The sequence below is a fragment of the Dermochelys coriacea genome, chromosome 5 (genome assembly GCF_009764565.3).
Source record: "Dermochelys coriacea isolate rDerCor1 chromosome 5, rDerCor1.pri.v4, whole genome shotgun sequence".
Classification (NCBI taxonomy): Eukaryota; Metazoa; Chordata; order Testudines; family Dermochelyidae; genus Dermochelys; species Dermochelys coriacea.
The window spans coordinates 99855719-100381509 of record NC_050072.1 but is presented as its reverse complement, the minus strand read 5'-3'; the positions used below and the strand labels follow the sequence as shown (position 1 = coordinate 100381509).

The 525791-nt window shown below is 40.9% G+C and overlaps 1 protein-coding gene across 5 annotated transcripts; it reads right to left on the bottom strand.

Annotated features, from left to right (window-relative positions):
• Nucleotides 1-56994: 56994 nt before the first annotated feature.
• TRPM3 (transient receptor potential cation channel subfamily M member 3) lies at nucleotides 56995-469953 on the bottom strand. 5 transcript variants are annotated; one of them, XM_043514672.1, is made up of 28 exons: nucleotides 469373-469952; nucleotides 242634-242713; nucleotides 241694-241898; nucleotides 228529-228742; nucleotides 224806-224930; nucleotides 215192-215363; nucleotides 189808-189982; nucleotides 175283-175406; nucleotides 150611-150683; nucleotides 128566-128666; nucleotides 127043-127177; nucleotides 124744-124794; nucleotides 116036-116071; nucleotides 115743-115883; nucleotides 113136-113165; nucleotides 110444-110733; nucleotides 109393-109621; nucleotides 106330-106497; nucleotides 105212-105337; nucleotides 98180-98320; nucleotides 92733-92861; nucleotides 90325-90576; nucleotides 85269-85443; nucleotides 73358-73508; nucleotides 71882-72081; nucleotides 70999-71131; nucleotides 57789-64473; nucleotides 56995-57676 (listed from the first exon to the last, which is right to left on the bottom strand). In XM_043514672.1, exons 1-27 carry the CDS (start codon nucleotides 469460-469462, stop codon nucleotides 63027-63029), a joined length of 5193 nt encoding a protein of 1730 aa, XP_043370607.1. In that variant the 5' UTR covers nucleotides 469463-469952; the 3' UTR covers nucleotides 56995-57676; nucleotides 57789-63026. The 5 variants fall into 5 exon arrangements, with proteins under 5 accessions (XP_043370607.1, XP_043370608.1, XP_043370610.1 ...); XM_043514673.1 differs by lacking the exon at nucleotides 105212-105337 and having other exon boundaries at nucleotides 469373-469953; XM_043514675.1 differs by lacking the exons at nucleotides 116036-116071; nucleotides 469373-469952 and adding an exon at nucleotides 318163-319127.
• Nucleotides 469954-525791: the final 55838 nt, after the last annotated feature.

Below are 525791 nucleotides of genomic sequence, written 5' to 3'. Positions count from 1 at the left end.
AAAAGTCACATAAGATAAACCACAGTAGTGCCTTGTCCATACTGTGGTCATGCCTAGACTAGGAAAATAGCTCATGATTAAAAATATGAGCTGAGATTTTGTGCTACATCTACCTGAGGAAGGGAGGGCATAGGTGGCTTTAAATTCTAAGTAGAACAGCCCAGGGAAGCTGCTATAACAGATATCAAGAAGGCTGTGGGCCTGTACTTCATGCCCCCAGTACCAGGGCTTGTGACATACTGCACAGTGTATTGGGGCCATCGTGGTTGGGAGAATCCCTCCAGTTACAGCTAACATTTTTTTTTTAAATGCTGGTGTAGCCAAAGTTTGGTTTTTTTTTTTTTTTTTTTTTTTACAGTGTTAAAAACACCATGAATTGGTTGTGGTAAACCCTAGATGGACACCCCTCCCCCCCAAGGGTTAACTATGGGGACCTAACATCTTTTTAAACATGACTTTTCTTTGTCTACACTAGTTGCTAAATTATGTTAGCTCATATATTCTAACACCATACGTTCACCCACTGTTGATGTACCCTAGGAGGCGGGGGAAGGGGCTAGTATAGATTTCTATTTTTTTTTTTCCCCGTCTGGGCTTCCTTGTGGAGAGAAAGGCATGCCTCATCAAGAGGGATATGAATAAGTAGAGGGTGAAGCCTGCTGCAGAAGGATTGGGGGAACATTCCAAGCATAGAGGGCAGCAAGGAAGAAAGCAGGGCAGGAGTGGGAGATGGAAACAAAGAGGGCAGTGAGGCTGGCATCAGTGGTGGGGCAAGAGGGGATGCAAAGGAAAAAAGATCTGATAGACAGACTAAACCATGAATGTAATTCAGAGTGGACTGGTCTGACCCATTTGTGTCCAGTGGGGCTGCTGTTACGGTAAGGAGCTTTAACAAAAATATACTATATAGCCGAACTGCAGAAACAATACTACACAGTGTTGATGTAGTACGAAGGAGGTGAAAGGTCATAGCTCCTGCATGCAGCGCAATTCAGGTGATGCAAAGACTGCACCATTTATATAGAGAAAAGGCCACACTTACAGTCATAGCAATCTTAGCAGAGCGTATTTGCTAACCCACCCCCATAGCTTGCATAAATCCAAACCAGCTCGCTTCACTGCAGAGGGAAGCTCGGTGGGGACAGCGCTAATAAACTGCACTGCAGGCTGCAGCTGTACGTGTATCGCAGCCAGGCTGCTCAGGCATTGCCCTTTTAAAGCTGTTCTGCAGGCAGCAGAAGGGAGGGGAGGTGGAGGAGTGGAGTTCAGCTGAGGACACAGTCCCAGTTCTCAGAAATCCCTTCGCTGCTGGAACATCGAGCTCCCTCTTTACTGCAGTTGAACAAACTGCCCTAGATCGGGGGCTGCTGAGCCCGCCCCCAGCTCGTGCACGGAGCTCAGGGCGCCTAAGCCCACGTGAGCCGCACTGAAATTAGCACCTACACCTCAGAGACAGACAGAGAAGGGCGGGGGAGGGGAACCAGCCGCTGGGTTTTCTTACAGCTAAGGTTGCTGGCTTGACTTCTGGCCCCGGGCCACCATCCCTCTTAATGTCATTCCATGTAAATGTTCTCTCCCTTTGTCCCCGCGCCTTGTTGTGGGGCGCGCCTTGCAGAGCCGCAGCGGCGTCCGCTTTAACCCTCTCCTGAGCGGTGTGGCCGGTACCCCGTGCTCGCCTCGGATGAGGGCGATGGCGTATGGCCGGGCTGGACAGTAACAGAGCAAACGTGGAGGATGCCAGTGATTGACGGGCACATACTGGGGTGGGGGTATAACACCCTCCTTGGATGGCCCCAGCGCAGTCGGTGGGGGCAGGCTGGCGCACGTGCCCGAAGAGGGCGAGGTCGGCCCTTGCCATGTACGCTGGGGGCGCCCCGGCCCCCTCCCCAGGGCGCTCCCCACCCCTGTCTGTCAGCGGCGGGCGCTATGCGGGCTGCCCGCAGCCTTTCCGGGCCCTGTTTTGCTGCACACCGTGTTCCAGCCCCCCCCCCCCCCCAGTCCCCACCGCCTCCTAAACAGCCGGGGCTCGCGCCCCTGGCCGGCTACTAGCGGCCACCAGGGTCCCCCTCCCCCGCTCAGCCTCTTCCCACTGCACCCCCGCCCCCCGCGCGCGCGCGCACACACACACACACACACACATCCGCCTCCCCGCACGGGCTGCAAACCCTCGCCCCCTCCCCCGCGCGCCTCGCCGCCTCCGCTCCCGCCCACCCCTTCCTCGCGCCGGCTCCTCCCCGTTTCACCTCAGATACCCTCAACTCCTCGTCCCCCCTCCCCCGCTCAGCTCCCGCCCCCTCCTCCGGCTCAGCCCCCGCCGCAGCCGGCCGCGCCCCTGTGCTGGTGACGGGGGCTGGCTGAGGGGGAGCCCGCGCTGCCCTCCCCCACCCCCCCGAGGCTCATCAGCGTGTCCTCGGCAGCCCGGGGGGCTCAGCCCCGCCCCGCCCCTGGGGCCAGAGGCGAGGAGAGGCCGGTGCGGAGCTGGAGCCGCCGCCCCATCCCATGCGCCCTCAGCACACGCGGGGTGGGGGAGCCGGGGCGGGAGCCGAGCCGGCCGGGGGCTGTTTACTGCTGCGGTTTGCAAGGGGCATGACAGCCCGCTGCGTGTGTCCTCCCGTCCCTCCCCTGGCCAGCACGCAGCGGGGGCAGCCCCGCCGACGAACGCTTGCAGTCACGAGACTTGCTGGGAGGTGCTGTTTACACGGCGTCTTCGGGGATGGGGAGGGATGACGTGGGAAGGTTTGAAGTCCCGCTGTGTGAACACAGGACGCGCAGACTCCTGTGAGGGAGCCCTCTAATTTTTAACCCCGGGGTATGTGGCTTCATGTTCCCTTCCCTGACTCAACACAGGTTTGAACCATTTCTGTAAAGCTGTAGAAAAACCGATTTAGTTAAACTGGTGCAATTCCCTGGGGGTGTGGAGAAATGCAGTTAAACCCCTTCATAGTGATATAGCCTGGCTTACCTGAACACCTTAGCATGGCTATACTGCTGTGAATGTTTTTATGCTGCTATTACTGCAGCCTCAGAAGGAGTTGCACCGATTTTAACTAAATCAGTTCTTACGGTCTCTAGTTCATTTGGTGCAAAAACTCTGCAGATCATCTCTAGAGACTCAAGTGCAAATCTGTCAGTAGCCCTTTTGACCTGAGTGGTTAGCCAGTATTTGGGGTCTTGTGGGTTGTTTTCCTTAGGAGGAGAAATTGGTGGTGGAGCTAAGTGTTTCTTTGATGAAACGATGTTTATTCACGAAGAGTGTACACACAGCTCTGGTTCCCTGAACATAGTAGGAATTGCACAGGAGACAGTTTCCTTGCTTAATATTCCAAGCCTCTTTCTTCCAGCCAGTACTCTACCCAAAAAGCTATTCCCTTTCTCTCAAGGGTTACACTACAACTCCTTCTTGGGATCTCCTTAGCTTTATGCTCCCTTCTATGTCTACTTCTGTGGTGTTTCTGACTTCATCTACTCTCACACATGCTTCCATCAAAAACAATATCCAGCCTGCTGCATTAGCATTCAGTCTCCCCTCACCAACCACTCCTATAGCTCAGTGCCTGACCATCCTTGTGTGTGGCCTACGTCCAGAGGTGAAAGTAAGCCGGTATGCCCCGGTATGGCATACCCGCAAGAGCCGGTGCACCGTATTGGGGCAGCCCAGCTTTCCCAGGGAGCAATTTAAAGGGCCTGGGGCTCCCAGCAGTGACTTTAAATTGCCTCCAGAACCCCACTGCTGGAGCCCTGGGGTAGCAGCTTCAGGGCTCTGGCAGCTATTTACAGGGCCTGGGGCTCCCCGCTTCTACCGCCTGGGCCCTTTAAATAGCCACTGGAGCCCCGCTGCCGCTACTCCAGGGCTCCGGCGGCTATTTAAAGGACCGGGACGGTAAAAGCAGGGGAGCTGCGGGCCCTTTAAATAGCCCCTGGAGCCCTGGGGTAGCGGGGGCTCTAGGGGCTATTTAAAGGGCTGGGGCTCCAGCTGCTTCTACCGCCAGGGCCCTTTAAATAGCCACTGGAGCCCCGCTGCCACTTCCCCAGGGCTCCAGCGGCTATTTAAAGGGTCAGGGTGGTAGAAGAGGGGAGCGCTGGGCCCTTTACATAGCTCCCAGAGCTCTGGGCTGCTGCTGTTGCTACCCCGGTGGGTACAGGGTACCCCGGTGGGTACAGGGTGGGCTGGGGCTGGCTCTGACCCCCTCAACCCTGCCCCTTCCACCCTAGGCTCCGCCCCTTCCGGGGGCCAGAGTTGGCCCCAGAGTATCGGTAAGTCACTCGACTTACTTTCACCCCTGCCTACATCTTAGGCAGTGGGTCTTGTTGTTTCAGCTATCTTACTCCAAAAGGAACCTAACTGTTTCTTACACTTGTCCTGAAAGATGGGTGGCTATTACACCAGCCAGCTTCAACAAGATTTCACCCAACTCCCAGCACTATACTATAAAGCCCTGTGATCTTCCTGCCTGAGTCCACTTCCTTCCCCATACTGCTACAGCTATGATCACCAGAGGCAATCAGGATGGTACCCCTTCACTTTAAAAGAGATGGGACTGCTGGCAGGGCATTTGCTATGATCTTGTGCTGTAAGACTTCAATTCCAGGTAAATTGGTTGAAACTATAGTAAAGAACAGAATTATCAGCCACATAGATGAATAAAATATGTTGGGGGAAGAGTCAACCCAGCTGTTGTAAAGGGAAATCATGACTAATTAATCTATTAGAATTCTTTAAGGGGGTCAACAAAGTTGTGGACAAGGGTGATCCAGTGGATATACTGATCAAAGTACTTTGACTTTCAGAAAGCCTTTGACAAAATCACTCACCAAAAACTCTTAAGCAAAGTAAGCAGTCATGGGATAACAGAGGAAGTCCTGGCATGGATCAGTAACTGGTTAAAAGATAGGAAACAAAGGGTATGAATAAATGGCCATTTTTCACAATGGATCTGCACTAGAAACAGTGCTGTTCACCATATTCATGAGTGATCTGGAAGAGGGGTAAATAGTGAGATGGCAAAATTTGCAGATGATGCAAAATAACTCAACATAGTTAAGCAGAAGAAGAGTGTAAAGAGTGTAAAGTACAAAGGGATCTTACAATTATGAGTGACTGGGCAACAAAATGGCAGATGAAATTTAATATTTATAAATGCAAAGTAATGCACACTGGAAAAAATAATCCCAACTATAACTACAAAATGATGAGCTCTAAATTATCTGTTACCACTCAAGAAAGAGATCTTGGAGTCATCGTGGCTAGTTCTCTGAAAACATCTACTCAATGTGCAGCAGCAGTCAAAAAAGCTTAGGAATCATTAGGAAAGGGCTAGAAAATGAGACTAAATGTCATAATGCCTCTATATAAATCCATCGTATGCCTGCACTTTGAATACTGTGTACAGTTCTGGTCATCCCATTTCAAAAAGATATATTAGAATGGGAAAGGGTACAGAGAAAGGCAACAAAAATGATTAGGGGTATGGAACAGCTTCCAGATGAGAGAATAAAAAGAGTAGGACTTTTTCAGCTTGGAAAATAAATGACTAAGGGGATATGATAGAGGTCTATAAAATCATGAATGGTGTGGAGAAAATGAATAAGGAAATGTTATTTACCCTTTCACTTAACATACACACCAGGGGTCACCCAATGAAATTAATAGGCAGCAGGTTCAAAACAAGCAATAGGAAGTACTTCTTTGCCCAACGCACAGTCAACCCGTGGAATTTATTGTCGGGGGAAAGCCAAAAGCATAACTAGGTTCAAAAAAGAATGAGAAGTTCATGGAGGATAGGTTCATCAATGGCTATTACCCAAGGTGGTCAGGGATGCAACCCCATGCTCTGGGTTTTCCTAAACCTCTGACTGCCAGAACCTGGGACTGGATGACGGGATGGATCACTTGATAAATTGCCCTGTTCCGTTTATTCCCTCTAACGCATCTGGTGCTAGCCACTGTCAGCAGGTGGGATACTGGGGTAGATGGACCATTGGTGTGACTCAGGGTCAGACTCTCAGGACCAGTGCTCTACTGGCTCTGTACAGTCCCTGGGAGTAACCCCCTTCAGTGTGACAGCCCTCCCTGAGGATTGCATGCTCTCTCTAGGGTTAGGGTCTCTGACCCCACCGCCTCCTGGAACCGCATCTCTGAGCCTTCAGCATGCCTGTCTCACTCCATGAGCCCCTCCATGGGTCCACTCACTCTCTACAGGGCAGTGGTGGGCAGCCTGCAGGCCGCATGCAGCCCATTAGGTAATCTGCTGGTTGGCTACGAAACAGTGTTTACATTGACCATCTGCAGGCACGGCCACCTGCAGCTCCCAGTGGCTGTGGTTCGCCGTTCCTAGTCAATGGGAGCTGTGGGAAGTGGCGGCCAGCATGTCCCTGCAGCCTGCACCGCTTCCCACAGCTCCCATTGCCCAGGAACAGCGAATGTGGCCACTGGGAGCTGCGGACGGTCACTGTAAACACTATCTCGCAGCCCGCCAGTGGATTACCCTGATGGGCTGTGTGCAGCCTGCGGGCCACAGGTTGCTCACCACTGTCCCAGGGCCTTCACTCCCAGACAGAATAATGCAACCCTGATCTCTAGACTGCAATGACTTTCAGGCAGTGTAAAAACAGAAGGGTTTATTGCTTATCTGGATCATAGCATAGGAAGTTCTCACTTGAGCCTAGAAAGTGTCAGCATAGTAGATCTGGGTCTGTCCACCATCCGAGTTGGGCCCTCACCTCTCTTTGTTCCCAGTCCAGAAGCAGTGTCCTTCCAGCTGACCACCTTATATCATCTTCCCCAAAGCCTCTCCTCCATCCTTTGTCTTCTTTCCTAGTCAGACAGATCATCTGGGCCCTCTCTCTTCAGCTCTTTCTTCTCCCACTAGCTGAAACTGGCTGGCTTCCAAGATGAGCTTCTGGTCACCAGCTGGTAAGTTTCACAGTGTCCAGACCATTGTCCATGGTCCAGGCGGCTAGGTGAGGTCACACCTGGTCCTCTGCAACAACAAACACCCTCTCCCACCACATCATTAGACATACAGCACAAAGGGAAAACTGAGATATACACAGTATTCATCCAAACCATTAAGAAAATCCCCCACTTCATCATACCCAGTATGGCCATTCTTATGTTGCATCTATTTATGTGGGCTTTTGCAGAGGAAGGGTCTGGTGGGCGTTGAGGTCTGTGTAATGTGCATGGTATTATTGGGGGGGGGGAGGGTGTCCAGGAGTATTGTTCGCTGTTGGAGTTAGTAATTTTATTTTGTTGTAGTAATTTATTTCAAGGATACTCCTTGAATTAGGCCCTTTGTTTTCAGACCTATTTGTCACCAAACAGGAGAATACTTCCTATCTCTAAGTCAGCAGGACAGGTGCTGAAAAGGTCCACCCTGTAGATCAGCCTATCTAGGCCCTGTGCTCTTAAGACACCTATAGCTTTTTGCCTCCCTACTGTTCCTCACATGTTCTTGTCAACTGCTGGAAATGGCCCACCTTGATTGTCACTACAAAAGGTTTTTTTTCTCTCCTGCTAGTAATAGCTCACCTTACCTGCAAAAAGAAAATCAGTAGTTGTGGCACCTTAGAGACCAACAAATTTATTTGAGCATAAACTTTTGTGAGCTACAGCTCACTTCATCAGATGCTGTAGCTCACGAAAGCTTATGCTCAAATAAATTTGTTAGTCTCTAAGGTGCCACAAGTACTCCTTTTCTCCCCAGTACTATGGATCTTATTTTGTAACAACTGTCCCTTCTTCACATAATGGTTCTGTGGGCCTGAATTTTACGTTGATCTAGGTCACAGTTAGCCTTAATCTCAGATGAGCACAGGGTGGTCAAACTGAAAGGGAAGTTATGAGGTAAGAAGTCACTTTCTGTCTCCCATGGCAAAAAGCAGTAGTGGTACTATATTGCTATAATACTTCATCGCAATACTTGCCTGCAGTACTTCTAGTATATTCAGAGTCCCTGAAACCATTTATTTTCTACCCAGTAGGTCTACCAACTTGAAGCAGTTCTAATATGCCCCAGAAGGCTTTGCTCCTGTAAGTTATATCAGGAGAAGCATCCAAGACTTTCTGCACAGTATCAGAACCATTGCAGTCCAGTAGGTAAGGAAAATGACACAGCTTGGGTGTAAACAGGAGATTGAGGCTTGGACGTGTGACTGGTGAAAAGTTTTCTGTTGAGACCTTTTTTGATGGAATTTTTTTTAACTAAACAAAACTGCATGGGCTGTCAGCTTTCCTTTAAAAAAAAAAAGTTGGTTTTAGAGGAAAAGTCAAAATTTTACACAGAAAAAAACTATTTTCCAATCACTTCTACTTAACTGTGTTTACACTAGCTCTCCCTCCTCCCCCACTTTTTTGTTGGTAAATCTATCACCATTGTACTATAGTGAACTACCACCAGTGCAATTCCTCCCGGGGGAGTGCGGGAGTACTAGTGAAGGCTGGCCTATGGCATTTTTTACCACTGTGTCATCTAAGCCTGCTGAGAGCAGATCTAGATGCTACAGTGGTAGAAATGCCTATCAGAGGTGGAGCTACATTAGTGACAGTGCAACAGTGCGAGATTTTCCCAAAAAATACTTGCATTTATGGCAAAAACACATTTTTATCTAATTAACAACCCCACCTGCCTTACTATAATCTGCCACTCTGGAGACTGATTCTGAATTGGCGCACTTTTCTCTACAGAGTCCCCTAGCCTACGAGCAGGATCAGGAAACAACTTATTGAAGAGAGAGCTTGTAATTTTAAGTTTCCAATACATCACATAGATTAGTGTAGTCAAGGCCACAGGGAAATGTGCATGAGAGGCAATTCTCTTTGAAGGGATGGGGATTTGATAGTTGAGCGGGTCAGCAGGTGTTAAGGGGAGTAGTTTCTTAGCCCTGGTCTACACTAGGCTTTGAGGTTGAATTTAGCAGCGTTAAATCGATGTAATCCTGCACCCGTCCACATGACAAAGCCCTTTTTTTTCGACTTAAAGGGCTCTTAAAATCGATTTCGTTACTCCACCCCCGACAAGGGGATTAGCGCTGAAATCGGTTTTGCTGGGTCAAATTTGGGGTACTGTGGATGCACTTAGATGGTATTGGCCTCTGGGAGCTATCCCAGAGTGCTCCATTGTGACTGCTCTGGACAGCACTCTCAACTCAGATGCACTGACCAGAAAGACAGGAAAAGGCCCTCGAACTTTTGAATTTCAATTTCCTGTTTGGCCAGCGTGGCAAGCTGCAGGTGACCATGCAGAGCTCATGAGCAGAGGTGACCATGATGGAGTCCCAGAATCGCAAAAGAGCTCCAGCATGGACCGAACGGGAGGTACGGGATCTGATCCCTGTATGGGGAGAGGAATCTGTACTATCAGAACTACGTTCCAGTTTTCGAAATGCCAAAACATTTGTGAAAATCTCCCAGGGCATGAAGGACAGAGGCCATAACAGGGACCCGAAGCAGTGCCGCATGAAACTTAAGGAGCTGAGGCAAGCCTACCAGAAAACCAGAGAGGTGAATGGCTGCTCTGGGTCAGAGCCCCAAACATGCCACTTCTATGATGAGCTGCATGCCATTTTAGGGGGTTTAGCCACCACTACCCCAGCTGTGTTGTTTGACTCCTTCAATGGAGAGGGAGGCAACACGGAAGCAGATTTTGGGGATGAGGAAGACGATGATGATGAGGTTGTAGATAGCTCACAGCAAACAAGCGGAGAAACCGGTTTTCCCAACAGCCAGAAACTGTTTCTCACCCTGGACCTGGAGCCAGTACTCCCCAAACCCACTCAAGGCTGCCTCCTGGACCCACCAGGCGGAGAAGGGACCTCTGGTGAGTGTACCTTTTAAAATATTATACAAGATCTAAAAGCCAGCATGTTTAATGATTAATTTGCCCTGGCATTCGTGGCTCTCCTGGATATACTCCCAAAGCCTTTGCAAAAGGTTTCTGGGGAGGGCAGCCTTATTCCATCCACCATGGTAGGACACTTTACCACTCCAGGCCAGTAGCACGTACTCGGGAATCATTGTAGAACAAAGCATTGCAGTGTATGTTTCCTGGCATTCAAACAACATCCGTTCTTTATCTCTCTGTACTATCCTCAGGAGAGTGATATCATTCATGGTTTTCCACCAAATGCATCCGATGAAGTGAGCTGTAGCTCACAAAAGCTTATGCTCTCATAAATTTGTTAGTCTCTAAGGTGCCACAAGTACTACTTTTCTTTTTGCGAATACAGACTAACACGGCTGCTACTCTGAAACCTGTCATAGTTGAAATAGGGTGCTTTTCTTAAGGGGACATTCAGAGGTGCCGTTCCTGCTGGGCTGTTTGCCTATGGCTGAACAGAAATGTTTCCCGCTGTTAGCCACGCAGTGGGGGGAGGCAAAATGCGACCTTGTAACGAAAGCAAATGTGCTACGTATGTAATGTTAACAGCAAGGTTTACCGTGAAAGAGTGTACTCATTGTTCTATAAAAGTGTCTCTTTTCAAATACCACTGTCCCTTTTTTTTTCTCCACCAGCTGCATGTGTTTCAAGGATCACAGGATCTTCTCCTTCCCAGAGGCTAGCGAAGATTAGAAGGCGAAAAAAACGCACTCGTGATGAAATGTTCTCTGAGCTCATGCTGTCCTCCCACACTGACAGAGCACAAACGAATGCATGGAGGCAGACAATGTCAGAGTGCAGGAAAGCACAAAATGACTGGGAGGAGAGGTGGTGGGTTGAAGAGAGGGCTGAAGCTGAAAGGTGGCGGCAGCATGATGAGAGGAGGCAGGATTCAATGCTGAGGCTGCTGGAGGATCAAACTAATATGCTCCAGTGTATGGTTGAGCTGCAGGAAAGGCAGCGGGAGCACAGACCGCCGCTACAGCCCCTGTGTAACCAACCACCCTCTTCCCCAAGTTCCATAGCCTCTCACCCAGACGCCCAAGAACGCGGTGGGGGGGCCTCCGGCCACCCAGCCACTCCACCCAGAGGATTGCCCAAGTAACAGAAGGCTGGCATTCAATAAGTTTTAAACTTTTAAAGTGCTGTGTGGCCTTGTCCTTCCCTCCTCCACCATCCTTCCTGGGCTACCTTGGTAATTATCCCCCTATTTGTGTGATGAATTAATAAACAATGCATGAATGTGAAGCAACAATGACTTTATTGCCTCTGCAAGCGGTGATCGAAGAGAGGCGGCGAGGATGGTTAGCTTATAGGGAAGTAGAATGAACCAAGGGGCAGGGCATTTCATCAAGGAGAAACAAACAGAACTTTCACACTGTAGCCTGGCCAGTCATGAAACTGGTTTTCAAAGCTTCTCTGATGCGCACCACACCCTCCTGTGCTCTTCTAACCGCCCTGGTGTCTGGCTGTGCGTAACCAGCAGCCAGGCGATTTGCCTCAACCTCCCACCCCATCATAAACGTCTCCCCCTTACTCTCACAGATGCTGTGCACTCCACAATAAGCAGTAATAACAGTGGGAATATTGGTTTTGCTGACGTCTAACCGAGTCAGTAAACTGCGCCAGCGCGCTTTTAAATGTCCAAATGTACATTCCACCACCGTTGTGCACTTGCTCAGCCTGTAGTTGAACAGTTCCTGACTACTCTCCAGGCTGCCTATGTATGGCTTCATGAGCCATGGCATTAAGGGGTAGGCTGGGTCCCCAAGGATAACTATAGGCATTTCAACATCCCCAACGGTTATTTTCTGGTCCTGGAATAAAGTCCCTTCCTGCAGCTTTTGAAACAGACCAGAGTTCCTGAAGATGCGAGCATCATGTACCTTTCCCGGCCATCCCACGTTGATGTTGGTGAAATGTCCCTTGTGATCCACCAGTGCTTGCAGCACTATTGAAAAGTACCCCTTGCGGTTTATGTACTCGCTGGCTTGGTGCTCCGGTGCCAAAATAGGAATATGGGTTCTGTCTATGGCCCCACCACAGTTAGGGAATCCTACCGCAGCAAAGCCATCCACTATGACCTGCACATTTCCCAGGGTCACTACCCTTGATATCAGCAGATCTTTGATTGTGTTGGCTACTTGCATCACAGTAGATTTGCCTACTCCAAATTGATTCCCGACTGACCGATAGCTGTCTGGCATTGCAAGCTTCCACAGGGCTATTGCCACTCGCTTCTCAACTATGAGGGCTGCTCTCATCTTGGTATTCTTGCGCCTCAGGGCAGGGGAAAGCAAGTCACAAAGTTCCATGAAAGTGCCCTTATGCATGCGAAAGTTTCGCAGCCCCTGGGAATAGTCCCATATCCTCAACACTATGCAGTCCCACCAGTCTGTGCTTGTTTCCTGAGCCCAGAATCGGTGTTCCACCGCATGAACCTGCCCCATTAGCACTGTGATGCCCACATTGGCAGGGCCCATGCTTTGAGAGAAGTCTGTGTCCATGTACTCATCACTCTTGTCACCGCGCTGATGTCGCCTACTCGCCCGGTTTCACTTTGCCAGGTTCTGGTGCTGCATATATTGCTGGATAATGCGTGTGGTGTTTAATGTGCTCCTAATTGCCAAAGTGATCTGAGCGGGCTCCATGCTTGCCGTGGTATGGCATCTGCACAGAAAAAAGGCGCGGAACGATTGTCTGCTGTTGCCCTGACGGAGGGCGGGGCGACTGACGACATGGCGTACAGGGTTGGCTTACAGGGAATTAAAATCAACAAAGGGGGTAGCTTTGCAAGAAACTGAATGGCCGTCTCAAGGATAGAACTCAAAACTGGGTTTAGCAGGCCATTGATTTCACAGAGGGAGGGAGGAGAAAATGAATACAAAACAAATCTGGTCTATTTCTTGTTTTGAGCCACTTCATCTATCTTTATACATCATGCTGGCAGCAGACTGTGCAGCTAGCTATCGTCACCTCCTGGGTGCTCAGCAGAAGACGGTGCAGTATGACTACTGGCCATTGTCTTCTGCTAGCTGCAGATTAAAAGACAGTGCACTGCCGGTAGGACTCAATCGCCATGAGATGAAACAGGGGAAATGACCTGGCTGAGTCACTCCCATGTTTGTCGAGGTGCCCGGTTAAAAGAGCACCCAGGACTACGTCAGTGACGGCTAGCAGTCATACTGCACTGTCTGCTGCCAAAAGGCAATAAACTGCTGCTGTGTAGTAATGCAGTACCACGTCCGCCAGCACCCAGGAGACATACAGTGACAGTTAGCTGAGCAGGCTCCTTGCTTGCCATGGTATGGCGTCTGCACATGAAACTCAAGAAAAAAGGCTCAAAACAATTGTCTGCCCTTGCTTTTACGGAGGGAGGGAACGGGGGCCTGATGATATGTACCCAGAACCACCCGCGACAATGTTTTAGCCCCTTCAGGCACTGGGATTTCTACCCAGAATTCAAATGGGCGGTGGAGACTGCTACCCACAGTGCAAAGCTCTGGAAGTCGATGGTTGCCTCGGTACTGTGGACACAGTCCGCCGACTACATGCATTTAGAGCATTTGTGTGGGGACACACACAGTTGACTGTATAAAAACGCTTTCTACAAAACCAACTTCTATAAATTCGACCTAATTTCGTAGTGTAGACATACCCTAAGGATTTGGATTGTGCATGAGAACAAACAAAGGGTTAATTATTCCACATATTAACCTGCTCTCCTCTTATCCACTTCCCACTCCATTTTTAAAAAATGATGTCCCTTTCGAGGAAGCTTATATAGATTTAGAATACATATCTTCCTGAAAGACTGCGAAGAGACCCTACTTCATGCTTTAATTGTAGCACTAGTCCTAAGCCTATTTTTAGTATAATCATCTTTGTATCATACTATGGCTTGTGCAGCTGTAAGATCACAATAAGCTTCTTAATAGCTGCATTTGCTTAAAAAAAAAGTAAACATTTCTTTGGATAGTTCTGATCTTGGCAAAATGCTGAAGTATTAGCTTTGTTTAAATCTGATGTATTTTTTCTTTACACAGAGAGCAATCATGTACTTTCATTCTGGGGCCTTTCTACCCACAACCTATATCATATAACTAAAATCTATTTTCAAACCAACTTAAATGGGACACTTAAACTGGTTTGCAACAGGCTTATATCAGTTTAGTTTAGTTCAGTCAGTCACTTAAATTGGCTTCAAAATAAGTGACCAGACTTTTTTTTTTTTTTGAGCTAAAGACAGCAACAAACTAACTTCAGCTAAATCAGGTTTAGTCATTTTATTCCAAATAAGAACGTACCCACACAGTCTTGCACCAAAATTTTATTTCATTCATACATTTTGTTTGGTGCAAGTTTGTGTGTAGGCCAGCCCTTATTTTAGATAAAAAGAAATAAGAACATATTAAAGAGCAAAAGGAAAGTGTCTATGAAAGTGCACAGGATGAGTCACCTGCATAACATGCTGCATCAACTTTGCTTTACAAAATTGCAACAGACAGCAAATTCTTGGAAATTTAGGTTCAGGACACAGAAAATGAAATCCTAGTGGTTGCATAGCTAAATAGACTTTGTTTGCCATGGTTACCAATTAATTTTTACCTATCCAATTTCCAAATACCTGTAACTTATAAGTGACCATAGTGTGTCAGATTTTATTTAATTTCCAGTCTTATATTTGTCCTGTTCTATATCTGGAAAAAGTTTTGTAAAGGGGCTGGGAAAAACATCCCAAATCCATGAAATTACAGTGAAATTAATTAGTTTGAGGGACAGCAGAACAAAGGTGGTTTAACAATCCTGTATTACCACAAGGAGATGGATTATTATATCTAGTAGGTCCTTTCTGTCTCTAATTTTTATAAGGAACCAGGACATGTCCATGATATGTACTTCTGCAGGTGCTTCTTGCATATTAATGTCTCTTGGCCTGTTTGAAACTAACTTGGAGTATCTTAGTTTGAAAAGATGCTCCTTTTTAATGTTGCCACATAACACTTAATATATCACTTCACATGTTCAAAATCCTGCACAAACGTTAATGAATCTTCATACTACACCTGTAAGATAGGTAGGTATTAGTTCCATGTTATAATAGGGAAACTGAGACAGAGAAATGTATTGCCCAAGGTTCTGGAGTTAGTAACAGAGCCAGAATTAGAGTATAAGACTTCCAGATCCCCAACAGCGCATTGAGTCCTCTCAGAGACAATGCTGTCTCTGAGAAATACACCCAGACTAAACAGTTCTAATTTATTTTGAACCAGTTTGGCTATCCCTATTTCAAAATACTATACAGAAAACAAAACATAGAATGACTAAGACAGAAAATACAGTTCTCAAGCATTTGATTGCTTGCATTGTTCAAGCATGATATAATAAAAATAAAAAAACAAACCCCAACTTCTAAAAGCTGTGTAGGCAGCTGTGGAGACTTGCTCCTCAGGTGAAGCAAATTCAACACGGCAGCTGCAAGCTGGTACAATGGAATTTTGTGGCACCTTGTGGGTACGCTACTTTTAGCAAGACCCTGTGGCATTTGATCCTTCTAAAAATTGTTGTGCATAAAGTTATTAATCTCAATACAGCTCTGAGAATGCTAAACTGTTGTTGCTACAGAATCAACACAAAATACGTTGTGTGTGCATGTACGCGCGTGTGTGTGTAACTTGCAAAAATAGTGACTTTTTTTTGTTCTCTGAATCCACCACAGTGAAATAGTAGAATTCAAATTTCCCTCCTCCAGCATTTAGAATCTAGAAAACATCTCATTAGATTCTAACAACTTTAAATTAGGGTTAGTGTCTTTTCAGGAGACCATCCATACCAGAAATGCAACTGAGTCAGAGGGCTCAGTTACAACGTGGTGGTTTCCTAAACTAATTATAATACAATTACAATTTGTAATGTAGATGGAGTTAAACATTTTCAATAACTGGCCTAAATGCTTAGCCTGTCTTGGACATACTTCCTGTCCAACTTCCTGTCTTGGACATACCCATCTTGACTGTATAAATGGGCCTTTAAAATTCTTGGACCCTTCCATCCTAAGCCCTGTGTCCTGATCCCCAGAAGGGGGACTTGCACTGCTGAATAATGTAGTCTTTCTGCATGAAGGGCTAAATTGTGGCTGGTCCTATATAGGTGTGTAAAGAAGTGCTCAGAGTCAGCCAGGGTTCACTCACACCCACTCCCAATAGTGCCAGTTTTGCTTTGCTCACGTGAAATGATTAGAAATGTTGATAGCACGCAAACCTGTTAGTAAGAAGCTACAGTAGAACCTCAGAGTTACAAACACCAGAGTTACAAACTGACCAGTCAAACCCAACCCTCATTTAGAATCAGAAGTAAACTTTCAGACACCAGCAGAGACCCCCCTCCCCAAAAAGGCAAGTACAGTACTGTGTTAAACGTAAACTACTAAATAATAAAGAGAAAGCAGCATTTTTCTTCATCATAGTAAAGTTTCAAAGCTGTATTAAGTCAATGTTCAGTTGTAAACTTTTGAAAGAACAACCATAATGTTTTGTTCAGAGTTACAAACGTTTCAGAGTTAAGAATAACTTCCATTCCCAAGGTGTTGGTAACTCTGAGGTTCTACTGTAGGATTCTCTATACATTTTTACCTGTGTTGTGGACCTACAGGACTTCAGTTTTAGGGATGCCAGTCCAGCACCCTTCAAAAACACTAATTTACTATTAAATAATTTGATTAATTATTGCAGTCCTTGTGGGCAACAGAAAGGTTTCATATCAGCCAATTTTGTAGCAATCTCTGCATATTATCTTATTTCATTATTGTGGAACCTCAGATTAGAGAAATTTAAAAGGAGAGGGGATATTATGCATAAACAATGAAAAATGTTAGTTTTGTCATACTTTTTCCTCTCTGACCTGTGAATACAGTGATAATCACAAACATAATCCTTTTATCAACAGATCTTCTGTGAATCATCATGATTGGGTTAACTAGTAAAATATCTTGGTTTATTTATATTGAATCAGTTTTTAACATAGATGCACGATACTGGAAACATGCCCTTTAGCCTCCTTTTGATACACTGGAATGTACAAACCCAGAATTTAGATAGTGTCCTCGGGTTAGGAACAACCCTGTCAAGAGTTCTCTTAAAAGGTTAGCATGCCATTTACATTCCCGAGCAATTTGTTTTGCAGCCAGAAGTCTAATCACTTGATGTTTCTATCTGTTTGTGTTGTCTGTTCTTCTGGTTTTGTATGGTTGATAGTTTCAGTGCTATGTATAAAGATTTATAGCTTTTTAAAATAGTACTACTTAGAATAGTTTAACATGCCAGGCATCTTGACGTTATCAACCCTTATTTCAATGGTGTGCTATGGTTATGCGGTACAGTTTATTTTTAGGTGATACAAACAATAAAATACACTAATAAAAATGCTCCTTGGTTCCTAAAATACAGCCTCCAGTGGAAAAATCCATCTCACTCTCTTCAGGATAAATGGGAATTTAATGCATAGTTTCAAAGATTATTCCCCATGGGATGCTCTGTTAAGTCCCAAGACTGTTCCTATTGTAGTCAGTGGGAGCATGATCAAGGCCATAGACCAGGGATCGGCAATCTTTGGAACGTGGCCTGTCAGGGTAATCTGCTGGAGGGCCGGGAGAGTTTGTTTACCTGCAGCATCCACAGGTTCAGCTGATTGCAGCTCCCACTGGCCGTGGTTCACCATTCCAGGCCAATGGGGACTGTGGGAAGTGGCCGCCAGCACATCCCTCGGCCCGCGCCGCTCTCTACAAAAGTGAAACATGCAATTCTGAAACAGCACAGCAACGGTTTAGGACAGGAACTGAAGAATGCTTGTATTCAGCTGCAACTCTGTGAGCAATTTAGGTAGGTAGAGTGTAATCGCTCACGTTGGAATTTGGACAGGAAATGGAGGTTAGCAGCCTTTCTTGTATGAGGAATGCAATGGTAACTTTCAGTTACTGCATATGAACAGGACCTTAATTTGCCATTTCATCCAAAAAATGGTAACTCCAGCTTCACGGCACCCCCTTGCCCCATGCTTGCTCATTTTCAGTTCTGACTCAGATGGAGGAATGTTGCCTCTTGAATGACCAGCTCAACTTTCGGTAGCAGTTAAGTACTCCTGGGAAGTCTCCCAGCCAAATATTGACTCAGCTCATAATGACTTGTCTTGTAAGACCTGACTGGACCAAAGCAGGAAGTGATCTGGTTGCAAGATTTTTATTTAATTAAAATAATGGCAATATTTTAAAATGTTAAATACCTTTTCTTATTTGTCCAAGCTGCTGCTGCTGTACTACGGGCATCTTTTTGTAGATCTGAGAGCTTGCTTGCTAGCCAGAAACTTTCTTCTGTGGTTGTCCTATTCCTGGTCTTTCCCCCTTTCTCCTTTGCACACCTGCATTTATTCTGCTTCATTCCACTTGACTTAGCCAGCAGCCCACTAATCAAGACTTCATGAGACTGTGAAACCAGTACTAATAACAATGAATTTTCACTATTACTGGAGCGAGCCAGAGTGTCTTTGACATTCCTGCAGCTTTGTGGAGCCAGCTACAAAGAAATTGTCGTTTGTTCCAATTACTTAGAATAGTGCTGCTCTTCTCTAGTGAAATGATTTGTATTAAAAAGATAATAGTTTGATTGTTTTATCCACATCTAAATTGTGTGGGCATTGCCTGATGAACACAGACTCTATTCTGTATTACTGCTTGCTCATACAGTTTTGCATTATAAAGCAGTTTACAACTGGCTTGTATGTGTAAGGGAGAAGAGGGATAAAGTATTTGTTTTTGTTGACCTAAGCCCTTGATCATTGACATACATATATGTAGCAACTGAATACATGCAGAATTTCAATATGCAATAGTTTACAGATTTGATATATATTGAAACTGTTCTTACAAGTGATTTGCTGTGTACCACAGGTGTTGGGGCTGGCATGCACGTTACAAAGAGATGAGAGAAAATCTTCTTCTGAACTACATCCATTGCACCACAGTCACAGTGCACCTAAGCCACCTCATTCATGAGAGCCTTCTCTGCTAAAGGGGTATGAAGAAACCCAAATTGACGGGATCTTAGTTAAAAGTCACAAGTAACAGCAACTGGGTGAGTCCTATTGAAGATGGGTGGAAATTCATGAGTGCTTCTCTACTTTGTTGTACAGTGGTCCTAAGTGTGGGGTTAAATCTCCCTTCTCCATATGCAAACACATCTAGAAGAAGAGGTCATAGTGCAATGGGAAAATGTGTATTAGAAATACACCTATAAACTGCTTTATATGATAAGGACAAAGGTTTCTAGGTAAGATTTAATGGTAGAAACTGACTCAGTAGCTTGGAAAGAGTAGGGCACCACTGTAGCAGAGAAAAGTCACTCCGACAAGCACAATCCCTGAGTCCCTTCTCTATCATCCCTAATGCTCTGCCTTAAAGGATTTCAGGTCTAGCCCATTGCATAACAGCTAGGCTAGAATTAAACTGCTAAGGTTGCAATCATTCTTTTGCTCTTGTTGTTGGCACAAGTTAAGGGCTAATGAGACAAGAGGAGGGCTCAGGACAAAGGAGGAGGGATGGGGATGGGGGAACCTGGAATTTACAGAGGCATAAATTGTGTGGCTGAATGAGGTCCTATGCTTTTGAGGGTCCACACAACCAGTCTCTTCTTCTTCATAGATTCATAGATTCATAGATACTAAGGTCAGAAGGGACCACTCTGATCATCTAGTCCGACCTCCTGCACAGCGCAGGCCACAGAATGTCACCCACCACTCCTATGAAAAACCTCACCCATGTCTGAGCTATTGAAGTCCTCAAATCATGGTTCAAAACTTCAAGGAGCAGAGAAGCCTCCCTCCAGTCAACCATGCCCCATGCTACAGAGGAAGGCAAAAAAACCTCCAGGGCCTCTCCAATCTGCCCTGGAGGAAAACTCCCTCCTGACCCCAAACATGGCAATCAGCCAAACCCTGAGCACATGGGCAAGATTCACCAGCCAGATACCCAGGAAAGAATTTTCTATAGTAAATCAGATCCCATCCATCTAATATCCCATCTCAGGGGATTTGGCCTATTTACCCTGAATATTTAAAGATCAATTACTTACCAAAATCCCATTATCCCATCATACCATCTCCTCCATAAACTTATCGAGTAGAATCTTAAAACCAGATAGATCTTTTGCCCCCACTGCTTCCCTTGGAAGGTTATTCCAAACTTCACTCCTCTGATGGTTAAAAACCTTCGTCTGATTTCAAGTCTAACTTCCTGGTGGCCAGTTTATACCCATTTGTTCTTGTGTCCACATTGGTGCTGAGCTTAAATAATTCCTCTCCCTCTCCTATATTTATCCCTCTGATATATTTATAGAGAGCAATCATATCTCCCCTCAACCTTCTTTTTAGTTAGGCTAAACAAGCCAAGCTCCTTAAGTCTCCTTTCATAAGACAAGTTTTCCATTCCTCGGATCATCCTAGTAGCCCTTCTCTGTACCTGCTCCAGTTTGAATTCATCCTTTTTAAACATGGGAGACCAGAACTGCACACAGTATTCTAGGTGAAGTCTAACCAGTGCCTTGTATAACGGTACTAAAACCTCCTTATCCCTACTGGAAATGCCTCTCCTGATGCATCCCAAAACCGCATTAGCTTTTTTCACAGCCATATCACATTGGCAGCTCATAGTCATCCTATGATCAACCAATACTCCAAGGTCCTTCTCCTCTTCCGTTACTTCTAATTGATGCATCCCCAACTTATAACTAAAATTCTTGTTATTAATCCCTAAATGCATAACCTTACACTTCTCACTATTAAATTTCATCCTATACTATTACTCCAGTTTACAAGGTCATCCAGATCCTCCTGTATAATATCCCGATCCTTCTCCGAATTGGCAATACCTCCCAGCTTTGTATCATCTGCAAACTTTATTAGCACACTCCCACTTTTGTGCCAAGGTCAGTAACAAAAAGATTAAATAAGATTGGTCCCAAAACCGATCCCTGAGGAACTCCACTGGTAACCTCCCTCCAACCTGACAGTTCGCCTTTCAGTAGGACCCGTTGCAGTCTCCCCTTTAACCAATTCCTTATCCACCTTCTGATGTTCATATTGATCCCCATCTTCTCCAATTTAACTAATAATTCCCCATGTGGCACGGTATCAAATGCCTTACTGAAATCTAGGTAAATTAGATCCACTGCATTTCCTTTATCTAAAAAATCTGTTACTTTTTCAAAAAAGGAGATTAGGTTGGTTTGGCACGATCTACCTTTTGTAAAACCATGTTGTATTTTGTCCCATTTACCATTGACTTCAATGTCCTTAACTAATTTCTCCTTCAAAATTTTTTCCAGGACCTTGCATACTACAGATGTCAAACTAACTGGCCTGTAGTTACCTGGATCACTTTTTTTTCCTTTCTTTCCTTTCTTCCTCCTCAGATCGAAATTATGTGCTAAGACAAAGACCTTGGAGTGGAAAAGCAGAAATGTAGAGAAGGTAATACATGGCTTCTAATATCTGCCATGCTATCAGCATGGAAGAACATATACTCTCCCCTCAGGACCTCATATGTAATCTGTCTCTGCTTTAATTTGGCGTAGTGAGTCATTTCATCTTTCCATACCTTGGCCATTAGAAAAGAGAGTTGTAGTGTGTATAAATTCATATGGGCAACTAGTCAGGAAGGAGAATTTCCTTTTGTTGTTGTTTTTCTATGATTTGAGAATTAGATGGAAATGTCCTGATTTTTTCTTTTGTATTGATACCTTCTACTCCATAGGGTTTTTTTTGGGGGGGAACAAAACCCTTCCCTTATTAGGGATAAGGGACCTGATGACTTTGTACTGTTTTAATAATCAACCATTTAGTCAGGAGATTATGCCAATTTCTCTTGAGTTCCTCTGAGTCTCAGGGTGGGATTAGAGCAATCTTGGGCCATAGGCACTCCAAGATCCAGTGACTCTATCTCTGTGATATGGCTCCTAGACTTGGATATTGGTAGAGCCTTATAGTATAAGAGGGGATACATCATTGGAACACACAGTACATTTTAGGAACCCTTTGTAACGTTTGTTGAATCATCCATTTGGTGAATAGTAGTGTTTGAATTGTAATCTTACTTAAAATTCTGTGCTGTATTTACTTTCTTATATGGTATGGTTCTAGATATAGGGGAGGAAGATGCTTTTAGAAGAGGACAACAAAGGGGAAGGTGTTCTTGTAGTTGGTTTTTTCCTTTTTTATGGAAATAAGGGGAGAATGGGGATATCCTATCAACCATCCCTCTCTGCCTGAGTGGCAGCCTTTTAACCCAGCTGCTAGTCATCACTGAATCACAGCTGGGAAAATAACTGATCTGTCCATTAACCCCTTCATGGCTGCATGCTATCCCTACGTCTGTAGCAACTTTTCTCCTTTTGTGCATCAGGTTCTCACACTTTTCCTTCAAGTTCCTCCAAAAATCTCAATTTTTTTCAGCAAACCTTGCATCATTAATCAACTCTTGCTTTTGCATCTTACCTCACATCCCTTTAATATACCTGACATTAGGATTTAAGGAGTGAAACAGTTCTGGAGTATAGCGTATAAAATTCCTTGGGAGCCTTGGGAATGGAAGGCTGAATGTAAGTAACAATATTGTTAGAAATGCTGAAACACAGATGCCCATTGGAAAACTGAGAAATCCATTATCAGTTTGGATAATGATTTTCCCAGCTGGCACACATACAGCTCAGGAGGGTGAGGTGAGTTTCTGAAGACTACAAGTTTCTTATGTGCGTAGCTATACAAATGCTAAATCAGCCTGTGTACAGGTCCTGAATACTGGCAGCTGTCTGGCAAATTCCCTTTGCTGCACACGCACACACGCAGTGTAGAAAGAACCTTTTGTTTAGACAGGGTAAATATTTACCTTTTAAATGTACTTTATGTGAAGAAGACAAGCCAGAGCAATCTAAGGGAAAACGTATTCAGTGTGGTGTTTTTTATTTTTTTTGCCAACATGTAAATATGAAGAAAACCCTCTATTTTACAAGTGTCTGTAGAAATGGGGTAGCATATTATCAGTGTACAATAAGGATGAAGGAAAAAACCTTGTGCAATCCATTCCTTTGAAGCTCAGATAAAAACATGGTTACACCCAGAGATTAATTATGAATAATTGGTTACTAATGTATTGGCAACATGCATATGAACTTTAATCCATCCAAATGAGGAAAGGAAAGAGGATGAGTAGGGGAAGGATTTTTTTCCATCTTAAAATGATCAGAGTCTTTCTGTGGATTTGCATAAAGTGATAGAGATGGATGATGATGATCAGAGCAAAAAAGGAGTACTTGTGGCACCTTAGAGACTAACAAATTTATTTGAGCATAAGCTTTCGTGAGCTACAGCTCACTTCATCAGATGCATTCGGTGGAAAATACAGTGGGGAGATTTATATACACAGAGTGTGTGTATATGAATCTCCCCAATGTATTTTCCACCGAATGCATCCGATGAAGTGAGCTGTAGCTCACGAAAGCTTATGCTCAAATAAATTTGTGAGTCTCTAAGGTGCCACAGGTACTCCTTTTCTTTTTTGCGAGACTTACATGGCTGCTACTCTGAAACCTGTTATTATGCAAGGATCAGAGCAAAGAGGGTGACAATTTCAAGTGGACAGTGATGTCAGGTACAGAACATGATGAACGTAAGGAAGTGGCAGGAATTTGCATCCAGGGCTCTGTACCATGCTATAGCAAACTTTCAATGCTCCTTATGTTCTTTCTATCTTATCCTGTGGCGATACAGCTTGTTTTCAGCTTACAGCACTATAGCTATAAAAATAGCACAATAAGTAACACACAGAGAACAAACAGGTAACGGGGTCAGGGCCAGTTCAGTTAAATCAGAGGGTCATCTGTTAAGTTATTCAGTTGGACCCATTGGCTCTTTGCAGCCCATGATTCATTGTATGATATTTGCTCTCCAACCTGCCTCAAACTCCTATGCCAAATTGATAGGGGGTTTAGTCCCATGGGCAGGGAGTAGAAGAAATAATGTGTCCAGGACAGGAGTGTATGTTAGGGAAGTAATGTTTTCCTGTTAAACAGGAGGAAGGGGGAAGCTTCAATGTATCTCAGCCATGCCGGGGACAAAGATGGAGATATCCTGATGCCACAAATGGCTCAATTTATTGCCTGACAACTTTTAATCAGACTGAAAGAGCGCATGTTCCCCAGGACAACATTGGTGCATGAACAATAAACATTACATAAGCCTTTCAACCTGCATCTGCTGGGCTGGGGATCCCTGTGACCTGGGCCCTCCATCACCCACAAGCTTGGAAGTATTGTCTGAACTAGCCCTGATGATGAGTGATGGGGCTGTAATTGCCTAGGGGGATTCTGATGGCATCATAAACCACAAGAGTAAGCCCTGGATTCATGCCTTGCACAGACAACAGCTCCACGCTCAAAGCTGTTTCCTTATTGGACAACTTCAGCTACTGTCTGCTCCACACTTTTTTTTGGAACTATCACTGCAGGACCTTTTGCCTTCTATCTCTTACTCTAACAGCCACCTCTTCACCAGTAGAGTGATTTCGTTCACAGCTCTGGCAGTGGGAATCCACAGTGACTGCTTTACTGACACCTTGTCCAGTGTTGAGATTATTTTGAGATGGGTTACTACACAGGAATATTATATCTCAAGGTTCTTATTAATGTGGAATGTTTGCGGACTTTAAACCCTCCTCTGCCTCTTTGCATTGGATCTGAAAGAGGAAAAGATGGATCAGATGATTATATTTCAAATTTGCACATTTCCATATTTAAAACTCAGCTAGATCCAGTGACTTGTGAAATAATGAATCATTGATTTACAGATACAGGTCAGATTTTAGTACACAGACAAAAACATCCCCTCAAATCTATGTCTCCCTTTACTCTTCCCCTGTTTCAGTAGCCTCTTAGCAAAGCTTGCCAAATTTGTGAGTGATTCTGTTATTGACCATCTTAAACAGTAAACAGGTTGAGGGATGAAGTCATACTGTTTATCACCTAGAGGAGGCTTAGAAAAAACAGCAAATGGAGCCCTTTCCACATTAAAGTGGCAACACTTTGGCTTCATTATAAAGCACATGCTGGGTGGAATCTGTGCAGATTTACCCTGTGCGCTCCCACTGAAATTGTTGGGATTATATCAGCAAAGGATCTGGATGAAAAACTTAGCATTCAGGTGTCACTGGCAGAAAATATTGAACTACTTTAATCAAACCCTGAGCAGTGCACCCGTGAGGGAATTTGGAGGGAGGAGGGGTTGTTTCCTTGGAAATGCTTCAGCTGTGATTCAACTGGGCGGGGGAGAATCTTCCCAAATTTGTTGGGGGAGGAGGGGAGGAAATGTAACAACTTAGTTCTAGGACAGAAAGTCAGTTAATTCACTGACCTTGATCACATATCCTTGTGTGTGATTTAAAAAAAAAAAAAAGTAAATGGTGAAATCCTTTGGACAGTTTGAGTATTGAAAGTGTCTCTATTGTAGTGCTGCTGCTGAGATCATGTTGTTGATCTTGTTTTACAGCAGTCCTGCCTGTTGTGCAGAGTACAGAATGTTCTCTTCTGTGAACTGAGGTTGAACTTCTCCAGCCCACTTTGGTTCAGGAACCACATAAATATATGGAAAGAGAGAGAGAGAACAACACCTCTTTTCTCCTCTCCCCCCCCCAAGCCCAACCCCCAAAGGTTTGATTTCATCAGAAGTATTTAGTTTTGTGTCTGTGTAAATTTACCAAAAAAAGCTAAACTATAAAATGTTTTAAAGAACAAAAGGCAACCTAGTTTCCCAGAGATGGAGTAATAGGTGTTTTTCTTTAATTGTATCTGTTACCGCTAAGCATCTGGGGTTTGTTTTTTACTTGACCACATTTCTCCACATAACACTTCTGTTTCTATTCTGAAGTAGGGAATTGAAAATGAGCCTCACTCCACCAGTGACAGAGAAGGGCTTTGCAGAACATAGCTTCCCCACAGCCACATTTTGTGAGGGGGTGTGATGGCAGCAATTCAGCTGCTTTTTGAGTATTCATCCTATGGTATAACTTTAAGGAGGGATCCCCTGGCTAGGTTTGCCCTTTATTGGGTTATCGGTGTTGAAGCACTACATGGAAGGTGCACAAGCATCAGAAAAGCTGGAATAGTAGTTTTAACCTGTCGCAGCCGCTGCTGAACTGGAAGTGAAGGCCTGCTGTTGTCAGCATTCCATTGGAACACTGGGACATTCATAAGGATTTTACAGGTCTATGGACCAGCACACCGTATAGCTACTCAACGGGCTTGTAAGAGGTTAATTTCAAAGTAATATGAGAAGTAATCCACTAAATCAGTGGTTCCCAAACTGGGGTTTGCGAAACGTTACAGGGGGTTCTCGGGAGAAAATTCCCTAATTGCGGACAGAGCTGTCTCTAGGAACCCCGGGCAGCACAGGGACAGCAGCCTGGAGCCCCTGGACTTCCAAGAGCTAAGCAGATCAAAGCAAGCATATCTGTCACACTGAGGAGATTTAAACTTCAAGACTCCTTATAAGAAATGGAAAAGGAGGTGGATATTTTTGCTGTTTTTAAAATTAAATTGGCAGCTAGTATTGTTTTTAAAATTATTATGAAGAACAAGTTTAAGGTTTGTTGTAATGTGTGTTGTTTGCCTGGATTGCTCAAGACCTGAATGCTTATATAGGAGGAACTTTTGAGTTGGCTTCTTAAATACTTTCATGCTGTGTAACATCTGATACTCCTTGATGAAACATAGGAGCCTTTTCTTATAACAGGCTTATTTAAAGTGATACAAACTACGAAAGTGAGATCTTGGAAGAGGGTTGTGAGTTTCATAATGTAATAAAAATACTGTAATGATAAATAAATAATAAATAATAATTAATAATTAATAATAAACAGTGTGTAATAAGCATGTCATAAAAACAAATTTTATATTTCCAAGATCACTGCTTTTATAATTTATACTCAGGTAAAGGAGAAAATCCCTGGGAATATTCGTTTTTAGGAGGGGGTTAGCGAGACTTGACATTTTAGTGAAAGGGGTTCACAGGTTATTAAAGTTTGGGAACCACTGCACTAAACAGAAGTAATTTTTTAATGTTTAATTCAAATAGATCTGCATCAACCTTGGACTCACTAAAATTTTTTAGTCTCTAAGGTGCCACAAGTCCTCCTTTTCTTTTTACTAAAATCTCTGCCTGCCTCTCTTACATCTCATCATAGCTAAAAAAGAACTCCCAATCTCCCCCTCCCTCCCTCCCCCAAGCTTTCTTCACTACCTTCTTTCTTGATCACTGGGGGCAACGTCCAGTGCTTAATTTGTAAAGAAAGAAGCGCCGGAGCTCAAGCAATTAGGTGCTGGGGCTCAAGCAATTTTTTTACATTCATAACTGATGCAGCAAGCCCAGAGGTGCCAGGGCTATGAACAGCCAAGCCTAGGAGTGTTGGGGCTTAGCCCTAGCAAGTCTTGGCACAAATTAAGCACTGATAAAACCATCATCCTACCTGTCACTCAGACCCATGATATATGTGTCTTCTTTGACTTGAACATCTTCTTTGACGAGTCAGGCTGTGTTGAAGGGTATGCCTACACTTCAAGATAGAGGTATAATTTCTAGCGGGAGGATATATACCTGTGCTAACTCTTATCAACCTAATGTGCTAAAGATAGTATGTAGCTACAATGGCACGAGGTGCTAACTGCCCTGAGCATGCACCTGTCCAAGATGTGTATTTGGGGCTGCTGGCCTCCTCTGCCACTCATGCTGCCATTGGTATACTCTATTTTTAGTATGATCGCTTGATCAGAGCTAGCGTGGCTATGTCTTCTCGAGCAGGAAATTACACCTCCAGCTTGAAGCATAGGCATACCCTAAATCTTTTGTTGAGTCTTTCTGCATGATATCTTTAAAATACGGTCTTTCTTATCCACTACTAAAACTCTCTCCTCCAGGCTCAAATAATCTCAGATCTCGATTACTGCATCATCCTTCTCTCTGGCTGGGACAAATGCAACCTTGCCACACTTATATTTATTTAGAATGCTGCAGCAAAGATCTCAGAGTAGCAGCCGTGTTAGTCTGTATTCGCAAAAAAGAAAAGGAGTACTTGTGGCACCTTAGATCATTTTCCTCACCCATTGCTTTGACCATGTCACCTCTTTCTTTGCATCCCTCCACTGGCTCTCCCTTCTCTATCCTGTCAACAATAAGCTGCTTGTGTTTACTTGCAAGGCCCTTCAGGGTCTATCTGTACTCCACCTACCATTTTTCCCTTACAAATGAGGTGTTGATGCATCTCCAGTAGACTCCTGATGTCAGCCTTCACTGCCCACTTGTTAAATTTTTGGATAAGCACCTTCCTTCTTTCTCCTGTGCTGCCCCACATGTTTGAGAGGAGTTCCCCATAAACATTCATGAAATGTTTGTGTCACTGAATTGCATATTTCACTGAGAAAAGTTTCAGCTAAAAAAACATTACCTAGTTCTAGCTGCAAGTAATGTCAGTGGTTCTCAGCTAGGTTCCTTTCTTAATCGGGAGATTCAGGTGACTTTATTTGCTCCATTTTTGCCAAAGATTTTTTTCTTTTGACGCCATAGCTTGACAATGTGAGACACACACAAGCCATGGAGCTGGGGTGGGGGGAATGCGGTCCCCCGGATCATGACCTGTCTACTTTTTGGTCCGCCACAGCCCAGCTCAGGGCATGCAATCTGCTGGTGCCAGGGCCAGAAAGAGGACAGGGCATTACTGGGGTAGAGAAGGTCCCACTTGCATGCTGGGGCAAGAGCCTATGGGCCCAAGAGGGAAGGTGGGCCCAGCCCCGCAAGACAGGCATTGCTGCAGTGTGAATGCAATGCAGGCTTGCTCTCCAGCCCTCCCCTGACTGTCCCATCCCCAGGGGCAGAACTAGACCCTCTCCCACCCATGCCTCCCCACTTTAAATGGTGCTCCACAGTCATTGGGTGCACACATGAGAGCTGGAAAGAGAATGGCCTTTATTTCCAGTTTAGCTCTGGTCACATAAAAAGGGTTAGGGCTATGAAGGGTTAATATTGGTGTCACATGGTAAGGGTCAGGATCCACTGACTCCAGCAGTAGTGTTGCACTGGGGTAGTGCCATTGTTGCCATACTGCTGGCTGTCACAGTTGCTTTGCCTAATGTCAGCCTGACATCACCAACAGTGGCTGTTGAGCTGAGCAGTTGTTTAGTGACTGTCTCTCTGCCTGCTTTATTGGGGGCAGATCCCCAATCACAAAATAAATTTTTGACACTATATTTGCAGCTAGATGGTCGCTATGGTGATGACAAACTGATGCCACCCAGAGGAACTGTAACAATGGATGGGGTACTGTCTCATGTTTATTACAATGTAAACAAAAAGGCCTTTTTTAAAGTAGCGCCTGATGGGCAAGCCCTGAAAACAGTACTTTAAAACCTAAATGGATTCTGCTTCTTGCCTCACCCCCCTGCCTCCTGTTTTAGCTTTCATTTAAATCCACTAATGTAAAATAAGGGAAAACTTGTAAGAATTTTAAGTTATGGTTTGTGCTGCCATGGCTGGAGAGGAAGTGACTGTGTACCAGCAGCAGCTCCTGAACAGGGGTGCTGTGACTGAGACAGACGGATTTTTCTGGTCTGCTAAAGCCCCTGTGTGGTGCAAAATGGTTTTGGAGTGGCTGGAGACGGCCAGCGAAGACTCCCACCTTGTGAAGAATACACTTTGCCACTTTAAAGCTATTGTGGCAATTCTGCTGCCTCCTGCATCAGCTGACCCTCATCCTCCATGTAAGAGGAGGAATGGGGTATGTTGGGGCAGAGCATGGGCAAGACAAGGTGTGGAAGAGAGTGTAGTGGAACTGTGCTAGGTGTGATCCAACACTAATGTAAGGTACAAGGGACCTTATGCCAGTAGCATAAGTTAGGGAGGATCCTGTGCAGCTTTATTTCCTCTAGGGCCATGTGGCCCTGAATCAGGGAGCCATAGCCAGCAGGCTGAGGCCGGGTCCCCCTCTCAACACCGCCTGACTGACCTGTGCTTGGGTTAGTGGAGAATTGAGCCTTAAGCACTGTCTAGCCCTAATAGTATAAAAGTCCATTTCTATGACAGGGAATATAAGTATGACCCTGAAAAAAGCATATTGGGAAGTAAATGTGACTTCTTTTTTCTGTATTTGGGTCATATGATTGACAGCTTTATGAAAGCTTCTGATTTAATTAGAACCTGTCAGAACCTCTTATTGGTCCTTATTAAGTCTTATTCAGAACCTTTCTGGTGCTCACATCCATACCCTACAGCCATCATTAGGCCCTAGTGTTAGTTTAGGATCCTTAGCCTTATTGACAGCATCAGCATCTGGGTGAAGTCTCCTCTCCTTCTCTAAAGACAGATGTGCCTCAGTTATGAGCTCTAACTTGGATAAGTAACAAGCTGGTTTCTGTACAATGAGCAGCATTATGGCAATTAACTCTAGGCTAGAATGAAGCTCAAGTGCATCTGGAACCAGGCTAACTAGAGTTGTCTGAAGAAAGTATTTTCGGGTTCTAATTTCTGATCCCAACAGGTTGAGCTCAGGGTTTGGTATCTGGGTTACAGGTTGAACCAGGACTAACTGCATCGCAAGCTCATGATATTTTGGACCAAAGGTGAATCTTGTGAAATGTTTGTCTACCATTTTGCATTTAAATCTTGTAAGAATAGCTGCTCTTGTGCATTTTTTTGCAAACAGCTAATGTACATGTGGAAAATAGGCCCCTTTCAGTTTTGCATCCAATCTAGAACAAACACTGAAGGATAGGTTTGAATCTGGGGCTTGAATTTGACCCCTTTCCCAAATTCTAACAGGTTTGGATTAGGGAATGTCTGCTTGGGTGCCTGGGCATGGTAGGGTCTCAGATCCACATGAATTAGTTAGGGAAGTGGATTGGACTGAAGAACTTATGGATCTAAAGGTAGAGGAGGCCTGGGATTACTTTAAATCAAAGCTGCAGAAGCTATCGGAAGCCTGTATCCCAAGAAAGGGGAAAAAATTCATAGGAAGAGTTGTAGACCAAGCTGGATGAGCAAGCATCTTAAAGAGGTGATTAAGAAGAAGCAGAAAGCATACAGGGAGTGGAAGATGGGAGAGATCAGCAAGGAAAGCTACCTAATTGAGGTCAGAACATGTAGGGATAAAGTGAGACAGGCTAAAAGTCGAGTAGAGTTGGACCTTGCAAAGGGAATTAAAACCAATAGTAAAAGGTTCTATAGCCATATAAATAAGAAGAAAACTAAGAAAGAAGAAGTGGGGCCGCTAAACACTGAGGAGGGAGTGGAGGTTAAAGATAATCTAGGCATGGCCCAATATCTAAACAAATACTTTGCCTCAGTCTTTAATAAGGCTAAAGAGGATTTTAGGGATAATGGTAGCATGACAAATGGGAATGAGGATATGGAGGTAGATATTACCATATCTGAGATAGAAGCGAAACTCAAACAGCTTAATGGGACTAAATTGGGGGGCCCAGATAATCTTCATCCAAGAATATTAAAGGAATTGGCACCTGAAATTACAAGACCATTAGCAAGAATTTTTAATGAATCTGTAAACTCAGGAGTAGTACCGAATGATTGGAGAATTGCTAATATAATTCCTATTTTTAAGAAAGGAAAAAAAAGTGATTCGGGTAACTACAGGCCAGTTAGTTTGACATCTGTAGTATGCAAGGTCCTGGAAAAAAATCTTGAAGGAGAAATTAGTTAAGGACATTGAAATCAATGGTAAATGGGACAAAATACAACATGGTTTTACAAAAGGTAGATCGTACCAAACCAACCTAATCTCCTTTTTTGAAAAAGTAACAGATTTTTTAGATAAAGGAAATGCAGTGGATCTAATTTACCTAGATTTCAGTAAGGCATTTGATACTGTGCCACATGGGGAATTATTGGTTAAATTGGAGAAGATGGGGATCAATATGAACATCAAAAGGTGGATAAGGAATTGGTTAAAGGGGAGACTACAACGGGTCCTACTGAAAGGCGAACTGTCAGGTTGGAGGGAGGTTACCAGTGGAGTTCCTCAGGGATCGGTTTTGGGACCAATCTTATTTAATCTTTTTATTACTCACCTTGGCACAAAAAGTGGGAGTGTGCTAATAAAGTTTGCAGATGATACAAAGCTGGGAGGTATTGCCAATTCAGAGAAGGATCGGGATATTTTACAGGAGGATCTGGATGACCTTGTAAACTGGAGTAATAGTAATAGGATGAAATTTAATAGTGAGAAGTGTAAGGTTATGCATTTAGGGATTAATAACAAGAATTTTAGTTATAAGTTGGGGACGCATCAATTAGAAGTAACGGAAGAGGAGAAGGACCTTGGAGTATTGGTTGATCATAGGATGACTATGAGCTGCAATGTGATATGGCTGTGAAAAAAGCTAATGCGGTTTTGGGATGCATCAGGAGAGGCATTTCCAGTAGGGATAAGGAGGTTTTAGTACCATTATACAAGGCACTGGTGAGACCTCACCTAGAATACTGTGTGCAGTTCTGGTCTCCCATGTTTAAAAAGGATGAATTCAAACTGGAGCAGGTACAGAGAAGGGCTACTAGGATGATCCGAGGAATGGAAAACTTGTCTTATGAAAGGAGACTTAAGGAGCTTGGCTTGTTTAGCCTAACTAAAAGAAGGTTGAGGGGAGATATGATTGCTCTCTATAAATATATCAGAGGGATAAATACAGGAGAGGGAGAGGAATTATTTCAGCTCAGCACCAATGTGGACACAAGAACAAATGGGTATAAACTGGCCACCAGGAAGTTTAGACTTGAAATTAGACGAAGGTTTCTAACCATCAGAGGAGTGAAGTTTTGGAATAGCCTCCCAAGGGAAGCAGTGGGGGCAAAAGATTTATCTGGTTTTAAGATTCTACTCGATAAGTTTATGGAGGAGATGGTATGATGGGATAATGGGATTTTGGTAAATTGATCTTTAAATATTCAGGGTAAATAGGACTAATCCCCTGAGATGGGATATTAGATGGATGGGATCTGAGTTACCCAGGAAGGAATTTTCTGTAGTATCTGGCTGGTGAATCTTGCCCATATGCTCAGGGTTTAGCTGATCGCCATATTTGGGGTCAGGAAGGAATTTTCCTCAAGGGCAGATTGGAGAGGCCCTGGAGGTTTTTCGCCTTCCTCTGTAGCATGGGGCATGGGTGACTGGAGGGAGGCTTCTCTGCTCCTTGAAGTCTTTAAACCATGATTTAAGGACTTAATAGCTCAGACATAGGTGAGGTTTTTTTGTAGGAGTGGGTGGGTGAGATTCTGTGGCCTGCACTGTGCAGGAGGTCGGATTAGATGATCAGAATGGTCACTTCTGACCTTAGTATCTATGAATCTATGAAAATGGCAAATGAAATAAGCAGATAGATATGTTTTGTCAGCAGAGAAAGGGTGAATAACTTTGATGGGGGTCATGGCATAAATTGTGATGGTGGCTGTAGGAAGGTGGTGGCATTTGTTTGTGAATGGTATGTAAAGGTGAGAGAAAGAAATGAAAGTGTTGCTGTTCCTTGATACTGCAGGCAGGTGGGTTGGGGGACTGACAAGTTTTTCATCTGTATGTGGAAAGCAATGGAAGCTGAGAGCACTCAGTACCTCTCAGAATTGGATCCCACTCTCAGCAGAGGAGATCTTGGTACTGCAGGCTGAAAAGTAGACTGAATTGGAGGTGGGTCTGTGATTGGGTGGCTTTCTCATATGTGGCCCTTGTATGACTCATATTGAGAATTGTAGAATTATGATCTGAGATTTATAAGAGTGTCTGAGGAATACATGTGCAGACAGGGGTCAAGGATACCAAAAGCGTTTGACAACATAAAGATTGTCTGTGGAACCTTAATTTTGAATTTCTTGATTTTTTTTCTATATTTAGTTTTTCAAACTACAGTAGTCTAATGAAGTTCTCCTTTATTATTGTTTATATTATACTATATTAACAATTATTAACAAATATTTCCAATTTTCAAAAAGCCTTTGTTTTTATTCAAATGTTAATAAATTATAATTGTCACTATAAATTATAATGATGGCTGCATATCTTAAATATTTCTTTGATTAAACCATATGAATAGGTTTGTTTCATATTCTAATTAGTAATGTGTCACCTGAAGCAGGAAGTTCAAATTCTTTTCTACAGACTCTCTAATTCCTAACATTTTCTCTCTTGACTTTGACATATAAATTGTCATCTGTACTTTGTTATCAGTGGGTCTTCTTAGGATGTCTGGGTCTGGGTATAGGGAAATTTGCCAGTGTTATTGGCATAGCCTATATATTTCTTGAAATAGACCTACGGATCCAGAAGTGGTGGCAAGCAATGCTGGCAAAACCAGCATAATTTGCAATTTTGTTGAGACAGATTGTGCACTATTCCCAGAACCAGCAAAGGCCAACAGGAACTGCTGAGTGCTCAGCACTTCTGAAAAATCAAGGTACTTCTTCAGGTGCCTAATGGATTTAGGAACCGCATTTTAGAGTCCTAACTTTGAAAATCTTGGCACTGAGCTATGTGGCCTATGGAATTTACAAGCACTGTTGTCTGTGGGATTCTAAGACTTTTGAACCAGTAGTGTAGTCAAGGGTAAATGTGGGTAAACAGAGTTTTCCCACTTCTCCTTTGAGGAATATGGAGTTTAGGCTAGTTTATCCACTTCTTCCTCTTTTTTTTTTTTTAACCACTACACTACTGCTCTGAACTAAAGCTATTTGGCCAACGGCATTTATAAACTCTGATTTGTCTATCAAAATCCAATGGCTGAAAAATGCTTCTTCCAATTAACCTGAAACTTTAAATTAAAAAAATAAAAATTCTCTTCTGACCAGAGATCACATAGAAGAAGTTTCAGGCAGGCATGATTCCACCCCGCCCCCCCCCCCCACTAAGCTGGTCAAAACAAACCTTAGAATGGGTAGCAAGTTACACCTTTGGAGTTCTTACCATGCCTTGACTTTGGATGGCATTAGTTTTCATGGATACTTTTGGGATGGCCGCAGTGAAGTTTGAAGTAGTAGGAAGAATAGTTTCTGAAGGACTATGGTTAATAATCATCATCATACTTAAGACAAATCTCCCTTTTCTTCCTGCAATATTTGTACTCTCCAATAATTACAGGCACAATTTTGCATGATTCTTCATTTACAACTGCAAATAATTACATGTAGAGGTCTCTTTAATTACACCCAGAAATAAAGTAGACAGCTTAAAACCCTCATTTGCCCTTGCAAATAGTCCTACCCTTCGATAATTTGCAAAGGGAGGCTAAATTAAAGCCTTTTAAGCAATTGTGCCAAAAATTCCTATATGAGCCAAATATCTTTAACAAATAGAACAAATGACAAGGTAAGCTTGGAAAAGTACAGGATGTTCAATGGATTTATGTTTAACTCTGATACTTTTTTTTGCCCTCCCTGCCAAAATCTCTCTCTAAACCTCAGAGGTTTCTCCAATTCTACACAAACGGGACAAACTGTGCTAAATACATATGTGCTGAGAAACAGGGAGAATGGAAAGCCCTGCTCACTTAAAATACCACACAAAGACAAAAATAAGATACCAGGTCATTCACACAAAGTGTGGATAATAAACAATGCATGATGTGGGCACAAGCTGCTTCCAGAACACTCTTGAAACACTCTTGGGGCCTGAAAAAGAGCAGCATCCATGCTGGTATCTGATTCTCTTCTTTATCCTGTTGCTAGATGGAACAGTGAAAAGACAGAATCATGAAAGTCTAGTACTATAAGTGCCATGATTTGTAACTGCAAATAAAATCTAAATTGCAGGGAAAAGCCAGCCCTTTACCAGAAGTTCAGAACCTCAGTACACATTCCTCTCCTTTAAATCAGGGCCTTCTAACTAGGCACTGATGTCCCAGTGCCTAGTTAGAAGGCCCAGATTTAAATTCTTCTCTAAGTTACCCTGGCTGGTGCAACCCCACTGAAGTTTATGTTTATGCATTGGTATAACTCAGAAGAGTCTGTAGCTTCCTGTGACTTTTCTGGATAAGACCAGGGGCTTTGAGAACAGATTATCACTTTAAAAACATGTGGTAATTTAAAGGGGCCCTTTCAATTTAGAAGTCACACTTCTGTCTGAAAACATTTTTCCTACAGTTTGTTACAGGGAACAGCTACATTTACTACAAATAGAAGAGATTAGGAAAAAGGTTTTGGTGGGTTTTTTGTTTTTTTTTGTTTTCCAGTTTGTTTACTGTGTGTATCACCTAGATTATAGTCAGTTTGACTGGTTTCTTTGTATAGTCTGTTACTCAGTTTCCCTTTTTGAGGATCTTTCAAACCCTCGGGGAGGACATTTTTTATTTAAAAAAAAGATATTGTAAAATTGCAAAAATGGTCAGGGGGAACTCTGGAGCAATTAGGGTCTTCAAAACTAATTTAAACTAATTTTAAAAAACGGATACATTTCAAGTTGACAGTGTCTCTCTTTAAAATTGGTGTACCTAATTACCTACATAAAGAAATACATTGGGTCTGATTCTGGTGAATCTCACTTAAATTAGGATAACTCCACAGCAATTAAATGTTGTGCAGAAAGTGTAAGTGAGAGGAGAATTGGGTCTGTTGCCTTTCACATTTCTGGCAATGTGCTAAATCCACCATAGCTATTCTTTATCTCCCTTTCCATGTTTCTGTTACCAGTGTTTTTGTTTCAGATTTCAGAGTAGCAGCTGTGTTAGTCTGTATCCACAAAAAGAAAAGGAGGACTTTTATAGCACCTTAGAGACTAACAAATTTATTTGAGCATAAGCTCACGAAAGCTTATGCTCAAATAAATTTGTTAGTCTCTAAGGTGCCACAAGTCCTCCTTTTCTTTTTGTTTCAGATGATATCTGAGCATTTTGCTCTCTGTGTGAACTATTCTCTATGTGGACAATCACTCAGTTGATAAACACACTGTCAAAATTTACATATCCTTATCAGAGGCTTATCTGAATGCTGTGTCACCATTTCATTGATACAAGTGTGCCAGAAGGTGATCTTTTAATATTTAACTGACTTGAAGATAACCATTTCCAAAGGATTATCAGATTATAGTAAAAAAGATTCTTAACAGAAAATACAGCCAGTTATCAGACTGGCTAGGCTTGGTGCATTGTCAGACAGCCTGATATTGCCCTCACCTTTGGCCTTACCTTTAAATGCCTCAATTAAATAAACCTGGAGGTGGAGTGAAAAAAAAATCTAGGTTCATTATTGGTAGGGTTAGTAGCATTGCCTATTATTAAGGTTGCCTAGCACTTCCTATTATAAGACCATGTTTTCAGTTTCTTATAGATTTGCCAAACTTTTAATTGCTTCCCAAATATTCCCTGCTGCATATTTGCCCAAGGCTGCATTTGTCTGGAAAATTTCATCCAAAATGGTTCAGCCATTTTTCAGAAAGGCTAAGGAAAAATATGTTTTGCCAACATTAAAAGATTCAGGTGACCCTTTTGTTGGAAAATCTCTAGCACCCCTATGCTTTGGATCAGAGACTTGAAATTTGATGCAGGGCCTTTGTTTGCAAATGCTCAGTACAGGCTTTGATTTTAGCAGCTAATTTCCCTAAGATTCCAAGTGCACTGGGCATGCTCCCCGTCTAGGGCTGAGCAGAACTTTCTTTGCAGTTTAGCTCTGAGCTACTGCAGGCTGTTGGCTCCAGGGAGACGGTCTCCTGGGTTCCCAATGACCCCCTGCTGGGCCAGGCAATGTGGAGGAGGAAGCTGCCTGATTCAAATGCAGAGGGGACCAGAGTTGAATGGGCTATGGAGCGGGAGGAGAGTGGGACAAGGTGTCTGGGGTGGGTGGTGGTGGAAACTGGGACTGGAGGCTGGGGAAGAGAGAACTGGGACTGGGAGGGAGAATGCAATTGGCTGAGCAAGGAGACTGGGGCTGGGAGCCACAGAGGAGGGCTGAGAGTGACTAGATGCAAGCCCTCAAAAGTTAGGAAATGCCAGTATTAAGATTGCCTATGTATTGTGTAACTAATCTGTCCCTGATGTGTGCATGCATTATAAACTGTCTTTAATCACATGATAACATACTATTTTTCCCATAAGACCCCTGCCTCATTCAGTGCACATGATGATGGGCTTGCTCTGGGTATGAATCAGGGTTGGATAGTGAAGGAAACTGTTGTCTGTGGTCCCCTATCCCATTTGTTGCAGAAATTGGAAGGCATGTAGTGAATGAGGCCACAGGAGCCAACTTTTCAAAATGCCAGGGGGTGCTCAAGCCCCATCTCCGCCCCGCCCCCACTCTACCCCTTCCCCCAAGGCCCCACCCCTGTCTTGCCACTTCCCGACCAAGCTCCATTCCTGTCCAGCCTCTTCCGGCCCAGTTCCTCCCCTCCCCCCCCCAGTGTGCCACGTCCTCCCTCCTTCCCCCATCCCTCCCAGCCTCCTGCATGCTGTGAAAAAGCTGTTCACGGCAGGCAGGAGGTGTTTGGAGGGAGGGGGAGGTGCTGATCCATTGGGCCCACCAGCGGGCGGGAGGCACTGAGGGGGGTAGTGGGGAGCTGACAGGGGGGCTGCTGATGGGTGCTCAGCGCCCACCATTTTTCCCCGTGGGTGCTCCAGCCCCGAAGCACCCATGGAGTCAGTGCCTATGAATGAGTCAGAGGCTTGCAGAAAGAGAATGCTGCCCTGGAGAATTGGATTCTACCCCTACCTCTGCCACAGCGTTCCTGTGTGTGCTGGGCTAGTCACTTACACCAAACTTTTCACCATGCGGGAGGGTCACTAATTGCATGTTCATCATTTTCTGGGCACCCAACATGAGACACGTGGTCTCATTTACAGAAGTGCTGAGCACTCAAAGGTACAACTGAAGTCAACGGGAGCGGTGCTTTGAACATATAAAATGCTATGTAATACTAAATCAGATCCTAGGCATTTCAAAATGAGCACCAAAATCAGTGGATATCTCTGTGTCTTAGTTTCCCATTTGTAAAATGTAGATAATACATTTCCTCCTTACACAGGGTTTTTGTGAAAATAAATTCACGAATGTTTGTGAAGCTTTTGGATACCATTATGATGAGTGCCATAGAAAAGGCCATGAGGATATTAATAATTCTATCTTCAGAGCAGGGTTGGAGTAATGTGTAGTAAATAAGGCATAGGGTCATACATTTTTCCTTGTTGTTCAAACAAAATACGGAATAGCTCCTCATTAAGTGAACACTGTCCATTTTGTGCACAAAATGAGGCAAGGGTCTTGTGGAAATAAATAGTATATATCATGTAATAAAACACTGTTTCATAATGGATATGCACAAGGGGACCCAATTAAAATTGCACAGGCAGCCTTAATTTTGGTATTTCCTGATTTTTGAGTGCTTTATTGTGTGTGTAATATGAAATAGCACCGGCACAACTCATTATCCCAAATTGTTTTGAACTACTGAAAGCAGGATACCAAGAAACCAAGTATTGCAATTGTATCTGGGGTGATCATGGACAGGAGATCAAGCAGCCTCTTTGTTGCTGTTCATTTTACTGCTTCGTTTCTTAAAAGATTTTACAGGTGTCTAGGAAACAGTGGACTGTTCATACTGAAATAGGGTTGTTGTGCTGACCCTTTTGTAGAGTTAAACAAATAACAGAAAAAGTTCCACAAATTTGTTAACATTTTTCAAATAATTTGCTTTAACTGCTTGTGATCATTTTGTGTTTTTTTGTAACTGAGCCTGCTTGGGGACTTTCATTGCTAAAAGCCTTTATCACTTGAGCTAAAGGACTAAGGGCCAGATTTTTAAAGATCTTTAGGCCCCTAAAGTCAAAGATAGGCACATACTGGGATTTTCAAAAGCTCCTAAGTGGTTAACTCCCAGGGATGCCTGTTTACATCTTTAGGGCATAATGGCCTTTAAAAATCTCTGCCCAACTCCTACTGCTTCCAGTGAGGGAAGACTCATAAACCTTTTATATGGCCAGGACACCAGAAGGGAATGATTTTCTTAGCGTACCTTATATTTGATTTCCATGAATATACAAGCACATTAGGTTATTTTAGATATTATTTGAAACAGTCTTAGGTGACAATTGCGGAGTATTCACAGAATATTAATTTAAAATTTGTATTTGCAATTATTCACACCAGAAACTTGAATCTGAGTTACTCCAGTCCAGTCAAGGAAACGTAAACATACCACATGACCTCTGTGTGTAGCTTGAATTGCAAATACAGCTGCCTTGCAAACAATGTGAAGAAATACAAGTATTTGCTGAAATTATGTGACAAATAATTTCAAACAATGAAATTGGAGTAAATCACAATCTGTTCATACACAATTTGTGAACATCCATCAAATAAATTACTGTAGTCATTACAAATTATTTGCCACTACTAATAAGGAGTGACAACTATATAAAGAGTTAGGGAGTCCTTAAAATCTGAGATCCCATGCAGATGTTACTGAAGGCAAGTGATCCTACTCTCTCTTGATTATTTCCATGCTTTCCAATGGTGGTGGTGTTTTACCATTCAGACTATAATAAACTGTGTTGTCACATTGTCTGCAAAGTCAGTGTAGAAAAAAAAAAGTTAGTAAATGCTTGGTATTGCAACACTTAGATATCATTGGCGGGAGGAGGTGGAGTTGAAGGTATTTCAAAATAATTTTTCTAACATGTAAACAATAACCCTCAGGGAAGAGTTGCCACATCTGAGCATGATATGACCTTTTCAGGTGGTATCTGTACAGAAAACGCTACAAACCTCATAAAACCAGATGACCATAAACATATCAGATACCCCATGTGGATGATGACTTTCAGAACACGGTTAGCCAGCTTTGTGGCCTACGAAATGCTGAACACAACCATACTCTTTCTGTGCATCTAAATCCAGGCAAATCTAAGCTAAGAGAGACATTCAGCAATCTGTTTAAAGATGCCCTGTAATACCATATTTATAGAGGTGTTTCATATTAGAGACTTTGCGAAATAAATATATCTTAATCAACAGTGTGGTAGGAAACTGACTTCAGAGACAGCCTCTGACCCAAACATACTGGAATTATGGGAATCTAATTGCAAAGAAAAGCTAATATGTTGCTTTCAGGATGTATCCCCAAGCCAGGACTTACTAAAATTTCCTCTTTATCCAAATCTTAGCCCTTTCACTACTGTTCTCCATTTCCGCCTCTACTCTTGGAAGCTATGCTTCTCCTCTGAAACGCTGCCATATCAAGGGCCATATATCGACTACATGGGACGGTAGTTGTGGTGTATTTTTCTTGACGTACCAGCTTCTTGAGGCGGCAACGCCCATGTGGGTGAATATATGACAAATGGAATTTGAACTTTTCCGAGTACTCACCCAGTTAGATCCCTTAGCAGCCTACTTAAGTCTCAGTTTAACATAGGCAGCACTTTATAACATGCTTTAGTCATTGTATAATTGAGATGTTATGCATGTGTGTTTTATATTTGTGAACAATGATGTTGCGGTGTATGCCAACAGGTAGTGGCTTTAGTTTTACATTGACTTCAGGTCGCTATTATTTAGGTGCTTGACTTTAGGTTTGAAAATTTTGGCCTCAGTAATAAAATAAATATTGTATGTCACTATAGCACCTTGATGCAGTGAAAAAAGGGCCGGGATTGGAAATAAGAAGTAATTGTAACTCCTACTTCAATGCCAAATTCTGGTTACACCGTCAAGTTTACTGGGGTTGCATAGGTATTTGTCCCTAAATGTCTCTAACATTTGGCAGGCTGGCAGGATCTCTGACCTTGCATAGAGATTGAGTGCTCTTATGTTGACCCATGCTGTTGGTCTGAGTTATAACCTTGAATAAAGCTGTGGAGTAACTCTTGCTGACTCACTGTGACAGGTGCAGCTTGTAAACCCCTAGCATATAAGAGAAGTGGGCAAAGATCAGGAGGGTGTGCAGGAAAACCTAAGAAAAGCTAGGCTTAGGGGTTAATTTTAGCTTGATGTTTACATCCTTTTGCTCTTATCTGAGGTACCGAAAGACCAAATCCCAGGAAGCATATGAATTTGACCTTAGATCTTATTTGGAGCTGGATGGGAATTTCAGAATGCCAGACTAGATGAGTAAAACGGCTTCGCAGATAGCACACTGCACTGCTAACTTGATGAGATATGGAACTGTGGGTTTATTTATAGGACCAAATTTTGCTCCCAGTTATAGGGGCATCCACTTTGAGTAATTCAGGTGGCTTCAATAGAATTACTCCAAGTTGATACCAGTTTAACTAAGAAGAGCATTTAGCCCTTAAAATTGTTTTCCTCACTTCTGTATTCTTGTCTCTGGTCTGTTCAGAGGGTAGGAACATCAAAGTCTTGTTCTCTGCATCATGATACTTGTTTACCATAAGTTCATCACTTATTTAGTAAAACCTTAAGAAATAAAATATTGCCCCCTCTCACCACATTTGTATCAGATGCTAAACTTCATCGGGATGACTATTTATTGCTTTATTATTTGCACTGGGGTAGTGCTTGGATACCCCAACTCCAGAAGTGCTGGTTCTGTTCCTGCTCCCAGTTAAATCTATGACTAATCTCCCATTGACTGCAGTGAGAACAGGAACAGGCTATATAGGAATGTTAAAAGTGTTGCTTGTTTAATGGGTTTATGCATTTTATTTGCATATTATATATTTTTTGTTTTTATTATCCTGAATGCATCAGAAAGGAACAAAAGCAGTGGGAGGAGGGGAAATTTAATAAAAAAAACAATACAAAAAACCCTTGGGCCCTGATTCTCTGGTCTGGCTGAGTTGCTTCTGAGGCAAGATCAAAAAGTGAGGGACAAAGGTTCCCTTGATTGTTGTGCTGGGCTGATCCCTGGTATAAGTTTGAGTACCCTGAATGTACACCTGGATGCCAAAGGTTCAAGGTGTGCTGTCCTGCTGGCTGGGGATTGCTTGGGCTTCCTTACATTCAAGCTATACTCCTTGAAGAATAGGGGACCTTACAAATACTAGAAGCTCCAGCTCTGTGGCAGCCCTCCAGGTGGGCTGGCATGGGGCCTAGACGTCCTTGGAAGTGAGCAAGCGGACGAGACAGGCTTCCACTAGAAATCTTCCTGGTTTCCACTCATAGTTTTGATGGAAATAACACACATTTCTGTAGAATGTCTCAATTCTGCTGAATCAGCATTTTCCAATGGACCCATAGACTGGAAGGCCAGAAGATCATGATGGTCCCATCTAGTCTGACCTGCCCATTGCAGGCCACAGAACTTCACCCAACTCCTCTTGAAATAAACCCATAATCTCTGGCTGAGTTACTGAAGTCCTCAAATCCTGGTTTAAAGACTTCAATTTACACAGTATTCACCATTTACACTAGTTTAATCCTGTACAGGCCCCATGTGGCAGAGGAAGGCGAAAACTGTTCCACTGGAGAATTGCCAACCAGCTCTAATCATAATGCATACCTGCAAACGGGCCAAATTAGGATTACACAGACCCCATATTTTTCTTTTGCCTCATTCTTGGAAACATCTGATCCATTTTGGCTGAAATTTTCCAAAAAACTTCAGCATGAGGCAGACAGTGTGGAAAATTCAGACCAAACAGTTAAAGTTAAAAGTAATACAAATGGGGTCTTATAAATGGAAGTGGTGGGAAACCTTAATAGTAGGTGATGCTATCAACTCTGCCTATAAATTATAGCTAAAATTGGTAATAAAAGACACTTGGGCAGTGCTGTTGCAAGTATACGTGATTATAGAGTGAGAGATGAAAATTGTGATGAATGTGGAAAACGGAAATAGATCAAACATCCAATACTTTCCTTTTAAAGCTCTGGCTTTCACAAGGCTACATCACCTCAATCTGTGCTCGCAGACCTCTGACTTTTTTTTGCACCAGGACTTCCACTTCCACCCCTCAGCATTTGTAGTTCTAATTACAGTGCCCTACTAACAAGGTTCACTTGGAGCAGCTCAGAAATGTTAGGGTTACACCACTCCCACCTTATTGCAACACTTTCTTTTCACAGAAACATCTCAGCCCATTCTACAGTTCCTATCCACTCCCCTCTCGTCTCCATGAGTATTGCTTCTTCATCCTATTTCTCCACGCCCCCACACACCCACAAGCTGGCAAACCACTTCTCTACTATGCACTGTCAGTATTCTGCTGCATCTTATCTTGTGTATTATCCAGCATTGTTATAGCTGCTGCTAACTGTGTGCCAGCTGACCATATGCTGCTCCTCAGAGCCTTCCTGATTACTAGTCAAGCCACTTTGTTTCTGCTTCCCCACCTGCCTCTCAAATGGGGTGATTACTAGGGCTGCCAGGTATCTCGTTTTCGACTGGAACACCCAGTCGAAAAGGGACCGTGATGGCTCTGCTGACTGGGCCGCTAAAAGTCTGATCGGCGGTGCAGCGGGGCTAAGGTAGGCTCCCTACCTACCCTGGCTCCGTGCAGCTAACTCAAGTGGCCGGCATGTCTGGTTCCTACGTGCAGGGGCATCCACGGGGGCTCCATGCACTCCCCTCCCAAGCGCCATTTCTGCAACTCACATTGGCCAGGAACTGCGGCCAATGGGAGCTCTGGGATTGGTGCCTGAGGGCATGGGCAGCACACAGAGTCCCCTGGTTCCTCCGCCTAGAAGCCAGACATGCCAGCTGCTTCTGGGAGCTGCCTGAGGTAAGCGCTGCCTGAGCAGAGCCCGCACCCCCTCCCGCACCCCAACCCCCTGTCTCAGCCCTGAGCCCCCTCCTGTACCCTGAACCTCTCATTTCTGGCCCCACCCCGGAGCTCCCACCCCCAGTCAGAGCCCTCACCCCCTCCCACACCCTAACCCCCTGACCCAGCCTGGTTAAGGTGAGGGAGAGCAAGCAAAAGAGGGAGGGGGATGGAGTGAGCAGGGGTGGGGCCTCAGAGCGGGGTGGGGCCTCAGAGCAGGGTGGGGCAGGGGGCAGGGCAAGGGTGTTCGATTTTGTGCGATTAGAAAGTTGGCAACCCTAATGATTACAGTCATTGTAGAGGCTGTTCTTTCTGTAACGGTGTAGAGGAAGCTGAAAAATTGTGTGCTAGGCCTGGGCATTTTGGTTCATTCAGCCCTGTCTTTAAACACTTCATTATTTGGAGCCAGATAAACGTGCAGCTGTATTTCAGAGGCGAAAGAGTGACATCCAGTGGCGACTCAGACAAAAAGACAGTATGTTGTGAATGCAGTGTAGTTGTAGCTGTGTTGGTCCCACGATATGAGAGAGACCAGGTAAGTGAGGTAATATCTTTTATTGGACAAATTTCTGTTAGTGAAAAAGACAAACTTTTGAGCCACACAGAGCTCTTCTTCCTGAAGATATTACTTACCCACATTGCCTCTCTAGTATGTAGTGAAAACTGTCAAGGATTGAGGAACTCAAGAAGGATCTGACAAAAACAGGTTATTGGGCAACTTGATGGCAGATGAAATTCAGTGCAGAGAATGCAAAGTAAGGTGTGAAATCTCCTAGGTGAGTACCACCCGGATGATTAGTTCTTAACTTGCCAAATTCTGTGAGCCTGGCCTTTAAACTGTGGGATGAAGACCCAGAATAAGGGCTGGGGCAGAAATTAACTGGTGAAGGAAGTTTGAAATACTGACATTCATTTCTCTAACATGTACAGTTTACAATATTTTCCCATAACGTCTGTTTAATGGTTCAGCATTTTTGATGCCAGTAATCCTCATTATTGTACACTCAGGTTTGTGTTGAAAAGACATAAATAAAGCTCTGAAATGAATGACACATACAATTAGTTGAGAGAAAAGATCTAGCAGTCCTGATTCATGGACAGGTATACTCAATACACAGCAGTGCTCAAAAATGTGATTAGGACTCAAGGATCTATCAAGGAGGGAATAGAAAATGCCAGAGGAAAAGTTAGTGGAATTATATATATGAGGATTCATCCATTCCTTCAGGTTCGATCATCATACACCAAAAGTTGTCTTTCAAAAGGAGAAAGGAAGATCCTAGCCAGTGGGAAATGATATTGTACTGACCCTACCTTCTCCATGACAGCAAAGTTCTCCTCGATTCTATCCCCTCTATGTTGTAAAGAGTAAGGGTTTGTTCCAATATCCTAGGCCACAATTTCTATTAAAATAGGCTAAAAACAATAGCATTTACTTATTAAGCTAACTCATATCAAACAAAGCAGAAATGATCGATTAATAGCCTTCTCCCTAAAGGCAGAAAAAACCTTGGATAGAATTTTAGCCATGGAAAAAAGAGCTAGCTTAAAAAATGACACACAAGGTTGGCTGCCCTTCTGGAATAGGGTACTGTAAAAAGAAATTGGATTATAAAGTTGTCCACTTTATCAATTTTTTCTCCTTACTTAAGTTTTATTATTTAAGATCACTTAGTTCTATTTCCTTTTTTGCATGTAAACTTTTAAAATGTTCTTAGATTTGCCTTTGTGACTTAGACACATTTGAAAATCTTGCCCTAAGTGCCTTAGGATTTGGGCTTGATTTTTCAACGGGACATGTACACCTAAATTACTTAGGGGCTTTTGAAAATCCCATGCTTAATCTTTCACTTGTCACACTAAGTATTATTTGGCTTTGGCTTAGACTATACTCATTTATTACAGCAAAAAGATGCAGTTACATCTTGGATCCTAAGACAAGATAATTAATATAAACAATGAAGTTGAAATCAGTGGGCCTACTTGCATGAGTAAAATATTGACATGGGTAAGTATAGAGATCAGGCCCTTAATGCAGAGTAAGGTTGAGAAAACAGCAGTGAATACAGCTCCACTTCAGCATTTTGGACTTAAGCATATTAGTCTCACTAACCTCCATTGTAGGAATAATTGATTTCAAAGATACTGCTTGTGCTTAAGAAGTTAGACATGAGCTTGAATACCTTACTGAATTGGAGCTTATATCACCAAGTATACTAGATAAGATTGTCACTGCCTAGTAATATTCCAAAGTATTAAAGATTAATATGATATTACAAAACTTTCTGTGGGGCTAGTTAAAAGTTGTAACTTTTGAACCTGGGTGTTTAAACAAATCCAGTCTCAGAGAGGCGAATTCGGTGAGGTGGTATGTGAACTTTCTGCCTTCCATTGTTTAAAGCTCTGATTTTGTAGCCGATCTGGCTTCAAAGCACCCTCTGATCTGGCTCCAAAGCACTTCCACTCACATTTACTTTCAGGGAGGGTGTGTGCAGGCAGGGCAGCAGCAATTGGGCTGTAATCAGGCCTTCTCCTGTGACTGGAAAGCAGACTGCACAGATTGGTTCAGGAGCCATAAAAACTGATACAGGCTTATGGCTAAAACGCAAACCAAACCAAAACAGAAACCTTTTTGGACATTTGAAAAAGGTTAATTAGAAGGTTAATTAGAAACAATGGACCAGAGCCTTAGCCGGTGTAAGTCAGCATTTGTCACTGACATCAATGGAGTTAGGTTGACTTACACTGGCTCAGGATCTGGCACAGTATTGTGTCAGTGCTTGGCCAGGACTTGAATTGGAGGCACTGAAATACTGGGAAGCATTGGTTCCTAGTCAGTCTGACTCAAGATGGAACTGGTTGAACAACATGTTACATATTTGTTGAGCAGTGTGTTTCATGAAATGATTATTTGCACATCAATGTTATCAGTGTGTAACCAGCTGTAAATGACTAGACATTTCATGAGCGAGCCTGTTTTTTTGTAAAGCTTTGTAGTCTGATTTTCAGTCCAAAGAACTTAGTCTCTGAGGTCATAATTGAGACCCTGGCTAAGACCCTGTCGCTTTGTTTCTATGCATGTGTTTCCCATATTGCTATCAGTAGTGCATGAGGGAGAGTGGCCTCTATAGTTGCATCTGAAGAAGGGGTATTCACCCATGAAAGCTTATGCTCCAATACGTCTGTTAGTCTGTAAGGTACCACAGGACTCTTTGCCGCTTTTACAGATCTAGACTAACTCGGCTACCCCTCTGATACTCCATAGGGCTGCTACTCCCCTGCTAGCATAGCTGTGCTGTCATAGGAGCAATCTGTACTGGTTACAGGGCTGACACAAATTACTCCCCCCACAAAGCATACTGATAATCAAGGACTAGATTGTGACTCTGAGTCCTTAGTTTGGGCCTGGGGCAGTATAACTATCCATTGTCCCTTACTTAGGACATCCAGCAAAGACACAGTAGTGTGTTAAACTTTTAGACTTTCACCAAGAACTTCTGGACAGCTTCCTGAGATGCATAAACTTTGTTTTTAATAATAAATAGATTTATCACTAATTTAATGCATAACATTGCTCTAAATTGTATGGCAAACTGAGAAATGTAAAATACATGTAATGGTCAAGTGACCCTGAATTTATTTCAGAGATGTTTCTGCCTTCAGTCCTTGAGCACCCAAAACTCCCACTACCTTATGTTCCTAAATTATGTCTCATATGTACACACATTTGTAAATTAGTAATGAGTGGGTTATGATTCATGCTTCTGCTTCGATCTGTTAATTTTTTTTTAACAAATCAAAGGTTTTTTTCACTGAGAACTGGTTTTTTTTCAAGTTTTTTTGGGCGGGAGGAGGAGAAATACTGTCAGCATTTTTCAAACAACGACATGGAACCTCTTTCACTACGGGACTCTGTCTCTGTCCTCACAGTGGGAAGGAACTTTATCTAGGAGTAACTGTCAGGAAAAGGCATTTCAAAAGGTGACTGGACTATAAAAGTGATGGGTGAAAATACCCCAGGTTCTCTCTCTCTCTCTCACCTGAGAAGATTAAGGAATTGGCTTTTGAACTTTGGGAGGGGTTCTGACCTAAAAACTTGGTCAGTCCTATTGCTGGAAAAATGTGGTAAGGATTTTACCTTGAACCAAATCTAGCTTAAATTTTAGTTACTAGAAAGTCTTTTATCTTTATTTCTCTTGTAACCATTTTGGACTTTAATGCCTTATACTTGTACTCACTTAAAACCTATCTCTCTGTAATTAAACAAACTTGTTTTATTCTTTAATCAAAACCAGTCTAGTGTTGTGGTTAAACTGAATTGTTTGGTAACACCAATTAAAGTAGTAAACTGTTGTATATTGCCCACTCACAGGGGCAATGGACCTACAATCTGAAGTGTTCAGAAGAGTGCTGGATAGTGCAGAACATACTACTTTGGGAAAATTTGGGACATGGAGTTTGGTGGAGTCACCCTGCAAGTAGTAACCGAGGCTGGTGGAAGCCGGAGTGTGATTGGAGAGCTGCTGACAGGCAGATGGGATCAGAGTTGCTGGACCAGAGTTGAAGCTATACACAGACACTCAGACTAACGTTGTGTAGGTTGCACCCTGTTTGTGAGCAACCCAAGTGGGAGCTACACAGCAAAGCATTGTGAGGCACCCAAGGTTGCAGAGCGAGCAGTGACACAATTCCTCACTGGCCTGGATTGCACCCTGGAATATGCTAATTTGTTCCCTAGAAAGTAGAGCGGGAGAAAGCCTGTTAGATCACCTAACCCAACCCTTTGCTTGTGTATGAGTGATCCCGGCAGAACAGTTACAGAAGAGTAGTTGATGTCTCCTTTATGAGATACTAATTTCTTGCTGGTGGGTTTTTTTTTTTGGTATTAAGGAACATAGGAGTGGAAGGGATCTCCTGGGTCATCAAGTCCATTCCCCTGCTATTGCAAGCAGCCCTGTCATATTCATTTAAAACACTTAACAAGCTCCATCTTCAAATTAGTTGGGCTGATTGACCCTCCCTCCTCTGATTGTTAGAAACCTTCTTCTAATTTCCAGCCTAAATGTATTCATGGTCTTGAGCTGCCCACTTCACTTCCCCCCATCCCTTTTTAAATGTATTTACTACATTTGCTGTTCTCCAGTCATCCCCTCCTTGACGGATTTATTAAACATCCTTGCAATTTCCACATACCAGTTCTTTCAGTATGCTGGGGCAGAGATGATCTGTTTTCCCCAGTTTGAGGGCATTAAGCTCATTGATTTGGCTTCTACCTTCAATGTAGTAATATCCATTTCTATATATTTATTCTCATTAGCCTTTCCCCTATAGCGTACATTATCATCCTTATTGGAAACTGAGGCAAAGTGTTCGTTTAGTTTTTGGGCCTTACCTTGGTAGCCTTAATCTCTAGCCCATCCTTACTGCATAGAGGCTCCACTTCTGCTTTTCTTGTTCTCTTATTTATAAGGCTAATGAGCTTTTTACTATTTGTTTGAATTTCTTGTGCAATGGCAAACTCAGTTTGACTTTGTCAATCCTCATTTTATCCATACACTTTTTGAGCTCTAGAATGTAGCTTTCTTTGCTGAGCAATCTTTTTCCCATTCCTCACAGGCACTCAGTTTAATATGAATATCCTTTTTTGAGATTAGGGTTTTGTTTTTGTTTTTTGCCCCCATCCTATTAGATCTGGAGCCCTTCTTTACAAGTTTATTTCCCTGGCGTGGGCTTCAAATTCCAGATAGTTTCACACTTCTGATTTAAAGGCATTACAAACCCTTTTTCACATACAAGTCCTTGAGTGTATCAATCCAGTTGACTTCACTAACCAGTTACTTTAATTTTTCAAAGCCAGCCCTTTAGAAATCTAAATGCTTAGTTACTGAGCTGTTTATTACCCTTCCATTTAATTAAAACTCAATCCACTTGTAAAATAGGATCACCTCTTGTTGGTTCAGTGAGTATTGGTTGAAGAAATCCTGTCACATTCAGGCTACCATTATTAGTAGCATATGTTCTCCAGTCTACATCTGGGAAGTTAGTCTCCCTATTTAAATTAATAATTGCTTGGGCAGATAACAGTTCCTTAGGGATAAAGGTCTGAACCCAGATCCTTTGCCACTTTGCCAACTGAGCATTGAGGGACTGCAAAGGAAGCTTCAAGCCATTTTTGCATACTCTCTCCTCCAGAGATATACTGTGCATTGCTCAGCTGCATCTGAGAGGCCTTATAATGTAAACTGCTGCTGCAATATACTGCACTCCTTCAGCTGCCACTTATGGCACCTCACAGCACTGGGCCAGATGAGGACTGTGTAAATTAGAAAACTAAAAATAGAAAGGTACTTGTTTTTTATTCTGTAAACCTTTACTAGGGTGGAAAGAGAGAAAATGGCTGTCATTCTAAGGAAGGTGGGGGAACAGGCGATGGCTGCTTGTTAAGCATGCCAGTATAGATCCAGTCACACCCTCACCCAAGTTTTAGTCCTAAGTTTTGACCAAATTACTTTCAAAGTTTTAAAATACCTAGAAAAGTGTGTGTTGAGATTTCCCCCATAAACTAGAGGAGCTTCTTTTGTCTAATTTCAAACTTTCAACCTCACAATGTTTGAGTGAGTTTGAGCCAAAGTCAGCCATTATTGTGGTCTTTTTGTGAGAGAAACTGGAGAAAAGGAGCAGAGAGGAAAGAGAGAAAAAGAGGTATTGAAACAACAGGACAGAATATGGAGCAGAGCATAAGCAGCATGAAAAACAAACAGGAAGAGACTGGGGGCTGGGTGGAGGGAGAGAATGGAGCAGAGAAGAATAGTGCAGACCTAGAAATAGTGTAATATAAAGCAGATCCACTGGATACAGACAAATCCTTGAGAGCTAGTTTCACTTTTGGAGTAGAGGGTTCTTCAGGCTCTCATGCAGCCGGGACATTTAAAACATTACAGCGTTCTGAAAGATACTAATGGTTGCAGTGATATGTGCTATTTTAAATGTAAATCTTCTCTACGCTACCCCTTCAAGCTTTCCTTCCTCACATCCACCCATCCTTTGCTCACCTCCTCAGACCTACTGAACTACTCCGCTCACCCATCCAACCCAGATAATCCCCAACCTTAAAGGGGAAAGAGGAGCTCACCGAACATATATAATGGACCAACAGATTTGGGGATCCAGGGAGGGGCACTCACAAAAGTCATAGACTCAATCTTTGTGGAGGTTTTGCTCTCTCATGAGGCTGCCAGAGGTCAAATGCCGCAGTGATGAGTGAAATACGTATATCTAGACAGAACTGTGTTGAGCTTGATGGCTATCAAGTCAGATAAAGGAGACTTGGTCTCATTTTGGGGAAGAAGTGGGTGGTGTTGGTTCTGCTATGTGCGATGTTGTTTTTGGGACACACAGCATCAGGGAATAGTAGAAAGCAGAGGGTGGTTTTCCTAGTGTCTTCAGATGAGATGCTGCACGTGTTGTGGCAGGCAAATGGAAGAGGGAATGCAGCTATCTGTGCATATTCATAGGAGGGAGCAAACAGGCACTGCAGGTCATGGTAATGGCCCGTTGGGCAATAGCCAGTTATCCAAAGGCCTAGTACAGACCTCAGTTTAAGCATTCCCCTTAAGTCTTTGCAAGTGGGATCATGTGGGGGGGGGGGAAGAAATGAAATGGACTGTCTAGTTTGTGCAAGCTGAGTGAAGTGCAGAAAGTTTTTTTAAAAAACAACACAACCCAGCAAACACAGAAAAGTCAACTAGATTTTAATAATATCCTTAGTACCAAAGATAAGAACTTTGTCAAAGTGAAACACAGGTATTCAATGTCCCTTTAAATTCCAGACAAAAAAATATTTAGGAGAGAAACTTTAACTCTTTAAAACAGCAACAAATTAACAGAAAAGTTAACTTTTAAACATTACAATATAAAATCTTGTTTGTATACAAGTGTACATTAGGGACCATGTATAACTGCAGTCTTGGCATGAGAAATTCATGTGTCTGCAACCTGTTTTACAGTTAGAAAGGCAAAAAAAAAAACCCCCCAAGTAAACAGACAGGGAAATGAGCAATACCCTGTAAAATTTCAGGAGGAGGCCTTAAGTATTATTATTTATTATTATTAGTTCATCTCGTACAAGACCTGATCCAAAGGCTATTGAAGTCAATAGAAGACTTTCTTTTTATTGTTTTTCCATATGTAGATTTCAAAGTACTCCACACAGGAAGGTGAGCATTGTTATCCTTATTTTGCAGGTGGGAAGACAAATGCAGAGGTGTGAAGTGAGGAGCTTATGGCTGCACAGCAGATATTTAGTTTAATTCAAGTTTAACAGGAATACCTATATTCTAAAATTAAAAATGTATTGCATGAAATGTAAAATTATTTCGAGGCTCTGCAGAATGGAATAGGGTTTGTTGAGGTTTTTACTATTTTGGTAGCTGCTTGCAACGTTGTTGGAATTGACATGTCTCTGCCAGATTGGAGGACAAACTTTTTGTGTTATAAATACCCTGTAATATTAAACCATTCAAGGATCAATTTATTTGGGGATTATCGCCAAAGAACTTTGGAAAATTTCTGTAAACAAAGCCTTTCATGCTCATTAACATCTCTGCATCCTGTTGTAGTTACATACCTGAAAAAAATCATGATTTACTATTGGCTGAAAACTCTCTCACAGCGGGGCACCTAAGTTGCCTTATTTTCAGATTTCAGAGTAGCAGCCGTGTTAGTCTGTATTCGCAAAAAGAAAAGGAGTACTTGTGGCACCTTAGAGACTAACAAATTTATTAGAGCATTTATGCATCCGATGAAGTGAGCTGTAGCTCACGAAAGCTTATGCTCTTATTATCAAAGATACTGAGCACCTGCCATTGCCACTGACTTCCAAGAGGATTCTAATTCCTGCTCATTGACTTTCCGTTTGAAAGTAATGCTGCTTATTCAAGTGATTAACTTTACTCTCCCAAGTTTGAACATGTTGGCCTAAATTTCTATTGTTTAGTTTCTCAGAAGACAAAACTGAAATATAGAACAGTATCAGCTAATCAGTGCACATATGCAAATAGTTGCATCCAGAATGGATGCAGCAAGCTCCATAAATCTCCTAAGGGATGAATGATGTGTTGTTGTTTTTTTAACCTCTAAGTGCCTCCCTTCTTCAAATGTTGTTTTCAAAGGAAAATTGTTACACATGACAACACAGAGGCTTCAACAAAGCCATTCAGAATGGATATCAGAATAGCTTTTACAGTTCTTTGACTTAGCAAACACCAGCATTTATTATTCCTCAAGGAAAAAAAGCTCTGTTTATATTGATAGTTCCCACTCAAATAAGTAACTCTCCATTCACCTCATCAAACATGAGTGAGCCAGATTCACCTTCACTGTTCAAATTTAAATCCTTGCACCATTAAAATCTTCTGAACCTAAAAAAAGGCATTTAGTGTGGTTAGGCAGGTTGTATTTTCACCCTCTGCTCTTCTCAGGAGTTCGGCTGGGGGAAGGCAGTTTTAATTCCTTAACCTAGTCTGAGCACTGCTTTTTTAGCCTTTTTTTGTAGAGATGGCAGCTGGGATTCTCTGAATCAGCACATTGTTCATGTGACCCTTCTCATGCAACTTTTGGGATTTTGCCAGCCACAGGGCTCCAGCAAAGGGGTTGCTATGGTATCTTGTGTTTCTGAAACCCTCTTCCCAAGGGTCTCTGCTAGGGTTTGTGCCAGCAGAAACCGATATTAAAACCCTGGTGGAAACAGCCCAACATGTGTTTAATTTAAAAGTGCTTACAGCTTGCCAGCCATAGTGCTGAACATGCCTAACTTTAGAGAAAGAAGGTGGGTGAGTTAATATCTTTTGTTGGACCAACTTCTGAGGGGCAGAGCGACAGATTTGCCTCACTCACCTTGTAGCTCTAATAGTTTGGGACTGACACAGCTACAACTACACTGCATGCTCCTAACCCAGGGGCGGGCAAACTTTTTGGTCCTAGGACCACATCAGGTACAGAAACTGTATGGAGGGCCAGGTAGGGAAGGCTGGGGGAAAGCTATGCCTCCCCAAACAGGTATGGCCTGGCCCCCGCCCCCATTCCAGCCCCCTGGAACTCCCACCCCCATCCCCACTCCTGACTGTCCCCCGGGACTCCTGCAGCCTATCCGAACACCCCTGCTGCCCCCTGACCATCCCCCCCAATCTCCCCGCTCCCCAACCCCTGACCGCCCCCCCTGCTCTCCCCGCCCCATGTTACCTGTGGGGTGGGGGAAAGCGGGGGGCTCAGTCCTTTCCCTGTACGTTTCCCCTGCTCGTTTGTCTGCTCCCCCTGGCAGTAGGGCAGGGCTCGCTCCCTCTCTGGGCTTGGCTGCTCGGGACAGGGGCCAAGCATGCTGGAGGTGGAAGGGGGGGGACCCTGGTTTCCTCTGCCCCTGTCCCCGGCAGCAGAGCCCAGGCCCCTTGACCAGCCCCCTGCAACCCACCCTGCTCCTCGCCTCTCCGGAACTCCCCCTGACCGCGCTATAGCCACGCTGCCCAGGTGCAGGGGGAACTGGGACTGCACGGGTGGGGCCAGGGCTGAGCTGCTGGAGCGTTGGGCTGGCGCCTCCGCAAGCCTGTCCTGACCCCGCTCCCTGGGCAGCAGCTGGGGGGGGGCTAGAGGGAAGGGTCCTGCGGGCCGTAGTTTGCCCCCCCCCTCCTAACCTTATACTTCTGCTGCAAAGCCACCTAATATTGTGCATCTAACGGCTCTTAAGTTGCTTCATTCTCATGGAGAGTTGATACTATTTACGGTTATAAAACAAGGGATAAAACACTCTTCACTTCATGACTATTTTGATGTCATTTGCGCTCTCGGGTACCTGAGCTGGGAAGTGTCAGGTATACGCACCACGCAGGCTAAGCGGGGTATAGAGCTACAGCTTGGTATCAGGGGCAGACTCTTTCCTCTCTCCCCCCCCATTTAGGCAAATCTACTACATATTGTTCCTAGGCACACACTGGCAATACAAAGCTACAATATAGGGTTACAAACAAAGATGAATGCTGCAGCATGGAGCCAATTAGCTTCCTTTATTACCCCATGGTCTTATGTTTCATGATTAGAAGCAAGTTTTGGCTATTTCTGGTAGCATTATATAATGCAATAATTGTAAATGATACGATTTCAGATTGTCAACAATAAATGATTTTTTGCACTTACATAGAGCTTTTCATCTGAAAATCCAAAAACACATTACAAAGGTGGGTAAGTGTGTTATATTTACAGGTGAGGAAACTGAGACACAGAAATTAAGTAAATTACCTAAAATGCAATAGCAAGTTAGTAGCAAAGCCAGGGTTAGAAACTGTGTGACCTGGCTTCCTGCACTCTGTTATAACCTAAAATGGGCATCATACAATCTCTGTAATCTTATGATTTGCTGTGTTGGTCCCAGGATATTAGAGACATGAGGTAATATTGTTTAGAAGCATGGATTTAAAAGGGACCGCAAAGGTCTAGTCTAACCCCCTGCCAAGATACAGGATTTGTTGTGTCTAAACCACCCAAGACAGATGGCTACCCAGCCTCCTTTTGAAGGCCTCCAGTGAAGATGCTTTCACAACCTCCCCACACACTTTGTTCCATTGTCTTAAAATCTCAGGAAAAACTTCCTAACTGTATCTAAATCTGCTATGCTGTAGTTTGAATCTATTGCCTCTTGTCCTGCCCTCGGTGACAAAATTTGATGGCAGCCTTTCAAATATCTGAAGACCACTATCATATTCTGTCCCCCCTCCTCCTTAATCTCGTTTCCAAACTAAACATACGCAGTTCCTTCAGCCTTTGCTCATAGGGATTGAATTCCATCTCTTTGATCATTTTTGTTGCTTGCCTCTGGATCCTTTCCAGTTTGCGTACATTGATGACCAATGTATTGGCCTGAGCTCTGTGTAAGCTTAAAAGATCACCTCTTTCACGAATAGAAATTAGTCCAAAGGAGATATTCCTCACTTCTCTTCATTTACTGTGTTTATAATATGTGGGGTATATGTAAATCTAGTACTACCTGTGTCAGGGCACCTAACAAAGGGTTCGAACTAATAAAGAACAGCTGGAACTGGTGCCTACTTTTAAAAAATCTAGATGACCAGGACCCAGAAGTGTTTGTGAGAACTATTAAACTAGTCTGATTTTTTTTAATCACATTTATAAAATGCTGTGAGGGAGGGTACCTCTGTTTTTAAATTAGTCTTAGCTAGAACTGAAGTAAAACAATCAGATTTTATTTGGAGAAAGGCAGCTGCTACTTGCATCATTGTCCATTGTGATGTTTAAAAGAGATGACGGCAAATAAATGCACTGGAAAGCTGTAGAAATGTTTTGAACTACATCCTTTTTTATTGCAAAACATTTGTTACAGAAATTTCAGAAAGTTCTACTGCAGTAACTGCCAACTTCCGCTTTTTCATTATATATCTAACCACACTGTCTAAAAGTGCATTGTGAATCCAGTAGACCTTTTAAAAAGGACTGTTTTCCCTAGTAATATATATATTTGAATAAATCAAAATTCAAAACCTTCATATTTATAGGAATTTATTTAAAAATGACATTTTAATTGTTTCCCCCTCCTTTTATAAATGTTTGGTATAACAGTTACAAACGATAACCCATATACTACATCATTACATAGCTATTAGTACAGTAATATTGCAAACACTGTTCCAGACAGCAGTAGCAGCATATAGGCTCTCCTCACATAAGACAGCTTCAGGGGTGAAAGGAGGACATACCTTTAATACAGGTTACTGTTGTGCACGCATATTGTTATATTTCAGAGCCATTTCCCCCCTACTGTCATATAAACAAAGTTACCATTTTCCAGCAGCAGCAATATCATAACCAACCATTTTCCTCAAGAGCCTTTTGAAATAAGAACTTTGTGGAACCTTGTTCAGAATGAAAGTGCAGCAGATAACTAGGTTTCACAGCCTATCTGAACTGAAGTTAGGCAGGCCCAGTGGCTCATTCAGTAGACAGTCTGCTGGAAACCTGGTTAAGGACAAAAAGAAAAGGAGTACTTGTGGCACCTTAGAGACTAAGGTGCCACAAGTACTCCTTTTCTTTTTGCGAATACAGACTAACACGGCTGCTACTCTGAAACCTGGTTAAGGACAATGTGTATAATGGCTAGAAGTGATGTAAAGTTGGAAATTCAGGGTCCAATTCTGCTCGTTATTCTGCAGTGAATACACAGTAACTCCACTTGTGTAGACTTCCTGCAGATTTACACCAGTGTAACAAAGATCATAATCTAGCCAACAATCTACCTTGGAAAGGGGAAGAATGGAACATGCTATATTGCTCTCCAAAATGCCACTACAGTTGGCTATAACAGTCATGGGAGTGGAGACAATCACTCCTTTCATGTGCAGGGGTAGTGCTGTGATGTATTCGTTTATGCCAGAGAAGACAGGAGGGTAAATTCTATTGTACAGTAATGAAGGAATTCATCAGCTAAATGCAACCCCCCCAAAGTCCTTTACTTTTGCCCTACTTCCTTATTTGGAATGTGTTCTTCGTTATGTGAGATTGGTGAGGGAGAACTCATGCTACAATACCCTTAGGCTCCTTTCTTAGTATTAACTTAGCTGTCATAATAAATTTACATTAATCTGGTTTTGCTGTCTCAAATGGGCTGATTTGTGCAAAAATGCAAATTTTGTTTTCCTTTTTCTCTTTGTTAGGTGGTGGTGGGTGAGGAGAGAAATTCATAATCCTCACAACCACCTAAATCACAACTACCACTTTGGAAATCCAAGAATGACCACCTCATATTTTCCTTAGTCTCGGTTGTTGAATCCCCTTAAAGTGATAACCTGAGCAAATACAAGAAGACTTTTTTTCTTGTTTTAAACAAACAGTTTAGAGAGAGATTTTTGATCATTTCAGTGAGCTCAGTCCACATTTGTAAATTGATAACTTTTGATTTCAAGAGAACAGGCCTGGTCTCTCCAACTGCAGGAATTAGACCAGTGGTTCTCAACTTATTACACATTGTAGGCTGTATGTGTGGCCCACAATGTGTTACCTGGGCCACAGGGGCCAGGTGGCAGGGCAGCAGCACCTGGACCCTTGCTGTCTTGGCAAGGCAGCTGCCCCCACCCCAGAGCCCTGCCATGTGGGATGGGCCAGCTGCCCAGGGCCCCAGAGCTTGTGGGGTTGGCCAGGGCTCCCGTCCTCGCTGCGCTAGGCAGCAGGGCAGCCCAGACCCTTTAGCACATGCTCTTTTGCGCTGAGCTGGGCCGGGCCACAGCTGTGTGCTACTTGGGCTGCATACGGCCCACAGGCTGCCAGTTGAGAACCGCTGAATTGGACTGAGGTCCTGTCCTGTGAATGGCACTTACTTTTACTATATAAGCCGTTGTTCAAACTTGGTAGACATGCTTTATTTTTGCATTTCCCAGGGGCCAGATAGTTTCTAAGAAACAAATATTCTACTTCTCTTACAAATATTACATCTCAAGTCACCCCCACCCTAACAAAATCATCCATCCCATCCATATACACGGATTCATTTTCACTAGAAGTCTTTAAATCAACATTAATTATCTGGAGTCTAGAGCGATTTTTGCTATGTGGACTAATGAGCCTTTTCTCACTGTTTGTTATGTTTTAGCAATTCGTACCTCATGGCCATTAGTTACCAGACTGTTCTGTGCCAAGAACAGTAATGAAACACCTTATCTTTTCCAAAGTAGAGAGCTAAATGTCTCAGCACTGCTGTAGGTTCACACCTTTGTGTTTAGTACTTCAATTTCATGACATCTTGAAGTGTAGCTTACAAAAAAATAAAAATCAATTTAGTTTGCTTAAAGATTGAACATAATGTAAAAGTCCAAAAATTTGATTTTTTAAATTCCTAACTGGATTCATCATTACAGGCAGGCAATAATAAAATGTTAATCCTCATAGTAGTCCAAAGAAATTCATGGAACAATGCATGCATTTTCATTGACACAAAAAAAGACTGGACTTTAAGGAAGAGAAACTAGTTCAGTCATATCACGTTGTTGTGAAAGAATAATATGCTATAATCCAATATCTAGGACAAGTGTACACCCAACTATAGAATAGCATCACTTAAACTGGAAACAACAGAACAGATTACTATATGAAAATATTTATAAAATACTGTACACTGCTTCCTTAATTGGCCAGCATATGTAAACAAACAGCTAAGTCAACTGAGTTTCAAAATATTATTTAAAGTTCATTTATCTTATCTTTTGCATAACATGCCAGTTCATCGTTCACACTATCACAACTCACCAATCACAGCTCACAGTGGCTCATTAGAGACTTATACATCAGCTCATACAAACATTTACAGTGGTGCTGTACAGGAGGACGTATGAAACATACAGCAGTTATAGATTGTGACCAAAAATGCATAATCCATATATATGCTAACTTGGATAGTGGAATTTAATGTTCAATGCAACATGTGCTATTTTATTGAATGTTACAGATTTAAAAGTATGACTTTATAATGTAATGTTAAAGCTGCCCTGTAACATTCACTATATGATCACATGTCAAAACCATACTGGATTATACATGGGCTATATATATATATATTTCATAAGATATCATTCAATACATAATATATCATATGGCACAAGCTATAGTTATAAGATGATGAAGGTTGAGTTATTTTTTATCTCCACTAAAGAAGTTATAACAACCTGTACCATTCAGTGTTGAGAGGAGGGCAAAATCCTCATCCCGCTGACGTTAACAAGTGAAGATAAACAAAATACTCTACCATCCATCATAATACATGCTATAGAAACCTTATTTTAGGTAAATGGGAAACATTCAGGAAAAGTTTTGACATTTTGGAATTATACTTTTTTATAGTGGAATTTATATATAATGGCAGTTAAAAGAGGTAACTAAAGTGTCCTGGTTCATCATGCTTGGACTTTATGCTCCAGGTCAATAAAGTGCTGTATTCTAATTATTTTACAGCTCCTGGATTGGGAAACCCTTTTACCCCAACAAACTAACAATGAATCACCCAGAGAGGATCTCTGCACCTTGAACTAATAAAGTGATGGGGATGTCTCAAATTAATTCTTCTTATCCATGCTAATCTTATTGATGAAGGTGGAAAAGTCTATAAATAGTTTCAGAAAACATCCTTAAATTAAAAAAGCAATAAAGAAAAAGGCTGATTTAGAGAAACCTTAGGAACAGACTGATACAAAAGTTGGCACATTTGAAACAGACTATTACACAAAAACGGCATTGTCCCTGGGAAAGCTATTGTTTAACAATCAGCCCATCACAAGCACACTTTGTAATTCACTGAGTGACAGGTCAGAAATTGTACCCTTGATCAGTGACACGACAGAAAAGCAGTACATGGACCTCAAGGCAATCAAGTAAACACAGTATGTGGATCAAGCTGAGCCTAGATCACAGAAGGACTGATTTAACAAAGTACGAAAAGGAAATAATTGGTGCACTAACAAATAATGCATTTTGTGTTTAAAAGTCAACATGTTGCATTTGTTTATTTCACCACTTTCCACAAAGTGAGTCACTGCTCACAATTTTTTCCACTCTCTTTGCCTCTTCTCGCGGGTCAGATATTTAATTTTGAGAGAGGGCTTTGTTTCCTATCACTCAGATGCCCCTGGGATGAATTCCTAGAGATAAATTAGGTTGAGACTTTCAAAGATGTCTCTTAGATTTGCGTGGCCAACTCCCACTAAAATTAATGGGTATGGGATGCCTCAAAACCCCATAGGTAACTTTGAAAATCCCACCCACGTTAACATTAATAATAAAGGCCCTGGATCCACATGCATGGTAGCTTTTTTAGAGGCTGTTTTATTTTTAAACTAATGGTCACAGCATTCGCTTCCAAACTTCTCAAGATTAAGCTTTCCCCCTCTAAAATGGTGTGAAATTGTGATCAAATTACTACTTTTAAGGCTCTATTATATGACCAAGAGATGCTATCATAAGGGCAGGAAACACCTTATTAACATCATGAACAAGGTTTTGCACTCAGATGCATAGGACGTATTACTGCTGACTTCATTTGGGGTCCCATACACACAATTGAGGGCAGAAGTTGTATTAAAATGCATGTTGTGGTTTGTTCTATCTTGCTGTTAAATGGAAGCATACTTGCAACTGACGACTTTTGCTGTTAACACATATCAGTTTTCACTTTGGTGCTTTAGCTTACCTCTAAAATCTTTTTTTTATTGTTTTGAGATACTCTGCCAAGAGCATTTTCCATTAAACAACAGTAATCTGAAATCAGATTGCTTGATAAACTTTGTATGTTTGAGTGTTCAGATACAACTGCCTCAATAAGTAAAATGTTAATGCTTGTTTGGGTGAATGATATGAAAAATCAGCAACTTGATGATAGAACAGTAAGAAGAGCATGGTAGCAATTTGGGCAGGGGGATAACAATTAATGGAAGTAATGGAAATCTTGCAGAGAACGGTGAAAATATAATATCACTCCTGCTCTGCTTTGAGCATCTCAGCCCATTATCCTTACTGTTCCATGACATCATTTAATTTAGTGAGACAATATATTAATGACAAATGTGGTAAAAAAATAAATATATACTATTCCACTTGATTACATTCATCCTGAGCTTGGCTCAACTGTACCACAATGCCTCTTTAGTACAGGAAATCACCTGACAATTTTATTTTTTTTACATAAATTCTTCCTTCATTTACATTGCAATACAAAAAGCAGTTCTTTTTCCTTTCCCATCTTGAAAATATAAACTTTTTATGGCACTATAATTCAATACAAAGAGAGACAGGTGAACTATATGATTGTTGCCTTGTTTATCTTTACAATGATCAGTTGCAGAAGTGGGGAAGCTTTAGGATTTGCTTACAGCTCGTTTCTATAGACTACAATGATGCTCTTCCTCAGTCATTGTAATGATAGAACTGATGTAAAAAGAAATCAGTTTAGAGTGTCTCATTTGTATGCTTTTCTTTTTGCCAATTTAGCCCTGTGTCTTAGAAACTCATGAATAATTATGAGAAATCCTAGGATGTAATCTAGTAAAAGGCAGATTTCTGAACCTACTCAAGGCTTCATGAGGGTGTTTTTTTCTTTTCTTTTCTTTTTTTTTTAAATTAAAGCCTTTATAAAGCTTTCCTCCCTCCCTCTTTCCTTAAGTGCAAATGTCAACTCGGTCAGGATCCAGTAACTCAGTGTGCGAAAATGAGATTAACAAAGTACTAACCTGACCAGTGACAGACTCTGACTTTAGTTGACATATATTTTATTCTGCTAAGGAAAATGGACTGGAGAGCAGAAGACTCTTAGACCTCCTGTTATGCATGTCTAGCTGTGCTTGCTTTCAAAGCTAGGGAAGGCACCTGTTCTAGACAGTCTTCTCATAGACAAGTTGTCTCCTCTACTTTCCGGCCTGGATGACTTACTCCTCTGGAATGGATTTCGTGGGCCCGTTGTGTTACGCTGTCTATCAAGTTTATCACTGATAGAATAGCTTTTCCTTGTGTGTGCATACAACATGCTGGACTCATCTGCTGAGTAACTGTTGGCCCTCTCTATTTTTGGAAGTGGTATGTTGTTGGACAGTGTTCTTGCTGTGCTGCTCTCTTGAGGAGACAAGGAAGCCCCCTTTTTGTCTTTGACCTCAATATCCTCATTATCAGAGCTTGGGTGACTTAGCTCTGCTTCTCTCTCTGGGTGGCAGCATCCCAAGTCCTCCACTTTGTCTCCATGATTTCCTGGAAAACTGGATCTTTCTGCAATATTCTGGGGAGCGCTGACACACCTGGTGTCTATGCAGTCTGTAATACTTGTGTACTCCGCTGTTTTGACTGGCACCCCAAGGCTGCTGAAATAGCTCCGAGAAGGAGAGAACATAAAACTATGAGACTTCACAATTGGGGTTTCCTCCAGAATAAATGGGGTAGTAGCCAGATAGCGAGTGCTTTTAGATCGCTCTAAAGTCTGATACAAAGGAGTGTCTGACTCCCAGAGGTTTTGGCTATCTATGATATGTGAATAGTCTGAAGAAAACACTCTTGCTTCCATTGTAGAGGTTTCCTCACAATCAATACTCCTGCCGGAAATTCTGTCACTGGGAGTACTGCTAATATACGCACTGTTAGCTAGAACAGAAGAGACTATTTGAGCCTGCACAGATGGGTCTCCGGTACCAAGTATATTAATAGAACCGTCGAGAGGTTCTATACCAGAATGCAACTCATCCATGGCAGAAACATAAATATCTATGCAAGACGAAGGCCTTCTGGAGTCTGGGGCAATTGACAAAGTGCTTGTGGGGGCTAATGGTACTTTTGCTTCTTTTGATACAGAGTGTGAGCTACTCGCTCGATGCAGGCTCACAGACTTTTCTTTAAAAATATTTTCCAACCTTTCTAACCCACATTTGTCTTTCATATTCACTGCATAGAAAGAGTGGCTTCGCAGGCGGGGCGTGATTGTAGGAGAGGTTGGGGACATTGACTCCTCTCCTGCAGGATCTATACTCTCTTGAAGCTTGTAAGTGTTTCCTTCCTGGCTATTGAAGCTGCTCTGTCTCACAATGTAGGCTGCATCTGTGCAGTCTGAGGAGGTTCTAGATCGTATCTTAGTAGTTTCCCCTCTCTCTATACCAGTCAGCTTGTCTAAGGCTGCAGCCATTCGTCCTGTCAAGTCCTCCAGCTGAGCAAGCCTGACGTCTACAGTCTGAAGTGAAGCCTTCATACAATGTTCTCGTTCATTCACTTCCTCTAGGCGCATGGCCATGTTCTCTACCCTTCAAAAGAAGAATGCATGGGTTATACACAGGGGAGTGATTACTGGTGTCCATTTATTAACCTGCCAAAGTGTATGGGAACAAATAGGGCTTAAAAAGTCCAGGCCAAATCCTCTGTTCTATTCTGATTTTTATATCACCCCATCTGCTGCAAAGCACAGTTAAGGATGGATTAAGTGGCCAAAATGATTTCCCTTTTATAGGAAACTGCAGTAGTGGTGTAGAACCAGAATAACCAGTTCTATGCTACTCACTTGTAGGCCTTGATGTAGGGTGTGCTGGCAGGAGGAAGGGGGTGATGCTCTGCTCTGGCAATCCCCAGCTGCCAGAACTGCTGCTTTGGGTGCTGTTGCAGATGGGCAAAAGTTAGGGCAGCGATGAGGTTGCTATAAATTGTGCTACAGGTCAAAGCGGGATATGGCTGGCTCCAGGATTAAGGGTGTGTGTGTGAAAGTGGAATACAACCAACTTTTGCCCCTGTCCCCTCCTTGGCTTTTCTCTAAGTAGAGCTTATATAGATCTAAGGATCTAGCCTAATTGCTTTGCAGTTTATTTTTAGCTGATGTGATAAAACGATTGTTTTATCAGTTACCTTTAAATACTTTAGTAGATTCAATACAGTAGACCCATAGAAATTAGAGGTGGAAAATACTGAATAAATGGGGTCTGGATTGCACCCCAGTTTAATGGGCATGCAGAGTGGACAACATTTTAGTTTCAGAAGTCTTATCTGAAAGAACAACACACAGCAAACTGTTTAGTACTACACCTCTACCCCTATATAACGCGGTCCTCAGGAGCCAAAAAATCTTACTGCATTATAGGTGAAACCATGTTATATCGAACTTGCTTTGGCCTCGAGCATTTCCGTTATTAATAGTCACTTCCAACCCCGACTGACCCCTCAGAATCCCCAACCCATCCAACCCACCCCGCTCCTTGTCCCGACCGCCCCCTCCAGAGAGTCCCCCATCCCTAATCATCCCCAGGACCCCACCCCCTGGCCAACCCCCTGTCCCCTGACTGCCCCGACCCCTATCCAAACCCCCACCCCCTGACAAGCCCCCCGGAACGCCCATGCGCTATCCAATGCCCCCGTTCCCCGTCCTGACCGCCCTGCCCCCAGAACCTCCAAACTATCCAACCTGCCCTGCTCCCTGTGCCTTGACCGCCCCCCGAGACCCTCTGCCCCTTATCCAACCCCTGGGCCCCAGCCCGGCACCCTTAACATGCCGCTCAGAGCAGTGTGTCGGAGCTAGACATGCTGATCAACCGGAGCGTGCAGCCCTGCCCCCCAGAGCGCTGCTTTACCACGTTATATCGGGTCACGTTATATCGGGGTTGAGGTGTATATGTATCAGACTTGGAAAGATGAATGGCTAAATAAACACTGCTGAGATTTGAAGCTGTGGTTTGGAGGAACGTCACTCTTCCCAAGTTGTTTTTTGACCACTAAACTACCCCTTCTAGTCAAAGGAAACAAAAATGTTTGGGGCAAAAGGCCTATCCCACTTCAAGCATAAGATATAATCCAATATTAGAGAATATTCAACCTACTAATTCCTACTGGAATCAATTTTTCCATATAATTTAACAATTTAACAAAATGTTCTGGTTTTAAAATGCAAATTTTATATACTTCTTAGCCAATGACTGAATGCACACATTCAACCTGTAAAATAACTCTTCTATGATGACATATCTAACTTTAAAATTTAGGGATATAGAAGATACTGAACAAGTGGAAACTCTGATCCCATTGAGCTCATGGGGAATTTTGCCATTGATTTTAATGGTGGGCTCTGGAATGAAGCAATGCAATTAGAGTCAGTTTGTAGACAGCCAGTGTATAGTAAGGCAGGGTGATTTGTGCCTCTTTGTTTTAGGGAGCAGCCTGGTTTTTTTTTCTCTCTGTTTGTTTAGGTTCTTGTGTGTTATTGTTCTGAATTCTAGGAAATAAAGTAGTGTTACATTGCAGCCTTCCAGCAAGACTATTTATGTTTTTATCTAATTTCTCTGAGTGTATGCTGATGCATAACAGTAGGGACCATGTCTGGATACATATTTGTGACCAGTTAATACATTCTGGTTCCAATCTTGATTGGAGTCTTTGGATGCTACAGTCAGAGACAATGCGTGTGGAGGGGAGCACATGCCCTCTCCCCAGATTTCTGTTTCATTTAGCTAACTGCCTGGAGTCACTGGCTCAAGCCACCTGGCATTGCTGCTCACCTCTCCAAACGTTCCTCTGCTCACCCTAGGGGGTGGGACACAGTCTATTTTAGATCCAGTGGCAAGGTGTGGGGTGGTCACATATTGCCCCAGTACCTTTAAATTGTGCCCTCCCCATCAACAGTCATGCAGGGCCTCTGGTTACAGTAATAGTTAATTTTAAATATTTTGAGAGGAAAGATAGCCCAGTAGTTAAGGATCCAGCTTGGGATGTGGGACACCATGGGTCAAGTGCCTATGCTTTCTGTGGGACCTTGGGCAAATCGTTTAAGGATAGATTTTTAAAAATAATCTTTGGGAGTTAGGTGAAGCTAAACCTAATATCTTAAGTGCTATTAAGGTCTGATCCTCATCTTTTTGGAGTCAATGGCAGGTTTTTCTATTGACTTTAAGACAGGACTGGACTGTTAATTAGGAAGGAATATTTGCAGGGTGGACTGATATGATGGCTGCATATATTTTAAGCAAAATAATTTAACCTCATGTAAATATATAATGCTATACTGATTGAAATGAACTGCTGGCAGTAGTATATTGTTTATGAAAGAAGGATTCCAAAGAGAATGTGTTGTAACTCTTCTGCAGTAGAAAGTCCATGTAAAAACATATCAATCCCACCTCGCTCTCCCTCATGGTCTCCAGGAGATTGAACAAGGCTTGCTTTTCTAGTTAGTATAATCGGAAGAACTACCTTAGAGCTTGTGTTATTTTTCATTCTCATCTCCTGAAGTGTGCATTATTAACACATAGATATTATTGTGATTAATGCCTTTGAGAGAACCTGCTAAGTAGGTAGGTAGATACTTTTCTAAGTTATTTGACTGGTGTGCCCCATGAACATTTGGGATTACTAAAATATTGTTTTATGTTTTTTTCCAGGTTCAGTTTTTTATTATAGGATGCTATAACTGGTCAGAGTAGGAAAGATTCTACACACAGACCAAGTTTGAACTCTTTTGTGGGGTGTTTTATTGTAAATCCAAATACTAAATATAAAGCATGTCTGCTCAAACACAAATGCCAGAGGGCTTTCCCTTCAGCCACAGCCTAAGGTAAAGGTGTAAGTTGTGACTTGATTCAGAGAAGGCTGAAGCAAAAGACCAAGGCTCTGGTCCAGCAAACACTTAAGCACATGTATAACTGTAAAATCAATGGGAATACTCACATGATTAAAGTTAAGCATATAAGCAAGTTTTGTAGGATTGGGGCCTAAGTATGGTTGACTTCCACCACAGTATAGGAACTCCCACCCCAATTCTTTTCTCAATTTCTTCTTTCTTCCTAGAGATTGTTTCCCCTGATTCTCACTGCAAGACTCTGTCCTGCTCTCACATTCCCCCACCAACTCCTCACAATGCATCTCCTCTTATAGTATTGTTGAGGAAGTTCATTCATTCATTCCCCATAACTAGCCTGCCTGCACCTATAGCATGTAACTATTGTCCTTTCTCAAGCTAGGCCACAGAACAGACTGTGTAAACCCAAAATGTTCAATCGGATGTTTAAGAAGCAAAGGCATCAATCCTGAATGAGGTGTGCAGCACATGAAGTAATGATACTCAACAGAGTCTGACTGGGGAGGCTGTCAGGGAGCCTGCTTCTGAGCCATCTGGCCCACGTGCAAGGCAAGACAGCAGCTCTGACTGACAGTACTAGCTTACAGTCCTGTAGGGATTTGATGGTACTGTAGGACTGGGCATAGCAGAGTTCTGCTGTACCACTCATATGTCCTCCCCTTCCTTATGCTAAGGGTTGGAGAGGGAGGAGTGGCTTATTCAGGAGGTGGCAGAGCTGCCTTCTTTTGGCTTCTTGCTGGGAGAGAGTTCCCCAACTCAGGAGGAATTCTCCACAGGCCTCTCTTGCTGTTTCACGTCCACTTTATGTCACACAAAGTAGATTTAGTGGACTCGACCTATTATTTTGTGGACCTTGCTTATAATTTAAGTTTTTAATGGATGTAATGCTCTATGTATTCTGCTACAGGATAATGACCAGGTATTGTGATAGAAAAGCGAGAGGGTGTGTAAGCTTCTGTGTCCTGCAACTTATTAACAATTTCTATTGAGATGGCCCTGAGTTATGTAGCTTGGATCTGGAGCGACTTTTGAACATTCCTCAGTTTGGGGAAAGAGTAGAGGGGTTAGATTTATGTTTCTGGGTCAGAACAATTGGATAGAGTCTGGGTCCAGATCCAAATTTTTCCCGTGTTCAAGATAGCTGGGAATGGACTGGGACAGCTCTGTGGTTCTGGTTCATAAAGTGTCTTTTAATAACTGGGACTATATAAGATTCTAAGCATCTCAAATCTTTAATGTATTTATCCCCTGTGAGGAAGAAAATTACTGTTACGTCCATTTTACAGATGGGGAACAGGGGCACAGAAAAGCTAAAGTCACAAAAGAAAGTCTGTGGCAAAGCTGAGATGGAACCTGGGTCTTCCATGTTTTATGTTAGTCCCTAACCACTGGACTATCCTTCCTCTTTAATGTACTTTCATAAAAGTGTGTTGTTTGAGAATACAGTTCTCAGCCAGGAATGCAGATGGTTAAGGGGATATACGATATGCTAGTCCTGTTCTTAGCTGGATTTACTTTCAAAGCTGAAATAAAACTAAAATATGTTTCTATGCCAGTATAAAGCACTTTTTAAACCTGGGTTGCATCAGATGTAGTGCTGTGAGGATGCAGCATAGGTGGAAGAGAGTTTCTTCTTGAAATGAATTCACAACCATCACTCTCATTGTCTCTCTAAGAAAAACTTAACCAGAAGGAATTAAAGAGTTTTCATTGGCTCGTATGAATTAGTTATTAATAGACTGACTGGATGTTGACCTGAAATATTTATTGAGACCAATGCCTTAAGTCAATAGACATGATCTGTGATGGCGAACTCAAATTTACCTAAATTGCTCAGATACAGTGGTTCTGAGGGCTACATAAAACACCCATTTAAACAGAGAGAGGAGAGAGTTCTGAGAACTATGTTGGGAATTTACCAGGAACCTGAGGCTGCACAGAATTTACATAAAATGGAGTTGATTGCAGTTACCTTCATCTTTAATACAGAGAGAGTGAGTCCGTAAATTCTATGGTGAAATTCTGGTCCAATTGAAGTAAATGGCAAAACTCCCATTCCACTCCACAGGTCCAGACATCCAGTGCTCTTGACCGCTCTAAGTGGGCTACACCTCAGTGCTAAAGTTACAGGTTGCCTTAAAGAACCTAATAGCCACATTGGGCCTCCAGGTTATATTTTGCCCACCTGTGTTCTAGGGCTATGATTTGAAAAACTCAGATACAAGAAGAATGCATGGATTTGTTATTTTCTAACTGAGCTGGTTAAATGTTTTATAGTTTCAAAATCTGGATGAAAATTAGTAAAAAAATTTGAACATTTTCCAACCAGCTGCAGTTTCTAGGCTGTGAAGAATAATTTAAAAAGTAGCCTCAAGCAGTTCCCTCACCAAGGAGAGGAAAAAAGAGTAGCAATGGTAACAGGAACACATTTAAAGATACATACTATATAGAACAGTTGCGGACAAACTTTTTGTCCTGAGGGCCACATCTGGGTATGGAAATTGTATGGCGGGCCATGAATACTCACGATATTGGTGTTGGGGTGCAGGAGGGGGTGAGGGGTTTGGAGTGTAGGAGGGTGCTCTAGGCTGGGACCGCAGGGTTCAGAGGGGGCTCTAGCCTGGGGCAGGGAATTTGGGCACAGTGGGGAGGTGAGGGCTCCCGCTGGGGGTGCAGGCTCTGGGCTGGGGATGAGGACTTTGGGGTGCAAGAGGGTGCTCTGGGCTGGGGCTGAGGGGTTCGGAGGGCGGGGAGGATCAGGGCAGGGGCACAGAGGGTTGGGGCCCAGGAGGAGGTCGGGGTGCAGGCTCTGGCTTCCCCTTCTTACCTCAAGCAGATCCCGGAAGCAGCAGCATGTCCCGCCTCCAGCTCTGTGCGCTGCCCCGTCCACAGGCACTGCCCCTGAAGCTCTCATTGGCCACAGTTCCCGGCCAACGGGAGCTGTGGGGGTGGCACTTGGGGCAGGGGCAGCTTGTGGAGCCCTCACAAGCTCCTCCTATACGTAGGAGCCAGAGGGGGACATGCTGCTGCTTCCAGCATGGAAGGTTGGAGCTGCGTGGAGCTGCGGCATGAGCCTGTGGAGTGGTCCCCGACCCCACTGCCCAGTGGGAGCTCAAGGGCCGGATTAAATTTGCTGGCAGGACGGATGTGGCCCGTGGGCTGTAGTTTGCCCACCCCTGATATAGAATGAACCGAACCAAACCAAACCAAAAATCACCTTTCAGAAGTGACGCGGATTCTTTCATCATTGGAAGAATTAAATCTATCATCCTTTTCTCTAAAATATTCTTCTATGCACTGCTCCTCAAAGTCATGCACTTTTTTTAGTTCGTCTTCAGTTATGAACAGTTCTGTGGGAATTACAGGAGGAATGTGACATTGACAAAGCAGAAATTTATAAGAAACAAAGTCCTGGTTTTTATTATTGTAGACTGTTGGCGAAACTTTCAAAAGCAATCTCCAAGGCTGTATCTACATCATACACTTGTATGAGAATCAGCTACTAAATTAGTGCACTCAGCCATCAATCAGGCAGATAAATATTGTGCACACAAAACTATTGCTGTGAATTTTAGCAGTTGGATGAATATCACTTTGAAATGTCCTATCTTTTTACAAAATCATTATTAGGGTTTAATGAACTAGTTAAAACAAAGAAATAAGGCCTGGACCTTAGCCAAATTTGAACCATTTTTTGTTTGGGTAAGTTCTCCTATTTCTAACTTCTCCCAAACAAAGATCCTTAATTGTACTTAAATTTTTAGTATCTCTTCTGGGCCAGGTGCTGTTTTCAAAACTTTCACGTCTCAGGGTTCCCTGTTGTCAAGTGGAGGGAAGAGGGCATGTTTGTATATCAAGCAGTGGTAAGGGAGAGGGGAAAATTTAATACATTCTGCTGGTTTTCTCTAAGGGTGGGAGATGCACTGAGAAAATTAAATAATTAATTTCAGTTAGTATTTGTGTGTGTATGTAGTTGTTTCTCACTGAAAAGGTTATTGTAGAGCTGAGTTCAGTTTACATGCCCTCCAAACTCTAAGAACCACCAAATGAATTTGAAAGTCACGCTTTTTATATACAGGTATAAACTGGTTGAACCTTACTTAGTCCATAGTCTCTCTCATCTTGGTCACTTTCATGTTTCCGCCATCTGCAGCAGAGGTGTTGGAAAATCATAGTCATGTGGCTGAAAACAATCAGAGGTGGTGGTAGGACTGGCCTTTCATGAAATGTCATGATTAATTGATACCTCTGAAATTTCCACACTTGGTTGGATATAGATTTGACTTCAAAAAATGTGTTGCTAAAAGAAAAGAGAGAGGGGGAAAAAAGGAAAATAAAGTGAGATTGAAACCATCTTTGGGTATTCCCCCACATGATAATACAGTACCTAGTTAGACAGATTTCACATAGTGTCAAAGCCCATCATAAAAAACAGGGTAAGATTCACTGTTATCTCCTCAAGAAAGCACAATGACTGTACCAGCAGTTTCAAAGATATGCTGGTTATGAATGACAGAATATGAATACTTAACACTTTACAGTTAGGCTCATGCAGTTAGGCTCATGAAGTGAGTAAGTGTTATTATTCACATTTTATGTATGGGTAAAATGAAGCAATGAAGGATTAAGTGAACATGTGCGATAGTTGAGATTAGAACGCAGAACTTCCTTGCTCTCTGTCCCAGTGGATCTCTGTAGTTTGGATACCACAAATTCTGAAGAACTATACAACCACCACATACCCTGGAGACAGGGCTGGACCTACACCAGACAGCGCCCAAGGTGAGGAGCGTCTTTTGTAACTCCATTTGTTACACTTTTGAATATCTTATTTTTTATTGCATTTGTAATCCATGTCATGATTTTGATGCATGATTTGCATGAATGATTTATCCCTGTCATAAAAGAGGATAAATTTGCATGCTAGGATCTATAAATCTGTATTTTATTTCATGTCCTATATAAACCAATTAAAAAAATTCATTTTCTCTAAGCTTGTAGAAACTTTTTAATTTTAAGAATAACTGAAATGTACTAACATCAACACCTGAAACATTTTACTTCAAACATTCTATTTTCTCTTTTGTCGCTAACAACAAAAACAGCCACCCCCCAAGCCCAATACCCCAAAGCAGTCACCTGCCCCTAAATCCGGCCCTGCCTGGAGATTCTGTCATGCCCACCTATAATAAATCTCCCCTGAAACTGATTCCAAACCCCAGTCTACAGCACAGCAGTCTGCAAAGGCTGCCATGCTGGCCAAATCACCATTGTGACCCAAGGACCTCTGGATGGAGTACTGGGATCCCATGGGTTCATCAAAAGCATGTCATCAAAGGCCTGGATCACACTGGTCAGCATAACCATTGCAAAATGTATGTATGGATGTTGTATAAGGAGTTGTGTGTATATACTTAAAATTATGTTCTTAAGGTCTATGATTAAGGACTGGTCACCAGAAAGGTGATAAGCAGGTTTTCTTTCAGGTGGTAGTGAGTGCCTCATAACCTAGGGGGCCCCAGGGAAACGTCACAATCATAACTCCCTGAATCCATATGTATCAGTATTCCACTCACTTAAAAACAGCAATGAGGAGGTTCACCAGAAGAATATTTGCAACCAAGAGGTAGCATGCCATGATGGCAGGAACGATCCATGCTCCTGTCTTGCAGGGGGGCAGCTGGATTATTTTGCCATCCTCTCTGGTTTCATTTTGGCCGCAGGGAGCTGGGAAGAAACAGTATAAACAAACGAATGAGAATGTAACCTTATTTTCAGCTCTCCTTACAAAAGCATTTAAATATTTATGAAGAAGGTTTTTTTCCCCCCAAAAAATCTTCCAAAGCACAGTGGGATGATGCTTCCCCAAGAGGTTTGACTATATACTTGCCTCATGCTGTGATCAAACACCTGTCAAATTCACTACAGATTATACAAGCTACTGCTCTGATATTGAATGTTCTTCTGTTAGCAGCATCAAGATTTTCCCTGAGAAATTTCAGGAAGTCTATATGGTTTGAGTGATTTTAGTTGCAGCTGCCTGTCCCTCATTGACCTGTCAAGATGCTTCTGAAATAGTGCTATGTACTGGTGGTAATTAGAGGTTTGCATGTTAACTGACCCAAATGCTTATTCCTATGAGCTAACATTTATTTTCTATTGGGAATAAATATTTAGGCTTTTGCTAATTGATAGAAGGGACTGCAAATCAATAGCACAAAGTAATATATGAAATTATTTGGCCATTGCTGTACACAAGAATCTAAGAAGCACCATGATAATGTTTGTAATGACCCTCTGCTATAAAGGACTTTTGACTGCCTGCCTAGAATAATGCAGGAAACAATCAAGTATTATTGTACCAGGTATAGGAACATGGAGGCAGTGGAGCTGCCCCCAGTTTATTTTCTGAATGATTTAGATTCAAATACACTCTGTACTAGTTTTTTGGAAGTCGGGAGAGGAGGGATAAAATATTACTTTTTAAGTTCTCTGATAAAGTTTTGGCCAGACTCCCATTTATAAATGTGAGTTCAGTACATAACTCTGGTTGGCCTTTTGGTCTCAAGCGTTCTATGTATTCTTTCTAACCCACTGCAGCACCCTGCATTATTCAGATCTGCTTTTAATGACAATGTCAAAAAATAAGTATCCAAAATCTGATAGCGGCCACGCTATTTTGATCCATTTAATACTGTAGTATTTGGTAACGGTGCAGTTTGAAGATCAGCAGCAAGAGAAATGAAGTGCTGAGTAGCCTTTTGTGAAGATCAGGTTCCTTATTTTCATGACATGCCCGCTGTCTACCAAGATTGGCTTGGGCAGCCATGTTTTTAAAGGTGTCTTAGCTGTCAGGGAAAAGGCATGTAATGTCAGAGTGCCTTCTTTGTTTTTGGTTCCTTGAGCAACTTAAAGTGCTGAGCCTGGTAACACGTGGTGGTTCCTGTTGCCTGACCCGTTTCATGCTGGCATGTAATTTTCCTATACCTTAAGATTCATCCTGAATAAGCAACTTTTTGGGTTCCTCAAGGGAACCACTGAAGAAGTGGCTTACATATACCCCTTCAAAGATACAATGGACATTATCAATAGCCTTCCATCATTCCCTCCATTAAGGTGGGATTTTTCAAAATCCCACCCCCCAGAAGTAAACAGGATGTTAGGAATCATTAAAAAAGGGATAGAGAGTAAGATGGGGAATATCGTATTGCCCTTATATAAATCCATGGTATGCCCACGTCTTGAATACTACATACATATGTGGTCCCTTCATCTCAAAAAAGATATACTGGCATTAGAAAAGGGCAACTAAAATGATTAGGGGTTTGGAACGGGTCCCGTATGAGGAGAGATTAAAGAGGCTAGGACTTTTCAGATAGGAAAAGAGGAGACTAAGGGGGGATAGGATAGAAGTATATAAAATCATGAGTGGTGTAGAGAAAGTGAATAAGGAGAAGTTATTAACTTGTTCCCATAATATAAGAACTAGGGGCCACCAAATGAAATTAATGGGTAGCAGGTTTAAAACAAATAAAAGGAAGCTCTTCTTCACTCAGTGCATAGTCAACCTATGGAACTCCTTGCCTGAGGAGGTTGTGAAGGCTAAGACTATAACAGAGTTTAAAAGAGAACTGGATAAATTCATGGAGGTTAAGTCCATTAATGGCTAATAGCCAGGATGGGTAAGGAATGGTGTCCCCAGCCTCTGTTTATCAGAGGGTGGAGATGGATGGCAGGAGAGAGATCACTTGATCATTACCTGTTAGGTTCACTCCCTCTGGAGCACCTGGCATTGGCCACTGTTAGTAGACAGGATATTGGGCTGTCGATGGACCTTTGGTCTGACCCAGTGTGGCCGTTCTTATGTTCTTAAAAGTACTCAGCATTGGCCTAACATTGCTCCTAGTGAAGTCAATGGAGTTTTACCACTGACTTCAGTGGGAGCAGAGTTAGGCAAACACTGAGTGCTTCTGAAATTCCCCCCCCAAATCAACAAATCTGTGACGTACAAATCTAGTATGATTTCTGTTCAAAATGTTTATTCTGGGCCTGACCCCAAGCTCACTGGAGTCAATTGTGGATGATATTGTGGTGTTAGTCATGTGGTATCAAGTAGCCCTGAGGCCTTGTTTTTTTGGGGCAGCATGTGAAGATTTTATACTATTAAATCTGTACTTGATGCAGTTGTATGGGAGACGTCAACGTTTGACGTACTATCCCAGGTCAAAATATATAACCACCACCCACAGAAAAGGCATTACATTGCCAGAACAAGCAATACCCCACACACCAATAACACCCTTCTGTAAAGGCTGTGCTGTGCTTGTGGGCATGTACACATGCTAATGATCATTATTAGTCTTCCCCACATAGAGGGGAGAAAAGAACCCTCTCTCTCTGGGATGAATTCAAAGAGAATAATTCTTCAAACAACATGCTATTTACAGATCTTTTCAATTAGCTGCTTATTTAATGTTTCCTTTAGCTTGTCAAACTGTAGTTTCATGTAGGCATCAAGGGCTCTGCCTTGAGACTTGTGGAGGATTTTCTGTGAAGTGCTGATTGATCTCAGCCTCCATTCAACAGCGGTTGAGGGCACTCAGCACTTATCAGGATCAGGAAATAAACGAAGTGCTTTTAAAATTCTGTTGGGCAGGGGGGCCAGCATTGATTTATGTGCATGCATTGATTTCAAGCTACGATAGTTCAGCAGGATACTAAGTCTAATTCATAACTTGGCCCTATAAAGACTCCAGATCAGTAACAAAATAAACACACATAATCAGTTGCTATAGCACGTGAAGGATGCTGAGGATAGCTACACAGGAAGAATAATCTCGCTCTATCACACTGACAGAAATTTCTCAAAGGCGTATTTTGTATCATACGTCAGGGAAATCAAAAGCTTAGCCCAAACTCTGTTTTTCTAATTACCAAAAAAAAAAATCCAGCTTTAATTATCTAGACAAAAAGGATTTCTCCAGCCTCCTTTAATATAGACCGCCTCTCTCAGAGGATTTCGAATGCCATTAATGCAGCCCTGTCAGTTTATGCAGTTTATGCATACAGTACGCTGGACAATTAGACTGAGTATGACAACCGCTCTCCAACTCCTTTCATGCCACAAGAATTACATATACATGGGTGTTTGGTTTCCCCATACAGGTTTCCAAAGGCTTCCTGCCTATGCCTGTTGTGTTGGAGTCAGCTGACTTTAAGTGACAACTCAATATTAATTTTGTGTGGCACTGCCTGGGCAGCTAACCTGCTGGAATCAAGCATACCTCTCAACCTCCAGATCTGCCTGAAACAATTAAATTGTGTGACAAATGACCCAAATATGGAACACCTGTGTTTTGTTGCACATCACACCAGAACTGACTGTTTACAATGTTTTAAACTATACAATAGGATTATTTTCATTGCTTCCTAAATAAATCCATTTGTTTAAAAAGAAAACAAGAAAAACGAAATTCTACCATATACAACCATAAGAAGCATGCAGATCACCAGCGCAGCCCTCTACCACTTGAACAAGATGCGTCACCCTCCATGTGGGCCAGCTTTGGGGGCAAAGTGACACACTGTGTTACACAACTATTTGCAAGTCAACAGTAGGATGGTGGGGGATCAGAATTAATTGATTCTGTTCTTGCCCCTAGGAGAAAAGCATGGTTTAGTGGTTGAAGATGGGTTAGCCAAGTACATAGATTTGGTATGTTCATTCTGAAAGGCAGCATAGCTCAGCCTTGGGTCGATTGTCATATAGACCTGCGTTTTATTTCTAGTTCTACTGGGTGTGATCTTGTCCAAATCTTAGTTAACTTATTTGTGAGATGGGGAGAAGGATACTTGTCTCCCTCTTACATAGGCTAAGGGAGAGATCTGAGGACATGCTCAATAATAATGGCTATGAAGTGCATAGAAATATGAACAGCAGGCAGTGCCAGAGGTAACCTTAGAACCCATGGTCTCCTAGCTCCCAGTCCAGGGCAGCCTCCCCAAGCCAAAGGTCATTTTTCCTGTCTCTGATGCATGGACCATCACCTGCTTTGGTGTTGCTATGGAAGAGGGTGTTTCGCTTGAAATGTACCACAAAATCTGCGCTCCTTGAGAAGTCTGTGATCATATACTTACAAATAACAAGCAAAACACCCTGTGCTTCAATTTGTGGTCTGAAATGTCCAATCTATGTGACAGGGGTGTCTGCAGCAATACAATGAGATGTGTAGGTCCAGTGTGAGCATATGCTACAAAAAAACACCCTAGGGATAGTGAGAAGCATGGAGGCACAGGTGGAATGATTCCAGTACCACAGAAGTCTCTCATGCTGTGAAATACAGTAATCTGTGACTAGGTGTGCTACACTGCATGACTGTGTTTAAAAGAGATTATATTAAAATAAAATTAACACAATTAGCATTCTCTTTAGACAATAAATATACATGCTCATACTGGCATAAGAAGAAGACAAGAAAACATCAGAGTTCTATTCAGCCATTTAAAAATAGAGTTTGATAAATGCATTTATTTTGCATCATTTAAGGCAGAATGAAATCATGATGGCAAACATTTTCAAAACAGAGTTGCAATGTTTGTTTCAGATTGTGTGCTTATGTTTGTGCATGCTATGGCCCTGATTCAGCATAGTACTTAAGCATGTTAAGTGTTTTGCTGATTCAAGGCCTTTTACAACAACTGCATGTGTATACTAGGTGACTGCACATACACATGACTAGTTGGATACCTAGGTACAAATTAAATGAAGGTAGGACATTGAGCATAGATCTCAGAGCTATGCTTTTAATAATTTGGCTTTTCAGGGCCTAGCTCTAATTTCAGTTACACATGTGCAACTTCACTAAATTTTAGGACACTGTATCCCGACATCAGTAGAAACAGTTATTTTTTGCATCCTTTGTTTCTTCTTTCATAATCCCCTCCTATGCTTATTTTCCCTTTCCATGTTCACTTTTGCAGCTTCCTGTACAAGCCTTTCCTCCTAGCTCCCTAGCCCTTCCTTTTTTCTGGCCAGCTTATAACATGAGAGCAAACAGCTGTAACCCACATCTCTGAGTGTTTCAGGCCTAAAGCATCTGCAGAATTTAGGCCAAGGGCTATGTTTACTCCAAGGTCTATTTCTCTAATATAATTACACCAGACATGACATGGGCATTGCTAATTTTTAATGTGCATTCGGCTGAGGGCTTGTGAAAGGACAGTTGCAAATCTCCTCCCACATCTGCCATCCCAAAAGAGAAAGGGAAGGATACTACTTAGTAGCAAAAACAATTTCTGTATAAAAGCTTTTCATTTAAAAACGGATAAGGTCTCTATAATTCAAGGTATGTTAGAAAGAACTTCTTAATGGGCACCTATAGTCATGTTTCTCAAGATGAAGACAAAAATATGAATATTAAGTAATGAATAATATTTTTGTGAAGCTCCAGAAATCTGAAATGTACTTATATCCTCATCCTTATGAATAACTAGGTGCTTTTCCCATCTTAATAATACTTCAAATTCCACAGAGCTTTCCATCAAGGATCTTCAAGCACTTTATAACCATTAATTAATTAAACACTAAACAACTTTGTGAGCTAGGTATTTATTATCCTCATTCACCAAATGGAGAAACTGAAGCATAGAGAGGATAAGTGATTTGCCTAAGGCTGCACAGTGATTCAGAGGCAGAGAAAGCACTAAAATCTGTGAGTCCAGATTATCACATCTTTGCTTTAGTCACTAGGGAAAAAAACCTGTCAGGGAACTGCAACAATACCTCATTATTTTAAATGATTGTTTTAGCATTAATAGATAGTATTGTTCTGATACAGAATCATAGAAATGTAGGGCTGGAAGGGACATTGCCCAGCACCCTGAGATATGGCAGGACCAAGTAAACCATATTCTTGTATTTACTTTTTGTCCTGGGTTGTGCTAAAACATTTCCTCCAAATATCTGTTGTGCCTCGCAATGTTGGTGCTTTAGTCATATTTTATACGAAAAGTCTTTTTATTCTACACTTGCTCCCTCTAATTCTAGTTCCTTCCTTCTCCGTATATTAAAAACAATAAACATATTTGCAACAAGAGAAGAAAAAACCCCACACAAGGGTACATAGGCCTTGTAGGAATATCACTCAGTAGGTCTGTCTAGCATATTAACAAAATCTGTCAGTGATGCAGAGTTAACGTACAGTATAGTCACAGAAGAGCAAAGGTGCATTTCATTCCATCTTGTACAAAATTGCAGTTAGTTCTAATTCTAGAATAAGGGTGATGGCCCATATGAGAAAGTTCCATAGAAATGTACGAAGGCTGAAATTTAAAAGATTCTACAGAAATATAATAAGGCTCAAGCAAATTATTATAAAAATCTACAGGCCTTGAATTCTCATTCATATTGGGCACCTTTATTCTGCTCTGGCAGTGTTAAGTGGCTTTCAAGTGGATGTAGATGCAATTTACACTCACTTTAAGGCCTCACTTGGCAACTGGAATGGGGTAAAGTGTCAATGTGAACTGGGTCCATAGAATTTAACAGAAAAATATACCCTTTCTATAATTTGTTTTAACCATCTTATAGAATTCTATATTCTTCTAGTCATCTTACTCCAATAAGAATGATAGTGTAGCAGTTGGCATTCCTGAGCAGAGAGAATGCCTTTCCCCAATTAGACTAAGTCCTTGCTCACTCTCTTCCCATCTTGTTGCCATAGACCTGGCATACCACCAACCACTGCCCAACACCAGACTTCCTTTAACCTCTGGCTGGGGATTTGAGATCAGAATTCTCCCTCTCCACTAGAGAATTCTATATAAAGGATATAATTTTTTGTTATATTCTCTAAGGTGATTCAAAAACCTATAAAGACTTGTTAGGTATGACTCTCCTCGTGCATATATTGACCATACACTGAAGTAACCCCACTCTAATTACTGGCATTACTCAAGTGTTAATGAGAGGAGAATCAGGTTCCATCACTGTCTATTACAATTCTATGGGATTTTTCCATAAGGGGATGTAGGGAGCAGAAAGAATCCAGATTGATTTTTAGTTCTCCGCTTGCGTTTGAAATGCTGTCAGTTGGAAAGAAAATCTTGTTTTGATCTATACACTAAGCAAATTTTAAATAGAAGACAATGAGCCAACATACAGGGGTTGCCATTAAAAAATCAATATCTGTCAACAGCAATCATAGTGATTCCATATTCTAGGTCCAGGAATAATGTTATGTGTTGGATTTTAATGGTGACTGCTGTCCATCAAGATGTCATTTTACAGGTATTATCTGACCACGTATAAGAGTACCTACCAAACTCACCCTTTGTTTATAGAACAGGCACACTATAGACAACAGCATCACAAGCTTTCCTTTGATGCTATCTCTACCCTCCTCCCCCACCACTTGTTTTTTTCTGGAGGGACGGGTTCTAGGGGTGAGAAAACAATTCATTCTTTGTGGCAATTCAATCTATGGGTTCTCTGCTCTGATTTCCAACAAGGGTACCAATTAGTGCAAATTGCTGTGGTAGATTTTATGATGAGGACACTTGTCGACTAGAAAGACACTGAAACGACTAATCATCAGTTGATTGGGAGTCACTATCAATCAATGCCAATCTGAGCTGGATTAGAAATGGCAACCTAAAAGTGAAATTCTATTACCAATTCCCTGTCTCATCCATCAATAAAGAAGATTGTGTCTATCTGAGAGAAACTGCTTTTTAGTTTCAATTTTAGTTCATCTTTTTATTTAACTTGTTTTAAAATTTGACCATGTTTTAAACATAATCTTAGAAGTTTTGCTCTATTTCTTTTCGTTTATGATTACGGCCCTACCAAATTCACGGCCATGAAAAATGCGTCATGGGCTATGAAATCTGGTCTTTCCCCATGAAATCTGGTCTTTTGTGTGCTTTCACCCTAGACTATACAGATTTCATGGGGGAGACCAGAGTTTCTCAAACTGGGGCTCCTGACCCAAAAGGAAGTTGTGGGAGGGGTCACAAGGCTATTTTGGGGGGAGGTCGCAGTTTTGCCACCCTTACTTTACACTGCCTTCAGAGCTGGGTAGCTGGAGAGCAGCAGCTGTTGGCCGGGCACCCAGTTCAGAAGGCAGTGCCCTGCCAGCAGCAGTGCAGAAATAAGGGTGGCAATACCATACCATGCCACCCTTACTTCTCTGCTGCTGCTGGTGGCAGCTCTGCCTTCGGAGCTGGGCTCCCAGCCTGCAGCTGCCACTCTCTAGCTGCCCAGTTATGAAGGCAGTGCTGCTGCCAGCAGCAGCACAGAAGTTAGGGGAGCAATACCATACAATGCCATCCTTACTTCTGCACTGCTGCTGGCAATGGCTCTGCCTTCAAAGCTGGGCTCCCAGCCACCAGCTGCCGCTCTCTAGCTGCCCAGCTCTGAAGGCAGCGTCGCCACCAGCAGCAGTGCAGAAGTAAGGGTAGCAGTACTGCCACACCCCTTACAACAACATTGCAACCCCACCCCCCAACTTCTTTTTGGGTCAGGACTCCTACAATTACAATACCATGAAACTTCAGATTTAAATATCTGAAATTATGAAATGTATGATTTAAAAAATTCTATGACCATGAAATTGACCAAAATGGACCGAAAATTTAGTAGGGCCCCTATTTATGATTGATTGCTAGCCAATAATCTATATGAGTGTAGTATTTATATACTGCATTTGTAATAATGATTACTACTGGGTTATATATTAACTCCCAGAAGTGAGGATATAACTGTCCCCACTTTTGAGTTGCTAGTGAGATTCAATGTCCACAATGCATTGTTGAGCATTTATAAACATTTCAACTAAGAGAATTTTTTTTCACATGAAATGAATGCAGGCATTTATTGAGAGAGAGAGATATATATATATAACACATACAGTCCATGCAGTAAATTGGAAAAATATGACTACTTAGTGTTTTAAGAGTGTAGTATTTTGAGATAAAATTAAAAATAAGAGCAGATCTACTGGATGGACAGGCTGCCAGTTGATGAGGTGGATCTGGCCAGCCTTACAACATGCTTTACAAATCCACAGAAAGAGATAAAAGAAAAATTTTTTTTAGAGTAACATACACTTTTTGTACATTTCTCAAATAGACACAGTAATCTCTAGAATGCAGCTCCATTGTGTAACATGTCAGAGATCAGCACTCTGGCAGAATCCAGAATTCATGGCCAAAATACAAATATTAAAAAAATATAATAATAATCTGAGCAATCCTTTCAATGTAATATGAAGAGGAAAGTAAAACCACAGGTTGTGAAATCTGATTACATTTTAGAGGTGGCACAACAGCTTTTAGACAAGCTTCAAATCACATTTGAGAAAGTACAGTCACTCTAAATAGAATACAGTGGCTGATTTAGCTTAGAACAGTGTGGAGAATATATAGCAGTAAATTTCCAAACAGTGAAAAAAGAAGAGTATCAAAAAAAAAAACCACCACAATTGTGTGTCAGTTAATCAGTGCATTCTTCACTCTATTCCATGGGATAACATATATTTTGTGATGTACTCAAAAACACTGAAAGAGAGTGGCAGGCTCTAATACCCTGCACAGTCACAGTCTCAGTCTCTCTCTCTCTCTCTCTCTCTCTCTCTCTCAGAGAAAGAAATAGGGGCTGCTCTTAGAGTTTCTATGAAGGACCTCATCTGTTAAAACCCCTAATTTCCTCAGACAGAGAGACAAAACAACTCCTTTTATACCTGGTTGGTATAAAGATAATGCACCTGCCTTCATGACTCAGCAATAATTACCCTGCATTTTTATGCAAGGTTTAAGCACTGGACATCAGGACGATTCACTAGATTAGCCCTGGATCCCTATGCAAGGACAAAGAGTCTGCCAACCTGTTACAGATACCCAACAGCCATACTCCACTCTCTCTCTGATTGCAGGGTTCTAAACTACAATCAGCACTTCATTAAAAAAAAAAACTTTTATCCAGCCAGATTGCCACACTTGTTGCACTCTTCTAGTTTCTTAGTACAACATCAATAAAAGGCCACTTGTAGTGGGACAGACAGAATTTAATTTGTAAAGGTGAGCCACATTTTAAAGGGATAATATCAGCCCCCAATTATTATACCCTTGGAACTAAAATGGATTTCTGGAGGAAAAAAAAGATGGAACCAAGTGGAAAGGTAAATACAGGGAGAACTTCTCTGGGTTTCAGGCTATTTATTTGCTTGAATGCCATGTTGCCTTTGAGAACATAATGGAGGGGCAACCATAAAAGGAGATTATTTGCATTTGGCACAGAATTCCATGGACATGATGGAGAGGAATGCAAATAGGGCTCTCTGAGTCACCATTCATGGAGCACACAGTCTATATCTAAAGGGCATTAAAGGGGATGAATGGTGATGCAGATAAGTTTATTCTTTCCAGATCTAAACTATCTAGGGAAAGTCAAAACACCATTCTAAATTCTTAAATGTTGAATGACCACAAGATATATCTTGGAAGCACACTCCTTCCTTAACGCTGTACCTAGTATTTAAATTGATATATTTTTATATAGATTCGATAGGCTCTCTCTACTATTAGTAGAGATACTGTATTCATTTCCTTGCATAATGACAGGTTTCAGAGTAGCAGCCGTGTTAGTCTGTATTCGCAAAAAGAAAAGGAGTACTTGTGGCACCTTAGAGACTAACAAATTTATTAGAGCATAAGCTTTCGTGAGCTACAGCTCACTTCATCGGATGCAGGAGGTTTAATTTAAATAGAAAACTGGCATTTTCCAGATTGCCAGCCAAATAAATCTTAGGAGAATGTATCAGAAATGGTGGCTTCCATTCTATTTGCACTGAACTGAGAACACACTCACCTCTCAATAAATAATGAAACAAAATTTTGGTAATATATCCACCATCCACAAATGGTCACATCACATGATTTAACACAAGGGTGATAGCGGTGAACAGGTCCCACTGAAAGCAAAACTCAATGGATCAAATCCTCAGCTAGTGTAAGTCAGTGCAACTCCATTCAGTTCAGTACAGCTATGCTGATTTTTACCAGCTGAAGACCTCTCTGAGTATTTTCAGACTGGATTCTCAATACCAAGTTGAGCAAAACTGGTGCATTCATTCCAAAATCCAACCAATGGATGGAAAAGGAGTGGAGTGCTGTGTCCCACATATACCAATGAACTCTTCATGGATACCTAGATTTTCTTCACCCCAACACCCTTAAGCATTTAAAAAGAATCAATCACTTATAAAAGTTATATATATATATATAATAAAAGATAAAATTTAGCAATACAGAAATTGGTACCCCGATACTAGCAGCTACTAGTAATAGCTTGTCTGTGAATATCTTCTTCAATGAATGAGTCCCCTATCTCAAGCCATTTATTGAGAGCATACAAATGATCTTGTAAGACGACATCTGATCAAAACTGGATACCTGACTTTGGAGTATGAGAATCATAAACACGCTTACGGTCTATCTGGTCTGCAAACACTTCCCCATAGATCATCCAATAGGGCATGTAAAAAATGTTCTTTGCCAGCTTCCACGAAGGCTCTTCATTGGGGAAAAGAATTGCCTGCCTTGCAACGCCAAAGCTCATCAGAACCACCAACATAATGATGACAAAATACATCATGTCTATCATCTAAAGGGCGCAGGAGGGAGAAACAGAGATAAAGGAAACAAATTAGAGAAAATTATTTGGGTATGTTTCAACCTTGATATAATGAAAAAACTGTAAAGTTTAAGGATGCAATTTTGCACATATGGGCTGGAGTTTTCAAAGGTGGTGAGTGGGGAAATTGCGTGCTTGGTTTGGCCGAGTTCATGTTCAGTGGGATTTTCAAAGCTTGTTATGAGTGTGTTTGCAGGTTTGAAATTACAAGCTACTGTTTGGCTACATGGGCTGCCTGCAACTACTACAAGTTCACTGCTCAGCCCAGCCCGTTTGGCTACATGGGCTGCCTGCAACTACTACAAGTTCATGTCTGCTCAGCCCAGTTTAGGCCACACTTGCAAGATGAAGCACCACTCTTATGCTACAGGTGGAGTCTACAAAAATGAGGGGCAACCATGGGCACAGTCATCTATTTAGCTAGCAGCAGGCATTGTCCCAGGGGAAAGGAAGTGAGGCTGCAGCTACCATAAGGATTCAACTTCTCTTGATCACACAGGAGTAGTGAGTGGCAGAACAGCTCATTATTGCAACATAATGGACTGGCACAGTGGTGACCAGTGAGATAGGAAGTCTGTGACACTGGAAGGACTAGAGACCAGCATGTTTGGAGGTGACCAGCCGAGGTCACAGGACTCAGGGGAGGGTGAATTTTCAAAAGATAACATGCAAATATCATAGGGGCTCAGCCCTATACATCTCCCCTCTGCAGTGTCTCATTAGCATATGCAAATTGCTCATTACTACATGATTATAATGTCTGCGCATTCAGGGAAGTGCTTAGGAAAAAGGGATATCCTCAGTGCCCCAAAACCCACACATCAGGCCCAGGAGGTACTGGATAGGATCTTAGGCATGAGGTTGGGGACAGATGTTGCACTGGCCGTAGGGATGAGAACCCCAAGAAAGGATATTAAAGGAAGAGTAACCCTTGCGAATGCCTAGAATATCTATCATAGGTGCTATGTAAACTGAGAAAATAAATAAATATAATGAATTAAGTAACAACATATTGTGATATGAAAAATATGGGGAAACTGCTGCAGAGAGAAAACACATGGAGACCAAGCTGGAGCATACCATCCCTTGTCCCCTCCAACTCAAGCACTGATTTCAGGCAGATGTACCAAAATGTCAGGGAAGTAACCAAATAATGTTGACAATTATCTTTGATGTTACCATAAGAGAATCTTTTAACCTTCTGATATGTTGTTTACCAGCAATCATGATGTTTGGGGCTCTTGTTGCTAGAAATAAGAGTTCATTTGTTTTTGTCTCATCCACAAGCAAGATGATATCTCATCTGTAGGCTCAGCCCTCTCAATCTGTGTGATCTAAAACTCAAAGAAGTTGATAGGAGTCTTTCTTTTGATTTTACTGGGGATTGGATTAGGGTATGTTTGTCTGATGTACCAAATTACAATTGCTAGTTTAACTTGATTGTTCACTCATAGTAACTGTTTAATCATCTAGCTGACAAAATGTGAATTGTTCCAGTATCAATATATTTATTTAATAGATTTATAAATATATAAAATTTCTAACTTGCTGACAAATGAAATACAGTTTGGATGTTAGTGTGTGTATGGAAAAGTGTCTGATACGCCTCTTAATCTCGTGACACCATGTCAGAAACATTTCATCCTACCTGCAAATGAAAAGTACATAATTATATCATAATATAAAAATCAAAGAGCTAGATTTTAATGTGTACATTCAGTCACTGAAATAAGAAGGTAACGGCAAATCCAGACATTTCAAAGGCACCATCCTCTTTGTTTTATACCTCTAGTGACCCCTTCCATTCCTGATTTAATTTCAGCCTGCACAATTTTATGCACTGTTTTTAATTAATCTAGTGGCAACACATCACCATTTATCCTATGGCAGCACCTAAAGGCCCCAGTGGCGATTGGTGCCTTACTCTGACACATTGAAATTAATGAAATACTTGAGGGAGTAAGGTCAAAGACTTGCCCCTTGTCTGAAGAGTCTAAAATCTTGCTTATGATTTAAAATTCCACATAAATATAAATAGGATGATGGTACAGATTATATGACGTATAGGTCTTTTGGAAAATACAGTCGCTGTGATAAGGCTTGCTTGGTAGAAACATGTTTAATCAAGTAGATCCTTCACATGCTTTGCTGTACTTCCCAAGCACATGAAATGAAAGAGGAGATTAAATAGAACCTAGAGAACGAAAATGAAATGTGATTTAAACAAAAATGCAGTCAGTGAATCAAATACAGCCTGGAGCAAGCAACTGCACATAAATATATGCGTGATATAAATGGGGCTGTCAGTTACACACTGGGTATAAGGTGGCCAGAAAATGGGTGTGAGTGGCAAATTTGTGCAACTCACAGCAATTGGGCATTCATTGTATGGGCAAAATGGGTATGTCAAAAATGCTGAGTGCATGAAAACAGGGATAAAGTATGATCATGTCACTGCTGAATTGGATTCAGTGACCTTAATGTCAATTCATCATAATGCTAACTGCCACTGCCTCAGCTAGTAGGGGTCTGACAATTTGTCCAGTAGCAAATTAGTCTCCAAGCTGCCTTTGTTGAGCAGATGGGTAAAAAAATGTGGTTGTGTATGGTACCAGTGACAAACAGAGGAATACATGACTGTTTTGACATTCTTTTGTAGTTTCATATGAGACAGGCAGTTTGAGCTGCAATGCCAGTATAGATCATCACAAGGAGGGATTACAGTCTGGGACAAACTAGACTGAGGTGGGCAGGAGCTATTGTAATGGTTTCTGTCTGATCTTTTCCTCTCTCTCCTCTCTGTCTGGAAGCCTGTTTTCTCCTTTCAGTAATCTGCAGCAGCAGTTGTTGATATCTTGAGCGTTTTCTATTTGGACTTTGCAGTTCTCGGAGGTCTCTCCATTCCTTGAAGGATTCCATAGACTCTCTAAGGCCTTTCTGCAGGAAAAACTACTTTTCAAAAGTTTCTGTTGTGGTCTCTCTTTTTTCCTTAAAATGGGCCTTTCCCTTTGATTCTTTGCTATCAGTTCGGACCCTAACAAGCTAACACTAAAGAGAGGGTGAATTGGTTATTTTGGTGACTCTGGGAGGAAGAGTGCCAGTATTTTGCACTGGTGTATCCTAAGTCTAGGGGTCTCTGGCACTCATTGCCTTGAAGTATAGGGTTCTATATGCTTCCCCTAATCTAAGGCCCAGGAATGAGTCTAACTCTTAGCTGCACAGAGGAGATGGCAGGTATTATCCCCGTCCCCACTGGTACAAGGGGAGATGGACGTTATACTGTAGTTTACAGACTGGGTCTGCTGCTGAAAGTATAAAGTGTTCTCCATGGCAGATTCAATAGGCAAAAGACTACTTCTGAACCATAATGTGGATGCTATTAGGTTTACTGATTATTGCCCTCATATTAATCAGGCAATATTAATATTTGTGTTATTTGGTAAATTTAATATTCAATTGACCCATCTCTGCTATGCGTAAGTGATATTTTAATATTGATTTTTAAACATATAGTCTAAACATTTGAAACACATGATGGGCCTAATGTTGAAAAATGGAAGCCAGAGGTCTATACAAAACATGAGCATGTAAATCAGATATATGTGCACTTAAGAGGCTAGTTAGTCACATACAGTACGCATGGGCATTTACATGCAGTTATTTTACTTGGACACCTACTGAAGGTGCCTTTTAGTATGTGGACTTGACCTTCTATCTTTTGAGAATCTGGCTTTAGATGCAAAAAATCCAACATTAATGCAATTTCTAACTCAGTACACATGACTATGTGTTGTATTAGATATAACCTGTTAACATTAATGCCCTAATGTACATGCAATGTGACTCAATTACAGATGCTCGGGTTGCCAGGTGTCCAGTTTTCGACCAAACACCCGGTCAAACACCTCCTCAGCCTGGTGAAAATGAGCGAGTGAGTGAGGGTGGGAGAGAGCGAGTGATGGAGGGAGGGAGGGAGTGGGGTCGGGCCTTGCAGAAGGGGTGGGGCAAGGGTGTTCGGTTTTGTTCGGTCAGAAAGTTGGCAACCCTAGCTGCTGTGGTCAAATGAATGATTTTCAGCTCTCAGAGGGAGGGTTCCTTTTGATGCTTCCCCAGAGATAAAACGTGACATGACCCTGACAAAGTTTTTCAGCAGCAACTGGGGACATCACCGGGAAGGAACAGAAGAAAATCAAGGCAACACAAATGTGAGGACTAAGATGGGGAAGACAGGAAGTGATCCTAGTAGAAGAAAGTGAGAGGTAGTATGGCAGAGGTGCAGTTGGGCAAGAACTAAGGAGGCCTTTAGTCAGCAGGATGCCCATGGGATGGGAGACAAAAGGAAATGAGGCAATGGGGCGGCAAGCTATAGCAAGACCACTGTTATAATAAATATTAACAATATATGAACACACCACCCTTATTATAGCATCCTTCTTGTAAGGATCTGAAAGCATTTCCAAAAATATTAGTTAATTAAATAGACCTAAAAGCATGTCTTCAAGGTAGATAAGAATTATTATCCCTCACTTTATACATGGGTAAATCGAGGCACAGAAACTAGTGAGAGAACTTTGCTGTTGAAAAGGGGTTTCTGAGGTTGCCAAGCAAAATATAAGACTCCCGTATAAAAATCTGTAGAAGCCTGGAGAAGAGCTTGATGCTTATCTCTTATATAGGAGGCCAATCTGGAGGATGTGGGTTTGCCATGATGCTGACATTAGACAAAGGCACTGATTGCTAGGATCACAGGAAAATACTAGTGATTTGTAGTGATTTAAGTCTACCAACCCAAACAAATAAAATCAAACAAATGCTAAGAAAGTATGGAAAGAATGAGGAAACTTCTCTTACCATTTTCCCAATCATCATAACATATGGTCCCAAATACTTGTTCACGCCAAAGATGTCTAACAAACGTATATACCAGTAAATTATGTTAACACAGTATATGACTCGCCCATCACTCCTGAATGGCTGATCCTGTAGACGAAGTATCATTCCGACAGAGAAGAGGAGAATGGCTATGAGGTCTGTAACATTCCAGTACTCTTGGAGCCACACTTTTACCTTCTGTAACAGCTTCCCAGGCTCTGACATCAATATCTGAAGGGCATGAAAAAGGGATAGAAGGGGATCTATGTTATCTTTACTTTAGGCCATATAGAAAACACATGGCAAACATTCATATTTTATAAAGGCCAAATGCAAATCTGATGAAGTCCCTGCTATGACATCCTTCATGAATACCGCACATGCTTCTGACCCATCTTTAGATACCCTGTGGTCTAGCCAATCAAACTCCATCTGAGATATAGTCACAATGTGCTATTTTTAAAAAAAATAATCAAGAGTTATTGATTTTGTTTTACAAATGAAATATATCTTTCTAAAATCCCCTATAAGTGACAAAAAAAAATTTCACTGTTCACTTTCCATTTCCCAAACTGAATGATCCAATTTTGAACTAAAGGGCAAAGGAAGAGAGGTAGAAAGGTGTTTAATAACAAAATTCTCATTTAAAAAAACTACAAAAAAGTGTTCCCAACCTACACATAAAAGAGCCAGGGTTCTTTAATGACCATAAGGGCTGTGGTTGTATATTTCATCCAAAACACTGATGTTACTACTTGAACATAGCTTTGGGAGACTGAGTTCCACAGTTGGGAAAATAATGCCTAAAAATAACTTATTCTGTGAATTTAGCTTCTTTTCTGTTTGCAAAATCATCTGTGAGGAGTTTACAATTTCCTTGAATTTGTTTGTCATTTGAAACTATTCAACAAACAATTTCCATTAATAATTTCTTGCCTTTAGCTTGTTTGCAAGTAGTTTGTTTTGAGTATTCTACATTTGGAATTTGAGTATGATTGAGCACAATCATATGGTCTATTTTTGTTCCCTGACCTGGTGAGCACAATTCTTAGACAAATTGTAGTCTAGTTTTCTGTGAATAATCTCCAACCTCCACTTAGAACTCTTTTTCCATAAACATTCTAAAATGTTTGTGGAAAGTGCACACACAGTTGAAGTGAATGATTATGAAAATGGAACAAATATTCACAGAAAATATTTAACAGCATTTGTTTTCATCCACTGAATTCTCTGCAGCTTTTTATCTGTGCTTCAGAGACCCCTTGTGGTTGATTGAGGGGGTGCGTGCCCACAAAATCACTGTCCTATTCCACCATGTTTCAGAGTAGCAGCCTTCATTTGATTTAAAACTACAGCCCAAATTTTTGGAACCTGCATTGTGTTTTTAAGTAATTGTTTTAGGATGAATTTTTCACTAGTCCTCAAAGGCACTTAAAGAGGTTTGTTGGTAGAAAATGCAAACATGGATGGCAGAATCTGAGGACGAGATCAAATTCAGTCTGGGGGCACAAATGCAGTCAATGGGAGATACACCTGCTCCCATCAGGGCTGAATTTGGCCTGTGCTCTCACTGCAGAAATAAACCCTTATTCGGCCAAGTGAAAAGGGTATAGCTGTAGCTGCAGGGGGACAGGGGACAGAAGAGGAAAAAACAATTCTGCTTCTCATATAACTATAGAATTTTAAATGCACTCATGAATGATGTTCATCTTTTTTCTCTAAGTGCTTTCAAATCTTTTGGGAGATGCCTGTTATCAGTTGATGTAATTAGTGAACAAACATTTACATAAAGAAGGAGAACCCTCTCCCCCCCAAAATGGGTCACAGTGTTTGGTTATGGGTCTGAATGGTCCCAGAGCTCAGGATGTTTGGATCCAGAGTCTTGGTTCAGCACATTATGGAGACATAGGACAGTTGCAAATATTGAATGCAGAGCCAAGCTTTCAGACAGTTTGGGGGTATTTAGATGTGGGGCTCTGGTTGGAACCCTCTCTCTAACCCCCTCCACACACACCTAAAAGTAAACAACAAGCCCCACAATTATACTTCAGTGGCCATGCCTATGAGGAACATTGTGAAGAGCCCTAAGAAACCCCTTGGAAAGTGGGGCTATGTTTGAAGAAAACTCAGCTTCTGACAATTTCATTAGACTTTGTGTAGAAATCTGAACTTGAAAGTTCCAAGGGGTTGTATGAGTGTGGAACAGACTGTTGCTTTTAAAAGCAGTAAAATGGATAAATGTAGCAATAGAAATTTCAACATCCCTTCTGCTTTTCTGGAAAAAAAGAAACTTTATGGTAAGTCTACCTAACAAAATACTCAGAGAAAAAAATGTGAAAAGTATTTGTGTTTCCTTTCTGTTTCTGGCTCATCCAGGATAGTGTTACCTCTCTCATCTTCTCTATTCCCAATGTGAAAATATAGGAGATAACTATCCATTCCTGTGTAGAAGGCCAACGATCCATCTTCACTAGCACAATGTAGTTGAACAGCATCAGGTACCCGATGTATGCCAACTGTAAGGAAACAAAGAATTTCTCTTGACATCAGTAACCACTAATTAATGTTTGTACAGCATAGTCAGATCCTCTGAAGTGGCTTTAGAACCCTAATTTCAGTTTGCAAAGATCTTCTATCTGTAAACAGAGAAGAGAACAGCAGCAGCAGCTATGCAAATTGAATACCAAGTGGAAGCTCTAAAATAAATACATGGGGGTCTCCTCTCCCTTGCTACTGCTACTTCACAAGTATAACCACTCCCATCATTGTTAACACAACCCACTTGGATCTTCACTATGCCAGATGGGATCAGTCATGGTTCTATATCCTCCATGAGGCCACTATCAAACCTAGACTTCCTAAATCACCCGTGTAAACATTTCCAATCCAGTTAATTTCCCTCCGACCTATTACTTTTTTATTCCCCTGACATTTCTTGCCCACACATACAATCATTTTGATCTAGTTCCTCTACCTCAGACCCACCCTGACCTCCTCTGCCTTAATGCACAACCCTTTTGATCTAGATCCCCTGTCTCCAGGGTGATGCTGTGATAGATATGGCAATTTCCTGCAACATTCTTGGAAAACCTTAGTGTGTTATGTAATACTATGGGCCGGAGTTGTATGTAACCTCTCTAGGGGAAAGATGTAACGTGAAGTATGGAGTTTAAAGGAATATAATGAAATTGTGCCAGACAAGAATGGACTTTTTGGGGCAATAAATGTGAAGTAGATTTCCTGGAAAATGCCTAATGCAAATTCCTCACCTCCAGTTATGCAAAAACCCAGCCTTTTGAAGCTACATTCTCCAGGAGAGGGTGACTGTCTGCTGGTCACCTGTTTCCAGGATTTAGAGATCAAAGACTTGAACTGTTTAAAGAAACAGGCTGATCTATCCAGCTGGTGTTCTGGTTCTGAATCCGAGACAGTTAAGGGAGGAAGGATAGCTCAGTGGTGTGAGCATTGGCCTGCTACACCCAGGGTTGTGAGTTCAATCCTTGAGGGGGCCATTTAGGGATCTGGAGCAAAAATTGGGGATTGGTCCTGCTTTGAGCAGGGGTTGGACTAGATGACCTCCTGAGGTCCCTTCCAACCCTCTGATTCTATGAAGTGATTATAATCAAAGGGAAAACCCAGTTGTGTGTTTTGGAGGAGTGACACCTACCAGAGACTAAGATTGGAGTTGGTGCAACCTCTGGTAAGCTTTTTTAGCATGTGCATAGGTTATTTTAATTTTTTAATGTCTTCTCTGTAATGCTTTTACCTTAGGAATAAATGTGCTTGCTTATAAAGAGCTGTGTGGTAACTTATAACTGTGGGCAACACACTGGGCATAGCTTCTGGGGAGAAAGGAAAAGCACAAACACTGGTTTCTTTGGTAGTCCGGGGATATCATAGTATAGGCAAGGAACTGTGCAACCTGGAAAAACCCTTGAGGAAGGGGAGAGATGTGCATCTGTGCCCAAAAGAGGTGACAGCTGAGGAGTCGGAAGCCTAGAGTGGGTGCTTTTGGTGGACCACAGTGGGGAATACAGGTGAAGTTACCTGAACTGTGACCACTACTATCTGCCCTGACTCAGAGTAATACTGCATCTAGCCTGGTCATGATGCATACTATTTCTACCACCTTGACCATCTATCTCCTTACTTCTCTGGCCCCACTGCTGCTGTTGCTCACCCACCTCCCCTCACCTCTTTCCAAGCTTCACAGCATAACTGCTCTGGTCTCTCCCTTCATATTTCTGCCATCTGCCCTATCACCTGTAGGGGCTGAAAAAGATGTTGGGTTTTCTTTTAGTACTTTGGGACATAGGCCATTTATAAAAAACAAAGAAATAAAATAAATGAAACATCTCTGATCAGCCAATTAGGAGAAGCCAATAGTCCATCTAACCCAGTATCCTGTCTTCCAACAGTGGCTGGTGCCAGATGCTTCAGAAGGAATGAACAGAACAGGGCAATTATCGACTGATCGATCCCTGGTAGATCAGTCCCAGCTTCTGGCAGCCAGAGGATTAAGGACATCCAGAGCATGGGGTTGCGCCCCTGACCATCTTGGCTAGCAGCCATTGGTGGACCTATCCTCCAACAACTTATCCAATTATTTTTTGAACCCAGTTCTACTTTTGGCCTTCCCAACTCCCCATGGCAACACTTTCCACAAGTTGACTATGTATTGTGGGAAGAAGTACTTCCCTATGTTATTTTTAAACCTGCTGCCTATTAATTTCATTGGGTGATCCCTGGCTCAAGCATTATGTGACGGGAGTTAATAATACTTCCCTATTCCCTTTCTCCACACCATTCATGATTTTACAGACTCCTCTCTTGTATCCCCCCTTCATCATCTCTTTTCTATACTGACCAGTCCCAGTCTTTCTAATCTTTTCTCATGGAGGCTGCTCTATGCACCTATTCATTTTTGTTTCCCTTCTCTGTACTTTTTCTATGTCTCATACATCTTTCAGAGATGGGACAACCAGAACTACATGCAGTATTCAAGGTGTGGGCATACCATGGATTTATATAGTTTAATTATGATATTTTCTGTCTTGCTATCTATCTCTTTCCTAATGGTTCCTAACATTGTTAGCTTTTTTGGCTGCTGTTGCACATTGAACAGATGTTTTCAGAGAACTATCCACAATGACTCCACAATCTCTTTCTAGAATGGTAACAGCTAATTTAGACGCTATCATTGTGTGTGTGTGTATCATTTTCCAGTGTCAATCATTTTGCATTTATCAACTTTGAATTTCATCTCTCATTTTGTTGCCCAGATGCCAAGTTCTGTAACTCTTTAGTCTGCTTTGGACTTAACCTTCTTGAATATTTTTGTATCATCTGCAAACCTTGTCACCTCACTGTTTACCGCTTTTTCCTGATCATTTATGAATATGTTGAATAGCACTCGTCCCAGTAGAGATTCTTGGGGGACCTATTATATTCCGCTCTCCAATGTGAAAACTGACCATTTATTCCTACCCTTTGTTTGCTGTCTTTGAACAATTACTGATCCATGAGAAGACTTTCTCTCTTATCCCATGAATGCTTACTTTGTTTAAGAGCCTTTGGTGAGGGAACTTTGGCGAGTGACATCGAGTCACTGTGAAATAATTCTGTGGCAGGGATATTTGACTCTGGTCAGATTTTGGAGTGCTCAGTTCCCTTCTCTTTTCCCTGTGAGTACCCCACTTTTCAAGCAACAGCTCTATGACATAAAATATTCTAAGTCAAACTCTTCAGAGAAAATCTTAAGTGCCAGGCATAGAGTTTTAGGCATATGTTCTGTTAACGCTGACATTTTATTACAAGTGTTTGTACTTTAAGAAATAGGTTTCTTTTTCTTTTTACTCTAGCTCTATTGCCTATGCTGTAACAAGGTCAAAAGGAAGCAACATAGTGGGGCTATGTATTTTGGACAGGGTGACTTCAGTGGTGGTAGCCAGTGATCAGCACCTCAGAGAATTGGGTCCATAGTTCTGCTCTGTTCAATTAGTTCATACAAACAATTTGTTGAAGTGTGTGAAAGCATAAAGTTTGCAGCACTGAGTGCTGGCTTTATTTTCAGTCACTGGCTTGGAAACCACCTAGATAAATTGTTTAAATTGACCAGAATTATGACCACAGCTAAGAGCTACCTCTTCTACTTAAAACAGGAGGAGGAAATGGACTCATCCCTTCTTTCAGATCTCTGTTTGGTGATTGTTTCTTGAGAGTTAACCTAATCTTCTCAACATGTTTGAAGGAAAGGGAGAGCCAGGTTGACTTATTCTGGGGTCTAGTCCTTTTGAGTCAACAGAAGACTAAGATGAGTGGGACTGGCTGGATTGAAAATGTTCTATCTAATTGAAAGAACAGCTTCAAAATAGGATGGGCCTATTCTTAACGAAAATAACATAGGCACAGTACCTTTGAAATCCTCTTGATGTCTTTTTTCAGTTAAAATATACCAATTAGATAGATTTTTGCCTGTTCTTGGCAACTAATCCCACCAATCCAAGTTGAATTGGGACCCTTTACTGAATGAGTGGACATTAGTGTTGTAAAAATACAAGGTCCATTTCAATAGTAACAATCACAACATGATGAATTTAGCCCACTCCAATATACATTAAGAATGACGGTATTAGAAGTGGGAACAGAATAATGGAATAGTTTTATATGCCATTCATATTGACAATTGTAGTTTACATGGACACTTTCCTTGCTTGTTGAACCCTGGATACGAAGATTTTGGGGATTTCTTTTGAATAGTTTTTAGGCTATACTTTTTTTTAAAAAATGAGCCAGACTGATTTCAGAGTTAGTCTAACCCTCACTTTCTTTCATTTTGAAGCATTTCTCATTCAAGTCCAATCAGACGGGCCTCACAGCCTTACTTTGCTCTGGAAGATGAATCTAGCCAAGACCCATTAATAAGTGACCCTGCCCTCCCTCAGGACTTTAAATAGTAGAAACAGGTCTAAATGAAAATGCAGTATTGATCTCCCTCTTCCATTTCAGGATTGAAATAGTAGTGAAAGCCAGGACACTCATTTTGCTTGCAGTGGAAAGAATTTTCTTGGTAGGCATAATGCACATTGATACTCATAATGATACTGGACTGCTGATGAGCAGTTTTTAGATTCATCAGCTTGATTAACATTTATTAGCTACAGTTCGGTAGTATCTTGTTGGATGACACTTGCCAGGTTGGAGTAAGTTACTAGCATATGCTACCCACCATGGTTTGATCTCTGTTGACAGGGCACTGTTTGTGTTGCTTATATATGTATCATTAAGGTCTCAGCAGGAAAGCATGATTTTTTTTTAAAGTCATCTCCAGAAACAGGGAGTTCTTTTTTGTGATTTGCTGAAATTGGGGTTGGGTTCAGCAGAAGGTAGATCATGAAAATTAGCCAAACAAAACAAAAATGAGCTAAGAAAGTACACTGCTGTAGTAGGCGATACCTACTTTAATTAATTGTGAGCCAGTTATGGAGTCCTTACTCAGGCAAAGCTCCCACTGAGTCCAACAACAAATTCAATGGGAGTACTGCCTGATGGTGGACTTCAGAATTTAGCTCAATTATTGTAGTACTCAGAGACAGATATTTCCAAATATATGTCTACAACATTTACAGGTTCACCCATTTGTCCATGTAAATCAGCATTTGTATATGCAAATACTGTGGTTGGATTTGCAAATGCCAGTCTGCTTCCCCAAATGGCATTTGTGAATGTATTAATGGAGGTCCTCGAAAATTTGTGCCAGTACAAACAGATACGTGGACAACAGAGTGACACTGACTTCTTTACAAGTGCCTGTGTTATGAGAAAGATAGCTTACCGTGTAGAACCAAAACTTAACTATGGGTGCATTGTAGAACTCGTATATCTTTCTTCCAAGAGGGATCAGTCTGTGTCCGCTGTGAACTTCTTCCTCCTCCTTCTTTCTTGATGATTCTCCATTCCCTCGGCCCAACATTGCCTGTAGCAAGAAAGGCCACTGTTGTAGTTATTTCCTTGTGAACTATGAACTACACCTTAATTGGATCCCACAAGGGGGATTGTTATTTTTGAAAGTGTCAAAAGGAGCCACATTAACTGATTCTCTGATATCTTCATCTGAACATGAGGATCGGATCAGATGACCCATCCCTGTTGGGTTCATGTAGCTGCAGGATTTGAACTACTTTATTTGCAAACAACCTCTTTTGGATGGGAAGCTCCAGTTCAAATCATACCAGTTGTTCCCTTATAAGCTGAAGGAGCCACACACTTCAGCGGAACTGTCAATACCAATGTGACTACTGAGCTCCATGTTGGTTCTGGGATAAGAATAAGATGTGGGAGACATTTCTGCTTTTTGCTATATTGATTTCTCTTCTCTTCTCCCGACAGTCACTTCCTATTATGTAGCTATGTGCAAAGCAGAGAAGGTTAGAAAATAAGTTGTTATAGGAAAACGATCAGAGAGTTGATACTGGAAGCGAAACACAGGAAGGAGGAAAACAGATGTTGAAGGTTACTGAATTAGAAATAATGAAGCTGGCTGTTGTTCACTGTATCCCACTTAGGCCACAATTCTGCAGTGATCTCCATATGGATTCAGAGTCCTGCCCATTGGAGTCCATTGCAGGAATGAGGCTTTATAACATGGAGATATACCTATCCTCATAGAACTGGAAGGGATTTGAAAGGTCCAGTCCCCTGCCTTCAGAGGAGGACCAAGTACTGTCCCTTATTTTTGCTCCGATCCCTAAATGGCCCCCTCAAGGATTGAACTCACAATCCTGGGTTTAGCAGGCCAATGCTCAAACCACTGAGCTATCCCTCCCCCCTACAGCTTTATACTGTAAGCTCCTTGCTATACGGATTGCATCTTCTTCCATAGTTATTTTCCAGAATGCTGAACACACTTTAGCTGAGGATCTACCACGTAGTGTAAATTGCCATAGCTCCATTGACTTCAATGACTTGATTTCTTTGGCGCTATTACAATTTACACCAACTGAGGATCTGCCGGTAGGTGCTTTAGAAATAAATACAAAACTAATAGTGACTAAACAACAACAATGGATGTTGTCTACATGCAGAGCTAGTCTGAAATTCATGCTCAACCTTAAAGAGAGAAAATAATTACAATAAATATTACTCACTGAATCTTAAATGATTTTATAACCTCTGAAGAATGGCATTGTTTTCCTTAAAGAAATAAGGCCAAAAAACCCAAAGAGAGCTGTCCTGCTGTATTTGTAATACTGACTGTAGAACTGCTCTGTTGTTTTCACTCCTCTCTGAATAGGAGGCTCAGAGTAGATGGAATTTTATGAGAGTTTTCATGCTTCGAGCAAGTTCCCACTCTTAAATTTGTTGTGACAGGCACAGATTTTGATACTTCTTCATGTAGTGTCACCTGCAAATCAAGTATTTTGATACCTATTGTCATACTTAAGTGTGCTGGTGCTGCCCTGCTGCTTTTGGTTAATGTTTCTATAACACTTTCCTTCTGAAGATTTGAAAGCATTTTACTATTTACACAATAATTAATGCAGCCTTATAAATCCTTGCAAGTATTGCTATTATCCCATTTTACAAAGGAGGAAACTAAGACACAGAGAGGTCAAGTGTCTTGTCTAAAGTCATACAGGATGTGATGGCAGAGGTAATTTCTCCGAACCTGGCATTTGTACTTTAACTACACTTTAACTACACAATCTCCAACTAAAGTTGGAGAACACTTCAATCTCTCCGGTCACTCGATTACAGACCTGAGGGTAGCTATCCTTCAACAAAAAAACTTCAAAAACAGACTCCAAGGAGAGACTGCTGAATTGGAATTAATTTGCAAACTGGATACAATTAACTTAGGCTTGAATAGAGACTGGGAATGGATGAGTCATTACACAAAGTAAAACTATTTCCCCATGTTATTTCTCCCCCCCAACCCACTCCCCACTGTTCCTCAGATGTTCTTGTTAACTGCTGGAAATAGCCTACCTTGCTTGTCACCATGAAAGGTTTTCCTCCTTTCCCCCCCCTGCTGCTGGTGATGGCTTATCTTAAGTGATCACTCTCCTTACAGTGTGTATGATAAAACCCATTGTTCATTGTTCTCTGTGTGTGTATATCAATCTCCCCTCTGTATTTTCCACCAAATGCATCCGATGAAGTGAGCTGTAGCTCACGAAAGCTTATGCTCAAATAAATTTGTTAGTCTCTAAGGTGCCACAAGTACTCCTTTTCTTTTTGCGAATACAGGCTAACACGGCTGCTACTCTGAAACCAGTCATTTCAAAATAACCATCGACCACAGAGCCCCCCTCCCCACCTTGCAGATGGGGAATAGCTTTAAAACTGCTAAGGATTAGGCTTAACCTAATGTCCCAGGATGTTAATTTCATGATGTTATTAACAAAGCTGAAAAGCCTTCCCATTAAAAACTATTATAAAAAGAGCCTGAGTCAATGGACAGTTTGCACGGTGATGTTGTAAGCAGTGAATGTGAACAAACATGTGTGTCTATTTTTGAGGAGAAGTAGAAGCTAGGAGAAGCAGTGAGACTACACTGAGACTGTTTGGTGTAAGTGGCATCTCATTTTCTAATGTAAAACTTTGCCTGTGATTTGCCATGAGTCAGTCAGGGTAATCCTGACTTCAGGGCAACATGCACAGTGCAGTGTATCTGCAGCATCCTCATTACTTGTTTTCCCTTTGGCCTGCAGTTTTACGTTGTGTGCTACATGTACATTATTGAGTGGGACATGGGGATTTTGTGAGCAGGGTTCTGGGATTTTTTTAGGCATGTGGCTTTATTTCACTGTAATTATGTTTAGAGTTGTTCCGGCAACAAGATACATTTGGGTTGTGCGCTTACAAATTAAAATATGTTTTTAGTAGTAGCAGTATATACTGTGTATTTGTTTTATAACAAGAATTTTGGTCCCACTGAATATGAGCTTTGAACCCATCGTTAGTGAAACGCACACGCTATTTACAAACTTAAGTATCTACAAACTAGTGAGGAAAAATGGAACATAGCTCGCTGAATATCCATCTACATGCATGTGCGTGCGCGCGCACACAAACTCACACAATACACAACCATCCCCACAATACAGAGGGAAATGATGGCCATGTGATAACGGTGCTGGGTGGCTATTCCTTGCTAAGGAATGGATGCTTTCATTGTTTCTAGGACAAAAATAGCTAAAATCCCCAAAGATGTAAGCAAAACCAGCTTTTGCATGTGCTCAATAGTTCCTTTTCTGAACACTGAGAACACAGTTTTCTAGACACTGATATATACTAACTGCAGCTCTACATGCTCAATTCTGCAGCATCTGCTGAACATTGTTGAAAGAAATAAGCAGAGCCAAAGCACTAGTGCTGGGCATATGTCTACACAGCATTTTGGAGCAAGCCCCCCAACCTAGGTCAACAGACGTATAGATTTTAAGACCAGAAGGGACCATTATGATTATCTAGTCTGACCTTTGTATAACATAGACCATAAATATCATTTTGGAAAAGTTCTTCCTAGAGCAGATCTTATAGAAAAACATGCAATCTTGATTTAAAAAATGGTCAGTGATGGGCCAGTAGGGCTTGCACTAGCACTCTAAAAATAACTATGCAGACAGCACTTTGAAGCTGTGGCTTGGGCAGGAGCTTAATGGGAGGGGTGAGTTTCAAAGCCCAAGCTGAAACTCCAAAGCTCTGCCTATACAGCTATTTTTAGCACACTAGTGTGATCCCCGCCAGCCCATCTTTTGACTTGGCCTACGAGGTTCGCTCCAAAATGCTGCATAAGACTTACCCTTAGTGTTTGCTCAGTAGTTGTACAGAGAGGTTTCCACACAGTGTGCAGAAATGTACAGCAGTTAGGCTGAAATTCATCTCTGTGCAAGGGACCAGCCCGGCTAATGCACTACTTAAGTCTCCAAATTATGGCTTTTACATGAGACATAAGTGATGCATATCCCTTGTGCTGGTTCTCTGCACCAGGCCGAATTTCACCCACAGCGTTTAGCAATGTGAGCAAGCCTATATATTCATCCTGAATTGAGTCATGGGGAGTGAGCAGAAGTGTGCGAGTGGGGGTGAGTTAAGGCACAGCCAAGGCAAAGGTGTTAAGTTCAGCTCAGTGGCCCCTTTAGCATTTTCAGCTGCTCCTATTGCTGGCCAGTAACAGCAGTTTACTCAAGTCAGATTAAGAGTTGCTGACAGCAGGGAGGACAGACACTGACACAGAAATATGTCCAGGGGTTGTGGGAAAACAATCTCCCTCACAGACAGCCATTCAGTGTTTCCTGGCATGAAGAGGGAACCATTTTTTGGCCAACCTTTCCTCGATAACTGTGCTCATTTTCCCCAGTTCACTTGGTCTTTATCATGAGTAAGAAAAAAAAAAACCAGGCAAACAGCCCTGCTATCTCACAGCTCTCATCTGTACCACGGCAGCGCTGACCCCACGGAGAAGCTAATTTTCAAAGCTTTGTAGCTTTTGGGTTTCAGTCTGTATTGGTTTTACTGTATTTTTTTTTAATTCCAGAAAGAGCCTGAATCATTTCATATCAAAAAAATTAACCTACTTGAGATTTTTTTGAAGTGGGGAATGTCCTAAGCCCAAATGTGTTTCTTTTATTTACACTCTTACTATTTGTAGAAGGGCAGGTTCTTTATCTGATGTGGAAAATTAGAACTAAACAAAGAAAATACTGAATAAATGACTGTGATCTGGTATCTTGTTCCCAGAAACAAGATTGTCCGTGCAAGAGTTAGACTCCTGTAGATTTTAGTCTCCTGCCACTCCTCCCCCCATCCAGTAATTCTTCAAATTTAAGTATTAAGGATTATTGAGTGAAAGTTCCATGCACAAATCCTATGACTTGTTAACCCTTTTGGTGCTGGGGTTGCAATGATGAAAGAAGAGCTCTAGCAAACGTGTTCTTGTGGGCATGTTATATCAGGAAATCCTGTTGCCTATCACCAAAGTGTTAATGGGGTTTGTGCCTGGCACTCCCATGCACCTGTTTAAAGTAGAAATTTAAAAAGCAAAAGTGAGTAACAAGTAATTTACAATGTATAAATTCAGCATACTATGGGTGATAACTTAGGGCTTGTCTATTGGCTAGGTGTGATTTCTTAGGCACACTAATGTGTTGCCCATTAATTGATCTGTGTGGACCTTGCAGGTGCATATTAAAGGTTCCCTAATGAAACACTATTTCAAATGACACTACATTAAAGCACAGTAGGGAACCTTTAGTGCACACCAGCAGGGTGCAACACATTAGTGTACTTTAGAAATAACACTCCTGTATTGTGCACTGCTGAACTATGTAGACAAGCCCTCAGTTCCCCTCTCCTGATATAACTGTCCCTCTGGGTACTACCAAACAAAAAGCTGTTAAAAAGCAGTGTAAACACATACACACATGCCGAGTCATACACATTGGCTTTATTTCCCTGCTTTTGCACTTTGTGTGGTCATTTACTCCTGTGCAGAACGAGTGCAAATTGGCTGGAAAATGCTATCAGATCAGAATAGTAGCGATTTACACCCACTTTACATAAGGGTAAGCCAAGGCTTACAACACAATCCTTTTCGTGCACCACAGAGTGGTGGTAAAATCCACCCCGTCCTCTGGGGCAGCACAGAAAACATAGAACACACCCTATTCTATAATAATCAATTCACAAAGTTGGACTACTAGCCATTTAAAAAAAGGAGGGCAACTTTATATTCAAGATACACTTATAAAGAATTAATAGACATTATAAGCACTCTACAGACCTGAGTAGTGTGTGTTATGGACAGTGTTGTAGATGGTGTTGTAGATGGTTACAAGTTATGGTTATAAACAATTTGTTGGCCTCTATAACAATTGATTAACCGTTTATGAAAACATCTATTAATAATTTATTAACTCTCAGACTGTTTAAAATGTACCCTAAATATCAAGTGTGACCAAAAAAAGGTCTTCATGAAAGAGCTTTTTGAGTAATCTTTCTGGGGTCCTCCTGTCCCAGGGGTGAAGCAGTTCAGATAAAATAAGAACCAATGCATAACTTTCACCCAAAATTGAAACCAAACTATTTTTTATAATTAGAAAATGTCACTTGTTGTCAAGCCTGAGAAAGGACTAACTATAACAGCCTCATGACACGGATGTTGTCTTTCTTCTGAAACTATCCAGAAAGGTCCCATTCTCTGCAAATCTCCCACATCTCCACAGTTGGGCCCAGCAGCTCCCCTGCTGTTGACTGATGCAAAATTAATTAGTTGGGTGCTCACAACTCAAGGACATATAAAAAACATTTGAATTCAGCAGCAGAGGGCCCAAGACCATATTACAAGAGCTGCTGGACTCCATGCGATCAGCTGGGTCCCCCTGCTTTTTGTAGAGAAGGCTGTAGTCATTCTCCCTGAACTGGGTTATCAGTGGTGTGTATGCTGCATATCAGGGAGTAGGGGGGTGGGATCAGTGAAAGGAGAGAGCCATAGGACTATCAGAAGGCTGAGAGGAGAGAGGAAGGAAAGCTTAAATCCTAAGGCCTGGAAACAAGAATATATCATTCAGCATATAGCGCTTTTGTAGTGCGAATCAGGTTTTTAAAGGGAAATGTAGTATTGGAGACAAGAAACAGAGAGCCGGGATGTTCACAGAGAGATCATGGTATTTACCTCATTGCCATATTGTTACCCAATGCCATAAATATGGCACTGTGTGAAGCGCTTATTGGATTTGAATAAGCACTTCATGAATTGAGCAGAAGCCAGCAATAATTAATTGTAATTAATAGCTAATGAGTGGAAAACAGCCCATCAAATGCTATGCTGGCATCTGGTCTTTTCCAATGGCCAGGTTCTTGCCTGCAAATAGGTCCTGTAGGCAGGTCTTGTGGACCGGTTCTTCCGCTTGCCTGCATATTGGGTCCTGTAGGCAGGTCCTTCTGCCTGCCTGCAGACGGGGTCCTGGGGGCAGCGCCTGCTGTTTGCCTGTGGGAAATAGGCTGTTTTTTAAAAAAATTAACCAGAAAGAACCCTTTTCTTTTTTTACTGATGTGTCTCAGTTACATCTTGGCCCTGGAGGACTAGGGTGGGTTTAAAGCCCTTCAAAGCTCTCTGATGATGGGATTTGTAATTTTCCCCCTACCTTGGCCAAATAAAAAATGCTCATGAAGCTTGATACAAACAAAGAACTGTGGAGATTTGTCTAATCATCGGAATTTCAACTGTTTGAGTCCTTTTGTGGTATAAATTATTCATTCAGGGTTACATTGTGCAATTCTAACTTTTTAAATGAAGCAAATAAAATATTCATTAAAAAAAATAGAAGAACACAATCAAATGTAACCTCCCCACCGAACTCCTGTTATTACCCAGGGCTAGATTGTGCAATCCTTTCTAAGTACTTCCACATGTGTACTAGTAAGTAATTACCAGTGTGAGAAAGGGTTGAGTGAGGGACTCAAACAGGTGAAATTCTGATTAGACAGATTTCTATATCATAACAGTAGACATACCAGCACACTAATTTCTGCTGAGTGAGAACAGATAAAAAGGAAAAAAACCTCCAGTCTCCATCCAAGCTTTGGGAACTTCCATTCTCCCTGCCTTCTGAACACACGAAAGACTAGTGCTCAGTCTCATCCAGGCCACTCATCCTGACATTCTTGGGTGTGTTCTGAATCCTGCAAGTCTGTTACATTTATTTCAGACAATGCCACATTGCCGTTGGTCAATACATGATGTCACATCACAACGTGATGATGCAGTACTGTCATGCACTGAGGCAACACCAGGACTCACAGAGGCAAATTTGGTGATTCAGCATTGTAACATAAGTACTGAGTCCCACAGAGGAAAGAGGATTTTTGGAGGCATTTATTCACTAAACTTGGACATTCTGGTCTGCAGTCCCTGTAGAGGTGGGAATAGTAAATTGACTTGATTAAATTTAGGATGGCTTTTGTATTGTTTGCTCTTACTGTGAGTTCCATGTCCTCCTCTTCCTTTTCCTTTACTGGTTTTTCTGGTTCCTCTGGCTCCTTCTCTTGTAGATGGATCTCATGGGCCTGAGACATGTAAGGCATGTCGTCTTTGTTCTTGAACTCCAAGCTGAGAATTGAAGGAGGAAGTAGAATTCCTAGAATTACCTAAAGCAATAATAATAACAACAATAATAATAATCTCAATTAACAAGTTATGATTATGGTGGTATCTTAGTATCAAATGGAACAAGCCCCTTGGGGAATCTGGGAATCAAACATTCCAGTGTAAGTTTCAATGGCACCTGGAAATCTATCATTTGAGATTATGTTTTCAGAGGACTGTGGGGAAACTAAGCATAGCATGCCTTGCAATGTTAATAGAAGTTATATGGCTAACTCATTGTACTGAATAATTTATTTATCCCTAAACTGCTCATCTCATACATATTGGTACAAGCTAGAACACTACAAAATATTACCATACTAGGTAATAGGCAGACCCACAAAATCATTGAGCCTTGAACCTGAAAAGTCTTGCACATTGTACAGTAGAGTGTTCCAGTGTTCATGTGAGACACAAGAAACGTTAGGCAATAGACATAGTCCCCTGCAGTAAGTGTTAAGCAGTGTCTACAGTACAGAGCCTGTGTGGCATAGCTATGCTGGCAGAGCCCACTAGTGGAGACACAGCATAAACCAACAGAAGGAGTTTAGCCAGGATGGTAATACTGCCTCCCCAAAAGACATTAGCTATGCCAACGAAAGCACTCTTCTGTTGGCATAGTTACATCTACACTGGGAAGGTTTTTGACTTAGCTATGTGGGATAAGGGTGTGATACTTTTGACATAGTTAGATCAATGAAACGTAGTTGTGTAGATCAGGGCTTAGTAAGGTCCCTGTGCTCCCTTACTTGCAAGTAGAATAGGGTAGAATAGGTCAGGACAATGGCATGAGTGAATCTGAGGAGACAGACTTAAAAGTAAGCAACTTATGTGCTTAGGTATTCACTCCTGTAACTTGGCAGCTCTGCAGCACTGCTCCCGTAAATGTGAGCTCATATTCTCCTGTATTCGCTGTCTTGTGATTCACATCAATTTTACCTTTTGCTTATACATGCATCACTCTACACCTGGGTTGTGCGGGATCAAGCCCACAGTGGTTTAGACCCACTTGTAACCACATACACACATACCAAAGCTTGATTTTTGCCAGCATTTCATGGAAAAATCATTGTATACATATCTCCAATGAATTTAACTCCAGTAATGCCAATGACATTATTTAGTAGGCCTGTTGGCATATGTGGGGAGTGTATATTTCCATCCCACGAGGGAGAACATTCCTGCTTTTTCTACTGGTGCCTACTAGTGCATTGCAGAGGTCATTCCAGGTCTCTGGACTGGAGCTGCCCTGCTTTTAAAGTACAACCCCCCCCCCCTTCAACACTGCCATATAATCCTCTAAGGTGCATGAAAAAGTCTATGCTGTTCTCTCTTTTGCCTAAAGAGAGTTGATTCGGGGAGGGAGAGTTAAAGGATACAGGTTTATGGAATAAAGCAGAATAAATAGAGTGAACAATAAACTGAGTGTGGATAGTTGGGAGGAGCTGCTGTTGAAACAAACTGAAAGAAAAATGGAATTTATCACCTGGAGATACTTATCATGCAAAGGATACGGCCAGGGGTCTGCTGTGTGACTGAAGAGATACGTGCTGTAAAGGACAAGGCATAGAGGGGGAAAATGGATAGATCCACTACACTACAGTAAGCAAGATCTACTGAGTAATGAACAACTGGAACATCTCAAAAGTCAGGTTTGCAAGAGGGTCAGGCCCCTCAGGGAGAGCAAGGGGATCAGGGCACAGATAGATTCAGAGAACATATGGCTAAGAGAAAGGAGTTTCCAAAATGTAAGAACAGTCCTAGTTTTAAAAAGAAAGGTACTCATGCATAGCTCTGACACAAGTGAGATAAGAATCTTATTAGCCACTGGTTTCAGAGTAGCAGCCGTGTTAGTCTGTATTCGCAAAAAGAAAAGGAGTACTTGTGGCACCTTAGAGACTAACAAATTTATTAGAGCATAAGCTTTCGTGAGCTACAGCTCACTTCATCTTTTTTCCACCAAATGCATCCGATGAAGTGAGCTGTAGCTCACGAAAGCTTATGCTCTAATAAATTTGTTAGTCTCTAAGGTGCCACAAGTACTCCTTTTCTTTTTATTAGCCACTGACACTCATTTCTTACTGATAGTGCATTAGCTCCAGTGGGATAATGATATATTTATATCTGTGCTGTTCATAATTATTTTCTCAGACACATGCTTTTGCAGCATAATAGAACAGCCCAGAGCAAGTGTCGATTTTCACATGTAAACCTGATACAGGCAAGGGAATGCCCATCAGGGAATATCACCACAGAACACAATTAAAAATGGCAATTCTTGGTCTGACTAGTGAATACAGTGGTGAAGGTGAATGCACCACAGCTCAGTTCCTCTTGGACAGAAATGCCTATTGGAAAATCCCACTCTTCCTGGCTGTTTTACCAGAGAAATTAAATATTAAATGGGCTTGACTGAATTATCCTCCACATCCCCTACGGGTGGTCTGTCCAGATCAGGTAGGAGGCAGCTTGACATGGGACGCAGGGGTATTTGCACTGCTGCTGCATTTGCTTGTTCTGAGGATCATTCTCCAGGGTTGTCAATTCAGCACCTTTCACTAGTAATAAATTCACTCACACCCCCTTTTATTTATTAACTGATTTTTTTAAAAAATACGGCCAAATCCCAAAGTCTTCAGTTAGGGAGACATCCTGAAGTCCTGGCTCAGTCTCTATGCCAGTAACTGTCCTACTCATCTTGGAGAGAGTTTTGACCAAGGACTGAGTAAGGCGCTCAGGATTTGGGCCAGCAGGGATGAACACTGTGTTACGTCGCTATAAATAACACAGAACATGCAATTAGTTTATTAGTTCATCTGGCTGTTGCTGATTTGGTGTCAGCCCCATCGCCATCCCTCAGAGCTCTTGCTCTTAATTGATACTAAGGCAGTGCTGACCTTTAGACCTGAATTTTTGCGCATCCGGAGCCGGCCCATCCACATGTCTGTGAGCAACATTTGGCTGCAAGTGTGAGCAATGAAATCTCGGTGCTTGGCTGCCACCGCAAGCTGCAGGCATGTGGCGTTACTCCAGTTCTTCAGCTCATAGGTCAGCAGTTTCATTGCCAGCTGCTCATCCTGCTTGTATGATTGGTCCAGCAGCTCCACTGCTAGCTGACCGAAATCCCTGCAACAGAGGGCATTCTCATTAGCCAGCACAGTCTGCTTTGCGGAAAGTACACTGTTAAATGACAGCTCCTGCAAAAGCTGCATCACTCTCCATGAAATGCAGTCGCGATGCTGGCTGTACATGGAGTCCCACGTTTTCAAACCTGAGTGCCTAAAGTTAGGCACTTAAATAAATGTCCTGATTTAGAAGTACTGAGTACCCTCCGCTCCCAGACATCTGCTCCTACCTGCTGTTGTCTCCTTGAAGCCCATTGTCTATCTGCTGTTAGGCAGTCCAGGCGCCCATTGCTTGTTCATGAACTCATGGTCAGGTACCCTTGAAGGGGAGGCTTTATTAACCAGTGTCCAAAAATTGTTCAAATTCCTGTTGGTCTTTGATTAAGGCCAGAAGGGATTATGATGATGATCTAGTCTGACCTCCTGACTCTAGTCTGATCTCCTGATTAGTTACTTCCTGCACCTGGATACTACTTCAGTAGATTTTTAATTGTATTTCATTGGGATGGGAAATGTGACTCAGAAGAATCACATTCAGGCTTTGGTGGCCTCAAGATGGAGGAAAGCATAGAGTCAGTATAGAGACTTCATTCAACTTTTTGGCTCCTGTTTTATCCATTTCAGAAGTTGCACTGTTAGCACAGTTTTTAGAAGGGCTCTGTTAGCACAGGTGCACCCTAAAAGCCACTCCTTTGGCTTCGAGGGGACAGCATTTTCCCTACATCTTTAGCAGTTAAAGCAAGCCACTCCTAAGCTGATTACTGGCAGTTTCAGGAACCTCTCTTTGCTACTCTCCAGAAAGTATGCATGAAAGGCAATCAACCTGGAGTTGTGGTTCAGCTCCTGGGATATGTCATCCACCATGTCATTTTCTGATGCCTCGTGGGCCATGGCTTTGCAGAGTTTACAGGCCACCAGAGCCTTAGCCATAGCCTCCTCCCCATGCTGCCAGAAGAAGAGGGCCATCTTCTGACGCTTCATCAGCACAGCCCACACCATCAGCTCATGGAAGGGGAAAGGGAAATGGTTAATCTCAGGATCATCCAAATCAATATCCACTTCTTCTTCTCGTTTCTTTGTGGTCTTCCTTCCTCTTCGCAAAGGGACGTCATCCTGCCAAACAAGGAGAAAGTGTGGTTCTAGGGAATGATGTGAATCAGTTTACACTGGATACAGGAGATACGACATGAGGAAGCTGACTCCCTCCCCACAGGCACACTCATGTTCATGTAACTTACTTTCTTTTAATTGCTACTTAGACTGACTAATTATTCACTGTGACCAGCCCATGTTCTGAGTTTCTAGGAGGAGAATTTCTGCTGCTTCCCACTCCTCCTCCCTACGCAAACTTACATAACTAATTTCACATTCACTGAAAAAAATAATTCACAGAATAAATGTGATGCATATGAAACAACGATTCAACACTCCAAGCTCCTGCCTGATGGGAAACGGGAGTCTGGAAATGTCAATCTAACCTGGCCCCCTCCCTGTGGCAGTGCAAAGCATTATCTGAACATGCCCAGGTCACTCCTGGGAAAGCCACCCTTACATTAAAGCTTTTGGTTTGTCCATTTACCTCTGAGTTTTTTAAATCTCATTGGGGTGGATACATTCACCTCTTTCCATTCTAACTACATTAGAGAGGACAATGAAGGAGAGGCTGGAGAATGATTCATCAAAATATGGTAGCATGGTATCATTTTGTCCTTTCCCCACTTCTGTCTCATTCTTAGTGATCTTCCATCCTGATCTTACCAGTGGGTTAACCTATCTCTCCTCAAATACATCCTACTCCCTCAATTCTGTGTCCTTTCTTCTTCCCCTTTCCCCTCCAATTCCATGTTATTCCTTCTTGCTTGTCTCTCCTGTTTATTTCCTTCCTCTTATCTTGTCCTATAACTTTCCCTTATCCTTCTGTTACCAGACTGCATGCACTGAACTTTGATCCTTGTGTGAGCAGCAAAGTGAAATTTATCATACAAAATCTCAGCTCTCTGAAGTGCCAGGGCACAGCATTAGAGGGTTATTGAAGATTGGATAAAACACTGACATTTCGCTACACTAATGCCCTCCATTCTATCTCAGCTCAAGTTCCCAAGTAAAGATATTTTACTTCTGAAAAAATCTTTATTTTAATATTGTTTACAATTAAATATAGTTAAAAAGTGATCATAAAAGTGACAATTATAAACCAATGATATTTACAAAATAATTAAGGCTGGGATTTGTGAAAGTGCTCCCACGGATGTCCTTGGGAGTACAGACAGGACAAAGTGGAGGGTTTTCGAGAATCACAGACTAAATAGCATGTAAAATAATTTTTTAAAACTATACTCAGTGTTCCACATTTTCCATGATTAGGTTGCCACAGAAATTGCTACAGAAGTCAACTACTTGACACAGAATTATGCCCCAGAATTGAAGTTTTAATTAAAAAAAAGAGAGGCTTCTATCCCATATAGTTGTAAAGAAAACCTTCAATATATGAGAAAAACATGAAACTGCAGTGATGGTTTGCTAAGCCTGCAGACAGCCTGAAACAACTGCTCTGAGAAGTGCAAACCACTCACATTCAACTAAGTATTGTGCACATGCTGAAACTTTAAAACAACAATCTAATTGTTAACAAATTCCCTGATGGGCATGGGCCGGATTCTGATATCCTCACTCACATTAAATAAAAAGAAAAGGAGTACTTGTGGCACCTTAGAGACTAACAAATTTATTAGAGCATAAGCTTTCGTGAGCTACAGCTCACTTCAGTCTCTAAGGTGCCACAAGTACTCCTTTTCTTTTTGCGAATACAGACTAACACGGCTGCTACTCTGAAACCTCACATTAAATAGTACCTTCTCCCTCATGTAGTTCCACTGAAGTAAACAGGACTATTTGTGGAGCAAGGCACTACTCAGTATGAGTATCCATTGCTGTCGGATGTGATAGCAGGTATTTGGCTGAGGACAGCGAGGCATATAGTTGCTATTTATAGATTCTGGAGTGGCAAAGTAGGATTTTGTGCTTCCCTGCACTCTAAACAATTGCCCCTAACCTTTTCTACAAAGGGAAAAGAAAAAGTCAAAAGCCTCAGCCACGTCAATGGGAATTGGGCATCATATACTATATTTGTTTGCCCTCTCTGACAGCTTTCTATTCTTATAGTTGTTGGATTGGGATACTGGTTTCAAATAGACTCTACTATTTAAAACTATATGTACTGATTTCACCAACAGAGACCTGGAGTATAGCAGGACTTACTCCCCCCCCCGACACTTTTTTTTTTTTTTAGTTTGTTTATGGGGAAGCATACTGAGAAACTGATTTTCTCTTTGCATTTATATAAACATTTTACCTTGGTGGAACGTACAGCCTTGTGTGTGATTAACTTCTCATTCTAAATCTGTGGAACTTTTAAAATATATTAATTACAAGTCTCAGATAGTATAATGCTGATGAACTTGTTTGGTGAGAAAGGGAAGAGAATTTAACATTAAGATTTGTTACATGTCACCTACCTCCATTCCCAGAAGTTTCAGGGCTTTTGGCTGCACAAAAAAAGAGTTTTTTAAAAAAAACATTATATAACCTATCCATACCAATAACATTTTAAACAAAATTATATAATCCTAGTTATCCCCTCTCCCCCAAGATTCCTGGCATAAGTTTGGCCCCTACCATAAGTTACAGCAGCTCTAATTTGTGCTGGATGGCAACAGACACTAAGGGGCCATTCCATCCATTGACGATATCTGGAGTTCATTAGCATTCCGGACATGTACCCTTCACCCGACAACAGTTGCAAAAGAGAGGACATACTGCTGGCTCTGCATATCTCTCAGGGATTCTCCCATCTCCTTATAGAGCAGATATGCACTTTTTTGCACTGCTTCAGCAATTCAAAGGGACCAAGGAGCTGGCCCAAGGTTTAAAAGGCCTTAATTTATACAGTTTTTCCACTGAGTGGCTGAGGGAAGGGAGCATTTCTCTGCAGACAAGAGTGCATTTTGCTACTTCAAAAATAAATAAAATGACAGAAAAGCCATACCCAGGGTGGAATTGAAAAAAAAAAATCCAAACAAACCCACAGGTCTCCAGTTTTCCTTTGGATGGAAACATTTCTTCGCAGCTGTCATGCTATTAGGACCAATGTCTGCTAGGATGAGATTATCAGAGTGATATCGATATATGTCTCTAGAATGTGAACCCATATGTGAAATACCTGTGCTGGCTAGAGAGTAAGCTAAGAGAAGTTGTTATAACTAGAAGTTTCATGGAAGACAACCAAATTCTGCTTTCAGTTCCACTGCTGTGAATCTGGAGAGACTTCATTACATACAAGAATAAACAGCATTTTGTTTATAAAGACTGAAGAATTACTCCAGATTCACATCAGTATAACATCAAAAAATACAACATTGTGCCTTGAACCTGCATTCCTTGACTCAAGGGGTGCAGGATTAAGCCCATGAAAGCCCATTTCGAGTTATGATTTTTCCTGCTCTAAAATCTCCATGCCACTTACAAAGGGTTCAGCACATACCAGGGAAATTTCTCTCTCTCTCTCTCTCTCTCTCTCTCTCTCTTAATACAATTTTTTTTTCAGTCTAACTCCAGTATACTATCTATTACAGGGACTGATCCAAAGCCCATGAAAGTCAATGGAAAGACACTCATTGCCTTCATAAGGCTTTATATCAGAACCATTCACAGATTCATATTCATAGATTTTAGGGTCAGAAGGGATCATGATGATCATCTAGTCTGACCTACTGCATAACACAGGCCAAAGAACCTCACCTAATAATTTTTGCATCCAGCCCATAAAATAGCTTGTGTCAAGAGCTGACTTTCACTAGGTCGCAGGGAGGAAGCTGCTCTGCTATGCACAAAACCCTGATCATAATGAACTGCTGATCAGTAGAGAGAATTGTTGCTTTTTAAAAAACTAGAACCCAGTAACAATCTTTATCCTAGACTCAGGCCAACACCAGCTGGACCTAGCAGCAAATGACATGCCATGTATTGATTCTTCTTCTGATAGCTTCTACAATGTGAAGAAAACTATCAAAATTCAGCCCCTCACTGAATTGACTCCCAGCACCTTTTTGTTATTACCACATCAGACAGGCCCGTTGACAGGGGAAACCAAAAGGGGCAATTGCCCTGGGGCTCAGGGGATTTAAAAGGGCCCAGGGCCCCTGGCCACTGCTGGCAGTGCTGTGGGACTAAGGCAAGCTTCCTGCCTGGCCTTGCTCTGCGCCACTCCCAGAAGCAGCTGGCACGTCCCTGCGACCCCTGGGGAGAGGATCTCCACGCGCTGCCCTTGTCCTGAACGCTGACTCCGCATGTCCCATTGGCCAGCAACTGTGGCCAATGGGAGCTGCGGGGGAGGTGCCTGCGAGCTATGGCATGCAGAGACCCCCTGGGCCCCCGCCTAGAATCCACAGCCAGAGGGGTGTGCCAGTAGGTTTTGGGAGCCGCCAGAGGTAAGCACTGACCCCCTGCCGCACCCCTCACCCCCTTCTGCACACAAACTCCCTCCCAGAGCCCGCACTCCACACTTCCTCCCGCAACCAAACTCCCTCCCAGAGCCCGCACCCCTCACCCCCTCCCGCACCCAAACTTCTTCCTAGAGCCCGCGCCCCTCACCACCTCCTGCACCCAAACTCCTTCCTAGAGCCTGCACCCTGCACCCCCTCCCACACCGCAACCACCTGCCCCAGTCTGGTGAAAGTGAGTCAGAGTGGGGGAGGGAGGAGAATGGAGTGAGCAGGGGGCGGGGCCTCAGAGAAGGGGCAGAACAGGGGCTTGGACTCAGGTAAGGAGTGGAGCAGGGCATGGGTCTTTGGGTTTGTGTGATTAGACAGTTAGCAACCCTACTTGGCGGGAATGTGGAAGCCCTGGCTATGCTGGAAGAGCACTCCCAGCAGCTTGCTGGGCACCACCAGTGCAGCTGGCAGCTCGCTGGGCATCAGCCAGTGCAGGCGCAGCACCGCAAAAATGTCAGGCGGACCGTGTCCATGGGGGCCCATTGACTGTTCTACCCTGGGGTCCGGAATCGCTGTTGGTGGGCCTGACATCAGAATCGCAGTACTACTGGTAAAGAAATACCAACTCCTTACCCTCTTGGGTCCAAACAAGTTGTGGTAGAGGGTTCTGAACCGTTTTCGGGTGTAGTTGCAGCGATAAGCTCCTCCCATCAAGTACTCAATCACCAGGCCAATATCAATCAGACTTATCCTGTAATCCGGAGGTAGGTTACCCTATCAAATTAAAGAAAAAGGAAAAGAAACAAAAAAGAGACAAAGCTGATTAGTACTGATACCATTCAATGTTTCCTCTAACTAAATTAGAGTAAAACAAACACAATTAGTTAAGAAACATAGGAATGTATTATGCTGGTTAATTAATTCACCTTAAAATAGATCCAACCGAAACCTGGATATTCTCGCTTGGAAAAAAGACATAAGTAAATAAGAATGTGCAGTAATCCTTGGTAGTAACAGAAGATAATAATGTCAGAAAACAGTACTCAATTTCTTCTGCTGGGGAAACAAGAAACACCACTGCAGAACAAAAAGCGTGAGACCCAAACATTTTCCTACAGTCAAGCACACTTGCTGAACTCTGTCCCTCTGTGAGGTATGTTTTCCACACAATCTGCTCACAACATCTTTGGTTGAATATGTTTGCATTGGCACCATTTGGGCTGCCTTCTCCGTCAGTCCATTCTGAAGGTAGCTCTATATCATTTGCAAACAGAGGTTTTGCAGCTCCTCAGTTGTGATCTCTATTTCCTAAAAGCATGTTTCTTCCCTACATTGCATTATTTAATAGTTAGTACTCATCAAATAAAAGGAAGGGGAAAAAAGTTTCATTAGCAAGGTGTGTCCACTTAAACGTTGACTTAAATCTCTTTTGCTTGAAATGAGTCTTTTAAAAAACTTGTTAGAGCCAAGGAGGTATGTCATCATCTGTTTTGTAGAAAACATTATTAAATTTTGTAGAAAACAAATTAAACTGGCTCATAAAGTGCCTATTTTCTTTGCTTTACATACATAGGCCAGGAATGTGGTGAGCATCAAGTAATTCTGATTCTTATCTAGTTCTGTTTTATCTTGAGTTTTAGGAGCAAATATATAAGCCCAATGATTTTTTAACACACTGCCTTCTTGTGGACTTGATGCATTTTATTTTAAGATAGTTTAAAGAGTAAGTTTTCAGCACAGGGTTATTGCTACACAACTCTCATTAATGCCAATGCAGGCGACTCAGCTCCTTTGTCATATACTGCTTTGAAAAATGACCCCTTGATGTCCTAGATAACCTCTGGGACTCTGGGTGCTGTTGAGCTGAAAAACCAGTTCTGACCCGTTGCTCCACTGTTTCTTACCCTTCCTGGTACTGGAATATACTCATATTAATTTTCCATGCCATCATCAAGCACCTTTAAGTTTAAATGGAAAAGGGTGACAAATATACAGGATATTTATGGCTCCAACTTTGTGTGCTCCCTGGCCCATTCCCTTCTACTCCCTATTACCAATGCTGCTAATAATGACCCGAAGGTCATGAGTTCCATGAAGCTTACTGCATGTGAAGCTGTGAAATCAGACCTTAAAACAGTTCTCTCTGCTCTGCATGTAAAGTGAGCTCCACTCAGATACTACTGTGATGAGCATGGTATAAGAGTATACATAGACTAGAATAGAACAGAACAATGGCCTGGAGAACAACAGGTCCTCTCTTCCACACCTTTGTTCACTAGACCCCACCATCAAAATCCCACAGATCAGTGCCCTCACAGGTCTCCCATGGAAGAGTTCCTGGAAAATTCCAGAGATGGAAGGACAGTCCCACAAAGCTGGCATTTGGCCTTTCTCTGTCTCCATCGGGAAACTCTGAAGACAAAGCTTTGGTGTACTCACAGAGTAGAGGGGCAGTCAGGGACTAAGTAAGGGATACCTCCATGCAAAAATATTTGGCATTTTTATACAGACCTCTGCCTGTGAACAATTCACAAACAGAAAAGGGGCATAATTCATAAAATTTGTCATTATGAATAATTTGCCCAACTCTGATAATATTAAGAAAACTCCAGATTAGCTACAGTTGGTCTGTATCTCATTATAAGAAACATGACAATTCTGGATTAATTGGACATGGAATTAAGCCTAAGAGATCAATTAGCCCATCCATAAAAATAGCACGGTATCCCGGGAAAAATATTCTATAATACAACAAGAGCTTTTATAGTAAAAACTAAAATAAGGCAGCAAAATTGCAATTGTTATCTTAATACTACTATTTAATGTACTCTAGTAAAATTATCATGTTTGCTGTAATGATATGCAGCATGGACTGTAGTTAATCTGTAGTTTTCTTAATACCATTACACCTGGGTGATTAATTCAGAATAATTAATTTTATGAATAGTCCTACTTTTTCTCTTTGGGAATTTTTTGCAGACAGGTCTGTAGAGGTTCTGTACATCTGCCTGACTTCTATGCAGATGTGTTTATTTGATTTAGATTAATAAAGCATACATTACAAAACACTCTGAGGGACAGATTGTGATGATTTTAAGAATCTTTGTGTACAATTTATAAATTCTGAATTCTATGCATCTTTGCCAAACTACCAACTCTATTTTAAAAATGAGGACTAGTTGCCTTCTCCATGGTCTCTCTGCTTCCATGTTGGACTGAAATTCCAAGGTGTAGTGATACAGGGCGGATAATAGAGGGTCATTAACTTAAGATGAGCCTCCATTCAAATATAAACATCCTAGACAATAGGCAGGCTCCCACACAGAAGAACTGGTTTGTCAGGGGAGAGGCTGCCTGGCAACGAGGTCACCTGGTAGGAGTCTGGGATCACCTAAGGAGGCTGATCCAGGAGTCACGTGTCAGAAGGCCTGGAAGGTTATAAAATGGTTCACGGGGGGGAAAAAACCCTCAGAGAGACAGTTGCAGGAAGTTTGGGCAGGAGAAGGGAAGTAAATGGATCATCCAAGGTCTGAGGAGGCAAGTGTCGGAGAGAAGGCTCCATGTTTCATAATCTAAGCCATGCACTGTGATTATGAAAGATCCTGGATGGCTCCAGACAGCCCTGACCTCAGGTCAAAGAATGCTCTGAAGTGATGAGAAAACTGAGGTAGGGAAATGCATGTAGGTTTTATTATTTTTGTATAGATCTGTGTATTTCTCATGCTGTTAAAGAAAGATCAATAATGTGTTAGAATTTGGTGCAATGTCTGTCTGTGTTCTGTGCTACACCTACCATGTGCTCTGAAAGTTAAATTCTGACCAGAATGTCCAGCATGGCTGGAGGTCTGAGAAATGGTGTGTTTACATCAGGGGGAAGTCTTAAGGGGTCAGCACTGATAACAGAAATTACACAGTGGTTCTGCACTGCTTTTACGAAAGGCATGATCTATCCATGTGATCATAACCAGTAATATGTTTGTGTTCTGAGCACTCTAATGAAAATGAACATTTCTCATTAAAAGAAGAAAAATTAAAATTATTGGCTTTTTAAAAATGGTTCTCTCTGTCCAGAATGTTTGAGCCAATGTGCGTTTTACCTGAGTAAGGACTGCAGATTCTAGCCTTCTCTTTGTGATCACATGTGAGCAGGAACCAATGACAAAGTGCCATATAGGAGACTTATGTAGAGCCGCTTTATGACTGTTCTAAAGGGAAAGGTTCAAATTCATTCCTTGCAGAAATGGGAGCAACTATTATTGAAGTTAATGAGAATTGCATCTCTTTACACAACTCCCATTGACTTCAATGGGAGCAGTTTTGGACACCTCAATAAATGAATGTTCTGCAGTAGAAACATGTTAAGTGGTAAATATTAGTTATCTCGATGCAATTTAAATAAACACAATATATAATATCCTATAGCATATATTTATATAATATATAAATATTTATATTATAATGTTGAACTAAATACTTTATCATATAATAGAGATTTTCAAAGCAACCTACGGGATTTAGACATCTTCCAATACATTTACCCGTACTTTAATGGAAGATGTGCCTAAATCCTCCTTGACGGTTTTGAAAATTTCAGTCAATTTAATTATCAATGGACACTTTGCTGAAGAAACCTTGTAAAACAATAGCAAAAGCACACATTCTATAATACATACACAGGGCTCAATCCTGTAAACATGGGAATAATTTTATATAGTGAAAATTAGGTTTCATTAAGCTATTGTAAATATTCTAGGATGTATTATAACTATTTACACTGTCATTTGTGACATTATGTTTAAGTCCGTGCTTGTGAATACTATAGCAGAAGCTGCAGCAAATAAATTGATAAATAATAAGGCTCAGTTCATACCCCAAGTCTGGCTGTAGTGGCAGCACAATGATGCAAGCTGCCCACAACCCTTGATCCTCAGACAGCATGGAACCTACCTACACAACACAGGTATGAGAGCGGACAGTTTAAACCAATGGTACTAATAGTCTGCAATGATCCTAAAGTAAGCTTTATGACACTAATGCACTATTCTTCCCCTCTCAAATTCTAATGTATCAGTGTCATTCCTTTCACTATTTCAGAACTGTTTTTATTTGTAACAAATAATGACCATTTCTCATTTTCTATACTGAAAGTTCAATTGTATTTCACAAATACTGAATGGTGATAAAACTATGCTTCACAGTTCCCTGTAATACAGGAATCCAGAAACTGTCTCTAGAACTAAGAGCAGTGAAATTTGAATGTATATATAACTAATGAGCAGGATGAACATCTATTAATTAAGAATAAACAAATGAAAAATAAGGACCTGCTGATCGGCATGATTTTGCATGAATAGGGTCCAAAGGTAGGGCAGAATCTTATTTATATTTTTTTAAACAGTGACCAGTAGAGGGCAATCTCTGCCCACAAAAATAGAGTCAAGACACATTCAGCTCCATTTTTTCCTGCTGTTTATTTTAAGTGTATCATTTGAACAGTGTGATGAAAGTAACCACTGTGGGACAAATTCTGTTCGCCTTTACACAGATCCCTTTGACATCAGTGAGGCTGTGTATGTGAATAAGGCAAACAGAATTAGCTTTACTTATAGTGGCTGAACTAAGGTTATCAAAAGTGGGAGAGGGACACAGTTCTCCATAAACCATAGTAATTAGAAAGGAGAGAGTAGTCTCTTTGTTAATTGATACATTTAGAATTCGTTTAGCTTTTTTTTCTTTTAGGGCTACACTGTAAACAGCTACATTGAGGTAACAATCTCCATAACAATATTTGGAAACTCTCAGGAGAATGTGAATCAGAATGCACAAAACAAATACACTTCAATCTCTCTGGTCACTTGATTACAGACCTAAGAGTGGCTATCCTTCAACAAAAAAGCTTCAAAAACAGACTCCAAGGAGAGACTGCTGAATTGGAATTAATTTGCAAACTGGATACAATTAACTTAGGCTTGAATAGAGACTGGGAATGGATGAGTCATTACACAAAGTAAAACTATTTCCCCATGTTATTTCTCCCCCCCACCCCACTCCCCACTGTTCCTCAGATGTTCTTGTTAACTGCTGGAAATAGCCTACCTTGCTTGTCACCATGAAAGGTTTTCCTCCTTTCCCCACCCTGCTGCTGGTGATGGCTTATCTTAAGTGATCACTCTCCTTACAGTATGTATGATAAAACCCATTGTTCATTGTTCTCTGTGTGTGTATATCAATCTCCCCTCTGTTTTTTCCACCAAATGCATCCGATGAAGTGAGCTGTAGCTCACGAAAGCTTATGCTCTAATAAATTTGTTGGTCTCTAAGGTGACACAAGTACTCCTTTTCTTTTTGCGAATACAGACTAACACGGCTGCTACTCTGAAAACAAATACAAGCTTCCATAAATAAGACTGTGGCAATGTAACTTCCCAGTGCATAATAGTTTGTTCCAAAGGGAATCCCAATAGTACTGTGAGAACTCATGTAAACCATGAATATCTCTCAAATCAAAGGAAAAATCTTAGAGATTTAGGGCGATACATTTTAATATACTATGGCAATTTCAGCATTGTTTTCATGTTTCCTTTTTCAAGCAGTTATTTTTGATTCTGTAATTTGCGAAGATACAGAAGATGTAAACAATTCACATTTTATAGTAGAACATTTACAAATTATTCTATCTATGAAATAAAATGCATATATTTTGTGCTAGTCCTGGAAGTACCAGGCTGAGGTGACAGATTTTAAATCTCTTTGGTGTTTATAGTTTTAGAGACTGCCATTATGATTGAAAGTTTAACTATCTGGCTTCAAAATCTGTCTAAACTAAAAGACTAGCTTCAACACACCAATCTGCCTCTGTCATGCATAGTGAACCATTTCGCTATCAAATAATGCTATGTTACACTGAGAGCCTTTTTTCAAGAATGTGTTTGCATTTAAATTCGTGTCAAATCTCCTGAATGATTGATTGACTAGTACGGAATTTTATTGCTCAGGTGCAGGACTGTGGTACAATGTCAAATATCAGTCAGTATGGCACAGGTATTTTTCATCATTGACAAAATGAAAAGAATAGGCCATAATGGGGCATACTTCTGATGAGCACTAGTAGATGGTTGCTCATGGCCATTGGCCATGGCCATGGCCATTCTAAGCCATTAGCTGTATTCCAGTTAGAGCATACATTTTCTCAACGTAAAAACAGGTGTTAAAGAAAGAAAGAAAGATTCTACATAAGGAAAAACAAAACAACATAACCTCAATAGGATACATTTTAGGAAAAATTCCAATACCTTGCACATTTTTAATCACCAGAGATACATATTATTAAAATATATTAAAAATCTTTTAGTTTCTTACCGCTTTATGAAAAAGTCTTCTGTTTATATAAAGTGCTTATGAAACACTTAATTTTTCACTATAAAGCTCTTTTAAAAACACCTCTCGGATTAGAAGCCCTGGGAAACCATGGTAAACAATGTTCTAATTACCCTTATTATAACACAACCTTTTGACACTTGAAATGCTTTGCTTCTGAAGAAGGATGTTAGAAAGAGGAGACCCGGGAATTTGAAATGGAATCTGCTTAATCTAAAAGACAGATGATAATCATGCCAAACATTTAAAGACACAAAAATGATCACACATTTACTAACAAAAACGTACCACTAGCTTGTGCCTCACAGAGAAAGTACAGAGAAGCAGGCAGCCTAGATGCACTCAGGCTTTATCTGAGTACTGTGCTCCATCCAAGGGATTTATGCATGCGAACAATTCCAATTATGTTGCAGGCATTTCATATTTTCTCATTGACATTTGAATATTAGTTAATGCTGTCTATTCTACAGATGATACTGTAGACCCCTTCTCAACAAAACTAAAATGACCTCTTCAAATATTCCTAATCAATTTTCAAGCTTTTGCTTTCTTTTGTTTCTGTGTTGGGAGACCCCAGTAATAGACTCTTGCCAACTTGTTTATTATGTACTATCCATGCCTGTCTGTATTTCAATCCTAACTCTGCCTTCCCACTCAGTGCTAGACATTGTTATACCTGTATGAAGCAGAAGAGATGACCTGTGAGGTTTTTTTTCCAGGCTGCTGCTATTGCTATCACAGCTCCATTGGGTGACTGACAAGAGATTCCCTCCAGAAACCAAGCATCTTACTTCCATGACAAGCAATAACCCCTAAGGTCCACTTTTACTCAGCTCCTTCAGAAAGCAATGCAGGACACTGCAACTAGCCCTTCCTCTGCCTCATATACAAATTACCCTTTTACCATTACATTTATAGCCAAAGGCCACGGGGTGGGAAGAAAGAGGTGGAGAAGGGGCATCATGAATAATTAAAATAAAGGGGGGGGGAAGCGTTGAAGGTCTCTGGTTGCTTTCCATTACACCACTGTAATTCCTATGTAACACCACTGAAATGAATGGGGCTAAAATGGGGTAAGTAAGATCAGATTCTGGGGTGGGATGGGGTTTCACTGCTTTGATCCTTTAATACAATTTCATACAGACCAATTAGCTGCTTTTATCTGGGTGTGGTAGAACCAATGGGGCTGCGGCCTGCCCACCCAAACTATTTTTAATATAATTATTAAATAACATTATTTAATATAGTAGCATTGCATCAAACATCAGCCGTTACACTGTGATGTTTAGAAGTCCCAAAATGTCTGTTGTACCAGAACCCTAATAACCCTGTCTAGATTTCACTGATGAAAGGAACACCACACATTTGATTTGTGCTCTGACAAAAATTCTCCCTCCTTCTATTATTTAACTAGTTAATCTGTACACAGGAAGTCCCCTTGAAAGCATATACCTTCTGGAGGCACAAGAAACATAGGCACCAGTGTGCACTGAGAATGTCTGCAGTTCACACACCCTTTGAAAGAAAATTAAAGGTGATGGGGTCAGCACAGGGTCACAATGCCCTGCTTGAACCATCTGCATAAAAGATACTGGTTTTTCATTTATTTCTGGTCCCATGACAATTTCCCCCCCAAAAATACTGCTAAAGAAAGTGGATTGGTTTCGCCCCATTGGGACCTTTATAGTTCAAGATGCCTGAAACTCGCTTGAAATTCTGATAATGGGGGAGAGACAAGCTGTCTTCTTGCTTTATTGCACTATTCCTTTTTCTATGCTGTTTGTGATGGAGGACTTTACAGTTTTTACAGTGTATCATAGAAGATGAAACTGGAAATGTTGCAGTGGACTAGGATCGAGCACAAAAAAATATAGAGAGAGAGATATTACAGTCTCAGGGATTGACTGACAACATGGACATTAACTTCCAAAATAGTCGTGGGTCTGGAAAAATACATATAACAGCATAAATCCACATGGCATGAAAAAGCCTACAATTCCACTAGCGAAAGCGCTGTATCCAAAGCATCTAAAACCACTGAGACAGCAAGCCCAGTAACTTGTTAGTTGTGCATTGTGTGCAAGAGTTTCAGATTCAATACAAACAAACAATGCAGTCTGAAATGGCATGGTGGACAGATGGGGAGAGGGGAAGGAACAGGAGAATGCTCTGAAAGCTCATGCAAAACAGAGACTGTTTCTAATTACGAGAAGCAATCATGACATTACCTCCAACCTACCGTCTATTGGACTCTTACCTTTTTGACATCCCTCACTAGATGATACAAAGTGTTGGATGGTCCATGTCTCTGTTAATGACAGATAAAGAAGCATATATTTTTGCCTTATACAGAAGCCATGTAGGAGATCAAATGTAAAATCTGGAATGTGCTCTATTCATGTAAAGTTTTCCTGGTTAACCAGCCAACCAAACATACATATGCACTCCCCGAATAATCAGTAGCACTTCAGTCACACAAATTTATCCATTCTTTTCAAATAAACTACAACAGCATAGCTTTGTCCAACATCCTTCAGAAAATTCTCAGGCTCTCTCTTCTCAATTAATAGACATGTCCCAGGTTAGACAGTCAAAGAATAAGCCAGCAGGTCTGTACCTTTGGCTTAAGGGTAGCACAGATGCTTGTTTTTCTATTACGTGTATGAGTTGAGTCAAATCTTTTAGGGTTTGATATTTGGAGACACTTTAACTTCTGGCCACAAGTAAATTAGTAATATATGCCCCTGAAGCCCATAATGTGACAGCCTGTGATGGGGTACCTAATCCACACAGGCATACAAGGGGTTAATCATGCCCTGCCCCAGAAGGAGCAATGAGTCCTCTGAGCAGCCCAGAGAGGCTGCATGAAGCACAGCCAATCAAGGAGGAGTTGCAGGAAGCAATCAATCCAGGCCTAACAGGCTCAGATAAAAGAGAGCAGCAGGACAGAGTAGGGTCAGTTGCTGCTGGGAGCCCATGGAGTAAAGCCAGTGTCCCTGAAGGGCTGAGAGAACTCTTGGACAAAACAGCTGCTAGCAGGGACAGGGGGAGTGAGAGGGAGCTCCTGACTGAGCTGCAGAGTGCCCTGAAGTGATGGCAAAGAAGGTGTTGGGACCATGGGAAAGTGGCCCAGAGAAATAGAGTAGCATTGATGGAGGTTACAGAGGAGAAGCAGGAGGCTGCTATTTACAGAGTCCCTGGGTTTGGGTCTGGAGTAGTGGGTGGGACCGTGTCCCCCCCAACTTGCCACTGGGGAAGAGACTGAACAGTTGGATGGAGATACGCCCTCCGGAAGATGGCTGAGTTGCAAAGAGGATGCTGTGATTCTGGGAGCTGAGAGAGGAGCTGTAGGTGGGAGCAGAGACAGAGTGCCAGTGTGGAGACCACAGACATGGGTGTCGGCCTTGAGCTAATCCCCATGACCAGGAACAGGTGCCAGTCTGGCGGTGAGGGCTGAACCCTGTGACATATCCAATGAGGGCATGGATTTAAAACGTACAGGCAGAACAAAGCCTTGTATCCATGTATCATATCACAGCTCCTTTCAGTTGGACTGAAATAGAAATAATCAGAACCAGGCACTGATGTGAATTGGGAGTTTTCCCCAACAGCACCCAAATACATTTTTTTTTTGGCATGCTGTTATGATGAGGGTGACAGAGGTGAGCGTTGGTGTAGGAAGTGCTGTAAGCAACTAGAGCTGTGCAATACTCACACATTTGCTTTAAGCACTTTTGCTTTTTGGAGAATTACAAATTTTATTTCCAAAATGTCTAAGTAAAAACTCTTAATTTTGGGATTGCAAAAATGGTGAAATTTTGCATGATGGTATTACCAACTCCAAGCTTTCAAAAACTATGAGCCAGCCCCCCCATGAGATTTTTCTTAAAAATCAGAAGATTTACAAAACAATATACATAGGGTTCTTTTTATAAGCTTTCTGTTGTTGGAATATTTAAGAGTACATATTTCAAAGCTTTTCTCTGCAACCATAAGGGCTAGAAACTTTGTTTTTCTAATAAAAGGTCTCATTCTCAGGTAATAAAGCTGCAACTGCTGAATAGATTAAAAAAACACCAAATATTGCTAACCTTGCTAAAAATGACAAGAGTTGGCAACACTGGAAAACTCAAACATTGTTTTTTTTAAAACATTTTATCTTCCCTAGGGATCTGGCATGTGTTGGAGCCACGTGGCACTGTCCTTCAGGTCCTACCTTGCCCATGACTTCCCTGCCAATGGCCTGTTTAAGCCCAAGGTCTATCATACTGAACTACAACTCCCAGCAACCGCCCAGTGCCGTCTGCAACTTCAGTGACCTTTATTTAACCACACTTCATGATGTGTGTTAAATAAGAGTAAGCAGGAAGCAATAGTGAATTCTCATGATAAGAGTCAAACGCAAGAAAACAATGTTGGCTTGTGATGTAAGGAAATGACAACTCATTTGTGGAGAAGGCGTAGGCTGTGCTGTGCACCATTGGGTCATTCTAGGATAGGCAGATGGTGAAACACATGAACAAACAGATAGAAAATTTGCCTTAGCTTGGCCCTACCGTATTGTACAGTTCCTCTAGTCGGGAGAGGGTGAGAAACCGATGCATGCTTACTCCATTCTCAATGAGCAATTTCACAAAATCCACTCTGTCCAACACCAGGGCATCCAGCATTGCCTGCTCAAGGGATCCCACCTGCAAAGGAAAGAATTCATTCAGATTGTTCCTGCGTTTAGAGGACAGCCTTTAGATGCTACTGTCACTCTAGCATGGGGAGGGTTTGGTGTTTTGACAGAATTCCCTTAGCTTGCTAAGCTTAGAAGGGGATCATCACATTTTCAAATCTATTGTGGTTTCCCTGTTTCAAAGTATCAGTACAAAAATGAAAAGATCAGTGTGCTAAGATCAATATACACTGATAAATTTGGATCAAGACCTATAAACTGAAAGGTTCAGTTCTTAGGTAGCCAGTGACCAAATCACTACCCTCATCAGCTTTTCATTATTAGTTTCACTCTCTTGACAAACATTTTGTTTCTTTTGATTTTGCACTTTGTACTCATTCAGTCCTACCTCCTACTAAGTGAATATTGTCGCACAAGCAGCCAAGAAGGGTTTGAAACCAGGGAAGCAGAAATATTTAAACAGCATTTCCCACAAGGGCCAAATGCAACAGATAGATCACATCCATTTTATGCACAGTCCAGGCTTTCTTCTGTTCTCTGGAGGTACTTCGTACCTACAGCTTTTAGCTTGTAAACTGAATTTACACAATAGATTTTACACAGATTGCCACTGTGAGTTTGTGATGGAGAGAGACATCAGTAGCTGTTTGGAATCACCTAATCCATGTTTCCCTCTTAAATCTCTGCTGCAAGTGTTTTGCATGCTTACTTCCAATAGAGAACGCAAGAGAAATATTCAGGTTAACTGAAAAACTGGCTAACAAGGCTCCTTTGCAAATCCTGACTTTGTGAGTAGCAAGAACTGGAGAATACATTTAAAATAAAAATTCAACAAATGCATTTAAACATAGGCAATTTTCTTTGATACAATTGCTCTGGGTGTCTCACATTGTGGTAGTTTGTGTCTGATGACACCTGATAGGTATCTAACTTAAATTTACTACGTCATGTACTACAACATGACAGATTATCATAAGTATTAGCATACAATGTCATGTGGATGTTTAGAAAAGTTTAAAAAAAATCTCACTTTCCCCATAACTATATTTTAATTTTTTTTTGCATACAAAAAGGTTTGCAGCAGCAGACACTCACTGGTAGTTTGTAGAACAAATTTTAATATAGCTTAGTTTTTGTTGTTTATCTCATAGAAGGTGTGGCCAGTGGATGCGATAATCTAGATGCATCACTAAATGGCATCATTTCCTTTAAGAAGAGCAGGGAACTTTTGTGATCTATCCTGCCTTCAGTAGCTCTAACCAGGGAAACTTGAGTTGGACTTGAACATGTCTCAGTATGTTGTAAACCCCGTATTAGTCTGTTTTTTTTTTAAAAAAAATGCATTCACTTTCATGTCAGATTTTAAGTGTTTTCTGTAGAAGATGGTATATACTGTACCGGCCACTGTTGCCCATAAATAAAGATCTGACTGCGAGCGATGTCTACTCTGTTCCAGGCCAAAGCTAGGCTCAGTTGGTCTGGAGCAGACGCATTAGCTCCTGTATATAAACAGAAGGGAGAAAAAAAAAAAGGCATACTTTAGACCCAGGCAATGGCCCAACACTAGAATATGAAGTCTCTTCACTTAGCCAGAACTCCCACTGATGTCAATGGCAATTGTTCCTGAGTAAGAACTTCAAAACTGGCCCCTATATTATCAAACACAACACTTCCCCTGCACTCCTGCAATAAAATACTTATATAGCACTTTTCACCTATGCAAAGATTAATAAATTATGCCTCAGCACCCTTGTGAAATACAAGTACAATATACACTCAAAAAGGGACCAGCAATAGAACCCAGTTGTCCTGACTGTCTCCTGCTCCAATTGCAAGATCATATACACAGAGGCATGTGCCCAAATTACAAACATGTCAATCTTGTACCTGCCTTGATTGATTACGTATGAAGAAGCCTCCACTTTCTATGCATAATAGTGCCGGATACCTGAGGGTTCTGTATTATAAGAAGGATTTGTATTACCCACAAAGAAAACGCTTGTATTATACCTTCTTTTACCAGTATGGATAAACAGCAAGTCCCATAGAAGAGAAATTCATATGAGTAAGCATGACATATAGCTGATAATGAAATGTAATATTACTTTCTTTAAGAAAGAGAGTATGCAGCTCAGGCTTATGAGAGGGTTGTTGTTTTTGGAAAGGCAGAGTTCTTCACTTCAGTTTTAACTGATTTTGTAGGACTCTCCTGATCTGCCTTTTTTTTTTAAATGTTCCGCTAAGGATTTTAGCGTTATTGAGCGGATTTGTAACCAAAAACAATATCTGAACTTTAGTATTCACAATGAGAATTAGTATTAATGGACTGATCAGCAAAATAAATAAGAGCCCTTTGATTTTGCTGGTAGGGAGCAGAAGTAAACTCTTATATTAAGGTTTGTTTTTAGTTGGTCTAAAACTTTGAGGGCTTGTCTACACTTACCGGAAGATTGACGCTGCGGTGATCAATGCATCAGCGGTCAATATAGTGGGTCTAGTGAAGACCTGCTAAATCGACCGCTGACTCTCCCATCGACTTCTGCACTCCACCTTATCGAGAAGAGTAAGGGGACTCGACGTGAGAGAGTCTCCCGTCGACATCTTGTAGTGTGGACCCCGCCCCCGGTAAGCAGATCTAAGCTACGGCGATTGAGTTATACTATTCACATAACTCAAATTGCGTAGCTTAGATTGACTTTTCCCTTTAGTGTAGACAAGGCCTAACTTCTTTTCTGATTTTTATACTCATTATACTGAAAACTAATCTCCACTGGCTAGGCACAGATAATGGCTTTAAAATACTTGAAAGTGGTTCTGCTCCCATTTAGTTACTGTACAAAATCATGCACATCTCTAGAAGAAAGCAGCCCTCTGAAATCAGAAGCACAGTACTATGTAGTATATTGGACATTAAAATTCTATTTGAAGGATAAGTCCACCCTAGGAGGGATTACACTACAATTTAATTTCTTAATTCTTAACTTTTCAGGCACCTCATTGTAGCAAGACTATGTCAAATATTTTTTTGTATAAAGCAATTATTTTTCTTTAGGGGTCACATTAAAAAGAGTTGTGATTATATGTCACACAGGACAGTTTCATATCACTAAGGAAAAGAGCCACAAGATAAAGGTAAACAATACAGACAAGAAAAGAAAAAAGGGTAAAGAAAAGAAAGAAAAGAGAACTTCAACAGAGTAAACCACTAAAAGTTATAATTAAGAAATAATAACAACACTACTCCTGTAAATAAGACAGACATAGGTGCTCGCTATTTTATATAAACATACAGACTCTGAGTCTTCCCTCATTCATGCAGATGGATCCCCACTGAAGTGGGCCCCCCTTGAGTAGCTACACATGTATAAACAAGATCAGAATCTTATCCAGTGTATTTATACCTGGGAGGGGCAAAAGAAGGTCCCTATAATTCTATTTAAGTAAACAGAAAAAAACACTCCAATCTCAGGCACTCTTGGCCGGATCCTGCTTCCATCAAAACTAATGGCAAAACTGTCACTGACCACATTGAGGCAGGATGAGGCCCTCTGTACCATGATGTGTAAAGGTGTAAATTTAATACATATTGACAGATAAAAATCCCCCTCTCCTCCAAACAAATCATCATGGCAAATCCCAAAGGGACATGGCTTCCTTGTAGATCAAGCGCCACCCAGATTAATCTTTGGCAAGGTCCTTAGGGTGGTCTGGCTGGATATTCAGTTTATTTCCATCACTGGCAATCTTATCACGTCAACCATGTTTTTAGCTCCCATGTGCTTATCGTCCATGTTGTGGCATTCCTTGGCACATGCTTGGAATTCATTGGTCTTCCATTCTAATAATATGTCCATGTAAATAACAGACCCTGTCAAATCCTCCACAGACCCCCTCCACAAACGCTGGGAGGAAAGATGAGGCTTGCAGTGTCATTCTGAGAAATAACAGATCTGCAGTCTGGTGGATCAGATAGAAGGATGAATTTAAGAATCACAGAGCCTTGATGGAGAACACACAGCCAGGTCTTCCCTCTGATCTGAAGCAAGGAAGCTCCAGTTCTGCTGATGTCAATGGCAGTAGTACAGCCTGGGGATAGAGCCACGTAGCCTGGTCGAAAGCCACTTTGGGCCGAGGATGGGAGAAATGGTTTGGAAAAAAATAAATAAGCACGAGCCAAACCTCAGAATCAACTCAGAATCATCCAAGGGTTAGAATGGCTGCGGAAAGAACCTCCTCTTCCCTGAGGAGGATGCAAGGAGCCTCTTCCTGACCTTATGCCCCCTGTGTCTGGGCCAGGCCTTTGAGTGCTTATGCTGGCTGATCAGGGCTCAATCTCAGGGTAGTAATTTGCCTGACTGGTGAATATTGTGTTCTGGATTATTAGCATTCTCCTTAAATCAAAGCACTTACATTTCTCACTAACAAGTTTATCTATGAACTTCCTGGTGCAAACCACATTGTATGGGTTTATCCGCAAAATACTCACCAAGGACCTGTTACAACAAACACTACTTAGAATAGTTTTATTGAAGCCAAGCTCCACACATGGAAGAGTTTGCAGGACAAGACCCTATATTCCCAAACAGACCCTCTGAGAGCAATTGCGGGCCCCAGGACAGCTGTGCTGCCCGGTGCGCTCTTCCGGCATGGCCAGGGCTTCCCCATGCCCACTTGGCTTCCTTTGCTGCTGCTGGTACCACCCCTCATGCGCCTAGGAGCCCTGCGGCCCTCCCAGGCAATTTAAAAGGGCCCGGGGCTCCCAGCCCCTGGGCCCTTTTAAATCTCCTGGACCCCTGGGCAATTGCACCCGTTCCCACCACCCCTTTGTCGTCAGGCCTGTTCCCAAACTCCTATTCCAGTGGACATTTTTCGGTTCTATTCAGGTTCTCATCATTGTGGTATCTGAGTGCCTTCCAGTAGTGACACATGACTAACATCTGTCTCGTGTGGTTCATTCTCCCTCTCATCCTCTGCTCACAGGGAAAATTATCTTTGCAGATGTTCTGTTTCGGAAGGGTTTTTGTTTTTTAATGTACACTGCTTTGGGTTTATAGTAGAAGAGGGGAAGAAATGGAAGGTGGTGAGGTCTACGATGGTCCTTAATTTCCATGGGAGTTAATTCCACAGTCTTAAACCGGCCCCTTGGAAAGCTCTGTCTCCAGCACAGATGAGCTTTACCATTATGGTAGAAAATTCCATTGTGCCCAGGGAGTAGAGTTGTAAACCACAGTCCTCATCCTGGAGCTTTAGGTGATCTTTTAGATATCCTGGGTTTGGGCAACTGAGTACCTTGAAAATAAGGACTGAGACCTTGAACTTGACTTGATGATCTATGAGAAGTCAGTAGAGAGAGCAGAGGACTCCTTTGATGTGCTTATGGTAGCTTGTGTTGCTGAGGAGACATACTGCAGTATCCTGTACTAGCTGGAATTTCCTAGAGACATAGTGCTCAGTGTAAAACCTGTGATGGATTCTCTAGGATAGTCTCTCTCTCTCTCTCTTTTTTTTTTTTTATGTTCATCATCAAGAATCTAGAGGGGGTGCCCCCGAGACATTGCATTGTTCAGATAACCATGTCTGAAGGAGAATCCAAAAAGAATTGGAAAAAGAAAAAGAATCCTCATTTCTTCCCTCATGCTTTTAAGCACAACTTCATGTCAAACATTCTCTCTGTTCCATCATTTCATTAGAATTGAAGGGTGTTAGATTCGAAAAATAACAATCCACATTAACTCCTCTGTATCTCCTAGTGCATTTGTATTTTGCACAGCCCAAAGAAAATTACTGACACTTAAAAAAATTGACAACAACAATTATATTAATAAGTAAGAGAGCAGTTAACAGACTGCAGCCTATCTCTGAAACATACCGTACTGAGCTACTGCCATGTCCTTTTGTGTCAACTGTGCAGTGATTTCATGGCTGACAGACCCATCACATTGTGCCTTCCAGGACAATCAGATGCTACACTATGGATGCTCTGTAAGCATGAATCATGACTTATTCACAAGCTGGAAGGAGTGCACAGGCACCAGGTTTACATTAGCCTAGCAAATGGTTCAGTGAACATATCAGTGAATTATGTGGCAGTAATTGCATAATGAGTATATACCATACAGTGTGCCTCTTTCAAAATATTAACAGTTCAGACGTTGAAAGGACTTGGGCAGCCCTATGTGTCTATTGGATGGAAACATGATAGTGTTGTCAACATTCTTCAGGCATTGCAACAGCCTTGTGATCCTGCAGGACCCAGCCTTTCCCTTATAGTGTATTATGAACTGAGGATCTTTGATTCACACAAAAACCAGGCATTTGTAGTACTAATCACAGGATGTTGCCTTTAACTTTCTTGTCATACTTTCTTCCTGGAAAAAGCAGCTCTAAGAGCACAAAATCAATTGCCACTGTTGTTAAAGGTAGGCAAATGTAGACTGCATGACCTGTAGCAAGAAAATTACTTTCCAAAAAATCATACAACTGCAAATCTACTTCCCACATGTTCAAGTGGCTCTTGGAACAATGTGTTGTTGTCGTGCCTGGGCAATATAACCTGAAAACTGGTTTGGATACCATTTTCTGCCTTATTGGAGATCACCTTAAAGCGAGGTGATGCTGAAGACACGATTAAGCAAATTGCTGGTAGCAAGACTCGCTATAGGCAAGAATTGATGCTGCTCTGCCCCCAACCCTCCTACTTTCTACCATTCCCTATGAACTCCTCATTATGCGTGGTGGGACTATTAATTAGCATTTATATAGCACTGAACTAGTGGTGGGCAAGGGTTACAAAACCCTTCTCAATGATACTGTGACAAATCAGCCAGTAATCGCTCTCCCTTCCCTCTTTTCCTTTCTTGATATAGCTGTAAAGATGGGCCACAACAAAAACCCTGTATCCAAACATCCTTGAATTTCAGGATAATTCAGATCCAATCTTAGACAACTGAAAATTGTTTTAGACCTGGAGATTTCACTTAGCTGAACACATTGATTTTAAAAAAGTCACACATTCCCTACATTTTCCTGTTCTCCTTTACGATCAAAAAACCTTGATGTTAACAAGAAGATATGTGATATAAAGTAGAATCTAGAAAATGTCTCTTCTTTCATACTCTTCATAGTCAGAAATCAAGCAACTTTCAAATGGCATAAAAGATTGAAGATGGAATGTTCAAACTGAAAATTTTAGCTCTTCAAACTCGAGCGAAATAGCAGTGCTGCCCTCAGCATGCTACAAAACCATGGATATCAGCAAAGCATGAAAAGAGATGTAAATAAATTATCCTCAGAAGATCAACCTCCTTTTGAGATAATAGAAGATCACTTCGATGAAAATGCTGTCTTATACTACCAATATGGATGAAGAGGCAACACTTTTACATTTACTGAGAAAGGAGAAGATATGAATAGATGATACTTGCAAAAATGATATTCTGGACCAGACAGGATCCCTGCAGGGTATATATCCTGATCGCAAACTTAGTATTACAGCAGGAGCTGGTACTGCAAAGAACTTTTTAAATAGAGAATGACCCTTCCCTGGCTAATAAATCATCCTCTTTGGCTGCACAGAGAATTACATTGTAGGAAGAGCACTACTGGGGTTGAAGTCTTTGGGGAATACATGTTGGGATTCAAACCTTGGAAAAATACCTGAAAAAAGCAGAATGTCAAATTTAAGGAGCTGATTTGTGACCTACCAACAAACAGGGATGAAGAACTGCAGTTTCTGTGATTGCCTTAATAGCAAATGTCAAGTTTTCACACTTTAGACAGAGTATAGTGGAAGGATCCTGTTAAAATCATTAAGAACAGAATAAAATTTTGAAATCATGTATTTCCTGGGTTTGGGATTTTTATTTATTTAAGCAAGGGATGATTTTTGGTTTCTTTGGACCAACTTCTTTTCCTTAATTCTGTGTGAAAACGTCCATAATGCCTTGAGGTTTTAACTACACTTATTACTATGGAGTAGTAGCAAAACATTCATGTTAACCACAAACCAAATGGCATCTGTGTTAAAAATACAGAGAGATAAAGAAATGTTATTAGAAAAGCTTTTGGTTGGTTACTTCTATTTTTTTTTTAAACATAAAAGAAAAATCTACCACTGTCATAAGAAAATGTCTGCTCATTTCCTTGGTCGGCAGTCACCAACCCAGAGTAGTATTTTTACAATCACACATTTGCACGTGCTAAGTGCTCTGGTGTTTAAATAGTAAAATTATTTAAACAGAACATTGCTAGTTTACTGTTCTGTGCAGACTTTCCTTACATGTTTGGAAGGAAAAAGACGGTTACTTACTTTCTTGTAACTGTTGTTCTTCGAGATGTGTTGTGAACGTCCATTCCACGTTAGGTGTGCGTCTGCCACATGCACGAGCATCGGAAACTTTTTCCCTTAGCGGCTCCCGGTGGGCCCTCCCGAGTGGCACCACTGCGCCCCACATATATACCCCTGCCTGCCCGAACCCCTCCAGTTCCTTCTTGCCTGCGACTCTGACAGAGGGGTAGGAGGGTGGGTGGTGGAATGGACGTGAACAACACATCTCGAAGAACAACAGTTACGAGAAAGTAAGTAACCATTTTTTCTTCTTCGAGTGCTTGTTCACGTCCATTCCACATTAGGTTAATTACAAGCTTACCTCTGGTGGAGGGGAGGAGTCATAGAATCATAGAATATCAGGGTTGGAAGGGACCCCAGAAGGTCATCTAGTCCAACCCCCTGCTCAAAGCAGGACCAAGTCCCAGTTAAATCATCCCAGCCAGGGCTTTGTCAAGCCTGACCTTAAAAACCTCTAAGGAAGGAGATTCTACCACCTCCCTAGGTAACGCATTCCAGTGTTTCACCACCCTCTTAGTGAAAAAGTTTTTCCTAATATCCAATCTAAACCTCCCCCATTGCAACTTGAGACCATTACTCCTCGTTCTGTCATCTGCTACCATTGAGAACAGTCTAGAGCCATCCTCTTTGAAACCCCCTTTCAGGTAGTTGAAAGCAGCTATCAAATCCCCCCTCATTCTTCTCTTCTGCAGACTAAACAATCCCAGCTCCCTCAGCCTCTCCTCATAAGTCATGTGCTCTAGACCCCTAATCATTTTCGTTGCCCTTCGTTGTACTCTTTCCAATTTATCCACATCCTTCCTGTAGTGTGGGGCCCAAAACTGGACACAGTACTCCAGATGAGGCCTCACCAGTGTCGAATAGAGGGGAACGATCACGTCCCTCGATCTGCTCGCTATGCCCCTACTTATACATCCCAAAATGCCATTGGCCTTCTTGGCAACAAGGGCACACTGCTGACTCATATCCAGCTTCTCGTCCACTGTCACCCCTAGGTCCTTTTCCGCAGAACTGCTGCCGAGCCATTCGGTCCCTAGTCTGTAGCGGTGCATTGGATTCTTCCATCCTAAGTGCAGGACCCTGCACTTATCCTTATTGAGTCACGGAACAACTGCTCAGAGGACCGCTCTGCCAACTGCCGCGTCCTCTCTGGCCTGCTGGTTGACCTCATAGTGGGTCGTGAAGGTGTGCACCAAGGACCAGGTGGCTGCTCTGCAGATCTCCTGGATTGAGACCTGCGTCAGGAATGCTGCGGAAGTCGCTTGCACCTTGGTCGAGTGGGCCGTGACCGCAGGGGCCGGAACACCTGTGAGCTCATAGCACGCCCAGATGCAGATTGTAATCCAAGATGAAATCCGCTGAGCCGACACGGGGAGGCCTTTAACTTCTTGGTCAAAGCCACAAACAGCTGAGCAGATTTGCGAAAGGGCTTGGTGAGCTCCAAATAGAACGCCAGCGCTCAATGCACATCCAAGGTGTGCAAGCTGTGGTGACTCGGGTCCGTATGGTGTTTTGGGAAGAACACCGGCAGACAAATGCCCTGGCCCAGATGGAATTGGGACACCACATTAGGGAGGAACTTGGGGTGTGGCCGGAACTGCACCTTGTCCTTGTGAAATACTGTGTATGGTGGCTCAGAGGTGAGGGCCCTCAGTTCGGACACCCTTCTGGCCAAGGTAATGGCAACCAGAAACGCCACCTTCCAGGAAAGGTGGAGGAGAGAACAGGTAGCGAGGGGCTCGAAAGGGGGTCCCATGAGTTTAGAAAGGACCAGGTTAAGGTTCCATGGAGGGACTGGGGGGGCGTGAGTACGGGAACACCCTCTCCAACCCTTTAAGGAACCGCCCCACCATTGGGAGGGAAAATACTGAGCCCCGCGAGAACCCCGGATGGAAGGTGGAGATGGCTGCCAGGTGCACTCTGAGTGAGGACAGGGCTAGCCCTTGCTGCTTGAGGTGCAGGAGGTACTCCAGAATGGCCTGCACCTGGGCTTGGTCCGGCCACATCTGTAGGAGTTCACACCAACACGAGAACCTTTTCCACTTGGCACTATAGGCTGCCCTGGTAGAGGGCTTTCTACTGCCAAGCAGAATCTGCTGCACAGGAATGGATCACTGGCTCTCCAGGGCATTTAGCCACGGAGCCTCCACGCCGTCAGGTGCAGTGACTGCCGCCCTGTCCCTGTGCACCTTGAGCAGGACCTTGTGCACCAAGGAGAGCGGGGGGAAGGCATACATCAAGCCCCCTCTCCATGGGATCGCAAACGTGTCCGCGAGTGAGCCCGTGCTGCGGCCCTGGAATGAACAGAACCACGGGCACTGGGCATTGGCACTGGTGGCAAACAGATCTACCTGGGGAACCCCCACCTGCGGAAGAGCGAAAGCACGACGTCTGCCCTGAGAGTCCACTCGTGCATGCGGTACGACCTGCTGAGGGAGTCCGCCAGCTCGTTCCACACCCCCAGGAGATAGGACGCCTCAAGGTGAATCACATGGGTTATGCAAAGGTCCCAGAGGAGGAAAACCTCGTGACAGAGTGGCGAGGAATGAGCCCCTTCCTGCTTGTTTATATAAAACATAGCAGTAGTGTTGTCTGTCAAAACTGTCACGCTGAGACCACTCAGAGTGGCATGAAAGGTCTGGCAGGTGAGATGAACCGCCCTGAGCTCCTTCGCATTGATATGGAACAATCACTCTGCCTTGGACCACAACCCCTGCATCATGAGGTCCCCCAGGTGAGGCCCCCCATCCGTGGTCCGACGCATCCATCACCAGCGTAAAGTCCAGAAGTGGGGCGGCAAAGGGGATGCCTTCGCAAACAACAGGTTGGGACTGCCACCACAGCAGGGAGTCCAGCACATCCCTTGGGGCTGTCACTACCAAGTCCAGGGGGGTCCCTGCCTGGGCGGTACACCCGAGCGAGCCATGCCTGCAGAGTCCTGAGTCTCAGTCTGGCATGCCTGACACGTGCGTGCGTGTTACCATGTGGCCCAGCAGCCGCAGGCAGCACCTGGCCATTGTTGTTGGAAACTGGGAAGGCCACTGCTTGTTGCATAGCCTGGAATCGGGATACCGGAAGACTTGCCCTGGCCTACACCACGTCCAGGACTGCCCCAATGAATTCCACTCTCTGCGTGGGTATGAGCGTGGACTTGGGGATGTTGACCAGGAGTCCCAGCTCGTGGAACAATCTCAGGGCCACCTCCACATGGCCCTGCACCTCCGCCTCAGATCGGCACACCAGGAGCCAGTCGTCGAGGTACGGGTACACCCGGATTCTCTGCCTCCATAAGAAGGTCATCACCACCGCCATGCACTTCATGAACACCCTTGGGGCCATGGCTAGACCGAACGGGAGAACTGCAAACTGATAATGTTCTTGGCCCATGGTGCAGCATAGGAACTGTCGATGTGCTGGGAAAATGGCGATATGAAAGTACGCGTCCTTCATGTCGAGGGCGGCGTACCGGTCCCCTGGATACAGGGAAGGGATGATGGTGCCCAGAGAGACCATGTGGAATCGGGCCTTGACCAGGAATTTGTTGTGCCCGCGCAGGTCTAGGATTGGGTGAAGGCCCCCTTTGGCTTTGGGGATGAGGAAGTACCGGGAGTAGAACCCTTTTCCCCTTATGCTGTGAGGCACCGCCTCTACCCCCCCCCCATAGCAGCGAGCGGACTTCCTCCTCTAGGAGATGCTCGTGAGAGGGGTCCCTGAATAGGGATGGGGAAGGGGGGTGGGAGGGAGGCGAACTGCAGCGAGTACCCATTCCGCACCATGTGTAAGACCCAACGGTCCGACGTAACAGTGGACCACGCACGGGAGAAACGGGACAGGCGGTTCAGGAAACAAAGAGACGGATCCGGTGACTGGTCAAGTGCTCAAGCGCACTTTCAAAAGCCTGGCTTAGTGCCCAGCTGGGGTTTGTGCTGGCCTTGGTTCTGGCCCGGTACATTATTGTTATTATTGTTGTTACGCCGTCGCCAGTTATCCCTGCCTCACCTACGGTAAGGCTCATGCCTATGGTGAGGCTGGTACTGGCATTGAGGGGGAGGCTGTGGCTTAAAGGGCTTCCTCTGGGTCGCTGGGGTGTGCATACCCAGCGACTTGAGCGTAGCCCGCGAGTCCTTGAGGCTATGCAGCCTAGTGTCTGTCTGATCCAAGAAGAGCCAGGACCCTTCGAAGAGGAGGTCCTGGAGCATATTCTGGACCTCGGGGGGCAGGCCTGACTCCTGGAGCCACGCCGAGCGCCTCATGCCACCCCTGATGCGATTGTTCTAGCTGCCGCGTCTGCCGAATCCAAGGAGGCCTGGAAAGAGATCTTGGCTACTGCCTTGCCCCCGTCCACCAGGGCCGTGAACTCCTGTTGGGAACCTTGCAGGAGGTCGTCCTTAAACTTCCCCACCGCTGCCCAGGAGTAGAAATTGTGCCTGTTGAGGATGGCCTGCTGGTTAGCAATCCTCAGCTGAAGGCCCCCAGATGAGTACACCTTTCTACCAAAAAGGTCAAGGTGTTTCGCATCCTTGGCCTTAGGGGCTGGGGCCTGCTGTCCATGGCGCTCCCCTTCATTCACCGCCAAAACCACTAGGGAGCATGGACTCAGGTGGCAGAATAGGAGCTCATAGCCCTTAGATGGGGCAAAGTATTTATGCTCCATTCCTTTAGCTGTTGGAGCGCTGGAGGCTGGGGTCTGCCATATAGTCTTATAGTTAGCGGGAGTGCTATTCTGGATGGCCCTTTGGGGCTCAAAATGTCCACCATGGGGTCCTCCTGCTCAACCATCTCCTCGGCCTGCAACCCCAAATTTTGGGCAACTCTGCGTAGCAATTCCTGGTGGGCTCTATGGTCTATTGGCGGGGTGCCAGATACCTCTGTACCCACCACTGCTTCATCGGGGGAAGATGAGGATGTTAGCTGCTGCTCAACCTCCTCTGGTTGGTCCTCCTGCTCCCCATCTCCCGTGGCAGTGGCCCCCAGCTCAGGCTGGGGCGGGAGACCATGGGATAGCACCGGGCTCTCCGGTCTAAGCTGGGGAGATGTTGGAGGCCTCGATACTGTTGCCTCCAGCACTGTCTGGCATCGGTGCGGGGACTGGGACTGCTGCACTGAGTAACTTGCCCTGGACGGGGCCTCTTGGCGCTCCTGATAGGCCCAGGGGGTCCAGAAGGGCCAATGGCCTGGCGGCCCTCATTGAGGTTGCCAGCTCCCCTGAGGGTCCCTGCTGTCTGGGACCCGGTGCAGGTAGCTATAGCAGCCAGAGCTGGACTGTGGCGATGCTGATTGCGAAGGCCATGGTGGTGCCAACGATCTGCGCTGGCAGGAGAATGAGCAGCTTCTGGCTGAGTGGTACCGGGAGTGGTACTGGAACCCCCGGGACCGGGATCGGGAGCGGTACCGGCATTCCCTGGACCGGGACTCTCTGCCGGAGACCTCTGTCGAGGGCTGTCTCAACTCCTCCCAGTGCCGATCTCTGGGCTGTGCCGGAGAGCGGTGTGCCCTTCCTGGCGCTTCTTCATGTCAACCTGCTGCCAATGCAGCAACCTCCTGGGCCACTGGCAAGTACGAGTCTGCGGAGTCGGAGCTCGACCGGGACCGTGTCTTCGAGCAGCACACCATTGCCGGCTTACCCCTCAACAGCACCCGAGGCATGGGTGCCAGAGGGTTCTCCCCATACGGGAGAGAGCTCGCCGCCGACAGCTCGATGAGGTCCTTTGTGGCCTCAAGGGTGCCAGGTGTAGAGGGCTGATCCGTTATGCCCTTGAGCCCATCATCTGCACTGAGTTCACTTAGGTCTGGGCTGAGTGGGGCTTGTGCACCTAATCACTTAAGTGTTCACAATCTATATGTAAACGAACTGATAACAGCTACTCTAAGATGAAGGGACTGCTCTTCTACAAGAGAGAGAGAGTGAGAGGCTGTTCCAATGCCGCCACAGAGGGTAAGAAGGAACTGGAGGGGGTTGGGCTGGCGGGGGTATATATGTGGGGCGCAGTGGTGCCACTCGGGGGGCCTATCGGCCTGACGGGAGCCGCTAAGGGGAAAAGTTTCCAATGCTCGTGCATGCGGCACACGCACACCTAATGTGGAATGGACGTGAACAAGCACTCAAAGAACAACATTTGTTTATAAAAGCAAACAAAAAATCTAAAATGCCAGGATAGGTAAGATACTCTCTGCTTGGGCATGTGGAAAGTTAGTGGGGTAAGTAAAAGTAAATGCCTTGCTTGGCTCTGAGTCAAAACAAAAGCTACATCATTTAGAGATTCCCCCCGCCCCCTCCTCTTTTTTTTTTTGGGAGGCAAAATGTAAAATTCCATCATGCATGACCATGAGACCTGGGTGTCTGGATATTGGCTAATCTGTGCCTTATAATCATGCTCAATTATCAGAAATCAAAAGCAGAGCAAAGCTCTTAGGTCAAGCCGAACTTGAACCACCTGAAGACTTGGTCAGTCACGGGACTGGGAGGCAGGAGGTGCTATCTACATCTCTGTTAGAACCAGGAGGATCTCCCCATACTTCTCCCTGCTTTATAACCTATGCCACAGTCACCATTCTTCATATTTTGATTCTCATAATATGCCAGTCCATCAACCAAAGGAGGTGCTATTGATCATATAAGGCATTCATCTCCCTGGTGGGGCTGAGTGTTCTTCTTCCCCACAAGCCCATATTCTTTCAGCCTGCAGGGCAAGAGACCAAGGGAAACTCAGCCCTGGAATAAGCAGACACAATTCCCATCAACTTAAATGAAAGCTGCACTTTGTTAGTCCAACACATCCAAGTCTCCCACATGGCAGTGCACTCCAACAAATCCAGAAAATAGGGGTGGGAGCAGCTTGCTGACAATTGTAGAAAACTTTCCTAGGCAGCAGAATGGCACTGCCAAAATACCATCTAACCTTCCAGTCCTTAATTCAGCACAGTGATTTAACAGGCCTTGTTATCTGTTAAGGGGGAACACATTGCTAGGACTCCAAGCAAACATCAGATCATAAAAAAGATGTTATCACATTTCATTGTTTTTTCAAACCATTTCTGGTAGGAACAGAAAAACATTGGGAAAGGTTCATTATTATCTGCATACTAGGGCTGTATAACATATGCACACCATACGCACATACATCTCTTATTAGGCTCCTTGAATTTTAATGCTATTTAAATGACAGCTCATATGGTGTGAGAGAGAGAAACATGGACCCTCTTCACAATGGACTCAGAAGTTGACTTGTATATTTGAAGTTTGTAGCAAGTGAGATGACAGAAATGGATGGGTCTAGACTGTTCTCAGTGGTAGCAGATGACAGAACGAGGAGTAATGGTCTCAAGTTTCAGTGGGGGAGGTTTAGGTTGGATATTAGGAAAAACTTTTTCACTAGGAGAGTGGTGAAGCACTGGAATGCGTTACCTAGGGAGGTGGTGGAATCTCCTTCCTTTGAGGTTTTTAAGGTCAGGCTTGACAAAACCCTAGCTGGGATGATTTAGTTGGGGATTGGTCCTGCTTTGAGCAGGACTAGATGACCTCCTAACGTCCCTTCCAACCCTGATAGTCTATGATTCTATGAAATGCTGGTACTGGGGAACACGGTAATACCCTGTGTGCTGTTTATATATGGCAGTCATAGTTCATGCCATAAATATTTCCAGGACTATTCTTAAAATAACTGTTTGATGTTTAAAAATATTATTCCATTTTTCAGCCAATACAGTTTGTGATAAAGAATTGAGTGACAACAGTTGTAGGTACTTATTTGTACTCACTATTTTTTTTTATACAAAAAATGGGATATTTGTAAACAGAGAGCTAGATTCCGCAAACACAAGTTCAGGTGAATAACACTTAATCAGGCAAGTCGTTCTATTTTGCCACAGAATTCCAGTTTGGTTAAATTAGGTTTTATGTTTGCAAGCAGATCTTACTCAGTAGCAATCTCTCTGTACCTTTTTGATGCATCATACCTTGAAATCTATAGAATGACTCATGTGAATTAGGACTAATTGTATGAGTGTCTGTGTCATGGTTCCTTCCCCACTCTGAACTCTAGGGTACAGATGTGGGGATCTGCATGAAAGACCCCCTAAGCTTATTCTTACAAGCTTAGGTTAAAAACTTCCCCAAAGTACAAACTTTGCCTTGTCCTTGAACAGTATGCTGCCACCACCAAGCGTTTTAAAGGGAAAGAGACCACTTTGAGACGTCTTCCCCCAAAATATCCCCCCAAGCCCTACATCCTCTTTCCTAGGGAAGGCTTGATAATAATCCTCACCAATTGCTACAGGTGAACACAGACCCAAACCCTTGGATCTTAAGAACAATGAAAAATCAATCAGGTTCTTAAAAGAAGAATTTTAATTAAAGAAATGGTAAAAAAACACCTCTATAAAATCTGGATGGTAAATACCTTCCAGGACAATCAGATTCAAAACACAGAGAATCACTCTAGGCAAAACCTTAAGTTACAAAAAGACACAAAACCAGGAATACATATTCCCCCAGCACAGCTTATTTTACAAGCCATTAAACAAAAGAAAATCTAACGCATTTTCTAGCTAGATTACTTACTAACTTTACAGGAGTTGTAAAGCTTGCATTCCTGATCTGTTCCTGGCAAAAGCATCACACAGATAGACAAAACCCTTTGTCCCCTCCCCCCACTCCAGATCTGAAAGTATCTTGTCCCCTCATTGGTCATTTTGGGTCAGGTGTCAGCAAGGTTACCTTAGCTTCTTAACCTTTTACAGGTGAAAGGGTTTTGCCTCTGGCCAGGAGGGATTTTATAGCACTGTATATAGAAAGGTGGTTACCCTTCCCTTTATATTTATGACAGTCTGTAAGAATGGATCCAAAGTAAACCAAAATGTGAAAATATTTTAATAGCAAATAAAAAGCTGATTTGTCATAATGCAATCTTTTAAGATTGCTGAATAGAAAAATAGACTTAGATTATTATGGGGCTACAGACAGATTAAGCAAATTGAGGAGTTTTCCAAGTACATGATCATTACCTATATAAGTAGCCCAGATCGCACTTACACTTGTCTCAACTGGGAGTAATTCCACTAAGAATCTAGCCCAGTATCTCCCTGCTGTATCTTATTTCCCTTCAGAAGATTACCAAAGTTAAAGATAGAGATGTAGAGTAGTTTCTTCTTAAAATGTTCCCAATTTTACCTAAAATAAGCATATGAGGTTACCTCTATTTGTAGGTACTTGTACTTGTACTTGTACTCCTCGCTATTAAATTATAAGTAAGGCTACAGTTATGTCACAGAGGTCACTGAATCCATAACTTCCAGAGACCTCCCTAACATTTTCTGCTTTAGCCCCTGGGGCTGCGGGACCGGAGCTGGCAGTCAGCAGGGCCCCAGCAGGGTTTCAGCGACAGGGGTCCCCCTTCAGGGGTGGGGGTCCAGGGACAGTTGACAGCCTCCTCAGGGTTCCAGCAACCGGGGACAGCCTTGCAGGAGGGAGAGGGGGAAGAGAACCCTGCAGCTCCCAGCCACCACGGTGGTGGGGTAAACCATGGAGCCGCAGCAGCAAAAGTCACACACAAGTCACAGCTTCCGTTAATATTTGTTTATTGCTTGTGAGCTGTCTGTGACTTTTGCTAAAAATAACCATGACAAAATCTTAGCCTTAATTATAAGGAAGACTCTGAACACTGCAAATACTATGTACCCCTAACACTGACTGTTATCTAAAGTAACCGGTAAGATTTTAAGGGTCATCACTGTATTATACCATGTTATCCAGTCCATCATTCTGCTGGTTCCCCAGAGTGCATGAATAACACACACAGAAGACAGATGGCTGCTTGCAGACTGTATCTTTGACAACTTTTGATAGAGACTATGTCATTTGATGAATTACTTGGTGATTCATCGTAATATAATAAAGAAGCATACACAACCATACAGTACATCTCACCTATAATTGTATGACAATGCACCACAAATTCTTTTTTGTTAAAATTGTTTGGGTCTACTTTTTTTTGGGCCAATCAGCTATTGTTTAGAATGGATTACAAACACTTGTCTCAATTTATAATGGTCTGTTGTAAATTAATTATCAAGTATGTTTTACAGAGCACGGAGATGCCTGCATTGTAAGTGACCTTAAATAGTCTCTCTTTAATCCCTGGTCTACACTACGAGTTTAGGTCAAATTTAGCAGTGTTAGATCAATTTAACCCTGCACCCGTCCATACGACGAAGCCCTTTTTTTCAACTTAAAGGGCTCTTAAAATTGATTTCCTTACTCCACCCCCGACAAGGGGATTAGCGCTGAAATTGGCCTTGCCGGGTTGAATTTGGGGATACTGTGGACACAATTAGATGGTATTGGCCTCCGGGAGCTATCCCAGAGTGCTCCATTGTGACCGCTCTGAACAGCACTCTCAACCAGATGCACTGGCCAGGTAGACAGGAAAAGGCCCGCGAACTTTTGAATTTCAAATTCCTGTTTGGCCAGTGTGGCAAGCTGCATGTGACCATGCAGAGCTCATCAGCAGAGGTGACCATGCAGAGCTCATCAGCAGAGGTGACCATGATGGAGTCCCAGAATTACAAAAGAGCTCCAGCATGGACTGAACGGGAGCTACGGGATCTGATCGCTGTATGGGGAGAGGAATCTGTGCTATCAGAACTACGTTCCAGTTTTTGAAATGCCAAAACATTTGTCAAAATCTCCCAGGGCATGAAGGACAGAGGCCATAACAGGGACCCGAAGCTGTGCCGCATGAAACTTAAGGAGCTGAGGCAAGCCTACCAGAAAACCAGAGAGGCAAACGGCTGCTCTGGGTCAGAGCCCAAAACATGTTGCTTCTATGATGAGCTGCATGCCATTTTAGGGGGTTCAGCCACCACTACCCCAGCCGTATTGTTTGACTCCTTCAATGGAGATGGAAGCAACACGGAAGCAGGTTTTGGGAGGAGGAAGATGATGATGATGAGGTTGTAGATAGCTCACAGCAAGCAAGCGGAGAAACCGGTTTTTCCAACAGCCAGGAACTGTTTCTCACCCTGGACCTGGAGCCAGTACCCCCCAAACCCACCGAAGGCTGCCTCCCGGACCCACCAGGCGGAGAAGGGACTTCTGGGGAGTGTACCTTTTAAAATACTATACACGGTTTAAAAGCAAACATGTTTAATGATTAATTTGCCCTGGTATTCGTGGCTTTCCTGGATGTACTCCCAAAGCCTTTGCAAAAGGTTTCTGGGGAGGGCAGCCTTATTCCATCCACCATGGTAGGACACTTTACCACTCCAGGCCAGTAGCACGTATTCGGGAATCATTGCAGAACAAAGCATTGCAGTGTATGTTTGCCGGCGTTCAAACAACATTCGTTCTTTATCTCTCTGTGTTATCCTCAGGAGACTGATATCATTCATGGTCACCTGGTTGAAATAGGGTGCTTTTCTTAAGGGGACATTCAGAAGTGCCCGTTCCTGCTGGGCTGTTTGCCTATGGCTGAACAGAAATGTTCCCCGCTGTTAGCCACAGGGAGGGGTGAGGGGCTAGCCACACGCTGCGGGGAGGCAAAATGTGACCTTGGAACGAAAGCGCATGCGCTATGTATGTAATGTTCACAGCAAGGTTTACTGTGAAAGAGTGTACCCATTGTTCTATAAAATGTATCTTTTTAAATACCACTGTCCCTTTTTTTTCTCCACCAGCTGCATGTGTTTCAAGGATCACAGGATCTTCTCCTTCCCAGAGGCTAGCGAAGATTAGAAGGCAAAAAAAACGCACTCGCGATGAAATGTTCTCTGAGCTCATGCTGTCCTCCCACACTGACAGAGCACAGATGAATGCATGGAGGCAGACAATGTCAGAGTGTAGGAAAGCACAAAATGACCGGGAGGAGAGGTGGCAGGCTGAAGAGAGGGCTGAAGCTGAAAGGTGGCAGCAGCGTGATGAGAGGAGGCAGGATTCCATGCTGAGGCTGTTGGAGGATCAAACTAATATGCTCTAGTGTATGGTTGAGCTGCAGGAAAGGCAGCAGGAGCACAGACCACTGCTACAGCCCCTGTGTAACCAACCACCCTCCTCCCCAAGTTCCATAGACTCCTCACCCAGACGCCCAAGAACGTGGTGGGGGGGCATCCAACCACCCAGCCACTCCACCCCAGAGGATTGCCCAAGCAACAGAAGGCTGACATTCAATAAGTTTTAAAGTTTTAAACTTTTAAAGTGCTGTGTGGCCTTGTCCTTCCCTCCTCCACCACCCCTCCTGGTGCTTCTCTCCTCCACCACCCCTCCTGGGCTATCTTGGCAGTTATCCCCCTATTTGTGTGATGAATTAATAAAGAATGCATGAATGTAAAGCAACAATGACTTTATTGCTTCTACAAGCGGTGATCGAAGGGAGGAGGGGAGGATGGTTAGCTTACAGGGAAGTAGAGCGAACCAAGGGGTGGGGGGTTTCATCAAGGAGAAACAAACAGAACTTTCATACCGTAGCCTGGCCAGTCATGAAACTGGGTTTCAAAGCTTCTCTGACGCGCACCGCGCCCTCCTGTGCTCTTCTAACCACCCTGGTGTCTGGCTGTGCATAACCAGCAGCCAGGCAATTTGCCTCAACCTCCCACCCTGCCATAAACGTCTCCCCCTTACTCTCACAGATATTGTGGCACGCACAGCGAGCAGTAATAACAGTGGGAATATTGGTTTTGCTGAGGTCTACTCGAGTCAGTAAACTGCGCCAGTGTGCTTTTAAACGTCCAAATGCACATTCTACCACCATTCTGCACTTGCTCAGCCTGTAGTTGAACAGCTCCTGACTGCTATCCAGGCTGCCTGTGTATGGCTTCATGAGCCATGGCATTAAGGGGTAGGCTGGGTCCCCAAGGATAACTATAGGCATTTCAACATCCCCAACGGTTATTTTCTGGTCTGGAAAGTAAGTCCCTTGCTGCAGCAGTTCATACAGACCAGACTTCAGAGTTCCTGAAGATGCGAGCGTCATGTACCTTTCCCGACCATCCCACGTTGATGTTGGTGAAACGTCCCTTGTGATCCACCGGTGCTTGCAGCACTATTGAAAAGTACCCCTTGCAGTTTATGTACTCACTGGCTTGGTGCTCCGGTGCCAAGATGGGGATATGGGTTCTGTCTATGACCCCACCACAGTTAGGGAAGCAAACTAGGGAAGCGTTGCAGCAAAGCCATCTACTATGACCTGCACATTTCCCAGGGTCATTCCCTTGATATCAGCTGATCTTTGATTGTGTTGGCTACTTGCATCACAGCGGCCCCCACAGTAGATTTGCCCACTCCAAATTGATTCCCGACTGACCGGTAGCTGTCTGGCGTTGCAAGCTTCCACAGGGCTATTGCCACTCGCTTCTCAACTGTGAGGACTGCTCTCATCTTGGTATTCTTGTACCTCAGGGCAGGGGAAAGCAAGTCACAAAGTTCCATGGAAGTGCCCTTATGCATGCGAAAGTTTCGCAGCCACTGGGAATCGTCCCAGACCTGCAACACTATGCGGTCCCACCAGTCTGTGCTTGTTTCCTGAGCCCAGAATCAGCGTTCCACCGCATGAACCTGCCCCATTAAAATCATCATGATGCCCACATTGGCAGGGCCCATGCTTTGAGAGAAGTCTGTGTCCATGTCCTCATCACTCTCGTCACTGTGCTGACGTCGCCTACTCGCCTGGTTTCGCTTTGCCAGGTTCTGGTGCTGCATATACTGCTGGATAATGCGTGTGGTGTTTAATGTGCTCCTAATTGCCAAAGTGATCTGAGTGGGCTCCATGCTTGCCGTGGTATGGCATCTGCACAGAAAAAAGGCGTGGAACGATTGTCTGCCGTTGCCCTGATGGAAGGAGGAGCGACTGATGACATGGCTTACAGGGTTGGCTTACAGGGAATTAAAATCAACAAAGGGGGTGGCTTTGTGAAAAACAGAATGGCCCCCTCGAGGATAGAACTCAAAACCTGAAGTATAGAACTCAAAACTGGGTTTAGCAGGCTGTTGATTTCACGGAGGGAGGGAGGAGAAAATGAATACAAAACAAATCTGGTCTATTTCTTGTTTTGAGCCACTTCATCTATCTTTATACATCTTTCTGGCAGCAGACTGTGCAGTATGACCACTAGTCATTGTCATCTCCTGGGTGCTTGGCAGAAGATGGTTCAGTAGGACTGCTGGCCATCATCTTCTGCTGGCTGCTGATTAAAAGACAGTGCACTGCCGGTAGGACTCAATCGCCATGAGACGAAACTTAAAAGGGAAATGACCTGGCTGAGTCACTCCCATGTTTGCCCAGGCACCCCTGACTTCATCGAGGTCGCTTAAAAGATCACCCAGGACTACGTCGACGATGGCTACCAGTCATACTGCACTGTCTGTGGCCAAAAGGCAATAAACTGTTTCTGTGTAGCAATGCAGTACCGCGTCTGCCAACACCCAGGAGACATATGGTGACAGTTAGCTGAGTGAGCTCCATGCTTGCCATGGTATGGCGTCTGCACAGGTAACTCAAGAAAAAAGGAGCAAAACAATTGTCTGCCCTTGCTTTCACGGAAGGAGGGAGGGAAGAGGGGCCTGACGATATGTACCCAGAACCACGCACGACAATGTTTTAGCCCCATCAGGCACTGGGATTTCTACCTAGAATTCAAATGGGCGGCAGAGACTGTGGGATAGCTACCCACAGTGCAACACTCCAGAAGTCAATGGTTACCTCGGTACTGTGGACACACTCCGCCGACTACATGCACTTAGAGCATTTGTGTGTGGACTTTCTACAAAACTGACTTCTATAAATTCGACCTAATTTCGTAGTGTACATACCCTAAGTTTCTTTAGGTCTCTGTTTCCTTGCACACTGATGTTTCTTCTGACACAGTACTGTTGGTTAAAATTAAGGAATCAAGGAGAAGAAATGGGATGTTTTTAAATGTTAATGCATGCATTGGATTGTGCAGTCTGAGAAGTAGTTGAAGCATCAAGTACTTATTGGTTCCTCCTGTAATTTATCATTTAGATACTTTATACGCTGTCAATAAATGTAGGGTTGCAGTACATCAGAGACAGAGTTAAACCATTTGGATTTTTCATGGACTTACTGTGCACTGAAACTCTATTACCTTTTAGTAATGCTGTCAGGATAGCTAAATCAATGTCCTGGTGTCCTTCTGATCCCATGCGAAATACTGTAATCTGCAATTTTAGAAGACAATGTCACTGTCAGAAATTTGTTCAGTTTTTGCTCACATAGAAATTAAATCAGTGAAGCAATTTTGATCTCAAAAGACCACAATGGCTGCAAAGTGATTATCTAACCGTAGTCATAGAGCAGTAAGTATATTAGATGGCATTAACACAAATAGGATTTCTGTGCCATATAATTCACCACAGTAAATGGCATTAATGACCATACAGCAGAATCTAGCCAGAATCTTTTGAGTGAGAGCTACAGGGCCAAAATTAAGGAGGAAATTATATCCTTCTGTTAAATTAAAATTAGATTTGTCAAATTTATTACTGCACTGGAGTTAATCAGGGATGAATTTGGTCCAGTAGGCTTATCAGCAGAGGACAGAATTGATGGAGAATGACCCTTGATGTTTACCATTCAAACCACAACCCTACTCAGTACCATGATTTCAGACTGCAGCAAATTAGTTATGTATACTCCAGATTACACATTATAAAGCACAAATAAGATTTAGAATGAGTTCTGAGGTAGGCTTGGTCATGTGGTTTCACTCTCCCAGCCATAAAATATGGAAACTTCTGAAGTGGATATAAAACTGAGTGGCTTCTGGTGACGAGGCATTAACATCTTGTAATGAACTAATGCAATTCCATCACTGAATAGTGATAGAGCTGGACCCTTCTTTTATGTCAATTAAGTCCTAGTTAAGACTTGGGTTAAACATTTACAAATGTAAACTCTCTTGCTCTCTCCTTGCTATGAAGAGTAAAATGCTTGCTGCCCACCACCATTCACCCCCCTGCCAGTTGTGATAACAGCAGCAACAAGCACTCCATCTTGTGTGCCATTTATCTACTAACACATTAGATGTCATAGCATCAGTTTTATATCAACTTTTTCCAATCCCCTGTAGCAACTGACATTGGATACCTCCTCCAAAAAGCTGTTCATTTGTCATCACTCAGTTCCCTTGAAGGGTACCATATTGTGTTGCAACACTGATCCAAACTAAATCTCTCAACCTCTCCCTCTCTTCCCTACTTACACTGGCAATTGAACAAAACTTTTGTCTGTCAGAGGTGTAAAACCCCTTCCCCGCAAAAGACAAAAGTTTTGCTGAGTTGTCAGCAGAAGCGCTCTCCTGCTGACAATGCAAATGCGTCTGTTGGGGGTGTAAGTTTTTTTGTCGGCAGGAGAGCCAACAAACAGCAGCTACACTGCATGACTTTTAGCGGCACAGCTGTAGTGACACAGCCATGTCGCTAAAAGATATGTAGCGTAGACAGCCTCAGTGTCACCTTGTCTCCCTGTTACAGCTCACTGACAACTCTCATGACAGTTCCTGATAGCTCATCCCCTGTTAAGGGTCCCTAACAAACAGTCCAAATATAACTGTGGGCTTTTGCTACCTGAAATAATTGATCCTGAAATCTCTTATGCATCTGTGTTCTAGGTTCAGTGCCTACAATGTGAAAGCTCGTGGTATAAATTTGCCTCTTAATTCTTGAGGGTGACTATTGTTCTCATATAAAGAGAGGAGTTAAAATAGGGCTGTATTGTGGGCAGACACTGTGAAAGCTTCCTCACGCAGTTCTGTCTATGTATCTCACCTCTGTTATTCCAGTCCTGAATCCCCAACTACCTTTGCCAAATTGACAACAATTATGTCCTTTGCCGGGTGTCTTAAGAAGTGTTTAAACTCAGGTGTGTCCTTGCTGACCATTTGTTTTAAGGTGGCCAAAGGATAAAGTTTGAATAGTTGTAACTCTGACGGAATAAAATGCCAGAAAGCTGGGCTACTATGTGTAGAGTCCTCATTACAGAACCAAGATGACTTTTTTTTAACCAATGCCAGCAGTTTGTCGTCATCAAACCAGGTGGCTTCAGATTAAATTTTTCCTGAGGTAATAATTATAGGTTTGAAGAAAAAAGCTTTTGGTTTGGAGCAATATTTTATACAACTATATTGAACAGTAGACCAGCAATATGTGAAAAACTGTCAGTAGCACAGATGACTTTTGTACCCTGCTGCAATGTGATTTCTGTTGGGCTGCTGTAATTCTTAGGCTATTAAAGAACAGAGCTGCATGTTCCTATCAACTTTTATTTGGAATACATCTGCACCTGTCACTCTTTTGTTTTTTATCACCTCTCTCAGAGGTGCAACAAAAAGGATAACGAAGCCACACAAAATAATACCTGGAAGAGACAGGAAGGTGAGAGGTAAGAGAGGCATGCCTAGGTAGGAATCAGGAGTTGCCCTAATACCCAAGACTAAGGGCTGTTTTCACCTTCTCAGAGATAAAGGATGAGGTTGTCAAAGATGAACTGCACTGTTGTTCCAGGTTTATATTTGTTTAGAGTGGCTGTGAAGAGAGAGTAGTCATAAATTAGAGATTTTTACATATGCTCTGCAGGGCTCTGGATTGTTTAGATGTCCATCAATTCCCACACTCACAGGGATGAGCATGTAGGGCCAAATCCTGAAGACCTTACTCAGGCAAAACTCTCACTGAGCCTGAGAGGTGCAAATTCCCAGTAACAGACTGAAATAAATCTGAGTTACTCTTGGTTGAGCACCTTTCTGAAACAGGTCATTGACTAGGAATGGTCTTTAAAAGACTTGTCAAATGTTATTAAAGAGCAACCGCACGTAAAGGTCATTTGAGGAGCACACAATTCCCATGATACTATTGTGGCTTTTGCTTGTTTTGCATGACCAGTCTAATGGAGACCTGTCAATTAACCTGTTAAGAGTTACCATCTGACAACTTTCTTGGTGCTGACCAAAACGCTTACCAAAATGACCAAAATGTTTACCAGTTCCTCAGAAATGGTGCTAGCAAAGTTTTAGGGTAAAATTATCAAAAGGGCTTAAAGTGATTTAAGAGTCTTGGTATCTTTCCCTTTCAATGGGGCTTAGGCTTACGATGATTTTGCCCTTTGCCTTTTCTTTTTTAAAGCCTACCACAGAATTACAGAACGCAAACAGCCTTGATTTCTGTCCTACAAGAATGAAGAGAGAACAATTGAACATCCCTAAAAACAGGAAACATACATTCTAAAGCAGTGGTTCCCAAACTAGGGGTGCTGCTTGTTCAGGGAAAGTCTCTGGTGGGCCAGGCTGGTTTACCTGCCACGCCCATAGGTTCGGCTGATTGCAGCTCTCAATGGCTGTGTTTTGCCGTTCTCGGTCAATGGGGGCTGCGGGAAGTGGCGCGGGCCGAGGGATGTCCTGGCTGCTCTTCCCGCAGCCCCCACTGGCCTGGAGCGGCGAACTGCAGCCAGCAGGAGCTGCGATCGGCCGAACCTGCAGATGTGGCAGGTAAACGAACTGGCCCAGCCCTCTAGGGGCTTTCCCTGAACAAGCGGTGCCCCCAGTTTGGGATCCACTGTTCTAAAGAATTTACTTACAGAGCTAAACGAAATAAATATATATTAAATTATATTTCAAGAAAGTACTATGTGCCTGTACTTGAGACTGCATTATTTTTAATCTGTTAAGAGGAAAAAAGGGAAAGATTTATGGTATTACACAGACTAGTATTGCCATTCATCTGCTAACTGGAAAAAGCGAATTACTAGTCTAGACTCAGGATTTCACATTATGCTGACCTGGGTTGAACCTCATCTTTAAACAGTTTTCCATTCTTCCAAGCATGGCTGAAACTGTATTAGAGAGAACTTCTGTTTTATCTACTCAATTGTTTCTTTTGGCCCTGAAAAATCATGTTATTTTTCTGGTAGAAAGAGAAAAAAAATCTTCATTTTCCCTCTAGATTGAGCCACATTATTTTCATTTGTAGCTGGCTGTTTGAATCTCTGTTAACCTGAAAAGAAAAGGAGTACTTGTGGCACCTTAGAGACTAACAAATTTATTAGAGCATAAGCTTTCGTGAGCTACAGCTCACTTCATCGGATGCATTTGGTGGAAAAAAACCTGAGTTCTTTTCAAGAAAAAATTATTTTTGCTGTCTTTTGTTGTTGCTGCTGGTTGTTTCTATCTTCTGGAAATGCTGATACTGTTTATTAACATGCCATGACTCTTCCGAGAACTAGGTTGAGGCTAGAGAACAAGTGCAAGTTACAATCACAGCACAAGCCTTTGTTAAGTGAATGAGAGTTTGTTTTCTCTTTTTAAATCATTTTTCTTGTCTTCACAAAAGCAAATAGCCTATTTGAGAAAAACGCCTTAAGAGGAGGGCTGCCCAATAATGCAGTTAGAGTTTCTGGACCAAATTCTATCTGACACTTGGAAACAGGAGCAATGCCTCCCCATTTCCAACAATGGGTGGCACTAACATGCTGTAAAAGCAGCAGTAATGTGCACCTGGATGATTGCTGAGTCTAGCTGTATGCATAGTCCCCGTGCTGCATCCTTGTTTTTCTCTACGTAAAGAGCAAAACATGTATTTTCAGTCCAGATTATTTATATTTGACTTTAGTGACAGAATAAACATCCAATCTCTATAAGAGAGAAAGCAGAGTGCCTCTCATTGTGTAGGATCAACAGTAATGTTCTTTAGGTGAGGAAGCAGGAGGAAGGTGTAGGAAGATCCCATGTGCAGCACGGAACACAGTTTTGCAGGGCTCCTTTCATGTTGCCCTGGGGCAAGGGAAGGGGCAGACAATGGGAAGTCATACAGTTTGGATCCACTAGCCAAATTCCTATATGAGCTTGATGGGGAAAGGACACACAATAGCCGCCAGAGAATAAATGCAGTGCCAGACAGGATTTTCCCCTCTTTGCTCCATAAAACCTGCCATGTACATGGACCAGGATTCACCCCTAAAAATATTAGGAAAAGAAAAGTCCTGCGAAGGTCCCTTTCCCCACTAATGTGGATTTTACTGAATGCACGTTAATGTGATCAGGATTAACCTCTAGAGACAGCTAGCTGTGTTCTAATCCTTCTGAGGAAAGAGTGCTGGGAAGTCACTGAGCCAAACCAGATTGTCACTATAAGGACAATGATCGCAGCACATTGTGATACTTGCCAGCTGTAATTACAGTCCAGCAGGGTAGTAAACTCATTTTCAGGTAAGGCAGGTAGAAACCAAGTAAAAAGGGGACAGAGGAAAGGGCAGGATAGAAAGCAGTTAAGAACAAAAACTGTCCTGACTCCAGAATTCTTAGCCAAAGCACTCATTTTAAACCAGCACTGTTTTTTTCCAAGCGAGAACCCCTTTCTTCCTTGACTGATTCCCTTTTTCTTCCCCTTCTCTGTGTGGTTCTGCCTCATCATAGTAGGTTTTATCTAATATGATGTGCCCCATTGGTTAACAGCCTTCATTGTGATGCTGCATTGCAATTCTGCAAAATAAAGTAGGTTGTTTTGTTTTAGCTCAAGGCATCCTAGCAAATAGGGAACATTCAAAAAATGACTTACATCCCCAAAAGAATGTGTGCTATATCAGGAGGTAAATATACAGCAGTTCCCAGATTATGTGTGTGTGTACAACACATACTTGCTGTTTTGCAGTGCCCATGTGCAAGGCACACAGACCAGACTTGCATAGTATGGGGACTTTTAACAATTTGGCTTAAGTATCTAAAACATTTCAGTTTACAACCGTGTTGCTGGAATATTTTGGATTTTTACTCTTGAACACTGGCAAATAACATAACAAAACACACTCCAAACTGATCTTTTTTGTTACATTTATACACAACAAATGTATGTTGTAGGGAGGGAATGTTTCATTCACACAATTTTACTTTATGTGAAATGTCAATAAAATGGGTATTTTTTCAAGGAAAACTTGCAGATACATACAGAAAAATTTCTCATGTTTTTGATGCAAACATTTTGTTGCTCAATATAGGCATATCTTTCCCTAAGAAATGCTATACCTTAGTGCTATGGTACTTAGACCTCAGTTATTCAGGAGCTAAATTAGCCATCAGCATTACCCAAAAGAGTAGGGTGAATTCATTGTTTCATTTACTATAGTGCTATATATTCATATTTAAACAGTATGACGGGAAATATTTATAAAATATTATTCTCACAGCCAAAATGACTGACCAAGTATTATTATTTTACAACTACAATTGGTTAACGACCAAGTAGATGCATCCCGATTGATTAATAACTTATATAGATTAAAAATTAAATCACCCAGTGCTTGAATATCATGTGCTGCAAACAGCTGCAGGAGACTCATTAAAGAGCCACCCAAGGCTTGTGAGCCTCTGTGTAAGTATCTCTGTCTTAGTGATTTCATTTTGTGAAAGAAGGATCTTTTTCTGAGTTCATGACAAAATGCAAAAAACCCCCACAAAAAACAAAACAAAAAAACCCCACACAACCACCCTGGGTTCCAGAGGAGTTTTCTTGCAAAGATTTCACACACCACTAGGCCCCAACCTTGCAAAATGATGGATGGAGCAGACCCCTCTGCCTGCACTGACTTCCATTTGTACAGAGTAATATTTTTCTGGATGTAGAAGGCCAATGCTAAGGAGCTGTGCAGGTATCTGTTGACTGAGCAGCCACAAAAAGGCGCAGTAAGAGCTGCATAAAGGTGTTTGGACAAACTCTGTATAGCAGGGAGCAGAAGCCCATAGTGGGGATAGGCAAGGGCATGGACTGTAGAGCCATGTTTATGTGGATCCACTAGTCCCAGTACCATGTACAACTGGCACAGAGGGAGCGCAGCCACTATTCCAGCCTAATCCCCCTTCCCCAGCTGCTCCAGAACCTGAGAGTTCATGGTTTATGTGGGTGGAGTGTATTTCACCTCTAGAGGGAGCAGAAGCGGCAGTAGTTAGGTGTAGCAGCCACAGCCCTTTACCAACTTCTGCATCTCAGGAGCACGGAATGTGAATAGATTTGTTTTTAGTAAAATGTTAAGAAGCAAAGGTTCGTTGGGCCACCGACTCATTTAATCCCTTCCCTAACCACATCACAGTGACCCTCCTTCTCATCATGGGATTTCTGGAACCTGTTGTAACTATTCCAAACATCTGTCACAGTGGTGGCTAGGGTTGCCGCCTCTGAGATACAAAACACACAAATGGGACATCTGGGATGATCCTGAGGCCATAAAACTGGACAGCTAGCAGTGTTGACTGAGCACCCTTACAGATTTCCTGGGACAGCTACCTCAAAAGAGGGATGATCCTGGGACAACTTAGGCTGCTGGTAACCCTAGGAGTGGCTCAAGAACAAAGCAAAGTTCTGTTTCCCTCCAGGACCCGAGTGCACGCTTCTGCTATGCCTGCGGCACCTGCCAACACGAGGAGCTTGGGAATGAATGGGTGTCCCTGGCGTGGCAGTGAAGCCTGATTTTTACAATATACATTTTAACTCTTTTTTCGCTGATGTGGTAAATCACAGCTACCCAATGAGGAGAGGGAAGGACTGAAATCAACTCAGATTTCTAGCTGGTGTCAATTTGAGAAGAGAGGAAATGATAACGTATGAGCAGAGCGGATGCAGCACATTTTACTCTGTTTCTCTTGAGAGCCCAGAAGCACAGGAGAAAATTTATTCTTTACGTCTCGGATTTATGGTGCCTGCTGCCAGACCTAGGGACAGCTGAGGATACAGGCTACGCTGCAGCAGCAGTGACAAGCACAGGGAAAGAAGTCAGTAGTATTCCTTCCATAGGCTGTAATCATATTACAACCTATTAAGGCACGGCAGGTTATTCATCCTTTTGAACAGAGGTCAGATTTTTCCACCATCATTTTAGTATGGCTAGTGAGGGGGAGAGAATGTATAGTGAGCCAACATTAATTTAAAATTATGTTCCTGTTCCTTCTGTCTTTGAAAATTATTACCAGTGCCTTCTCTCACCTTTCTTCAACACATGAACTGTACGTCAATGTCGTATTGTTACATACATCTGAAAGAAAAGTCAGCACTGTTTGCAGTGGAGCAGGCAGGGTTATTAATGTATTCTGAAACTCTGATGTTTCTCATGCTAGAATAGGTGCTATAAAATAGTCAAATCACTCCAGTACGTTTTAACATTTATAATTCAGCTAATTCTGCCTGATTATTCTCCTGACAGTTAGAGCAGAATCTGAGTTTAATTAAACAAGCCATTAAGGTGATCAGCTATGCAAAGTCTGAGAATTGTGGCAATTAATAATCCTATGTAACGGGGGTATAAAACTGTCTGAGACAGAAGTACAGCTAATATCAACGTGCTGTGAGTGGGTGAGCAGGTGGGTGCTGCTGCAGGAGACAAGATGGTGGTCAGACCAGGAGAATTCAGCAATGGAAAGAGAGTAAAGTGTTTAGAGAAAATCAGATCAAGTCAATGGCCATTTTTGGTGAGTGAAATGATACAGGGTTGCAGGTCAAAAGAGGAGGGGAGGACAAGGGGCTGAGGAACAAGGGGAGTAGGTTGGAACGTTAGTTGTAAAAGTTCTAAATTTACAATTCCTTCCTCTACCTGACAGCATGAGAACTCTTTGCATTTTCTTCCTTGATCTGAAAGTTTGTGTGTGTCATCAAACTAATGGGGAGAAAAGCAGGAGCACAAACAACAGCAACAAAGTCCTAATTCATGTATGTAGGGCAATGGTTCTTCAAAGCACAACACATACAGATCTAGTCAAAATTCTGAAATATACAGAAGTGTGAATGTTTGCTTTGTTCTCTTCTGTAATCAGAGGGTTTTCTCTGTGGATCAACACAGTCACAGATACGTCAACAACCCTATGACTGGGTGTGTGTGAAACACTCCTAGAACTAACATCTCTGTGTCTGGAACTTATACTTCTGCCATCAAGCACTTCAACCGAACACATTTGTGTCCAAATTTAGATCACCAAACTTTGTATTTCTCATTTTAACCCCTCTAGTGCTACCACCTGTGACAAAGTTCCTCCTCTGCCTTGGTGGGTCCTGCACTTATTGGCGAATTTGCTTGCCTCAGAGATTCATGGCAACCCTCATTTTGGCCACTTTTGCTAGTAGCTCAAACCTGCCGTCCACTCAGTTAACCTCATCAATGGCCAGCATGGGGGAAAACAGAGAACAATCCCCGCAGTCTCTGTGTCCCACCTAGTGGATCGGGGACAGGCCATATCCCTTTCCAATTTACTCCAATTCTCACAGACCAGGTCAACTCCTCCTGTGTCTGATCAGGAGTTGGGGCGATGGATGGAACCTGAGCCCACCCTCTACACCGGGTTCCAGCCCAGGGCCCTGTGGATAGCAGCTGTCTACAATGTTCCCTGTATCAGCTGCATGACAGCTACAACTCCCTGGGCTACTTCCCCATGGCCTTCCCCCAGCACCTTCTTTATCCTCACACTTGAACTCTTCAGTCCTCCAGCAGCACACCTTCTCACTCCCTACTCCTTGCACACTCCCCTACTAACTGATGGGAGGTCCTTTTTAAACCAGGTGCCCAGATTAGCGTGCCTGCTATAATTGATTCTAGAAGGTTCTTAATTGGCTCCAGGTGTCTTGATTAGCTTGCCTGTCTTAATTGGTTCTAGCAGGTTCCTGATTGCTCTAGGGCAATGCCTGTTCTGGTCACTCAGGGAACAGAAAACTGTTTATCCAGTGGCCAGTATATTTGCCTTCTACCAGATTCCTGTACCCCACTGGGTCTGTCACACACCCTTTTGACCTGAACATATGGACAAACCAGATGGTGGTGAAAATACCACCTATAGCAATCCTTTGCACTTCTCTAGCACCTTCCATACAAGGCTCTCAGAGCATTTTACCAACCTTAATGAATTAGGTCTCAATTTCTTTGTGAGGTTGTACATAGTGTTGTCTCCTCTTTTTTTTTTTTTTTAAATAGATGAGGAAAGGTGAACACATAAGGGAGTGGCAGAGCAGAGGAATAGAATCTAGACATCCTGACTCCATCTCCTATTCTTTAAGCCATGTTTTTACATCAACAGTTTATGAATACAAACACAAGGAATGTGCTTCCACAGAGAGCTGAGAATTTCAGAAATTGCATGAGGAGGGCCGGGAAAATAAGGTGAAGACTAACTAAAATTAATTTAAAACTGCACAGTAATTCCTGACCTTTTTCATCACATTGACTCGGACAGAATGTCAAACAAATATGATCTTGTTTAATTTTTAAAATGCTAAAGGAACATCCATTATTTCTTATGCTTTAGAGAGAAGGAGCGTTCTTTAGATGCTCTGACTATATACAAAATAAAGCTTCCTTCACATGTTTTTCTACAAACAAAAAGTGACTTAAATAGGTTAATGGTAAAATGGGAATTGAGTGGCATAGTGAATAAAATACTGAAGCTTTAACTCTTGGAAGCTAGTCTGAATTCTAAATAACAGAAATTTTGATGGGTTTAGAACAGACATATTGCAGATTACTAACCCTAATGGAAACTAGAAGGCTACTATTCTCACACACTGTCCCACTTATTCTAGAAAAGTCAGACATTGCTTCCAGGACATGTTTGGAAGAAGCCTTCTATAGAACTTATTTACAGGAGAAAGTGTGCATAAAAATTGTCCTGTTAGGTTGGTGCATTCTTTGGAAAGGTTCAGAGGACAATGAAGCAACAGGCCTCTCTTCCATGGATGGAGGTATTTAGGTTCACCTGCTAAGACTTTATTGTAGTGATGGCCCATTTGTGTACTGTTTGAGATATCTGTATCTTTTCGAACCTGAGCGCTCTATGATCTTCTTGTATGCCACCCTCTGGCAGCATATTCTTGAGTAGTTCATTTCTTGGGGGGGGGCTATACCTGAATAAATATGCTCCTGTTGTTACCTCACCTTGGGTCTGTGATACATTTGCTGATCAATCTTGAGCAAGAAAAATTCTTTATCTGTATCTGTAAAAACAAGTCAAGCAAGTTAGCTCCACACTGGGCTTTCTTGGCCCATAATGTCTCTTTCACACACCTGTTAAAGAACTGTAAAATTGGACTGGTTTTGGAGCAGGATTTAAATATGGAAGCCATGAGCAGGATTAAGGGTGAACCTAAGAGATCTAGAACTGAAGTTCTGGTGCTTTAAGGGAATAAGACTCTGCGAAGTAAATGCCCATAGCTGTAGGTACTGGAGACATATTGTTTGAATGTCATTATTTTAAACAATTTTGTCTGCATTCCTCCCATGCACTGCTTTGAAATTGACCCAGTCAGCAGTTATGTCTCTGCTTTTAACTGAAACTGAAAACACTAGCTTCAGAAGCAGGAGAGGACGGAGGGTTCAGTTGTTAGGGCACTATCCTGACACTCAGAAGATCCAGATTCTATTCCCTTGCTCTGCCACAGACTTCAAACTCTGCTCTTGCTTTTTAAAATATCACCAATAAACCCTTGTATTCAATGGGTATGCAGATTATTTTGCATTACAAAATGTGACTGTGTATATATTCCATATTTTGACTGATAATGAAATCAGACTGGCCGAGGCAGGAACATTACCCCCAAAATAGCTATGAATTATTACCTTCCAAGCTGGTTAGCAATCCTTTGAACTACTGATCATTTAGCAATTGGAAGAGATTAGTTAATAATTATTATAATACATTTATAGTGTTGAAATTTATATTGCACTTTATAAGCACTGGTCTCACTCCAGCAGCACACAGCATGGGAATAGACTGCTTTGTCCATGCACAGCCCTGCCTAAAGTGTTTGTACAATGCCTAGTTTAACAGGGGCTGGTCCATGATTAGGTCTCCTAGATGCTATTGCAATACAAATAAAAAGTAACAAACAATAGGACTTTGTGCAGGTGCAGCAGTCCCTCTGGGCTATACATAAGAGATATTACCTGCCCTAAAGATCTTATATTCTACATATGAAAGAGGAAAACAGATCAGGACAGAGATAGTGAGGCTGAGAGGATTACTGATAAGTAGAGGAAAGGAGAAGAAGGGATTGCTTGAAGCGTTGGGTTTTCATGAGGGAGCTGGAAGAGGTAAAGAGAAGGTGTCTGGAATAATTATTTATTTAAGGTGCACCCATAAAAGGCCTGGGCACATATATAAACAATGAACACACACTATATTAACTCGACAATGTCCCAAACCCTCCCAGATTTATAGTTTCAATAACTGGCCAGTTTCTGCATCACCTCATGTAAAACATTCCCTCCCTACCCACACACAGTACCACTTTTCCTAAGTTTTCATTATTGAAGTTACTGATAAACAAGATAAATAATAGAAAATGGTCTCTCCTGAAATGTTTGCTAATGCTACAAGAGACATAGGGTGTATTAGCAAATCTGCAGTTTAAGTGGCAACAGAAACTGTTTAGTTTAATTTAATTTTCTCAATTATAATTTTTGTTAGAGTATGTGGGGAAAAAAAGAACATGGTTTCTACTAGATCAAAACCACTTATTATGAGCTAACGAAATTTGAACTAAATGTATGAGCAATGCATATCAGATAAAATGAAAGGGACATACTTATTGAATGTAATTAATGGGTCAGAGATTTTACTTAGCACTTCAAAGTTTCTTGATTTAACAAGGAATATCTGTTATTGTTTTTTAAATATTAATAGTGGGGCAGCAGTAATGGGATGGGGTAACAGGTTCATGAGACCATCAATTTCATACCCTAGCATATACTGCAGGTTGACATTCTTGTACCTTTTGCATATGGGAATCTCTCTCCCCTCTCCCTTTTTTCAAGTTGCAAAGCAACTGCTGTAATAAAAATACAGTGATTACCTTGCAAATTGAATAGCTGCTTTTTTCTTTTTTCAATGCACATTGTTTCACTCACAAAACTTATTGGAATTTATGAAATGAAAATAACTAAAATTGCAACAAACTGTTTCTTAAAGACCTAGTATTCTAATTCTGCCCTCATTGACATCTATGGCACAGCCAAATTGATTTTTAATGAAAACAGGCCCAGCCCTACAACTAGCCTACAATTCTGAACAAGTAAAATAAGCGTGTCTCCAGAAGAAAAAGGAGCCAAATAAGACTGGCAGGAAATAAAACGTATTGAAAACCACTATTAGTCAGATCCTGCACACCTTATTTACACAGGTAGTCCTTACTTATTAGAATAGTCTTAGAGAAGTCAGTATGGCCACTGGTGTAAAGAAGACCTGCTTATGTGAATAAGGGCAGCAGGAACAGGCAATAAATCTCATTGAAATCAATGGGACTTGGGCACATGCTTTAGTGTTTCCCTGAATGGGGATAGATTTAGCTACATGCCTGTACCTAAGATCTAATTTCTGCAAAGTGCTGAGCATCCTCAACTTGCATTAAAGTTAATTGGAGTTGCAGTGCTCATCACCTCGCAGATTAGTTCCCTCACATTAGATGCAGAAGTTTAATTCAGAATCAATTAATTTCATGTTAGAAATCTCACAGAATGTTTTGATGGACTAAAGGCCAATTGTTCTAGCAACCAATAAACTACTAGCTGCCTAGAATAGCTGCTTTCCTTCTTCAGATCTTCATTGCCAAATTATATGCTCAATGGAGCCGCCATAATCCTCCCAAAAATCAGATTTTACTGTTCATAAATATGGTACCTCCTCTTCCTGCTCTTGTACAAAAAAAAATGCCATCAGCTATCAAGAATTTTAGCTGAGATAATTTATTCATTAACTTGTTTTTGAAATCTGATTTTTTTTAAACAACTGTAATTAAATAAATATTTCAACCTTTGGGGAAAGTGCCAGAGGGAGGCACTTCATCTCCAAATGTTCTTTGTTAAGTATGTTTCCAAGATGACAACAGCCTTCTTCATTTCCATCTACCGTCTTTCTGGGTCTTCTTGTCCCATCACTATTAGCTTTTGTTCTATCTGAAACATATCCCACATTTCATTGTCTCAAATGACTCAGCTATCTCATTCTATACTCCCTCAGCTTTTCCATGATGGTGGCTACCTGCATCATAGCTTGTACAGTTTCATTGCGTAATCTATCCTACCAAGAAAGATTTCCTTCTTGGTCTGACAAAATGGAAATCTCCAAAGAATAATCTCCATTCATGCAACAATTATGAAGGAAATAAATTAGATCTTTTCCATGGTCTGAATGGAAAAGAATTAGCTACATCACTCACTGGCATCCGAGTTATGTAAATAACAGATGGGCTGCACCTAAATCCTGGATCTGTAGAAAAATCTGTATTTGGGTATGAATGTGAACTTTACAACAAGTGACCAGTACCCTAGATCTTTACATTTCTGAGTTTTGGAAAAGTTTGGATCCATCTCCGGTTGAGAGAAAAGCCAACAAACAGCCAGTAAAATCACAGTGCAGAGTGAACCTCTGTTCTGAACTCAGCTCATTGTGCCTGGGTATTCTACCATGATGCACTGATTTGTTAATGTTAGAATAACAAATGGCACAACCACCTGGTGTGCCAAGTGTCAGTTTGGAATGAACTTTTATTGTCAGATTATACACAATGAAAATAAGGGGGATTATAATGGCAACCTAGCTCCAGTCTTTATTATAGTAGCACAGTGGTTGCCACTAAAGTAAATGAAAACATGACAGGCAACAGGAGAAAAAAAATGTTTCATTATTCATGGATGTCAAATAGAGATGGGATTCTCTTGTTTCCCTTTGGCAAGAGACTAATTAAATCTTATCCTGTGGCTCCTTAACTTGGAAACGTGCTCCTGCGATTCACAAGTCAGTTTTTTCTTAGTAGGCACTGGCTTGCATCCACTATCTATAATTTCTTCCTTACATGAACTCTTTTTATAATGGAGTAATATTACAGTGGTGCCATTCACTCAGCTAAGGCACTATCAGCATTTTAAAAAGATGTCCCTTGAAATACTCAGGGGTTTTACGTCAGCCATAAAATGCCTTTGGTAGTAGTAAAAACATGTAACCTTTACCAGCATTCATGTATGTGCATTTCTATGTTACTTGTTGCCACAGGATCTGTGGGTATGTCTACATTGCAATGTAAGCCCAGAGCTAGTAGAATTTGAGTTTGCAGACCCTAGATTTGTTAACCTAGGGTTTGAGCATCTATGCTTATTTGTAGCTCTACATTAAGAATTGTTGAACCCTGGGTCCCAGCCTAGGCTCCAGCATCTACACTGCATTATGGGGGCTTGAGTCCAACCACTCATATCCTAGGCTTCCTAGCCCCGCCCCCCCCAATATGGCTATTCTAGCCCTTTGCTCGTGGTGCAGGGTAGGAAAACTTGACAAAGAAAGTCAGACTGTGGAATTGTGGACTCCCAGAGCATGAGTTCAGTGGGGCAACGTCTATACTGCAAAGCAATAGGACTTGAACTTTGGGTCCCAGTTTGACTCAGGCTTAAACCCTCCACCCTCTTGGGATCCTGGGTCTGAGCTCTGGGTTAGTGGCATTTGTGTGTAGATGAAGGGAGGTTAGGCTTGAGCCTGAATTCAAAAGCTGGGTTTATATTGCAGTGTAGACCTACCCTGTGTGCCTATATTTCAGCATAGAGGGCCCAAGGCTGTGGGACTCTTCTTGTGTTGATTTCAATAGGCACGGGACCAGGCCAATTGTGCTCTATGGGCCAAAGCCTGTTGCCATTTAAATCAATGGAAAAACTCCCCTTGACTTCAATGGAATAGGATTAGATACATCCTCAAACTGCTTTACAAACATTAACAAAATAGTTTTGTGATAAAATCTATCCTAGAAAAACCTTACAAAGGAGTGGACTAACAGTCATTAAGAAAAGTGTCTGACCTTATCTTCTTGACATAGAGTCATAAAAAGTTAGAAGATTACTGACTAATGGTGCTTTTTGGCACTCAGACCGTATCACTACTTTCAGACCCTGCTCTGGTCAACTCTCCTTATTGCAATGCTTTGGGAACCCCAGAGCTGGATTTTTCAGACTTCATGCTAAGTGTGTAGTTGCTGAATTTCTAGAAAATACTTCCAGCCACTTTATTATACTTTTATTCTACACTAGTGCAATTTAATTGCACTTCTGAAAATGCTCTGGTACATGCAGTAGTGCACACCTAAGCTTCCAGTTCAACAAAATCTGCAGATCAGAGAAGTGGAATTTGTTCTCCACTTTGAAAGTGCATGTACACATTTAAATAGATCACTCTGCTCCCAAGCATGTCCTCGGTAAATGAAATTACTTATTACCAAATGAACATGTAATCGCACATGTAATAACTTATTTTGTAACGGCACATTCTGAGCATACAAGTCAGAGACATCTTTTTAGACAAGTAGTGCAAAACAGCCAAAGTGAAAGTCTCATTTCCTATGGGGTAGAGAACTTTTGCTGAGACTGAACTATTTCTCCTGCTAATACAGTTTTATTTTTTTAAGAGCATACACATTAGAAAAACAGGCTTTTGAAAGTGAAATATTTTTTGTTTTTGGTGGGTTTAAATGGGCAGAAGATAGTTTGTTTTTCTTTTTTTCTATTGTCTCTCTCCATCTGTACTTCAGCTGCGTCTATGACTTTCTCAATGCTACAGCATATCTTCCTGCCTCTGCCCATTTGTGTGTCCGTTTGCTTGCATGCACACTATAATGAAATGAGCCTCTTCAGGGCCCTATAGTTTGCTCCTTATGAATTCAGCAAACACAAAGTGCATCTATGACCTTAAGAACCTCCCAATGCCCAGTGGCAAGGGAGTTCCCTGGTCTGTAACAGTAACGTCTGACAGGCCTGAAAAACTCACTGCCTAGCACACTGCTTTCATAGTGTTTATCCATAAAGAATATCATGTAAGCTGTTAAATGAAAGCCAGCATCACAATGATTATAAATATTGTTGTGAAATGTATGTACAGATATTATGTAAAAACATATAAAGAAAATATGTTCCTGAAGCGAGACTCCAGGCAGGGTTGACAAACAGGCTGCTGACAGACAAAGGATGTATTTTTGTCAGTCTGCCTCAGTTCAAATGTAAATTAAGCATCAGAAGCCAACACAATAGAAGCCCCCAATTTGCATATGAAGTTACCACACCAGAGCATAAACCAAGAGTCATCCTGACTCCAGGGACACAAAATGGATTTGGGGATCGAAAGGAGAAGGCAAAAGGACACTTCTTTATCTGGCACTTGGGGACGTAATCAGGCAGTGTGATTACATTCTTGAAAATGGGATCCCAACAAGCCCTGGCTGGAAATGCTGCAGGAAGGCTTTGGGTGAGAACAGACAGCTTTTAGATTGTTGCTTAGCCTGTTAACGTTAAGTTTAGTTTCTAGAAAGCGTGTTATGATTTTGTTTTATACATAACCTTTCTATTTCCATTATTGTCCTTACACGCTCTCTCTTAAATCTTACCCTTTGATAATACACTCATGACTGATTTCACTGTAAATATCTCTCAGAGCTGTGATGTTATTCAAGAGCAGATCCTGAGTTAAATCAAACAAGTTGTTATGTACACTGTGCCATTTGGGATGGCAAACATGGTACTTCTCTCAGTAGCCAGTAACAGGAGCTGGATATCACAGGGGAACTCCGAAAGGGGTCTGGGACTGAGGTGCACCTGCTGTTAACCTGCAACACAAAGTGAGGGCTATCCTTCCCCAGATGAGATCTCTTTGGTAGCTAACAGACTGGCAGTGTTGGGGAGCTGGCACCTAGTTAAGCACCAGCAAGTCTGGCTGGAGACAGGGGGGGTAACAAGATGACTCTCGGTCCTAGACATCCTGAGAAAGCATCACATCATCTAGCCAAGTGAAAAATGTGAAAAAAAAAGGAACTGTGATCTGTTTATGCTACTTCTGAGCTCCACTGAAAGGGATAAGCCCTTATAGCTTCCTGCTGTTTGTTCTGGACAAATATTTGAGTACCAACCTAAAATCAGTTTATCAGCAATGTTTTGTCTTAAGCATATAATCAGGTGGTCAGGCAGGAAAGGAGCTGGAATAGATGTGGAAATGGGGAGCAGCAAGGGAGAAAAGCTGGCTGTGCAAGGTTGGTGAGGTCTCCACCCACTCAAGGGACTATATTGTTGAAGTCATTCAATACCTCTGTCAGTATTATTCTGCAAAAGTGCAAAACACTAGGAGTCTTAAAAGGAAGTCATTAACTTAAAAATCACAATTTTGTCTGAAGATTTTTTAAACCTATCATTGTTAAAAGCAACACCCTAGATTACTATAACTGAAAGATTAGACACAAAAGTTAATTATTTTTCTCCAGTTTGTTTACACTGCATTTGACTGCATGTTATGTATAGTTTTATAGTGACTATGGCAATGTTTTGAAATCAAGAACATAATATCTCTCTGTGTGCCCACTGTCTCCCTGACTCCAACTGTCTCCCATGCCAGAGAGGTAGTTGCAGCATTTCAGAGGTGGCATAGGTATACAGTTGTAAGGAAATCTGTGATGGGAATCAGAAATGGATCAGAACAAAAATCCCAGATTTAATGCCTGAATCCAAACTTCATAGTTAGCTCTGTAATGGTCTGTTTGGTCTTATCAAAACCCAGGATCTGAATACTTGAGGGTATGAAATCCAGATCTGAATCTGAACCTTCCCAAAGTCCTGAGTATTTAGATTTCATCATTTTTACTAGAATTAAGATTGAATTGTGAATTTGGATCCAGAATGCTAGTTCATGCCCACTCTTCTATAAATGCACACTAGTATTATTATAATATAAACTGTAATAAAAGTATTATTATAATATAAACAAGGGGTGGGGAGTGAGAATTTGGTGAAATATGTACACGAGTTAGGAGGATTTCAAAAACTCAGAGTAGGCTGCTCTCTATTATTGGAGTGTTGAGAGACTAGACTTTCATGAGGCTAGGCAGAGCTAGAGAAGTTCTTAGCATACCAACAAACACCGCATACAAGTGTCTGAAGGGTACACTGAGTATCACAGTAATGGAGTAGCCCCTTTTCTTATTCCTTCTATGTATGTGTTATGCATGGCTGTTCTCAGGGTTCCTGCTAATCTCATTTATCTATGTATTAATACTGAATACAGCATATTCCCATTTACCTGAAACCCTATTATCCGAACCTCCTCATTATTGAATCCCTTCCTCGTCTCTCAGCATGAGATATATGCCCACTGCAGTGGATTTGGCTAATGCAGAGGTTCAGATAATAGAGCAGAGATGAGAAGGCAGCGGAGGACTAGCCTCCAACCGTAGGGGAGGCCATCCTGCAGCAGGGCAGGGAGCCCTCTGCAGCTGCATTGTCACAGGAGTGAGCAAGTGGGGCCATGACATGCAGAGAGCTCGATGATGCAAGGCCAGCGACACCCTATCCCTGTGTTCCTAGCAGGGCAGAGCAGAGCCCTGGCTGGAGGGGAGGGAGTCTCTGCTCTGCCCCACCAGGACTGCAGCCTGCCCTCTGTGCCTACAAGGATAGGGTGTCACCAGCCCTGTAGCAGCAGAGGGAGCCCTTTGCAGCCCTGTTATCACGGAAGTGTTTGAGTGGAGCAAAGCAGAGACCCTCAGCCAGGAGTGCGAGGATTATAATGCCAAGCCCACAGTTGCAGGGTAGGCCACTCTGCTGCTGAATAGCTCCTGACCTCTTGATAATCCGAACTCCTGATTATCTGTCCTCTCATGCTATTTGGGTAATCAGGAGTTGAGGGGAGTACAGCTGAAGGCTACGCACCAAAGAATTCCAGGGATGCCTCTACTGTTGTGAGGTGTGTGATGGTATAGCTGACCTTTATAGTGCTTGCAGACAGGATTTAAGCAGCTATGTGCCACAAATGCTCCCAGAGATGTAAAGTAGTATCACAGTATTCATGGGCATGCAAAGATGGATATTTTCCTATAACATCGTTGCCTAATTTTCCATCGTGTGGTCTAGGACAGCCCTTAGCTACAGCAGGGCTCTATGGAGCAGCCTTTATGCGCAGCAGACTCTTTTGGCCTCTGGAACGATCCCATACTGATAAAGAAAAGCCATGCCTGTTAGGTTGATGAGAAAGAAAACAGTATAAAAACTGTGTAACTTAACCTCAAACAATGTGATTGGGATTAAGGGATTTTTTAAAAATTCTAATTCCCTTATATTAATTCATCTTTGAAGATCTTTCTAATCTCTGCATTTCTCACAGGCGTAGTAAAATACACAAAATAAACTTGTTAAAGGATACTCAAAAATTTGCTTCTGCTGCTAAAATGCAGGAGGAGTTGAAATACCATAAAATGTACATCATCCTTCAGAATGTGTGTCTGTTAAATCTCCTCTTTTACTCTCTGTCTGTACATTATATCCATTCTTTCTATGGCAGGCTTCTCTCATACCATCTATGCTGCCTTTTCTTGGGCTTTCCTGTCTCTTCTCTCTGACCTTGCCTTTCCCTTTCCCTTCTGACCTATTTCTTTTTTTCCTCCTTCACTGATATTCTGTTTCATTTTGTGATCTTTCTCCTTTTTGGTGTGTGTGTGTGTGTGTGTGTGTGTGCGTACGTGCGCACAGTATTGCTTGGTTTTTAGGCCAAATGGCTCCCTCTAAAAAATAGATGTTTTCAGTGAGAGCTCTGTTTTGATCCATCAGGAAAAAACTGGCCCTCACCCAGTTAGAGTTCAAGTATTTCTGCCAGAGAAGCGTCATTATCTGCTTGCCTGTATGTTTTGTGTTCTGCAAAGTTGATCTGGGTCTTCCTAAGGAAGCTGTTTCTGCTAATGATTGGCAAGTGGTGCTGCTCGCGGAAGTTGAGATGCAGTAGTAAAAGGGCAGCAGAATAAGGCAGCGATATAGCTGGCAATTCCACTTACGTGTATTATGGTTGGCATCTCTGTAGTTTTGCTATAGGAATGGGACAACTCTGCTTGGCATGCAGGTAAATGCTTGGCAACCATAAACAGGAGGGAATGGGGGGCAAGTATTTGTGTAATAGTGACACTTTAATCATCAAGGTTGTAGCTTATGTACAGTATCTACAATAATGTAATGATGAGATGACAAGCACAAATGTTATAAAGCATAACTGCAAACCACTGCTATATGGGTATTCATAGGCAGCACTCCTGCTTGGATTTTCAAATGGAAATAAGCAGGCTCAGCAGGGTATGAAGTTGTTAGTAACTACAGAAAAATAAATGTGTGTTTTTTTTAAATCAAACTGTACCTGTCCTTTTCAAAAGTGTTGATTTGAGCAAAGTATTGCAAACTGTCTGCAACCTGAAATTGCAGGAATTTATACATTCAGATTGATGTGAATCTACAATGGATTTTAGAGGAAGAATTGAGTTATAAAATGAAAGTCTCAGTTCAGCCAGCCTGTCAAAAATCAAGGCTAATAGAGTTTAGTACATGCAGTCCATTTAAATACCTAATAATAATACCTAGTTCTAATATTGCACTTTCCATCAGTAGATCTGAAAGCACTTTATAACGGAGGTAAGCATCATTAGCCCTATTTTACAGAAACCAAGACAGAGAGCAGTAAAGTGACTTTCCCAACAGTTCTGTGGCAGAGCTGGGAACAGAGCTCAAGTCCTCTGAGTCCCTGTCCAGTGCTCAATCTACTAGACCACACTACCTCCAAGTTTTTAGCAGTTTTTAGGCTAGTAACTTACCCAGTATTTAAAGCGTGGTTCTACTCTGAAAAGTTACTTTGTAAAAGTGGCCTTATAGGGTCCAATGTTTATGGTCTCTCAATGATTTCCATATTAAATGTGCTCAGTTTATAAGTAAAAATATTTTTCTAAGGGACAGCCCTATACACTCAACCTGGGGTCTCGGAATCATGCTCTGTTTTCTCCTTCTCACACATCACCACCTGTAATAAAGGTTCTACAGGCTGAATTAAGCCTGTAGTGGCACTTGTGCAACCCCATGTCTTCAAATTGTGCTCTTATTGACAGTTGGGCAGTGCTTCTCGTCAGTGGGTTTGCACAGGTGTAACTGGTAGGAATTTAATAGACAATATGGCTGATGATACATGAAATGGGGTAATACTGGTATCCTTTTAGCTGTGTTAGGCTCTGCCAGGGGTAGAATATACACAGGGAGCAAATCTGCTGGGTTAGGAATGTGCAGTTTTTAAAGTCACTTCTTTAAATCAGTAAAGTTCAAACCAAATCATCCACAAAATTATTGTGATTGTATTTATGATTATCCAACACTTCCATTACACATTTTTGTGAACTGTTTAAGGTAGGGGTATAATTTGGCCCATTCTGTAAAGTCACTAACTTCATTGGGACTGTACAGGTGTAAATGAAGGCAGGAATTGGCCCTACATTGCTACTGTTTCCAAATACCAGCACCATTGCTGTTTCGCTGCAGGTTACTCTTACCCGTTACCGTCCATACAGCATGAAATATATGGCACGGAATGTATGAATTCTTTACTGCTTGGTTATGACTTGCAACAAGAATAAATGCTAAAAGCCCAAGCTTGCTGCCTTAATGGGAGCAGAGCTCTCATCAGCATGAATGGCACTTTTGTGTGTGTACAGATGGTGTGGATGGCAAGACAGCATCAACAACAAAAAGAAATTAGTTAAGGACATTGAAGTCAATGGTAAATGGGACAAAATACAACATGGTTTTACAAAAGGTAGATCGTGCCAAACCAACCTAATCTCCTTTTTTGAAAAAGTAACAGATTTTTTAGATAAAGGAAATGCAGTGGATCTAATTTACCTAGATTTCAGTAAGGCATTTGATACCGTACCACATGGGGAATTATTAGTTAAATTGGAGAAGATGGGGATGGGGATCAATATGAACATCAAAAGGTGGATAAGGAATTGGTTAAAGGGGAGACTGCAATGAGTCCTACTGAAAGGCAAACTGTCAGGCTGGAGGGAGGTTACCAGTGGAGTTCCTCAGGGATCGGTTTTGGGACCAATCTTATTTAATCTTTTTATTACTCACCTTGGCACAAAAAGTGGGAGTGTGCTAATAAAGTTTGCAGATGATACAAAGCTGGGAGGTATTGCCAATTCGGAGAAGGATTGGGATATTATACAGGAGGATCTGGATGACCTTGTAAACTGGAGTAATAGTAATAGGATGAAATTTAATAGTGAGAAGTGTAAGGTTATGCATTTAGGGATTAATAACAAGAATTTTAGTTATAAGTTGGGGACGCATCAATTAGAAGTAACGGAAGAGGAGAAGGACCTTGGAGTATTGGTTGAGCATAGGATGACTATGAGATGCTAATGTGATATGGCTGTGAAAAAAGCTAATGCGGTTTTGGGATGCATCAGGAGAGGCATTTCCAGTAGGGATAAGGAGGTTTTAGTACCATTATACAAGGCACTGGTGAGACCTCACCTAGAATACTGTGTGCAGTTCTGGTCTCCCATGTTCAAAAAGGATGAATTCAAACTGGAGCAGGTACAGAGAAGGGCTACTAGGATGATCCGAGGAATGGAAAACTTGTCTTATGAAAGGAGACTTAAGGAGCTTGGCTTGTTTAGCCTAACTAAAAGAAGGTTGAGGGGAGATATGATTGCTCTCTATAAATATATCAGGGGGATAAATACAGGAGAGGGAGAGGAATTATTTAAGCTCAACACCAATGTGGACATAAGAACAAATGGGTATAAACTGGCCACCAGGAAGTTTAGACTTGAAATCAGACGAAGGTTTTTAACCATCAGAGGAGTGAAGTTTTGGAATAGCCTTCCAAGGGAAGCAGTGGGGGCAAAAGATCTATCTGGTTTCAAGATTCTACTTGATAAGTTCATGGAGGAGATGGTATGATGGGATAATGGGATTTTGGTAAGTAATTGATCTTTAAATATTCAGGGTAAATAGGCCAAATCCCCTGAGATGAGATATTAGATGGATGGGATCTGAGTTACCCAGGAAGAATTTTCTGTAGTATCTGGTGGTGAATCTTGCCCATATGCTCAGGGTTTACCTGATTGCCATATTTGGGGTCGGGAAGGAATTTTCCTCCAGGGCAGATTGGAGAGGCCCTGGAGGTTTTTCGCCTTCCTCTGTAGCATGGGGCATGGTTGACTTGAGGGAGGCTCCTCTGCTCCTTGAAGTCTTTAAACCATGATTTAAGGACTTCAAAAGCTCAGACATGGGTGAGGTTTTTCACAGGAGTGGGTGGGTGAGATTCTGTGGCCTCCTGCGCTGTGCAGGAGGTCGGACTAGATGATCAGAATGGTCCCTTCTGACCTTAGTATCTATGAATCTATAAGTGCTCTTCTGATTAAGATCTATTAAAGACATTGGCAGGCTCATCTTGTTGTTTTTTTCAGTCACATTATGGACATCAGATAATATGCGTAACACCATTCACAAAGCAAAAACAGAGAAGCCACTTCAGCGCCCATACAACGGATAAAATGCGTGATGTAAATACAGCACCTAAGTTGATGAGTAAATAAGACTAGGAGTACTTGTGGCACCTTAGAGATTAACACATTTATTTGAGCATAAGCTTTTGTGAGCTACAGCTCACTTCATCGGATGCTGTAGCTCACGAAAGCTTATGCTCAAATAAATGTGTTAGTCTCTAAGGTGCCACAAGTCCTCCTTTTCTTTTTGCGAATACAGACTAACTCGGCTGCTACTCTGAAACCTGTAAATAAGACTAGAGATCAATAGAAAGTATTCCAGGAATCAAAGGGTAATGAATGCACGGGGTGAGATTTTTCAAAGCTGCATTGGGGATTTGCACACCCAGTTCCCTAAGCAACATTTGAAAAGGTCAGTCATGATGAGGAACTGCATTCAGGTCCCTGACTTCAGATCTAGAAAACCATTCACATACCAGCTCCTTCTTCTTCATGCATTCCATGAGGATTATGAAGAGGTGCTGTGCCTGGGTTCGAGTGTAGGTAAAAGTCTTCTGGATAGTAACTAGTAACTGGTCCCTCAAAGACTCATTGATAAGTCTGAAATTCAGAAAAGCAGAGAAAATGCAGAAGTGTGTAATTAAAACTTGCATTGAAAAGGATTGCAATGTCAAATGCAATGGCGAAGGAGGTAAGAGTGAGAAAACAAAAAAGTGTGTTAAAAGTTTGATCTTTTTGCACAGAACTGAAAGGCAGAGATTTATTAAAGAGTCATGCAATGTTATGCTGAGAAAACATGCTGCCCTGAACACAGTGAAGTGGTCCCTCACCTCTGAGATTTGATTTCAATTCCCAGATATCGCCTGAACAGAAAGTCACTCAAGGCTACCAGCTATGGGGGATTTCTTAATGAAAGCAAGTTGACAGCCTGGCTTTGATGCAGACTGGGATGTCAGGATGAGCTGAACACACAGTTCTACCAATGGGCTCGCAGAACTCAATGAAGGGTTCAGCTCGTGGAGTTTTGGGGACTCTCTTTTTTGCCAATTTTTTTTGTTTTTAATGAATATTTTTGTTGTATTTAATAAATCATACCATACCATATACAATTACACCAAAACAGCTACCATAATTCCCATTATTAATATTTTACAGCCAGTATTTTAAATGCAAGTTTTTATATGTTATTATATGGAATGCCATTTTTTTGCTCTGGTTAAGTCTGTCATCTACGAAACCAAAATGAGCATGGTACTGAGACAAGTAAGTAGCCACAATAAGCAAAGGATAAGGGTAAAATTTTCAAAGTGCCTAAGGGTATGTCTGTGCTACAATAAAAGACCCATAGCATGGCTCATGGGTGGTCAGCTAGTTTAGGGCTATAAAATTGCAGTGTAGATGTTTGGGCTTTGGCTGGTGCCCCGGCTGTGAGACCCCACAAGAGGGGAGGGTCTTAGAGCTCCAGCCTGACCCTGAACATTTACACTGCTGTTCTTAACACTGCAGCCTGAGTCAACACATGTGGGCTTGGAGACATAGTGCCATAGGTTTTTTATTGCTATGTAGACATAACCTTAAGTGACTTAGGAGTCCCAGTCGGACACTTCTGAAATGTTTATCCTTAAACACTATTTGTCAATTCTACTGCTGAAGGCTCCACCTTTCAGATGAAATTTAAAACTGAATTATTGACTACTTGTTTTCGCTGGATGTCCTCCTGGCATTTTTTGCCAGAGTAAAGGTGTTGATTCCACTGCTTACCAAGTTTTAATGTCTACTTCCATACCATTCGCAAATTCAATTGCATTCCTTTTCTCTCCTGTCTTAAACTGTGTTTTGTAAAGCACGGATCTTTCACTGTTAAAAGAGAATCCACATTCTACACTGGAGGTGTTTACATTTCAGTAGCTGAGGGAGTAATTCATGTGTATCCTGTGTGTAAGGTTTACAAAGTGCTTTGGAATCCTCTGAGATAGAGTGGCTTAAAGGTGCAGTGTAAAATTTACCCATTTAACTGGGATTTTAACGAATTACCATCAAGCCACAGTGAGGACTTGCTATATGGCAGATAAAGGCACTATAAATCACCTATATGGAAGATTTAAAACACCACCCTATACCGGAAACCTACTGACTGCTCTAGTTACCTACATGCCTCCAGCTTTCATCCAGACCACACCACACGATCCATTGTCTACAGCCAAGCTCTAAGATACAACCGCATTTGCGCCAACCCCTCAGACAGAGACAAAAACCTACAAGATCTCTATCAAGCGTTCTTACAACTACAATACCCATCTGCTGAAGTGAAGAAACAGATTGACAGAGCCAGAAGAGTACCCAGAAGTCACCTACTACAGGACAGGCCCAACAAAGAAAGTAACAGAACGCCACTAGCCATCACCTTCAGCCCCCAACTAAAACCTCTCCAATGCATCATTAAGAATCTACAACCTATCTTGAAGGACAACCCATCACTCTCACAGATCTTGGGAGACAGTCCAGTCCTTGCTTACAGACAGCCCCCCAACCTGAAGCAAATACTCACCAGCAACCACACACCACACAACAAAACCACTAACCCAGGAACCTATCCTTGTAACAAAGGCCGTTGCCAACTCTGTTCACATATCTATTCAGGGGACACCATCGTAGGGCCTAATTACATCAGCCACACTATCAGAGGCTCATTCACTGCACATCAACCAATGTGATATATGCCATCATGTGCCAGCAATACCCCTCAAAAGAATAAATGGACACAAATCAGATGTCAAGAATTATAACATTTAAAAACCAGTTGGAGAACACTTCAATCTCTCTGGTCACTTGATTACAGACCTAAAAGTTGCAATATTACAACAAAAAAAACTTCAAAAAGAGATTCCAACGAGAGACTGCTGAATTGGAATTAATTTGCAAACTGGATACCATTAACTTAGACTTGAATAAAGACTAAGAGTGGATGTGTCATTACACAAAGTAAAACTATTTCCCCATGTTTATTTTTGCCCCCTACTGTTCCTCACACGTTCTTGTCAACTGCTGGAAATGGTCCATCTTGACTATCATTACAGAAGGTTTTTTCCCTCTCCTGCTGGTAATAGCTCACCTTAACTGATCGCTCTCATTATAGTGTGCATGGTAACACCCATTGTTTCATGTTCTCTGTGTATATAAAATCGTCCTACTGTATTTTCCACTGCATGCATCCGATGAAGTGAGCTGTAGCTCACGAAAGCTTATGCTCAAATAAATTTGTTAGTCTCTAAGGTTCCACAAGTACTCCTTTTCTTTTTGCAGATACAGACTAACATGGCTGCTACTCTGAAACCTGTCAATATAAAATGTGTTCATAAGACTGTTTTTCTAAATAACTAAAGCAGCTTAATGTGTTGCCCCTATTGTTCTCCAAAATTTAATCTCCATGATGAGGACAACTACTATCTGAAGATCCATTTCTTCCAATATGAATACATTATCAATACATTCAAAGTTCATGCAATTATATAAAATTTGTATTATCCAGAATTACTTGGTACCTTCTATTACGTTATTGGATAATCATGCTTATTTTATCTAGGCCATCAAAGCTGTGGTTTCAGATATGATGACTACCACAGAATATCTTGACATCTTCTGAATTTGTTAATTTCTCAGCTGGCACCTGAAAAATATAGTCTATTACAGCAGTCTTGACTTTGGCAAGTCTCCCACTTACCTCAGTACTATAGGCTGCTTTTACAAATTGGAATAATACCATCATTCATTACTAAAGTGTCATAACTAATTATAACAGTTTCAACTGATGTATCACAGTATATTGCCTTATATATATTAATTGTATCACAGTATATTGCCTATGGACTATCTCTGGAATACCTTAGTCTTTACTTATACAAAACTCCTTTTGAAATCGGGAGTAAATAAGGGCTGTGGGATTTGGCCCTATGAATCTTTATTGAGAGGATTCAGTAGTACCACATTAACCATCAGTGACCTCATCATTGTTCCACATTTTATGCTGATGGTGCAAAAGTAAATGCCATCATATCAGTAATTATTAATAAATTTTAACAAATTAAGACTTAGAAGTATTTTCCAAAAGAAATATATTCCAAAAGAAATCAGAACCATAACATCTGGGAACCTTACTAGATTAAAAATAAACAAATACCAAATGTCTTAATTCCAGGTTTCAGAGTAGCAGCCGTGTTAGTCTGCAAAAAGAACAGGAGTACTCGTGGCACCTTAGAGACTAACAAATTTATTTGAGCATAAGCTTTCGTGGGCTACAGCTCACTTCACTGGATGCAGGCCGATGAAGTGAGCTGTAGCTCATGAAAGCTTATGCTCAAATACATTTTATATTGTGTTTAACTGTTTATATCCCACACTGCTTGCAGATTCTTTCAAGAAGTAGACAGTCACTGAATAAGGAAGGGAAGATTCAAAGCACACTCCGCATTGATTGAATCCAACCAAGAATCCATATACAAGATTTGCTTTTGGCAAGTTGAAGCATTTAGAAATTTAAAGGAACCATTTTTAACTTAGTGCAAATGTTAATATTTAAATAATGCCTTAACATCAAAATGAAATAATATTGCATCCAACATCAATCAAAGTTCTTGACAGCAGAGAGCCTGATAATTGAAACCATTAATTATTTGTTCTGGATGCAACATAGTTATTCTTAAATACCTTACAAATTAGTGGGTTCAGTAATTTAGAAAATGTATCTTTTGAAGTCTGAAAGAGTCTATACTAAAGCAGTTTGCTCATTTAAAATGTTACAGGTTTTTTTTTAGCTTATTAGATGAGTCAGAATGTTTTCAGTAAAAGTTAATGTTAATCAAATACGGAGTACTGAACCAGAAAATCTTCATAGCTCCCATTTTATGTTAGATAAAACCAAAGGTTTATGATTTTAAACCCATGCAGCAATTGTAGTCAGGTAGCAGAGTATATAATAGTCAAAGCTGGCTTAAGGTAATTGGTTTGGGATATACAAACACTGAACCCCATTTCATGTGGCTTGTGAGTGTCATGCAAAGTTGTAGCATCACATTCTCCCCTCTGGAGTAAAGAGGTGCAGAAATGAATAAGATCTGCAAAAAAATCACTGCAAAATGGAGTTTGAATCATCTCATCATTAGAGCTGGTTGGAAATTTTTCCATAAAGTGTTCTTTAAGTGCAAAATGCTGATTTGTCAAAACCAAAACTTGCATCAGGAAGGTTTCTGAGGTCTCGGATGGAATTTCTCATCAAAGCCAGAGAGGAAGAAAGTGTCACCCCAGAACAGCCAATAGTCCAAAGCTTAGGGCACTCACTTGGGATATGGGAGACCCATGGTCAAATCTCTGGTCTGAATCAGGTACTTAGCAGGGATGTGGGAGACCCAGGATCAAATGCCCAAACCACTGGAATATCAGCTGTTCTCTACATATAGTAAACCTATATTGCACCCACTCTGTGGCCACTCATTCCTGATACCAGCCTGCCTCGTCCCTCTATGCAGATCCAAATCCCATGGAGCACCATCTGAAGGGTGTGGCACAAGAAAGGGGATGGATATAATGCTGGGGAGGCAGCTGAACCTCCTTCCACATGGGAAGGGTGGAAGCTGCACATTACATTGAGGGTTCCGTATACATGAGGATCTTGGAGGCACAATCTGGGCCATTGCATGGAAGCATCTGCGGTAAAGTGTCACCACATATGGAAATGTGAGGCAACTTTTCTGCGTTCCTGGTGGTTTGAGTTGCACCCAATGCTAACTGCTGTTAGCACACAGCTGCCATTTCATTACATACCCACTGAAAACAGCTAATCTCCAGTACACTGAAGCACATCTTTTTGTTCACAGCCGGACATAGTTTTTTTGGTGCACGTTAGTATGTGGCTTAAATATACAGGGCCAAACCCTGAAGTCCCTATTCAGGCAAAACTATTTTCAAAAATCAAAGGGAATTTTGCCTTAGTAAAAACTGAATAAAAACAAGGGTCTTATGCTCTAAAATGGTGTGGAAAGGGGCTAATATTCTAATAATGTATTTCAAAACTCAGCTGGGTTAGTAAACATGATATTCCATCCTATAATGAGAAAAATGTGTAGTAAAGTATAATGGATATTGCTAAAAACACCCCTTAAAGAGATTTAAAAAAATCTGGTATCCCTACTGGGAAAGATGTAAAGTATGTGAAACAATGTAGAAGCTGTAATAAGATGCTGTGGCCTATGGACTTGTATAGCATACCTTTCTAAAACTCTTTTAGTCTCTACCCCACCCATAGTCCATTTCTAAAAAAAATTAGATACAAATCCTAAAGTTTTTACTCAGAATGTAAACCACTTTCCAACAGGCAAACTCTTCGAAGTCAATAGGAATTTGCCTCAGTAAGCATTGAGTGAAAACAGGATAAGGCTCTCAGGGTAGGATCCATAATTTTTCAAAGTAGCCTTCATTTGTCTTTCCTATATTAGTTATCCAGAACACATCATGCCAGTTTTTTTTTAAAAAGCAAACTTCTGAATTAAACTAATGGGAGTTCTTTTTAAAAATCAGTGGCATGAGATTGCTGTCTAATTACTGAGAGGCAAGTCTTCCTGCAGCATGACAGTTTACAAACTTGGTTGTATCATTTATCATGTGATCTGTCACTTAATTTTCCATGCTTATAAATGTGCTATTTATATCAGAGTGGTTTGTAGGCCTAAGGTCAGTCTCAATATTTTTCTATTCAGTGCCTTGGTTATGCAGCAAACTAGAAATAATTATATCAGAAATAGAAACAAACAACAGGGTTAGTAACTGTCTTTCTAATAAAGCATACATAGCAATGTCAGATAAGCTTTGTATTAAATGTGAAATAATTTGGTTCAAGTCTAAATCTTATTTCCTCCTTATGACCCTAGAAGTGCGAGCAGCTGCCCAAATCAAGGATCCTTGATTGTACTGGACACAACTGAATTGCACAATCAGTTAATTTAAAAATATATATATATATACCTATGATGCACATGCTAAAAATAGCATGTACAAAACAGGTAATTATACTGGCATCTGCAACAAAATCATAGGAAATTATGCATGCAGAATTACCTGCTTAGTACAAACAACTGCATGTTTCACATATACAAATGAGCATCCATTTCGAAAAATATAGCCCTCCATGTGGAAGCTTAAGAGGCATTAATTTAATTTAAGCTTCTCTGTGCTGTCATGGGTTAATATTCTCTGACTCTGTTCCCAATTGTTCATTCTTTGTTGTCCTAAGGGAGTTTTGGGTCTCTAATAGATCATCTCCTGTGGACCAAATATCTAAAAACTTGCCAAAAGGAGGACCTGCTGCCACCACTATTTCTGCAAAATATGGTCAAGGAACCATGGTTGGTCTTGCATGGTTGATATTTAGGCCTTGATTATCTACTCTGTCTGAGTTTCTCTGATTCAGGGCTGCTTGATCCTGGTGCAAGTTAGGGCCGGGATCTTATGTGCCTGGAGGATTGCTCTGTCATGGCCCTCCCCATGCCCTTTCCTGACAAGCCTGTCTTTCTTATACGCTAGGCTAGAGGACTGGTGTAATGCCACTTTGCGCTGCTTATTGGGGAATCCAGCCCATAACCTGCAGGACAAACCTTAGTCTTTACTCTAAATCATCTGGATTCTTATCTTCGATGGATATTCCTACTGCCTCCTCACAACCTGTTTGAGCCCGAAGAATCTGTCATATTGTTGCATGATGCCTCAGGGACAAGGCATAGAACAGCTTTGCCAACCTTCTACTCTTTTCTGTGTCTAATTTTCTTTAGGATTCCTACCCACTCTCTTTTGGTTTGATCATTTACTCTACCTGAGAGAGGTATTTGGGAGGGTTTTATGTGTTAAACAGATGAATTCCCAGATTCTATAATCAATCAACTGGGAGCAAAGCATTATTAGTAGATACCTCACTATCTATTGTGTCCTTGCTAAGGAAAAGTCAGTCTTTTGTTTTGTTTTTCTTGATCATTGAGGATTCTGTTTACTGTTATTTCATTTATTTCTGGTTAATTTTCATTCTATGTGCACAAATAATCCAATAATCAATTATGAAAAAAACCCATTTGAAATAATCTTATTACTATTAAGCAATGAAATAAAAAAAGCAATATTTAAACAAATATAAAGGTTTGACTAAGCAACAAAAGCATAGAAACTGAGTTAAGACTGTCCTCCGATTATGTTAGGCTTACCTAGACATTACCACAGTAGGTGAACTTCTCATTCATATATACTTTAGTTCTTTAATGTGCAATGTGTTGCATCACAAGTGAAAGATAAGTGACTGCCTTAACTCAAACTATTAATATTATTTTAATGTATTTTTATATTTTCTTTTCTTGCCTTCCCACCGCCAATACTGCACTAAAACATGCAAGCCACCAAAAAATTTCAGCTGTGCCATTTCAGAAAAACTGGGGAAAGAGGAAGGTAATAGCAAGACCTGGTTTCCTGTGGTATTGTTGGGTTTCTGAACAGTTTCATTTTAAGCACTCTTTTCAACTGCAAAAGTAAATATTGCTTAGATACCATGGAGCTATAGAAAAACCTCAGACTGACAGATAGAAAGGTAGATATCACCCCTCATGAAATAAATAGATTCAAGAAGCCTGGGATCTGGCATCTCTGACTGGAAAACAGTTCTAGGGACAAATGCTGAAAGTGGAATGATTATCATGTAGCTGTAAACAAGCTGAAGTTGGTTTTCAAAGTTACTGTAATACTGTCAGATCTGGAAAATTCAATTTGTTGTATCATTTGATATTTAAGGTCTTCAGTTCCACCTTAAATTAGCAGAATGCTTTTGAAAGATTGCTTTCTGGGAAGCAAGGACAAGTCCAAACCTGAGGGAGGAGGCAATGCCTGTCTATCCATCCCCTTGTCCATTCCTTGCTGCAAATGACTCCACTGCTCACAAAGAGAGACTGAAAAACGTAAGTGTCATTTTTTAAAAGTTCAAGATCTTAGAGGCGATATGATAACTATAAATGAAGGGTATAAAGGACAGTGAAAAGGATTATTCCCACTGGACACTAGTGTTATAACAACAGCTAGTAGGATCACATTAAAAAAAAAGATGCATTTAATTTCAGTATTAGGAAAACTATTTTGATGGTCAGGTCAACCAGATAAGGGACCTGTTTGTCTTGTGATGTTCAGTAATTATGGCATGATCACTAAGTATCTTTAAGGGAATGCTAGATTACAGAGAAAAAGTAGTATAGGTTCCTTCTTGTTTGGTGGGTTAAGCTAGATGATCCGAATAGGTATATGCCATCCCTATATTTAATTCTATAATTTATTGGAATCTTAAGGTTAATAGGGCTAAAATTCATCAATGTTCCTATTTTAACTTTTTTATAGTACCTTAACAAGTCCATGTTAGTATTTTAAACACTTAAAACAGAAACAATGGTTCTTCATGGCAAGAATTTACAAATGGGAACTCTGTCAAGAACTCTGCATTAGATTAATTTAGATTGAAAGCCCACTGTCCTTTCAATGTTAGCTTTGTTCAAGTTGCACAATTTCCTTCTGTGTGGCATGGTGGTTACAAGGCACACAGAAGTTGCCATTCTATAGTTCTTTACAACCGAGATTTAGTCATTTGATGAAGAGAGCAATCATGCAACAACACTTCTCCTCTTTCCAAACTCTAAAAACAAATGTGTTCTAAATGACAGATTTTAATAGATGTAATATATAATGTAAACTCTAAGAAACACCACACACATTAAACATTACCTTCCAATGAATCTAGCATAACACCGAAATCCTCCATCCCAGCAATTATACATATTTATCTCCTTCATTGGAAAGAAATGTCTAATATGCATGGTATTTCTTAAAGAGTTTACATTACATATGACTGACAAATTTTACTTTTGTACATTCTAAAAAAATATAGGAACCAAGTGCTGAGAAATCATGCTAATGGGAGAAGTATAAGAGCCAAGGTAAAATAAACCCAACATTTTGTGGTGCTTCTTTTTTGTAAGTTAGCCTAATTTTCTCTCCAACACTGTTATAGTTTCTTTCTCCTTTGAATGCCAACAGATACCTTGCTACTTTTATATTTGGTTATCATTTGCTGAGCATTATATGACTTTTTTCCAAGATATCAGTTAATATTTTCAAATACATACAGATAATTATGAAAATGATTAATTTTCTAACATATCACATGGCCATGGCAATTGAGAGATGTGCAAATAATTCCTTTCTGATTACTGGTAATATAAAAAAATTGAAATAAAAAAAATCATTTGAGGTCAACCAAAATGTTTTGTTCTAACTGAAATAAAACATTTCATGATGTTTGAGTATTTGATGTTAATTTTTTTACATAAAATAAAAGTGAAGTAAATTTGGCAATAAATCATTTTGAATAAAAAAATCAAAGATTTTTGATTTTTTTAATTGAAACTATCCATGAAATATTTTCGTCACCCCAAATTTGCATTGTTTGGTGAAAATCAGTTTTAGATGAAAAATTTCACCCAGCTACTACTACAGTAGAGAGTAAGATGAAAAATGCTATTGACCTGGAAAGCACTGGTAATATTATACAGTAGTAAGATTTAAAAAATAAGATAAAAATAATTCTTTACAACAGCTTAAATTAATGCATTTTTATCCAGAGCTTACTGCTTATTGCTGCATGTCTTTGGAAATTATATACAGGTCTGGAAGAATTCTAATTTTACTTATTTATATTTTTGATGAATAATATCAGTTTACTTTTAAACTCTTAAATTTTTTTTATTGCTTTAAATTTTCAGAGTTGTGAAAAATTACAGGTGTTCAGCATTTTTAAATTAACACGTTTTGGGATATTATGGGGGTGCGTGTCAGACAATAATTAATTAGTGACAGTAGATGTTGAAATTCAAAAAAATTAAAACTTTATAACCATTAAAACACAAACTGTCGACATCACTTGTCAAAATATAGAAAGTAAATATCCTAAAATCAAACTCTAAGTTCTCAAGCAGCATTCTTCTGACTTTGCCTGTCAATTCTGATCAATAGAAATATTTTCTCATTGGTTTGTACATGTATGGTGAAATGGAAGTTTACCAACATTTACCGATTTAAAAAAAAAATTGAATCCTTCCAAGCCTAATTTATTTGACTTAACTAGAAGGAAATAGTTCACACAATAATTATATAACGAAGTACTGTATTACAATATCAATTTTAAAACAAGATGCAAGTTGCCTCAATGTTCCTAAACAGACCTTTTTTGGAGCAAGGTTAATACTGATACTTCCATAAATATATAAATAGAAGACATTTCATCTTCACCAGCTCAACAAATAATTGTCATTAGGTTTTGGAACTTTCACTTAGAGTGAAATCATGCCCTACTGAAGTCAATGGGAGTTTCCCCATTATCTTCAATGGGCCTAGGATTTCACTGTAGGAAATTAATGTGTTCAGTACATGATATCGTGTCCTAGAACATCACATTACACAAAGTTCTACCTGGTACCACTTATTTTTTCCTATTTTGCGGATGTGGGGTAGACTCTGCCTTAGGGACAATATTGATCTAATAGCAGTATAAAAAGGTGAAGGTGAGTCAACTGTTGCAGTTATGATTCTCTATCGCTATTACCAGGAAAACCTCATATATAGCAGTTACTGATATTCCATATAATGATTATAAGTATCATACCCAGAATGCTGCTAAATGCATCATCTCATGGAAATGAAACCTGATCTTGCTCCTGTATTCAAGACTTCTGTGAGGTTCAATGCACTCCCTGCTAAACAACTGAACTCTTCAACTAATTTTTAAAAATAGAAGTAATAGAGCTAGTAGTAAAAATGAGAGACTAGAAGAAATGATTTCATTAAAAGTCTCTATCAATATTGACAATAGACAATATTTTGGTATCAATAAAGGATCAGATTCACTCCTATGCAGAGGGCCAACACAAGGTATATGCAAAATGCAAGTCCTAGTTGGAGTGCTTAAGTGGGATTTATATAGCAGATTGGTCTTGTGCTGATCCTCCACATGAGGGGAAATTTCATCCCAGAAGTGTAAGACATAATGTGAATTACATATATCTTATTCATCATGGCAATGATCTGCGTAAGAAAAATATTTTTTATTCACAAAGTATTGTATATGGCTTGATTCTGGCTAAACAAAGTGTTCCATTCAAAGCATATTCCAGCATAGATCAAGGGTACGGTTTTCCATTCCATTTTATTCCCCACCCCATTTGACTTCAGGATAAGGCAACAAGACCCAGATCCTCAAAGATATTTAGCTGCCTAACTCCCATGGTGCACATCCATATTTAGTTCCAGCATGAAGTAAACCTTCACACAAGTTTAGGATGAATCATACATTAATTTTTTGTCTGCATGATTCCTAACGGGCATTAAGCCTATTACCATTCCCACCTAAATTTGTCAGATATTGAGTTGCAAATTCTGGTAATTCTGGTTGGATATATTTCTGGAGGTTTCATCATATGACAATCTTTAATTAGCTTAATCTTTAATTCCTGGAGACTCCAGGACACTCCTGGAGGATTGGTGACCCAAGTCAGACATGAAATAGGCATCAGTAGCAAGCAGGAGCCTGGGCTTTATGTGTATATTCCCCCAGGAAAGATGATCATAAGATGTATTGGATTCATCTAGATAAGGCACCTGAAACAATTAAAATGCTTAACTTTAATTGCCTTTAGCAATCTTCATTTTAATTATTCCTATAATACCCTGGAAAATAATGCTCAAAGAACAGCTCCTTTCTTTGCTCTGGCTGACCCAATAGAGACAGATGAGAGGCTTTGGAATACTTCTGCCTCACATGGAAATCTCTTCTGAACCATGCCCAAATGTCAGACAGGATAATAAAAACTACAGTAAATCAAATCTTTCAACTGTGCACCATGCCAGGCTGCAATAAACACTCTAACGTAAGGTTTCACATGCCAGTAATACATTTTAACATTTTTAGAAGGTCTCTTTCTATAAGTCTATAATATATAACTAAACTATTGTTGTATGTGAAGTAAATAAGGTTTTTAAAATGTTTAAGAAGCTTCATTTAAAATTTAAATTAAAATGCAGAGCCCCCCCCACCGGACCGGAGGCCAGGACCCAGGCAGTGTGAGTGCCTCTGAAAATCAGCTTGCATGCTGCCTTCGGCATGCGTGCCATAGGTTGCCTACCCCTGGAATAGAAGGTCTGATTGGTCTTTTCCATCTGTAATTTCTAGAACTTTGCTAACAAATTTCTGTGATCAATAGCTTTTAAATGTGGCACAGGGAATTTCACCAGCCTTTAAAAAAGGGCATCATAATCATTAATAATAATGACTGAGGTGGGATTTTCAAAAGTCCTCTGCACTGGACTGAATTTGCTTCCATTGAGCTCCAGTGGAAGTTTTAACATGGCTTTGAGGGAACAGAGATGGGCCAACTCTGAGTGCTTTTGAAAATACCTGCCTGATCTACTTTCTGTAGCACCTGTATTCTTAGGATGCGCCTCATTATGAAACACAACCAAAAGACAAATTAAACAAATAATTCTAGCCAATTTAAAATCTTGCATATCCATATTATTTTGAACATACAGTAGAATTATCACAATTTGAAGATTAACCCCCCTCCCAAAAAAAATAAACAAAACAAAACTGATCACTGAATATTGTTGCTTTAAACTGGTGCACGGGACACTTTTTGGTACTAGAACATGACCACATCAAATTAAGTCTGAATTTAAATGACCATGATAGAAATTGTTCAACATTTATAATGAAAATAGACTAATAAAAATGTCACTCATTCTTTGATCCTTCATTCCCCATTAGAACATTTTTAAATGTAAATAAAAAAAAAAGTTTGTGATAATTATATTTACTATTAAAGCATATTTTACATGTGTTTAAAGTCTACAGTGTGTGTTATTTATACATATTCTCTCATTTTATAAATCTGTTACTGATGTGCATTTTTCACATATACACATGTACCAGCCCCAAGAAGAACCCCGGATCTGAACCACCTTAAAAGAGTATAAGGGAACTGTAGAGGAAAACCATGAATTAGCCCTTTAAGTTTTATAATGAGAGGGTGTTTTTTTTTTGCTAGTCATTAAGTCCTCAGACTTAATTTTGCCAATATGATTTCATACAGATTAGTCACCATTAGAGGAAAAGAACACATTAAAAATGTATGCACTTAATCATTAGACACATTTAGGATTAATAAAAGCACACGTAGATCCCAATTCAGCCAAAAATATGCTTACAATATCTACACCATGATCTAAATACTGTTCTTGCCTTGCTTCAAATTAGCGAAAGAAAAGGTGGAAGACACGCTAAACCACTGCAAAAGCAGCAGTGCATGAATACAGGTGGACAGATGGAATTCCTTTACAGAGTACAGGAAGAAGCAGATACACATGGCCAATGTGAACAATTTGATTATTTAAAAGGGCAGGGCTGTGCCAAAATCTAGAGTTAGTAGACAGTATACCACCATTTATAGTATGCATAAGACAGCTCTGATTGCAGTGAGCATATATTTCATGTGCCCACTGAGCCGGTCCCTTGTTTGACCTCCTGACCTGCAATGGTAAGATGTTGCTGATGCCAGACTTTCATTATAGTGTGTATGCCTATATGCAGCTGCTCATGTTATATAGCTAGGATTTATCCCAGTGGTAGACCTGCCAATACAATTCTTCAGGGTTTCTACCATCTTGCGTCAGTTTTCCCCATCTAGGAGCCAGACAGCTTTTGCATTGAATATCTTAATATCTTTAAGCAGTACTCTAATCAGTGCTAGAAAATGTGACTTGAGGAAGTATTTGGTACTGTTATGTTGCTAATAGTTTCCCAGCCTCCATATTAGCACCAAAAAATAGCCATGCACATTAAGAATTATTTTGTTTCATGAATGTTTCCTCGCAAATGACTCACCCTCCTTCTTCTGAATATTTGTGACCAAATGCAAGGATGTCAGACGCCCGGCCGCTGCCATCACATACCACAACAGGAACAGGTGGAGTGTCTCGTAGGTACTCCAAGACAATAGAGATAACATTGGGTCCTCCTTCCACAATAAGTGCCACCACTGGAACCCCTTGCCCAATTCCTGGAGTAAAAGAAAGAAAAAGGGAAAAAAAGAAAAGAAAAAAGCCCAAAAAACAAAAACAAAAAACCGCAAAGCCAGCAAAAGAAATAAAAAACACAACAAAAGAAAGAAAAAACAAGCTGAAATTACTGCATACTAACTATATATTGGTCTCTTACAAGAAATGGTGTTAAGAGATTCATAGGTTTATATATTTTAAGGCCAGGAGGGACCACTGTGATCATCGTGTCTGATGGGCCATATAACATGTGCCATAGGACTTCCCTGAGTTAATTCCAGTTTGAACTAGAACAGATCTTTTTGAAACTCATCTAATCTTTGTTTAAAAATTCCCACTGATGGAGAATCTACCACAAGTTGTTCCAATGGTTAATGATTCTCACTGTTTAAAAAAAGGTACCTTATTTCTAGTTTCAACTTCCAGCTTAAAGGATCTTCTGATACCTTTGTCTGCTAGACTGATGAACCCTCTTTTATCAAATTTCTGTTTCCCATGTAGGTACTTACAGACTATGATCAAGTCACCCCATAACCTTCTCTTTCCTAAACTAAACAGATTGAGCAACTTAAGTCTCTCACTACCAAGCATGCTTTCCAATCCTTTAATCATTCTCCTGGCTCTTCTTTGAGCCCCATGCCATTTTTCAAGGTCCTTCTTGAAGTGTGGACACCATAACTGGAAACAATACTCCAGTAGCAGTCAATCAAATACAGAAGTAATATGACCTCATTCTCAACATTTGTAATGCAATTAGATAGGATTCCTCTGCAAAAGAGGCAACACTTATATTCAGTCAGGAGACTGATGTGGTTTGACCACTCACCTGAGTGAAAAAATAGTTGTGTGTGTTATATCATTAACAAAAGGTTCTTTATTTGTATAACTTGTACTGCTTGTGCCTTCTTAACCAATGGAGGCTGGTGATATCTGAAATGGGGTATATAATAGAGGGTTGAAAATTTCCTGTCAAAACTGCTTTTTGATGAAAAACCAGGGAGATTTTTTTTTTTGAAAAGTGTTCTCTTTCTGTGGAAAATTTGAATTTTTAATCAAAAAACCAAATGCCCACAAACTGAAATATTTCGATCGTGAAATACTTCCACAGAGCATCAGGAGAGTTGTAGTTCAGTTGACTCATGATCCCATTTTCTTCTACTGGCCAGGCTCCCTTGCCAGATTACCTTTCCTATGATGCACCAAGGCCTGGGACTCCCATGATGTACCACCTCCCACCTCCTAGAATAGAGACCATGGTGCATCTTGGGAGTCTGACCAGGGAGCCCAGCCACTTTACATGCATAAATGCAGACTAAAACTTTATCTGACTTTACCTTTATCTATTTCAGCATACACAAATGCGGTCCTACCATCTCTGTGGACATCTTCAGTGTACTTAACTAAAGCCATAATCCACTATCAATCCATGCACTTTATTATTACTAACATTTATCATTTAAAGGAGATGTTGTTTACTGTGCTTTATAACTATTTAAGGAGATATAATATAGTTATAAATAAAAACTTGCCTGAAATTATTACTGTTTTATTTATGTTACAGTAGCACCCAAACACAGTAGGTGCTGTGCATGCCATACAGGAAGACTCATTCCCTCCCTTGAAACACTTAGAGTCTAAAATGACAAACAGGCTAAATGATGAAGCATGGGTGAAAAGGTATAATATACAAACAAAGTGATTAACAGTATGATTAGCACACAGCTAAACAGCTCCACATCTGCTTTGCACATTATAAACTATCCCCAATTGCTTCTCTACCATAATCATCATTAGTTGGTTAATTTCTTGTAAGTATGGCTATAGAAGTGAGTCGACAGAATGACATTTGAATGACAGAAGATGATTAAGAACCTTGAATAATAAAAAAAAAATACATAAGTATGATGGACCAAATTATGCCTAGTGTACATCCATTCACTTCAATGGATTTAAGTCAGGAATGAATATATTTTTGACAGCCTTTCACATGGTTGGAAAAATACAATTATTTTTATCATGCATAATATTAAACCACTTAAAAGTAAATTTAAAAATTAAGAATAAAATGCATTTTTAATATAAACAGCTAAAATAAGAAATTTTTTCTTGCTGAGGAATTGGTAGAACCTCGATACATTTAATAGTACACATCTGACATCAGAAGATGTGCTGACTTCTAAGCATTCCTAATTCTTTATTGCTACTAGATGACATATTATTTACAAGTGATAATTCTAATTCAAGAAAATTGTTCATCTACTACAGCAATTGACTGCCAACAAAACAGCACCAATAAGAAGACACATTGCACAGTATATTTCCCACTGAACAGCATCCCCACTTAATCACTGGACATCTTCACAGGTGCTATTAGAGAACCTTGTTAAAATTCTCTCACCAAATTAAAAGGAAGGTTGTTAATGCTACTATTTTTGGATTCAACTTCTAGACTTCCAATTAATAGAGCAATGTCAAGCGTTCTGAAGGTTGAAAGGATAATTGTGTTCTCTTCTGCTTATTTACATTAGTTTCTTCTTATAGTACAGTATATGTCTGATGTTTTATGTATTCCTTCCTCTACAATTACTTTCTCAAGAAATTAATTCCTTAATTCTTGAGCAAGGATCCACCTCAGCTGCCTTTTCCTCATTCCTCTTTGCTCTTGACGTGAATGACAAGACGGATATAAAAAATCATGATCAACGTCTAAATAATTTATTGGAATCTTGCACCAACATTCCTTTTCTGGAGCATAGAACTCTCCAGCTGGAAAATGACCTTCCAGTCCTGGAGAAAAAGATACAGTAGATATCTAAAGACCTCTTACTTACTAATGTTGAGTAGCATCTTAAAGGATGGATAATTCCAGAGAAATCAGAGTTACTACAACTATGAACACTGCAAAGGAACAACATTTGTGGTAATTATGTACACTGCAAAGGAACATTTCATTGTGGCTCAGGACAGTTGCATATAAATGGAAACATATTCTGCACAGCAGAATATGCATGAGGAGAATATTTAGCTGATCTCTTTCACTGAATGGGGTCAATATGCTGCCATTTTAAGGAGTGCATAATGTGAACTAGGAGACATTTCTTATAGTGGCTGTGTAACAGTACTCAAACATATACCAGTCTTTTGAATCAAATGCTTATTGTACTGTATCCAATTAGAATGCAGTAACATTGGAACAACACTGCTTTCACTCTGAGGTTGGATTCCACAGGAGGAAAATTTATTTTCTCAAATGTGAAAGAAAGCAAAGTTCACAATTTGGTTAGGAGGGACACTAGACAATAAAGTCTTCAAACCGACTTGTGCATCTTCCTTCACCCTGCTGAAAGGATTGATCAGTTTTGGTGGGTTATTCTGGATATCGATCAATCTGCTAATTTTAACCTTTTGAATTATGATGATTATTATTTACAGTTGAGCAAATAATTTTCAACAAATAGTTTATCTGAAGAACTTAATCTCTTTTTGGCTCATGAGTTTGTTATTCAAAAGTATTCACCAAATGTGTATTTCTTTAAATCTCTATTGACTGATATACAACAGTTTTCTGCAAGTGTCCAAGGTGGGTTTCACTGTGATTAGTCAGATGGCATTGTTTACTTTCCCGTGATTGTGAAAACACTTCCAGCATGAATATACAATTAAACAACTTTAGGTTAAAGAAAAACAACATTCCTAATTAAAGTAGTAATCTAGGTGATATTATTGTTTCCTTTCCTTTGGCATTTAAAGAGATGAGACTCATAAATTTTAGACTTTCCTGTTAACTTTAATTCTGTCCTATACCAAATATGTATGACTGAGAGATTAAAACCTAACTTTCACAATTGACCCTGCCCATTCCTTTGTGCAACATCCTGCATCTAGGAAAAGATTTAAACACAAACCTGTTTTCTGCGGGCTTTATTATGGATGTTTTATAAATTCTGCTTTTGCTTTATCAAACAGAGGAATTACTTTTCTTTGTAGGTTTCTTCATTCTCCATAAACTGCAAATAGTTTGGAAAGTGACACAGACTTCTTGAGTTCGGGGAGCAATACATTTGGCACTTGCTGCAGGGACAAAATAATGTAATCCTTTGGGGGAGGAATCTCATTTTAAAACCAATTTATTCTAAAAAACTCCAATTGACATTTCTTCGGATCCAATAGAATAGCTATCTTCAGAGAGGATTACTGAGCTGAATTAGATTTCTGAACTCCTTTTCTCTGAAACCTAGCTCTATGGGTTTCTCATTATTATTAATAATTTTCTGCATTAGAGTACCATCCATAATGTGGTAGGGACTTTCCATATATACAGAAATTCTGTTCCTGCCCTGAACATTTTACAATCTAAGAAATTCAGTAGACAAGACTATTATCAGTGGAAAGCAGTGCATTCTCATTTCCTCCATGATGCCCTCTACAGCACTTTAGTTATTTGTTTTACTGTATTCCATTTCACTTGTTCATTAACATAATAACTTAGCTGTTCTTAAAGGAGATTTTCCTTTCAACTACAGGTAGACAAGCCACAGGCTGATTTCATTAGATTATATAATCCAAGTAAACCTTGGATTCATTTTAGCCTCTAACCATTTGGGAATTGGTAACAAACTGAGAGACTATAGTGAAAAATGTCATAGTGTAGGAGAGAGTTTAGGAACAATAATTTCCTAAAGAGATCAATGCACCATTTCATAACCACCTTGTATACCAGAGATTGCTAGCTATCCTTTACATGGCTGTCATTCTTTCCTTATGAACAATGCATTTCAAGGTCAAGATTCCAAGACCCAGGCAAATTGGGAAATACCAGAACATGATCTTGACAAGTTGTGTTAACTAACAGAATGATTTAAATATGACTTTGCAGGGACACACTTTATTCAGCATTGTGTCAGATGGTCGTGGGTTTATTGAAAAGACATGTTGAACATTGAACTATTTAACACAATCCTCAAACTGCAAACAAGCCCTTTGTGGGTGGGCAACCTATTACTTGATCCTCCAATACTGGCATAGGACTTTTAGAGGAAGCATTAGAGATCATGATGTAAAGAGAGCCTTTCACTTCCAAAGATTAGTATTCTTTTTGTTTTGGTGTTTGTGAATTATTTTGACTGCAGTAAACCAGATATTTTTCCTTCAATTATCTCCTATGTCATGAATATCCTATCTTCCCTTGGTTTCAGATAGAGTTGGTAAATGAATTTTGAATTTTCAGCAAAATATATTTTTTTTAATTCATTTTGGTGCTTTTCAGATACCTCAGAGCTGGTTGAAACTTTCTGGATGATTCAAAATTTCAACAAAATATTTTTTTCACCATTTTCCAACAAGCACTTATTTCAACAAATTCTTCTCTTCCTGTGTGCCTCTGAATTCTTAAAGACTCTTCTTTGAAGAAAGAGATGTCATAATTACTTTCCCATCTACCAGTATCTGCAGAGAACTGGATAAATTCATGGAGGTTAAATCCATTAATGGCTATTAGCCAGGATGGGTAAGGAATGGTGTCCTAGCCTCTCTTTGTCAGAGGGTGGAGATGGATGGCAGGAGAGAGATCACTAGATCATTACCTGTTAAATTCACTCCCTCTGGGGCACCTGGCATTGGCCACTGTTGGTAGACAGGATACTGGGCTGGATGGACCTTTGGTCTTACCCAATATGGCCATTCCTATGTTCATAGCCTAAATAGTCAATATTCTGAACAATCATTGAGTTCATCACAATGGGGATTACTGGCAGGTCTAATTATGCTTCCAATTCAGTAAAAAAACTAATAGCGTGATAGGAACCATTAGGAAAGGGATTGATAATGAGATAGAAAGTATTATAATGCAACTATATACACGTAAATCCATTCTACACCCACACCTTGAATACTGCATGCAGTTCTGGTTGTCCCATCTTGAAAATTGATACATTAGAATCTGAAAAAGTACAGAGAAGGGCAACAAAAATAATTAGGGGAATGGAACAGCTTCCATATGAAGAGAGATTAAAAAGACTCAGACTGCTAAACTTGGAAAAGAGTTGACTGAGGGGAGATGTGATAGATGTCTGTAAAATCATGAATGTGTGGAGAAAAAGTGTTATTTACCCCGTCACATAACACAAGAACCAGGGGTCACCCAATGAAATTAACAGGCAGCAGATTTAAAACAAACATAATGAAGTACTTCTTCTCACAACATATAGTCAAACTGCAGAACTCATTACCAGGGGATATTGTGAAACCCAAAACTAAAACTGGATTAAAAAAAAGAATTAGATAAGTTTATGGAGAGGTATATCAATGGATATTAGCCAAGATGATCAGGGACGCAACCTAGGGTTGTCAACTTTCTGACTGCAGAAAACTGAACACCCCTTCCCTGCCCCTTCCCTAAGGTCCACCTCTGCCCCACCCCTTCTCTGAGGCCCCGCCTCCACTCACTCCATCCCCCTCCCTCTGTTGCTCACTGTCCCTCACCCTCGCTCACTTGCTCATTTTCACTGGGCTGGGGCAGGGGGTTGGGCTTCCGGAAGGGGTAAGGGCTCTGGCTTGGGGTGTGAGCTTTGGGGTAGGGTCAGGGATGAGGGGTTTGGGGTGCAGGAGAGGACTCCGGGCTGAGGCCGAGGGGTTCAGAGTACGGAAGGAGGCTCAGGGTTGGGACAGGGGATTGGGGTGTAAGAGGGGGGTGTGGGGGGGGCTCTGGGCTGGGGCAAAGGGTTGGGGTGCAGGAGCGGGTAAGGGGTCCAGGCTCTGGGCAGTGCTTATCTCATGCAGTTCCCAGAAGTGGCCGGCTTGTCCCACTAGCTCCTAGCCACAGGGGTGGCCAGGGGTCTCCATGCACTGGCCACATCTGCACCAAGGAGCCAGAGGGACATGCCAGCTGCTTCTGGGAGACATGAGGAGCCAGCTGCTGCAGCCAACTGGACTTTTAGAGGCCTCCTGGCAACCCTAATGCAACCCCATACTCTGGGTGTCTCTAAACCTCTGACTGCTAGGACCTGGGACTGGATGACAGAAGGTGGCTCACTCAATAATTGCCGTTCTTTTCACTCCCTCTGAAGCATCTGGCATTGGCCACTATCAGATGACAGGATATTGGGCCAGATGGACCATAGGTCTGATCTGAAATGGCCATTCTTATCTTCTTATATTCAGACAACAAAAGGCAGGAGAAAGGAGGTGGTATTTAATGTTTAATGAAAAAAAGGGGTAAATAGTGAGGTGGCAAAATTTGCAGACAATACAAAACTACTCAAGATAGTTAAGTCCCAGGCAGACTGTGAAGAACAAAAGGATCTCTCAAAACTGGGTGGCTGGGTAACAAAATGGCAGATGAAATTCAATGTTGATAAATGCAAAGTAATGCATATTGGAAAAGATAATTCCAACTATACGTATAAAATGAGGGGCTCTAAATTAGCTGTTACTACTCAAGAAAGAGATCTTGGAGTCATTGTGGACAGTTCTCTGAAAACATCCACTCAATGTGCAGCAGCAGTCAAAAAAGTGAACAGAATGTTGGGAATCATTAAGAAAGAGATAGATAATAAGACAGAAAATAACAAATTGCCTCTATATAAATCCATGGTATGACCACATCTTGAATACTGCATGCAGATGTGGTTGCCCCATCTCAAAAAAAAAAAAGATATATTGGAATTGGAAAAGGTTCAGAAAGGGGCAACAAAAATGACTGGAGGTATGGAATGGCTTCCATATAAGGAGAGACTAATAAGACTGGGATTTTTCTGTTTGGAAAAGAGACGACTAAGGGGGGATATGATAAAGGTCTATAAAATCATGACTGGTGTGGAGAAAGTAAATAAGGAAGTGTTATTTACTCCTTCTCATAACACAAGATCTTTAGGGCTCACCAAATGAAATTAATAGGCAGCAGGTTTAAAACAAACAAAAGGAAGTATTTTTCATACAACACAGTCAACCTGTGGAACTCCTTGCCCGAGGAGTGCTAGGGGAGCCAACTAGGGGGAGCGCTTTTCTTGACCTGCTGCTCACAAACCGGGTAGAATTAGTGGGGGAAGCAAAAGTGGATGGGAATCTGGGAGGCAGTGACCATGAGTTGGTTGAGTTCAGGATCCTGACGCAGGGAAGAAAGGTAAGCAGCAGGATACGGACCCTGGACTTCAGGAAAGCAGACTTTGACTCCCTCAGGGAACAGATGGCCAGGATCCCCTGGGGGACTAACATGAAAGGGAAGGGAGTCCAGGAGAGCTGGCTGTATTTCAAGGAATCCCTGTTGAGGTTACAGGGACAAACCATCCCGATGAGTCGAAAGAATAGTAAATATGGCAGGCGACCAGCTTGGCTTAATGGTGAAATCCTAGCGGATCTTAAACATAAAAAAGAAGCTTACAAGAAGTGGAAGGTTGGACATATGACCAGGGAAGAGTATAAAAATATTGCTCGGGCATGTAGGAAAGATATCAGGAGGGCCAAATCGCACCTGGAGCTGCAGCTAGCAAGAGATGTCAAGAGTAACAAGAAGGGTTTCTTCAGGTATGTTGGCAACAAGAAGAAAGCCAAGGAAAGTGTGGGCCCCTTACTGAATGAGGGAGGCAAGCTAGTGACAGAGGATGTGGAAAAAGCTAATGTACTCAATGCTTTTTTTGCCTCTGTTTTCACTAACAAGGTCAGCTCCCAGACTGCTGTGTTGGGCAACACAAAATGGGGAAGAGATGGCCAGCCCTCTGTAGAGATTGAGGTGGTTAGGGACTATTTAGAAAAGCTGGACGTGCACAAGTCCATGGGGCCGGACGAATTGCATCCGAGAGTGCTGAAGGAATTGGCGGCTGTGATTGCAGAGCCCTTGGCCATTATCTTTGAAAACTCGTGGCGAACGGGGGAAGTCCCGGATGACTGGAAAAAGGCTAATGTAGTGCCCATCTTTAAAAAAGGGAAGAAGGAGGATCCTGGGAACTACAGGCCGGTCAGCCTCACCTCAGTCCCTGGAAAAATCATGGAGCAGGTCCTCAAAGAATCAATCCTGAAGCACTTAGAGGAGAGGAAAGTGATCAGGAACAGTCAGCATGGATTCACCAAGGGAAGGTCATGCCTGACTAATCTAATCGCCTTTTATGATGAGATTACTGGTTCTGTGGATGAAGGGAAAGCAGTGGATGTATTGTTTCTTGACTTTAGCAAAGCTTTTGACACGGTCTCCCACAGCATTCTTGTCAGCAAGTTAAGGAAGTATGGGCTGGATGAATGCACTATAAGGTGGGTAGAAAGCTGGCTAGATTGTCGGGCTCAACGGGTAGTGATCAATGGCTCCATGTCTAGTTGGCAGCCGGTGTCAAGTGGAGTGCCCCAGGGGTCGGTCCTGGGGCCCGTTTTGTTCAATATCTTCATAAATGATCTGGAGGATGGTGTGGATTGCACTCTCAGCAAATTTGCGGATGATACTAAACTGGGAGGAGTGGTAGATACGCTGGAGGGGAGGGATAGGATACAGAAGGACCTAGACAAATTGGAGGATTGGGCCAAAAGAAATCTAATGAGGTTCAATAAGGATAAGTGCAGGGTCCTGCACTTAGGATGGAAGAATCCAATGCACCGCTACAGACTAGGGACCGAATGGCTCGGCAGCAGTTCTGCGGAAAAGGACCTAGGGGTGACAGTGGACGAGAAGCTGGATATGAGTCAGCAGTGTGCCCTTGTTGCCAAGAAGGCCAATGGCATTTTGGGATGTATAAGTAGGGGCATAGCGAGCAGATCGAGGGACGTGATCGTTCCCCTCTATTCGACACTGGTGAGGCCTCATCTGGAGTACTGTGTCCAGTTTTGGGCCCCACACTACAGGAAGGATGTGGATAAATTGGAAAGAGTACAACGAAGGGCAACAAAAATGATTAGGGGTCTAGAGCACATGACTTATGAGGAGAGGCTGAGGGAGCTGGGATTGTTTAGTCTGCAGAAGAGAAGAATGAGGGGGGATTTGATAGCCGCTTTCAACTACCTGAAAGGGGGTTTCAAAGAGGATGGCTCTAGACTGTTCTCAATGGTAGCAGATGACAGAACGAGGAGTAATGGTCTCAAGTTGCAATGGGGGAGGTTTAGATTGGATATTAGGAAAAACTTTTTCACTAAGAGGGTGGTGAAACACTGGAATGCGTTACCTAGGGAGGTGGTAGAATCTCCTTCCTTAGAGGTTTTTAAGGTCAGGCTCGACAAAGCCCTGGCTGGGATGATTTAACTGGGACTTGGTCCTGCTTTGAGCAGGGGGTTGGACTAGATGACCTTCTGGGGTCCCTTCCAACCCTGATATTCTATGATTCTATGATTCTATGATGTTGTGAAGGACAAGACTATAACAGGATTAAAAAAAAAACAACTAGATACATTCATGGAGGATAGGTCCATCAATGGCTATCAGCCAGGTTGGGCTTGGATGGTGTCCCTCGCCTCTGTCAGAAGCTAGGAATGGGCAACAGGGGATGGATCTCTTGATGATTACCTGTTCTGTTCATTCCCTCTGGGGCACCTGGCATTGGCCACTGTTGGAAGACAGGATACTGGGCTAGATGGAACTTTGGTCTGACCCACTATGGCTGTTCTTATGTTCTTAAAGTCCCAAAATAAGTTTCCTTAATATTATTGAAAAATCCTGGTGAGTTACGTTTCACTATTAGATGGAACAACCTTAAATATTCTCTGTAAAAGTAGCACAGGAAGGTAGGAAATTCTGGAATAAATGAGTTCATTAAACAAAGAACCTCATTGTATAAAACTTTATGTAAAAGGAAAATATTTCAGTTAAACCAATCTTTGATTTTAAGAAAACTCACTCTACAAATGTACTTTAAAGGATATTAAGGGGTACCTTTTCAGTTGGGCCTCTCTACCCAGTCTCTCCTTGTGTATGCACAAAATGGTGCACACACATACTTTTGCCTGCACTGTCCAGGTATGAACAGTTGTATGCACACTAACATTTAAATTAACCCTTTAACAGTCTAATACTTGGGACCATGTAAGTAAGTAGTAGCATTTCTACCTGCAAAATCCATTGGCCCTAATGATTTTTGCAAGTAGAAATCCTACAACTAATATGCTCCCAGGTGTTAGATATTTTAAAGAACACGCGCAAGTGGAGCCTGAGGCCTCTAAATCTGGCACTAAATATCTAATCCACTTGCTTTAGGAATTTTTAAATAGGCTTTCTTTGCTTTCATTATGAAACATTAAAGGTACCTACATGTACCATGACCACCGGCTCCTCCCCATCACTACACATAAGTATCTATATGTCTCAAGAGATCCACAGCCATTGCACCAAGCAGCATGTCACCATGCGGATCTTCCGGTCATCACATATCCAGCTATCTATATTTCTAATGCTCAAATCACACATCACTAATACCTGTCTCTTCCTAATAACTGGAGTTCCCTCCCATGGAGAGGTATCCGCAGTGCGAGAGGATACCACATCATCATCTGGAAGGAGGGTCCCAACTGTGGGATTGTTTCTCTCTGCTCCAGTTGGATGTTCTCCTTCCCTGAAACTTTCATCCTCCTCAACAGCACAGAGGCTTTCAGACCAGGGGTGGGACTGTTCTACTGTGCCCTGAAAATCTCATCTGTGTACCTCTGTCTCTCCCTTAGCTCCTCCAGCTCAGCCATCCTGGTCTCCAAAGCCCATGTACAGTCTTTGAGGGCCAGGAGCTCCTTGCACCAAATGCACACATATGCCACCTGCCCAAAGGGCAGGTAATCATACATACTGCATTGGGTGCAATAAATTGAGTAGCCCCCACTCTGTTGCAGAACTTCTGCCTGCATTCTCTCTTTACTCCTGCAGCTCGTTCCTTCGTTGTTTTGTTTTTTCAGGGGGTTTTTTTTGGCTTAACATTAAAGAAGTTTAAGGAATGTTAAGTGTATGTAGCCCCACCCCCCCACACACTTCACTTGTAAATTCCATCGCAAAACTCCTGTTCACTAGAAAAACAACAGGGAGTCCAGTGGTACCTTAAAAACTAACAGATTTATTTGGGCACAAGCTTTCGTGGATAAAAAACCCACTTCTTCAGATGCATCACCTGTTCACTAGATTGCTGATTTCAGTTAAATGTCTATCTGTTAATCTATGCAGAAGTTGCCTTTGCACATACTGTTCCAGAACTTTGATACCCATAGCTCAGGGAGAATGTACTCTCCTGTGCCATCAGAGAGTCATTTCAGACCAATCTCAGTACTGCTGCTTCCTGCCTTTTAATATACCCAAGTGTGTATTCTCAGGTATGCAGCAAGTACCTATATTGCTCTGTAGAGCAAGCTACTTGCAATGTTGTCTGCAGTTTAGTCTGCTGTTGACAACAGGTTTGTATAGTCCCCAGGCAATACGCAGAGTGGGAGAAGAAGCAGAACTGAGTTTGCTTTTAACATATACTATTTTTTCTTATAAAACAGAATACTACCCTCTGAAAATGGTGGATCTACAAAACTACAAGAGTCATCAATAAACCACTGTTATAAATGTTTACAGAGGCTCAGAAGGGGAAATGACATAAATACAGCAATATAACATAGTAAACAATTTGATGCTAGATTAGGTGACGTTCAGGAGGAGACATTTCTTTTAATCTCTCCCTCCATAAATAAATAAATTGGGTCATGCAGTTGTAGTAACTGCATTACAAATGCATCTTTGGATATCCACATTTGATTTGGCGGACTCTGGAGAATAAGTATTAGGTTTTTAGGTTGGCTGTTTTAGGTTAATTTTTATAAGTCTGTAATATATTTAAAAGTACCCAGATTATAAAGCGGGTACATATTTTCTTTAAAAGTGAAATAAATATATTTAATATCATAAAAATGTGCATGGCAGTTGCAATTTGCATGTGCAAATGCCAGAATGACTTCTCTTTTAAAAAACATATCTGGGTCTTTATCTTTGCGGTGATTTTATGTGTGTCAGAATAACAAATCTATTTCTGCCTTCATATAGCCGTTATGTTTGTCAGTCATTAAGCATTTATCCAACACAGGAGGTTAGAATTCAGGACCTTTTGCTCCAGTTGCCCCTTCCCATTTGCACTAAAGGAGAATCCCCCTTAGCTATCATGAGAAAAGATCAATCAAGGTTAATCAAAAAGTTCACCCATTTTTCAAAGATTTTACAATTATGGACTGTCTTTTGATCAAACCTGGTCTGAGCTCAAACATAACTTGGTCACACTAGGATTTTGGGATTTTTCTAGCCTGAAACTCAAGGTAGAACTTTGGGGCTATGGGACCCATGGGAACCCAAATTGAAATCTTTAGTAAAAGGCGAAAGATTTATACGATCTGAATGTTCTAGTTAATCCCTGTGAACTGTAACAGCAGATATTTGTACAGCTCTAGTTAGCAGATGTAATAATGTTTTCCTTGTGTAGGCCAACCACTAGGCCTGAATTACTTTATTAGTGGGGATTGGATGCAACCACTATAAAAGCACTGGAGTTAGTATAACCCACACACCTCCTGGGTGTGGTGTTCTGTCCCATCTAGTGGAGCTGAGACCACTGAGAGAGAGACAGAGACAGACAGAGACAGAGAGAATGAGTCTGCTCTACAGCCTTAGCTAACAGAATATGGCTTTTAGCTCATGCTGTAGTGGCTCATGCACTACGCTCCAGAGATCCCTGGTTTATCCGCTGACAACCGGGGTCTGTCAGTGTTACACTAGTACAATATTCAGCAGCATGCTTCAATAGGCTGACACAAATAGACTGCATAAATGTGTTTTGTGACTTCTGAAACCACTTCTTTTGTTCTGGGCATTTGTTTTCTTTAATTTTGTGCAGTACTCATATGCCACAGTGAAAGGTACTTTAACAGAAACAATAAACAGGTAAATATGTTCTTGTGCGCCTTGGGGCAGCATTTATATCATATGAAACAAAAGTCCACACCTAACATGAAATCAAAAAGCTTGAGACAGGAATTTTCACTTTCTGAACTCCTTTGCCCTGCAGCAACACATTATGAACTCCTTTCCCTCTTTCTCTAGAGAGAGACTATGGCAAAAAAGATCTTCTCACATTACCCTTAAATAGAGCAACAGATTTAGACAGAAACCAGTCCACAGAAAAAGCAAATGCATCCACACTCATCCTGTTGGGCCTCAGTGCTGTTTGATTCACTTGCCACCAGATATTCCTGTACCACCTCAAAGAGGCTGCAAGGAGAAAACCCTGAAATGGCTTAGGTCCTTCATTAAATCTAAAAGGTTATTATAGGAAACCATTTTTCCATCTTTGGAGCCCTCTAGAAACCCCCAAATCTCAATCCTTTGCCTGATACTATACAATGGCTATATGAAGCTATTTTGGACCACATGGGTTGTGATGCCGGTAGCATACAGATAACACACACCTTTATGTCAACATTAAACAGCATTTCCCAAGCTTTCTCAATGCTCAGTTCAGATTATGACCTAGATGCAGAGCAACTGCCTAGAGCTGAACCCAGGAAAGTCAGCGGTAATGCTGGTGGGAAGAAGGAACCAAGTTGTTGAACAAGTCCTCCATAACATCTTCCATAATGAGGGCATTTGCCCTACAGATTGTCAAGTTGGTCTATAACCTTAAATTCCTTTAGGACACTTCACGGCTACTGAAAGTCCAAATACCTATGGCAACAAAGAAAGTCCACTATGACTAGTAGGGAGATTGTATCTCCTCCTGAGACACAGATCTGGCCACAATGATCAACCATCCATGACTTCCAGGCTTGAATACTACAGCTCATTATGTCTTTCAAGAATGAAGTCTCACATCCTGAAAAAACACATAAAACATAATCAATCTGCTTAGTAACAAAGGTCACAGTGAGTGCTCCAGCCCAGTGTTCTGCTTTCTGCACTGGATGTCCAATGAATACGGAGCCCAGTTTCAAGGTAGAATCACAGAATCTCAGGGTTGGAAGGGACCTCAGGAGATCATCTAGTCCAACCCCCTGCTCAAAGCAGGACCAATCCCCAATTTTTGCCCCAATCCCTAAATGGCCCCCTCAAGGATTGAACTCACAACCCTGGGTTTAGCAAGCCAATGCTCAAACCACTGAGCTAAGGTCTCTCTCAATATTTAAAGCCCTCCATGGGATAGGCTCTAGTAGCCTGAAAGATTGCCTCTCCTTCTGCTACCATCATCTTCCACCAGAACAATTAAATTATTGACCAAAAGGGGAAGATTTGTGAGCTCAGGAGACAGAACTTTGAAAGGAGCTTGACAAAGACTATACCTTTCATTAAAATAAGAATGTTCACTCCCACTTCAGAGCAAAATTCAGTTAGTTTTCCCTCAATAGTTCTTCTAACACTGAACCCCGTCACAAAATGTAGCCCACTAATTAAGTTACTTTGAGCAAACCTGAAATTTCAAAGCAACAGAGTTGAAATTACTTAGTTCCTCCTTGTTTCATAACCAAATGCACAACTACACATTTTGTACACTCTGTCAAAACTATAAATCAGGCTGTCTCTGCTCAAAGTTGAACCCACGTTCTGATGAAGGCTTCTCTGGGTAGTTATGGTAGACAATGCCTGCCCTCTTTTGACTGGCATACACTATGATCTTTACTTGGCATTGTACACTGACTGAATACACCTTTCCAAGTCCATTTTCTCTACCCCCTCTCATATGTCATCAGCTCCCACTGCCGGATTCACAAACCATGGTGAATTCTCTGATGACCATGGCCCGAGCTTCCAGGCTGTAATGAAACCCGAAACCAGGCAATTTCAGATGGTTCTGAGTTTTGTTGGGAACATTTCAGACAGCTCCAATTTACAGTAGGTCCATTTGTTAAAAATAAATCTGTGCGTACCTCTAACGAACTACACACATATGGAAATGTATCAAGAGCTCCACAGAATATGAAAGGAAAATCTGATGTAAATGAGCATTCCAATGCATTTGATGATGGTGCAATGGTCAAAAAGATGCCAGTGATGACAGTTGAACGTCCCTTTGCCTTCCCAGCCCCCTTCATATATTCTCAGGCATAGGATGACAAAGGGAAGTCCACGGGTCACATGAATAGATACTGTAGACATGTTACATTGTTGGAATTCCCTTCTCCACACAACCAGAACCACCCCAGCCTTGCTGTTTAGTTCCTTTAGTCTGCCTGTTGAGGAATAAACTACCGTACTACATACAGAATAAATTATTAAACAAGAAAGACTGATGCCCTTGCTCAACACAGTCCTGGTTACTTAGCTCATGAATAGTATGAAGTAAAGATATAGATCAAAACTTTGGAGCTGAACACCTTCAAACTGTGAATTGGAGCTGAATGTTGTGTCTGACTCCTATCTTATAAGGCGACGAAATAAAAGCTGGATCGGAACAACCCTATTCTCAGGAAAAGTTCAGATTTGGATTGTATTTTGTTGACATCTCTAGCCTGAAGAGACGCTTATGCCTGTGTTACAGAAGCAACAATATCTGAAAACAGCCAAGTTTTAAAAGAAGCCAGCATGGTGCAGTGGCTATACCACAAGACTGGAACTCAAGAGACCCGGGGGTTCCATTCATTCTGACAATGATTTGTCATGGGAACTTGGACAAGTCATTTAATCTCTCTGTTTCATTTTCACCCTCTGTAAAAATGGGGGCAATGATGCCTAGCAACTCCACAGTGCAACACTTGGATAGGAACCTGTCCTATCTTTTACATTGAACACCAAGCTGGGAGAGCATCGAGTGTATTCGCTGGGGCCCTTCTTCCTTTAGAGGGTCTGGCCTGCTAGCTCAGGAGTGTGACCCAGACTTCTTTGCACATATACTGAAATTGGTGAAATAATTAACTGCACTGCAGAGCATGTTCTCCAAAGTCTCCTCACTTGGTCTGCCTGCTTGGGGAAAATGGCTAAAGAACCTATCACACACAATTAGACTTCTTCCATTCTACTGCTCTAGTCTGGTTTTGAAAACAGAAACATTTTGTCCAATTCCACAAAGCACATTTAGGTTTGTGAAAGTTGCTACACAAATGAATTAACTAAAATGTTCTAATTGATTTTAGGAAAACCCACACAGAATATAGCATGCTTTGATTTTATTTCCACTAGCTTAATGCAACTGTTTCTAATACATCTTCCAGTGTATTAACTAGCTTCTTTGGTTCCTTATTTTTATTGCATTTCACAGACTTCTGGAGAAATAAAAAAAAAACTTTAAACAGAGCTCAGCTTTTTGGTATTTTTTAAAAAAATCTATTTTCCCAGCAGATATAAAATGCTCCATCAGCTTTTCCTGAAGAGAAACAGAATAGCTACTCTTACTAAAAGCAAAGAACTTTAATAAAAGAAAACTACATGTGTGGCTTTGTTTGTTTGTTTTCTCTATTATAACCAGAATAGGGCCCAGGCTTTATATTTATTTATATATCCTTTTCTTCTTCACCTCTTTTGAAGGTGAAGCCCCCCACCCCAAAGTTACACTTTATACTGAAAAGGGAAATGAAGTAAATGTAAGCAAAGATTTTAAAATCCATTTCCAAAGCTAATGGAGAGTCTTTAGGGCCACAAATCAGATTTGCAAATGTCTCACAAGCCCCTTTTTCTGCACTTATCGCAACCATGAGTTAATTATCCCTCTGATAAAGCACACTGAATGCAAAACTAAATAAAAACTGTTCCTTGGGAATTAAGTCCAAACATTTGGTGATAGAATAGAGCACAAAATTGGCAGAGTTGGTGCTTTCATGCAGCGCTGGAATATTTGTTATATTTACTTGCCTTTTCCAATTATAAAAACTCAATTACTTGGTATTGAAAATGCTCATTTCCCTTTTGTTGAGCACAACCTGTGGAATTGGATAGCAAACTGCATCTCAAAATGCCTGAATGATCTGATGTTTAACACACACTATCCATGACTGTAGTTGCCATGTATGCTCTGCTCATATGGAGTTTTTTCTTGCTTCCAAATAAGACACTACACTCACAGGAAACAAAAGATAGGCTGAAGTGACTATTCAGTTCTCATAGGTACGGATACAAAATGAAGACATGCTCCATAAATCTATATGCCCTTTCTGCTTCTAAGGGTTCCTTTTAGATTTTAAAAATATTAAACTGTAAAAAGAAATATAGCTGGTAAGAATGGTATTGTATATGGGCTTGTCACCATACTTGCCATATTGAGTTTCTTGCCAGAAGCAAATATATGTGAGCATGTTCAAAGCATGGACAATAATTGTCTGCTTGCTGGAATACTTGTGTATGTGAAGATATTCTATAATTAAACATACATTTTTCTGTGCTATGTTTCCAGGTTCTGAAATCCAGGGGAGGGTATCAGTTAATAAGAATACTAACTAGAGCTGGTGACAAAATATTTAAGCACATCCATTCAAATAAAAACTGAAATTTTACTCCTACTGTAGTCACAACACCTTTTATTCATTTCCCATAAATATCTGTAGGACAGATTTTCTGGAGTTCTGCCACATATTTACATAGTCTGAGGATCAGGCCCTTGTACGAATGAATTTTCCCCTTTCCTTCCCACAAGAACATTCAAGGACAGGAAAAGTACTGTATACAATTTTGAGGTGATCGGCAGCCATCTTGAAAACTCTTGATGGGTTTGAGAGCCACCCAGCTAGGGAGCAATAGCAATACCTCACTACTTAAGTAACCAATAAGATCACAACAATGGTGATTATAAATAATAAATATGCCAAGAAAGATATGAGGTGGAAAAAGAGCTAGGAATATCTGGCATGAGACTTTGTAAATATTGGGTAACATTTATTTAAAATATGGAGTATTACTGAAGTGTTCTTTTACTTAGCCAGAGAACTTCTTTCTGCAACAACATGTGTACACTAAAGAGTGACAACCAATTGGGATGATTTTTTCCCCAACAAAGCTTAAACAGTCTATGGACAACACCTACCAGTTGCATTGTGTTAGACTTATAGTTATCGCAAACCAATAGAAAACTTATTATTTGTGACGATAGCAAATGTGAATAATTTAGTGCCTGACATTTTTAATGCACTGTGGGCGATAACTTTTTTTTAGGTCTACAACCACTACTTAGTAATTTTCAGGCATGACTGATACATGCAGCTAGATCTCCAATGCCATTTTGAAACTTGAGGTAGTAATGCACCATCAGTAATATATGACATCAGTATTTAATAGAAATGCTTCATTAATGTCTGGGAATGTTATAATTGGATGATTTGCAATAGGCTGTTTTAAGTAATTAGATGCTTCACTGCACTCCACTGTCTGTTCATTTGAATCAGATGATGGACTGAACTCTCCTTCCATGCTGTCCCTTAATATTTTCCCAGCACAGGAACAAAGGCCTGGCTGTGCTCTTACTTCTGCAGGATCACGTAATTTTTACCAATCTCTAATCTGATGCTTGTTAACAAAATCGTATGGGGGGGGGGAGAAGAGAATTAACCCTTCTGTTTCAACTAATTTGTTTTTTTTTAAACTGGCACCTTTGAAACCTACTTCTCTCCACCATTCAGATATGATCCATGTTCTCTCATGCAACACAAACTATTCTGGATAGCATCATTAAAATGTCACACAATATTCCACAGCCAAATACATATAAACAAGCCAACTATTCACAGCAGATTATAACATATCACAGAGGTACAGTAGCTTCTACACAAGTTGAAGGACAAAGATGAGGAGAGGTAAAATGCCCAAGTGTTGGGGAGAATAACTAAGCATGAGAAAAGCAGAATGGGCTCATTTACTGAGATTTTATTGTCTTAAGCAAAGAGGAAGTTGGATCATATACCAGGGAAGAGGTGGATCTTGATGTATTATAAGAAGTTAATATCTGGCACTTCTTTGTTTTCTATCCAAATGCCTCAAAGTATTTTGTAAACATTAACATATTAAGCCTCAAAACACCCCTTTGGATGAGTATTATTATTTAAATTTTACATATAGGGAAATTAAAGAATGGAGAGGTTAAGTGACTTGCCAATTGCCACATGAAGTCTGTGACAGAACCAGGAACGGAACCTACATCAAGACACAGCGAGACAATTTCCGAAGGTGAAGGTCTGTTTGCTAGAAGGTTATATTTCTACAGGAAAACGTGAAAGAAGAGTGGGTCTGGTATTTGGAGAGGGATGGGCTGGAGAGAGAGACAAAGTGAGGGAGAGACAAGGAAAAAAAATCCACAAAGGATATTGAAGACTAGAGGGAAGATTTCATAATGGATTCTGAAATGGTTAAGAAATTATTAAAATTTTGGAAGATGGGGCTGATGTGACCCTCCATATGAACAAAAGGAAGCATTGAAAGTTTAGATTTAGATGGATTTTAAAAATGGAATTACAGTAGCCAAGAGGAGACAGAGGCATGCATGAGAATTTCAGAAGAGTAGTTATCAAGATAGCTTCCATTCAGTAGTGATATATATTTCAGGTACCAGTGCCTATGTAATTCCAACCTGTTGAATAGTGGAGTTAGCCATATTTCTCAGCATATTTTAAGCACTTAAATCCTTATTTTCACACCGGAGTCACTGGCTTGATTTCCAAAGGAGTGGAACTCAAGCATTTCTATTTAGCTTGCCATAACGTAACTGCAGCAGTACCATGTTATCCCCTGGCAATAACCCCCACGCTATAGGTTATCCAAATGTTCGGAGTCAAAACTTGCAGTATTTTTATTTAGTCAGATAACATCTGTGATGTATATACTGTAATGAGAGATATTTCAGCATTAAGTGCATTTTTAGAAGCACTGAACCAGAAATCAGTTAAGTAGTAGTGATGATGGATAACAACACTGAATTAGAAACTGTCTGACTTGCCTGTGTTAGTTCTGGCTGTTAAGGAACCTAAATGCTTGCTCTGTTATAGAAATAGTCTACTCATAGCATCACAGCTCGAAGATAAGTGAACTCTAGTTATAGGTCCATGAAGCCTTTTACCCTTTGAGTAGGGAAATTTGATCTCTAAACATTTCTCACGCAAGCTACTAATATAATTTTACAATCCATTTATAAAATGTTCTTAAAATATAATGGAAAAATACTGTTTTTATTCAATTGGATATAAATCATCTCTTCTATTTTGTGACAAATTGTCTTCGTAATGCTGTATGACTAGGTTATAAGTTTAGCAGGGGGCTCAGAGAGACCTACTCAATCTGAGGAGAGGATTCTGCACAGGGGCAGCCATGCAGTGGTCAAACTCAGTCTTAACCCTTTTCCTCTGGTTAAGGAATGGAGTGATCACCAACCTATATACAATCAAGGATGAGGTCAAGGAAACCATGAATATACACAATATCCTCCCAACTCTGCACAGAGAGGGAAGTGGGGTGGGTCTTCTCCAACTGACTGGAAGCTGGGAAGATGCAATACCTCAGCATGTCCCGAGAGAGAGAGTTCCTAGATGGCAGCTTCAAAAATGGATCTGTGTCTGTGAGAAGATGGGGCCCATCAGGAATGAAAATAACCTATTCCCAGTAACGGGGGGATGCATGGACAAGGGGAAGGAAGACAGCTCCCCTCCCCACCTTCTGTCCAACCGATCCCTCCAACTTTCCCCCAAAACAATAAAGGCACAGTTCTAGTCCCTTTGTCTCCCTACTGAAAGAGCTCCACAGCTCTCAGGTATGGAGTGGTGATCAGTAGCCTCCACTTTCATAGACTCCAGTGACAACTGTCCTCAGGGTAGATCTGCTCAGTGCAGAACCAGGTAACTTGGCTATTTTAAAATTATTTTAAAATTTAGTTTAAAATTATTTTTTCACTCATGGAGGGGGGAATGGGAGGAAGGAGGGGGGAAGATTTGCTCTAAGCACATTTTCAGGCTCATATATTGATCCCTGACTCCATGCACAATTCACTTTGACATAGCTAGTATACGACCCTGAGTGCTGGGCCATAAGCTGCAGAACAAAAGAAACCAACTTTGGATAACTTTCCCCATGTCTGAAAATATTATTCTAATTTTTAAACCATTAATGGAGCCAAATACTGAAATCCAGAATTGAGGCAATTAGGGAGGTAAGAAGTGGGGTGAGGGGAAGGTTGAGGTGGTGGACAAAGCTTTCTAAATCTCAGGAACAGTACTAATTACTGATTTCCAAAGAAAATATTCCTTGAGGATATTTCCTTAATGGTGCTTCATACATTTATGCAGAACCTAAACGAAGCACAGTGCTCTACGTTCAATTCAGGCATATTAGCCACTGATGAGTGACCAAGAATAATGTCACTTTAATGAGAGAACTAATTTATATTTTCAGAATTATCTGGCACACTTGGAGTCCTCCTCTATTCTTACATTTGAATAAGACGACTCATTTCTACTCGCTTTGACTTGGCTAATATATTTGTGTATGATCTAGTTTTCAGCTAATTTTGGAGGTCATGCGACCTAAAAGCCTTTGTTTAGATGGGGTCTACAATAATGAGCCTCTAAAATATTGTTCAATACATTGAAAAATGACCTAGAATCAACATAAAGATAATTTTAAAGAAAGCAAAATGTAGAACTTGTATGGGATGGGAAAGGTCAAGCGTTTTTATAACATGTTTTGAATAAAACGACAATCCTGCTATCTGTGGATGAGACAGGTTACCAACTGTTCATTAGTTCCTGAATCTGTGCTGTTGCCTAGCCCTTTGCTCTTTGGATTTGTGATTAGGTCTTTTCTGACTTTTCTGTCTCTGAGGACTGGAGCCTGATACTGTTAAGGGGCATTTTCCACTTCAGGCTGCTGATTATTTAAAACTGTAAATATGGGCATACATGCACAATTGCGCACACTCTAGTTCAGATTTAAGTCCCTTCATAGCAGTGCCACTATGGATTCTGGGACAAGCAGCAAGGATATCCACTATTCTGCTTTTTCTGCTAGAAGTATAAGGGAAAGGCAGCAGAGAGCAGCCATCTGTTTGACTGACCCAATTGTGCAGGTGTTCTTTATTTTAATCTCATCCATATGGTAACCTTAATAATTAGGCTTGGCAAACCTCAGAATTCTTTTTGAAACAAATTCAAGTACATTATGTTTTGTTTTGTTTGGCTGAAGGTTATTTCCAAGTCCTATATCTCCTCTTTTAAAGCCACCAACTTTCCTGATTTCATTGCACCATGACCCGTGAACTCCCACTAAGCAGCCTTCCCATCCACCAATTCTTCCCAATTTTCTGTCTCCTTAACACCTCCTCTTTTGGCTTTTGGATCCCCCTAACACTGAAGATACGTTGTGAGGCCAAAATGTTTTTATTTGAGGCTCTGACGCTTCCACTTTGAAACCTTGCATAATCTGGCTGGCAGCAGAGTTTGGTGTGCTCCGAATTGCATTATGAGTCAGAGCTGAAAGTTCAAGTAGATGTTCCAGTGCCAAGTCATCTTTATATTTTATCTTTAAAGGTGTGTGTATATGAAGACAGAGGTATATGAAGGTGTATATATGAAATAGATATAGAATGGAAGATCAACTGAGGGGTAACAGTCACAGGGAGAGGGCACAATGGAAGATCAGCCAATGTGTGGACAAGAATGGAAGAGGAGGGAGGAAGGGTTACATAGTTTTGGATGGGCTGGCTCCAGCAGGGGGTCAAGGAGAGAGGTCCTCCTTAGTTTAGGAGATTCTAGTAACAGTCAGGTAAGTACCTGACTTGAACGTCCGAAGCTTTTAAGGTTAATTCATCTATACTAATAATGCCTTTCAGTAAATTTATTCTTTTGCCTAAAGCAAGCTAAGGTAAATATCTAAGTGAAAAGGGATCAACAATTCCAATAAAGTCATTTTTACATGAAGATTCCCTAACATGTGATTGTTGTACTACAGACTGAATCTCCTCAAAAGTCCTCAAAGTAATTATTTATGCCACAGCTTGATATAGTCAGATTACATTATTTGTACCATTGTTGAACATGATGCTTTGCTGTTTGTTAACTTAAGTTTAGATCATATTGTGCCTTTTTGCTGAGGATACGTACATACTGCCCCCTCAGAAGGAGAGGGACGCCCACTGATGGATGAAAATCGTAAGCCTGGAAACAGCAATAATATAGAAAATACTTCCCATTTTGGCTTTTTTGGCATGAAAACAGTTGGATCTTGCGGTGAAGTTGGAAGCTTCGAGGCATACTTCACTCTTCATAAGTTGCTATGTTGAACTGCTAAATAACATTTGTTATCTAGTTTGTAATGTCCCTATAAATGTACAAGAATTTCAACTTTAACATGGAAGGTTCTCTTGATATAGAGGCCTTCACCCCAAAGTGGCTGGGGTTTGAATTCAGCACCAATTGATAATGTATGAAAGTCACTACAATTTAGAGTTGGGCAGGAAATGGTTATCCTGTCCCATGAAATGTCAAAATCACAAAAATATTAATGAAATGAAAAAGATTTTTAAATTTTTTGGGGTGTCAACCAAAACACTTATTTTAAAACAGATAGAAATTGAAACCTTTTTTCAGGCTAATCATTTTAAATTTCATAATTTTTTATTTAGAAAATTACAAAATAAAACATTTTGACAATTTTGAAATTTTTTCTTGGCATTTTTTTGAGTTGGGAAATTTGTTGAACCCAATTCTGTTTTGCAAACCGTTTCAAGTTTTGACAAATGGGCCATTTTTTAATGAAAATACGATGCCTCAAAAAATTGTCAACACACTCTATTACCATGTAATGGCTGTTTGGTTAAATGAGTTTTGTGGTGTCATTCCAGTTTCAGGTATCCATATCATAAAAACTGCCACCACAGTTGACTCTAAAATGCACCTTTGTTGAAAGTTCTCAGCAAAGAGGCTGTGGATTCAATTGCTATTCAAATGGTTTTCTTCCCTGGTTGCTAAATGGAACATTTTCCTACGTTTTCTTAGTTTTGATTTTGTCTTTGGAAGAACTGCATTGTTGTCTAAAGGATATAGAAATATAAGTACCATGACAGAAAATTTTTGGATTCATTCTAACTTTGCCATGGAATGAACCCTAATAGCTTTGGCCACTATGGTCATAAACTACCAAAAACTAATTCAACCTATGTTATTTGACTCTACTTGTACATTTGTGCACCTAAAATGTGATTTTTGTTTACTTTAACATACAATAACTCATGTTTACTATGTTACTAAAAAATCCTATGCCCTTTGTAGATGAACTACATAGATTCTCAGCGTCCTTCCTATAATCGTAATTTATACAATAATAGATAAAAGATGTTACTCACTTGTGTTTATCTTCTGAAGTGAGATGTGCTTTTCCAGCTGTCTACGAAGTTTCACTTCTGCCCCATATTTGCCGGTAGTCCCATTGTCAGCCAGAATAAAATGGGAGTGCATACTATTGAGTACTGTCAGTTTACTCATAGGATTGGACATTGTCTGGTATGGTCGGACCACCTGCATTATAGAGACAGAAAACGCTTAATACAACAAGACGGTAAACACCCTCTGATTAAAGTAAATCATGAGGTACAAAATATTTATGCAGAGTTGTAGATAGGTCACAATTAAAAAGTAATTGTTTGCCAATAGTTACTACTTTATGATATTTGAGATGTTGCAGTTTCCATGTATACATCACATAGGAAATAACGTGGCACTTATGATGGTGTGGTATCTTTTGGTAAATATTGACTAACTAAGGCTACCACTGTTAAAAAGAAATCTAGGATATTCTCTTTCAATGGGACTGGTAGTCTAAATACAGTTACTTTTCAGTCACCTTAAAGAATTTTAGAGCCTCTGCACATTGGTGAATTTCACCCTCAGAAGAAGAATATTTGTAGCCATGTAATCTGTGTCATCCCAGGTCAATCAATCAAGATAATATTTAATATATACAATCTTGCAAATTATACCACAAGTAACCTAGTTATTCCACTAGTGCTGTACTTTAAACAAGTGTACAATTATTCAGCTGTATAGAAAAAGGAAAATATTTGGAAAAAATTCAATTTAATGGATAACGTACAACTTTGATGGTAGATTATTTATCATTTTAAAAGATAATGCTGTCCGGCATGACTTATTGCTGTATTAATGTGACATGATACATTGCAATAGGAGGGACAATCAAATAATAATAAACGAGTACTTGTGGCACCTTAGAGACTAACAAATTTATTTGAGCATAAGCTTTCATGAGCTACAGCTCACTTCATCAGATGCATTCGGTGGAAAATACAGTGGGGAGATTTATATACACACACACAGAGAACATGAAACAATGGGTTTTTATCATACACACTGTAAGGAGAGTGATCACTTAAGATGAGCCATCACCAGCAGGAGGGGGGGGGAAGGAGGAAAACCTTTCATGGTGACAAGCAAGGTGGGCCATTTCTAGCAGTTAACAAGAACGTCTAGGAACAGCGGGAGGCGGGGTGGGGGGGGAGAAATAACATGGGGAAATAGTTTTACTTTGTGTAATGAGTCATCTACTCCCAGTCTCTATTCAAGCCTAAGTTAATTTTATCCAGTGGCCACTATCACTATCAGAGGCTCCTTCACCTGCGATATATGCCATCATGGGCCAGCAATGCCCCTCTGCCATGTACATTGGTCAAACTGGACAGTCTCTACGTAAAAGAATAAATGGACACAAATCAGACGTCAAGAATTATAACGTTCAAAAACCAGTCGGAGAACACTTCACTCTCTCCGGTCACTCGATTACAGACCTGAGAGTGGCTATCCTTCAACAAAAAAACTCCAAAAACAGACTCCAGCAAGAGACTGCTGAATTGGAATTAATTTGAAAACTGGATACAATTAACTTAGGCTTGAATAGAGACTGGGAGCGGATGAGTCATTACACAAAGTAAAACTATTTCCCCATGTTATTTCTCCCCCCACCCCCGCTCCCACTGTTCCTAGACGTTCTTGTTAACTGCTGGAAATGGCCCACCTTGCTTGTCACTATGAAAGGTTTTCCTCCTTCTCCCCCATCCTGGTTCATCTTAAGTGATCACTCTCCTTACAGTGTGTATGATAAAACCCAATGTTTCATGTTCTCTGTGTGTGTATATAAATCTCCCCACTGTATTTTTCACTGAATGCATCCAATGAAGTGAGCTGTAGCTCACGAAAGCTTATGCTCAAATAAATTTGTTGGTCTCTAAGGTGCCACAAGTACTCCTTTTCTTTTTGCGAATACAGACTAACACAGCTGCTACTCTGAAACCTGTCAAATAATAGTGTAAGACATGGTGGATAACAATAGCTGGTGAGCTCTTGGGATGAGGGCTTGTCTTCAGTGTGTTTTCTGTGCTGCATCTAGGACACCTATGGCCAGCAAAAGTCTGCTATTAACTAAGGGCTTGTCTACCTGGGGAAATAGCCAGGCAATTGTTACTCCACACTAGCTCCTGAAGTGGGCATACTTATTCCACACAAAGAGTACCTTTTTGCAGTTAAATTTCCATTTTGGAAGTGGATTAAGCTAATCCACAAAAAGGCACTCAGTATAGAAGAACTGTCCACATGGGGACCTAGTGTGGAATAGCTACTGTATTTTAAATTCACACCCTAGTTTATTTTGCAATAGCTTCTCCATGTAGACAAGTGTTAAGAAAGAATCTGAAGATCCCCTTTCTCTTGTTATTGAAAAAGATTTATGATGGAAAAGTAGAGTTTTATAAAGAATAGCACTTGATTGAAATTTCCTGGCCAAAGGGCTCTTTTTATGTTCTTAAAATGCCAGTGCTTACAGTACTTTTGTTAGTCCTCTGAAGACAAATGAAAGCCTACAGACATCTGTAATTGTTATAAAGTATCACACAGAGCAGTATTCAGTTAGGCATTTGCCAGGGAGAGGGAAAAGACCAGGAGGGTGGCTTGCCAATGTCGTGCAGTTCCTTCCTGTACTGGAATAGGAGATTGATTTTGGCTGTAGTTTTTTATATTTTTTCCTTTTTATCACCTCAGTCATATAGCATTTATTCCACAGAAGAGTAAATGTTAATAAATACTAATGCTTTGTTAAAATAGACTCATCAGCTAGTTTTTCTTATATTAGTAAAGTGACCATGCATCCTTTGCCTCAAACCAAAGAAACCTTACAGAGTTTGGTTACTATTATCTGCTGTCTTGCAGCAGTATCTCATGAGCTATATACCAGCAAATTAGGGCAAAGAAAGTACAGTAATTCTGAGAAGAGGGGCAAGAAGTTTGCCTACCTACTGCATGATTATAAAGAAGGGAAAAATTCATCCCACTGGCAAATGAAATTTTGCTGCTCAGACCTCTACTTTGCACCTCAAAAGAAGATGCAATGATTTCTGCAACTGTTAAGCATCTTCAGATAGTAATGGTCTGACATAGAGGGATAATGAGTTGCAGTTCAAAAGGTGGTCTGGGTATAGCACTGTACAGATTCAGTAAAGCTGCTTAGATGCAGATGAGAAGGAAATGTTCTGGTTTCATGTCTGCTGTTAAACCAAAAGATCTGGATACACAAGGACTGGAACCATAATATTAATCAAAATAAGAAAAGAGTAAATAAGGAGATCCCTTACAGTGAGATTGCACAAAGTATGAGCAGTTAGTTCACTATCTGGCTATGTGGACTCTCTCCTCAGGCCCTATGCTATCAGCACTCCCAGCTATCGTCGAGACACCACTGACTTCCTGAGGAAACTACAATCCATTGGTGATCTTCCAGAAAAAAACAACCTCAGCCTGGACCAGTCCACACAAGAGATCCACTTCCTGGACAATACAGTGCAAATAAGTGATGGTCACATAAACACCACCCTATACTGGAAACCTACTGACAGCTATACTTGCCTACATGCCTCCAGCTTTCATCCAGACCGCATCACACGATCCACTGTCTATAGCCAAGCCCTAAGATACAACCGCATTTGCTCCAATCCCTCAGACAGAGACAAACACCTAGAGGATCTCTATCAAGCATTCTGAAAACTACAATACTCACTTGGGGAACTGAAGAAACAAATTGACAGCCAGAAGGCTACCCAGTAGTCACCTACTACAGGACAGGCCCAACAAAGAAAGTAACAGAACGCCATTAGCCATCACCTACAGCCCCTAACTAAAACCTCTCCAGGCATCATCAAGGATTCATAGATACTAAGGTCAGAAGGGACCATTCTGATCATCTAGTCCGACCTCCTGCACAGTGCAGGCCACAGAATCTCACCCACCCACTCCTATGAAAAACCTCACCTATGTCTGAGCTATTGAAGTCCTTAAATCATGGTTCAAAGACTTCAAGGAACAGAGAAGCCTCCCTCAAGTCAACCATGCCCCATGCTACAGAGGAAGGTGAAAAACCTCCAGGGCCTCTCCAATCTGCCCTGGAGGAAAATTCCTTCCCGACCCCAAATATGGCAATCAGCTAAACCCTGAGCATATGGGCAAGATTCACCACCAGATACTACAGAAAATTCTTCCTGGGTAACTCAGATCCCATCCATCTAATGTCTCATCTCAGGGGATTTGGCCTATTTACCCTGAATATTTAAAGATCAATTACTTACCAAAATCCCATTATCCCATCATACCATCTCCTCCATGAACTTATTGAGTAGAATCTTGAAACCAGATAGATCTTTTGCCCCCACTGCTTCCCTTGGAAGGCTATTCCAAAACTTCACTCCTCTCATGGTTAAAAACCTTTGTCTGATTTCAAGTCTAAACTTCCTGGTGGCCAGTTTATACCCATTTGTTCTTGTGTCCACATTGGTGCTGAGCTTAAAGAATTCCTCTCCCTCTCCTGTGTTTATCCCTCTGATATATTTATAGAGAGCAAAACCTATCCTGGAGGACAATCCCTCACTCACTAGATCTTCAGAGACAGGCCAGTCCTCGCTTAGAGACAGCTCCCAAACCTGAAGCAAATACTCACCAGCAACTACACATCACACAACCCAGGAACCTATCCTTGCAACAAAGCCCGTTGCCAACTCTGTCCACATATCTATTCAAGGGACAGCATTATAGGACCTAACCACATCAGCCACACCATCATGTGCTCGTTCACCTGCACATCTACCAATGTGATCTATGCCATCATGTGCTAGCAATGCCCCTCTGCCATGTACATTGACCAAACTGAACAGTCGCTATGTAAAAGAATAAATGGACAAATCTGACAACAAGAATTGCAACATTCAAAAAACCAGTAGGAGAGCACTTCAGTCTCCCTGGACACTCAACAACAGACTTAAAAATGGCCATTCATCAACAAAAAAATCTTCAAAAACAGACTTCAACGAGAAACTGCAGAACTGGAATTAATTTGACACCATCAAATTAGGCCTGAATAAAGACTGGGAGTGGCTGGATCACTACAAAAAGTAATTTTCCCTCTGTTGATACTCACCCCTTCTTGTCAACTGTTGGGAATGGACCACATCCACCCTGACTGAATTGGCCTCATTAGCACTGACCCCCACACACACTTGGTAAGATAACTCCCATCTTTTCATGTGCTGTATATTTGTACCTGCCTACTGTATTTTTCACTCCATGCCTCTGATGAAGTGGGTTATAGCCCATGAAAGCTTATGCCCAAATAAATTTGTTTGTCTCTAAGGTGCCACAAGGACTCCTTGTTGTTTTTGCTGATACAGACTAACACAGCTACCCCTCTGAAACCTGTTCACTATCTGTGATACTTCTTGTTACAATAAAGATCAGAGACTACACAGTGATACTCCAATCCTCTTTGAAGGTTAAGAAAAATTCTACATGAAGACAGCAAAACTCCATGCTCTGCGAGTATTCCTTGGGGAAGCACAGCTCTGCAGCAAGACCACAAAGTTTCAATTTATCATCCTTACTGATTTCCATTTGTTTTGTTCTTTCCAGTCCTTCATGTTTCCTGGGCAAGTTAAAAAATAGTATTACGAAAATGAAATAAAACCTTTTGATAGGCTTTGTCTTTATGGCAGAGTTAAGTTGAGTTATTGGACCAACTTCTGTTGGTGAGAGACATACTTTTTGAGTTACACCAGAGGTTCTCAAACTGGGGGTTGGGACCCCTCAGGGGGTCATGAGGTTATTAAATGGGGGGTCGCAAGCTGTCCGCCTCTACCCCAAACCCCGCTTTGCCGCCAGCATTTATAATTGTGTTAAATATGTAAAAAAGTGATTTTAATGTATAAGGGGGGTGTCTCACACACGGGCTAGCTATGTGAAAGGGATCACCAGTACAAAAGTTTGAGAACCACTGAGTTACACAGAGCTCTTCTTTAGGTGGGGAAAAGGTATTGAGGGTGTTACAGCTAAATACAAGATCAAACAGATAGTTTAGCATAAGTAGTTAGCATGCATTCTAAGGGACCATTCCAGGTGAAGTGTCCCATTATCACCTCTGTAGTCATAGGACAAAAAGTGGGCCTAGTGGGTTACAGATTGTAGTAACGAGTTATACATTCAGTGTCTTTATTAAGACCATGATTTTTAGTGTCTAGCAAAGCTATGAATTTAAAATCCCAGGCTCATCTTTTGAAAGTGTTGTGCAGGTTTCCTTTGAGAATGAGGATATAGAATGATCGCTTTGTGAAAAGTGTTCACCCACAGGTCATATGGTGTTTTTGTCTTGAATGAACTCACATGGGAAAATGATGTGTAGCTTGAAAGCTTGCCTCTCTCACAAACAGAAGTTGGTCCAATAAAAGATATTCCCTCATCCACTTTGTTTCTCTAATATTCTGGAACCGACATGGCTACAACAACACTGTACATTAGGTATCTACACATACCAGGGAAGGGTATATCATCTAGCCCAAACTTGTTGCATTCCAAGATAAAATGAGTGAGTTTCAATAGTTTACAATTAGTGGCACAGCTCTAAGTGAAGCATGGGGTGGGAGGCATGCAAAAGTAGCTTTAAGCCACCTTTCCGCCCTCCTGATCCTGGGCTACTCTGGGGACTGGAGTAGTTCCTGGTGTAATTTAGATAGCCCTGGATGTGTTAGTGCCCCAAATCTTTGCAGTGCTACATTGCTGTAACCTCACTGCTAATGTGCCCCTCCTACCTCATGCTCATGCCTGTCAGGCCAGGGCTTGTTAGGGGATCCTCTAAAGGCAGCCTCCCTCAGGTCCTGCACCAGGGGAATTCCCCTTGGCTAAAAGCGGGAATTTAAAGCCCCCTTTACATTGCTCCAGCCCTTTATCCTGGGTAGGAGAGCCAAAGTGGGGATGAAAATCTCACCCAATATATTTAACAAGGTCTCAGTAACTTTAACTATGCTTATTTTCATCTATTTTCCAAACTGATGCTTAGGTGCAACATATTCCTGGTGGACATTTGCTTTTATATTAATAAAATATACCAGAAAATCTTAAACAAAAGGATAATAGGTGACAATTTGATGGCAATGGATACTATACAGTATTGCAAAGTAATATATTCTGAATGACAGGCTGATCAATGTCTATTTCCTTTTTCTCTTGTTAAGAAAACTGCTGCAATAATTTACTTTAAAAGTGGGGATAGTCTTGATTTCTAAATAGAGATAGAAAGGCAGAGAAAGGGAAAAAGCGTGGTTTGTAATTTGCAAACAGATGAGATTTTTCTTTTCTTTTTATGTTCTGACTTTGGTTCCTAGTATGCAAACTGCAAAATCATATTTACTCTTCCTGAATGTTAAAGCTGCATTAGCTTACAAATAAATAAAAATAAAAACAAATAAATACAGTAAAAATTAGAGGCAATTTGGTCTGTCTCCTAATCTTATCAAACATATGATTCTCCTTGAATTAAGAAAATAGTCCACAAAGTACAAGTGAAGACAGAAATTCTGTATGTGGATTATGAACTTGAACGTGCCATTGTCTTCCTCAGAGATCCAACACAACTCCCACTGAAGTTGCACACACATAGCTGAGATTAAAATTTGACCCAATGGCTCTGCATATATCCCTGAGATGCATGAATATGCTAGCAGTTCAAGAAGATGCTTCTTCAACAAGGTACCTCTTCCCTCCCCTTGCACCCATAGGCAGGATTCCCAACTACTTCTCAAAGAAGCACTGGAAGTGAGGTCCAACAGAATCCATCACTTAAGCAACCCAAATAAAAATAATAGTTCATGTGACATTGTAGTCTTTAAAAACCCTTAAACCCAGGGATATTAGCTAGATATGAGCCAGGATTTATTTTTGTAAAATGAAAACTAGGGATGGTTTGGATTCATTTTCCATTTAATAGGTTGCCTGGTAGCCCAACATTATTCCTGAGAGTATACAGAGCTGTGTATATCATGACCTCAGAACTTGCCACAGAACTGTGCTCCAGAATATCAGCTTTCATTTTTAAAAATGTGTTTCTAGATCTAAATTCACATTTTCAAGTGTAAACTGATGCTTTGTTGCCTTACAGAGTCTGCTGACAGGCTGAAAAATGGTTTTGGGGGTGTGAACAGGTACTTTCATCTCAGAAGGTTGTTAAGTCTGAAACCTCAGGACATGTAATTTAAATGTCAATACTATTTCATTATTTAACTGCTGCCCATTTTAGCAGAAACATTCATTTTATGTGCTTATCCTGCAATCCCAAACTGCCCCCAAAAGCTTCACAGAACAAAGCACCAGCTTCCTCCTGCCCACTGGCAAAAGCTCCAGCCTCCCCTCTGACAACCTCAATGATTGAGTTATGCTTTAAGACAAAATTCTGATAGATACCAAAAACTGAAAATATGGGGGCAGTGTATGGTAAGTGGGATTTAATATCAACAGAACATGGGTGCCACTGTACTGACTGTATTATTCATTTTAATATTTAATTAAAAACTTCTTTTCATTTAAATGGAACCGCCAGAGAATTTTTAGTCTGGTGCACGACTGTGTCAAAGAATCTGGAAACCTAACAGCTGAATTAGGTCCAGAGCTGCAGAATCTGTGGGGTTTTGGCTATATACATGTGGTTTATAGGAAGTAAGAAGAGCTCGTCTCCCTCTCCAGTGAGAAGAATCTGTGCACCATCCCATACAATGAGTTGCCAAAGTTGATTTAAAGTAATTCAGATAAAACAACTGTATTCTGTATTACCTTTTTTATAAATATATAAACCAATTCTAGTAGAATATAGACTGGGATTTCCAGCATCTACCCAAAATGTCAATCACAAGTTCTCATTCAAAATTCTCAGGAAAAAGCGGTAGGAAAATTTCAAACGAGGCAAAGTCAAGAAAGCAGGCAGATTATTTACAATGAGAGAGGGAGATCCTGAGGTGGGAGGAATAGAGAGAGATCTAGTCGTAAAAAGGATGACATGAAGAAAGATGCATAGTAAATGTTACCTGCACCCCTTAGAAGATGTGGGGCAGGGTTTCTGTAGAGTCCTGGCTCATGAATGAAAAATTCATATAATACGTGCCTTCCAAGGTTGTGGAATAATTATATATATTAATTGGGAAACTGGAATTATAGAATTCAAGACCGCAACATAGTACATTTGCAAAAGAGGGCAGAGTTCAAGTTGTGCATGAAACCTTAGCTTTGGCATTCTCTGACATTTAGTGATTTACTGTGAAACTTTAACAAGCTTTTAAAGTACATTTTCAATGGAAATTCCTGGTCTTTTATTTTAAAAAAGAAGAAAGCATACAAAATATATCAGAAAGAACTGGAATGCCTTATTTCATGAGCCTTATACAATCTACAGGATGGATTTCCTGTTCTAATCTTGCTATGCTCCCACAAAATATAAATTTAAGAACATGAAAATGCCTGACTATTTGCCTTTTACCAAGCAGCTTGATTACAAATACCACTTCTATCTGAGAAGCACTGAGAAAAAGTAAAGGAAAAAATAACCCAGAATATACAGGTATGTTGTAGATGACACAGAACCCCTAGGACTTACATCTTTGCCAATCAGGTCCTCTTGGTTCTCTACAATTCCCCAGGGGGCTATACCAATGGTACAGATCTTCCCTCGGGATTTTGAGGCATGATCCTTTAATGCATCTCCAACATGTCGAATGACTCCTGAAAAAAAGAAACAGGCTCATAATCAAAAATTCAAAGCACAGCATTTTTGGTCACGTTGGTCCGGAATCAGCCAACCACTTAAGTGTATGCTTTCCTTTAAGCATGTGAGTAATCACATCCCTATTCAGCACAGTGCTTAAGCATGCGCTTAAAGTTAAGTGTTTTACAGAACTGGGGCCATAATAAAATGATTTAGATTGATATACACAGTGCCTTAATAGTTCAGTGTATTTTACATACAACCTCACTGAATAAATTAATGTAAATCACAACAAATTCCACAACTCTAACAATGAAAATGAAGACGTTGATAATCATAACTTTGCTTTTTCTCATCTGTATCCAGATACATACACACTCTAATATGTGTGGTGTGTATATCTTCTATCCTCTCCAAGTATGCAGAAATGCACAGAAAAGGGGGGAAAACGTGTAGCATGCATGATTGTCCCTTCAAATTTTGAAACCTTTCAGGCATGTAATCCACAAGTAAGGTGGTTGAAATACTGATGGAAATGTTGTGAAAACATCATTACACACAGCTGTAGACAGCCGTGGCACCATCCCATCAAACCACAAACCCAGTCACCAGGGAAAAGCCAGCAGGGAGTGCAAGAAAGTAGAGACTGGGGCACACAAAATGACTGCCCCATGGCTTGCCATACTCTGATTACTGCTTGCACTGTCTAAAGCAACTTCTGGCTACTTTAATTACATTCCTATACTGACTCCTGTACAGTGAACATGTACAGGTTAATGTGCCAGGCTGGACAGTTGCTCTTGGACTCAGGCTTTCTTTTCTGCTTTCCAAGCTTACTTTCCTAACAGTTTTGACACAGCTTGTATCAAGAGCTACTTTCATCACCTGACTGTAGCTAACAGTAGCACAACAGCACATAGAATTTAATGTCACTTGCTCTTCTTTGCCGATAACTTTGCATAAAATGCATTTAAAATCTACTTATGCTCACTGAGGGGATAATTGGTTCCAAATTACATTCTTAGATGGATTTTGTTTTTAAACCAGTTTTCTTTACTGTTTCCCTGCTCTGGTTCCATGAATTCTAAAGTGACATTGACAGATTACAACAGTCAGACAATAATCACAAGTTTCCCCATAGCTACTGCCCTCTTATACCCATTTAAAATCAACAGTGAAAAAAACCTGACATCTAATCTTCTAATCTCCCTGGCTGCCACCACGTTGTCTGGCAGCTAAGGGCAAAATGCACACATCTCAGCCAAATGAATCTGTGATCCCACATCCTGATGGTGCACAGCAGGTCTTCTCTGCCTATGAAAGCTATTGCTTTCTAGGGAATACAGCTTCTGATTCCAGATGAATATTGAAACAATTTGTTTATAAGAAGATATGGGGTGAGTCAGGCATACGCTATTTATGTTATGTCGTGAATATGAATACTCAGAAAGCAACATTTTAGGGGATTTTCTATTATGCCTTTTATTAACATACAGCTAGGTCCCTGTCTAACTAACTACTACATTAGTTGCCATTCCATGTAATATGATATGTGTATACTGCCATATTATGGGTACATTGCAAGTGGCAGCAGCTAATGTATATACACACTTCAGGTTAATAGTCAGACCTTGCATCTAATATTAATATTCTTCAGAAAGGAAATGTTGGAAAGAATTTTTATCCAAAACAACGGGTGAGATTTACAAAAAAATTAGTTACCAAATTTACATTTACAATTGGACACCCAATTTAAGTGCACAGTTACCACAATTATGCAAAACAAATTTTGTAGTTGTACGTGCAAATGAGTGATTTATGTGCAGAATTTTTGAGTTGTGCATGCAACTATGGTAACTGCAAGAAGAGATTAGGTTCACAACCGTGTACCCAACTTGTTTAAAAATCTGATCCCAGAGCTCTCTTCTGCTTTACTCTGTATACTTTATGTTGTAAATAGAAGTCTTTGAACATTCAGGATTGATTTTAGGATAATACACAGCAGTGGTTTTTCTAACAGTCTTATTTGACTATGAATAATTTTTTGGCACAGAAAACAATACCCGTTCATATCAGTTTGGGATTTCTTTTTGTCAGCTACAATTATGATACTTTGAAAACTGCTATAATGGACATAGAGCTTTTTCTCTTAACTTCAGTCTTATTCTACAAAGCACAACTTCATATTCAGTCCTCTGAAGACATCTTTGCAGCTTGGTTTGACATGCTGAGTTGGCGAGCCTATTGCCGTATGGTCAAAAGGTCCACAGATGGATGCATTTTTAATTAGGATTTCTATCTATACCTGCCACACTCAACGTCACATTATCTGAACATCTAACAAAATTATCACCACCCCAATTTACAGGCCAACCCTTGTTCTAGTTTCCTTCCTCCTCAACTGAGGCATTGGGGATGTTTAAAAAAATACCAAGAGATTCCACCTGCTCCTGTTTCTGTTGTAGGTGTGGGAAAACTGAGAAGATGACAAACTTCCCAGACAGCCAAAAAACAAAGGAAACTGGGCTAACAATTACTGTAGTCATCTTTAATTCAATATATATTAAAAAAACAAAAACAATCTCATTAGGCATGTTCTGAACTGAGCTTCAAAATGTGAGGTGCCTAATTCAAATTCCACTTAAATTAATGCAAAGATTCCCATTTACTTCAATGAGCTTTGTATCAGGCCTATATTATCAATATGGTAGAACGAATATGCTACTCTCCAGAGGCACTGAAAGGATTAAATAATGCTGAAATATTGATGTAGTGTAGCTGTGCTGACTCTAGATAATGTACCACAATTCACATGTGCATACTTCAACTTTACATATTATCATTCCCCATATGTAGAATGCTTTGCCTCTCTTCATTTCCCTACCCCCCATCATTTCAGTCTCTCCATGACAATAAAACTCATGTGGACAGGTAGAAAATAACTTCCATGTCAGGGTTCTAAAATTTGGATGTGTTCAACTTTGCATACAAATTGAAATATGTTATCTCTGTTTCTGCAAGGACAATTGGGGAAAAAAAACCTGAGGGGGGAAGGGAAATCAGATTCCTAATCCACAGAGAGGGAGAAAAATGACTTTTATTCAGATTAAAGGCTTTTTTTTTTCAGGCACATAAAATAGAAACACTCTTCTCTGTCACATCTGACTTTTCTTATAAGTGAAAGATAAAAGTTGCCTTTTTTTTTGGATGAAAATATTTTCCTTTAATGAAGTGGAAAGTTTCTTGTTTGTAATATCTATGAACTAGCTACCCTTTCAGGCTGCTAGCTGCAGATCTCTCCATTCCATAAATGGTACCTGGGCCCATTGATGTTAGTTTCATGAAGTCCCCTCTGACAAAACACTTCAGATTGTCTCACAGCAGGTTTTATTTTTTGCACTTCACAATCTGTCTTTCATGCTTTAATAAACCTTTTATTCTTGGAGAGCTGTTCAATACGTATTATTCTGGCATTTTCTTGCTAATGCATAATAAAAAAAAAGTTACCATAAAATGGTTCAGCCTCTCTTAATTGGACTGATTCTAAATCATGAGGTTAAAATGATGAAAGCCTCCCTGATGCCACAAAGCTCTTATTTTAATGTTGCTTGTTACCTGTGTTTACTCCTCCAGTAAATATCCATGCTCCAGTTGTCATGGCAGCTTTAATCAGACCTTTCCCAAAGACTTGCTTGAGTTTTGGCTGAAGTTCAAAATTCTGAAGGCCTCCATGCACAGAGATGAGAAGCTTTGGGAGCTCAAGCTGCCACTCTTTTGTCATCAGGTGTAGAAGAAGATCAGGCTTTGTGTCAAAAGACACACGTACATACTGCAGAATTAAGGGCATTGATAAAGAAAAAGGTTGGTTATGACTCATGATGTGCAACACCAAGAAAATATTTTAAAAACATACAACTTTTGCAACAAAAAACTAATTAATTGCAACTTTGATGGTTTAAAAAGCAATTTATGAAACTACAGATCATGACAATTATAGGTAGCGATTTCACAGAATTTACTCTTTCCAAACGGTCTTTGTAATAATTAATCAATCAATCAATCCTCACAACACCAGTTAGGAGCTAATAGATTAATATTATCCTTAATTTACAGACGAGGAAATTAAGGCAGAGAGGTAAGTGACTTGCCCAAGGCCATAGGGGCAGTTGGTATCATACCTCCATTTAGAACTCTCTTTATTCCAGACAAATGTATTGTAAAACATATACAAAATATGTAATAGTGGACATGCCTGCATTTAACTTAAGGTTAAGGTTGCAAAGTCAAGCACTCAGAAGTTAGGAAATGGCTGAATTAAGGTTCCCCTTTCAACTTGTTTCACTTGTGTGGATTTAATAAAGAATAAATTATTACCCCTGACTGAGGATATGTTTTAAGGCCAGAAGAGACCATTAGGTTCATCTACACTAAACTTTTGCAGAAGACAAACCATAGAATTTCACCCAGTAGTTCCTGGATCAAACCATAACTTCAGGTTGAGCTAGAGTACATACAATTATTCTGGACCCTTCCACTAATATATTTATTTCCCCCCACCCCTCATGGTTTATTAGCATAACCTTCAGATCCACAGCACAGACTTCAGAATAGGCATATCTGGTTTTAGAACATTTATTAGTACATTTCAGCTAACATATTACACTAACATATTTCATGAACATTTTGTTCATTTTTACTATGTCTATTCCTTTTTTGTGGTCTGCGATTGGTCACCTACGGTAAGTCTCATGGTATTGTTTCTGCTTCTTGAATGGATGTGAAACTTCAGATGGAGTATTTCTGACATGAATGCTAATATCTGTGGTTGCATGCAAATATGGGTATTCAATGACAAATGCCCTTTCTCAATATTCCTGCAAGCAGAGCCCCATTTGCACAAATTATCATGAGAAAACAAACGAATAAGAATTTGGTCTAACTGAAAAGCGCACCAGAGTTACAAAATATTGATTCACTCTACAATAATTCTCCCAACAGCTGCTAAGTCTTTTTACTATTAGAAGGCAAAAGGCCATATGTAGTATATATCTGGTGAGCATGTAATGTACTATCAAGTATATGTGTAATGGCTTTAATGGCTGGATTGCTGAAATTGAAAGGCAACCTCTGCTAGGCATTTGAATGCACTGACTGAATGCTGAAGATAATAGATTTCACTAAGAATTTCACCCAGTAATTCCCGCATGAAGCCCATAGCTTCTGGGCTTCACTAGAAATTGAGGATATCTTTATTACTAATAAAGATACTAATAAAGATAACTAATCTTTATTTCTTTTCACCCTGTCACAGACAGAAGTTGGGGTTACAAAAGGTTATACCACTATTACATGGCAGGGGTTAGCAGCCACATATTGTAACTATTATTGAGGGTACTCAACATCTTAAAAGGCTGAACCCTCTGAATAGTTAAAAGAGGGAAGATTTTCTGTTGGTCTGAGTATTATATTCCTGTTTTGTTGGCAATGAGAGTCGATGTGTTCAGTCTCCCACGATGAATATATGCATTTTAACTGATGATGTTCATATATATTTTTTACAAGCAGAGGTTGTAGGACCATCCCATGTGCCATTTCCGCTCAGATCAAGTCCTGTATCCTGCCACCATTCATGACAGACACCAAATGTTTAAAATGAAGGCAAAAATTGTGTAGGATGCACATCAACCATCTTGCAAAAGTGTGACTGGGGGTGAGGAGGTTTCCTTCTGACCCTTGTAGCAATCGGTTTATTCCATAAAACACATGATTTCATTAACCCCAGTTTAGCTTGCATAACTACTAACTGGTAAAAATATTAACTCCTTATTCAGCCACTTCTATGACTTCCAGCAGTAACAAATTCCATAAGCTGACTAAAAGATATTGAGGAAATATTTTCTTTTATTTATCTGAAAATTATCACTAATTTCAAATGACCATTTGTTCTTGTTTAGGCGAGAAAAAGGACTATACTCATAACGTAAAATGAAATTTTATCATATGAAGAAATGTGAGTAAACAAATCTGAGTGGGTCTTCTCAACTACAAGAACCAGCAATGCAAAGGAAACTTAAATCTTACAAACTGCCCTGAGAAAAGGTCAAAGGGGCTAAAATATTGGATTTTCTTTTCGTGAGAAGAAATGTCTAGACTTCAATTTTGTGATTAACTTATTCCTTTTAGCTCTTGTGTGGGGCATTTTCAGTTTGTGTACCTTGGATAATTCTTTTGTAATCACTTCAGATGTAATTTAATGCGTATGGGATCATTCTTTTGTCATCACTTCCAAGGCACCCACTAAATTATGAATAAATGCTTTTAAAACCATTTTTGATTATATTAATAATTTATCTCTCTCTATTTTGTAGTGGAACATTTGACCTTTTCCCTTTTCTGTTTAGATTCTGCTGCCATTACTGGCTTCCTTCACCACCACTTGCTCGGAAAGATTTTTAAATTTAACTATGAACTTGAGCCAAATCGCTGCTCAGTTCCATCAGTCTCCCCATATCTCTTTGGCTGATATCTACCTTTCAGCTCCATAAGTGATTATATTTTTATAGAAGAGAATTTGACACTTGTGAAAGAAGCCAAACTGACAGCATTGCTATTTATCAAGAGAACAGGTACAATATAGGAAGCAGAAGGAGAAGCTTCATCACAGCAACCTGCCAAAGTGCTTTGGCTCACCACTGAACTAGTTTAGATGGGCCACATCATAGGATGAAAGATTACTTCAAGTTCCCATGTCCTTTTAATCCATAGCTTGACGATTAAGACTCAACAAAAATGTCACTTAATATTAGCTGTGATTATGATGCTTTATTTTCATATCAAGGGATTAGCCAGAAACTCAAACTCATTTCTCATTGACCAATAAACAGCCAGATGGCTGCAAAACTAGGTTAGAATTGAACTACAGTAGTAATCTAGTGGTAAAATTTTTCATATCCTCAGCCATACAGTTCTCCAACCACAATGCCTCTATTAGAGTACATATAATTAAACTGCAGCGTGCATTGTACCTGGCTGATTGCTGATGATGATAATTTGAGGGAGACACTTACAAACTCACTGCACTGACTCATTCTGCTGTTGACAGACATGACACTTAAGTATTTCTGAATTTTCCCTCAATTAACATACTGCCTAATACTTTGCCTTCTGCAACGCAATCTGGCATTTCCCCCTGTATTTTCTCATTAGTGGCAACTGGATGATGACATGACCATTTTACCTACCTCAATTAACTGTCCAAAGTTTCAGATGCTTTTCTAAACTAAGCTGAATCTCTGAATCTTTTGCTGTTTGTGCCTCACAGCAAAAGGCCTGATCTGGCTCTCATTATAAACATGAGCAAAACTCTCATTAGCTAACAGAAGCAGAATAGGATCTCTATTAATATTCTTTTAATATTTTAGGGCCTTACTCAAATCCCAAGAAAGTCAATGGAAGCACTCACTGATTTCAATGGGCTTTGGATCTAGGCCAGCGGTGGCCAAACTTTTTGGCCTGAGGGCCACATATCGGTATGGAAATTGTATGTAGGGCTGGTTGGGGCAGGGGATTGGGGCACATGGTGGGGGAGGAGGGCGGCTCTGATTGGGGGGTGCAGATTCTGGGGTTGGACTGGGGATGAGGGGATTCGGGTGCAGGAGGGTGCTCCGGGCTGGGATGGAGGGGTTTGGAGGGCGGGAGGGGGCTCTTGGCTGGGCAGGGGATTGGGGCATGGGTGTGTGTGTGTGGAGCTGAGGATGAGGGATTTGGGGTGCAGGAGAGTGCTCTGGGCTGAGATCAAAGGGTTTGGAGGGCGATCAGGGCTGGGGTTCGGGCATGGGGGGGGGGGAGAGCGCGCTTGGGTGCAGGATCTGGGCGGCGCTTACCTGAAGCAGCTCCTGGAAACAGTGGCCCGTCCCCCCTTCAGAAACAGGGCCACGCCGCTCTGCGTGCTGCCCTGTCCGCAGGCACCGCGTCCCTCCCCATTGGCCACGGTTCCCGGCCAATGGGAGCTGCAGAGCTGGCGCTTGGGGAGGGGGCAGCGTGCAGAGCCCCCTGGCTGCTTCTGCTTCCAGGAACCATGTGGAGCTGTTACACCTGTGGAGAAGAGCAAGGCAAGCTCCCAATCCCACTCCCTATCGGGAGCTCAAGGACCAGATTAGAAGGTCTGATGGGCTGGATGCAGCTTGTAGTTTGCCCACCCCGATCTAGGCCTTTGTGTATTTCATTCACTTTTTTCTCCAGAACCCTTTTTTCAAATGCTGTAAATTTATTTTGAATATTAATACTTTGCTTTGTCAAAAAATAAAACCTATTGTCTTTTTCATGGTTTAATGTCAAAGGATTATAGATTATCCCCCCTTGTTTCTCTCTCCTTGCACTAATGGCTTTTCAAAATCTTTCCTGTGCAGTTTTGTCAAATCTCCTATACTTTTTAAAACCTTAAATGCATTTTTAGGTGTGCCTGATTTCCAAGACTCTTTAATAAAATACAACACATTGAAGCTATATATGAGAAACTATATCTGGCAAATCTGTTTACCTGCCTTATAGCCACAATGATGCATTTCAACATGAAAGAACAATGTAAAAGACACTAAGCCTTTTCCACAGTAATAAAATTTCTGTCTTCTGAAGTTGCAAACATATGCTAGCCACTCAATGAGCATGTTAAAAGTATCATTTGAACGCTTTGGATTAGCAGGAAATTATTAAAAATAGAACGAATGTATTTAATTCACTGTGAACCTTTCAAGCAGCCATCAGCCATCCACCTTCTACAACCATGATCAAAGCAACTTTAGTTCAGCAAAGCAGAGTTAATTAGAAATCTGTATAGGATTCAAATGTCCCAATTAATGAAAGGCGTTCCAGAATTATTTGTGTGTTAAAAAGAGGAAGATCAGCAGTTTAATTTGGTCCTTTAAATTCAATGCACAGTGCAACAATGCATGATTGTTCCCACCAGGTCTACCAAGGTCCAAACCCCCCAAATCTCTGTTCAGTCAATTAAGTTTTCATATTTTGGATTTAATTAGAAATTGACAGTCAAACTATGTTTTGCATGCATGTATTCTTGGGGTTGAGGTTGATATAAAACCTGATGGCTAATCATGTATTGTTTTATAATTCACTAAAAGCCCACCTAAATCCAATAATGACTTACTTAGCAAACCAGGTAACTCTTATTCATTAAAGAGGGATTCTCAAGCTTTTCAAAAAGGTGCCTTAAAACATTTTACTGCATCTCTCAAATCTAGCTAACACATCTGTTGGATGGTATCTCTCCACCCAGGAGGAGATTTGTTGATGACATTGACTTAATTTTCCTGTCTCCATTCTTCTGATAGCCCTTGGCCTCTTTCAAAAGATCATGGAATTAGCAGTGCTCAGCCTCTTTCCCAGCCCTTTACTGCTCCTTTGTGTAAGGGAGGTCTTTTTAAGGAGCAGAACGTGTGCAGAGGATCATAGCAATGTGGCAAAGTGGTGGTCCTTGGCAAATAAAACCCCCAAACATTTTGGAGAAACCCAGCAATTTATTGATTGAGTCATGTTGCTAGTTTTTAGGTGGGGGAAGATTTGTATTTAGTGCCCAAAAGCCTTTGGTAATAAAATAATTTAAAAGATATATAAAGAATTTGATGAAACAGCAGAAGGCTGGTGCCAACAAATAGATGAGAGATTAATACATGGAAGCTGGGTAACTATATCCTAATGAGCTGTGCTACAAGGTCTGTCCTGCAAATCCCAAGTTTTGATTTTTTATTGCAGGTTTATATACAATTTCATTTTATTAAAACAAAATCCTACTTATTTCCTCTTCTGGGCTTTCCAGTATATCTTGTCTATTGTGTCTGTTATGGCTAGACAGTAAGCTCTTTGTGGGTAAAATTGTCTGTATTTTTATGTCTGGTACAATGCTGAGCACGTGCTTAATTACAATAAAAATAATTAACATTAGTAGAGTCCCGTCTTTAATGTGTGTGCATGTATGTTTTATTTTGATTTCAAGAGGCAGGAAGAACACAGGGAAATTAAACCTGAAACTCTAAAGATTTTCCTTAACTTAAATATTGAATTCAAGAAAATGTTTATAAAGAAGATTTTGCTTAAATTTGAAAAACCTGTTATTTTCTGTCTAGTTGTGCTAATACCGCCCGCACCACAAATATTGTATATGCCCTGGAAGGGTGAAATTTTGTATTGCATTTGCTGAGTATTAACAGGATTAATCATTTTATAAAACCAAAGAAAATTTTTACTAATTGCAGATCTAGAAACGTGGGTGTAGTTATTATAGGACACTCGACTGTTACAAGAAATGAGGAAATACCACTTTATTAAGTGATCTCAACAACCACTGTAATCTAATCTCAAATATACTCTGCCATAAGAGAGTTAATTTATCCAAATGATTCACCTCAAACATTAAAAGGATAAGTGGAAAAGAGAATGGTAAATTTAATTCCACAATAGGCACTGGAAAACTACTTTAAATGTTACTAAAAATGTATCACCATTGCACATATGCTGGAGATGTGGATAGAAAGTAGATACTCTGAATTAGTAATGCTGTAGGCAAGTACCTAACATTGATGAAATACGGGATAGAATACTACTATACAGGCTTTCGCTGATGATTTCATATGGTATGTCTGTCAAATTCTCAGAAGGACAAGGTGGGTAAGGTACAGTCTTTTATTGGACCAACTTCCATTAGTGAAAGAAATTTTTGAGCTTATACAAAGCCCTTCACCAACAGAAGTTGGTTCAATAAAAGATATAACCTCACTCACCTTGCCTCGCTAATATACTGGGACCAGCATGGTTACAACAACACTGACAAATTCTCAGAAGGTAATTCGTTATGTCTACCCTAAGAAAAACAACTTTTTAAAAAGAAAACTGAGAACAGTGTTGGCATCACACTTAATTATTTGTACAAATATGGCAGAAATTCTTACAATGAGCATGATGCCAAATAATGTCCTCAGTTATGTCAGGACATACCCAGTGAAGTCAATTTAGCAGCCCCACAGAGTTCAGTTTTTCACAAATAGGATATTAGCAAAATTAATGTCTTTTGGGAATTTTTGTTTTACATTTCTGAAGGAAAAAATGAAGGTTGAACCATTAAAAGGAACGGTATGGCCCAATTTTGTTGAGAATGTTCAGTCTATTATGTTCACCTCTGTTACTGTTCTGTATTGATTTTTTTTTGTTATTACGGCCTTATTGTAGCTTTGTTCTTGATTTTCACTACAATTTAAAAAGGGATATAATGATGCGCACTAGTAAACTCATTTACTCAGTGGCAGAATTATTGAATATTGATCATTGATAAATTTCTATAACAGTACATTTGACCATTTGCAAAGTACTTGTACGTTCCCTGTCACTCTGTATTAATGGTAACTTAACTGTATTTCAACTGAAAATAATATACTTACAAAAGAGGAAACAGTTACCTTATTTATCAGATGCTTGAAACCCTTTTATTTAAATATAAACAGAGATCAAGTTTTCCCATGGATAACCTGCGCATGGTGGAAATTTTCATTTGTCTTTCTGTTAATTAAATACCTGACATCCTCACTGCTCTTCATCCTTCAAGATTTTATAGTTTTGTGATTACCACAGATCTGGATGATGTTACTCGATTCTGTTTTATCTTGCTGAATACCATCAATTCTTAGGCTTCAGAACATGTTCTACAAGGTACAATGGCTCAAATCTTCTGAGTTTTATTCCAAATTCTTCCATTGACTATTGGTGTGATCTTCAACAAGTCACTTAACCTTGCTGTTTTGCAGTTTTATCCATTTTTAAAGTGGGTATAATATTTATCTATAACGGTTGCCACTAAAACTCAGCATATGCAAAGAATTACCATACAGTGGTAAATGAGATACAACAGATTTTATCTGTACTTAGGAAATTAACTGGAGTAACCTTATGCTACTTATATATTGCATTTGATGTGAGGGTAAGTGTTAAGACTCCTGAAAATATGCAAGGCCCCAAGGCTTGATATATATTTGTCTCTTTATCTAGGTCTTATTTCTCAAGGTTCTGGAGGCTGCTCATTTTTCTCACTTAATCGCTGGCAAAAATGGCCATCTGGCTTGTCTTGCAAATTCAAGACAAATTCAAGAGAGCCTTGCAGAAGGTAAATTCAGATGCACATTTGGGTACTGTATAGGTTTAATTCTTTTCATAATTAGAACCACAACAACTAAGTTTAGGTACTTACCCAGCTCTCACACTACACTATCTTGTTCACAGTGCTGGGGCTGTCAGGCACTGTAAGGGTGGCCTTTAAGGGAGACACTTATCTCATTAGCTCTTTAGTTTATCATAAAAAAAGCAGTCACCATTACAGTTCTGCCGACTTGCTTTCATGGTTGTCACCTTACCGTGGTCATTTGCATGTTGAGCTTTGTATCCTTTTATGTACAATAGCCTGTAAGAAGCTCAGCTATTCAGAGAAGCTACGATTTGAAGGCATTTTCCCCATCAATAGACTTTCTGAATGTCTGGCGGCTTTATGGAAGCTTTTCATCCATTCAGAACCTGTTTGTTTTCTTTCCCTTCTGATGTGATTTAATGACTTTGAATGGTTGGCAGGATACAAATGTCTTCCTGGTTCTTCCTATTCTCTGGTTCTGTTAAAATAAGTCCAGAGTTCCTCCAACAGCAGTTTTATAATAGAACATGTATAATAGAACACCAGCATGTCACAGATATTATAATCCATAATATGTACTGGTTTTCCATACATATACTAAGTCAAAAGTTACCATTAGATGCTATAGTATTGGTGCTCTAGTGTTTGTTAAAATGTGATAATAGACTTCAGTGGGAATTGCACATCTATACCTCAGAGCAGAATTTGGCCCACATAGTTTAGAAATATCATGTACTGTAACCCTTAGAATTCTATATATGAAAATCATCTCTGTATTCTCTTTTTTAGTATTCCAATCCAGTACTGTAAGATTTCTCTTGATGGAGCAGCAGTTATACATAGAGGAGGTTAAATCAATATAAAAATCAGCCTGAATTTTCACCCATCCTCTGAAATGAACACTAACTTTGACTAACAGATTAGATTTCTTTTCTTTTAGTGATCCCTCCATAGTTCATCCAAACTATCCTTCTATTGCTTTAGGATGTGGTGGCAGGATTGTTGGGCTCCAATACTGACTGTTTCAAATTTAACATTGCTTTCAAGCTTCCCTTGAGTTCTAACCCATAGTGAATGGTGTCCCCCTAGGAACTTCTGATTACATAAAACCCTTTCCCTCTCTCTCAGGTTTAATATCTCACATCAGAAAGGAGTGAGAGGTTCCAAAAGCACTTTTTAAATTCTAGTTCATTTATTCTATGGTAAAACAGGGTGGCACCAAATTTAAAAGCAGAGAAACAGTGATGCCTGCCAGATAGTTACAGAGAATGACCAAAGATAAAGAGAGTCGTGGCTATTTGGGGAGTCAGAGAGGAAGTTCTCAAAACGTTCAGAAGTTTATGTAAAATGTAAACAAGCACCTTATGAACGGTTAATGTTAGCCCCTCACTAATCATGATTGGAGAACAGAAGAAGTGGATGGAACATCCTGCTTCTCATTACATTTCCTTGGAAATAATCTTTCTACTTTACAACTGATGAGTACAATTTTTTGTTCCTTGCCATATTTTACAGTGCTGTCCTTGAATTGCACAGGTTTGGTGAGAAGCGTCTTGCTTCCACTGAATGTGATATACAGCACTGTGAAATGGGTGGCTTGATGTATTCCCTTTAGATAAATCCTATTTCATTTTACTAAACTAGACATATTTGTACACTCTTTTCTGTTAGAGTGAATATGAGTTGATTCGCTTTATCAATTTTCAGGTGCCACTGAATAGGCATTAGGGGTTGGTTAGACCCTCAGGGAAACACTAATTTTCTAGCTGCTTCTATATCTACTCATCATGGGTGACACTGTGTTCTGATATTTCACAGAATTACTACCTCAGAAACAGATACAGGTGGAGATTTGCAAAGGCACAAATTGCAGTTATGTGCCTAACTCCCACTGACTTTCAAACCTTCAAATCATAGAATCATAGACTATCAGGATTGGAAGGGACCTCAGGAGGTCATCAAGTCCAACCCCCTGCTCAAAGCAGGACCAATCCCCAATTTTTGCCTCAGATCCCTAAATGGCCCCCTCAAGGGCTGAACTCACAACCCTGTGTATAGCAGGCCAAAGCTCAAACCACTGAGCTATCCCTTTGAAATCCTCCCACATGTTGATTTACTGACTCTGACAGGCATGCCTTCCAATATGTAAGAGAAATAAAATATATTTAAAGTTTACCAAACATGCCAGACAGTGACAGACTGCAATTTACCAGGATTCTAACAATGTTATGAATTAGCCAGGAACTGTGGGAGATGGCTGTCAAAGAGAGGGAAAAAGAGGAGGAAGCAAGAATTAATAGAGAAGGAAGAAGTTATAGTTAGAGCTGTCAAGCGATTAAAAAAATTAATCACGATAATATCTGTTAATATTTATATATTTTTGGATGTTTTCCACATTTTGAAATATATTGATTTCAATTATAAACACAGAATACAAAGTATACAGTGATCACTTTATATTTATTTTTGATTACAAATATTTGCACTGTAAAAAAATAAAAAAATAGTATTTTTCAATTCACCTAATACAAGTACTGTAGTGCAATCTCCTTATCATGAAAGTTGAACTTACAAATGGAGAATTATGTACAGAAAATAACTGCATTCAAAAATAAAACAATGTAAAACTTTATTAGAGCCTACAAGTCTACTCAGTCCTACTTCTTGTTCAGCCAATCAAATTTGCTTACATTTGCAGGAGATAATACTGCCCGCCTCTTATTTACAATGTCACCTGAAAGTGAGAACAGGAGTTCGCATGGCATGGTTGTAGCCGGCATTGCAAGACATTTACATGCCAGATGCACTTAAGATTCACATGTCCCTTCATGCTTCAACCACCCTTCCAGAGCACATATGTCCATGCTGATTACGGGTTCTGCTCAATGACAATTGAAAGCAGTGCGGACCAATGCACGTTCATTTTCATTATCTGAGTCAGATGCCACCAGCAGAAGGTTGATTTTCTTTTTTGGTGGTTAGGGTTCTGTAGTTTCTGCATCGGAGTGTTGCTCTTTTAAGACGTCTGAAAGCATGCTCGACACCTCATCCCTCTCAGATTTTGGAAGGCACTTCAGATTCTTAATCCTTGGGTCGAATACTGTAGCTATCTTTAGAAATCTCACATTGGTACCTTCTTTGCATTTTGTGACATCTGCAGTGAAAATGTTTTTAAAATGAACAACATGTGCTGGGTCATCATCCAAGACTGCTAGAACATGAAATATATGGAAGAATGTGGGTAAAACAGAGCAGGAGACATACAATTCTCCCCCAAGGAGTTCAGTCACAAATTTAATTAATGATTTTTCTTTTTAAGAGAGCATCATCAGCATGGAAGCATGTCCTCTGGAATGGTGGCTGAAGCATGAAGGAGCATATGAATGTTTAGCATATCTGGCACGTAAATACCTTGCAATGCTGGCTACAAAAGTACCATGCAAATGCCTGTTCTCACTTTCCGGTGACATTGTAAATAAAAAGAGGGCAGCATTCTCCCCTGTAAATGTAAACAAACTTGCTTGTCTTAGCGATTGGCTGAACAAGAAGTAGGACTGAGGGGACTTGTAGGCGCTGAAGTTTTACATTGTTTTGTTTTTGAGTGCAGTTAGGTAACAAAAAAAAATGTACATTTGTAAGTTGCACTTTCACAACAAAGTATTTGTATGAGATGAATTGAAAAATACTATTTCTTTCATAATTTTACAGTGGAAATATGTATAATAGAAAATAATATACACTTTGATTTCAATTACAGCACAGAATACAATATATATGAAAATGTAGAAAAACATCCAAAATATTTAATAAATTTCAATTGGTATTCTATTGTTTAACAGTACAATTAAAACTGTGATCAATCACAATTAAGTTTTTTGATTTAATTGCATGAGTTAACCGCGATTAGTCAACAGTCCTAGTTATAGTACAACTCTAGGGAACGCTAGAAGGGTGGACAAAGGGAACTAGGAATTCAAGACATTTACTAATGTACCTGTAAGCACACCTGAACAGCTGGTGTTGCACTGGCAGAATAGGTACTGCCAGAGGATATGCACATAATTTCTGGAAGATACAGCCAAGCACAGGATAAAGAATTAAATGTAGCCCCACTCCCAATCTGAATAACACTGTAGAAAAAACAGCATTTTTACCCCGGGATACTGATCTACTTCACTATTTACCTCCCCATGAAAAATATCTATAGAACTTTAGGTGTGAATTGGAAGAAGCCACATAGCATATAATATTTCAGGGAAAGTTATATTAACTGACTTGCCTTTAATCACCCAGTATGTCAATGTCAGGAACCTAATCCAGGTAGTTCAGACATCCTGTCCTTACTCTAATGACTCAATGATAGTGCCTCTATCATCATAACCAGTAGCCGCTTTCCTGTAGCACTGTAGCTTTTGTAGTTAATTTTAAGTTATAGTCCAACTATCTTCTCCTTTCCATGACCCATGAAACCTAGAAAACATATGGCTTTACAGCAAGTAAAACTGTTAAATGAATTAAGTAAGAAGGAAGATACTGTGTGAATGCCTTTTGTGGTTACTAGCATTATATAGTATTCTAAGAAAGGGTTTTCATTACCATGGCTTTATTGGAGTGACCCCCTCCTTGAAACTCAATGGTTCCAAAGGCATCAGTTGGGCTGAGCTGAGTGTGCTTGCTAATGGACCACTTCTCGGACTGGTTGTCATTTCGAGTAAGTCTGCTTTCATTTTTCTCATTCTGAATAATGGAGATACTTGGAGTCAGTCCAACATGTTGACCTATTAGACGCCCACAGCAACACCTACAGCAGTAAGGAAAAATTAGTTGCATTTATTGGCCTAAAAATGCATCAGGCTATGTTTAAAGAAACTTCTTGTATGCATTGCAAAGTCTTAGAAAGTCACTTTCAGGCTGAAGTGATTTTACAGAGTTGTCAGAAGTCTTGTCTTGTAGCAAATACACTGACATGTCTAGGAAACAGACCATTACAATATAAATATGACTTTTTTGACTTGTGATTCTCCTTTGTTATGTCATTTTTATTTAAAACTAAATAAAAAGTGCTTTGTTCTATATATATAAAAAATGCAAAGATTCCCACACACCCCAATACATTCCCACAGACTACATTAAGCTAAATAAAACTTTTTTTCACATGGACATCAACATATTTTAGTCACATGAAGCTCATGTCTATCAGTCCCTTACAATGCTAGCTGCTGTGTCTCTAATATAGAGAACAAATATTCAGGGGACTGGAATACATCACCAAGAAGATGAATAAGTTACAAATGAAACACTGATATAAATTCAGGTTTGTTTTTCAATTGACACCTTCTGGGGTGTATAAAGTATTGGTGCCATGCCTCATGGAAATCCAGCTCAGAGGGTTCCAAAATATAAGCCAATCTTTGTACAGAATACTCAGAGATTTGGAAAAAATTATCTACTCAGTTGTTTTCTTGTAACTATATAGTTTCATTTTCATAGTATGTAGCAATATAATACAATATGTAGCGTATAGCAATACAATTACCTATGGGGGTCTTTGGTGCTGGGTATGATATGAACACATTCTCTCTTGTAAAATGCTCTCTCTATCCATGATTTCTGAGCCTGAAAAAGAGGGTAAAAATCCCATAAACTTTATTTGTTCATTAAATACAATTTCAAGCATAAATGAAGAGATACCTCAAACATGGAGAGAATCTTTAATTACTGACCTTGCAAACATGCTGTACCAGTAAACATTTTCCATCAGAATTTGGGTGCATTTTAAGAGCATAGCAATAAAAAGTTCAATGTATGTAAATTTATAATATGTTCATGTTTATTGGCCAGATAAATTTTATACTTGTGCCTACATTCACATGACAGCAACCATGAAAGCAAAACAAATTAAAACAAATAATTGATCAAAGTTTTCTAGGTGGTAAGAAAACAACATGTCCTCAATTTATAAACAATTTTTTAAAGTACTCTGTTACGTTAACTAATGTAGCTATGTTGGATGTATAGTAAAATTTTTAGAAATTAAAAAAAAACCCACTAAAATATAAATTAATGGCAATCCACAGCAACATTTTGTAGAAACTGCAGTTAAATAGCGTATCACAATGTCACTTAAAGTGTCTTGGAGGAAAGAGCACATACAAAGCTGGAAATGATACACGTGAAACAAGGGAAGCTTTGAAATATAAAAAGAACAGGAGTACTTGTGGCACCTTAGAGACTAACAAATTTATTAGAGCATATATACATACAGATAAGTTGGAAGTTACCATACAAACCGTAAGAGGCTAATTAGTTAAGATGAGCTATTATCAGCAGGAGAAAAAAACTCTCACAGTTTGTATGGTAACTTCCAACTTTTGTGTGTGTGTGTGTGTGTGTGTGTGTGTGTGTGTATCTATATCGAGCTATCTCACTATATGTTTCATTCTATGCATCCGATGAAGTGAGCTGTAGCTCACAAAAGCTTATGCTCTAATAATGTGTTAGTCTCTAAGGTGCCACAACAGGTGCCTGTTCTTTTTGTGGATACAGACTAACACGGCTGCTACTCTGAAACTTGAAATATAAAGGGACAGGTCCTTATCTGGTATAAATTAATGTAGCTCCATCAAATTAAATTAAGCTATGCTAATTTATACTATCTGAGCCTATGTCCACAAATGTACTCAGTAATGCAAAAGATTTTCTCTCAGTATGATCTTATTTCCAGACAAGAATGAAGAAGTGTGGTGGTTTGTTTTTTGAACAAAAGAGAAACCTATCTTCAGAGTTTTTGAACTTCTTTTAATTATCTGGGTAGTTCTTGATGAATCAAGTGAGTGAGTGTCCTGGTAAATTACTCAGTGAATTCCTGCAGATGAAACGTAATTATTTCCATTTAATATTCAGGTGATTGAAGGAAAATCTCAAAGTATTCAGCTCAAACAGGTACATTTTATAAAGTCTATGCAAAGAATAAAATAGTATTTTTACAGTTACATAACAGGGATGTTGGTAATACTAATCACAAACAGGTGAAAGAGAGCAATGAATTATGAAACATACTATACCAAGTGGGTGAAGTTTAAGGAACATGAAGTGAGTTTCAGATAAATTTAAGCAATGTGATAATTGACTATATAAAAGAGTGGAAAAAAAATCTGCCTTTAGGAAATGAAGTGCGACATAGATAGGATGAGAGACATCATCATTGCTTGATATTCCACTTACTGTCAACCATCTTGCAACACAAAGTATCTGCAACTTATTTTTGATCCCTGAGACCCACATTTCTTGAATGTGTGCAAATCAGTTTAATCAGAGAAAATCCTTCAGACTACATGAATTTTCACATGTGCAGACTTTAAAAACAATGTTACATCTCTGCAGTGGTGTAAAATCACCTCAGCTAAGTTTTTAAATAAAAACTGTTCTCTGCATTTTTCCACTCAGAACTGATTCCTTGTTCTTAATCATTGACTATTTAGCTGAGGGAGTTACACATTTTACTCTTGTTATTTTTAGTTTGAAACCAATCTACCAGATTACACTTTTTTAAAAGTCAGGATTTTACATTACGGAAGAAGGCATCATAAAGAGAAGAAGGCATTCCAAGTGACTACCACTAGCCAGGATTCAGAGAGACTTTAATGAACTCTAGATGGAGCCATGGCAGACACTCTTTTCCCCCTGGGTGGAACGAGGGCTGCTAGGATATGGAGCCCTGGGGCAAGTTGTGCATATTAAATATACAGAGAAAAAAGTATAATAGAGATCCTGGAAGTCCAAGAAAAAAGTGTACAATTTTTAATAGACTTTATTCTCTCTCTGTTATGAATCCTGGTAGATACTTGAAAGACTCTGAAACACAATCAAAATAAGTACGTAAAAGCCATAGGAACCATATTTTTGCATGCCATACTATCCTGTTAGTCAATATTAAATTGGCCAATTTTCAGTTTAGTAATTTAATTGACTTTTCACACGTAATGAGCCATTTCCTTATTAGCCAACTAGGCTTTTAATGCATTTTAAAGTGAACTTTAAAAACAAAAACTTCAATTGAATATTTACCTACAGTGAATACTTGTAACCATTGAAATACAAAGAATATACAACTTCGGACAACGAAGAGAGGAACTTCAAAATTTTGGGGCAGGACATTGTTTTGTTTTACTAAAACATTACAATTACAAAGCCACACTTATTATTCAGATATCACTTTCTACTATTGCCTTAGAAAAGTATTTGTCAATATAAGTAGAAGTGGATTTATGAATCACTTTTTTGTTATACATGTTAACATTTCTCAAAATAAGGGAAATTCAGTCATGCTAAGTTTACTTATTTATTTTAACATTTAATTAAGTGCCTGGCACATCTATCGTCTTTCTGGAAAGCATAAAATAGCTGTTACATGCCACATTTCTAGATGACTTCCTAAGTAATTTCCTAGTACAAAACACCTCCACAAAGTTCTACCTCAGTAACATGGCAGGGCTCCCTAGAACTTTGCCTTTTTCAAATACTTCTGAAATTTTATGGAAATCCACAAAAACAATTTACAGCAGACTTTGGAGAATTCACTCATTAAAAATATGCCTAAAGTACCTTCTTTAAAGATAGTTCAGGAACTGAACTGGATCCAAACAACAAAAAATCAAATAGAAAATTAACAACAAGAGACTTCATAGAACAATACTTCGTTATTTTTTTAATAAGTGGGGAGGCACATTTAAAAAAGGTTTAAATAGTAGGCAAAATTTTATGCATTAGAAATTACAGTATTTATTTGCCAATTTGTAACTCCAGTTGAGATTTTGAAGACAAAAGAAAAATGAGATGTTAAATATAATAATATGCCCTTGAGTTTCTCTGTCTGTTTTACATTAAAAAACAAATTATGTTTGGAAAATTGTTAAAAAAGCAAATTAAAATAAAAGCTTGTTTTCACTCCATAAGAGGAAAGATTTCTACCTTTTAGGTCTTAAAAGATCTATTACCCTGCCTGCCAAATATTATGGTTTATCTTTTCATAATTCACTGTCACCTTCCATCCCAAAAAGAAAGCATCCAATTGTATTGCACTGAACCAAGAACTTCCCGAGATAGATAATTTGCAATGAAAAATAGTATATCTATATTCATTCATTATCAGAAATGAAAAAGGTAATAAAATTACTTGCAACATGGTCTTCACTATAGAGTCAAAGGCAGAGATAAGTGACTAGAGGAACTTTAATATTGTTATGCAAGTCAGATATCAACAGTTTATAAACTTCACATGAATTATGATATTCTATATGAATTAATAAAATAGCAAATGATAGAGCTTGTCTTTGCTTTTCATTATATCACAAACACGGTCTCTTGGTGCTAATTAGCAAATCAAAAATTAATTCAATGGGTTCAATTAATAAATTACCTTTCATCTTTTATCCTCAGACTTAGTTTGCTTTTACTTTAGTTCCTTGGACTCAATATTACTCTTATAAAAAGATTAAAAAAACCCCCCAAACTAACCACCACAAAACAGATCAAGGCTCGTGTGTATATATATTAATATATATAGTATATATATATTTTTTACCTGAGCATCAAACTTGGGTGGTGTCTAAGGCAGTCCCAGAGCATATTATGTTGTCCACGTTTCACTGCTGATGGTCATTCTGCTAATAATGCACTCATGGCTGCCCACTAAGTAAGGCATTCACTCCATTCTGACCCAAGAGATGTTAAAGTAAGCAATGAACTTGCGCCCATTAGCTACTTGGAATGTGCTGCTGTGGGATTAGCCTCATTAAGAGTTCTATAGACATTCATCCGCAGCCCAGAAACACTGCTTGATTTGAACATCTAATCTGACGCCAAAAGAAAAACAAATCCTCTGAGAGCTTGGATTTAACTGGCACAAGCCCTGACAGGCTCTTTTTTAAATTGTATTTTATTTTCAGAAAGGCAGCTTGTGAAAGTGTGATTTTGAAAGTTGAACTCAGGAAAACAAATCCTTCAAAAGAAACAGTGTACTAAACTGGAAACTGACCACACAAAAGATATTGTTAATCTCTAAAGAATGAAACGAGAATATTTATTGGGCAACAACTAAGAATCTACATAAAATGTAAATATATTAGAATTAATCAACAATGGCATTTATCCAAGGAACCTAGGTTTTGCAACAGTTCCTTGCTCAACTGTCACAAATTTATCATTCAATAAACCTAAATGTTTGAATTTCAAACACAGGGACAGCTGTGGTATGCTTGTGTTAGTTAAAGTCAGTGACTTATATTTGACTTGGGTGACTACAAATTTGAGGATCAAAACATGATTCCAATGATCTGGCATTAAGGCAGAAGGAGAACTTTATAAACCATCATTTTACATTTGAATATTTCAGAAAGAAAGCAATTATACATTTAGAATGGGTGATTAGTTTTGAGAAATAAATAAGAATGAGTCCAAACCTTAACCCAAATTTAAACTTTTTATTTAGATTTTTTAAAGTTTGGATGAGTTTCTCTCCCTCCACACACAGACACACACTATTATTGTCCCAGAGAGACCTTCCAAACTTACTAAACTCTACTAGGGTCTGGTAATCTCTGGAAGGTTAGGTGACACCTGAAATTTCTCACAAAGTGTTATAGTATCCAGAGGCTTCCCATGGACAAGTTAAGCACTACATTCTGGGGTTACTGTTACCAGGGGAATCTCTATTGCATGCAAGATTTGACTAGAGGACCTAGCTAGAGTGAAACAGACTGTGTGGAACATGAAGAGATCTTTTCAGTGCGATACCAACATAGATGAGGGCCTATGGAGAACAGGGGGCCAGTGTCAGGAAAACAGCTGGCGAATGAGAGTCTGTTGGGGGTTAAAGAGTGAGGTTTGAGAATCAGAAGTGGAGTAAGATGATTTGGAGATTTAAAGAAAGGGATTTGATTTGGTTAAGAGGAGAAAGGGAAAAAAGACTGGGACAAAGAAGTGAGATAGCCAAGACAGACTTCAGAAGGTTTGGATGACTGCATAAGCATCCCAACTTCACTTTGAAATGGAACATGTGCTTAAATACTTTGCTGGATCAGAGTCAGAATGCTCATCAAGATGTTGAAAGACCAAGCTCCAAACTTTCATTGGGGGTCCTTTTGACCTCAGTGCCCAGGGTGCATTTACCACCGACTTGCCCTGTCTTCACTCCCCAATCCACTCTGCATTGTTTTCTAATTTAGGCCCAGGTTCCAGCCAGGCACTGTAAGCACATGTAGTCCTTTTGATTTCATAGGGCTACTCATGTTTTAAAGATTGCTGGATTTAGGCCTTTGTTTGTAAACGTCTTGGGGCAGAAGTCATATTTTGGGAGGTGCATATCACACCTTTGGGTAGTGACAGAAATAATAAACCATCAGTATAAACTATAATATACATTAACTACTCCTGGTGTCAACCTATGACGTTGTGGGGAATTTTTCACAAGATGTCGCATTGGAAAGTTTCTGCAAATGCCACTGATTCAACAGAGAACAACAGCTCTATCTGCAGGAGCTCTTATGGAGATGCTTTAACATTATCACATCATAAGGCCAAAAACTACCAATACTGTTGCTGTTCCTATAATATGAGTAGTAATAGAGAGAATAGTCCATAAATTCACAGGAGAGAGATCTATTTTCTTTGTTTTATATTGTGTAAATTACACAATGGAATAGCACTCTATTCTCTTGATCAATGCTTTTTAAAAGGCTGACACTGCTCATTTAATGCTATTAGAATTTAAAACCCAGCTTACTGTTAATGAAGTGAAATTGGTACTCCTAAAATCAGGAACAGTAATGAGCTGAATATCAATTTATCAAGGGAGATGACAATGATTATTAAAAACAGTCAGCAGCAGAAATCTCTCAGGACAGTAAGTTCCATTAGAAGGTAACCTACTAGGTACCAATGATGTTTCACTGCTGATCTAAGAATTGGAAGTTCAGACTAGCTCAAGTAATTAACATGGAACCCATAAGCAGCACTATTAAGGATGATCATTTCTGGTAAATTCAGCTTTGCTGGTAAAACCAACAGGGAGACAGCCTTAGCTCAAAGTGTCACAACCTGGCTAATCTCCCCTGGACAATGGTGGTAACAAACAACAAAAAACACAGGGCAGAAGCTGTGCTGAAAAAGTAGTGTCATCTGCTCTACAGTGGGCTAATGCAGCTGGACAAACACCAGAATATTTCTAAAGTAAATAACTTCGCATGTTTAAAAAAGGGTCAGATATTTACAAGTGAGATTTTCAAAAGCAATTAAGTGATTTGGGAACACCAGTCTCATTGAAAGCCACTGAGATTAGTGATCCGAAGTCACTAAGCGTATGTCTACACTGCAATGCAAGCCCAGGGTTAGTAGAATCTGAGTTAGCAGACCCCAGGTTTGTTAATGTACAGGTTAAGTGTCTACATTCATTTGTAACCCCAGGTTATGAATTGTTGAAGCCTGGGTCCCAACCTGGGGATCCAACATCTGCATTGCATTACGCAGGACTGAGTCCAACAACCAATCTCCCAGACTTCCTAGAGCCTTTCCAAAGTGTGGCAGCTCTAGCCTTTTGTTCTTGCTACAGTGTGGAAAAATTTGACTGTCCAGAGGGCAAAGAGAGCCTGTGGGATTCTGGAATACTTCTGATGGACTCCTACAGCACAAGTCCAGTGGGGCGTGTATACACTACAAAGCACTAGGCTTGAACTCTAGATCCCGTGTTGACTCAGACTCAGAACCTTGACCCCGTGGGGTCCTGTGACCCGGGGTCCAAACCTTGGGTTAGTACAATGTGCGTGTAGATGGGAGGAGGATTAGGCTCGAGTGCGAGTTCGAATCGTGGTAGTATAGACATATCCTTAGATGCTTTTGAAAAGCCCACTCATCATGAATAAGAACAGTATTTGCAGTTAGGTTAGCTCAAGCAAAATTACAAACTACAAATTACAAATGTAGCAATACTTCAGGGAATAAGCTTATCACTAGTTGTAGTCAGGGTAAATTTCTCTTTCCCCGTTGCACAATTAAGTGCATTATGATGTGTTTGTGTCTTCCCTGAAACATTGGGCATTGGCTACTGTTGGAAACAGGATACTTCACTAAGTGGAACATTAGTCTGCCCCAGAATGACTATTGCAATATTCCTCTGACTTTTACGGGACAGTTGTTACTGGTAGTACTATAGAGGGCAAGACATTAAACCTTCACTTACTGTAGCTTGCTTTCTGTACTCTGTTGCTTTTCTATTTGATATCATAAAAACTTTATCATCGGAGTTGTTCCAAGAACAATCTTCAATTGTCATGAAAATCAAGCTGTATTCAGCACACAGTAGGACAGCAAAAATGTGGCCATTTATCATCACAAGTTTCCCAAAGTAACTTTTACATTGCATTTGGAAGAAATGTAGTAATACAAGAAGAATCTGAAAAAATATATTTTCTTCAACAGTTTGCAATTTTAAACACCTCCATATCCCACAGAGTTCTTGTCACAAAGTAATGGAAAAATATTACAGCTTTAATTGTTGGTGCCATGTAATACTACTTAGTATTTTTATTGTCCATTGTATTTTTGAAGTATTATACAAATACGAACTAATTAGTCCTCAGCATCCCTGTGACTTAGTATTATTAGCCCCATTTTACAGAAGAGTAAATGGAGGCAGAGTGATTAAGGGCATGTCTACACTGCAATTAAAAACGTGTGCTGGTGTCCGTCAGCTGACTTGAACTCACAGGGCTCGAGCTAAGGAGCTGTTTAATTGTGGTGTAGATGTTCGGGATTGGGCTGGAGCCTGGGATCCAAAGGGGGGTGGGGGACAGGTCCCAGAGCCCGGGGCCCACACATCTACACCACAATTAAACAGCTCCTTGGCCCGAGCCCAGAGTCAGCTGACAAATGCAGCCGCAGATATTGAATTACAGTGTAGACATACCCTATGAGACCTGCCCCAAGTGTGTGTGTGTGTGTGTGTGTGTGTGTGTGTGTGTGTGTGTGTGTGTGTGTGTGTGTGTGTGTGTGTGTGTGTGTGTGTGAGAGAGGGGTGGGGAGTGCGCATGCAGGCATGTACCAAGGTCCTAGAATTGGTGCAGAGGCCTGGTGTCCCATGGACACCCTCCCTCCACCAGGATCTATAGGATTTGGGGGCAAACAAGCAGTTCAGTCCCTGTGGCGATCAACTGATGGGATGAAGTGGAGGAAATGCAAAAAAATCCTCATAATATTTCTTTCCCTTAACTCCTTCCTGTGTTTTGCCACGTGGATGGAACAATTTGATCAATGGACTTTTAACACTCGATTCTTACTAGTTTCAGTGATATACTTCTGTATTTTCCTGAGTTTCTAAGGAGCAATAAATAAACAAACAATCTGTTTAAAGCAGCTATGGTCTAAAATTTTCTGAAGAACAAAGGTATTTCAAGAATTTCTACACTGAATTATAATACATTCATCAACTGATTCATTTTAATCCAAACTCCATGTCCCTGTGTTTCTAATTCTTAGACATTATCGATTACCACAACAATTGTGTGTGCATTTGCATGTATGTGGATAAAGACATAAGTAGAAAATATGCGTTGTGATTCAACTGTGGTAGCTTTTTAGCAAATTTAAAATCTATTCCAGTGTTGTAAACCTAAAAGCATGAATCAGACTCAAAAAATCATGAGGGTTTTTAAGAGTATAAAATGGATGTTTTGATCTGTTCTGATTTCTGAAATCCTCCGACCTACACCTAATGAACGTGTGAAAACCCCCACACTTTCTCCACGCCAATGGGAACCTCTCCTTCTCCCATGTGGTAAGCTCCAGCCTCTCTTTCACCTGAGGTTTTCTTCCTTCCATTCTCTCCCCTGCACCTAGGGTCTGCTCCCAACCCCGGGGTATATCTCACTTGAAAGCACCTCAAACCCCACCAAAACTAGAGGTTGTCTGATACTGCCTCTCCCAACATTCTCTGCAGCTGTTGCTGCTGACTCTTCACTGTGCATGGAGACAGGCTGTAGACAGAGTGAGGAAAGGAGTAGCCAGTTGCAGGCAGAAGGAGCAGATGGCCATGCTGTTACAAAGTATTTTCAGTAATGGCTTCTAGTGACAGGAGGAGTAGAAAAACCTGGTTTCCTGACAATTCTGCCTGATGATCTAGAAGATGGCCCTGGTGTTCTGTGGATCTGCAGAGAGGTTCCCCCACAAAATGTGTGATAATTGTTCATTCTACTTTCACTTGGAATTTTGCACCAAGCTGAAACAGAAGGTAAACCTCAAAATACCTGCCACTCAAACTCAAAAGCATCACCATGCTGAGACCAAGTGAACTCAAAACTAGTGGATTTTATACCTCCAATAATCATGTTCTGTTTGCCTAACTTGCGCTTGCAGTTTCAAATGCAAAGGATGACTCTCCGAATTCTCTGGCCATGTGCAATACAATACAATACATAACAACAACAGATGCTCCAAACATACAATATTCTTCTTCACAACCTAAGGAATTATATTGCCATGCAACTGCTGCATTCCATCCTGCATTTCACAGAAGAAAGACAAACATATGTACAAGTGTATTCTACCAGTTTGTTTAGCTTATAAAATATGTTCCAAGCTTTTGGGAGGAAATGTGTTCTATGATTTATTATTATTTATTACTATTGCATATCACCAAGTACATAGGCATGGTTCAAATTTCTGTCTATTGATATTGAAAACACCAGTGGTTTTAAATAGCATAGAAAGGATTTATACTTCTTGCTAAACCTATCATCCATCTTGAGATATAGCATAGTGCCTGCAACTGAGAGATTTGGAGAGAAGAGTTTATGGTTGGAGCTCTTTGTGCACATACAGTAAATTAGGAACATTCTAGCAATAGGAAAAATGTAAGACTATCTTCTATTTGTATGTAGCATAATCTGATATATAAGTAGTGTTACGGTACGGTACTAAGAGAACAAATCCAATTCATTTTACTAATGGAGGCAAGTTGCAAGCACATATTTCAAGCAGCAAAAAATTAAAAATATCTACATAACCATCTAGTACAATGAAGGAATAAAGTATTAAGATTAAACATTGAATTAAATATTGATTAAATATTGAAATATTTTAGTTTCATATTCATTTTTCTTCATTTTCAAAGAGAACTTTAATGATGTGGCCTGATTGCTAACAAGAAAAAGCCATCGCCATAAGTTTTCTGTGTGATATGCAGGACTAATTTGACATTACTTGGGGTATTGGAGGTTATTAGACACAGATTTGAATTGTCTGCCAAAGTCACTCATTTTTGCCTTAATGTGTGACTTGGCACATTAATGAACCTTCTCTACAGAAATAGCAGTAGAGAGATTTCCACAAGAGAAGGAAACTACAGAAAGATATTGCAGAAAAGAGTTTGCAGATCAAATGCTCCAAGATTTTACAGACTAGGTTATGACTAACAAATTCATGAGAAATCAAATTACACTAGAAACTAAAAGCTTAAAACAGCTCTCAAAGTTGATAATCCCAGAAATGAGATATTTCTTCCCCCCATTTTCCTTTTATTTATTAAAAAAAGACCCATACATTTATTTTTAAAGGCCTTTTGTTAACCATCTTAAATCAGAATTACTATTTATTGAAATTTTCTTAATCCAGGGTATAAGATTTACAGCTATGTCCAAGCATTAAGGGTCCATTGCTTTTGGGGGTGGTTACTACAGAAATGGGGTGTGATCGCAAAAGGGAATTTGTAAGACAATGAAGCTCAGCCTTACAATGGAAACCTGAGGTTGACCAGGAGACACTTACGTCACAAAACAACTTTAGCTTTGATGCAAAAATAAAAAAAAAAAAATCTGAGGGCCAAATTTTCAGCACTCTTAAATTCCACCCACAGAATTCATGAACATGTCCTCTTTCTGCAGGAAAATCTGCCATCTGATTCCTGGACAATGTATTACCCCTGCTGCAACAGCTGGCCAGTAGACAACTCCACAATTTTGAGAACAATAGGTAGGTAGGTACAGACTGAGGTCAGAAGATCTGGTTGGAAATTTTCCAATAAACCCAAAGTATCTCATAAAAACAGTTTGGGTTTGATGAAATTTTGTCCAACCACAGGAAGGTTTCCAGTGGAAACCTTCTTGGTTCCCTGCCAGCTCACCTGGCAGGCTGCTGGGGACTCTGGGTTTCCAGTCTGCAGTTCAGGGGACTGTCCAGGCCCACGGCAGCCCCAGCACATGGACTGTCAAGGGGTCAGGGATCCTGGATTTCCAGGGTCTGTGGTCCCATGGCAGACCTATGATGCAACGGCTTCCAGTGTTTCCAGGCTCCCTACTGCAGAGTTGGGAACCTGAAAGCCCCAGCCTCGAGCCAAGGCTCAGAGTCTAGGTTCCCAGGACAGCACAAATGAAATGACCTTTTATCTGAGTGGCACTTGCAACAGAAATCATGTGTACAGTAAGCCAAATGTATTATATTAGCAAAAATATTAATGGTGGAAAGGTATGCAAATGGGCTGGGTGAGACAGGCTTTCAGCCTGTTGAGCACCCATGCAGGGGGCAGCCATTAACCCAGCGCTCGTGCTGTCCTTGTGCAAGATCAGGGAGGCAATATGCTCCAAAAGAGGGAGGAGGGCCATGACCTTATCCCTCATCCCTTTCATGTTTGCATGTTCCTCGGACTGCCATTGACATGGGGAGAAGTTGCATATTCAAAAAGAAATTGTAAGCACCACTCTTCAGTGCACCCCTGGCACTGCAGCAGAAGACAATCTGCACAGATTTTTTTAATATATAATTTGCAAAAGAAAAAATATCACTTTTGGGCAAGAATCTGCATACAAAATTTCTGCCCGGTGCACTTTTTTTTAAAGTGTTGTAGTAAATGCAAAACAAGTGAGATTTAGAGTAAAACTGTGGCGACAACCACAACTAACAGCATTACTACTGAATTCCTCTGGATATTACAGGTTTTTAAAATCAACCTCTAAAAAATAATCTCTTGCTAGTGTCTAAAGTATTTTTGCCTAGCTGCAAACAAAATAGATGAAGAAATGTATAGAGAATATGAACATTAATTAGAATGGAGGAGTAATTTCCAACTGTCCAGATGAAACTTTATTTGGAGTTTGAGAATAATACAAACTGCTTTTATACACTTCCCTTATGCGTTGCAGGTACAGTATTGTCATGTGGGAAGCACGTCTAATTGTGTAGTGATCCAAGTGCCACATTTAATACTGTTATGGTTCAGCAATTCTGTGTTTGTAAATGGTGTACACAATGTCTTAATTAGAACTTACACTGCATCTGTGCCTTTTTATTTTTAGATCCTTTTTTTCAAATTAATAATTAGGGCATTATGTAATTCAGATGTTCTTGGAATAGTTCCAGATAAAAACATTTTTGCAAGCACCTTCTCTCCTCCTCCTGCTTAACCATCACTACATAAATTCATCTTTTGAATATTAATATCGTATTTATAAATTAGCATTTTTTCCTGTTTGATTTGAATTCTATTTCATGCTTATGTCTGTCAGGATAAGATGCAAAAGAGAGATTTACAACAGGGAGAAGGAGGGGTGTTCCTGCTGCCAGGGAATATACAGTTATAAAATATTTCATTGACTGACTATTGGTTGGAATCATAATCACATCCTGGGAGCCTGAAATTGAAATCTCTTTCCTTACTGAAATATTTTCCATCCAGTGTATGTGTTGAGTTATTAAGTATGGTTGCTTACTATTACTTTGTTCCTCCTGGCAATGATACATTAAATGTGTTAATTCTGTCTTTCAAAAATTTTCATTGATCCATCTATTTCACATACATTTTAAAAATTACATTGACTTTGACAAAAGTCCTTCATAAATGTCAGAAAGAAAAGGGACAAAATTTGAAATCCAAAAAGCTTAACAGTGTTCCCTTAAAGAGAGGAATTTTCCATCGGGAAAACCACAGTACTGCAGCTTACTTAAATTTACATCTACATCTACCATATCTTTTACATTTTAGAAGAGTGCATGTATTCTTAAACCACTCAGTCTTTTTGCATCCTTTCCCTTTTAGGCAAAAAGTTGTGACAGAAGTGTGATTCTCATCACACATGTTTTTATTGAATATAATTTTAATAATTTTGCTAATATTTGCTAACAAGATTTCATTACTCTATACCCTATTTGCTCCTCTATGCTAGGTCCCAATTCAGGAAAGCACTTAAGCACATGCTTAATTCCAATTGAAGTTAATGTGACCTAAGCATATGTTTAAAGTTAAGCATGCTTTCTTGCCTTATTCTGGAGTGAAATAATTTTTAATATAAAAATAGACAAATTATGAGTTCATAAATAAAAGATAACTTTACAGTAGCGTCAAAGCAGAAGGGGAAATTTGGAGACAACTCATTGAAGCACATAGCAAGAGAAATAAAAATAAAACCACTGGAAAAATAGATGTTCTCACTTGTCCTCATTTGATCTAGAATGAAAGTTTCAATTCACAGGTACTGAATGAAAAATTGTTGACTATTATATTGACCATGAGACCTTTAAACCAATGACATGTTCAGTTATATGAACATGGAAAACTGTTGATGCTCAAACAATAAAATGGTATGAAATAAAACTAATGTAAAATGTTAATGTTACTATCTTGTGTTAGCAGTTCCATTCTGAAATCTCAATTTATATGCAATTTTATGTATTAACATTTAAAAAAAATCAGCCAGACTCTCAGCTATATATACACACTGAAAAAAATAATCTATTTAATTTTTTGGCTTCTCTTGTATATCTTTATTTTAAGAATTCAGCTTTACACAGTAATAGCTATATGAATAAGATCTGTGTTGACTAACCTAGTGAAGTCCCTCTTTCAGCTCACATGGTAGACTTTGCTTATTTTTACTTTTTGAATTAATACTAGATTTACAACTTAACAGAATCTACGCTACCATCAATGTACACAGGTAGCCATCAACAAGGCTCAGACCCTGAAAGCTGGTCTGCCTGGGTGACCCTCTGCCCCTTATGGAGGAGACTGACTTCAGAGGGTCTGCTTGACTGGAGCAGCTTGCAGGATTGAAGCCTAACACTGGAAATATCTGTGGCAGAATAGTCACATGTGCTATCATGTCTTAGAGCTATATGCTCCTATGTTCTATGAGTCAATATAGGACAAAAGACTGAAGCTAGAGCTGGCCAAATTTTTTTTAACTGTATTTTTATTGTTTTTATATAAAATATAAATATAAAGCAAAACATATATAAATACATGCACAAGATGTAAATACTACATAAATAACAAAATCCAATGCTCATTATTTGTAAAACCTGGATCAGAACAACAAACTGAACTCATAGAGATCATGTAAGGCATCAATTATTAAAGTGACTACATAGATAGATGTGTAAACATTACCTTTGAGTATTGGGGACTAACAGATACTAAACTGCAAAAGAATGCAATAGTTGCATGTGTGACCAGACATCCTCATATTTACCCCAAGTGTTTCTATTAGAGTAGATTTTTCCATTAATGCATTTGTAAGACAGCTCACTAAGCCAGTCTGTGTATGAGACGGGAACTGCAGATTTCTGTTTTCTCAACTTTCGCCACTTCTTAATATTAACTGAGAATACTAACTAATCCAACACCCCTAAAACACACAAGCTTGCAGAAGGAAAGATAGCAACACTTAAAATTTGAGAGAGCACGGAATACAGTGTTCCAGAACACATGCCTTTTTGGACAGATACGGAAGATGTGTGAAAGGTTGGCATGTGGCTGTTTGGATCACCAACATTCACTGTTTGTTTCCAATCTAGCCTCAAAAACAAATGTTCTAGAGTCCAGTAATACCTGTTCAATATCTTGTTCTGGAAGAAACCACAAGGATAAAGAACTTGAAGTATCTTTCACATTAAGCCAGATATCTTCCCAGGTTGCTGTTGTGACAGTGAGGGCTACGTTCTTCCCATTGTTTTGAGACTCAGAATGAAAGGATAATGGAAAGCATTAAGCCCCCTATAAGTAATTCCTACAAAGTGACATTTTGTTTCCTTATTTCTTAGCATGTTGGTCTAAAGGTGACAGAGTCGAAACAGACCAAGTGTCCCTACATTACCCAGGGTACAATCTGGACTGTTGAACAGCTGTGTTTTCTCTCTCCCCCCCCCGACCCCCCGTCAATTCTCTAGCCTTGGGAGCTCTTTGTGCTGCTTTGCTGTGAGAGCTACTATGCCTGGTCTGTGCTCTCGCAGCCTTCAGCATGCAAAATTACTCCCAGCTATACTGTGAGAGTGCTATGGCCACCACTCTTGAATTACACCCGCAAATTCCCACTCCCAGACTTTCCCCAAGAAATGTGCATCTTGTACTGCCCAGCCCTGTCCTTGACAACACAAGCTCATATAAAGTCCATCATTTTAGTATTGGAAAATGATGTACACAAATCTTATCTCAAATGGAGTTTCCCAAACACTTCAGTCCAAGCACAGTGGTTTTAGATGACAGGTTTAACTACAGAAATATTTTAATGGAAAACCTGTCTTATGAAAGGAGACTCAAGGAGCTTGGCTTGTTTAGCCTAGCTAAAAGAAGGTTGAGGGGGATATGATTGCTCTCTATAAATATATCAGAGGGATAATTCCTCTCCCTCTCCGGTATTTATTTAAGCTCAGTACCAATGTGGACACAAGAACAAATGGATATAAACTGGTCATTGGGAAGTTTAGACTTGAAATTAGATGAAGGTTTCTAACCATCAGAGGAGTGAAGTTTTGGAATAGCCTTCCAAGGGAAACAGAGGGGGCAAAAGACCTATCTGGCTTTAAGATTAAACTCGATAAGTTTATGGAGGAGATGGTATGGTGGGATAACATGATTTTGGCAATTAATTGATCTTTAAATATTCATAGTAAATAGGCCCAATGGCCTGTGATGGGATGTTAGATGGGGTGGGATCTGAGTTACTATAGAAAATTCTTTCCTGGGTATCTGGCTGGTGAATCTTGCCCATATGCTCAGGGTTTAGCTGATTGCCATATTTGGGATCAGGAAGGAATTTTCCTCCAGGGCAGATTGGAAGAGGCCCTGGAGGTTTTTCACCTTCCTCTGTAGCATGGGTCACTTGCTGGAGGATTCTCTGTTCCTTGAAGTCTTTAAACCATGATTTGAGGACTTCAATAGCTCAGACATAGGTGAGAGGTTTTTTGCAGGAGTGGGTGGGTGAGATTCTGTGGCCTGCGTTGTGGCAGGAGGTCAGACTAGATGATCATAATGGTCCCTTCTGACCTTAGAATCTATGAATCTATCCTTGCATGAATCCTTGAGCATGACTGCTGAAAGAAGGAACTGTGAAGACAGCAGTAGCTGATATTTGTTACACATGTAATCGAAGCAGGTCAGTTTATGATCTTGCATTATATCTTTAAATTTTGTTAATCTTTTTTCTATCCAAATGGTCTTAAACATGGAGTTGGCCTTGATCCTGAGATACAGGTATGCCATAGTAGTACGAGAAGAGAATTAGTAAGATAGGATGCTATAACCATCTGAAGTGGTCAAGAATCCTTGAATGAAATGTTTTTTGGTTGAAAATGGCAGTTGCTGAAACCAAAATTTCTCACAGGAAAGAATAATTTTTAACAATTTTTTTTATACTTGAAAACAAAAAAGGAAAACAGTTCTGAATTTTTTTTCCAGATATTTGGTTCATGAATATTTTCAAGACTGACTTTCTGTCCCTATTTGGGATGGGAAATATTTTTTAAATTTCAAAAATTTACAGGGGATGTGAATAACTATTTCCCACCCAGCTCTACTGAACTGGCCTGTTTCAATAAGGCTACATCTACACAAGTTAGGGCTGTGATTCCGTGCCAGAGGGCACATACTTGTGCTAGCTCTCATGAAGCTAGTGAGAATGTAAATAGCAGTGTAACCATGGTAGCACTGTGGAAGAGAATAATATCTCTGTGGTATAGCTTCATATCAGTGTAAACTCCTGAAATGAAATAATTCAAAATATCTATGATACAGGGTGATGGAGAGAACCAGATTAGAAGGTGTAAACTGGAAACTTGAGTGAATTAGAGGAAACCCTAGAGAGGTCTAAAATACATCAATAAAAATATTGCAAATTGAGATTGCCTTAGACAACAATAGTTTGTCACACAGTGGCAACATACTCATTGGGTGATTTGCAAGACCACTATAAACTGGGAGTTTATAGGAGAAAGGACTAAAGGAGAATTCAAACCCAGGGGAGGGCAAGTGGCAAGGGTTCCTCCCAAGGATTATAGGTCCCGAGCTCTGTTCTGAGTGGCACCTTGTCACCAGCCAATCTGCTCATTCATAGGAATCTGCTGGATGGCTCTGGGCACTTTGAGAGGGTAAAGATTGGGGGTGCCATGTGCTGCGGTGGGTGGCCTTTTTACCATGTAGAGGCCTGCAGTGGTATAAACTGGTCCAATAGAAGATATTACCTCACTCACTCTACCTCTCTCTAATATCCTGGAACTGACAAGGCTGCAACAACACTGCATACAGTCATGTCTGTCTTTCGCTCCACCTGCGTTTGCAGTGTCATGATAACTGAGCTGAAAGCTGATGGCTTAGCAAAGATCTGTAGATAAAGTAACACAAACTTTCACTTGGATGGCAACCCACCGACGCAAATCAGTCAGTTGACCACTTTCTGAAACGATGTACCTATTTAGTAAGGAAGTGTATATGCTTGTGTTTAAAAGATTGTCACAGAATTACAGTGGATCTTTGTTTTCTAACAGGTCTCAAACGAGACTGCTGTCAAGTAGTCTTAACATAGAACAAATCACTGTGGTTAAAGATTACAGATCATTCTAGGTGTAGACAGACAAAAGTGTGCCAGCTTTTTGAACTGCATCTAGTCTGTACAATCTGTTGTAAATGTAGGAGTTTGTTAGACATTAGAAGTGTTAGCCAAATTTTGGGGCTATTATCATTCAATGGGAAACAAATAATAATAATAAGGGTTGACTACTATAGATCTATCAGGAAGGATAGATCAAATTTTCTTGTGAACCAGTTTGCGATTGTTTTTCCTCTGGTGTGTTAACAATACAGGACTACAGACGCTGATAACCAGTTGGCACAAGTGAGACCCTATTCTGAGGGACTCAGTCAAAAATCTAATCAAAGACACCTTCCCAAGAAAGAAAATAACACTTATACTCAATTACTATTGTGGTTATGGGATATGATTCTGAAAACGTGAATGGTTGTATTGACCAATTTTCTAGTTAGTTTTAGCCAAATCTTAGTCCAATACTTTTGCCGTCTTATATCCTATATCATTAGCTTGTGTTAAGAATATTGAATAAAGCTCTATAAAACTAAATTCATCTCGAGTTCTTTTACTTTAGTTAAGCAGCCAAAATTAAAAGAACCCTAAAAAAGTTGGTATGGGTAATCAGTTATGCAGTTGCTTAACTAAGGTTCATTTTATACCCTATCTTTCTTGCACTAGACTTTAAACAAAGTCTTTGGAGATCTTTGCACTCTAAGTAAACTGAAGTTTCCCCATGTGACAGATGGTTATGAAAAGGAATTAACCATACACTGCTTATTACAACTTCTGGATAAAGTGAATATAAATGCGATAGGAACATGAAAAGCAACCTAAGAGATCAAAGAGGTATGATGGAGGTCTTTCATAGTAAGGGTATTTAAGCAGTTTTAATTTACTTTCTTGTTTTGACTTGAGTTTTTAATACTGATTTTAATTGCATTTTTAAAAATATGTAATTTTGAATATGCTAGGTATAAGAATTTAGCTATGGAAAACAAAGTTGGAACTTAAAAGGCTTGGGCCTTTTCTGATTTTTGTTTGGTTTAAATCTTGTGGAATTTGATTATACGGTTCATTCCAGCTACCTGCCACAGCAGGCTCCTGTATCAGGACTTGCTGATTATTACTTACGCATTGTTTCAATATGATTTCTTGAAGGATTTCATTTAATACAGATTAGTACTTTTAATAAACTGTGGTTAATTGAAGCCTCTGAGCTTCGTTAAGTACTGTTCAGTGAAGTGGATTAGTTGGTTTAATTTGTTGCTCTCTCACAGAAAATAAAGGTTGAACAAAGTAATTACTTTTCCCCAATGGGTACTAAGGGGTGACATTACTATAGTGCTCATGGCTTCAATATTTCCAGCAATTTTCTGTTTTACAGTTGTTCATATTTTTCAATTAACTTTGATACTAAGCTGTCCCTAATGGCATCCCCAACAGGTTTAGCTTTTAAATAGAACACCTGAAGTTCACTACCAGGAATAGCTTGCTAATTGTATGATTAATAATTGTGCTCAATGTATTGTTCACTGTCATCAGATAGTATTTTTAACAGTTTTTAAAGTTGTCTGTACATAATTTAAAATAAGTTTAAAAATGGTAATTCTGCTGTAGGTAGGATGCTATATTAGGATGCTGCTGGGTGTTCTCAGCTCTCAGTGACTTCAAAGAGGGTGATAACCTATGCTCTTCCTCACAGGAGTGCTCAGCAACTGCAGAATTAAGCTCTAAGAGTGAGTCTAAATGGGAAATGGAGCAGGAACGAACAGCAACACTGCTAATAATCAAATTTTACCTGTCTGTCAGCATACTAACTGCACAGCCACACAAGCAGTTGAAATTTTGTCTAACCACCTAGGTATCTTGGATTTATTTATTTTTAAATTTCCCTCAGTTTGCCACTGAGGCCTCATTCCTGAATTTCTTGCATGCTCCTAAATTCCACTGAACCAAATGCACAAGGAAGGCAGGGCTAAGTCATAAAACAGCTAAACACGTGAAAACACCTATTGAGCACATATTTAAAAAAAAAGATTTGGTGAGGCCACAGAGTGGGGGGTTGGCGGGGAAGAGTGCTCGCGCACACGCGAGAGACCATGAGGACTGCACTGACAGATAAGCAGTATATTTTGTAGTTAGTCCATCAGTCTAATTTTACTAGTTTTAGTATGCCTGACCCAGATTACATTTAAACTAAACATACAATATTTATTTAGTAGTTAATAGGGAAAGCCCCAGTCTCCAGACAATGTATAATTGCTGGATGATTTAGTTGGTGTTGGTCCTGCTTTGAGCAGGGGATTGGACTAGATGACTTCCTGAGGTCTCTTCCAACCCTAATATTCTATGATTCATAACAGTGTGTGTTCTGTAGCAGTTAGGCTTTAAGAATGATCCATTCCAATACATTCTTAAAATATTTAAAGCAATGACTGAAGCATACCCAGCACAATGAAAAAGATAAACAATCTTATAAAATTATCACAGATCCTGATCCACTGAAAATTTGAAGACTGAGCACCCAGCTCTTCAGTTAGAATCCTCTATGCAGAGCACACCTAGGACTGGACTCAGTTTTTATTCCTCTTCTTTTATATATTTCAACTGCTTAAAAAAATCACCTTTGAAATAAAAGCTAGTCAAAAGACAGAAAAAATGTATTCTTAGCCTTCATCAGTAATAGAATTTTCTTTCTGATTGATCTTATAAAAGATTAAGATCTAAATTGAAACAGAGGATTGAATTCAGCCTTAAACTCTATTGACTTTGGCCCAAAGAAGACAAGAGAATAACTGTTTGCCCAGGCAGACTCAATAGCCTGCAAAATTAATTTTCAATGCAATCAAATCTACAGTGTTCTTGCCACATTAAATCTTTCAGGCCCTAGTTACAACATGAATGATTTATATGACCTTTACACAGGGTTTTCAGGTATTCTGTCTGGAGAATTGTGCAGTGTGTTTATTCTGAGAAAGTTCTAAACATGGCTAGTATCAGAGGCCTGAACAGAGTTCCTTGATATTTGAGGCAGAGGAGACTAAGAGGAAACAGGAGTTAAATGTAATTTTTTTTATCCCTAATTGCTTATTTAAGTTTGGGGTACATTTCTGGCTCACTAGTCACACCATTCAATTAAAGACTGATCCTATTTCCCAGTGACAGTCATTACCCTGACACAGGTTGCACATTATGCAATAGAACAATTGGCCATAACACAGTGAAAGGGTGCTCCAGTCCAAAAGCGAATAGGGAGAAAAGTTGCACAAGAGAGCATTAACCAACTGGTGACGGTTCAGAGTGGTAATGTGCTAGGTTATAACAACCATGCAACATTGTCTGTCCATGCAAGTCTTACAGTTATTTAACAAATTAAACAAAAGTGTTCAACTTTTCCCACACTTGAAATTTGCAAGTATAAATTTAGACAAACCACACTCAGCTGTCACTACACTACTGAGTATTACTAAGATTCTTGACACACCTGGGTACAGAGAATAATCAAAGAAACAAACATCCATGTACCACCTAAGGCATTAACTTTAACTAAAAGTGTATCTCCTGATGATAGCTAAAGACATGCTCCTTGCTTTTTTGTTTTGTTTATTGTTTTTGTTTCTAACAAAATGTTAATATATGCAAACCCTCAGGACAGAAAACAAACAACCTCCCCGAAGCCCACTAGGTAACATTAATTTTATTGCTTTTCTTTTAATAAAAATGAATAATACCTCAAATGATTTTCTAAAAACAGTAATTAAATTGCAGTGACAGAACCTGTTTCTTTAAGATCCCTACTGAAACCTTAAAGGTAACTCTACAGAAGATGCCCACTTTTAGCAGTTAAAGTGTTACGTGCTTAACAATTTCCATAATTTTCTGCAATTAGCTTGTTTCCATTTTACCATCATCGCCTTATGCCCTCAGCTACATGTTATACAACACAGGCCAGCTATTTACCTTAACCTAACAATCTCAGCTACATGCCTGAAAAACAAAAACAACAAAACACACCATGGCGTAGCTCCTTTTGGCACATACATTGACAGCTGACATTTTCATCACAAAGAGTAACAATTTACTGTACCTATCAGGAGTGCTGGCCTTCTGAAAACGGAAACAGGTTAAATAAAACCCGTGTTCTCTTTAGCTGTCAAATAATTATACTAATATTTTTGCAAAAAGAAATGGCAATGGCAGCCATATTGCAGGACAGTTTCTGTACTGTGTATAATCATATCTTGAAGCTTGTAAAAGATTCTTCTGTAACATTCAGATTATTTTGTTTATGCTGCTTCTAGCCTAATTATGGCTCTGGTTGCACTGCTTACCACAAATAGCATGTAGCAAGTGCTATATACACCCCAAATGACTTTATAATACCATTCTTATGTATTCCCAGTCCAGCTCCCATTGCATTCATTAGGGGTCCTCAGATTGTTAGTTACAGTACAGTCTTAGGGTCTGATGCATGTGACATCAGTGCCTAATTAAACAGGGATAGAACAAAATGCATCTATAGATAACATTTTAAAAGTGCCTAAGGGTGTAAATGAACATGAAAATGACATTTGTCCTTTTTGCCTGTCAAACATTTTAAAAAAAAAATCTGTTTTTACTCTTCACTCCCCCCCAGACAGGATTTTATTATCTTTCTTATAGATTCCCCCCACCCCCACCCCAAAGAACAGATATCAAAAGATTTCACATAAAATTATGGATCTTTCCCTGAAGCCCTTATAAGAATAAAAGTAGTGCTAATAGTTGTGCAGTCATGGGATGACAAATGTGAATGCCTTAATTGGTCTACTGGACCAGAGAGACAAGCTTGTTTTTAGTAATGTCACTTCTAATACATAATGATAGTAAAGAACAATGGAACAGTCTATTTCCCACAGATATCTTCAAAGCCTTGCAGACTGCCATTTGAACCATTCATTAATTACCTCTGGCACAGACTTCAGCAAGCTCCATTAAGCCAATAATATTAATTGTATTTTGCTATAACAAAATAGTAATTATGATGTTTCACAAATATTTGGGTTACTTTTATGGAGCATTTAATGCACAGCAAGAACTAAGTAATATTGCAGATTCATTGGAAGGTCACTGTTTTTCTATCTCAGCATCTCCTGATCTTGAAAATGCTGAGCCTCCTCAATTCCTTTTGTAGTCAATGGAAGATGCAGGTAGTCAGTACCTTACAGGATAAGGCCCTTAAATGGTGACTTTTATTAGTCCAACAGAGAGGTGAGTATGAAAACACCGCATCAAATTCTCCCATTAGACAAACATTTGTAACTCCATTAAAGTTTATAGGAGTTGTGTTGGAATATCGGAAGGCAGAATTTGATGTTTACTTGCATATATGCTTAATGGTGATGTGAGAAACACATACCATACAATTTCCTCATTTTATCTTTGGTAAAAAAACGTGGCTTACAATCTGCAAATATAATTTGCCTTTTAAGGCATGGTTACAGGGGTGGTGGGGGGCTTCCCTTAACCTTTTATAATGAATCAAATAGAATTCTCAAAGTTTTTTCTTTCAGCCTCCAATTCAGGAAAGCATTTAAATATGCTCTTAAACTCATCTCTGTTCAGGACAGCATTTAAGCAGATGCTTAAGTCTCATTGCCTCAATGGGATTTAAGCACATAAGCGATTCCGTGAATAGAGATGTTTTTCTAAATTGAGGCCTCAGTTTGCCAAAGACAGAGTGGTTAAAAAAACATTACAAATAGAATCCTGGATTCTGCAATTTATTTCAGTCTTTTACCTGCTGACCTGGAAGCAGCTAATTATCCTAGGAGAGGAAAAGTATCACCTACAGAAAGAAAGGAGTACGTGTTTTTCCCATACAGTAGAATCCTAAATATAATATCATTTAACAAGAATGGAAAACAATCATTTCTATATACTAAGCAATTAAGGTTTAATTAGCCATTATGAAAATAATGGCCATAAACATAAGGAACCAATAACTGGAGGGTGTGGTGGTCTATAGTTTTTCCCACGGCATCACACCACCTACTAGCCTTGCAGCCAAGTGATAATTACCAATGCTGCCATGCTCCCCAAAAGACCATGTCCCTAAATTGAAAGGCGTGAGTTGCGTACTTTTTACATACTCTATTTAAATGTAACATACTGTCAGTCAACATTCTCTTTAATACATTTCAAAAAATGTAACTTACTATTTTTCCTCTTTCTTGCATTATAACTTCTTTCCCATCCTGGATTTAATGACTTTTTCCTCTATTTTCTATAATAGATTATAATGCATCTTTTCCTGAATGTTTTTCACTGTTTCCTCTTTTACTGCACTCCCTAGGCTCTCTCTTTTATTGTGTGTTCTCTACTGGCTCTTCTAAATATTTTCATTCCTATCTTTTCTCACAAAAGCCTGCTCTCTCTCAAAATAGTACTTCTCTTTTCTAGTGTATCACATCAATCTCTCCCACCCAACACCAGTCCACACACTCACTCACACTTACGTGGGCATTTCCCCCTAGATACTGATGTCCCTTCATCCTTTTGGTCTTAAGATAGTAGCTTAGTTTGGAAATTTTATCAGACACTTAATATCCTCAAAAATAAACTACTAGCTAACGACTGAAACAAAGGACGAAAGGGAGGGAGTTACTGGCCAGGGGCAATGCCCAGGTGAAAAGCCAAACCTTCCCTGCCCCCATAGTTCAGAAGGTTGATGGGTGGGGGGGAAGGGAGGTGTAAGAGAACAAGAAGAGTGCTCTCTCCGAGCCATGCTCAACAGCCTCTGATACATACGAAGCCTCCTCCACCAGCTGCTGGAAGGTGAAAAAAATTCTCTACCTCTTTCCCTGCCTTCCACCTCCTTCTACTCTACCCCTTTCATTAGCTTTCTGGCTGCTGCAAAGGCCATGATATATCTCTGCTAGACAGACAGGAGATGGATCACTTGACGATTACCAGCTCAGTTCCTTCCCTCCAAAGCCCCTGGCACTGGCCACTGTCAGAAGACAGGATACTGTCTAGATGGACCTTTGGTCCAGTATGGCCATTCTTATGTTCTGAGCTAATTAGCACTTTCACAGCCTCTATTTTCATGCGGTCCTCTCCTGTGAGCAGCTAGCTGCAGTGGTCGCAGGCAGGGTAAGAACTTTCTTGAGCGTCAACAGAATGAAACTGTGGGAAGATTGTGAAACTGACAAAAAATCAGGTCAGTGTTCTGCATAGGAGCAGTGAAAATGGACAAGGACTGCAGTCAGCTTGGCATCCTTGGTGCCTACAGTGGTCTATGCTGACAGAGCCTAGAGTTGAATTGGGGCTTTAAAGGTAAATTTGCTGGTGTCATGAGATACAAGGCATCATTTCTGTCAAATGTCCAGCCTGGGAACTTGGAGACACAGTTCAGTACAATCCATCAATTTAATCAGGTGGTTAAAATGGGGAGGTGAAACTCAAACCCTGGATGGCTCAGGGAATTGGTAATTGAATAACAACATGTTCATCTTTTGGTCTCCAGCTCAAACATAGTTCTGGGGGACAGTGACTGAAAGTCATTACCAGTTCTCAAAGGAGAAGTATCCACATCATCCTCAAAAACCACCATCACAACTGACACTCAGCCAGGAGACCAAGGATGGACTTACCATAGAAATTCATATACTTCCCTAGATGCGATCCCAGGGTTGGAAGAAAAAGGCAGAGCGTGGGATGGTTTGGGGAAGCTTGCTGCTGCCCATGCTGTTTCAGTTCTATGGATAAATAGGTAACTTCAATTCCAGAGTTGTTGATTTGAATGCTTATACAAGCATTAAATTCACTCAAGAGAACAAAAAGAGATTCCACCACACATTTAATATAATTGCTCCCCAGTATATTGCTTTTCATGCAAAACCAAACACAAAGCATTCCATTTCAAGTATAAAATTGCAAGTTATCATGGTAACAGAAATTCATCCAGGGGGGATGAAGATCCAGCTTTCTGCACCACTATAAAAGGAAGGTGCAGAAATTATTAAAATGATCCACAACACAACAGATTGATTAGCCCATTTAAGGCAATATTTTACTAAGGAATATAATTAGGGCCCTATCAAATTCACAGCCATGAAAAACATGTCCTGGACTATGAAATCTGGTCTACCTGTGTGAAATCTGATCTTTTCTGTGCTTTTACCTTATACTATTCAGAGTTCACGGGGGAAGACCTCTGTTTCTAAAATTGGGGGTCCTGACCCAAAATGGAGTTGCAGGGGGGTCTCAAGGTTATTTGGGGGGGGATCACAGTTGGTGGTGGATTAGGCCTGTGCCAAGGGCCCCGGCCAATTGGGGGGCCCCAGCAAAATGGATGCTCCTTTGCTCCACTCTGCCCGCCCGGTGGAGGAGTATAAAAGAGGATCATCATCTGAGGGAACTGTATCATCAAACCCATTATCAGCAGCATCCAGTCGGCATCATAGGAAATGGGTATCCGTAAGTGTAGCTACTCAGAACAATGTTGGGGATCATGTTTATGAAGGGTGAGTAAAATCAAACCCCAAAGTAGGTGATGTGCAGCAACAAGATAGCACTGCCTAAACCCCAAACCAGCAAGTAGTGCCGCATTAATGTCCAGAGGCAATGGAGTTATTGCTCTGGAAAATGTTTCACAGAAGTTTGGCCAATCCAACCACATTCAGATTTCCTATTCTCTTTCTCTCTCTCTCTCATCCACCCCTTTTACCCAAAGAAATATGCCAGACTCTTGTAGCTAAGGCAGTGTTACACTAATAATTACAATTTCTTACTTGGTAGAAGACCATGCCTTTCTTCTTATAGCCCCTAATTATTCTGAACTTTACTTATTTATGGCCTTACACTGAAGTCCTCATACAGGCAAGAGTCACATCAACTTCATCAGGAGTTACACAAGAATCAGGACTGCAGGATCAAGTCTATACAAATTTACTTACTGAACAAGAGAAGTCAAAGACACACATGAGTGAGGGAAATTCAGTAGATTTTTCTCTTCCTCTACAAGTCCATTACCTTCAGCCATCTACAGAAGAGCTTTCTATATGGTTAAGGAAAGTTTCACAGACACTTGATATTCCCAGAACTCTTATAGGGGCAAAAGTAGAATACATGAGACCATAAAGAAACAAGTTAGTTTGTATGAGGCAGGAAGGGAGGGTGAGTATTGGTAAAAACCAGAGAGGGCTAAAGAAACAAATTCAGACCCAAATAGGCCAATAATTCAAAGATGGAGAGTAGAGTTTCACATTAAGGATTTTGTCTTAGCCAGTTACAGGAGTGAACTGACTGCAAAAGTTGTATCAATATTCAAACTTCTCCAAAGTCCAGTTCTAATCCTGGTTCTAACCCCCCCCATGCTCATAAACACACACACACACACACACACACACACACACACACACACACACACAGAGCGCAAGTGCAAAATCCCGTAAAAACAGAGAGATTCCTTATTACAAACTAATTTTAAAATTAGCACAAAGATTAACTTTAATTACTGCTTTCTTTCTCTTGTGCAGGACAATTGGGAGACATTTGCTGGAATCCAGTCTGGTAAGAGAAAACAGTTAATATCCCACTGCAACATATTTATTTTATCAGTTGCTGAATCATCTGTTTTAATCGACAATAATCAAATTGTCTTTCTTAACCTCCCTTTGCCACACTTTTTTTCCCCCAGAGTTCAAAAAGCTATATAAATAAGTTAAAACCTGCAAATAGCATGCCAAGAATCTGATTTTCTCAGCAAAGAATTCTCAGCAAAAAATTGTTATAGCATTGAAAACAGCTTATGCCCATGCTTGCATTGCTTCAATTTTATGTTCTGCTGGTAGAGCAGTTAGATGTCAAGTGAATTTTAAATTCTTTGGCTGGAGTGGGTTAATGTATAAGGATAAGTGTACAATATTCTCAAGTCAGAACCCAAGACTCATGAAAGATCTCCGCTTGAGATTCTTGCTAGGGCATTCTGACTGCAGTACCGAGATAGGAATGACTCCTTGGGTTAAATATTTTCTACCTGGGAAACCTGATCACAGCTTACTGTGAACAAAGTTTCAATTGTTTCTGATGGATTATTTTCTATAATTTGTTCATAGCGATTTTTTATATATATATATATATATTTTTTTTAGGGGGGAGGGATAGCTCAATGGTTTGAGCATTGGCCTGCTAAACCCAGGGTTGAGAGTTCAATCCTTGAGGGGCCATTTAGGGATCTGGGGCAAAAATTGGGGATTGGTCCTGCTTTGAGCAGGGGCTTGGACTAGATGACCTCCTGAGATTCCTTCCAACCCTGATATTCTATGATTCTATATACCTTATACTCAGTTGATTTTTCCTACATCAGAACTTCATGTAGAATCTCTCCCATCTTTTTCTTGTATTCTATTTTATTGTTTTATATCAGAGATTAAAATGCACAGGATGTAATGTATTGTCTAACAGATTAAAATTTATAACTAAAGAATGAGAAACTGTAAATTAGAACTTTATTTTCAAATATATATTCACAGCCATGTTTTGTATTGCCATAATTTAGCTGGGTTTAAATAACTCTGGGATGCTTTGAATGCTTTACATAAGACCTTGTTTTGGCACCCTGAGTTATTTGAAAATAAAGTACTTTGAGACAAAGCTTTCCTTTAAAGCAATCCCTTAAAAATATTAATCTATTCACCCTCTCTCATTCTTTAATTACCGACAGACTTTTAATCTGGTAATATGCACGTATGGGAGGGTTGTCTTGTTGTTGTTTTTTTTTTTCTTCTGCCAAGGTGATCCTTTCCATCTGCATTATTTGTTCTTCTCTCTTCTAGTGTGTAGAAGGAGACTGGGCATTCTATTTTCATGAAAAAAATTAACTGGCACAAGAGCAATACCATTGTTTTTTTCAACATTAATGCTGCTATTAAAAATTTCAACAGTATTCTTTAAAAAGCATAATTTAAAAAGTTCGTTTCCCCCAAAAAACATAACTGAAAATCTTTGGTACTGTATAACACAAGTGTCTTGGCTAAAATACCAAAACAAGTTTGAATGAACCAGCACCATTCAAAGGAGTTATTGTGAACTAAACTCTGCCCTCCAAAGTATACATCTCTCCCACTGAGAACAATGGTAGTCATACAGAAAAGAATTTGACCCTGTAGTAGCCAACCATCCATACACAGGGTTTGTCTTCACTACAGGGAGATCAATGCTGCTCAAGAGGTCGATTTATCGGGTCTCATTTTCAGCACCCATTTTTCATGGTGAAACTGGGCAATATTGTCAGGAAACCCCCCCCAATAACCACAAAACCTGGCTGCTCACATGCTGGGATAAGGTGAGCTGATAGTCCTAAACTGTGCTTTAGAATTAGTAGAGATGATCGATGGGTTTTCATGATTCCGTCCATGATTTCCCCAAATAGTTTAGTACCCTCAAATAAAGCCTGGATCAGAAAGGCCCATGATACGGACTCTGAATTACTGTCTAGAGTAGATGCTTAGCATTCCTAGCAGAAGCAGCAGCGATAACAGTATAAAGGCTGTGGCAGATGCCTCAACCCCCTTTTAAGGAACAGATATATGCATTTGTCCACTTAGATTTGTAAGTGAGGCAGCCTTCTCCACTGGAACTAGTTAATTTACATCAAATGGAAGCATCCATTGAGGTACTGAAGCAAATTAAATGATCCTATCCATCTGGAGCTCAAAACCGGTGATGAAAATGATGGATTTCTTATGCTTGGGGCTGACCTGTGTTGAGAAGCACGTAGGCAGGCTTATGCATTCTGCACCAGTCGGAGCTTTTTCAGACTTTATTCCTATATACGAGTTGTAATAGTCAAGCCTGGAGGTCATGAATAGGTGGATCACCATGGCTAAATCCTTATCTGATAGGATGGCATGCAAAACTTCTGCACAGTCGCAGATGGAAGTGGATGCTTTCTGCTGCCATGGCTGTTTGGACATCCAATACCACTGAGGAGTCCAAAAGGACCCCAAGCCTGCAGACTAATTTAATTTAAGAGCAGATGTCCTTGATAGTGAGGATTATTATAGAGATGGAAAATTCTTTGAAGCATTTCCTTCTAACATGTCCCTAGAAACACTTCTAGGGTATATAAAAATGAAAAGTATTGAGTGAAAGAAGTTTTGTACTTATATTTTCTATTAAAGACAGGTCTGACTCCCTCCCATGTTTTTGTTTTAGAATACAATCACCCAGAGGAGTAGCTGAGAAAATTAGTTTAAGATAAATTAGATGGCGAGGGTCATATCTACACTAGAAGAACAAAAGGATTAAACTATAGGGACAGATTCAAGTATGAGTAATTGGGAAAAAAAGCGAACAAGAATAAAACCTGGAGCACAGTCTGAATGAAAAGTCAAAGGGCTGACGAGGATAAGAGAAAATTTATATTCTGATACCACTGTGAAGATATCATAAAAATGAAATGGTAAAATAGGCTAAGGAAGAGCGATAAGAATTTCTGTCATTTTATGGAGAAACATTAAAAGGAGGCAATTGTTGGGTGGTTTCAATGCAACTGTTTGACTAAACTTTATAATTTTAATCGGCTTTTAAAAGTTATATCACACACACTTTCAACTACAAATTTGCTTTTATTTCATTAAAATTATTTTTCATTTGTATACTTAATTTGAATAATCACAACTTACTTAGAAAAAAAAACATTGTCATTTTACAGTATTAGAGCCAGAGTTTGAAAATACCTCTATATGTCATTCTGTATTCAGGTGAATAATCCCACTGAAGTCAATAAATCCATGGGACTACGCATGTGTGTTCAGCTACTCAAGTGTGTAAGTGTCTACATCCCTGGGCCTTTAAACAGAGGTGATGCTATGTCAAAGCATGATTGGGCTAGAGGAATGGAGCAGCAAAAGGGCTATATACAGATCCCCCACACCCAGATTTTATTCTTGTGTAAAAGGAAAATATTGCATTTCTTGTGTGGTTCATAAAAGTGCTATGTTCTTAAGTTATGGTACAGTTAAAAAGTACTGAAAATGTGAACTCTGGTATTCAGAGTAGCAGCCGTGTTAGTCTGTATTCACAAAAAGAAAAAAAGGAGTACTTGTGGCACCTTAGAGACTAACAAATTTATTTGAGCAACACTTTTCTACCTTCAGAGGGGGATCTTCTAGAAATAAAATGATAATGTAGGAAATTAGTAAGTATTCAGGTGATGAAACTGTAGCCAATATTGGCATAGTTAGTAGGTAACTATGTATAAGTCATAAAGCACACCTCTATGTCCAAATGTTTTCTGAAGTAACAAAATCTATAGCTGATTTATTTAAAATACATTTTTCATTTATTTTAAGTCATGCAAAGGTACAGTTGTTGTAATGGAAAAGGTCAGCACCAACCTCAGAGGTATTTGACAGGTTTCAGAGTAGCAGCCGTGTTAGTCTGTATTCGCAAAAACAAAAAGGGGTACTTGTGGCACCTTAGCGACCAACAAATTTATTTGAGCATAAGCTTTCGTGAGCTACAGCTCACTTCATCGGATGCATTCAGTGGAAAATACAGTGGGGAGATTTAAATACACAGAGAACATGAAACAATGCGTGTTATTACATACTGTAAGGAGAGTGATCACTTAAGATGAGCTATTACCAGCAGGTGCGGGGGGGGGGCGCGGCAGAGGAAGAAAACCTTTTGTGGTGATAATCAAGGTGGGCCATTTCCAGCAGTTGACAAGAACGTCTGAGGAACAGTGGGGGGTAGGGGGGGAAAATAACATGGGGAAATAGTATTACTTTGTGTAATGACCCCTCCACTCCCAGTCTCTATTCAAGCCTAAATTAATTGTATCCAGTTTGCAAATTAATTCCAATTCAGATACCATACTTTCCCCCGGTACTTGGAAATAATTATGGTAACTGTTGACAAATATTGGCTCTCTCATGAATAGTGACCTCTACTTTTTGTAGTGTGTATAAGTAAATCAAACATTTTCATTCACTGCTTTTATTGTATATGTAATAAATATTGTCCATGATATCATAATTTTTGTGCTGATATATTTTGGTTTCTGTTCCATTATATGTATTTTATGTAATTTTGGAGGGGATGGGGAATTGGTCACACTACAATGAGGGATTACTCAAATGTGAATACATTATAATTCTTCTATGAATATATAAATAGGAAAAGTGAAAAATTCTTTTAAAATACAGATACATGCATTACCAGCACATTCAGTTGAACAGAACAATTAAACTTATAGAAAATCAGTAGAAAAATATCCAAAGACATGTAATGGACTTAAATAAGAGTTATACAAAGTCATATTCTCTCAGGAGGAGAAAACTAATACAAAGAAATCCCCTCCACAAATCCAAACTGACAGAAGTTTAAAATCTTGAAAAGGAAGACTTCATGGGGTGGGGTGGGGGAGGGGAGGAGAGAGAATAGGAAAAATGCAAAAAGGATTGAAAAGGGGAAATTAAATACTGGGATAAATATTTTTAAAACAGAATAAAACTCAATTTGTGTACCTTACACACACACAGTTAGGTAATTTATTTATGTAGGGGATGGGAGCCAGAGCCAAGAAAATTTGTGAGATTTTCTTGAAAACAGTATTGTGCCATCTCCTCAGGAACTAGAGAAGGAAGACATAATAAAAATTTAAGAATACTAACCTGCTGGAAGAGAGAAAGACGAAGTGGTTAGTTATAAAATGGCCCCTTTAGAACTGGCAAATTGCTGCAGCCTAGAAGGGTTAGACCGACCCCAGGAAGGCACACTGGGGAAAAAAATCCCATAAGATGGCAATCATACACTGAAGAGAGTCAAAAACGATCAGGGAGTTGAAGTCCCTACAGGGAAAAATGCTACTTCAGTATGCCATCACTGTAGTACACACTAAATATGTTATGCTCTAAAAATCTTGAGAAACAATTTACATAAATGAGTTTCTCTTAACAACAATATTTAGAGAATGTTAAAATGAGCAAAAGGCAATTTTATTTCAGGCTAGACAAGTCCTAGTTTTTCCATATAGCTTTTTACAATTTTTGAGCACCTCTGTGCTGACCTACCATCGCTTGCAATTCCAGCCTGAGATTTCGGTTGAATAGAGATTACAAACCATGCTGAACCAAAACATATTTAGCTATGTTTAGACCACCAAAATGTTACTGTACTTGTGAAAATATTCTAAAATGTAGCTCAAATATCCAGATTTGAAAGACAAACATCTTAATCCACTGTAGCACATAGGCAGTCTCTCAAACCGAATAGTTTAGTTTGCATCTTCTGATTTGCTATATCAAATACAACTAAAAAAATAATCCAGCACACTTATTACTAGAATGGTCTTATCTGTTTAGTGACAATTTCATCCTCTGCTTCCAGACATTTTCATTCACAAATGATACACTCAAATACCAAGCTTGCTTTCTCTTCTGCAAAGTATTCTTCCTCTGTATGTTGCCAGGCCCACTCTCTGCTCCAGTTGCTTTCATTCTTACACTTAACTTATCCTGCTCCAAAACACTGGTGTCCTCCCATTCTTCCCTTAGGAAGCTCTCTGATTCAGCCAACTCCAATTCGGAGACTAAGCTTTGAAGGTAGCAGGAACAGAAGGGGTTGAATGAGAGAGAGGTATGTAAAAGAAAAATCTGAAAATGAGAGAGATTTCCCTCTCCTGGTCCCCATGTTCCATTGCTGATTGTAACTACTCTAGTACAGAGCCTGGAATCTCAAACAGGAAGAACTTTTATTTATTTGTGATTGATGGCAAAAAATAAATTATGGGAGCCCACATTTCAACTGGAGGTGGGGCAAATGACCACCAGGATTTTGACACACAGGCCTTACATTTCTATGAGTCTTCTACTATAGTCATAGTGCGGAGTGGCAAGAACAGAGCTTGCTTAACACAAAGACATACTGGAGGAATTTCCTTCCTTTGTCCTCTGCATAGATTCTACCCCTTTCGGATGTCGCTTGCGTTTGCTGTTCTTCACTTGAAATCCCTACCTGAACAAGTTCTGCTTGTACCAGAAAGTTTATCATCAATTCCTAGCAGCACTGGAATGTCCTCCATTGCCTCCTCCTTGTTAATAGAAATAATACATACCGGTAGTTTCCTGATTCCATTTATTTCCTTTGAATCTCAAAATTGAGAGATTTTTATTAAAAAAAAATCAATGCAGTACAGAGTGTCCAACCACACAGCACCTCTAATTCTGAAGCTTTTATTTTCTGATGACTGATTACATTTGACTTGGACCATGAAACTGGGAAGAATTAAAATGTTACTCTGACTCAATGTATATAAATAGTTTCTCATTTCTCTTACTTTCATTTTCTAGTTTGTAATATATATAAAAAAGCAGTAGGAAAACAGGTATGTACGTACTCACAAGCTCAGAACATGGGAACTTGATATACACATGCCTTTTCTTTCTTCCCTGCGGTGCACTCAAGCGGACCTGAGAAGACTTCAGTTTTGCCCCTGTCTCTGTGCATAGGCTCTACAGGTACTGGAATGACTATATGTCAATAGAGGGCATGTGCTTTAAGGAAGTATACAAGCAAACCTGATGGAATGAAACTATCCAGCATCTTGTTTGTAAGTTCCCTAAAGTTGAAAGAATACAATGGAAACAACAGCTTATGAGGACAACACTGAAATTTGAGGGAGATAAAATGAGACATTTGGTTAAAGGATATTTTCTGTTGGCTGTAAATGGAGGAAACTATGGAAGCTGTCTGAACTATATTTTCCCCAATGGAAAATTCTGATGCCAAGAAATTTTTTTTTTTAATACTGACTACATTATTCTTCATAAAGAACAATAAGAGACAGCCCCTGCTTTGAAGAACTTACAGTCTGAATAGACAAGACAGAAAAAGGATGGGAGGAGAAAAAGGCACAAAATGTGGAAATGATTGGCCCAATGTCACACAACAGGACAAGAGCAGAGCCAGAAATAAACCTAGATCTCCTGAATCCCAAACTAGTGTCCTGCCCACTGGACCACATTGATTCCACTAACAGGAAATTATAATGATCTGCCACCTAATTATCAGAGTTTTAAAGGAGTAGGCATGGAAAAGTTCTGTTATGTTATCAGTTCAATGTGATTCCAAATGAGAAACATTTCCTGTGTATATTCCTCGGTATTTTGTTTATTTGCATTTTGAATTAATCACATCGTGGGTCGTCGTCTTCTCTTCAGACTATTCCACAGTCTATTAAAATATGTTGAGAATTTTTTTTCCTTAGTGTTCAACCTTAGTTTCCTTTTTTCTACATTTTGTACCTTTATTCTGGGTTGAAACTGGTCAAACAATTTAGAGTGAATAATTGAATCAATGAACTAAGGTAATTTTTCTGCTCATGAATTAGTTACAAACTGATTTTTACATGCTTGTTCTAATATTGTTCATTAAACATTATGGATTTTCTGTCTCTCTTGGGTTGCTCACAAACTGTTTGCTTCAGCTGCTAATAATTTGCTTCAACAAAGACTGACTACTTGGTAAATATTTGTGGAGCATTATGGGTCCTCTGCACTACATGGTACTGATTCTACTCATATTGAGTGACAAATTTTCATAAGCAAGAGAAAAGAAAACAAAAGAGATTTGAAGATGGCCATGCAAGCACTTATTTGTACAAGTATTCACGAGTCTTCCACTTATGAGACATTGTTGCAAACAAAAGCCATTCATATAAATGTTCAAGGAAAATTAAATTTAAGAATATTGTCAAATATCTACACCTGTTGTCATACAACATGGACCACCAAAATGATAGTGCTTTAAGGGCATAGGCATTGAGGAGAGAGAGAACAAATATGTGATTATCATATCTCCTCCCATCTGTGGAGTTAATCAAGGCTATACACAGCAAGGACCAAATGCTATCCTTGAGTCTGCAAAGCAATGCCCATTGCTATCAATAGATGTTGCACATGTAGATTGAGGACACTGTATGGTCCCCTACCTCATGTTTATACTTCTGACTATTAATCATTTTAATTCCTATCTGATCTGCAATTTCTTCACATTTTTCTTATATTGAGGAACACACAACTTCAGGCATTAATGGTGTTGTCTTATTTAGTTTTAGACATCTTTCCTCTATCATTCCCCATAGTAAAGCTGTATTTTAAATGAGTCAGCTAATGTGTTGTAAAGATTTATTCCAATATTTATGGATATATTTTGGATAGTGACATGCACAGTAATGTAGAAGTACCTTGCAATTAATTATAGAAGTGCTGTATTTCAGAACAGTTATAGCATATTAAGTAACCATCAAAAATATATTTGGACAAATCCATCCCTATATAACTCCATTGACTTAAATACAAGTGTGATTTACAAGTTAATAGCGATGAATAGCGTTACACTAGAGATGAATTTGGGACATCCACTCTATTTTTGAGGATTGCACATTTTGTTATAAATGCTTTACATTCTCAGGAATATTTAGATTGCACATTTCAATGCTTAAAAGAAAATGAAACAGAGGCAGAGCTCAAAGAGTCTTCTCTCTAAGGAAATGAAAGCCTAAAAAGCAGTTTAATTATCTAAACTTAAAATATTGTCAGTTATTATTATTTACCTGTTTTATTCCTCCTAGGTTAGTATGACTCTATATGGATGCAAAAGCCAATAAGAGCCATAGCTGTATCCTGGAAGTGAATTTATAGGCTTTACTAAAAGAAAATCAGCAAGCACCTGTGCTAGTAAATATGGCATGTGACATCTTTTGGTGGCCTTTTAATTGTTTCTTCAATAGTGCACAGTTCCATCAGATGGGAAATCTGCACACACATAGGAAAAGCTCTGTGATAGGTAAACTGGCACACACTGCAGGCACATTGCCCATCAGAAGCTAGAAGAAAAAATCAAAACCACAAGGGATATAAAAAATGCATCAGAAACATTTTACTGGGCTGGTTGCCCTATGTATAGATCAGGGCACACTTTGGCCTGAAGTTTGTAAGTCTAAATTTGATCAATGTCAAATTGGTTTAATGGAGTCGGGTACATTTGGATGATGGAAGCTGTGGGTTGTCAGGAGAAAATAATAGAAAATAATGTGGAAAACTTAATTTTACACTAAGAGGCCCAGAACTGTTAAAATAAATACATATTTTCTGAGCATCCATGAAGATGTGAGAAGCGTGATCCTCGAGGAGACTATTTGTGAGCCAATCAATCAGCTGACCACATACTAGGGGGCTAGTCTGCTGTGACTCCTGAAAGATGCAGTTTATAAAAGGTACAAGTTAGGGGTGGGGAGTTGAGGTTGGAGGGGACTGTAAGCCACAATTGCACCACCCGGAACAGCCTCTTCATGCACCGGTGGCTGTACAGCAGCCTTCCTAGAGTTATCCTGCAGTCCAGAAAACGCATAATACTATGCGCTACAGCCATGACCCCTCCAACCTCTATGCTGGGGACTCCGGGGAGTCACAGGAATGCATGTGCAGCTCCTGCAGCAGGGGAATTTTTCCCCCTAAATGGCTCCAATATGCTGTGGCAGCAACATATGGGGACTTGGACAAGTGCCAGAATTGTTTGTTATGCATCTATTTACTTTCCATATCACTGGAAGGAAGTGACCTGGTTTCTCACCGACTATCCATTGCCCCTTGATAGGCAATACTCTACTCCTCTGAAAAATCCATACTGCAACGAGTATGTTGCAGAACCCATATAAGTTCAGATCACGAACTCCTTGAACCTTCTCTCTTGGTGCTTTCACCTCTAACTATAGGTAAAATGTGGCAATTGTCATCAGGGCAGGGAATTTATCTATGTTCCACCCAGTTATTAAATTAACTGTTTAGTCTAACAAAATAAAATGGCTACCTAGCAGGCTGTGCTCCTTAACAATCTGAGGAAAATGACTTTTGGTTAGAATCTTTTGCAAGAAACCAATCAGAAGTCTCATTCTAGACATTCAAAGATACTGTGCTGGTATTCCATTCCATTTCCTGTATTGAAAATCCTAATGCTTCAAGTCCCTGTGCTGGTACTGTAGTTCTAATTTCCAGGTCACTGAGCCTGGACAATGTGGAGGGCCTGGATGCAGTCTGCTCTGTAGCAGGGCTTTGCACTTGAAACAATTATCTGAGTTTTCTTTGTGGTTTACATGAGATCCTACTCATCATCAGACTTTTTTAATTCTCAGTGTATTATTCAGCAGAAAATGACAGACAAGTTTGGTTGTGGGGATTACAGCCATTGTATGTACGTGACAAATCAGCACCATTACAAAAACAAAAGTACAACTAGGAGGCCATTCAACAGTCTGAAAGAGCTGGACACTGATCAGTTCAGGTCAGGTCACTAACATGTGCTAGTCTCTTCTTTTTTCAGACAATAGTATCTTATCTTACCCTATATATTATCTAAATAATTAATAGTTGTGAACATTTAAAAGGATTGTTAACAAGAACCATTGATAGGATTAATGTCAGAAACCATATTTTAAAAATGTTAATCTACTATATTAGGAGCAATTTAGAGATGGCACCAGTCCAAAATAAAAGCCAGACGGCATTTCTGTGGTGCTAGAAGCATTCAGGAACTCAATCTAAGTGCTGATGTTATAAATAATTATAAGCACATTTCCCCTCCCCCGCCTTGATTGTTAAACTACATTCAGTTTTTGAGATAATTCAATTCAATACTAGTTACACAATTTTCTCACTCTACAGTAAAATGAAAAAAAATTAATCTATGGCAATATTTTGATTTCTATTTCCATTTCTACGTACTTTACCAAGCCTCTTTTACACCCCTAAGTAATAATAGAGATTATTATTATTCACTTACATTGTGTTAGCATCTAGAGGCTCCGATCAAGGATCAGGGACCGACTGTGCTTGGCACTGAATGCAAGCACGCACACAGTTTCTGCCCCAAAGAGTTTTATGTTCTAAATATGAGAGAGTTCAGGGCAAAGTTATCTCCCTCCACCTCCAATGTCTAAGGAAATAAAACCCAGCAGGTCCCAAACGGATAGGTGGGAGGGAACGCAAGCCATAGCTTTGTTTTCCTCTTCCCCTTGACTCTGTAGCAGTCCACCTGTGAAGATGAAAAGCACTATGGAAGTGTCATAAATTATTATTTCAGTTCACTGCATACTGACAAAAAATGTGGGTCTTGTTTTAGTTTATAATAAAACCCCCTCAAACTGTACATTACACAGAGAAAATCTTTTTCTCCCTTTCTGTACTTACATTTAAACAGATATATACTGCTGTAGCTGCTGAGACAGTCTTTAAGACCCCATAATGCCTGTGGCTGAAGGCCCCTCATCAATACTTCTGACAGCCTATCAATGTCAAAGACTAATTTTAGGTTTAATTGGAAAAGAGTAAACTGCCAGCCTTTTTCAGTGTGGGGGAAGACTGGAAAACATAAGTGGATTTTCAGAGTTGATCATTTATCATTCTGATTATTCTAGAAATTTGTGTATTCTTCTTCACATTACTAAAGGCTGACCTCTGTGTCTCGTGAAAACCTATAGCTGCAGTTTCCTCCATTTGGGAAGAGGAAAGGCAGTGACAGAACATTTTGGAGTTTTGGTTAAAGTGTGAATTGGTAGAATACTAATACCATATTCAATGCAGAACACACCCTGGATTAGCATAGGTGCTGCCGCTTTAAGTAGTTTCCATCACATAATGGGTTTCCAGTTTGATTCATTGGCTTTCAGCACCCCTACTATACAACTGTTCCAGCATCACTGTGGCTTAGTGTCTAAAACTTACCCCAGTCTGAGGTTTGCCTTTATTGTTAACTTAAACAACACAACATGAACCGCACTCAAGTTTTCTCCCAAACTTGATTTGTTCCCAGGATTTCTCCCTGCTCTTAGTTCCCTCTTCTGCCTCAAAAAGGGCACATAAATACTTTGATACCCTGGATGGGAGCGAATAAGCCCTACCTGGTTTACTTGCCAGTATAGCTAGCAGAATAGCAGGGTTCTGAAAGGGCGACATTCTGTTACAGGGTGCAAGGGCTATCTGAGCTGCCTGCCTAGTATCAGAACCACCACAAGTTCCCTTCTGGCTGCCACCCACCTGCCTGCTGCCAAATCACTCTTCCGCTGAGCGGCCAACGTGTCTTCTGACAAAAAAGGGAGATAGTGTGAGAAGCAGTTGATGGATTAAGCCTGGGTCTGGAAGCAAGGAACTTGTGAATTCTAATCCCAGCTTGGACAGCCACTCTGTATTGTACGTCGGCCAAATCACAGACCAAAAACTTTTCATATGTGGGTGTTCAGAGAGATGCACCTAATAGTCTGATTTTCAAAGGCGCCGTGCCCTACAGCTTCCAATTAGGTCAATGGAAGCTGCTAATTCTCAGCTTTTCTTAAATCAAGCCATTTAACAAGTTCCCAGCTTTTAAACAAGCAATTATGTGAATTTTCACCTTAAGCTCTTTGACTTAATCTCCCCTTAATACTTATCTGCTTACCTCAATGTGGTGGTATGGCCTAAGGCCTATCCAAATATTTGAGAAGATACCAAAGATAATTTTGAAGATCTATCCCCAACATCACTATTCCATTTCTGTGCGTCGTGTTGTAATCATGGAGCGAATGAGAAAGAGACAGCATATGTAAAACTGCATGGTATCCTCACCTTAAAGTGCCAGAGCCAGTTCTGGTATTATTTTTGACTATAGCATTCCAACGTTGGTGAAATTATTGGGGATTTACTGCTACTTGTATAGCAAGATTCAATAAATTAATTGAATAAAAAATCTGGCATAAAAATTAACAATCCAATCCATTCATTGTCACTCAGTTGCTGCTATTTTTATTCAATCTGGATTTTCAGATCTCCCAAGATAATGACTGGCTTGGCTTTCATGTAGTAGATATGAAAGGGATAGCACATCAGGTTTGTTTCTAGTTCTACTGAGATTACCTGTCAGAAACAAACAGCTAGAACAGAGATTCTTTCAAAGCTAGCATCTCAAATTAGAGAATATAGGCACTCTTAATTCAAATTTACCACTACTGAGAATCATATTATCCTCTTGGATGCACAGGAAAAGCTCCCACTGACTTCACTGAGAGCAGTGTACATGTATCTGAAGACAGAATTTTTAGAAGGAAACTCAAACCTTCAATTAAGTCCAAGTGTCTCAAACGTGACCTAGAATACCTAATATAGCAAAATCATCCAGCATCTCGCCTTTTTAAAATCCCAAATCCTGTTTTAGAAATAGTAAAAATCCCAGCAGTAATCAATCATTCAGATGCGTCAGAGCAATATGTATTACATCATCTTCAAAGAAATGCTATTGCCAGAGATGTGTCGTTTCATATTTATATTAGGGCTGTCAAGCAATTAAAAAATTAAATTACAATTAATCGCACTGTTAAAAGAATTTATTTAAATATTTTGGATGTTTTCTATATTTTCAAATATATATTGTATTTATTTTTTATTACAAGTATTTACACTGCAAAAAAAAAAAAGGATTTTTCAATTCACCCAATACAAGTAACTGTAGTGCAATCTCCTTATGAAAGTTGAACTTATAAATGGAGAATTATGTACAGAAAATAACTGCATTCAAAAATAAAACAATGTAAAACTTTATTAGAGCCTACAAGTCTACTCAGTCCTACTTCTTGTTCAGCCAATCAAATTTGCTTACATTTGCAGGAGATAATACTGCCCGCTTCTTGTTTACAATGTCACCTGAAAGTGAGAACAGGAGTTCGGATGGCATGGTTGTAGCCAGCATTGCAAGACATTTACATGCCAGATGCACTTAAGATTCACATGTCCCTTCATGCTTCAATCACCCTTCCAGAGCACATACGTCCATGCTGATTACGGGTTCTGCTCAATGACAATTGAAAGCAGTGCGGACCAATGCACGTTCATTTTCATTATCTGAGTCAGATGCCACCAGCAGAAGGTTGATTTTCTTTTTTGGTGGTTAGGGTTCTGTAGTTTCTGCATCGGAGTGTTGCTCTTTTAAGACGTCTGAAAGCATGCTCGACACCTCGTCCCTCTCAGATTTTGGAAGGCACTTCAGATTCTTAATCCCTGGGTCGAATACTGTAGCTATCTTTAGAAATCTCACATTGGTACCTTCTTTGCATTTTGTGACATCTGCAGTGAAAGTGTTTTTAAAATGAACAACATGTGCTGGGTCATCATCCAAGACTGCTAGAACATGAAATATATGGAAGAATGTGGGTAAAACAGAGCAGGAGACATACAATTCTCCCCCAAGGAGTTCAGTCACAAATTTAAATTAACACATTTTTTTTTAAATGAGTGTCCTCTGAAATGGTGGCCGAAGCATGAAGGGGCATACAAATGTTTATTATATCTGGCATGTAAATACCTTGCAATGCTGGCTACAAAAGTGCCATGCAAATGCCTGTTCTCACTTTCTGGTGACATTGTAAATAAGAAGAGGGCAGCATTCTCTCTTGTAAATGTAAACAAACTTGTTTGTCTTAGCGATTGGCTGAACAAGAAGTAAGATTGAGTGGGCTTGTCGGCTCTGAAGTTATATATTGTTTTGTTTTTGAGAGCAGTTATGTAACAAAATAAAAATCTACACTTGTAAGTTGCACTTTCATGACAAAGATTGCACTATGGTACTTGTATGAGGTGAACTGAAAAACACTTTTATCATTTTTACAGTGCAAATATTTATAAAAAATACACACTTTGGATTTCAGTTACAACACAGAATACAATATATATGAAAATGTAGAACAACATCCAAAATATTCAATAAATTTCAATTGGTATTCTATTGTTTAAAAGTGCAATTAAAACTGCAATTAATGATGATTTTGTTTTTAGTTAATCGCATGAGTTAACTGTAATCAATCGACAGCCCTAATGTACACCAGGAATGATTGTGGTGCACAGAGAAGAAAACAAAGGGGAGCCAATCCCGTAAGACTACACTCCCCACCCACTATCCCCACCTTCCCTCAGTGTAAGGCTAGTGCCAGTCACCAACTAGCCCCTTGTATCGGGGACAGACTGCAGTGTAAAAGCCACTCATCACTTGCAAGGAGGGGTTTGGACCTGCTGCCTCGGCCTATCCATGGGCTGTCCCCTTTGCAACTCCAGTACCTGCCTGGCCTTCTACTAGGTCGCATCTTGGGATTTTCCAGGCCAGAGCTCCCCAGATCCCTTGGCCTTTCCCCAGCCCTGCTCCAATCTAGGTACTCTGCTCCCTGCAGCCAGGTCCCTCCCTCTCCAAAGGCGAGAGAGAGAGAGAGTCAGCTTCTGGCTCACTGCCTACTTATAAGGCCAGCTGAGACTACTTCCAGCCTCAGCCTGGGTTGCTTGCCCCAGCCCCAGACCTCTCCTTGGCTGTTCTAAGCCCCTCAGGGCAGGAGCGGGTGTCTACCCCGCTACTAGTGCCCAAAGAGACATTCTTACAGCACAAATAAAAATGCAGTATTTTCCAGGTGCAAACAGATGAACAGCAGGGCAAGACATTATTTTAAGCTTTAAGAGATGGCTATGAATAATAGATAGTAAAAGCATTGAAGCTGACAGTGTCCCTCAGTTGACATTATAATAATCTTCAATACTAAAACAGCTTTTTATAACACCTAAAAATGAAACTAATTCCACTCACACAGATATGGCATGTGTGGGCTCTATGCAGGGGGAGTACAGAAAAGCTGGAGAAGTGAAATCTGTGTCCCCACAGCCTGGGGCTATTGGCTAAACAGTGGCTGCAGTCCTTCCATGATAGTTCTGTGGCATATTAGAACCAGGGGAGCTGCATAAAGGGAGACCGACAGCCCCATCCTAACCTGACTCCAGCTTACACAGGCTTGACAAGGAGACACTTTCTGCTACATGAAGGTGGTGAACGAAAAGCCCTCTAAAGCCACTCTAACTGTGGTCTGCATTCAGATGCTAGGAAAGGTATAATGTCTACAGAGGACCTTGCTCATGCCCTCTGCACCAGAGAAGAAGTCCAACAAAATATTTACCTCTCTCATGAACAGTATAATTCTGTGAAAACAATTTCTTTGTTGTATCTTGGAATAGAAATAATGGGGTGGGTTTTTTTAAACTGACACTATATTCCATATCAATATTTTTTCGTTAAGATTTATACATGGCTATGGCAGTGTTCTATTTATTCAGAGAGAATTTGCATACTTCATTTTAGAAGATGTGTGGGTTTGTTTGCTTAACATAAAAAACCTGCAAATTTATTTTTCCCAGTAAAATGAAAATGACATGGCTTTCTGTTCCCCATCAAGAGCAGCTCAGCAAAACTACTTCTCCTAAAACTAAATCAAATATGTATTTGCTTGAACTTACGCAAACAGAAATGAAGCCATTAGGACAAATCAAAGGATAGAGCCACATGAAGAGTGAATGGCAAGAGTCTTAATGTTTATTTATTTTTTTCAGCAACATTAATTTTTGAGCTCATGATGACTCAACCTACCTTTCAGCACTACGTTATAGGTGCATACTGGGCTCTATAATCTTGTTCTTAGGGACTAACCATTGAGTTTGCTATATTACACAATGAACATCAGGAAGTGCATCTTTAAGGGTATGTCTACACTACAAAATTAGGTCAAATTTATAGAAGTCGATTTTTAGAAAGCAATTTTATACAGTCGATTGTGTGTGTTCCCACTAAGCGCACTACGTCGGCGGAGTGCATCCACAGTACCAAGGCTAGCGTCAACTTTCAAAGCGTTGCACTGTGAGTAGCTATCCCACAGTCTCCGCTGCCCTTGGAATTCTGGGTTAAGCTCCCAATGCCCGATGGGGCAAAAACATTGTTGCGGGTGGTTTTGGGTACATGTTGTCAGTAACCCCTCCCTCTGTGAAAGCAACAGCGCACAATCGTTTCATGCCTGTTTTCCGTGGGGGCGCCATACTGCTTTCAGCAGACTGTGCAATAGGACTGCTAACCGTCGTCACCGAACCACCGTTTATGCTACCACTCTGCTCTCCTGCTCTCGTCTCGATCGTGAATTTCTCCATGTTCTCTCATGGGCTCTTGCTTCCGCTGCAACTCTGCTCTCCTGAATCCATCTTGCAGGTTGGCAGCCACCGCTTCCACTGCCACTCTGCTCTCTTGGTGGTCTCACAGGGCCGCTTCCGCTGCAACTCTGCTCGGCTACTCGTCTCGCCATAACACGGCAAGCGTGCAGCCCACTCAGCTGTTGTGTCCTGGCAGCAGACGGTGCAGCAGGTCTGCAAACCATTGTCATTGAATGATGCTTCTGCTGCCACTCTGCTCTCCTGCAGATGCCATACCACAGCAAGCACGGAGCCCGCTCAGATCACCGCGGCAGTTATGAGCATTGTAAACACCTCGTGCATTATCATGCAGTATATGCAGAACCAGAACCTCCAAAAGCAGGTGAGGAGGTGATGGCAGCGTGGTGATGACAGTGATGAGGACATGGACACAGACTTCTCTCAAAGCACAGGCCCTGGCAATTTGGCCATCCTGGTGGCAATGGGGCAAGCTTATGCCATGGAACTCCGATTCTGGGCCCGTGAAACAAGCACAGACTGGTGGAACCGCATAGTGTTGCGGGTCTGGGATGATTCCCAGTGGCTGTGAAACTTTTCCATGAAAGTGCCCTTACGCATGCGACTTTGTCACTTGCTTTCCCCCGCCTGAAGAGCAAGAATACCTAGATGAGAGCAGCGCTCACAGTTCACAAGCAAGTGATGATAGCCCTGTGGAAGCTTGCAACACCAGACAGCTACTGGTCAGTCGGGAATCAATTTGGAGTGGGCAAATCTACTGTGGGGGTTGCTGTGATCCAAATAGCCAATGCAATCACTGAGCTGCTGCTATCAAGGGTAGTGACTCTAGGAAATGTGTAGGTTAGAGTGGATGGCTTCCCTAACTGTGGTGGGGCCATAGATGGAACCCATATCCCTATCTTGGGAACAGCCACCAAGGCAGCCAGTACATAAACCAAAAGGGATATTTTTCAATGGTGCTGTAAGCACTGGTGGATCACAAGGGACGTTTCACCAACATCAATGTGGGATAATCAGGAAAGGTACATGATGCTTGCTTCTTCAGGAACTCTGGTCTGTATAAACAGCTGCAGAAAGGGACTTTATTCCCAGACCAGAAAATAACCATTGGGGATGTTGAAATGCCTATAGTTATCCTTGGGGACCCAGCCTACCCCTTAATGCCATGGCTCATGAAGCCATACACAGGCAGCCTGGACAGTAGTCAGGAGCTGTTCAACTATAGGCTGAGCAAGTGCAGAATGATGGTAGAATATGCATTTGGACATTTAAAAGCATGGTGGTGCAGTTTACTGACTCGTTTAGACCTCAGCAAAACCAATATTCCCATTGTTATTACTGCTTGCTGCGTGCTCCACACTATCTGTGAGAGTAAGGGGGAGATGTTTATGGCGGGGTGGGAAGTTGAGGCAAATCGCCTGGCCACCGATTACGTGCAGCCAGACACCAAGGTGGTTAGAAGAGCACAGCAGGGCATGCTGTGCATCAAAGCTTGTTCCTCCTTGATGAAAACCCACCCTCTAGGTTCACTCTACTTCCCTGTAAGCCAACCGCCCTCCCCTCCCCCCTTTGATCATTGCTTGCAGAGGCAATAAAGTCATTGTTGTTTCAAAGTCATGCATTCTTTGAGTGGTCAATTACACAGGGGCTGCAGTGACAGTCTGTGCCTTTCCTGCACCTCAACCATATGCCAGAGCATATCAGTTTCATCCTCTAGTAGCCTCAGCATTGTATCCTGCCTCCTCTCATCATGCTGCCGCAACCTTTCCTCTTGACCCTGCCACCTCTTTTCGTGTTCATTTTGTGCTTTCCTGGACTCTGCCATTGGCTACCTCCAAGCATTCTGCTGGGCTCTTTCAGTTTGGGCGGACTGCATGAGCTCAGAGAACTTTTCATCAGAGTGCAGTTTTGCCTTCTTATCTGTGCTAGCCTCTGGGACGAAGATGCTAGTCGCAGCGTTAAAACATTTGCAACTTTGGGAGGAAAAAAGGGAGATTAAAATTGAAAAAGACACATTGACCATTTAAAAGGAGGGGCTGATGTTTTGGGGTTAACATGCAGCACAAACTCAACTAACCCCCCCCCCCCATACACATACCCAATTCTCTGGGACGATCGCTTCACCCCTCCCCCCCACCACGTGGCTAACAGCGGAGATGATTTCTTTTCAGCCACAGGCAAAAACCCTGCAGGAATGGCCACCTCCGAGTGTCCCCTGAATAAAATTCCCCTATTTCAACCAACTGACCATGAATGATATCACTCTCCTGAGCATAACACAGAGAGATAATGAACGGATGTTGCTTGAATGCCAGCAAACACCGGGACCGCATGCTGCCATGCTTTCTTATGCAATGATTCCAGACTATGTGCTATTGGCCTGCTGTGGTAAAGTGTCCTACCATGGAGGATGCAATAAGGCTGCCCTCCCCAGAAACTTCTTGCAAAGGCTTTGGGAGTTCCTCCAAGACAGCTTCATTGAGCTGTCCCTGGAGGAATTCAGTCCCATCCCCAGATACGTTAACAGACTTTTCCAGTAGCTGTACTGGCCACGAATGCATCCCAAGTCTTCAGGACAAAGCAATCCTTAAACTCGCTTGCTTTTAAACAGCGTATTACATTTACACAGGTACACTCACTAGAGCTGCCTTCTCCGCCTTCAAGGTCTAGGAGCCCAGGTTGGGAGGGTATTGGATCCATGGTAATAAATGGTTTCTCCACTTGCCTGGTGTGCACCATCATCTTCTTCGTCCTTAAAATCCTCATCCCTGTTGCGCGAGACCCCCCTTTCCCCTTGCAGGGTCCACATACAGGGATCAGGCAGTGGTAGGGGCACCCCCTAGAATTGCATGCAGCTCATCATAGAAGCGGCATGTCTGGGGCTCTGACCCCGAGCAGGCTTTTGCCTCTTGGGCTTTTTGATAGACTTGCCTAAGCTCCTTAAGTTTCACATGACACTGCTGCGGGTCTCTGTGATAGCCTCTGTCCTTCATGCCCTTGGAGATTTTTTCAATTATTTTGGCATTTTGTCTTTTGGAACGGAGTTCTGATAGCATAGATTTATCTCCCCATACAGCGATCAGATCCAGTACCTCCCATTTAGTCCATGCTGGAGCTCTTTTGCAATTCTGGGACTCTATGGTCACCTCTGCTGATGAGATCTGCAGTCACTGGTGCTGATCAGCTTGCCACACTGGCCAAACAGGAAATGAAATTCATAAGTTCGCGGGGCTTTTCCTGTTTACCTGGCCAGTGCATCTGAGTTGAGAGTGTTGTCCAGAGTGGTCACAATGGAGCACTATGGGATAGCTCCCGGAGACCAATACCATCGAATTGTGTCCACGCTAACCCAAATTCGACCCAGCAATGTCGATTTCCGCGCTAATCCCCTTGTCAGGGAGGATTACAGAAATCGATTTTAAGAGCCCATTAAGTCGACAAAAATGGCTTCGTCTTGTGGACGGATGCAGGGTTAAATCGATCTAACGCTGCTAAATTCGACCTAAACTCGAAGTGCAGACCAGGGCTAAGAGAGGTCTATCTAGTAATGGACAAAAACTGCCAATGTAGAATAGGCCATTCATTATGGTAAAGATTTTAGAGGGGGAAAGTGCATAAAATGAGTCTTCTAAACCATATTTAGTCACCTAAATAAATGGCCTGATTTTCAAGTGTTAAAGCTCACATTGGCTTCAAACTTTGGGCACTCAAGTCTTGGCCCAAACCTTTACAGCTGTTTTGTTACACTGGCTACATTTGCACTGCTATAATGTTAAGGCATAGTCAGTTTTTCTTTTCTATGCCCATAACATTTCAGCACTTAGCATGTTACTTCTCCAAGTTATTTCACGGGGGAAAAAAAACAAAACAAACAAACAAACTTTACTTAAAATAATCTTGCTCAGAGAGCAACTCTGTATGAAATGTAGAGAGGGAGAATGCTTTGACTAGTCTTCAGTTTTAGAAGTACCCAAAAATTAGCAATTTCAGATGTTTTTTCTCACAGCTTAAAAGCTGCATTTGTTTTAGAACTGGAGTTCAGTGCCAGACTGTGCCCTCAAAATATCCCTCCTTGGTAAGAGGAGTTAGGAACTAGAGCATGCCCTAGGAGGAAATTTGGGAGCCATTGTTTCTAATAGTTCTGCCTCCTGGAGCTTCCTGGCACATAGGAAGCCTGCCTACTATGCCAGTACTTGTAGCGCAGTGTGTGCTCACCTCTCTGACTGACTAGGTGCATTAGCCAGTAGGAAGGTTGATCTGGGGCCATGTCTCTGCTACCCATCATCTCCTCTTTTAGGGTGGTTTGTGTGCTGAGGTGGTGCAAGCAGGATGCAGTTCTTGCACTTAGATTCCTTTAGCACAGGAACTGCAATTCTGGCCATCCTCTGTGAAGGACATGGGTGAATCTTTGTGCCCTCTCCTTTGCATATGAGCAGATTGCAGGGGTGAATGGGTCAGCCATAATCTGGGCCCCTGAAAGCAATCCCCTCACATGGGCTAGCTGATGTCTTTGACTAGCTTAGGAGACAAAAGTTAACATGGATTTGAAAGTGAATTCATATACAACATTAGTGATACAACAAAAGCAAGGGTGCTGAAAAACTAGAGGACACCATTGTCCCTAACTTGCCTTTTTGTTTCCAATGCATTTTTGGAGGGCCCTCAAATTAATGGCTGAAGTTACATAAAATGCTGCCTCAATGAGACAAGTGTAGGAACGTGTAATATTTGCTTTTGTCATAACTCTAGCCTTATCTCTATGCTTTTTGTCTGTTTAATTCTGTGAATAGTGTCATGGAAATACTGATAACAGATGTTGTTTCTTAGAACTGACAAAGGAAAATTATTGCACAATCCACTAAAATCCAACAGGTAATCATAGCTGGAAAGTTGTGGGAACTTGCAATTTACACACTGAAACTGAAGGGGTTGCATGGGAGTGCCTGACAACATTCTGGTGGCTCCCGGCTACCTTTCAGCAGATGGCACTGTAGTACCAGGCTTCAGAGTAGCAGCCATGTTAGTCTGTATTTGCAAAAAGAAAAGGAGTACTTGTGGCACCTTAGAGGCTAACAAATTTGTTTGAGCATAAGCTTTCGTGAGCTACAGCTCACTTCATCGGATGCATTCCGTGAAGGTGCCACAAGTACTCCTTTTCTTTTTACTTTAGTACCAGTATTTTAATTTGTTAAACAGTTCACAATGAGTAGAACTCCCAGGAGAATGAGGAAGAATAGAAAGTTTCTCCCCATTTCTGCATAGTTTCATAACTGATTTCAACTTCATAACGTTGTTTGAGCAAGGATGACTCAAGGTTACTAAACAAAGTTTCTGTTGTAGACAGTGGTAGCTTTTGAATTGTGTAAAAAAGACAGCAGACATTAATATTCATAAACAAGTCACACCAGACTGACAACTCAGAGTGAATATGCTGTACTATATAATCCTACTGAAAAATACATAGCAAGAACACCATAACTCCCATATACTGAATACTGGTAGGTATTTACCAGAATACTGATATCAGTGGGATAACTTTTGTTACACACCGACAAAGAAGTACTGAACAAGTGTATTTTAGCATGTACCTGGAATTCAGAGAAAAAGCAGATGAAAATTGCACAATTGTTTCTGATTTGACCAATATTAGGTCCCGATCAGCCAGGCAGATCCATGGAATACAAGAAAGGTGCAAAGGGCTCTCAACACCCACCTAAATCAATGGGAATTCAAAGCATTCAGCACTTTGTAGGACCAGGAACTTAGTTTGTTGATTTCACAATAGGGCATTGTCTAGAATCTGACATTTTTCTCACCTCAGTGTAACCAGGAGATAGTCAGTCATGTGCTAGTCCCTATGCAAACACAGAAAAAGACAGTCCTTGCCCTGGTGAGGAAAGGTGGGCTTCAGAGCTAGGACCATGTGTCCCCAGGCAGTGCTCAGACCAGGGCTGCCAAGCAGAACAACTGGAGAAAGGCAGTGCTGGGTTTAAAATAGTGCCAGTGGCTCCATGGAGCTGGGCCCATGCTCTGAAGGGGCCACGGCCTACTCTGCTTGCAGGCTCCCCCTGCCCACCACTTGCTCCTCTCGGCCTGCCTACCCGTTATCCGAGGGCTCCTCTCCGCCAGCTGGCCTCACCCTCCAGCTCCTCTCTGCCCCTTGGCCAGACTGCAGTGCACCTCTGGCTCCAGACAGTCTCTGCTTCCCAGCACCTGTGGGGCCCCACCTGTCTCCCAGGAGCTGAGCCACCTGGGACCAGTGCAGAAGCCTGGCCAGTCTCAGCCGGGTGGGGGGGGGACGAGACAGTGTTGGGGACTTGGCTGGGCCCCTCCAGGCAAGGCGTCTTGAGGGAACCTGGCCGGGGCAGGCCCTGGCCTGGCTGATCGTGCCACTCCTGAAGGGACGGAGTGAATCCCGGCCCCAGCTGCACAGCCAGCTCAGCCCGGCAGACAGTGTCACCTCCCAGCAGTGCTGGTGAGTGCAGCCAGGAAACAGGGCTTGGGGGAGTGGGTCTCTGGGCATGAGTGGTAGGCACGACGTTGTGCATTTGTGTGGAGGAGGGTCCGGGGGGGCTCTGGGCATAGGGAGTCAGAGGGTGTTGGGCTTGGGGACTGTGTGGTGCAGCATGGGCCCGCCCCAGAGAAAAAGGGGCACGCTGGCAGCACAGGGCCGGGCAGGCCATGTCACTGTCCGTCTGGCAACTGCTGGTTTGTAAATAGTGCCCTCGCACTGGGCTGGGTGGAGTGGGGCTGTCTCTGCCATGCCCCGCCCCATTGTCCCTGGCTGGTGCCATGCTCCATTGCCTCCAGGGGGGCCCACAAATATGCTTGTTGCTTGGCCAACGAAAGGTTAATCCAGCCCTGGAGAAGGGGACTAGTGAAGCTCTCAGAAGGGCCATGCACACAAAGATCCTGATTGGGAGAGATATCTAGCCTGACTGACTAGCTGTGAAACTCTACTTAAACCAAAAAGAGAGAGTCACAGGAGCATTCACTTCCCACAGCGAGTCCGCCCAGGCGGGGTCCTGGGGATGCCAGAGGGTCCTGCACCCCAACTTCGCAGTCAGATGCGACTCTCAGCCAGCCAGTAAAACAGAAGGTTTATTAGATGACAGGAACATGGTCTAACAGAGCTTGTAGGTGCAGAGAACAGGACCCCTCAGCTGGGTCCATTTTGGGGGGCAGTGAGCCAGACAACCCTGTCTGCACTTCACTCCATGTCCTCAGCCAGCCCCAAACTGTATCCCACAGTATTCCCGATAATGTCCCAGCTAACCTGGTGGCTGAACTTTGACTTTGTCCTCTCCCATAAGTATTTCACATTTGGGGACAACGTATACCTTCAAATCAGCGGCATTGGGATGGGTACCCGCATGGTCCCACAGTATGCCAACATTTTTATGGCCAACTTAGGGGACGAGAGCTGAGGAAGTGTTGTTCTAATGCCCCTACTCTACGTGCACTACATTGATGACATCATCATCTGGACCTATGGAAAAGAAGCCCTTGAGGAATTCTACCATGATTTCAACAATTTCCATCCCACCATCAACCTCAGCCTGGACCAGTCCACACAAGAGATCCACTTCCTGGACATTAATGGTGCTAATAAGCAATGGTCACATAACCACCACCCTATATTGGAAACCTACTGACCGCTATTCCTACCCACATGCCTCTAGCTTTCATCCAGATCACACCACACGATCCATTGTCTACAGCCAAGCTCTACGATACAACTGCATTTGCTCCAACCCCTCAGACAGACAAACACCTACAAGATGTCTATCATGCATTCCTACAACTACAATACCCACCTGCTGAAGTGAAGAAACAGATTGACAGAGCCAGAAGACTACCCAGAAGTCATTTACTACAGGACAGGCCCAACAAAGAAAATAACAGCACGCCACTAGCCATCACCTTCAGCCCCCAACTAAAACCTCTCCAACGCATCATCAAGGATCTACAACCTATCCTGAAGGATGACCCATCACTCACAGATCTTGGGAGACAGGTCAGTCCTTGCTTACAGACAGCCCCCAACCTGAAGCAAATACTCACCAGCAACCACACAATAGAACCACTAACCTAGGAATCTATCCTTGCAACAAAGCCCGTTGCCAACTCTGTCCACATATCTATTCAGGGGACACCATCATAGGGCCTAATCACATCAGCCACACTATCAGAGGCTCGTTCACCTGCACATCTACCAATGCAAGATATGCCATCATGTGCCGGCAATGCCTCTCTGCCATGTACATTGGTCAAACTGGAGAGTCTCTACATAAAAGAATAAATGGACACAAATCAGACATCAAGAATTATAACATTCCAAAACCAGTCGGAGAACACTTCAATCTCTCCGGTCACTCGATTACAGACCTGAGAGTGGCTATCCTTCAACAAAAAAACTTCAAAAACGCAAGAGACTGCTGAATTGGAATTAATTTGCAAACTGGATACAATTAACTTAGGCTTGAATAGAGACTGGGAGTGGTTGGGTCATTACACAAAGTAAAACTATTTCCCCATGTTATTTCTCCCCCCCACCCCACTCCCCACTGTTCCTCAGACGTTCTTGTTAACTGCTGGAAATGGCCCACCTTGCTTGTCACCATGGAAGGTTTTCCTCCTTCCTCCGCCCCCTGCTGGTGATGGCTCACCTTAAGTGATCACTCTCCTTACAGTGTGTATGATAAAACCCATTGTTTCATGTTCTGTGTATGTATATATATATATATATATATATATATACACACACACACACACACACACACACATACACATACACATATATAAATAAATAAATCTCCCCACTGTACTTTCCACCAAATGCATCCGATGAAGTGAGCTGTAGCTCACGAAAGCTTATGCTCAAATAAATTTGTTAGTCTCTAAGGTGCCACAAGTACTCCTTTTCTTTTAGTAGAGTGCATGTATCAACTCAGTTTAAGAAGTTTCAACTCAGCTTTAAGAAGTGCCTAAATTCTGGCACCCAATTCTACATGAGTGCACAAAATCAGCACTGAAGGACCTAAAATGAATATTTGTATGCCTAAGACCTGATTTTAGTGCCCAAATGTGGAAGGGATATGAGATCTTAGGAACTTGGTTGAAAATGGGACCTGCTTTGTTAAATTCAAAAATTGGTAAAAGTTCACCACAGTTTTCAGCTGCTGTTGTGTGAAAAATTCCTCATCCATCTGGTGGAGAATGTTATGCAGTCTTGTAGGATTCCCAATCATTAAAAGGTGAACAAGAGAGAGTTCAGAAAACAAATTATTTTTTATTCCTAGATATGCTGGCTGAAGGCCAATTCGGATAAGAGAAAAAATACTGATTGGTTTTGGGAAGCATTCTGAAGACTGCCAAAGCCTAAAATCATTCTCTTCTTAATTGAGGATATCAGGGACACTGTCAAAAGTGGTTCACAAAAAGTCTCTATGGCTCAGTTTTTCCACCAGAAAAGTAGCGATAATGATATACACCCATCTCCATGGTGTTGCAAGTTTGCATTTGTATAGCAAGTGCCATCTAAAGATCTCAGATTTATTGATGCAAGTACAACAAAAGAATTTATCTATATACATAAATTTTTCTGTGGAAGATTTTTATTTTGCTCAACTTTTCCTATTGTCTGTGAGGAAGGAACATCAAAATAAAGTATTCTGGTCAACCCAAATGTAAATACTTTTTGTTTGTTGAACCAAACTGAAATGATTCATTTTGAGTCAGTTCAACTATAAACTACCTCTTCCTGAGTTGCTGCAATGTCTAATGGGAGTTGTAGTCCAGCCAGGCAGTCCAGCACATAGAGCAGGATGTGGAGAGACTGAGGCACCTGAACTACATCTCCCAAGATGTATTGTGATGCCCTTTTATTGAACTGTTACAGTGCAATATGGGAAGTGCCATGATTGTGGTTCATCACAGGAGATGTAGTCTGGCTGGGGACTCCAAAGAACAGGAGCTTGAGGCATCCAAGCTATAACTCCAATGAGGTGCTGTGACAGCTCAGGGAAACAGTTCAATGTTGAAGCAAGCAGAAACAAAATGCTTTGATTTGTTCAACAAATTAAAATAAAAAGTTTCAACTTGGAATGTTTTGTTTTGAACCAAAATGTTGAAGTGAAATGTTCCAACATTTCCAAATAGAATTTTTTAAAACGTTTTGTTCTGCCAAAAACATTTGATTCTCTCCCCCGCCATAGCAATTTGCCATGGGTTATAAACTAAAACACAGGGAAAGACCCATGAAAAACCATTTTAGGGAAATTCCAAGAGATATGCCAAGTTTTTGTAAATGACAGACAAAAACTATACTGTAATCTCCAGTGTCAAAACCACTGAAAGCTCTAACAGCAGCAGCAAAGAATATCACCCTAAATCTACAGCAGGGGTTCTCAAACTGGGGGTTGGGACCCCTCAGGGGGTTGTGAGGTTATTACATGGAGGGGTCGCGAGCTGTCAGCCTCCACCCTAAACCCCACTTTGCATCCAGCATTTATAATGGTGATAAATATATAAAAAAAGTGTTTTTAATTTTTAAGGGGAGGTTGCACTCAGAGGCTTGCTATGTGAAAGGGGTCACCAGTACAAAAGTTTGGGAACTACTGATCTACAGCTCTCAGCATATCATTGCAAATTACGATGTAAGAGGCCTTAGTGTTGTAACAAGACTGAGTCAAAGTTTTTTGAGAGCTGACTCAAATCAACATTATGGTGGCAGCTGAATTGCTATGATCTTCTTCAAAAAATAATAAAAAAAAATTAGAAACATGCTAATAGTTTGCAAACTTGTTCACTAACTTATTTCCAAACCAGGCATAGCAATCTCCTTGGATGAAATGGAAGAGAAGCTAAAATTTTTAAGTTATATGCCACTCAGGGAAAAAAAAATTATATATAAGCGAATAGGATGTCTCCTGATCAAAGGAAAGTAGGTCAAGGGGTGAGTTAGAAATGCATATATCACAGCTTGTGAGACACCTTTGTAGCTTCAAAAGCATAACTGTTAGTGTGACTACATTAAATTAGGCACTGACCGTATCAACACCATCATTAAGAAATTGAACAGATATCTTAAAAGCAAAACAGCCATTGGAGACTGGGGAATAGAAGAGGATAGCAGAATTCTGATACACTTTTGATCATTTTTAATTAATTTTTCTTATTTAAAACAACTTTTTACTAATTGGTTGTGGAAAATGTTCAAGTCCATTGTAAAGCCTCACTGTAGCTCACAACATAATTTTAAAACAGTGAAGATAGAAACAGAAGTCTTCAAAGCTTATTGTCTATGGAGATTTCTTGCTCTCCATTTACAGTTACCAAGAAAGTCTAAAGAAATTACAAACAAATTCATACATCTTGTTTAATAATGCTCATTTCCCCCTTTTTATATATGAGGTGGCAATGGAATGAGGCAGCAATGGAATCACAAATTTATTTCTTAGGAGGCATAATTTTGGTCTTAATTTTAAGAGTGTTTATAAATGATACTTATTAAATGAAAAATATTTTGTTCTTTTATCTGTTTGCTCCATCTTTAAATATGGACAAACTTGTGCATGGTGTCCTGTTCTAAAAATCTATTTATGTCTCCTCTAAATCCTGATCATCAACACACTGATTAAAGTTCTTTTTAGTTCAGAATAAGTTTAGTTTTCAAAATATTGTAAACTTTTCCAAAAAGGTCTAGATCCAGCTTTGATGTTCTTTTCCTTTATCCTCATGGAAGGCTTCCAAAGAAATATTGGCTTAGCAACAAGATATAGATCCAAGCTCTCAAAGGTTTAATTTATTTCGCAATAATAGATTCATAAACAAAATGTCATTTCTGTCAAGAATATAATTTCCCAATTGCTTTACATCATCATATTTATCTGGATCCACATTCAAACTAGAAGAAATTGATTTTTAGGTTTGTGGTATCCAGTACTCAGTACAAGTTTTCCCATTTGACTCTTAATTTCTCATAAGTCTTTGCATTCATGAGTCTAAGTCTAGAAAAGACCATCATGATAATCTAATCTGACCTCCTGCACATTGCAGGCCACAGAACCTTGCCCAGTCACTCTTGTAACACATGGATAACCTCTGAGTTATGGAAGTCCCCATGATTTAAGAACTTCCAGTTAGAGAGAATCTACCCATTACTTTAAACTTGCAGCTGACCCATGACCTATGCTGCAGAGGAAGGTAAAAAAAAAACCCTAGGGTCTCTGCCAATCTGACCAGAAGGAAAATTCCTTCCTGACTCCAAATATGGTGATCAGTTAGACCCTGAGCATCTAGGCAAGACCCACCAGCCAGACACCTGAGAAATAATTCTCTATATAAATCAGAGCCCTCCCCATCTAGTGTCCCATCACCAGCCATTGAAGATATTTGCTGGCAGTTGCAAATTGGCTACATGCCATTGTAGGCAGTCTCAGCATACCATCCCCTCCATAAACGTATCAAGCTTAGTCTTGAAGCCATTTAGATGTTTTACCCCCACTACTCCCCTTCTTTCCAGTTTGACTCATTTAATTTCTGAATAGATATTATTCAATTTTCCTTTAAACATAATGCCACACATTTTGAAAGTGTTGTGTGGATTTTAGCCATCCAGTTGCCATGAAGGTCAATTATAGTTTTGTGGCTAAATCTGTGTAACCTGATTCTCCACATTCATACCTGTCCAAAACTAACTACTCAATGTGCAAGGCACTGGAGACTCGGGCCTGTAGATGGTATTGGAGAGGTCGTGCAATATTTTCACCAAACATGGGGCTGATGATTTCACACATGTGCTTGTCCTTCTGAGAGAGAGGCATGAACTAAAACCATTACAGTCACTGGGTGTGCCTCCATGGTTTCCATGGGCTTTGGACCAAACCCTAAGGCTACAGAGGTGCTGCTGTAAGCTCTCTAGTGGAGCCACTCTAAGCCAACAGGAGAGGGCTCTCCCATCCACAGGTGCTGACTTATTTTTACTGGGGGGTGCTCCACCTGCTCTGCCCTGAGGCCTTGGTCTTGTCCCCACAGGCCCCACCCCTGCTTTGCCTGCCAGCCTTGAGGGCCCACTAAACAACTGATCAGGTGGCCAGCCCTGGGGCGGAATCTGGCTGGTGGGTGCTGATAAACCCCTAATTTTCCATGGGTTCTTGAGCCCCAGAGCACCCACTGGAGTCAGTGCCTATGCTCCCATCAACTCAATCCATTCCAACAAGCAGCAGTAGCTATGCCAACAACAAAAAAACTCTGGTGGCAAGGTTGGTGTAACTTATGTTGCTCAGCAGGATGGCTTACCCCAAGCAACATAAGTGGTAGTGTAGACATATCCTAAATGAGGAACAGATTGAGTTCTCAGAAATCTTTCCTAAGAATTTACCCTTTATTTTACTCATGTAAGGTCATGACTTGTATCACAGAAAATATTTACAGTACTTCATGTTTCACTTGCTGCAGTTTGGACATCTTTGTTTGTGTTCACTGACATTGTGTAGCAAAGGATAGAAGGCAGATAACAGGATCCTCCTCGCCTTCATATTTGGCCATCTTATCTTGGCTACTTCAGAATAACATCTTTGCTTCCTTCTGGTATGATCATCTAGTTTAGTCAGGTTTCAGACTTGCTTGTGGAATACTTTCATCTCAGGTCCACTGTACTAGTTTGTCTGTGATTTTTCTGGAAATTACAGCAAATCCCTCTGTTTGAATGCTTTGCAAACTATTTGACTAATTTTCACATTATCAAGGTACAGCTTATGAACTCTCTCAGCCATGTAGAATAGTTTCCAGCTTTGTTAAAAGTTGTAATCTTAGTACATATACAGTAAGTCACATTTATGCTTATTACATTTTAAATTTACCCTCCAGTGATTACAGCCTTTAGCTGTCATTCTGGTATTCATTACAAGACCCTCACAAAACAAATGCTATTGGTTTTGTTGCTTATGGTTTTACGGATGGTACTAACTTCTCATAAATGAGCAAATAATTCATCAATGAATAATTTACACAATTTAGACTGTGTTCCCAGTGTGGCCGAGAACAGTGTGATTTTTGTCTAATTCACTCAAAATTCAAATGTAATCAATTTTTAATAGAAGGATTAGTCCGAAACAGTTCTCTGTGAGTATTAGATACTTGATCTCTGTCAGTTAGCTGTGATTTGTTGCATAAATCACATGATATTGTGTCTGTTCCCCGACTAGAGGAGTTAACTGATAGATAGGAAGGTGACCTGAAGGGCTCTGAATCTCTCAGGGACAGTTATCCTCTTAAGAAAAGGGAGATGTGAAGAAGGCTTAATTCTGCTTGTTCAATTACCTCTGTGGTAGGGCTCTAGCAAAGTATTTATTTTTCCTCTTTGGAACTCAACTCCCCTGCTGTGTTATGCATAGAGCCCTCCGTGGGGCCTGGAGAAAAGGGGATGATGCTGTGGAGGCAGATTAACCTACCCATTTTCATGTAGAAGCAGGGATGTCTGTGTGGAGGGTTCACATCCACATGGTGACTTGCCCCTTTCTAATTAAATACACAAATTCTGGGGTTTTATTTTTAATGCGGTATTATCATGCATTATATGGTAAGCGGTTTTACCTTTCACAGTAGCATTAGGTATTGTCCACTGTCATTGGCAGTGTATCAGATTAGATGGATCTTATACAGCATGGTAAATCGTACGTTCCTATGAAAGAACTGAAACTTTAAACGATGAGGCAGATAGGCAGGAACAACTCAGCAAGGTAACCCTTGCTGAATTTACAGTAAAGTTCTTCATCAAGGAGATGGTCTTTGGGGTTCCCAGAGTTTACTGGAGATGGAGGCCTCTAACCCAGCAGATCATAGGAATTCACAGGGAAGGGAACCCCTAGATCCACAGAGGTAGCATCTGTTGGGAGGGGGTAGTTTGTTTCTTCACATGGCTTCACTTGTGTGCCCCATTGATGGCAACAAGGCTCCTGCAGGAGTTATGCTGCTACTGGTTGCAGCTTCCTGCGGCTTTGCAGAAGTAGAGTCATACGGTACTCAAAGAGAATGAACGCAGCTCCAATATGTATAAAATATTGAATAGTTTCTGCACAGAAATCATATGGCTCTGAAATGGACAGTGCAGTGGAGACAGCCAGACCCTTACTCTGTCCATCCACTCCCCGCTGTGACCCCAAAACATCCTGGATTCCCTTCCATGGAGAGCCCCAGGACAAATAATTTAAAATGTTAGAGTAGGAGAATGGATTGTAAGGTAGAATACAGAGAGATCAGAAACACACCAAATTACCAAAGGATTAATTATTTTTTAAAGAAGTTCTTTTGCTTAAGTGCTCTTGCAAATGAATCAGTTTAGACTATGAAAGTGTATGCTTTGACACCAGATGTCTTGTCACTTTTTTCAGACTATTGTCACACATTGATACACAATATCCATATCTATATAATGTTGGTAATCCTAGTCATTGGTTTGAAGCAAAACTGAGTCACATTTCATTTTATAATTTTCCAGAGTGAGCTGTTAGTCTGTAAAATGCAGTTCTCATTAGCTATCAAAGTCACATCCCATCCACTCTCACTCAATGTTTTTCTGGATTTTAATGTGTTCTCTGCCTTTTTGTCACTGTGTGAAACATCTCCTCTGCTCCTCACAAAGTAATAGAGCATGGTTTGTTTAATGTCCGCTCACACTACAGAGCAGACAGATATGGATGTGGACACAGCGGCAAAATAAGGACAGACAAGCATGGAATAAGCATCAGGCTATAACTTATTGAATTTTAACAAAGGGGAGGAGTGCTATCAATCCATCACCCATACTCTTCTATACCAGCATTTAATTGGTTCCAGTGCAGGGGTTACAGGGCTCCGTACCATATAACATGTAACTGATGCCAGAGTTACAGGTCTTCTTACCATATAACCCTTAATGCAGGGTAGGCTTTCCTCACTCGACTCCCCAGGACTCAGCTATCCCTAGCACCCTGCCCGCCCCACAAGGGGGACAGAGGGAGCAGCAGGGTAGAGATCTTGGCCTGTAAGGGCCACAAGGCGGAACCCTATGATATGAGCCCAAGGCCCAAACACGAAAATCCCAAGTCTTTTCCTCAGGGAACTGTTCATTTTATTCTCCTAACCACACTGGAAACTGACCACAAGTTGAGACAAAAAAAAACAAACTCCACCCCAGTACCTCAGTTAGGTACTAAGGATGTTCCTACTCAACCCTCTGTAGCTTGAAGGTACCGTGAGGAAGGCAAAACTCTGGTCCTCTGCCAACTGGCCCATGGGAGAAAAAAATCCTTCCTGATCCCTTAAACAGGCAAGCAGCTAGACCTGTAAGACCTGAAGCATCTGTCAGACCCCAGGTTCTCATTCTTAGCTCAGGTGGGTAGGGTGGGTTGCTGGAGCAGAGCCGAAAGAAGCTCCGTATGGTGCCTGCACTGGGCTAAATCCTGGGAGTTGAGGCATGCCGGTCAATTAGCATCTCTCCTCCCCAGCTGACCAATGGGTGTCAGACTCCCAGGGGGAGGAGTTACCTGTTGTCCCTTGGCAAGTGTCTCCTTCCCTTGTTAGGGGGCCCTGTCCCCCTTTCATTGCTGGCCCCCATTTAATTCCCCCACCCATTGATGTAGGAGGATTGCATTTCTGCTTCTGAGATGGGATGAGGGAACATTTGGGCTAAGAACACATTGTTAATTCTTTAGTATCTCAATTACATATACAATATATTAAGTAGTGAAAGGGTCCAATCCCACAAACTACAGAGTACACTCAGTTCTCATGTCAGTCTCTCACACACCCCATTGGAAGATTATGGGCCCAAATCAGTAATTTTTCAGCTGCACAATTAGGGATATTAATGATTCTTGGCAAATTTGCAGTAGGGTCCCTGAAATAAGCATATGCCATTTTTAAGTGATATCTGATATAAAGGAAATCCACCTCTATTTTATAAACCACTCATTTGTAAGACTTACAAAACGTATCATGGACCATTTTCAGAAGCTAAAAAAGAAAAAGCATTTGGCATAAAGATGCAGTTCCAAACTTACTAGTAAAAAAGAATAGGAGTACTTGTGGCACCTTAGAGACTACCAAATTTATTTGAGCGTAAGCTTTCGTGAGCTACAGCTCACTTCTAGGGACAGTTGACATCTGTTGGCTACCACTAAATGAATTTTCAAGCAACTATGCAACCCTGATGGGTATATAAAAATAAGGTCTTCTGTGTTACCCAAGATGGGCAGTATCCGTACTGTCAGTTTCCTGAACAATTTTCTCCAGCAACCCCTAGACTCAGAACTGTGCTGGGAAGATCTCCCAACTCCTGGACACTAGGATCCCAAGGGTATCTCCTCTCCCCCTGACCATGTGGCCTTGGGGGGAGAACTAGGGAGTCAGCCAGAGACTCTAGCCTGTAGGAACAGAAGCAGCCAAAGCCAGAGACCTTTAGCAACTATGCACATTCCAGTCAAAACTGTGAAATGGTCTCGGACTTTCTCAGCCCTATGGCAATTGCTCCAACCCTCCTACTCTTCCTCAGTCTCTTCACCTCAGCTTTACTTTGCACCGATCACTTTTACGCTCTTCTCCCCTGCCCCCTCATCCTCTGCTTACTTTTATTCCAATTTAGCTGATCCCCTCCTAATTAACCCCTGCCCGGCAAAAACTGCTGATATTTGCCACCATGACATTGTTCACTCCGCTTGTGTATTGCATCCTTTTCCCCACCTCTGTCTGCCTGATCTATGTAGATCATACACTCTTTGGGGCAGTAACTGGCAGCTAATCTTGTCTGTACAGCACCTAGCACAAAGTGACCCCATTCTTGCTTGGCCTTAGGCACTACTTTAATAAACGTGATGTACTGTATTTCCTGTTTCTGCCAGGGCAAATTCTCATACATGTGCACCAAAGGCCTGCCCATGTTTAAGTTAAAGAGAGTTGTGCTTTTGACTTCTTATGGCATCCGCCCTCAAAAGCAAAAGTGTGGTTAAAATTAAAAAATTATTATTTCTGTAATACTAAAAGGTGCAGTAGTACAAACTGACTGAATTATGACCTGTTAGCACCACCACAAGCAGATACAGACATAACATAGGTAGGACACAGACATCTATGGATCCTGTTACCTGGATCATTTGAGAGAGATGTCTAAATTTATACTCCAATTGAAGATATTAACAAATAGATTTGACTAAGTGTAGCACTAAGGGAGTTTGGCCAAAACCCAGATACTTTACCCTGGGATAGTGCCCAGACAGATGAATGATCATTGTGTGTGACGGCATTAGCTTTCCAGTAGTTGCAGCTATTACAATAACCACACAACAAATACTTGATATGGGACTTGTCTACATGGCGAGTTAATGTGCTGTAGATTAACACGGTGCTTGCTGTGCACTACCTCCCTGTGCAAACATGCCATTAGCTGAAATCTTCAAAATTCTATCACTTAGGAAATTCACACACTCCATAATTTGCACACAAAAGAAATGGGTCATCTTTTTTTTCCCAGTAAATATTTGACAGTAATGAAGGCTCATATTATGACTAATTTTTTTCAACAAACTCCAGATTTATAACCAGTACACCATGAAACATTAAAATAAGTTTGTTTATGTTTTGTCATGTATAGTCGCACTTTTTAAAAGCTGCTCATTTACAAAATTTAATGCATCCAATATTTCTATTGGCTATTTTAGAAATTAGCTATGCTTCCACTCCAGAATATACTGTTATTCATACACACAATTAAAAATTTTAACACAATATGTTTATGTCTGTAAACATTGAGCAACAGCTGCTAATAGGGCTAAACCATAGATCTGAACCAGTTAGCCTAGAGAGTTGTGCTGATTACTACTAGAGTACATATGCTGCAAAAGGTGTAGACTATCTAAAATTAGTGTTGCCAGGTATCCAGATTTCGACTGGAACACCGAGGTGAAAAGGGACCCTGATGGCTCCGGACAGCATCGCTGACCAGGCCATTAAAAGTCTGGTTAGCGGTTCAGCAGGGCTAAGGCAGGCTACCTGCCCTGGCTCTGTGCGGCTCCCAGAAGTGGCTGGCATGTCCCTGTGGCCCCTAGGTGCAGGGGCAGCGAGGGAGACAGTGTGCTGCCCCTGCCCCGAGCGCTGGCTCCACAGCTCCCATTGGCCAGAAACCATGGCCAATGGGAACAACGGGGGGGAGGGGGTGCCTGCAGCCCAGAGCCACCTGGCGTCCCTGTGCCTAGAAGCTGGACATGCTGGCCACTTCCTGGAGCCGCAGGGAGCCTGCCTTAGCCCCACTGCATCGCTGACTGGGAGCCCCCTGAGATAAGCACCACCCATCTGGAGCCCAAACCCCCTCCCAACCCTCTGCCCCAGGTTGGAACCCCCTCCTTCACCCTAACTCCCTCCCAGAGCCCTCACTCCAAACCCCTGCCCCAGCCCTGAGCCCCCTCCCACACCCCAGCCTTGAGTCCCCTTCTGCACCGAAACTCCCCCAGAGCCTAAACTTTGCATCCCCTCCAGCACCCCAACCCCGTGCCCCAGCCCCACGCCTGCTCCCACACTCCAAACCCCTCGGCTCCAGCCCAGAGCCCCCTCCTGCATCCCAAACCCCTCATCCCAAGCCCCAACCCCAGAGCTTGCACCCCTAGCCAGAGCCCTCACTCCAACCCCCGCCCCAGGCTGGATCCCTCTCCCACACCCTGAACCCCTTATTTCTGGCCCCACCCTGGAGTCGCACTCCCAGCTGGAGAACTCCTGCACCCAAACACCCTGCCCTAGCACACTGAATGTGAGGATGACGGGAGAGCAAGCGACAGAGGAGAAGGAGGGATGGAGTGAGTGGGGGAGGGGCCTTGGAGAGGGGGCAGGGCAGGGCAAGGGTATTCAATTTTGTGCTATTATAAAGTTGGCAGCCCTATCTATCTAAAATAGAACTTTAAGCAGAGTTTATAACCAGTAATTGACCTTGGTTCCAAATGTGCTTTTAACCAAACAAACACACACAATACTTCAGCCCATTGCAATTACCATGATTCGCCCTTCCTAGAGATCTTGACTGACCCACAAGTGTCTTACTGTAACTCGTTCAGCACATGGAACATGTAATGGGACCTTCTAACCATGTGTACAAAACCTGCTTTGACCAAGCCTCCTTTCTCCCAGCTGTGTGTGACAACACACCCCCAAAGTGCTGGTGCAACTCATTACACATCTTCATGCACTCTCTCTCTCTTGCTGTGGCCCCAAGGACGATGGCCAGATTTTCCCAGAATGCATGGATACAAACACGGTTAGGTGATATGTTAGCTATGACACTCACAGTTGACACTTGGCTGTGACGTGTAATAAAAGTTTGTGTGGGCACAACTCACCCTTGTTTATAGCAACCTGGCCAGATGAACGTGTCATGAACGTGTTGCAAAAATATAATTAAACTTTAGAGTAGCAGCCGTGTTAGTCTGTATTCGCAAAAAGAAAAGGAGTACTTGTGGCACCTTAGAGACTAACAAATTTATTAGAGCATAAGCTTTCGTGAGCTACAGCTCATTCATCGGATGCTTATGCTCAAATACATTTGTTAGTCTCTAAGGTGCCACAAGTACTCCTTTTCTTTTTATAATTCAACTTGTAATATAAATGAGGCAAGCATACAGTGAAAAGGACTGTAAACACAAGTACATAAAAACTAGCTTTTAATGACATGTCACTTTCAGCCCAGTTCCCTTCTTGTCTCAGATTTTATACCCTTAACAACTGGGCCTGAAGATTCTCTTAGTATGTGAGGAGGTTTCAAGTACTGCTAAGGGTATAATTAGTCAGTGTTTTTGTTGGATAAAGGAAACCTGGTGCTAAGAAGGACAGATTGGGGGACCAAAATTATTATATATAAATAACAGAGGGGAAAAGGGAAAAAGGAAGGAGAGTGCGCCAATTAAAACAAGAGTGAAAAGTAAGATAATAAACTAATAAGGAAATCAGGAAGTGGGAACATGTGTTAATCATTAACCACACATTTCCTGATGTAATTACATATTTTAAACACTATTTGCAATTAAGACCCAATGATCTGTACATATTATAATACTGGCTTAGTAATGTAATTTCACATTTTTATGATTAGCAGCACAACACACATATATAAACAGAGTGCAGATTTTCCAGTACACATGATTGCTTCAGAGCTGCAGCATTATGTAGAAACACAAGAGGAGGAAATATGGACATTTGAAGTCCTTTAGTGCTTAATGAGTCATTACCATACATTTTGAAGGGAGAAGTCCTCCAAAAGCAATAAAGAATGCTTTACTAAATAAATTACAAAAAAAGAATCTGTTATCTACAGTAGTGTCTCTAAATACGGTCATGTCACTGTTATAAAGATGTAGCGTTTGGGCCAAAAAGGACCAGATAACCTTACAGACTCTTTGGCACTCCAGAACCAAAGGTTCAGAAAAGGGCAACTAAAATGATTAGGGGTTTGGAACTGGTCCCATATGAGGGGAGATTAAAGAGGCTAAGACTTTTCAGCTTGGAAAAGAGGAGTCTAAGGGGGGGATATGATAGAAGTATATAAAATCATGAGTGGTGTAGAGAAAGTGAATAAGGAAAAGTTATTTACTTGTTCCCATAATATAAGAAGTAGGGGCCACCAAATTAAATTAATGGGTAGCACGTTTAAAACAAATAAAAGGAAGTTCTTCACTCAGTGCATAGTCAACCTGTGGAACTCCTTGGCTGAGGAGGTTATGAAGGCTAGAACTATAACAGGGTTTATAAGAGAACTGGATAAATTCATGGAGGTCAAGTCCATTAACAGCTATTAGCCAGGATGGGTAAGGAATTGTGTCCCTAGCCTCTGTTTGTCAGAGGGTGGAGATGGAGGGCAGGAGAGAGATCACTTGATCATTACCTGTTAGGTTCACTCCCTCTGGGGCACCTGGCATTGGCCACTGTCGGTAGACAGGATACTGGGCTGGATAGACCTTTGGTCTGACCCAGTGTGGCCATTCTTATGTTCTTATTTGATTATGTTCTTTTGCTTGAAATTCTATCTTCACAACTGTCTTGCTGTCTATTTCTAAGGTTCTACCTCTTTCTTTTTCAAAGTTCAGGACATTTTCCTTTTTGTTTTCATGTCTGAGAGCTCTTGTTCTCTTGCCCTCTGTTTCAGAATTCAGTCTGATACTTTCCTCTTAAAAAGAGAATTCTCTGTGTTCTGCATTTTCCCTCTAGCACCTGAAAACTTTTCTTTCAAATCCTATACCCTTATAATGCTAAAAATAGCTGCTTTTACCTACTGTTTCCTAATTCTTCTGTTCAGAAGCCACTGCTCTGTTATCTGCTATGATGTATTTAACTGACTGAAGAAGGTTTAATTAGTTGTTGTTTATAAGGTTCTCTTATAGGGAGAAACTATGAATTACCTTCAAAATATTTTTAAAAAAAAAATCTAATTGTAAAGTTACATGATAGATAGCTCAAAAACCAAAGGGCAGAGGGGTATTCAGAACAAAAACAATGCTAAACATACTTCTAAAATAAAATTAGGTCTCAAAGTCAGACTTATTCCTGTGTCAGACTGAAACCTTAAAAATTGACTCAGTTGCTGTGTTTATTCTTTGGGTGACTGATCAATCTTCAGATTGAAGTCTGTCTTTAATGAGTGCTAAGAATGATAGAATTATACATTCTGATTCTGATCGCTCATACACTGATTGAGTTAGACTGATATACAATTTATTTTCAAGGTAACCAAGACACAAAATGGTTATAGTATAAAATTGTTATGTTTAATCATGATTTTTCTTAATTCAGTTTTAATATGAACCATGAAGTATATTAGCTACAAACAAAGAACCAAATACTTTGTTAGAGATTAATGTTTGCATAATCTTGAGAACCTGCATGACTACATATACATAATATTTTAATTGGGGAGCTAATTAATTGTGTGGCATACTTATGCCACTTTGATGCAGACTTTTTAATTAAAAAAGAGCTCAAGTATTTGTGGAACTGGAATGATATTCCACAAAACGAAGTGAGAAAGATGTTTAAAGGGAAAAACAAAGAATCATCTCTGTCAGACAAAGGTGATAAAGAGGATTTAATAAATAAATAGGAATTTACGGACTTATTAGTCTACCTCCATGTGCATCAGCTGAAGCAGCAACCAAGACCAGCCCACATGTAAATGAGCTAACTGAGAATATACAGGTACTCAGACCTGAATCAAAACAATCCCCAGAGAGGTGTTTTTAGATTTCAAGGAATTCAATGGCTTTTTTTAAGCCACTGAGTCAAGCAGAGTTATAGGGTTGTAAAAACTCCTGGGCTCCAGCTACACTACAGCTGTTATTACTTCTGATGGAGCTGCAGTGATGCAGAAAAATGCTGGTATGGGCACATTTGGTGTGTGAAGGCCTCCTGAAATTCATGAAGCTTGAGCCAGGGAGAAAGAAGCTTACTGTCCTTCTGGCAGAGTCACAGACTATTATACAGCAGCTCCTCAGCAATTAAAAAACAGCACAAGAGAGAAGAAATGAAGCTAATTTCTGAAGAATCTTTCAATCAGTCAGTACTTCACTAGCAGTAAACTTCAGTTGGCAAGACTGAAGAGCTGCATAAGCATTGCCCAGAGTTTGGAGGACTTTATTGCCAAAATGTAGTTTAACTGAGGCTACTGAAATGTTATTGAGAATCCAATTTTATTAATAATTTGAGCTAAATTCTGGATAGGTTCTGGTTTTGCTCAGCTGCTTATCTCAGACTGCTCTTTCAGTGAGCAGGTGAGTTTAAAGAAACATTGAAATCTAAAGCAAATACTTGTTGAGCTGCTTCTTGAAATAAATGAATTAAAGCAATCCTCCAATTACTGAATTTCCCCAAGAAGAAGTTGGTAATAATACAAGCATATAATCACTTACTTTTAGAACCAAAACCACCTTTGGACAAGATTCACCTAACTTCTGTTTCAGCTTGCTCAGAGAACAGTGCCCACTATAGGAAATCAGTCTTGTTCTTCTAGGAGATGTAATCGCCACGTGAGATGCATTAGAAAGGAGGTTGCAAGCGAACAAACACCTTTTTCACTGATTGCCCTTGCGATTACTATCTTCTTTGTGGAATACACATTCTACATCGTTCATAATTGAGTGATTTTGCTTGTGAAAGTCATGACGTCCCATAAAGTATTTAAAAAACCTTTTGTGACCTATCGTGGAATTATACCCGACGTTAAAAATCATAAAAAACAATGAATAATTTACCTCACAAGGCATTCGTTTTCCCAGACTATAATTTGCTACTATGGGGACAAAGTGACTTGGCAATCAACATTATTTATATATAAATAGACAGACACACACACACACACACCCCCGCTCCACTTACAACACCTTATTGGGTTAGCTTAGCTACTGTAAATTCTGCAGAAGCATGGAATCAACCCAAAGGAACTTGGGTAAGTGGCACTTTGTATTAATATTATAATGGCATGGCTTTAAGTCTTTCCCCCATCAAGTAAAAGCCTGCCACATACAAGGCCCTGTCTGAGCTCATTAGACTTAAACTCAGAGGAGGAGGAGAGAATGGATGATCACAGGGTGCTCAGAATCAGACAGCTTTCTTCTTATTCAATGTCCCATGACCCTCTAGAGCAGAACTATGCTGCAAATACGAAATGACAATTATGTACCAATTTGCATAGTCACCCAACCATAATATACACATGGCCCAGGCCAGATACTAGGTAACTAGAATTTAAATCAACCAAGCGTTGCTAACATTACTCAAACCTCAACACATGCTTCAGTCAGAAAATTCAAATCAGTCAGCTACATTGTCATTTCCTGTAAGCAGGCCGAGTTCCCACCCATCTCTGAACAAATCCACACACATTCTAGATAGTTCAAACATTCCCCTTTCCTGGAGTTTTTCCTCAATGGCTAATTCATATAAACTATGTAAGAAGATCAACCCCTGAGGAGATGCTTTCCCCTCCAAAACTGACTTCCTCTATCCCAGCTCCTAGCTCCTTTTGCTTCTCAAAGATGCACATCATCCCCTCCTATATTCCTTATTGAAGGGAACAAGATGTTCCTATGACTCCGCTGTAATTATCCTGTGTCTTCCTACAAAGTTCATATGCCTGACATCACAATGACTTTATGGAGGAGCCCTGAGTCATTACATTCGAGGTCTGTTAGAATCTGCCATGCTATTATGCTGCCTGTGATTTCCATGAGAGTTGCACTGCAGTTAGCTGATGGCAGAATATGGTTCCATATATTTCTGTATTAACTTGAAAAAGATTCAAGCTAGGTAGATTTCAAGGGTCATAAAAGCTTCAGTTTGGAATTTTCTAGAAGCGGCTGATGAATAGTTCAGTATATTCTAGTGTTACAGAATACATCACTCAAGTCTATTAATTCACTTAACATAAGGAGAAGCATAACATGACTAAAGACAAGTGACATAGCACTATTCTGTACTGATCCACTGGTTATCTGTAATTTTTTAATCATTAATCACTAATTAATGACTTAGTTAATTGCTTGCATAACTTAGGGCTACAATAGCATGTACTAAAACATTATCTTTTTTTAATTACATTAAGTAATGAAGAAGTAGGGTTTTTTAAATCTGTTTCCCCATGGTAATCTTGTGAATATTCCAAGAGAAATATTTGTTTTCTGTATTAACATACGCTTTAAAGGCCCAAGAACATAAAACAGGCCATAACATAATTACTATTTTGGCATCTCTTGCTGTGCACATAATGATTGGGGGGGCGGGGGGGGAAAGGGATTATAATGGCAGGAGAAGAAAGTAAGTACCGGGACGAGTGGGGGGGGGGGGGGAGGAAAGAGAATGAATGAATGTCACTCAGGAGTGTTCTCAGCATGAAAGTGCTCAGAGCAATAGTTCGATATATTGGCTATTACCATCTTTTAGTTCCTGGAAAGTTAACCTTTTTCCTTCCGATTTGGATAGTAGTAGGCTTAAATAAAGCTTCAGCACTTCCAAGCTGGACATTTATTTGTGCTTAACTAATCTCCCCTTCAAATTCATCCAGATACGACATATACTGCAGAACACAGATGCCCTTTTGCTCCTTTGTAAAGCACACGGACAACAGAATCTACAGCTTCAGCCCTTCACAATGGGTACTATTTGGCAGTATATCAACAGATTCAATTCCAGGTATGAATGTTACTGTACGAACTTTTTAATATTGCAGACCAGATGGTGCTTGAGCAACTTTATGTTCCACCAAGGCAATTGAAATCAGCCTGAGCATCTTTGTTCTCCATCCTGAGGTTTCACCAGAATTGGGCTGGGAGCAGGGCATTCTCAGTTTAGTGACCACCCTTCTCCGGAACCGTCTCCCACAGAATGTCCCTCGGAACCTTTCGGTGGCTCTCCACAGAGCTTAGTTCAAGTGCATCAGTGACTGGTTTTGCCTCCTCTTCATTGGGATGCTTTTACTATGGTGGCTGGCTGTTTCTGGGCCAGTTTTGGTATTCATTTTGTTTTGAGTTCTTCTGTAAATTGTCATATATATTCAATGGAAGATGAGCACTTAATACATTTTTAAAGCTCTATTTTTATCCTCAAAAATTCAGAGTTGAAAAGAATGCAAAAGAGGAGGAAAACATGAAATGGTGAAAATAAAAAATAATGCGATGTGCCAGATATATAGGGTGCTGAAGGAAGTTAACACACAGTATGGTTCTAAGGGGTCACAGGACTTGGCCGCATAGTTACAGCTGTCAGTAACATTTTCTTTAATCTGCCCCTGGAAAGAAGGTTGTGCCCCACACTGTTGGATGATTCATGTCATAGTGATTCATGCCTTTTCTAGGCTCCATTATGGCAACTTGCAGTACTTTGGGATGGCGTGCCAAACCCTTAAGGAAAGCCCCAACTGATCTAAAGTGTATTAACTTTCCTCCTGAACAACACTGCCTATCCCAATGCTACACTCAACACGATCTTTTATGAGGAGCCAGTATAGTAATTCCAAGCATGTGTCCTCTCGAGTAAGGTCTTTTATGAAAACTTTCAGTGTTCTAAACTCAATCATTATGAGTTATGTCTACAGCCTGTGGCTGTCAATTTGAGTATATAGAAAACTGTGCTCATAATCTGTGCTGCAACTTCAACACCACCTCACAGGAGAGTGTCAGAAGTCAGGCAGGGGCACCTCCTAAAGCAGTTGTTTACATGAAACTGGCTTCCATTGACCACAGCCCAGAAAAGGACACTGTTGGACCATTAGAGTTAATGGAAAAACACTGACAACTCAAAATTGAGAACATCTTGGCTCCCAAACATCAAATCAGGAGTCATGGTGGTGACAGAGACAGAAAGAGAGAGAAGGCTTTTAAAAGCAAGTTTGGGACTGAGATTTTTTTTAATCCAGAACATGGGGGACAGTCTCAAAATAGGAGATTGTCCATGAACACTGGATCCCTCGCTTATTTAGGGGGTATGGTGGGGCATGGTTTTAAGGCAACAGGCAATTCATTAGGAAAAGAAGGTTATCTAATATGAAAGTGTAAAGCTGGAGGTTGTGTCTTCATTTTGATTTCTGTTTTTTTCCTGCTTTCCCTTATTATTTAATCTTTGAATTGGTGGTTTTTCTATAAACTTTGTTTATTTTTATTCCAAGCAGGTCTCTGGTGTACAAACTGTGTGGAGTGCATATGCCAAAGGGAGCTGATAACGGGGGTCTGATTTCATGCCTGTCATGGGGTGACAAACTAGAGGGAAATGGTTTGAGTGTCTGGTATTTAAGAACTCACTGATAATGAATTTGGGGAGACTCAGGACTGGATGGCCTATTGGTATCCCCTGCAAAGTGTAACCAGGCTGGTGAAAGCCAGAGTCGCACCTTATGCTTGTGGGCTGGCTACTGGTGTCAGGGATCTGAACCACAGCTACACAGCATTAAGGCCCCCAAAGTTACAGGGTAGGTGGTGAAAGAACCCTTTACCAGTCTGGGTGGTCCCCAAAATGTCCCTCCATGACACTGGACCAACAAAAAGTACGACTCTCACTAAGGGACTGTGACCTCCCTTGATGGTTGTGTTTCACAGGTATTATGAAACTATCGAGCTCAAATGTCAAACAAGTGATAGCAGAAGGTAGAGCTGTCTCAGCAATGGGCATAAGACTATGGAGCTCCCTTCTGGGGAGGGTAAAAATGACCCTAGACTTCATCACTTCAGACCAAAATGTTAGACTAACTTCTTTAACCATTACCTGAACTTCCACCAGCAGCAAAGAAGAAAATGATACTTTTTCAATTTAATTTGAACTCTCTGCAATAGGGAAGCAGAATATTTATACACAGAGCTTTGAATGTATTGGACTTTAACAGAATCCACTCTCTGCTAGGTTCCACCTCATGGCTAGGTACGGCACAGCTGCTCCCTTGCTGGGCTAGCACCCAGGTTACTAATGGTTACTATGGCAGTTCCTCTTCCAGTGACTGGTGTCACTATGTTAAGTCCACCCCTTCAGGGGCTACTATTGTCTGAATTGAAAACCCTCCAAAAGTCTAACACAAACAAAAATCATTCTTCCTCCCTAGGGATTTCCCTCAGCCTGTCTTCAGCTCAGCCAATAAACCTCCTTGCTGGGCTCAATAACCTTTGTAGTGGGCTTGTGTGGTCCCTTCTCTGGGACTGGTAGGGGAACTAAGTCCCACCCACTACTTTGGGTTCCAGTCTGGGGGCCTGTACTGACCAGCTAGGTCTGCTCCTTTACTGGTGCTTCAGTTTTTCCCTGGGCTACTCCCTATCCAGCCTCTTAAGTTTTCCTCTGCGGGGGTCTCTCTCTCCCAGGCCTCCCTGCCTAGAGAGCTTTTCCCAGTCTCTTCCCTGTTTGGTCAGAGTCCCAGCTGGAGAGTTTTCCTTACTCTGAGCTTTTTGCCTGGCTCTCTCTCCAGCTGGGCTTTATCATTTAAGCCTGACTCATTCACTACAGCCACATTTTGCTCCTGGATTTCCCTCAGATAGGGCTCATTCTGCAATCAGGCTGGCTTAGCCCCAGGCTGTCCAGCCCATCCTGTTACATGACCATGTAGTATCTGCAGCAATATCTCACTAGTACAGATAGCATACAGAATATGTGCATGGTACAGGTAACGACAGAGTAAGTGCTTTCAAATAACCATGAGAGAGTGCGTGTGTGTACGCGCGCATACACACACACACACACACACACACACACACTTTTTTTTTGGATGGACTCTTGCTTCCACAGAACAACTAATCCAAAAACATACAAGATTTTTCTGACTCAAAACAAACATGGAATACAAGGTAAAAACAAAAACATTCCAGTAAATTTCTATAGACATTGTAAGTGTCACCAGGCTTTTAGAAATCATTGCAAGCTTTTACACACTGTAGGACTGAGAGGAGTGCAGTATCATAGAATCATAGAATATCAGGGTTGGAAGGGACCCCAGAAGGTCATCTAGTCCAACCCCCTGCTCAAAGCAGGACCAAGTCCCAGTTAAATCATCCTAGCCAGGGCTTTGTCAAGCCTGACCTTAAAAACCTCTAAGGAAGGAGATTCTACCACCTCCCTAGGTAACGCATTCCAGTGTTTCACCACCCTCTTAGTGAAAAAGTTTTTCCTAATATCCAATCTAAACCTCCCCCATTGCAACTTGAGACCATTACTCCTCGTTCTGTCATCTGCTACCATTGAGAACAGTAGTCGTCATTAGACTCTTTACCATGGTTGACTGCTAAAAATTAATGTTACCATGTAACATGCAGTATTATTTAAATAATATGTTAATTATTCAAAAGGAAAAACTGTAAAAATGTGACTGATAACCTTTGTATGTTGATTTAATGTTTCAGTAGCACTGGAAGACATAAGAGGAAAAAATTGCTCTCCTGAAAGCATGGAATTCATGCTAGTCTATTGTACACAGAAGACAGGATTTGGTGAGTCCACACAGTACTGAGAGTATACCTTTGTGCACAGATAGGGCCACAGGATCCACCACTAGGCAAATCTCTAGTCTTTGCCCACTCTACAGAAGAGGTAGGAGAGGGAAAGGGCACTAGATCTGTGAACACTACTTGGGAGGAGTGTCAGCCAGTGAGGGACTTTCCTTCTTTCCATTATGGGGTCCTGACTAGTTGACACAGGGTGCACCACTCACCACTGGTCTGGCGCCTCCTTCTGGTCACTCTGGGGATTAGCTCGAGTTCAACGCCCTCTCCTGTGGTTTGCACGCTGTCGCTCTGTCTTTCTCTCTGGTCTGCAGCCCCTCTCTCACTCCAGGAATCGCAGTGTCCTCTTTTGTGACTTAGTCCTCCAGCCAGGTCACTCAGTGTTTCTCCCACTTCCGGGGTATCAAAGCCCCTTTTCCCTTGCAGTCCTAGGCAGTCTTCCCTCTCACTGCCTCAGGTGCAACTCCCTCAGTGTCTAGTAGGGGAACCTGGGCAGGCACTCTGCTCCAGCTTCCAATCCAGGGACCCTCAGCTCAGCAGTTCTGAGCTTTCCTCTCCCAGCCACCACTGGTCCCTTGACTGCTTCCTACCACACTTTGGTTCCCCTTCTCCCTCTGGGTGTACCAGCTCTAAAACCTTCCTCCCTCTTTCTAGGGAGAGGCTAGTGATTGTTGTCTGCCTTCCTGCAGCCTTTCCTAGCAGACCCTGTCTGTTGCTTACTACCTCATTTTATATAGGCCCTGCTTGTTCCTGCACAGCTGAGCCTGCTTTCAAGTAGCTCCCTGCTCCCTGGCTCCTCCTCCAGGTGCAGCCTGTGGAGTTAATTGGCCTGCCTGGCCATCTTAACCCCTTCCAGTCCTGTGTGAAGTGGCCACCTCCTCACACTAGTACTCAACTGTTATTTAGACTGGGTGTTAGAAATAAGATTCTGGCCAAAGTAGTCTGTCACTAATCACATCTCTACATTATTATGATTATTTGTGTGTGCATGATCTATTCTGTGATGAACAGATTTCATGATATGTGAAAAATAATGAGAGAACTCGTGTGTTTAAAAAAAAAAAAAAAGCCCTAGTCAGACTGATAGGTATAATTGCTTAGGAATCTTAGAGAAAACACCCATTCTACTGAGATGATCATTTATGACAAGACCAGCCTTTCTTTCCATCACCCTGCTGTCAATCTATTTAAATGTTTCCCTATTTAAAATTTGTATTGATTAGGTTTGATGCACTAAATATAAGTAAAGCTGCGAGTCTGTCATGGAGGTCACAGAAGTCATGGATTCCATGATTTTCCGAGACCTCCACGACTTCTGCAGTGGCAGTGTCCAGCCGTTCAAGCAGTCCCCAGGACCAGTCACACTGGCAGCTGCTCAGGCAGCCCCGGGCACCTGACCCTGGGGACCACTGGAGTAGCTGCTGGTGTGGCTGGCCCCAGATACTGACCACGCAGAGGTCCGCGGTCCAGGAACTGCCCAGCAGCAATGGTCCCAGAGATGGCTGGAGCAGCGAGCAGCCGGGGGCAGTCAGCCCCCATTGCCGGAACACCGGCGGCCCCCCCCCCCCAGAGTAGCAGCCCCCTGGGGCCCTCCAGAGCAGCAACGTCCCAGGAGCAGTGAAGATTTAGTCAGGGGTAAAGTCATGGACAGGTCACAGGCCATGCAATTTTGTTTATTGCCCATGACTTTTACTAAAAATAGCCATGACTAAATCATAGCCTTAAATATGAGTCTTTCCCATCTCTTCCCCCTCAGTGGTGGTTTACATTTTGCTGAGGCAAAGGAGGATCCTTCAAATTTTTCCCTAGCTGAATGAAACCTCTAAATCCTTTTGATGTTCACTCCTCGCTAATACACAGAAGTATCTCAAAACAAATCATTAGTAATGCACTTAGAGGGTCCCTGAAATGTGGTTAGTTATTGCAGGCAAAGGCTTTTTGTTCAGACTTAGGTTAAAAAATGACCTATTGTTAGTAGTGCTAAATGAATAGCTGCTGTAACAGTAGTTGGAGCGTAGGAGTTATGTTATAAAACACCAGCATTATATAACGTCTTCAATAAGGAGAAGTCAATGGAAGTGCATCTTACTTAAATCTCTTGCATACAGTATAAATATCTCTGATGCCAACTTTCTGAATTAAGGGTATAAATATAAGTGTATTAATTAAGAAACACCATATATACTAAATTAGTTGAGCTACAGTAATCGTTCAGGTGGTTCTGTTTGTGCCAATTCATTTAGGCACCTGATAGAATTTTCACTATTAATCTCCAGAAGTTTATTGCTCACTCAGCCATTGTTACAATCTCCAAACTGAAACTTGAAAGACAGGGTAAAAAATATAGATTATGGGGTGCCTTTCCCCCCAATTACAAGTGCCTTTCTCCTTCAAGTCTCCTCGCTCCACCACAAAATAGCCCCCCTATTCTTCCTTTGTACCTAGATTCAGATCTACCTGCCTCTGGTATCAACCCCAGATTCAAAATACACAGCAGCTTTGCCTTGCATTTTAGCACAACTGAAGATTCAGATATACATTAACCCAAATTATTTTTTAAAAGAAATAAAAGATTCCTTTCATTTCTATGCTATTTAAAGAGATTACCTCTTCCTGAAACTTGACATTGCAGCTATTTACATTTGCCCCTAGCCTCTGTAAGGTGCTCTGGATGAAAACCACTATCTAGACACAATGTCTAAGTGCAAAACCTTTGTAGTTATCTACAGATGTTACATGTATACTATTTTATAAATTATACCATTTACTGGTATTTACATGTACAGACTAATTGTTGTGTTAAGCTGTGTGCGACATATTTATCTGCATTTTATTATAGCCAATTAAATTGTACTCCATAGTAGTATAACTGCACTAAAGACACTGTGCATGAGAAAAAGATACAACAGCTTAACTAACTGGACTTGGTGACTTTACTTGGTAAAGTACCATGGCTTGTGTTATGCAGGATGTCAGATTAGATTGTCATAATAGTCCCTTCTTGCTTTAACATTTACCAAAGTACAAAAATAGCTCTCCATGCATGCACAGACAGAAAGAAAAAAAAATCACTTAACCAAGATTTGCATGACACTTACTTAAAATGCAGCCCCTTAGAATATCTGCTCAGTGATACTAAGATTACCAAGCAGCTAGTCATTCACCGCACTGCACCGACGCTGTCAAAAACAGATGCAGTGTGTCCTGGACTTGTTGCCCTACAAAGAAGTTGGCCATTTACCAAATATGGCAGCCATTCTCCCATATGTACAAGTCTGCTGTGTGTAGCTCTATCCTTTGTGAATGAAGGAGCATCTAAAAGTTGTGAACAAGCTACAAAGAAATATTTTTTGGCGCTGAGCCTTGATTTCTATATTTTATGGATGATCAATGAACCACAAAGAGAGGGCCATAGGAGTTACAAAAATCTGTTGTGGTGATTGCTCTCTTATTGATAGGCTCCTACAGAAGAGAGAAGCAGTAAGTATAGATCAAGGGAAGCTAATTAAGGATGAAATAATACTATGACTGGACAAGAAAGTTCAAAAACCAACGTGGGTTCTACATGGGAAAATCACACCTCTGTAACCTCATAAAATTCTTAGAACAGATAATAAAACAACATCTCAAGGCATACATAAATCATTACATTTTCAAAAAGTTACCTTCAGAAAAAGTTGTATAGGGAATTGATCTCACGACTATTAAGACACAATATTTTGTAAAAGATGAAAAAGTGATAAAGCACACCCCCTTTTCCTGGGAATATCATCTGCACTGGAGTGGCAGAATAGTGAGAGCTCAGAATAAATATGCTACACTGTCCCCTGAGTATTCTCACTATACCAAGGGAATCACCAGGTTTTAATGTCTTATCAATAACGAATATTTATATAATGGTAGTATCCAAAGGCCCCAATTGGGATCGGGGAACATATAAACACAGAAAAGAGACAATCCCTACCCTGAGGACCTACAATCTAAAGACAAAGGATATGGATACAACAGACAAGCAAATTAATATAGTGAAAAATTGGCACAACTACATTAGGTTAAATGGCTGTTGGTAGTGGTTGCTTTTAAGATATCTGAGGTGAAAGATAAGGAGGAAGGGAATAGGAAAAGGAAAAGATCCTCTCTTTATTACCGCAGTCCGATTTGACCAAATTTACAAGAATCAGTAAACATTTAACAAGTAAACTCAGATTTAGGGACCCCCACCCATCACCAAGCTGGCTAGATTAAGCTTTTATGCCTTATACCCCAGAGCAAAATTTAGAAGTAACTAAAATATACCAGAAAGTTTCCTCTAGGTCATGGTACAATACTAGACATTAGGTACTAGTGCTATTGCCACTACTAAAAAATTATCAGTAGTAGAGCCCCTATCAGTCTTTATGCAAAGAGGCCAGAATCTCAGGGGTATACAAAGCTGCAGGCATTGAGACAAAGGTGCACAATTCACCAGTGTCCCTTGTCTTTTACAAGTCAGATGTTTTCCCCATGAGCTGCCTGAGGCTTTACAAACTTTAGAACCTTTTTAAGAAATTATTAACTCCAAAGGATATATCTCCCCTCTCAGCTCCCTCCCAAAGGATGACATATCTCAAAAGATAGTTCCCTTTGTACCAAGGGTACAGAACTTATCATAGGCGCTGACTTGCTCAGATCCTGGGGGGTGCTCGACCTCCACTCCACCCCAGGCCCCGTCTCCACTCCATCCCTTTCTCCAAGTCCCCACCCTCGCCCTGGCTCTTCCCACCCCTCTGCCACTTCTTCCTCCTCTCCTCCTCCCCGCAGCACCTCCTGCATGCTGCTGAACAGCTGATTGTGACAGGTGGGAGTCAGTGGGGTGGGGGTGAGGCGTTGATCCAAGGGGGCTGCTGGTAGGTGCTAAGCACCCACTATTTTTTTCCTGTGGGTGCTCCAGGGCTGGAGCACCCACGGAGTCAGTGCCTATGAAACTGATCAGAGGATTGTTATAGCAGTAATAAATAAATATACTGTTAGCCATATTCTGTGTACTGGATAATAGCAACTGCTCTACAGTACCATTGGGTCATACCCACAAAATCATATAAATGTAAGGCCAGAAGGTTTATTTTATAGTATATGTGAAAAAAGTTATGGAGAATGTCTTCATAAATACAGGGAGGAAGGATAGTCTTGCGATTAAAGCACAGGATAAGAGGTGGCAGCAGTGGGTTCTACACCTAGCACTCTTCAGTGGAACCATCTTATTTTCAATGTTTCAGTTTAGGAAAAATGCAGTTGAGATTGAAAAGGTCCAGAAAGGGACAATAGTTTAGGGATACTGAGTTATATATGACAAGAAATTACAAGAATTAAGACTATTTAGCCTAGCTAAGAGCTGCGTTAGAGGAGATATGTTTGAAGTATTCAAAATCATGAAAAATGTATATTAGAATAAAAATATAGTCTCTCTCCCTTTTGCCCTATTCCATAATATAAGACTCAAATTTAAAAACTGATAAATTCAGCACAATCACGAGGAACTGTTACTCTACACAATATAAAGCCAACTTGTAGAATTTTCTGTCAGTCAATCAGAGAACTGAGTGGATTTTTTTAAAAAGGCTGTTTAATTTTATGAACTTTTAAAACATTGATAGCTAAAATTAAAGGTAATCAGATTTCATGCATCAGGATGCAAACTGATCACCTGCAGGTGTTAGGTAGGAATATTTTCTTCTGTGAGGAGGTCTACCCAGTTGGCTAGGGGGTTTGTTATCATCTTCCTCTGTGGCAACAAATACTGGCTAGCACTGGAGGCTAGATATTGTACTTAATGCCACTGTATGGTACAGTAGGTTGGCTGTAAAAAGAAAGGTAAAATAAGAGTAAGGTAACAGGCACTGTATAGTATGTTTGCTTATTTATTTATGAAGGATATGGTGGTTCAGGGGGGAAATAACTTCACAATACATTGGGCTATGAGAAACAAGGAGCTGGAGAGCTGCCCATATATGGTGCCCTTGTACATAACTTGTAATAAGGCACCAGAGGTTCCAACCTAATAGGTTTTTTAGTGTTCCCTTAGTATTGGAGAGAAGATCACTCAAGATCACAATTTCCGCTAAGGAAAAAAGTTGCTGTTTTCTATTGTTATCTGCCTCCACTTCTATTTTTCCAGTTTTGCCATTTGCAATGTCCTGAGGTCACATGGATGCACATGTGGAGAAACTTCCTGGCTGATTGCATTGCACACATTTTATAACTTTTAAAATACGTATCACGTATTTTATTGAGGGTATGGAAGAGTCTGTTAGGTAATGTGTCATTAGAGGTTATGAACCTAAAGAGGAAACCCTGCTTTTCCACATTTTTTTCATAATCCCTGAATCTTTCCTTCTGTTCATTTTCTGCCTCATGTTACCGATCAGACTTCACAATTTGGGGGAAAGCCTGATGAAATCTGGTTTGGTTAGATTAATTGGCCAGTGTGTTCTGAGGATTTCAGCCAACTTCCAGGTTTAACATCTCAAAACAAACAAAAACAACCATCAAAGAACAGTTCACTACCCTAACACTGGGTTCTGCGAGAAGGCACACCATGCCCATCCTCCACCCCAGGCCCTCCAGACCTTTTCATCGGGCCCCTGCCCCGTGGACCTGCCAGGCCATCCCACCCCTTTACCACGAGCCAGCTGCACGACTTGCAGCTGGTTCAGTTCTGGACCGCGCCAAGAAAACATCTGTGCATGCTCATGCTCCACACTCTTCACGTCCCCACCCTCGCGTCCTGCCCAAACATGAAGTGGCGGGACTTCTTGCCACCTCTGGAGGGTGAGGAGCCTCGGTGGACCAGTCTATATTCCACTCTGGTCCCAAGGCCCATCGGGGATGTCAGTTGGTGGATCCTTCACGGAGCTGTGAGCACGGGCGTATACTTGGCATGGTTCATTCCCCTCCCAGACACCTGCCCCTTTTGCGGCATGGAAGAGACCCTGGCGCACGTGTACCCGAGTGTGCCAGGTTGCAGCCCCTATTCCGTCTCCTCTTGGATATACTATTATGTTTTTGGTTGCACTTTTCCCCTCACCTGTTTATCTACACATTCCCCATCCGTGGCCCCACAAAGTCGCGGGACCTCCTTGTCAGCCTCCTCCTGACCCTGGCCAAAATGGTCATCTACAAAACCAGGGAAAGGACATTGGCCGATGGGGTTTCCTGTGACTGTGGGGCCTATTTCCGCTCCTCAGTCCATTCACACATCCGGGCAGAGTTCCTCTGGGTGGCGTTCGCTGGCTCCCTTAACACCTTTGAGGAGCAGTGGGTGCTGTTTGGGGTTCTCTGCTCAGAGTCCCTGTCCGGTTCCCTTCATAGAATCATAGAATCATAGAATATCAGGGTTGGAAGGGACCCCAGAAGGTCATCTAGTCCAACCCCCTGCTCAAAGCAGGACCAAGTCCCAGTTAAATCATCCCAGCTAGGGCTTTGTCAAGCCTGACCTTAAAAACCTCTAAGGAAGGAGATTCTACCACCTCCCTAGGTAACGCATTCCAGTGTTTCACCACCCTCTTAGTGAAAAAGTTTTTCCTAATATCCAATCTAAACCTCCCCCATTGCAACTTGAGACCATTACTCCTCGTTCTGTCATCTGCTACCATTGAGAACAGTCTAGAGCCATCCTCTTTGAAACCCCCTTTCAGGTAGTTGAAAGCAGCTATCAAATCCCCCCTCATTCTTCTCTTCTGCAGACTAAACAATCCCAGCTCCCTCAGCCTCTCCTCATAAGTCATGTGCTCTAGACCCCTAATCATTTTCGTTGCCCTTCGTTGTACTCTTTCCAATTTATCCACATCCTTCCTGTAGTGTGGGAGTTGGCTTCGTTTAGCCCTGTGACCTCACTCCCATTCCTGTTATCTCATTAGTTGTCCCCTGCAATTATCTGGAATCCCGGATCTGTGGACCCTTCCCTTAGGCTGGGGGAGGTCCTTTAGTAGTGGATGGGCTTTGCCCGTCCACTTTCTGGATACCAACAGGACTATTCTGTCAAAATCACTTGGAATCCCAAGTGCCCCAGATAACAGAGAAGAAGTTCAACCATCCATTTTCAGTTCAGCATTTTATCTCTTGCTTTCTATCAGTATTCAACACTTCAGAACAGAAGCTAATGTGTTTTATAAATTATAGGGTATGTTTTAGACAAAAATTGCTGCAAGCCAAAAAAGGAACATATCCTAAGTAGATGACTGTAGCTGGAAAAAAAGATTAATCAACATTTTATTTTAATTTCAATCAAGTAGCACTAGCTGCTGAAGATTAAAAAGAAAACCTGGAGTTAAAAATAACCTTTAAATGAGATGATTCATGATGAAATACGTTTGGGAGTATCTACCAGATATATGCCTGGCCTTGCACACAGAGATTTCTAACCTTTAATATTAAATCAACATTACTGATAAAACACACAGGGACAGATGAGCTATGAATGAGGAATATTACTCACTGCAGGTGGGGGTGGGGTAGAGGACAATGGTGGATTTAAGCCATATTTGTATTCCCCAGTCATAGGGCTGCATTTTGTGGAACTGTTTCCTGAAAGCTACCCTAACTCACACCAACCAGCAATAGCCCCAGAGACTGCTTGAATCCAGAGATGCCCTGGCAATATCCTTTGCCCCCAGTCACATGCCCCTGCACCAGCCAGAAGTGTGTGTTTGGGCTAGGAACCATTATAACAGTTATTCGGTACTCCAGAATCTTCCTATATAGGGTTAGGAAGATTAAAAAACAACTTTTCAATAGATTTTATCTTTTATTATTTGACACACACTGGGCCTTTTCCTAGCTGAGGATATTCAGCCCCTTATAGACGGGGCAACATTTTGTTAGGCTAGACTATGTGTTTAACACCCAGCTCTGTGTAAATGGTGATGTGGAACAGTACCAGCCCAGAGGGAGCACTGAGAGGAACTGGGCCTCAAGGAGGTGGGAGAGAGGAGGGTGTGGCATGCAGGCTGTACTACTCTTGTTCAGGAAGGGTAATGGGCAGTGTGTGGTGTATGTATGTACATACTCCTTAAGCATCCTTCCTGTGAATGCATGTAAAGGCCAAACACAATCTGATAATGACATAATGATTTTGTGTTAAGTAGGTGGCTTATAAAACATAAGCATTCTACTACTGCAGTGCTAATGAAAATCTTCTGCAAGCTCAGATGACAGAGACCTGGGGTGAAATCCTGGCTTCACTGAAGTCAATGGAAGGTTTGCCATTGACTTCAATGTGGAAGGATTTCACCCCGATGTCTCTGCTCCATGCTGCCTGTGTGCAGTTCAGATGATAAATAAATTGGCATGTATATAGCCACAGATTTTTCACAAGGTAGTTTTAAAAGACATGGCCTCAGATGTGTGATGGCAGAGTGGTGTCCATTTAAAAAATCAACAGCTATCCCACACAGGTATATAAAATACCAGAGCATTTCTCTATACTTAGAATAGCTGCAGGATCTTTATTGCTGACAATTATTGGTAAATGTTGAATTTTTAAAGGCAATCACTGTAGCTCATAATAGCATTTCCCTTCTGTATGTTGCACTTCTACATAAGAAAGAATTTACACCAGTATTTTTTGTAAAAATTTGAATAATGGGAACACTTTTTCACAAAGTTTTTCATGAAGAATTTAGAAGGTTTGGGTCAAAATTCAAAATCTTATTTTGTTTTTACCAGCTCTATAGCAGCTGGAAAAGTGGAAAAGAAACTTTTTGTGAAAAGTCATCCATTCGTGGGGTAGCTTGTGTTTCCAAAGTTCTACCAGTTCTAGTTAAAAGCGGTTTTGATGATTAACAGACAGTGCGACAATTCAGTGCATATATCCATATAATGCTATTTCAACTGCTCTGATTACCTAATGCACCTTGTGCAAATTCATTCAACCAAAGTACCTCTTGGTATTAGATTCAAGGCAGGAAAGGAATATGTCCCTATCTAGAAACAAAGGTGCTTTCTCAATATTCCCTTCACCAGCATATAACACCTTTTATTCTAACAATACCATAACAAAATGGCCAGCTTTTCAATTTTATACAAGGAATACAATCACACTCTATTAAGATGGGACATTACCTTCCATTACTTCACTCCAATAAATTTAAGAAATAGAAGTAAACTATCAACAAAGTGAAGCATGTATAAAATACCACTGCACTTTCCAAAGGCCACATTCTGGTTTTGTATATGTGTGCATGGTTTCTATTTATACCCAAATGCCAGAACATGGTCATAAGTGTAGGGTAGCTAACACCAAGTACAAGACCATAAGTATTAATTAAATCATTAATATGCTGTATGAGTGCATATCCCCCCTGTGGCTATGTCCATTTGAAATTCTGGTCTGAAGAACTAAATTTGCTTTAAGTATATTCCACATGATCAAAGATTCCAAATATAACTAATGCTGATTGCATATGGCCCCAGGGCTTTCCTCAGATGGCTGCAATGCTTACTCTTTTGTATTATGTATGTAAATTATTCAGCTGGCTTTAACTGCACATCAGTCTACATAAAGCAATAAAATGGGGAGACTAGACAGGCCTACAACTAAAACAGTGCAGACTGTGAATGATGATCTCCTCCATGCTGGACAGTTTATAACTGAGGTGAGAGGGACAGTTTCAAGGTAAAGTAACAGAAGATATTTAAATAGGTCAAATACAACAGGACAGAGTGCCTCAGTACACCCTTTCTCCTGAGGCCAAGCTACAAATGCACAGCTTCATTGCCTTTTGAAGCTATGTTCTGAAGAGAGGGTCATTGTCTGCTGTTGTTTACCTATTACAGAAGGTGAAGATCAAAGACCCGAGCTGCCCAATCTCTGTTCTGGATCTGAGATGGATAAACTTGTAATCATGGGGATAAACCAGTTATGGGTTTTGAAGGACTAAAACCTACCAGAGCCCTAGTTTGGAATTGGGTGTGACCTCTGTTAATTGTTTTAGCATCTGTGTAGGTTTCTTTAATTGATTTAATATGTTTTCTCTTAAATGCTTTTACTTTAAGAATAAAATGTGCTTGCTTGAAAGTTCAGGTCAAATGATGTATTTTTTGACACAAGCCTAATCTCCAATACTTGAAGATTGCCTATCAACAATATTTTATTAGATGTTAAATGTGGGGGAAGGGGAACAAAGTCGTCTACAGACCACAACAAATAGCAGCCCTCCCACTAATTGCTCAAAAATGATCATTCTTTGCAGATACTGTATGTTGTAAAGAGAAAAACCTGCTAGATTTAGGATAGACTAAACTACTGACAGATGCAAGTATTTTATTTTGCTACTTTACTTCACTTGTCTTAAAAATGGACTTTTAAGGCCCAGATGACTAGTATGTCCAGATAGAACCACAAAAGGCAGACACTTTCACATGTGTGGTATGCAGGCAAAACTCTTTCCTGACAGTGCAGGTGATCAATTTATGCCTTAAAGACAGAGATTTGATTGCTCCAATTATGTCAGTTTGTGTAACTAAAATGGGATTTTCAGAAGTTCTTACAGTGGGCTAATTCTTCCATTGAAGTCAAGGGAATTTCACCATTGACTGCAGTGAGAGAACAGTTAGGCCAATGCTGAGGGGTTCTGCAAATCCCTTTGTGTGTGTTCCCAGGAAAATTGAACAGCAATTTTGGTTTCAGCCTTGAATAGCATCTGGGCTTGAGGGAGTGAAAGGTGGGGAGAGGAAGTAGCTTTGATGATTTTCTTGCAGTGCTGGTAAGAAATGGTTTGTTTTCCACCAACTCAGAAAATACGTATTTTAACTTGCTGACACTTGTATTGTGCAAACCAGTTGTAAATAGCATTTTGTGTCCTGTTCTTCCACCACCCCCTTTCCCCCCCCAGACTTGAAAGATTATTCTAGCTGTTGAATGAAGCATAGTTAGAAAAGATAGCTGTGAGTTTAATTGTAGCTTCAGGACTTGAACTAAATCAAATTCCAAACAATCTGATAAAAATTACAGCCACCTGAACGTTGTTAAAGGTTAGAAGTGAGCCATCTCGAGAGGAGCTATTAGTGTTTCACATTTTGAAGTAAAGGAGGTTATTAATACTTCTAAATAACATTGAACATACGTTTTGTCTTATAACCATCTGAGCACTTCTCAGGGTAATGCAGATTAAATTTAGTGACAAGTGCATATAATAATTGTATAAATGTCCATTTTGCCATCAGATATGTTGCACCATTGTCTTCCTGTGTACACAGCAAAAGGTCTGAAATGATTGTTAAATGTCTATGAAATATCAATTGACTTGCTACTGATTCCAGACATGGATTGGAAGGGTAGGAGGCTAAGCGAGGGAGTCGAAATGTGGAGGAATAGCAGTCCAGGAGAGAGAGTGTGTATAGGGTGCTACCTGGTCTTAGAACCAGGGGAGGGCGGCTGGAGGAGGGCAGGAAGCTGGCAATGGCAAGGTTTTGGGTGTGATGGATGGATTTCGGGGGGGGAGGGATAGCAGTGGTTTGAGCGTTGGCCTGCTAAACCCAGGGTTGTGAGTTCAATCCTTGAGGGGGCCATTTAGGGATCTGAGGCAAAAATTGGGGATTGATCCTGCTTTAAGCAGGGGGTTGGACTAGATGACCTCCTGAGGTTCCTTCCAACCCTGATATTCTATGATTCTATGATTTATATAAATAAGTACAAAATAGTTCACCTTTTAAACATATTAGCACACATACATGATTAGATTTTAAGCCCCCAGAACTGCATTTTGTTCCATGTGGATGGAACACATTAGAAACTCTTTAAAAACAAATAAAAACACCAATGGAAAAAGTGGAATTAACATGAAATTAATATAAAAGCAGCTAATTGGCTAGCAAGATCTCTCTCTACTAAACCAAGAAAGAAAATTTGCACACACTCAGCATCATCTGCAACCAAATTAAATGAAACTGTTCTCAGAGAATTTTGGAACACTGCTCTGAAATCACCCAAACAAATCCACTTAAAAATACTTATTAATTCTCACACACAAACACTTATTGGGGCAGTAGAACAATTTTCTGACAGTCTCAGGAGACTGCAATTTTAGAGGATGCTGGCTAGTTTTGCAGACCTGCTGGCTTTAAAAAAGATGCATTCCAATTAGGACTGCCCCTTTAAAACACAGCTGGCAAGCATCAATTGTCACTGACAACAAGGTATGGTAAACACAAAGCACAGGAGATGCCAGCCTTGGGCAAACCAGATAGTATAATTCTTCTGTATTTTGGGACTGTGGAACCTAAAAAAAAGGCCTTTCATTGCTGGTCAGTCTGGGATAAATCAGCAAAAAATATTCTCTGTACGCCAGCTCTGGGGTAGCTTGTGTTTCCAAGCTTAGTGTACCTAAAACAGAAACTTCTTCATCAACAAGTTGGCACTTGTTAAATTGTTAAAGGTGGTTTAAAACTACCTTAACCTCCCCTTTCCTCCCCTCAGGCTATGAGTTCTGTGTGGCATCTTTTAGCAAAGTTTTTGCATTTGTATTAACAGATATGGAATCTCATGAGCTTTATTATTGTGCTCAGTCCAGACACACAACTCCAGCTAACATCAGTGAAAGTTTCACTTTGAGACAGAAGACAATATATGGCTAAAAACAGTACAGGGCTCAAAGAGGTTGACAGCTTCCTCAAATTATTAATTCATGAGATAACATTTCACTTCAAATAGGCACAGGTATCACATGCTGGAGTTTTGCCCCCTTCCTCCCTCTGTAATCCCCTACTGCAGTGGTTTTCAAACCATGGGTTGCGACCCAGAACTAGGTTGCAGAATGGAAGGCACTGGGTCACGGCTGCTCTGGTCAGCACCACCGGGCCGTTAAAAGTCCCATCGGCGGAGCTGCAGAGCTAAGGCAGGCTCATCACTACCTGACCCTGCGCTGCACCCCGGAAGTGGCCAGCAGGTCCAGCTCATAGTGGGGAGGGGACGGGGGGCTCCACACACTGCCTGTGCCCCGAGGACTGGTTCCACACTCCCATTGCCCGGTTCCCGGCTAATGGGAGCTTCAGGGAGGGGCGGTGTCTGCGGGCGAGAGCCGCTTGCATGCCTCTGCCTAGGGGGCACCTGCTGCTGGCTGCTTCTGGGGCGCAGCGCGGTCCACGGTGCCAGGACAGGCAGGAAGCCTGCCTCTGCACCCCTGCTGTGCCACTGCCCAGGAGCCGCCCAAGGTAAGCCCGTGCCCCAGCCCTAAGCCCCCCCCAAACCTGAAACCCCTTCCTGTACCCCAAACCCTTCATCCCCAGCCCAGAGCTCTGCTCCTCTCACCCACCCCAACCCCCTGCCACAGCCCTGAGCCCCCTCCCACGCCCAGAACCCCTCATTCCTGGCCCCACCCCACAGCCCTAACCACCGCACAGAAATCCCCTGCCCCAGCTCTGAGCCCCTCCCACACTCCAAACCCCTCATCCCTGGCTCCGTTGGGTTGCAGGCATCAACAATTTTCTTCAACTGGGTCGCCAGAAAAAAGTTTGAAAACCACTGCCCTACAGTACTACGTATTTTGTCTAGAGGAAAATAGAATATGTATTCATAAGGTCTTTCTGCAAATTTTAGAGAATGGCCATAGCAAACAGACTGATTTTTGTACATCATTCTCAGTAAAATATTGCTTAGACTCGTATCAGAGATTTGTACTTCTGGACAGTCTGACCTTTCACACTGAAATCCTCGCCACTCAGAAGCAGAAACACAGAATGATCCTAAAACAAAACATTCACTTCAGTTGGATTTGGTGCTCACTTCCTCAAAAAAAAATGCATTTTCCTAATTCATGAAGAACTCTGTTACATGCTCCTGGTGGGCATGCAGCTCAATAAGAGTTTCTCTCCCCACTGCCTCCCCCCTGTTTAAAAAAAGTGAACTTGAAACAATTCGGAGCAGGTTAAAATGACACTAAGAAATAGTACAATAGGATTATTCTGAGATACTTCAGAACATGAACCTTTGGGGCTCCATGATGATTCTACTCCCACTAGACAGTTTCTGAGATTACAGAAAGGCAAGATAATACCAGCAGAGACCGAGGCTGTGGGGAATGCTTGAAGGAAGTAATGCCACATAAGCTTATTTTGTTCCACTGATTTTGTGGAAAGGGTTAGTATTTCTTCTTGGGACATGAAGCAAGACAAAAATGACAAGGCACTAGCAACAACCCAGACAAAGACCAGCTGGATCAGTACGTGCTGCTTCCTAGGGAGGAAAAAGCTTTCCCCCCATGTTTGCTGTAAGAGTCCCCTGTATTGTCCACAAATCAACAGGTATTTACAGGAAACCTTACTCTTAAAACACTTAAAGTTTGAAGTTATTGTCCTTTGACATTATTCCTCCTGGGGTAGTTGGGCAAGCAGACACATAATAGAGGCAGTCTTTTGCCACTCACCTCATAGGAGCAAGAATATGGTCCATAAAAAATAAAAAGTTGGATGGAGGTAAACATTCAAAATGTTTTATGATGTGTGAATCACAGCAATGCTTGGATAGGTTTCACAGATAACAGCCTCTTTCCTCCAGAATCTATTCCTGCTCTGCACCCAGAATGCAGATGTAGGGGGATATAGCAGGGAATCCAGCATCCAATTTATGTCTTCTTACCTTGGGGTGAGATGGATGATGATGATGAAGGATGATTCTCTCAATTTACCTCCTAAAAGGAACTAGAAAAGGCAGCAGCATAGTGGACTGAGCATTACAGGGACATTGAAAACTTAGTCATGCTCTGGAGAGGGACAAGCAGAAAAGGACCAGCCAACGGCCCACTACCCTATCAGAGCTACCTGAAAGGATCTTTTAGGCAGGCATTCCATATATCATGATCAGTGGAACCAGAGTCAAAGTTCCCTGAAGGGATTGTTATTGATAGGTTTCAGAGTAGCAGCCGTGTTAGTCTGTATTCTAAGGTGCCACAAGTACTCCTTTTCTTTTTGTTATTGATAGAACACCAGTGGAACAGGGAATGCGGGCAGTTAGGCCAGAAGCAACCCAACAACATGGACAGCGCAGTCCACAGGGTTAATAAAGTTTCTCATTTTAAATTGCATTCCACTTCACACTTTGTGAATGAAAAATGCTGGCAGTGTCTGAGCAGTCAGTTCTCTGCAGTGCAGCAGCTGTGTAAGCTTTTCTAACCTTTAAGTTGAAACATTTTTAATTAATGTGAGGTTGTTAAAAATAATGGTGCAATAAGACCCAACTTAAGTTTTTTTACGTTTGAGCTTTAGGTCTGTTACAGAAAACTTATTTAGTATAGGACCTGTAGGCAACACTTTAAATGATCAAATCAAACTTTTATTTGTCAGAAAATGATTAGTTAAGCAAACAGGCATGCAATTACCACTTAATAGTGCAATTATACTTACATTTAAAGATGAAATAGTGTATTAATGGGTGATACAGCCTTATGCACACTGGCTGCTACATGCAATTTTGGGGACTTGACAGACACACTGATTTGGGACAGGATGATCTGCAACACTTGGGATCACCACCTAGTGGTTGCTTTGGGAATGCAATCTTACTACATTAGACGCATGTTTAGACATTGGGTATGCAGCAGAAGTCTCAAGAGAGAGTGAAAAGCCTAGGAGACATAACATCCCAGAAGTGCAGGCAGAGAGACAACCAGCAGTGCAAGTAGGGTAGTACAGTCCGTGTTAAGGTTCTTTCCCCATTCTGACCTCTAGGGTACAGACCTGCATGAAAAACCCCCTACGCTTATTTTTACCAGCTTAGGTTAAAACTTCCCCAAGGTACAAACTATTTTACCTTTTGCCCTTGGACTTTATTGCTGCCACCACCAAGCGTCTAACAGGGAAAGAGCCCGCTTGGAAATGCCTTTTCCCCCAAAATCCTCTCCAAACCCTACACCCCCTTTCCTGGAGAAGACTTGATAAAAATCCTCACCAATTTGCATAAGTGAACACAGACCCAAACCCTTGGATCTTAAGAACAATGAAAAAACAATCAGGTTCTTAAAAGAAGAATTTTAATTGAAGAAAAAAAGTAAAAGAATCACCTCTGTAAAATCAGGATGGTAAATACCTTCCAGGGTAATCAGATTCAAAACACAGAGAATCCCTCTAGGCAAAACCTTAAGTTACAAAAAGACACAAAAACAGGAATATACATTCCATTCAGCACAGCTTATTTTATTAGCCATTTAAACAAAACAGAATCTAACGCATATCTAGCTAGATTACTTACTAAGTTCTAAGACTCCATTCCTTTTCTGTGCCCGGCAAAAGCATCACACAGACAGAGAGAACCTTTGTTTCTCTCCCCCTCCAGCTTTGAAAGTATCTTGTCTCCTCATTGGTCATTTTGGTCAGGTGCCAGCGAGGTTATCCTAGCTTCTTTACTCTTTACAGGTGAAAGGGTTTTTCCTCTGGCCAGGAGGGATTTTAAAGATGTTTACCCTTCCCTTTATATTTATGACAGTCCAATTCACCGTACCAGCAAGATATTTATAGCTGGTATGGTGTTCTGGAAAGATACAGGAAGAATAGAACTTGAGGCCGCTGGGCAGCCCTACACCAGCAACTCCTCCAGCGCAACTGTACCGCACCCAGTCCTTCCACACAGGGTCTCCTCCATCTGACAGCAGCCCAGCTGGAGGAGAGGGCTGGGGGTGGTACAGCCACCCTGGAGGAGCTGCTGGTGCGGGGACGACTGGTGGTTTCATGATCTGTTCCTTTCCCTGCTGAAGTTCCCGGGAGAATCCTGCAGTTCAGGACTCTCCTGGGAACCACAGAAAGGAAAGGAGCAGAACCCCCAGCCCTGTCCCCTGCCCTTCCACGGAGCTTTCTCTCCTCTGGCTCCATCTGTAAAGCAGCAGCCCCGCTGGAGGACAGGGCTGGAAGGGCGGGGCTAGGGCAGTACGGCAACCCCAGAGGAGCTGCCGGCATTTTGCCTCTTTCCTTTTGTAGCTTTGAATAGCTCAACCTCATGGAGGAGACTCTGCGTGGAAGGGCTGGGATGGTACAGCTGCATCAGAGGAGCTATGGGCATGGGGCCACCCAGTGGCCCCATGTTCTGCTCCTTTCGCCGTTGCAGTTCCAAAGTCTCCAGCGCAGCAGGAGGAGGACAGAGCCTCTCCCTCCCCAGCTAAGGGGGAGGATTGTGGGGAGAGGACGGTAAGAGCATGGGGGCCATAGGTTGGCGGCGGGATGGGGAGGAGTCATTTGAAGAGTCATGTGAGGAGGTCACGTTCCCTTCACCCCCATACTGGTAAGAAATGGATTCCACTTTCACCACTGACCCCTCTTGGGACATACAACCATAGAAGCCATGGATCTGATCACGGTACAGCTTCAGAATTTTAAAACTGCAATTCAATAAGGAAAAGGGAGAGTCCTATGAACAGCGGATACAATTTTAAAAGCATATGGGGATGTTTGCAAAGGGGACAGATACCATGAAGAAAGTTGAGACTGGAAGTAGACCCCACAGTTGAACCTGTGTGCTTACTACAAAGGAAAATTCCAGTGGCACTACAAAATCCAGTATGCCAGGAGCTCAAAAGTCTGCAGAGTTGTGGGGTATCATAGCACCTATAGAGGCCAATGCAGGCTGGGTAATCAGCACGGTGATGATAAAGAAACCATGAAGCAAATTGCATTTTTGTGGACCCAAAGTCACTGAACCAGGCATTGAAAAGATGCCACTATCCACTGCCCACAGTTGATGACATCTTGCCCAAACTTTCCAAAGCCAGAATCTTTATAGCCTGTGCTGTGAGGAATGGGTTTTGGTACAAAGGCCTGGATGAAGTGTGCAGCATGCTGACAAGCTTTGCAACACCATTTGGTTGCTACATCAGTGAGTTGTGGGAATGGGATCAGGACAGTGAATCCATTAACATGCTGCACTATCTCCCAATTTCAACAGTAAAGCAGAGGCTATAGTAAAGGACATCCAACTACAGGAATTCAAGACACCGATACTAGCAGGGTGTCAAGAACACAAAAGCCAACTACCAGTAGGAGTAGAACCATAGTTTCAAACTAAAGATGAGCTGAGCATGCAGGTTGGAATCGTATTTTGAGAACAGAGCTGTTGTCCCCATCTCATTACATAGAGTGACCAGATGTCCCAATTTTATAGGGACAGTCCCAATTTTTGGGTCTTTTTCTTATATAATCTCCTATTTACCCCCCACCCCCTGTCCCGATTTTTCACATTTGCAGTCTGGTCACCCTATCATTACCTAAGGATGACATGCAAAAAATACATGCCTTACATCTGGGCATTGAGAGCTGTCTTAGATGGGCTCGTGTGTTTACTGGCTGGAAATGAATACACAACTCCACTCCTTGATAGAAAGGTATGACACCTGCTGCTCATGTTATAAGCACCAGCAGAAAGAGACACTTACAACATGAGCTGCCCACTGACGATGGGAAAAGATGGGAGTGGACCTATTTACCTTTAATCAAGTACTGTTTTTCATTGCAATGGACTACTATTCAATTTTTTGGGTGGTCGATGCCCTGCCTGATACCAGAAGCAGATCAGTGATTGGCAAGCTATATATCCACTTTGTAAGATATGGCATTCCAGACTCCGGATTCACCACCAATGGACCCCCATTTGCCACAGAAAAATTCAAGGAATGTGTATGCAAATGGGAGTTTGACCCCATACTTCCTCTCCGGCATACCCACAGAGTAAAGGTAAGGTGGAATTAGCTGTGAACACAGATAAGAGACTGTTATGGAAGGCTATTTCTTCTGGTTCAGACCCCTTGTTAGCGTTTTTGTCACACAGGAATACCCTATCACAGGGGTGCCAAAAATCAGATGCGGGCACTGATGGGGTCAAAACTCTACTACCAATGAGGGGAGACCTTTTACTACTGACAGGAGATGCCCAGCAATCAAAGAAAGAAGACTTTGGAGTATGAGATCAATCAAGGACCTACTGGCTCTGGAGAGAGGCACTCCTGAGAGGATCCAGCCATTACACACACACAAGGAATGGACTAAAGGGGTTGTGAGGGGTGCAGCGGCATCCAGGTCATATGTAACGACTTCATAAGAGGGACAAATGAACTGAAGAGACACGAGGCGCTTACAAGCCAGCAGACTCAACACTCAGAGGGAGTCTACAGAGACCATAACAGAACACAGACAGAAAGAACCATCTAGAGGCCAGTCCCACAGGGAGGGAGGGAGACTTTACACAGAGAGAGTTTTTGCTAGACTCAGAGACAGGGGACACAGAAACAGAGAGGTCATTACTGGTGTGGTTTTCTATCAAGAAGCCCAAAATATCTCAAAAGGCTTTGTAACCAGCTGAGTCTGTGGTAAAGATGAGACTCCAATGTTCTATGTGTTAGCAGCCTCTGGCCAAAAGGATATGGGGTGGAAGTCTAGGCATCAATTATTTGTTTTTAATATTTATATTAAAATCTTTAAAAAATAGGGAAGATGTATCATGACCAATGGAACTGGAATAGAGGATCAGTGTTCCCTGGAGGGACATGAGTGGAAGAGGGATCATGTGGGGGTTAGGGTTGAAGCCACTCAGACACAGGGGCAGAGCAGACTAGAGGATTCAGTGATGTTCCACTTGTTCAACTTAAACTGTATTCAGCTTCACACTTTGCGCATGAAACAGTCAGCAGTCCCAATTGCTCCCTGGAATTGCCTGCAAAGATTTTGTAAGAACCTACCAGCATCATGGTCTGCTTTCCCACAGGAATGTGTGGGGGAAAAAAAAATCAATCGTAAGCTATTCCAGTATTAATGGCTCTTCTGGGCAGCCTTACAACCCAACTCCATGCAAGATTCAGTTCCTGAAAAAAAGATCAGATGGCCGAAACCCACCATCAGTAAGAGTCTAAAGGCAAATTTCTTGATCTGATGATACCTGTCTATTCTTCAGGACCAGGAACTCATGTCACCAACCCTTGAACCTAAACAGTTTCCAAAACTCCACCTTGAACTCCTCTGATTCTAGTCATTCTTCCCTGGATTTTATGAGTGTTCTGTTTATTTAAATGGGCTGACAAAGACTAGGCTGTCACACAAATCAAGATTTTTTTTTTGCTTAGAGCGAGCAATTTGCATATTTCACAGCACTGTTATCTTGATGAAAATGACACTGGCTCAAGATGAAGACACCGGGAAGGAGCAGATAAAGGCACTCTTTCTGTCTGAGATGCTTTGGAATTCAGGTACAGCCCAAAGGTCCACTTTCCATCTCATTTTCCATGTCTTTATATTTCATACTGAGTTGGAAATTGAAATTCAGCTGTGATAAGTGCCATATAAATGCCAGAACAGTCAAGCTAGATGAGATAGGGGAGAGATAGAGAGAAGGGTGATTGATTCAAAGGTGAAAAGTATACCCCTCAGCCTATATGCCTGGCAGGTCACAGAAGCTCTGTTCAACTTTATAAAAAATCTGGAAGGAAAATGCACCAGTAAAATCCATGAGAAAGTGAGTTTGACAGACTTGCTCTCTTCTGATTCTCTTCTGCCTCCCCCGTCACCAAGCCTCCTGCTTTGACTAGCTCAACCTCACTCCCTAGGAATAAAAGAATGGAGAAAATCCTATCTGGGATACCTGTGACTGTCACAGGTGACAGGTATTCTTTAATGAATGATCACAAAGGAACAAAAAAATGGATGGAGTCGTCTGGGAATATCTGCCTCATATTTGTGCTGACTTTGTGAACAAACACTGCTCACTTGTGACAGTCATGGGTAAATACCTCACTGGAGTTTCTGCCTAGACTAAAAAGAAACTAGTTCTCTACTATGCCTTCATATTCTACAATACCTTTGCAAATTGTAAATCTCAGGAGCTATGACATTGTCCCCTGGAACTATACAAATACAACTTGCTTCAGAATGGCTGATGACCTGTTTGCTAACTAGTTAAAATTATTTGTGTATTTGTAAACATTTCCTAAGCAGCCATGACCTGTCTCCTAAACTGAGTTATGCTAAATTGTGGTGCTCCCTGTACTATTTAAATTATAAAAAAATCTCTACTGCTACATTGGCCCTCTTATTAAACAAGTCGAATAGTAAATACTAAAATAGCAAGAACTATATAGCTTTCCTCAAAGAAAAAAATACAGATCAGGGTATTAACTGTGGTTCAAAGAGTGCTTTACTGAGACTCTTTTAATTATAAGAACCTCTGGTGTCAGATCTTCCTATCATAAACTCAGTATGAAGCTCTGTAGACTGGTTTAATGAATTTCCTACCAAATCAATACCTAGTGTGGTTCAAAATCCTTCCTACATGCTTCAGGGACACTGTACAGATATAAAACTGTCTGCTTCTGACCAGGACAGAGAAAAGAAAACATAGGGACAAGAACAACTATAACTGAAGTTTCCCTGATTTAAATGGATTACATGAAAATAAAGGGGAAAAACACAGAACATATATTTGCTGTAGTCTCTGATGTAAATATTAGACTTGTCACCTTATGAGCAGGTTGTCACTTGCATTGACTAAATCAACAACTAAAAAGTACTAATATAGAGGATCCTAAGAACAACAACAAGAAAATCACAGATGAACAAACAACTAAAGTGACTTACAAAAGTTAGAGATAGAAAAGACCTACCAGGTCACTCTGTACACCCCCTGAAAATGCAAAAGGTTTCCATGCACTATATCATGAAGCCTAAGGTCAGCATGAGCACATCTGTGGCTGTTTGGTGCCTATGTGAAATGTAATATGTCATAAAATCAGACAGATTTAGCAACAGCTAGCTCACTATACCTCTTAATTCATGTGCCGTTCATTGGTTATATTTCCGTACATGAATTCTAAAAAATACAAATATGCTGTTTTATATATCAGCTTTTACAATATTTGTATTATTGATGCCAAAAACAACACTAATTTGAAATGAGTGGGTGTGCTTAGTCCAGTTCCTAACCGATCAATAGTCACAGTACAGAAAGCCATAAGTATGATTGGTAATAATTGGCATCCTTATTGGCAACCTCTACATTAGAAACAAAGGCTGAATGGCCATGGAGAATGAACTATCTTAAATTAGTTGGGGCACATTGCTGAAGTGGAAGGGGAAGCCTGTGTTATCACTGACCATTCTGTTTTGTACCTGTTATGTGGTTTAAACTGTACAGTTCTCTTTCCAGAGCTGTCGGATATTTTTCACACTATTTAAATGTGTTTACACTGTGTAACTGAACAACAGAAATGTAAATGTTATCCAGAATATATTGCTCCAATTATTTATGATATACTACATTTGGGATTGAATAGATAATTTTTCACAAAATGATAACCTCCTCCCCCACCACACACAGAGTCTGAGGCAAAATAAAATGAGATTAATTTTTTTCATGAAAAAAGAGGCATTAGATCAAATTCCACATTTATATACTGTACACTAACATCACAACTGACACAGATAGCCACACTTCAGGAAAAAGATTTCAAAATATTTTCTTTATATGTAAAAATCTTTGTTTAAAAAATGCAATGTCTTATTTTGAAAATAAATACTTTCTAACTGGATTTGCAAAAGAGCTCTTCTCCAAACAGCGCAAGAGTCAATGTTTTTGAAAAGAATAAGTGACTAACGAACCTCAAGTTTCAGAGTAGCAGCCGTGTTAGTCTGTATTCGCAAAAAGAAAAGGAGTACTTGTGGCACCTTAGAGACTAACAAATTTATTAGAGCATAAGCTTTCGTGAGCTAAGCTCACTTCATCGGATGCAAGTTGTCTTCTAAAAATACAGAAATCTCTCTGCTCTCAATATAAAGAATTTGAAAGAGAATAGATTTCCAAGAATCACATATAGCTTAATAAAATGTAGTATTTCTTCCAAATTTATTTCAAAGTTCATTGTCTTCTTTAATAAAGCACATTACATGTTTTTACAAAAAAATCAACTGAACTAACTGCAGGTGTATCCATAGAACAATATATTAATATTCAAGAGACACACATCTGAGGCTTGCAACTCATGCTATGGATTTTCAAGGGTTTATAGAATTTCAAATAGATACTTCCATCTAGCCCAGTATCCCATCTTCAGACCGTGGCCAGTCTCAGATGCTTCAGAGGGAATGAACAGAACAGGACAATTTATTGAGTGATCCATCCTGTCATCTAGTCCCAGCTTCTGGCAATCAGAGATTTAGGGACACCATCTCTGACCATCTTGGCTAACAGCTGATATAAGGACCCAAGGACTAGAACCTGAATTTGCAGAGCCTGGGACAGCTGACATTCCCAGAGTGCCACCAAGAGGAACAACCAGGAAGTGCTATGAACAATAGGCAATGCAGGAAGTACCACGCAAGAGCTCCATAGTGACGGTATCCTGAAGCCCTCCGATTGGCGAAGCACCACATTTAACCCTAGGGGTTGCCCTAGGAAGTTGTCTGAGCAACCACATAGATTTTGGCCTGCTGCAATGCCAGACTTTGCTTGATCTCTTGATCTTTAGTCTCTGACTCCAACCTGCCTCTTGCTTACAGACCCTGGCTCTTGTGATTCCTCCAACTCCTACTGGGTGACTACCAACCCTAGTTTGCAGACCCCAGCCAGACCACCAGGCCCAAGTTCCTTGCAGCCACTGATGGATGTATTCTTTTTGAATGTATCTAATTCTTTTTTAACCCAGTTACACTTTTGGACTTTACAACATCCCCTGGCAATGAGTTCCACAGGTTGACCATGTGTTCTGTGAAGAATTACTTCCTTATGTTTGTTTTAAGCCCACTGCCTATTAACTTCATTGTGTGACCCCTAGTTGTGTGTTATGTGAAGAGGTAAAATAACATTTCCTTCCTTACTTTCTCCACACCATTCCTAATTTTTACAGACCTCTATCATGTCTCACCTCAGTCATCTCTTTTCAAAGCTGAACAGTCTCAGTCTTTTTAATCTCTCATCACATGGGAACTATTCCATACACCTAAACATTTTTGTTGCCCTTCTCTGTACTTTTTCCAATTCTAATGTATCTTTTTTGAGATGAGCAACCAGAACTGCACACAGTATTCAAGGTATGGGTGTATTGTGGATTTATATAGTGGCATTATGATATTTTCTGTTTTATCTATCCATTTCCTAGTGGTTCTTGATGTTGTTAGCTTTTTTGACTGCCATTGCACAGCTGGCAGATGGCTCCAGAGAACTATCCACAATGACTCCAAGATCTTTCTTGAGTGGGAATTGCTAATTTAGACCCCATCATTTTGTTTCCAATGTGCATTACTTCTGCATTTATCAACACCCAATCTCATCTGTCATTTTCTTGCCCAGTCACCCAGTTTTGTGAGATCCCTTTATAACATTTTGTAGTCATCTTTGGACTTAACTATTTTGAGTAATTTATCATCAAACTTTGCCACTTCACTCCTTACCCCTTTTTCCAGACCATATGAATATGCTGAAAAGCACTGGTCCCAGTACAGATTATTGGGGACCCCACTATTTACCTTTCTCCACTGTGAAAACTGACCATTTATTACTACCCTTTGTTTCCTATATTTTAGCCAGTTATTGATCCATGAGAGGACCTTCGCTTCTCTGGCTGGGACTAGGGTCTCTCCTCCTCAAGGCAGCAGCTTGCCCAGACTCCCCCTATTCAGCCTCTTAGAAGTTTATGCTCAGTGAAACTATACATATTTACATCTTCTAATCTTTCTTAGCCTTACAGCCTCAATTTCTTTGAATTTCTAATTAGACAATTTCTCAAATATATTTATTTTCTACTGGTGTGTGTGTGTGTGTGTGTGTGTGTGTGTGTGTGTGTGTAAATGAAGGATTCTATATATGTCATTTCTTTGTGAAGTATTACTAAAATTTATGAACCAAAAGGTCTTCTTATTTTCTAACTACAGTAATTTGCCTATGGTTTGATTGCACACTGTGGTGACCAACATTGTATCTAGCTGCTCATGTTCTTACTGACCCAGGTGCCCATCACTTAAATCAGACTCTGTACCAGATAGATGACAGAAAGCTAATGTGATGCTGATTTTTTTTAAAAAGGCTGCAGAGGCGATCCTGGTAATTATAGGCCAATAAGCCTAATTTCAGTTCCAGGAAAATTGATTGAAACTATAGTAAAGAACAGATTTATCAGACACATGGATGAACACAATATGTTGGAGATGAGTCAATTCAGCTTCTGTAAAGAGAAATCATGCCTCACCAATATATTAGAATTCTTTGAGGGGATCAAAACACAGGTGGACAAGGATGATCCAGTGGATATAGCATACTTGGGCTTTCAGAAAGCCTTTGACAAGGTCCTTCACCAAAGGCTCTTCAGCAAAGTAAGCAGTCATGGGATAAGGTCCCATTCTCCTGGGAGTTTTAAAACTAGAATGGACAAAATACTAAAAATCTTTTGTATGGAACAGTTGCTGTAGCCCTATAGAGATGGGCTGGATGACTTAAGTGTTTCCTTTTTTATTTTTAAATACTTAGAAATTCTGAGATGTCTGTACAGGTTTGCTTGGCATGCAGGATATAGCTTCCAATTTCATTTTAACTGTACTGAGAGTAAAGGTCTTGAATATAGTAAACAAGAAAAAAAATAAAAATCATTGCAGATGTGTTAATCTGTACTATACTTCAGATGCTATGCCTTGATATATTCCACTATAATTTAAAGTGAAAAGACTTGCACTTCACCACTTTCCCTCCCATTTTTCCTCTCCGTTATGCATCTCAGTGTAGTCTGAATCTACTGAAGTAGGCTATAGAGATAATTGTGTGTAACAAATTTGATTCTAAATCTCAAACTCAAAAAGGGGAAAAAAAAATCACTACAGGGAAGTTAATTACTAGAACTCCTAATCTGGATGCAACTCTGATAACTTCTGGAGATTCTTCTAGTTCATCAAGCCAAGCCAAATTTGAAGAATCTGCTAACACCTCTGCTTTTGTTCATGCTGTCACCTTTGCTGACTGCCTTCTCTGGTTTCTATTCATCCAACAAATATTTGTGTGTAGGCAAGCTTACAGAGATGCAGTGCTTCTCTTGTCTAGGCACATCAGCATTAAATGTGAAATAGTCCTCCTGGTAAATCTGCAAGGGCAGTGCTTGTTAAGAGAGAGCTCCCTGTGGAGTTGACATGAGTTCAAAATGGATGTTCAAGAGGGAGAGCCAGACTGCACTTTTCCTCTTAAGAAATTGCATTTTCCCCCAATTGCCAATTTTTTGTAATAAGAAATGTGTTCACAAAAATACAGAGTATTGTTGTCTCTGAGTATAAAAGGCACAATAAACATCACAATGCCAGCTGCCAAACTTGACAAAACACACCACACTCCTGAACATTGCCAGTGGAAGTATTGTCAGTCTTCTTTCCTCAATCTCCTCCCCCAGACCCACCATCAAATACACTGTCAAAAGAGCAAGAAAATCTGCTGTAGAGATAAGAAAAACTACATTACTTACTGGATGCGTTTTCCATGATAGCAGTAGTCCTGGGTGAGAGGCCAAGGCCATCCTACAAAACTTTCCCTTCATAGCCTAAGCGCTGTCTCTCAGCAGTAAATGTAGGAAGTGGAATCTGCTGGCAGTTTCCCCAAGGAAAGATAAAACATTAAAACTGTGCAAAGGGAATGGGCCTATTTCACCATTGCTCTGTACCTTGTGTAATTATTTCACTGGTGCAAATTGCGTGTCAAATGAGACTATTCTGTTTTAGTAGTGTTTTATATCCACTTTGCACTGATAAAATGGCTACACATGATGTGAGACAACAGTGAAAGAGACCCAATGTGTGCTTCTAATCCACTTAAAAGATTGGATTGCAACAGATTCTGGTGACACAAGCCACAGAAAGTCAAGAAATCAAGTGAAGATTTCCAAGAATATCAGGATAGGCATTGATTGATACCACCCTCTCCCCAACAGAAACCTCTTCTTCATGTGGTCCTCACTGGAAATGTTCCCCTTCCCATTTCTCCCAAGAGCCCAATAAATTTAGCAAGACTAGATAGGGCTGTTCAGACCCTATCCATTCTGCTCCTTACTCAGCCTAAAGGATTGCTGGAGAGCAAGTCCTTCTTCCTGGTGATGACTGATCTCCTTTCTCAGTGCTCTGATGGCTCAGAGGGGATATTGGGGTCAGAAATTAAACTGGTCTCTCTCACATGGTACCACAAAGCACTGTTAACATTTTTATTATCTCCCATTATTAAGCTATCACAAGAAGTGCATATATAAAATTTGTATGCACTTCTTGTGATAGCTTAATAGTGGAAAGCACTGAAACTCAATGCTCTGGGCAATGTAGAGAAAAGTCCAATTTTTTAAAAACAAATTTCACGTTACTTCAGCCACATGCAGAAAATAGTTTCCAGGAGATAGTTCTTTATATTTTCTCAGCCAATTCCAGCCTGTCTTCCCACCTGTAACTCCCTGACAGCATCTCCAAATGTTTCTACACCCACTTGAAACCTCTCTCTTTCTCTCTCTCATACACATATACACCCCCCCCCCAATTTTCCCCAACTCCAAACAGCCATTCCTGAAACAGATGATTCCTACACTCTGCATATTCCATTAACCATTGAACCTCAAAAAAGAAGCTTCCCTCGCCTCTCCCTCTCCTCCCACCCATCCATAAGGCTTCCTGGGATACTTTGGCATGAGGGATAATGTTATAGTAGTGTGGCATTGTACTGTAGAGTATCTGACATTGCTGTACTAAAAAGACCAGAACCAGATGGAATTGCTTTGTTTTGTATTCAATTTTCAATCTAACCTCAGGAAACTTTTTCAGTTTTTCCCACTTTGTGATCCTACATACAATCCTGATTGCTAACTCCAAAAACATCACTCGTATAAGCCAAATGCAAGGTCAGTTATTGCTGAATTCTCACAACGTTTGGACCCAATCCTGGGATGTGCTCACTTCATACAGAAGTCTTAAACAGCTTCAATGAAGCGTTCAGCACCTCAGAGGATCAGGCTCCTTATCTTCAAGGTTACCCTCTCCCACTGCTTCTTGATTGTTTGTAATGTTGTACATTATTACAGTGGTGCTGTTCCTACTTCTGGGGTTAAAGGTCTATCAGCATTTTTACCTCAAACCTCTCTTTTCAAAAGGGTTATATAACAATCTTAAAATGCACTCTGAACTGAAACTTTGCTTACAAATGTGGATCATAGTGTGACAGGTTGGATGACAGAAACTCCCTTTGGGCTGCCAACTGATGTGCCAATAATACCTCTGCCTCTGCTTTCCCTGCCAGCTTGGGACTCCAGAGCCCTGCCTTGTTGTACCAGACACACTTTCCGGCCACAAACAGACCCAGGTCTGAACCATATCCCACAAACTGAAAGCTTAACTGAAAGCAGCTTAAGAAGTGTTCCTGTCTTTAAACACTCAGATGTCCAACTCCCAATGGGGTCCAAACCCCAAATAAATCCGTTTTATCCTGTATAAATCTTATACAGGGTAAACTCAAATAGTTCATTCTCTATAACACTGATAGATATGCACAGCTGTTTGCCCCTCCCCCCCCGGTATTAATACATACTCTGGGTTAAATAATAGGTAAAAAGTGATTTTATTAAATACAGAAAATAGGATTTAAGTGGTTCCAAGTAGTAACAGACAGAACAAAGTGAATTACCAAGCAAAATAAAATAGAACATGCAAGTCTATGCCTAATACAGTAAGAAAACCTAATACAGATAAAACCTCACCCTCAGAGGTGTTCCAATAAGCTTCTTTTTACAGACTTGTCTCCTTCTAGTCTCGGTCTAGCAATCACTCACGCCTCCTGTGGCTACTGTCATTTGTTCCAGTTTCTTTCAGGTATCCTTTGGGGGTGGAGAGGTTCTCTCTTCAGCCAGCTGAAGACAAAATGGAGGAGTCTCCCAGGGGGTTTAAATAGACTCTCTTGTGGTTGGAGACCCCCTCCTCTCTTCTATGCAAAGTCCAGCTCCAAGATGGAGTTTTGGAGTCACGTGGACAAGCGAGCTGTCCATGCATGACTCAGAACTTACAGGTAGCAGCCATGGCTCATATGCTACCTTGAACGTCCTCAAGTAGACTTCTTATGTGGATTGGAGCCTTCCAAGAGCCATTGTCCGTTAAGTGCTTGGACACTTAACTTGCACATTCCTTTCTCACGAAGCTGACCAAATGCTTAACTAAGGCTACTTAGAAATCAATCAAGTACACAGCCCTTATTGATAACTTCAAAACACAAAAATGATACATGCATACAAATAGGAGGAATAAATTCAGTAGATCACATCTTTACAGAGATATGTTACATGGCATATGTAGCATAAAATATATTCCAGTTATGTCACATATACATTCATAAGCATATTTCCATAAAGCTTTATGGGGTGCAACGTCACACATAGAAACACTTTTTAATGGATTTTTAAATTTGCAAATAAATGAGTTTGGCCATTTTTAAAAGGCTGCAAGTGCATTGAATACTCCTGACCAAAAGGCACAATTTTGGCCCTTCCACAGCATTGTCCCTGCCCCATCTTTAGTAGGCACAAAATTCACAATGATTTCAATGATTTTTAGCAAGAGGAAAACAGTGCATAAAGAGAAAAAAAACCTGAACACACCAGAAAAAAAAATCCCAACAAAACCCTTACATAAGATAAATGCTATGAAGCATTTGCTGCCATGGAGAACATCAGAAGGATAAAAAACAACAAAGCAGATGAGAAAGAAAGTGTAATTCAAACCTTACAATGCAAACAAAAAACACTGCATATTAACTGGCTTCTTCACCCCAACAGTTAAAACCAGTTTTATGTTGGGTCTCCTAGTTGGATTTTACCCACATCTATTTATACAGATTTCTAGATTATACATCCTTGTGTCTTATGAAAATGTTTTCAAATACCCACAGGTCTATATCAAATTAGATACCAATGTCATTAGCTAACTATGATAGCCTATCATAATTAGGTATGTGAGCAATCACTCAATCAGAAGCATCCTATTGGATCTCAACAATACCTGACTGGCTTTGTAAACAACCTCAGGATTAGAAAGCCAACTACTGCTATTAGTGTTATTTAAATGAATCTTGATGCAGATCTTAATGACCCCTGAGACCAGAACTCATAAATAGCAGTTGGAAATTCCTCCATCCCAAATTTGTCTAAACTGAGGGAAAGCAACAGTTTCATTGGTAACTCAAACTGCCAAATTGTAGTCTCACTGCCTTACACATCAATTCATGCAAAGTTAAACAAAGGCCTACCTTCTTTTGGATGACAAAAGAGTATGTTTATAGTTACATAATTCCTAGACGTTTCTATGAAATAAGAGTTTAATCTGTTTAAATGTTATGAATTTAACTGAGAGAGCTACTGATGAATGAAATATGGCCTGATTCTGCTCTCACTTACACCAATGTAAATCAGGACTATCTCTATTGAAGTCAATGGACCTAGACTGGTGTAAGCAAGACTAGAATGGCATTTTGAGGCACAAGAACCCAAATTAAAAAAAAATAAAAAAAAAATCCTAGAGGGTTGTGACGTTACTGACATAACGCGTGACCGTATTGATCATTGTTGAAACCACTGTTATATATTTGCAGCAAATACTGTACAAAAGGTGTCTATGGAGAGGTTATGATTTGTGGATTATGATTATGCTATCTGTATGTGTGTATCATTTTTGTAGTTGAAGTTATGAATATCAGCTATGTACTTATATATCAATGTGTTTTGATTCTAAGTAGCCTCAGTGAAACATTTCGTTAGCTTCTTGAAAAGGGACTATTCTCAATAAGTACTCAATCAAGAAACACTTAGCTGACAACGGACTTTGGGAGACGCCAATCCACATCTGAGCTTTCCTGGGAACATTCAAACTAATATGTAAACAATGGCGTTGGCCTGCAAACTGAGTTATGCATGGACGTGACTTCCCCATGTGACTCCAAGCTCCATCTTGCTGTTGTAATTTTCCCCACAGGAAGAACAAAAAGGTGTCCTTCCACCTGGAAGAGACTACAAAGGGCAACTGCATCTCCTCCATTTTGTCTTCAATCCTGTTTCTTACCTCTGGAGGGACTTTGCTACAAACTAAAGCTCTGAACGACCCATCCCAGCTGTGGATGTACTCTAGAGACTTGATTTAAACCTGCAGTTTATTCCATCACTGCTATAAGCCTGAACAAAGAACTTTGCCATTACGGTTTGTAAATGATTCCATTTAACCAGTTCTAGCTCTCATCTGTATTTCTTCCTTTTTATAAATAAACCTTTAGATTTAGATTCTAAAGGATTGGCAACAGCATGATTTGAGGATACGATCTGATTTGTACATTGACCTGGGTCTGCATCTGGGGCTTGGTCCTTTGGGATCAGGAGAACCTTTTTTCTTTTACTGGGGTATTGGTTTTCATAACCATTCATCCCCATAACGAGTGGCACTGGTGGTGATACTGGGAAACTGGAGTATCTAAGGAAATTGCTTGTGTGACTTCTAGATAGCCAGTGGGGTAAAACCGAAGTCTTCTTTGTTTGACAGGTTTGGTTTGCCTTAGTGTGCAAAGGAACTGCAGCCTTGGACTGTAACTTCAAGCAATTTGTCCTGAATTGGTACTCTCAGTTGGGTCCCACCAAAGCCAGCATCGTTACAAGGGTTTTCCTTTTTCATCCTTTATTCCTTTTATTATTGTTTGTCCAGTATGCTTAGAAGAATCTGGACCTTTGAACTTTTAATGAAATGCAGAGATCAAGAGAGAAAAAGCTGACAAATAAGAATGTGTAGGCACAGCAGAAATGTAAGGCACAGCAGAAATGTAATTTACTACTAAATAATGCTCCACAACCTGTGTCATAAATATAAAGGGAAGGGTAACAACCTTCCTGTATACAGTACTATAAAATCCCTTCTGGCCAGAGGCACCATATCCTTTTACCTGTAAAGGGTTAAGAAGCTCAGGTAACCTGGCTGGCACCTGACCAAAAGGACCAATAAGGGGACAAGATACTTTCAGATCGGGGGGGTGGGGAGGGGAAGGCTTTTGTCTGTCTGTTCTGTATGCTTGCCAGAGAGAGATCAAGAAAGCAAGCAATCCAACTCCATTAGAATTAGTAAGTACTAGCAAGGAAAGGCATTAGTTTACTTTTGTCTTGGCTTGTGATTTTCTCTGTGCCAAGAGGAAGGTGTATTCCTGGCTTTCTTTTTTGTAACTTGAAAGTTTTTGCCCAGAGGGAAATCCTCTGTGTTTTAAATCTGATTGCCCCGTGAGATTAGCTTCCCTTCTAATTTTAGAGAGGTGCTTCTTTTACCTTTTTTCTTCTAATAAAGTTGTATTTCTTTTAAGAGCCTGACTGATTTCTCTGTTGTCCTAAGACCCAGGGGTTTGAATCTGTGATCACTTTGTAACCAATTGGTTAGGATATTATTCTCAAGCCTCCCCAGGAAATGGGGTGCAAAGGCTTGGGGTAACAGGAACGCAAGTGGTCCTTTTCCTGATTTTTTGTTAAATCCCTTGGTGGTAGCAGCGTACGCTCCAAGGGCAAAGAGTTTGTGCCTTGGGGAAGTTTTACCCTAAGCTGGTAGAAATAAGTTTAGGGGGGTCTTTCATATGGGTCCCCACATCTGTACCCTAGAGTTCAGAATGGGGAGGGAACCCTGACAACCTGTGTAAACATTTTTTTTAAAGTTGAATAAACACGGAGCTCTTAATTTACATTTCCAGTGAAAGTGTCATTTGGGGTTTTTCATATTTTACTCAAGAGCTTGAAAAAGAACCAGTGGATTTATGTTTCTCTTCTAACCTATAGCATTAAAGTTACCCAAGAAAATCCAAAGCAACCCAAGCTCTTGTTCCATTTCCCAACCACAAAGAAACATCCAGATCTAGATAAAGAGAGGGATATTTCTCTGAAATGTATTTTTATTACTTAAAATGCCTGCATACATTTCACAACACCATGACTTCTGGAGCATGCCCTCTGAGGACTATTACAATGAGCATTAGATGGACAAAATGTACACTGTTCTCTGTATTGAACAGATGGTACACACGTACTAAAGGTAATTTTTTTGTATCATTTTCTAAAGTTTTAAGATGTACATTGCTATACATGTTTGCTTTGCAGATAAGCAAACATTGCTACAGTCAGAACAGCATAATACACAACCAAACATTGATAATATGTTTTACAGAGGGATATAATGGGACCGGGGGCAGGGGGGAAGATGAGAAGCAGGTGTAGGGCAGAGGACAGACACAAGGGGAAGGTGACAATGTGAGTGGGAGAAAGGTACAAAGGTAGAAACCAGGGACTAAATTAAGCAAGTTCACTCAAGGTTTTAAGGAGCCCAGGTGAGAATACCTATAGTGTTGGCAAAGGCTTTAGCAATAGAAATGGAAAGAAAAAGGAGCAATTTTAGAACTAGTACAGAAGAAAATTATTTTGATTAGCTCTTCATAATATTTCTTGCAATGATGTGGCCCAGTAAAGTTAGTTTGTGATTAAATTACTTCTAGAACTGTTTGAGATGTACATTGAAAGAATTTGTTCAAAGTAGCCGCCTTTTAAAAAGATGAAAATTTCCACAGAAAGTTGTAGATTCTTTAATGAAAGACTGGGGAAAAAAAGAAAAATTACCTTTTTATTTTCGAGTTTCAAACCCAAAAATTGTTTACTGGATTTTCACTTGTCTTCCTCTTTTCCTCCCCTGCCCTCCACCCCCATTTCAGTGGCAAAATAGAAGGAAAAAAAGGGGAGGGGGAGAAGAGAATCACTTGGTTTTTTTACATCAAAATTAAGATTTTTTTCCAAAAGTGTTCATGAGCTATACTATAGTCACCATTTTTTTTTTTTTACTAGCTCTAATTATCTCCCAAGATACAAGCTTTAATAAGTAATCTTGTTTTACTTGATTCTGCTTTCGTTCTTGTTTCAGACCTGTGAAATCAATGGATTTCAATAGAGTTACACTAGTGACCGTGAAAGGACAATTAGTGAAAGGAAAATGACTCATGAGTGCACTAAAAATACCATTTAAACATGACATTTGTCCCTCCACAAAAAAAATCCCTTTTTCTGTAGAAGTGCCATTTACCAGTAGCACAAACACTCTAGTCCAGAGGTTCTCAAACTGTGGTCCGTAGGCCACCAATGGTCTGTGAGCTCCATTCAGGTGGTCTGCGGATAGTTCCCTCTAAGGTGTGCGCTTCAGTGGCCGCACACAAGAGAATGAAGGGCCACCGACCTATTTAGTGGCGCCACACAGGCATGGCTCCACTAATTAGGTGCCTGGACTCTGAAGAAGACGCACACGTAAGGTGAGGTGATGGCCTTATGGGGAACAGAAGGTAGGTGGGAGGGGGAATTTGGGACGTGCTGAAAGGCAACTTTCCCCATCTCCAGGGCTGTGGCTGCCACAGAGAAACAGCCCTCCTTCCCAGCCTCAGCTCTGGGACTGCTGGTGGGGGATAGACCCCCCTCTTCCTTCCCAGCCCCAGCGAGGGAGAGAGGGCACATCCATTGCATTAGAAAGGTGACACTATTGCTATTAAAATATGAGTTGTGCGCTTTTATTTATAGAACAAAAAATTTAAAAAAACGTAATAATTAATATAGTGCTTTTATCCAAAGCAATTTACAATAGTTAGCTAATGGTACAAACAACATTTGGAAAGATTAAATGCTCTGCCAAGACCCTCAGCAATTTTCAAGTGGTCCGCGAAAAAAAAAGTTTGAGAACCACTGCTCAAGTCTGTTTTAATAGCTTTGCCATTATTCTAAGTTAACAAATAGATGGCAAACCAACTTCTCTGAGAAGAAGGGTGCAGATGAGCAGTTTTCTTCCAAAGGTGCTCTCTGAATCAGGCATCAGGAGACACTTGTATAAGTGGCTTGAGCGTCACCACTACTGAGAAAAGAGTCTGGGATTATTGGGGAAGTTATGGCTGCACAGTAGCAGGCAAGCATTGTTGGCAATCCAGTAAATCTGTACTGTTCACCACAGCTTTGCCTTCAAACTTTATTTAAGGCACTAAGTAGTTCTTTCAGTGCAACATCAATATCTGCAGCAGCAACAATATTGCTTTGGCCTAACTTCAGCCTAGAGCACATTTTTATAGCAGTTATAAACCGCTTAAAACTGAAGTTCATTCTGAGAGACACCTCTGCAAGAGCAACCTGAATTCTGCCTCTTAGGAGAAAAAAAAATGCCTTTTACTATCCCTCTTGTCATGGTTCCTTCCCCACTCTGAACTCTAGGGAACAGATGTGGGGACCTGCATGAAAACCCCTAAGCTTATTTTTACCAGCTTAGGTTAAAACTTCCCCAAGGTACCAACTATTTTACCTTTTGCCCTTGGACTTTATTGCTGCCACCACCAAGCGTCTAACAGGGAAAGAGCCCGCTTGGAAACATCTTTCCCCCCAAAATCCTCCCAAACCCTACACCCTCTTTCCTGGGGAAGGCTTGATAAAAATCCTCACCAATTTGCATAGGTGAACCCAGACCCAAACCCTTGGATCTTAAGAACAATGAAAAAGCAATCAGGTTCTTAAAAGAAGAAAAGAAAGAAGTAAAAGAATCATCTCTGTAAAATCAGGATGGTAAATACCTTACAGGGTAACCAGATTCAAAACAGAGAATCCCTCTAGGCAAAACCTTAAGACACAAAAACAGGAATATCCATTCCATTCAGCACAGCTTATTTTATCAGCCATTTAAACAAAACAGAATCTAACGCATATCTAGCTAGATTACTTACTAAGTTTAAGAATCCACTCCTTTTCTGTTCCTGGCAAAAGCATCACACAGACAGAGAGAACCTTTGTTTCTCCCTCCCTCTAGCTTTTGAAAGTATCTTGTCTCCTCATTGGTCATTTTGGTCAGGTGCCAGCAAGGTTGTCTTAGCTTCTTAACCCTTTACAGGTGAAAGGGTTTTTCCTCTGGCCAGGAAGGATTTAAAGGTTTTTACCCTTCCCTTTATATTTATGACACCCCTCTACTGCCCACATGCAGTGGCAATTTTACTAGAAGTTTAAATTAAAGATCTTCATAAGAAAAAACAATCTGAAAGATCAAAATTTCTCCTTTTAGATGTAGTACACATGTAACATACTTTACAGTATATGCAGAATTATATACAAGAAAAAAGTAGAACTGGTTTTACTCCATCCTAACTCCATTGACTTTAATAGAATTACACCTGATTTACAACAGTGCATGATCAAAATCAGGCCCTGTATGTCTTTGTATTACCATTGAAGTGTAATGACAACGAACCTTCCTAAAATTACTAGACTGATTCAATTTTACTAAAATGTCACTTGATTAACCTTAAAGCTATTTCTTCCATAAGGAGTAAGAAGAATCAAAAGCTCTAGTCTAGGCTTCTGTAAGAGATTTGCATGACAAAACTTCAAGGGTGCACCCAAAATGTTTGCTAGAGAGGCATATACAGATTCCAACCTTGATTCAGTGCAACACGTAGCCAGCTGCCACTCTGGGGGCTAGGAAGGAAGCTGCTGTTTCGCTCTCTCTATACTCTAATCTCTCATTCAAATGAGAGGGTGAATGAGACGGATGCCAAGGAAAGCAGTTGAGTATGCTGGAGTTATGAATCCCAAATGGAAGGTGGGGGTTGCTCTGGGCTCTTCACTAAGTAAACTCAAACACCTCCCCCCCAAATTTTTTTTTAGTTGTTCCCTTATAGCTTATCCAAGCTTCTCAATTCATACATCAATCAAAAAGTAAATGAAAAAAAAATCTTTTCTTCACAGTTTTGTATCACTCACTTCTTTAGCGTCTCTCTATGGTATATCATGAGTACTCTTTTCTTTCATCTCCTTCCTTTGTCTATTTCCCTTCCAAGTTTTAGCCCTGGCTCCCCTTCCTGGACTCCTTCTCAGGGACAGCTGTGGATGCAAATCTGAACTAACCCAAATTTTAGGGATTTGTTTATGATTTATGATCTTACTTACCTTGGTGTAAATCAGGTGTGGCATATCTGAACTCGGTGTAGTTACACAATTGTAAACCTGCCGTGAGGTCAGGTTCAGGGCCAAGCTGAGCTTTATAATGGACTTTCTGCCAAAACTGCCCATGAAGAATAGGAAAAATCTGTTGGGTCAGCAAACACACTCCTTATTTTAAAAGCTCATGTTCCAAGTCAGAACTGAACTAACATCCATGGAGAAAACAGAAGGAAAAGATTAGGAAAATAAAGGTATAAGACCACCCAAAAGAGAAGAGGTGGGGCTGGGGCGGGAGCCATGGGGGAAGAGGCAGAGCAGGGATGGGAGCAGCTTTCCGGGGCAGCTCAGTCGGCTGGCCGATCGGGCTGGCAGCTGGAGCAGATGCGGCCCCAAATTTCCTGGTGCCCTATGCAACTGTGTACTTTGCGTATGGGTAAGGACAGCCCTGGTCACATCCTTCCCCCACCCCCAGCAGCTCTTCCCTTCAGCTCCCAGGTGTTAGTGCCTTATGGAGAGGCAGCAGCGAACAGCTGGGAACTGCAGGGAGGGGCGGCTGCTTTTGCGCCATGGGGAGAGGTAGCAGCAAAAGCACCAGCTATCCCTGCAGCTCCCAGCTGTTTGCTGCTGTCTCTTCCCACAACCACAGCTCCCAGCTTGCCAGCTCCAGCAGCTGCCCTGGCAGGGAGGTGGCCTGGCAGCACTATGTGGCCAAGTAGGGGCCTCTGGCTTCTGCCCAGCTGCGGGGCTGAAGATTTGATCCCTGGCAGGCGCGCCCTGCCTCTTGGACTTCTGAAGGTTGTCTTATGCGACTCAGAGGGTCAAGCAGTTTGGCCATTCTTGTGTTAGAGGTTTGAAAAATCCTCCGAGGATTGGTGTGTTCACTTTTATCATCATGAACAATGCTCATGTTGTCACTCTCCTTCATTCCGACATCTCAAACACCAGAACTAAGTGAAAATAACGAGGAGTCCTTGTGACACCTTAGAGACTAACAGATTTGTCAAAGGTGCCACAAGGGCTCCTTGTTATTTTTGCTGATACAGACTAACACGGCTACCACTCTGAAAACTAAGTGAGTAATGCTCAGAGTAAGATGAGACAAAAATGTATACTGAATAAAAATGTATGTGTGGTGGGGGAGATTACATGAATTTAGTTCATATGGAAAAGTAGTGGTTGAACAGCAGTAGAGACTGACCTCTCACTACAGAAAAGGTGCAGAACACACAGGAGTAGTGCAAACTTCTCCACACTGCCCTGTAAAGGTGCAGAAGCCTGTGCTGGTGGGAGACCTCTAGTGTTCAGAAGGTAGCTTGGCATCAATAGGCATTCAGTCCTTGGCCTCTGCCAAATGTGGCCACTTTTAGTTGTTTCCTGACAGACTCTGGGTCTGATTTTCAGAAATACTGAACATACACAGTTCCAACTACTGTCAGGGAGAATTGTGTGTGTTTGATACCTCTGAAAAGTCAGAGGCTTAGCCATTAGAAAGACGAAGAAGCTACTTATTCAATACACAATAACCAGCAATATCAGGTGTTAATGAGTCACAATTTACCTGGGCTGGATTTGAATTTGTGATGCAAGCCTGAAAGCATTCTTAATATGGTAGTAACCTGATTGAAATTAGATGGTGAAACAATCAAAATCTTATGTAGGTGATTATATAGGCCTACAACTGTAAATAATTTAAACATGTTTTGTCTACTATAACCATACATACAAATTTGATTTTTTCCCTGCTCTCTACAAACAGATTCCAAAAAAGAGAGACAGACAGACTCCCATCCTGTCATGCATTGTGCACTGGCGGACCTGTTTGTGCAAAGCCCATTGACTTCAGTGCAGCTCTGCTCAGGCACAAGAATCCATCCACACATAATTATTGCAGGATCATGGCCTCAGACTCCATCCACCCTACCATCAGAATCATGTTAACTGGAGCCATTGTAATATCAATTTTTCAAAATTGTTTCTAAACACAAACACATTCTGTAAGTTAGATGGGGCCAAACAGAGCATCGATAGTATAACTGAGCAGTGAAGGAAATATCAACCAATGAACAACAGCATGGTCAAAGTACTTGTGAGGTCAAATACTTTGCAAGGGGGTTGTGGGAGGAAGGAGAGAGAGGAGAAAGGCTCATGCAGAAAATGCATCTAGTAGCAGAGAAGTAGTTTCAAGTCAGGTCTGGAAGACAGACTCAAAGACTTGTAGACAGTTTCAGACCAAGGGAGGAGAAAAGGAGAATCAACGTGCCACAAATTTACAATTCAATACCAAAGAGACAAGATGTAAACAAAGAGACCCAGGTATCACAAATGGTCTGGACAGAGATTCTGAAAACATGCTGGGGGACAGCTCAGTGGTTTGAGCATTGGCCTGCTAAATCCAGGGTTGTGAGTTCAATCCTTGAGGGGGCCATTTAGGGATCTGGGGCAAAAATTGGTCCTGCTTTGAGCAGGGGGTTGGACTAGATGACCTCCTGAGGTCCCTTCCAATCCTGATATTCTATGATTCACAGGGGCTCCAAATGTACAAAATTACACAAAAGAATGGAGTTGAAGAGACCCAATCCAAGCAACTTTGCTTAAGCATCTGCATGCATGAGGAGTATTTACGATTTTCCTTAGGCCACAAAAGTTTTGCAGCATGAGGGAAAGATAAAAATATTGACCAAAGAACGTTTTTTTAATACTCCCAGTAAATAAGTTTTATATGAGGCCTAAGATTTGGGCTGGCCTCAAACTTTGAGAGAGCCACACCAGTCTTTTCCGGTCACAAAGAAAAAAGCCCATTTTGAGTCTGTGGGTGGTAGGGGAGGATGTTTCTGTTTTCTAAAGAAGATTTGTAGTTCCCCTCCCATCCCGGACAATAATCCAGACTAGATATACATAATAGAGTACTTGCCCTAAATCTTGAAGTCGCCAGCCAGGTTAGTATTTCCTCTGAGTCTCTCTTCCTTCTGAAAAAAAAAAGAAAAGGAGGACTTGTGACACCTTAGAGACTAACAAATCAAATAAATGTGTTGGTCTTTAAGGTGCCACAAGTCCTCCTTTTCTTTTTGCGGATACAGATTAACACAGCTGCCACTCTGAAATCTTCCTTCTGAGAAGAGTCTTTCATTATGAGTGTGAGATCCACCTGTTCTCCCTGAGTCCTGGACCAACAGCTGCCCTCCCCATTGTCCCATAATCAGAGCAGCGGGAAGGAAGTAATTACCACCACCTGGTTGCTTCCTTTCCCCCATCCCCACCTTTGGGAATGCATTTACTAACACTGCCTCGTTGCTTCCTTTCCTCCTATCCCCACCTTATGGAATGCATTTACTAAAGAGAGACAGGATGTCTTTGGCCCACAGGACCTGTATGCTCCATTACACTTTTGATGATTGTGTATTAAAAATTTCATAGTGGCTTCCTGAAACCTATGGAGATTTCAGAAGATTAACTGGTCAGGGCTCTTTTTATATGAGGATGCTTGTGCTATGAGAAGATGCCCCCCTTCTTTCTAAATCACTGGATTGTCCTCAGAATGTGTGTGTGTTATCGATATGAAAGTTATTCATGAAATGTATGTAGCCATGAAACTAGGGTGCTTTTCATTTTTTAATTACTGTGACTTTAAATTTCTCTGTATGTGTACAGTACAGCAGCCATTTTGTTCTCAGACTTGTTTTTAGCCTGTCAGAATGAGACAGTACTCAAATGCAAGTTTTACTTTTGCTCCTTCTTGTTTTTAGTTTTGCTTAATTTAGAACAAGTAATCAAGAATGAAGTACATATCTTGCTTTTTGTGTATGGAAGCACAACAGCTCAGTTTTTTATTACCACAAAATTTACATTCATATGACTAACTGTATTTTTGAAAAGCTTAAGCAAGTGATAATGTGTCAAAACAACAGTTACAAATGTGTTAGAATATACACACTTGCACCAAAATATATTTTGGTGCAAACACTAGGAAGGGAGAATTGTTTATGGTAGATCAAGGAGCTATGACTAGTCATAAGGAGACAAAACTGAGCAAAAAAAGTAGGCATTCAGGAAATTTATCCTTAGTGCAAACTCTGCTAGACTATATTATAGTAACTCAAGGAAACAGGTGGCTCACTTGAGACATTTGCAACTAGACTTGGCAAAACACTAGAGAATAAACAGTGATCCTGCATTGTTTGGGAGGGATGGAACAGATGAAAAATTTTCCACATCAAGTTCTATAGGTAGTGCAACAGTCACATAGACATAAGAGTTTTAACATACACTAGCAAGAAGTCCTCTCTATGCTTTTCATAATCACACACCTTTAATTATGCTTTGAAAATAATTAGAACTGACAGGACATAACTTCTGAGAAAAGACATAGGATAAAATCTAATGCTTAGTGCAGATGCAGTACAAACATGCAATCTCCTTCTGGATTCTTTTTGAATGTCCAGTGGTGGCAATAACCTTTCCCTGTTGTGTCTCAACCAAAGCTGAGAGAGAGCACCTTATAGCTAAAAACCCATAAACTCCCAGAGTCACTTAATTCTGAGATAATCACACTGAGAAATTGCATCTGCAAAGTGCCTGCCTTTTTGATGTTGCTCTGCAGAGTTATAAATATTATAAGAAATCTGATTTTTCAATTACCCAGTCCTACTCTATGAAAATAAAACACCATTGCAATCCACCTCCTGATCTGCAAGTTATACAAGCCAGTTTTTTTAAAACAATCTTCAAGTTTTTGTCAAGATAGCTCCATCTATTGTATACGTTTAAATAATATTCTTAATTGAGCTCAATATCTTAATTGTCATTTAAAATGAATGTTGCCTTTTCTGTCTGCATTCCCTCAGAATACAGGCTGAGTGTGTATTTCTTTGCTTCATATCTTATTTATGGGACTTATTCCTGGGGAAGTGCTTCATTTAAAGGTTTGCCACATACCATTACCAATCCCCAAAGCTATCCAATGTTTATGTAAGTATACCAAATATGCACAACTGTCAGATACACATGACAAATTGTAAAGCCATGTTAATATATTAATACATTAACTGATTTGAACATCCAGGAAAAACTTCATATTAGCAGCTTCTTCAGGAATTTGTACATACAAGTACCAAAGATATATAGAGCCCTTCCACCTCTACATTTCACCACTGCAAATCCCATCCAATTTAAAGTAGTCACCAAAGTTATCATCCCAAAGGGAATGGCTACACTGGAAACTTCAAAGCGCTGTTGTGGGAGCGCTCCCGCAACAGCGCTTTGATGTGCGAGTGTGGTCGCGCTTGAGCGTGCCTGGTAGTCCACCTCCACAAGGGGATTAGTTCCTAGTGTTCGGAGCCTGTTTACACTAGCATTCTAAAGCGCTCTGATTTGCTGCGCTCAGAGGGGTGATTTTCCCACCCCGAGCCAGCAAGTTAGAGTGCTATAAAATGTAAGTGTTGCCAAGCCCTTAGTGGCTGTTTGGTGACCTAAATTAGACCTGGGCAGGAATCTGACTGTCCTGCTACGCCAGGAAGAGGACAGCATGCAGTGGATGTGGCTTGATTAGGCCACAACTTTATTCTCTTAAATATCTGGGAGTACCCAGTAAATAAATTGTACACCATCATTTCCATAATGCTTTCCATGTATTTGGGATGCTGCTATCAACTCTCCTGCTTTGCAACCTGGCCCCAGCCATCCCACTATTGACCCCTCCATATGAAGGTAAAGGGGCTAGAAAGGAGGTGGGCTGACTCCCTGCCATAACAGATGTAAGAGCCCCAAGCCCCCTTCCTTGGCTACTTTAAAGGACACTCCTTTATATCCTTTAAAAATCAATTTTATCTGATCACCATATCCATTCCACAACAAGTACTGGCACTGGATACCTGCCACAAGTTTTATGTAATAAGTTGTGACTTATTGCCTAACCCTCTTGCCCAGTGGTGGGCAACCTGCAGCCCATCAGGGTATCTGCTGGTGGGCCACAAGACAGTTTGTTTACATTGACAGTCCTCAGGCACAGCTGCCTGCAGTTCACCATTTCTGGTCAATGGGAGCTTGCCCCACCTCACCAGGTCCAAACCCTACCGCAGGAAAGGTGAAAAAAAATAAATCCCACATTGACCAACCTGGTGGAGAGCAAAAAAAATCCTTCCAGCCCCCCTCCCCAAGAAAAGAGGTGATTAAGTGAAACGACCACAGTGAATTATGACAAAACCTGGCCCTTTAACTGCTTCCATTTGCAGTCAGTCAAAGCAAAAAAGAGCTTTACAGGAACTGCATGGGGTATAAGTACCCCCCACTCTCTTCCAGTCTGCTGGGGGTGGGAGAGAGAGGTTCCCCCACACACACCTGTTCTTTCTGCGCAGCTTCCTCCTTCCAGCTCAGGACAGGTAAACTGTTCTTTTACTTTTGCCCCCGTGCTGCGGGCTGGAGAGTGGGCCCTTGAAGGGGCAATGAACCCTTTCATTCCAGCCTGCTGGACAAGGTCCCGAACATAGGCAGTTAAAGGGGAAAACCCCTTCTCTTCCATCCAACTAGACAATGGACCCACTGCCTAAGATACGGTGGGGACATTTTCCAGGAAATTCAAGGATTTTAAAATTTTGTTCTGTTCTAAAATGGACTCAAAACAAAAATTTTTGAAAATTTCCCACAAAACAAGATTCCATAAAAATTTGTTTCCAAATTGGCACATGGTTCCAATATTGACTATTTATCATACATCAGAAAATATAGAAAGCTGAAAGAAAAAAGTAGTTTCAAAATGAAAAATTGCAACATTCCATTCTGAAGAGGTTGACATGTTCCATTTTGATCTTATTGAAATGTTCCATTTAGATTCTCTTTTCTTTTCAATAAATCGTTTTTTTTTTAAAAAAAAGTGTTAATTTAATTTTGTTTTTGACTAACATTTTCTGTCAGAAAAATGTTCTGTTGGATAATTTACGACCAGCTATACCTACAACATCTGAAATGAGTTTAATGGTTCCAGTCCAGTTTCTAGTATTATTTTATGGTGGTTGTAAAGTAAGGGAGAATAGAGCCTGATTTTTAGCCTAAATAGACAAAAATTGAACCTTGAGAGAATAGGATGAGAAAAGAAAGAAAAGACCTTTCATCCAGAACTTGTATTCAAAGCATAGATAACCCCATAAATTAGACTTTTCTACATTTAATTTTGGGATAAAGCACAAAGATTGATGAGACTTTTGGGAGCATTAGAGAGCAGTTTTCCTGATATCCGTCTCTGTTTTAGATAGGACTAAACACAAGAGCTAGAAGCTATAGAATCAGGCTCCAATAGTTTTTGCAGTGTTTATAATTGAAGTCAATTCATTGTCCCATTCTGCCTTAAGTGGCTGAAAGTGACACCAGAACTCACACAGGAAAATACCCAATGAACTCACACAGGAAAATGGTACAACAAGAACATGCTATTGCCTGTGGGTTAACACTTTTCACAAGATGATCACTTTATATCTGACTCATCAGTCCATATCCTCAAAGGAAACTTGCACAACACTTTCAAAAGATGAGCCTGGGAGCTCTTAATTACTCTGCTAGACACTAAAAAAATCCTGCATTGAGCAGACACACTAGATTTATGGCTTATTACAACACACTGTAACCCACTAACCCCTTCTTTTTGTCCTATAGCTGCAGGGATGTTAACAGACCACTCTACCTTGAATGATCCCTTACAATATGTGCTAACTGCTGATGCTAAACAATCTGTTCCCCCTTGCATTTTTATGTGATGCCAGGAATACCTTTCCCAGGCCTGAAGAGCACAGTGTGGCTGGAAACTTCTCTCTCACCAACAGAAGTTGGTCCAATAAAAAAAAAAAAAAAAAAAGTTACCTTACCCACTGTAGAGACTAACAAATTTATTAGAGCATAAGCTTTCGTGAGCTACAGCTCACTTCATCGGATGCATCATCGGATGCTGTAGCTCACGAAAGCTTATGCTCTAATAAATTTGTTAGTCTCTAAGGTGCCACAAGTACTCCTTTTCTTTTTGCGAATACAGACTAACACGGCTGCTACTCTGAAACTTACCCACTGTGTCTTTCTAATGTACTGGGACCAACACAGCTACAATTACTCCTTACTTCCAGTAAGCAGTGTAAGAAGTGAGATCCAATGGCCTCATCTAAGGATTTTCATTAATAATATTTATGAAAAGTTTGGTACATTTTCCAGCCTCTGTTTTAAGTAGCTCATAACAATTTCATATAATTGGTCTTGAAGGTCATTTATTTCAATGAATACACATACAATTCAAACACTACAAACATTAAGTATACAAACTATAACTCATAACGAGTTTTTAGGGGAAAATATGAAGTATTGGATAAGTCCAAATCCCCCCTTAACAATACAGTGTCATAAAACCTTCCTGCACCGATATCCTCAGCAGCTTTGTCTCTGCACCTGCTACTAAATGAACTATCATCCTAGAGCATATCAGTCTAAATTAGACTGTAAGGTATTTGGGGCAGGACCCCTGTCTTGTTAATACACTGTACAGCACTGACATGATCTGTGATGCTATATATAAAATCATTACTATTATGAGAGACTCTCCAAAATGACAAACTAGGGGCCCAGTTGTATGAAGATTCTCAGTTCCTCAACTTCCTGTACAGGGTTAAAGTCTAATAAGATTTGAGGACACTGAGAACCTCCCATGACTCACCAGCTTGGCGCCTCCTGTTGGTCGTCTCGGGAATTAGCTCTCCAGCTTAAGAAGCACCCTCTGCAGGCTGGTGTCTTGCCTGCCGCTGCCCCCCCATGTCCCTCCCAGACCCCAGTGCCCCTTTATCTTGGGGTTCTGCCCCTGCAGTACCTGGGTCTCCCCTTCCCAAGGAACCCCCAACCCTCTATCCCTGCCTTGCCTCAGTGGCTACTGCCAGTCACCATCTAGTCCCCACTCACTGGGGCAGACTGCAGTCTGTAAATCAGTCATCATTGGTGGAGAGGTTGGACCAGCTGCCTCTGCCTATTCCCAGGCTACCCCTCTGTAGCCCAAGTACCTTTCCTGGCCTTTAGCAAGTCCTGCAGCCTGGGGGTTTTCCAGGCTGGAGCTCCCCAGCTCCTCTGGCCTTACCCCAGCCCTGCTCCACTCTAGGTACCCTGCTCAGCAGCCAGGTCCTTCTCTCTACAGCTTGGGGGAGAGGAGGGGAGAAAACAAAGAAAGAGAGAGTTCTTTTTAAGTTCCTGGCTCGCAGCCCTTTTATAGGGCCAGCTGTGGCCTGATTGGGGCATGGCCCCAGCTGCAGATGCTTCCTCAATCAGCCTAGCCTATTGGCTCCCAAAGGCAGCCCTTCCCCAGGGCTGTTTTAACCCCTTCAGGGCCAGAGCAGGTGACCACCCCACTACAAGGCCTTTAATCCCCACTCCTGCAAAGAGGTCTGGATGGACAAGGGTGTACCCACACATTGCTCGCAGCAGGTTTGGCACCTCAGTGTTGTTTCAGGAAAGGTTTTTAATTGCATCAAATGTGTGTATAAACTTAAAATGCTATCCTGCCAACTTTTAAAAGTAATTAGTCATCTAGATATCTTCAGATTAAACACTGTAAAAGCACTTAGCAAGAGCCACTTGCTATTTTAAACACTGGTTATTCAAGGAGCCTTGCCAGCATAACTGTTAAGAAAACTAACAAAAAAAGCACACAGAGAAACCCACCTCATTAGTTCAATGGCTTTGTCTAGCAGGCCACAGCCATTTATTTATCTGACTGAAGTGCTGACATTTGTCATATTGGGCAGACAGCATCCTGGTAACAATTGGGAAACATATTTGTTGGGCATTCGGACATTTCACATTATTGCAGCAGACCCCATTAAAGCATAGCTATGGGAATAATCCAGCAATATATAAAAAGCAAAAAATAAAATCAGTTTAATTAACTCTGTCAATTGCCTAAAATATTCAAACCTGTCAGTGAAACCTGAAGATCTAAATATATGGTTTATAATGACTTCATAATGCTGACTTCAAAAGAAACCCAAAAGAACAAAAGCAAAATAAGTCATAACAGCAATAATTTTGGCTGGGGGTTTTCCAGCCTGGAGCTCCTCTGGCCTCTCCCCAGCCCTGCTTCACTCTTGGTACCCTGGTGAGTTCCCAAGAGGCCAGGCCTATTTCTCTCCACAGCTAGAGAGAAAGTGACTGAGCACCTGGCTCACAGCCTTTTATAAGACCAGCTGTGGCCTGATTGGGGCGTGGCCCCAGCTGTGGCTGCCTTCCCCTTCAGCCTAGCCTTTGGCTCACAGCCCCAGCCTTCTCCTAGGGCTGGCTGCAACCCTTTTAGGCCTGGAGCAGGTGACCACCCTCCTACAGTGGGACATTAACTGTCAGAGTGGTTAAGCACCGGAATAAATTGCCTAGGGCGGTTATGGAATCATCATCATTGGGGATTTTTAAGAGTAGATTTTTAAGAGTAGGACAAACACCTGTAAGGGATGGTATGGATAATACTTAGTCCTGCCTTGAGTGCAGGGAACTGGACAAGATGACCTCTCGAGGTCCCTTCCAGTTCTATGATTCTATAAGTTTAAAATAATTGATGCTTACCTTCACATTGTGTATCTGTTTGGATCTTAACAAAAAATAGATATTTAAATATTCGGTCTCATCTAAATATAACATGATTCACTGACACATGCCTCAAATAAAGATGTTGAAAAATAATAATAATTACTATATTCCCACATATAATGCCATTTTAAGGCCCAATTTTATAGTCTATATTCATAGCAGTAGGCCCACTCACTTCAATGGGACTGTTAATGTAAGGACTGCAGGATTACACTCTTTTTTACCAGTTGGAAAAGATTTTCCTTTCTGGTTGAAATGTCCTTCTTGCAATACTGGACTATATACAGAAAATTTCTAAAAGATTAAGGCAATCAGAGCAGAGTTCTCCACTTCACCCATAAAATTTGCCATCCGTACAGAGATAATTTCTTCTACAGAATATTTTCCAACACATCTCACCCTCTTTAGAAGAAGTTTATATATATGTTTATATATATAAACACTCTGCCCATATAATCCTCCTATCCTTTAGCTCTTAATGGCATGAAACTATTATAATAACTCCTTGTACAGTAAAACTTCTTTGTTATTTAAAATGTGTGGATCCCAAGGAGAGTGTCATAAATTAAAATGTCTTAATTACACACTATTTTTGGTAGGTTGCTATTGTAAGTCTTTGTTCCTTTCTCCTTATACAAAATACATTTGACTTCCACGTTGATCTTGGTTTATTTTTATCCTACATTATGATCTAATGAAAACATTTCAGTGAGGTAGCTGTAGTTCTATATAATCCTTTAATTCTGGATATTTTTTCTCCGCAGAAGAGGCCTAAAAGATAGGATAGCATTTCCACGGTTTTCAAAAGAAACAAAGAGTAGCTATTGTTCTGCATATCTAGAAGAGATTATTTAGTTTTGGCTTTAATAAGGTCATTTTCTTTAAATACTGTATTGCTTTTAAACTTAGTATTTCACAGAGCATGTCAGCATCAGATACAGTAATTTCCCTGACCATTTTCTGATCTTACTTATATAGATTGCATGAGTTTCCTACAGAGGGATTTTAGTGAAGCAACTGCCTCCCTGCTGACAGGGAAATCATGAGAAATAGCAAAAGAAAGAGAATACCAGGGGAACCGCTCCAAATCCAGTTTCTGTCCATTAGGAGTTATTAAGCATTTTACTTTCAACTCAGGTCAGTGAATGCAACATCTACATGTTTGTCTTGGCTGATCTCCTGTATCAAAGATCAAGATAGACGTAACCCTTTTATAGTTCAAAGCCCGAGGATCTTGTCTGACACAACTGCAGAGATGACACTTGGTTTCAATGCTATAGCTGGGGCTTTGGAAGTCCTCCCCTATTTTATTTTTTTTTATTTCTTTTAATTCCTTTAAATGTGTCACCCAGAAAGAGATTTGTTAGCGTATCAAATAAAACACTGCAGTTCTACTTGTCTGTGACTTGACTGGTATCCTGCAACGTCAGTTTGTTTAAGACAATGCCATCAATAAACAAAACTAAAAATAAAAGGAAATTATTAATGATAGAGAAATGTTCAATAGTTCTGTTCAAGCTTTGAGTTTTGGGTTTGTGTTTAAAAAGTAATTGAGCTTGTCTGTTAGAGTTAGTGACCAAACAATGGAATTTACCCATCTTTAAAGTAAACTAAACACGTTGGTTAAGTTACATAATCCTCTATCAACAGAAAGAAAAAGTAATCTTACTCCTTTGTGTGTAAATTGTGTTTCAGGACAGACACTAAAGTCAGGCAGATTAAAACAATATGCTGATTACAAATTCTGTAAACGGATATTGAGTTCAAGACACACAGAGGGGGTTGGAAGGAAAAAAATAAAAAATCAAACTAAAATAAAAAACCAAGGCCAATTAGTAAAGATTTTCTGACTTTTGATAAGAGATAATGCTACCTATAAAATGTGCAAGCTGCTTCACATTTTGCCTCTTAATTTTTTGAAAAAGAAAGATATATGATAATATGGGCCATCACTCACAATGCATCACAGTATTTTTATTTTTTTAAGATAATGCAAGTTATGGCTTTGATAATGCAAAAAGCTTACAAGTGGAAGGTCCAATTAGAGTGAATTCAGTGGGACTACTCAAATACAGAATGTTATTCAGGTGTGGAATCATTTGCATGATCTAATGAAATGTAGTATTTCTTTTTAAAATAAATGAAATTATTGACCGCAATACATTGTCAAATTTGTGATACAACATCTGGCTGCTCTTACATTTTGGAATAATAAAAATATTAAAATCTGAGAGTGAATTCAGTGCTCATGAAAGGGAAGAACTAATAACTATGACTATAACCAAGCATTGTACAAACAGATGCTATGCAAGTTCCCTGCACAGCTCTGCCAAGTCACTAGTTGTGGCCTGCAGTTCTAGATATGGGGCTTCTCCTCAGCAAATACTGCTGAGTCTGCTGATTTCTTCAATACTCTAATGGTTTTGTGATATGAATATATGGGAACTGGAAGATCAGTGGTGCAGGATTGGGCCTTTTGGTGAAGTCAGTGAGAGTTACTGTATCCTTGGCACTTTTGCAAAACTGGTAATTTAGTCTATATTTGAGCACTTAAACAGCCTAACTTTAGACATCCATTTAATGGCCTTCACCATTGACCTCAATGGAAGCAGAATCAGGCACCCAACTCACAATTCATAGATGAACTAACTTACTGTGGCACTTTGTTCACATATTTGAACTGTGTTCTTATTAAAAATTTATTCTCTAAAGCAAACCAATAGTTATTAGTTCCATCTAGAAAATATTTTTAGTTTGGACACTTGGATATATTAGGCCAGCGAAGGTTTTATAAAGAGCAGGATGGTGTGCATGTGTTTTTGATCTGTGGTTGTAATTACATGCACACCATCCTGCTCTTCATAAAAGCCCAAATTATAAACTATGCGTTGTTTCCTTATAAATCAGATATATTATGAATAATCTCTCTTTACTCCAAATTGTAATGTGCATATTTGTTTCCCTGTGAGTCAGATCTATATCCTTTATATGTGGAAAATGTCTCTTCTTCTATTGTAAGTCCCAAATAATGTGAAATTCTTAGTATAACCAAAGCATGTACAGCATGTCTTCTATATTTAGAAGACGATAAGGATTTTGTTGATTTTCATTGTAAATAATTGTTGCACTCTAGAAGTAACAGAAATAGTCTGGCACAAGAAAGGAGAAATTTTAAAAGATAGAAACCAGGATATAATTTTGGGATATTAACAGAAATTGCTTAAAGCGGGGGGATCACAGTTGATTGTGGGGGCAAAAAATGAAATACTGTCCTTGAGATGAATTAAATTTAAAATGCCTTTGATAAGGAAATTTGAAATACACTAATGCCACCCCCCTGGATACCAATGGAAGTATCAGAGAAACTAAGAGCTGAAATCTGAGGCTTCACTTGGCATGTGTCCAATAGGAATCAGAGGGTTGCCCCATTCAACAAGTCCTGAAACTAGGGTACGTAAACCAGAGGTCACCATGTGCTCAGGAAAGTTCCCTGAACCCAACACAAGAAACTAAGGTGACCTACGCCTGGATCAGCTGTGTGGACAGTAGTTCCACCCCTTCCAGGGTTAAGAGGATAAGAAGTGGTGAAATTTCTTTTAAAAGATTGTATTTCGCCTTCTATTCTTTAATACAAATGACTATAGGTTATCTTGTTGAGTCCACACTCTGTAGCAAGATTTTAAGTAATCATATTTTATATTTTAACCCCTTTATAAGTCCAAGGAAATTGGCCTAAGGGATAATGAAAAGAATTGTTTTGAACAATTGCTTTTAATATTCTAAATTTGTCTCCTTTGGACCAATCTAGTCAAAGAGAAGTAACAACACTCTTCAATGTGCCTTAAAGACAAGTGCACACTTGGAAGTGTGATAAGGTACTAAAGAACTGAAAATTGTTGATCATAAATAAATTCAATAGGAAATTTTGGTAATTTGCATTGTGCTTTGATATAACTACTGAACCTCAACTCTAGTCTGTGATAGTCTGCAGGACTGTATTGTGTGTCCAACACACAATTGGTTGTTTCCACATTTGAGCGGTGAAATGTTAATTATATATTAATGTGGTTCTGGGTGAATTAATAAATTATTGGTTGGTTAAGAATAAGCAAGTGTCCTGATTTGAGAAATACTGTTCAAATTAAAAGCTGATCTGAAAAGAACTTGGCACTGAAATAGTAAGCTGATGCTCCCTGGACTCAATAAAAGGAGTGATCCTATTGGATTTTAATATATTGGCAAACCTAGTTTCTTAAATTTCAGCTTTACAATCTAACTAGCACCCTGGCAAATTCTTAAATTGACCCCCTTTCTTGCTTACATGGGCCTTTCAGTAACTTGAGTTGCCACAAGCTCCATCCTAGTTGGCTGTCTGCGCATGGGGTAGCTAGTCCTCTCGAGCTACCCATGTGAAGTTTGATCAAAGGGGAAGAAAGGTTAACAGAGGAGCCACCACAAGGAAAGAGAAGGGGATCCCCAGATGTCTCTAAAGAGAAAGGAAAGCTGGATTTTTTCTGTACAAGGAAAGGAAAAAGGAGATAAGAAGGGAGAAAGGAGACAGAACAATGACAGGTTTCAGAGTAGCAGCCGTGTTAGTCTGTATTTGCAAAAAGAAAAGGAGTACATGTGGCACCTTAGAGACCAACAAATTTATTTGAGCATAAGCTTTCGTGAGCTACAGCTCACTTCATCGGATGCATCAGAACAATGACAGAAATTCAGAGAGAAAAAAGTATGGGATGAACAGAAAGTTTTAACAATGAGAAAAAGAAAGGGATGAAGAAATGTAAAGAGGAGGAAAGCAAGACAACTTTTAGGATGGCACATTTTTATTTATGTTCATTGTTTTGCTGTTACCTGGCAGACATTCATTATCTCCGAACATGTTGGGGATGGGGTGAGATATCTACCTGAGGCATTGACATTTATTAACTATTTTGGATTTTATAGTTCAATTATTGGAGAGAGAAAGACTGAGGCCAAAATTTTAAAACCTGAGTGTCTAAAGTTTAAAACCTGGGTGTCAAAAGGCCACTTTTGTTTAGGAGCTCAAATGTGGATCTAGAAGCCTAATTTTAAAATTTTGGCCTAAAAAAAAAATAACCTACAATCCATCAAATTCAAAAACTTTGGGGGCCCTAAGAATTGTATTGCTGGCCGTCCCAAAATCTTAAAGTTGTTCCTGGCTAGTTTGCTGGAGAGTTTTTAAAATATGTTTTTCTTGTTCATGTTGCAGACTCCAGTAGCTGATAAACTTGAGAAATACTCAACTGACATCATGGACATGCCCTGAATTTTTCAGGAAGCATAGCTGTTCACAACAGGTTTGGAATATTTCCCCTGTGTAGCTGCAAATGGGGACTCCAGCTTGAGCACAGAATACAAAAATAATACTTTAAAAATTCCTGCCTTCCAGGTAAAGGAAATATCTCCACATACACTGAGAAACCTTCTAAACCTTGATCTTCTTTTCCATCTCTTAAATTCTTTGGACCTACTTGATCCTTTAAGAAATGCTTGACTGAAAGCCAAGCCTCTTTCTTACTGTCAAGCCAAGAGGAAGATGTAATTCTAAGGGCTTGTTTCTGATCTCACTTACAATTTCACTAACTTTGATGGAGTTACTCCTGATTTCAACTGGTTTGACTGAGAGCACAGGAAGACACATTATAGTTCTGGCCTCTGCAAGCTGACAAAGGTTAAAGGCTCTGCAGCAGCCTGAATCCAAACTAAAGGGAACTATGCTTGCTGGAAAAGTTTAATAAACTATTTCTACAACAGCAACCCCAGATCAGGATCAGAAACCCCATTGTTTTTGGTGCACAAAATCACAGTAGATGCCAGCCCCTGATGATTTAAAGTGTTTATAAATGTAGGGTGGGATGGTGATAATCTTAAATGGGGTTCCATTTAAAATTTCCTTCACATTTTTCTGATGAATGGGTGTGGTCACTCTCACCTTCCTCTCTCAGAAGAAATAGAGTGTCTCACCCTTTCCAGTCCCACTTAACCAGGAATGAAAGTGGTCAGGATCTCAACAGCATCTGAGAGAGAGAGTGTGTATATGTGTGTGTCTGTGTGTAAGTAAGAAAGAGAGGTGACTTATAAAAGGTTCCTGCTCCTCCTCTGTGCTCATCATGTCTCCCACCTGGCTTTCATGCACCTGAATAGCACTGGAGACAATAGATTAGAACAAGTGGTTTTACACCATCCTGGGCCCATATGAGAAGGAACCCTTGCGGGTGGGGAGGAGGGGAAGAAGCCTATGAATGACCACTACTCCCCCACTGAGAAAGAAAACTTTGGAGTAGAGTTGGTTGGAAATTTTTGGACAGCATGGTTTTCACTGGAAAATGCTGATTTGTTAGAACAAAAATGTTTTGCAGAAACTATTTGGTTTTGACAAACTTCTGCCTGGTTTCCTGCACTCACCTGGTGGACCGCTGGAAACTAGGCCTTCCTGTGAAACCTTAATTTGGCCTCCTGGTGCATATGCATTATGATGGTGTCTTTAATTACATGATCACATACTATTTTGCATGGATAACCTTTGGAAGGTAAATGGTTGTAAGAATATTTGTAACCTGAGCAAAACACCAGATTTTGCCCTGATCTTGTTCTCACTAAAGCATTTTAGTGGACACTTCCCAAAAATATATAACTGAGTAGACACCTTGGCATGGAAAACGTCAGCCCAAATGTAAAGTTTGGGAAAGCTGTAAGCAACTGAAAACAGGATCTTATAATGGAAAGCATCAGGCAACCCTCACTTCACGTGGCAGTACCAGTTCCACCCACAATATACAGACATTCCCACAAATACCTAAGAATCTGCTACATTACAGGACTATCCATGTGTTTCTACATTGGCTCTGTGACACCTGCTGCCCTTCCAGCTTCCCAGCAGCACATTTAAATGTATTAAAAAATTCCTGTCCAAGCTCTAGGCGCCTATATGAATATTAGAAAGACAACAAAAGTTAAATATTGATTGTACAAAGGACTCTGCTGCTCAGGGCACTTTTCAGCAAGCCCACTTAATAGCACAATCAATCCACATACAGGACCAATTAGGAAGTCACCATGAATAACAACTACCTACAAGCAACCACCTCAAATCCCTCCTAGAAAAAAATGGATGAGCCTTGCTAAGTGCCTTGATATTAAATTTGGGTTCTGCTGAACTAAGGAGTGCGGTGGAGATCAAGTTCCAGAGTCAAAGGTGTTCTCAATGACCTGCCACAGTCCCTTCCCTTTCAAATGGCGGACAAACGGCTTAATGTCTCTGCTGATTGCAACTGCAGAAAAATCATACGAGGAAAGAGGCAGTCTCAAGTACCCAGGACTCAAACCATTTAGCGATTTACAGATCAAAACCAATACCTTACATTCCATCCAAAAAGTATTCAGAGACCAGTGCAGAATCCGGAGAGCACCAGTATAGTGTTGTATATGCATGAAGCACCATTAATGAGTGAGCAGTTGCATTCTTCACCAGCTTAAATTTCTGATTGACTTAAAGTGTAGTCACATGTAAATGTGTACGACTGGATTCTACTCTTGAGGTGACAACAGCTTGAAGAGTTGAAGAGAGGTCAGCATCTAATCCAAAAACCACACATAAAGCACAAATGAGAGATCATGACCCTGGCCTTCTTAAAAGGGACAAATACTTATTTAAACACAACCACAGTATTATAGTGATGAAATCATCAAGTCTATCAGACAACTATGGAAATAATACGAAAAGGTGAATTAATATTTTAATTTATACAGTTCTAAAATCAATCTTATGTTTGTGGATTTTTATTTATTTTTACACTTCAAAGCACAATCAAACTCAGTTGTTTCAGTTTTTGAATGGGAAAGTGTTACAATAAAATCAGACACACAAAACAGATTAATAGTTACTCATTATTTCAGCTCTGACATGTAATGTTTCACAATAAGGGGAAAATCTCAACTCAAAGCCATATAATCTTACCCCCTGAATTCATTATTGAGGAATACAAGTGTTCTGTCCCATTTATTTACTATAATGTGTATTTGCTTAGGCTCTATTTCACAATGATGTACTCCTACTCATTTGTAGTTTCATATTAATGTATTTTCTTCTGACAATGATTTTAATTATCTGTGTTTCTTTTTCTTTGTAAAAATGTTTAATAAAATGCTTGAACAAAACACAACCAAAAAGAGCTCGATCATTATTTCAAAGTGGACAACTTTAAATACTTAGAACTTTTGGGGAAGGTTTTTGTCATAGTATGTCCACCAATGGTAAAGTCCAGCACTTGTTCTGCTGTAAACTGAATTGAAATAGAAACATGTGAAGGGTGCTACTTTAAAGTATGGCTCTGCCCTGAAAAATGCTATTTTGGGTGAAAGTGGTAGGGACAACCCACTGAAGAGCCATCTGTTGGGTTGATGAATGCTGCCACCACTCCTCTTTTCAGTCTGCCCTGGAAAGGGGAGAACTCATCCCTCATCCAACAACCAGAGGACTTTTGGGGAGCAGAGGGGAAATCCTCTTCTGAAACCATCCTCACAGTTAAGATGGAGTGATGACAGCAAGGGCCACACTCTGATGGGTTAATGTTGATGCCTGAAGTGATAAGTTTCAGAGTTACTAACCCATTAAGATAAATGAGGTAGTTTGCCCTTATCAGAGCTAACTCCAGGTGTAGGCACACACCCCTTCATCAGTTATACTCATGGAATTTTTCAGGCTTTTCTTTACAACTATGAGTGGTAGAAGCAATTGTAAATAATGAAAGCTAATATTCTGATTCCCATCATGTGACTCCAGCTGCTGGGGCTCTAAGCATGTGCTTAAAGGGTCTATGCCATAATCTGGTCCCGTTATGGGCACCATCTGCTCCCCAGGCCCGCTGACAGCAATTCCAGGCCCCAGGGCAGAATAATCAATGGGACCCCTAGAAAGGGATTGCTGCTACCGGTATCACCCTGCGTAAGCCTAGGAGCCCTGTGGCCTGCCTGGCGCTTGCCCCTTTTCCCTCCCCGTGTCGGTGGGCCTGCTACTCCCATTAAAATCAAAGGGAATAGGAACAGGAGCAGGCCCTCTTTTTCCTCTTGGAAGGCACCTTAAGTATGCTAGGGTAGATTAGCACCATAAAAATAAAATGCTTTACTTATAAATATGAACAAATGTACTACAGAATTTTCTTGAGTATATACAAAAGCTGCAGCTCAGAAATTGGTTGTGCATTTACAGGAAGCATGCGGTGCTGTTATGAGGTGTATTAGCAAACACCTAGAGCTGCAAAGCTTTATAAGGGAGATTAAATGAATCTCTGTAAAACCTCTGAAAACTGGTTTGTTGTGATGACATTTAAAGAGAGACCTGCCTAAATTTTACATTGCTGCTCTCTTCATTAAAAGTTACATTCTAACCTTTTGGAAACACTCCTACCTTTCTGTCATCCCCTGTCAGTTGATGAGCTAAATATTTCAGTGTAAAATATTATTAATACTAAATATGAACAGGTATTCTAATTCTATTTTGTTCTTGTTACATTTTGTTTTATATCAAACATTCATGTATCAGATTGATGAACAGGTGCTGCCTGGGATTTCTTGGCTATAATGGCATATGGTGAAATAATAAAACATGAGATGAACGGAGCGCCACAGGAAATACATGATCAAGCATTAATCTTCTGTACCAAGCATCTCACACATCACTTCTGCATTTATTTCTGAAATGTTATCAGTAGGTATCACCTGTCCCTCTAACATGATTAATGGGTGAAATTCTAGCCTCATTGTCTTCAATGGACTCAAGATTTCACCCAGTATTTTTATTTGATTCAAAATATGTAGAACTCTGGCTTATCTCTGGCCCTCAAATTAACTCCCTTCCGCTTACTGTAGCTTGGTCTAGTAGTTATAGCACAGAAAGAGAAATCAAGCGACCTGAGTTCTAATTCCAGCTCTGACATTGACTTTCTTTTTCAACAAGTCACATCACATCTGTTCCTCTATCTCTGTATCCAAAAAATGGAGATTATATTGTTTGTTAGTGCTACTAATCACAGTTAGGGCCAGGTTATGCTCTTGAATACTACCTTGTTCCTCAAGGGACAACTGATTTCAACTGGACTAAGGAGGAAACTACTACTTAGTGTGGATGAGGGTGACAGTGTCACAACCTCAGGAGTTCCCCTGGGAAGGCAGATCAGCATCGTATGTAGCTAACACTGTTGCAAGCATCGCAAACCATTTTGGGGAGGGTCAAAGATGTGTGAGTGGAGAATGGAATTTTTCTTTGAGGAATACGAGAGGCCAGGGGAACAGAAAGAAGAAGAGCAGAGAATGGGTTAACGCAACACTTCAGCTAGCTCCGTGTGAAGATAAGACGCTGGCCCCAGCCCAAGGTCATGGGCTTGACCAGAAATCAGCAGCTGTCCAGCCGTGAGAAGAGAAGAATTAAGTTGAGCAGAGCTGCAGAGATAGCAGCGAAAACAATGAGAGCAAATGAGACAGCGAAGGCCAGTAGAAGGAAAAACAAAGTCTCCAGAGCCAGGATGTTTTCGGAAACCGAGGAGGCCACAGCAAGCCTATTTGGACTGGCACAAAGAGCACCAGAAGCAGAGGTCCCTGAGTGGAATACCCCCGCAAAGAGCCCAGCACTTAAAACCCTCCTGAGAGCTAGAGCAATTTGGAGAGTACAGCAGATCCTTGGATGGCCTGAGCCCAGGACAGCATTCCCATCCATCTTCCCCCCCGCTTCCCCCTTCTTCTGACTTACACCCAGACTTGGCCAGTCTGGGTCGTGCGGGTGTGAGTATGAAAGTGGATTAGGACTTGGGACATTATCACTTTCTTTCTTCCTCTGAGTGACATGGGAGCATTCCCAACACTCTCTGCTGTTATTTTATTTTTCATTAATAAAGCTTTAAAACTTAAACACTTGGTGTGCCTTGTCATCTCCTCCCCAAAAAGATCCTGTGGCTCCAGCCTGATCAACTATGGCCCCAGGCAGATTAGTAATGAAAATCTGTCACAGCAGAATCTCATTTTTAATGTTTAAACAGAACTAGGAGATCCTCAGATAGAAGAGATTATATAAGTGTCTCTTATTATTATATTGTTATGGAGAATGGAGTAATGAAATACATTTATCAAGTCAAAGAGGATTATTTGTTATGGACCTGCCAGCAGAGGTTTTAAATATGGAAATCATTCCAGAGATCCTTCCACTGATTAATAGTTTAGACATTAAAGGCAGTTAGGCAACAAATAGATGACAACTGCAGAGGTAGGTCTGGAACTTTGTGTAATAGGGTCACTGAACTCTAATAGTTTTTTGAACTCACAATAGTTCTCTTCATTCTTAGCAGGACAACCTCCAAAAAACTGGTATGGACTAAAGTGTGGACAAGTGTGTATGCCAAGGCAAAGTGATCCCTAGAATATGTAAACACAGTAACATATAAGGTAGACAACACCTATACCTCGAAGGTCAAGTGGTGGAACAAATCAACAGTTTTCCCTACCTAAGCCATCTAATAATATCAGGTGGAAGATGTGACTAAAAAATGAAGAGAAGGATTCAGCTTTCAAAAATGTATTCAACAACTTCCAAAGACTTCTGAGCTGTCACAAATTAAAACTGCACATCCATACTAAACTGCTGAAATAATACATATGGTCAACCCTTCTCTATAGATGTGAGAGCTGGACACTTAAAAGAATGCTCAGAAATGACTCAGAACATTTAAGTTTTGGTGTTATAGAAGAAAGTTAAAAATTAGCTGGATAACCAAAACTACAAACAATAAGATGTTGAGATGGAGAAATTTAAAAACAGCACAACTACTTGAGGCCCTAGGTAAAAAAATAAAATCTTTCTGTGGACACACAGCTTGACTGGAACAATTCAGGATCAGATCCTTTATAACAACGTAGCACTGTGACTTATTTATAGTGAACACTAATACGTTTATTGGCAAAGAGCAAGGATTTAAGAGATAGTGAGCAAGGAACAACAGGTTACAAATAATACAAAACAAACACAGTCCTAGCTCTACACTTATTAATGGTTACATTTTCTCTTTAATAAAGTAGTTTTTTTCTCAAGAATTCAGAGTTTGATGGAGCTGCTGTTTTTCAGTCATAACCAGGATCCAAGTTTTCATCCTCAAGCACTACAAGGGGCTTCTCAGTAAATGGATAAGAAAGGTATCTTTTTTCCTTCCTCTTCTAGTCTCATAAATCTTTAAAATGCCCATTTTGAAGTGCCCTCTCTCCCCCAGAAAAGATTCTTCTTCCCTCTTGCTTGTTCTCCAGTGTGCTCCCTCATGTTGATTTCACATCCCCCGCATCAACCTGTTTTCCCCTTTGACTTCACATGCAAATGGGGCTTCCAGTGTGTTGGCTTTACCATGTTTAATTTACTCATGACAGAGAGATATACATCTTATCTCCTGCCTGGAAAAATCCTGTTTGTCAACTCTGCCTGTTTATACAGTTTGAACATATTTTTGGTAGGTACACAACTCCACAGACACTGATTCTACATATATCTCTCAGTGCTTATGACAACCAGCATGATATGAGCTTTCATTTGAAACCTCACACAACATTCTTTATATATAAATACTATAAAATCAGTATGCTAGGTGTAGTGAGTTTTTCAGGCCTGAAAGGAGATGCTGTTACATACCCTTTGCCAGTTATTTTGAGGGGTACTTAGAGTCACAGTGAGCAAGACAGACTAGAAAAAAGTATCTTGCATCCGTATAACTTATTTTGATACCAGTGAGGAAAACATGTCCCCCTTAAGCCCGACAAAATACTTACTATTCCGAAAAAAGAGAAACTTTAGAATTTTTAAAAGGTCAGTAAAATATTGGATTCTTCAATAGCACAGTTCCATGCAACAGCAAGATACATGAATATTTCTGTAATCTAGAATGTTGCGGAGGGGAAAAGGGAGTGGAGAAAAGATGGTTCTCTCCAGCTGAATTTATTCATCTAGTTCCCTGCATAGGTCTGTACTGCTCATTTGTCATGCAGGCCCGCCAGGAGCCACTGCATAGACAACCCTATTTTTCTCGTCATCCTCTAAGAAGTGGGCAATCCATTTACACCTAGCATGAATATAATGCCCCTCAGGTAATGTAAGATGCATTACCAAACAGAAAAGTCATCTAGGTCAATTGATTACTTTTTTCATAGTTCATACACCTTCTCACTGATGAAGTGTTTGGAAAAATAAAAAGGCTAATAATGTGTCAAGAACTGCTTACTGGCTTTGAGGCCTCTGTAGATAAATTGCTTCTCTCTTACAGTAGAGTGCAGAAGTAGATGATGAAATGACCTCAAAACCTCTGGAACAACCATTAGGAGAATTAAACTGTGTGAAAGGGCTGAGGTGCAGTGGCTCAGAAAAGTTTCTCCTTCGGGATGAAGGAGCAATGACTTGACGAATTTATTGATACCAAATGCATGAGATTCAGAGAGTTTTTAACTTGAGAATAATTGTATATCTACCTTCTCACTCAAGGGCCAGATTTTGCTCCCATTAAATTGAATGGAATATTTCCATTTAATTCACTAATCCCCACCACCGCTGAAACCCCTAGGATTATTTGTATATTTCAATTCATGAATGAAAGGGTTAATGGCAGCTGTCACTGCACGCACAATGCAAAAGTGTTGTGTGTGTAGAAGACTTTAGAAACATACAACATTGAATTTCTCATATTCTGTTTCTTATGAGTTTTGATAAAATAAGTGTGTAAAGTATGTAAAGATAAAACAGCACAAATAATTTGAAAATCCTAACAACAGAAAAAGCATTTTGGATTTGAGACAGACACCTTCAATAGCACAACAGCCTCTAACATTACACTGAACACACTGTTTTAATATTGACTCACTGGAAAGATTATCACTTAGGTTCCAATTCAGCAAAATGCTTAAGCAGTTGCTTAAGTAAGTGCCTTGCTGAACAGGGATGAACATAAATACATACTTAAAATTAAGCATGTGCTTAAGTGCTCTGCTGAATCAGGGCTTGAGTCTTCAGCAACATTACCCCTACAGCACCTGCAGGTGTTGTATCCAAACTAGGTTTTTTTTCCCCACTACTTTCTATTTAAACTGTTAAATATTTTTTACAATTGGAGATGGGTCAGAGCCTCAAAGCATGGACCCAAATTTGCTCATAGTTTGGGGGAATCAGATCCAGAGGCTTAGTACTTATCTATAGTATTGCTGACTGTAGTATTAAAATAAGATGAACAAGTGTGCTGATAATTTAACCTATTAATATAATATTAAATTCCTACACATGTAGTGGCACAATTACAAATTTTCAACTCTGTGACTAACATCTCTCAGTAAATTAATATTTCTATACAGATTGAGCAGTGGTATGGTATTCACTGTTAAAATGTCAAATTTCCTGAAATATACAGCATAACTTTTAACTAACTAATAAAATTAATGACATGACAAGAGCAGAATGCATTATTTTAGCTAGATGGGGTTATTCATTTTGAAATGCGGGTAGATGATTAATTTGTATGAGATAAGTGAAATCACCTGTTAATTAATGAATTAGTTATATCACAAAGTATAGGCAGTAATGGCGGATAGTAGATTTATCTGCAGTAAAAAAAATCCTGAATTTAGACAAAATATTATGTTTTTCAGGGTCATGTTTTAAGTTATTTTTGCTATTTCTTTTATGTAAACAATTTGAAGAATTATTTAAAAGGATGAGTGCATGAGTGTGCGTTTTATCTGAGGAATATACAGACACACATTCACACTCTCATACATGTGTATCACCACCAAAACATGTAGAAACAAATTTCAGAACCATGCAATAAATGGCATTTATCTTTGACTTTTGATCCTGTATGTCTAGACTAAAGTAAAGTTGCTTATTTAAAATGTGTTGGCTAATACTAGCATATTTTAAACCTCACAATAGACAGGGCAAATTGAATTTTAACACAGTAGCAGGGGGAGGTGAACCCCAAGCTCCCCACTAGGGTTCACCTCCCCCTGCTAAAATGTGTTAAAATACAACTTGTCATGCCTACAGAACAAGAAGGTAACGTGTTTTTAAAATACACTTTTTATCCTAGTCTAGTCAAGTATTAATCCATCTCTGGTAAGACTATTACTGAAACACTCCCACCCCTAAGCAAGCATTAAGACATCTGCCTTTTAATTGGTTGGTTGGTTGGTGAGAGAGTCAGGATGAGAATGAGAGTGAGACAGAGTGTTTGTGTATTTATTTTTTAAAAACCCAACCTACTATAGAAATTTCCTTTCCCCTTCCAAATGTGAAATATCCCAGACCTTTTCTAAATTACACTAGCTAAGGGTGCAGATTGAGAAAATACTCACTCCTGATAGGTTTAAGGTTCAGTAGCATGTGAACCACCAGATTTAAAAAAACAGTCCTGTGTCCTATTGAAGTAGTTGGAATTAATATATTCTTCTCAGTGGAATACTGCACTTGTTATAGCCTTAGCAAGTCCCAAGATATTGGAAATTGAAATTACAACCTTTGATCTGAAGAAATGTTATTTTCAATAATGTTTCGAGGTTTCTAAAAGTTTTCAGTTATTTTCCTCTTGTAGAATCAGATTCTTGATAACAGATGCTTCAGATCAATTAGTTTAGTTTCCTATCTTGCTTTTCTAAGTTAGTATATCAATATAATTATTAATGAATGTCCACTGTGTTTTCAGTGCAAAACAAAATACATAAGATTTAGTTCCTGCTCCAAGGATCAAATCTAAAATAGTCATATACAGTGCAGATCAAATAAAATATTGTATCTACATACATATTTTTCAATCCCAAATCATACATTATATGTGGATGAAGACTAAACCTTTATGTTCCTCTTCCTTATATACCATGTCCAACCATGTGATAAGCAGAAAACTGTTAACTCTTTCCAAGCTGTTGTCTCTACTTCGTAGACTGGTTCTGAGAATGACTTTGAGAAAGCTTAAAATATTCAAAACATTTAGTTAAAATATTTTTCATGTTTTAAAATTGAAACTTTGATGGCTTTTTATATTGAAATTCAAGAAATTTCAACTAGTTTTGCTAAATATGGAAGATAGCCCAGTATTTGCCATTTACTTTTCAGCATCAATGTTCCATACATCCTTCTTTGTCCCTTAATTGTTCTATTTAATTTCATGAAAAGTTTCCTACTTTTGTCCTCAATATTGGATTTTCATTCCCTCTCTAATAAGTAACCCGACACTCATTTGAATCTGGCTGTGGTAGCTCGACAGTTCCAGTACATGCACAGACAGGTCACAACACACCTTAAGGAAGCCTCTGGAACAGATGCCATAAAACACCAGGCAGTCACATGAAAAAAGGAGAATGGGTTTACTTTCAAAGAAAAGAAGGGCAAGTGATTAGTAAAGAAACTGATGATGGAAATACATACCGCAGTTCTTTGATGTTAAGATAACAATGGATTCTATCAGGTTACAAGAATGATAAAGACTTTTCTTAACGTCTGTGCTAAACCTCTGAGAATGCCCAGGATAAACAAATTAAAAAGATATAGGCGGCGTCAGACTGAAATGAATGTTTGTGCATTTCCTTGCCAAACCAGATTACTGATTGCTTAGTAAACATTATGAGTCAAATCCTCAACTGGTGTAAATTGGCATCGTTACATTGGCTTCAACAAAGCTACACAATTTACACCTGCTGAGGATCTAGCCTTATACCTACATTGCCTAATGAGAAGTAGTCTTTCACACTAATACTTGATTCCTCCTATTGTAAGGCTGAATGCCATCCATAGAAATAGTTACACTTGTAAACAAGAACAGTGAGTAGAATGAGAATAAAGCATTGACAATATAGTATCCAGAGATTCATCAACCTAGCCATTTGCTTCAAACATAGCCATTTAGGTAAAGCTGAATGGACTATGTAGAAAATGATACAGGACCTTTGTTTGGTGACACACATTTATAAATTAACATGTCAAATCTGCATGCAATATCACTATGGAATGAGAACATTCTCTTTATGATATGTTGCATGTTCTATCTTCTCATTGCTTGTGTGTCAATATAAAACAACTACAGGGAAATGGACATGGCACCCAATTAATCTTTATGTCAGGGACAAACGCTACCTATCACTTTTTCTCAGCTGCCTAGACCATACCCACGCAGGACTTTTTGAGAGCTAATTCTCCCCCCATCCTTTTCTCCCATTATTTAGAATCAGTTTATTGAAATCGGCTTACACGTAACTGGTTTGAATGGTGAACTTAACTATTCATAAAAAGAAAAGGAGTACTTGTGGCACCTTAGTCTCTAAGGTGCCACAAGTACTCCTTTTCTTTTTGCGAATACAGACTAACACGGCTGCTACTCTGAAACCTGTGATTAACTATTCATGCAACTGTTTACATCAGATTTTCCTGTTTTGTGTGGAGGAATTAATTAGCTGGTGCAGATATCTGGTTAAATCACATAGATTATATAAATTAGATCAGACTTCAAAAGAATACATTTTTGCCTGGGAAAATCATAGGCATCCACCCAAGCCTTTGAGCAATATTTTACCAAAGTCAGGGCCCGAAGCAATATCTTTCTTCTTTGCTAAAATATAAAAGCATGTCACTAACCTCTTAGGGATATTAGCATATATACACATACACTAACCTTTATTCTCATTCTACTCACTGTTCTTGTTTACACTAGGTGTTGAGGTTGAATTTAGCAGTGTTAAATCGATGTAACCCTGCACCCGTCCACATGACAAAGCCCTTTTTTTGACTTAAAGGGCTCTTAAAATCGATTTCTGTACTCCACCCCCAAAAAGGGGATTAGCGCTGAAATCGGTCTTGCTGGGTCGAATTTGGGGTACTGTGGATGCAATTAGATGGTATTGGCCTCCGGCAGCTATCCCAGAGTGCTCCATTGTGACTGCTCTGGACAGCACTCTCAACTCAGATGCACTGACCAGGTAGACAGGAAAAGGCCTGCAAACTTTTGAATTTCAATTTCCTGTTTGGCCAGTGTGGCAAGCTGCAGGTGACCATGCAGAGCTCATCAGCAGAGGTGACCATGATGGAGTCCCAAAATTGCAAAAGAGCTCCAGCATGGACCGAACGGGAGGTACGGGATCTGATCGCTGTATGGGGAGAGGAATCTGTACTGTCAGAACTACGTTCCAGTTTTCAAAATGCCAAAACATCTGTGAAAATCTCCTAGGGCATGAAGAACAGAGGCCATAACAATGCTGTGTGAGTGCAGTGCTGCGTGAAACTTAAGGAGCTGAGGCAAGCCTACCAGAAAACCAGAGAGGCGAACGGCCGCTCCGGGTCAGAGACCCAAACATGCTTCTTCTATGATGAGCTGCATGCCATTTTAGGGGGTTCAGCCACCACTACCCCAGCTGTGTTGTTTGACTCCTTCAATAGAGATGGAGGCAACACGGAAGCAGGTTTTGGGGACGAGGAAGATGATGATGAGGAGACTGTAGATAGCTCACAGCAAACAAGCGGAGAAACCGGTTTTCCCGACAGCCAGGAACTGTTTCTCACCCTGGACCTGGAGCCAGTACCCCGCAAACCTGCCTCCCAGACCCACTAGGTGGAGAAGGAACCTCTGGTGAGTGTATCTTTTAAAATACTATATATGGTTTAAAAGCCAGCATGTTTAATGATTAATTTGCCCTGGCATTCGTGGCTCTCCTGGATATACTCCCAAAGCCTTTGCAAAAGGTTCTGGGAAGGGCAGCCTTATTCCATCCACCATGGTAGGACACTTTACCACTCCAGGCCAGTAGCACGTACTCGGGAATCATTGTAGAACAAAGCATTGCAGTGTATGTTTGCTGGCATTCAAAAAACATCCGTTCTTTATCTCTCTGTGTTATGCTCAGGAGAGTGATATCATTCATGGGCACCTGGTTGAAATAGGGTGCTTTTCTTAAGGGGACATTCAGAGGTGCCCGTTCCTACTGGGCTATTTGCCTGTGGCTGAACAGAAATGTTCCCTGTGGTTAGCCACGCAGTGGGGGGAGACAAAATGCGACCTTGTAACGAAAGCACATGCTATGTATGTAATGTTAACAGCAAGGTTTACCGTGAAAGAGCGTACCCATTGTTCTATAAAATGTGTCTTTTCAAATACCACTGTCCCTTTTTTTTTTCCTTCACCAGTTACATGTGTTTCAAGAATCACAGGATCTTCTCCTTCCCAGAGGCTAGCGAAGATTAGAAGGCGAAAAAAACGCACTCGCGATGAAATGTTCTCTGAGCTCATGCTGTCCTCCCACACTGATAGAGCACAGACAAATGCATGGAGGCAGACAATGTCAGAGTGCAGGAAAGCACAAAATGACCGGGAGTAGAGGTGGTGGGCTGAAGAGAGGGCTGAAGCTGAAAGATGGCGATAGCGTGTTGAGAGGAGGCAGGATTCAATGCTGAGGTTGCTGGAGGATCAAACTAATATGCTCCAGCGTATGGTTGAGCTGCAGGAAAGGCAGCAGGAGCACAGACCGCCGCTTCAGCCCCTGTGTAACCAACCACCCTCCTCCCCAAGTTCCATAGCCTCCTCACCCAGACTCCCAAGAACGCGGTGGGGGGCCTCCGGCCACCCAGCCACTCCACCCCAGAGGATTGCCCAAGTAACAGAAGGCTGGCATTCAATAAGTTTTAAAGTTTTAAACTTTTAAAGTGCTGTGTGGCCTTGTCCTTGCCTCCTCCACCACCTTGGTAATTATCCCCCTATTTGTGTGATAAATTAATAAAGAATGCATGAATGTAAAGCAACAATGACTTTATTGCCTCTGCAAGCGGTGATTGAAGGGAGATGAGGAGGGTGGTTAGCTTACAGGGAAGTAGAGTGAACCAAGGCGTGGGGAATTTCATCAAGGAGAAACAAACAGAACTTTCACACCGTAGCCTGGCCAGTCATGAAACTGGTTTTCAAAGCTTCTCTGATGTGCACCGCACCCTCCTGTGCTCTTCTAACTGCCCTGGTGTCTGGCTGTGCGTAACCAGCAGCCAGGCGATTTGCCTCAACCTCCCACCCCGCCATAAACATCTCCCCCTTACTCTCACAGATATTGTGGAGCGCACAGCAAGCAGTAATAACTGTGGGAATATTGGTTTCGCTGAGGTCTAACTGAGTCAGTAAACTTCGCCAGCGCACTTTTAAATGTCCAAATGCACATTCTACCACCATTCTGCACTTGCTCAGCCTGTAGTTGAACAGCTCCTGACTACTTTCCAGGCTGCCTATGTACGGCTTCATGAGCCATGGCATTAAGGGGTAGGCTCGGTCCCCAAGGATAACTATAGGCATTTCAACATCCCCAACGGTTATTTTCTGGTCTGGGAATAAAGTCCCTTCCTGCAGCTTTTGAAACAGACCAGAGTTCCTGAAGATGCGAGTGTCATGTACCTTTGCTGGCCATCCCACGTTGATGTTGGTGAAACGTCCCTTGTGATCCACCAGTGCTTGCAGCACTACTGAAAAGTACCCCTTGCGGTTTATGTACTCGCTGGCTCGGTGCTCCGGTGCCAAGATAGGGATATGGGTTCCGTCTATGGCCCCACCACAGTTAGGGAATCCCATTGCAGCAAAGCCATCTACTATGACCTGCACATTTCCCAGGGTCACTACCCTTGATATCAGCAGATCTTTGATTGTGTCGGCTACTTGCATCACAGCAGCCCCCACAGTAGATTTGCCCACTCCAAATTGATTCCCGACTGACCGGTAGCTGTCTGGCGTTGCAAGCTTCCACAGGGATATTGCCACTCACTTCTCAACTGTGAGGGCTGCTCTCATCTTGGTATTCTTGCACCTCAGGGCAGGGGAAAGCAAGTCACAACATTCCATGAAAGTGACATTATGCATGCGAAAGTTTCGCAGCCACAGGGAATCGTCCCAGACCTGCAACACTATGTGATCCCACCAGTCTGTGCTAGTTTCCCAAGCCCAGAATCGGCATTCCACCACATGAACCTGCCCCATTAACACCATGATGCCCACATTGGCAGGGCCCATGCTTTGAGAGATGTGTGTCCATGTCCTCATCACTCTTGTCACCGCACTGATGTCGCCTACTTGCCCGGTTCGCTTTGCCAGGTTCTGGTGCTGCATATACTGCTGGATAATGCATGTGGTGTTTAATGTGCTCCTAATTGCCAAAGTGATCTGAGTGGGCTCCATGCTTGCCGTGGTATGGCTTCTGCACAGAAAAAAGGCGCAGAACCATTGTCTGCTGTTGTCCTGATGGAGGGAGGGGCGACTGACAACATGGCTTACAGGGTTGGCTTACAGGGAATTAAAATCAACAAAGGGGGTGGCTTTGCGAGAAACTGAATGGCTGCCTCAAGGACAGAACTCAAAACCTCAAGGATGGAACTCAAACTGGATTTAGCAGGCCGTCGATTTCACAGAGGGAGGGAGGAGAAAATGAATACAAAACAAATCTGGTCTATTTCTTGTTTTAAGCCACTTCATCTATGTTTATACATCATGCTGGCAGCAGACTGTGCAGTACGACCGCTAGCCATTGTCACCTCCTGGGTGCTCGGCAGAAGACGGTGTAGTATGACTACTGGCCCTCATCTTCTGCTGGCTGCAAATTAAAAGACAGTGCACTGTTGGTAGGACTCAATCGCCATGAGAAGAAACAAGGGAAATGACCTGGCTGAGTCACTCCCATGTTTGCCCAAGCACCTGGTTAAAAGAGCACCCAGGACTACGTCGACGACAGCTAGCAGTCATACTGCACTATCTGCTGCCAAAAGGCAATAAACTGCTGCTGTGTAGCAATGCAGTACCATGTCAGCCAGCATCCAGGAGACATATGGTGACGGTTAGCTGAGCGGGCTCCATGCTTGCCATGGTATGGCGTCTGCACAGGTAACTCAAGAAAAAAAGGTGCAAAACGATTGTTTGCCCTTGTTTTTACGGAGGGAGGGAGGGAACGGGGGCCTGACGATATGTACCCAGAACCACCCGCGACAATGTTTTAGCCCCATCGGGCACTGGGATTTATACCCAGAATTCAAATGGGCGGTGGAGACTGTGGGAACTCTGGGATAGCTACCCACAGTGTAAAGCTCCGGAAGTCGACTGTTGCCTCGGTACTGTGGACATAGTCCGCCGACTACATGCACTTAGAGCATTTGTGTGGGGACACACACACTCGACTGTATAAAAACGCTTTCTACAAAACCGACTTCTATAAATTCGACCTAATTTCGTAGTGTAGACATACCCTTAACAACTAACGGTGCTTCCCTTTCATTTCTCCTAGTCTCAAATTTAGAAGATGCCTGATCATGAAAATGTAAACTCATAGTGCAATTTGCATTCAGTGTAGAGTCCTATCACTACATACAATGCTTTCACTGACACTCATCTTAACAGTTCTAGTTATTTATGCAGCAGTCTCCTAATTGCATAATACAGGTTGACTCTAATGATCTTGTCCCTCCCCCCCCTACATTTATGTAAGTTCATGATTCCACTGAGTCTTAGGGAACTAGAAATCCACTGTTAGCAAGGTGGGTTCTTCTCACATATAAACCCCAAAACATTTCCTAAAAGAAAAGGAGTACTTGTGGCACAGACTAACAGACTAACACGGCTGCTACTCTGAAACCTGAGGAATGTAAATTAACAAAGGTTAATTAACACTCCCTCACTATTCAACCATCCTCTCCATCCATGTCCATTCCTAGTCTGTCATCTTGCAAACCTATCAGACCTCCTTTCGACAAACACCCAGCTAGCTGAAAATCAGTTCGTCCCCCCCCATCACTCCCGAGAGCCATAAAGGCTGCTCCTGTTCCTCACCCTCACGCCCTCCAACCAGGTTGCCTGAATGAACAGCCAGATGACAATGTCTTGTGCTACTGGAAACAACTTTCTCTCTCCTAGTTCATCTCTGAAACAAGGGTTTTGTTTTAGCTGGTTAAGACAGTATCATGAGGTACATGATTACAGACATCCTTGCTTTGGGCTTTCTGTTATTAAGCTGCTTTGAAAAAGATTGTCAACAATTCTGGCTTCCAGTTTCACTAAAGTTAATTCTACTATAATTTCATCTCTTATAACCCTTCAATAAAATTCAAATCTCTCTCTCTTCCTCCAAAAAAAGTGACTTCTGAAAATAGCTGTGTTGAGAAGTTGCACTGATTTTTTTTTCCTCTGTAGCTCACGAAAGCTTATGCTCAAATAAATTTGTTAGTCTCTAAGGTGCCACAAGTACTCCTTTTCTTTTTTACATTCCTCAGTACCATTGTTTCTGTCTGTGATCACTGTTCTGATATTGGATTTGTTTTTCACTAAAGTTCTTCTTTTCCTCATTTTTATACAGTTGGACAGATTAAGGCTCAAAGAAATCAGATGACATATTGACTCTGATATGTTCCATACCCAAATTCTTTAGAGTAAATTTCATGTCAACTCCACTCACTATAAAAATTATCTGAAATCATTTTATTTCCTGCAAGCAACTCCACCCAGTCCATTGCTGAGTTTCCACACTTGTTTTCAGTAGTCAATTTGTAGGCCACAAATAAGAGAATATTACTATGGTATAAAGCCACAATCAGATTTTTTTTCCCAAATCATATTTTCTAAGCAGCTACAGTCCACTGTGTGATTTATGCAGAAATTGTCATTCTGATAAGGGATTCTTCATTGACTATTAATAGTGATAGCTCAGTGGTTTGAGCAATGGCTTGCTAAATCCAGGGTTGTGAGTTCAATCCTTGAGGGGGCCATTTAGGGATCTGGGGCAAAAATTGGGGATTGGTCCTGCTTTGAGCAGGGGGTTGGACTAGATGATCTCCTGAGGTCCCTTCCAACCCTGATATTCTATGATTCTATGAAGAAGAGTATTTACTAAACAGTTGGTGGAATAAAAGCCATAAATTTGCTTCAATGGTATTTATATTAACTTTGTGATCATATTCATACCAGATTCAGGTGAATTTTTGTTCACAAAAATGGTCCAGGAAAGAGAAAGTGTTTCAAATATGGATTGGTATGAGTAGTGTGTGGAGTGTTCACACAGCTATCTTAAAAAGCTTTTGATGGGTCTGAGAGCCATCCAATAAAGGAACTGAGAAAATATCATGCGGCCTACATGCCCAATCACAGACTATAATCAGTCAATTTTCAATAGTGAATACTTAAAACAATAATTGTGGCAAATAATTTGGAAACAATCCGGGGGCTGAAATGCACTCATGAACATAAACCCATTAAATAACTTCGAACAAATTATTTTTTGAAAATCAAAGTCTGTTCATAGATAATTCACAAACTGAAAAGGGGCTAAATTCATCAAATATGTATTTAGTTGCAATTACTTCACCTGTATTGAGTTAGAGAGATGAAAGACAGATTTTTGGAAATAAAACAGGTCTGTCTGCTGAATGTCAGTCTTGATTTATATTCAGTTATATTAAAAATGTGTTTTTGGCAGAAGGAAAGGGGTTGTTGTTTTGGGGGCGGGGGCAGGGGAGTTAAAACTCTCTCCATGCTATATTCAGGAGGAAGAATGGAATGGTCTGGAGATAAATTAGTAAAGGGTCGGAAGTCATGACGTACCAAATTCTAACATTGGTTCTGCCACTGATTTGTTCAATAGTCTAGGGCAAGTCATTTCTGCTCTCTGTCTCAGTTTCCCCATCGGCAAAATGGCAAGAATACCAAAGCTCTCTCAAAAGGAGGTTGTGAAGATTAGTCATTCAGTTAGTAACTACATAAGACTTAAGATATAAAGTACTATGAAGTACTGGGCATCATTACTGCATACCCTAATGACAAGTATATTTGAAATTCCTCAGGTAAGAGCAATACCCATAAAAATTAGAACTGGTCAAAAAACTTTCAATGGAACATTTTCCGTCAGAAAATGCTGTTCCATCAAAATGGAAATATTTAATTGAAATATGCCTCTTTCAATGAAATTTCTGAAATGATTCAAATTTGAAATGGAGTACTTTGTTTTGACTTTCTTGTTCTAATTTGTTTAAATATTCCTATTATATTTCTGCCAGTTCCATTTCAGTACAGTGTAGCAACAGACTAAGGGAACTAGTGCCAGCAGTAGTTAGGGCAGTGGGAAGAGATTTTAGTCCAAAGTCACTGCTGGCATAAACACAAGCAATTTGATTGATTTGTCCAGAATTGTATCCATTTATGTCCATCGTGAGTTTGGACCTTTGTTTTTAAAAGAAAATTAAAACTCAAAGAGACCCAATTTAGCTCCTGGTTCTGGAAAAACAGGTTGAGGCAAACACAAATTCTCTGACTCTCTTTCATGTATACCAGTGGCAAAATAAAAAAAATGTAAAGAGTTTTTGAATGCATTTCAGGAGTTGCGCATGATATCTTTCCTTAAAGCATCAAAATCTATTAAAAGGGTTGCCCAAGACACAGGAAAAGCCTGTACCTAGCAATACCATCAATGAACAAATGGAGAAGTCTAGAAGTATTGAAAAACACAAGTTGTGGCTTCCTATGTGTGATCTCTGCAAAAAAGTACAGACGGCCATTATCTAACACTAACAGAACTGCCAAGTTGCAGAGATGAAACTATAATATTCATGCTAGCGAGACTTCTAGTAGCTAGTACCATCCCCTGGCATTTGCATGGTGTCAATGTGTCTTTTTTGGCAGACCTACTTCTTCACCTATTGCAGTACGGTAGTTATCCTCCTCCCCCCAGTGACTGACGGCACTCCCAGAACCCTGGGCCAATGGCAGAGCTAATTGACTGGCGAAGGGGACAATTATCTTCCAACAGCCTCTAGGCATATGTATAATGCCTCTGCAAGATTATTATGCCACTGACTAAAGACAATGTATGAGATTCTCGAGAGCAAGCCCACTCCACACTCACCCAGCAACGGCAGCTCCTGTCCTGCAGGTCTGGGCTGGGACCAGCTCTCCACTTCAAGTATTGTGGTATGGCACACAGGGTCATATAGTGCTGCAACGCTATGCATCATGCTGCAATGCTGCTCACTCAAATTTAATAAATATCTATATGGGGAACAAATATTTAATAATGGGATCTTCAGTCTAGCAGGGAAAGATATTACAGAATCCAATGGCTGGACACTGAAATTAGACAAATTGAGACTGGAAATATGGCATACATTTTGAACAGTGAGGGTGATTAAGTACTGGAACAATTTCCCAAGGGTTGTGCTGATTCTTCATCACTGACAATTTTTAGGTCCAGGTTGGAGGTTTTTCTAAAAGATCTGCTCTAGGAAGTATTTTGGGGAAGTTCTATGGCCTGTGTTACACAGGAGGTCAGACTAGATGATGACAATGATCCTTTCTGGTCTTATAATCTATGAAAATTTGGCCTGGCTAGCCAGAACAAATCCAAATGGTGCTACAACCCTGTGCACCAGGTCACAATGGTTGGAATGGGAAGCTAGGCCTAGCCTTATGGAATAGGGTTCACTGCTTCCAGGTGAGTGCACGGTGGACTTGCTCTTCAGCCAACTCCCCAGGGGCTGGTGGAGAAGGAGTGGGTCCATTGAATAGAGAGGTATTATCACTCCCCCCAACCTCACCCCTACCTCAGTTGCAAAATCTGGCTCGATCACTGCCTGAGGCCAGAGCCCTAGCAATATTGATGTAGTTAAACAAGGGTATTCTACATTGAAAAAGACCCACAGCAGCAAGTCCCAGAGCCTGAGTCAACTGTACAGGGCTCCCGCTTTGGGAATAAAAATAGCAGTGTAGATGTTTGGGCTCAGGCTGGAGCCCGACTCTGAGACCCACCTCCCTTAAGTCGGTTTCAGAGCCCAAGCTCCAGCCTGGGCCTGAATGTCTACACTGCTATTTTTAGTCCTGTAGCATGAACCCTGAGAGTCTGAGTCAGTTGACCTGGGCTCTGAGACTCGCTGCTGTGGGTCTTTTTTTTTTTTTTTTCAGTGTAGATGTACCCCAAGATAGATAAGGGTGTGTGACCACCCTTAGTCAGAAGCATAATACAGATGCAATTAAGGCATGTAGAACTGGCTACACCCTTCATGACTGAATCAACATACCAATGTGTCCACCGCATAGTTACTTTGTGTGAACATGCCAAGGGAAAAATCAGTTTAAATAAGTCTCCAATTTGTAATATAAAATAGCCTTATTTTTGTAGCAACAATTCCTCAGGGGAAGTAGACCTTAAAGAAAAAGGTACAAAATGTCCTACCCAAATTGATCCCACTCCCTCCCTGAATCAAAGGCCCAGTGATCTGAACCTCCCTTCCCACTGTTGATTACACTGACACTCTCGTAGTCAGACAGCAGAAACAATACCTTGTGACTGAAGTGAACAGTCATAGAGAGACATCGTATAGAGAATACACGGTGGACACTGTTTGGCGAGCAAGCCACAAACTGAAATAGGTTTTGTACAATGCATTTGTTGAACTTTATTTACAAAAAAGGATTCGTTTGTGAAAAATACACACACAGAAAAACGGGAAAAATTGTTGAATAAATTGTTTGCTGACAATATAGCTTTCTAGGCATTAGTCAGGGACATAACTCAAGCAATTGGTTTTCCTAAAGTTAGCCAGAGGAAAGACAGCTTTTCCTCCCCATTGCACAGTAGAGATTACACATAAATGCATGTGTGTCCACTACAGATGTGCATAGATCCTGGCAGTCACATATTTATTCCTTGGGGAATACTATTCATATTTGGTAGCACCAGGGTTTCATTTCATATTAGTATACATTTCATATTAGCAGTAAAGGAGATAAGAATAAAGGCCTTCAGAGTACTGCCACACATAGCGTGGATACAGCCTCTTCTTTTTGTTTTCTGTCTCCTTTGAGATGCTAACAATTGGAGACAGAGGACCACATTGCCAAACCAGTGGAAGAAGGTTTCAGCAGCAAGTAGAGTAATGAACACAGAAGAAGGACCTGCCTCCATGTGAGAGTTTCTCACGTGAGCAGGAAACAAACCCGCACTGAGGACAGAGGGAAGAAGTGATGTCAGCTAGATAGTAGGAAAATCTTTGGCTTCTAGTGGTTGCCATCTGCCTGACTAAAAGGATGCACTTGTGGTACATGGCCAGAGCCATTGCCATCGAAGAAGGCACAGCATCATACAGGTGCCTACAGGGTTAGGCAGCAGCTCAGCAGGGGTTTTAGGGATCTGAATTTTGGATTTAGGCACTTTAAGTGGCAGTTAGATGCCTAAATCCTTTGTAATCTAGCCCTCTGTCACAGTTTTTCAGGGAATAGTTTACTACCTCACACAAATGGCTGTGAGGTAAGTAATTAATGCTATACAGAGTTGTGAAAATGTAAAGTGATATTCTGTATAAGTACAAAATATCCTCCCTGTTTCCACCAAAAGTAAAAAAAAAAATATTTCACCAAAATGTCTTCCAAAAACACAAATATCCAAATACCATGCTGTGCCATTTCATATTTATTAGCCATATTCCTACAAACTATCCCAATGTGAAGGAAAGATGGGAAGAATAGTAAGAGGCCAATATGGTTCCATCAGGAGCTCTTTAATGGCCTGAAAATAAAAAAGGAATCCTACAAAAAGTGGAAAGTTGGACAGATTACTAAAGATGAGTACAAATGATTAATGCAAGGATGTTGGGACAAAATCAGAAAGGCTAGGGTGCAAAATGAGTTACACCTAGCAAGTGACATAAAAACAGTAAGAATAGGTTCTATAAATACATTCAGCCAAGGCCATCCTTAGGCATACACAGCATAAGCAGCTGCGTGGGGCACCAAATTTGCATACGTGGCAGCACCAGCCCTATCCCTCAGCAGGCCCCCTTGCGGGCTGTGCCCACTGCAAGGGGCAGGGCCGTCCCTCGCGGGGTGTGGGGCCCCGGACAACTCCCTCCACCCCACCTCTTACCCTTCCCCCCGCTCCGCCCCCAGCCCTCCCCATTCCACCTCTTCCCCCGGTGACCCTGCACTCACCGGCAGCGGCGGGAAGTGGAGCAACCTGGCCCCAGCCCGCTCCACTCTGCCAACTCCCAGCCACATTGCTCCGCTTCCCGCCACCAGGATGCCCCCCGCACTTACTGGTGGCGGGAAGAGGAGCGCCGCAGTCCCAGTCCACTCCGCTTCCCTTGCTCCAGCACCAGCCATGTTACTCGGGTTGGGGAAAGGACTGCCCCTCATTCTCACCAGCAACGGGAAGCAGAGTGCTGCAGCTGGGAGCTGGTGGAGAAGAACTGGCTGGGGCCAGGCTGCTGCATTTCCCACCACTGCCAGTGAGTTGTGTGGGAAGGGGGGGATCCCTTCTCCCAAGCCCCCTCCCCTGAGTGACACAGCTGGGGCTGGGGTGAGGGAAGCAGAGCAGGCTGCTCCTGGCCCCCCGCTAATCCCCCGGGCCATTCTGTGCCCCATCACAGCTCCTTCCTCCCAAATCCTGGTGGGGGAGGGGGGAAGAGGCCTGGGGGCTGCGTAAGGCACCCAAATGGCTAGAGACGGCCATGATTCAGGCCATGAGAAAGATGAAGGAAAGTGTACATGCACTACTTAGTGGGTCAGGAAAGCTACTAACAGATGACATGAAGGAGGCTGAGATGTTTAATGCTTATTTTGCTTTGGTCCTCACTGAAAAGGTTAATAGTGACCAGATACATAATACAATTAATATTAACAACAAGGGGGAAGGAACACTGTCCAGAATAGGGAAAGAACAGGTTCTTGAATATTTAGAAAAGTTAATGTATCCAAGTTGGCAGGGCTGCTGAAATTCATCCTAGGGTACGTAAGGAACAAGCTAAAGCAACCTCAGAATCATTAGTGATTATCTTTGAGAACTCATGGAGGATGGGTGAGGTCCTAGAGGACTAGAGAAGGGCAAACATAGCACCTAGCTTTAAAAAGGGGAACAAAAAAGACCTGGAGAATTATAGACCAATAATCCTACAAATTATTAAACAATCAATTTGTAAGCACCCAGAGAATAATAGGATAATAAGTAATAGCCAACATGGATTTGTCAAGAACAAGTCATGCCAAATAAACCTAATATCCTTCTTTGACAGGGTTACTAGCTTAGTAGATCAGAGGAAAGCAATAGATGTGATATATCTTTATTTTAATAAGGCTTTTGACACAGCCCCACATAACATTCTCATAAGCAAACTAGGGAAATGTGGTCTAGATGAAATTACTATAAAATGGGTGAAAAACTTGTTGAAAAACCATATTTAAAAAGCAGTTATCTATGGTTTGCAGTCAAACTGGAAGAATATATTTAGTGGGCTCCCACAAGGGTGTGTCCTGGTTCTGATACTATTCAATATATTCATTAGTGATTTGGATAATGGAGTGGATGATATGCATATAAAATCTGTGGAGGACATCAAGCTGGGAATGGTTGCAAGCACTTTGGAGGACAGGATTATAATTCAAAACAACCTTGACAAATTGGATGATTGGTCTGAAATCAATGAAATCAATAAAGACAAGTGCAAAGTACTGTGTTTAGAAAGGAAAAATCAAATGCACAACCACAAAATGGGAAATAATGGGGTAGTACTACTGAAAAGCACTTGAGAGTTATAGTGGATCACAAATTGTATATGAATCAACAATATGATTCATTTGTGAAAAAGCCTAATATTCTGGGTTTTATTAACTGGAATGTAATGTACAAGACGCGGGGCGGAGGGGGCAAGCAATTGTCCCACTAGACTCAGCACAGGTGATGCCTAAACTGGAGTTGAGTCTCTAGTTCTGAGTGCAACACTTTAAGAAAGTTGTGAACAAACTGAAGAGTGTCCACAGGACAGCTACAAAAATGATAAAAGGTTTAGAAAACCTGATCTATGAGGAAAGTTTAAAAAAACTGGACATGTTTAGTCTTGAGACAAAAAGACTGAAGAGGGAACCTGATAATATGTAAGTCTTCAAATATGTTAAGGATTGTTTTAAAAGAGACGGTCATCAATTGTTCTCTATGTCCACAGAAGGTAGGAAAGAAGTAATTGGCTTAATCTACAGCAAGGGAGATTTAGGTTAGGTATTAGCAAAACTGTCTAACTATATGGATAGTTGCATACCGGAACAGGCTTCCAAGGGCGGTTGGGGAACCCTCATCCTTGGAGATTTTTAAGAGCTGGTTAGACAAACATCTCTCATGGATGGTCTAAATATACTTGGTCCTGCCTCAGTGCAGGAGGCTGGACTCTTGGAACACATGAGGTCCCTTCCATACCTACATTTCCATGGTTCTATGATTTTATATTCCTAATGTCTACCTGACTGAAGAGGAGCTGTAATTTGTGATAAATTGAGCCCTATAAGCTTAATGGTTGTGGATGGCACCACAAAAGTTTATTTAAAAAGATATTATGCACTTAATTGGGAAAAATGAAAAATCATGAACAGATCATCAGAAAGCCCCATAAGATGTTAAATTAGAAGCAATAAGGGAGAAGTTACATGAACAAAACTACTGAACTAGCTTTCAAAATGACTACATTGGCTATAGAAGATGATTTAAGATACACCTTCTGATACTATACATGCACGATGGTATTTAGCAAATCACATGCTTTTCCTTGCTACTTTGTGAATGGAATATATTGATTTTACATTTGTGCTTCACATTTTTTAAATCATGAGCATGAAAAAATATAAAAAAGTGGCAAGCTCATAGAGCATAATACCTAGCTCATGAACATTGACGTTCCAGGGAACAAAATAGACAACCATATCCTGTTAGTTCAACTCATAAAAATAAATTAAATTAGATTATGGCATTATAAGGTACAAGCAACATTAATCATATTTAATGGAGAATGGCCATGTACTATGTACAATAGTTGTAGATTATTTCATGTGAACAGTGAATGGGTTAATAATGTCATCTTTTTCAGTCTGTGTTTTTGTAATTTTATTTTTGAAAGGTAATTTGTAGTGTCATTTATTTATAGAGAAAAGATCATTCATTGTTTTCTTTAGTGCTCCATTAATTTCTCACCTCATTTGCTGGTGGTTACATTTGCCCTTAAGAATATTAACTATTAACATACACATGCTTGATGATAGTTAAATATTGCTCTAAGGAAAAGGTGATTATGGCAGTCAGCTCCATGTTAAACGTTAAAAAAGGATAATATTAAAACAAAATCTATATTAATATAATGCTAGGGATACAACACTTATATGTCAGAATAGAAAAGATAAGGATACCAGTCACCTTAGTTTGGGCACACTGCATTTACATTTCTGTAGCACTGAAATTATAACTTTCCTGCACCACAGGGTGAATGCCAAAGGATAACACACTGGATTTTCGTGAAAAAACACACACATATAACACCCCGCCCCTGCTCCTCTGCAGGACAAGTAGAATATGAGGGCTCCAAGGCTAAGTTTTTCTCCAGACAGGGAGCTAAACACTGCCACGTAAATTAAATGGGATTTCCAAAGTGCTAATGAAGGTCACACAGATGTCACTGTGGAGCAAAATTTGCCCTATGTGCTTCTCAGATACTTCTCTGTGCAACTCCCAGTAAAAAGATTGTTGTTGACACCGTAAGAATTTTCCTTTAACCTTGACACAATCTATGCTACCCAATCCAGCCCTCCATGCCTAATAACTTCTCCATTCCAATTCTGACAACTTCCCCGAAGTTGAGTTCTGCACTGGGTGAGTCTATCTGGCCTGAACCTCTCTAATCACTTGTCAGTTGCTCCCTTCTTGTCTCTCCTTACCACTTACTTTCCCATCTCCCTTTGGAAACTGCCTCCCTATGCTTCCCACCCCATGCCTTTATTTAGAAGCGGTCTTGAAGAAAGAAATCCCTGCTTCTGTAGGTGTCCTGATGGCTCTGAGGCTGAAGGGTGTGCACTCCCATGGCTCTCCTATGGGTTCTGGTGGGTAGCAGCCTCTTTCAAGTCAACTGCCTACAGCCACTCATGAGGCTGCAGGGGCAGAGAGGCTCCAAAGCTCTTTGCTGCTTTTACATAGCACCAGGTAAGCCAAAGAAGGTAGTTCTGTCATGGGCAAGGGTAGCAGCTATTCCAGAGAGGTTACATCAGTTTCACACTTGTGCAGCTAAAACCCGAAAACAGAACAGTAAGTGAGAAGAACAAAAGATACTTTTCTGAGGAGATACTGTGGTCCCCTTCCAGTACCTCACTCTGAAAATAAATTCATTTTATATTTTATTTTTTGTAATATTGTGAAGTAGCTTGGTGACTAACCTAAAGTAACCAATAGCCCCTTGGGAAGTTTCAGCTTCTAACATACTACTATTTTTGAGTGGTGTGCACAAATACTGTTTACAGCACTCTGTGTATATTTATGTTCTCCTCTCTTTCATAACATAATATTGATTAATGGATTTTACTCAAGCTTTTCAAACAAATTCATATTTGGGCTTAGATCATACATGGAAAACGGCATCCAAAAAACAGAATTTTTCAGATGCTGAGAATACCAATAACAGCAAGCTGCAGGCTGATAAGAACTTTGAAGTGTTGAGAAGAGAGTTCTGATGAGTTCTGTTTGGCTGGTAGGATGGTGGATGCTCCATGAAAACACTGAGGAAAATAAAATCTAAAGCCTAGATCCTGTATGACACTTATGTATGTGAATAATTTGATTCACATGAGTAGCCTCACTGAGTTCACTGGGAACAACATAAGAACGTAAGAATGACCATACTGAGACAAACCAAAGGTCCACCTAGCCCTATGTCCTATCTTCCAATAGTGGCCTAACCCAGGTGCCCCAGAGGGAATGAACAGAAGAGGTAATCATCAAGTGATCCATCTCGTCGCCCATTCCCAGCTTCTGGCAAACAGAGGCTAGAGACACCATCCCCGCCCATCTTGGCTAATAGCCATTGATGGACCTATCCTCCATGAACTTATCTAGTTCTTTTTTGAACCCTGTTATAGATTTGGTCTTCACAACATCCTCTGGCAAGGAGTTCCACAGGTTGGCTGTGTGTTGTATGAAGTAGTACTTCCTTTTGTTTGTTTTAAACCTGCTGCCTATTAATTTCATTTGGTGACCCCTAGTTCTTGTGTTACGAGAAGGAATAAATATCACTTCCTTATTCACTTTCTCCATACCAGTCATGATTTTATAGATCTCTGTCATATCCCCCACCTTAGTCATCTCTTTTCCAAGCTGAAAAGTCCCAGTCTTATTAATCTCTTCTCATATGAAAGCTGTTCCATACCTCTAATAATTTTTGTTGCCCTTTTCTGAACCTTTTCCAATTCTAATACATCTTCTTTGAGATGGGGCGACCACATCTGCACACAGTATTTTAGGATTTATAGAGAGGCAATATGATATTTTCTGTTTTATTATCTATCCTTTTCTTAATGATTCCCAACATTCTGTTTGCTTTTTTGACTGCTGCTGCACATTGAGTGGAGATATTTTCAGATTTCATAACATTCATGTGCATAAAGTTACTCATATGTGTAAAAGTTTGCAGGATCAAGGCCCATGTTTGCAAAACAGAAAACAAATAATGCAAGAAAAGGAAACATTGTTTCTAAGTTTCTTAGCTGACTGGATCTGAGCCTGATCAACCAAGTTTTGAAAGTGACCTACTTTAACAAGGGTTCCGTGCAACATTTCAACATGTGCTGAATGTTTCTCAGTAACCCAAGGAACTGAGTCACTCAGCACATTACTAATTTAAAACTCACATTTTTAGGTCAACATGTAGGCTCAACTGCAGAAAGTCAGTGCCTGTTCATTGTAATGTGCTTACATTGGTGATTTCACACCCACACAAGAACTCCACTGCAGACTGGAGCCAGTCTATGGGGTAAGGAACACCATGGTGGATTTTAACAATATTTCATGCTTCTGCAGATTTTTTTTTAAATATTTTACATCCCTTTGTTGTTGCACCTCACTGAACAGAAACCAACAATCCAATCTTCATTAAGGACCTGATCCAGTGCGTATTGAAGTCAGTGGAAAGACTCCATTGACTTCAATGAGCTTTTGATCAGGCCCTGATCCATCAGGAATAAAAAGAAGTTTAACATTAACAGTATGATGAAAGCCTCTCTAATCCTGCTTATTTAGTGATGTTCAGCATATACATTTAATGTGATTTGAATTTTAAATGTTTTTGAAGTTCACCCTTAAGGTACTTGAACACATCTTGACCAGGTAACAGCTATACATTCTTTTTAGTAGAAATATTGAATCAAACTTTCTCCACAGGGTTTGAATAATAAGCATTTATCAAGAGGAATTTGTATTCCTTTCTACCCTCTCGTTGTGTATATTCAGTGTATTACTTTAACAGGAACACTGTATTGCCCTTCTCCGAAGACCCTGTCAGTTTGAGCCCTGTTACTACGTGACTATTTTGTTTTTACTTATGGGCTGAATTAGTGATTCACAATCAGATGTAAGTAGGTACCTTTAGACTTGCATAATGAAGATTAGTTAAATGGCTACCTTTGTGAAAGGAAACATGTTGATTTAAAAGTTGATGGAAAAGGAACATATATAGTGGTTTATTGTCTAAACTGATTTCACATCCCTCTAGTGTAAAAGGCATTAATACACAGTGTATCCCTCAAAAAGAGTTAAAATGTAAAATAGTTATTCAATATTCAATAATATTCAATGTCTGATTTAGATTGTGCACTTGTGTCTTTTTTTTTGTAAAGTGCTGTGTGACATTCTATAGCTACAAATAATTTCACACACAAATCTATGTTAAACACACAAAAAAAATGGTTACTCACCTTTTTTGTAACTGTTGTTCTTTGAGATGTGTTGCTCATATCTATTCCAGTTAGGTGTGTGCGCATGCACGGATGTCGGAAACTTTTCCCTAGCAGTTACCATCGGGCCGGCTGTGGAGTCCCCCGGCGTGGCACAAATATGGTGCTCTATATACGACCCTGCCGGCCCGACCTCCCTTCGGTTCCTTCTTGCTGGCAACTCCAACAGAGGGGAAGGTGGGGGGAATGAAATAGATATGAGCAACACATCTCAAAGAACAACAGTTACAAAAAAGGTTAGTAACTGTTTTTTCTTCTTCGAGTGCTTGCTCATATCAATTCCAGTTAGGTGACTCCCAAGCCTTACCTTGGAGGTGGGGTAAGAGTCAAGGTATTGCAGACTGAAGAATCGCCCTGCCGAAGGCTGCATCATCGTGAGATTGATGGACGATGGCATAATGCAGGGGTTGGCAACCTATAGTACGCGTGCCAAAGATGGCACGCAAGCCAATTTTTAATGAGACCCCAACAGACAGCAGCGTGCCATTAAAAATCCTGCCCGGCCTGGCCCGCTCTTCTCCACCCCCCACTCTCTCCTTGCAGGGCAGGCAAGCTTCCCCCTCCCCCTGCCTCTTCCCCCAGTGTGAAGGGTTCCTGCCCCTCCTCCTCTCCCTCCCTGCTACAGAGGGGGAGAGGAAAAAGTGGAGCCGCAGCGCGCTCTGTGCTCCAGGGACCTTGGGGAAAGGGGTGGAATCAGCATATCCCCTCCAGCCTCCTGCCGTGAGCCGCTCAGGGCAGAGGGCTGGGAGCACCCCCACGACCCCAGCCCACACCCCCAGCCCTCTTCTCTGACCTCTGCACCCTCCCACACACACCCAGCCCTCTGCCCTCACCCCTGCACCCCCCCACACACACACCTCAGCTCCGTGCCCTGACCCCTGCATCCCCCCACAACCCCAGCCCTGACTCTGGCATACCCCTCACCCCATGTCCTGACTCTTGCACCCCCCACATCCCCACCCCCACCCTGAGCACCAAATGGGAGCTCTTGCACACCCCCTCCAACATTCCCACCTGCAACCCTCACACAGCGTACCATTCTCCCAGATCCAGTAAGGGAATGATCATGCCCAAGGAGACCATGTGGAACTTCCAGTTGACGATGTACTTGTTGAGCTCCCTGAGGTCCAGAACGGGCTGTAGACCTCCTTTTGCCTTGGGAACAAGGAAGTAACGTGAGTAAAAACCCTTACCTCTGAGCTCCTGAGGCACCTCCTCCACAGCCCCTAGGGCGAGGAGGGATTGTACCTCCTGCATAAGGAGTTGCTCGTGAGAGGGGTCCCTGAAGGGGACTGGCAAGGGGGGTGGGAGGGTGGGAACGAGCAGAAGTGGATAGAATAGCCCACCTCTACCATGTGGAGGACCCACTGGTCCAATGTAATAAGGGACCATGCGTGGTAGAAGTGGGATAGATGGTTCAGGAAGGGAGGATAACTGGCCGAGATATGGACTGGTAGTCCGTCCTCGTGCGCATCTTCAAAATGGGCACTTAGGGCCCGGGGTGGGCTTGGACTGCCCCTGGCCCTGTCCAGACGGAGGCCATGATGGTCTGTGCCTGGTGTATGTACTTCTCCTGCGGGAGAAGTCTTGCCTGGGTCTAGCAGGGAAAGACCGCTGCTGGGTGGGCTGGTGCTTAAATGGCTTTCTTTGACGCCGGGGTATGCATGCCTAGAGACTTAATTGTGTTCCTTGAATCTTTCAGGCTATGCAACCTAGAGTTGATCTGTTCAGCGAAGAGTCCCTGACTGTCAAACGGAAGGTCTTGGATGGTTTGCTGTGCTTCTGGCGGGAGACCCGAGGGCTGAAGTCAGGCGTTAAGTGCATGGCGACACCAGATACCAGTGAACGCACTGCCATATCAGCAGCATACAGTGAGCCCTGAAGAGCAGTTTGGGCCACTAGTCTGCCCTCCTCAGCAATGACTCCCAGCTCCTGCCAAGATTCAAATGGGAGGAGCTCCTTGAACTTTTGAATAGCAGACCAGGAGTTGTAGCTATATCTGCTAAGGATCGCGAGCTGATTAGCGATCCGCAGTGAGAGGCCACCGGTAGAATTAAATCTTCCTCCCAAAGAGGTCCAGGTGTTTTGCATCTTTTGACTTTAGGGCAGGCCCATACTGACCCTGTTTTTCTTTTTCATTTACCACATTCAACACCAGGGACCATGGGAGGAATAGGTAAACAGGTATTCGTACCCCTTAGTGGGGGCAAAGTACTTTCTTTCGGCCCCTTTGGCCGTGGGGGGGAATGGAGGCCGGAGTTTGCCAGATTGTTTTGGCATTAGACTGAATAGTCTTCATAAGGGGCAGTGCTATCCTAGAGGGCCCTTTTGGTGTCAGAATGTCCACCATAGTGTCCTCTTCCTCGACGACCTCCTCCACCTGGAGATTCATGTTTAGGGCCACTCTCCATAGAAGTTCCTGTAGGGACCGATAGTCCATGGGTGGGTGGCCAGATGTGGATGTGCCCGCCACTGCCGCATCAGGAGAAGATGAGGAGGCGGCAATCGGCAGGATTGGGTCCGAGACAGCCCCTTGGCCCACTGGTTCCAGTTCCTCCTGGGCACCGGGTGTAGCCTCCACCGGAGGTGGGGCTGGATCCAGGGTTTGTGTGGGGTCTGGAGGATGATGACTGATGGTTGCTTTGGGAACATGGGACCCAGAACGTGATGCCAGGGGGTGCACCCTGGGCTTGGTGGTACGCCCAGGGAGAATAGAACTGCCACTGGGGTTGCCAGTGGGATGCTGAAACGTTCCATCCGAGACTTCCCGGACCTGATTGGGGTGCCTCTGATGCTCCCGATGCCCTGCCCAACCTGGGAAAGGATGACTGGGAGCAGGATGGCCAAGGAGGAGCGGTACGCTGCACTAGGGTGGGTTCTGTGTCCCATGATGGGCAGGATGGGTACCCTGCAGAGTTGAGGGACCCAGACTGTGATCGACGGTGCCATTGTAGGGAATGGTACCGAGAGGTCGACTGGTGCTGTGATGTTGGCCTTCGTCTCCCTGGGGAGTGACCACGGGAGTGTGACCGTGACCAGTGCCATCCCAGGGAACAGTGCCATGCCAGAGAGCGGTGCCACGATGGAGAATGGTGCTGTGATGGAGAGCGGTGCTGTGCTGGAGAGCGGTGGCACAGAAAAGTGCAGTAACCGCAATGAGGAGCGGTGCCGCTGCACAGAACGTGTCTCTATGAGCGGTGCCACGAGGTCTCAGACCTTGACTTAGACCTTAAGTGGGACCACGACCTATCAGCTGATGACCACCTTGAGCTGGAGCAGGTCCGAGGATCGGGGCTGGAGTTTGACTGGTGCAGAGTATGGCAGTGCCAGGACTCAGAGCAGCGCAGTGGAGCTGGTTTGGGGGCAGGTGGCCCAAAAATTGCTGGTTTGCCCCTTGACAGTGCCAGGGCTCGAGATAATGTGGGCCTTGAGACCGGAAACTTAGATGCCTTCATATCAATGAGGTCTCTGGCGGCCTCAGTGGTGTCGGGTGTGAAAGGCAGCGTGACCTCCTCAACCTGCAGCTGCAGGGAGTCTGGCGGTACAGGGCTTCCCAGGGAGGTGGGGGTCCGTGGAGGACAAGGCCTACTGGGAGGACTGTATGCCTTATTCCCCTGGTCCACGCCGTGTTCTGACAGGAGTGCGATTACAGCCTTGGGCCTTAGCGGGAACTTCTCCATGTCCTGCTTCTTGCGAGTGGCCGGGGAGTGAGAACCGTGTGTGGGGGGGTGCGCTTTTGGGCCCCAAGGGACCGCCGGGTCCTAGAGAGGCATGCCGAGTCCTTCTTCAGTGCTGAAGACAGCACCGCTGGAGGCGTGCTCCACACCGAGGCACTCGAGGTCGAGCATTGAGGCGGACGGAGAGCAGACTCCATGAGGAGTTGTCGAAGTCTAATGTCCCTCTCCTTTCTAGTGCGAGGTTTAAAGGCTTTGCAAATCTTGCACTTATCTGCCTGATGGGATTCTCCCAGACAGAGGCAGGAGTCGTGGGAATCACCCGTTGGCATGGACTTGCCACAGGAGCCACAAGGTTTGAAGCCCTGGGGCGGCATGCCCCGGGGCTCTGAAGGGTACTCGTTGAGGGGAAACCCCTTCAAGTGTTAATGACAACACTTAACACTAAAGATAAAGATAACAGACATTTGACTAACAATAAAGGTAAGTAGAGTATCTAGGGAGTAGTGAAGCACTTGCGAACAAGAGACCACTGTTCCAGCAACCATCACTGGTGGTAAGAAGGAATTGAAGGGGGGTTGGGCCAGCAGGGTCGTATATAGAGGGCCATATCGACACCACTTCAGGGAGGCTCCACAGCCGGCCCGACGGGTAGATGCAAGGGAAAAGTTTCCAATATTTGTGAATGTGGTGCCGCACACACCTAACTGGAATTGATATGAACAAGCACTCGAACAAGAGTCTATGTTAAAGGTACATTAAGGCTGCAAAGTCAAACACTGAAAAGCTAGAAAATTGCAGAATCAGCATTGCTTGTGCAATCTTAATTTGCCCCTCTTGTATGTATGCATTATGATACAAGTACATGATTACATTTTTCCCCACAGAAACCCGGCCTCATTCATCTAGCTATAATCAAAATCCAGGGTTTTGTAGGCATCATGACAAAAGTGAATCTTAGTATTTTTTTCCTTATAAAATCATTTTGTACAAAATAAATCAAATATTTTCCTCTACCAGGAGAATACATCTCATATTATATGATAAAAATAAGTATGGGCCCTTGCTTAACTTTATGGTGAGAGTAGTCCAAATTATGACAACTTTCAGGTGAAGGTCTTCGCAGGATCAGGGCCTATCTTAAAAGAAATTTCAGGTTGCACAATTAAGCACTAAAAATTCAGGAAATGCCAGTGTGACAGATATAGCAACGAATGCAATATTTGTGGGGACCATTTTGTGTTGTGTTGAATCGTTTCTGTGGCTAGGGATTGTATGCAACTCCAAGGATGGAGGCTCTGCCAACCACTAAAAAACAGTTGAGGGTGATTAAATTGAACCACTTAGGTTATATACATCTCCAAATAGGCCTGGAAAGGCTTGCATATACTGCTTCAAACTGTTCTCCCCACCCTATAAATAATCAATCAAAGAAAGGGCTTTTGACGTAAGAAGGTTGGCTTTGAATAGACTTTGGGGCCTTCTTTTTGATCCAGTAAACAGACAGGACCTTCCCCCCAAGGAGGGCCTTAATCCTTGAGGGTTAGAAACACTTTGGCCTGCTACAGCCCCATAAGTAGGCCCTACCAAATTCAAGGTCCATTTTGGTTAATTACATGGTCATAGGATTTTTAAAATCTCAAATTTCATGATTTCAGATATTTAAATCTGAAATTCAATGGTAGGGGTAACTGTAGGGGTCCTGTCCCAAAAGGAGGTAAAGGGGGTGGGTCTCAAGGTTATTGTAGGAGGGTTGTGGTATTGCCACCCTTATTTCTGCGCTGCTGCTGGCAGCAGTGCTGCCTTCAGAGTTGGGTGGCCGGATAGTGGCAGCTGCTGGAGGCAGCGCCACTGCCAGCAGCAGCACAGAAATAAGGATGGCATGGTATTGTATTGCTACCCTTACTTCTGTGCTGCTGCCTTCGGAGCTGGGCCCTCAGACAGCAGCCACCGCTCTCCAGCTGCCCATTGCCACCATTACTTCTGTGCTGCTGCTGGCAGTGCTGCCTTCCGAACTGGGTGTTTAGCTAGCAGCCAGGTCCGAGGATCAGGGCTGGAGTCGGACTGGCGCAGAGTATGGCCGTGGCAGCCAGCTCTGAAGGCAGCGCAGGAGTAAGGGTGGCAATACCATGTTCCACCTATAATAACCTTGCAACCCCCCCACGACATTCTCTTGGGTTGGAACCCCCTGTTTGAGAAATGCTGGTCTCCCCTGTGAAAACTGTACAGTCTAGGGTTAAAGTATACAAAAGACCAGATTTCATGGTCTGTGACACGGCTGTGAATTTGGTAGGGTCCTGCCCATAAGACTGATGGGTGAATCCTGATATATTCATGTGTATTGCAATCTATTTATTGTTTTTTTTAAAACGTTTTCTCTATAATGCTTTTACCTTAAGAATAAACGTGCTTACTTAGAAAGCACTGTGTGGTAACTTGTAACTTCTGGCAATACGCTGTTCAAAAGCCTCAAAGAGAAAGCAAAGCACAGGCACTGGGCTTTAGGCAGACTAGTTTACTGCAGATATTCTAGTATAAGGCAGGGAGCTGTGCAGCCTTAAAACCCTCAGTCAGAAGGGAGTTTGACTGGGTCCATACCAAGAGATAGGTCACAGCACAAGACCTTACCTGGGTACTTCTGGAGTGCATTCCTGAGGATGAAATACAATTGCAGTTACCCTGAAACTGTGATAGCCAGCATTATGGTTCTATACACACACTTAACTTTGCCTTATTGTGCATATGCATTTGATAGTCTAATTACATGATCACAAACTGTTTCTCTACTAAAACTACTATATTTTCGAAGGGATATAAACCCTCAAGTTTCAGGGTAGAAGCCAACCAGCAGGTGATGGGGATAGGAAAAAACTTCCTTTATGTCCAAGTTATTTTATAACTTGTCTTCTACATGTTTCATGCACCTTCTTTTCAAGCATCTGATGCTGATCACTGTCAAAGATAAGATAGCAGATTAGCTGGACCACTCATTTGATTTGTATGGCAATTCCAAAGTACTTTACAAACTACAGGTATCGTCACTTGTGCTGTCCTACTCAACTTTATTATTCAGTAGCAAGCAGTATGCTTTGATTCCGTCAGAGCTTGGGCAATTCAGTCATACCTCAGTGGCCATAATCTCTCTCTGGGGTATCACATGTAAGGTTCCAATCATGTATCAGTACCGATAGCTAAGTAACAGAAGCAGATGTAATGGCCCTTGAAGAAGTTACGTGCTAAAAGCAGTCCCATGTTATCTGACTAAACCCTGATATCCAGTTCCAAAGAAAACCCTGTTGAAATGAAATGTCTTGAAGCTGGAAATACACAAATAAGAATCACAATGAACACTATAGAAGAGCTAAGTATTATTTTCAACAGCTATTGTGTATGTATATCAGACTGATTTCAGATAGTTATTCCAGTAATATTGTTTGTACTGCAAACACTGTATGATTATTCCAGTAGGGATATACAGAAGAATCAGAAAGCATATAAAAAGGAGATCATTACACTAGAAAAAATTAAATGAATGCATGTTAACATGTCCTACTGTACCTCTGTAGGGCCCGAACAAACCAACTAGGCCACGCACTGGATAGATGCACAGAGAAAAAGGATGGAATCTTTCAGCCTTGGCAATTGAGCTGTTCTATGAAGGCCACTCCAGCCCAATGGCAGAATTAGACTTCCTAGTTCCCACCCGCCTCTGCCTCCTGCAGCTGTGCAGAAAGTTTACATGGGCCGAGGGTCTGAGCCATGCAAGGGGTATGTGCACTCCCCTTCATGAGTCCTTGGCTTCCTCCACTCCTCCTTGTTCTGCAAAGCTACCCTAATGGCCTGAACCTGCACGTCTGAATCAATGGGAGCTTTGTCATTGACTTCCATAGATTCATTGCTACTAAGGTCAGAAGGGACCATTCTGATCATCTAGTCTGACCTCCTGCACAATGCAGGCCACAGAATCTCACCCACCCACTCCTACGAAAAACCTCACCTATGTCTGAGCTATTGAAGTCCTCAAATCGTGGTTTAAAGACTTCAAGGAGCAGAGAATCCTCCCTCAAGTGACCTGTGCCCCATGCTACAGAGGAAGGCGAAAAACCTCCAGGGCCTCTTCCAATCTGCCCTGGAGGAAAATTCCTTCCCGACCCCAAATATGGTGATCAGCTAAACCCTGAGCATATGGGCAAGATTCACCAGCCAGATACTACAGAAAATTCTTTCCTGGGTAACTCAGATCCCACCCATCTAAAATCCCATCTCAGGGGATTAGGCCTATTTACCATGAATATTTAAAGATTAATTAATTACCAAAATCACATTATCCCATCATACCATCTCCTCCATAAACTTATCGAGTTTAATCTTAAAGCCAGATAGACTTGAATGGGTGCAGGATCAAGCCCGAGGTCTATTGTTTGGGAGTTGCTGCATTGTGGAGGATGGGGCTGGCCTTCCCTCTGCCTAAGAGTGAAAATATCTCACTTAGCGATTAGTACTAACTTAAAACGTGTAAGGTACTTTCTGATTAAATTACTAAACATGAAATACAGATCAAATTCTGCCACCAGATACTGAGACAGAGAGAGGGGTGAGAAGTGAACAGCTACCTACTGCTCCAGAAAATCCGATGAAGTGAGCTGTAGCTCACTAAAGCTTATGCTCAAGTAAATTTGTTAGTCTCTAAGGTGCCACAAGTACTCCTTTTCTTTTTGCGAATACAGATGAACATGGCTGCTACTCTGAAACCTATTCAAGACTTGCATCTCAGGAAAGGCCTGGTCTATCCCTAAAACTTAGGTTGAGCTGACTACATCACTCAGGGCTATGAACAATTCTTTACCCCAGATAAAATAGTTAGGTTGACTTAACCACCACTGTAGATCCAACTAAGTCGATGGAAGATACCATCGAACAAGCTACCAGATTACCTACATTGATAGAAAAACCCCTTCTGTCAGTGTAGGAAGCATTTTTGCTACAAGAAAAGGAGTACTTGTGGCACCTTAGAGACTAACACATTTATTAGAGCATAAGCTTTCGTGAGCTACAGCTCACTTCATCGGATGCATTTGGTGGAAAAAACAGAGGGGAGATTGATATACACACACATGATGAAGATGTCATCAATGTAGCACAAGTAGAGTAGGGGCATTAGAGGATGAGAGCTGAGGAAGCGTTGTTCTAAGTCAGCCATAAAAATGTTGGCATACTGTGGGGCCATGCGGCTACCCATCGCAGTGCCGCTGATTTGAAGGTATACCTGCGCATCTACCAATGTGATATATGCCATCATGTGCCAGCAATGCCCCTCTGCCATGTACATTGGTCAAACTGGACAGTCTCTACGTAAAAGAATGAATGGACACAAATCAGACGTCAAGAATTATAACATTCAAAAACCAGTTGGAGAACACTTCAATCTCTCTGGTCACTCGATTACAGACCTAAGAGTGGCTATCCTTCAACAAAAAAGCTTCAAAAACAGACTCCAACGAGAGACTGCTGAATTGGAATTAATTTGCAAACTGGATAAAATTAATTTAGGTTTGAATAGAGACTGGGAATGGATGAGTCATTACACAAAGTAAAACTATTTCCCCATGTTATTTCTCCCACCCCCCCACTGTTCCTCAGATATTCTTGTTAACTGCTGGAATTAGCCTACCTTGCTTGTCACCATGAAAGGTTTTCCTCCTTCCCCCCCCCCCGCTGCTGCTGGTGATGGCTTATCTTAAGTGATCACTCTCCTTACAGTGTGTATGATAAACCCATTGTTTCATGTTCTCTGTGTGTGTATATCAATCTCCCCTCTGTTTTTTCCACCAAATGCATCCGATGAAGTGAGCTGTAGCTCACGAAAGCTTATGCTCTAATAAATTTGTTAGTCTCTAAGGTGACACAAGTACTCCTTTTCTTTTTGCGAATACAGACTAACATGGCTGCTACTCTGAAACCTGTCATTTTTGCTAGTGTCCCAGCTGCAGCACCACAGCTGTGCCGTTGTAGAGGTGCAGCACAGACACAAAATTAAATCTGACGTCAATGGGAATTCTGCCTGAGTTTGAAGGTTACATAGGGCTATTTAAGGGCCTGATACATCTCCTTTTAAAATTAATACTAGTCTCTCATTGATTTCAATGGAAGTTGGATCAGGCCTCAAAGGAGGCTAGATATGAAGACTGAAGAACAAGAGCAGTCACTGAAGAGGACATGATAACTCTGGGGAACCAGTCAGCACTAAACTGAATATTCTGCCATCAATCACACTGAACCTGTTGAGAGAACCTCAACAAACTGTCTGAACTATGGGAATTCTAGATAAAAAAAATCAAGCTATCTGGTGCCTGTGGCTGCCCTAATGCACAGTGTGACGAATAAGAAGCAGTGAGAGGGAGGAAAAAATGTCATTTAAAAATAATAAGAATAGCCTAGCAGGGTTCATTCTCACAGATCTACACAATGTATAATGTCACTCACAATACATAATTTAGAATCTCTCTTTGGTTACCAGTTAAATTATCACAGTACAAAGGTAGAATACTATTGGGATGGTATTATTATCCAAATACAAGAGCTATTTATCTGAATGTATAAGCAGTTTAGCTCTCGGAGAAATGCATGTTCACAGTTGTGATGCAGTTATTTTTAGAATTTAAGCACATCATCAATGTCATGTTTTCTACCTGAATGTTTGACTAAGAATAATTTTCGTAAGTGTAGGCACTTCCCCTAGGTTATATCTAGAACTGGGTGGGAAGTGGTTTTCGTGTCCAGCAAAATTTTGAGATTTCAAAATTTTTCCTGGTCTGTACAGGGACAAAACCAAGACCTTTGGAAGTTTTTCAGGGGGAAAAAAAGACACGCCCACCGCAGAACAGCCAATAGCCTGTTGTGACACGGTCCTGGGGTACACAGGGCTGTGAGACACCTTCCCTTCGTATGAGGATGTCTTGACTATGTCTGCTGAGAGTCAACTCCCCAACTTCACCAGCCATGGGCAACGCAAGCACTCCCTTCCTGGACTACACAGACCTCGCTGTCTCTTCACAGATTAGCGATAAGCACACTGCAATCCCCAAGCCGTCCGAGTCTCCCTGGAGTGTCCAATCCCTGTTCCACTTGACACTCACCAAATTCACAGATTTTCTGCTCCCAAAGGGACAGTACCCCCCCTCCCCCCAGCTCACCAGTTAAAGCTTAGATCACTGCTCCCTGTAATACACAGCTCTTAGATACGTTTATAGTGAAAACAAGTACAAGTTTATTTAAGGATAACGTTTCTAATAAGAGCAAGCAGATGTATTGGAAATGAAAGGTTATATATAAAATAAAATCACAACACACATTCTAGAATCTATACTTTTTTAACTAGACACTGTCATGTCTTATAGAGCAACGTTTACCCAATAAAGTTCTTACAGTGATTTACAGCCAGGTTAGTTGTGATCTGATCATGAGACAAGTCCTGCTGTCAACTTGCCTCCTCAGTAGGAGATGCTGCATGTTATTTACAGTACCTGATATACCACACTAATCCTTTGATTATAGTCATAATCCGCACACACCCCCGGTGACTGTTTTTTCCTGTAGTTTCTCTCTCTTGTAGATTTCACAATCTTATGGTTAGCATCAGTATTCAAATAGACCAGGACAATACATAGTGACCAGGCAGAGAGATAAATGTCTGTTACCTCCTGCCTGAAAGGAACCTGTCTGAGACATGTCACTGCCTAACCTTAAGAATACAATTTTGATTATGGATATATAATTTCTTAAATATGACTCTTACATACATTTCACAAGAATTATGATGACTAGCAGGCTACTGGCTCTCAGTACAGTCCTCATATGCCACACTGGTGAATTATTATGCATATATCTGACCAAAGGATCCCTGTAAAACTCTGAGCACCCCTCTGCTAGTTGGCACCAAGAGGTCCCTGGGTAATACCTGGTGGTCAGAGCACTCACCTGGGATGAGGGAGATCCAGGTTCAAGTCCCTGGTCTGAATCAGGCAGAGCAGGAACTTGAACCTGGGTCTCCCACAACCCAGCTGAGTGCTATAACTACTGGGCTATTGGTTATTCTGTGGTCTCTCCCTCCCTCCAAAATTTCCATCCTAGACCTGAGAAACATTTCCCAATGACAGTTTCATTGAAAAGGGTACATTCCTGTAAAAAGTCTGGGTTTCAATGAATCAGCATTTTCTGACAAAAAAAAATTTTCATCAAAAGTTTTGTGACCAGCTCTAGTTATACCCACACAAGCCAACAAAATATTACATTGAAGTAGCTATACTTATTTATACAAAACCTAGATAAAGCCACTGTCATGCCGGTGAGCACATCATTCCCAGATGGACTGGACTACAAATACTCAATTTATTAGAAAGACTGGAAAATTTCATTCTGTTGCTTTTAACAGAACTAGAGCTGCAGGAACTGCTATATACTGACAGCCTGGGGGAAAATGCACAAACAGAACTAATTGACTGTCCCATACATGGAACATGTAAAACACAAGATAAGTGTGATAGGGAAACAAGCAACCAGAAGGTACCATAGAGTTGCATCATATAACTACTGATCAAGTTCCTAACAATCTCAATATATTAGCCCACCTCTTTTTTCATTTTGCACTGCTGAAAAGCTTACCTAAATAAAACCAACAGAAGATGATAATGTACTACATGAGTTTCTGATGAATGCCACAATAAAATCAGTGTCCTATGTTAAGTGCTACAGTTCAGTAAGTGGATTCTTACCCCATAGAAGCTACAGTCAAGATCATTTCAACTTAACCCACAAGTAGTGAATCAGTGATATTAACTGTGAAGTTAAAATCCTAGTTATCTACTGCTCTGGGCTGTCTGTTCATCCTGCCTATTCTACATGTCTTGTTAGAGTATAAACTTTTTGGGGAAAAGACTATGTTTTTATGTCTTGTACAGCACTGAGTACATTGTCTCAGTACCTTGTACTTTTACACCGGTGTGAATCAAATATGAAACGTTACCCTTGGAGAACTGAGCCCAATGTGTGAGACTTCCAACCTCACAAAGCTTATTTTCTTCCAGTCTGCACTATTGTATTAAACAGTCCACCAACTAACCCACGTAGGACTGTAATTTATGATTAAAAGTGACCTAAGATTTGTGATCACAAATTCCTTCAGCAGTAGCAATATGTGGTACAACAGTCAGGCTAAGCAGGACAATCTGTTCATTGTTTGTTTAAAAATTAGGGGGTGGGGAGGGAATTAAATTGTGAACCGAGTTCCCCTTTCAATCAGGCTATTTTGGGCATTCACCATGCAGTGCTAAAGATGAGAGACTTTTTCAAACACAATTTGCAGGTCACCTTTTAAAGATTTTTTGTGAGGGATAAGGAGAAAAGGGATGGATAAAGTGTTATATGCAGAAGTTGCAATACCCCAACCAATAATATTTTGCATTCTATTCTAGAATGGTTTCTACATGTATATTTCAAAACCTACATTAATTATGAACTTTAATGAATTATGCTTTATAGCAATCTCTAACATATTATTTCCAAGATGACACACAGTGGTTAAATGGTTTTCCCAAGATCACAGAGGAAGTCTGAAAAGACCAGCAACAGAACCAAGAATTCATGACTTTCATTCATTTTCTGTAGCTACAAGTCCATCCATTCACCTGTCAACCCTAGCTAATGTAGATAAGGGAGGCAAAAATATTCATTTTGTCACTGCCATTTTACTTATATCCCAAGTCATTACTACAATCTATTCATTGCAATGTTTATGCTTGTTTTATTTTTATATTTAATTTAATTTATATTTATATTTATAATTTATCATTTTTTTTGGGAGGGGGAAAGGGATAGCTCAGTGGTTTGAGCATTCGCCTGCTAAACCCAGTGTTGTGAGTTCAATCCTTGAGGGGGCCATTTAGGGATCTGGGACAAAAATAAGGGACAGTACTTGGTCCTGCTGTGAAAGCAGGGGACTGGACTTAGAATCATAGAATCATAGAATATCAGGGTTGGAAGGGACCCCAGAAGGTCATCTAGTCCAACCCCCTGCTCAAAGCAGGACCAAGTCCCAGTTAAATCATCCCAGCTAGGGCTTTGTCAAGCCTGACCTTAAAAACCTCTAAGGAAGGAGATTCTACCACCTCCCTAGGTAACGCATTCCAGTGTTTCACCACCCTCTTAGTGAAAAAGTTTTTCCTAATATCCAATCTAAACCTCCCCCATTGCAACTTGAGACCATTACTCCTCGTTCTGTCATCTGCTACCATTGAGAACAGTCTAGAGCCATCCTCTTTGAAACCCCCTTTCAGGTAGTTGAAAGCAGCTATCAAATCCCCCCTCATTCTTCTCTTCTGCAGACTAAACAATCCCAGCTCCCTCAGCCTCTCCTCATAAGTCATGTGCTCTAGACCCCTAATCATTTTCGTTGCCCTTCGTTGTACTCTTTCCAATTTATCCACATCCTTCCTGTAGTGTGGGGCCCAAAACTGGACACAGTACTCCAGATGAGGCCTCACCAGTGTCGAATAGAGGGGAACTATCACGTCCCTCGATCTGCTCGCTATGCCCCTACTTATACAACCCAAAATGCCATTGGCCTTCTTGGCAACAAGGGCACACTGCTGACTCATATCCAGCTTCTCGTCCACTGTCACCCCTAGGTCCTTTTCCGCAGAACTGCTGCCGAGCCATTCGGTCCCTAGTCTGTAGCGGTGCATTGGATTCTTCCATCCTAAGTGCAGGACCCTGCATTTATCCTTATTGAACCTCATTAGATTTCTTTTGGCCCAATCCTCCAATTTGTCTAGGTCCTTCTGTATCCTATCCCTCCCCTCCAGCGTATCTACCACTCCTCCCAGTTTAGTATCATCCGCAAATTTGCTGAGAGTGCAATCCACACCATCCTCCAGATCATTTAACTCAATGACCTTTCAATGTCCCTTCCAGTCCTATGAGATAGGTATATCTCCATTTTGTTCTGTGTTACACTGAAATCTCATTTGTCCAGATCGCTGCTAAAGGCTACTAGTCTGGTTCCAAGCTGAGTTGCAAATGTAATGAAAAAGAGAGAAAAAAAGAAGAAAGTTGGCCATAACAGCTATTATAATTGTCTCTCAATTTAGAAAAGTTCTATAACACCCACCAAAGCTGTATCAGAGGTGCATGCTATTTTTCCTGTTATTTCTACTTCTGTTCTTGCACTGCTACCAGCTTCACTCTAGCAACAATTTCTCTCTTTAATAATGGCATGATATGTGTCCCCTGGGCCTGGAAAATGATGGGGATCATATGAAAAACACAAAAGAACTACCTCTTCCTTCCTTGATTATGCGATAGAAATTGTTGCAAGACTAAAATCTAGTGTTATAACTACAAGCTAAGGCACAGTATTATAATTAGTGTAATCTGGAAGGCCAAACACAACTGGAGTTGCAGCTAGCAAGGGATGTGAAGGATAACAAGAAGGGTTTCTACAGGTATGTTAGCAACAAGAAAAAGGTCAGGGAAAGAGTGTGACCCTTACTGAATGGGGGAGACAACCCAGTGACAGATGATGTGGAAAAAGCTGAAGTACTCAATGCTTTTTTTGCCTCGGTCTTCACAGACAAGGTCAGCTCCCACACTGCTGTACTGGGCAGCACAGTATGGGGAGGAGGTGAGTAGCCCTCAGTGGTGAAAGAACAGGTTATAAAGGTTATTTATAAAAGCTCAACATGCACAAGTCCATGGGTCCAGATGTAATGCACCCGAGGGTGCTGAGGAATTGGCTGATGTGATTGCAGAGCCATTGGCCATTATCTTTGAAAACTCGTGGCGATTGGGGGAGGTCCCAGACAATTGGAAAAAGAAAAATATAGTGCCCATCTTTAAAAAGGGAAAGAGAACCCGGGGAACTATAGACAGGTCAGCCTCACATCAGTCCCTGGAAAAACCATGGAGTAGATTCTCAGGGAAACCATTCTGAAGCACTTGGAGAAGAGGAAGTTGATCAGGAACAGTTAACATGGATTCACCACGGGCAAGTCATGCCTGACCAACCTGATCGCCTTCTATGATGAGATAACTGGCTCTGTGGATATGGGGAAAGCAGTGGACATGACATATCTTGACTTTAGCAAAGCTTTCGTTATGGTCTCCCACAGCATTCTTGCCAGCAAGTTAAAGAAGTATGGATTGGATTAATGGACTATAAAGTGGATAGAGAGCTGGCTGGATTGTCGGGTTCAATGGCATCAGTGGTTCGATGTCTAGTTAGCAGCCAGTATCAAGCGGAGTACCCCAGGGGTTGGTCCTGGGGCTGGTTTTGTTCAACATATTTATTAATGATCTGGATGATGGGATGGATTGCACCCTCGGCAAGTTCGTAGATTTCACTAAGCTGTGGGGAGAGGTAGATATGCTGGAGGGTAGGGTCCAGAGTGACCTAGACAAACTAGAGGATTGGCCAAAAGAAATCTAATGAGGTTCAACAAGGACAAGTGCAGAGTCCTGCACTTAGGACGAAAGAATCCAATGCACTGCTACAGGCTGGGGACCGACTGGATAAGCAGCAGTCCTGTAGAAAAGGACCTGGGGATTAGAGTGGATGAGAAGCTGGATATGAGTCAGCAGTGTGCCTTTGTTGCCAAGAAGGCTAACGGCATATTGGGCTGAATTAATAGGAGCTTTGCCAGCAGATTGAGGGAAGTGATTATTCCCCTCTAATCAGCACTGTTGAGGCCACATCTGGAGTACTGCATCAAGTTTTGGGCCCCACACTACATAAAGGATGTGGACAAATTGGAGAGAGTCCAGCAGAGGGCAACGAAAATGGTCAGGTACTTGGGGCACATGACTTATTCAGAGAGGCTGAGGCAACTGGGCTTATTTAGTCTGCAGAAGGGAGGATTTGATAGCAGCCTTCAACTACCCCCCCTACCTGAAGGGGGGTTCCAAAGATGATGGAGCTTGGCTGTTCTCAATGGTGGCAGATGACAGAACAAGGAGCAATGGTCTCAAGTTGTAGTGAGGGCAGTATAGGTTGGATATTAGGAAACACTATTTCACTAGGAGAGTGGTGAAGCTCTGGAATAGGTTACCTAATGAGGTGGCAGAATCTCCATCTTTAGAGGTTTTTAAGGTTGGCTTGACAAAGCCCTGGCTGGGATGATTCAGTGGGGGTTGGCCCTGTTTTGAGCAGGGGGTTGGAGTAGATGACCTCCTGAGGTCTCTCCAACTCTAATCTATGATTCTATGATTATGAAGAGGAATGGGCCACTTCTGCACTCATATGTATTATGCAAATCCAAAGTATCTTTGTGGAAGTAAACGGATTTATCTGTGATTGAAACAAATTTGATAGAGCACTATCTGGTCATCTTGGTATTATGTGCCAGTGTCCATTTAATCACAGAAGACACTTTCTTACACCATTTCATGGGTAGGCCAATGGTACTATACATGTGAGCCAGCTAAGCTGCCATTACTGGACAGTTGTCCCTGGAAGTATTGCACAGATTGCTAGGTATTTATGTATCACTGGGAACCTACCAATTTTAAATTACCAATACCAATTAATCAATCGGTAAGACTATGTTGTTACCAATCTCTACATTGAAGCAAAACAGCCTTTACAGATGCTGACCCACAGAAGTGATGCAAGTCTCTTGGCTTAGGCAGCCATAGAGCCTGTTTCTGAGGGACTAGTACAGGGGAAGCCAAACTTCCTGAGCCTCCGAGCCGCATATGACAATCTTCAGAAGTTCAAGAGCTGAGACACGCATCCTGGGGCTTGGGGCTTTAGCCCTGCAGGAGGAGCCTGCCCGGCTCAGGGCTTCAGCTGCTTTTGCTGCTACCTCTAAGAAGCTAAAGCAGAGGCCCCTCCCTGTATCTCCCAGCTATTTCCACTGCCTTTCCGTGCAGAACTAACACCTGGGAGCTGAAGGGAGGGGCCGCTGAGGGAAAGAGGGGGAATGTGCCTGGGGATGTGTGACTCAAGCTCATGGGAGAGCTGAACCTTTAAAGTGTGCTCCCCCGCTCTTAGCAGGCAGCAGTCATCTCTAGCAGAAGTCCCTAACCCCACCATCCTGTCACAGGGCAGAAGCCCTGCGCTTCCCTGCCCCGCAGTCAGATAGGTGGAAAATGGTGGGGTGTGCGGGGCACTGAGAGCTGCACTTTAATTGTAAAAGAGCTGCATGCGACTCACAAGCTGCAGTTTGGCCACCCCTGGACTAGTAGATACTGCACAGAAACCAATAACTGTACAATTCCTAGGAGCACACTAAGAGACTTCAACCAGTTAGGTTGCCATATATGACAGTTCTACTCATGGGAATAATGATGAGGGCTGTATAAAGTAGGGCCTATGGAGGAGGAGAGGAAGTGAAGGGGTTGGTTCTTTCTCAACCAAGTTATTGATAATCAGATAAAGAACATTTTTAAAGGTAAGGTTTACTTGTCAGATAATGTAGTAGCTGCAAGTGATCCATTGTGTTCAATAGTCACTTTGATCCCCTCTGCCCTCAAAGAAATTCCCATCTGTGGGGAGTCCAAACTTCTCTCAGCTGGAGGGGGATCAACCGCTCTTATCATACTGGCAAAATGGGCAGAAATCCTCCCACGCCAACCCCAGCTCATCCAGTAGGGACCCCCCGTTCCCTCCACACACATGCACTGCAGACCGATTAAAAGAAAATGAAAGGTCAATAAATAGCCTTAGGTTCTACTAAATCTGTATCATCAGCGCACAGAGGACTGTGCTGTTACCTCTGGGCTACATGATGCCAACGGTGGGTAGAGGAACAGGCTGAGGAAACGGATTAGCTGAGCTGAGGAAATTGTGGAGCAGTATTGCATGAGTTCTCCTTCCCGGCAGAGAACTGCCACTCCCTGGAACAGCACATTCGTATGAGGGGAAGGAGTCTCCTGCAGGGGCTAGCCTCATACAGATATATTGAGAGCTACATAACTCCTTAACCTAAATTATTTGATTATCCATGCAAAACTTGTCACTAAAAAGCTGTAGACTTAAACAGTTACATTGTATTTACCAAGTAAACCCTATGGTCTTTGTATTCTATACACTAAGGGTTAGACTGGCTACCATAGCACCACCACTGGGCTTTCCGAAGGGGCAGGAGCTGGCCAAGCACAAGTTCATGCTTTTAAACGGTGGCAGAGTGTTCCCAAGGAACCGCAGAAAGAATGCTAGCTGAATCCACTAGCATATCACTGAGAAGTCCCATAACAACAAAGTTCCTACCCCTCGCCCCCCTACCAGACACACATTTAAGGAGTGTTACTTTAGGCACAATTTCCTTCAGTAGCAGATGTAGTCTCCTGATTCAATGAGTGCACTATACTGAAATCCAGAGTAATCGCAACATAAAACAAAACACAAAATACACTGGCCTCAGTGTAGTAAGAGAGAAAGAGACACACCCTGGTCTGGGATGTTTCAGGGGAGGCAGCTCCACTCATGAAGAGGCTCAGCTATGAACCCTGTGTCCTCCCCTGAAATCCTACTGCCTAGAGAATGGGACACATGGGGACATTGCATCCCCCTGCCTCCTTCCCAGCACTGCATCTGGCAGATTTTGCCCTTTGGGCCTACACAGCCGCGCATGACTCTGACATCATCGCACAATGACGTGGCTGGGAACAGTGCCAGCATGATGTGGGGCCTAGCTGTGGTGCTGGGCATAGCTTCTTGTGCAAAGGAGCAAACATGGATCCCTGTCCCCTCTACAGGGTGTATTTTGCATCCTTTGTTTCATGATTTCAGCAGGTGCAATCAAACCCAAAAACCCCTGCTAAAGCCACCCTTGGTTTCCTGTTGGTTTTTGGTTTTAGTTCTTTTTCATCCTGTGACAGGGTTAAGGAATGCTATCAAACCAATATCTCCTCCAACCTTAGAAGGCTGAAATCCAGGTAGAATCATTTAGGAGCCGAACATAGACTGATATATTTGCAGCTAAATGGCAATATCTACAGCTTATATTTTGTTTTGGATAGTGAGATATTTTCATTCTGAACAATTTCTCAGATAAAATATCAGTTTCACCCCCATCCCCTGCTCCCAAGATAGGAAGCAAAACCAATTTTTGAAAGGACTGTAACAGCAAAGCTGATTACAGTATTTGTATGAGTAACCTGGCTCTTCAATGTCATTGTACTCATTTCTGCTGTCAAAGAAACAAGGAATCCAATGAAACATACTATCTGCTATCTATCTGGGTCTTAAAAACTGTAGTGAAGACCAAATGAAGCAAAATTTTAAATATGTACATGGGCTTCATACGAATACACGTGAGTATAAAACAAACCCCTGCAGTCTCTGGTATTACTTGGTTAACAGCAGTGGTGTATTCTTTATCTCATGCAGTGATTTAAAAAAAAAAACCAGACAATACTATATATTTGAATCCATCTGTCTAAAACATACTAGAATTAGAACTATAAAAATGTGATCTTGAAGTACTTAAGTTTTGTAGCCTTTCATAATGCTGTTCAGTTGCATATGTTTTGTCTCATTTTAAAAAAAATCAACCTTTCAGTTATGACAAGGAAATGAAGCAAAGCAGTCTTTACTTTCCACTTCACATTATCTGTGGCTAATTGTAATTGTTCTTGCCACTGCACGCATATTGAAAAAAGCTACAGGAGAAACCGCTTCTAAAATCTTTTCAGTGCCAGTACTGTAGCCAATATAATGACATTAAAAATCTCTGAAGTCTGTTTCCTTGAGCAGATGGGTAGAGATGTACAATGCTTACTCTGCCTATCCAGAGAGAATGAAGGCAATATAATATTGATGAGGTGAGATCTTGCAATGAAGAAAATTCCCCTCTTCTGAAGCAACCGAGTGTTACAAACTAATTCATAGAGCTAGCTCTCCTCTGACAAGCCTCTTTAATGTAGCTTTCCCTGTCATAAAAAATGACAGATTCAAGAGTTGTATTGCCAATAGTGCCTATGATAATGTCCTCATGGTCTCCTTTTTATGGAGATAAACAATGACTATATGGGCAGAGGTTATTTGAGCAGTACAAGCAAACAACAATACTCATAAGATTCTACACTCACACATTACCTTTAAACAAAAAAACAACCGAATATATAGATATATTAGTCCTGATTAACTCTATTGGTAGAACCTCAGCACTGGACCTCCAGCAGCAGAAACTCTGCTGGAGGCAGGGATGCAGCTGTGCAAGGCCTCTCACAAGCCAGACTTTGCTCTGCCAGGGGGCACAGAGCCAGACAGCACAGCTGCAAAAGCATTCAGACCCAGATGAGGACAGCCTAACTAGGGAATGCGCTGAACTCTTGTCCTGAGCAGCCTCCACTGTGGGGCTCCTCTGGAGCTCCATGAAGAGTTAGAGCTGTTCTCTCCAGGAGGAAACTAGGGGAGTGCTGCCATAGTGACAACACAGCCCTACTTCAGGGCATGGGGTGATGGATGGGTGGTGAAATGTGCACACACCCTTTGTCCCCATGGCAGTACATCAGCACTGTTAACTAATCCTCACAATGCATCCTGTAAAACAAGCAAGGAAGAGGACATATCCCCCTTTGACAAACAGGAAACTGAGAGAGTGTCAACACTTTGCAGGAAATTCACAAGTACCACAGAGGTTTAGACCCTTAGTGAATTGACTTCATAATCTCAGCTATAATGATCTCTGGGATGAGTTTAATCTGCAATAGGTATACTTGGTCCTGTCTCAGCAGAGAGGGCTGGACTAGATGATCTCTCATGGACTCTTCCAACCCTACATTTGTTTGAGTCTATCACAGAAGTTAGGATTCAAAATAGCATTAAACAATTTTATGAATATGGAGAACATCTATGGTACATTAGACAGGATAAATATTTTAATATGGTATATACAGCCTCATGTTTCCATGTGTGAACTACTCCTGTGGACAGATTATTCCATAAATGTTCAGTACAGGGTTCCTTTAACCTTTCTCTGAAGCCTCTGGTGCTAGCCGCTGTCAAAGACTGATTATGAACTAGATGGACCACCGGTTTGATTCTATACAGCAATATCTATTGTATCTTGCTATCAAATTACATTGCTATCTTTATCTATCCAATTACATGTGCAAAACGAAGTGTGACAGATGCAGGTACTTTTATTTACATCTTCAATTCATGCTGAGTTTTGGGTACAAATTTTACAGATACAATTTGTGACCATAAAAAAAAGAAGTCATGCATTAGCTCTGCTGAAAATTTTAGACCTAGCAGCACTAATTCAAGAGCTCTCAGAAGCTTGACACTGTACACACCACTTCAGCTGAGGGCATAAATACTCTGCTATTCCTGCTACACTTCTACATCCATTGCTCCAATTGCCATGATGTGCAGTTAACTAGATGGCGCTCCCATTGGATAAAATTCTTGATGAAGAGGAGTAAAAAGTCAAAACATGGAATATGTAAAACAATCCTCCTCAGAAGAAAAATTATTTGCACACTGAGGGGTCATCTTTCCCATTGATGCATTCAAGAATGTGTAATTTACCTCCTATTACCAACAATGGAAGTTACTTGCTTAAATTCCCTGCACAAAACACAGAAAAGAGAGATTCCTTAAGAACTCAGTAGAAGATTTTTTTGGCCTGAGAATATTTGTTTATATGCCAATCTCCTATATCATTGTGTTCACAGACAATTAATTATCCAGTACATTCCCCTGATTTCATTTGAGGCTGGCCCTTGTGGCTATGCAAGAGGGAGAAGACACAAACAGCCTCCTTGTCTGTTAGGATGCCTGTGCAGGGGCCAGCCACAAGGTCGGTGTGGAACACGGACCTTATACAAGGCTTGTATTGCATCTGGTGCTAGGCTCTCCAAAAGGGAAGGATGAAAATGGGGTCAATGCCTTCCCCTTTCTATGCACCTTCAAAAGGAGAGATGGAGATCCTACTCCAGCATCTGCTCCCCTGGACTGACAGGAGGAGTTTTGCCTGGTTCAACCAGAAATCCTCCATGAACTCCCTCTGCAGTATGAAATAATAGTTGTCTCACCAACAGCCCTCTTCTACATAAATACAGACATGCATTCACACACACAATGAGCTGTTGCCACTAGTCTTTACATGTTGAGTGTTACCTCTATTTTATTGACTATTTTATTTGAAATGTCAAGACTACACGTTAAACAAAAGCTGCAATTGTTGCATGGCTCTAGGTTGTTAGCAAGTAAGTGTGGGGAAAATTCTTTACACAAAGGGGGACACATGGCTCTGAATCCATTGCACTCACTCATACAGAAATAGAATTTGGTCCGTTTGGAGTCCAAAATGATAAATGATACAAAGGGTCCTCCCCTTGTCTGGGGGAAAAAAGGGGGGGGGGGGAATTTCTGTTTTTTGTTTTGCCATAGTCCCCAAAATCTTTGTGTAACAGCTTTTCAAGTGAAAAAACATGTAGATGCAGCATTTACACAAGACATTTGTTTCTTCAGCAAGAAAAGAACAATAACTGAGATCAGCAGAAATAAAGTAAATTGACTTGTGGACTTGTTTATGTAGTTTTGGTTATTCATCCTTTGCACATTACAACGGATCATGGAAGACACATAGACCTACAAGATGGTCACTTTTTGCATTATTCAGTTACTGGCAAAGAATTCTCCCTTTCTAGATGGATTTTATGTTTAATTTTTTTCTGCATTTATTTTGCACTTATGGAACAAGCATGTTTAATGTACTGCCTATTTCCAAACATCTTTGAGACTCTTCACTTCTTGTGAAGGGGAACTCCTTTTGCCTGGATAAGGCTCCTGGCTTGCTTCTCTCACTCTTTCAGCAGCCAAGCTGGCTGCTTCCCTCCTTCTCTCAGCAAAGGCTACTATTGATGCTCACTCTCTCACTCTGTGTGCAAGAGGACTTCTGATCCCCTGTCCCTAGGGAGACCTGGTCCAGTGAGCTGCCATTCCTCTGGGGCAGACTACGAGAGTCTCCTGATTGGCTCTTTTCTTATTTTCTTCCCTCCTACTTCCTGCATGGGTTCCATGTTCTCTTTTCACTAAGGGAGGGAGGGAGCAGATGGTTCTTTTGCTGTCCTTTGGCATGCTCTAACTGCAGTCCCATCATTCCTGGAGTCAAAGGACCTACAGCTGTCATGTTACTTGTAGTCTGTTCCTTGTCAGAGCGTCTTGGTGGGATAGGAACTCAGAGTGGGTACATAAGCAAAATATAAGAGCAGCTGTTTGCCAGTGTAATCAACAGATCGGGTGCAGACTGTTCCCTTTTTTCATTTTGGCAAATTCTAGACTGTTCCACAAAGAACATTACGACTGCATAAAACCGAGAGACCAGGTACATGTTTCATTCTGCCAGAGTATTGTGTGGTTTTTTAAATATAACAATCCTATACCATTCCCCCAAAGCGAGTAGTGACTGAGTGAAGTACAAAAACAAAATGACAGCCATACTTTATTTTTTATTGCTGTTTAGCTTTTAAGCACAAACTACTTTTAACTAGATGAAGTTTTCACATGTTCTGTATTCTCTAACCTGAAAAAAGCTTGAGAAAAATTTAAGCTGCACCAATCTTCTTCTTCTTGTTATGATGAAGCCGTTGTTATTTCTCAAAAGGCCACAAAAATGTGGGTGATATGCTAAGGTTTCTGTATTGTCAGAAAGAAAGAAGAAAACAGGAAGATCCTAATGAAAATACTTAGTAGCATACATTATCTTGTCAAATCAGGACTGACACTGCAAATCCATTATATTGAATAAGCTAAAAATATGCCCTTATGTGGACATAAAATATAAAGTATTAAGTACAACTCCAGGCATTCATGTCCTCTGTCCTACTACATAGACTGTGCAGACACATTATTTTCAATTTCTGAGAACTACCTTGCATTGTGTGCAACTTAGGAGGTTGCAAAGGATGCAATGAAAGATCCTGAAATGACAGCTCAAATTGGTGACATAGCAGCTCAAATGGAAAAGTTTAACTTCCTCTTTTTCACTGAACAAGGTCAAAAAGTCATAAACAAGGTAAACACTCTGTCCAAAACTCTGCAAGGGTCAGATATTTTAGCAACAGAAGTCTACTCTTTTATGAAAATGGCACTGAATCCTCTTCATCTCATCCAGTCAGATGAAAAAAAAAATTATTGTGGGAACAAATCCACTAGAAAAGTTTAAAGTTGGAAAATGTCTGTATGCCTAAGCTTCCAAGAAAAAGAAAAGTTGCCAGGAAAATGCAAATAGGGAAAGTGAATCCAGCTACCTAAATTCAGTAAAGGAATTTTCTAAGGACATTTACTCTGAAGTAATTGATTTTACAATGTCCAATATTAAATCAAGATTTGCAGAGGATACAAAATTATTCAAAAATCCTGAAACTCTCATAAGAATTTCAAACAGAAACATCACAACTTGATGGTTCTGATTTCAACCATGCTCAGCTGATTAATGAGCTTCATCTGAGGCAAGCCAAATGTCAGTTTACAGTAAAATCACAGAAGTCAGTTCAGAAATCTCAACTTGCTTAGCCAATTAAACATCAGCTGTTTTCCAAAGGGGGAAGGTTGATAAAAATTATTTTGGTGGGACTGGCAACCAGTGCCACAAGTGAGTGTAGTTTCAGTGTTCTATGTTGTATTAAACTGTAGTTTTGACCCAGAATGAGACAGTCACAATTGAGTTAGTGTATGATTTCACATGTATATAAGGACCAAACTGACAACTTAAAGCTTACAAATGTTGCACAATAATTCACTACAAGAAACCCAGAGTGAAGATCACTGGAACTTTTTCAGATTTGTTATCTTTTTTTAATCATGTTTTTAAAAGTAATGCTTCAATTAGTGGTTTTGTACTATGACTGAATTTGGACACTTAATAAATGTAATAAGCAATCTTTGGTTCCAAACTCAGTGTTTCCCTTATTTATTAATGCAATCTCTACAGCTCCCTCAAATCTCTAGTTGCCTATCGCCATGTCTTGGCATTGCCAAATTTCTCCCTCTAACTTGATGCGTGTCTGCTGGACAATTAACTTGTATATTATTTGCACCACTGAGGTTAATCTCATTGTTTCTTCCTGACCATATTTCTATTTGTTAGATCCTTTAGAAATAACAAATACAACATCATCCAGTGCTTTACAAAAGATTTTAAAAACTGTAGGTCAAATTCTGCTTCCAGTTATACCCATGCAATCTTATTCAACTCAATAAGTTTGTGCAGGTAATAAAGAAAGCACACAATTTGGCTCATTAAGGGCCTGATCCCGAGTCCAATAGTGGTGTTTCTATTGACTTAGTGGGTTTTGTATCAAGCTCTAACTAACATTAACTGATGTTCACAACATCTCCCAGTTCGGTAACATCTGTAAATTACTCTTTAGGGGAAAATATTCCTTATCTGAAGAATTGGTCTAACTAGTTCTGTGTCTTTGGGATCATGAACCACCTCTGGCATAAAGATATCAGTTTGATATCAAAGTTCTGTGGTTTGATCATCAGCCCTGCAACTAACACAGTGTTTAATGAAAATCGTAAATTAGGATTTTCTTTGCATTTTGATAAAAGGATTCAGGAAAACCTGGAAAAAAAGCATGGTATCTAAAAGTGATTTCCAACCCTTTGTTGATGTTTAAACCTCCTTATAATAAACAGGAAGATAGGGCCCTTCACTCCTCCTGTCCTTTCATGGAATTCCTTGGCACAGACTGCCACCTCTACTTTTTTCTGTACCCACACTACGCAGACAGACATGCACACACAGTGTCACTCACTCTCCCCCCATTTTTTTCTTTCCTCTCTCTCTCTCAAAAATTCTCTTCTATTTTTTCCCATTGTTTGCTCACTTCCCCTTCTTCTGTTGGATCCCTTTCCTCATTTTATCTACTCACCAGGGGCCTGGTTGTCTCCCAAGAAGCACAAGTAACTCCCACTGAAATTAGCAAGAGATGCTTGTGCCTGTGGGCTACTGTGTGAGTCTACAGCCCTGTACAAGTGAGTTGCTACCATGATTGGCTGCATCAGGAGATACTATAGAAGCAAAGTGGAAGGTACTAGGCAGCATTCAAGGAGTTACTTACTCCTTAATCTTTACAAAAAGACATTACATTTGCACGACATTTATGAGGACAGATTGGATTGAGTGTCACTCCACCCACATTGGGCCTCACCTGTGCCCCACACTCTTTCTTACAGACTAGTCTGGCACCACCTCCCACCCTACATACACCAGTCCCAGCATAACCCTCAGAAACACTGATTGATAGGAGACAAACTATTTACTGTACAATACAGGAAAGCTCTGCTCATTGTAATTTACATCTATTTCCTGCACAAAGTTTTTGTTTCCATCAGTTGACAAAAACTATATTCCTTTTATTGACTTGTGTGCTGTAAGTCCACATGCATGCCATGCTGAATTACAGTCATCATTAATAACCTCCATAATTCAACACTTGATGTTATTCCACCTTATATCATATCAGAGAGGAAGGGTTTGCCATTTATTACAAAGTATTGTAAAAATAATCACTGTTTTATCCATAATGTTTTATCCAAAGAGCCTGTTGTATTCAATGACTGTTCTGCAGCATGCATGATGTGAACTCAATATGGGTGTGGTCCTGCGATATGGGTAGTGCTCCCTGCCATGAGTAGCATCACTGACTCCGTTGAATCTAGGGGCTTAGCAGAACAAGGATCAGAGTACAACTGTTACAAACCTGAGTTGTTAAGCTTTCAGTTCCTGCTCAGTAACAGCACCTTTGGATCTTCTTATGTACATAAATTTAGAAATTTGGTCCCTGGTGAAGACATAGGCAAGGAGCAGCAAGGGCTTCTCTCTTTCACTTTAAAAGAATACCTTAGGTTGAACAGACTGAAAAGAACATCTTACAAAGCATAACTTCATCTGATTCAATTGACTACTCTACTCTCATACTTTAGAGCTGAAGCTTAGCTACTGTATGAAGCTGAACTCTATATTCTATTATGTGACTCCCATAATGAAACAAATATAAACAAAACCAGTTTATTGTATTCTGTATGTAAGCTAATACAGAACTTATACATTCTTGAATAATGTAGCTTTTTGTGGTGCTGAGTTCTCACCGGCTAGCATATACAGAATTCAACAGTAACAAAAAATAGTTAAGTAAGAAAAAAACACTTCAGAGAGTAGTGTTGGTGATTTAGTGTTGAATTCAAAGCACGTTGCTGACAATGGGAGACGGTCCATTCACTTAAACGAGATTTGCATTATGCCCTTAATAGGCAGCACTTCTTTTGTTCAGAATGAATCAATGCCCCCCAGAGTACTGCTGTGCTAGGGGACACTGTACTAGTGGATATGCCATCTTGCAGAAAAGATGTAAAACCCAATGTGTGGACTATATTTGGTCATCAAAGACTCTGTAGCAGTTTCTGTAAGAATAGGGGTGTGAATCCTTGACTCCTGGCCGAAAATTCCAGTGTGGTAATTACATTCCTCCTGCACTCTAAAATGAAAACAGTGCTTCTGTACCACATTGTCTAAATAGTAATTAATTCACCTTGAATCTATGACTTTTCATTTCCACAAAGAGGGAATTCGGTAGAGATGCATTTTTCTAAACTGAGATCTTTCTTTCAAATCCACTTAACTCCCTTTTTGTCAAAATAAATTGATACTAGCAGCATACATCCCCCTCCCACTCCTGAACACTAAAATGTGCTTCCTGGTAGTTTCAGTATCAGAGTATCACAAATACTGATATGCAGGTAATATGCCCTTTACTCACAGAAACACCCTTTGCACTCTGCTTTCATGCTAAAGAATATGCAGAAGTATCATCTTAAAAACAACTATAAAATGTTAAGTAGCGATGGGAAACCTGTATTGCTCAAAATGATAGTCTGAACAGCATAGATTACTGTAAAAAGAAAAGGAGGACTTGTGACACCTTAGAGACTAACAAATTTATTTGAGCATAAGCTTTCATGAGCTACAGCTCACTTCATCGGATGCTTATGCTCAAATAAATTTGTTAGTTTCTAAGGTGCCACTAGTCCTCCTTTTCTTTTTGCCATCACAGACTAACACGGCTGCTACTCTGAAACATAGATTAGTGTCATTCATTTGTGAAGTTGTAAGAGGATGGGTAACAAAATATCTCCTTGACTCCTTGATTAAAAGGTATTCCTGTATTTGCAGATACTGTGCCTGAAATCTTTGACATATCTGATCACAACCACTGTCAAAGGATTAATGGGTCATCACAGATAATTGTGAAAGAAATACTGATGTGTTATTCAACAGTGCTGTATCAAAAATAGTATATTTTATTCATTCCATCAGTTTAAAGAAACAAGAGGAGATAGATATATGTACAGAATGAACCCTTCTCAAAACCTTATGTCAGAAAAGCAAAACATATTTTGTACTGTATACAGATCAAGGAGGGATAGTTTCCATGGTGTTCCTTACAATGTTTTCGATCTACGTCTAAGTCTCCAGAATTAGTGCCTCCAGAAGAATCTAACACCATCCACCAACACAGATGTTGAACAATTAGGGCAGGATTTTGAGAAATTACACCACTACTGAACCGAAGAAGGTTCCAGATCCTGCTTCCCCCCGGATGAACAGCAAGAGTTGTTGGAGGAGGAACTCACCAGGAAGCCAATGAAGAGCTGTCCCTGGAAAACTAGGATCTCTTCAGGACACAGGATTCTTATGCTGACCATGTAGGATCATGTAGGAACCAAGCTGTACTCCTGCTGTTCAGGAACCAAGCCAGTTTCCTAACCAGAAACCCAAAGTAGGACTGAGGAGGCATAGGCCATTGCGGGAACTTTGGCAGATAAGTATCTATCTTTACAATTTATTATGATGATATACTGCTGTGGTAGCTTCTGCTCTGGGTGCCCCAGGGCTGCAGCCATTTTCATCAGATGTGAGCCAGGAGCCTTTCTGAGTCTCCAGCTTCTGCCTCCTTCTCCTTGGCCCACAGTGTTTGCTCAGCCCTGTGATACATGTTTTCAAAATGGCAGCTGCTCCAGCTGGGAAATCAGCTTCTGTCTCATGCTAAAGCCCCCAACTATCAACTGTTTTTAAACTCAAGCCATGGGTTTTTACTTTCTTCATCCTGCATCTGTCCTGCCTGGTGAATGCCCCCAAAGCCATTCATTAGCTCAAAATGACAGCTGCAGCATGGTGCAACTACAACCACTGTGCCACATCCCCTCCCATGACATATTCAAATAATGAAAATATTGAATTGTGCAAAATTCAACAGTTTATTGAGACAGTGGTTAGTACTCTCTATTTTCATGAGATAGACACGGGCATTGCATTCCTGTAAAGGTACAAAGACTACAGCTCCCTGCTGAGGAATAAATGCTCTAACACTCATTCTTACAGGAAAAGTGCTTTCCCTCAGGGATAGCAAAGCTCTTAATGTCTCTTCACAGGTTTACATTCAGAAAGGCTGGGAACAGTGAATGCTTCCGACAATCAATACAGAACCCTATCTATTTTTCTCTGCACTTTCACTATGTCTTCAGGGGAGATAAAGCAGAATCTAAAATTGAGAAATTGCTCAGTTTTTGTTTGGACATTGTGTGATAGCTGCACGGTTATTGCCTATGGTATAGCTTGCAACTCCCTTTCATTCCTGCAGCTCTTGAGGGGGCACCATCTTGGTGAAAAACATTACAATGTATCTCTATGGTCTGTCTTTTGCCTTCTCAAAAAAGGCCATTTTCTGTTTCTTAATCTTCCACCTCAATGTAATGGCACCGAGAATGAGGAAAACCTAATGGGGATGCAGAAGGGATACCCTGCTAACTCCTTTCAATACCATATAAGCACCTCCAAGACGCAGCAAAACTGCAAAAGCCAAAATTCCAATTCCCCCTTCGCATCCTGAGCCATCATATACTGCATAGTCAAAAATCCCAATATAGCTCTCCTCATCCATACCACGTACCATAACTGGGAAGAATCTCAGGAGGGGAAATACTTTTAAAAAATGCTATCACAGCTTCTCTGGACTATGAAGAATAACCATTTGTGGTTTTGTTTCCTTCTTCCACAGCCTCAAAATCTGCAACAGCTGGATGCTCAAGTACCGGGGTGGCTGAGTGTAGAAGAGGGACAAAAAATTGGGATGACATTCACAGCCCTCATTGGAATCTCCCCCCAAAACGCAAAAACAAAGGAGGGTTGGCAGTTGTACTTGTGGTTGGAGGGGGAAAAAGAAATAGGCTATCCAGAGACATCGTTGAAGTATCCACAGACAGTGTCACAGTGGCCAGAGACAGCATTGCCATGGCAAAACACACTGAAGAAAGACAGGGAGCTGCAGGGGCAACTCCTGGGGGGCAATACAGAGCTACTTTTTAGATCTGAGGTGTCTCAGGATTTTAATTCTTTTGGAAGGTTGATTAAATCTCCTCACATTCCAGGAGCACACTAAGAAAATTCATGGCAAAATTTTAAAAGATATATTAAGGACTTAACCTTATTCTAAAGATACATATTTCCCTGTTGATATTGTAAAACCACATCTCTAGGATATGGTCTGTATTTATACATATTAGATACTGGTCAGTTCTGAAAGAATTTATGCCTTCAATAGAGGCTTTAAGGATGTCAGGTATACAAAAAGATGCATAGTTAAATGCCGTGCACCTTCAAAGTATACTTGTAACACAAAACAAAACAAAACAAAACAAAACTAACAGATGTAAAAGCCAGTGTGGACATGTTGAGATCCCTGAGGGTTTCAGTTCCATCCATTCCTCCCTGCCTATACTGTCGAATAATAGTCTAAAAAATCTCTAAATGAAAATATATTTTAAATCAGATATTACCCTGTAAATAGCATTGGGTATTACAGAATTTGTATAATATATTCCTACCTACAAAAATCTTTATGTATACATACCCGCACATATGTATATGCATATATACAGAGTATACATGTAACTTTACAAATGATTTGGTAAATCAAATATAAATTAGTACAAAATCTAAATATGAAAAATACAATATAAAAATTCATATTCACCCTGCACAAATTGAATAACTAGTACTATTTAAGGTTTAGATTATCGTCTACTCCACGTCAGGAGTATTGACTGTTCCAAGGGACTTGTGGGTACCATAACATGATCAGATGTATACAGTGTTGTAGCTCTGTCAGTCCCGGGATATTAGAGAGACAAGGCAAGTGAGGTAATATCTTTATTGGATCTACTTCTGTTGGTGAGAGACAAGCTTTCGAGGTACACAGAGCTGTTCTTCATGTCTGGGAAGCTTACTCAAGCTATGTTTACACTACCACTTAGGACCATATAACTTATGTCGCTCAGGGGTACGAATAAGCCACTCTCCCTAGCAACATAAGTTATACCTACCTAAGCACCGGTGTGGACAATGATACGTTGGTGGGAGAGCATCTCCTGCCAACATAGCTACCACCATTCATTGAGCATGGATTAATTAAATCAACAGGATAGCTCTCTCCCATTGGTTTAGAGTGGCTATGCTACATTCTCTAGTGTAGCCATAGCTTCAGAGTGTCACAGCTAAATACAAGATGGAACAGATTGTTTAGCATTGGGGTCTGAAACACGCAGCCGGCAGGCTGCATGCAGCCCGCGGGGTTCTTTCGTGAGGCCCACCAAGTTCCCCGCGCCCCTCTGCCTACCCATGGCACCGCGAGCCCCGCACCGCTCCCTGAAGCGGCTGGAACTATGTCCCTGCAGCCCCGGGCGGGGGTGGGAGGGGGAGTAGAGGGCTCCGTGCTCTCGCTTCTAGGCACCACCCCCGCAGCTCCCATTGGCCGGGAACTGCGGCCAATGGGAGCTTTGGGGGAGGTACCTGGAGGAGCAGCAAGAGCAGCACATGGCACCATTCTCTCCCTCCCCCCCTCAGGACTCCGGCTGCTTCCTGGAGCGGAGTAGAGCAGAGCGGAGCACTGCCATCCCGGAGCTGCTCTAGATAAGCAGCGCCGGGCCGGAGCCCACACCCCTCCTGCACCCCAACCCCTTGTCCAGAGCCTCCTGCCACATCCCACACCCCTCCCGCACCCCAACTCCCTGCCCTAAGCCCCCTGCCACACCGTGCACCAAAACCCCCTGCTGTACCCCTCACCCCTCCTACACCCCACATCCCAACTCCCTGCCCTGAGTCCCCTGCCACACCCTGCAGCTCGACACCCTGCTGCACCCCTCACCCCTCCTCTACCCCACACCCCAATTCCCTGCCCTGAGCCACCTTCCGTACCCTGCACACTCCTGCACCTCAACTCCCTTCTCTGATCCCCGCCACATCCTCCTGAACCCCCTGGAAGGAGGGAGGGGGCAGAGTTGGGGTGAGGACTTCAGGGAAGGGGTTGGAATAGGGGCAGGAAAGGGGCGGGAAGAGGTGGGCAGAGGCAGCGCCTCATGGAAGGGGTGGAGTGGGGGCAGCAGTGTGGATGTCAGTGATGCAGCCCTCGGGCCAATGCACTAGTCCTCATGCGGCCCTCATGGTCATTTGAGTTTGAGACCCCTGCTCTAGACTCTCAGCAATGCCCAAGAGGTGAAGGGTGTTTCTTTGAGACGTTTCCAAAGTCATCCTGTTTTTCTTCCAATTTGTCTAGTCTAAGCTTTAGGGAGGCAGTTGTTTCTTTAATTTCACTGGTTTCAATGGCACTCTTTTGTAGCTCATTTTCCAAGTGAGGCGTTTGAGATTTTACATCACATACACGTTTAGAAAGGTCACAAGTACCTTTTGAGATTGAATCCAGTTGGTCTATGAGGAATTCTTTCAGTGCCACGATATCCTGTTGAATATGGGCTAGGTTCTCCTGTGGCCTTGTGCTCTCTCACTTCAGCTGCTTAGGTGATTCAGGCTTAGGTCTTTTGTTGCCTCTCATTTTCCCATTGGAATCCATATTCAACAGTTTGAAGTTATCCAGGGGATAAATTTGAACTTTTATGACAGAAACATATTGCCAATTTTCTAGGAAAGTAATTGTTGGAGAAGAATTGATATATGGGGAGTGAGGAGGTCCTAGGCAGCCATCTTCTTCATGAGTACCATATATCTTCCCTGCCATTTATAAATTCTAAGCCTTGATGGCGGTGAGGAAATAACTGGCACATGGGTCCCATCAGTTTGGGAACCCAATGCATGCAAAGCCACCAATAATCTCTTGTGCATTCCTGAGCTTTATGACCCAGTGCAACAGTACCTTATGCATTGCATCACATACCTGCATGACAATGGCCACAACACTCTCTTTATGCTGAATTGGGTGGCTACAGACCAGTCACATTCAGGGGTGGCCAGCTTCAAGATGGCAATGGTGACCAACTCTTCCCAAGTAAGGGGCACTGTATGTTGATGTTATGCCACTGAAGCTCCAGGGCTAGTTCAGCACATATTTAAAAAAAAGGTTGCCTTCACTATCCTGAAATTCTCTCACTATTACTGGGTCATCCCAGGTCAACAGAACAATCCTTTTCTACCAATCCATGCTGGGTTCCCGACCCTAGAAATGGCTGTGCCCCATGTGAAGCTGCTTCAGGAACAGCTTCTGTAGTAGCATTTGCTTGGTGTTGCCCTCTTCTTCTTCATCCTGCTTCCTCCACCACTGCTGAAGTGGCTACTGCTACAACCACATCATTCAGTCAGTGGTGTAGTGGGAGAAGTCCAAAACTGAAGCCACCTGGCTTCAAGAGCTGAAATACAGCCCAAGTAACCTCTTCCACCACAGGGGCATGGAGCATTGTTGGGTCTTTAGTATCTGTCAGGATCTGAAAATGGCACTAGCCCACCCAAAAAGGAAGCCTGGAATAGAGACGGAGGAATCATGGCATTTTTAAAATTTTAACCTGCCTGGTTCAAATACACAGCGAGAAAAATCCCAGAATGCACAATGCTCAGCAGAGAAGCAAAAAACCCTGGGATACACCCTTTGAGAATGCCACATGCTTAGTACTAAGCAAGTCCCTGCCACGTGTATACAATGTTGTGAACTGAAAGATGGCACAGCTGTCCTGTGCCCATGCTATTACTCAGTATTCCTTTAACTCGATGCAGATTAACACCCCGTGTAGATAATCACAAAAAAGGACATTATCTTTTATTAGTAAAATGTATTGTTCATTCTTTTCTCTTCTATATTTGGCCAGGAATGCTATATAGAGGCAAATATAGGTTTTCATTAATCATCAAACTAGAAAAACAGGAAGGGGATGCATTGTGTAAAAATAAGTCCTTAGGGAAGGATATATGCATGTTTAGTGGGAAGGAAACTGGTATGCATTATAGCTCCATAAATTTAAGTTTTGATGTGTACTATAATGAGTAGCTGCCCATGAAATAAAAAGAAAAAAGCCAGTCTGTTTAGCAACTCCCTCAGCATCCTTTGTTTCAGTTTACAAGATTTTCTATTCATATTGAAAAAAACAAGGTCCTACAACAAAGAAAAACTGCATAACCACAGAGAATCAGACTCATGAAAAAGAATTTCAGTTCCATGGTACAGAGTTTCAATAAAACACAGGTTGCTATTATGAGAACAAGAAAGCAAAACACCACCACAAACAAAAAATCCACCAAGGTATAGTATATCAAGCAATTCTGCGAGTTATTGCCTTCGTTTCATTGGCCAGAGAAGCACCAAAGAGGCAGCAAAATTTATTTCAAAAAGAAACTAGACTAAAAACATTCGAGAATAGTCAAATAATACAGTGACCCCTAAAGTTATTATTGCCCGGTGGAGGAGGAGTTGCATTAGAGGGTCCTCAAGGTAATTGCACATAAGGGAGAGCAAGATTATGACTGTAGTTCTCCATTGAACTCTTCAGAGCAGGGACTGTCCTTTAGTGTCTTGAAAGTGTCTAGACATAGTTGCAGAGCTATGTGAATAACTGATTTCTTGGCTCAGTGGCTGAACTGAAAAAATTAGTTTCAGGGCAAATGAACGGTTTTGTTCAACCTGAAATGAAACTGTTTTTTTCATTTCAGGATTTTTTCCCTTTAAAAAAAATTAAAGCAAAATTCAGAATCTACTGTGATTTTGAATCAATAAACTTTTCCTTTTGAAAATGTTGAAATGAAATATTGTGACTTATGTGGAATTTTCTTTTGGAGAGTTAGCCAAAACAATTCAGCAAATTTGACATGAATCTGAAAAAATGTTTTGATCAATCCAAATATATATATACTTTTAGTGAAAAAGTTGTGCCCAAAAAATTTCACCCAGCTTTATAAAGTAGACACTACCACACATTTTTATATATACATATAAGAAGGGAATTTTCACAACAGGACAGTAATACTTGTAGGTGACATGGCTATAGTAAAAGCTGCAATGACTTTTCTATTGTGAGGTTTAAAATAAAATTAAAGTCTTAACATATTAAGAGCACTGTGAAATTTCTTCACCTTGGACCAAATCCTTAGTATAAGCACTTTAAGGGCAAGGTACATGGACACAGCTCTGCTCCTCAGCCAGGCTTTGGTGTTTGCAAGCACTAGTAGGTTGTTGAGGAAAGGACGCAAGGCACATCTCTCTTCTCAGAAGCCACATAGCCCTACCCTTTCCCTCAGTGGCAGAGTCTGTAAATGATGACTCATTAGCCAGGAGAAGCAGGTGGTGAGTTATCACCAAGTCTACTGAATGGCTACAAATTGTGCACAGCTTACTATGTGTTACACTGATTCCCCCAGCCCACTTGTTTGTCTCATCCCCCTGTTGTGTTTGTCTTTTTAACTGTAAGCTCTCTGAGGCAGGGCCTCTATTTTATGTTTGTACAGTGCCTAGCACAACAGAGCCCAATCTGGTTATAGCCTTCATGAGCTACTGCAATATATGTGTTAAATTATACACAAAAAAACTACATTAAAAGAACATTAAGTTTGCAAAGTCAAGCCCTTAAAAGGCAGTAAATGGCACAATTAGGATTGCCTGTGAAACCTTAATTCTGTCTCCTTGTACATATGTATTATGATAACATACTTAATGGCATGACCTCGAGCTGTATTTTCCACAGGACCTCCTTTCTTTTACAGGAAGATCTTTCCCCTGCTGGTTCCCCCACTTCTCCAGAGGAACACAAATGAAAGAGTTTCCTGTCTCCAACTCTGTTTCTTCCAGGGCAAAAGGGAGATGCTGTCATTGGCTTCCCTTCTAGCCAAAATCCAGGGGAAACAGAACTGCCTTGTCAATTCCCTCTCCCCTCTTAGCGCTTCACAGTAAGCGGTACGTGTGCACACACTCATACACGCACATTTTCCCCCCAGCAGATTTAGGTCTGCCTGGGCACATGGACTCCTTTCAGATATAATTTATTCCTTTGTCCCTATTCTCTTCCCTGTGACATATTCCATCACACAAGATACAGTAAAAAGAAAAGGCATACTTGTGGCACCTTAGAGACTAACAAATTTATTTGAGCATAAGCTTTCGTGAGTTACAGCTCACTTCATCGGACGCATTCAGTGGAAAATACAGTGGGGAGACTTTATATACACAGAGAACATGAAACAATGGGTGTTACCACACACACTGTAAAAAGAATGATCAGGTAAGATGAGTTACTACCAGCAGGAGAGAAAAAGAGAAAAAAACAAACAAACCCCCCCCAGCTTTTGTAGTGATAATCAAGCTGCGCCATTTCCAGCAGTTTACAAGAAAGTGTGAGGAACGGTAGGGGGTAGGGGGGAAATAAACACGGGGAAATAGTTTTACTTGTGTAATGACACATATACTCCCAGTCTCTATTCAAGCCTAAGTTAATGGTGTCCAGTTTGCAAATTAATTCCAATTCAGCAGTCTCTCATTGGAGTCTGTTTCTGAAGTTTTTTGTTTGAAGAATTGCAACTTTTAGATCTGTAATCAAATGACCAGAGAGATTGAAGTGTTCTTGACTGGTTTTTGAATGTTATAATTCTTGACGTCTGATTTGTGTCCATTTATTCTTTTATGTAGAGACTGTCCAGTTTGGCCAATGTACATGGCAGAGGGGCATTACTGGCACATGATGGCATATCTCACATTGGTAGATGTGCAGGTGAACGAGCCCTTGAATATGTGGTTGGGTCCTATGATGGTGTCCCCTGAATAGATATGTGGACACAGTTGGCAACAGGCTTTGTTGCAAGGATAGATTCCTGGGTTAGTGGTTCTGTTGTGTGGTGTGTGGTTGCTGGTGAGTATTTGCTTCAGGTTGGGGGCCTGTCTGTAAGCAAGGACTGGCCTGTCTCCCAAGATCTGTGAGAGTGATGGGTCGTTCTTCAGGATAGGTTGTAGATCCTTGATGATGCGTTGGAGAGGTTTTAGCTGGGGGTTGAAGGTGATGGCTAGTGGCATTCTGTTTTTTTCCTTGTTGGGCCTGTCCTATTGTAGTTGTAGGAATGCTTGATAGAGATCTTGTAGGTGTTTGTCTCCGTCTGAGGGGTTGGAGCAAATGCAGTTGTATCGTAGAGCTTGGCTGTAGACAATGGATCGTGTGTCCATTTATTCTTTTACATAGAGACTGTCTTCACCCCATGAATATGACAACATACAACTGCCTGATAATCATGAGGCTTGGCCAAGCCACCCCAGATCTTCCCTCTGTGGGAGTCTGGGGCCTCCACGCTCCTTGGAATATGCTCTTTTGGCAACAGCATATGTAAAGAAAATTACATGCATTACTACAGACCAGTGGATAAATGCTCTCTGTATGGGTACATTTGGTACAGCATATTCACATAGATTTGAGAGAGATTTGTTACAACAGTAGTTGCTTAGTATCTTAAAGAAACACAAGGATTCCTATTAAAAAAGAAAATGTGGACCATATGGAAATAAAATCCTTATTTCAAACATGTTTTACTCTCTCTCTCTTCTTCTCTGAAATGATCACTATTAGTATTTGGGATCTTTTAAGAGTTTGATGTCTTAGTATTATCTATTTGAATGAAAACATAGCACCATCAGTCTCATGCTTACTATTTTTAATGGCACTACTGTTGACTGTCCTGTATGTTACATTTTAAGATGATCTGAGAGACAGAGAAAAGCATCTGCTTTTCCATCATTCATCCAGCCTCATTGGTAATAACATTTTCAATACTGTTAAAATATATACAGTATAAAACAGTTACATACACATACATACACATTATATTATACATCAATTCCAGAATTAAGGTTGCCTGTATAATCTTAATTCAGCTGTTTTGTGCACATGAATTATGAGACAGTCATTGATTACATGATCACACAGTTTCCTTTCCAAAGGACCCTTGCCTCATTCAGTGCCCGAATGGATTGTGGTTTTTGAATGGGTGGTATTCAACGTTTATTTTTGTATTCATCATTCAATATGTGGCCCCATGCTTCATTTACTGTACATGGTTTAACCCCCTGCACTGAAGACAGAAATTTCAATTTCCTTGTGAAATTTTCTCTGGTGCTCTCAACATAGTATATTAGTTCTTTATAAACATGAATGAGTTTATCATCACAACACTCATAAGAAGTCAGGTTGTATTATTTTTCCTATTCCACAAATGGGGAACTGAGACACAAAGATTAAAGTGTCAAAAGCACTAATTTTGAGTGCCCAAGATGAGAAGCTTCAGGCCTGATTTTTCAGAGTAATTGGAATTTTATAGCACTTCATATGATCAGAGCAAAGCACCCATTGAATACCTCAGTTGCATTTCACAGAATCATAGAATATCAGGGTTGGAAGGGACCTCAGGAGGTCATCTAGTCCAATCCCCGCCTCAAAGCAGGACCAATCCCCAACTAAATCATCCCAGCCAAGGCTTTGTCAAGCCTGACCTTAAAAACCTCTAAGGAAGGAAATTCCACCATTTCCCTAGGTAACACATTCCAGTGCTTCACACCCTCCTCGGGAAAAAGTTTTTCCCTAATATCCAACCTAAACCCCCCGCACTGCAACTTGAGACCATTATTCCTCATTCTATCATCTGGTACCACTGAGAACAGCCTAGATCAGGGGTGGGCAAACTTTTTGGCTGGAGGACCACATCGGGGTTGCAAAACGGTATGGAGGGCCAGGTAGGGAAGGCTGTGCCTCCCCAAACAGCCTGGCCCCCGCCCCCATCTGTCCCCTCCCACTTCCTGCCCCCCTCAGAACCCCCCACTCATCCAACCCCCCTGTTCCCCTGACCACCCGTTCCTGGGTCCCCCACCCCTGACCACCCCCTCCCGAGACCCCACCCCCATCTAAGCTCCCTGCTCCTTGTCCCCTGACCGCCCCAACCCCTATGCACACCCCTGCCTCCTGACAGACCCTCCGGTACTCCTGACCCATCCCCACCCCACTTCTTGTCCCCTGACTGCCTCCTCCCGGGACCCCCATCCCTAATGGCCCCCCAGGACCCCACCCCCTATCCAACCGCCCCTGCTCCCTGTCTCCTGCCCACCCCCCCCCGAACCTCCACCCCATCTGACCACCCCCTTTCCCCTGACTGCCCCCCGGGATCTCCTTCCCCCCCCTTACCATGCAGCTCAGAGCAGCAGGACAGGCTTGTTGGAAAGCCTGGGAGGTGGGTGGGCGCAAGCTGCGCTGCTTGTGTGGCTGCGGGGGAGGAGGAACAGCGGGGGAGGTAGATCCTCCCCAGCCAGGAGCTCAGGGGCCGGGCAGGACGGTCCCGTGGGCCAGATGTGGCCCACGGGCCATAGTTTGCCCACCTCTGGCCTAGATCCATCCTCTTTGGAACCCCCTTTCAGGTAGTTGAAAGCAGCTATCAAATCCCCCCTCATTCTCCTCTTGTGCAGACTAAATAGTCCCAGTTCCCTCAGCCTCTCCTCATAAATCATGTGCTCCAGCCCCCTAATAATTTTTGTTGCCCTTCGCTGGACTCTTTCCAATTTTTCCACATCCTTCTTGTAGTGTAGGGCCCAAAACTGGACACAGTACTCCAGATGAGGCCTCCCCAATGCTGAATAGAGTGAAATGATCACATCCCTCCATCTGCTGGCAATACTCCTACTTATACAGCCCAAAATGCCGTTAGCCTTCTTGGCAACAAGGGCACACTATTGACTCATATCCAGCTTCTCGTCCACTGTAACCCCTAGGTCCTTTTCTGAAGAACTGCTGCCTAGCCGCTTGGTCCCTAGTCTGTAGCAGTGCATGGGATTCTTCCGTCCTAAGTGCAGGATTCCGCACTTGTCCTTGTTGAACCTCATCAGATTTCTTTTAGCCCAATCCTCTAATTTGTTTAGGTTCCTCTGTATCCTATCCCTACCTTCCATCATATCTACCACTCCTCCCAGTTTAGTGTCATCAACAAACTTGCTGAGAGTGCAATCTACAGCATCCTCCAGATCGTTAATGAAGATATTGAACAAAACCAGCCCAGGACCGACCCCTGGGGCACTCCACTTGATACTCGCTGCCAACTAGAAATGGAGCCATTGATCACTACCCATTGAGCCAGATGATCTAGACAGCTTTCAATCCACCTTATAGTCTATTCATCTAGCCCATACTTCTTTAACTTGCTGGCAGGAATACTGTGGGAGATCATATCAATAGCTTTGCAAAAGTCAAGGAATAACACGTCCACTGCTTTCCACTCATCCACAGAGCCAGTTATCTTGTCATAGAAGGCAATTAGGTTAGTCAGGCACGACTTGCCCTTGGTGAATCCATGCTGACTGTTCCTGATCACTTTCCTCTCCTCTAAGTGATTCAGAATTGATTCCTTGAGGACTTGCTCCATGATTTTTCCAAAAAGAAAAGGAGTACTTGTGGCACCTTAGAGACTAACAAATTTATTTGAGCATAAGCTTTCGTGAGCTACAGCTCACTTCATCGGATGCATTCAGTGGAAAATACAGTGGGGAGATTTATATACAAAGAGAACATGAAACAATGGGTGTTATCATACACACTGTAAGGAGAGTGATCACTTAAGATGAGCTATTACAAGGAGGAGGGGGGAGGGGAGAGGAAGAAAACCTAGATAATCAAGGTGGGCCATTTCCAGCAGTTGACAAGAACGTCTGAAGAACAGTGGGGGCTGGGAGGAATAAACATGGAGAAATAGTTTTACTTTGTGTAATGACGCATCCACTCCCAGTCGCTATTCAAGCCTAAGTTAATTTTATCCAGTTTGCAAATTAATTCCAATTCAGCAGTTTCTCGTTGGAGTCTGTTTTGGAAGTTTTTTTTGTTGAAGATTAGCCACTCTGAGGTCTGTAATCGAGTGACCAGAGAGATTGAAGTGTTCTACGACTGGTTTTTGAATGTTATCATTCTTGACATCTGATTTGTGTCCATTTATTCTTTTACATAGAGACTGTCCAGTTTGACCAATGTATATGGCAGAGGGGCATTGCTGGCACATGATGGCATATATCACATTGGTAGATGCGCAGGTGAACGAGCCTCTGATAGTGTGGCTGATGTGATTAGGCCCTATGATGGTATCCCCTGAATAGATATGTGGACAGAGTTGGCAACGGGTTTTGTTGCAAGGATAGGTTCCTGGGTTAGAAGTTCTGTTGTGTGGTGTGTGGTTGCTGGTGAGTATTGGCTTCAGGTTGGGGGGCTGTCTGTAAGCAAGGAGTGGCCTGTCTCCCAAGATCTGTGAGAGTGATGGGTTGTCCTTCAGGATAGGTTGTAGATCCTTGATGATGCGTTGGAGAGGTTTTAGTTGGGGGCTGAAGGTGATGGCTAGTGGCGTTCTGTTATTTTCTTTGTTGGGCCTGTTCTGTAGTAGGTGACTTCTGGGTACTCTTCTGGCTCTGTCAATCTGTTTCTTCACTTCAGCAGGTGGGTATTGTAGTTGTAAGATCTTGTAGGTGTTTGTCTCTGTCTGAGGGGTTGGAGCAAATGCGGTTATATCGTAGAGCTTGGCTGTAGACAATGGATTGTGTGGTGTGATCTGGGTGAAAGCTGGAAGCATGTAGGTAGGAATAGCGGTCAGTAGGTTTCCGGTATAGGGTGGTGTTTATGTGACCATCGCTTATTAGCACCGTAGTGTCCAGGAAATGGATCTCTTGTGTGGACTGGTCCAGGCTGAGGTTGATGGTGGGATGGAAATTGTTGAAATCCTGGTGGAATTCCTCAAGGGCTTCTTTTCCATGGGTTCAGATGATGAAGATGTCATCAATGTAGCGCAAGTAGAGTAGGGGCATTAGGGGATGAGAGCTGAGGAAGCGTTGTTCTAAGTCAGCCATAAAAATGTTGGCATACTGTGGGGCCATGCGGGTACCCATCGCAGTGCCGCTGATTTGAAGGTATACATTGTCCCCAAATGTGAAATAGTTATGGGTGAGGACAAAGTCACAAAGTTCAGCCACCAGGTTAGCAGTGACGTTATCAGGGATACTGTTCCTGATGGCTTGTAGTCTATCTTTGTGTGCAATGTTGGTGTATAGGGCTTCTACATCCATAGTGGCCAGGGTGGTGTTAGAGACTGGGAGTGGATGGGTCATTACACAAAGTAAAACTATTTCCCCATGTTTATTCCTCCCCGCCCCCCACTGTTCCTCAGACGTTCTTTGTCAAGTGCTGGAAATGGCCCACCTTGATTATCACTACAAAAGGTTTTCTTCCTCTCCTCCCTCCCCCCCGACTGGTAATAGCTCATCTTAAGTGATCACTCTCCTTACAGTGTGTATGATAACACCCATTGTTTCATGTTCTCTGTATATATAAATCTTCCCACTGTATTTTCCACTGAGTGCATCTGATGAAGTGAGCTGTAGCTCATGAAAGCTTATGCTCAAATAAATGTGTTAGTCTCTAAGGTGCCACAAGTGCTCCTTTTCTTTTTGTGAATACAGACTAACATAGCTGCTACTCTGAAACCCATGATTTTTCCAGGGACTGAGGTGAGGCTGACTGGCCTGTAGTTCCCCCCGATCCTCCTCCTTCCCTTTTTTAAAGATCATAGAATCATAGAATATCAGGGTTGGAAGGGACCCCAGAAGGTCATCTAGTCCAACCCCCTGCTCAAAGCAGGACCAAGTCCCAGTTAAATCATCCCAGCCAGGGCTTTGTCGAGCCTGACCTTAAAAACCTCTAAGGAAGGAGATTCTACCACCTCCCTAGGTAACGCATTCCAGTGTTTCACCACCCTCTTAGTGAAAAAGTTTTTCCTAATATCCAATCTAAACCTCCCCCATTGCAACTTGAGACCATTACTCCTCGTTCTGTCATCTGCTACCATTGAGAACAGTCTAGAGCCATCCTCTTTGAAACCCCCTTTCAGGTAGTTGAAAGCAGCTATCAAATCCCCCCTCATTCTTCTCTTCTGCAGACTAAACAATCCCAGCTCCCTCAGCCTCTCCTCATAAGTCATGTGCTCTAGACCCCTAATCATTTTTGTTGCCCTTCGCTGTACTCTTTCCAATTTATCCACATCCTTCCTGTAGTGTGGGGCCCAAAACTGGACACAGTACTCCAGATGAGGCCTCACCAGTGTCGAATAGAGGGGAACGATCACGTCCCTCGATCTGCTCGCTATGCCCCTACTTATACAGGGCAAAAGATGGTCAATATGTGAGCATATGTGCAAATCTGGCCCCAGACACCTTAAATTTGGCATCCAGAAAATGAAAAACATAGTGTCCACTTGTGAAAAGTTTCATTTAAATGACTTGCCCAGTATCACATAAAACTTGGTGGTAGAGACAGAGGTAAAAGCCAGTTCTCCAGGGTAGTACTCAACAACCTTAACCATAAGACCATTCTTTCTTTTATAGCACTCCCCTGCCACATTCACCACAAAGCTTCCAAGTTCTTCAATAAAGAAGCAGGGGTCCACACACAATAGCCTTATTCACTACACTACCTTTATTCATTACTAGGGATTCAGTGCTGATGATGGACTGTGAGGTAGATGTTCTGTGAGGGGGAAAAAAAGAAAGACAACAAGTAGATACAAAACAGAGAGGGAGAGCACAAAGTAACAGGTTTCAGACTAGCAGCCGTGTTAGTCTGTATCTGTAAAAAGAAAAGGAGTACTTGTGGCACCTTAGAGGCTAACAAATTTATTTGAGCATAAGCTTTCGTGAGCTACTAAATTCGTTAGTCTCTAAGATGCCACAAGTACTCCTTTTCTTTTCGCAAAATAACAGTGAGACACAAATTCATTAGCATCATAAGCAACAGTCACAGCACATCAGCTGCCTTCTTCCTGTCTAGTTTTCAAAAGGCATCATGGTGGAAATTACAGAGGGATTTGAGAAATAATGATAAGAGATACCACATAGTGGCTTTGCAGATTTGTATATGTTACTGCTCCCATGCATAACTGGTGATATAGGGGAAAGTGTGAGGGTTTTTCAGGGTAATTGGAGGAGTAAGGGCTGATAAAGGTTGGCATCACTGGCTGAGCACAACCATGGGTTGATGACTTGAAAGAATACAAAATTAGATTACTTTAACAGCTCTTTATTACATGGAGAGGCCAGCTGAAATAAATACAGACACACAGACTTGTACTTAGTGGGGATATGAAACCATGAACTGATATTTATGTATCAACTTTCACTGAGATCAGGTTCAATTTTGCATGATAATGTCATCTTTACATACCTTTAGGTGATCAAGATATATTTTGTGACCAAGATGTGATTTATACAAATATCAGCCACTGTTTGGCTAACATATATGGGACCTGCTAGATGAGTAAAACTGGTGTTAGAGACTGAAGAATTGGGCCCATTAGGATTCATTTTGTCAGACACGCGGCTAAAAAGCATGACTAGAATCGGTAATGCTCTTAGATTTGGGACTCATCAGTTGTGCCAGGAGCCGCCATAGCAATGTGTTCACTAACCCCAGTGGTGGTGATTATGGTTGCTGCTGATCATGGGTAAAATTAGCATTAAAAGGAGAAAAAAAGTTAAAGTAACAGATTAGAAAGATGGCCAAAACATAGAAATTTCTAGGCGTGAATCATTAGGTATTTTTCTGAGACGTGTATACATTCAACGGATCATCATCCATTTAAATAATAAGACATGACAGGAATGCATGTTGTGGAAAATTATTGCATGCCTCTGGTAGTGATATGAGGCATGTGGCATAAAGCCAAGTGGATTTAGCCACCTGAGAAGTGCCATAATCCCCTCAAAATGCATTGCCCAGGGTGTCTTAATGCTACCATAAACTGGAAATTCAAAAATAAGCAAGGTAAAAAGGCAGGGTGTACTGGATATTATTAGCAGGGATCATCACTAACAGCCAGTCACAAAGTACAGTGTGTCCAAAATGCTACAATAATTTCATAATAGCTCACACTGCCCTATATACTGAGGTACACAGCAGAAGTTCATTGCTTTTTCAATACATTTTTTTACCATTATATGCAAAAGACAATTTCCCACCCCCAATTATATATGGCTATAAAGTAAGAGAAACAATGGAGAGATAGGAAGGAAAAATAATAAGGCTTGTGCATGACACTTACAATATTAAGCAAATATGACTGCAATCAAGACCTGAAGAATCTGCCAGGAGTGACCACCCAGTGCCCACAGAAAGGCATCTAATGTGAGTTATATTGAAGAGGGTGTCCTGAGGCTTATTGGAATAGGGGAGTAGGATTAGGGAATAGGATGCTCCCTAGGATTTTCAAACTCAAACCTCCGAGGGTCACTGTGATTCATTTGTGAACCAAACCCTGCAGTTTTTTCACAAGCACATCCCTGGTGCTGCCCGTGTTACTCTCACCCAAAATGCAAGAGGCATGTTTCTCCACTCCCTTGATCCTTGGATAGTCACTTATACCTGTGCAACATAATTGTAAAACAATATGACCTGTATTTTCAACTACAGCTGAGAATCAGGCCTTACTATTCTGGTTTATTAGCATTTTATTCACATTTTGCACTTATTTGTACAGATGCAAGTGAGTGTACGGGGGGCAGGCAGTAGAGAATCAATCTCAAGATCTCTGAACACATGAAATAAAGCACAAACAAATTTGAAATAAAGTCATAGCACAGGCACTGAATGTGGATTGTTTATGAAAAGCCAAATGAATGGCACTGTGGCTTGTATTCCACCTTGGCATAAGTGGGTGCAATTCCCAATGAAGTTAATGGCACCCACTTACACCCAGGTGAAATTGGCTCTCTTTCCATTACACTTTTGACCCTAGGGTCATCATGTGATCTGTAGTGGCCATGATAATAGCATTTATCCTGAGGTAGCACAGGGACAAGACGTGATCAAAGAGAACAATACAACTTCAATTTCTGATTTAGTGTGAATACTTGCACTTATTCATTCAAAATTTTCTTAGTCAATATTCTCCAGTATTCATTAAAATTTGTGAAGCATTCCAGTCAGTAATCTGATTGCTAGAATATTCATGGAAAGTAACCATAAATAGAATGTGAACACATGCATGCATCTGATGAAGTGTGCTGTAGCTCACGAAATCTTATGCTCAAATAAATTTGTTAGTACACAGGTACTCCTTTTCTTTTTGTGGCTACAGACTAACACGGCTGCTACTCTGAAATGTGAACACAGTAGAAGCTAATTCATTTTGAAATATGAATAAGTGCTTGTGAAATATTTCTATACTATTTCCCCAGAGTTACTCCTAGAAAAAAATAAATTGTGACTGTGCCACCTCGTGGTCTTGACCTGCAAGTACACTGACCATTTACTAAAAGAAAAGGAGTACTTGTGGCACCTTAGAGACTAACAATTTATTAGAGCATAAGCTTTCGTGAGCTACAGCTCACTTCATCGGATGTAGCTCACGAAAGCTTATGCTCTAATAAATTTGTTAGTCTCTAAGGTGCCACAAGTACTGCTTTTCTTTTTGCGAATACAGACTAACACGGCTGCTATTCTGAAACCTGAACATTTACTGACAACACATCAGATCAAAACATGGCATTCAATTGTTGTAAATGTGATTTTTTTTTCCTTTCACACACAAACACATGAATGACAACAGGATTTGAAAGCAAAAATTATTAACATATCACAACTAGAGATTCCTTTGATTAAACTAAAATAATCAATAAAACAGCTGCTATTTTTTTTAATTGCTTTTAAGAAGTACAGACTTGGGAGGGAAACAAACAGAAAATGGCAAGGTTCCTGAAATGGGACTTTCAATGAAATTCAATTTCTGATCTCACTATCTTCTGTCAATTAAAATTTATATCACTTCTGTCCATGCTGTGTGTTCCACTTTTAGGATGCAACTAGCAGCAGTAAGATAAGTGGATGTTTATTCCACAAACAATGTGGAAATGAAGAATGGAAACAAAAAATGCTGTTTCAAAAAGCTCCAAAGAGTATTTGTTTAAAAACACTTGTGTTATTTTATTTCTAACAAACAACTGATTTCTGCTCATCTTTATGCAGATACAATTCCAATATAACAATATCTTATAAGTATTGGGGTAGCACCTAAGGCCCCTAATCATGGATTATGGCCCCACTGTGCAAGGCACTGTCCAAATACATATCAAAAAGATGGCCCCTGAACTGTAGAGCTTATGAAGTACCACAAAAATAATTGATTTGCCTTGAAAAGTTATAAGACACTAAATCAGCCAGAAATAAACACTGAAAATGAGAAAAATAAAAAAACAGACATTACAATCCCCAAATGTAATTAATACCATCATTTACTCATATGGATGCACCAAACAGATTAATTATGATGCAAATGGTACAGAAAATATGGCCAATACTTAGAAGCTACTGACACCACAAAACACATCTTGGACAGTAAAAAATCAGAGTTTGCTGCTATTAAACATAGGACTATAATGATATGAAGTATATACGATGGGAATAAGTAAAATCAATAAATGCCAGAAGACACATATGGCACATATGCTCAATGCAGAGAAGTGCTCGCCAAATATTTTACACCACAATGCCACTCATGATACACAACATATGTCCACAAAGCAACACAATGCTCAATCAACAGATCAACATTAAACACCTGGGGACACTAGCCAAATATACAAATCCCATGAACAAAAATCATGATCTGAAGCAATAAATAAATTTCCAGCACACACAAAATATGAAGACGTGCCAAGGACTGAAATCCCTTTCATGGATCTCTTGCTACATGGCGGAGGCCTGGAAATGTCTCATCTACAGGCCTATAAATAAATAAATAAATGAAGCTGCAAGTGTGCAACAAAGTGCACATAACTAGAAAAGACAAGTCATCCAGTCAGAAAAGACTTGCTGTAAGTTTAGTCAACCATATCCTCAGAAAAGATAATGTCCCACAAAATGGAAAACCTGTGGCATTTGTGGAGAGATTAGTCTGCCTTCGTGTGTCAAAGTAGGAAACCATGTGACACTTCACATCATAACAAATCTTCAAAATCTATGGTTTTATATTAGACACAGTGGAAAAAAAATTTTTTTTTTCAAAAAAGTTTCACTGAACAGAGACTGACCGAGTCTGATCAAGACACATCAGTTGCTGATAAAGTAGTAGACTGAATTTCCAAAAATAAGCAAGGCTGACCTTGCTAAACTGATGACTAATACAAGAAGCCATTTAAGTATAGAATATTTATATTAATGGGAAATAAATTAATTATTAGCAGTGCTGAACCAACTCAGGAACGCAAGAAGAATCAACTTTCTAAAAATTGTCATGTAGAATCAACAACTTTAATAACTATTTAAACTAAAGACACTCTCATAATTATTTGATATTAAAAGATTTTAAAAACTAAAACCTTTTAAATAAAGGGTAGGAGTGTTTGGACTTTTTAAAACAGAATTTAAGTTCATGTTGAACTCTATTAAAATTGAAGGAATATATCAGAAAATAATTTGAATAAAACGAAAATAAAAGAGTTAAGCTAACTTCAAAAGATTATCTGAGATTTTTCCTTTCACAAGTAACAAAGGCAATTAGAATGGTTTCATATTAATTAAATAGCATATTCAGAAGCAGAAGGGGTTTGCTTAATTTCATGGAACTAGGAAGGAAGGGAGTATTAAAAAACCCTTAGAAGTGAATACTCCAGCACACTACAATTTATCCTGTCCATCATCTCTACAAGCAAGTTATGACAAGAGCTAAGAACAGAGAATGCACGCAAAAGGAATCAACCCAAGGAGAACCTCCCCAGAACTGCAACATGGATTGGTAAGAGAAAGTTAACCAAGACATTGCCAAGAGATGAGGTGTAAAAATTCTTGTAATAATTTTGTTGGATTACAGAAATGCTGTTGTAATTTATATTAACAGTTCTTTTAATCACCAAATGGTTAGACTATGTATTCTTGGTGAGGAGACTGAGGCTAATCACTGGTAAAAAAAATAAATAGTGGGATTTAAGATTCTTAATATTTGTAATTGACCTGTTTTAAGACACTTCCTTAAATGGCTTCTTCTAAGTAACTGATTTAAATATTTTCTTCTATTTCATAGGATTTAGTTAAGATTGATTACTTTGCTCAATTACAAACTGTCTGGTTATTATTAATGAAAAAAGAATTAGTAAGACCTGACCTAACTTTTCTTGTTTCTCCGGACTAAATATTTTTAATACTGTTTAAAATAAAATTATGTGGCATACCACAATTTACAGTTACCCCTCCTGCCCCCAAAGTGAATAACAGCATTAAGAAACTACTAGCAGAATATGCTGCCATATTTACTGGTAAAATAAAGGACTGCCAGTTCATAGTTGAGGTATTTATACCAGTAGCCCAAGAGAACTAATAGAAAAGTGCAAACTAACAGGACAAATCATCTTTGAGCAAGTCCATGGACCTGTAGCATTACTCAAAAAGCCAAATATGTGATATGCAACTCTGTGGGCATGTTATCCAATATAAAATAATAAATTAAAATGTTTCATTCACAAACTCCAGAGAGTATACCACACCTGACTGCATACATCTCAAAAACAAAGGGGCCAAAACTTTAATATCAATTCAAAATCTGTCTTAATATAGATTAGATACAATCACTTTTTCCATTGATCCCATCCCACAATGCTAGTGATTGTGATTTGGAATTTCCTCAGAGTCAGCAGTGTTTGAAGACATCAGACAAATCAGCCCTGTGAAGAATGCTCAGAACTACAGTGATGACATTCTTGTGTTTGCAACACATCAAGAACATAATGACATTTGAGAGTTTCCTGGAATGTCCGGAAAGTGCAGTAGCTTTAAAAAAATCCTAAAAAGAGCTGCTGTAGCAAAAATCAAATCAAAACAAAACAAAAACAACCAAATATATACACAAGGAGAGATATTATATGATATATAATTTCTTATATACTACAATAGTCTATATAGAATTAGTGGTATGATAACTATGTTTGTAAGAGCATTGACACTTTAAAAAAAATGACCCCAGTGGAAAATTTTGTTATAAAACCTTAATGAATAATATCATTCATTTCAGCTTTCCCCACACACTTTAAACTATTTATGTTTACATATAATACACAAGCATGAACAATCATGATAAAAAAATTTCCCCCAAACTTTAAGAAAATTTGCATCCACATCTGAACTGAACTTCACAGCTAATCCAATCTCTTATTGACTAAACCAAAATTCTAGATCTAAATGTCCCCTAATGTGAGGAAAATTAGGCTCAAGGTCTGACCTCTACAGCTTGGACACAACTATGGTGTGCTCACAGGTATATATTATTGCTAGTTTGGTACACTGAGGACATACAGGTAAATGTATCCGTAGGCACTTTTTTGATAATTGGATACTTATTTGGTGTCATTTGTTTGACTGGCATATAATTTGTTCTTGTCAAGTTTTAGTTAACAGTCTGTAGGACTGTCATAAATATAAAGGGAAGGGTAAACACCTTTAAAATCCCTCCTAGCCAGAGGAAAAACCCTTTCACCTATAAAGGGTTAAGAAGCTAGGATAACCTCGCTGGCACCTGACCAAAATGACCAATGAGGAGACAAGATACTTTCAAAGCCGGAGGAGGGGAGAAACAAAGGCTCTCTCTGTCTGTGTGTTGTTTTGCCAGGAACAAAAAAGGAATGGAGTCTTAGAACTTAGTAAGTAATCTAGCTAGATATGCGTTAGATTCTGTTTTGTTTAAATGGCTAATAAAATAAGCTGTGCTGAATGGAATGTATATTCCTGTTTTTGTGTCTTTTTGTAACTTAAGGTTTTGCCTAGAGGGATTCTCTCCGTTTTAAATCTGATTACCCTGTAAGGTATTTACCATCCTGATTTTACAGAGGTGATTCTTTTACTTTTTTCTTCAATTAAAATTTGTCTTTTAAGAACCTTATTACTTTTTCGTTGTTCTTAAGATCCAAGGGGTTGGGTCTGTGTTCACCAATGCAAATTGGTGAGGATTTTTGTCAAGCCTTCCCCAGGAAAGGCGGAGTAGTGTTTGGGAAGGATTTTGGGGGGAAAGACGTTTCCAAGCGGGCTCTTTCCCTGTTATATATTTGTTAGATGCTTGGTGGTGGCAGCAATAAAGTCCAAGGGCAAAAGGTAAAATAGTTTGTACCTTGGGGAAGTTTTAACCTAAGCTGGTAAAAATAAGCTTAGGGGTTTTTCATGCAGGTCCCCACATCTGCACCCTAGAGTTCAGAGTGGGGAAGGAACCTTGACATGGACAATTTCATTTTTGTCTTAGTGATAGGTCATTGTGTCTTTTTCCATTCTTCTTATGCAGATGATCGTTGGGTAGGTAACCATCTGTTAAAGACTGGAGCTTGCATTATCCTCAGTCTGGGAGTGATTCAATATCTTATGCATTTCCTTCAGTTTGTGTACCTAGATTCATACATGAAGCATAGGAAACAAGAGATCTTTTTTCAGTCAGTTTAATTATATGTATTTTCGTGTGACTATTGGAAAGATTAAAAATAAATTCTTATCCCTGCTGTTCTTACATTCTGGTGGCAATTTTAATGTAATGTAGGATGTAGAAGTGTGTGACTAATTTTCATATTTTTGTGAGATCTAATTTTGTAAGGTGACATTATAAAAAAAATTCCTCAGTTCCTTGGAGAGAAACGCATTTCTTGAATCTAGTATTTATATATTAATTCTGCAAACTCATGGAAAGAACTTACATTTACTGACTTTCATCTTGAAGGATCTCAAAGCACTTTACACACAATAGCAGTATCTATGCAATAGTTACGTCATCTGTCCTTTGAAAATACTATTTCCATTGGGCTGGAATATGATAAAGGGCACAGTAATACTGGAGTACATGATGGTCTGATGACAACAAATAATGATCCAATTGAAACTATATGGAGAATTTATGTAAAAGTTGAGATGTACCAAGGACACCCTGCAATGACAAAGTGTGGTTCTTTAATAATTATGAGCAATCAGGACCTTAATTTTACATCTCATCTGAATGGCAGCAGCTCCAACAGCACAGTGCCATCTAATATTACACTTGAGTATTTGTTCAGTACACTAACTCAGAAGCAACAATTGCAATTTCAGAAGCATCCTAAATTTTCCTTTCCCATTCAACCAATAATTAGCTTCAACCCTGCTTGACTTATGAAATCTGAGAAGATCACAACCTGAGATGGTATGGCTGCAGGGTCCTTTTCTATTTGCTGAGGACAAACTCCAAGCAAAATGGACTACATGTTCTTAAAGTCTTCCAGACAACTGCATATTATTTTTCTTGAACTTAAAAGCGAACATTAATTTGGATCCAGTTCTGAGATAACTTACGATAGAATAGAATGTAAAATATTTGAAACATACTGACTGATATAAATAGCATCTAAAGTAAAAGTACACAGTCACATTTTCTCCCACCTGACAGGAACTGTATTAGAAATGCAGTCTATTGCAGTGTAATTGATCACGTGATTATGGCTTACCATAAACAAAAACCAAAAGCCAAACCTTTCCCTCCCCTGGTTTGCATCAAATGACTATTTGTTATTGACTTGAAAGATGGAGGAGGGAAATAATTTTCAATTAATTGCAACATGCTCTTCTCCCCACTTCCTACTAAGAAAGAATCCTAATCAAGCTTCAGTCTTGAAGAAACAAGGATCATTTCTGAGTATTTCTACTGTAATGTGTTATATAGAATTTAAGATGTCATTCCTCAGTTTTGCCTGTGCAACAGCATTGACTACAATGAGATTGAACAGGTGTTCTCCTTTAAGATTATAATATTTGGTTAAAACATGTCATTGGTTGGGGTTATTGACAACACAAAAACAAAAGCAGAGGACAACAAACATTAAAGGTCAGATTTTCCAAAGAGTTCAGATCCCACTTGGGTACCAAAATAAGTGGCCAGATTTTCAAGAGGACCATCTAGTTCTTTGCCACACTCTGTCCCAGATGTGCCTTATGAGAGTGAGGGGGAGAAAGCAAATGGGCTGCACAAGTCTTCACTTATCTCTTATGTATGATGAAAGGGGAAAAAGCTCACCCAAGCCCCTATGATAATCCCTCTTGCCTCCTAAAGATCCTAAGAGAGATCCACAAGGGGGATTCCTTCCTTAAAGATCTGTCCCGAGAAGAGACTGTGGCGGCTCCTGGGTGTATCATTTAAGAGCAGAGTGACACATCAACCAAATTACTAAAAGGTGGGGAAGTCTGTTGTGTAGGGCAGAAGTTGGAAGCTGGATAGAGATACAGGCATGAAGCCCAGGATAGCAGAGGTACTTATGAATCTTTGCCTGGATGTTATATTCCAAACTTGTGGTATGGCTGTGGCCAAATTTGTAATCAGCAAATTTTGTTATCACCTCTCTACCCTTCATCCACTACAGTTTATGAACTAAATGAGAGAGAGAAAGAGAGAGAGAGAGAGAGAAAACCACTAGCAGAGAAATCCAAGAGCATTCTTTCCTAGCAATTATTATTTTTTAAATATTACGTAACAATGTGTTTTTGGGAAGGGAGGTTATATTAGTAGCAGGAAAATGCCACTGGTAGCCTGCACCACTATCCTCGAACCCCAGGCCAAAAAAAAAAAAAAAAAAAAAAAAAAAAGATATCCATCATCACCACGGTATCTGAATGCAAGTCTTTTCCCCCAAAGCCTACTCCTCTTTCTCTTCCCTTTTATCTCTCCACGGTTCTCTTCCCCTTATTCATTCTCCTTCTCTTTTCTCTGTTTCCCTCCATTTTTCTTTCGTGTCTCTTCCTCTGACTCTCCCCTCAATGGGTCACTTCTCTTCCCACTCCTAAAGGTCTCTCTCCTACCCTGCTGTACAAGGGTCATGGCAAGTCTAAACATCTGCCTCACACCAAGAGGAGAGTGAATGTTTATGCTGAGCCACCATGTATGGTTCTTTGCCTTTTAGATGTTGAGTGGCCAGTAGCACGTTCAGAGAGAGATAGATGCGGTGAACATGTTCAGACAAACTAACTGAGGAAATCCGGAGTGTTTCCCTAAAGAATATTTGCTGTTGCTGCAGATATTGCTTCTCTCTCCTCACACACCAAAGAGGCATAAAGAAATCTTCTGCAAAGAAGATGCCAGACTTGTTGCCCGCCACCTGATGTATGTATTGCTGCCCAATCTTCAATCTGAAGTGAATCAGAAACCACAGATAACCCAGTGCTAGGCTGCAAGTAGCATACATAATTAGTAGCACATCTATGGACTAGTACAGGATCACTGAAAAGCAGAAGGGTAAATTGTCAGGGTGGCTGAAATTGTCACGTCCTATAATCATTATCCAGCCAAAAGCATACAAGCACACAAAAACCAAAACACTGTATGTGGGAACTGAATTATAGAGCCTCTACAGCAAAACAACCTCAGAATTTAATTTCAATCTAATGTATGGCCCAGAAAACATTGTGGCCTCCATCCATAAAATGCCTCACAGGGTTTCTCATTGTATACTTTTGTCTCTTGATATTTTGGATCTTCCTGTATCTCCAGGCTTCATACAGCATTTAGAAATAACATTAGGGAACTCCCCTGATGACATTAATTCAAGGAACACCTGCCATGAGTGACTTGCAGCTAGAATGCTCCTGCATGGATCAGGAAGATGCAATGTGTTGTAAAAGATGGATCACTGCCCTCAGTCAAACCAAAAGAGGCCATTGTAAAACCAAGGATGTTCACTTAAAAAATTAACCCTCTTCTACTTTCCTCCACCGTCCCTTCAGGATGTTGTGGAGTCATTAGTCAACAAAAGACCATACAAACTCAATTGTCCAACAGCCCCAGCTTTTTGTTGAAATACTTTCTATAAAAAATACATTTATTTTCCTCAAACAGAAGGTATGCTATAAACAGAAGCAGAATCCCAAATGGAGTTCTTTCTACCACATACTTTCCTTTCCCTATGCATCATTTTGGCCTACCTATTTTTAAATGCCAAGAAGTATTTTTCAGACTGCTCAGCTTTCCTCTTGAATACAGTAAGCAGTCTTGATACAGATCTGTAACCTCTGACATAAGCTCGATGAATGAAGATAGCCTACAGTAGTTTTTGTGAGGAAAACCTGAACTACGACTATTTTGGTCAAAGCCTGAGTCTCCTAGCTACAAGAAAAAGATTAACATTCAGAAAATAAACTGATCAATGTTAGCAATTTGACATTCTAAAAATTGTCACTTTATCCTGTATATGACATTCTTTGAAACTGTACTGATTCACAGTAACAAGCTAAATCTTCAATATATTTTTGTGTGTTTTATTTTTGTATAAAACTGATTTTGTAATTCCCACTTGTCAGTATTTTTTGCCTTTAAACTCCTAATCGGAAAGTAATTCAAATAATTGGGGAATAATAATCACTGCCTTGTGAGCATAAACATGTGATTTAGCATTTATATATTCCCAGTATATTCAGATCACACAGCAGCTACCTGCATTAATTGTGAGTATTTCATCCCTTAATTAATGTTTCTTCTTTGAGCTAAAACTAATGCATTATGTTATATTGTTTGTGGCCTCCCTGTGAGTTTGAAAATCCTTCACAGCGGGAAGCAATGTTTTTTAATGACAGCTCACTTGAATTTTCAGATGAAACACTTAAATCGGAAATGCACTGTCATATACTATTGCATCATGGAAACACCTAAGAGGAAATCATGGGAGAGCTAAAAATTCAAGGGAGCACACATATTCTTTTTCAGCTTGGATTAAGAAACCTAATTTTTCAAAAATGACTGTTGGTTCTGAGTACTTCAATTTTGGGGTGCACAACGTGAGAGGCCTTAAAGGAGCCTGATTTTTAGAGAATGGGTGCTTCTGAAAATTGGACTCCTTTAAAGGATCTAAAGTTGGGCACCCAAAAGTAAAAAAACACCCAAGATCAACAGAGAAACAAAGTGGGTGAGGTAATATCTTTTATTGGATGAATTTCTGTAGGTGAGAGAGAGAGAGAACCTTTCGAGCTACATAGAGCTCTTCTTCAGGTCTGTGAGAGGAGCATCACAGCAAAGTACAAGGTGAAACAGACTGTTTAGCGTAAGTAGATGGCATGAACTGCAACGGACCATTCAAGGCCTGTTAACGCTTCTGCAGTCAAAGGACAAAAAGAGGGGGTTAGTGTAATTATTAAAATAGCATTGTTGTAATTAGCCATAAATCCAGTGTCTCTGTTCAATCCATGATTTTTTGTGTCTAGCAGAGTAATGAATTTAAGCTCCCAGGCTTAACCAATAAAATACATTACCTCACCTACCTTGTGTGTCTAATATTCTGGGACCGACACAGTTACAACTACACTGCATACAAACCAAGATCAGAAGTCACTCGAATATTTAGGCCACAAGATTTACCATATTGGACTAGGCTATATATGTGGCATTCAGCCTCTGGCAGTGGTTAGTACTTGATTCTTCAGAAGAGGGAACCCCTTCCTACATATCTAAGCCAAATCTGCAATGTTATATATGTTGGAGAAATCCTTCCTGACTCCTGTAATAACCTCTTTATGACGAATAGCATGACATTTGATTCAGTGTGCTAAGGTAAGAGTAATTTATAAATATTGTCAAATTTATTTAGTTTTACTAAAAACAATTAAAAGCCATACTATTTCTTAAAGATGGACGAATGCAGAAAAGTGTTTCCAGCAACTATTCACTCAAATATTTGATTTAATTCATTTACTTCCAGCTTGCTCCCTCCCCTTTTGAATTTGATTTCTGTGAACATGTGCATGTGTGTCCGAGTGTACTTTTTGGGGACAGTGACTTTCAAAGCTGTATGTCCAAGAGTTTGCAGAACCCTATCATTAGTCATGTGAAGAAGAAGGGTCTGCTCACCTAGCCAAGAATGGAGCAAATATCGTATCATGCCACTTGTAACTATCGAGAACTATTAACAGAATCTGCAGCAAAAATCTTACCTGACAAATCTGTACAAACAGCAAACTGGAAAAAATGTTCCTTTGACTAGTTTTGAAACAGGAGTAAACGAAGAAGAAAAAAGAAAACCCATCTTGGGATGTTAGCTACGTGAGATTAAAACTGGCATCACACAGCTGCTTCTAAGGAAGCAACCTGCAGAATAGCTCATTACTTCTACCTCAGAATAGGTTACAACTCCCAAAGTCTCCATTGACCAGCAGCTGTACAGGAAATTTGGATGTAATAGATTAGAGACATTTATCTTTAAAACAAGTTTATTTTGAAAATCTTATTTATCCTAGAGTGAAATAAGGAGTGTGCATTCAATTCTCCGCCAAAATACCTATGAAAAATGAAATTTTTGGTTTCAAATGTTACATGGGTTGTTAAAGTATACTTTATATTACAGATACACATTCAATAAATAAATTCCTTCATTCATATTATTTTTAAGTAATTTGAGCAGCACATCTATTTAAAGTCAAATGTTTTAATAACAACAGTTCCCCTTTTGATTATCCTCATATGTTCAGTTTTCAAACTGATTTGTCTGAGTACTGAAAGTAAATTAAAAAACCACACAATACCCTGGTCTCTGAGGGTATGTATAAACTGCAGTTAGACTCCAGGTGCTGGATCGTGCCAGCTGACTCTGGCTCTGGCTCCAGGGGTTGTTTAATTGTGGTGTAGATGTTTAGACTCAGGCTGCAGCCCAAGCTCTGGGATCTTCCCACCTTGCAGGATCCTAGACCCCTGGCTCCAGCCCGAGCGTCTGCACTGCAATTAAACAGTCCTTTAGCCTGAGCCCGAGTCATCTGGCATGGGCCAGCGACAGATTTTTAATTGCAGAATAGACACACATTAAGATAACTCAGTGGAGTCCCTGTGATGCCATTGGCAATCTCCTGTTTGCCATATGAGAGAGGCAGATGGAACTATGGACTCTGTGAAGATTGAGGGCATTGTACTATGCTATAGTGTGCCATGCAATATACAAAGAATATTGCAAGGTGCTGTGCGTCCTCATCTCCTATTGGCTAATAATATATTATCCTAATAAGAAGTTATCACATAGTTTTAAAGGACTTTAATCTACACTCTTACCTTACACTCACAATCCCAGGAAAATTGAAAGCAAAATCAATTGTAAGCATCAACGATAGCATTCAGACACCAAAATTACCTGATAGTTGAGTGCAATTAGATATGTAGATGGCAAAATTCTGCCATTAAAGTTACAGCTGGTTGCAAGTGCAAAAGTGCAGCTGAAAAGTTAGAGGTCATTGAAAAAAAATAGCTCCATGTATATACAATAAACTTACATGTTGCAACTGCACTTGAAAATCTGATGCATTTTGGTTCCCATGAATCTACTAATGTAGATATTATTCTTGAAAAAGCATTGTATGTGAGTGTCTTATTATGTACCAAGAAAAGGAGTACATGTGGCACCTTAGAGACTAACAAATTTATTAGAGCATAAGCTTTCGTGAGCTACAGCTCACTTCATCGGATGCATATAGCTCACGAAAGTTTATGCTCTAGTAAATTTGTTAGCCTCTACGGTGCCACAAGTACTCCTTTTCTTTTTGCGGATACAGACTAAGACAGCTGCTACTCTGAAATCCATAATGTAGGCTCAATCTGCTAATATATTTCTCATTGATATTTATATAGTTAAAAAAAGAACACCTATACCTTTGCAGTATAATTACCCACACTTAAAATGACTTATCAATATAAAACACTGGATTTTGCTCTTTCAACTGATTCAACTGAATCAGCTCAAAGCTCACCAGATACGGGTATCCCCAGCTGCCATATAAGGGGGAGCACCTCAGTGCCTAGTAGCCCCAAGCTTAGGGAAATGCAAAGGTGGTTTAGCAACCTGTGTGCATGTACACACATATACTCTTCTGCTATCTCACTCACTTCTGTTACATGTTCCTTGACTACAACTGAGTATCAGGAACTTATAATTTTGTATTAAGAATTTCTGTTTGAAAAACTGTAAAGTATCTAAAGTTTGGGATAGCGGATGGGAATGTGTGAGCGCATGTTCAAAAGTGGCTTAAAGAAACCTTCCCCCTCCCTCCCATACTGGGCTTCAGATCTGTCCCCTGTTAAAACAGCAAGGGAATGTCATGGCCCAAGAATATCCTGGCCATATTATCTCTTTCCTAGCTTCAACCCTATGCCTCATGTCAGATGAAGGGTGGTACAGGAGCCACTATACCTGTTTCTCTACAATGTGGTTCTTGGACAGTGGCCAGCTAAGCTGGATTTAGAGCCATTATGTGCTGGGAATGCAATGCAAAGTGCCCCCAACACAACTGAAACTCAGAGACAAAATATTTAAAGTCTATTGCAAACTTACTTAACTGACAATTCAGATGAGAAAACAGAACTTTATCGATTCATTATACCAGGTTGCTCTACATAGGGATCATACATACTCTTATGCAATCATCTATATTTCATAGTGTACTATGGGCACCAAGTTTGTATAATTTTTGGTGGTGCCCAGAACAGGTCCAAGTTCTGCCCCCACCCCTGCCTTGTAAGCCGATTTTATATATATATATATAAACTTTAACCCTAACATATCAAACTTTAACCCTAACATATCAGTTTTAAAATGTTACATTCTACTTATTGGGTCAGATCCTCAGCTGATGTAAATCAATGGAGCTCCATCAAAGTTAATGATGCTATGCCAATTTACACCTGTTTAGGATCTAGTTCATTATTCCAATCCGTTTATTGATGAATTTAGCTGAACTCTTCAAATGTCTGAATTAATGTGTCTAGATGTTAGTGTGTCTATGGTACAGCACATTAAGCTGTTTCTTGGTTTTGTTACTTCATTGCTCCAAAGTTTCCATTCTCTAACCTGCCCTGAAGAATGTTCCCCCCAAGGAACATCTGTTTCTTAAATCCCCACTAGACCATAGGGAAGAGGTCTTATCTGTCTAATATACAGGAAAGGTGGTTGTTTTAATAAATGTTTCCATTTTATTTTTTGTATGCTTCTGCTATTATGTTCGACATTCTGTTCATTCCCGTACAGCTGTCCTGTTTAGCAGTGCCTTCTAATTTCCAATGTGCAGCTGGAAATCTGTTAACTGTTGTGCAAAGTGACTTTCATCAGGTTTTAAAACACAGTTTAAATCACAGTTTGGGCTCAGTTCCTTTCCCTTTGAGCAGAATGGGAAAACTCCCACTAACTACAATGGGAGCAAGGTCAGGCTCCTCTGAAAGATCTACGTCTGCAGGTTCCTATTTGTTCTGTGTCTACCTCTCAGCTTCTCTCATTTAAATCCCCAACCCCCCCCCACCATGTTCCACACAAATTTGGTGTCCCTGGGCGCGGGGCCGGCAGCGGAGCCCCAAGTGGCAGCCAGGACCCCGGTCTCAGGGCCAGCCACAGAGCCCCAAACATTGGTGGAGTCGGGCTGATGTTCCTGAATATTGGTGGAGCACGGACACCACGGGCCCATACAACTCGCCACCTATGTAGTGTACACAACTGCACACAAATCCCTGAATTGTGACTAGTTTTCTACGGATGAATTTAAAAGAGAATAATTACACTGAAATGAAAGTGTCAAATCAGGTTACAAAAGATGGTACAGTATTAAGAAATGTTAATCTTCACACTTACCTATCCTGGCACATCTCTAGACATTTGGCACAACTTTCTAGTCATTTTAATGAGTTCAGGATTTCACCCGATGCATATCTTTTTTGTACTTTAAAAGACACCATGCCATATTCCAACACCCTCTTATTTTCAGCCTCTTAAGTGGTTGCCCTCTCAGTTACCTTACATACACTTTCCTGTGTAAGGCAACTTTAAAAGATGTTAACTGGTTTCTATTTTGATCAGAAATTAGCGTCTGATGCCTTTAAGTCACCAAAAAGCATTTGATGGACAGCACATGGCAATCACCAAGATGAATCAGACTGTCCCCAAACCGAGTAGGTTTCTTCTGTAATTAATTGATATAGTCAAATGGACGCTTCCCACTGAACCATGTGGTTAAGAAATAGCTCATTTATTTTTTCCATTGTTTCTTCTGACTTTTCCCTTTTCTTACAACTTGGGCAAACCTAGAACTATATGTTTATAGAAAGTAAATTCCAGACTCATTGTAAAATCATTCCAGTAGCCCTATTATGTAGAAGTAGGTGAAGTAAAATCATTGCTTAAAAGTTATGCAAAGGTTGATATACAGTATATCCATATGCGCATGCCTCTAAATCAGTAACACTCACCTTACTGAACATCAAACGAATTTTCCTTTGTACCCCCCTACTATCCAAGCCTTGCCCTGTATTTTCTATGCATTATTCCATCTCCTACCTCCATGGTATATGCCATCCTCATATCTGCCTTAACCAGAGGTTTAACATCTGCAGACACTCCTAGAGGCATACGGTCTTTAAAGTGAAGCCTTGCTAGTGATGTTATTGATCAATTTTTCATCGACACACAGACCTGCTCAGAAATGTCTATTTACTCTAAATCCTTCCATCTTTATTTTCTCTGCTGCTGCATTCACTCCCAAGCACCTCCTCTTCAGCCAATATCATTGAGCTAAATGGAGTTTATTACCCCATGTCTTCTCAAAATAGAACAGCTTGTAAATGCATGATATTTGGATGAATTGAGACTGCATACATATCATATGAAACTCCTTGCACAATTAATATTATGCCATTAAAATCAACTCTCCGGATTTAGAGATTCAAAGAAAAATCAATATAACAAGGTCCTGTCCCAACATGCAAACAAGCAAACAGAGCTAAAGCAGAGAAATTGAAGCTAAGCTGTCACAGATGGAAACCCCTCTTTGGAAGATAGCTCTTCTCTTTTCAATGACCATCTGGGGGGAAAATGACAATTTTTCTCTACAACACAAAATTGTTCTGTCTGCATAAGGATTTCCAAGCTATGTTCATCTTTGTATTCTTATTTTATATTTGAAGCAGTGATATTGTGTGCTTGTGTAGCATGTCAAAAAGTCACATAGTATTTGCTGCAAGAATGGTCTATATGTTATAGGGAAAAAAAGAAAAATAAAGAAACCCAATCCAATGAAGCACCAATTGTAAAAATGCCTTACAGTAATTTGGTTTAATTCATGCTTCAAATGTAATAGCTTCCTAGTTCTTTAATATTCTGTTTCTCTGTTAGAAAATGAAAAACTAAGAAAATAGGATTATAAAACCATTTCTAAGCATGAGGGTATTACTGAAGTAGGTTAAAACAGATATGCATGCCTGGAAGACAAGCATAGGAAATAGAATTGGATGGTGTCCAGCCTGTCAGCATCTGAATGATCCTAGTTTAGCTAAATCAAATCAGGCCACTATGTCGCACACTATATCTACTGTCAATCCATGTAACAGAGAAGGCCATGCCAATTCAACACAACACTAGGATAATGAATCTGGGTTACCTGTTGAAAAGCAGAATTATGTTAGTAATTTAAAATCAATCATTTCAAGTGCATCCCACAGGATTATCAGCACAGAATAGTGTAAAGAGAAGCTATTAGCCAGTCCTGGCTGCTACTGTTGTATCTTAAAATTAATAGATTACTACAACTAAAATTGAACTGAGAGTGAAGGGAGAGGACATTATGCTCTTTGTTAAAGAAACTAGTTTAATATACAGTATAGACAGATGAAGATGGGGGTTACATTGTTTATTACTGAGTACTACATCAGAGATCACTATGGAAAATTATTCTAAGTCCCTAGAGTTTGTTACTGCTTTTACAGTTTGAGCATATATGTCAGCTTTCAATTTTAAATTTTTTTGTTATTTTCTTCTGATTGTATAAAATAAAGTACAGAGATGAGAATGATTTAGTGTCATTGTAAATTTTTATTCTTTGAAGACTAAATAAAAGACTATACCATAATGGTGAGCAACCTGTGGCCCACGGCCCATCAGGGTAATCTGCTGCCAGGCCGCAAGACCGTTTGTTTACATTGACCGTCCACAGGCATGGATCCCACAGGACGTGCAGGCTGCTGCTTCCCACAGCTCCCATTGGCCGGGAATGGTGAGCCGTGGCCACTGGGAGCTGCAGGCGGCTGTGCCTGGGACAGTCAATATAAACAAACTGTCTCACGGCCTGCCAGCGGATTACCCTGATGGGCTGCGTGCAGCCCATGGGCTGCAGATTGCCCACCAGTACAACTGTATGAAATATATTGAAATAGAGTTTGGCAACAACAGATAAAGTACATAATGATGATAAAACGGATGCTATCTGCATAGAAACATCAGTTGTAGCAAAGATAATCCTTTTACTGAGCACACTCATAGTGCAAGAAGCTAATCACATTTAGTAATACTGTATGTTAGGCAAAAGAAAAACTAAATAGAAAGGGCTGGCTGACATCATTATACAGGCAAATTCCCGTTAACTTTGATAGAAGAAACTGAGTAAGGACTTCAGGATCTGACTCTATAAATATAACAGGTGATAAGAATATATTGTTCTGTGTCCAACATTTTCACAAATGGTATTAACTTAAGAGAAATCAGTACAACATAACAAAAATAAAGCTATATAAGCAAATACAATAATAAAGGAAACCATTGTGCCATTTATTTATCATGACACAGCCACTGCATTACCTTTTAAAGGGATGCTATCAACTTAAAATTTAGGCAATTTTTAAAAATGAGTTCAAATTAGTTTCAGGTACTACACCTGTCCCTGAATCCCCTTGTCAAAGTTTGCGGATTTATAGTCAGATTCTCCTCTTTAGGGGAAAAAAGAAAAAGATTCTCTCCCCTTTATTGCTGTGTGAAAGACACAAAATAAGGAAACTGACTACCTATGGGGGAAAGTGAATTTGTTTATATACAAATTACTGTCAAATGCACTGGAAAAAAATGAAGGAAAATTTTCTCAATCTTCTCTCCTAGTTCAAGTAATCTTAGGTGTTCTAATTCAAGCATATAACCTAATTATAACAAGTGAGTTCTTTGGGGGCAGGGATTGTGTCTTTGCATGTGTCAGTACAGCAGCTAGCACTCTGGGGCCCTGCTCCTGTCTGGATCCTTTGGGGGATACTGCTCTGTAAATATTCAGAACTAATGGTAAAAATAGGTTAAAGTTTTAGAAGGTGTGATTTTTGAGTTGATAGTGTCCCTTTAAGATGGTACTACATGCGCTTTCTTCCATAGCCAGCCGCCAGTGCAGAAAGACTGAGATAGTGACAAGGTCCCACCTCCTTCCCATCCTTTCTGGTTTGATTAGGTGCTCCTATCAGTGCAAAGCCTTCTACAATGCTTGCATACCCCTGTGCACAAGGACTGTGTTGTCCCTAGCTCCTGTATGTGAACTCTTCCAATGATTGTTCACCTGTGTAGGGACTAGCCATCATCTAGCCCTAAAGGATGATTGTTGTAGCAAGAAAAAGATTATAGTTAGCTTGTGCTGTTTAATAAATAATCAATGACATTTACCCTTAAAACATGTGCAGTGATGAAAAACTACACAATGTTTATCTGTTAAAAAGATAAAATAATTTTCATGATAATGGGAGTGCAAATAACCCACCACATCGAGGTCTCTCCCCCCACCTCTCTGGGAAATTATAGTCTCCTAAGTGAATTTTGATAGTAATGTGTTGCTTATTCTAGCTTGTGCTCTTTGTGTAATTGCTTTTCTCATTAAAATAAACACATATGCCACATTTGTTGTAGGATCTACTTCTGTTGCATTTTCATTTACTCATACATATAAATTCATATTCTGTATCTACTCAACTGTTCTGCTCACTGTGTTTTCTTCAGCACATACCACCTAGGCTGAGAAAAGCAATTGTTCCTAGGATAGCCCCTTTCTGTCAAATTAAGATCCATCAAATGCCTGCCATGATGCTAGCTTAGTAGTTTGTTCAAGGCATATGCAGTAATTACTATACATACAGTACTGAACTGGAAAACTAATAAAAAGCAAGCTATTATATATTCAATAGTACATTTAAAGAATCTATTTCTAATAAATGACTTCATTTTCACAATGCCAATTTGCCATATGAAAATCAGTGGGTACATCACATTTTATATTCAAAGACATTAAACTAGAATACTCATATTACAGCTGATTAAATGTTCATTTCAGGGCCAGCCTATTAAATATTAAGATTACAGATGCACTTGATCAAAAGAGATATTACAGGTGTAAAAGCCAAATAGAATAGTTTCAGATTCCTGATTATTATGGGGTTTAAAATATGCACAGCACATTCAAACAAATCAAGTGACCAGCTTTCCCAAGAACAATCGAAACTTTTCAACTCAATACAAACTTTATTTTCTTCTGAAGAGTTTGACTTTTGAGATTTTGGTTTTGATATATGCCTCTAGAAGGCTAAATTGGGATGTACTGTAGTAGTGGTACTTCAGGTACGGAAGCAAATATCTGAGTTTCATACCCATCCATCATATACTATATAGTATAATTATTATTTATGTAAGTATGTTTAAGACTCCTTATGAAAACAAAATGTAACGCTTGGTTTAAAAACAAAGGACTAGAAGAAAATTACAGTTAGGCAATCTGCATTATCAATTAGCCATAGGCTGACCACTGACCACTATGTACAGCTTTAAAAAGCCATGATAATATTTGTTCACTCATACAGGATCAGTGTAAGGGTTCGTTCTCTGTGGTACTCTACCCATAGTCCCTGGGGACTAACCAACATCATATAATTAATATCTGCTTAGAAGACTTCTCACAGTATACACACACATATACCCTTAAACTGATTTTTTCCTTCCCTAGAAGTTCGTATAGTTATTTTTCCTAACAAATGGTGAATTGGAGCAGAAACTGAATCAATCATCTCTTATTCCAACCTCACATTGTTAAATGTCTCTTGGACCTCTCTACTTCTGCTAAACATACCATATATGTAAAGACAGAGTTTTGCTATCTTTATGCACTAAGATGACAGGAAAAATAATGCAAAGCGAAGTTTCTGGATTCACTCCAGTAACAAAATCTGAAACACTCTGAATAAAGGATGAAAATAAGTGTTTTATATTAAAATGACCATTTTACAATACCTTAAGAAGTCTGACGGATGGGAGAAAAGCAGCATGGCATAGCTTCCGAATGGTCCAATTTAGTGGTCGGGGAGCATCAGTTTGACTCATGACCCTCTAAAAATTCCACTTGAAAATGAATTGAAAACCTTATAACGCCTACAAAACAAATGGTCCTCCACAGTTTTGACATCCCACGTTCATCATTTCCACACCTGGAATTCCATAGGACAGATGCTTCCTGGAACTTGGTTGGAAGGCTGGCAAAGTGGATTTGCCTTAGCCACTGATCCTCCTTAAGAAAGCAACCTCCTGTCTTGGAGCAGTAGTGCTCATGCATACCAAATGTGGCTGACTGGAAGCAATCAGCCTGCTGCTCAGAGAAGGGCTGCACCGTTTTAAAGGAAGGGGAAAGCCTGCATGAAAAAAACCCTGCAGTAAGAGCTGCTTGCTCGCTTTCTCACACTGTTCAGAGTATAGACAGGTTAGACATTGAGGGAATCCAAGCCATTTGCTTTTCCTCAGATTTTTTCCTTTCTTTCTTTCCTTTTTTTTTGTGGGAGAGAAGGCAGAATGGAATGAAAGAATATAAATAAAGCAAATGACAGGATACTTCCACTTTCTTTCACAAAGCATTTTGAGGAGAGAGAAACCAGCATGAGGGGAGGGGCCAAAATTCAGATAGAAGAGAGATGGCTCTGCCTGATAAGACAAAAACTACATCTTCCTTGATTTATCTGGCATAATGAATTGAGAGAGATTGTGAAACAGATCAATTTTATTGCCCTGTCATATTGCAGAAAATCAGCAGCAAATGAGTGGGGTTATGTCCTGATATAATGCACTTTTTAAAAATTAAGGGTCTGTTGAGAGATAACTCCTCTGAGGAAAATACTTAAGGGCACAGGTAGGCAGACTGCAGGCCAAATCCAGACCACCAGACACTTTTCAACCAACTCCCAAAATTATTATCATCATTGTTTATTATTTTCTCTGGAATCCGTACTTTGAGTATACCTTGACCAATAAATTTTTATCTTGACAAAAAAAATTGATTACCCATAAGGGTATTTTTCTTTTACTTTATAATTTACAGATACAAGAGATGTATAATGCTGGAACACTTATAGTAAGGTAGAATCCCATTTGAGATAATTAATGGTTTGCCCAATTAATAACACTTAAAATGTGCTTTAGCATTTGCAATACAGAAGGTGAAGTACCTTGATTTTATTTTATTTTAACAAAGGTTACACTGGTGACTAGTTAAAATGATAAAGGTTTACAGCAATTTGGGCTCTGGTAGTTGGAATTTTCCAATGTGACAGGAATAACCAGTTACTTTTAATCAGAATATGGAAAGGGATAATCAACCCCTTTTTTAACAGCAACATCTTCACTCTCTTCTCTCCTAAGGCGCACAGTAGATCATATTTATTCAATTTGGGGACATTTGACAAACTTAAGGCATTTTCATGTTCATTTTACACAGGTCTCTCCTTATTAAGGACATTTTTTCTCTATTCATAATTATCTAAAACTAACATTCCCATATTCCACAGTTAAGCTGACAGTCTCTAAAAGAGAGAAACAAGAAAAAGGAACACAAATATTGCAATGACCCCTTAAGGATTTGGCACAGTTCAATTAACATTGTTTTTGTGAGGCTATGCTAATAGGCACGTTTTATAGCTCTCTATTTTGTACATATCTATATGTTTATAATGGTTTACAGTGAGCTCCTGTGAGTCACACTAATAAGAGCAAACCAATATTTGTGGTCCCAAATCAGTCTTACATGGACAAGCCTTTGAGTTGAAAACTCAGGACCTGATGCAAAGCCAGTTGAAGACAATGGGACTCTTTTCACTGAGTTCCATGGTATTTGAATCAGATTCCCAATGAGCATCCTCTGAATTATCCTCTCTAAGACATGATGCAAGGATAGAGTTTACCCCACACTTCCTTTTGTGGGGCATGGATGGCCCTCATACCTATGTATGTCTCAAGATCCCTCAGTAAAGCCTACAAATCTGGGGACATCTGTAGAAAACTGGTGGCCTGATGCAGAAGCCAAGTACCTCTGTGCTCCTTCCTGACCCCCTCCTCAACTCTTCATATTGGTAGGGCTCCTTGAGGAGCTGAACCCCAGTGGGTTTTCTAACTGTTTACCAATCAAAAACTCACATTCAAGGGGAAGTTGAGAGCAGATTATAAAATGGAATAAGACTAGACTTGTGGAAGAATTATTCAGCAGAACAGCTCTGCCCAAATCTCACCCGTAATCCTAAAACTGCAGTGTCCTAAACGTGCAGAGTTTGAGGAGTTATCAAGATGAAGGACCTGAAGCTCAAACGTCCTTCCTCCTGACTAAATTTGGGCCAAAGCATCTGACTTTTGCTTTTTTTTTACCCCCTCCACAGTGGGAAAAGGAAAAGGGGTGTGATCAAGCCCCTTTGCCCATGTTACACAGGTTTCAATGCTCACACACTTTACTTTTTCAGTTGAACTATAAACATAACATATAAAAGTAGTAAAAATCTACCATTGATGAGTTACACTGACTCCAATAACATTTCCTGACACTCTTATAAGGGCTTGTCATAAATATAAAGGGAAGGGTAAACACCTTTAAATCCCTCCTGGCCAGAGGAAAAACCCTTTTACCTGTAAAGGGTTAAGAAGCTAAGACAACCTCGCTGGCACCTGACCAAAATGACCAATGAGGAGACAAGATACTTTCAAAGCTGGAGGGAGGAGGGGGAACAAAGAGTTCGCTCTGTCTGTGTGTTGTTTTTGCCGGGACCAGAGCAGGGATGCATGTCAGAACTCCTGTAAAAAGTCAGTAAGCAATCTAGTTAGATATGCTCTAGATTCTGTTTTGTTTAAATGGCTGATAAAATAAGTTGTGCTGAATGGAATGTATATTCCTGTTTTTGTGTCTTTTTGTAACTTAAGGTTTTGCCTAGAGGGATTCTCTATGTTTTGAATATGATTACCCTGTAAGGTATTTACCATCCTGATTTTACAGAGGTGATTCTTTTACTTTTTCTTTAATTAAAATTCTTCTTTTAAGAACCTGATTGCTTTTTCATTGTTCTTAAGATCCAAGGATTTGGGTCTGTTTTCACTTATGCAAATTGGTGAGAATTTTTATCAAGCCTTCCCCAGGAAAGGGGGTGTAGGGCTTGGGGGATTTTGGGGGGAAAGACGTTTCCAAGCGGGCTCTTTCCCTGTTATTTTTGTTAGACGCTTGGTGGTGGCATCAAAAAAGACCAGGGACAAAAGGTAAAATAGTTTGTACCTTGGGGAAGTTTTAATCTAAGCTGGTAAAGAGAAGCATGCAGGTCCCTACATCTGTACCCTAGAGTTTAGAGTGGGGAAGGAACCTTGACAGGGCTCAATAAAAGAGGCAAAGGGGAAACCAGGCAGATAGAACATATCTAAATCTTGACATTAAATACCATTGTACTTAAAAGGAGCACAGCATGATCATTTTGCTGGGTTAGGAAAGTAGTAATAGATGAGTGCCGTCAAATGGTTAAGCTGAGGGATGAGGAGTCTGCCATGGAAAGAAAGTAGAAAAACTGCAGCCTTGAATAACCCACCTTTTTCTCCAAAAGGCTGCAGGAAGGCTCACTGGTAAGACACATACCCTATCACCACCGTAAACCCTCCCCACATCTGCTTTTTCATTGGACACGTGCTGAAAAATAAAGTGGACAGATGGCACTAGAGATAGGGAAACTGGAAAATGGTAGAATGCTGCCTTTCTTGTCACTGTGTAAGAAAGTAGGATAACAAACCTCTAAGAAGGTTAGGGAGCAGAAGACACAATAAAAATATAACAGATTGTTTTAATAAACTAAAAATAGTAAGTCCAATGCATCTTAGCTTCCACTGCATTTTAAATGCTTGAGATAGAGCTCTATAAATGCCCCTCTGCTACACACAGCGGCTTAGAAGCCATTGCTTTTATATAGTGCAGTGTTTAGTATACATCCATTTGTTTTCATGGGCCTGCTTCTTCACTGCCTGGCCTCTTGTCTAGTCATTTAGACCTGTAGAAAGAGGGGGTGTGTGTGTGTGTTTATGTGTGTGTGTGAAAAATACTACCTACAAACTTCCAGATAGGGTAGAAAGGATGGTGTAGTGAATAGGGCATCTGAATGGAACTCAAGAGATCTAGAGTCAGCTCCCGGTTCTATGATAGACTTCTGTGTCACCTTGAGCAAATCACTTAAATCTGCTCTATGGCTCAGTTCCCCAACAGCAACACGGGGATAGGACTTCCCCTATCTCACACGTGAGGATAAATAGATTAGTGACTGTGAGGCACCCAGATATAACAGTGATGAGAGTCATACAAATAGACTGATTGTTACCATTTTGATTGGTAGCAACTAACTCACACATTGAATAGCTGTAAGTAATCTAAGGGAGTGACAGTGAAGAATCAATCTCCAAAGGCATGATTTTCAGAGGCATTGAGGAGAGCTGGTCGAAAAATGCGACACCATTTTCATGAAAGTTCTCATGAATTTTAATCCATTTTTTGGTCAAAACTGTAATGAAAAATTGTCAAATTGAAGATTTTCAACCAGCGGTACTACTGCACACCTGCAATGGTCATTGAATTCTGTTGTAACGGTCGGTGATCAGCTCTTTTGAAAACCAGGCTCCTTGTCTCTACGTCAGAAGATTATGGAGATGCAATAATCACGTCAGACTTTATCCTCCTATTAAATGCTGTTATAACATAGCAGCACTAAATGTTAGCGTTGCCATTGTTCAGATTAAAGTGTTCCCCCTTTCCAACACATTTACTGCACTACCATTACAGTGAGACCTATTACTTTGTCAAGTGCCAAACAAAAATCATAACAATTTAAGACAAGTTCCGTTGCTGCCAGCTGACAAGAAAGATTGCCATGGTACCTAAAGAAAGTATTTTTAAAAGCTAAATTTCCATAATCTCACATAACAATCCTGTGTTCATAAACATCTACTATAGCACATATCCCTACGTACAATAAATGAAAGCAGCACATATAAGAATACTAAAAAAATGAAAGAATGGTTGACATTCCATAAAATCCAAACTAGTTACAGTATATTGGTTGTGGCCAACCATTTTAGCCTGGAGGTAAATATATAACAACAAGATCAAAGGGCCGCTGCTAACAAATATTTAAGAGCAAACTGTCCTGTTTCTTGTTCCCTTGGCATCACTCAATCAGCACAAAGGGAATGGAAGCCAGTAGCATGCCTCCTGCTCCAGATTCCCCTATTATTTTTTTGCACTGAGGGAGTGTCTAGTAGGTACAGTCCCAGATCTGGACCCCACTGTGCTAGGCTCTGTACAAACAGAACAAAGTCTGTCCCTACCCTAAAGAGTTTACAATCCAAGTACAAGATGAGAGACAACAGGTGGATGCAGACAGACAGGAGAGCAAAAGGAAACATGACAGTACTGGTCAGCGTGACAGGCAACCGTCTCTGCACACCAGCTGCCTCACTATTATCAAGTTATCTCTAAGCATGGAAAAATTTCTAGCAGACATCAAGTTAGCATAGCTGGCTCTTACGCCGTGCTTCAGGAGCTGCATAGAGAGAGGTGTCTATCAGGAGTGAGAAGGGTGTGCATTGTACTCTGGCTATCTATCCCCAGTTGATGTATGGTCCCTAGGAAAGGTTTCCAGCTAGCACAAGACAGAGCACTCTGCCTGCTGAATCATGGAAGTGTAACTGGCTGTTTCTGTGCTTCACCTCTTTCCCTCTTCTCCTGGGTAGTCCTCCAGTATCCTTTGCTAATAGGCACTCCCGTAAGCTCAGGCAGAGTCATTCAAGCTCCTATCCTATCCTGTTCTCCCTGGGGCTCTCATAGTCCAACCGGTAAGCAGACAAACCAAGCAACTCACTTCTCCCTCCCCTATAATGCAGCACATGGTCAGCAGGGGAGCCGCTGAGCAGCAGATACAGAGAAGATACAGGTTTCAGAGTGTAGCCGTGTTAGTCTGCATCTACAAAATCAACGAGTACTTGTGACACCTTAGAGGCTAACAATTTTTAGCCCACGAATCCTTATGCCCAAAGAGAAGAGACAGCAGCTGCTCAAAGCTTGCTGCTCGCAAGAGAGTAACTCCTGAGGGCCCCCCTCACCCACCGCCCTTTAGTCAGGGGATTGAATCAGAAGCTTGAGTTTAAAAGTCACAGGGTTTAGGTTTAGGAAATATTTTCAATTCATAATCAAATAAAAGTTCTCTTATTGACAACATTGTCCTCCAGCATTACAGGGTGGTCACCCCTGCAGTATATAAGTAGTAGCAATTGTTCACAAATATGGTATAATAACCATCTTTGTTCACTACCTTTAAATTTAAATTCACAAGGTTCAGTGCTAACCATTTTTTCCCACTTTGCTTTGCATGTTTTTGCATCCTCAGAAAGTTGTGTTCTAACAAACTGGAAATGTGAACATGCCACAAAGCTGATTTGAACTCCCCAAGTCTAATGTGGCATCCATCTTAACATACAAATTGACCCAGATTTACTTGAAGCTTGTGCAACTCAAATGCAACTCAGCCTGTGTTTTGGATTTAGAATAAATAATTGATTGAAGCTTTGCACAGCTCTTGCTGTTAGACGTTTTTGGAACATGGCTTTGCTGATCTTTTCTACTGGTACCTTTGCTAAGATGTTTCAGAAATTCACTATCCCGTGCATGCACCGTGGTCATGTTATATTAACAGGTTTCAGAGTAGCAGCTGTGTTAGTCTGTATTCGCAAAAAGAAAAGGAGTACTTGTGGCACCTTAGAGACTAACAAATTTATTAGAGCATAAGCTTTCGTGAGCTACAGCTCACTTCATCGGATGCATTTGGTGGAAAAAACAGAGGAGAGATTTATATACACACACACAGAGAACATGAAACAATGGATTTATCATACACACTGTAAGGAGAGTGATCACTTAAGATAAGCCATCACCAGCAGCAGGGGGGGGAAAGGAGGAAAACCTTTCATGGTGACAAGCAAGGTAGGCTAATTCCAGCAGTTAACAAGAATATCAGAGGAACAGTGGGGGGTGGGGTGGGGGGGAGAAATACCATGGGGAAATAGTTTTACTTTGTGTAATGACTCATCCATTCCCAGTCTCTATTCAAGCCTAAGTTAATTGTATCCAGTTTGCAAATTAATTCCAATTCAGCAGTCTCTCCTTGGAGTCTGTTTTTGAAGCTTTTTTGTTGAAGGATAGCCACTCTTAGGTCTGTGATCAAGTGACCAAAGAGATTGAAGTGTTCTCCAACTGGTTTTTGAATGTTATAATTCTTGACGTCTGATTTGTGCCCATTCATTCTTTTACGTAGAGACTGTCCAGTTTGACCAATGTACATGGCAGAGGGGCATTGCTGGCACATGATGGCATATATCACATGGGTAGATGCGCAGGTGAACGAACCTCTGATAGTGTGGCTGATGTGATTAGGCCCTATGATGGTATCCCCTGAATAGATATGTGGACAGAGTTGACAATGGGCTTTGTTGCAAGGATAGGTTCCTGGGTTAGTGGTTCTGTTGTGTGGTGTGTGGTTGCTGGTGAGTATATATAGAGACTGGGAATGGATGAGTCATTACACAAAGTAAAACTATTTCCCCATGGTATTTCTCCCCCCCACCCCACCCCACCCCACCCCCCATTGTTCCTCTGATATTCTTGTTAACTGCTGGAATTAGCCTACCTTGCTTGTCACCATGAAAGGTTTTCCTCCTTTCCCCCCCCCTGCTGCTGGTGATGGCTTATCTTAAGTGATCACTCTCCTTACAGTGTGTATGATAAACCCATTATTTCATGTTCTCTGTGTGTGTGTATATAAATCTCTCCTCTGTTTTTTCCACCAAATGCATCCGATGAAGTGAGCTGTAGCTCACAAAAGCTTATGCTCTAATAAATTTGTTAGTCTCTAAGATGTTATATTAAGACTACATAAAGTATTAATAAATGATTGATGTTACAAACATGTTCAAAATCTAGACATGAATATCACATATTATAGAATGTTATAAGCACATACGTAGAACATGTTATAAATGGTTACATATGACCATGGTTATAAACAACCTATTGAGCAACTAGATTCTAACAATCTCTAACAATTGATTAACTATTTATCAAGATATCTATTAACTATTTATAAACGTACCCTTAATATAATGTGAATAAAAATGTTTAGGATCTTTGCTGTTTCCTTGTTAACTATATTACTGAGTGCTGCTGTTAACGTTAATAATTTGAATATTTCTATTGTATGCCCATCCTTTTAGTGTATTGAAAAGCTCGTCATATCTCCTCTTAATATTTACTTTTCTAGAATACAGTCAGTTCCAGTTTTCCCTCTAAACTTCTAACATCCTTTTTGTCCTTCCCTCTCAACTAGATTTCCTTTCCATTATTGATAATAATGAGCCATAAGTCTAAGTCCTTACCCTAGTACTACAGTATTTTTCTGACTTTTGTTGCATACAGTAATGTGACATTTTTATATTTCTTGTCTGTTACATTTTGTATTCTCATGCAATTACATACTCATTTTTATTATTTAGTACTTTGTACTTACTTGTCCCATTTCATCTAAATATTGAAATGTTCTTTAACACTTAATTAAGTCACAAAGTTTCCCAGTAAAAAGAAAAGGAGTACTTGTGGCACCTTAGAGACTAACAAATTTATTAGAGCATAAACTTTCGTGAGCTACAGCTCACTTTAATGAGCTGTAGCTCACCAAAGCTTATGCTCTAATAAATTTGTTAGTCTCTAAGGTGCCACAAGTACTCCTTTCCATTTGCGAATACAGACTAACATGGCTGCTACTCTGAAAAAAGTTCCCCAGTGAATCATTTATGTTAGATCATCTAGTACCTAATTTCCAAGATGAGTAAATTGAGAGAGACACAGAGAGAGTGTCAAAGTGAATTGCCTATATTGACACAGAAAATTAATAAGCAAAGCATGGAATGGAACCTAGTAAACTTAATTTCTAGTTCCTTGTTCTAACCATCAGGTTACCATGTTTCCCAGTCAAAAAAGAGTGAACTTTTTTAGTCTAGATGACTTAGGTCATAATAAAGAAAGCAAAACAAATATAAAGTCTGCATTCGAGAGAGGGAGAGAGAGAGAAACAGTGATTTGCCTTGTGCTGTTATGCATATGAGGTGAGGAAAAAAATGGCAACAGCCTTGCACTAGGCAAGGAGCTCCTCTGCATTTAAAGGACAGTGGACAGATACAGAGTGACAACTTTCTGCAACATATACCTCACTCCTTTCAGTAATTTAAATGTATATGGTCACATTTAGTTCTAATGGAGTCCGGTGCCACATGACAATGGCAAAGAATTACAAACACTAATGTTACATTTTCTTTTAACACTAAACAAGGAACTTTAGTAGAATAAGGAGAACAGTAATATCCATCTCTAAAGCTTGTTCTGTCTCTCTACTTCCTTGTAGAGCTTCTGCCTAGAAATTTACCAAGCTCTCTGCTACCTGACTTCTTGTTTGAGATGTAAACAGTACACATATCCTTACAATCTCCCTTTATACTATATCTAGCAGTGCCTGTCCAGAAGGTCATTCGGCACCTGCTCTTTGTCCATAACTGCGCACACACCATGCTATTGACATCACTTTGTAGACATTTACCACTAGTTTGTCTACTCCTTGATCATGTGGATCAATACTACATCCTATAGCCCATATCTTCTGCACCATCTCTACCCTCCCCAAGTTGATAAGGGCCAACATAAGGTGTCTTATAACAGAATGATCACCTCGGACATCTTATCTCAGCTGATTGTTCTCCTGTTATCACTCAGCCCAGACTCATTTGGTTGGGAGGTGGGAGAACCCTGCTGCTCCCCTTGACTGTCACAATATTCATCTACCTGAGGATACTCATCTCTGTTAACACCTTGCTGTCTCCAATATTCAGCAGGGCAGGCAGCTGACCCAGGAGTGCCTCTAGTTTGTTCTGCAGTTATTCAGTTAGCTATCAGAATAGCAGCCGTGTTAGTCTGTATTCGCAAAAAGAAAAGGAGTACTTGTGGCACCTTAGAGACTAACAAATTTATTAGAGCATAAGCTTTCATGAGCTACAGCTCACTTCATCGGATGCATTTGGTGGAAAAAACAGAGGGGAGATTGATATACACACACAGAGAACATGAAACAATGGGTTTATCATACACACTGTAAGGAGAGTGATCACTTAAGATAAGCCATCACCAGCAGCGGGGGCGGGGGTGAGGGGGAAGGAGGAAGACCTTTCATGGTGACAAGCAAGGTAGGCTATTTCCAGCAGTTAACAAGAATATCTGAGGAACAGTGGGGGGTGGGGGGGTTGGGGTGGGGTGGAGAAATAACATGGGGAAATAGTTTTACTTTGTGTAATGACTCATCCATTCCCAGTCTCTATTCAAGCGTAAGTTAATTGTATCCAGTTTGCAAATTAATTCCAATTCAGCAGTCTCTCCTTGGAGTCTGTTTTTGAAGCTTTTTTGTTGAAGGATAGCCACTCTTAGGTCTGTAATCGAGTGACCAGAGAGATTGAAGTGTTCTCCAACTGGTTTTTGAATGTTATAATTCTTGATGTCTGATTTGTGTCCATTCATTCTTTTACGTAGAGACTGTCCAGTTTGACCAATGTACATGGTAGAGGGGCATTGCTGGCACATGATGGCATATATCACATTGGTAGATGCGCAGGTGAACAAGCCTCTGATAGTGTGGCTGATGTGATTAGGCCCTATGATGGTATCCCCTGAATAGATATGTGGACAGAGTTGACAACGGGCTTTGTTGCAAGGATAGGTTCCTGGGTTAGTGGTTCTGTTCTGTGGTGTGTGGTTGCTGGTGAGTATTTGCTTCAGATTGGGGGGCTGTCTGTAAGCAAGGATTGGTCTGTCTCCCAAGATCTGTGAGAGTGATGGGTCGTCCTTCAGGATAGGTTGTAGATCCTTGATGATGCGTTGGAGAGGTTTTAGTTGGGGGCTGAAGGTGATGGCTAGTGGCGTTCTGTTATTTTCTTTGTTGGGCCTGTCTTGTAGTAGGTGACTTCTGGGTACTCTTCTGGCTCTGTCAATCTGTTTCTTCACTTCAGCAGGTGGGTATAGTAGTTGTAGGAATGCATGATAGAGATCTTGTAGGTGTTTGTCTCTGTCTGAGGGGTTGGAGCAAATGCGGTTATATCGTAAAGCTTGGCTGTAGACAATGGATCGTGTGGTATGATCTGGATGAAAGCTAGAGGCATGTAGGTAGGAATAGCGGTCAGTAGGTTTCCGATATAGGGTGGTGTTTATGTGACCATCGCTTATTAGCACCGTAGTGTCCAGGAAGTGGGTCTCTTGTGTGGACTGGTCCAGGCTGAGGTTGATGGTGGGATGGAAATTGTTGAAATCCTGGTGGAATTCCTCAAGGGCTTCTTTTCCATGGGTTCAGATGATAAAGATGTCATCAATGTAGTGCAAGTAGAGTAGGGGCATTAGGAGACGAGAGCTGAGGAAGCATTGTTCTAAGTCAGCCCTAAAAATGTTGGCATACTGTGAGGCCATGTGGGTACCCATCACGGTGCCGCTGACTTGAAGGTATACCTTATCCCCAAATGTGAAATAGTTATGGTGAGGACAAAGTCACAAAGTTCAGCCACCAGGTTAGCCGTGACATTATCGGGGATACTGTTCCTGACGGCTTGTAGCCCATCTTTGTGTGGAATGTTGGTGTAGAGCGCTTCTACATCCATAGTGGCTAGGATGGTGTTTTTAGGAAGATCACCAATGGACTGTAGTTTCCTCAGGAAGTCAGTGGTGTCTCGAAGATAGCTGGGAGTGCTGATAACGTAGGGCCTGAGGAGCGAGTCTACATAGCCAGACAATCCTGCTGTCAGGGTGCCAATGCCTGAGATGATGGGGCGTCCAGGATTTCCAGGTTTATGGATCTTGGGTAGCAGATAGAATACCCCAGGTCGGGGTTCTAGGGGTGTGTCTGTGCGGATTTGCTCTTGTGCTTTTTCAGGGAGTTTTTTCAGGGAGAATTAATTTGCAAACTGGATACAATTAACTTAGGCTTGAATAGAGACTGGGAATGGATGAGTCATTACACAAAGTAAAACTATTTCTCCATGTTATTTCTCCCCCCCCACTGTTCCTCAGATATTCTTGTTAACTGCTGGAAATAGCCTACCTTGCTTGTCACCATGAAAGGTTTTCCTCTTTCCCCCCGCCCCCGCTGCTGGTGATGGCTTATCTTAAGTGATCACTCTCCTTTCAGTGTGTATGATAAACCCATTGTTTCATGTTCTCTGTGTGTGTATATCAATCTCCCCTCTGTTTTTTCCACCAAATGCATCCGATGAAGTGAGCTGTAGCTCACGAAAGCTTATGCTCTAATAAATTTGTTAGTCTCTAAGGTGCCACAAGTACTCCTTTTCTTTTTCCAGTTAACTGTGTAACAGAGTTTGTGTGTTCCATTAATTAATACTGCTAGAGAATACATATACCTAAGGATCTGTTCCAGTAAATAAAACCATCACCAAAGAGAAGAAACAAAAAGGAACACTCTATACTTAAGAGGAAATGCCTACAGTGATGGATTGCACATAACAAGCAAATGTAACCTAGGAGTAGGTGAAGAGAGTTTGTCAATATCAGTCATTCACCCAAAGTTATATTGCTAACAACCAATATAACAACAAGTAGTCTTCAGAAAGATGTTAATATTAATTACAAAGATGTTCTGGAATACTATGTATTTGGAAGCACCACTAAAATCTTTTTTATGGATGTTTTAGACAGATGTCAGTTTTCACAGATGTCAATGACTGAAAAATAAAATCCACTCAAGAGTTACTGGTTTCAGAGTAGCAGCCGTGTTAGTCTGTATTCGCAAAAAAGAAAAGGAGTACTTGTGGCACCTTAGAGCCTAACAAATTTATTTGAGCATAAGCTTTTGTGAGCTACAGCTCACTTCATCGGGTTACTAACATTCCATCATTACACTCCACGGGCATTTTGAGCACTCGTAACTGTTGTCAACTAGTACAAAGAAGCTTGGCCTGTGAAATAATTGATCCTCCTCAGCAAGAAGTGGCCCAGCTGTAGCAGTTGATATTTTTCTTTCCAAAACGTCAAAGAACTAAAAGTGAGATTCAGATCAGAAAGCTCCATAAAATAAACAAAAGAAAAATACAAAAAAAATGAGAGTTAACTACATTATGAAATAAAACCATTGTAATTTAAAAAAATACTTTTTCTCTTTTTGAACTTTTATGAAACCCTACTGAGTCCTATGGACTTCAACTTTACATCTGTAACCTATTCTGTATTCAAAATTTTACAATTTGTTAGGCACATCCAACACTAATATATGTTTCTGTACATCCTGCACTTGTGCATGCTTGAGAAATATATGTCTTTTCATTAAAAAAAAAACCAAAAAACTATAAACACTTGGATAATGACACAAATTCTGGATATCACAGAAAACCATAACAAGAAAGTCCCTTTTCTACCTTGGAAAATGTTTCTGCAATTACTTTTTCAGTCATTATTTCTGTGTATTACAGTAGCAGCTAGGGGACCCAAATCAAGGATCAGCATCCCTTTAGGCCTAACACCATTCAAACTTGCATTAAAAGACAGTCCCTGCACCAGAAAACTAATTATCTATGTTTATACCAACACACAACAGGCACATGAAACAGAAGAACTAGGTGGATGGGAATGGGATGAAGCAACAGTAAAGCAAGCATGTTTTTGCATAATAAGCAGTAGTCTCAGCTTGCCACGTGCCTAACTATTGTCAGATGACAGGGTTCTGTAGGCATGATGGGAGATGGAGGTACAAGATGAGACAAGCTGTGGGCATTGAATTACCAGAAGTCTTCTCAACCCTACACAAAATATATTAGTCACATAGAGAATTGGAAACACAAATCAACCACACTGCCTTACACCACAAACTATTTCTAATTCCATTTTGTATAGTGTATTGAAAACTGAGTTAAAATGTTAAAATATCACTTTCCATTTCAGGGGTCAGGGAGGATTCCTAGCCCGCTTGCAGGCAAGGGGGCCCTGTAGGGAAGCATGTGATCTGGGTCTTTCAGGAATCAGTCTGCAAAGAGCCAGCCTAAAGCATAGTGTGGTGAGTTATGCCTCTCTATCTTATGGAACAGCTAGCTCACGCTCTCTCTGTTTTTGGTTCTTGTGGGCTGCAGTTCTGGATTTTAAGAAGTAAAAGACTGTGACCTTGCAAGTTCTCTGTTTGTGTGCTGTGAACACAACAGTTGGTACGACACATAACAAGATCCTTGAAAGAGCTATGCTTGCTTGTGTCTGTGTAATTCCCACTGTGACAGTAACACCCTATTTGGAATTGAACAGTGGATCAACAGCATGTCTAATTTTCCAGTAACAGCAGCATTTCCTATTAGTAAAGGCAAAAGAGGCTCCATTAATGGTGGTTTTCTATGAGAAATTTCCTTTTTAAGGATTTGAACAATTTTTCTTCTACAAATCTGTATGTAGCTAGTATAGTTTAGTTGTTTGCAGGAGCCAAGCCATGGAAGTCAGGGGATCAGCAATTAAACTCAAAAATGATCTTTTATACTACAACATGTAAATTTCACATTTTAAAACTTTAATAAAACTAGTCTGTTTTAAGAGCTATTAGTCATATTCCCAAAGCCTTCTTTTGAAATGTATTACTTATGGGGCCTATTTACTAAGTGCTTCTGCATGTGATCCTCTGCAATGTATGGAGGGTAGTAATAATTCCATCTTAATAAGGTTTTAATTTTTTAAATCAGAAATCAAACAAAAGGTGGTGTAACATTGCTTTGCAAAATAAACTCTCAAATGACCTTTCTAATTTAGCTTATGGAACAACAATAGTGCTTTAATGCTGTTCCTCATAGACTACATAAATTCATTCATTTAAAACAGACATGCCACCAATCTTGATGCATATTAGTCCACACAGTGCTTGTTTGATTCTCTAATGAGAGGACAGACTGTTTAGCTGTAGCAACCAAATTGAAAAAAAAAATAAAGGAAAGAAAACAGGGCAAAAGAAAAGGAAATTGGTGTAGATCAGTTGGGGGAAAAATGTAATTTCACTTACTCTATTGCTTTTTGCAAACATCCTAAAAATAGGATTTCTACTATATTACTATGCCTAAATCTTACCGCTATTATAAAACCTCTCTCTGACTCTCTTCAATACATTTCTTAAATGATCTATTTTATAATTAATATTAACTACTAAACTAATACATAGATTTACTTGAAAAGTTTCAGAAAATTCATTCTATACGCTAAGATTAAGTGCTCTAATTTTGAGATGAAGTCTATTTTTCCATACGTAAGATGCTGAATCCCTGCTTTAAGTGCAAAACTCAATTAAATCTTAACTTTGGATCCACAACAGGTGCCTCCATAATTATAGTATTAAAAACTACTAATGCTTTCTATCTCATGGAGAAAAATGAGAACATTTGTTGCAGGTTTTGAAGGTTTCATGCGTGACAATCCTATGGGCTTGACCTTGAAACTCCTATTCATGAGAGTAGTCCTTATTGAGTATTTACAGTGTAGTCATTGGGGCTGCTCTGTGAGCAAAGAATCCTCTTCTAACTATCCTGTAAATTCAAAGCCTTCATCTATAATCACTATGACTCTGAATTTTTCGGGACAAATGAATTCTTATTTCTGTGAATCCCATTTTATATTCTGTTAACAAACGGCTATGTAAAGTAAACAGTGCATTATGCCTACCAGGACAGATTCCCCCACAAGTGTGAGGTTTGGTTCCCTACTTAAATGCATTTAGCGCTATTTAATAACCTAGGACAGAATCTCTCTCCTTTGTGATTTATGTGCCTACTTCCAGGAAAATGAACTGACTCTGCTGGTTTTGTTGACACCATGCTTTACCCCCCTATCCTGTTATGCTTAAAGTTCCTGTTATCAATAGAACACACACTTTACTTTTTAGAATTAGAGAAAATAGCTCTAGTGATTTTTTAGTGGAACAGAGGGTCATTCTTCTGTGTGTGCCATTATGCAATAGCATGTAAGTTAATTTGCAATTTTTATTTCATTTGTTTTTGAGAATGACTTAGAATACTGGGATAGGGAAGGGCAGGAGGGAAGAGGGGGAAATCAGGAAAATGACAGTGAATAAATCCTGATGCAATGTAGTTGCATAAAAACATTTGTTTTAAAAATTACTTCTGTATTTAAAATGCAACCCAAATAACCAGTCTGATTTTTGCGTGTGTATTTGTCTTTCTGCTACTTGTGTAGCTGCTCACTGATTTCCAAACAATGTTGCTCAATTCCTTCCTTTCTTTTTTAAGAATTCTGTTTTATTCTGACACTTAAATACCCACAAAAGAGGCCACTTACTAAGTAAGCTGTAATTCCATTTTGTTTTAAAAGAGGTAAATTTTAAAGGAGTCATGTTTTTGCTTAATTTACTTTTCTTTTTATTATCGTGAATTATCCTTATTGAATTCCTCTTTTTATTCTCTTCCGTTTTCTCTGATATAATAATCCCTCATCAAGATTCCTGTTATTTGATTAACCAATATTTTTCAGAAATAAAAGAACAGCATATTGAACAAAGTGCATGTTGTACTTCATTGAATATGCAAAGTAGAAACTATAACCAAGTACAACACACAGCACGAGAAGTTATTTACTAACATGAGAAAGTTCCATAAATTATTTAGCTCATGCGGCTTTATGTTGTAAACCTCATCTAATTTAATTACTAAGGCAGCAAACAGCAGTTGGAACATTTGCAAATCCAAAAGCATGCCTTTTCCTGTTGGATTATTTTACAGTAGCAGTTTAGCCTGCTAACTGTTTGTAAACAATATACAATTTACACTTTAAGCATCTTTGGCTTATTGGCACACAAGGAGTCAAGTGAGTGAAAAAACTCTGAGGCCTGATCAGCCATTTTGACATCAAACAATACAGTGAGCCTGTAGGCTTTAAAATATCTTTGTATTGTGAGCAGAAAAAAGAAAAGGGCAACGTAGTTAGTGTTAATAAGAATAACAATAATGAAACTCGTTATATCTCTCTCTTTGGGAGAAGCTACTGTTATGTACTAAAAATAAACTGTCAGACTCTCAATAAATGTATTAAAAAAAGCCTCCTCATGTGTGTATCCATGACGACCCAAATTTATATTTTGAGTTCCATATAGTAGTTTCACTACATTTTACATAAATTACTGTAAAGGAAGTAACAAAATAAGATGGTTTGCTATCCCAGGTGTTTTATTTGGCATAATATGTAATATTTCTACAACATTCAAAACACAGGGAAAAAATGTGTGTAATGGTTTGAAACTAATCCTATCAGAAGGAAAACATTTTCTTCAATAAGATAATGTACAGGCTTTTAACTCTAATGTTAAAGTACAGTGGGGACTGAACTCCCAAATGATTCAGTCATTCAGTATCAGTAAGTCACAGTTGTGACAGCAAGAAAAGCACTAATAGAAATTAGAAACATACATTGCATGAAATAAATAAGGTTCCTATCATTTATGCTTCTGTTTTTCCTAATGGGATTCCATCTGGAGTGCTTTGTGCACAGCCAACTCATCTTTAAATCCCTTAGAGAAAGGGGCCTGGTTTCACCAGGCTGGGTACCGCTAAAATTCCAGTCTCTGTTATGCATAACTGCTCTCTACAATGAAATTAAAAAAGCACGATGTGTTGTCAATAACATACTGAACCGTGTAATTTCTAACTATAAAACTGAGCGAATGAGCATACCTCATGCAAGTTTCAAACTGAAATGTCAAAGTAAAGCTTTCCCTTGACCTTTGTTGTGGAATAAAGTTATCCCCTTTCTTAGAAAGGGACAGGAACAACACCATAGAAGAGACAGGACAGAAGCACAGTTCTCCCATCATTGTCTATTCCTGGAACAGCCTGCCATCTATTTTTATTTTATTTTATTTTATTTTGAGTGCAGGGAGGAGGGAGCATCCTCACGCTAGTAACACACAAGTTGCTAACAACTATGGAAACTGTTCTGAACTGAATTGACTGTTTTAGGTCCCAGTCCAGATCCTTAACTCCTATGTAGAGTCTCACAAGGAAATAGCGTAACGGCCTACCTGAAATATAACTGAAGGCCCCTGAATGAATGGATGACTGCAACTCTCATATGAGGATAAAATGTAACCCTAATTAAAATAACTCGTCTGATTATTATTAAATATTTCTACTGCAGTAACAAGGAGGCCCTAACCCACGTTGGGCTTGGCACTATATGCATATAACAAAAGGACAGTCCCTCCTCCAACATCTTACAATAAAAGAATATGGTAACACAACAGTGCTGAAAATTAAGTGTAATAAGGAGTCACACCATACCAGCTATCTAGCCATTATCAAGTGCTTTATAGCCATCATGGTAGAGGGGAGATTTACAATCAATAACTAACTTTTTATTCTAGTACAGAATATTTTGCTCACTATTCTAAATGATAGGGTTAATTTAGCAGTCTGAACAAATGATTCCAGGGATGTGCATTTATACCATGTATTTTCAAGCAGAAATTGATGAGTCACCTAATTATGCAATTCCTGATATGGTTAATACCCACATAACATGACATTACTGACATACTTTAGGTATAGATAATAACTGTTTGATATTTAGCCAGTCACCATGAGTTAGTATTTGTTGAGTTAATATGAGTTGATATTTAAACCAGATGCTATACCTCAGCAATGTGATACTGAGCAATATTTGGTATAAAATGTAAGTTTAAGAACTTAAACACTTAAAGCTTACTTGTTTGAGTATTTCTGTAATGTGGATTAAATAAAAGATGGTGTGGGAAAAACAATAGCAGTGGATGAATTGGGGGCGGGGGGACACTATGTTTTGCATCAACATTAAGATACTGATAAAGTTTGTTTTTGTTTTTTATGCCAGCATGAGGTGCCCAGGTTTACCAGGTGCACAGCAGATGAAAAACTAGAAACCTTTTTCCGCTAATATTTTCTGAAAAGAAGAAAAACCATCCAATTTCTTTTGAAAATTATAGTCTCCAAAAATGCACCATAAATTATTACTAATCTCTATTAATCCTTATCAAGCAGGAGTAGATAACATCACATGATCTGCCACTAAGGCTGAGGAAATCTACAAAGCAAATGAGTTTCACTAGTACGTATGTACACTTGTCGGGCCCAATTCTGCCTAGATGATGCTTTTGGGGGCATGTCAGATAAACTATGAGTTGAGGAGGAGGGTTGGGTGCTGTTTTTCTGCTCTATCAACTCCACTCCGAACTTTTGGAGAGCCCTTTCTGCAAGCTTTTTATGATCAGAGCAGGAGAGCTCTTCAAGCATTTTAGTGTATATGCTGAATCACATGTGTATTTTTCCAGATTTATATTCCAATCTTGAAATGAAGAAGAGTGAGGAAAAAAAATATTTGGACTGGCAAACACCCATGACCAGAGAACTAAAGACACCGATGAAATCAAAGTCATTAAAGATGAAAGTGGAAGCATGTTAATCAATGAGAACCAGATTAAGAAACAGTGGAGAAGTTACTCTGAAAGGTTTATGAATGAAAAGAATCCAAGGAAACCATGATGTATGATAAAAACCAAACCTGGGTCTGGTGGTACCAGTCTTAAAAGTTAGAGAAGCATTGAGCAACATGAAAAATAAGACAGCTCTTTGTCCCAATGGCATACCAGCAGAAATATGGAAAACCTGGGGCAAATAAACATGTACATATTGAAATAATTGTTTACTTTCATCATAAGGACTGAAAATGAGGCCTAGAAAAAGAACACATTAGTACCAATATTTAAGAGAAGACGACATACAAGACTGTGGAGTAGCCACACGACGAGCACCAGCATGTCGTGATCTGGACAAGCAGTGCACTGGACCCACACCACACCTGGCTGCACAGACTCCAGCAAGTTAACTGGGGAAGAGAAAGCCTGGCTTTACCCTCCCCCCGCCCCTCCTTTTCTTTGGGTAAGTTTGGAAACAGAGAGCAAGCATGGCTCAGAGTCTCTGCTGAATTCTCCTTTCCCCCAAAGGGAGTTTTTTGCATTGTTCTAAGATTTTAAGGGGCTCAGGTGGCACGACATGCCAGGGAGGGTGGAGCAGTTGGAGGAGTTTGAGAGTTTTAGGAGTCAGGGCACTGGTTTATTTACTGATGTTTGTTAATTACTGGTTAACCTTTACCCTTTCCTTCCCTGGATCTTATTTTCCTGTACCCAATCAAGTCTGTCCTCTGTTGTGCTGTTATTATTGTTGTACCATGCATTTGCTGATGTTTGTTTTGTTTACCTTATTGTCATGTGTGTACAGGGTTTACACTCCTTGCCAGCTAGTAGTATTGTAAGTGATTTCTCAAGGGACACCTCCCCTGTGTATCATGCACAATGAGGAGTCACTTTGAGTGGAGGCATGTAGGTGCTAAGAAAAACTCAGGACCAGACCCACACATGGACAGGGGAGAAGCTGCTCCAGATTCTAGTGGTAGTAAGCACCAGAGAGAGAAATGGAAGGAGGCTTAAACCACAACTTGGGAAAGTGGCTACATATATGTGAAAATCCCACTGTCACCACCAGTCTGAGACAGTCAGAAATGAGACAATTTGATAAATGCAAAACTCAATCTGGAGTCAATAGCCCATTTAAAATCTAAGTAATTTTCTCATTACAAAGCATTATGGATAATATCCATCTAGTCTGAAATGTAGAACTGATCATACAGAATAGCGACAATGAGATTGATGTTAATGGAGCTCCAAGCAACTAGAGAGTTGTGTTAGTACATACTGATAAGGATCAAGGCCTAAGACTGGGGCCTGATGATCATGTCAGTTGTGTGTATGCACCTCCCACATAAATTATTGAGAGTTGCACAAATGCAAATGAAAGGATAGCAGCCTTTAATCTACAGACTATAAAAGGATCACTTAACCCAAAACTGAAATGCAGCAATGTCTTGGTGCAAAACAACGTAACTAACAGTGCACAACAATACAGCAAAACAGGAAGAGAATAATAGGGGAGATAAGTCAACTGAAATAAGCCGAATGTGATTGCCAAATTCATAAGAATGTGTGTAGGAGACCAGAGCTAACACCTGCAACTTTTGTGAAAATTCAACAAGCTTGGTAATAAAGAATTTAATCTTTATTTTGCCTTTGCTTATCTCCATAGGATGTAGTGTTGTAGCTTTCCATAGGATGTAGTGTTGTAGCTTTTAAAACACATCTCAAAATTCAGTGCACTGATAATAAGCTCTACTTATACACATACTTGCATTTGTTTCCCCCTTTCTGTGACAGCACATTGTATTGTTATCTAATAAAGGCAAAGAGTCCACTTAATTAATTTTGTAAAGTTACTGACAGAGACCATCAGAAGATAAATTGTCAAAATAATGTGAAAGGGTGAAGTACACAAAACTTACTATGCAGAATAAATGGCATCCATCTATATAAAACTAGGCATTATTTCTTCCTATGCTATATTTTGAAAATGTATCCGTAATTAATGGTAATTAGAATGTTCAGTCCACAAACTTCAATACATTTTTGAGATCATTGTGACATAGAATACATTAATCTTAAAGAAATTTATTTTCAGGTCAATAGAAAGGATGAATCTATTCATTAGCCCTGAATTGTGAATTACCATTTAAGTATCACTTGTCAAGTCACACAGATGTTACAATATATTTAAATATCTATGCAGATCTCCAACGATACCTCAATATTACAGGGGCTGTTTATGTAGCTACCTATGCACTCTAGCTGTGTAGTTTAGTCACCCTCAAATGACACAAACTTTGTATCACAAAAACTAAAATACCTTTGAAGGAAAAAAAAACAAGCATAAGCAGTTTTGGAAGATGTATCTTAATATCAAATGGCACTCAATACACATGATGTTTCTTGAATTTTCAGCACAGAATCAGAGTTACTGATGAGTAACTCTAATCAACAGTAGTATCTAAAAAGGCACATGAAGTGCACAAAACATTTGCAGCAACTAATGAGAGACATAGTGAACTGGAAGCTCTGCAAAGGGACTATTTTCTTTCAAAAAAATGCAATAAGTGAAAATTTATAGTAGCTCATCCCACCACTGCGTATATGGTTTCAAAATACAATAGAAAAGAAGATAACCACAGGCCAAATCCAAAACTAATTAAAATCAGTGGGAGTATTTCCACCAATTTAAATGGGAATTAAATCAGAGTTCAAAGGAGTAGCACAATCCAGAAAGTACGTGGTTACATTTTCATAATCATTTACATACGGAAAGGAGAGCACATTTTGAATTCGTTCTATTCCAGCTAAGCACCTCAGATTTCATTCTCATTGTGTAATTTATTTATGTTTTTATACCACACCCATCAGCATGACATTTAAGCCTCTAATAATTCAGTGAGTATTGTTTTTAGTCTACTTGGGCATTAGAGTTTATGGAGATTACATCAACAATGCAATTGTCATTGCACAAACACAACACTGCCTACTTTTTCATATCTCACGCCTGAAGTCCTTTTTCAGGTCAAACTCCCAGATAACTGTCATAGTATTGCATTATTAAAATAAATGTGATCACTTTAAAAAACAGCTTATTTAGTGAAAATGTACTGCAGATAAAATAAAATGTGTTGTATATCAGGGTCCATGAATGCTTTTTTTTTTTTTTTTTATAAGCATCAGTCCCTAACCAGAACATTGTGACTGATTCTTCCAGATTCTTAGTACCATGATCCATGCCTTTGCCACCTTGAGACTGGATTACTGCAGAATGCTCTACATGGGGCAATAAATTAAATCTACTGATGCTTTGGCTGATGCAGAATACAGCAGCCCTTGTGCTAAATGGTGACTCTCAATGACAGCACATATTATCTCTGATCTGTGATCTTCACTGGCTGCCCACTGGTTCCTAGAGTTTAAAAGGGCTTTTTTGGCCTATAAGGCCTTGGATAGTTTGAGATTTTAGAGACTGCTTCTCTCTCTCCATGACATACTGTCATAGCCATATCAGCAGAAGTCCTTGTGTATGATTCCCCATCATTAAAAAGGAAACTGCTAGCTGAGTGGTCTCTGTGAAGGGTTCCTTCTTTTGAAATACTCTGCTTCCCTAGGATCCAAAATAACCTGAATTTGTTGACTTTTGGAGAACAGGGCAAAGCGTAACACTGAGAGTAGATGTTGGCTGAGGCAACTGGGTGTAGGAATTTTTTCAGGGAGTTTTAAGCTGTGTTAGTCACAAGACTAATGAAAATGATGTGGTAGGAAGAAGTGCTGCTGCTTTAGTTCATTTTTACTTTTATCACGTTCTCCTTTTTAAATATTCGTGAACTACTCCTATAGCTTTGGAGGGTAGCCTTTGGTGTTCAGTTTCTATAAGACTGAAATCTAAACAAAAAACTCCTTGCTGAGTAAGGACTGCAGGGTCAGGCCCAAAGGCATGTTATAGAATCATGAAATGCAGGCCTGGAAGGGAATCAAGTCCGGCCCACTGTGCTAAGGCAGGACCAAGTAAACCTAGACATTCCCTGACAGATGTTTGTCCAATCTGTTCTTAAAAACCACAGATGATAGGGATTTACACAACCTCCCTTGAAACCTGTTCCAAATCTTAACTGCCATTATAGTTAGAAAGTTATTCCAAACTTTCCATATCTCCTATGCTGCAGATTAAAAGCCCATTATGTGTTTTTCCTCCCTTCAATGGACATGGAGAGCAACTCATCACAATCCTCTTTAGAACAGCTGTTTCCAGATTTGAAGACTTATCAGGTCCCCCCTCGGGTCGTCTTTTCTCAATAACAACAACATGCTCAATTTTATTTTTTAACATTTCTTCATAGGTCAGGCTTTCCAAAACTTTTATCATTTTTGTTGCTCTCTTGTGGACTCTCCAATTTTCCCCACACGTTTCCTAAAGCATGGCACCCAAAATTGGACACACTACTCCAGTTGAGGTCTCATAAGTGCCAAGTGTAGCAGGACAATTACCTCCCATGTCGGATATACAACACACAGATTAATACTTCCCAGAATGATATTAGCCTGTTTTGCAACTGCATCATCTTGTTGACTCATATTCAATTTGTCAAATACGAACTATATTTGCTTTATAAATTACATGTTTACTACTGTAGGATTGATTCTTCGTTGTGTTAGACTACTGCAACTCTCTCCAATGATTTTACTGAAGTTGCACGGACATAAAACTAGTCCTGAATCTATAAATATAGTATCTGACAATGGAGTAAATTCATTCCACACATGCTTACACAAACAAGTGCATAAGGGAAACTTCAATTCAGAACTGTTCCAGGTAGATCCCTCAATACGTTCTGTAAAACTATTCAGAAGTCCTTCTGGAGTGAAAAAGGTGATCTGACTTTCTGATACATATGTTTGCGCCAAACAGGCTTCAGCAGAAAAATAACTTTATTGGCTTATGCTAATTAACATTCTGGACAAGGCCAGAAACTGATGCAGTTAAATCTGCTTTCAACATTTCAATAATTGATAAATAATACTTCCAACAGTGTAGATAGTTCTGAATATTCACAGGAGATTGAGACAGCCATGTAATTACAACACCAGCAGAGTGTTCAGAGAAAGGTCCAATATTCTATCTAGCCAATGTTACAACTGTGTACGTCAATAAGGTTAATGAAAAATGGAAAACTGTACAGCATATACTAACAGGCTCTTGAAAAATGATCAAAACAGTATTCCCATTGGCTGGGATTTTCAAAGGAGACTATGGAAGCTAGGCACCCAAATCCCACTGTATGATTGGGTGCTTAACTCCCTTGGGCTCCTTTGTAAATCCTAGACTATGTGAGTTCACTAATTCTAATTTAACTTTTAAATAAATAATTTTTGCAGAAATCTCCCAAAGTAAAAAATGACATTTTCTTAAACACTGAAGCTGTCAACATTGAAGTTTATCACATATCCATGTGTAATATTTATTAGCAATTACATATTGCAACTGAATGCACCCCTGTAATACCTCACTGGTCAATAATATTATGGTATACTTTATGTAGCAACATTATATGTAAAGTTATGAATTCCCCCTAAATGATGTTGATAGTACATGTTCAAACCCACAGAGCCCCAATTAGGCAGGAGTGGTTAAGCAGGTCTATCAAACAAAGGAATGTGTGTTTACTTCAATTTACATGCAACTAGTAAACAAGGTCTTTCAGACAGCAAAGGGGCTGGAACAGACCGATCTGCATTTTAGCAAACAACAGCATGGAACCTCTTTCATCACAAGGCTCCTTGTCTCCATCCTCACAGCGGGAATGAACTTTGTCTAAGGGTAACCCTCAGGAAAGTGCATTTGAAAGGGAACACCCCAGGCTCTCTCTCCCTATCCATCTCTCTCTTTCATCAAAGAGAGAAGAAACAAGCCCTTTGGACTTTGAGGGCAGATCCTGACTTGAAAATTTGGGCAGCAATGTTACTGGGAACTTGTGATAAGAATTTTACCTTTGAGCCAAGTCTAGTTTGTTAAGTTTAGTTACTAGAAATCATTTTATCTTCATTTCTCTTATAATCATTTCTGACTTTAATGTCTTATACTTGTACTTGCTTAAAACCTATCCCCTTGTAGTTAAGTAAACTAATTCAGTGTTGTCTTTAAACTGAACTGTGGGGGTAACTCCATTTAAAGTAGCAAACTGCTGTACATTGACCCTCTACATAGGCAATGAACCTCCAATATATGGACTGTCCAGGAGAGAGCTGGACAGTGCAGAACACACCTTTTTGGAGGAAAATCTGGGACTGGGAGTATGTTGGGGTCAGTCTGCAAATAATAACCCAAGCTGGTGGAAGCCAGCATGTAACTGGAGTGTGCTGGCAGGCTGCAGCTATACACAGACACTCAGGGTGTGACCTGCCTGCTGTTTGAGAGGAGCCTAGGTTTGGACTTGCAGCAGAGAGATTGTAAGATACCCAAGGTTGCAGGACAGGTGATGACACAGTCCCTCACTCATCTGGATTGTAGTCTGGAATGTCATACATATGCAAGATGGAGAGTGGAATACTGGATCAACCAGTTTTCCCCAATAGCTGAATCATATTTAGACATGTAATAAATTAATGGCTAAAACATGTTTGTATAGTATACGACCAATATAATGAAAACTTGCATAACAGATTATGTCAAAGAAATTGTATTAATTGAGAGCTGCATTATCAAGCATTCACATTATTTTGTCTTTAATCCTTTTAACTTTGTATCCGCTTCACATTTCAATTCAAACTGGATGACTAACATCTCCTTTGTGTCCTCCTACACGTGCCTCCTTGTTTGCTACTAAGAAACCCGCTGCACTTATCACCCGTTCCCAGATGCAGTCTTCTATGATTCTACTCAGGACTCCTCCATTAAAACACATTTCTTTCACAGGCCTACAATCCTCAGACTTCTCTCCAGAAACAGTTGTCAAAATAAGTGGATAGAAGAAAATTAAATAAAAGTGGAAGTATCAAGGCCTATCTAAATAGCACCTCTCAATTACTTGCTTTTCCTGGAACCCTCCCTCTTCCTTTGTCTTGAAGATAAAATAAGGACTGTCACTCCTTCCTTGCTTCCTGAATCCCTAGCCCACTTTTGGCAATATACACATAAATTAAGAACAAATGAATGATAAGTTCACCTCTTGCTCTGGTTTCTTCTGTGCTTTGTAACAGAAAATGAATCCATTTCCAATCAAATTTCATTGCAATAACTACTTGAACTGACAGGACAGAAAGTGAGTTTAGCATGCTCTGAATCATTCTCCTTCTAAAATAACTATTCTTTTCAATTTAAAATACTAACAAAATTCATCTGAAATATTAGTGTATCCCTTGTCCCTTTTTCTTCTGACCTCTGGATATTGTGCCCCAGGACTTGGCCCACATGGACAACAGCTAATTACAACAAAGGAGAACTGTCCTAATTTTGAGGAAATCAAAACAGAGAGGAGATTCTCTGTAGATAGTTTAATAACTTTGATTTTCTGAAAATTTTCATACATAGGGGTAAAAGGAATTTAAGAAATGTTTGGCTTGATAGCATATTCCCTTTAAGAAATGATTACTTATGGGAAGGTCTTCATTTCAAAAAATCTACAGATCATTTGGGTGCTCCTGTCATGGACCCATAACCAATAGATGCCAACTATTATAAACAGCACAACTGTTCTGGACTGGTTCTGAGAAATGGGGTATGCACAAACATGACTTATTTTCTTTAACATGATACAAATATCCATGAGTGAAAATTTCTTTAAATTCAGTTTGCATTTTGGGTGAAAGTTCATGTTGGTTTTTATTTTACTCAATCTTTTAATTTTTTATGAAATGTGCATCTGAAATTATTTAATAATTCATGTTTAACCTCACTTTCTTTGGAAATAAACTGCAATATCATGGTTGGAAAGACTATAAAACACGGCACTTGTGGCTCACAGAGTACATGGGATTACATTAAATAATGGACATTTAATTGAAAACTATTTAGAACTGCCCATCAGTAAGAGCATCTTTTGGATTTCAGCATATGGCAGTGTATATATTTAATAAGGCTTTTCAAATACTGAGTCTTTGCAACTTTGATTTCATTTCCCTGATTACACAAATTGTTCATATGATTGATGGGAAACAAAAAGGATAGATGGAACACAGTGGATCCATGGCATGAAATCTATTCAAAGCTGAACTTTTTGAACAACATCTGTAAGAAATAAAATCTCTAAAGAAATAATGAACTTTAGGTAGTTCTTCATGGAGAATGCAGAATCTGATAGCAGAAGTAAAATTCTATTTGTGCTGTTCAGAATATATGACAGATTGTTGGGATAAAATTAAAGGCAGAGATCTGGGCCATCTCCAAATCCTTCACTAACATTGGAGAGAAACAGAATCTCCTCCACAATCTGGATTCAGGGCATGACTGCAGTAATCATGGCCCATTGTTCTTATCTCCAGGAGGTTTTGGCCAATTGCTCAACATTGGCTGTGAATACATTTTCAAGCGCCTGTCATTTTTCATAGACTCATAGGACTGGAAGAGACTTGAAGAGGTCTTCTAGTCCAGTCCTCTGCACTCAAGGCAGGGATAAGTATTATCTAGACCATCCCTGATAGGTGTTTGTCTAACCTGCTCTTAGAAATCTCCAATTATGGAGATTCCACAACCTCCCTAGGCAATTTATTCCAGTGCTTAACTCCCTGACAATTGGGAAGTTTTTCCCAATGTCCAACCTAAACTGCTCTGGCTGCAATTTAAGACCATTGCTTCTTGTCCTATCCTTAAAGGTCAAGGAGAACAACGTTTCTCCCTCCTCCTCCTTGTAACGCTTGTACTCCCATATTGACTCTCTATGCCATTATCTAAATTATTAATTATCTAAATCACTTATGAATATATTGAACAGAACCAGACCCAGAACTGATCCCTGCGGGACCCAACTTGATATGCCCTTCCAGTTTGACTGTGAACGACTGACAACTACTCTCTGGGACTGGTTTTCCAAACAGTTATGCACCCACCTTTTAGTAGCTCCATCTAGGTTGTACTTCCCTTGTTTGTTTATGAGAATGTCATGTGAGACAGTGTCAAAAGCCTTACTGAAGTCAAGATATACCACATCTACAGCTTCCCCCCATCCACAAAGCTTGTTACCTTGTCAAAGAAAACTATCAGGTTGGTTTGACATGATTTGTTCTGACAAATCCATGCTGGCTGTTACTTATCACCTTATCTACTAGATGTCTGCAAATTGATTGGTTAATTGATTGACTGATTTTTCTTTGTATGTCCTGTGAAAAGAGGTAGCTACCACAGATCTTAGGTCTGGTCTACACAGAAAACTTAGGTCAACCTAGCTACATCACTTATGGGGTGTGAAAATTCACACCCCACAGAGACATAGTTAAGTCACCCTAAGTTCTTGTCTACATGGACACTTTACAGTACTGCAACTTTCTCGCTCAGGGGTGTGAAAAAACACCTCCCTGAGAGTGCCAGTGTAGAGAGTGTACCAGAACTGGGAGCGGTAGCTATTCCCCTCGTGGAGGTGGTTTCTTTTTATAGCGCAGGGAGTCCTCTCTCCCAGCACTATGCCGCGACTACACAGTCACGTTAAAGTGCTGCCATGGTAGCACTGCCACAGCCAGCACTTAACATTGCTAGTGAAGACTTGCCCTAAGCCTTGATATAGATACCACTGGGTCGTAGAATTCTTCCATTGACCTAGCTACTAGATCTTGAGGGGGGTGAATGTATAACAATGGCAAAACACCTTCCATCGCTCTAGCAAGCGTCTATACTACAGTGCTATGGTGGCATAGCAACAGCTGTGCTGCTGTAGAGCTTGTAGTATAGACATAACCTGAGTGACATGGTGCACAAGGAATTACTTCTTCCTCACCCATAATAGAGTGGAACCATATTGGGATTACTGCATTTTAGACTCTGTGTGTGCAGGAGGGCTCAGAGGATTCAGCATCCACTTACAGAAAGGCAATCAGGGCACTTTACTGAAGTATCTCTGTCTCACACAACAGTTAGGTCTACATTAAAGACCTTACAGTGCACAGCCATGCCATTGCAGTTGTGCCACTGTCAAGTCTCCTGTGTGGCTGCTCTATGCCAGCAGGAGAGAGCTCTCCAGCTGGCATAATTAAACCACTCCCAACAAGCAGTGGTAGCTATGTCAGCAGGAGAGTGTCTCCCACCGACGTAGCGCTGTCCACACCGGCACTTTTGTCAGTGAAACTTGTTGGCCCAGGAGGAAAGGGGGGAAGAGAGAGGTCACACCCCTGACTAACAAAAGTGCTAGTGCAGACAAAGCTCACGAAAGAATAAGTACAAATTGTACTGTGCTACTGAGAATTAGGTGACATAAAAGAAAATATAAGCAATAGAGATCACCCTGAACTAGAACCCCTGATTTGACACCTTCCTTCCCCCAACAAACTGAGAACATTTAATTCCAGACTTCAATAATGCGACCTCTCTGTACTTGGCTCAAACTAGAACCTGATTCCTAAATTTTCAGCTGAAAGTTTGCATCTGGATCTAATTTTGTGGCTCTAGTCCATATTACGATTAAATTCCTTCCTAAACCATAATCATAGAATCATAGAAGATTAGGGTTGGAAGAGACCTCAGGAGGTCATCTAATCCAACACCCTGCTCAAAGCAGGACCAACCCCAACTAAATCATTCCAGCCAGGGCTTTGTCAAGCCAGGCCTTAAACACCTCTAAGGATGGAGATTTCACCATCTCCCTAGTTAACCCATTCAAGTGCTTCACCACCCTCCTAGTGAAATAGTGTTTCCTAATATCCAACCCAGACCTCCCACACTGCAACTTGAGACCATTAATCCTTGTTCTGTCCACTGAGAACAGCCTGGCTCCATCTTCTTTGGAACCCCTCTTCAGGTAGTTGAAGGCTGCTATCAAATCCCCCCTCACTCTTCTCTTCTGCAGACTAAATAAGCCCAGTTCCCTCAGCCTCTCCTCATCAGTCATGTGCCCCATCCCTCTAATCATTTTTGTTGCCCTCTGCTGGGCTATCTCCAATTGTCCACAACCTTCCTATAGTGGGGGGACCAAAACTGGATGCAATACTCTGAATAGAGGGGAATAATCACTTCCCTTGATCTGCTGGCAATACTCCTACTAATGCAGTCCAATATGCCATCAAGCTCCTACTAAAGCAGCTGGTTTGACATAACAATGGCAAACTAATTAATCATTAATACTACCAGCAGTATAATTTCACCCTACCAAAGACTTTATTAAATTACTTTCATGGCACCTTGTTCCTGGGTTTAATGACCCTCAGTCTATAGCTAGACAACATTTTTCAGCTGAAGGTTTTTGCTGAAAAATGCACATTTAGTTCAACTGAAACATTTGGTGAATTCTATTAGTCAAAATAAATTCTGAAAAAATTGAAACATTTTTATTGACATTTTGAAATAAAAGATTTACATTTTTTCTATTTGAAACTACTTATTTTTAGAAATTTACTTCATTTTTATTTAAAACGGTTCAAAACCCCCCAAACATTTCATTTCAGATCAAACGAAACATTTTGTTTGATCCTAAACAAAAATTATTTTACTTTTTGGTTCAGCTACCAAACCAAAAAACTTAGTTATTTGCACAGCTATACTCCATCATCAACTCTACTTAGCAGACACAATCATACAGCAGAATGAATGGCAACTTTACTATACAGATCATTAGGAAAACTACACATCCTTGTTTCAGATAGTGGGTCTAGCACTGCCGTCATTGTCCAGTGGCCCAGATGGAGGATACATTAGTGTGGTGTGGGATGTGGGCATTCCTCCACCCCTGGCACTTCAAACAACAATTGGCTGTGCTGGGGTAGAAAACGCAGGATTTTTCCAAGCAGTAGCAAAGCCTGCACAGGAATGCACTCCTTTCCGTGCACCTGAAGCATTACACTCCCATGCCACAAAGGTATGATGCCCACCTACACAGACACCACAGCTGTTACACTACATCCCATCCACCCCAGCATGCCTCTACCTCTAGCCACCTTAATTTGGACTTTTGGATGGATGTCCATTTATTCATTTTGGTATTATCAAAGAGTGATACCAAATGAAAACATGAAAGCCAAAAATCATACCTAGATAACAATGTAGATTGGGAAGGTGGATTAATTTTTTAACAGAGGGAGAAAAATATACTTCATAAATTATCTTACTTTTTGAAAACTATAAATCTTTAGTTCTTAATTTTTTTCATTATGTGATATGATTACTTATGCAATAAGCAGCTTATACTTGAATGTTACATAAAACTTGACAATCTTGTTATCCTCTCTCCAGTAGACATTATAGTGATAATTAGATTTTTAAGGTATTTTCTTTACCTTTTTAATGCTACACTGAATACAGTCAGAATTGCCAGAATAGTTAGAGTATAAGCAGAGACAATGGTGCTTTGATACAGAGGCAACGGAGTGAAACATGGGCATCCATTATTTCGTCATGAAGACCTAAATGGCAGTTTAACCAAACGTGTTCTGTGCACTCCAATGATACAGCAAAGCCTTACAATAATATTTTTTCAAGGCATTAAAATTAAGTCTTAAATAAAATCTCCAACTGTTCAACAGAAACACCTTGCAGGGACATTCATTTAGTGAGTTCCATATCTTGCTTCACGGCTATCAGATGAACTGCAGATGCAATTCGAGCAGCTCCATTCATTCACTGAGAATTCAGGGCCTCTCTGTGGGAGAAAGTTGTACCAGCATAACTTAAAATAGTTTTAAATTGTTATAGTGAAACCTGGGCAAAAGGTTGCATGATTATTCATATGTGTAATAGTGGTTTACTTCAGTTTAGTTAAATCTTTTCCTAATGGCTTAACCTAAACAAAACTGTGTCACTCATACCAAAATAAAAAATGTCCACACAAAATTTTGCATGAATTCAACTATTTTTGGTTTAAATTCACAACTTAAGTTACAGCATTACAACTTTCCCATGCCAACAAGTAACTATCAGTAACTACCCACTAACTGAACAACACTTGCAGCAGCCTGAGAGGATCAAGGATACACAAAGAAGGAAAATGAATGAGCCATGCAGAATTAAAAAATGCAGCCTCAAAATGAAGAGGTGTATTGTACAACAGTGTGCGTGGGGAAAGAGGATCAATATAAAACAGTGTGCGACTGTTGGGTATTCATACATTAAAGAGTGAACAGCCTTGTACTGTTCTGGTAATCTAATCCATAACTCAAAGGAAGGCTTCTTCCCCGCTATACCCAAACTGTACTAGCAGCAGACAATGAAGCAAGTACTACTTTGTATGGCTAGCAAGTCATTTCTGAGCTCTAAACACTATGGTTATAGGTTAGACATGAATTAGATTTGCAGGAATTTCTCAAGTGTATGAATTACTTTTAGCTTCACAACTATTTCTGTCTGTGTACGTGTCAAGGTTCCTTCCCCACGCTGAACTCTAGGGTACAGATGTGGGGACCTGCATGAAAAACGCCCTAAGCTTATTTTTACCAGCTTGGGTTAAAACTTACCCAAGGTACAAACTATTTTACCTTTTGTCCCTGGTCTTTTTTCTGCCACCACCAAGCGTCTAACAAATATAACAGGGAAGAGCCCACTTGGAAATGTCTTTCCCCCAAATATCCCCCCAAGCCCTACACCCACTTTCCTGGGGAAGGCTTGATAAAAATCCTCACCAATTTGCATAGGTGAACACAGACCTAAACCCTAGGATCTTAAGAACAATGAAAAAGCAATCAGATTCTTAAAAGAAGAATTTTAATTAAAGAAAAAGTAAAATCAGGATGGTAAATACCTTACAGGGTAATCAGATTCAAAGCATAGAGACTCCCTCTAGGCAAAACCTTAAGTTACAAAAAGACACAAAAACAGGAATATACATTCCATTCAGCACAACTTATTTTATCAGCTATTTAAACAAAACAGAATCTAGAGCATATCTAACTAGATTGCTTACTGACTTTTTACAGGAGTTCTGACATGCATTCTTGCTCTGGTCCCGGCAAAAACAACACACAGACAGAGAGAACTCTTCGTCCCCCCTCCCCCTCCAGATTTGAAAGTATCTTGTCTTCTCCTCATTTGGTCAGTGCCAGCGAGGTTGTCTTAGCTTCTTAACCCTTTACAAGTGAAAGGGTTTTTCCTCTGGCCAGGAGGGATTTAAAGATGTTTACCCTTCCCTTTATATTTATGACATGCCCCCCAAATCACAGATAGGGTGAAATGCTGGCTGTGATCTCTTCCTGGAGCTCTAGAAGAAAACAGAGTTAATAAGACACATGCACCTCTAAATATACTACCAAGTATATAAAGACTAACAATATTTTTCACATCTCAAGGACCATTTTAACCAGTTGATTCTGGGAAACTTTCATGGGAGAGTGTATCAGCCACTTTGTTAGAAGCTCCTGAGATGTGTTGGATGTCGAAATCAAAATCTTGGAGAGCTAAACTCCACCAAATGAGTTTTTTCTATTTCCTGTGGCAGTATGAAGCCACTATAGCACAGCATGGTCGGTTTTCAGGTGGAAACGCCGTCCCCAAACATATGAGCGTAGCTTTTCCAGAGCGTAGACAATGGCGTAACATTCTTTTTCACTGACTGACCAGTTGCTTTCTCTCTCAGACAGCTTCTTGCTGAGAAACACTACAGGGTGGAATTCTTGATCCGGTCCTTCCTGCATTAAAACTGCTCCCACACCACGCTCGGGCGCATCTGTGGTTACTAGGAACAGTTTGTCAAAGTCTGGGGTCCTTAGCACAGGATCAGACATGAGTGTCGCTTTAAACTGGTTAAAGGCCTTCTAACACTCTTCGGTCCACTGAACGGCATTTGGCTGTTTCTTTTTGGTTAGGTCTGTCAGTGGGGCAGCGATTTGGCTGTATTGCGGTACAAATCACCTGTAATATCCGGCCAAGCTTAAGAAGGATTGGACCTGTTTCTTTGACTTTGGAACAGGCCAATTTTGGATAGCATCCACTTTGGCCTGGAGGGGGTTGATAGTTCCTTTACCCACCTGGTGTCCAAGGTAAGTCATCCTGTTTAGGCCTATTTGACACTTCTTAGCCTTAACAGTTAGTCCTGCCTCCCTTATGTGGTCGAAGACTTTTTGTAGATGTTCCAGGTGTTCTGTCCAGGAATCTGAAAATATGGTCAAATCGTCAAGGTAGACGACTGCATATTCTCCTAATCTCGCTAGGAGACCATCTACAAGTCTTTGGAAGGTGGCGGGTGCATTCCGCAACCCATAAGGGAGTACATTAAATTCATACAGCCCGACATGGGTGGTGAAGGCTAACCTTTCCTTGGTGGATTCATCTAGCGGTACCTGCCAGTACTCCTTGGTTAAATCTAAGGTAGAGATCAACTGGGCCTGTCCCAGTTTCTCTAATAATTCATCTTTGCGTGGCATTGGATAGTTGTCTGGGTAAGTTACAGCATTTAGCTTACGGTAGTCCATGCAAAAATGTATCTCCCCATCTGGTTTGGGAACTAGAACCACTGGAGATGCCCATGCACTGCCAGAGGGGCGGATTACACCCATCTGTAGCATATCCTGGATCTCCCATTCTATAGCAGTTTTAACTTGAGGAGACACCCGGTAAGGTTGGACTTTAATTGGGTGAGCATTACCTGTGTCAATGGAGTGGTATGCCCGTTCAGTCAGTTCTGGGGTGGCTGAGAACGTTGGCGCGTAGCTAGTGCACAGCTCCTGGATCTGCTGTCGCTGCATACGGCCCAAGGGTCATGGAGAAGTTCACCTCTTCCACGCCACCAGCACTTTTCCCTTTGTAGTAGACACCTTCAGGCCACTCAGCATCATCTCCTCCCTGGGCTGTAAATTGACAAACCTTTAATTCTCTGGAATAAAAGGGCTTTAGAGAATTAATATGGTACACCTTAGGCTTTTGGTTGGAGGTGGGGAATGCTATGAGATAATTAACAGCTCCCAGGTGCTCCTGGACCGTGAATGGCCCTTCCCACGATGCTTCCATTTTATGGGCTGGGAGCACCTTTAAGACCATGATCCGGTCCCCTACTTTGAAGGAACGCTCTCTGGCACGTTTATCATACCAGGCTTTTTGCTCTTTTTGAGCATCCTTTAGATTTTCTTTAGCAAGGGCTAAAGAAGTTCGGAGGGTGTTTTGTAGGTTGGTTACAAAGTCCAGAATGTTAGTTCCTGGAGAAGGTGTAAACCCCTCCCATTGCTGCTTCACCAACTGTAATGGCCCCTTAACCTCGCGGCCATATACAAGTTCAAATGGTGAAAACGCTAAACTGGGATGTGGTACAGCTCTGTAGGCAAAGAGCAACTGCTGCAACACTAGGTCCCAATCATTGGAGTGCTCATTTATGAATTTATGTATCATGGCCCCCAAAGTCCCATTAAAATTTCTCCACCAGGCCATTTGTTTGATGATGGTAAGGGGTGGCAACCAAGTGATTCACCCCATGAGCTTCCCAAAGGCTGTCCATAGTTCCTGCCAGGAAATTAGTTCCTGCATCTGTGAGGATGTCAGAGGGCTAACCTACCTTGGCAAAAATGTCTGCTAGTGCCTGGCACACACTTTTAGCCCTGGTGTTGCTCAGAGCTACTGCTTCCAGCCGTCGGGTGGCAAAATCCATGAAAGTCAGTATGTACTGCTTTTCTCTGGGTGTCTTTCAGAAAAGGACCCAGAATATCCACAGCTACTTGCTGATGTGGAACCTCAATGATGGGTAGTGGCTGGAGAGAGGCTTTGACCTGGTCTTGGGGTTTTCCCACTCTTTGGCATACCTCACAAGACCGGACATAGGTAGAAACATCCTTGCCCATTCCCTCCCAGTGGAATGACCTCCCCAACCGGTCTTTGGTCCGGTTCACCCCAGCATGGCCACTAGGATGATCGTGGGCTAAGCTCAAGAGCTTGACCCGGTACTTAGCTGGAACTACCAACTGTCTCTGAGGATGCCAGTCTTCCTGGTGTCCACCAGAAAGAGTTTCCTTGTATAAAAGTCCTCTTTCTACAACAAACCTGGATCGACTAGAAGAGCTGAGAGGCAGTGGGTTGCTCCGTGCCGCCGTCCAAGCTCTCTGGAGGCTTTCATCTGCTTCCTGTTCATTCTGGAACTGTTCCCTTCATGCTGGAGACATCTGTTCCTCATTGGATTGTGGACCTAGGCTTGGTCCCTCTGGAAGCTATGTAGGGGATGGGGCTGCTTCCATTCACTGTGAACCGCTCTCCGCTGGTGCACTATGTTGGGATTCAGGCTCCGGCTGAGCCTCTTGTTCTAGGTTTATCGGCTGCTGCCGGTTCAGGTTCGGTGGGCCCTCTGGCGTTGGGGTTGCAAGTACTGGATTCCGTGCTGGCAATGGATCTGATGCTGGTTGTTCCGCCGGTTCTGGTTCTGGGGCTGGCTCTGTCTGGGTCTCTGGGACTGGATCCACTACTGCTGTTGCAGACGTTGGCATGGGGTCTGGTTCCATCACCTCTGACTAGGTCCTGGTAGAAGTTTCCAGAACAGAGCTAGGTGTGACAGCTTGCTTAGCCTGGCTGTAGGTGACCATTCCCACCCTCTTGGCTTGCTTCACATGATTGGCCAAGTCTTCCCCCAACAGCATGGGGATGGGATAATCATCAGACTGCAAAAGTCCATGTTCCTGACCAGCCCTTGTACTGGACAGGCAACTTGGCTGTAGGCAAATTGAAAGAGTTGGACTTGAAGGGTTGAATTGCTACTTGGATCTCTGGGTCGATTAAATTTGGGTCCACTAAGGAAGCATGGATAGCTGACACTTGTGCTCTGGTGTCCTTCCACGCGGTGACCTTCTTCCCGCCCAAACTCACAGTTTCCATCCGCTCCGAGGGTATCTGGGAGGTATCTGGGCTTGAGGACCTCTGGTGTAATTCTGGTGCAATGAACTGTAATCTGTTGGGGTTCTTGGGGCAGTTGGCCTTTACATGCCCTGACTCATTACATTTAAAACATCGTCCAGCTGACGCGTCATTGGGGCGAGGTGGGTTGCTGGAGAACGATGTGGCAGGACGATAAGGTGTCTGGAGTATTCCTTGGTATGTAGTTGGGGCCTTGGATTGCCCCCGGTAGTAGGGTGTGGTCTGAGGGTGTCCCTTCTGGTATCTGCTCCAACTGCCAGGGTTGTTCCTCTCTTCTCCCTCCACCCATTTTATTCTGGCTTGCCCCACCTCTCTGGCAGTCTGGGACTGCTCGTATTGATCAGCATAAGAAGCAAGACTTTCTGCTGAGTCCATTTCCTTATCCCATAAACTCTGTTTTATTTCCTCCTTGGACATATTCAGGAATTGCTCCTGAGCTATCAAATCACACATTCCGTCAAAGCTAGTGACACCTCTTCCTTGGACCCATTTATCTAACAGATCCTTCATCTGGTTTAGATAAGCCACATTACTTAGTCCAGGTCCTCTCTTAAGGGTTCGAAATTTTAATCTGTACGTTTCAGATGTAATTTGAAATTACTTTAAAACCAAATCCTTGAACTTATTATAGTCAGAAGCCTCATCAATAGGCATCCTATTGAATATGTCCAGAGCTCTTCCAGTTAATTTTGCTACCAATGTGGTCATCTTGTGAGCTTCAGAAATTTTATGGAGAGTGCACAGTCTCTCAAAGGTGAGAAAATATTCAGCAATATCACCGGATTCATCATACTGTGGACATAGTCGCTCCCATTTGTGGATTGTTGGGGAAGGATGGTTAGGGTTATCCAGTAGATTCCTCTCAGCCTTTGCCTTCTCCATCTCCAGTGCATGCTTCCTCTCTTTTTCCTTCTCCGCCTCAGCATGCTTTCTCTCTTTTTCCTTCTCCTCCATTTCTTTTTTCCCTTGCCTCCATAGCTCTCCTGTGGGCAGCCTCTTTGGCTGTTTCTGCCTTGGGCTCCATCATGTGTGCCTCTCTGTTTTTAACTAACTTTACACCTGAGAGTTAGAAATAAAACAAAACAAAAACAAAACTTGGCTTGTCAAAAAAAAAATAGGTTGTGCTGTAACCGGATACCTGTGTTCTCTGATAGTGATTGTCAGCCTACAGAAAAATCCTTAAAAAAAATAAAAAAAACCTAACACCTTTGTCTCCAGGCGCATAGACAGAAAAAGCCTCTAGTTGCTGTCAAGATTCCTTCCCCACTCTGAACTCTAGGGTACAGATGTGGGGACCTGCATGAAAACCCCCCAAGCTTATTTTTACCAGCTTAGGTTAAAACTTCCCCAAGGTACCAACTATTTTACCTTTTGTCCCTGGACTTTTTTGCTGCCACCACCACCAAGCGTCTAACAAATATAACAGGGAATGAGCCCACTTGGAAACGTCTTTTCCCAAAAAATCCCCCCAAGCCCTACACCCCCTTTCCTGGGGAAGGCTTGATAAAAATCTCACCAATTTGTACAGGTGAACACAGACCCAAACCCTTGGATCTTAAGAACAATGAAAAAGCAATCAGGTTCTTAAAGAAGAATTTTAATTAAAGAAAAAGTAAAAGAATCACCTCTGTAAAATCAGGATGGTAAATATCTTACAGGGTAATCATATTCAAAACATAGAGAATCCCTCTAGGCAAAACCTTAAGTTACAAAAAGTCACAAAAACAGGAATATACATTCCATTCAGCACAACTTATTTTATCAGCCATTTAAACAAAACAGAATCTAGAGCATATCTAACTAGATTACTTACTGACTTTTTACAGGAGTTCTGACATGCATTCTTGCTCTGGTCCCGGCAAAAACAACACACAGAGAGAACCCTTTGTTTCCCCCCTCCAGCTTTGAAAGTATCTTGTCTCCTCATTGGTCATTTTGGTCAGGTGCCAGCGAAGTTGTCTTAGCTTCTTAACCCTTTACAGGTAAAAGGGTTTTTCCTCTGGCCAGGAGGGATTTAAAGGTGTTTACCCTTCCCTTTATATTTATGACAGTATGGCTTATAGGACATGTAGCAATTCCTCCTACTGTCAGAGAAAGAAATTTGAATGGTGTGGATTTCAAAGATTTAAATTATTGTGCCAGAATTGATGTTGCATGTACAAACATTTTGGAAAAAAGAAAAGGAGTATTTGTGGCACCTTAGAGACTAACAAATTTATTTGAGCATAAGCTTTCGTGAGCTACAGCTCACTTCAGAGTTTACCAACTCTGAAAACAGGACTAATAAGAATAATTCTGACAGACTTATCAATACAGCATTATAAACAGTATCGGGGGTAGCTGTGTTAGTCTGTATCCAGAAAAACAACAAGGAGTCTGGTGGCACCTTAAAGACTAACATTTATTTGGGCATAAGCTTTTGTGGGTAAAAAACCCATTTCTTGGATTTGAGGAAGTGGGGTTTTTACCCATGAAAGCTTATGACCAAATAAATCTGTTAGTCTTTAAGGTGCCACCAGACTTCTTGTTGGCATTATAAACAGAGACTGATACATTCATTTTGAAAAGATAAAATCCAATAAGATACCAGTTTCTTCTCTGAAGGGGGAAGAAGCTATACAAAATGAAATTTTAAAGCTAAATAAATATACTGTAACAGGGAGGGCAACATCATGATGAGAAATGTAATGCCAACTGTCTGCAGAGATTTCTTTTGCTGGAGCTGAAAATAAATGCACGTTCACATTTTATTTATTTATTTAGGACTGTTATTGTCAGTCTCAGATGGAGAAGAAAATTCTTTACAACAAACATCCAAAATTAAGCCTGAAAACTATCACATGGCCTTTTCAGGGATGGTTTCATATTTGCTACTTAAACAAATATTTGCTCTAGGTAGTGTCTCTATACGTCTTATTTCTTGGAAGCACTTGTATTAGAAAGCTGTTAATTCCATTCCTCACTCCCACTGCAGGAGTTACTAAAGAGCAATGCAAGCATTCGTTTCTGTGTACTGCAGCTAAATCAGTTTGATTAGGTTTTAGGTTTCAATTTGAATAGCTAAAAAATAGTTTTTGATGTTGTGTATACTCAAAAAAAGAAAAAAATCTTCAGTGAATTTTTCTCAATTTAGATCCTCATCTTAGTATCACTGAAGTAAATGGAAAAATCAAGAAGGTAGGATGGGGTCCTCATGCAGGAAAATATTTCCAAGTCTAAGGCAAGAAATAAGAAGATTTTTATATTATTGGATGACTAAGTCATAACCCATATGCTTTTTAACAATAGCTCTCCTGGAATTTCCCAAATTCCTTCAATTTAACTTCTGTGGTGAATGCAATTTTGATTTGAATTCTGTGCTGAAATCTCATTATAAACAGCAGTAGATATTGGATTTAGGAATTTAAACATTATCTTTTACCTTTATTTTAGCGATTACACCACACTTCTTGTAATGTCAAATATAAATGTGTCAGGTATTTTAATTTGCAACTGCATAATTAGATACAATTCTATTATTCTCCAGAGTTGCTAACAGGTATAATATACTGATATTTTTCCCTCTGAACACTGAAATAAAGCAGATTACAATTAATGCAATGACTGCATGATCTAGTCTGCTAGTAAATTCCCATGACTAATACTACACCAGTGGCACTGACTGCTTAGTAAAAAACTGGCTACTGAGAAGTGAAAGTAAACATTCATTAGATACACTATATTGTTCAATCAATTGATAAGAATAAAACAGATATGCCTAATCCCAGTTAAGGTAATTAAGGGTCCTTCAAAGAATTGTTACTTGAAAAATGGTGACAATAAGAGCAAACAGATGATTTCCCCAAGGACTATTGTTTAAATACAATATGAACTAGTTAGTTTAATGCAATAATGCATACAGTATATTACTTCCTTTCCCCTTAATTTGAAACTTCCTTCCCCTTCATTCTTCCATAGTTTTCTTCTGGCTGCTGATGCAATGGACTGAGATGCACTTTCCTTATGGAAACCAAAAGTACTGGGTCAAATTCAGCCCTTGTTTGAGCAGACGCATCTCCATTAAAATGAACTGAATTGCATCTGCTTATGCTAACATTGAGTTTGGACCATTTGGGGAAAATTGTGCAGTCCCTGATAAACTGGATTACCTATAAACTCATCTTTGGTAGCCTGCCTGCTAGAATATAAACTACTGCAACCGTACCATCAGGTCAGCAAGAGCCCTGCTTATCTGGAGTACAATTAGTAGTGAAGCCCTTAATGTCAGGTTTCAGAGTAGCAGCCGTGTTAGTCTGTATTCTCAAAAAGAAAAGGAGTACTTGTGGCACCTTAGAGACTAACAAATTTATTAGAGCATAAGTATAAGCTTTCGTGAGCTACATGCATCCGATGAAGTGAGCTGTAGCTCACAAAAGCTTATGCTCTAATAAATTGGTTAGTATCTAAGGTGCCACAAGTACTCCTTTTCCTTAATGTCAGTTAACTTTTCAAGGTGGTTTTATTGTGCAAGAGCAACCACTAACAAGATACAAATCTTTAAAATACTCTGTTTATATGCAACAGAAAAAAATATGTTCAGAGGCTATATATCTGGCAAAGACAATGAGATCTGAACAGTTCAGGATTTTTAAAATATTAATTAGAATACCCTTTTGATATTGTTGAAAATTCCATTCTCTCTGGAATAGACTTCTTAAAAAAAAAAACTTGTTTTCTTCCTGTTGGCTAAATCTGATTTAATTTTGTTTTAATACATCTTAGAGTATTGAGCCAATTTAACTAAATAGCAAAATAAATTCTGAAAATGGGATTTTATTTGAAGGGGGGAAATCCTTCAGTGACTTGAAAATAAACCTTCAACTAGCATCCAGTCAATGGTGCAAATATTCAGAGGAAATCTCCATAATGCACCTTCCGTGTGACTTCTACCCTGCCCCCCTGCTCAAATACTAACTGGTTGTTGGAAGCAGATGTCCCCTTAACACTACAAGGCTCTTTAGAGAATTTTGAAAGCATTACCTCCTCAGCGGCATTTCCGAACCTTCTGGAAAATTCTAATTATCAACATTCTCTCAAGTTAGACCCTTAAGGTTCAGCAAGAAAGAGAGACACACGCGCACACAGAGAATGAATGTTGGCTAAATGTGCCCTCTGGGAAATAAATTTTGCTCAAACACAACACAAGAGGAAAATCCAACAAGATGACAAAAATACTTCACTTCAAGGTATAATAATATTCAGATGCCCTCCCACAAAGACAAATTCAATGTCATCCCCCTAGAAACTTAGAAGTACTCTCCCTTTCCATGCCCTGCCACATCTGCCATCCACCCATCCAGTATGTCCATCCCAAACCATGCATTATTTGTCCTTACTCTGGGTCTTCCATCTCTTTACTTCTTTCAAGTTTCTGGATGTTCTGCCTCTTTCTTCCTTCTTTCCAAATTTCTGACGACTAACCACATCCACTTGCAGTTGGAAAGAGTGCCTATCATTACCTGCTATTCTCCCATGTGGGCAGATGGCTATCTCCGTACATTGTATTGTTCCCATCATCGGTTGGCGAATGAGTGGGTGGAAGGGAGAGGAATGAGCAACAAGCAGACAAATGGATAGGTGCACAGTAGCTGCTTGATGCTTTTACCCTCATCCACCTAACATAAATGGAAACTTCCTGTAATTAGGATGGAGATTTGGCCTTAATCTCTCTGTATCAATTTAACCATCAGTAACAAGAAGTGTTGTGAGGCTTAACTCCCTCATTCCTGACTTTTTCCAGAGATGAAGAGTATGTGGATCAATGGCATCTGGAAAAAGAGGTAGAAGATGGAGCAGTAGGGTTTGCGGTGTATGAGGATCAAACAGAAGCAGCATTGGTTTATTCAGAAGAGGGGGAGAACAGCAGGGAGTGGGGAGCAGTGGGCTGGATAGGGAGCCAGCAACAGCCAGTCAACATGTCGGATAAACACAGAGGCCCAGAGAAGCTGCAAGCGGTATGCTGCTTTAAAGCAATGTTGACAATTCTCATTATTATGGTTTATAGGACCAGCTTTGTAGTATTCAAAGCTTTAATCGCTTTTGAAGTACTTGGATCTTTCCTGAATTTCTTGTACAGCAAGGTGTTGCTTTGAAATGAGAGTTAATAAATCAATGCTCAAATATATTGAGACCCTTTGCTGAAAGATACTATACAAGCACCAGATGTTATTCCATGAGACCTGCGGACACTGTTAAAAATGCATACAACATCACCGCTGATGCAGCCATGAAGTACCTTAATATTAATATATCATACCAATTAGTTAGATTTTGTTACTTATGGTGTTAGCCTGGCAAAAAAAAAAAAGAAACATAAATCATAAAAATCTAACATAACACAAAGACATACTAACAAAACATTAACATATTCCATTTTAGGAGCTTAGGATGGTTGTAAATAGATGTTCCCTGTAAAATGGTGAAGGGTAATCTCCACAAGTCCTTTTAGGTTTTCTGTGTGCAGCAACAGATCCTCCTGCTATACTCTAAACCTTTCTATATCAAACACCTTCTGTGAGCAAGCCAAGTGAGATATCATACCAGTTAAACAGACTTTTAAATTATTTCCTTCTTCACTTTGTAGTACAACAGGGCTTTCAAACAACAAAGTTTCCCTGGAAAAAATGTTTTTAAATGAAAAAATTTCATTTTCAAGAATTTTATTTCAGAAACATTTCAAATTTGGTTTCAAAATGAAATTTTCATTTAAACTTTTTTCCTCCACTTTAAATTATTTTTACATTATTTCATGATGTCAGGTATTATAGTGCATAACTTGTAGAGCTGGGCTGGGTTGGAACAAATAATATTTTAAAGAGTTCAATATTTTTGCTATCCTGACTTGGGATGAAAAATTGAAATTTATAGATATAATTAGTACAACTCCTATTTCAAAATTTGTTGACCGACATGCAAAGATGACTTCAGCTAACCCTGCCAGACAGAAGTGGCATGTAAAAAAACATCCACATATTTTGAACAACTTTGTAGTATTACTAAATTTTATACATTTCAAAGACCAATTTTCAACATTGATATAGATAATGAATACTACTAGAATGTGTAACTAAAATACCCAAATGATCACACAATATATTCCTGCTAACTTATACTGCTGTTAAAAATTCCTCTCTTTCCTTGAGAAATTCTACTTACAATCAGACTGTTCAGTTACTTCAGAGGATTTCCTGCTGTAAAGTCAAGGTAATTCATCTATTTTATTCCCCCATGAGTTGCCTGAAGCAGTTATGTGTAGGTAGCAGAAATGAGTTTTTATCTTCAAACTTTTCTCTTTTAACCATTTAAAGGGAAGCGTAAACTTTCATTAAACTGAAATAATAGCAATTTGAATGATTGTTTACGTCAAGCAGCACACGTAGGCCCCCATCTTGCAAACACTTTATATATCTAAGTAGTTTTAGTCCTATGAATAGTCCCAATAAATTCAGTGGGACTCCTTACATATGTTAGAGACTTAAGGTGGATGAGGGAATATCTTTTATTGCACCAACTTCTGTTGGTGAGAGAGACAAGCTCTGGAGTTTCCCAGACCTGAAGAGGAGTCCTGTGTAAATACACTCAGTGTCACAGTCTGTTGCTGTGACAGAGTGCATTTCACTCAATAACAACAGCACTGCATATATAAAGTCACTCTTGTGTGTTTGCTTGACTGGGGCCATAGTGGATAGAATCTGGGGGTAATTCTGCAGTTGTATGATTTGGGGATCAATTTAATTTCAATTCAATGTCCCAAAATCTTGTTTTTCATGGGGACGGAAAGACGTCAATAACATAAAAATATTTCAAATGTGTATAAATACCAAGAAGAAAAACAATTATTTTGGGTGGTTCAAGCGAGTAATGGGATGAAGTTAAGAAAAAGAAAATAATCACCCTAATTTTATTATTATTACTTGTATATCCAAGATACCTAGAGTCCCTACTCAGAGACCAGGACTCCACTATGCTAGGCACTGTATACACTGAATAAAAAGAAAGTCCCTGCCCCAATGGGGTTCATGGAAAACTTCCTGACAGTGATTTGTACCAGGTTGGATTACTACTTCCTATGTAAGTGGCAGGAGCTCCATCATTTGGAACATTTAAACTCAACTGGGTGGGAGGGGAGTTAGGAAGTGTTTTACGGGAAACAATCTTATACTTTCATGGGACTCTAGCCTAGACAACTTAGGACTAGTCTACACTAGAAGTGGTACGTTGGCGCAGCTGTACTGAGGCAGCTGCGCATCTGGTGAAGACGCTCTACATCGATGAGAGAGTTCTCTCTGGTTGGCATAATAAATCCACCTCCGCGAGAGGTGGTATCTATGTTGGTGGGAGAAGCTCTCCTGCTGACATAGTGCCGTTCACGCCAATGCTTAGGTCGATGTAACTTATGTTGCTTGGGGAGTGGCTTATTCACACCCCTGAGCAACGTAAGTTATACTTAAGTAAGTGGCAGTTTAGACCTGGCCTTAATATTGAAGGTATATACAAATCAAAACAGTTTTTTTTTAATAAACCACCTACCTCCCTGAAGTGTTGTTTGATTGAACCACAATATTGACACAGATGATTCTAAAAATGAATCCTGAACTGCTCTTAAAAAAATCTCTGGACATTGCCTCCACACCCAAATAATTGCTACTACAGATTGACAGTTTTTGCATGTGAAATATCAGCAAGTGAATATGGATACAGCTTCTCTTTTTATATATATTAGGAATAAATTCTGGTTTGGGGGTTTCTGTAGTCAGCAAGTTCCTCTTTATTAATTACCATTGCTGCAACAATCAGTTTGCATTCCTCGATTCTACAGAATTTCAGTGATTACAACATTAAAATTACTGGCACATGAAAGAAGAATGAAAATTTAGCTAAAAATTCCCTGTTTTAACTTGCTTTAGTGCTTTCATGTCTGTGATATTCACACAGTCTTGCCCAATACAATAATCTAGCAGTAATCCACACTACCCCAGAGTACTGGGGCTTCCCTAGCCTCTTCTATTAATGCTTGATATTTATAGATTTTTTCCAAATGTTAATTTATCTGTACATTGCTACTATATTCAAAGTCTCTTGGGGGAGGGGAGAATAGAGTAGGAAGTTCTTCATCACATCATGCAAACAGTCTAAAATGATTAAATAATACATGGTTTGCTTCCCCTCAGCAATTCTCTCAATGGCACAGTTGCAGTGCTTTTCAAAATGTTGTTACAGTATGAGAAGCTATTGTAAGAAATGTATGGTCTCTCAACAACTCCCATATCTAATTTGCTCATTTTGTGAGTAAAAAGATTATTTTTCTGACAGCCAGACCAGTAACTAATTCAGGCTTCCCCACCCCTCACATGCACTAGTAATGAGAATTCCTCAGTCAGAGTTAACTGAGGATTTTGTTGAGGATGCATGAGGAAGACTAAATCCGGGCCATTTTTCCATCATGATATTGGCTCTGCAGTGCTCACAGTAGCAAAACACTTAGGTGTGTTGTCCAAGGGCATGTCTACACTTGCCAGTAGATCGGCACTGCTGCAATCGATGCCGTGAGTGTCAATTATTAGGTCTGGTGAAGACAAACTAAATTGATGGGAGAGCACTCTCCCATTGATTTGTGTACTCTACCTCCCCTAAAAGCATATGGGAAGTTGACAGTAAGTGCTCTCCCATTGACACAGTGCAGAGTAGCCACCGTGGTAGGTGGCTCTAACTACGTTGACTTCAGTTACATTATTCACGTAACTGAAGTTGAATAAGTTAGATCAATTTACCATGATTTGGTAGACCAGCCCTAAGAATGTATCATTTTTGCAGTCATATATTGGCTACAGCCACAATTCAGGTTACTCACCGAAGCCCAAAGGAAGCCCTAGATTACAATGAGAAAAGGAGTACTTGTGGCACCTTAGAGACTAACAAATGTATTAGAGCATAAGCTTTCGTGAGCTACAGCTCACTAGCTCACGAAAGCTTATGCTCTAATAAATTTGTTAGTCTCTAAGGTGCCACAAGTACTCCTTTTCTTTTTGAGAATACAGACTAACACAGCTGCTACTCTGAAACCTGTCATTATGCAAGGCACTAGATTACAATGGTACTCCAAGAGGGATTGTAGAGAGGGCCAAATTTTCAGGCACTGAAAATAATGCCCTATTACACTGGAATTGGAAAAGGTTCAGAAAAGGGCAACAAAAATAATTAGGGATATGGAATGGCTGCCATATGAGGAGAGATTAATAAGACTGGGACTTTTCAGCTTGGAAAAGAGACGGCTAAGGGGAGATACGATTGAGGTCTATAAAATCATGACTGGTGTAGAGAAAGTAGATAAGAAAGTGTTGTTTACTATTTCTCATAACACAAGAACTAAGGGTCACCAAATAAAATTAATAGGCAGCAGGTTTAAAACAAATAAAAGGAAGTATTTCTTCACACAACACACAGTCAACCTGTGGAACTCCTTGCCAGAGGATATTGTGAAGGCCAAGAGTATAACAGGATTAAAAAAAACCTAGATAAATTCATGGAGGATAGGTCCATCAATGGCTATTAGCGAGGATGGACAGGAATGGTGTCCCTAGCTTCTATTTGCCAGAAGCTGGGAATGAGCGACAGGGGATGGATCGCTTGATGATTATCTGTTCTGTTCATTCTCTCTGGGGCACCTGGCACTGGCCACTGTCAGAAGATAGGATACTGAGCTAGATGGACCTTTGGTCTGAGCCAGTAGGGCCATTCTTATGTTCTTATAATCAGTCCCTATGAAATCAAGAAGAGTAACATGAGATTTCAAGCTATGTCACTGAAGATGCAAAATACTGAAAACCTAGAAGTCCCAAAATTGTTCAACACTACAACACTGCATGCAGCATCTCCTTATAACTTCCTTGACAACTAACAAGCATTCCCCTTTTGAGCATCTCTTGAATCCCCCTTGTAATTTAGCAGTGAAGTTAAAATCAATTTAATCTAATAAATGGATTTTCAATCTGTTAAGAATCGGCTGCTATTGTAATATGATGCAAAACTGCTTCTATCTAGAACATACTAGTTCTACCACTATAACTGCAAAAGAAAAATCACTGGCTATCTGCAATGGTATCACATTAGTAGGCCCCTGATGTAGGATACAAAAATTATTACAGTCTGCTGCCAAGCAACTTGTCAACTTTGAGTCACACAGATGTCAGATTTTCCTTTTCAGCACTACTTTGGATTAAATAAATCCCAGCAGCACTCTATCAGTTCCATGACATTTTCATGCAGCATGTCAGCAGCACTATGCCAGCTTCATTACACTGCACATATATTTATGAAGGTCCCATGACTGCTTTAGCAACACTTTTGCAAGCACAAATTAATCTGGCATTATTACAAAGTAATTTGTTTTCAGCAGTCCCTTTATGGCATGAAATTCCATTGCATCAGGGACTTCTGTCATGGGCTAGCTCACAATACTGGTACATTCATGCCCTCTCTTCCTCTCTCTCCCCCTCCCATCTTCTTAAATATAAATGTGTTCATTTTAAAGATGTTCCTTCATTTTGAAATCATTATAATATACTCCTAATGCCTCATCATTTGTACTCTCAGAGAAACCCAGGCAAAGATTCCCAAAGCTAAAAATTCTATACTTATTCTCAGTTTTCTTCTCTAGGAGATACTACCTGGATTAACACAAGGAGCTAGATCAGCAGGCAAAATGGTAGACCGTTTACCTTACATCTGTCCATATCTTCAAATAGTTTTCCATTTTCTGAATGTTTCAGGGGGTTAACACTTCCTCGTGGTTCTTTATGTCAAAGAGAAGATACAACCCATATAAAAGTAAGGGAATGCTCTATTTATCTTTCATTCGGTTATTGTCAGCCATTGCCTTTGTTGAAAGCACCCATTAATTAAACAAGAGTTGCCTCTGTGTGGTGTGATTCCATTAACAAAGATATTTTGAAAATATTTGCATTTGATGAGTGCTATTGTAGATGCTGAAAAATATTTGTAAGATGAATTTTGTTGGACAAATAATTATTTTAATTTTAAAAAGTCTATGTTCATTCGCATACATGAACAGCATTCCCAAGACCTGCTGTTCCTGAAATGTCATTTGCAAACACAAAGCTTCCAGCTTAGTTCATGTAATATAAACAAATACAAAAAGCACATCTTTCTTCACTGTCCCGGATTACCGGTGAGCTAGTGCCATTCACTGAATTTAGACCAATTAATAGAAACATACATTACACATCCCTAACACTTATACTAAAGTTTTTTTTCAGCTTTCAAAAGACATTTGCTACTCTCACATAGTGACAGGTTTCAGAGTAGCAGCCGTGTTAATCTGTATTCACAAAAAGAAAAGGAGGACTTGTGGCACCTTAGAGACTAACAAATTTATTTGAGCATAAGCTTTCCTGAGCTACAGCTCACTTCATCAGATGACATAGTAGCTTTTTCAACTTCTGATTGAGAAAAAACCATTATTTTCTGCCTTTATGTAAATGTAATAAAAATACATATTTGAACAGGAGGCCTTAGGGAATGATGCTAATAAAAGCAGTAGGCGTTAAAATATTAGTGGCACAATATAAAGGTCCACTAACACGAACAAACCTTGCTTATGAACATTATTCCCCCTTTGGTTTCTGCAGTTCATTTATAGTCTGTTTTGCAGCTATGCTGTACACCCACATCTACAACTTAAATCATTGGGAGCTGCAGGTGCTCGCTCCTCTGAAAATAAGGACATCAGTGGCTGGCGCTCTCATTCTCTCTCTGGGTTATGGGATCTGAAATCCAGGATTACTACTGGTCTTGTTTGTCTTCCATAAGTGCAGTTTAGTGCCAAACTCCAAGAACTATTTTTCATTCACATCTTTGTTTCCCGCAAATCAGGAATTCAGGATATTATCTAAAATTTTGTAACGAGTTCAATTTTTTCTTTGTTTTAACAGGGATCACGGGGGTCCACTCACTGCTAGTGGTGCCTCCTCCTGGCCAGGATTAGCTCTGCCAGGTGCTGCCCTCCTATGGTCCCTACCCATTGTCCTTTCACTTGCAGACCCTTCTCGCTCCAGGAACTGCAGCCTCGTGACTTTATGAGTCAGCCCTTCAGTCACTCTATGGTTTCCCCTTCCAAGGGCTATCCAAAGTCCTTCCACATAAACAGTCTCAGGCATTCTTCTCTGCCCCTGCTCTGATGGTGCTACTTTCCCAGTGGCTGGTAGGGAAACTGTGGCCAATGGGAGCTGCAGGAGTGGCACCTGCGGACGGTGCAGCACGCAGAGCTACCTGGCCACACCTCCACGTAGGAGCTGGAGGGGGGGACATGCTGCTGCTTCCTGGAGCTGCTTGAGGTAAGCGCCTCCTCAGGCCTACACCCCTGACCCCCTCCAGCCCCCCAGCCCCCTGCCCCAGACCTGATCCCCCTCTTGCCCTCCAAATCCCTCGGTCCTTCCCTCCTCCAGCCCAGAGCCCACACCTCCAGCCAGAGCCCTCGCCCCCACCCACACCCCAACCCCCTGTCCCAGCCCGGAGCCCCCGCCCACACCCTGAACTCCTAATTTCTGGCCCCACCCCAGAGCCCACACCCCCAGCCAGAGCCTTCACCCCCTCATGCACCCCAACCTCCAATTTTGTGAGCATTCATGGCCTGCCATACAATTTCCACACCCAGATGTGGCCCTCGGGCCAAAAAGTTTGCCCATCCCTGCCCTGAAGGGTTCTTTCAAAGGTCTAAAGAGCTTGCTTCTTTCTCTGGACTCCTCAGGCTTTTAATTTGGTTTGGTAATAATATCAGAAGAAACATTTTAAAATGTACATTATTAAATATCAAATATTTTACATGTTCAAACTTCTCCTTAAAAGCTCTTCAGGGTGGAGATGAACCAGAAATATCATATCTGAACTTCTGATCTTTCACAGTTCAAATAAAATAAGACTGGATCTGAACCACCCTTGGTTGTGGTTTTGAAAACCAAAACCCTGATCAACTAGGTTTCACAGACACAGAATACACACCTCTTTAGTCCCATCTCTATCTGAAGGAGAAATGAGGGGAAAAATGGACATATTTAGCTGCACAATCTGTTCCCAAACTTTGGCTAAGGGAAGAATTATGATGAAATGGGAAATTTAAAACTAAAACCTAAGTTTTTGCAAAACCGACCCTGATTTTGCCCATCTGTTCATATATTAAACAAAATCACATCTTATTTTTGGAAGGGTGAAGAAAATGGGCACACTAAGTGGAAGAAATTCTTGCTGTCAGATACAATTGCATGTATATAGTATTGTAATTTTATCTACACTTTTTGTAATTTAAAATTTACAACTGGGTTTTGGGGCAGTACATTGGCTAATGCTTATTTCTAAGCCTTCTCTCTCAAGAGATTACCGAGACCAAAATTAAGAAAATGTGTGGAACTTTCGCTTGCTATTGCTGCTCTTTTAAAGGAGTCAAGGATTAACATGTACTATTAGCACATAATACTTTGCATTTGCATAGCATACCACAGCTTCTGCAGACTGTACCACGGGGCCACTGCAAATCATTGGGTGACAAAATAAATTTTAATAAACTGATATAGGAGCAATAATTATGGGGTTTATATTTTGCATATATTAATCAACATTGTGAAAACTGAGCATTATAAATCCTCTAATTGTAATTATTTTAAATTATAAATCCACTATTGCTATATTTCAGTGCCTAGGGACTTTGATCAGTGGTGCTATATGAATACCACTAATATATAGATAAGTATTGAAATACTATTGTTAACTAGAAAAGGAGTACTTGTGGCACCTTAGAGACTAACAAATTTATTAGAGCATAAGCTTTTGTGAGCTACAGCTCACTTCATCGGATGCATTTGGTGGAAAAAACAGGAGAGATTTATATACACACACAGAGAACATGAAACAATGGGTTTATCATACACACTGTAAGGAGAGTGATCACTTAAGATAAGCCATCACCAGCAGCGGGGGGGGGGGGGGGGGAGGAGGAAAACCTTTCATGGTGACAAGCAAGGTAGGCTAATTCCAGCAGTTAACAAGAATATCTGAGGAACAGTGGGGGGTGGGGTGGGGGGAGAAATAACATGGGGAAATAGTTTTACTTTGTGTAATGACTCATCCATTCCCAGTCTCTATTCAAGCCTAAGTTAATTGTATCCAGTTTGCAAATTAATTCCAATTCAGCAGTCTCTCGTTGGAGTCTGTTTTTGAAGCTTTTTTGTTGAAGGATAGCCACTCTTAGGTCTGTAAATCGAGTGACCAGAGAGATTGAAGTGTTCTAACAAAGAAAATAACAGAACGGCACTAGCCATCACCTTCAGCCCCCAACTAAAACCTCTCCAACGCATCATCAAGGATCTACAACCTATCCTGAAGGACGACCCATCACTCTCTCAGATCTTGGGAGACAGGCCAGTCCTTGCTTACAGACAGCCCCCCAATTTGAAGCAAATACTCACCAGCAACCACACACCACACAACAGAACCACTAACCCAGGAACCTATCCTTGCAACAAAGCCCGTTGCCAACTCTGTCCACATATCTATTCAGGGGATACCATCATAGGGCCTAATCACATCAGCCACACTATCAGAGGCTCGTTCACCTGCGCATCTACCAATGTGATATATGCCATCATGTGCCAGCAATGCCCCTCTGCCATGTACATTGGCCAAACTGGACAGTCTCTACGTAAAAGAATGAATGGACACAAATCAGACATCAAGAATTATAACATTCAAAAACCAGTTGGAGAACACTTCAATCTCTCTGGTCACTCGATTACAGACCTAAGAGTGGCTATCCTTCAACAAAAAAGCTTCAAAAACAGACTCCAAGGAGAGACTGCTGAATTGGAATTAATTTGCAAACTGGATACAATTAACTTACGCTTGAATAGAGACTGGGAATGGATGAGTCATTACACAAAGTAAAACTATTTCCCCATGTTATTTCTCCACCCCACCCCAACCCCCCCACCCCCCACTGTTCCTCAGATATTCTTGTTAACTGCTGGAAATAGCCTACCTTGCTTGTCACCATGAAAGGTCTTCCTCCTTCCCCCTCACCCCCGCCCCCGCTGCTGGTGATGGCTTATCTTAAGTGATCACTCTCCTTACAGTGTGTATGATAAACCCTCTGTTTCATGTTCTCTGTGTGTGTGTATATAAATCTCTCCTCTGTTTTTTCCACCAAATGCATCCGATGAAGTGAGCTGTAGCTCACGAAAGCTTATGCTCTAATAAATTTGTTAGTCTCTAAGGTGCCACAAGTACTCCTTTTCTTTTTGCGAATACAGACTAACACGGCTGCTACTCTGAAACCTATTGTTAACTAGCTAGCAGTTCTAAGGCTTCCACTCTAACAGTAATAAGTATCTGGTTAGATCACAAGGATCAGCATAAATCCCAGATGTTAAATTGCAATTTGAATGTGTAACACAACTGTCTGCTATAACTCTTTCATGAGTTATACATAAAATGCAGTTACTCAGACACTACTTTTTTTGTGAACATTCAAGAAAGAGTACTCTAATGCCATCTCAAGAGAAGAGTAAATGTGAAGCAAAGTTTTGCTATCATGTAAAGAAAATTACTCAGGGATCAGAAAAGGAGGAGAGACTAAAGGTTGAATAAAGAGAGGTTTCATTAGTAAAAAAAGAAGCTTTAGATATGTAAATACTTTGCAAGACAGTAACAATGTTGGGGGTAACCTTCCCACATTATCTGTTTCCTACAAAAAGGAGAACTGATTGACCTGAACCTGTATCAGACAGTTCTTCCACAAAACGCCTTCCTTAGCGCCTGAACACTGACTTGATTAGCTATTGAGAACTCTGAATAAGTGATTCACTGCTGAAAGCAATGGAATAAGCAGCTGAATTAAAAAGATGAGCACATATGCCTATATGCCTCAGCACTTTGGTCATAAAAGAGTTTACTTCACAGTAATGTGGAAAGAACAATTAATTTCTTTTACAGTGTTTGCTTTCCCCATTTTTAATCAAGGACATGATTTCAAAAAGCAAAAGAGAAACCACCACCATGACCACCACACAAAAAATAGGTACCCTAAAAATACACAGCATTTAGTTGTCTGCAGAGAATTTGACACCTCATATTACTGGACAGTAGGCACCCTCATAATTATTGCCAACTACAATGTTATTACTGTAGAAGTGCTTTGAATCAGATTCATTCCAGAATAAAGAAAAACCTCAAAATGTCTTTAAAATTTTGAATAGCCAGGCAAAAATGAGGTTGCTTTTACACTTTCCAGCAGAATTCCTTGTCATTTTCTTCTGTTCCTCCCCCCTTTTTTTTTAATTCTGGTAATTTTAAAGTGTCATTTGCAAGACTTATGTACGGATACCATACATCCATATTTTCCCTGACATGTCTGGCTTTTTCTTAAATCACTGTCAGGGAGGAATTTTTAAATATTTAAAAACATCCAGAATTTTGCCATTATTATTTTTCCCCAAAGAAGAGTTGATCATTCAAGAAAGAGAGTGAATGCTGATCATTCGAGAAAGAAAGTGAGTGCAGATCACTTGAGAGAGTGCCCGCTTTTTCCCCCTAGCTCTCAGCGCTTGTGCCGCAAAACAGCTGTTTCGCGCGGCTGGGAGGGAGGAAGGTGAACGCAGTGCGCTCAGGGGAGGAGGCGGGGCCAGGGCGGGGATTTGGGGAAGTGGTCCAATGGGGCAGGAAGGGGGCAGAGTTGGGGGGGACTTTGGGGAAGGGGTTGGAATGGGGGTCGGGAAGGGATGGAGTTGGGGTGGGGCTGGGGGATGCGATCAAACACCTCCCCCCCCTTGGAGTGTCCTCTTTTTTGAATGTTCAAATATGGTAACCCTACTTTTATGAATTCTGCTAGAAAACGGTTTGAATCTTAGGCCCAAATCTTGCAAAGGGATTCACCTCTGTGTGCCACTGAACTCTTCTTGAAAACAATGCTCTTTGTAGCACCTGAGGTTTAATCCTGAGCCTCTTTATTGTTGTAAACTGAATCCAGATTTCACACCATATTTTAAGTTCAATGTTTGTATTTTATTTCTTTTGCTTTGTAGTTAGAGGGCTATATCATGCGTAAAAATCACCTCTATGGTTAGATTGCTGTGGTAATCTCACAAGATTTATTTGATTACATTTGTAAAGCACCTAAATGTTGTACAATGAAATAATACAATACAATACATTTAAAAAATAAGTATCAGATAGCTTGAATAGATCACCAACTAGAACCAGAGCCAGAACAAAGAGAAATCCAGTAATTGGGATACTCTCCAATATCTTTCTATTTAACATTAACCACGTTTATGCAACTCTACAGGGTATGTTTCTCTCTCATATCAATGATTTTACAGTACAAGCTAATACAGATGGTCTCATTGTGCAAATCCTAAATTATCCATTTTAAGGGAGAACTCAAATTTTCCATGGTGGTGAAGGGTAGTTGATGGCAACAAAGGGAAGGAAGCTACAAAGGATACAGAAAACATCCACAAGAACAGCAACCTAGGTTATATGACAACGTGGTTGGTTTGGGAAAGTGATTTTTGTATGGCTCGTTAATTGGTCATGCAATCTGTCCATTTTAACAGATTATGTTGTATTTCTACTACATGGGCATTTTCATACGTCTACTGCTGCTGTTTCAGATACCTGCTCCTTCCCCCCCCCCCAAACAGAAAAGGCCTTTTCCTACAATAAAAATTGACTATAGTTTTGATCTAAATTGAAACTTCACTCAATATTGGGTGACACAAAGAAATGTGTTCTACTTGCCTCCCAACTAATTAAAACGGGC

Excerpts from the sequence above, each read along its gene's own strand:
- TRPM3 (XM_043514672.1), bottom strand. The coding sequence starts at position 469,462 with ATGAGTCAAACTGATGCTCCCCGACCACTAAATTGGACCATTCGGAAG. Across the intron at positions 228,743-241,693 it reads GTCACTCCAATAAAGCCATG|TATGTACGTGTGTCTTTTGA; the intron begins GTAATGAAAACC and ends TTAATTCTGCAG. Across the intron at positions 113,166-115,742 it reads ACTTGTTTGGACCCAAGAGG|CCAAAAGCCCTGAAACTTCT; the intron begins GTAAGGAGTTGG and ends TTTTTTGTGCAG.